This window comes from Apodemus sylvaticus, chromosome 2, assembly GCF_947179515.1.
Source record: "Apodemus sylvaticus chromosome 2, mApoSyl1.1, whole genome shotgun sequence".
Lineage (NCBI taxonomy): Eukaryota > Metazoa > Chordata > Mammalia > Rodentia > Muridae > Apodemus > Apodemus sylvaticus.
This window is the reverse complement of record NC_067473.1, coordinates 77,700,143-78,276,858: the sequence shown is the minus strand read 5'-3', so window position 1 is coordinate 78,276,858 and position 576,716 is coordinate 77,700,143. Positions and strand designations below refer to the sequence as shown.

Below are 576,716 nucleotides of genomic sequence, written 5' to 3'. Positions count from 1 at the left end.
ACTGTTCATAGTGGGTGAATCCTCCCGCATCATTTAACCTAATTTAGAACATTGTATGCAGTTGTCCCAGAGGATTCCTGGGTAATTCTAGATCTATCAAGTTTGTAATCAATATTAACCATCACAGAAGCCTGTTCCAAGGTGAAGTCCAGTGTCCCAACACTTAAGATCCTGTACTTACCCTTCCAGGATGAAATCTAGTACAGTATTTACTTTGGGAAGAAACAACCATTTTTATGGAGACAAAAATGAAGATGAGAGAAATCAAAGAGAACTTTGGACCTATTTCTTTGGTTTTCTCTGACTCTAAGGCTTTGATTGAGGGTAACAAGTTGTTTGCTATGACCAGCCATTTAGTAAGTGGTTAAACTACCTCATTTAAGGCCTAGCTTCATTGCTTCTTAGCTGAGAGACTCTGGGCTATGATTACTCTTCTAATTCCAAGTTTCCTTAGCTGCATGATGAGATATTTTTGTTAGCTATCTATACTGGATGAGGTTAATTTCCTATTCAACATCACAACTATTCCTATTTCCTACCTACAATGCAATGCCACTGAAAAAGTCATCCTATCATAATGTAAGAATGTTGTTAAAATCTTGATCCTTTCTACTTTCTCTGGGGAATTGTCATGAAGAACGTCACTACTGAGATTGTATAAGCTATCATGCCTTTGTGAAGGAAACCAACTCAAAGATAAACTCATACAGCATATCTGAACAAAAGAACACAAATCGGCCGGGTCTTAAACAGTGTCAGATGATAAATAAACAATCTTGTTCCTGTTCACGTTATAAATTCTCATACTACCAGAGACAAAGCATATCAATCATCCTTAACTGAGGGTTTCTAGTTGTAGATGTAAACACTATCTTAGGTAATACACTCCTGTGAGCTCTAAGATAGGGAAGAACTAAGAATTTGAAGTGACCCCCGGCTCTAGGAAGCCCTAGGTACATGGTCATCATTATTACGCAGGGGACTCTTACAGGGCAGTGATGAGGTTGTCCTGCATATGACTCCGGCCAGTGCACGTAGCTGTGGAAAATAAATTCCTAAAAGGAAGAGACCTTATCTGAATGAAAATTCCTTAATTTCTACCATCATCCAGCCCAATGCCAAAGACTCCATGATAAATAATCAGGATAGTATTGTTATCATCACATTGCAAACACAGTAAATCTGTACCGATCAGATGGTACCAGAATATTACCTCTTAAATTTCTCTTGTTTATTAAAAGAATAATTTTAGGCAAACTAAAATCAGACACCTTTAGAGTGGTGACCAAAACCAGTTGCACATGGTTGCCATGAGCAGCCCAGTCATCTAAACTGTTTAATTTATTTGGAGGATGCTAATTTACATTTGTTCTTTTCACTCATCACCATCCCTTTATTACCAAACATTGTGACTGTGAACTATACGTTCCACCTTACATATGGGCCACATAACTTTCTTGGATACCTAATTAACAAGGATTTTTCCCCAAAACTGTAATTATAACAAAATATGGTACATTTAGCTTGATTTTCTATTTAATGCTCGAAGGTGCATAGGAAATGCAGCTCCGTGGCCCAGAGAAGGGGAAAGCTGCCATGTATATACTCATTCTCAAGAGAAGGTCTGGAAAACAGATGTTCTGAGAAGCAAAGGCATGAGGAGGCTCATGCAAAAGTCTCTATGAAATGATATCGATGATTAAAGGCCAGGATGTAGTTCGTGTTCATTAATGGGTGGAAGGGATAGGAGCGGGAACTCGCAGTTATCAAAGAGCATAAAAGACACTGCTCTTGGCTTGGCAACCTTCTGTCCTCTGCATCCTTGGCCATCCTTCTCGCAGGTGACGGGCATCCTCTGAGAAAGGCTAGAGAAGCAAGAACTATCTCTCCTGTGTGTAGAAAACAACATGGAAAACTTTGAAAACCCCAGTGTGAATGACTGTGCAGATACACGGGATTGTTTGTATTGAATTGTTTCATGAAGTTATGCAGAAGAGACAGCATACACTGCAAAACTCCAAAATGCCTTCTTCCCTCACGCATGCATTCAGTTCTTGTCTCCTGTGTGGTCAAAAACTAGACTTTAAACATAGATGTGTATAATCCACCCTGGAATAGATTTCCCTTCTATTATCACATTAATGTGGTTTATGAGAGTTGGAGTGCAGCTCAGTGGTAGAGCACTTGCCTACCATGAACAATGGCCATGGGTTCAACCCCTAATACTATGAAACACAGCATAAAGGTTGGGCTAACACAGAGACTGTCTGTCAGACATAGCAGCACACAGCTATAACCACAGCATTTCAGAGGCCGAGGTAGGAGGATCGAGATTCCAGCTAGGACCATTAAGTTACATGAAATAAAGCCGTCTTAGATATGTTATCCAAATTTCAATGTATATAAAATGTGCATGTTATGAAAGTAGAAAGGGTACTGGGAGGAGGAGACTTAAGGGAAGGAGGGGCAATGGAGGGCAATAGAATATATATGTGACACAAAAACAGGTAGGTCTGCTAGAGAGGAAGAAAGGACACAGAGAGGCATTGGGAATAATAAATTAAGTGTAATGCACACTTATGAAAATGTCACAGTGAAACCTATCCATATTGCGTTGTAGGCTACCTGAAAGCATAACCTAAAAATTGAATTAAAAGAAAAAGAGAGTAAAAACTTATTATCTTACCTAACTGGGGAATCCCAAATTCAGGTAGTGTGTGCATGAGGGGCCCCAACAGAGGCAGCAGGAATCTGGCCTCCCTCCTTTCTTGGCCTTCCTTTTGTAGTCTGCCTTCCTTTTGTAGTGGGCTCTTGAGATCACAAAACAAATATCTGGTTTCCATTCTTACACTCTCACACTGGACAGTCTAGCTTCCATGGCCAAAGAGAGGAATTTATGACCAGACATGAGCAAAAGAGTTCCAGGCTTGTGTGCTACTGAATTCACACCACACCACAGACAGTGCATGCTCTCTCCCCCCACCTCTGCCTATATATCTGTGTCTCTCTATTGTCTGTGTGTCTGTCTGTGTGTCTGTCTCTGTCTCTCTCTCTCTGTCTCTCTCTCTGTCTCTCTCTCTGTCTCTCTCTCTGTCTCTCTCTCTGTCTCTCTGTCTCTCTGTCTCTCTCTCTCTCTCTCTCTCTCTCTCTCTCTCTCTGTGTGTGTGTGTGTGTATGTGTGTTTCTTTCTCTAAGTTTAAAGGTGAAAATTCTACCTCCAATGCTATCTGATAAAAATGGAGTAAAGACTTGCTAAAGGAAAGATGAATGACTGCAAACCAAAAGGGAAACCAGAAAGGCATGCTAAGCAGGAGACAGCAATGCCTCCTTGACTTAGGTTGTTTGTTCCCAATGGGTGACCTCTCACATGGCATGGGGCACTTTGGAGGGTAGGAGATAAATGAATAACAAGTTCTTTGTGACTAGACACAGACGCACAGATGGGTGTGTGCTCACAGTCCAGTCCTGTGCTAAGATTTCCCCCTTTGGGCTCTGAGAGAGAAAAACTAGTGCTCAGACTGCACAGGACAAGGGATGGATTAAAGCCTCCGTCTGTAGAGAAAATGTATTTACTAGTCTTTCGACTGACCTCTAGCACCCAGGTTGTGACTTAGACAGTTTTGATTAGAATCAGCAGCCAATAAGCCAAACTATTTACCTGTAAATAAAATAAGGATTGATATTTTCATAGTCAGCATCATGACAACCACCATCTTCCAGAGATGCCATATTGGAACAAAATTCACAGTGATCTCTTGAGTGTCTAATACATGTTCAGTAGGGAAAAAAAAACATGAAAACAAAAACTGCATTAATATGATCAAATGGATGCAGAGGAGACATATACAGGGATAAAAGAGAAAGAGAAGGGTGACAGTGGTCCCATGCCCTAGTCATAGGCCACATCCCTGTGTCCCTCCATCAACAGAACTCAGGTACCTGGCTAAGCAGATCATCCACAGTGCAGTGACTTAAGAAAACAATTGTCACTTGGCTGCTTTGGGGCCTATTTTCACACTTGGTTCACAGCGAATAAAGATTCTGAGAAGACAAAAAAAAATTATAATTTTTTTCTATTAGCTCTGACTCCAAATATCAACATCAAGTTTTTTGTTCTCTTTTTCCTCTTTTCTCACATCAGTTTGAAGGGGTGGGGGGTGCGTGGGGCAGGAGGCTAGTAAAACCCATTGTATTTCAGTTGTGGCTTATAATGCGTTGCTAATTTGACTTGCAAATGAGGAAAGCTAAGACTGAAAGGGTGCTCCATCTGCCCCAGTGTCTACAGAGGACACAGGACATAAATTAAGAAGCAGAAACTGGGGGGAAAAATAGGCAAAGGTATATTTTTCTTCTTCAGCTTTCTAAGATTATACACTGTCCAAAGAGCCCCCCCCCCCCAGAGAACTCTCAAAACGACAACGTTGCAGAAATATCAAACCGTTCCTTTCTGTACAGCCACGGCTGCAGTGTAGACAGCATTCACCTGGGGTAGTGAAGTGGCAGTAACTCCAGACTCTGGAATCACAGAGCTCGTGATGAACCAAGGCCCATCGCTGCGGTGCCATTGGTGAGGCTGCAGCTGGCAACGTTTGTCTGTGGAATTCAGCTTCCCCTATCACATGCCTTTCCCCAGCACCATTACTATCATTTAAGAAATAAGAACAAGAGCCGAGCCAAAGTCAGGTTGGGTCTGCCATAAATAACTTCACGTTCAAGGCAATTTGTGCAGCAGCCTGGTGAGGCAGCCAAGAGGCTGGCACGCACGCCACCGCGCATGGCCCGGTGGGGAGCGTTTTGCACAAAGAATGTGGCTCTTGGCACAAGTTTGCTTTTTACCTGGACCAGCTTGAATCACTGTCTCCTTGCCAGGAAACCTAGCGGACCATTGGGAGTCCTTTAAGAGAAAAGCCATATATTTCATGTGACTTGTGAATGGAAAGATGGATGCTGTCAGCAAGCGGTTTTGCTGCCAGATTGGGCATAAAGAGGAGCAAAATGGGAATTTAGATTACACAGAAAGACCTTTTTCATGGACCTCATTTAGTAATAGCTAACAACAACGATAGCTTCCAGTATCATGTGCCTATAATGGGCCGGGAAGGGAGCCGGCTTGCATTTACAGCCTACAGATACAGCGGTCCCTCAGCATCCAAGGGGATTAGTTCCAGAACCCCCTAGGATACATAAACCCTAAAGTGAACATGTCCCTCATATAAAATGACATAATATTTGCATATAACACATGACATTCTCCTGTGTGCTTTGAGTTTCCTCTAGATTACTGATAATACCCAGTACAAGGGGAAAAACTCTTAAATACCATACTAAGTTGTTTAAGGAATGACAAAAAAAAATGTCTATCCATACTCAGTCCAGATGCCATTTTTAAAAATATTTATTGTTCATTGTTGATTTTGCAGATTCAAAACTAGCAGAAAAGAATGATTCTAATTTCACTAATTTTCACTACCATTATGCAAGAGGGTGTGCTTGTGTGTGTATGAATGTACACACACACACACACACATAGGGAGAGAGGGGGCACCTTTTTTATAAACAAGGATGCTGACATTCAGAGATAGTGCCTGACTTGTTTGAGCCAGGTACTGTGCTAGAGCAGGTTCTCAACCTTCCTAATGCTGTGACCCTTTAGTACAGTTCCTCATGCTGTGGTGACCCCCAATGGTAAAATTATTTTTGTTTTACTTCATAACCGTAATTTTGCTACTACTATAAATCATAATGTAGATATCTGATATGCAGGATATCTGATACCCTAACCCAAAAGGGACCCATAGGTTGAGAATCACTGAACTAGAGGCTCAATTCTCTCCTGAGCCCATGTCCTCTGCTTAAGTCACATTATCTATAGCTGTGCTTTGTTCCTGCCCCGTGGCATGAGAGGTTGGCAATCCTACCCATGCCAAACCTTGGTCCTGACCAATGCTCAAAAGTTTCGATTTGTGAGACTCCAAACTAGGGCAGCATTTCAGTCTGCACCAGACACTGTTTTCCCACAACCTCCTTGGCCAAGGCCCTCTGGTCAGAGCCCTGTGTCCAGGATGAGCTTGCGAGCAGGTGGGCAGTTCAGAACAGAACATTCTCTCACGGACCCCAGTCCTTCCTCACTCAGGATGGAGGGCCGGCCCTGCTAACAAATGGTTTGAATTACAGGGAATTTGAATGTGTTCCCTTGTCTTGGACAGAGTTGATGCAATTATGAAATAACCCCATTTTTTAAAGTGTGTTGTCCATATGCCATTACAGCTGAGTCTTTTCATGAACAACAGACGCCTGGCCATTTCATGCAGAGTCACACCCCACATGCAAAGCGGACGTACATAATCAGGGACAGGATTCTGAAGTGCAGGGGAAGCTATTGCATGGAAATGTCAGGCTTGAACCGTGGACTGGCCCCGGGGTGTGGATGGGGCATATTGGCTTTATTCAGAAAAGAAACAACAGCTGTTCAGTGATTGGATAAGAATTAGAAAAATCTCACAATTGCCAAGGTGAGCCTAGTGTTATGATGTAGTGCCGACACTGAGGCAAGCTCTCATAGGCGTTCCCACTACCGACTTGCTCTATTTTTTTTTTTCTTTTTTAAGGGAAAACGTTCCTGGTGTAAGAATTTTCTATCCTCAGACTCAATGTAAACACCTCCTTCCATCTTGCTTTCTGACTGGAATTGAATCAAAGGCCTCCGAGCTGTGCAGAAGGAGGCGAGTCACTTTGCAAATCAGTTAGCAAAGTCATCTGCTCTAGTCTAAAGTGAACAGAACAAAAGGCAAATATCCCAATGGAGGAACGTTAATGGATGGACCAAAACTGTACCCTATGACTTGAAAACTTTGTTTTTCTTTCAAAGTAAAACTGTGTGTTTGCACTTTCTGAGTCGATTTGGCTGTTTGGCTATTTTTATGGTGTTATGAGGCGCCAAGGCCATGATGGACAACCTTTGCTAGAACAAACTGAGAGAAATAAGCCACAGACATCCACAGAGGCCCTTAACTTTCCCCTGCCTGTCTCCCTTGGCTCTCACCACTGTGTTCACTGAGCCTTTTGCCTGTGAAGACCCAGCCATCTTCCCCCAACCATAGAATCCAGGAGCAACTGGTTTCTAAAATGGGAAACATGTGAATGTCCTTTGCCACTCCCTGCCATTTTGTCTGTTTTTCAAAGCTTATCCTGGGGACGTAATATGATCATTTCCCCCCTTTTCTGTGGACCGAAGTTCTACTCTCTGAGCCCTCTTGCTCATGGTCCTTGGGCACTGATGCCACCCCCCAGGCTGTGGCTTACAGTAAGCAGTGTACCTGTAAGTGGGACACATTCCCTATACCCCACTTTCCCAGCTGCTGGAAAATGGCCCTCAGCTACTCCCCATCTTCAAGAATTGCTTCTGTTAGAAAAAGGCGCATGGCGCAAAGTCATACACACATCTGTCAGCATCTGGCATCCAAGCCTGCTCCATACAGGCTAAACTTTGGCCTGAAGTGCTCACCACTCCACTTGCATCCAAATTCAGCAAAAGTCTGAGGAAGTCTTTCCTGTTTTCTCATAGGACCAGATAAGGCCTTTATGGGGATTGCACTATGTTTCTGTGCCCCCTCCCAAATTGCCATGAAGTCCTAATTCCTGTTGAGAAGTGGATGTTCTTTAAAAATTACCCATTTCAAGGCATTTTGTTGTGGCAGCCCAAGAAAATCAAGAAAGCATTGCCTCTCTCCACTCATCCAGTGTCCTGACACTTTTGACTGGGCTCGGGGGTTAGGGGGTCCCTGATGGAGGAGTTGGAGAAGGGACCGAAGGAGCTGAGGGGGTTTGCAGCCCCAAGGAAGGAGCAATAGTATCAACAGGCCAGAGCCTCCCCAGAGTTCCCAGACACTGGACCACCAACCAAAGAGTACACATGGAGGGACTCATGGTGCTGGCCACATATGTGGCAGTGGATGGCCTTGTTGGTCTTCATTGGGAGGAGAGGCCCTGGGGCCTGAAGGTGTTCGATGCCCCAGTGTAGGGGAATGCCAGGGCAGGAGGAAGGATGGGAGTGGGAGGGTGGGTGGGGGGCACTGTCATAGAGGCAGGGGGAGGGGGAGGGAGATAAGGGTTTCCAAAGGGGAGACCTGGAAAGGGGAAAACATTTAAAATGTAAATAAAAAAATCCAATCAAAAATAAATAAGTAAAAAGAGAGAGAGAGAGAGAGAGAGAGAGAGAGAGAGAGAGAGAGAGAGAGAGAGAGAAAGCTCAGCACTGTCTCTCCACTCATCCTGTGTCCTGACATTTTCCTCTCCAAATGTCCTCCTTCCCAAGAGCCTTATCTCCTGCGTACAGCTTCCATCTCAGAATCTGCTTCCTGGAACCTGGCCCATGCCACTCACCCTGCCCTCTAGTGCCCCCTTCTGGTTGTTCCAGATCTGCTGGGCTCCAACTGGAGCTTAAACAGATGCCTGGGCTTGGAGCAACAGGTTAGGATGGTCTCCCCACCTCTCGCCAGCCTTCGCTGAAGAGGAGCCCCAGCCACGAGGCCTGCTCAGAATTGAGCCATGTCACCTATGCACAAGGTTCCGGCTGCTGCCTGAGGACCTGGGGGAGCCCTGCTCTCCCCTCTCTTCACCAAGCATCGGCAGGTTTGTGTGTCTGAGGTGCTCCTGTGGACTGACTGTGTGCAGCTGCTGCCTTTGTTCTCCAACAGAGTGCCCCATTCCTTCACCGGGTTGAAACTCTTCAGCGAACAGGACCAATCCCTTTGCCACTCCTCACCCGCCTGGCCCTCCTCCGCCCAAGCTTGTGTCTGAATAACTCTGCCCCCAAACACATTTAGTGAAAAAGAGTCACTGGTTTCTAAATGGCTTTATCCATTCATCCTTCTGTTTTGTGTCCCTTCGTCAATGACAACACATAGTCCACTTCCTGCACACAACTTTCCCATCCTGACTCTTCATTATCAGAGAAAAGGGCAAGTGGACACAGTCTGGTGAGCATGGCTTCCAGAGCAGGACATGGAACAGACAATCAACGGCAAGGGCTGTTTGCTACAGTGATATGTAGCTCTCCCCAGCATAAGACCTGGGGACACTTCAATAAAATAACAAATAGCTGTAGGGAACCATCTATATGCACACCAACCAGGCACTGTGATAATTATGACAGGGGGGTAGGACAAAAGAATGGCCCACAAAGTCCCGTGTTTTATGTGGGAGATGAAGACAAGCTATCCCCATGGAATGTAGTATCTTCCAGGAAGCAGAACTCCTGAGTGACCCCAATGCAGTTCTCTCCTTGAATTGTCAACGTAGCATCCGACTGAACAGAAAGCAAAATGCCTCCATCTTGGGTGTGGATGACTGCTATGGTACAGTAAATTAAAATAATAGGAGGAAACATAATTTTCCTAACAATAACAGGGATAAATGTGAAATATTAGATTTCAAATATTTAAGGAAAAATCAAGAGCATGGGGAAAATATTTATGAGGAAGACCAGTGTCAAAGCAGAACAAAGTCACGGCCACCTCTGAGGACAGTCACGTGTATAAAAATGTCAAGTGAATTCTTTAAAGAATACATGTGGCAAGTTAGAATACGAGTAAAGATCAGAGTTTTAATTAATGGCAGGATCAAAATTAAAAATAGTAGCCTGCTATTTAAAAACAAAAAAGGCTAACAACTAACCTGCAAAACAAGATTACCACGTTAAAATAAGTGCAGCGTTCTAGTCAAAATCGGTAACAAGCTCACTATATCGGCAAGGCCAGATTTATGGCTCCATGTGTCAAAATGGCTATCCCATTTTAAGAGGGACATTAGCATCCATCAATAGGAGATTGGTTAAATAAATTACAGTAATCCACACAATGGAAACCAGGCAGCTATTAAAATGATGATGTGTAGCTACTTTTATTGACATGGAGAGATGTCTATGATGAGTTAGCTAATGAGGAAAGCAAGTAGGGGTCCAGAGTGGTCTGTATAATCCTATTCAGTTAGCACAAAGTCGTGGATCTATATGTTTTAACGTTTCTAAAATGCTTATTTCAGGGCCAGCAATGGCTCAGTCAGTAAGGTGCCTGATGACCTGAATTCCATACCTGAAATCCACATGGTGAAAGAACTGGTTCCTGCAGCTGTCTTCTGACTTCCATGTGTGTAGCAGAGCACTGTGCAATCACATACACACACACACACACACACACACACACAGTAAATTCTAAAAAAACAGAAAGAAAAATGTCAAAATTATTGCTAAGCTGAGACTGTAGGAGAGGGAAGTAGGTTGGATGACTTAGGAGGATTTGGTAGGAGGTGTGCAGAGACAGGAAGATGGACTGTCTACTTGTTGGCTGTCAGTGCTTAGGAGCCTCCCTCCGCCTAGCCAGGCAGGCCGCAAGCTCAGAGTCCCTTTTGCCAGGCAGATGTATAGCTAGTACAAACCAGTCATCAGCCTGCGTGCTCAGAATGCAGATGCTGAGCCTTTGGAGGGTAGAGGTCCACATCAAAGCTTGGGACAGGCCATGCTCTCTTCTGGTGCTCTGAGGGGGAACCTCCTCCTTGTGAAGGTAGCGGTGGGCATCCTGTGACATTTCACAGTATTCTTTATTGCAGCTCATGTTTCCCGTCTGTCTCCATCTTCACGTGGCCTTTGCCTTTGGCCCAAATCTTCCTCCACCATCCCCATATACAGATGCTTGTTCCACAGACTTAGATTACATTTGAACAATCCAGGATACTATCTCCTCAAGATCGTTAATTATATCTGCAATGACTTTTTGTCCAAGTAAAGTTGCATTGCAGGTCTGAAGTGCTCATACCTTTCAGGAAGACATCGTTCCACGCACTGTAAATGGCTAAGGTGGCAATGAGGTCCATATGAAGCATAGTCTTCCTAGAACGTAGTTAGTGAGCAGGAACAACAGGAGAGAGGCAAGAGGCAGAACAACATGTGGCATATCAGGACGTTAGATAATGGCTTGTGTCATCAGTTCTCACTAGACAATGCACTAACAGTAGGGATGTTACCTCTGGCTCCCTGAAAGGAGACATTGTTTTATAAAATAATGTTTGTTCTGTTTGTTAGAGACAGAGTCTTTCTCTCTCTCTCTCTCTGTCTCTCTCTCTCTCTCTCTCTCTCTCTCTCTCTCTTTCTCTCTCTCTCTCTCCCCACCTTTGAGAAATATACAATTTTCTTTTAGTTTAGTATTAAAATATGAAGTCAAACATTTATTTTAATTAATTATTTCTCATATACTATACATATTCCATACTACAGTTTCTTCTCCCAGTCCCTCCTCCCCACTTCCTCTTTCCTCCAAATTCACCCCTCCTCTGTTTCTCATAAAAGCAGACCTCCCAGGGATATCAACCAAACACAGCATAGCAAGTCACAACAAGGCTAGGTACACACTCTTGTAACAAAGCTAGATGTGGCAACCCAGCCAGAGGAAAGGGGTCTCCAAAAAAGCAGGCAGAGTCAAAGATAGCCTGCGTGCCCACTGTTAGGAATCCCACAAGACCAAGCTACACAACCATACCGTATATGCAGAGGACCTAGGTTAGACCCTTGTAGACTCCAATATTGTCAGTTCTCATAGACCAGGTTAGTTGATTCTGTGGATTTTTCTTGTGGTATCCTTGACACCAGTGGCTCTTACAATCCTTCCTCTCCCTCTTCCACAGGACTGACTCTATCTATTTAGCTGTGGGTCTTTACATCTGCTCCCATCAGTTGCTGAATGAAGCCTCTCTGGTGACGATTATGCTAGGCTCTAGTCTACAAGTGGAACAGGATCTATATAGCCCCAGATGGCCTGGCACTGGCAGTGTAACACAGGCTGGCTTTCAACTCATCCTCCTTCTTAGGTTCCTGAGTTCTGAGATTACAAATATGAGCAGTCAGCCTGAAGGATATGTCTTATATATAAGACACACACACACACACACCATACCACACACACCACACAAACACACACACCACATACAACACACACACACAACATACACAGACCAAGCACAGGTATGTGGACCACATAGATGGATATTCAGTCTATTTGTGATATTATGTCTTCATGCAATAGAGAGGTGATTAAGGAGAGAAAACAGTAAGTCTCATGCAAGGAACAATAGTAAAAAAGGTTAAGGAATTAACCTGGACCACCACCACAGTGAGAACCATGTCTAGTCAGCAGAGGGTAGGCAACGTGCTCAGCAAGTGCTGATTCAGTCATTAAGCAAATGGGTGAGATTTCAAGGAGACAGACTGGGCCCTGTGCCAAGTGAGCACCCGGCCAGCCCACGAGGTAGTGAGCAGCCCATCTTCAAGCATGCAGGCACAAGCAACAAGGAGGTGTCACCAGAAGTGTGTCCAGACTTGTGTAGAAATGCTTGTTCTGTTCTATCAATACATGTTGTACAAATGTCACTGCACCATAAACACTCTTGGATATTGGTCCAGCTGCTTGGATGTTAGACAAAGCACTGTAATCATTTGTAGGTATGTGTCTCTCAATGATCAGTGCAAACCACAGCCATTGCCCTAGAATTTCTACTACCACGACTTGGAAATAGCTCAGTCAGTAAAATAATAATCAGGCCAGCTCAATTGTTTAACAAATAAATAAATGAATAAATACGTAATACATATATACATATATGCAGACACACGCTTACAATCTCAGTGCTAGGTAGGCAAAAAACAGCTGGAGTCCCAAAGTTCCATGATTGGCCCGCCTTTAGTCAACAGGTTCCAAGCCAAGTGGGAGGCCTTACCCAAAGGGGTAGTGGGGGCAGCACCTAAGACTAATACCTGAGGGTGACCTCTAGCCTCCATATACACACACAGACACACAGACACACAGAGACACACAGACACAGACACAGACACACAGACACACACACACAGACACACACAGACACACAGAGACACAGACACACACAGAGACACACAGACACACACAGACACACACACAGATACACAGATACACACAGACACACACAGACACACACAGACACACAGACACAGACACACAGACACACACAGACACAGACACACAGACACACACACAGACACAGACACATACACAGACACACACACAGACACGCACACACAGACACACACACAGACACACACACACATGAGAGAGAGAGAGAGAGAGAGAGAGAGAGAGAGAGAGAGAGAGAGAGGAGGGAGGGAGGGAGATTTCTATCAAGAAACCACTGTTCCTGTCAGCCCATCTTTTAGCTGGTGACTGTCATGTCATGGTGTCATGATACATAATGTCTGTTTTGTTTGTTGTTTGTTTGTTTTTGATCTTTTAGCTCCACTCTCTTATTTTAAAAGAGGCCAATAGTATTAACATTTAAATGAATTTTCAAAGACTGTGAGTCTTAGGTAAGTCATACTTTACTTTCAGTCTGTCAAGAACAATATTTCGATTTTGGTCCAGTTACAAAGCTTGATGGGATTTAATAGCATTAGAGATCAATGGTCCCATTGGAAAAACAAATTAAGCATGCAAAACAGGGGCAAAAATTAAGCCTTGTGTTTACATAGGAGATAGTTTAATCTTCTCCTCAATTACATAAAAATTGGGTAAAATGGCAAGATAATTGATCAAAGGGCCTATAAATCTGAGCCACTAAAAGCAGCTGGTGTTCCATCAACAATGTGGGATGCCAAGGAAACCTTCAAAACAGGAAATATCAGACCCCAGTAAGAGGCTGGCTGTGATAAGTGTGCTTTTGCATTTAGCACAATGATTTACAGATGTCCTTAGAAAGCCATGGCGAAGTAGGGAATTGTGGGCTACACTCACTCTTAAGTGGCCCTAACTCTGCAGGTAAGATGGGAGGTCCCATGGCATAGCTCAGCTGCTGCTAAGCCAGGGAAGTGACAGGAAATGTGTTTCATGGTAGCATGTCCTGAAGACACAACAGCTCTGCAAGGCCATCATCTATAGTGCTCTGTGCACACGGAATGAGTTTGACTTGAATAGAGCCACATGGGAAGTGCTGGCCCAACAAATTGTGAGTCCTACTTGTGAAGGTACACCGGGAGTATTGATGCCTTTCCCTCCTGTTGAACACCAATCAGCGCTGAGGGTAGAAATGGCCACACTGTGGGAGGGAGGGGAGAGTAAAGTTTTATCGGTGGCAAAGAGGCTACTTTCATGGCTCGGACTATATATGAAACATCTCACTCTAGGAAGCCTTTTTCAGAAAGAGAAAGGGGAAGGGAGGGAGGGAGAGAGGGAGGGAAGAAGGGAGAGAGGGAGAGAGAGAGAAGAGGGGAGTTAAACAAGAGGACGCATTGGCAATGAGTCAAAATTGCTGCGGTTCCGATTTTTATGAATGTTTAACTTTGAATCTGGCTCTGTTTTCTCAGTGCAGGAGCCTTTGGCAGAGAGCCAGCCCCAAAGGAACAGCCTTAATTCAAAGACTTTGCTCACCAGTGCCACTCCGCACCAGCTGGAAGGCCAGTGTGAGGGTACGCTCTGGAAACTTGTAGGAATACAATCACCAGCAGATCCCCCAGTGTGTGACCCAGCACCAACACAATTATAACCTGATCTACACGCTGTGGGAAAGCTAACAATTCAGGGACAGGTGGCTTCAGCTAATAGACTTGAAAAGTGTCACTGTTCTGTAAGTTGAGAAAGATCGATCCTTCTAGAGAGAAAGTGCCCAATGTGCTGATTAGAATTAATCTATCAGAGGGCTGCTGGGATCACTGCTCTTCCCCTGGGTGGTTGTGGCAGAGCCTTCCCCTTATGAATAAAGAATTCAGGGGAACAATCACTAGGCAAGTAGTAGGCACGGACTTCCGGGTCAGAGAGAGGACGAGGAGAGGCAGGAAAAAGGGTCTGTCCTTTTGGTTGGGAAGGACGATGGAGTCGACATGTAGGTAGCAGAGACACCACCCCACTTCCGCCCCCCTGTTCAAGTGGCAGATCCATTGGGATCCATTACCAGAGGATTTAACTTAGAATAGCTTATACATTAGGATGCACCCAGTGATTGTGTGGCCTTTTGATTCTAAACTAAGATTGTGTGGTGTTTTCCTTCATGAGGCGACTCAACTGAGTTCCAGAGAAAAGGTGTGGTGGTGGGACACCTCAGCCAGCCACGGGAATTTGGAAGTGTGGGGCTGGCACGGCAGCGACCTGCCATAGGAACTTAGCGAGCTGGGGGGAGAGATTTCAGAGGTCCGGGTCAGAGAGTTCACAGAGATGAGAACAAGGCCTTGCAGAGGATAGTGTGGATCACTTTTTTTATATTTCCCGTTACAGGTGGTGACTGTCACAGTTGAGTCACTACTGCTCACCAATGCTTGCTACTCACCATAGCTGAAGAACAAGGTGGACATATCTCTCAGGAGGAGTACACGTCGTGTGTAACTTTTGTCTGGCTTTGTCATAAATATATTTGCATAGAGCCACTCTGGAATACTAACTATACCATAGCTAAACGTTGAAGTCTGAGAGTTCCCAATATCCCAATATTGCAAAAGGTGTTTTGTGAATTTTCAAGTGCCTACGCACGCCCCTTCCTAAACAAATGCCCGACTCCTGAAGCAGTGTGCGTTCTGGACAATCCCCCTAGATGCTTAATGCTGATAGTATTTGAGAATAGCTATCCCAAAGCAAAGTGCCTCCTGAGAGTGAGGTTGCCAATGGACTCTGCCTCAGCTTGGTAGGACCTGTGTCGGTAGTAAGTACTCAACAATTATTACTCTACTGTTACTGCTGATTAGAGCCCTCAAAAGGCATTTTGACAGTCAAGGGATCCTAATGAAAAAGAAGGAAAACAAATGAAAACTTGACTGCACCATAAAGATACAGTGTTTATTCATGGACCGATCTGTGTCATTTTGGAAGCTATTTTCTTGCAAAGGATATCTGAAATTCCTTAAGAGTGAGGTCTGCCCCTTACTAAAATTGACAAATGAAATGTAATCAGACCCCTTTTGTGTTTGGGGATGCCTTGATAGCTTTGTGGCTCTCAGTTCTTTTCTGTGGTCAACCAAAAGCAGGATATACAATGAAAAAAATTATCAATTGGATTTTACTAAAAAGAAAGTGTAAAGTAAGAGAGTCCCTAGGCTGAGGAGCGGTAGTTCTGGAAGGCAGCTCCATTTAGTTGTCTTGCTTCTTTATATTCCTTGGGGCTCGATGAAGGTAGCAGATAGCTGATTGGATTTTAGGAAATCCTAAAAGCAAATAAGGGACAGGCCCACATGTGTGAAGGGTGCCACAGTTATTTAAACAGTATGCCTCCAAACAGAAACACTTATTTTGATATTTTAATCTCTTAACTAATAAGTTTGATGGATTATGAGAACAGATGCTAAATTTAATACAGGGTCTAAACAAAACCAGACTTTCTCTTTAAAGGGAAATGCAATATAAACCCATTTATGTCCAAATTGGTTCTCAGAGAACCCTCTTATCTGCCCTAAGTAGGACTCAAACAATTTTCCTATCTCTGCTTGTGTTTTTTCCCTCTCGAGGAGGTGTCAAACTACTTCCACTGAGTGTACAGATGTTAAAAGTTGCATGATTAACTGTTCCAAGCCTGTTCAGCAGGATGTGAGGTCGCAGTGAACAGACAAATGAACAAAGGAAGGAAAAGCTCGCAGGGGATCTAATTGCAAGGACAACAGAAATGTCAGATTGTGCAAGAGATGGGAAGGGTGGAGATAAATAAGATGCCGGTGACAGATGCCGTCTCATCACAGGCCATGGTAATGCTCGAGTTACATGCTAGCAAACTTTTCATTATTTGTTATCAAACACAACTATGTACCTTGCAGGTAAACACTGGATCTATACAGTTCAGGTCTCTTCCCTTCAAAGCAACCCATCGTGTTTTACTGCAGTGTATAAATCAGGTCATCAAGTTGTTCCTCGGTACGTGATAGAATGCAGATTCTCGGGTTTGAAATATTTCTTGGAGCCTAACTTTATAACTTTTGAAAAAGACTAATGCATAGCATACTTGAAAGAAATGAACATGGCTTGCTTGGTTATGTCCACGCTGCATTTCAGAATCAAAGCCAGATCAAACCAGCTGGACATGATGCCTATGTACTTATCTGCTGCTTCTATTTACCTGGGGCTTTCTTTCATCGAGTGGAGAAATAAAGGGGGCTAAAGTGGCATTGGCATGGAAAAGAATGAAGAGAAGTCAGTTGTGGCTAAAAGCATGCTTACAGTGCACACGGGACAAGGCATGCTGTAAGATGGAGGTGGTTAGAGGAGTTTACAGTCTATACCTAGGAGATTTTATGACCTGAGGAAAAAATGGCTTTGATATCTCCTATCATCAGAAACCTTGTTAATAGCTTGACTAATATTTTTAATAGTTCTCTAGCTACTGTGTAGGGAAAGACTTATAAGGGAACAACAGAAGCAACTATGTTAGTCAGAAAGGTCACTGCAGTTAGGACTAGAGAAAATGACGGTGTATGGACGAGGGGGTTAGAGGTGGGCATTGTAGGGATACGTTCAGATGGCATTATTGACAAGTTTGCTGATTCCTCATGGAAGAATGAACAAAAGGGAAAAGCTAACTAGTTCTAGCTAGTCTACTCCATACATTAGGGAATGGCAGAGCTGATCACTGCAACGGAATGATTGCTAGGGGGAAAAAAGATATAATGAATCATGGAGCAGCCTTTCTGATTGTAGCTGGAAAACTTGAGTTCCCTAGTAAACATCTGTGTGGATATGAGGCTAGATAACCAGATAGAAAGAATCTGAACTACCAAGAGAAGGTCACAGAGCTGGAGACCAGGTTTGCAAGGCTTGGATACATGGGTCCCACTGAAGACCTTAACGTTCTTTAGAACTTCCGTGTAAAAAATATCATTTGAGATTAAGATGAATCAGTAATGTTCTGCAGAAACCTCCAGTGCTTATTCAGCTTTTGGGGGTAGGAGCCAGCAGAGGGGCAGAGAGAAACAGCCCACGTGGTGAGAGGAAAATCAAGAGTAGGTGACTGTATTTAAGGTGGTAGCTACTTTTCTGTTGCTGTTTTAGAGCATCATGACCAAAGCAAATTACAGAAGGAAGAATTTACTCTGGTTTATGGTTCCTGAGAGATCAGAGTCCATTGAAGAGGGAACATATGATAATACATGGCAGACATGGTGGTAGGAGCAGGGAGCTGAGAGATCACATCTTCAATGACAAACAGGAATCAGAGAGCATGACCTGGAAACGACACAAGGTTTTAAATGCCAAAGCAAACCCTCAATGACATAGTTCTTCTAGCAAAGCTGTACCAACTAAACTTCCCCAAACAGTGCCACTAACTAGGGACCAAGTCTTCAGATATCTGAGAAAATGGAAGACATTATTCATCCAAACTACTATAGACACTGTGGAAGACCAGTCTGGGTTTTCACCACTTGATTAAAGCATATTGTCCTTCCGCCCATTTCCACAAATGAATCAACTAGTAAGTAGATTTACCTAGTTTGTATGAGTTCTGTCAAACAGAATGGAATCTAATCTCCACACTTTCAACTAAAGAATTGTTTGACAACCAAAATGGGGTGAGAAGCTACTAATAACTAACTCCACATATGCTGAGCTCTGGTCTGTACCTGTTTCACAGACATGTGACTCAGGATCCCACAATCCAAAGAGGACTCACGCTGAGAGATGTAGTGCTCTGGAATCCCAGTCTCAAAAGCTGTTAATAATTTTTTGAGTGTTTTTGTAACTCAATCCCAACAGAACAATGATGCACACCCTGGGGTTTAAGGTCTCTGCACATGTGCAGTAGCTTCCTCACTAGGATGGGTTCCCTGGCCCCTGCCCATTGATCTCTGCCACCTCTCTCCCCTGGCAAGGAGCTATACATAAACGCAGTAAGAGTGCAGTGTGAACAGACATACAGTGCACTACCTTGCTGGGAGAGGGTCATATTCTTGTAAAGGTCTACAGTTACTATGAATCACTCTGTATGAGATGGGATGCCAATAAATAACAAAGACTTCATGATGGTTGAGGGATGAAGAGAGGAGAAGATGGAAAGGAAGCAATAATGGGTAGTGAGATGAAGGGAAGAAGCCAGAAAGATGGAGAGGGTAAAAGAGGAAAACTAACATGTAGCCATCTCTGTGCATTTAGCACATGCGCCAATGCTAAAGAGGAGCATGGTGAACAAGAAGAAGATGAAGAAGGGCTCCAGCAGTGCCGGTGCTAAGGGATGGGGTGGGACCCTCCACCCTGCCTGGCTGCTCCCCATTGCTTTCCAGGCTCTCCACATCTTTTCAGATCACCAAAGTCACCATCACCATCATACGAAGGGTAGAACAAGGGTCACAGGGTTAAGTAACTTGCTCAGCTGACGCATGGCCATGCTAAGGTCTACTTCTCTGGAGAGTCCATGGTCATCACAGCTTTCTGTCTCAGTATGGTATATCAACTACATGGACTGGTCCTTGGGTCTTGGTTTTCATGAAGAACTTTTAGAATATGAATTTCTGTTATGTAGAACCATCTTTATATTCCTATAATCTGGAAAGAGGCCTGCATTGTAGACAGGCCATCAGGATGCAGACATGACTCTAACTCAGGGGGAAGGAAGCCTGATGGGGAAAAAGACAGAGCTACTATATTCCTACATACACTGTTTTATAATTTTCTTTCCATACTGTTGGCTTCCATTTCTGTAGCCACCAGTTTCACTGCATGTGAACCCCTGACAAGGGTTCTTAGAGTCCCAGCTGTCAAATTTCTTCATTTTTGACAAGGAAACTATTTCTTCATCATCCATGTATACCCTCTCTAGACTGTGCTGACCTTCATTTTGTGTCTAAATTAAAAGAAAGCTGAGGGGATAGCTCAGTGGGTAAAGTGTTTGCCAAGCATGCAAGTGTAAGGACCAGAATTTAGATCCCCAACACCCAGGCAACGCTGCACAGGGGAGGTAGAAACATGGAATCCCTGGAAAAAGCTATCTAGCTAGCTGGATTAACTGAATTGGTGAGCTCTGGGCTCATGACTGATTAGGGAAGATTTCCAAAGTCAGCCTCTGGCCTCCACACATATCCATACACACATGTGTTAACACACATGAAAACATACACATATTCACCATATGCACACATACATTTGCCCCCCACAACTTGACTTTAAAAAAAAAGAAAAATGTAATTTTCAGTAGAATCTATAAAAGAATTTTCTCCGTGAGAATAAAACTTCACCCTGTCTAGCTTCCTTCCCAGCTCTTATATCCAGAGACTTTTGTAAATTAACCCTGTCTCAAACACAGAGCTTAACACCTAAAAGGGTCGTCTAGTGGGATGATGAAGAAACAGACGCTGAAAGTGTATGCTCCGCCGACCTTTTGGATATATCTCCGTCTCTGGATATAAGAGCTGGTCCCTAGATTGAGAAGGGTAGACTATGGAAGAAAGAGGCCCCCCCTTTTAGGTCTGTCATACAATGTGGTCAAAGAGAAAGACAAGGGGTCAAAGGGCAACTGAACTGAAGGACTAACTACCAGGAGCAAACTGGCTTGTTTTATCTGTTAATCCCCATATAGTTAAAAACAAAAAACAGCGCTTGAAGTATATTCTAGGCCCTTACTACAAAGATACTAGTAGAGACGATCGGAATGCTCTCAAATAGCTCTTCACCGATTGAATTAGCATACTAAACATGCAGATGCACTGGCTTCCTTCAGTTACATCGATGAAATGTCACAGATAAGAATGTTAGGAAAGAATTGCAATCTGTTGAGTGGAGGATGTTTGGAGAACAGTCTGGTACTTTTCATTTTTCCTCCCCACGTAATGGTTTCAAGGTGTTATTAGTCTGCAAAAGAGCCAGCGAATGGATTTTTGTGAACCTTGAATGTCCTCCTCCTCGATAGAGCTGCTTCGAATTTAGAATAGTGTCTTGTGTTTCTCCAAAGAGCCCAATATTGAACTCTGAAGAGATCGCTAGCATGGTCCTGAACCAAGGGCTGACTGCCCCTCAGGCTCTTCCAGAACATGGCCCTCAATGTGGTCACTGAATCCAGTTCTTTCAGGTACCTTAGTACAAGGGGACAGAATCAGAGTCAGTGAGGTTGATGACATGAGTGCATGACCATATATTTCTTTAAAACAAATACAGAACACTTTCAGGTTAGCCTACACACTTCTTAAGGGTTACAGCGAGCATATTCTGAGACTTAGAGCTTCATACGCTCTTACAAATAACATCTATTCGGTTTTGAAATACGCTTTTTTCTGGCATGGACACTTTTAGAACATCTGTATCTGGTTTGCTGAGCCATCATTATTGCCGCCTGTTCTTGGACCAGTGCACACTGGTTGCATCAAGTGTACAATGTTCATGTATCAAATTGAAAGTCTTTCTGTGATAACTTAACCTGAGGGAATGGACTTCATCTCAGAGAACTTACACCAAAGCAATACAGATTGTGGTAGGTAGGAATTTTAGAACCATTCCAAATTAAAAATAAATCCTAGGGACAAATACTAAGAATGTCCAGTAGGTTTTTAAACTAGATAATTTTATTTATTTGGAAAATAATTCACTGGAAATATATAGATTTATTGGAATCTTTGAAATACTCTTATGATATTACTGGAAAGTTCTAGAAATGTACTTGAAACTTTTAAAAAATGACCTAAAGAACCTTAAGTAGATTCTGTATCCATTCTTCCTCTGCTAATGGCTGACTGTGCCTTGTCATGAGAGACTAATGTTTGCAATACTGAGTGGCCATCAACTGTGTGTGTCTAGTTAGATGTAGGAATCCTATGTGAAGCTTAAGAAATAGAGACTCAGGCCCTCTCCTGATGCTAGAGCTGAAGTGAGGTCTAGTGTGGTGCCTACAGCCCAAGAATACAGAATACCCTGTGTTCTGTACTGGCACAAACACCTACTGCTACTTACTAATGTGTCATGCACTATGCTAAGTGATTCATACATACTACTTATTCTACTGACACCATGTAAAAGGGAAAGATAAGCTGGGAACCAAAACACTCGGTGCATGAGCTAAGCTGTGAGTTCAATTCCCCAACACCAAAAAGAGTAGACAAGCTTACTGAAAATCACACGTCCACTTTCTGCCCCTGGGCTCCTCCACTCGTGCAGACAACATATCAGCCCTGCTTGCTGCTTTAGAACTGCTTAGGACAGTGTCTCTTCCTTTCCATTCAACTATGCTTTGATGCTTGAAATTCTGTGTTTTGAAATTTGAAGTAGATTCCCTAGGTAGAATAATGCAAAGAATCTGCTGTTTGTTCTTTACTGCATGGGAAACAACAATCAAAAGTCTATCTCTTCCAAAACAACCATGATTTTTCCAATCACGTGACTATGGGTCATCTGAGTGCTGTGACAGCATCTCTCAGTCTTTTCTGTATAAGATGCCAGTTTACACTGGCACAGAAAGAAACCACAACACAGACCCAGGTGGCAGGAAGTGAATCGTCATCACCAGAGAAATGCTGTTGGAAGGAAACAGTATGAACCTTTCCAAACGCCAGGCCCCTTGTGTATTCCTGCTAAGTGTCACTGTGGAGGCTAAGTCCCTCAGTACGCTGCCCAGAGACACGGGTCTTAAATGGGATTTTAGTTGAAGGAGCTGCCGTTTCACGAGTGGTACAGTCATGCTTACTGTTGATGTTGGGTGGCTGGACACCCATTCTTCAACAACTTTGTAAAATGAGGAACAGGCTGGCATAGTTCAAACGTGTGTGTGTGTGTGTGTGTGTGTGTGTGTATACTAGTTCGTGCAAATGTGTGCTTAGTCAGAGGACTAAGATAGAGCAGGATCCTGCTCTATGACATTCTGTATAGTAGCCACAAAGCCTCTGGAAGCTGCTGTCTCTGCTCATACTGTGCCAGGATTACAGGCTGGCATATGGTTAATGCCCAGGCTTTTACTTGGCTGCTGGGATCTGAACTCCAGTATTCTGACTTGCAAAGCACGCAGTTTGTCCTGCTGATCCATGTCTCTTCCAGTCCCTGGCTACCCCATCATAAAAACCAAGCTACTGAGGCTTGGAGGAACCCTTGGTATCCAGTTGCCTTCTACTTCAGGTCTTTCTCCACTGAGTCAGCAAGTAGCTTTTGCAAATATTCTTAAGTGTAGCCATGATATCAGCTGTGGCATCTGCTGCAAAATCTTCACCAGGAAGTGACTGCTGGTTACACAGGAAGAAAGATGAAAGGTCCTGTACTGATTGAGCACATTTCTGAAGCCGTGCGACTTCCCAGGCCTTGCCACTCAGCTGCTACCAAGATGATGGCAAGAATGATTCATGGGACTGGGAAGATGTCTCTGCAGCTTTCATTTACTCAAAAAATAAAACAAAACAAAACAAAAAAACCCAAAAAAAACAAAAAACAAAAAACAAAAAAACAAAGCAAGCCTTTAGATGCCAAGCTCTGATGGTCCTAACACACCCTGTCTTCTTTCCTCTTCCTTCCCATCCTCTCTATTCTCCTCCTCTCCTCTCAGCTTCACATTACTAGTGCACTCTTTTGTCCTGGCCTAGCAGTCTCCAGAGCAACCATTCTGCTTAGCTCTTCCCATGCATGGGCAGGTATCTCCCTGGTTCCAAAGGCTCCAGGCAGATGTCTGAAAATCATCCCCTGACAGATTTATGTTTGTCAACCTCTGCAGTGACCTCCACCCCCATGCCAAATCATATCCTACTTGCAGGTGAGAACACTGGAGGCCAAATTCATCAAGTCCTCTCAAAACACATGCAGAGCTAAGATGCCGACTCTATTCTCGGTGGCATTGCACCTACCCCACCCCCACCTCCATACCCCGCCCCCCCACACACACACTTACAAACCCTGAGCTCCTCAGCCCTGCATGTCTTTCTGGCCTGTTTTCTACCCAAGATCTGGAACGACTTGGGATTCCAGGCTTTTGAAACAAGATTAAAAGGTCTCTTTTACAGCATTTGCTGAAAAACTCCTCAGAGGAAACGTGGTTGGCAGGTAGAAAAACCAGGACCTGTCTCCTTGAAAATCACAGCTGTGTTATCTTTTTCTTCCACTGATTGCTTCCAGATTATCACTGGGGCAGCCCGCCAAGGAGCCAGTCCTCTGTGTCCTGAGCCGGCTCTGGCGAAAGAGCTAGTTTTCCTACAAAAGGAAACACATTTGGAGATGCATAGCTCACCATATGCAGAACTTCGAAAAAAGCTTACAAATGAATGTGGCCTCACTGCCCAAGCAAGTCAGCACAGGAAGGTGAACCCAGAGCTGGTGTGGCGGGAAGTTTACCAAAGCACTCGGAAAGGGTCAACCGCAAAATACCCTTTTCTAAAAGGGAAGTGGGTCAAAAGTGCAGAGGGTGAGGGGTGATCGCACAAGGTGAACCTAGGCAGTGATGGAACCCGCCTTGAAGAAGGGAGCCCCGCATTCAGGTTCTTCTGCGCACGCGCCTCTGGAGCACACGTTCTCAGCGGTGCCTAGCTGGCAGCACCTTCCCCACGGTCCTTGGCACATGCCCAGTGCTCAGGTTTGACCATTGAGGAAATAAGCAGAAGGCAGCCTTTGCCTCTGAGAGCTGCTAGCAGGAGATGTTATGCCTTCTCCAGAAACACCGCTCAGATTTGGCCAGTCAGACATTCTTAGGACTGAAGTTTATAGGTGAAAATCTTGTGCTGTAGTTCTTGTCTGCAGTACTAACGAGAATGAACTGCTCCCACCGGAAGTCATTGTTTGAAGGAGAAGCATCCAGAAGCTGGTGTGAATACATTGCACCCTGTATTCAACCCGGTATTCTTAAGGCTGGGACCGCACCAAGCACCAAGGTCAAAATGTCTCTGAGGGCTTAAAGGGCACACAGTTCAACAGCTCCACGACTGTGCCCTTAGCCATAACAACGCCCCACAGGGCCCTGAAGATCTTGTCAGGAAAAAAAAAAGTTCCTTTCTCTGGACTAAAATTAGAAAATGTTGTGTTAAATGAAGTTAAACAGGTTTCCTGAAAGTTGGGCAGTTCACAGCTTTTAATGTGGCCCTGTCAGTAGCACCTGCTAAATTTGTTCTTGGTAGACTCTATTTACAGAAAGAGCCTCCTAAGGCCGATGGGACATCAGTGGTTCAGAGTGCATAGCTCACTATAGGTTCTTAGTGAAAGGCCCAGTGGGCTCTTGTACCATGCATGTTCAGAAAGTGCCTACCTTTCCTTTTCTTTGGGAGTAAAGATTCTATCCTAAAATGAGGGGTGCTGCTCACGGACCATCACCCCAAAGTCCAAAATGCATTCATTCTTTTCTGTTTATGATGTGTCTGTGTGTGTGTGAGTCTCTATGTGTGTCTGTGTATCTGTGTGTGCATCTGTGTGTGTGTGTATGTGTGTATTTGTGTGTGTGTGTGTGTATGTGTGTGTGTGTGGCATTAGGCACATAAGGCATGTGTGTGGCATTAGGCACATAAGGCATAAGACATAAGGTCAGAAGACAACCTCAAGTGTCAGTCCCTGTATTCTCTCTTTTTTTTTTTGAAACCGGACCTCTTGTTTGACACTGTACACCAGGACAGCTGGCCCATGAACTTCTAGGAGTCTCCTGCCTCCACCTCCCACCTTACCTCTCATCTTGCAGGCACTAGCTACTGTGCCTGAGCTGAGGTCTTTATACTTTTATAAGAAGCTCCTTTCCCATGAGCCACTTTCCCCACTCCGTGCTCCCCACTCTGTGCTCCCCACTCCATGCTCCCCACTCCATGCTTCCTAAAGGGCAGATGTTATTCAGCAGGACCGGTACTGGGCATGGTGTATCTAACACCCTATTATATTTCACAGTGATCTATGCAGCAAGTACAGCCCTCCATTTTAGATCAGACAATGAAAGTGGAGCTCTGAATATTAAGATCACAGAGCAAGAGCATTTTAAGGTTTGCATCCTACAATCGATGACAAAAAAAAAAAATCAAGTATCTTAGCTTAGAAAAAAATGGTAGTGGTGGGTAACAGAGGCAGTACCATCTCCAAGGAGGAGATGTAGAGTTTCCATACCATAATGAGCTTTCAGTCAGTGACGGACTGCATATATGATGAAAGTCCCTAGCATTGCCTAGCAATTCAGCTGTCTTAGTTCTGTTTCCATGGCGACAGAACCATGTATGGAGCATCTTCTAGAACACAGCCCGAGTGAGTTGGCATGGCTCCTCTTGTATCTTTAGCCTTTTAGTGCAGAAGAGAACCCCATTTCCCCTCAAAGTATTTTTCCTAAACCACACCTGGTTTAATGTGGCTGTTGTAACTCTAATTGTTAATTAGGTGGTTTCATCAAATATTTATGGTGAAACATTCATGATCCTCCCTTATGTAGCGACAGTAATTAGCAGGATTGGCCCCTTCAAAGACAGTAACTGCATGCTTTTCCTTGGAAACCACTATGTGTTTCCTTAAAATAAGAGTCTGGCTGAAGCCCCGCTAGAACGCCAACCCCTATAAAGCCTCTGGTTCTCTTCTAAAACATTCTGTGAACTTTTATGGCAGTTACTTTGGCATGGCCAATATTTTTTCAGCAGTGTCCATGTTTTGTGCTTACCTATCCCTACTAAAATTATATATTTTAGCAGTTCCCAATAAAACCCATTGTATGGCATGCTAGAATAAATCTCAAAATCTCCCCAAAGTGTTAGGAACTTTCAGATATATGTCCATTAAATTCCTATTTCTCCAGCAAGTGGTTTGTGTGCCAAAATATGCATTTCATTGCTGGGCTAGTCATGTGTCCACAAGGCTTTGGTAAAACTCATAGAAGATCACTGGTCTATTCATCCCTTAAAATATGGATTCTCTGAGCTAAGAGATTCTGTTGTAGCTTTCTCAGGAATTCCTACAGGAGACAGTTGCCTGTGTAGTTCCTACCCCAAACATTTTGTGTATCTTAAATGAATTTCTTTGACTGATGTTATTATCCCAGAAATAGATCGTATTTTTTCTTAAAATGGCTTAAGATTTTTTTTGCCATATTTTCTGAGTGCCAATTATAGTCATCCTCCTTTTTGCTGTGAGAATGGTGACTCACAAACCAAATCTAATAAAAGTGTTTTCTGTTAAAGCTGTGACAAATGATGTTTAACTCTATTGTCAAGGGGGCAAGACAAAGAGCCTCTCTGGGCCCAAGGGGTATGGAGGCAGAGTTCAAAACAATATGGAAAACAAACAAACAAACAAAACTTTCCCACCAATCTCATCTATGACTGTGTCAAGCTCTTGGAAACTGGGCTAAAAAGACTCAGGAGGCGGAAAGTTCTCTGCCTCTGGATGTACTGCGTCCTGTCCAGGTCAAATGTCCCTCAAGCATGGTTTCCCTACACACAGCAACAATATCTGTGGATATGTTAGAAATGAGAATTCTAAGGAACCATCCAGATCTCTGATCCAGAGAGTCTGTGGATCGGGCTTAGCAGTCTGGACTTCAGCAAGTCTTGGGTGTTTCTGATGTCTACTAGAGCTTGAGAGACAGTGTCTTAAACTGCAACTTGCCAAGAATATTACAAAGAAGATCCAACCAATAAATTAGTTAGATTAGAAGGCTCTTCATCCCTGAAAGTCTGTGAGCCAGATAGGGGTCTTGTTCTCCCCTTTCCTCTTTTTGAAAGTGCTTTATCAACACTCAGTCCTGACCCAGGTAACAGTACAGATTTCATAGCGAGAACTAAAATATGCTCTCACAACTGTTAAAAATCAGGCATTACCTAAGGGAGCTTAAAAATTAAAGCTAGAATGCGCCAAGATTTCTGAAAACAGGACTTGCAGCTGCCTTTTACCAGGCATTTTCATATCAATTCCTGCAAGTAGTTGCCATAATAGTTTTCTGGTGCTTACATGATGACCACCCCATCTTTCTAGAAATAACTTTTTATATAATATATTTTAATCATATTCTTTCCCTTCTCCAACTCCTGCTAGATTCCTACCTCTTTACCCATCCAATTTCATATTCTCTCTCTGCCTCTATCTATGTCTGTCTGTCTATCTATCTATCTATCTATCTATCTATCTATCTATCTATTGCTCTCACAACCCCCTCAAAGGAAACAAAAACAAATAAGCAAACCTAATAATATAAAAAATTACCAAAACAAAGGTGCACAAAAAACTATGGAATCCACTTTGTGTTAGACAACTACTCCCAACTGGGCATGGGGTTTGCCCTGGCATCTCTACCATTGAAGAAACCCAAGTTTCCCTTCCCCAGTATCTATGAATGTCAAAGAACATTTTGGTTAGGGGTGAAACTTCGCACCTCCATCTTTTTCTTAATGCTGGCATTTTGTCTGGTTTATACTTTTGCAGGTCTACGAATGGTGTCCCAAGTGAACATGTATTGGCCATGTTGTTTCTAGATGACACTGTTTTCTTGGGCACATCAACCACCTCTGGTTTTTATAATCTTTCCACTTTTTCTACACATATAAATGAGACTTTAGGGAAGAATTTTGATAAAGATGTAGCATTTGGGACTGAGTGCTCCAGAGTCTCTCATCCTCTGCTCTTTGTCCGATTGTGATTTCTTTGTTAATTATCATTGACTGCAAGGATAGTCTTCTCTGGTGAGGCTTGAACAATGCATTGAGCTTAGCAACATATCATTAAAGGTCATTTTCACCGCTGTGACCCCTTAGCAGAATGATAACAGTAGAACTTCCCCTAAAGCCAATGATCTATCCAATCTCAGATTCTTGCCTGTTTTAGCAGTGTCAGGTATAGTTTTCATCTCATGGATCCAATTTTTAAAGTGTGGTTTGTTACTCTTATAACATGTGTGCCACTGTTTCAGGAAAGTCTCTGCTGCAGGTGACAGGGTTTGTAGCTAAGTGATTGGTAATTACTCTTCTCCAAGAGTGAGTAAGGCAGCTTCTAGCATGACGAATGCTGGTCAGTAAGGGTGAAGCATCTAGCTGGGCACCAGCTCAGTTCCTCCATGTTCAATGACATGAGTAAGTGGGCCTTCAGCCACAGGGCCTTGTTGTGAAGGGTGGCTTATAGCTTTAGCAATAGACTATGTTGTTTGCAGATATGGGGAGAGGGGGACTATGAAACCCCTTTGCAATAACTCAACAAGATGTAACTCATCTCTGGTATTGGAGGTTTTATTTAGTGGCATAAGATGTATAGTTGGGGTATCCCTCATAGCAGACAAGTGGCAAGGATAGTTCTCCCGTACTCCACTCACCTCCCAGGCTGGCTCATCTGCCCTCCCAACAGCCTCAGGTGGCTATAGGCAATAGGGCAAAAGACATCTTTCCTCAACCCAGACCACGTCTTGGCAGAGTGGCAGAGCCAGCTCTCCCTCACACACACCCCTAGATCCTCCTTTTCCCCCTCACTACTCCTGCTACTTAGGCAAGGTACAGGGCCTCCTCTTCTGGATACAACAGCCAGCAAGGGACAGGATCAGATCTGCTTTCATGACCCCAGTCAGCTCTCCTGACTACTGCATGTGGTAGGGGGATACAGAGGAAGCCATGACGTCCACCGCACACCACCTTATGGCAGATGAGTGTCAGAGCTCTTCTATGCACTCAGCCTCTGAGCTGTCTCACCTGCTCCCCACCACCAGGGCCAGCTCTGCTCTGTTGTCCAGGCGAGGTTCAGGGACAACTCTTCTGAATGCTGTAGCTGATGAGGTACATGGCTAGCTCTTCCAAGCTCATGACCCTGTGGGTAGCTTTCCTAACTGCCAGAGGTGGCAAAGGGCACAGGTGGAGGCATCATCTCTGTGCCTATGCCACCTCATGGCAGACAAATGATCACTAGGGCCAAGTCCATTGTGCAGCCTGTGTGACACAGAGAGACCACTCTTCCTGTGAGAGATGGGGCCAGCTCTCCAGAGTACCACATGCAGTGAAGGGTGGGGCCAGTTATGCACAGCCCCTGTGTGGAGCCATAATGCCTCAGAGTCATGGAGGAAGGGTCAAGACAGCTTCAACCCTGGAAACCTCAAACACAGAATGGTAGGATTTAGCTATCTTCCTTCCTCCCAAGTTGGCACCAGAAAGCTGGCTTTCTTCCCATTCACCCTAGTCAGAATTTACTACCCTGACAGTTATCAGACTTCTCTAAAGTGTAAATACCTGGTTTCTTTGGAGACAGTTCTGTCATGTGATATTTTTCTGGAAACTGTCTTATGAGACGATGTTTTGCTGAGGAAGACAATTGAGAGGGTACATTATGTTTGGAAAGAATATAAGTAGAACCCAACAGACAGTGAACGATGCTCTTGCATTGGTTTGCCTTGCAACACTTTGCTGGTCATGGTTGATCTTCACTTGTCATAACTTCATAACGAGAAATGCAACAAAGAACTCCTCATGTTCCAGCTGTTTCTTGGCACTTCCACACACTCATTCCAATTCAGCAGAGCCTTATAATTTCTTCTGTATCAAAGTACTGATACTGATTTGTGTTTGATGTTTTGGACTGGACTGTTGAAATCCTGACAACAAAGATTACAATTGTACCAAAGAATTACTTCTAAACAGGTCCACATCCCCTTTGTACTATTAACCATCTTTCTCCCCTACCTTTGCTTGATGGGCTAGAAGGGCGATTGAAGTTGTTTTTTTTTTTTTTAAATAGTATGTTTCTTTTTTTAAAAAAAGATTTATTTATTTATTTTTATGTATATATGAGTACACTGTAGCTGTCTTCAGACATACCAGAAGAGGGAGTCAGATCACAGTGCATATGGTTGTGAACCACCATGTGATTACTGGGATTTGAACTCAGGGCTTTTTGGAATAGCAGTCAGTGCTCGTAACTGCTAAGCCATCTCTCCAACCTGATTGAAATGTTTAAGGACCCTTATTAAAGTAGCTTTTGAAAAATCTAAGCCTATACTTCACCCAGTGTTTGACTTTATAAGGTTTTTCCCCTGGACCCTTGCCAGTCCCTAAGTATGCTGATGAAATATATCCCAATGCCTCTACTCTAACCAATTGTACACAACCATATAATCTTGCACCAGACACCCTAGTCCCTTCCCCAGGAGCATAAATCCCCCCTTCCCCCTAATAACCAGTTCTCCAAAGCTGTTCCCAAGGGTGTGTTCTTTACCTCCTCACTCTCTTTACCTGTGCACTTACTGCCAACCAAAATCTTACCTGTGCCCACCCGTCCACCTGGCTAAGGTTCACTCCTTCCAGTCCAGCCTGGTGTGTGACAGGCCTGGCTACCCTGAGGAGGTAGAAGCGAACACACATGACACCCCTGGACATCCACGTGGGCCAGCTGTTGCCCCAACCAGGGACATCACCATATTCTCTAGTGGTCATATGAGCCATGGATATCAGACATGGCACTCAGTAGCAGCTCAGGCTGGAACCTCACCATGGCCCATATGGTGGGGCTGGCCCCTGGCAACAGGCCACTCCTCTGGGTCTCCAGTTTCAACTCTCTTCATAATGCTCAGGCTACTCCACTTGTCTTTCTCTCCCATCTGACCACTACATACTCACACTTTGTAGTTGCTCCCACTACAGGCTGGAGATGTGGCTAGAGGTTGGAAGACCCCTGGGTGGCATTCTCCATTGATGCTTCATGGTGTGGCCACAAGAAGGTGCCTATTGCCTCCTTGTGCTTTGCACTGGAGGGCAAGTCTGTGGGTGGCATAGTCTTTCACAGTTCTCTGTCTGCCTTCTTCTCCTGCCCCTGCACTACCTAGATCTGATTTGGTTTGGCTTGGTTTGGTTTGGTTTGGTTTGGTTTGGTTTGGTTTGGTTTTTATGAGTCCTAGGTATATGATAGTCACCAAGCCAGGCATCAAGAAAGGACAAGCAAAGGACTGCCATCTGCTCTGCCCTTGACTAACGTAAGAACAACATCATCAACAAGGTGTCTCTTTGCCCATTGCAGAGGTGAGAGGTTGGCGGACATATGGATATTCAAAAGACCTTTAGTGTCATTTGACCCTCCCAGTATTGCCTCCTTTACCCTGCCCTTCCATGCTCCTCTCCGTTTAATCTTTCTATTCTTCTTTCCCCTTATCTCTTTATAACACTATATTCTATTTCTTCTCCCTTGCAAGATCTCCTCTTCTCCCACTGTTCTTTACTAGCTACCTGTCTTAGTTACTGTTCTATTGCTATAAAGAGACACCATCATCAAGACAGCTCTTAAAAAGAAAAGAACTGAAGAAGTTAGACCCCAGAGAACCAAATAACACTATTAAAAATGGGGTACAGAGCTAAACAAAGAATTTTCACCTGAAGAACTTTGGATGGCTGAGAAGCACCTTAAGAAATGTTCAACATCATTAGTCATTAGGGAAATGCAAATCCAAACAACCCTGAGATTTCACCTCACACCAGTCAGAATGGCTAAGATTAAAAACTCAGGAGACAGTAGGTGTTGGCAAGGATGTGGAGAAAGAAGAACACTCCTCCTCTGCTGGTGGGAATGCAAGTTGGTACAACCACTCTGGAAATCAGTCTGGCGGTTCCTCAGAAAACTGGGCATGACACTTCCAGAGAACCCTGTTATACTGCTCCTGGGCATATACCCAGAGGACTCCCTGTCATGCAATAAGGACACATGCTCCACTATGTTCATAGCAGCCTTATTTACAATAACCAGAAGCTGGAAAGAACCCAGATGTCCCTCAATTGAGGAATGGATACAGAAAACGTGGTATATTTACACAATGGAATACTACTCAGCAATTAAAAACAATGAATTCATAAAATTCTTAGGCAAATGGTTGTAACTGGAAAATATCATCTGAAGTGAGGTAACTCATTCAAAAAAGAACACACATGGAATGCAGTCATTGATAAGTGGATATTAGCCCAGAAGCTTTGAATACTCAAGACACAACTCACATATCAAATCATTCCCAAGAAGGAAGGAGAGGGCCCTGGTCCTGGAAAGGCTTGATGCAGCATTGTGGGGGATTGCCAGGACAGAGAAGTGGGAGGGGGTTGATTGGGGAAAGGGCAGAGGGAAAAGGGCTTATGGGACTTATGAGGAGGGGGGAACCAGGAAAGGGAAAATCATTTGGAATGTAAACAAAGAATATAGAAAATTAAAAAAAAAAACAAAGAACCTAACTTAAAAAAAATGAGAGAGAGAGAGAGAGAGAGAGAGAGAGAGAGAGAGAGAGAGAGAGAGAGAGAGAGAGAGAGAGAGAAAGCATAGAAGGAAAAACATGCAAAATTTGTCTTTTGGGGTCTAGCTCACCTCCCTAGGGATGATTGTTTCTATTTCCATACACTTACCTATAAATTCATTGAATTCCATTGTGTAAATGTACCCCATCTTCGTTATCCCTTCATCGGTTGATGGATGGGTCGTTCCCATTGTCTGGTTGTGAACAGGGCGGCAATGAGCATGGATGAGCAAATGTCTCCTTAGTACGATACAGAGTCCTTTGAATATACGTCCAAAACTGGTATGGCTGGATCCTGAGCCTGACTTCCAGCTTTTTGAGGAATTACCACACTGATTTTCATAATAGGTGTACAGGTTTGTACTCCCACCAGCCATGGATTAATCTTTCCCCACATTCTTGCCAGCATATGCTGTCATTTGTTTTATTGATCTTGGTTCTTTTGACTGGGGTAAGATGAAATCTAAAAATAGTAGTAATTTGCATTTTCTTCTTGACAAAGGATGTTGAACATCTCTTTAAATGTTTTTCAGTCATTTGTATTTCAGAATTCTCTGCTTAGCTCTATATCCCATTTTTAATTGGGTTATTTGCTTTCTTGATGTTCAGGGTTTTTAGTTCTCTCTATATTCTAGATACTAACCGTCTCTCAAATATGTAATTGATAATGATTTTTTTAACATTCTGTGGTTGCCACTTGAATGGTGTTGATCTTTGCTGCACAGCAGCTTTTCAGCTTTATGAGAACTCATTTATAAATTGTTGATCTTAGTGCCTCTGCCATTGCTGTCCTTCCCAGAAAGTCTTTTCCTGTGCGAGAGTTCAATCCTATTTCTTACTTTCTCTTATGTCAAGATAGAGATAAAGATATCAAGAGTCAAGATATCAAGTCTATGATCAGTGACTCCATGCTCTGGATGACTTAGTCTAGGTCTTCAGCTTCTTTCAGCAGAAGCCCAGAGAGGTGACATATGTTGGCCAGGTGTTGGCAGCGCCAGGGCCATCTCCGATGATTCCTAACTTCCTGCTTCTAAAGCAATGTTCATTGAATCAGAATTAAATCAAACTCAGCAGGAAACTTGTGAGAAGAAACCAACTGGATATTCTACTAGAAAAAAGAAAAAAACGTAAAATTTATAAAAGAAGGAAGACTCCAAAGGCCTGTCTCTGAAGATCAGCGGTTACCAGTTCTTGAGAGGGTTGTGCGTGCATTCAAGACCATATACAGAGTTTCAGCTGCCCCATTTCTACTGCTTTTAATGAAACATCTACAGTTTAAGCTCTGCATATGTTTTTGAAAATAACTCCTGCCAGAAGTGGTGGCATATATCTTTTTTCCATTTTTTAAAAACTTGTTTGTTTATTTTTACTTATTCACTTTACATCTTGGTCACTGCCCCCTTGCTGGTCACCCCTCCCCAAATCCTTCCCCCCATCATCCTTCCCCTTCTCCTCTGAGGGAGTGGAGACCCCCTGGGTATCCCCCCCTACCCTGGCACATCAAGTTTCCTATAAGGCTAGCTGCTTCTTCTGCTACTGATGTTAGATAAGGCAGCCCAGTTAGAATATATCCCACATACAGCCAGCAGCTTTTGGGATAGCCTCCGGTTGTTCAGGGCTCACATGAAGACCAAGATGCACATCTGCTACATACATGCAGTGAGGCCCAGGTCCAGCCCATGTATGTTTGATTGGTGGTTCAGACTCTGAGAGCCTCAAGGGTCCAGGTTAGTTGATCCTACTGATCTTCCTGTGGAGTTCCTATCCCCGTAAAGGCTTCAATCCTTCCTCCTATTCTTCCATGTGAGCCCCCAAGCTGCATACGATGTTTGGCTGTAGGCATATGTCTCTGTCTGAGCCAGTTGGTGGATCAGACTTCTCAGAGGATAGCCAGGTGGCATATTTTAATCCTGGGACTTTTGGAGGCAGAGACCAGCTAATTTTAGTGAGTTTAAGGCCAGTCTGGTCTACATTGCAAGTTCTAGGATAGCCAGGACTACAGAAAAAGATGTTGCTGTTGTTATTGTTGTTATTGCTATTGTTATTTTAAAAATAGGAGAGAAAATCAGTCCCACTGGCACCACAAGACAAAGCATGTGACAGAAGCAGCATCTGCCTACCTGAAAGAAGGCCATCCAAGGGACAGCTATGAAGGAAGGCCAAGGGACAGCTGGACAGTAGGTCCTCTGAACTGTCTTAACTTTCCTACAATGATCCTTGCTGGGTCCACAAAAGCAAAACCATGTTTTCATTTAAGATATCTGTTCTTTAAAAAAGATGAAAAAGATGTAACATATCACATCTGAACAGTCTATACCCTTAATTCAGACAGTCAAAAGACAGCCTTAAGACAACTGGAAAAATATTGTCTTGATCTGCACAATAGATCAAAGTGTTCTCTGTGAAGCCTAACAATGAACTTGAAAACCATTTTAATATCTTTTTTTATTTTGGAACACAACAGGAGGCAGAGGTAAGTGATATTTTAATATGTTTCAATAATTCAATCTAAAGAAGAGAGTATGTTTAGATGTGGCAAGAGCTTAAAAATGCAGGTAGATAATTTGTTTATGCTTGAAATTTTATAATTAAAAATGTCTCATACAAATACCTCTAAGTACGTAACTCTGCTATCAGAATTACTCTAGAGCGCAAATTTTATGCCAAACTCTTAAAGCTGCATGGCTGGACAGGATGTTAGGTATTTTCCAGTGTACCACCCTGCCCTGTGTCCCAGATGAAGGCTCTGACTACCTCGAGCTCTTCCAAGTGACTCAGCCAGTGCTCCTTCACCAAACAGCAACCAGAAAAAGCATGGCCATGCTGTTCCCAGTGTTGGACTCTTGTGTTGTACTCGAAGAAAGGTATCACCATGGCAACCTTCCGAAAGTTCCCAGCTCGTTTACTCATCCTGGATAGATGTCTGCATTAGCTGATTCTCCTCACTCTCTACAGCCTCATCTACCTCCCACACCTTCTTGCCCTTCTTTCTCTACACACAAGGCTTCCTATCCCCTAGGCTCCCAGAATTCTTCCAGTTCTTCATTTCACACCATTCTCTGAGGTTCATCTCAAGCTCCTCCCAAAATATCACTTAACTTCAAAGCTCAGCACAACGGCACAACGGGACAGTCTACTCTCCTCTAGTAGAAAGCATTCTCAAAGACAAGCATGCCTTACAAGTATGCAAAAGAAATCTGACCTTTTCCCAGCTGGAGGCATCAGGTTCTGAGAGAAGCCAGCCTGTGAGGGGAGGGCTAGATGAGAATTGTTCTGACATGGGCAAAATCAAGACAGTTAGTTCATAACGGGGATCCAGCAGCACCAAATAGGTCCTCAGACTGGAAAGATGAAGAGAGTTCAGCAGGATGTTAGCCTAGAGCCAGGGATCAGGGTGGACCTCTATCCCAACAAAGGAAACAGAGTATACATCAGGAGCACAATTCCAAACCAAGTTTTGTGTGACTTCCCCCCCCCAAACTGTAAACAAATGTGTACTCTTCTCAGCCTCAATGTCAATATCAAACAAAAGAGATGATTCCACATAACACAATAATGGTGAGCCAAGGGGTTTACTGGGGCTGCTTTGAAGAGGATTGGTGAAAGGATACTTATAGGGATATAGGTGACCTCAAAACAACCAGATCACCGGAAAGTCCACCCAGAGGCAGCATACAGCTTGCAGTCAATGCCACTGAGGTATTGCTTCCTGCAGTTGTGGGCTGCTTTTATCACATTGTGAATCTTCTCTCCTAGGGAGCTTCCTAAGCTGTGTCCATTTCATTAGCTTCCTGAGTCCTATAACCTTCCTCCCTCCTTCTAGGTGAGATTGTTTCAATCTGGAAGAGGTAAGCTTCACAACACCAGGCAAGACAGATGTGCATACAGATGGACCCAGAGGAAAGAGAAAAGCCAGAGGCCAACACTGCATGGGCAAGGATCCCTGGCTTGCTAATTCCCCTCATATTTACAGACTTTGATCTAAATGGTAGGAGAATAGAGTTATGTTAGGGCTGTGCAGAAGAACCAAACAACAGGTAGATGGATAGATAGATAGATAGATAGATAGATAGATAGATAGATAGATAGATAGATAGATAGACAGACATATAGAGAGACTATAAAAAATTGCCTCATTGAATTATGGAGACTGGCAAGTCCAAAACTCCACAGTGGGGGACGGCAGACGCAGGAAAGCTGATCCTCCAGTCTGAATCTTGAGGCAATCCACTGTAGAGTTGTCTCTTGCTTAGGGGCAGCTGAACATTTTGTTCAGTTCAAACTTACCCACCCATTGGGTAAGGCATGCCAACATTTTGCCAGGCAGCTTGTGTTAATCTCTTCTAAAAACATCATCACAAAGAGTCCAATTTAATAGAAATGCCTTGGTCTTGGTCAATGAATGATTGGCTTAAGAGGCCACTCCTCCTTCTCCTCAAGCTAACTGGCTCCTCCCCTCTTGCCAGGCCATCGGGATAACCTGTCTAGTGCAGCCCCTCAAGCTGGATAAGTGAATAAGTCATATAAAGCCACAAAATAACATTTAACCAAAGATTTGAGAAACCCACAACCCAGTCAAGTCAACACATTAAAAATGTCTCCGTTGCTGCTGAAACAGAAAGAGGCTTGTCCTGATGGGATCCTTGCAATGGGCAGGAGAGAACTGGCAGGGCCCTTATGGGGCTGGATGAGAAAGGGTACTCAGATGGCCCAGTGAGAGATGACTTGTAAAGAAAGAGGAGTGGGCTCCTATGCCAATCACCGCAGTTCAGACACCGGAGCCAGGCTGCCTGGTTTTAATCTAGGTCCACCATTTATAAGTATGAGCCACTTCCTCTCCTGGCACTTCACTTTCCTCCTCTCTAAGATGAAGCAAATAGCATTATCTAAACCCAATGCAACATCGTAAGTTCACAGGCCAGAGGCTGGCAAAGCACAATGCAGAGCTGGTGAGGCTGGCACCAAGTCAGCGCTGTGAAACTGCTTGCTGGCTTTAGTTTAAGGACTGTAGAAGCCATATCCTGTGCTCTCAGCCTTCCAGAAAGCTCAACCTGACTTTTTCCTTCAAATACTGAAACATAAGAAGGGACCAGCCACATCACTGGTCTTACTCCAAATTACACCTCAGGCCCATGTTTTTACAAAACAAATCCACTTAAGTTGCCCAACTGAAACTCACCTAAGGTTTCCTCTTACCTTAAGAAAGAGCCCCAAATCCATGTCATGCCCTGTATGGTATCCTAATTTATTCTGAATAGGTCTCAGCATACACTCACCTCACACCTATCTCTAGAAGTCCCACAGACATAGATAGAACTTGCCAACTCCCCCACATTCTTTGAATTGAGTTCAGAGCCTGAAGGGCTGTAGCCTGTGCCTGAAGCAGCTGTGCTGGGGCTGGTTATAAATCAGTGGTACAGTGTTTGTGTAGCATGATGATTCCCATTTCCAATACTAGAAAGGAAGTCTTCCTAACCCATGACCCTGTAGCCCATGTTCCTATCTGGATACGAATCAGTGGAACTGTAACTAAATGTCCCACCACTGTGTCTTCTTCCTCAGTGAGCCTCTGACATCGGGAACCAACCTTGGCTTTGGAATCCCACAAAGTTCCAGCCACACAGAGCTCAAGCAGTGTGTACGGACACAACTTAGCTCTAAAGATGACATGGTCAGCCCCAGCCAGGCCCCACTGCCCGAAATGTTGTGTCGGGATTCTGAAACTGTCATGCGGTGGTTGGATGATCCCATATGCATAATTTTATGAAAAAGTAGAAAGTTGATTCTCACAGTTTCAGAGACTGGAAAACCCACGATGGAAGTACCACCAAGCTCACAATCTAGCACAAGCTCTGGTTTCTCCTTGCCAAATACTAACCTGTTACTACATTCCCCAGAAAGGAAAGATACTGTGTCCTCACATGATGAGAGGCCCAGAAAGGGCAAGCCATACCCTTTAATAACACAATGATTGGTTCACAAGATGGAGCCTGATCACCCGCTAAAGCCCAGCACTGAGTGTCAGTGTCATGTAAGGAGCAGTGCCTGCCTGTACTGCAGGATGTGGGGGAGTGAAAAGGGCACTTGGCATCCATCTCTCTGCATGCTAAAAGTTAACCTTCCATACAACACTATCAGATTTAAGATCTAACCATAAAGTTAAAAGGGAAAAAAAGAAGATGGTTTTTAACCAAACAGCCTGAAGCTATGTGTGCTATATTTAGACTGTAAATAGCAAGTAAACCTAAGATTAGCATCCAGTAAATACATCTCTGTCTTAGGGTTTTATTTCTCTGAAGAAACAACACAACCAATGCAACTCTTATAAAGGAAAACATTTAATTGGAGTTAGCTTACAGTCTTACAGGTTCAGTTCATCATCATCAAGGCGGGAAACATGGCAGCATCCAGGCAGACACGGTGCTGGAGAAGGAGCTGAGAGTTCTACATGTCAATCCAAAGGCAGGCAGGAGAAGACTGTCTTCTGCAGGCAGCCAGGAGGAGGGTTTCTTCTGCCCTGGACAGAGCTTAAGCAAAGCACCTCAAAGCCCACCCCCAGAGTGATGCAATTCCTCCAACAAGGCCCTACCTACTCCAATAAGGCCACACCTCCTAATAGTACCACTTCTTATGGGCTAAGCATATTCAACCTCCACATTCCACTCCCTGACCCCCATAGGCCTGTGCAAACACATGAGTCCATGGAATCCATACCTTGCCACAGCATAATGCAAAATACACTTAGTCCAACTTCAAAAATCTCCATACTGCATTATGAGCACAGCAGAGTTGTTAAGGAGGCATTTTATTGCTATGTTTCTTTAGCAGAACGGTTTCCCTAAGGAAAGCATCTTTTTAATGTAAAAATTTTTTTGATTACTCATGAAGATGAACATTTTCACCTGCTGTCATTTAGATACATACTGTTGTGCTATAAATCCATGATTTGAGTCATTTTCTTTTCTTGTAAATTTGTGTTATTTTGATGCATGTTTAAACCATTAACAATTTCTATGCTCCAATAAAAAAAAAATCATCAGAATTCTTACTTATTTTATTTTTACTTAAGAGTGTGCTCATATATTTAATAATAAAACAAAATAAGATAAAGTAAGATAAAATAAAAACTAACACATTAAAATTGCATAAAATGAACCAAAAGAAGGAAAAGAGCCCAAGAAAAGGCACAGGAACCAGATCCTCTCATTCATGCACTCAGGAATCCCATAAAAACACTAAACTGGAAGCTGTTATACATACATATACATATATACATATGTGCATACGTATATGTATACATATGTATGTGTATACATATATACATATGTACATGTGCATATATACATATGCATATATATACATATACACATATACACATACACACGTGCACACATACACATATACACATATACATATATACACATACACACATACACATATACACACATACACATAAACATATATACACATATACATATATACATACACATATACACATACACACATATACACATAAACACATATACATATATGCATATATACATATATATACATATATACATACACATATACACATAAACATATATACATGTAGACATATACATACACATTTACACATACACATACATATACACATACACATACGCATACACATACATATACACACATACACGCACACATATACACACACACATATACATATACACACAGAGGACCTGGTACAGATCTGTGCAGGCCCGGTGCATTCTGCCTCAGTCTCTGTGAATTCATATGAGCATGGATCAAGTTGAGTTGGAAAGCCTTGTGTCTTGATGTCCGCCACCCTCTCTGGCTTTTACACTCTTTCTGCTCCCTCTTCCATGGGGTTCTCTGAGACCTGAGGGAAGCATTTGCTAGAAACATCCCATTTAGAGCTGAATGTTCCATGTTCTCTCATTCTCCATTCAACATCTGGCTGTACAACATCTGGCTGTGGATCTCTGTGTTCCCCATCTGCCATAGCAGATAGCTTCTCAGATGATGACTGAGCAAGGAACATACTCACATCATTGATGGAAGACTTCTCGATTAAAAGGGAGCACAGAGAATAGTCTGGAGCCTATGTCTGCCCTAGCTTTCCTTAACTATAAATATACTGTCTAAACACTAAACTGAACTGTTGATTATTAACGTAGGGGTGGGCCAAAAAATGGTTGTTGAGTTGCAGGGACAGGAAAGAAAGAAGAAATACACCATTTCCTGCCCAACCCCAGCCCCACATCCAGAGCCACCAACAGTTCCTGACTTGAGCCAGATCCCGTTCTGAATCCAGTAGCCACATCTTCAAGCCATTCCTGGTCCCTTCTCCCATCTTCTGTCTCCTGCTGGCTGACTCAGGCTCCTGCCTTTGTCTGGAGCTGGGTCTCTCACCTCCTGTAATCTGGAATGATCCTCCAGTGAACTGAAGAGACTGTATCTCCCCCACTGCCCCCAGCACTGAATACCCAGAGCTCCAAAAGCACAACTGTGTGACCAGCCAACTGAACCTAGCAGTCTATGTGTGGCTCTGCGAGAAGACCACACCCACTGGCTGGACACCAGATCAGTGCATCCAGATTGATGTGGACGACCCTAGCCACCTCTTTATCAAGACTGTGGGCATGGTAGCTGGAGAAGAAGAAACCTATGCATGAGATATTTGCTGAACCATTTGAACCTGTGATCCAAGAGGGGCATAGCTGATATGACCCTTAAACAACGAAGCTCACCGTTGACCTTGATGCCAGTAAAATCCTTCAGGATTCAGAACCGGACAAAGTATCAGGGGACTCAATCTCCCTCCTCCCAGCACTCAGGCAGAGAGGGAGACCAGGTAGAATGTGTTGTGGTGGATGTACTGCATGGCTGGAAGGGCCATCTGGTTGGGTGATACCATAGGCTCAGTGAGGTGACAGAAGCTGAACACCAACAGTTTATTGGTGACTGTCTTCTGTTTGATCCCATTGCTGACTGTGGTAGGAACGGCTCAAGACTGGCCAGATGTTCAGCAATGAGAAGAGTTTCTTGATCTGGGTGAGTGAGGAGGCTCACGCACAGGGTATCTCTTTGGAGAAAGGTAGTGATGTGAAGGATGTGTTAGAGAGGTGGAGAAGCTGCTCCAAAATGAGGCTGGGAGCTCATGTGGGATGAGCATTTGGGACACATCTCTACCCAACCATCTAACCTGGGGACCGGACGTCAAGCAGGAGTGCTTATCAAAATGTCACTGCCCAGCAAAGATAGCCTCTTCCCAATGATCCTGGAAAACTTAAGATCCCCAAACTGTGGAACTGGAGGAATGGACACTGCTGTCATAGGCAGAGTCTTTACATCTCGTTGGATTGATTTGGCAAGCCAGAGGCGAGACTGGTACAACTGGTCACCGGTGGAGTAAAACTATTTGACTGTGAATGGTGTCCAGAGAAAGAACAGGCTATCTCTTGTCCACGGCAAACATTAACTCCCCATCCCCAGCAGATGAATCAAGACCCCAAGAATTTCTGGATATTTAACAGTGACCCATTCTACTTGCCCTAAATCTGCCCCTTGCTCCCTGTCCTAGCAAGGACTCCACATTATAAAAAGAAAAAATGGTTTTTCTTAGCAATATTGCCTGATGTTTATGAATTTTCTAAACTACATTTATTTCTTTTCACTGACATTGAAAATTAAGTGTGTAGTTTCTTTACAGGTGTTTAAATTTTATTTTGAACACTTGTGCAAAAATATTATAAAATGTAGTTAACATTAACTGGGCCCACATTTCTCAAGTTCTTATCCGCAATAATCCTACGTTAAATACATATGCATTTGTGTGTGTGTTGGATTGTGTCCATAAGCTTTTAGATCACGAAAAATTGGCCACTGGAGGAAAACTGGATATTTACATCAATCCTATTCTTTTACAGACTTGTAGAAATCCCAACACAGTATACAATTCCTATTCATCTTCCACAAGCACACAAATATTTGTGTCAAGCAACCTAATCAGAAGACCATTTATGGGGTGTTTAGTGTATTCTTACATATGGCCAAGTTAGAAACCCTGAAAGTGCCAGCTCTCAACTAAAGGTGCTTGAACATTAAACTAGAACGAGGTCAGATGATGTCTCCCTCTTGAATTATTGTTATACTATTTTAGAGGAATGTTTAATGGCTTCTTTCTTGTAGTGAAAAGAAATTATAATGACATGCTACTACTACATTTTCTATTGTGTCTTAGCTGACTGTGCCAAAATCTGAGGACCTAAATTTCACATGGCCTCAAAAGTCATATTTATGGACTAGTCTAATAGCACTTACTGAAAACAATAAGGACCCATCGGTCTGCTTACTAAACATACATTATGTATGCATTTGGATGAGACAAACTGTGACTCATTCTACGATGAGGACTAGCCATCCAGAACTATGGGAGGGGTGGTCTGGGGAGCAGTCTGTACCCTGCCATCATCTGCTAGAACCACACTCTTTCAAGTTCAATTTTTATAGTAATTTAATCACCATAATTGGTGGGCAAAGAAGAGGTGATTTCTATAATTCTTGTGGGTCCAAAGCCAAACAGATGTGGGTTTCAGTTCTCCTAAAGTGATTTTCCACATTGGCCTTTAAAGGTGGGGCTTTGAAGGCTTTCCTCTGTACTGGAGAGAGGGCCTGCCTCCACCTCTGTCTCATGGAAGGTGAGAAGCTTCAGCCCTGGGGCACTGCAGACTCCAAGAGTCTGTCTGCCCCTCTTGGCCTCCGCCCACCAGGAGCTAATGTCTGCTCACTGAGTCTTAAGGGGAAGCTTGATTATTTTCTGGCTGTTTCCTCATCTGTGAAGCGAAATGACTGGATTCAAAGTCTGCTATCTATTCCAGCTATAAATTCCATGAATTCATGATATTAAAATTGCACTATTAAGGCCATTGTTTTCTATGTAGCTTGATATTTTAAAAATAAACCCAATCAAGAGACCATTAAAGTTTATCAAATGCTTTGATCTAATGTATGAGTCATTCAAACTAAGAAAGGTTTTTTCCTGTGTGTTGCTCATAAAGAGAATTATATCAATGTTGGATTTAGCATTTCTTCTGAATAGAAGGTAAAACTCTAAACACACACACACACACACACACACACAGACTCCAAATCCTCCAGCTGTTAATGAAATTTGTCCTGTGATGAGACCTAACCAGCTCCTTTTAATTTGCTTCTTGAAAACTTGAGAATTAATATTTTAGTGTAATATACTGGAATGCTGAAATGCCACACTTCAATGTGTTTAGTTTAAACAATACACCACATTTATTATCAAATCAATGTTCCAGTGATGCATCAGCAATTTAAGTGTATTCTGAATGGATCAATTAAAAGGTTCTCCAGCTCAATCACTTAGCATTTTCTGAAGCAGCAAATAGCTGAAGCTCTGTCTTCATTCACTTTGCCTATTAAAAAAAAAAAACACTAAACATTTTTGTCTTAAGGTAATAGGTTTTGACAAGTGCTAAATTCAAACACATCCTCTGCCTGTCTCTGTCTCTCTGTGTGTTTCTGTCTGTTTCCTCTGTTTCTTTCTATCTTTCTGTCTCTGTCAGCATCCCCTCTGTGTGTGTGAGTGTGTGTGTGTGTGTGTGTCTGTGTGTGTGTGTGTCTGTGTGTGTGTGTGTGCATAGGTATGTGCATGCATGTGTGTGTGTGTGTGTGTGTGTGTGTGTGTGTGTGTGTGTGTGTGTTAGACCAGAGTCAGATACTAGTATCTTCTTCTATCATGCTCCACCCTAGTTTTTGGAAGAGTCTCTCACTGAATCCAGAAATTACTGATATACTTGGTAGGCTGTGCTGCCCGTGAGCCCCTAAGATCCCCTAGGATCCCCCTGTCTCCTGCCTACCAACCATGCTAGGATTAAATAGAGCTACCACACTAGGATTTTACATGGGTATTATCGATTCAAACTCAGGCCCTCATATTTGTCCAGTAGACACTTTTCAGACTGAGCCATTTCTACATCCCCCAAACAAACAATTTCCTAATGTACCTGCTGAATTCTCCTCTTTTGGACTATATAAAACTAACCTGTGGACAAACACAATTCACATAAAGCTAGAAACTTAGATACTGCTACAGAGCATAGGATCCAGTCCTAAGGCCTCTGGCAGAAGCCTTCCGGTCTCTGCTTCGGGAACGGGAACAGCCTGGGCCATGGCGCCAGGTCTCCAGGCTGTACAAGAGGCCAGCTGTGTACCCGGAGGCCAGCTGGGAGGAAGCCGTGTGCTCTGGTGAGTCTGGCCCTGCAGAGCAGAGGATCCAGTCCTGAGGCCTCTGATGGGAGCCTTCCAGTCTCCGCTTCGGGATGGGGAACAGCCTGGGCCACAGCACCCCATCTCCAGGAAGTGCAAGAGGCCAGCTGTGCACCCAGAGTCTGGCTGGGAGAAAGCAGCTTGCACTGGTGAGTTCAGCATTGACAACAAGACCAACTAACACCAGTGAGAACTAGATGGCAAAAGACAAACGTAGGAACGTTACTAACAGAAATCAAGGCAATATGGCAAACATCTGAACCCAATTCTCCATTAACAGCATGTCCTGGATACCCCAACAGACCAGAAAAACAAGATTTGGATTTAAAATCACTGGTCATGATGCTGTTACAGGAACACATGAAGGACATAAATAAATCTCTTAAAGAATTTCAGGAGAAAGTGGATCAAAAGTTAGAAGCCCTTACAAGGGAAACACAAAAATCATTGAAAGAAATTCAGGAGAATACAGAAGCCAATAAGGAAGAAACACAAAAATCACTTAAAGAAATACAGGAGAACTTTGGTCAACAGGCTGAGGTCATGAAAGAGGAAGCACAAAAATCTCTTAGAGAATTATAGGAAAGCACAAACAAGCAAGTGAAGGAGCTAAGCCATCCAGGATCTAAAATCAGAAGTAGAAACAACTAAGAAATCTCAAAGGGAGACAACTTTGGAGATAGAAAACCTTGGGAAGAAATCAGGGGCCATAGATGCAAATATCAACAACAGAATACAAGAGATAAAAGAAAGAATCTCAGATGCTGAAGATACCATAGAAATCATGGACTCAACAGAAAATGCAAAGAAAATGAAAAATGCAAAAAGCTTGTAACCCAAAACATCCAGGAAATCCAGGACACAATGAGAAGACCAAACCTAAGGATTATAGGCATAGATGAGAGTGAAGATTTACAACTTAAAGGGCCAGCAAATACCTTCAACAAAATTATGGAAGAAAACTTCCCTAACCTAAAGAGAGAGATGCCCATGAATATACAAGAAGCCTACAGAACTCCAAACAGACTGGGCCAGAACAGAAATACCTCCTGTCATATAATAATCAAAACCCCAAATGTACTAAACAAAGAATATTAAAGGCAGTAAGAGAAAAAGGCCAAGTAACATATAAAGGAAGACCTATCAGAATCACACCAGACTTCTCACCAGAGACTATGAAAGCTAGAAGATCCTGGGCAGATCTCATGCAGTCTCTAAGAGCACACAAATGCCAGCCAAAACTACTATACCCAGCAAAACTCTCAATCACCATAGATGGAGAAACTAGGATATTCCATGACAAAACCAAGTTTACCCAATATCTTTCCACAAACCCAGCCCTCCAAAGGATAATAGGAGGAAAACACCAATACAAGGAGGGAAACTTCACCCTGGAAAAAGCAAGATAGTAACCTTCTTTCATCAAACCCAAAAGAAAATAACCAATCAAATTTAAAAAATAACATCAAAAATGACAGGAAGTAATAATCACTATTCCTTAATATCTCTTAACATCAATGGGCTCAATGCCCCAATAAGAAGACAGACTAACAGACTGAATAAGGAAACAGGACCCTACATTTTGCTGCATACAGGAAACACACCTCAGTGTTAAAGACAAACGCTGCCTTAGAGTAAAAGGCTAGAAGACAATTTTACAAGAAAATGGTCTCAGGAAACAAGCTGGAGTAGCCATTCTAATATCAGATAAAATTGGCTTTCAACCCAAAGTCATGAAAAGGGACTCTGAGGGATACTTCTTGCTGGTCAAAGGAAAAATACACCAAGAACTCTCAATCCTGAACGTCTATGCTCCAAATGCAAGGGCACACTCATTCATAAAAGAAACTTTACTAAAGTTCAAAGCACACATTGCACCTAACATAATAATTGTGGGTGACTTCAACACTGCACTTTCCTCAATGGACCCATCAGGAAAACAGAAACTGAACAGGGACACAGTGAAATTAATTGAAGTTTTAGACCAATTAGATTTAACAGATATATATATAGAACATTTTATCCTAAAGCAAAAGAATATGCCTTTTTCTCAGCACCTCATGCTGCCTTCTCCAAAACCGATCATATAATTGGTCACAAGACAGACCTCAACAAATATAAAAAGATCGAAATAATCCCAAGCCTCCTATCAGATCACTATGGAGTAAAAGTGGTCTTCAATAGCAACAAAAACAACAGAAAGCCCACATACACATGGAAACTGAACAATATTCTACTCAATGATACCTTGGTCAAGGAAGAAATAAAGAAAGAAATCAAAGATTTTTTAGAATTTAATGAAAATGAAGACACAACATACCGAAATCTATGGGACACAATGAAAGCAGTGCTAAGAGGAAAACGCATAGCCGTGAGTGCCTCCAAAAAGAAAATGGAGAGAGCATTTATTAGCAGCTTAACCACACACCTGAAAGCGCTGGAACAAAAAGAAGCTATTTCACCCAGGAGGAGTAGAAGGCAGGAAATCACCACACTCAGGGCTGAAATCAACCAAGTAGAAACAAAGAGAACCATACAAAGAATCAACAAAACCAAGAGCTGGTGCTTTGAGAAAATCAACAAGATAGATAAACCCTTAGCCAGACTAACCAAAGGTCACAAAGACAATATCCAGATTAACAAAATTAGAAATGAAAAGGGAGATATAAGAACAGAAACTGAGGAAATTCAAAAAATCATTAGATCCTACTACAAAAGCCTATACTCAACACAACTGGAGAATCTGGAGGAAATGGACAGTTTCCTAGACAGATATCAGACACCAAAATTAAATCAGGATCAAATAGATCATCTAAACAATCCCATAACCCCTAAAAAAAAAAAAAAAAAAAAAAAAGGATCAGATGGCTTCAGTGCAGAATTCTACCAGACCTTCATAGAAGACCTAACACCAATACTCTTCAAAGTATTCCACAAAATAGAAACAGAAGGATTACTACCCAACTCCTTCTACTAAGCCAAAATTACACTGATACCAAAACCACACAAAGATCCAACAAAGAAAGAGAACTTCAGGCCAATTTCCCTTATGAATATCAATGCAAAAATACTTAATAAAATTCTTGCCAACTGAATCCAAGAACACATCAAAAGTGATCATCCACCATGATCAAGTAGGCTTCATCCAAGGGATGCAGGGATGGTTCAATATAAGGAAATCCATCAATGCAATCTACTACATAAACAAACTCAAAGAAAAAAAAACATATGATCATTTCATTACATGCTGAAAAAGCATTTGACAAAATTCGGCATCCTTTCATGCTAAAAGTCTTGGAAAGAACAGGAATTCAAGGCCCATACCTAAACATAGTTAAAGCAATATACAGCAAACTGGTAGCCAACATCAAACTAAATGGAGAGAAACTTGAAGCAATCCCACTAAAATCAGGGACTAGACAAGGCTGTCCTCTCTTCTCCATATCTTTTCAATATAGTACTTGAAATCCTAGCTAGAGCAATTAAACAACATAAGGATGTCAAGGGGATACAAATTGGAAAGGAAGAAGTCAAATTATCACTATTTGCAGATGACATGGTAGCCTACTTAAGTGACCTGAAAACCTCCGCCAGAGAACTCCTACAGCTGATAAACAACTTCAGCAAAGTGTCTGGTTATAAAATCAACTCAAGCAAATCAGTTGCCTTCCTATACTCAAAGGATAAGCAGACTAAGAAAGAAGTTAGGGAAATGACACCCTTCACAATAGCCACAAACAATATAAAGTATCTTGGTGTGACTCTAACCAAACAAATGAAAGATCTATACGACAAGAACTTCAGGTCTCTGAAGAAGGAAATCAAAGAAGACCTCAGAAAATGGAAAAATCTTACATGCTCGTGGATTGGCAGGATTAATATAGTTAAAATGGCCATCTTGCCAAAAGCAATCTACAGAATCAACGCAATACCCATCAAAATCCCAACTCAGTTCTTCACAGAGTTAGAAAAAGCAATTCTCAAATTCATCTGGAATAACAAAAAACCCAGGATAGCTAAAACTATTCTCAACAGTTAAAGAACTTCTGGGGGAATCAGTATCCCAGACCTCAGGCAATACTACAGAGCAATAGTGTTAAAACTGCATGGTATTGGCACAGTGACAGGCAAGTGGACCAATGGAATAGAATTGAAGACCCAGAAATGAATCCACACACCTATGGTCACTTGATCTTCAACAAAGGAGCAGAAAACATCCAGTGGAAAAAAGATAGCCTTTTCTACAAATGGTGCTGGTTCAACTGGAGGTCAGCCTGCAGAAGAATGCAAATTGACCCATTCTTATCTCCTTGTACTAAACTCAACTCCAAGTGGATCAAGGACCTCCACGTAAAACCAGACACACTGAAACTAATAGAAAAGAAACTGGGGAAAACCCTTGAAGAGGACATGGACACAGGGGAAAAGTTCCTGAAAAGAACTCCAATAGCTTATGCTCTAAGATCAAGAATTGACAAATGGGACCTCATAAAATTACAAAGTTTCTGTAAGGCAAAGGACACTGTCAAAAGGATAAAACGGCAACCAACAAATTGGGAGAAAAAAAATCTTCATCAACCCTACATCTGATAGAGGGCTAATATCCAATATATACAAAGAACTCAAGAATTTAGACCCCAGGGAACCAAATAACCCTATTAAAAAGTGGGGTACAGATCTAAACAAAGAATTTTCACCTGACCACCTTTTCGGATGGTTGAGAAGCACCTTAAGAAATGCTCAGAGTTGGTCTCTCATAATCCCAATAAATTTTTATAACTTAAAAAAAAAGAAAGGGAGGATTTATTGTGGCTCACAGTTAAAGAGAACTGCTCTCCTAAAGGGAGATTCCTGAGGCAGGAGGAGACCTGGCTCATGTGGCAGGAGGAAACCTGGCTCATGTTCTCAGGAGAAGCTGCGCCTCACTCACACTGTCTTCAGTTAGGCAGCAGATGGAGGGCGCGCGCGTGGCATGCTTACCTTGCTCTCTTGGCCAGTCAGGACCTTACCCTGGAGTCCTGGACGGCCAGGAAAGCCTTGAACGTATGGTCTTCCTGTCTCAGACTCCGCAGGCATGGCATACAGGAACTTCTAGACCTGGCTTCCCAGTGTCCTTAGGTGGCATGAACACATATCACCCTTTCTTTCTCACTGAACTTTCTGTAGGGTGGAACTGTTCTGTCTGTATTGTATGGGTGCTACCATATCGGCCTTTCCATAGGGATACAGTAACTGAGAGTCTGAATTTTGAATTCACTGAATGTTAACTAACTTAAAACAGCTACACGCAGCCGGTACCTACCACTCTACACCTCCAGGGATGGAGAACAGCGGCAGAGCACATTTACTGATTTTTTTTCTGTCTGCAAGTTCACGACCATACCCAAAACCTACCTCAGGCTTCGATACTTGCAATTCTCAGATCAAAAAAAAAAAAAAAAAAAAAAGATAAGCTTTAAAAGGATGGTGGGGGGAGGGGCTCAAGTTAATTTTGGATAATCACAACAGAAAGACTTCCAGAGTGAAATCCACACTCTTTGAAAAGCCACAGACTTCCTCCGTTTTATAAACAGTCCTGAAGAGAAAGCGATCAGGATGGACAGCAGTGGCGGTGTTTATAGATCCGGGTCTGCAAAGGGCTTCTTTAGAGGTCCGAGCTCTACAGACTTCCAATTGTGCCACCCAGTGGCAACATGCGTGGTTGAATTTTCGACTGCAACAGGATCATTTTAGCCAGCAAAGGCCAAAAAACTGTATCCTACCCTGGCAGAAGGCAAAGTGTGACAGACAGTCTGGGGATGGGAATGGGGGTAAAGTGGGGTTGGGGTAGGGATTGATAACAGGATGGACTAACCTGCTCGCTCATTCACAATCACTTCCTGCTTTTTTCTTACAAGCCATTTAAGTAGAAATCCCAAACAGCAACAATCCATTTGGCGGGCTATTGTGTTTAAAATTCAAGAAGTTTCTCCCTGAATGCCTTCAGCCCACTCTATTTACATTACCAGAAAGTATCTTCCTCTCATCAGATTTTATGTGAAGGTGTTGGATGAGTCTTTGCCTTTGATTAAGACTTTTTAAAAAATAGAAGGTTTAGTGAGCCAGAAACATTTGGTAACATCATTTTCTGAGGATTTAAAAACACTTCAACATAAAATTAAACGCAGATGTATAATTTGAAAGCTCATGAATCACCAGTTTATGTACATTTATAATTACACTAAGCCAATGTATTCCAAAACCCACATTAGTATCTGGCTCTTGTAGCTAATCCTCTGGAAAAGAATTGGAATGTGTTCCACTCAGTATATCCTCAATATCCTCCGTCAGTGACTGACCAATGCTCAGATCCCTCAGATAAAATGGAGACGTATTTGGATACAATCTATGAAAATCCTGCAGTATAATTGAAATCATGTCTAGATTATTTATAATATAGAATATTCTGGAAGTGTGATAGGAACAATTCTTATGCAGCATTATTTGGAGAATAAGGACAAGAACAAGAGTCCGTATGTGTTCAGGACAGAAGCATTCCTTTTTCCCCCATAAAAATTTTCATCTGCAGTTGATTGATCCATGGGTATAGAACCCAGGCTATGATGGGCCAACCATATTGCATTTTACTTAGAATATGCCACCATAGAATCGGTTGTAGAATCGATTTCATTTTTCAGTGTCTGGGTCTTCACTCACCCGTTTGGGGTTAGGGGTAAAGGAATATTCAGTCTAAATTGTAGGCAATTCCTTTTAGATGCAGGTCTAAAAGGGATTTTCCTTACAAGTCGTTTAAGTAGCAATCCCAAACAGAAACAATCCATTTGGCGGGCTATTGTGTTTAAAAATTCAAGAAGTTTCTCCCTGAATGCCTTCAGCCCACTCTATTTACATTACCAGAAAGGATCTTCCTCTCATCAGATTTTATGTGAAGGTGTTGGAAAGGAGCAAGGAAAGGAGCAAGAGTAGCCGAGTATGACTGTGCCATTCCCAATCCGCTGTCGTTTTAACAAGCAGACAGCAGGCCTCTGGCTGCTGTGACTTGAGAGGGCCACAACCTGCACTACATTTGATGGAGAATCTTCTGGATGGTCAAGAGTTCACACAGCGTAACTCCGGGTGACATACAGAAGTGGCAGAAGCTACAACTCTTCCCTGGATCACGTGCAGAGAGCTGAGGAAGTTGCATGACTTCCAAGCAACCTGATTGGCGTGAGGTGGCATTTCTGCAGGCAGTTCCAGCAGAAAGACAAAGCCTAAAAAAGCAGGAAGTTTTAAATGGAGACTTGGGAACAGCAGTTTGTATTTAGACCAGCATTAAATAAGCAACACAAAGCTATTGGTCACTCCCTGAGATTGGCCAAGAAGACCCCCCTGACCCCAGGCTCCCTAGCATCGTGCCCAAAGGATGTTCCCATAACAGACACTGGACTCAGTCCTTTGCTGACATCACTACTGGCTGCCTTAGAGTCATGGCAGAAGATTGAGACTCTGTGGGGATCTCATGGGAGTCTAGGATCTCACAGAAGGCACAACACTAGGAGAAGTAAGGAGGGAAACTGTGATCTATACACCAATTCTGAGTTGGATGAAGGACCTACCTAACTGTGGGTCCCTCAGCTCTGGAAGCCACATTTGTGACCTCAATGAATTCCAGTCCAAAATATTTGAAACAATATCTTACAGGTTCTAAATATGCACATGCTGATTCTCTTATGATTCCCTAAATAATATAGCAGCACAAAGCTTTACATGTAATTTGCATTTTATGGGTATCATACATTGTCTGGATTGAAAGTACACAGCATGTGTGAAGATTATGCAAATGCTAGAGTATTTTATTGGATGACCAAGCCCATCCAGTCAGTCAACAGGTTCTCTAGCGCAGGAGTGAGGATTGAAAAGAAAGAGACAATTAGACAAAACTGCAGCATGACCCCAGTCAATTCTGAGACTGAAGGGCAGGTTTAATAATTTCGAACCCACTTTTATACCAATTTAATTATATGCAGGAATTAAGATCAATAGAAATACAATGAGGAACAAGCAAGACAGTAAACACAAAATTGTCAAGGCAATAAGCAAAGTCCAGCAATAGTTGTTTCCAAGGGCTTGTCAGAATGACCAAACTACCTGAGCCTACTTCCTTGTCCATTTCACTTAGAACGATGATTCTGGGTCCATCCGTATGTAGCCTACACCAAAACAGCTTTCCTGTCTGGCAAATGAAGGCCCCTCCTACGGATATATCACATTTTCTTTATTTGTTCTTCCACTCTGGGCAGTTGGGGAACTTTCTCCTTTTCATCTTGGAAAAATGTGCCTACAAATATCTGCTCAAGTCCATGCTTTTAATTCTTCTCAACAATGGAGTTACAAAGATCATAATTCTGTGTTTAATTTTTTTAAGACTCAATATCCATCTTGTTTTAAGTTAGCTTTTTAATTGCCAAACAATAGTTGCTTTCGTGGTGATGGTGATGCCTTCGTACAGATGCATTCTTCTTCCTTGCTCACGTTCACAGCCCCAGCTCCCTCCCCTGACTCTTCCTCACCATTATGGTGGTCCTTCCCCTCCTCCAAAGTACCCTCCTTTCTGCTTCTGGGATACACACACACACACACACACACACACACACACAAATCCTTGCCAGTGTCTCTTATTAGCTGTTCTCTCAATGATGGTCATTCAAACCAGAGTGAGATAGACTCTCAATATAATTCTAATTTGCATTTCCTTGGTGGCCTAGAATACTGAGCATCTTTCATATATATGTTGCCCATTTGCACTTCTTATTTTGTTCAGTTTATTTGCCCACTTATTACCAGATGATTTGGGTATTTGGTGTTTAATTTTTCTGTGTGTTCTTTATAGATTTGAGATATTATTCCTCAGCCAGAAGTGTAATAGTGTAATTGACAAAGATGTCCTTCTGTTCTATGGGCTGTCATATATATATATATGTATATATATATATATTTCTGTGCTTATACATGTACATGTGCATATGCATACACACACACACACACACACACACACACACACACACACACACATATATATATATATATATATATATATATATATATATATATATATATATATATATACACATGCACAGGAAAAGCACAATTTTAATTTTATGTAACCTTTTTTTTTCAGTTCTTACAAGTATTTCCTGAACTATTGGAACCTTTCACAGAGTATTTGTTTGTTCCTACATTTTGAAATGTTTTTGCCAATGTTTCTCTCAGAGTTTGGATCTTACATTAAGGTCTTTGATGCGCATTTAATAAGAATCACTATTACTCTTTTTATTTTTTATAGACACTCTTAATTAAAAGGAATTGGATTAAACAAATTATTTTTCCAAAATGACACAATGTGCTCTCAACTCAGAAATATGTTAATAGAGAAAGAAAGATCATTCCCAGCATCACTAGGCCTGAGAAGACAGCATCGCTTCCTCTACCACCATCCAAACACTTAGACAAGAGCTGAGAGAAGGGGAGAGGGAATGGTTTCTAGGACAGGGCAATCCAAGAGACTCAACAAAGAACTCTCCCAAGTGACAGGAGAAGGAACAAGCCCAGTACAGCTTTCCATGGTTTTAAAATACAAACTTCCTTGAGTTAGAAAAGTACATCAGCACAGGCTATAAAAGGAAAGAAATCCCAAAACTCAAAACAGTATCTGAACACACTTATTATTAAAAAGATTAAATGAAAGCAACAATCCCGTGGGTGCAGCTCAGTGCTGGAGAGCTGGTCTAATGTGCGCACAGGACTGAGTTTGAGCCCCAACACTGGAGAGGAAAAAAAACAGTAACCATTTCATCTACATCAAATATACATCTACATCACGCACCCATATCTTCGTTTATACTGTAAATGTTGCTTGCGAACTCTCTGAGGGAAAGGTTTTGGACCGAAAGGAAAGCCTGGATTCTGCCTTCATTGAGCTCTTAATTGACCTGTGTTTTCATTTCTCAGAAGTCACTGAGATAGAAGTCTGCATTCATTCTTACGTTGACCATAAAAAAAAAAAAAAGCCCAAAAGCTTGTGGAGCATCATATTATTTGGGTGGGACTGGATGTAGCCTGCTCATACACTGCACATGGGAATTTACGCATGCGCCCTGAGGAGGGCGCCACGTCAGTACTTGTCAAAACTTAAGATGCCTCCGTGATTCCCCATTCCAGCAGTTATTCCTATCAACATGCCACTACATAGGAAAGGTGACACTTATACCAAGGCATCCTTGTGTACTGTACATTATACCCATAAAGTATAAATCAACCTGTCAACAAGAAACTGATTATGTTAATTATGGTGGCGCTGCATGATTAATTAAAGATGGGAACCATTTAAAAACCGGAGGCACTTCTTTCGTCCTGGTATACATGCAAGAATCTTTGAGAGGTATCATTAGTAAGTTTCACATGACAATGTACTTGGTGTGCCACTATTTATATTGGCAGAGAAGGGAGGGGCGTTATGCACCTATTTTTCCTTCTGATGTATTTAAAAATCTCTGAAGTACTCAGGAAACTGGGCTGGTGGTTCTGTGTGGAGGTTGGAGCAGGGTGGGGGGGAGAGATTTTCTTGTATTCTCCTTGATTGTGCAACATATGATGTCTGTATTTACTACTTATAATGTTTTAATTCATTATTTGATAAAGAGGAGTTCTACCAGACAGTTTTCTAAACTAGGAGAGGTGGCACCCACCATTAACTGCTAAAACTGTAGTTTTAAGTTAAGTAAATCCCTCCGGTTGACTTCCACCCCCCCCCCCAACGGTTGTCAAGACAACTTTTGCTTTCTCCATAACATTGAGAGAAATGTTAGGTGTCAGCCTGGCATGGAGACAGAAATAGTGGCTGAATTCCAAATATGGATGTGCTAGGAAGGCCACCAAGTTATTGTTCTCACAGGTTCATGTAACACCTTGTAAATAACCTCTTGCCCAGGGGAGGCTCAATAAACCTCAATGACTCGTCTGTCACAGAGAAGCAGAATTAACTCCCAAGGACTCACCTGAGTCATTTAATCCAAAGAATCAATTTCATCTTACTTGTCATTGGAAAAGCATTTCTAGTAAGTCAAGAAAAACATGGAAGAAATCATTTCGTGTCAAGGACTCCAACACAGAGCTAGAAGTTAAGATGGCAGAAACAACAGATACAGATCTCAATTTGCTTTGCATCAGGGTTGGTTGTGCTATGCACACTTAACTTAAACTTTGGCCACATGTAGAAGTCATGTTTACCATGTTAAGAACATAGTTTCACTTTATAGTACTTAATACACACGTCCCACATCATGTTCTTCTTTGTTAAAATTCTGAGCTATGTCAAAGCCAGCATGTGGTATGAGGGTTGCTAGAACCCTGGAGTAATTGCAAACTCACTTCCCTCCCCTGTACTTTACTTCTTGTGGTCCTGAGACCATGATTTTATCAGATATTAATCTCTGACCCAGCCTCCAAGTAGATTTTATTGAAGCTGCTGTAATTCTACCACCAGAAAACATGACAAATAGCCAACCTGTCATTGAAGATTTATGCTGGGTTTTGAAACCCATTATCTTTTAGGAAATATTGCATGATGTGATTCACTGAGCGGTAGCAGGCTCATATAACCCAAGGTTTTTCTGTATTGATTTCACGGTCTGTATAACAAACCTGAGTGTCTGCTTTCCCGGGCTCGCATGACCAAAGCCACAATCAGCTTCAGGGATCATTAGCAAAAAATAAGTGTAGCCTGCAATCCTAAGGACCCCAGACGAGCTTCTCCATGCTGTGAATGGCGCAGACACAGTCAAGAAGGGAATGTGTTGCTTTGACTGCTCTCCCTGTAGAATGGCTTGGCTTGCCACTTTGCACTGCTGGCAAAGGAATGGAGCCACTTCAGTCCATGCAGTACTGGGACTTAATGTAAACGGAGTCTCACCCAGGGGTAGTACTCCAAGAGCAGGCCCATATCCATTGTGGTGAAGGTACCTGAGCTCTAGAGACCATGAGTGCAGACAGAGAAAGGCCACTCCCATCAGCTCTCTTTTCCAACACCTTTCCTTTTACCTGTGAAAATCCTCTACAAACTCTTATAATGAAATCTCAAGGCTTCTAAGTGGGGTGGGGGCTCAAGGAAAGGAAGATGGTGGATGATGGGTGTTCCTTTGGGGACTATTTGAACAGACTGCTATTAACCCGTGTGCTGCAGCCAAGGTGCAAAGTCCTGCTAGTACTGCGTATGGTCCTCTAGCTGGTTACCCTTTTCCTCCCCCTCCTTCTCCCCCTCCTCCTCCTTTCCTCCCAGTCTTCATTTTCCCCCTCTTCCTCCTCTACTATTCCCCTCTCCTTCTCCTCCTCCCCCCTCTCCTCCTCCCCATCCTCTTCCCCTTCCTCTACTTCTCCCCCTTCTCCTCCTTTGCCTTCTCCCTCTCCCCTTCCCCCTTCATTCTTTCCCCTCCTCCTTTCCCACTTCCTCCCTCCTCCTCTTCCTTTCCTCCCCCTCCTCATTCTTCCCCTTTTCCTCCATTTCTCCCCCCTTGTCCTCCTTCCCCTCCTTCTTCTCCTTTTCCTCCTCCCCCTCTCTCTCCTCCTCCTCCTCTTCCTCTTCTCCTTCTCCCCTCCCCCTCCTCTCATTCTTCTGCACTGGGGATTGAACCTAGGACCTTATGGTGTTCTACCCTTGTGCTGTATCCTTCAGCCTTCATTTTACTTTTTGACTTTTGAGTCAGGCCCTTGAACTTGCAAACCTGATGCCCTGCCTCCTGAGTAGTAGGTACCCTGTAATCCTGGGTCACCAGGCTCATCTCTCATTTAATTTTTCTGAGTTTTTAAAATCCAATCCAGTGTCCATCTTTGCCCTCACTTTACTGTAAGACCTCTCCTCATCATCATCCATGGCTGACCAGATTCCTCTCCTCAGAGTGCCTGCTGTTGCTGAACCCAGCCCACGCTGCTGATTTTCCTTCAACCTTAAGAGCATTTCACTCCACTCTCACCACCACATTTCCTGTCTGTGGCCTCTCCTCTTCTCCACTCGGCTTTCTTCACTGAACAGATAGATAATAGATAACTTAGAGCCTGTGTGTCAAGAAAGAATTCACCTTTAGTGTCTTTTTCTACTGATTTTTCCACCACAACCTGGGATGGAAACTCCCTCAAATGTATTCCATGCCTAAAGAACTGGGAACAGGAGAATGTGTGTACAGAAGTCACCAGCTGCTGGTCCCCCAATGGGTGACAGGACTGATTCTTCAAAGAGTCAACACTGAGTTTCAAAGGATCTGCATATCCTACAACCTCAACTACTTGCTGAATGTGACAATTTTATAACACAAGCTTAGCCTGGGCTGAGGAGAGGGAAAAATAGCTCCATACTAGGAAAAACATAAGCACTCCCCAGCTAAGAACAGGAGCCAAGGTGCTGCTTAGTTCAGAAAGCTCCCTTCTGAGCTGATAGGAGATTTTAGACACAGACAGCATGGGTGGAGAAAACCCTCATTAGGAAACTTTGAATGAGAGGTGGCATTCGTGTCTTCTGGAATGTCAGCTATAACTGATATTGGGGGCTGTACTGATATGAAGAGGCAGTTGCAATACAGAAAGAACTAATGAGATTGGGGAGGGACCATGGGGCTCATGGTCATGGCCCATTCTGCTCACTTTAAACATTATCAGCTGACCTGGGTGACGTCACTTCCTGACCTTATACTTAGAAACACTCTTGCTGAAAACATGTCTGATCTAGCGTTTCTCGAGGTCAGCACTGTTACATCAGTGCCAGACGATCCTCCGCAGTGGAGACTGCCTGTGCACCGTGGACATTGAGCAGTAACCTGGGCTTCCGGTCGTTCGAGGCCAGTACCATTTTTGTCCCGCTGTCACCCTACCCTCAGAACAACAACAAACTCTTGCCGGGCATTACACAAAATCTCGTTGAAGAAAAAGCACCCCACCTCAGACCATCATCCTCAGATGTCCGTAGATCTCAAAAGGTGGCTGGGAAGAAGAGTGTTTTCGGAGCAGTGGGTTTACAGGCAGAACAAAAGGGGTGCAAGGAGGAATGCAAGAAACAGGCTGGGCACAGAAAGGCAGAACAGACTCTCAGTCACACAAAAGGTGTCCACAGATCCCTGGTAGGCTCTGGAGCCATCAGAATTGTCTCCTTCCAAATGGTTTCCATCTGCAAGTTGGCCAGAAGGTCCCTGTGCCAGAGGCGTGCGTTTGAAGATACATTGTCACATTTTTGTTTGCTTTTCTGGCACCCAGGCAAGAGGCCACACCATCCTCCTGCCTGGTCACTGAATGGGGCATGACCTTTTCAAGGCAGCTTCCTGCTGTAGAAATCTATTCCTCAAGAGAAGTTCAGCACGAACAGAACTCTGTCTCCTTCAAGGTCATGGTCATAAAGTCAGAACTTGGCTGTCTGTAGAACAAACTGCTAGGAAAGTCCGATTTCACAATCACGGTTCTTTCATAATCCAGTTCTGTCATGGTCCAAGGGAAACAGAAGGGCTGCTCTGACCCCAATCAAGTCTGACATGGATCTAATTTAAATGTGTTTTTGTTTATAAACTGTTTTTTATCAATTGGGTGACAAGAAAAGGGCCAGGGATGGAAGTTGTCCAGTTAGCTAGTTGATGGTACCACAGCTGATCTTCTCCCCACTGCCACATCTCAGCACGGCAGCAGATGTTCCCAGGTGATCTTCTAGACCAGTGTGTGTTCTCCAGGGTCTTGTCACAGCAGTATTGTCCCTTTCCAAAGCCAGCTCCCTCTGCTAGTTGGCTGAAATCCCTCTTTGCCACTGGCCTGGTATCTGGAGACATGTTACCACTTTGATCTGATTGTTTCTATGGCACCTAAAACTAAATAAATATCCTATCAGAGTCAATTGGGGTATGCAAATGCTTGCTTTTGGCTTTGCTCTGTAATAGTGCAGACTGTGCAATGGAAAGAAAGCATGGAGACACAGTTTCTCTAAGGTCACACAGCCCAGGTATTGGGCCAAGAACTAGAGAACAGACTGAGCTAAGCTGTCTGTTGTCTTAAGCTTGGCCACTCCAGCTGGGAGTATCCTAATTACGGGGTCACAGACTGTAAAGATCTTACTCATCATTTACAACCAAATGAATGGGATTTAGAAGGAGCAACTAAGCAAAACTGTGATATACACACAGCCTTTTAGATAATGTAAATAAATGGTAGCATCTTTGAACCTCAAAGATTGGAGGGTTGCCTCTACAGGCAATCGAACAATGTAGAGCAATGCACACACCACACACCATACACCACACACACACATACCACCACCATCACCACTACCACTACCACCACACCATGCACACATACACACACATATCACCATACACACACACACACACACACACTCACACACACACACAGACCTACCGTCACACACCACACATACACACACATACAGCATACCACACACATACACATACCACACAAACACCACTACACCATCTACATACACACATACCATACACAACATACCACACACACATACATACACAACATACCACACACACACACACCACCACACCACACACATACACAACATACTACACACACACACACACATATACACACACCATCACCACTACCACCACCATCAAACACCACATACCACATACCACACACAATTATTAACAAAAGTATCTTGGGTACTGTTCAAAGGTGTGACCTTACTTGATGCTCACTGTGTTCTATGAATTTGATAGCATTTGATAGCATTACTTCCTCCACAACACAAGTAAATAACTGGTGCCCAGAAACAAATTGGAAACCTCTCTGTGCCTGGTCTACCAGTGAGTGGGCAGCATGCCAAAACCTTAGACTCAGGTCCGCTGGCCCTAGACTCTACATCTTTACCACCAGACTACACAAAGACAATCTCCTTGCAGGAACAGGACCTACTTCATGGTCATGTAGCCAGGGCAATTCACAGAGCCATTGGTTTAGACAGCAGTTTTCAACCTGTGAGTCCTGACCCCTTTGGAGGTTCAAAGACCCTCTCATGGGGATCACCTAAGACTATCACTGATATTTCATAACAGTAGCAAAATTAGTTATGACGTAGTGATGAGGTGGTGTCATGGTTGGTGGTCACCACATGGGGAAATGTATTAAAGGGTCGCAGCATTGGAAGGTTGAGAGCACTAGCTTAGGTTTGCTTGTAGGACATTTTCCACCCCTACTGCCTTGAAACTCATCATAGTCAGAACAAGTTGCTGCAAGTTCATGTTGCTCTGTGTTCAGAATTCATACAGCGACACAGAGAACAGGGGTCACCAAAACTACTTTTTAAGATTTTACTTAACTTTTAGATCCATTCCCCTTACATATTCAGGATTTGTTTTCATTGAAGACTTTTCTCTAATGAATACCCTTTGAGTTGTAACTGGATTTCTATGAATAGCTTAGAATAATTTAAGCCTACAAAGATTTACCTTTCACAAATTTGAATTTGAATGAATCAGTTTAGTAATAGCTCCCCTCCCCTGGATGGAAGCCTCTATTCAACCTTAGGGGAAAAATACACACTAGTCAGAAGGCAGAAACCTGGCCTTTAAAGGGCACTGGTTGGTGCCATCTAGTATCAGGAACGACACCTACACCATGTTTGTTTTTATAAGCTTTTTAAAAAATCTTTGCTTAAAAATTGTTTCAGTGTTATAGTGTCATTCTTTTAAAAAGTGTAAATTCTTGTAAGTTTTATAAGTGTTTTATAAGTTTTATAAGTTCATATATGCTTAATATATAGGTGTTTATGTGTATTGAAGACATATACAAACATAACAATAAAAAGCATTATAAATACACATGCATTCCTTGGTTTGTTCTTTTGGTTTTATATATATATATATGTAAAGGGGGAGGAGAAGGTAAATATATAAAATCTATTAAACTTGACATTGGAAATAAACCAATCATGGACTCACACATGCTGGTACCAAGAGTCTATCTGGACCTCTGAGTAGCCAAGCAGACACATAAAACTAAGAAGAGATATGACACATCTCCATCAAGCTAAAATAAGTCTGCAGAGAAAACAGGGGTTGCAACATCATGGCAAAATGGTAGCTTAGAAAACGGGATTGCTAGGTGGTGGTGGTGGGCACCCCTTTAATCCCAGTACAAAGGAGGCAGAGGCAGGTAGATCTCTGTGAGTTTGAGTACAGCTTAGCCTAAAGAATGAATTCCAGGACAGTCAAGGCTATACAGAGAAGCCCTGTCTCAGAAGAAGAAGGAGGAGGAGGAAGAGAGGGAGGGGGAGGGGGAGGAGAAGGTAAAATTTTGCCTCTGAAAATTTTCAAGTAATAAACCTCATTTGCATATTTGCATTAATTTGGTCCAAACTCTGCCTTCCTACTCAGTATTTTGTCCATGTGTTACTTGTCCCCCATCAAGTACAGTATTGAAATTCTTAGAGGAGAGCTTCAACTGTGTCTCTCTGTTTTCTATTCTTACTCAAAAGCAAGGGTGAAAATTAAACAAGAACATTTCTCTTATAAAAAAATATAATTTGCTCAATAAGACAGGGTGGCCTGGAACGTAACTGCAGATGGGGTTTCCTGTTTGTCAGGGCCAAGCAGTGTCTGGGGACTTTGTTATCTCTGAACACTACCTTATTATGCTGGTCATTTTTCTTCCACCGGAATGAAAGTCTGAAATTCAAACCAAATTCTAGCTAATTTTCACTTATTTACCCAAGAAACATTTGGATTACTTTTATTCTTCTAATTGTACAAAATACAAAAAATTATTAATTTAAAATGTATCTAAATTCCTTTATGAAGAGGCAGGGTTGCTCAGTGGTATAGCACCCCTGGTGCAGGCAAGGTCCTGGGTTCCATCCCTGTGCCATAAAAACTAAATAAAATATATAGAGAAAAATAAATTAATTAACATTTTGTATAGTTCTGTACATTACAGAAAATGTGGTACATTTACACAATGGAATACTACTCAGCTATGAAAAACAATGAATTTATGAAATTCTTAAGCAAGTGGATGGAACTAGAAAATATCATCCTGAGTGAGGTAACGCAATCACAAAAGAACTCACATGGTATGCACTCACTGATAAATGGGTAATATCACAGAAGCCTGGAATAATCAAGATACAATGCACAGACTGTAGCTCAAGAAAAAGGAAGAACAAAGTATGGATACTCTGGTCCTTAAAAGGGGAAACAAAATACCCACAGGAGGAGATACAGAGACAAAATGTGGACCAGAGACTGAGGGAAAGACCATCCAGAGACTGCCCCTCCTAGGGATCCATCCCATATACAGTTACAAAACCCAGACACTATTGCGGATGCCAACAAGCGCTTGCTGACAGGAGGCTGATATAGCTGTCACCTGGGAGGCTCTGCCAGTATATGACAAATACAGAGGGGGACACTTTCAGCCAATCATTGAACTGAGCACAGGGTCCCCATTGGAGGAGCTAGGAAAAGGACCCAAGCTGCTGAAGGGGTTTGCAGCGCCATAGGAGGAACAACAATTTAAGCCACCCAGTACTCCCAGAGCTCCCAGAGACAAAAACATCAACCAGAGAGTACATGTGGAGGGACCCATGGCTCCAGAGGATGCCATATGCAGCAGAGGGTGGCCTTGTTGGGCATCAAAGGGAGGAGAGACCCTTGGTCCTGAGAAGGCTCGATGCCCCAGTATTGGGGAATGCCAGGACAGGGAAGCGGGAGTGGGTGGATTGGTGAGCAGGGGGAGGGGGGATGGATTAGGGGATTTAGGGGGGGCACAGGAACCAGGAAAGGGGACATTTGAAATGAAAATAAGAATATGTCTGATTGAAAAAAAAAAAGAAAACAGGAAGATCAAGAGATCAAGTGGAACATGCAAATTGCTGATCCCCGCAGAGTTCTAGGGAGTTCTGACTTGGCTGTGTTGTTGTTGTTGTTGTTGTTTTCTTGTCTGTTTTGTTTTGTTTTGTTGGGGCTTTTGCACAGGAGCGGGGAGTATTTTGTTTTGTCTTGTTTTTCTTAGTCATACATGACTTTATTCTCATTATGTAGCCTATGAATTTGTACCAATCTTCCTATATGGGCTTCTTGAGTCCTGGAATAATAAGTGTGCATCTAGAGGCTTTAGCAGAGGAGTCACATGTGATCTGAGTCATAAATTCTCAGCTATTCTAAGACTGATAAGAGACAAGATAGTATAGACCATCCGGTTGTCCCAAACTCAATGGAAGAAGGTGGTGTCAAAGGACATGCAGGGATTCAGAAGCACTTAGGATGTATTTGGGGACCAAGTCATAGCTGGTACTGCTCAAGGGCACTCAAAGGCCCTCTTCCCAAACTCTTACCCGATACTTTGTCTACTTCAAATGATAAATAAAGTACTAAAGCAGAGTTCCAGCACTAACTCCCATTCTGATTGAGTAGCAGGCTCTGCACATGTCTTGCTTGTAAGCAGCTGCTTCTTTTCCACGCTGCCTGGTGTGTTCTTTGATGACCAGACCAATGAATAATTCTTCTTCTTTTTGCTTGAGGCTGTACCACCTAGTGCTGCTGTAAACACACCCAGCAGGTGGTTTTAAAAATCACAGAATGCTTCTCTCATACATCTGAAACTAGAGTTCAAAATCAAGCTTGTCAGGATCATGCTCCCTCTACCTCTCCAGGATAGGAAGTCTCTTAACCCCCGGGTTGCATCTGGCAGCAGAGGCTTGCAGATGTCTCCGCCTAATTTCAACCTTGCGTCCATCAGAATGTAGGCTGGGCAAGCCATAAGAAACAAGCCAATAAGCAGCGTTCCTCTACGCGCTCTGTATCAGTTTCGCCTTCAGATTATTGTGTTCTTGCTTTGACTCCCCTCACTGATAGACTGGAACCTGAGTGTTGTGTAAATGCTTTTCTCCCCAAGGTGATTTTGGTTTTGACCTTTTGTCATAGCAGTAGGATCCCTAACTAATACACCCTAACTAATAAGACACAAGCAAACATGGTGATACATTCCTGTAATATTAGTGCTCAGGACATAGAGACAGGAAGATCATGAGTTCAATGTCTTTCTCAGCTACGAAATGAGTCTAAGTTAAATAAGATCCTGTTTCAAACAAAATAAAACAAAACAACCAATTAATCAAAGACTGCAATCTTCTTGAGTGAAGGTTCCATCTTACTCCATATGATCATCTTAACTGAATAAATTTGCAATGTCCCTCTTGCCAAATAAAGCCACCTTTGTGGATATTGGGGATAAGAATATTTGGGAGGGATGCAGTTTAACCAACCACAGCTCAGACCTCCATATGCTATAGCTAGGTCTCTGCATCTGCTGTTTGTCATTTGGTCTATGTAGGTGTTTGGGAAACATGATTTTAACTTTGTGGATTTCATCTATGAATACACCAACTACTTCCCTTATTAACATGACAAAACATCGTGACCAAGGAAGATTACAGGAAGTATTTAATATGTCTTACAAATTGAAAGCCTTAGAATCCATGATGGCAGAGAAAAGCCAGGGGTTAAGAGACTTCCTATCCCAGAGAGGTAGAGGGAGCATGATCCTGACAAGCTTGATTTTGAACTCTAGTTTCAGATGTATGAGAGAAGCATTCTGTGATTTTTAAAACCACCTGCTGGGTGTGTTTACAGCAGCACTAGGTGGTACAGCCTCAAGCAAAAAGAAGAAGACAGCTGAGAACTCACATCTTTATCCACAACCACACCCAAGAGAGAGAGAGAAAGAGAGAGAGAGAGAGAGAGAGAGAGAGAGAGAGAGAGAGAGCGCACTGGTGATCTCAGGAGTCTTTTGAAACATCAAAGCAAACCCCTAGTCACTCACTTCTTCCAACAAGGTCATACCTCCTAATCCTTCTCAAACAGTTCCACCAACTGGGGACCAAGATATAAATATATATACACATACACAAACACATACACATACACAAACACATGCACATGCACATACACAAACACATACACACATATAAACACATACACATACACAAACACATATACATACACATACACATATACATGGACCATTCTCATTTAAACCACTACAATGTATGTATATGTGGGGAAGTGGAGGGTGTTTTGTTTCTCTTCAGTAAATAGTTGTCAAATGCCTACTGATTTTTCCAGGTGATGTTCTAGCTCCTCACATTAAAAAACAATCGATTTCTATTCTCTGCGTTCACAGTCTAGGAGGCAGATATGTAGACAGGTATCCTTCAGTACGTAAGCTGACGGCAAGGATAAAATTGACCTGTGTAGAGGAGATAAACCATGAATTCGTACTCAGCCATGTCAGAGATCTGTGCAAAGGAGATCCTTGGACTGTCAGGAAGAACCCTGAGTTCTTCCCAGGCTGCAGTGTCTAGCACTGGGTATTCAGTGCTTCTGTGGACTGCAGCATCAGGTCAGTAGAGAGTTTCTTAGAAATACAGAGCAACGGAACCAGAATTGTCATTTCCATGACATTGCTGAAGGATCGGTAGGAGTCTGAGTAGTGGTGCCCTACTCTTTAAAAATTGTGTTTTAGGTTTTTGGGAAACCAGTAAAAAGTAGTCAGGGAGACTCTCAGTACACGATTGAACTCTGCAACTCTGTGGTATGTGTGACATCAAGACTCTGGTTAGTATCTCAAATGGGTGCTTCTGCCCAATAGTTTCATAGACCAAAGGAAGAGGGCCCCCATACACACAGTGCAGGATAAGCTCAGTAGGAGCCAAAGAGACGTTCACTCAAGGGATGACCCTGGCATGACCCTGTGATTCAGACAGAAGCTAAGCCTCCAAATCCATGCTCCGAATCAGCTGTTCAAAGGGGATTTTCCTCTCAGTTATAATTGGTCTCCTGCTTGCATACTAAGCAGGTGGTTGGGAGAAAGAGAAGCCTTGGTTTCTTTCTATAAGCAGTTGAGTAAAGGAAACAACTCCTTGGGGAAGAAGACAAAGAGAATTCGGGAATGATAATCTGGGTATGGTAAACTGGAAGGAGTGTGGCGAGAGAGCAGAGGGAAAGTTGATGGAGAAATAAGAAGTAAGAACTGGGGAAAATAAGCCTCTCCAACGTATACCAGCTGCCATGTTACTCAAAAAAAAAAAAAAAAAAAAAAAAAAGCCTGTTTATTTCAAAGTCTGATTCAGTTTGGTGTGGTAAAAAGGAAAGAAACTTAGGTACATGCTTTCTGTGCACTGAGGCTTAATGATCAGGCACCACAGCCTCCAAGGAGAGAATGCCTCTCTTAGGAGACTTTGCAGTACAGAAACAGACAGTCTACCTTGAAGCATCTTCAGAGTATGTTCTACCAGCCTGTATATCCTTGCCTGGGCTAACTCAGCCATATAGTTTATTAAAACAAACTAGAGTCCATCTTATGATATGCTGGGGGGTGGGGTAAACACCATTTGGTACTCATTACAAATATTAAGCTAGACCAGTATTTTTTTTCCTGCCTTAAATGTATTCTGCACATCAGAAAAACTGTTACTGTTTTTAGGATAATTGATTTTGCTTCTACAAGCAAATATGAAGGCATGCTGCTGCTGCTGCTGCTGCTGCTGCTGCTGCTGCTGCTGCTGCTAATGGTTCTGGCTGGAACCGTATACTGTTGAGCACATAGTTTCGAAGATGTTTAATGCTCAGCTCCATGCACCCTTTAGAACTGAGCAAGTCACTCTTCATATAAGCTAACACCAGTAACACTCAGCCTGGACATGGGACAAACAGCAGAGATGGTTAAGAAAAAAACCTGTATTCAAGAACTTACCTAGCTAGGAAAACATATTTAGGGAAACTCCACATCTTTCCCACAACCATCATTCTTATGAACATAAGAATGCAGTGCTCTGTCATGTAGACCTCAAACAGCAGCCACTGACAGTTTATTCACCAGATTGTAAAAGGAGAAAACATCCTTTTAAGCGTCTTTCTGAATTCCAGCCTAGTGATAATCCATTGAAATGTCTAGTCTAATAGAAAACAAACTTCAAAGCAGAACATTTTAGGAATTAAAAGCTCTTAGTTCACTGTGACTATAAATTTATTTTTAAATGGTATTTTAAAAACTGAGTATGGGCTAGTGTTTGTCATGTAACATGGCTTTAAATTTTATTCTTAAATGTGTATGCCTCTATCTCCTGCAAGCACAAAACTAGCTCAAAGCAGTACAGAAACAAGTGTGAAAAGCAAATCTCCAAACCTCTAGAAGAAAACATGGGAATAAATTTCCACAGCCCTGGACTAAGGGATAAATCTTTATGTAAAATTCCAGAAGCACCATGACAAAAGAAAAATAAATAAATTGAACTTTATCACAATTAAAAGTGTTCATACTTCAAAGCATAACATAAAGGCAATCCATAGGATGGAAAAAATTCTTCCGATCACACTTCTGATAAGATAATTTACCTAGCATATATCACAAAATGTATAGCTCAACAAAGCAAATATAGTAACCCAACCAAAACGGGTGGAAAAAGAGAATTAGATATCTCTCTGGAGAGACATGTACATCTGATAGGTAAGATTCTCAACCCATAATCATTACAGAAATGTAAATCCTGTCCACAGTGAAACAGCATGGAATTTGGAAGGCTACAGTTCACATTTGTCACTTGGACAAATGTTGGTGATATGTGAAAAGCTTATCCACTCACGCACTGGGAGAGTGACTCTAAATTGGTACCAGTGTGGGAAGGCAGGGAAGGTGGCTGGGAAGATGGCTGGAAGGGCAGGTGAGTAAGGAAAAACGGCCACCTCTTGTCACTGTGGTCAGACAGGCACTGTTGGACCATATGTGAGGGCATCTACATTTCTGGTCATTTCTGCAGAAACAAGTTGAAGTGCCCAGCCTTCCTCTGCAAGAGGGTGAGCACCTTTCCACACCTACCCTTCCAGGAAAGCCAGACCACCCCAGGCCTCTGGAGGAGCCTCTGCCTGTGGCAAGAAAAAGTGGGTGGTGGTTCCCTCAGTTCTCAAAGGTGGACTGCTACAACTCCCAGTGAGTTTGCCCTCTCAGGGCGTCTGCCACATGAGCTCACCTGAAAGAGGCCAGGGAAAGCCACAATGAAGGAGGAGAAGGGAGCAGGCCAATACCCCAGCCAGGGCAGCAGCCATGCATTAGGGTGGGAATAGGTAGGAGAATGTATAAAAGAAAACTATCTTACATAGTTCTTGTATACCCGCAGACTGCTGTTCTGTGTCCAATAAACATTGTTTACACATACAAAAAAAGTTAAACAGTGTTGGCAGAGTAGCGTATGTGAAAATGTATCTTGAGCATGGACTACTTCTATTTTAACTGCTGAAGTGAAACTACACAATCTCTATACATTTCTTATTTTTCAAAACTAAAATGGAGAAAATGAAATAAATTGGAAAATGTTGATAATTGATATACATTTACATTTCTGTGTGTGCATGAATGCATACGTGTGTGTGTGTGTGTGTGTGTGTGTGTGTTTCTGGGGATCTAATATACTAATCAACTACTCTACCAGTAAGCTACATCTTCAACTCTATAGGAATCTTAAAGTGACTATTTAAACATTTGAGGGTTTTGAAATGCTTCTCCCACATGAAAGCCACTAAAGGGGAGAGCACATTTGATTTTACCTACCCTTTTGCTCTGCATGTGCTGATGATGCATAAATAAACACGTAGTTTCAATAAAACTTGCTTTCTGGGTGCTGAAATTTGAATTTGGCATAATTTTCACAATCTGTTAGTCTCTGGAACTTTGGAAATGTGAGCCCATTCTTAGCCTGCAAGCTGAGGGTTGGGTTGAATCCATCGTCTTTATCTCGCTCCATGCTCACTAGACCTGAATGTGCTTACAGTTTAATGTATATGATGCAAACATTTAAGAATAACTCCCACTACCAGGAACTCCCAGGAAGCACTAGTACTCACTGTGAGAGCCCTGCGGGTGACAGGTTGTGGGTGATCTTGATTCCTTCATTGTATTTTCCCCAGTGTTTTTATCATCACGCTGTCTTTAAGGGCAGAGACAGAAAAAACATGCAGACTGTGGCATGCCTGGCTCTCAGATTGTCTTTGGTCGTCCAAGTGGACTAAATGACTTTTAAACATTTCGTTTCCAGGCTGAGACCCAGCCTCCTCACACAAGCAAAAGCCTGCAGCATAATTGTTCTAACGACCTGCAACCAGGCAACCGCACAATTATCAAACCAGACTTTGGTACAAAAGCCTGCATTGAAGAAAAACCCAAAGCAACCAAAGCAGACCCCTGGAAGGCCACCAGGGGGCAGAGAGTCTGCAACCCACAGAAGAGTTTCAGGCTCAAGCAGAGCAGACCTTTCTGTTAACTGTCCAGTCATATTAATCTCTTTCAGAAACCTAATTAAGATGTTATAAAGATCTCAGTTTGTTCACACAAAATAGCAATTCACAAAATCCAGCACGCCTTTTTCTTGGAAGGTAGATAGCTAGGCACTTTCAAATTGCCCAAGCAAAGCAATTTTTCTACATGGTCCAAGGTAAAAGTTCTAGAAAATGTACACGAATTTTTTTCCTTCCCAAACAGATATTTTTCTATTCAACTAGCAACTGTTTTCAAAAATAGTCATTTTTAAATTTTTTGAAACTTGAAATTCCTCCATAAAACCTAGGAATTGATAGAAGCAGAAGGACCGGTGTGGACAGGGGTCCACCCTCACAGCTCCCTAGCAGAATCATCATACCTAGTTTATAAGGCTTTTTAAAAAGCTGTCTTTATTTATCTTATAAGGTCAACTTTCATCTATGTTTTACATATGTCAACATTTCTTCTTAAGGTTGAACAATAATCCCTTGTAGGTACATACTGTTTTTTGCTTAACCATTAATAGGTCTTTGGGGCATGGGGAGATAGTTCAGTTTGTAAAGTGCTTGGCATGCACAGAGTTCAAACCCCTGCTTCAGCTATCTTAACCAATAAATACCTCAAGGAACCCTAACCTAATACCTCTCTCTCAATATATATTTATATATCCTAGAGATATTAAATGCTCAATTTATATTTGTTGAATTGCTAAAGGATTGGCTAAGTAAAACATGAATTCATAATTGAAAAAAATTAAGAGTACACAAGAAGAGGCCACCCTAAGAGTCCACAGAAACTACACCCAAAAATTGAAAAATCCTTCTCCCAATGGGTCTTAGATGTCAGTTATCATAAATAAAACATGTCTGTATAGAAATGCTTCTTAAATTCAAAGAGTAAAATATTTATAAATAGAAAATGCTAACAAATATCTAGGCAGATTCATAAGGGAATCTAGCTACATTTAAGCAAGCAAAAAATGTAATTGTTGAAATGTAAAGGCTCTGTGGATGAGTTACAGAACTTATAAATAGCTGAAGACAGCGCCGTTGACTTGTTTTGCATCATTCAGCCATTAATTCACAACATACCCAACACCTGAACCTAAGTAGTAAAACTAAAACCTGCTCAAAAAAACAACAGGGAAGATCCGCCCACAGACTTATCAACGGCTTCTTGGATATAAGACCAAAGCACAGGCAATGAGAGTAGATAAACTAAGCTACGCTGGTGTTTAGGAGTTGAGTATCAAAGGGCACAACAAAAGGATCCAGAGGCAAGAGGAATGTGCATGCCGTTCATGTATCTAACAATGGGGAGTGATGAACCACATGGGGCACAACCAAAGGATCCAGAGGCAAGAGGAGCGCGCATGCCGTTCATGTATCTAACAATGGGGAGTGATGAACCACATGGGGCACAACCAAAGGATGCAGAGGCAAGAGGAGCGCGCATGCCGTTCATGTATCTAACAATGGGGAGTGATGAACCACATGGGGCACAACCAAAGGATGCAGAGGCAAGAGGAGCGCATGCCGTTTGTGTATCTAACAATGGGGAGTGATGCCAGAATAAAGAACCACATGGACAGCCACCCCTGATTTAAAATGGATGACGCAAGACTTTAGGCAACATCTTCTAAAGATCTGTAAATGGCCAATGACATATCAAGGGATGGCAGCTCAACCACGTGGGCAGAGAAATGCAAATCAGATCTAGAGTGAGAGTACTGTGTACAGCCTTAGGAATGTCCCATCAAAGCTCCAAAAGTAAGGATGGAAACAGATGTGGAGACACTGGAACCTTTCTATACTTCTGGTAAGAATGCGAAGTGGCACAGTCACTATGATATGGCAGGTTTAAAAAAAAAAATGAAAATAGGATTACCTTAGGATTCTACTTCTAGATATATACCCAAAACAGTCATAAGCAGGGTTCTAATGAAATACCTGTACTCCATGTTTATAAAAGTAATTATCAGTAATCCAAACACAGACGTACCACAGCGCCCATGAATGGCCAAATAAGCAAACGGTGGTATAACCACAGGATGGGATGTTATTCAGCCTTAACACAGAAAAGAAAGCATGATCTGTGCTACAGTGTAGAGAAATTTTGATAGCATTATCCTACGTGAAATAAACTAGTTACAAAACTATAAATAAGGCATAAAGATGCTCATGTGGGGTCCCTAGAGTAGTCAGTGTCCCAGAGACAGTAGCCTGCTGGCTCCTACAAGCTGAGAGGAAGTTTCAGAGTGGTTTCAGGATATGGGATTTGTGTTTTGCTAGATGTAATGAGCTTTGAAGAGACATTGCACAGCTATGAATGGAGAGCAGATACTTCATGCGTATGAATTCTTTCTCAGCAGGATACATGAGGAAGTTAATTATAGCAGATGACTTGGGAGGCAACAAATGGGCAGCTGGGGGTGGGGGTAGGGAGAATGAAGTGGGATTTTCCCTGACCACATTTTACACTTTCCCCTTGACCCCCGTTGTTTAAATTTAGCTATGTCATTAAATCAGACTTTCTATTGACAAAGTAAAATTCTAATATGAACACTAGGCTGAAACATAGTAATTGTGATAAATAGAGTCACAGGCCTACTAAACGCAGAGTAACAGGCACGATCTATGCTGGGTGCCAGAAAGAGGGTCTGTTTGTTGTCTGCAGTACCCACACCTACTGTCAACCCACACATGGAGGCTTAATCCTGGTGCCCAGGAGGCTAAGGCAGTAGGGTTGTTTCAAGTTCAAGGTTAGACTGGGCTACAATATAAAACCCCATTTCAAGAATCACAACAGGGATCAGATGGTGGGAGAGAATGCTAGGAGAGTCATTTTGGAGGCGAGGTAGAAACCCAGTGCAATGGAAACTCATCTTTAAGGGTGGCCCAAGGTAAGACTACTAGCAATGGGAGATCCAGAACCTGGACGGGTCACCTTCTGTAACCAGGCAAGGCTTCCAGTGCAAGGACTAGGACATCAACCCAGCCACAAAACCTATGACCTACAGTCTGTCCTATGTACAAGATGTTCTGGGGTAAAGGTGGTGCAGAAATTAAGGGGATGGCAACCACTGAACAGTCTAACTTAAGACCCTTGCCACTGAGAGGGAGCCCACCTCTGACATTGCCTGGAGAGTCAGGAACAAGAAGCTGGATAGCCCAGACATCTAGACTAGAAGGAAGCATGACCACCACCACTACCAACAACAACAACAACAACAACAAAAATCTCCACAAAAAAACAAAAAACAAAAACAAAAGTCAATGAAATGATTCCCAATGATATTGTGCTAGACTCGTGGAAAGGTGCCTTGCATAATCATCATTAGAGAGGCTTCATCCGGCAACTGATGGAAACAGATGCAGAGACCCACAGCTAAGTGTTAGGCAGAGCTCAAGGGATTCTGCAGAAGAAGAAAAGGAAGAATTATAGAAGTCAGAGGGAACAAGGACACCACAGGGGGGGGGGGGAAACACAGAATCAACTAACCTGGGTCCATAGGGGTTCACAGACACTGATCCAACAATATAGGAGCCTGCATGGGTCTGACCTAGAGAGATCCTCTGCATACATGTTATAGCTGTGTAATTTAGTCTCCTCATGGGACTCCGAATGGTGCAGGAGCATCTCTGATGCTTTTGCCTACTTCTGGAATCCTTTCCCTCCCATTGTGTCCCCTAGTCCAACCTTAATAGGAAGGGAGGGGCCTAGTCTTATTGCAACTTGATATGCCATGTTTGGTTGACATCCCTGGGAGGCCTGACCTTTTCTAAAGGGAAATGAAGGAGGAGTCAATGGCAGGGGTGTGGTGGGTAGGAAGGGGAATGGGAGGAGGAAGGAGGGAAAACAAAGGTCGAGATGTAATATATGAGAGATAAATAAATAAGGAAGGAAGGACAAAAAAGAAAGGAAAGGAAAAGAAAGGGGGAAGGAAGAGAAGGGAAGGGAAGGGGAGGGAAGAGGAGAGGAGAGGAGGGGAGAGGAGGGGAGGGAAGGGAAGGGAAAGGGAGGGGAGGGGAGAAAAGAAAAGAGAAAAGAAGAGAAGAGAAGGGAAGGGAAGAAAAGAAAAGAGAAGACAAGAAAAGAAAAGAAAAGAAGAGAAGAGAAGAGGAGAAGAGAAGAGGAGAGGAGAGGAGAAGAGAAGAGAAGAGAAGAGAAGAGAAGAGAAGAGAAGAGAAGAGAAGAGAAGAGAAGAGAAGAAAAGAAAAGAAAAGAAAAGAAAAGAAAAGAAAAGAAAAGAAGAGAAGAGGGGTTGGAGAGGTAGCTATACAATTGAAAGCCCTTAATTAATGCTCTTTTCAGAAGACCTGAGTTCTATTCCCAGTTCTGTGCAATTCCAGCTTCACAAAATTCAACATTCTCTTCTGGCTTCCTTAAATACACACACACACACACACACACACACACACACACACACACACACACACTAATTAAAAATTAAAAAAACCTCAATCTTTTTTAATAAAGAGAAACAAAGGCAAGCAAGCAAAAATTAAACACTAGATATTTTCTATCATATACAAAACCTTGTTTTAACTTATGAGTGCACGTGTATATCACAAAAGTAAAAAGTGACCATTAGAGAAGAGGGGAGACTAATGATGAATACATGTGACAATAAATAAAACATCAGATTGGCTAGTAGGCAAGTCTGTGGGGGGAATTTTCTTGACTAATGATTAATGGGTAGGGCCCAGTCCACTGTGGGCGGTGTCAGCCCTGAGCAGGGGGTCCTGGTATGTAGGAGAAGGCAGCTGAATGTGACCCCAGGGAGCAAGCCAGTGAGCCGCACTCCTCTGTGTTCTCTGCTACAGTTCCTGCCTCCAGATTCCTGTCTGAGTTCCTGCCCTGACTTTCCTCAATGCCAGACTGTGATCAGGCTGTGTTAGCCAGGTAAACCCTTTCTGCCCCAAATTGTTGGTGGCAATGGTGCTTACTGTTGGGGTTTAAAAGCAAGCTAGGACAGGGAAAAATAAAAACAGGGTGTAGTGGCATCTACGCAGGAAAATGCCCAAGAGAGGCCCGTCACTTCATATGTTAAGATTTTTGTAAAATAATTTATGTTTTAGACCATCCAGAGCAAATTGATTTTTGTCAAGGTTATTGTAAGTTATTTAGTAAGTTCTTTCTTATTTTAGGTTTTATTGGCAAGTGGACTGAAGAAAACTCTACTATTATGAAATACAAAGTTTGAATTGTCAGCTTCAAACTTGAACTAGGCATCTAGAAATTATTTCATTGAGCAATTAACATTCATGATGCGTTAGTTCAGGAAGGTCAGAATTTTGTTCAGTAAGGTTATGAAAAGTCAGAATTTTATTCCTACTGAGAGGTAAATAATAAAATTTTCTTGTTGTGCAGTAACTTTAAAATTATAAATGATTAAATAAATAAATAAATAAAAGCTGCATGCGGCCTTCCCTGGTATCTTCAAGCATGCCAATGATAAGTTGCTTGCCAGCCTAAACCCTGCTTATGCCCACAGTTGCCACCCCTTCTCTTTTTGCCCAGTAATCTATAGATCATTTATATATTCTAAATCACACTTTGTGGCTGGCTTTTTCATGTAACATCATGCTTCAAGGAAATAAAAGAAATACCCAAATGCTTCTTCTAAACATGAGCACCATCCCACTGTGTGAATCCACCACATTCTGTTTGTCTGTTTCTTTATCAGCAGACCTCTGGGTTGTTCCTACTGTTTAGCCACTGGTGACAACGTGGCAGTGAACAAAGGTTTACAAGCATCTTTTCCAGACCTTGCTTTCCACTCTTCGGATATGGCCATGTGATCATTTTGCATTTTGTTGTTTGGAGAGCCACCACCCTGCTGTAATAGCAGCTTCACCCTTTGTCTGTGCCCATTAACAGGGCACGAGGCTCCCATCTCTCTCCGCCCTGTTCAGCAATGGTTACCTTCTCGTGTGCTTTTTAAAACAACAGCTGGTCTAATGCAGATGAAGTGGAATCTCAGTTTTGTCTCAACTTGCATTTTCTCCAGTGGAGAAAGATATTGAGCATGTTCTTGTGCTTATTTAGAAACAAACCATTTTTCATAATAGAAACTCCTATAGAAAACTCTCTATAATGTTGAGGGGGAGGGGGAAATATAATCATCAAAATATGGTGTGTTGAAATACTGTTCAGTGCCTCATCTCAACCAAGGGCGTTCTTTCCTGCTGTCCAATCTGGATGGCTCTGAGCAGCTTGTGTGGGCTGATGAAGTGTGTCAGTCATGCCCTCCAGGTCTGACTTGGTTCCACCAATCCTGGGAGCAGGAACATTCCTCATAGTCACTGAGGAGACACAAACTGACACCTGGGAAGAAATCAAATGCCTAAGGCAAAATCTGCCCCAGGAACAGCCAGAAGCAGCTCCTTGCTGCGGGAGGCAGCTGGGAGTTTTGAGACCATCTTTTAATATTCAAAAATGAACTGAAACACAGATTAGTTCCCGATAGTAAGACTACAAGTGATTTTCCTTGATATTTTCCATTTTTTTCTACAATAAATAGGCATTATTTATAAGGTAGTAAAACGGGACTGAGGAAGTGGCTCAGTCAGAATTTGATCTCTATCACCCATACTTTAAAAAAAAAAAAAGGGTGGGGGAGAAAAAATATGTGTGCACAGCCCCAGCAATTTGTTGCTGTCCAGCCCTGGGGAAGAAGAGATGGGTACATTGCTGGAGACGGACAGCACCCAGTCTACACACTTGATCACTTCCAGAGCAGAGACCCTATCTCAAAATACACAATGGCCAGTGTCTGAAAATGGCACTTGTTATTTCTATACCCATGCTTGTTCATGCCTGCGTACACACGTACACACACACAAACACACATACACAGAGATGATTAAAACAAATAATTTATCCTATTTTATACCAAAATACAAATGGTGGGATTTTCCTGCTACAAATCACGTCTGAAAAATACTTTTCCATAGGTTTTGAATTTGTTATACATAAGGAGTATGTCTGCTATTCAGAGCCTGGGGGGGCATTTTTCTCTTCTTCCCTCTCCCCCTCTCTCCTTCTTTCCTTCCTCCTGCCTTTCTTCTTTCCTTCCTTCCCTTTTCTTTCTTCCATTCAAGTGGGTGGACATTCAAAATTCCCAAAAGACGTTATAGGATTTAGTAGTGAACCCAAGCAGACTAAGGACGCATCTATTTCATCACTGTTTGGAGCTGTGAGTGGCGTTAGAAAGTGAACACAAACAAATCTCCTTGGGGATGTTATAAATGTTCTCCTATTTTATGGTTACACTGTACAACTCTATAATTTGTTTAGAAAGAATTGAGTTATATGCATGCCACGGATAGATTTGTCAGTATGTGAATTAAACTTCCATTAGTTTGTTTGTTTGTTTGTTTGTTTGTTTTAGCAAAACATTTTTCCTTTGTATGATGACTTTGAGAAACGGGCTTCAGTTTCAAGACTAGGTTGACCGGTGACTTCTCAGTGAAAACACAACAGCAACAATAATAAAAATAAGTCCCTTGCTGAAAAAGCAGACATTCCCCAAAAGGCCAGCATGAAGAATAATGTCTGGATGAGGAGAAATAAGCTGCAACCCAAAATTTGCCTGGACCATCTTCCACTGAGTGCACACTCACACAAGCATGCATGCTCAGGCTGGTGGACTTCCCAACTGCAGCTTCAGTATCATGTGGAAGTCAGGCCTGGGTCTGAGGGTCAGCCGCGGAGTTGACCGATACTTGAAAACAGCTCAGCTGGAGGGTGGGCTAAGAATCCCGTGTAGCGAAAGCATGCCTGAAACCTGTTCTAAGACAACTGTCAACTGACTCCCAGCCTCAGCTCAAGGTGCAGAATGGATCCCTGTAGGGCCTGGGCTATAACAGCACACTCCATGGTAGGAGTTATGTAACCTACTTTAGAGTACAGTAAAAACCCTGTGTCCTGCTCCAAACACTTTAAATCAGCCCTTCTGCCTGGAAGTCATCTGCTTGTCAAACTTCTAAGCTAACATCAAGTTCTTGCAATGTGAAAGTTGCCATGGCAACCGAGGAGAAAGTTGTGGTCAACAGACTACAATCCAAAAACTTAAAACAAAAAACAAAACAAAAACAGCCCTTTAACTGACTTCTGAAAGCCAAAGAATATTGGAAGAATACATTCCCTGAAAGGAAAATGTGTGTCACAATGATAAAGCTTGCGGGTCACAGGTCAAAACTCATATACACAGGTAACATAGAGACTGGCAAGATCTTAGTTATATATTTAGAAATATATGTATATAGGTAACAACAACTAAAGAAAAGGAGGCCATGGACCTGAGAGTGAGAGAGCACATAGGAGGGGTTGCAGGGAGGAAAGAAAAGGGGGAAATTATGCAATCCTGTTATAGTTTTAAAAATTGAAAATTATTATAATTGTTCAAAATACCAGATAGCGGGACAGTATAACCTAACTACTGAATCAGGCCACATGGTCTACCCAACCACCTCTCCCTACCATGCACCACTCTGCACGTAAGGCACCAGAACAAGGTGTGTTTGGGGGAACTCCACATTGTTATTTCATATCCCCCAAATCCTTTCCCTTTGAGTTGAAACTCAAAGGCCCTAGATGGACACAAGTTTCCAGAACCCTCTATGCTTGTAAGGTCATTGCTCCCTCAAACACTCTAGAACTAGGAATTGATGTGACATCCATTTGTAAATAAATAAATAAATAAATGAATAAACAAACAAACAAATTTAATTAAGATAAAATAGAAAATAAAACAGTCGAAACACTTACTCTTTACCAGGTGTGGTGGGGCACACCTGCACTCAAGAGACTCAGACAAAATGTTCTTGGATTCCAGGCCATCTTAGGCTGAATAGTAAGGAAGTTCCTACAAACAACAACAATGTCAACAACAACAACAACAACAGAGACAGCATCATGGTTCCGCAAGTTAAAGTTCCTGTCCTGCAACCCTGGCAATGTGAGTTTACTCCTTGATACCTACATTTAAAAACTCCAGCTAGAGCGGTGCACATGTGTCACCCCAGCACTCTGGCTTCAACGAGGGAGGCAGAGCAGAGGCCATCCAGGAGCTCACAGACCAGCTAGCCCATAGACAGAAGCTATGAGAGATTCCTCCATCAACAGGCAGAGTGAGAACAACTTTCTAAAGTTGCCTTCTGACTTTCGTACGTATGCTCAGGCAAGTATGTGATTTACTCTCTTTGCCTATAGCTACCCCTTAATTTTTTCATTTCCCATTTTTAGCTGCATGGTTTAGGAAATTGGAAACAGGCCCAGTTTCAAGAGGAGGCTATGCCAAAACCTGGATAATCCAAAGTTTTATTGAGGAGCCATGCTGGACCATTTATTAAAGGAACCAAGAATCCTTATAATGCTGTTATGTCTGCATATTGAGTTAGAAACTTCAATAGTGCACCCATAGCTGGCACACTTGTAAACCTGATAGTGCCTCCTATAAATTGTCTGACTTTGGGCAAATCACTTACCTCTCCTGCAAGATTCCTTGATGGTTTCTGTGGATATTTGTGATCGACTCATATGTGAGAGTATGGCATTTGTTGTAAAGCCTGAGGTCAGGAAAGGTCTTGCTCTTTATCAACATAGCAGTCCAAACTGGAATGATCAAGTTTCCCAGGACAGAATCCAGAAGCTACAAAATGTCAAACCAAACTGGACTATCTGGTTCACTCCTCGACCCCACCCCTACCCCTACCCCATTTCACAGTCGAAGAAGCTTTCTCTACCTGACTTGGAAAGGGACTGCATCCATCCAGCTAATTCTCCATGGAGAATGATCCAGAGATCAGACCATCATGGATCCTGTGATTCTCTGGGCATCTACAATAAACACACTCAGCTCAATAACAGGCACTTCAGAGCGAGATTACTGTCGTAATCCCCTGGGGCTGAATGACTATCTCCATGAATTTTAAATAAACAAAGATTCTGGAGATGTGGGTATGAAAAGAATGTCTAAGATTTAGATACAAAGGAGAGAGGAAAATTACACACAAGTTTAGAAAGTATCTAAATCAGTGCTCTTGTGGTAAATGAAAACAAAAACAAAAAAACTAACAAAAATAAAACAAAAACAAAATCCCCAAACCATTAACACACATACATCTGATCAATCCCAGAGTTAAATTAAAACTCTTTTTTTTTTTGGTTGTGAGCCTAGCTTTTAATGGCTGAGCCATCTCTTCAGCTATAAAACTCATTTTTATTGGTCAAAACAGCCAAGCCAAAGAGAGAACTGAATTCATACACACATGCTCACACACACACACACACACACACACACACACACCACAGAGACATGCAGGAATGCACATGGAGATGCACCACAGTTATTTAGGAATGCACATGCAAACACACATGCACGCACCGCATATAACACAGAGGAATTCAGGAATGCTTATGCACACACATACACCCACGTTCACACATCCATCACATAATGTTAGTTTATCCTGCGTGGAAGCAGCAGGATATGGATGCAAATGAATTTTCCTGTATTTCTCTTGGCAGTCTGACCATATTTAGTATAACATCCAGTAAAGCAGAAATTTTAATTAAGTTTATGGCCTGACCATCTGTATTTATTTAGAATTTCTTTTTTCTTCAAAGCAAAAATGTGAACCTGGCTTGAGACCTAGAAATAGCTCAGGCTACATTGAAATGCATTGTCAACAAATGGTGACTATGTGGTCTGAAATCCAAAGCCGTGGGGCCCATTGTCAAAATATCACAGAGCACCTGAATATGAATCACATAGTCACTAATTCATTCTGATACACACACTTTGGGGGAAGACTAAAAGGAAATTTCAGACACTTTCAAGGAAAGAAAATGACACCAATAAGCTATCATTATTTAAATCATTTAGATATGTTTTATTTAGTGCTTCGGCTTTTGTCTTAGGCAGTGTTCTATTGCTGTGAAGAGATATCATGACAAAGACAATGTTTATTAAGAGCAATGGGGCCTGGCTTACAGTTTCAGAGGGTTGATCCATTATCATCATGGCAGGGGGCGTGGAGCCATGATGGTGCTGGAGCAGTAGCTGAGAGGAACTTCCTGAGAGAGGGTGCTTAAGAGAGACAGACAGACACAGAAGACAGATAGACTGAGCCTGGCGGGGACTTTTAACACACTTTTGACCCACCTCCACTTCCTCCAAAGATGCCTGTGCATCTTTCCAATCTTTTCAAAGAATTCCACTCCTCCCTGGTGACTAAACATTTAAATACAGGAGCTTCTGGAGGACATTCTTACTCAAACCACCACGAGTTTCAATATCGCTTTCCCAATAGCACCCAAGTTCTTTTTGTTTATAGCCTCATGACATTCATGAACAATCCATATTCAAATGAACAAATGAGAACAGCAAATCCAGCCAGCTAGCCCAGCGGGTAAATGTGCTCGTCACACAACCTGACCATGTGAGTTTGACTCCAGATCCCACAGTGAAAAGAGAGAACAGCCTCCTGGAGATTGTCCTTGACCTCTGCATGCATTGTTTGGTAGTCACGCAACCTCACTTACACACACATATCACACACACACACACACACACACACACTAATAGTAATCAATAACAATACATTTTGATGTAAAAATTGCAAATGTGGCTCACGTAAATTTCTAAAAGGTACTTGTGTGTATCTCAATGCAGTGACAAACTGTTCTCCCACGATCCCTTTAGGAGATGAAGTGGAATCCACCCGTTTAATTCCTTTTGCTCTGTCAAAGGAAAAAGCAGATGCCAGACTGCAGTAGCAAACTGGGTGGGAACCGCTGCAGTGCTGCCCAGCATCCCACCCAAATGCTCAAGGCTGCAATGGGCAGGAGTTCACAGTACAGCTATTACTGTTGTGGGGTTTGTGAACCTCGGCTCCCAGCAGAGTCGGTTTAAAAGAGGAAAATGTTATCTGAGCTCGTATCGCCAGCCCATCAGGGCAGAGCAGACACAGGAAGCCGGCTCTGGGTACCCTTCACAGACCTGGCCCCAGTGTCTTACCTCCATTTGCCAGGTCCCCAGCTAGGGACATTTCTGATTCAAGCTACCAAAAGGCCAATCAACGCAGACTGAATAGCTCTGCGTAGATCCCCCAGTTTGCCTTGAGAGAAGGAAACTGTCCGTTTAGACAGGGGAAAATGTATCCTTTCCCTGTCAAATTGCACCACAGAATCAAATTCACATATAATATGAGCCACAAGCTACGTAGAACAGTAGGGACACTGTCCTATTACATACCTGTTGCTTTCTGAGTCTGTTCAGGCTCCGGCAGAAGGTGAGCACTGCAGATTATTCTTATAAGGCACACTTTCAAGAAGGCTATTGGCTGGCTGCACACCCACAGAGAAGGTATCACTTCTGCCGGGAAATGCTGGGGTAGCTCCAGCTTCTCCATGCTGCATCCGCTCAGAGTGAGAAAGATGATGGGTGGATTTCATCAACAAAGTACAAGCAGAAAAAGATTGTGAGATATATACATATTTGTATACACATATGTATATACATAAACATACACATATATACACACACTCATATATACATATATGTATGTGCTTATATGTATGTATATATTTATATGTACATATAGATGTATATACATGTATGCATATACTTAATGTATTTGTATATGTGTGTATATATGCACATATATGTATATATCCATGTGTATACATATATACACAAATGCATATATATACATATGTATATATATATATGTGTGTGTGTGTGTGCCTATATATATACATACATATACACACATATACAAATGTGTGTGTGTGTGTGTGTGTATGTGTGTGTGTGTGTTTAAATCTGGCTTCACAATAGTTGCCATAAGGTCTACGATTACATCATATTTTCATTATCTTCCAGAATTTGCTCTTGTAGAGGTTAAGTCTGAGATGGCGAATTTATAACCTTTTAATGTGAGTCTTTTGTTTTTCCTTTCTTGTAATCTTTCTTTAATGTTATGATTTTTCCAGCATATGTAGAGCATAGATATGTTTGTAAATCCCTGAAAATGTTTTCCTGAATATAATCCAGCTTAGTTGTTTTTCCTTTACTTATGGCTGGCTCACAGACTTATTAAGGTTAGACCATGAATTCTATTGCCCAGAGATGGGGCTGTTGGTATCAAAGAAGGTTCCAGAACACTGAAAGAAGGCATTTTTCAAAGAAGTTGTTGGCAGCAAGAAGCAGGCCTGGTGGAAACGAGAGGACCAGACAGAGTTCCCGGGGTGCAGGGCAACTAGGGAGGTGGCTGCTCACTCACAGGCCTACACAACCTTTTCACTTACAGGTCTACACAACCTTTTCACTTACAGGCCTACACAACCTTCTCACTCGCAGGCCTACACAACCTTTTCACTCACAGGCCTACACAACCTTTTCACTCACAGGCCTACACAACCTTCTCACTCACAGGCCTACACAACCTTTTCACTCACAGGCCTACACAACCTTCTCACTCACAGGCCTACACAACCTTTTCACTCACAGGCCTACACAACCTTCTCACCCACAGGCCTACACAACCTTTGCCCACACACCTGCACCCTTACACCCTCCCTCTCCTTGTCCCCTCGGCAGGGGGCGTTCCTTACCCACCTGCCCCCCACTCACACCCCATTAATATGCTCCCCTCTCTTCCTTCTACTTCCTTGTTCTCTGCAGCATGCATCATCCTGCCTGACCTAAGGCAGAATGTCTCACCCTCAGCACCACATCAGTGTTCAAGACCTCTCAGATCTGGGCCCAGCTCAGACTGGGCTGCTCAAGGTGTATCTGAAGGCAATTAGCACATCCCTGTAAAGTGCTTGAGGTCCCCGAAAGTGAATCATCCTTAAATTCTACTTGAGGAAATTTCTAGATATTTGTATTTGTTCAAAGCAGACATCGAAGGTGCAAGACCGAGGACCTGCGGACCCGCGCTGAGGATCTGCGGACTGCGGACAAAGCAGGACCCAGCCACGCCTCCTGCTCTGCTGCGGCCTAGGCGCCTCCCTCTACTTTCCAGCTCCAGGAAGTGGGCTTGTGGAGCGGTATCCTGCAGCTTGGCTCAGAGGAAATCATCTGCAAGTTTAATGTCCACTTAACACAGTAATGAATAGTGTTCCCTTCCAGAAACTGCTATTAAAAGCTACACTAGTCATGCTGTTAAGAAACAAAACCCAAATTAATTTTAAAGGTATTTTCCCTGCACAAAAGAATGACATAATGCGACATCATGACCTTTTTTTTCTGCCCTGGAACGCAGATGATGGCACAGGGCACCTTTAAGTCCTAACAAGAGTCCTGAGTTACCAGGGTTTAATTAGGAGCTACAACTGACCTACCTAATCTGCTCCACAAAGCCTGTGACCCTCCGCTTCTGCACAGTCCTGTGGAGGAGGGGCCGGGAAAGGAGAGGAGGAGAAAAAGGAAAGGAGGAGGGGGAGAAGGAGGAAGGGGAGGAGGGAGGAAGGAAGAGGGGAGGAGGAAGGAGGGGAGGAAGGAGGAGGAGAGGAGGAAGAGGAGGAGGCAAAGTGATTATAAAGAAAAGCACCCTAAATAAAAAGAATAAAATATTTCTCCAGGGGATTGATTTTTAAGAGATACTGTCTTCCTATGTCATATGAATGGGAGATATTTTTAACTTATCTTAAGAAATCATAATGTGCAATTTTATATTTACCACATAACTGCAACTATGCCAAAATGTATTGAACAAAACAATTGAACAATTGTTTAATTTTTATTTTATGTGTGTGTATGTGTTTTGTTTGCATGTATTTATGTGTACTACATGTGAGCCGTGCCCAAGAAGGCCAGGGAGAGTGTTGAATCCTCTAAAACTGGAGGTAAAAACAGTTCTGAGCCACCATGTAACTATATATTCACTATATATATATATATATATATACACATATATATATACACACATACAGATATAATATAAATTCCTTTAAATTTTTTAGAAAATAAAAGTAAAGAAAAGGGTAATTTTACTGATACTCCTGCTTACAAATATTATATATTCTGTGATAGAAAAACGTCTTTCCTAAAGTAAGGTGGTGAGTGACATGAGCTGCTACTTGGCTCCCAAAAAGGCAACTGCTAATTACAAACAACTCCCATTTTCATCAAAACTGATGAGTTTTGACTCATCCTTGAATTAGAAGCCAATGAATTTTAGTTGGAAAGAGTTGCATTTTGGGGCTGGAGAGATGATAGCTCAGCAGTTAAGAGCTGCTCTTCCAGAGGACCTGGGGTTCAATTCCCAGCACCCATATGGCAGGCAGCTCACAGCTGTTTGTAACTTCAGTTCCAGGGATCGAACACCTTCACACAGAAATACATTCAGACAAAATACCAATGTGATGAAATAAAAGCAAATAATTTTTAAAAGAGTTACATTTCTTTTATAGTATTTTAAATTTTCATTTTAGTATTTTTGTGTATGTGTCTGCCTATCTGTGTGTGACTATATACACATGCCTTTGAGAGTATACATGTCTACCTGTGTGTGGATATACAAATGCATATGTGCATTTGTGTGTATAAGTGGTTATCAGTATGTGAACATATGCACATGCATCCGGATGTTCAGAGAAGCCAGAAGAGAGTATTCTATCCCCTGCAGCTGGAGTTACAGTCAGTTTGAGCTGCTTGATCTGGAAGCCACCTGGTGTGGGTTCTCTGAAACCTCTTTTACCTCTGAGCAATCTCCCAGCAGCCTTGTATATTTTAGAGTTCACACTGGACATCTAACTTTTCTGGGGCATTAGAGAACTGTGCAGAGAACAAATGGCATAGAACTCAGAATCTGAAGTTAGGAACTCCACAGAGCCAAGAAGCCTTTCTTTTAAATGCATGGTGTGTCCTACAAGGAGACAGGTGTTTAACACTGGGAAATCAAAACTCTGGTTTGAGTCTGCAATGGTTGGTCTTCAATGAAGCACTGCAAGGCGCAGAAGATAAGGGAAGGACCAAACAGCGGTAAAGACCTTTAACTCAGCTGGATGTGACTCCTGATAGAACTCCCAGAGCTATAAGATAAACCTATTCAGAGGAGTGTGGCTTGCTAGCCAGCTCCGTGTTGCTCTCCATTTTGAAGCGGCCAGTGTCTTCCCCAACAAGAGCAGCTCAGGCCCCATTTCCCCAACTGCTGAGATCAGGATATGGCTTGCCTTAAGTTTCTCTAGCTTGTGTAAACAGTGGGTTTTCAGACTGAGAGTTTATTCTTACTCCATACATTTTGACTTTGTGGAAAGACACAGATGAGTTTTTCTGTTTTTAACAGTATATTCATGACACCGTCCCAGAGCTCAAGCCTCAGCCAATTCTATGCTGAGGACTTTGCCTGAGAGACTTCAGCTACTAACAGAGTTTGGCTCAGCTTTGAGCACAGAAGATGACTCTGAATCTGGATGAAGATGTGAGCACCACCACTGATCCAGCACCATCCACGCAGCACACACCGATGACTGACTTACTCCCGAAAGTGGAAAGGGTACCATACTATCTGGGTACTGTGGTGAACTGGTACCGTAAGAGCTCTGTATTAAAATCATACCAGGAAGGCCAAGCCCAAGAACTTTTTAGATCAGGCTACAGAAAGCATACAACTCTTTTACCTGGACCCCATAAAGAGATGAAGTCCTTGTACCAGAATGACAACTCTTCACACTGGTCTGCCCTCTGACCACCCAGTATAAGCATAGAAATGCTAAGAGGCTGGGACTCCCCTACTGTCCCAGCTTTTATCAGTCCCTGCTGTTGATGGACAGCTTACTTACCTGCTATCTGCTGATCCTCTTCCCTGCTGTTTCACCTGGACTCAGTCCTGACCCCTGCAGCTGGACTTAATCCTGCAGCTCAGCTGTGATCTGTGGCCCTGCAGTTTGACTCTTTAGTATTTATAATAGCTTCCTTGACAACTTGATTTGGTTAGTTATCTCACATATGCACACACATGTGTATACACATACACACATGCACACATATACATATGCACATGCATACACATACACATACATACACCACACACACACATATTTTAATTTCAATGAATTTCTACTTTTCAGTACTTCTGAGAACTTTTAGTTCTGTTGTGGTTTTCTAATCCTTTTAAACCATTCTGTAACCTACATACATTCATATACAGATATGTATATATATGCATAAGCATATTTAATGGCTGTTGTGAAATATGTACTCTGAAAGTTAACTTAATAATTAAGATAGGAATATAATAATTTACACTTGCCCCACTTCAGGCTATCATAGAAAGTGGGAATATTTGACAAAATGCTGCCACTGAAGCTGCCATACTTTGTGAGTTTATTCTTACTCCATACATTTTGACTTTGTGGAGAGACACAGATGAATTTTTCTGTTTCATGACACCACCCCAGAGCTCAAGCCTCAGTCAATGCTATGCTGAGGACTTTGCCCTCCAAGGGTTTCTTCTGCCAGATGGCTGGCATCCAAAAAGCCTTGACCTTCAGGAAAACCCAGCTCCTGCCACCAGCAACACAATACCTCAGAATCCAGTCAGACATCAGTGTGCATCCACACTTGGGCCGTTTAGTCTGAAACAATGTCAAGAGAAACCATAGATACTGAATCTTAAGCCTCCCGGCCCACCCTGTGCTACCTCCATCAGCCCAGGGGCACTGGACTCCCTGCTCTCCCCCCATCCTGGGGTAAGTGTTTGCCAACTGCCTGGGAAGCAGTAATTTGTAGACTCGTGGAAACCTGGTCTACACCAAGAACAAAGATTCATTTCCGAGGAGAAAGCCTGCCAAGAGAGCACTCCACAGTGAGCGCTGCTCCTGCTCTGCCACCACGTCAGCATCTTGCTGTCTAACTCTTTCCACTTCTGAAAGCAGAGCTGCATTCCCTTTACTTTATCAATGAATATTGATAGTTTCAGTCTGAAATGGAAGTTAAGACACACTTTCTCCAGCCACGTTTGCCAAGCTTCCCATAACAATCCTGTCTCAAAATTATCTGGAGCCTAGCTTAAGATTTATTTTTATTTTTAAGTGTACAAGTGTTTTGTTTGCAATGGAAGCGTTGGCCATTCCTGACTTGTACCTGTCTTCAGAGGCCAGAAGGGATGCCTGACCCCATGGAAGTGGAATTACAGACAGTGTAAGCCAAATGGGTTCTGGGAACCAAACCCAGGCCCTCTGCAAGAGCAGCAAGTGTATTAGACTGCTGAGCCATTTCTCAGGCCCCCTAGAACCCAGCTTCTTAACTATGTGTTTAGTGTCACACATGATTACAGAACTGAGTGTGGGAGTTGTGAGGGATCTAACAACAGTACAAAATTTCAGACCATACAATGACCAAAAACTAATTAAGATTAAACATGTGATGAATCTAATGTACTTCTGGCAGTGGCCATGAGTGTTACACTACATGACTTCACTGCAATCTTGGTTCTGAGGACATGTGATTGCCCACTATGCATGACATCACTCCATGTGATGCCAACTAAGTCTTCCAAAAGCATCTCAGCTCAGACTAAAAGTATTGAACTGTGAATTTCAGACTTCTTACCATCTAAAGAAAATTTTCTGCTCGTAAATGGCTTAATTATAGAAAATTATATTTTCTCACCATTATTGCTCAGCAAGCATTTAAGTATCAAATTAACTTATGGGTGGCATTGTATTAGAAAGTTTGATTTTAAAAATATCTATAAGTTTTAGACATATAGAGCAGATAAAGAAGGGAAGGCCACCTAGAGTCTGCCCCACCTGGGGATCCATCCCATATACAGACACCAAACCCAGATATTATTGTGGATACCAACAAGTGCTTTCTGACAGGAGCCTGATATAGCTCTCTCTTCAGAGGCTCTGCCAGTGCCTGACAAACACAGAGGTGGATGCTCACAGCCAACTATTGGACTGAGCACAGGGTCCCCAATGGAGGAGCTAGAGAAAGGACCCAAGGAGCTGAAGAGGTTTGCATTCACATAGGAGGAACAACAATATGACCTAACCAGTACCCCAGCACTCCCAGGGACTAAACCACCAACCAAAGAGTACACATGGAGGGACCCATGGCTCCAGCCTCATAAGTAGCAGAGGATGGCCTTGTCAGTCACCAATGGGAGGAGAGGCCATTGGTCCTGTGAAGGCTGGATGCCCCAGGGTAGGGAAATGCCAGGACCAGGAAGCAGGAGTGGGTTGGTTGGTGAGCAGGAGGGGGATAAGGGGTTTTTGGAGGGGAAACCAGGAAAGGGAACAACATTTGAAATGTAAATAAAGAAAATATCTAATAAAAATATCTAACTTGAGTTTCATATAAAAAAAAAACACTGAATAAATCTTGGTCTTTATTCAGTGCTTTTTATTTTTATTCAGGGATACACTGTAAAACATCCTGGCTATGCAGATGAGGTTACCCTTGAACTCACAGAAATCTGTCTCAGTCTCCCTGGTGCTGCTTCTAAAGGTATACACCACCACCTGGACTTTCTCATCTCTTACAGAAAACAGGTGTTGGATGTCCTGATAACTTCTTATAAGTCTGAGCCCATATGTAAGATTTCAGATTTTATTTTTGTCATTAAATCTAGGAGTAGAAAAATGAGATAAAGCAGTATGATAGATTAGAGCAATATGGAAGAACCAATCTAAGTTTTGAAAACATCACAATGTTTATTACTGTTTTTCCTCTTTCCCTTTGTACTGAAAAAATATTACTTTGCTCCAAGAACAACAAATCATTTGTCATCTACACTATATTTTCTTCCAAATAATATAGCTAGTGATATAGGATGGATTTATCTACAAAAGACTTCCCAGGCCTAAAAATATGTGAGATAATATATTTAAGGTTAGTGATTAATAACAGGAACAGATGAAGTTTTAAAGTCTAAAGAAAAACTATCTTTAAGTTAGTACAGGTTTGTTCATGTGGGTTATAAATATGGGGAAATGTGCTATTCTGTTGCATGTGGTGATTTAAAAATGTCTTTGTTTTATTTTTTTAAAATACACTGTTCATGGGTAGAGTTTAATAGGAAGATTATGCATGGATTACAGCTTATATAAGAACTCCTATAAGAACCATCAGTATTTCTATTTTAGAACAACAGAATTATAGAGTTAGAAGGCCTTTCAAAAATCATAAGACCTGGGCCCTGTTGATGTCCGTATAATGTTTAATTTTAAAATATTAAAATTATGCATAAATCTTCCGAACAGTAATTTAATTTCAAAGAATTTATATGGGCATATATAAGGATCTGGGTATAAACACATCACGGCCTTTTCTATAGTAGCATAAATTTGTCAATAGCCTAGGATGCTAAGATTAGTGAGATATTGTGTGCTATAGCCAGTGATTTCTACTCACTACAGTTATGTTTGCTGGCATGGGAAAGCATCACCCTTTCCTGTTAAGTAAACAAAACATCTAAGGAGGGCATTCTCCTAAGATCAAAACTGTGTGGCTTTGTGTATGTGTGGGAACAGACATGGAAAGGGAACTCTCAAAGGATAACTAATGCCTAGATCAGACGTCTGATGGTCTCCCAGCTCCTCCACCTACCTAATCATTTTGGTCATTGCTGAGGAAACCAGTTGCACAGGGATAACCTGACAGTACCTTGGCTCAGCTGAAAGACAGTGCTGGAAGAACGCTTCAGGTGGCTCTGCAGAAGGGAAGCACATGGGTGTCTGTGACCCTTGACCAAGGACTGAAGGGAACAAGAGATGTGTCAATAAATGTTTCACAATCAGCTTTCAGAGACAAGCAACTCTGGCTGTAGCTTTCAGCGGTTTCTGTGGTGTAAATGAGTCCACTGTGGTCAATTCTGAGTACCATAAACTGCTGCTACTGAACACAAAGTTGTCTGGAGAGGCACGCGGACTTGTGTCAAACTCGTCAAGCAGCCCCCAAACAGTTACCAGACTACGGTTCTCTCTTCCACATTTGAGTACTCAGATGTGGTGTCCACATACCCCTGGGACGCTGGGGCCTCATTCTCCTGAGTTGATAAGTTGATAAAGCACCTTCAAATGGCCTTTCTCTCCCTGCCTTCTGTGCCTCCCCCAAAGTCTCAGTCTGGTTTCCACGCCTTAGACAACCTGCACAGGAGCCTTTGGCTCAGGCTTTTCTGGGAAACTGGAGGTTTGGGGAGGGGGAGAGATATAAGGGAGGAGGGTTCCGGGTGATGTGTGCTTTTTGCTTTTATGTCTTTTAGTGTTCCTATCTTCTTACATTATTATTGTTGGTCATTTGTGTAATCCAGTGGGAAATGCATTCTATTTTAAATGGTGAGTGAGCTGGACATGTGCAATGAATGTACTGCAAACCACTTGAGAGGCCAAGTCAGGACTGTCAATGGAACCCAAGAATTAAGAACCCACCATGGCAACAAAATGAGGCTTCATCTCTTACAAAACAAAATGATAGAAAATTATGAGTAACTTCTAGATTTCATAGCAGGCTCCACTGTGAATTGGAAAGCATTAATACCATGTTAAAAAAAATTGAGCTGGTCACAGGGCACACATTCGTTGTTCTCCACAATCAGATGGTTCTATCCTCCAATGCTGGGGATAAAAACGTGAAGGAAAAAGAAAGGATGGGACCAGGGAAAATTCAATTTTCTATTTTTAAATCTTTGGCTCGAACCGGGCGGTGGTGGCGCACGCCTGTAATCCCAGCACTCTGGGAGGCAGAGGCAGGCAGATTTCTAAGTTCGAGGCCAGCCTGGTCTACAGAGTGAGTTCCAGGACAGCTAGGGCTATACAGAGAAACCTTGTCTCGAAAAAACCAAATCCAAAAAACAAAAAACAAACAAACAAAATCTTTGACTCTGTTTTGTCTTATTACCCATTAAAGAATAATGGCAGTCATGGCCCCAGATGAAAGGCTGATGCACATAGTTTAATGAGTAAGAAGGAATGTGGGTCTTCTATTTCTATTTAGAGATCATCATTTTGTATAATTGTGATTTGACACTTGTCAGTTAAAGGGGAAACAACATAGCTATCACTTGAAGGAAATGTTTTATCCAAAGACAATTTTGCCAAGGAGAAAAACTTGCAGTTAGAATAGAATTTAGTTTGAGCAACAAAGTGCAAAAGAAAAGCACAAAAATCCATTGAACTTAGAAACAGACCAGGAAAATGCAAGACGACAAATATGCATGTTTGCAACATTGAAATTCACTCTAACACAAGAGGAAATTCACATGTTGAAAACTGAAAAATCTTACTGAGAAGTACATCTTAGAACAATGGAGAGATTGACACTTGAAAGAATTCCTCATCCCTATCCTCACTCCGTTGCTACCATGGTAAGATCAAAGAGATCCTTTTAAAAGAGGCTTTCTTCCTGTATGTGTATATGCAGATGTGAACATATGGATAGATACAGAGAGCTGCAGCTATAAATGTATAAAGTTGCATGCACACACATTGTTGCTCAATGTAAAATTCTAGCTGATTTCGCTCTTTGGCTTGTTGTAAAACCTTTAAGAGGTAGAGCCTTGTTGGAGAAATGGGACACTTGAGATCTTAGAGTCAAGTTCCAGTTACTGCTTTCTCCTGCTTCCTGGGTGCAAATGCAAAGTGACCAACTAGTTCCTGCTTCTGCTACCACGCCTTCCCTGGCAGGATGGACTGTCACCCCTGGACCTGTAAGCCAACATAAGTCCTCCCTTCTTTTTAAAAAAAATGTGGCCTCTTAAGTAGTTTGCAGCCAATGCTCTCAACAGGTGAGTCATCTCCCTTTTCCTTCACAAACCTTTCCTTCCTTAAGTTGTTGTGTCAGGTTTTGTCATCACATATGCATACACAGACATTTATGAGTTGCTTAAGAAAATAGATTCAGATTCTGAGAAATAGATCATCCTCAGACAATAATCATTGCACAAGCATTGATCATCCTTACTCAAACTAAAATGGCTGTGGAATTAGTAGGCAACTTATTTTTATTCCAGCAGTGCCATATATATATATATATATATATATATATATATATATATATATATATATATATACACATATATACATATATATATATATGTGTGTGTGTGTATATGTGTGTATGTGTATATGTGTATATACGTGTATGCATGTATGCATGTTTGCATATATGCATATATGCATATATGTGTATATATGTATATATGTATGTGTGTATCTGTGTATGTGTATCTGTGTATCTGTGTATATGTGTATATATGTGTATATGTATATATAATCGCTGTTGACTGTACAGTGCATGACTATACACACACTCACAGACACACACACACACACACACACACGTACAGACAGATCTGAAACATACTGTGGAAAGAAGTATATTCATAAACCTAAAAGATCCTACAACACATAATACATCAAAAGTGCCAATAAAATTCTTGCTAACCGAATCCAAGAACACATAAAGACGATCATCCACCATGATCAAGTAGGCTTTATTCCAGGGGTGCAGGGTTGGTTCAATATACGGAAATCCATCAATGCAATCCACTACATAAACAAACTCAAAGAAAAAAAATCACATGGTCATTTCATTGGATGCTGAAAAAGCATTTGACAAAATTCAGCATCCTTTCATGCTTAAAGTCTTGGAGAGAACAGGAATTCAAGGCCCATACCTAAACATAGTAAAAGCAACATACAGCAAACCGGTAGCCAGCATCAAACTAAATGGAGAGAAACTTGAAGCAATCCCACTAAAATCAGGGACTAGAGAGGGCTGCCTCTTTCTCCCTATCTTTTCAATATTGTAATTAAGGTACTAGCTCAGGCAATTCAACAACATAAGGAGGTCAAAGGGATACAAATTGGCAAGGAAGAAGTCAAACTATCATTATTTGCAGATGATATGATAGTCTACCTAAGTGACCCAAAAAACTCCACTAGAGAACTCCTACAGCTGATAAACAACTTCAGCAAAGTAGCAGGTTATAAAATCAACTCAAGCAAATCAGTAGCCTTCCTATACTCAAAGGATAAGCAGGCTGAGAAAGAAATTAGGGAAATGACCCCCTTCATAATAGCCACAAACAGTATAAAGTACCTTGGGGTGACTCTTACCAAACATGTGAAAGATCTGTATGACAAGAACTTCAAGACTCTGAAGAAGGAAATAGAAGAAGACCTCAAACAATGGAAAAACCTTCCATGCTCATGGATTGTCAGGATTAATATACTTAAAATGGCCATTTTGCCAAAAGCAATATACAGATTCAACACAATACCCATCAAAATCCCAACTCAGTTCTTCATAGAGTTAGAAAGAGCAATTCTCAAATTCATCTGGAATAACAAAAAACCCAGGATAGCTAAAACTATTCTCAACAACAAAAGAAATTCTGAGGGAATCAGTATCCCTGACCTCAAGCAATACTACCGAGCAAGTGTTAAAAACTGCATGGTATTGGTACAGTGACAGGCAGGAGGATCAATGGAACAGGATTGAAGATCCAGAAATGAACCCACATACCTATGGCTTGATCCTCGACAAAGGGGCTGAAAACATCCAATGGAAAAAAGATAGCCTTTTCAACAAATGGTGCTGGTTCAACTGGAGGTCAGCATGCAAAAGAATGCGAATTGATCCATCCTTGTCTCCTTGTACTAAGCTCAAATCCAAATGGATCAAGGACCTCCACATAAAGCCAGACACTCTGAAACTAATAGAAAAGAAACTGGGGAAGACCCTTGAGGACATTGGTACAGGGGGAAAGTTCCTGAACAGAACACCAATAGCGTATGCTCTAAGATCAAGAATTGACATATGGGACCTCATAAAATTACAAAGTTTCTGTAAAGCAAAAGACACCATCAAAAGGACAAATTGGCAACCAACAAATTGGGAAAAGATCTTCACCATCCCTACATCAGATAGAGGGCTAATATGCAATATATACAAAGAACTCAAGAAGTTAGACTCCAGAAAACCAAATAACCCTATTAAAAATGGGGTACAGAGTTAAACAAAGAATTCTCACCTGAAGAACTTCGGATGGTGGAGAAACATCTTAGAAAATGCTCAACTTCATTAGTCATCAGGGAAATGCAAATCAAAACAACCCTGAGATTTCACCTTACACCAGTCAGAATGGCTAAGATTAAAAATTCAGGAGACAACAGGTGTTGGCGAGGATGTGGAGAAAGAGGAACACTCCTCCACTGCTAGTGGGGTTGCAAATTGGTACAACCACTCTGGAAATCAGTCTGGGGGTTCCTCAGAAAACTGGGCACGTCACTTCCAAAAGATCCTGCTATACCACTCCTGGGCATATACCCAGAGGATTCCCCAGCATGTAATAAGGATATATGCTCCACTATGTTCATAGCAGCCCTATTTATAATAGCCAGAAGCTGGAAAGAACCCAGGTATCCCTCAACAGAAGAATGGATGCAAAATAATGTGGTATATCTACACAATGGAGTATTATTCAGCCATTAGAAACAATGAATTCATGAAATTCTTAGGCAAATGGATGGAGCTGGAGAACATCATGCTAAGTGAGGTAACCCAGTCTCAAAAGATCAGTCATGGTATGCACTCACTAATAAGTGGATATTAGCCTGGAAAACTGGAATATCCAAAACATAATCCACACATCAAATGACGTACAAGAAGAAGGGAGGAGTGGCCCCTGGTTCTGGAAAGACTCAGTGTAGCAATATAAGGCAAAACCAGAACAGGGAAGTGGGAAGAGGTGGGTGGGAGAACAGGGGGAGGGAAGGGGGCTTATATGACTTTCGGGGAGTGGGGGGCCAGAAGGGGGAAATCATTTGAAATGTAAATAAAAAATATATCAAATAAAAAAATGTAAAAAAAAAATTCTACATACAGTAGGCAAGTACTCTTCTGTTGAGCACTGGTAGACATTTTTCAAAGGCTGTCACCCATATACTTAAATTATTTCCATTATAACTGCAAAAACTCTGATGCAGTATAAATATTGAACTATTCAGAATTAAGATAAACAATTTCTCAAATAATGTAGTGTCCAAATTGTAAGTATTAAGTGGGGAAATAAATATATGTACCAGCACAGGTATGTGTATATTTTATTAAATATAAACATTTTATTATACAGTAAATAGATAAAAGTATACATTAATAATTATTTAATCTGCCTAAATGTTGTTAAATTATAACATTAGATAGCAATTCACAGGGGCCTGGAGAGATGGCTCAGGGGTTAAGAGCTCTTGCTGCTCTTTCAAAGGTCACAAGTTTGTTCTCAGCATCCAGGAAGGGTGGAGGACGGTCACCTGTAACTACAGTTGCAGGTGATCCCACATCCTCTTCTGGCATCTGCAGGTACATTTCACACATACACACACACACACACACACACAGATGGATGCATGCACACACACACACACACACACATACATACACAGACACACAGAGGGATGCGTGCACACACACACATGCATGCGCGCGCAAAAGAATTTAGCTCTAAAGTAGAGAAAGCAGATGTGCTTTGGAGCATGGTGAGTAAGAAAAACTAAATGATTGTTGCCACTATCAAATTATCCATTGCTTTGAGCTCTTAATATCAAATGTTGGGGTCGATGTTAACTTCAAAGTCTTGGTGTTTCCTGAAGAGAACTCAAAAGAAGAGAGGCCAGATTAAGATGTCTACATACTATTTCCTAGTTTTTGTTCCCAGTAAAGAAAAATGTTGGTGTGAAGCTAAATTTAGGTAATGGAAGAAAAGTTTAAAAGAAATTTCACACAGGGGTCAATGTTGGCTTCTCAAGAGAGTCCCATGTGTAGAATTGTAGTTAACTTCTTATGGGCAAACTTTAATGCAGGAAGGATTATTCATGAATTGAGGTTGTAAAGTGCAGGGTATTTCAAGACTTTCCCAGAACAGGGGCACTCCCCTTTTCTGTCCTTATGAAATTTGGGAATGTGACAAGGCCTTGGGTGCTTGACAGGAACAAGTACAGTAATATGGCCGAAGACATGGAGACAACATCATGGTGATGCCCTATCTGGTTGCAGTCTGAGTTAGTAGGTTTGTGGAGGTCTTGCTGTAATATTGATTACATCAGCCTTTAGCTGCTTGGAAGTGTGCCTAATATTTCCAAATAAAAATTGTAGTCCTTGTTAGTACCTTAAAAATATGATCAAACTATAAATCCTTCACAGGATCCAAGGAGCATTTGAGAAAATTTTAAAATAACTAACTGCCTTATGAAACCAACATTAGACAACTTTGCCTGACACTGTACAGTGTTGGCCTTATTTTAGCTTTAGCTAAAGCATCATCTAAGAATTCATTTGTTTCTTCTGCTTATGCTTCCTGGCAAGTCACAATTCTATGTGTTTGGTAAAATAATCATTTCCATAGCAACCAACCAGAATACCTCAAGAAAGAGGTCTGAGGCTTTAGGGAAAGAATAAACCACAGAAGCAGGTGAACAATGAGGATTATCGTATTCTTATTCCCAATAAGAATAGAAATGATATTTAAATGATAATGTATGTTGGAAGCTTTTTCAGACCAACCCCACTACTTAAAGAAACTGTTATGGTTCATTTTGTGGGGAAACCCAAGTTACTCCTTTTCAGTAGACCCTTGGGCCAAAGGTAACACCTGTTGTAAGGAAGTACTCTGTGATAGTGCATCAGAAAGAAATTCCCAAGCATATATTAAGTCATAAATACATAGTAGAATGAGCTACAGAAGTAGCTTTTACTTTTTAGGTTTTTATTTGTTTGTTTGTTTTTGTTTTTGTTTTTGTTTTTGTTTTGGACTTGGTTTTTCAAGATGGTTTCTCTGTATAGCCCTGGCTGTCCTGGAACTCACTCTGTAGACCACGCTGGCCTTGAACTCAGAAATCTGCCTGCCTCTGCCTCCCAGAGTGCTGGGATTACAGGTGTGCGCCACCACCGCCTGGCTAGCTTTTACTTTTTAACATTCTATCTTTTGCTACAAAAAGATTTCAAGGAGATGAGTTTAAAAGAAAGACAGGCATTTGAAGAATCGATAAACACTGAAAAGGGGATTCATCTTTGTCACATTTCCCTATGTAGAGCCTTTCCAGATACACTGGAAATCCAGAAGAACATGGGTAGAATTAGCTTATGCCATCTGTATTTCGAAGCAAGCATTACATAACACCCAATGAATGAGAGCTGAAGCCACCACCTCAGCTGGAGCAATTAGCACGACTACATTTCCCTGAGTTCTCTTGGTGGACTACACCTTTGCAGTGAGTCTCTCAGCAGACCAACATGCAGTCAGCCAACACTAAGTAAAAGAAAAATTCAGGAAACTTGTCTGAATGGTTTTTCCTGGTAGTGTGACCTCCATAGGGTAAAATACACATATCTGAAGATGTTAAGATCTCTGATAAATAGCAAATATGTCCATGCAGTCCATACTCAAACCAAGATGGACCACATTTCCATTGCCAAAAAGTGCTTCCCTCGTGTTTCGCTCCTTCCTGCTTACCCTGACCACTGCAAACTACTGTGCAAATTGGCTTCACCTTAAACTAATTCTACTTTTTGAATCATAAAACTGGAATTATATAATGCATATTATTTTATATCTGTTTTGTGCAATACATTCTTGAGGCCCACCCACATTAGTGATTCCTTCCTTTCTATTGATGAATAACATTCCACTATGATTCCACACATCACAGTAGTTTATTTCTGGAGGTGATTCATATGCCACCAGTTTATGTAAGGTAAGTTGCAAATCTCCTAATTCAGACGAAAAGAAAAAGGCAAAATTCGAGCGTTTTTGTCAAAGTGAAGAGTTTCATTGTGCTTCTGTTTGTACCTGATCCGTTCTGCCACCTCTCTGCAATGTGGAGATGTTCCCTGACTGCTTCAGTAAAGCTGTGGGATTTCAGCTCACAGTGCCATTTATTCAGGGCTCCCATGGGACAAGCTTTGCAAGGCAGATATACTCTGACTTGAGCCGCCATCTTCCACCTCTTTACTTTTTCAGTGCCTTTTTCCTTCTCATAGCCTCCTTGGGGACGGCTGTCCTGATTCCAGTCTCAGGTGGCCTTGACCCCAGCTGGCTGGGGCAGACAGACTGGTCCTAATAAGCTAGTTCTAGGAATTAGGTATGGGCAGTTTAAGGGATGTTCCCTGCCAGAGGAAAAGTACATTTTCAAAGGGGGACTCTGGGGCAAGGAGCACATAAAATTTAATCAATAAGCATTGTCTCCATTATGCTGAAAGTCCAAGTCCTGAAATTTAAAAGTGAAATTAGAGGCTAAGAAAAAAAAAATGGTTTTGCAGAACCAGAGAGTCTTCGTGGCATTCACTGAAGTCTGTGGAACTTACACTGCCAGCAGGCCTCTTGCTGTCAAATAAAGGCAAGCAGGAGGCCTTGAAGCCATCCAGACCAGTACTCAGGCACCTCTTAAACTTTCTCACTAATGCCTCATTGTGGCAAAGCACCATCCTTCACAAGCAGGCATGGAGTGGACTTTGAAACGTTAGCTTATGTTATTTCTTTAGTATGCCAAGTTACCCCCAATGCTCCCCGTCCCCCTGTCGCTGCAGCAGGAATGAGGAGGAGGAAGAGGAGAAGCATCTATCCTCAAAGTAGGGCTTTATGGCCCAAATTGAAAGAAATAGAACAGAAACAATGGAGCTGTCTTAGCTTGTTCATTCTGTAATACCGAGATAACACAAGCTAAGCCATTTATAAACAACAGATGTATTTGTTTCACTACTGGGGGCCTGGGAAGTCACGATAAATGTGTCAGTATTTAGTGTCTGGGGAGGAGCTTCTTGCTGTATCACATAACAAAATGGACAGAGGGCAGGAAAGGAGCCAAGCTAGCTTCCTTCTACACATGCAAAGGCACCAATCCATTCATGAATTCTCGTGATCTCATTCCTCTTCACGAATTCACTGGTCAAACCACCACAGCAAGAGGATTATGGGATTGCATTTCAGTATGACTTTGAGGAGTCAGTGGATCACAGCAGTTTCGAAATAGACTTATGTTAACTAGCTTTCTGCTTCTGTAACAGATGCCTGAGACAGTGTGCTGATTAAGGAATGTTCAACCTGGCCCTCGGTTTTGGGAGTCTTCCCTGATCAATACCTGTGATCAGCTGAACTGCCTCTTTTGGGACACACTGTGACAAGAAGTGGGCAGTAAAATTAAGCTGTTCACTTTGTGACCAGAGAAGCAGAAGGAGAAGGAGACTGGGGTCCCGTAATCCCCTGCAAGGAATGCCTCTAGTGGCAGAAAACATCCCAGTAGACCTCACTCCCTAAGGTTTTCCTCACTGTGCTATAAGTCTGGGTCCAGACCTTTAACATGTGGACATTTGGGAAACACTATAGATATAAATCATAGCAAGATCTTAGAGTTTGAGATAGAGATTGTGAGTTTCAAATCCTAGATTATCAAAAGCAAGTTTCCAAAGGACTACACATATCACACTTGCACTGGTATATACTGATGTGAAATCCAGAGGGTTTCCTAAGAATGTAGAGAAAGGGAGGAGGTGGGCAGCTGCTAGTCACTGCTGAATGCCCCAAGCAATCACATCTGTTCCTGGCCAAGTTTGGCGGAAGGACTCTCAAACATGTTTGGGGATCCAAGACCAAATGAGAACCCACTCACTACTTAACTGGAGTTGGCAAACGAGGCACGCCTAAAGTCATTGCCCACATCAGTACAACCATGACTGAGCTACAACTGTAGAGATTCAGACTGGTGATTGCCCAGTCTGTCTACACAGAGCGAGCCTCAGGCAGCACTGCCTATCACTCAGGGGAGCATCTGAAACTCTGTGGCTACATCTTATGTCATGACAGGAATGAGCTTGATGCTACAGCAGCCTCTATATCATTGACATACTGCCAGACAAGTATGCCAGAGGTGCTGGATCAAAGGGCCACAGAGATAAATTAAGATAGCTAAATCACTCCAGTGGGGTGCCAAGGAGTGGATGAAGAACTGAGTGAGTGTGTTATTGACAAGGACCAGTGCCTCAGACAATGGGACTGGCAAAGCCTTCCCCTGAGTAAGGTTCAGAGCCATGACAAAGATTTCCTCTGTCCAGGTACAAATGTTTATGAACAAAAGTAGCAACTGTGGCTTCTTCCTTCTGGATGCCTGCAATCTGAGATTGCTCAACTACAGAGACAACCTACTGAGACTTGCAAATCCCCCGTCCTCCTGCTGTATACAATAGATACACTAAGGTTCTAGATTGCAAACCCCCCTTTCTCCTGCTGCATACACTAAATAAATACTCTGAGGTTCTAGACTGTCCCATCAATCTGTGCTGAATATAGCATTTAAATCCATTTAAAACACACAGAGAGAAATAAGAGGCAGGTAAGATGATGTACTCAGCAAAAAGTCCATCAAGGCAGAGGGGCCAGGCTACCTGAAACATGGACTACTTGATTAGTGTTTAAAAGTGCTCCATGCATTTCCTTGCCAATGTTATGGCTACACGGATCAAAGATTCAGATGATGCCTGGGATCAATCCAGCCATTTGTGCTTAAAGGAAACCACCTGGCTAGTGCCATGGTTCCCCAGTAAGCTTGATGAGCAGCTATGAGTTTTATACTGCCTTCATTGGGGGCAGAATGAGTGTGACCAACAGGTGGATATCACAAATATAACATTTTGTGTGCCTTATGTGTCTTTAGTGTGCCTAAAGAAAGAAGCCTTTGCTGTCCCATGAGAGTTCGACGTCGCTCAGTTCTTCCATATCTCCATATCTGTGTGTACATAATATGCTCTCCTTGCTTTCTGTGTGCTTAACATGCCTACAGGGCTGGAGAGACTGCTCAATAGGAAGAATGTTTGTTGTGCAAGCATGAAGGCCTGAGTTCAACTCCCCAGCACCCACATAAATACCTGGGTGTGTCCAAGCACACCTCTTACCCCAGTGCTGGGGGAGGGAGAGAAAAGACAGAGACAGGAGGATTGCTGAGACTTGCCACCAGCCTAGCTCCAGCTTCAGTGAGAGATCCTGTCTCAAGAAAACAAGGCAGAAAGGTGGCAGCATAGACATCTAATACCTTCCTCTGGCCTCTGCAAGCATGAATACACAGATGCATGTGCTTTCTCACGCATGTGCACACACATGCACACACATGCGTGCACATGCACACAGAGGGGTGGAGAACATGTGTAGAAGTTATAAGTTTCCTTATCTCTAATTAAAATATCTTCTAGGAATATTACCATACCATCTGTGTCTTCTACAACAGAATTTACTCTTCTTGGCTATTAAAGTAAATACAAATTCACTCAGCAGTACACTCCCCTGCCCAAGACATATATGCTATAAGGTCACAAATAATTCTAACAGGGTGGTCAGCAAATCAGAATCCTGATGAAAGAGCAGTGAGAGAGAGTCAAATAAGAACTCAAATAGCTCAGCAGATGACAGAAAAGAACCAAAATCCAGAGACCCTGGGGAGCCTGTAAATCCTGATGATAAATGCTGATAAATCTCTGATGGGTTTCCATGAATGGCTTTTGTTAAGCTTGCCTTGAACTGATTGTATTTACACAGCAGTGGGAAGATCAGTGTCAAGGCCATAGCACAGACCACAGATCATGTCTTGACCCCAGAGATGCATCCCAGGTTCTGGCATCCCAGGACATCTTGTAGGGGTGCTGATAACACCAGATATACACTGGGGTGTGGAAGAAGGGCCATCCTTCTATTCCTAAGCTTTATTATTAACATTTATCATTTGCTAACATGTGATCAGCTCCTTGACTATGTTTCCACTCACTTCACCTTTTGTTTGTTTGCTGTTGAGTTTGATTCAACTATTTTTTAATTTATTATTTGGTAATTTCATACATGCATGCTATGTATTAGATTATATTTACCCCTACTTTCAGCTACAATGTCTCTTACCCTCTACATCCTCTTCCAACCTCATGTTGCTTTATAGTTTTTAAACCTACTAAGTCCAACTAGGGTAGCCCCGAGCACATGAGTGTAGGACCCTCCATGGAACATAGGCAACCTACTATGGAGCACACCCCTGAGGAAAACTGACTGTCCTTCTCCACAAAGCTACTGTGCATTTATTTGGGTTTATTTTGTTCAGACAGAAATGCTACTACCCAATCACATGCTTTCACTTAATCTTTTACACGTTCATTTTTCTTTAAGATGATTAGCTAGTGGAAAAGCACTCACTGGATAGGGTGAAGTTAGCCCTGGTGGGTGAAAAAACAAACCCTGGCATCATTTTCTAGATAAGACTACAACTCAGGAAGAAACATATGAGCACTGGCTTTTTCTCCCAGTGTAAAGATAGTCATTGGTTCTAAAAACCATGCTTTAGAATGCAATGTGTGCACTAAAAGTCTCACTGTAGTTGTTACGTAGAAAATTAATTGTAAGGGGATAAGGTCACCAAGAAGAGACTGTACTGCACTAATCTCCATGGAAACAGTAGCTGCTTGGCCCAAGACAGAGGTGATGGAGCAGGTGGGAAGTATTTGTTTTCTGACTTTCTCTGGTGGGAAAGCTGCAAGATAGATGGTGTAACTGGAGTATGAGGGGAGGAGAAGAACAAATGGAGATTGTGTGTGCTCTGAGCTTGCCTCCGGAAAGAAAGGTATTCCCCTTCATTGAACTGGGGTAGTCTGCAAAGGAGTAAAGGGTTGCCAGGATATGTAAGTCAATGGTAGAGCACTGGCCTAGCATGCATGAGGTCCTATTCCACCAATGAGGCCCAGCCTCCAATTCCACAAAATAAAAATAATTCTTTTGCAGGCATGTTATGGAACATGCCACATTTCAAGTGACTGGAAATGTAAGTGGCAGGCACTGTACACTGCTGGGTGTTGCCAGCACGTAGTAAGTGCTAAAGCTTAGGACATTTGGGAAGCAGTATGCTAGGGGAGTCAGAAGGAAGCACTTCACACTGGTTGCTGAGGCAAAGGAATGTTTACAGGTGGAATCGACATAGAACACTAAACAGGAACAATCACAACATCCTAGAAACCAAGATCTTCGGCCAAAATCAGAGTTAATGAACAAATAAAATGTTCACCTGAGTTTGACAGGTCATGTAATATGTGCACCGAGAATGGATCTTTAAGTCTAACCTGAAGCATGTGTCTCCTTTCCTCTTCCCCTCCCTCCTTTCCTTCCTTCTTTACTTCCTTCCTTTCTTTAGGATCTCATTTTGTAGTCCAAGCTGGTTTCAAACTCACAATCTTCCATCCTTTACCTCCAGAGTACTTGGACTCTAGGTTTTATGGCTCTGAAGTTATTCAGTGATTCACCAATGATTCTGACCATGAATAAGTTTTTAAAAGGCTTTTCTTCAAGTACTGGTGCCAGCATTGGACCTGAGATTCAGGATTCTCAGCAGCCCTTAGATATGTTAGTCGGGAGTATATAAAGGCAAAGGCTACTATAGTACATTATGGTTATAAGTAAGCCCATATCCTGCCTACCTGCATGCAACCTGGGTGTGTAAGCAGTGGCTCAGTTTAGCAACCAGATGTCTTACAATGCTGGTTATCTTAAGCAAGCAAGCTAGTTTACAGAAGCAGAAACAGGCAGTTAACATTGTAATCATTATCTTGCATAAAAAACAGTTTTCGTTAAAACTGTGCAAGACTAGGCATTTACCAGAAGATCCCCAGAAATTCCAGGAAGCCATTTTTTTTTGAGTTAGCTGGCTGACAGAGTCCTGTTCTCATGGGCACAGCTTCCACAAGGCAAGCAGCATACAGCATAGAGTCATTTTTGTTTTACAGATCTTTTAAGTGGGGTAATTTAAACTTTAAACATGTTAGTCATCACACAGGCATGTGTTACCATAACCTCTTAACCTAGGAGAGTAGCAACAAAGGTCACTGGAGCCTGAAGGTATGTATTTCAGGGAATCATGGAACTGAAAGCCTTACTGGAATGTTGTCCAGACAACGTGGGATAACTGCTTACTTCCCTGAAGAATAAGAATACAAAGAAGCCAGGTATGGCTGCACTTGCCTGAAATTTTAGCACTTGGAAGATTGAAGTCAGGAGATCACAATGACAGCTTGGGCTACATGGCTATACTTCTCTCAGAAAAATAAAAACAAAAGAAATTTAGCATATTGGCAGAAAGAGTTGATAACATTGTTTCAGATTGCCCAGGTGAAAGGAATGTGTCTATTCACTCCTAGGAGGAACATATTATCTGCCTCACCACAAGGCATTTGAGGTTTATTGAAATATACATTTATTTTTTAAGATTAAGGTCTCTCTATTTAGCCCTGACTATCCTGGAACTCACTATATAGACCATTCTGGCTTCAAACTCACAGAGATCTTCCCACCTCTGTCTCTTAAGTGCTGGAATAAAAGGCATCCATCACTACTCCCAGCAAAATATATGTTTATTTTTGCATCTTTTCTTCTTTGTTTTTCCTTTATACATGGATGCATTTTGTTTTTATTACAACTGCTCTATCATCGCCCCTTCCAAACACTCCAAGGTCTCTGCCTCACATCATTCTCCCAAATTCTAATCTGTCTAATGTGTGAAGGGGATATATATTGGAAATCCCTGGAATCTAACATATAGAGAGAGTCTAGGAACATCCACTGTACATGGGCAATCTACCAATGGCCCAACCTTTGAAGAAAACCATTTCCCTTTCTCCTGGAAGCTGTTCATTGCCTGTAGCTGGTCTTTCCCACACTCTTCTTGCCCCAGGTTTCACTTTCTATCGCTAGATAGGAAAGAAAGGAGGACAGGGGGGAGAGAGTCAGAGATCCTTGAATCTAATTTCTTTCTTCTTATTTTTTCTTTGAACTACTAGCAAAACACAACCAATTCCCTGAATGAATAACAACCACCAACCCCACCTAACTGAGCTCTAGCATTCATATATCCTCTGAAAAGTTCCCAGAATTCCAAACACCACATAACCACAGAAACTATCTGCAGTTGGCAAAACCATGCCTCTGGTAGAGCACAAGGAAAATCACAGTCAGCTGCTGCAGTCAGTCTGAAGCAGCCCCAATTCCCCCAACTGGAATTATAAAAACACCTTCTTATAATATTTCTGTGTTTTTAAAGAAACCAAAATTGCAGAATTTTCACTACATTTCCCCCCTTACGTTTTAATCCATTAAGTATGCTGGGTGAAGTGGGAAATTACAAACAAAGACATTTTCAATGAAATAAGCACTTTTTGGTTTAGTGGCCAAGGATTTCAGGAGATCTCCTGTTCAATTCTTATCTTTATCAGTTTTGATAGTACCCACAGCTTTTCATTTCCAGTAGAAATATAAACAAATCCCAAGAGCAAAACTTTAGTTGACTTCCATTCTAATGTTAATACATCCTTGTAGTATGTAGGCTGAATTAATTACACAGTTTTTTTTTTCACTATAACCTAGTGTCTCTCTCTTGCTCAGTGGTAAGGTTTTTTTTTTGATATACATGTTACTCCCTTGACTAAAGCACTCAATTTTTGTTGTTTCTGATGGTGTCAGAAATGGCCTTGAGCATCTCTTTTCAACCTATACTCATTGGTTCAATAGCTGCCCTTGCCACATCATCTGTACACCCCTGAAAGCCTAGGCCTTCTTTCTGGTTCATACTTAGAAAACCCATTTCCCTTAGAGATACCTGGCTCACAATTTTGTTGCAAATGACCATATTTCCTACAGTTAAAGCACCAGACATTTTGAGATCTGAGACCTTTAGCTGCTTGATCACAGTCTTTTTGCAAATGACTGTATTTCCCAAAATTGAAGCACTGGGCATTCTGATATAAGAGACCTCTAGCTATAGCTTAACTGATTATGTTAGCATGGTTCATATTAGAGCCAATATCCGTCATATCCCTTATTTACCACGTGTCCATAGGCACTGTTACATGCTTTTAATGGTCAAATAACATTTTTACATTTGGTATTCACATTTTTATATGCCAAAGTTTCTCTCAACACCTGCATCAGAGTCTTATATGACTTTTGTTTACAGCTGAGACTAGTCTTTGTTAAAAAGAACAAAAACAAAACAAAAAAACAGTGAAGGCTTCTCCAGAGCCTTATATAATCTTTATAAATGAAGTGGACTTTTCCCTAGGTTCTTAAAGCCACTAAGAGAAATTGTTCTATAGTAAGTCATCAAATTTAATCTGTTCCTGTATATCAAAGAACCACCCTTCCCCTAGAAACTGGTCTTTAACTATATCCATTCTTCTCATTCTATTTCACTGTTTAATATTTGTGACTTCATCTCTCCACCATGTTAACCATTGCAACTGCAGACCAGCTTCTAGTACAGCTATCATCAATCCCTTCCAGTCTTGGGGAATAATTATATTTTGAGTATCCCAGTTATTTAGAATTTGTTACATATAAGGTGAGTGCACCCTATATGAAATCATGGCATCTTTAAAGCATCTTAGATCTATCATTTCTATCAGATGACATACTATCTTGTCATAGCCTTGTTCCACAATATTAGTGGGCATATGTTGTAAGCCTACTGGAAAAGCCAATGGTGATACTGTAACTTTGGCCATCCCCCCTCTCAAAAAGGGCTGTTTCATCACATTGTCCTCTCACCTCTCAGCTTTTCTCTGACCTGACTGTACTTCAGCACAGTTTTTTCCCTTTCTGCTCCTGTGGTAAACTCCCCACTCTCTTGCTCAATCTCTGGGACTGAGTCTTTTTGGTGTCTCTTTTCTGGTGTTCCTTGCTTCCCAAGGGCTTTCACTTCACCTGAAACCTTTTTTGACCAACTCTGCAACCCTTTCAGAAAAGAGAGTAGAGTAATCACTTTTGTTTTCACATTTCAGCCATTTTTGTTTGTTTGTTTCTTAGGCTCCTTTACTTCCACCTGCAAATTTTCCAACTGCTCAGCCACTATTTTAACCTTTTTTTGAAATAGACTGTATGAAGAAGAAAAAGGAAAAACAAAACCCAGAAAACCATTTGACAGTAAAGCACAGGGGATATAGCCGTGATAGCAGTCACAATAAATTTTTCCTTGCATCTCGAAAAGAAAATCCATTCCTTTGTCTCCTGTCATTTTCTCTAAAGCATTTAAAATCAAATTCCGCCCCCCCCCCCCCGCCTTTATGCTCTAGGTTTCACTATCATTAAATAGGAGAGAAAGAAGGACAGAGGGGGAAAGAAAAGGCAATTGTTGAGTTAATTTTTTTCTTCTTGTTTCTTCTTGAGCATAACTAACCAACCCCTGAACAACCAACAGCTACCATTCCCCCCCCTATTGTGGGGTTTTATCCTTAACTTTTGAGCCCCACATTGGGTGTCACTTGTAGCTGGTCTTTGCTACTTTGTGGGTCTTCTTTTTCTTGTCCTTTACCCCACACAACCCAGTTTCATCCCCTATCACTAGATAGAAAAGAAGAATAGGGGGGGAATAAAGATCTATGGATCTAATTTTGTTTGTTTCTTGTTTGTTTGTAGCTCATCTTTGCCACTTCATAGGTTCTTATTTTTCCACCTTTTTATTAGATATATTCTTTATTTACATTTCAAATGTAAAAATAAAACCCTTTCCTTATTTTCCCTCCAAAAACACCCTATCCCATATCTACTCCCACCTCACCAACTCACCCACTCCTGCTTCACTGTCCTGGTATTCCCATATACTGGGGCATTGAGCCTTCCCAGGACCAAGGGTCTCTCCTCCCTTTGATATCCAACAAGGCCATCCTCTGCTACATATGCAGCTGGAGCCATGGATCCCTCCATGTGTACTCTTTGGTTGGTGGTTTAGCTCCTGGGAGCTCTAGGGGGTACTGGCTGGTTCATATTGTTGTTCATTCATCCTATGGGGCTGCAACCTCCTTCAGCTCCTTGGGTCCTTTCTCTAGCTCCTTCATTGGGGACCTTGTGCTTAGTCCAATGGTTGGCTGAGAGCATCCACCTCTGTATTTGTCAGGTACTGGCAGAGCTTCTCAGGAGACAGCTACATCAGACTCCTGTCAGCAAATGCTTGTTGGCATCCACAAGTGTCTGGGTTTGTTGACTATATATGGGCTGGAACCACAGGTGGCACAGTCTCTGGATAGTCTTTCCTTCAGTATCTGCTCCATACTTTGTATCTCCTCCCATGGGTATTTTGTTCCCCCTTCTAAGAAGGACCAAAGTATCCACCCTTTGGTCTTCCTTCTTCTTGAGCTTCGTTTGGTCTGTGAATTGTATTTTGGGTATTCCAAACTTCTGGGATAATATTCACTTATCTGTGAGTGCATACCGTGTGTGTTCTTTTGTGATTGGGTTACCTCACTCAGAATGATATTTTCTAGTTCCATCCATTTGCCTAAGAATTTGATGAATTCATTGTTTTTAATAGCTGAGTAGTATCCCATTGTGTAAATGTACCACATTTTCCATACCCATTCCTCTATTGAGGGACATCTGGGTTCTTTCTAGCTTCTGCCTATTATAAATAAGGCTGATATGAACATAGTGGAGTATGTGTCCTTATTACATGTTGGGGCATCTTCTGGGTATATACCCAAGAGTGGTATAGCTGTGTCTTCTGGTAATATTATGCCCAATTTTCTGAGGAACTGCCAAACTGATTTCCAGAGTAGTTTTACCAGCTTTCAATCCCACCAGAAATAGAGGACTGTTCCACATCCTAGCCAGCATCTTCTGCCACCTGAGTTTTGATCTTAGCTATTCTGACTAGCTTGAGGTGGAATCTCAAGGTTGTTTTGATTTACATTTCCCTGATGACTAAAGATGTTATACATCTCTTTAGATATTTCTCAGCCATTTAGTATTTCTCAGTTGAGAATTCTTTCTTTAGCTCTGTACCCCATTTTTATTAGGATTATTTGGTTCTATGGAGTCTACCTTTTGAGTTCTTTGTATATATTGGATATTAGTCCTCTATCAGATGTAGGATTGGTAAAGATCTTTTCCCAATCTGTTTGTTACCATTTTGTCCTTTTGACAGTGTCCTTTGCCTAACAGAAGCTTTACAATTTTATGAGGTTCCATTTGTTAATTCTTGATCTTAGAGCCTAAGCTATTGATGTTATGTTCAGGAACTTTTCCCCAGTGCCCATGTGCTCAAGGGTCTTCCCCGTTTCTTTTCTATTAGTTTCAGTGTGTCTGGTTTTATGGGGAGGTCCTTGATCCACTTAGACTTGAGTTTGTACAAGGGGGTAAGAATGGATCCATTTGCATTCTTCTACATGCTAACTGCCAGTTTTCCATGGGATGGTTTTAACTCCTTTGTCAAAGATCAAGTGACCATGGTGTGTGGGTTTATTTATTTCTGAGTCTTCAGTTATATTCCATTTATTTATTTGCCTGTCACTGTACCAATACCATGCAGGGTTTTTTGTTTTGTTTTCTTTTGTTTTGTTTTCTTTTGTTTTTTATCACGATTGCTCTGCAGTACAGCTTGAGGTCAGGGATGGTGATTCTGCCAGAAGTTCTTTTATTGTTGAGAATAGTTTTGTTTATCCTGAGTTTTTTTTATTCCAGATGAATTTGCAAATTGCCCTTTCTAGTTCTAGGAAGAATTGAGTTGGAATTTTGATGGGGATTGCATTGAATCTGTAAATTGCTTTTGACAAGATCGCTTTTTTTTTTTTTTTTTTTTTTTTTACTATTTTAATCCTGCCAATCCATGAGCATGGAAGATCTTTCCATCTTCTGAGATCTTCTTTGATTTCTTTCTTCAGAGACTTGAAGTTCCTGTCAGATTTTTCACTTTTTTAGTTAGAGTCACACCAAGGTATTTGATATTATTTGTGACTATTGTGAAGGGAGCTAATTCTCTAATTTCTTTCTCAGCATGTTTATCCTTTGAGTAGAGGAAGGCCCCTGATTTGTTTGAGTTAATTTTATATCCAGCCACTTTACTGAAGTTGTTTATTAGGTTTATGAGTTCTCTGGTGGAATTTTGGGGGTCACTTAAATATACTATCATCATCTGCAAATAATGATATTTTGACTTCTTCCTTTACAATTTGTATCTCTTTGACCTCTTTTTGTTTTCTAATTGTTCTGGTTAGGACTTCAAGTACTATATTGAATAGGTAGCTAGAGAGTGGACAGCCTTATCTAGACCCTGATTTCAGTGGGATTGCTTCAACTTTCTTTCCATTTAGTTTGATGTTGGATACTGGTTGGCTGTATATTGCTTTTACTATGTTTAGGTATGGGCCTTGAATTTCGATCATTCCAAGACTTTTATCATGAAGGGGTGTTGGATTTTGTCAAATGCTTTCTCAGCATCTAATGAGATGATTATGTGGTTTTTTCTTTGATTTTGTTTATGTAGTAGATCATGTTGGTGGATTTCCTCATATTGAGGCATCACTGGGATGAAGGTTTTGATGTGTTCTTGGATTTGGTTTACAAGAATTTTATTGAGTATTTTTGCACAAATATTCATGGGGGAAATTGGTCTGAAGTTCTTCTTTGTAGGGTCTTTGTGTGATTTAGGTATCAAACTAATTATGGCTTCATAGAATGAACTGGGTAGGGTTCGCTCTGTTTCTTTCTTTTTTTATTGATATATTTTTTATTTACATTTCAAATGATTTCCCCTTTTCTGGGTCCCCACTCCCCGCAAGTCCCATAAGCCCTCTTCCATCCCCCTGCTCTTCCATCCACCCCTTCCCATTTCCCTGTTCTGGAATTCCCCTATACTCTTGCACCAGAACCAAGGGCAACTCCTCCATTCTTCTTGGACATCATTTAATTTGTGGATTATGTCCTGGGTATTCAAAGTTTCTAGGCTAATATCCACTTATCAGTGAGCTCTGTTTCTATTTTATGGAATAGTTTGGAGAATATTGGAATTAGGCCTTCTTTGAAGGTCTGATAGAACTCTGCACTAAACCCATCTTGTCCTGGAATTTCCTTGGTTGGGAGATTATTGATGACTATTTCTATTTCATTAGGAGATATGTGGTCTGATTTAACTTTGGTACTGGTATCTGTCTAGGGAATTGTCCATTTCATGCAGATCTCCTAGTTTTGTAGAATAAAGGCTTTTGTAGTAGGATCTAATGATTGTTTGAATTCCTTGGTTTCTGTTGTTATGTCTCCCTTTTTATTTCTAATTTTGTTAATTTGGATACTGTCTCTATGCCCCCTGGTTAGTCTGGCTAAGTGTTTAATCTATCTTGTTGATTTTCTCAAAGAACCAGCTCCTGGTTTGGTTGATTGTATATATAGTTCTTTTTGTTTCTACTTAGTTGATTTCAGGCCTGAGTTTGATTTTTTTCCTGCTGTCTACTCTTCTTGTACCTAGAACTTGGACAATGTATCTGAAAGGCACAGAAATTGACGCCACTTTTCACAGGAAAGATAAATGTGCTTTCAATTCTTTTATTTTAAATAATTTATTTATTTAATTTGCTTTATGTGCATTGGCACGTGTGTAGGTGTCAGGTTCCCTGTAACTGGAGTTACAGACAGTTGTGAGCTGCCATTTAGGTGCTGGAAACTGAACTCAAGTTCTCCTCCTCTGGAAAAGCAGCCAGCACTTTTAACTGCTAAGCCATTACTCCAGTCCTATGCTTCCAATTCTTAATCTTCTACTGTTTTTGAGATTTTGAAAAGGCATGTTCCTACTCAATTGAACTGTCTCTAGGGAGCTCAGGTCAGAAAGAGTTTTTGATGTCCTTGGTTATTTCCTGGAACCCATAGGAACCAAGAGGCATCCTGGTTTAGAAGACTCTTGAGTCTTAACTGTAAATTCCTGGAGAACTGGGCCTGTCTCACTTGCTGCAATAGCAATAGCAGCACTACAAACAGAAAAAGTAAAAGCATCCGTCTCCCTGGTCTCAGAGCTTCAGTATCAAGATTCCTGAGTGAATACGGACTGAACATAGAGAGAGTGACTAGGAAGAAACAGGCCCGAATTGTGTGTAGATCAGCAAAGCCATCCCCAGCCACAACTCCAAGAGATCCCCACAGCCATCAAAGACCCTTGAACTCTGCAACTGAAAAGAAGGAGAGTTGTGTTCCAGTGATATTAGCAAGCAGGTAGCCATGGGAGGAAAGGCATGTTACAACCCAGGACAGAAGCTGCAGCCTCCAGGAAACCTCATCCCTGGAAGATTCAAGATCTCTTCTCTAGCTCCGTGTGTGTGTGTGTGTGTGTGTGTGTGTGTGTGCTCATGTGCTTCTGATTACTCACTCTGTAGACTTGAATGGCCTGGAAATCTGACTGATGGCTTAGTGACCTGATGAGAGAAACACATGAAAATGTTGCCAAACTCATCACATCACAAAGTCTTTACTCACAGAGCATCCTGCAGGGTCAACCTTCCATGACATGAGTGCTGGTAAGTGCTGGAGTCAGTTCCTAATCTCAACATGAAGCCTAGAAACAAACTACCAGCAAAACTGACACAGGTCCTCACACATCCCGAATAGTTTCATTCGTAAGTTGGCATCCATTTCTCAAAGTACAATGGAGGTTAATTCAGAAAAATCAGTCTTCACCGTGCTGGCTTCAGCAGTGCTGAGGTCTTCAGTTCAGTCCCCACAACCCACATAACCGTTGAGACGTGGTGGCACGATTGTAATCCCAGTACTGGGGCATCAGAGCTAGGAGGTTCCCTGTGGCTTTCTGGCTAGCCAACCACATCTAACCAGTGAGTCCCACATGGCAGTGCAAGGCACTGTCTCAGGAAACAAGGCAGGACTGGGGAGATGGCTTAGCATGTAAAGCACTTGTGATGAATGCTGATGACCTGATGTTGACCCTTAGAATGAACTCCTGTGCACTTCCCCCAAAAGGCCAGAAGCAGTGGTGCACATCTGTAGCTCCAGCCCACCAATAAGAGACAGCAGAAACAAGAGCAGTGGCTAGCATAGAAACAGAAACAGGAGAGACTGCCTCAAAACAAGGTCAAAGGGAAGAGCTAAGTTCCAAATGCTATCTGCATACATGTGCTGTAGCATTGGTGTTTTCCCGTTCCCCCCCACACACACACACACACAGACACAGACACACACACACACATACACACACACATACACAGTAAGTAGATAAACTTAGTGAATTACATACTGAGGAATGATACCATATCTACGAGCACATAGGTATCTACGCATCTAAACACATCAACACTCACAAAATGCACAGAGTTCAAAGACAACCATTATGTTTATTCTCTGGATTGTTTTATTCTATATTTGATATTACAAGCGTAAGCAGTGTGATCTAGAGTCCAAGTTCCCCCTTTAGCTGATCAGGACTTCTGTGGCTTAAGTCCACCTGCTGTCATGAGATGCAAGTGCCATGCATTTTCTCCTGAAATAGAAAGGCATTCTAGGAACATAAACCAACCCTCCTTAATCCCTCATCCCTGGCCTGTGGATCAAATCATTCCCTCAGGGTTCCAATTGCTGTCTTTCTCAGTGGAGAGGCTTTGGAAAACCCCGACTGGAAAGGTTTCAAATTGCTCAGACTTTATTAATTTTACAAAATATGCTTTGAAGTATTGCAATAAATAACTTAAAGGAAGTGGCACGTTTGAAATTAGTGAGCAGAGGCTCGTGTCTCTAGTCGTCTGCACTTGCAACGTTGTTGCACACACACACACACACACACACACACACACACACACACACGGCCCTTCAGGCTGCCATGCCCAACTGGTCGCTGCACACTGCTGCTTGGGATCCAAAGCTCAGGTTGACTCAGAAATGATGCAGGGGGGAAGGAAAGACAGTAGCATGTGCCAGATGCTTGAGTGACTGAAATAAGAGAGAATTACTGGAGCCTGGACAACAGAGCAGGAGCCTTTCTTAAAAGAAGTAGGGAGGGGGAGGGGAGAAGAGAAGCAGAGAAAGAATCCTGGGCATAATAACCACATGAACTTGGGGAAGTCCTCTCTCTCTCTTGGGCTGAGGAGAGCAGGCAGTGGAGGCCCATGAAATACTCACCTCAGTACAACACTGATCATAGCTCTGTAGACAACTATTGGCCAGATTCTCACACAGGGCTGTCACTGATGGGGTCAAGTGCCCCCTGTTCCCCATCCTACACATGGCAAAACTGGTACCCACAGGAAATAAGGCCTGAGGGTCTCTGGTGGAAGGTTATGTCCTGGAACCACAATTTGATTGGAGACTTTTGAATTAAAACCTGCCTTGTTTTTTAACCTCTGCTGAACCATAAGAGGAAGGCAGCCAAACATAAAGGACCCAAAGGATAGCTTGTACTTTTCCCTGAAAGTAATGTGGTTGCTACTTTTCTGTGTTACTAACAGTCATACAGGTTCATTACACCTAAGCAAATAGATTAGCCTTTGTGATTCTCTTAAGAAAGTCTGCAGTGTGTCTAGCCATCAAAGAGTAAATACGATCCCAGCAGGCATCAGATGTTTGGCCTGCTATTAGATTCACTCTTGCAAATGTCTGTCTTTAGGCCAAGTTTGTCTTACAAAGGTTATGAATAAACACATTTTTTAACTTTGGGTCTGTCTTTCATAATCCCACATCTATGCTCCCAAGCCTTATGCTGGAATCGAAAGCAATATGAGAAAATAACTCTAACCCTAATATTGTGCGCTAAGACACTAACAGAGTCAACATACATTGATTGAACACCTACTATAAATTAGACATTAATGTGAGGGACTGGGTCTTCCATAAATGAAGACCTAACTTTACCTTTATTAAGCTTACAGCTATAGGTAGCAAAGCATCCAGGTAAACTTAGCACAATGACACTGGGGATAAGATGGGAAAGAGAGAGAGAGAACAGTGGGGTATAAGAATATGTCACCTGGTTTTAGGAGGTATTGGGTTTTGGGGGAAAGTGTCTGTCATGCAGACTAAAAGACCAGTGGAAACACACTGGCATTAGGACTGGAGTCGGGGAGTCTAATGGGAGTTCTGCCCTAGGCTTACCCATGTAGCTTTAAAACTGCAGCCTCTAACTTGCACCCAGACCCACCTCTGCATCTGAGGGTGTGCTCCACCGAGGCAACGAGGCTCGTGTTCTTTTGGTGGTCCTCAGCTGTGGCCAGGCTTGAGAATTACTGACCACTACCTGTGCTGAGACAATTGCAGAGTCGAAACTATGTGAAGTGTCTCTGAATTCAGAATAACGTTTCATGGGAAATTCCGAGTAAAGGACTTTAAAATGGTTTTCTTAATGCCTATAATGTGAAATCTGATTTACCTTAGAATTCAAAAGTATTTATTATGAGAAATAAATTTCTTTACCAAAAAAAAAAAATACCTTAAATGTTTCTGCATAGTCTAAATGTTGCTAGATTTTCCTAATAGTTGGGAGAAAGTCATTTCTGTGGTTCTCATAGACAGTCACTCAAACTAGGTATAGTCATGTGACTCCCACTGACCTAGAAATAGTTTCAGGAGTGATGGAGTGCCCGACCCATGAGGAACATCTGAAGCTTTGATTTAATACCATTCTCACTCTGACTTGTGATCCCTGGCAGCTTGTGCTGACTGGTGTCCCTAAGAGGGGGGACAATGAAGCCAAAGCAACTATGACTGCTAAGCACAAACAAAGAGAATTTAATCTGCAGGGCCACTCACAACATTTGTTGTTTTAAATAATAACAGACGCGTGTCTCATTTATTTAGGCACAGTCTAACCTCATGAACATGAATGACCTTCTCAATTCAGCAAATCTCTTTTTCTGTATTTTATTAATCTAATCTATAGGCTTTCTAGTCACAGAATTATCTACAATCAGGAACCCCATTAATATTTCCCCCCTTTCCCATTGTATTGTCATTCCTTCCTGCCTTCCTTCCCTGTTTAATAATTCACTTAGAAACCCATTAGGGATATATAAGCAGAATAGTGGGAAGGTCACTGACTGAAAGGTGGCCCGATGGATTAGTGGATTTGCTGTATGCAGTGGGATTTAAGCAAACAAATAAATATATGAAGGCTTATGGAGCCAGGTTTTCTGCTGTCTGATAAGAAAAATTTAAATATGAAAAGGTGGACCAATTGTGTTTCAACTGAACCGAGGTATGGTTAGGGACTCACGCGGAATATTGACACTTTATCATGATTCTACGCACTGAGTCTCTGGAAGCCGAAATAGACTAGTAGCAATCAGCTTGCCAACCACAGGGATTTGTAGCAAAACATATTCTACCAGCAGAAGAGAAGAGGCCTCAGAAAGCACTGACCAGTGTCCAGGCTGTAGCTGAGACATGAAGAAGGACTGAAAACAGGATGGAGCATGTTGAAATGACAGGAAAACCAAGTTAAAACACTGGGGACACTAGGGCCCTGTGGACATCAAAGTAAATGCCCTAGGGATTGATTGTAATTAAAATGTGGAGACCATGCAGATTTAGGAAAGAGGGAGATGATGAGAAAGTTCTCCATGCCAGTGGATGCCAGCTATTGAATATAAAAGAAACAATAGAAACGGGAAACCACCATTTGGCAACAATCATAATAATAATTAGTTCATGAAAGACACATCAATGAATGCTGAAATTTGCAGGCAAAATTTAGAAGACAAGTGGAATGGTTGGATAGCCCCAAAGTATCCTTGCATAAAAGACCTATTCATTACAAAGGGAAAGAATTACTTTGTAATGGAGCAACCTGGCAGAAACCACCTGGATCAAGTGTAGCATTCACTGGAACATCATCAAATGCAAATCATGAGGCAGCTGATAGACTGCCAGGAACATTTACATTGTCTTAGATATTCTTGCCAAAGATGTATGCATGGCCTGACCTATAAGGAAACAGCTGAGTAACATTCTACAAGGTAACTTTCCCATTATCTTAGAAGATGTCGTAGTCCTAAAAGTCAGGGGGAAATGATGGAATTTTCTGGACTGAAGATGCGTGACAGGCAGCATGTGGATCTGAGTTAAATCATTTTGCTAGGAAAGATGTTATTAGGGTAATTAGTAAAAGCTGAATGTAGTCACTGATTGCATGGGTTAGTTTTTGTCAACTTGACACAGCTAGGGTCATCTGGGAAGAGGGACCCCTCAACTGAGAAAATACCTCCATGAGATTGGCCTGCAGGCAAGTTGTGGGGACATTTTCTTCAACAGTGATTGATGTGGGAGGGCCCAGTCCACTGTGGGTGATGCCATCCGTGGGTAGGTAGCCTTGGAGTACATAAGAAATCAGGCTGAGCTCTGTACCCCATTTTTTAATACGATTATTTGGTTCCCTGGGGTCTAACTTCTTGAGTTCTTTGTGTATACTGGATATTAGCCCTCTGTCGGATGTAGGGCTAATATCCAGATCTTTTCCCAGTTGGTTGCCGTTTTGTACTTTTGATGGGGTACAAAGCTAAACAAAGAATTTTCACCTGAAGAAATTCAGATGGCCGAGAAGCACCTTAAGAAATGTTCAATATCATTAGTCAATAGGGAAATGCAAATCAAAACAACCCTGAGATTTCATCTCACACCAGTCATGATGGTTAAGGTTAAAAACTCAGGAGACAGCAAGTATTGGTGAGGATGCGGAGAAAGAGGAACACTCCTCCACTGCTGGTGGGATTGCAAGATGGTACAACCACTCTGGAAATCAGTCTGGAGGTTCCTCAGAAAACTGGGCGTGACACTTCCTGAGGACCCTGCTATTCCAATCCTGAGCATATACCCCAGAGGATTCCCTGGCATGCAATAAGGACACATGCTCCACTATGTTCATAGCAGCCTTATTTATAATAGCCAGAAGCTGAAAAGAACCCAGATGTCCCTCAATGGAGGAATCACAAAAGAATACACACTGATACAATCAATCACTGATACGTGGATACAATCAATCACTGATACGTGGAATGCAATCACCGATACGTGGATATTAATTAGCCCAGAAACTCTGAATACTCAAGACACAATTCACATATCAAATGATTCCCAAGAAGGAAGGAGAGGGCCTGACCCTAGAAAGGCTTGATCCAGCATTGTAGGGGAGGACCAGGACAGAGAAAAGGGAGGCGGGGGGATTAGAGAAAGGGTGGAGAGAAGAGGGCTTATGGTACATATGGGGAGAGAGGAACCAGGAAAGGGGAAAACATTTAGAATGTAAACAAAGAATATAGAAAATAAAATAAAAAAAGAAGAAATCAGGCTGAGCAAGGCAGGAGGAGCAAGCCAGTGCATAGTGTTCTACAGTCTCTGCTTTGTTTCCTACCTCCTGGTTCCTGCCTTGAGTTCATCCTGCCCAAGACAACTGCGATATGGATATGTAAGCCAAATAAAGCCTTTTCTCCCGAAGCCATAGAAGCAAACAAGAACAGTGATTGATATATGGGAAGTTTTTGGACTATTCTTGCACAGTTCTTCCTGTCATTTTGAATTTATTTGTTAAACGTGAAAATCTCACTCGTACAAAATAAAATGCTTTTTGTAGATTCATTTGGGGTTTATGGTATAAACTGAAAAGCTGTAGTAAGATTTGAAAGGATCCTCCATTTACATGGGATCCACTGGGGTAATGTTGGTGTGGTTATTAATTTTGAGACATGGTCTCACCATGGAGATCAGGCTGGTCTCAAACTGGTGACTCTTCTGCCTCATCCTTTTCAGTACTGAGATTACAGACACTCATCTTTATGCATAACTAGTTTCTTGATACCTAATACAGTACCTGAATCTAAGGATCCCAATTTTATATATATATATTTTTATTTTCTATATTTTTGTTTACATTCCAAAAGATTTCCCCTTTCCCAGTTCCCCCCTCTCCATATGTCCCATAAACCTTCTTTTCTCCACCCATTTTCCAATCACCTCCCTCCTTTTTCTCTGTCCTGGTACTCCCCTCCAATGCTAGATCAAGCCTTTCCAGGATCAGGACCCTTACTTCTTCATGGGAGTCATTTCTTATGCTAATTGTGCCTTGGGTATTCAGAGCTTCTGGACAAATTAATATCCACTTATCAGAGATTGCATTCCATGTGTATTCTTTTGTGATTGGGTTACCTCACTTAGGATGATATTTTCCAGATCCAACCATTTGCCTAAAAATTTCATGAATTCATTGTTTTTAATTGCTGAGTAGTATTCCATTGTGTAAATATACCACATTTTCTGTATCCCATTCCTCCATTGAGGGACATCTGGGTTCGTTGCAACTTCTGGCTATTATAAATAAGGCTGCTATGAACACAATGGAGCATGAGTCTTTACTGCATACCAGGGAATCCTTTGGGTATATGCCCAGGAAAGGTATAGCAGGGTTCTCCGGAAGTGTCATGTCCAGTTTTCTGAAGAACCGCCAGACTGATTTCCAAAGTGGTCGTACCATCTTACAACCCTGTTGTGGAGGAGTGTTCCTCTTTCTAGACATCCTCACCAACACCTGCTGTCTCCTGAGTTTTTAACCTTAGCCATTCTGACTGGGTCTTGTTTATATACCTAGTCTGTTAGCCTATGTCTTTTTATTGGGGAATTGAGTCCATTGATGTTAAGAGATATTAAGGATTAGTGATTATTACTTCCTATCATTTTGATGTTATTTTTTAAATTTGATTGGTTATCTTCTTTTGTGTTTGATGAAAGAAGGTTACTATCTTGTTTTTTCCAGGGTGAGGTTTCCCTCCTTGTATTGGTGTTTTCCACCTATTATGCTTTGTAGGGCTGGGTTTGTGGAAAGATACTGGGTAAACTTGGTTTTGTCATGGAATATCTTAGTTTCTCCATCTATGGTGATTGAGAGTCTTGCTGGGTATAGTAGTTTTGGCTGGCATTGGTGTTCTCTTAGAGTCTGAATGAGATCTGCCCAGGATCTTCTTGCTTTCATGGTCTCTGGTGAAAAGTCTGGTGTGATTCTGATAGGTCTTCCTTTATATGTTACTTGGCCTTTTTCTCTTACTGCCTTTAATAATTTTTCTTTGTTTAGTACATTTGGGGTTTTGATTATTATGTGATGGGAGGTATTTCTGTTCTGGTCCAGTCTGTTTGGAGTTCTGTAGGCTTCTTGTATATTCATGGGCAGTTTTCTTCCATAATTTTATTGAAGATATTTGCTGGCCCTTTAAGTTGTAAATCTTCACTTTCATTTATGCCTATAATCCTTTGGTCTTCTCATTGTGTCCTGGATTTCCTGGATGTTTTGGGTTAAAAGTTTTTTGCATTTTGCATTTTCTTTAACTGTTGAGTCCATGGTTTCTATGGTATCCTCAGCATCTGAGATTCTTTCTTCTATCTCTTGTATTCTGTTGTTGATATTTGCATTTATGGCCCCTGATTCCTTCCCAAAGTCTTCTATCTCCAAAGTTGTTTCCCTTTGAGATTTCTTAGTTGTTTCTACTTCTGATTTTAGATCCTGGATGGTTTTGCTTAGCTCCTTCACTTGCTTGTTTGTGTTTTCCTGTAATTCTTTTTTTTTTTTCCCCTGTAATTCTTTAAGAGATTTTTGTGTTTCCTCTTTCATGACCTCAGCCTGTTGACCAAAGTTCTCCTGTATTTCTTTAAGTGATTTTTGTGTTTCCTCTTTATTGGCTTCTGTATTCTCCTGAATTTCTTTCAATGATTTTTGTGTTTCTCTTGTAATGGCTTCTAACTTTTGATCCATTTTCCCCTAAATTTCTTTAAGAGATTTATTTATGTTCTTCATGCGATCCTGTAACAGCATCATGACCAGTGCTTTTAACTCCAAATTTTGTTTTTCTGGTATGTTGATATATCCAGCACATGCTGTTAATGGAGAATTGGGTTCAGATGTTTGCCATATTGTCTTGATTTCTGTTAGTAACGTTCCTACGTTTGCCTTTTGCCATCTAGTTCTCACTGGTGTTAGTTGGTCTTGTTGTCAATGCTGGACTCACTAGTGCAAGCTGCCTCTTCCCAGCTGGCCTCCTGCACGGCCTGGAGACAGGGTGCCGTGGCCCAGGCTGTTCCCGATCCTGAAGCGGAGATTGGAAGGCTCCCATCAGAGGCTTCAGGATGGATCCTCCACTCTGCACTCTGCAAGGCCGGACTCACCAGAGCACACTGCTTCTTCCCAGCAGGTCTCCGGGTGCCCAGCTGGCCTCTTGCACGACCTGGAGACAGGGTGCTGTGGCCCAGGGTGATCCCGATACCGAAGTGGAGACTGGAAGGCTCCCGCCAGGGCCAGACTCCTCAGCTCTGCAGGGCTGGACTTACCAGAGTATGCTGCTTCTTCCCAGCCAACCTCCTGGTCAGTATCCCAATTTTTAAAAGTTGCTTATATTTGTCTTTCATATTTAAGATTTCACAATTGTTCAGTGTTCTTAGAACAGAGAAGGGCTGTAACACAAAAAGCTTCACGAGGGAAACTTACAGGTACCTATGAAGAATTACTGCCACCAACATTAAAGGCACCAAAGAGACAGATTACAGGGCACAATTATGTCAACTTACACACATGAGGAAAGGGGTCTGCCAAACTTTCTGGACTAGGGTGACAAGGGAGGAGCATCCCAGGCTAGAAATGCTTCATAGACATGCCAGAGGTTGCCTCCTAGGCGATTCTAGAACTTAGCAAGCTGATGATCAATACTAACGATCATAAAAACCTTATTTTACATTCATCTCATGGATGAGAAAACTGAGGCCCAGGGAAATGAAGAAAGGTAACATGCCCAAGATCACAGAGACAGAAAATGGCAACACTGGGATTCAGAGTCAGGTGGGCTGGCTTCAGAGAACACATGCCTATTAAATACAGGTCGCTGCCTTTTGATACATCATCCACTCACATGTTTTATTCCCTGGATGTTACAACCCCTAATTTCTTGGTTCTAATCCACTATAAACGCCTCCCCCCTTACTTCTGCTCTTCATTCATTCAAATAATGATCTGGTATCCTTAGTATGTACCAAGCCTTCCTCAGAAGCCTGCATCCTAGAGCGGATACAAACTCGCATGTAAATGGACACCTGCATGGATGGTAATTCCCTAGTGTTTGCAGCTCACAGGCCTTTAGGATCTCTTGATAATGCTTCACGGTGGGCATAAGTCAAAAACATATTTTTATTTGCTTAGTTCAAAATAACTTAAAACTACCATTTATAAATATCTGAAAGTTGATTATAATTTTCCTCAAAGTGAAAAGAACTCCATGTTTTTTGTTTTGTTTTGCTTGTTTCATTTTTTTTAAATCTTACAGGTTTTTGCTTGTTTTGATTTTCTGAGTTTTTTGTTTTTGTTTATACAGGAAGGATATGACATTGAGTGGGAAGGGAGGTGGAAGGATCTGGGAGAAGGTGAGGGAGGAGTAAAACAGGATCAAAATATAGTGCATAAAGTAACGAAGGAAGAGCCATGAACTTGGAGGAGACTGGAGAGGGGTATCTGGGAGGCTTCCGAGAATGGAGAGGGAAGGGAGAATATTGTAATTAAAGCATAATCTCAAAAACAAACAAAATTTAAAATGAATGTATATAAATATGTATAAGTAATGCTTGGACAACTAAAAATATATACATTGTACTCAGTTTCTAGATTAAAAGAAAGAAAGATAAGAGCCTGGACTGGTATTTACCCACTGGGGCCCTTGAACCGTTGAGTTTTGGAGGTCAGATACTTTGCTGCTTGGTTCCAAACCTTAGCCCTTCCCATCTAATCCAGATCCTTTTGTCTCTTGTTAGAAAACGTCTTAATTAAATAAGCCAAGATAACCACAGTCTTAAAACTTTCAGTGAGTGTCTTTTCCTTAGGTCTTCTATTGTTCTTCCAAGGGTGTTTCCTGTGTTCAAGTTCATACTTCTCTTGTTAAATTTATTCTTAAACATTTTGTTCTATTGTAACTAGAACTGTTTTCTTTTCTTTCTTTCTTTTTTTTTTTTTTTTTTTTTAGTCTTCAAATGTTCAAGGACTGGGGAGCCAAGTGAATTTTATAGAACCCTTGCCTGGAATGGGAAAGATCCTCAGTTTTAAAGTCTCAGTGCTCTAAAATAAGGGGGAGGTTTTGACTATTCATTGTTAGTATATAGAGAGCTGAGTTTTGCATATCCTTCATGGATCCTGCACTTTATTTATTAATTCTAATAGCTATGATTACATGCATATTCCTTAAATTTTTCTATATTTAAGACCATGTCATCTCTAAGTGACTATTGGCTTTTAAATATTGAATTTGACATTTTTGGTGGTTTGAATGTGCTTTGCCTAGGGAGTGGCACCATTAGAAGATGTGGTCTTGTTGGAGTAGGTGTGGCTTTGTTGGGTAAAGTAGGTCACTTTGGGCATGAGCTATGAAACCCTTCTTTTAGCTTCCTGGAAGCCAGTCTTCTCCTGACTGATTGCAGATCAAGTGTAGAACTCTTAGTTTCCTGTCCATCACTAAGTCTGCCTGGATGCTGCCTTGCTTCCTGCTGTGATGATACTGGACTGAACCTCTGAATCTGTAAGCCAACCCCAATTAAATGTTGTCTTCTATAAGAGTTGCCTTGATCATTGAGTCTCTTCACAGCAATCGAAAACCCTAAGGCAACATGTAAAAATCCTGCTTGCCATAGAAAGAGTTGGAGCAGGGAGGAAGACTGTCCATCAGAGAATTTACTCAAATGGGTGATTAAGCCTTGGCTCATGCATAGATTTTGCCCTGAGGCATTTAACAGTTTCTGAAGTTTTTTTTTTTTTCATTTTTTCTTTTCTTTTTTTTTTTTATTTATTGAAAAGGGAAGTAAAGGGAAATAAAAACACTTTATGATAAAATTAAATATTTACCTGGAAAGTATTTCAGATAAACACGTTAAAATTGACAATTTTCATGGAAAATTAAAGAGTAAAGTGGTAGACATGTAAAACATTGCTAAATTAATTGAAATATGGGATAGAAACATTTTATGATAGAATTGAAGATTTATGTGGAAAGTATTTCTGATAAAATTGTAGAAAAATGTAGAAAAACATGTTAGAATTGAAGATTATCATGGAAATTTTTATATAGATATAATAAAGGTAGGTATAAAAGTATTCCTAAGTTGATTGAAAGTGGAATTATAAACATTTTCTGATTAACTTTAAGATTTACATGGAAAATTTTTCTGATAAAATTGAAGAAATATATAGAAAAAAACTTGTTAAAATTAAAGATTATCATGGAAATTATATAGATAAAATGATAGGCATAAAGATAATTAGGTTGATTGAAGGTAGAATTATAAACATTTTCAGATAACATTGAAGATTTACATGGAAAATATTTCTGGTAAAATTCAAGAAATAAAGAGACAAACACGTTAAAATTGACTATTTCATGGAAAATTTTACATATAAAATGGTAGACGTAAAAACTCTTTCTAAATTAATTGAGGATGGAATTAGAAACATTTGTGATGAAATCAAAGATTTACATTGAAAACGGTTCTGATAAAATAGAGGATGTATATAGAAAGACATAGTAAAATTGAAGATATCATGAAAAATAATGCAGATAAAATAGTAGACATAAAAAAACATTACTAAATTAAAGGAGGAGTTATAAACTTTTTCTGATAAAATTGAAGATTTACATGAAAAATATTTTGTTAGTCTATGTCTTTTTATTGGAGAGTTGAGTCCATTGTTGTTAAGAGATATTAGGGAATAGTGATTGTTGCTTCCTGTTATTTTTGATGTTATTTTTATGTTTGTGTGGGTATCTTCTTTTGGGTTTGTTGTAAGAAGATTACTTTCTTGGTTTTTCTAGGGTGTAGTTTCCTTCCTTGTGTTGGCATTTTCCATTTGTGGACAGATACTGTGTAAATTTGGTTTTATCATGGAATATCTTTGTTTCTCCATCTATGATGATTGAGAGTTTTGCTGGATATAGTAGCCTGGGCTGGCATTTGTGTTCTCTTATGGTCTGTATGAGGTCTGCCCAGGATCTTCTAGTTTTCATGTCTCTGGTGAGAAGTCTGGTGTGATTCTGATAGGTCTGCCTTTATAAGTTACTTGCCATTTTTCCCTTATGGCTTTTAATATTCTTTCTTTGTTTAGTGAATTTGGTGTTTTGATTATTATGTGCCAGGAGAACTTTCTGTTTTGGTCCAGTTTGTTTGTAGTTCTGAAGGCTTCTTGTATGTTCATGGGCATCTCTTTCTCTAGGTTAGGGTTAGGCATTTAACAGTTTCTGAATTTCTTTCTTAAGCTATCACAATCTGAAGGGCAAGAGCAGAGCAAAGCTAGCATCTGTTCCCAGAAGCCAGAGATGCTGCAAAATATCCTACAGTGTATAAGACTCACCCTGCAAGTAGCTATCTTGTCATAAAGATTAATAACACTGCTTAAGATCCCTATAAATAAGTGCCCTGGTCCCTCCCTGGTCCCAGACCCTTTTCTGTAAGATTATGAAGTGTGGGGTAAACTTTAAAGAATAACTTCTCTGCCTGTGGGGTTATCTGCCGGATGCAGCATCCTCAGAGCAGAGCCAGAAACTTTCAGAACACCCTTATCAAGAATGTCTTACCCTGAACCCCACAGATGCCGTCAGCATGGCACAGGACATGTGACCTTCATGAAGCTGTCCTGATTATTATCAGAAGGCTGGAAAACACACCAGGAACAGACTAGTAGTAAAGATGCAGTAATTCCTCTGACCCTGAAGGCACACTTATCCCTGCTTCTATTTGCAGTTTGGCTACCTGATTGCTTCTTAGATGCTAACGGCAGCTGGCTGACGGTTGGGGCCACAGAGGTCCTTGTACTCACAGAGAAGCATTAAGAGAACCAAGAATGTTTATCACCAAGGAGTGTCTCTTCAATGGAGGAGATAAAATCAAATAACTGCATTCCATCCAGAAAGCAGAGAGTGGGTTTTGTAAACAAACTGGTGATTTTTTTTTTTTTTTTGTGATCTATGGAGGGAGAACTCACCCACACTTTACTATAGAGGCAGGCCTAGCCCAAATCCCCCAGAATGATTATCTCAGACTCTTCCCTCCTTAAACCATTGCTCATCATTTTTTAAAATTTATTTATTTATTTACACTCTATAATTTATCCCCACCCTCAGTCCACCTTCTGACTGTTCCACATCCCATACCTCCTCCCCAGCCCCTGTCTCCACGTGGATGTCCCCAACCCATGACCACCTGACCTCTAAAATCCCTGGGGCTTCCAGCCTCTTGAGGGTTCGGTGTATCATCTCTGAATGAACACAGACCTAGCAGTCCTCTAGTGTATGTGTGTTGTGGACCTCATATTGGCTGGTGTATACTGCCTGTTTGGTGGTCCAGTGTTTGAGAGATCTCAGGGTCCAGGCTAATTGGGACTGCTGATTCTCCTACAGAGTCTCCCTTCTCCTCAGCTTCTTTCAGCCTTCACTAATTCAACCACAGGGATCAGCTGCTTCTGTCCATTGGTTGGGTGCAAATATCTACATCTGACTCTTTCAGATGCTTGTTGGGTCTTCTGGAGTGTGGTCATACTAGATTGATTTTTATGAGCGCTCCATAGCCGCAGTAATAGTGTCAGGCCTTAGGACCTCCCCTTGAGCTGGATCCCACTTTGGGCCTGTTTCTGGACCTTCTTTTCCTCAGACTCCTCTCCATTTCTATCTCTGTAATTTGTTTAGACAGGAACACTTATGGGCCAGAGTTATGGCTGTAGGATGGCCCCCCTCTCCCTCATTTGATGCCCCGTCTTCCTGCTGAAGGTAGGCTCTATAAGTTCCTTCTCCCTACTGTCAGGCATTTCATCTAAGGTCTCTCCCTTTGAGTCCTGAGAGTCTCTTCCCAGGTTTCTGGTGCATTCTGGAGAGTTCCCCCCAACTTCCTATCTCCCAAAGATTGGCTGTTTCCATTCTTTCTGCTGGCCCTCGGGGTTTCAATCCTTTTCCCTTACCCAATAGCAGATCAGGTTCCCCTCTCCCCCCACTGCTGTCCTCAGTACTATAGGTCAATGACCACATTAGAGTCTAGGCCTTTCAGCTGTAGAACCCACACCCACAGTCACTTGTACTTTGTAAAGGAGTTTCTATGTAGTCACACCTTAAGCTTTATTGTGTGCCTGAAATTGGACTGATTGGACTGATTGTTGCCTGGAAATCATTTCCCAAACTTTACTATGTTTTAAATATGCTGACAATGAGCTGCCTGTATTAGACTCCTAAGTCTGAACGGGGTTAATGAAGTCAATCTGCACCTGGTTTTCATTCTTATCTCTGCAAGGTTTGCTGCCCTGTCTGACACCTGCAGGGACCCCCACAGCTACATCTGCAAACACATCCTGTTACAAAAGAAGTAAAGATGATAAATACTCTTAAGTTTGCAGAGATGAGACTTGACCTACTGGTCTGAGCTCATTAAGAAAATATATATCACAAGACACCTTGGTAGGGGCTCATGGAGGTGAGGGATTTGACTTGGAATAGAAGTGTCATTAGCTGTGGGGTACATCTGCCTCAAAGAAGCCCTGGTCCAGAGCACACTGAGACATCTGCTGTCTGAACATGTAGCTAATTTGCAATAAGGAAAATACAAGTAGAGTGTAGCTTTTCTTCTTTTCCTTAATTTTCCCCTTTTGTTAAAAACATTTAAAAGGTCTGTGGTTTTTACTTTAAAATGGAAGTTGACAGTTGTGAAGCAATAAACAACAGCCCTGGTCATTTGAAAGCAGACGTTAAGTGTTTATTCAATTCAAATGGTTTTTAGAACATGTGTTTGCAGATGTAGCCAGCTGCCCTTAGCATCTAAGATACAAGTTTGGTAGATACAAGTGCATCGGATTACCCAAAGTGCACATGGAAGCAGGGATGAGGATGCGCTCACGGTTGGCAGCATTGTTGCACCTTTACCAGTTGCATGTTTCCAGCCTTCTGTTACTGATCAGGTGAGGCCAGCCTGGTTGGTCTTACACCATTTCAAAGAGGGAGAAGAGTCAGAGTCTCAAAGGAACATGGATACTGGAGATTTCAAAGGCAGATGGGACTGGACTGACTGGAAGTATGCCCATGCAGAAACTGGGATTTCCAGGCTGTGTGTGCAGAAGGAGAGGTCCTCTAAGATGCTGAGAAGAGAATGCCAGGCTCACTGCCCTGGGTGTAACTTGTCTTGCTTAGTAACAAGCACATGGAATGTAAGCAAATTCACTAGTGATCACACCATACAGGGGAGGTGCAGAATTTGCAGAGTCATACCCTAGGAAATGCAGGCCCCCTGCTTGCAAATTCCTCCTTGCTACTGTTTTATGAGGAGTCCAGGCAGGACAGCCAGTCATACATCAAATCTGCCTTGCTAGTTGGCAAGTGGATTCCTGCAAACCACTGAAATCCTCCATGGTCAATTCAGAACCAGTTGGAGCATTAGATTAGATTCTATGTGAATGGATGAAGTTGTTACTGTTTAGGAAATAAAGTGAACATACCACATGCCTGATCCAATCCACACACCCACAGATGCATGTTTAGTTCTCACATCCTGTGAAAGTCTTGATTGACAGGGAAAACAGTCAAGGCCCAGAGGAGTTAAGTAGCATGCCCAAGGTCACACAGCTAGAAAAATGTAGCTTGAACCTCCTGCAGTGTGTCTCCAGATCTGTACTGTAATCTTTGGCTTCTAGTGTCTCAAGAACATTAAAGATGTTTTCTCATTTTGCTGTTTACACTAAAAATGTCACTGAATATTTTAGTAATTCAGTCCTGTTAGAAAAATGGACAATGAGCAAACTCTTTTTAACAATGGAAAAATAACTTCTATATTTTTGTTGCCAGAGGTGGCCAGCTGCCCTGTGAACTCCTTTCCTGCTCTGGAACCTCTTGTCCTTGTCATTTTCTCGCTTGCAATTCATTGATATTCTCAGGTTAAGTAGGGTGAACATTCAGGATTAGTTATGTCTGTTGCTATGACAAATACCTATCAAGAACAACTTAAGGGAGGTAGGGTTTATTGTGGCTCACAGTTAGAGGGAATACAATTCGACATGGTGGGGGAGGCATAGTGGTGGGAGAGCTGGGGAGGCTGATCACACCCTGACTACAGTTAAGAAACAGAAAGGCAAGGCTGCCTCTCTCTGTGTGTCTCTCTGTCTCTCTGTGTATCTCTCTCTCTCTCTTTCCCCTCTCTCCCTCCTCCCCCTCTCTCCCCCTCCCTCCTTCCCTCCTCTCTCTTTCCCTCTCTCCCCCTTCTCCTCCCTCTACTCTCTCTCTCTCTCTCTCTCTCTCTCTCTCTCTCTCTCTCTCTCTCTCTCTCCCCCCAGCCCTTGGCTTGGTGCCTCCCAGAATAGGTCTTCCTTTCTCAGAAAAACCTCTAGAAACACAGACATCCCCAGAAATATCTTTTAGGAGTCTCCAAGTCTCATCAAGTTGGCCTTAAAGTTCAACCATTACAACTTCTGTTTCCTCCCATTGATTTGAACTACCTGAGAAAAGAAAAAATTAAAATAAAAGATTTTTATCACCTACAGTTTCTAATGCTGCAGTGGACTAGATAAGCATTTAATAAATGTTCGTTAAAGCAAAAGGCCAGTGAAACCAATTTTAGACTTCTGACCTCTAGAACTATAAGATAATAAATGTATTTTTAAGTATAAACATAAAAAATGATTGTGCTAATTTCTAACAGAAGCAATAGGAAATCAATATGGTTATTTCATATATATACATATATGTATATATATGTGTATATATGATGGAATACTATGCAAGCATTTAAAGTAATAAAAACCATGTCTACAAGTAGAAAATTCTACACCTGGCATCCAGAGACTCTTGGATGTCAAAATACAGGTGCAGCATATTAAAGTTATTTTAGGCTATGTATATATGGTATTCATAAAAAATAAACAGATGTTGTACTGCAACTTGGGTCCCATACTCAATATACCATAAAGGGAATCTGTTTCAGATAAGGGCTCCTCACCCTGCTTGTAATGACCATTGGTTAGAGTCATCGTGTTAAGGGAGTGGTTAGTGTTACAAGAGAGTCTTTACCCAGCACACCTCTCTACACTATATTACATTTCTAGAATTTTCTTTGGGTAGAAAGTCATTCTCCATAACTGAATTCCAAAATTTTGGGAGACAATATAAAGAAAGCACACACTCAAATGGCACCGTGCTTGCCGGTGTGTTGCTCAAGCATCCAAGAGAGCGAGTAGATCAATCAGATTGCCTAATGAAGCAATTAACTGTGAGGCTTGGGACCTGATAAGGTGTGTCCCACCCCCAGAAGGGCCAGACTGGAAGGTCAGAAGGAAGCTGTGAGAAAATGCCTCAAGATCATTGTCAAGACATGGTAACATAGCTACATCTTTAATAGAGTGGTCAGAGGGTGGGCATACAGAGAGGACAGCCAAAGCACTGGGCTTGTGCAAGCTAGAAATACAGACCAAAACCCGCAGGAAATGCAGTCAACAACAGCTGGCTTTTAAGCCCACACTGAGGAAGAAGGGAGGCTCTGGCAGCCTTTCCACAAACTGGGGTCATTACCACTCAGGTAACCAACTTCCCTCCTGGCCTAAGGTGCTGCTCTCAGCAGGCACTGCTTCTATTCTCTGCCTAGAGAACTGGGTCCCTAGGGAGAATTTGGCAACTGTGGCCTCACAAGAATGTGAGTCTCATAGTTGGGGAGTGTTTAGAGCTGTTCATGCTAAAGGGTGGAGACACAGTTTATGAAGTCAGTCTGGGTGATGCAGAGGTCTGCTGCAACAGAGTACCTGAGAAAACTGGCTTGAATGAAGAAGTTCATTTGGAGATTAAGTGCTATCAGATTCATGCTCTTCCCCTCTGTGCTCTGGACCTGTGTCCCCTGCTGAGCAAGTTCAGACAAAATAACCAGAGTAGTAAGAGATGAGGGTGGACAGAGGCAAAGGTGGAACTGTAGACCCCTAACTCTAACCCCAATCCTAATTTCTAACATTAAACCCACCCCCAAACTCCTAACCCTAACACCTAATAATAATAATACGAACTCTGACTCCTAACTCTAACTAACCCCAACCCTAATGCCTAACTCTAACCCCAAGCCTAACCCCTACCCTTAAGCCCAACAGTAACCCCAACTCCAACCCAAACCCCAACCTTAACCCCTGTCTTAGGGTTTCTAATTTTGCACAAACACCATGACCAAGAAACAAGTTGGGCAGGAAAGGATATATTCAGCTTACACTTCCACACTGCTGTTCATCACCAAAAGAAGTCAGGACTGGAACTCAAGCAGGTCAGGAAGCAGGAGCTGATGCAGAGGCCATGGAGGGATGTTCCTTACTGGCTTGGTTTCCCTGGCTTGCTAAGCTTGCTGTCTTATAGAACCCAAGACTACCATCCCAGGGATGGCACCAACCACAATGGGCCCTCCCCTCTTGATCACTAATTAAGAAATGCCTTGCAGATGGATCTGAGGCATTTCCTCAACTGTAGCTCCTTTCTCTGTGATAACTCCAGCTTGTGTCAAGTTGACACACAAAACCAGCCAGTACAATCCCTACCCCTAACCCCAACCTTAACACCAACCCTAACCTTTAACCCACAAGTCTAACCCCAGCCCTAATCCATAACCCAAACCCAAACCTAATCCCAACCCTAACTTCTAACCCTAGCCCAAACCCTAACCCCTAAGCATAACCCTAATCCTAGCCCCAATCCTAACCCCTAACCACAAAATCTAACTCCAACCCTTATTCCTAACCCAAAGCCCAACCCTAGCCCCAACCCTAACTCCTAACCCTAGTCCCAGCTCTAACCCCTAACTATAACCCTAACCCTAGCCCCACCCCTAACCCCTAACCCCTAACTCTAACCCTGACCCTAACTATAACCCTAACCCTAACCCTAACCCCAACCCTAAACCATAACTCTAACCCCTTGCCCTAATCCCAACCCAGGCTCTAACTCCTAACATAACTCATAACCCTAACCCCTAACCATAACCCCATGGAGAGTAGACAACAGCCAGGGACCATTGTACCTATCTGTGTGCTTAGGTAGGCTCTACACTGTAGCTACCATTTTCCAAAGTCTCTGGAGCAGACAGCTTTCCTGAGAAGCTTTTTTCTACCAGCTGATTGACAGACTCATTGGATGAGCTCATAAGGACAGACACAATGATAAGCTTGTATTCTTTACAAGAAAGCCTCTGCTAGAACATCTCCCAGGGCCAGAGGTATAACTCAAATTCTATTCTTTTGACAAAAAAAAAAAAATCACACACAACAGAGTAGGTTAAAGTGAAGTAAAGAAAACATTTAAAAAATATCTATAAACTAGCTATACTTTAGTGGGGAAAAATAGCTTTTCCTTAATGGGCATCAACAAAGCCCTCCTGCCCCCACCTTTCTTTCATATTATACTTAAAATCTTTAGAAGGCAATTGTGACCATTTCTTGTCTTTACATGGCACTTCAAATTCTTAGGAAGGGCAACTACTATGTTTACCCCTTCGCTAAAATTACTGTGTTACCAGGACATAGGGGTTAAGGACTGATTATGACACCTCAAGCCACCGTCAATGGATTTACCTGGCAGCCAGGAAGTAAGGGATTGGAAAGAAGAAACAGGGTTTCCGATATCCCCTTCTAGGGCACACGCCAGTGACCTAACTTCCTTCCGCCAGGCCCCGCCTTCTAACCCATCACCTCTTATTGCACCATTTGCAAGTGAGCACGTTTTCAATACGCATCCATTGAGGGTGTTTTAAGATCCAAACCATCATAAGTAATGACTCCTGACTCATGAAATTCAAGACATCTCAAAGCAAGAAGAGTATCCCGAGGTCCTCAAAATCATGTTAAATGACATAATCCCTCAAACTTCACATTACTTATCTGTAAAATGGAACTAAATCATGGGCCCTGCCTCTGTGGTGAAGGTGATATCTCCCAGAGCTTTCCCTTGTACTTGGCAAATAGACTATCATAGTTAGCTTTAGACTTTGACTTGACATCCAGAGTCACTTGGGAAGAGGAAACCACAACTGATAAATTGTCTCCATCAGACTGGGTTGTGGCCATGGCTGTGAGGTATTTTCTTAATTGTTTATTGATCCAAGAGATACCAAACTCCTGTGGTGCTGCCATCTCTGAGCAGGTGGTCTAGGGCTGTACAGGAAAGGTGCTAAGCAAAGTTAGTAATAAGTTAGTAAGTGGCCTTCCTCCACGGTTAACGTTACAGTTCTGCCTCTGGGTTCCTACACTGGATTCCCTTGATAGTGAACAAAGTTGTTTTGGTCACTGTTCTTATCACAGCAACATGGATTTTTTTTTCTCCCGAGTTGTTTTGGTTAGTGTTTTATCACGGCAACTGGGAAGCCAACTAGGACACTGACTTACTTGCTTGTCTAAGTGCCAAGGCACTAAGTAGTTTCCTAATGTCCATAAGTTGTTTTCTAGTAGGCTTGAAAACAATTTCTAGTTATTGTCCCCATGTTAAAGATGGTGAAGCCAAAGTCCAGAACACTCAAATGGTCTGTCATAACATTCCAGGAATTTGGTGACAGAGGCAAGGGTTTTGAGGGTTCAAAACCCCAGGCAGGTCCCAATCTCCCACTCTTGGCCTGCTTTCAGCATATCAAGATGTAAGCTCTTAGCTCCTGCTCCAGCACCATGCCTGCCTGCCTGCCACCACACTCCCTACCATGGTGGTCATAGACTCACCCTCTGAAACTATAAGTCCTCCAACTAAATGTTTCCTTTCATAAACTGCCTTGACCGTGACTCTTCATCTCAGCAATAGAGCAGTAACTAAGACAATGACCTAGTATAATGGACTCAGAAAGATTCCGACAAGTGTCACCCAGCACCTGTGTTATTGGTAGCTTCTGCATGGCTGGTGGGAATAAAGAAGTGATGGCACCTGAGAATGTTTGGAAAGATGGCAAGTCTAGAACCCCTGAAGGGCTCTGTTTCTGCCTCCTGCCATTTTTTCCAGAGTAGAAGAATCTAGGTGAGCCTAGGGTGGCTCCCAGGCCCAGGGTTCAAGCAAAGGAGTCATGAGACAGCATAGAATCTCTGTGAAGAATCACCAGATTATTCAGGGGTGGGGGAGGTGGCACGGCCAGAGCTTCACATTGGCAGTGGCAGAGCTGGAAGTGTTGTCCCTGGCTATCTCACAGGGATAAGTCAGAGGAGCCATGACAGAATTCTTCAGCATCGGTCTGCCTTGATGCTCACAGAAGCCTTTGACTCACTGAAACAACTCACAGAATTCAGTGTCATGTGAATAGCTGGTTCTAGGTGGACCTAAGAAACCATGAGAGGTGAGAGGATGTTTAAGAGTGTATACTGCTCTTGCAGAGGACTATTTCACTCCCCAGCACCTGCATTGGAGAACTTATAACTTCCTGCAATTCTAGCTCCAGAGGAACCTTCTCCCTCTTCTGGCCTTCACGAGCACCCACACACACGTGGACACCCTCCTTCCCCCAGTATGCAATACACACCACTAGAATAAAATAGAAAGACATAGAGCAAAATGTTCCTAAGCTATGTCACTACTATGATGATGAGAGTAGGGGCAATGAGTCGATAATTAGTTGTTAGTGCGGCACAGAAAGCATTCTTTTGAAAAGGGCTCATTTATCTAGGGAGCAGCTTATCTGTCCTTTCCGAGTGAGCTGCTCTACACACTCCTTGTCTGTTTTCCTACTGCCTTAATCTTGAGTTTGCTTCAGTGGTATGCCTTTGGGAAGCTGGGTTTTACTGAATCATTCGGGTAGCAGTTGACCTGAACCATTTTATTGTTGTTTTGCTTTCCAAAACGACATTTTATGAGCAAACACTTTTTGTTCATCAAATGTGTATGGAAAGGGAGCGGGGGGATAGTGATAGGATGGAGCTGTAGCTACCACAGGGAGCATTTTTCTTGCTCTTTTACAGGAGCAGTGATGTTTACACCATGGGGACAAGAAAGGACAGTAAGGAAGTATCCATGAGCCGATGACAGGTTGTTTTACACCTGCTGAAAACTGCTATTGAAATGTCAGGGTTATTAATTCAGTAGGTAGACCTGCATGACTCTAGAGTAAAAGGCAGGAGGAATTCTCTTCCTTGATCCACCACACTGCCAAGGTTTTCTCCTTCCTGATGTGAGCAGGCTAAGAGCTTCGATCTGGTGACCTCTCCTGAGTCTCACCTTATAGATTTCCTAATAATAGGGTAGAAAGGGTCACCCTGCCACCCAGGCCTGGACTCCACAATAGCTAGCGTGACATGGTCCAACCATTAAAGCCGAGTAACTTGAATAAGCTATACACAACTCTTTGCATAGGCTTCCATTCAAAGACAGTTACACAATGTTGACCAAATCCAGTGGAGTATTACACTGAGTGAACAATTGCATTCAACTATGAGAACTTGACAACAAAGGGGCCGTAATTTAAATAAACAGAAGCTCGTTTTTCTCTCTTAGAATGAGAATTCCAGATGAAAGCTGTCTGAGGCTGATGTGGCAGCTCTAAGCATTATCCTAGACTGTGAGCTTTGCCCTAATGTTCATAAGTTCCAACTATCACACAGTGCCCTTAGAAGCATAAAGAAAGATGTACCAAGAGGAAATGGTGCTCAGCAGTTAATGGTTTGAAAGATGCTTTCCAGAAATCTACATTCAACATTTTTTACCTATGAGTCAATGATCAGAACTGAAACTCATTGTGACTATTTCTACGTGGAAGGCTGAGAAAACTTAGGTTTAATTTGGACTCATTCTTTCCCTGACAAAATCTATTTCTAAAGAGCTGGATTTAGAATAGATATTAGTTAGGCAGGTGCCACACATCTGTGAGTAGACAGAAATGTCGAAGGTGACGTGCCAGGAACAATACTGTAGAAGTCATAGAAGGTGCCTGGGAGCTTGGCCACCGGCTCCCAGGAGCTGCAGATGACAAAGACTGCTGATAACACTGTGATTCGAGCACATGTGATTCACTTATCCAGTAGTGACTGAACGGCACTGACAATGGGAACATGGAAACCAACCCTGAAAGCTGCTGGCCCTTACTCGAGGATGGAGCACATGGCAGATGATGTGGGAAGTGGGGAAATACAAGTTGAAGTGCATGAATCTGGTTTTCAGGCAGAACTGTTTGGTTTTAGGAAACAAGCATTTAAATGAGACCATCATGTCAATTAAATGCATATCCGCCATCTCTGACATCTCCAAGTAAACCTTTCACACCTAACAAACTGCTCAATAAATAAGCCCTGGGTGTAAGGGCTATTTAATTTGAGTCATTGTAATGACTCAAACGCAGTTTTAAGACACAATGAACAACAACAGCAACAAATTTGCTTGCTTGTAGTTATTGGAAGCACACTGTGAAGGTCTTTGTGCCCAAAGATGTTCAGGGAAACCAGGAATGTTCAGCACACAGGATTCTCCTCTGAAAGGAATAAAAGAGAAAAACCTATTTATCCACCTAGAAAGCTGGCATTTGAAGGTGACTAACAGCCCAGTGATCTCTGTTATCTGTTGGTCCAGGCCATATCAAGCTCCTACAACCAGGACTGGAGGTGGCTAGTAATCTAAATAACCCTTAACTATGGGATCCCCAAGCTCCCACAACCAGGACCAGATACCTAATAGTTTAAATGGCCCTTATATTATCTGTAAGGTCAGTTAGTGGCTTCCCTAAGTTCCCACAACCAAGACCAGAGGTGGCTAATAATCCAAATAACCTCTATACTGACTGAATGACTAAGACAAGGCTAGATCTTCCTTAGGCCTTCAGCTAGTACAGGAAGTCTATCTCTAGAACCTGTCTTCTTGGAAGAAATGACATGTACCTTGAGTTGAATTTCAATGTAACCATGCTTCTCTGTGCATCTCACCAGGAAACTTTTTCATCACTATACTGTGTTTTGTGTTTAAATTTATTGTTAATAAACCACCTGGTGACAGACTCTCCAAAGTCTTGATTTAGGTTGACAATGTCAATCTGAACTGAATTTTCATTCTTACCTCTTCACAGTTTGCTTCCTTGCCTACTATGATCACCTGCACAGTCCCTCCCATGTAATAAAAGAAATTATACTAAATCTTACTGCTGGTTTCATCCCTATATTGAAAAATCTTAACATATGTCTTGTGTTGAAAATTATTCATACCATCTTTCATATTTCCCCATCACACAGAGACACACGCACACAAACACAGATACAGACACACATACACACACAGACACAGATACACAGACACACACAGACACACTTGCACATACACAATTTCCTGTTCTTTCCCATCTCTTACAGTATTAGCTACTTTTCTCCTAGCTATGACAGATTACCTGACAGAAGAAACTTAACAGGGGAAAGATATACTGTGACCCAATGTTTCAGAGGGATTTCAGTCTATCGTGGTAAGACACAGTGACAGAAAACAGTCCGTGATGGTAGGAATATGAGGTGGAAGTTTCCCACATCTTGGTTAATCAGGGAGTAGAAAGCACAGGCTTTCACCAGAAGTAGGGTATACACATTGATGCCCCATCACCCGCTTCTACCAGGAAGGCCTCGTGACCTTCAAAACCCTGAGGACCAAGTAAGTCCTCCAAACATGTCTGTGGGAAATATTTTAGATTCAAGCCCTAACATCCCCTTACCATTACACGGGAGGTCTGGAGGCCAAGTTAGGGATGGCAGGCAGTCAGAGTCTTAGATTTGCTCCCATGTTTTAAAAGACCTTAAGATAATTTAAGTAATTTTTTTCCTAAATCATCACCTTAAGTTGTCATGGCTTTTTTTTTAATGTATGTTTTTTCCTCTTTTTTTTAATTAGATATATTCTTTATTTACATTTCAAATGATTTCCCCTTTCCTGGTCCCACTCCTCCCCTGAAAATCCCATAATTCATCTCCCCCTCCCCCTGTTCCCCAATCGACCCTCTCCCGGTTCCCTGTCCTGGTATTCCCCTACACTGTGGCATCGAGCCTTTCCAGGACCAAGGGCCTCTCCTCCCTTTGATGTCCAACAAGGCTATCTTCTGCTGCCTATGCATCTGGAGCCATGGGTAACATCACATGTACTCTTTGGTTGATGGTTTTGTCCCTGGGAGCTCTGGGAGTTCTGGGTGGCTCATATCATTGTTCCTCCTATGGTGCTGCAAACCCCTTCAGCTCCTTGGGTCCTTTCTCTAGCTCCTCCATTGAGGACCCTGTGCTCAGTTCAATGACTGGCTGATAGTGTCCCCTTCTGTATTTGCCATGCTCCAACATATAATAAGGACACATGCTCCACTATGTTCATAACAGCGTTATTTATAATAGCCAGAAGCTGGAAAGAACCCAGATGTCCCTCAACAGAGGAATGGATACAGAAAATTCAGTATATTTACACAATGAAACACTACTCAGCCATTAAAAATAATGACTTTATGAAATTCGTAGGCCATGACTTTTTCTAACACGTTTGTTCGTGCATCTGTGCCTGGTGTATGGTGGTGCTGGGCATATTTCCTTTATTTGGTATCTTTTCCTAGCAACAATCTTTTCACTTACTGTTCGTAAGCTGCTTTGCTCTGGTAAGACCAGAGTCCTTTGTTTATGAGGCTGTGGGAAAAATAAGGGCCTGATGATAGGAACCTATTGAGTCATTCATCTTGGGGAAGAGCTCAACAGACATATAGCCATGTTCTACATAGATAAACATCCATTCACAGCTTTCCCTATTATAGAGCCTTCCCCTGACAAAGATGTATAATGTGTATGTGCCTCCTCCAACAGGCTGTGAGCTCAGCAGAAAGAGAAGACCCAAACAAGTTCCTGCCAGAGAAATCCCGTCCCATTCCACACATGCTCTGGAAGCCTGGATGCTCTGTACTGCTATTGAGAATTTTGTCAGACCCCCATACCACTGGCCTTTCTCACACAGAAAGGCACTGACACACGTGAAGGCCAAAGTTGTGGTGCATTCCAGTTGGTAATCAGAACTCCAAGTCAGGCAGCACAGAGCTTTCTCAACTCTGCATTATGCCAAGCCAACTCTGACTCCAGGCAGAAGCCCTCTGATTCTTCAAGTGTCTGCCAGGATTGACTGGACTGTGTGTTTCCTTGTGCAAGGCAGAAAAGAAGCCCCTGTCTTGATAACTCCTAAACAAAAGCTCTCCACTGAACCTCACCTCTGGCTGTGTGCCACCCCTGAAACAATCATTTTGGCAGCAAGACTCCATCTGGCTGTGGTGCTGAAGCCCTAAGCCCTAGTCAAACAAGACAAAAACAAGCAAACAAATAGGACTCCTCCACACTTCCCACAGAAAGGGGAGGACTTGCTGATGGTCCACCCCTCACAAGGATCCAAAATGATTATCCCAGCAAGGATGCCTGCCGGCCAGCAACCTCATGACCTCGTGGTGTCTCAGAAACAGCCACAGAGGCTAGTTTAAAGGCAAACTTCTCTCCTAAATCATACGGTCCTGCCTCCCTGCTATCACCATTGGTGACAACCCTGCTGTCCTCCAAGAAAACCAGTACAGTGTGATTAGAAGGGATAAGCATGGTGCAGTCCCTTATGGCATTAGATCCCATGACAGAATCTCAGCGTCTCATCTTTGGCCTTCGTTCTCTTTCCAGCATTCTCAAGGCAATGTACCATTTCATGCCTGGGAGCTGGGTAGGAGTTGTACTGTCCAGTTTGCAGATAAAGAAGTCTCGGAGACATTGAGTGACTTGCCCAAGGTTAATGGCTTGTAAGCAATGGAACTTGTGTTAGGACCCAGATCTTTTTAATGCTGACCCTTTGTGGGGGAAGCTCTGCTTTGACTGGCCTTTTGGAACCATGTGTAGAATAAGAAAGCTAAGCTGCAAACTCGATTGAAGGGATGAGAAGCCCAGTGGTGTGTGAAAAAAAAAATGTTCTGCTGCAGGATTACCTAAGAGGGAAGGTCCTCCCAACCTCACTTCTGATCAATTTTTCTGTTATTTTTCCCTTGGTATCTTTATCTGGTATAACTTTCTCAAACCCAACACCAAGCACTTCCCATACCTTGGCGCCACTCAAGAAGAAATCAGGCATCTTAGGGAGGAGAGATTAAGGATAAGAGAGAGGGGGAGTTGTGGCATAAGAGTGGAGTTGGGGAGAAAAGGAGCATGTTGGGAAAGGGGGGAAAGAACCTACCTGTGAGCTGGCTCTGACACCAAAGACTGCTGTAACTTAAAATGTTAGAGTACACCATAATTTTAAAGAGAAAGTACATATTTTCAGTGTTGTGTGACAAACTACAGACCAAAGAATAGGGATATTCAAAGACTACAAAGCACAAACCCAATAAGTGAAAGGTTTGTCACTTCTTTTAAAGTGTAGGGGGAAACCACCTGGGCAGGAGAAAAATATCATCTTCCATGGTACTCGTTTTAGATCAGTGGTTCTTGCCCTTCCTAATGCTGAGACCCTTTAGAACAGTACCTCATGTTGTGGTCCCCCAACTATAAAATTGTTGTCCTTGCAACTTCATAGCTGTAATTCTGCTGATGTTGTGAATCATACTGTAAATATCTGTGTTTTCTGATGGTCTTAGGTGACCCCTGAGAAAAGGGGTTGCCTCCTCAAAGGGCTTGAGACCAAAAGTTGAAAGCCTCTATTTTAGATAAAATTAGTCTGCTTATAGATTCTGCTTAATGAAATCGTTCCTGTGGTTCTGATCTGTAACAAGGAGTACAGCCAGCTACTGAAGCACACGGGGCTCATCGTTCTAAGCTATTCCTTTGGATATGGCTGTCACTGAAGCAGCTCTGGTATCACCTTGGCAATCTGGTTGAGAGCAAAGGGTCCTTTTAAATTACTTGCGCGAGGAATTAGATTGCATCTAATCTCTTGGTGATGAAAAGTTGAGAAATAATGACTCTGGATCCTCGCGGCTGTTGAGGTGATAAGAGCGATCTGAGTCATGGAAGGACTGAGAAGCACTGCAGTCTAGGGGGTTAATGAGCCGAATGTGGCCTGCAGGTTAGACTTTGAATTTCAAATGGTCCCACAATGTTCATGCCCTGAATGCTTGGTCCTAGGGTAGTGGTGCTATCTTTAGACGGTTCTGGAAACTTGGAAAGGTGGAGTTTAGCGTGGGGGAAGTCATTGCTTGATGTAGGGGTCAATCATTGGGGTGCATTATGTGTGTCCACTCCATGTCTCACTCTGCTTCCTGGTTCTCTCCATCATGGGAACAGACTCTTCCACATGTTCTCATGGTCAGAGTTGTTCTGCCAGGACTTCCCTGCCATCTTGAACCAAACCTTCTGAAACCATGGACCAAAATAGGTATTTCCTTAAGCTTTTGTGTCAAGTAGTTTTTTTGTTATAGTGACAAGGAAAGTAACAAATACACCATATGTTAATGAGGCCCCTCCGCAATCCTCACCATTCATACCACACACGTGTATCCCTCCTGTCTCATCATGTCTCCTGTCTGCTCCTTGTCACTTATCTCAAACTTCTGAGTTTGAGATCGCTAAACTAAGCAAAGACAATAGAAGAAAAAGGACTCATATACCTCGGCAAACACATATTGGGATAGAATTATGAAAAAAAATTTAATTGTAAGATCAAGGGGTGGAGAGTTCTTCCTGGAGAAATTCCTGGAATCTGTTTTGTTTTCTGGAACATAAAAGTAGTTCCCACAAAAGTAGGCCATGGAAGTAAGGGACCCAGCTGCAGGGCCCTTCAAGATGGAATTCAGTAGGATTGTTTGTTCTGTGACTCTGGGACTCAAAACTGAGGCAGAATATATTAATACGACAGACAATTGACTGAAAACCAAATTATTACAATTATACAATTATAGGACAGGGGAGCAAGACAAAAGCAAAAGGGTCCCATTTCTCAGTGATGACACCTGTTTCCCATCATACCCCAAACTATATTAGGAAGAGGCATAGAGTAAAGTTTGGATCAAGCACTGGAAGAGCAAAGGAAAGGAATGCTCTTAAAGTTGTGCTTTTTTATAAAGCTTAGTTTTAACTGCTTGTATCAGTTTTCTTTTACTGTAGCAAAATGCCTGAGATAGTCAACTTAGAAAGAAAAAAACGTTTATTTCTAACTCATAGATTTAGACTTGTCAGCAGTGTTAGCCTTGCCTGGTGCTTCTGGGCCTGTGGTGAAGCCACACATTCATAGTGTGAGCACACGGTAGAGGAATCTGTTTAACTCAGAGAAGCCAGGAAGCAATGAGAGGAGAAATGTAGCCATTGTCCCAGTATCTGCACAACTCCTATTATCTTAATTCCATTAGTTTCCACACCTAAAGATTCTAGCATCACCTGCCAATACTATCAGCTGGGGACTTAACGTGTGGTCTTTGGGGAAACATCTGAAATTCAAACTCTAATAGCAAGACTAGCAAGCATGCTTGGCAACAGGAGACCAAGTCTCGGTTCCTGATGGAGTCAGCCTCAACGGCCTCTACGGCATTGGTACCCAGTCCTGGTCTTTGCAGCACCTTCTATATGCATTAGCAAGGTAGTGTATGTGTTTGGCACTCTACTATAGGGAGAAATGAATAAAATGTCTGTAAAACACGCAAACATGGTCCTTTCTACACAAATAGCCCAACTTCTCTCTAGATTTGAGGGAAGAAAAAGAATATCCTTTACAACCCACAGATTCAAATATGGATAGTAAGTAAATTTTGGACTTAGAGCAACCAGAGTGGAAATCCTAGTGCCAGAATTTAATAGCTTTAGGGTTTCAGCAAGTTACCTTCTTGTTTTTCTTCTCATCTTTACTTTAGGCATATTTCATTTGTCAACCTTCCAGAATTCAAAAAGCTGTTGTATGTTCAGACTCTTAATACCATGGGCTGGGAACCAGTGCCTAGCACAATAGCAGACACTTGGTGAATGGTGGTGACAGTTATTTAAAATACCACCACAATGAGCTTGGCTATTTGTGAAAGAGAACGGTATCCTAGTCAGTGTATAACAGGGCCGCCAGTGTCAGAGCTCATGTCATGGCTGAACGCCTCCCTGCCTATCATTGTCCAGCTGAATAGCTTTGTCTGGATCAGCAGAGACTGGGAAACAAGTGGCATCAAAACAAAGGAGAGGAATATTTCCTGCAACCATTATGAGCACAGCACTGTGATTGGTACTAGATCTTACAAAGGTCTTGCCTTTTTTGGTTTGTGATCACGGTAAGGAATTTCTGTTGTAATCCATCCAATGTTAATGATGTCTAAGGCCCACCTTTCACTGATGGTGCTTAAGAGAAGAACATTAACAAATTGTTGGAAGGATTGAGCGCTGAAAACTGAAATCTCTGCATACTGCCTTATCACAGTCCCAAGCTGTACCAACACCATGTGTAGGCACGATGGTGGATCCCTCCGGTCTCAAGGAGACATGGTGTTCTGCTTTGCTTTCTGTTGCTTTAACAGATACCATAACCAAAACTTGGGGACCAAAACTCATCTTAAGTTTTACAGTTCATCGGGAGGAACAGGGGACAGGAACCATGGAGAAACACTGCTTAGTAGCCAGCTCAGTCACCTTTCTTCTATAGCTCAGACCCACCTGCCAAGGGATGGCACCACCCACAGTGGGTGGTGCCCTCCTATGTCAATGACTAATTAAAACATGGCCACGAGCCAGCTGAGGGTCCTTCCTCTCAGGTACCTCCAGGTTTGTATCAATTTGACAGCTGAAGCTAACTTTGACACATAGTCAAGGATGGTGGCCTCCAGGGTTCAAGGCTTTCCTCCAGGTCAGCAGGCCAATCGATGAAGTTAAAAGGCCTCGAAGTTCTGGGTTAAACCAAACTCAATTTAAAAAAAAAAATGTCTGGTTTATTTTTAGCATATACATCATATTTGAAAACCACATCTGTATGTCATTTATAAATAAAATGTAAATATTTATAAGAGGCTGGTTCAAATTTTCACAGTTCAGGGAAGGAGTGTGGCAAATCGGCTCTACACTGGGTAAAGATACCTACTGCCTGAGAACCTGAAATCAATTTTCAGGCCTTTCAAAGAAGGAGAGAAGCAACCTGAAAACTGTCCTCTGGTTTCCATATGTGCACTCTGGCTCATGCCTAGCCACACACATATCTCACACATACAAAACAGATAGTCATACATTTTTGTAAATCTTAAAATCATAGACACACTAACACTTCATGTTTATTGTAGCACCATTCACAATAGCCAAGGTATAGAGCCAGCTGAGATGTCTGTCCATCTACAGATGAATAAATAGTGAAAATGTGATACATATATACACACAGGGGTTTTGCTTGACCATAAAGAAGAATGAAAACATGGCATTGGGAGGGAGACGGGGCGGGGGGGGGGGGGGGTGTGTGGAGGGAACTGGAGAGAATTGTGCTAAGTGAAATAAGCCAGACCCAGAAAGACAAATAATGAATGTTCCCTCTCAAATGCAGATAATGCAGAATCTAAATATACACATGCAAATTATAAAACATATATATGCATGCATATACAGAGAGAAAGAGAAATGAAGGAGGAGGAGGAAGACTGGGGAAGAAAGAATGGCTCCAAGGGGAAATGGGGTTGGGGGTGCAAGGTGGGAAGAAAGACATACATACATTCCATGTTTTTTCCCATACGTGAATAACTATGAAATGCCTCAGTGATACATTAACTAAAAAGTAATTGTTTCAAAAAAGAAAATACTGCTCTTAAAAAAAAAAAAAAACAGATTTAGAACTTTTGGTCTAGAAAAGTAAGATCACCAAACCAGCAGTAAGAATGCAAGAGGCCTCGGTGGGGACACAGATGATTAGCACCCACCTCAGCAAGGAAAGAAAGGGGACATCCTGGAGGCCTCTTGGAGGAGGTGACAGGCTGGCTTAGTTTGGTGGACATGGAAGCTGGGGGTGTGGAAACATTCTAACCAGGCTGTACAACCAAGGCAAGCTGGCCTGTCTGGACAAGTGAGTGAAGTTTGAAAACTGTTGTCATTTGGTTCATCGTAAGTAGTCAGCAACCCTGGGGAAAGCTCAGGCAGTGAGGCTGGGAGGCTCCTGCAGAGGTGGGTTATCAAAGTCATGGAGGAAGACGCCAATCCAGAGAATGGCAGTATGGCTAAGAGAGTCAAGCCTGGGAGATGGGATGGAGGAGCTGTGTGTCCAACTTGGTCCTAATTCAGTCTCCTGCTAACACTTGTCCAAGGCCTGGAAGGAACAGAGGGCAACACCAGGCTGGTGGGCCCTCAGAAACTCAGGACAAAACCAGTTCTAGAAGCCACTGAGGGGATAGTAACCATCAACCGTGCATTGCTGGGCGCTCATGAATAACATGGACACAAGTTTGTGCAAAAGGGCTATGCAGCCTTGGAAAAGCATCCGCGCCTTACTGTATACTCCACAGCTACTGAAAACAACAGAACTCATCCTGGAAGGGGGGGTGGGGTAAGCAGATGCCACAGCAGCCAGGAGGACAGTACATGGGTTCAGTCACATCACCCACAGAGACTCATAAGACTAATTTAAGAGGGTTCTGTAAAACCCCTGGCACTATATATGTCCTTCTCAAATTGCAGTCCTCACATCTTGCCACAGAGACTCCCAGGATACACAAATCCTGGGTCTGCCCTTCATGCAGTTCCCTAGTGATGTGCTGGACTAAGACATGTCATTGGAACGAAATAGCAACTGCTTGACAGCTCTCGTGAACCTGATTTTAAAAATCTGGCTGCCCCGGCCTGAGAAGCAGTGATTGCTCCCTCCAAACTGGTGGTGGAGTGCACCCAGGCTGTTAAATCAGAGCTGTGGTAACTGGCTGGGGATTTATTAATTCCATTCTGGAGAAGTCTGGGCAGAAGCTGGCAGTGAATGTCATTACCATGTGTATATATAGTAAGTAGAGCAGAAGCAGCCAGGTGACGCTCAGGAAGAATGCTCGCTTGTGTGACCCAGGAGAGAATCTTTCTTCATGTAAAGCCAACCAACCCTCACTATGCAAACAGGCATGGGGAACAGAGACCAATTCGCTTGGTTTTTACTGTTCGCAGTTGTAGGGATCAAACTCATGGGCCTAGCTATCTTAGGTAAGGTCAGGTTAGCTTCTGAGATGGAAAAAGAGCAATTTGACGAACTGTTGCGTGTGAGTGGGCAACCAGAGTGCAGAAAGATAATGGTCCTCTTTGGAAGAAGGCAGGGCCTGCGGAAATCAAGCATCTCTGACAGGAGGGCTGCCATTGGTGGAAGTGCAGCCTTAATTCTTAAGAGCTGGAAAGAGGGAAGCATTGGACCTTAGGAGAGGCAGCTGCAGACTCACATGAGCTGCTGAAGATCTCACAACTCGTTCATCCTTCAAAGTACTGGGGGTAAAAGGAATGCCCCCAAGTCACGGAGGAGGCAGTAGCAAGCAAGCCTGAAAAGCACTTCATGAAGGCCTGAGAGAGGACTCACATTAGGTTTAAAATTAGAAGCCCACCATTTATATAGTCATCCCCTTTACAGCACTAATACAGGCCCACATTGGGCACAAGAAATGCACGCTTTGATTGCCTGGGTATCTTGAACTCCTTGTGTGGAAATCAGACAACTGCATAACAGATCTTCTGTGTTCCATGAAACCACTGTGTCCCTACCTCCCTGGCAGTGCCCATCCTGAGGATCCTGACATACTAAGCTTTAGGAGACTATCTGTAACATCACTTAGCTGCAAGCCATTGGTAGCACCACCTCCTATCCTATGGCATTAATTACTCTATACCCCTGTGTAGCCAACTGATCCAGAGAAGTACAGTGCTCCAGGGAGAGGCCAGACATTTCCAAGGATCTTGGAGGCAGGGAATGCCTGTAGTTCACGGCCACTGTCTTATCTGACTCTCTGGTTCTCTTGCCACCCTGCCCTTTGGAGATAGTTTTACTCCCCCAAGCAAGACAGATAAATGTTTTCTCAAAACAGAAGTGTAACCGGTCTCTTGGAAGCAACAGGATAAAGTGTTTGGTTTACATGTTTTTAATAGCCTAGACATAGACTTTATCTAAAAGGACAAACTTGCAACAAACATTTTAAAATGTAATATAGCACAAGTAAATATTTCACTGCAAAGCATTTACTTTTCATTTGTTTGCTGTGGTTACCCTGTGGTTTGTCCTGTCTATTACTACTTTGGTGTATATACAAAACCAGTAGACTTGAAGATATAAAAGACCATGATTTTAAAACGCCAAAAAGAGAAAGAAATGTGCTAATTAAAGAGCATGGTGTCACCTAAGCAAGCTTCAATTCTATGCTAAGTTGTAGCAATATACTGATTTTTTTCCCACAAAATGTAATAATGGTTTGACATACAAAATAACTTGAACTCTTTGAAAATTATAATTCGTTTTATAGTTACTTTGGTTCTTCACATTAAAAGTAATCAATATGCTCAATTTGGCTGACCAGGCTCTTTCTTTGGCAGGCACACTTTGTAATAGCAGAGCCAAGAGGTTTGTACTAAGGGCACCCAGCCCCTCCTTCCTTCTTTCCCTTACATTCGTCTGGCCTTTCCATAGAGGGGTACCCTTGCTTGGACCACCTCTGGGCCTCCTACCCTCTTTCTGAGGAGAATGACTCCACATAGAGAGTCATTCCTCCTGAGAACAGAGTTGTCACTTGAAGGCTCAGGGCACTTCCCCAGCTGCTGCAGAGTTGGGGTGTCTAACCTCTCTAAGGAAGCTGTTCTGGCATAATTCTTGGCTGGAGTTTCCCCATTGCATCTCCATGTCACTGGGTACAATGTCTATCTGCCAGATATTCTGCCTGCTCTGGGCTAAAGGCCTTCCTCCCTGGCTGGGCAGCTGGGCACACTGCACACTTGCCAAAATTCTAATTCAAGATGTAGAATTCTAACTCCTGCTCTTTAGACCCTTGTCTGGCCCCAGTTTCCAGCCTAGTGGGTCCCTGGATCATTATCAAGCCCTTGGGTGCCCTTCCCCCATCCTCACTTGGCACCAAACTGAACTTTAATGACCTGCTGCCCCAGCCCTGCTCAATTCACTCTCCCCTTGGCAAATTTGTCACCTTGGAGGCTCGAAGAAGCGACAGACCAGACAAAAATGTCAATGGCTGAGAGAACTCAGCCTCAGTCTTTGTGACTGGGAGATTGTGAAATTTTTCTCTGGTGACAGAAATACTACATATGTCTGTATTTAAATTTACACAAAGTGCCTTAATAATCCTATTATTAGAAGTAACACAAGTGGTATATATAGTTTAAAAAGACAGGATTGCTATTTTTCTAGATATATGCACCAGAAGGTAAATGGAATTGGTCTAAAGAAAAATGCTAAATTCAGAACGCATGAATAAATATTTTAAAAATTACATCCTCGAATCATGCACGTCTTCCTGGTGCTCCTTGAACAACTGGAAGAAAATATACATCTTGTAGGTAAAATGTAACTGCATCTGGGATTGGGCACCAGAAGAGAATTCATTCTTAAGAGGCTAACTGGTCAATGTTATGGCTTAAATGCTCACAAGACGATATAACCTAATTGATTGGTGAAATCTTTTTTAAGTGAAAATGGAGTGTGCTTTGACTTTCATTTCCAACCACTATGCTTGCCCATTCTCCTTTGGGACAGCCCTGCCAGACCTGAGTCACAGCAAGGGGTGCAGGAGGTGCAGAAATTTGGGGTAAAGAAATAAAGATTTTTTTTTTCTCAGAAGAATGGGGAGAACAAACTTGATACATATGTAAAACACAGTCAAATGCACTTGACAACCAAGCACTCTATTTTGAAATTTAAATAAAGCTAAGATTTTTCTTCTGGCCTAGGGGGAAAGCTTCATTAAAATCAATTAGTTACTACTAACCTCCAGAGAATACTGACTTAAAAAAAAAATTTTTTTTTAAATGAGAAAGTTTAAAGAACAAGGTGCACACAATTACCTTTCCTGGGTCCCTAGTGAATGACACTGTCACACCTAGACAGGTGGCCAAGTGCAAACTAATGTCCCCAAGAGGGCTGGGTAACTCCCTGAGTGCTCATCTGGGGGAAACCCGGTGTAATTAATAGATGTGTATCTATTAAGAATGTAGTGCACATAACCAAGGGAGGCTCCAAGCGGACTGCAGGCACCTCGCACGGCGAAGGGCAGGCCCAGGGACGTAAAGTTGGAGGCGGGAGCTGCCAGGTGAGGCCTGGGTCGTGGAGGTTGGGGCCCGCACAGCTGCAGGCGCGCGCCTGCTCCCTCCTCCCAGGCGCGGAGTCCTCCCCGCCCCCTCCCCGAGCTCCCGCCGCCTCCCGCTGCCTCCCGGAGGCTCGGCGCTGCGCTCCACCTCGCGCCCCCTCTCCTCCGTCCCGGGCTCGCGCTGCCCTCCCCGCGCCTGCCCCCTCCCCGGCCCCTCCCTCCGCCTCCGCGCGCGGCGCTCGCAGAGCCGACTCCGGGGGGCTCTCGATGTAGCACCATGACAGGCATCGCCGCCGCCTCCTTCTTCTCCAACACCTGCCGCTTCGGGGGCTGCGGACTCCACTTCCCCACGCTGGCCGACCTCATCGAGCACATCGAGGACAACCACATCGGTGAGGCCCGGGTGGGCGGGGGTCGGGCGGCGGGCGAGCCCCGGGGTGGCGCGGGCCGGGCGCCCGATAAGGTGCGGGCGTGGAGGGCCGCGGGGCGCGGGGATGGCCGGCCGCAGGGTGAGGGCGGGCACGGGCCGCGGGGGGCGGGTGCCGCACGCCGCTTCCGCCCGGCCCGAGCTGTCAGGCTGGCGGGAGCCGGGGAGGCGCCGCCGCGGCAGCCATTCCGCTTCCTCCCCCGCCTGCGTCCTGTCAGCGCCGGTTGCTAGGTGTGGCGCGGCGGGAGGGGGCCGCGGCTGCGGGCGCGGGGCGCTGCGTGCTCTGAGCGGCGCGGGCGTGGGGCCCGGCCTGGCGCAGCGGCTGCGGTTCGAGCGGCTGCGGGCCGCGCCCATCCCTGTCCGGAGCGCCCCGAGGCCCCGGCAGCAGAGGGGAGCCCGCGGGCGGCGGGCGGGCGTGTCGCGGCGCCGGCGTTGCGGCTAGGCCGGAGGTGCGCCCGTCCCCGCGGGGCCTGCGCGGCGCGGGCGCGGGGACGCGGGGGAGGGGCGCCCCGCGGGGCCGGTTGTGTCTCCGGGGACCCAGGGACCTTCTAAGTCCTGCGCCTCACAGAAGTCCTTGCACCACGTTTGCACTCTCATCCCTACCCCTGCGGAGGGAGCTGGGTCTGCTGATTCAGGTTCTGGAGACCCAGCCACCTGCAGAAGGTGTGGCCGCTCCCCAAAGTGGCCTGGTGGGTGAAGAGGGCAGCCGGTTGCCTGGCTGAAGCTACCTGTGAATTGCTTCGAGAAGACCAAATGAACGCCATGGATTCGGCCATGTGGATGCAGCTCACGTTTCTGCAAAGTTGAGAGAGCAAATCACGACTGCTGTGCATTTATGCACGAATAAAATGAACCAGAGCCTTATGCCCCTTTGCTTTGTAGAATGCTTTCTCCTTGCACACAGTGGGCGCTTAATAAGCTTTAATTGCCAGTTTAGAGAGGGATTTGATGGGCCATCCAGAATAGGAGCTAATCATGAAAATTGTCTGCAAAATGCCTTTGAAAAGAGAAATCTGATGAGTAATTGTCAAGCTTTGAAAGATTTCAAAGTTTCAAAGTGTCTCCTTAATAGTTTTTCCCATCTCTTCCGATAAAAGTGAGGTAAAGGACCTACGTCAAGTTTCAGTGGTCTTAAAAGCGGTTTAATAGAGCAGCAAAGCTGCTGACTCCTATCATGACCAAGTAGTGACAACTAAACGTGCTCCAGGTATAAAGTAAGCTTCTCGTCATCGCTTGAACTGTAGTGATGCAGTTTCAAGACGAGTTTTCCTAGTTCATCATTGGGCTCCCCTTACTCAGACTAAAGGGGGATGATAACAGAAAACTGTTATCACAAGCTCCACCCATTTTGTCAGTTATATCAGGATAAACAATAATTTATGTAAGTTGAATGGGTAATAATTTTATCTGGTTATTTTCTTACTTGGGCTACTAGATGATTAAAAGATAACTTAGTTTTAGCATGAATTAAACACAATTATTTCTTTTGAGTTAACTTGGAATCAGATGATTTAGACTAGCATTGGTAAATCATAAGCCTCCTTTTTTGAATTGGCAAAAGTTTTCCCAGTACTGTGCAGCTATCTTTCAAGAGGGTCAAGGGTTTATGAATTTTCTAAAAACTAAACTTTTAAGTGATGATATCTTACTCCCAAAGGTCTAATGATTTTCTTTTAATGGTGAGAGTATTGAAAAAAATAAGTTTAAGTTGTTTTGGCAAGGCTAACAATTTTATACTTGGGAAATAGTTGTTCCAGCAAAGTTTTTGAAGAATAGATGTTAAAATGAACAAACACTTGAATTCAAAGCCTGAAGAGGCTCACTGGAACTGCTGTGTACCTCAGATGAGAAGAGGCCTTCAAAGGGCAGCCAGCCATGCAGAAAGAGACAGGATTCGAGTTCATAAAGAGTAACATCTGGGTTACCTGGTACTGTATAAATATCCTTAGGATGAAGAGGCAAGAGTGAAAATGCAGAAGTACTCATGAAAGCTCTACATTTTATTATTTATTGTGATTGGCTCTACACATGATATATGATAAGCTCTATACATGAGATAATGAGGTTCTTTTTAGTAAGTGGTTACTTCACTGATTTAATGTCTTAATCAGCTAGTAGCCCCATTAAAGATTCATGAAGAGACCCAAGATTTTCATGCTATTTTACTTTTATTCAAGGGTCTTATTTGGTGTCATATATAACCATAAGAGAGTTGGAGATACGACTCTTTTTGAATTGTTACCATTTAATCACTAGTCAGTAGCACTGACAGACTTTTCAAAACCCATAGTTTTCATTATTAGTATTGTTTATCATTCAAATTAACCACAGTAAGTTGTGAGTGGCAGTCTTTCATATATATATATATATATATATACATACATATATATGTATGTATATATATATGTATATGTAGCAGCATTTACATGTGCATGGTGATTCCGATAATTGAGCTGATAGCTTCACCTTCAAAACACCAGTTTTAGCATGCAGTTCCAGCCACAGCTCTTGTTTTTACCTCTTTCCATTTCTAGTAAGGAACAAGGAACTGTGGCTTCAAAGACAACATAAATCTGCTTTCACCTGTCTTTGTCTTAGGCAGTGTTTCTCCTCCTTAAGTCTGCTCCTTAAAGACATATGTTCTTCTGGTTGGCTCTTTGCTTTTCTCCTTTCATCTCTGTTTGGTACTGGAACTAGGTCCCATCTCAGTGAACAACCCAAGTATTCTAAGCCCAAGCCTTCCCCTACCCACTGGCTTACATGGCCTTGAAACCCCGAAGCTGGGTAACTGTCGTGCTACTCCCTCCACTCCCCACTGTCCACACAAAAATGCTTGGAAACACAGAGAACACTAAATTTAGCAGGAAGGTCATGCCCCAGACTCATGAATGAACGCTTGTATCACTGCTGTGAAATCTTTTGGCTTTGGGACTCAGAAAGCAATTGTGGAACCATTAGCTGGTTTCATCTTTGGGTACATATGTGAAATCACACCTACATTTTGAATTTATTTATGTGATGAGCCTAGCACTTGCTTTTTGTCAGTTCTAAATATTTGTTGTTTTTTGGTGAAGGAAAACAAAAGCACCAGAGTTTGGGGTATCTTAAATGCTAGTGAAGGAAGATGAATAACAATTTAAGTAAATGATAGAGTGTTGAACGATAGTTAATGATACAGAAGAAAAGTAAGGATAAGGTTCAGTGGATTTGGAGTAATGAATGTTACAATTTTAAATAAATGGTCAGACGGGTCACAATCTTCAGAGAGGTGACATCATGACATCAGTGGGAGCAGGGAGGGCCAGGCAGGGAGATGGGATCATGCCTTTGGAAGACTCAGGAACCTGACCCAGTTTTGTTCTTATAATGGTGATGAACTAACATGTCTGATGAACCAAGAGAACTAACTTCCCCTAGATGGCAAGAGGCTCACCTTAGCTGTCACTTATTATGCGGGTTTCCATTTTGGGGGCTGCAGTCTCAGTCACAGAAAGTGGCTTTCCCTAGCCAGGACAGACATCTCTAGACCTAGAACATCACTGGACTTGATATTTTTACCTGTTTCCCTCTAATCTACAGGTGCTTCATTTCAGAGAGTAGATATATAAGCTATCTAATTAATAAAGCCAGAGCCTCTAAAAAGAAACAGGAGGGTAATTCCTATCAATAATGTAGACTCACTTCCCGAGATGACTTAATCAGTGTTATGGTTTGAATGGGAAAGGTTTCCCATAGGTCCATGGGCTTGAATATTTGTACTACCCAAATGCGTAGTTAGTTATAGAAGGGCGTGTAATTTTTAAGAAGTAGAAGCTGCCTCTAGGAAGTAGCTGCTTTTGGGGAAAGGAAGGTCCTTGAGTCCTGCCCCACTTCCTGTCTGTGGTGATACAGTGTGACTGGCTACCTCACACTTCTTGCCGCCATGCCAGACTCTACATCATCCCCTCTACATCATCATACATCAAAAAAAAATGTTCTTGTGAGTTCTTTTTGTCAGGTGTTTTATGACAACAACAATAAGAGAAGTAACTTTGATAAAAAAAAGACAATAATACTGAGAAGCAGGTGATTTCTCTAATAAATTAGATTATAGAGCCCTTGGAACTGGTTTGTGCGAGTCATGTGGATGACTGGACCTTCAGGCTAGAGAAACCCCACTATACTATAAGCAGAGCTTAGTGGGCCATTCTGCTGGGAAGATCAAAATGCTGAGAGAAATATGGAGAGTAGCAGTCTAACTCAGGAACAGGGCTAGAGGACATTGGCATTATAGTCTCTTAAAGAATCTATCTTTATTCTGTTCATATCCCAGTACTTACTGAGGCCAAATTCAAAAGTGATGGATTAATTTGTTTGGTAGAGGAAATTTCTGGGCAGGGCAGCATTTAGGCTGTGCAATGGTTACTGCTCACTGCCCTTCATCTAGGGTTACAATTAAAAACAGTAACAATATGGAGCAGGAGGATCTAAAGGAAATTCTAGTTTCCTGAGGCAAGGAGCAGGTTTACAGTCACAGACAAGGCAGGTGCTGAATAAACTCTTGTAGTTATTAAGGAGATTCTGCTGTCATAACCAGAATGGTACCAAGGACACACTTTCTCCTAGTAAAGACTCCATCTAATGCAAATCAGTTTATTAGAAGGGAGGGAGCCTGAGCTGAGGGTGCTACCGAAGAGCATCCCTGCCTGAAAACAACTGTCCAGGAAAATGGTTGTGCATCTTCAGCAAACAAGAGACACAGAGCCACTGTAGCTTGGCCCAGAGGGACCAAGGCTACATCTCAAGATAACAGCCGAACTTGGCAGTGTCCGCTGAATTGCTGATTTTAAAGGCTTAAAGATGTCAGGGGTTTGGAGAGGAGGGCTGTCATATAGGCTTTTGCCAAGATTCTAGAAGGCTGCTAACTCCAGCAGTTTGAGTGGAAGAATTGGCTTCCCTATACTGAGGCCTGAGAGGCCATTGCATGAAGCTGGGAAAATAAAGTCTAAGTTGCAATGACAACCCCAGTGTGCTATAAATTTCAGGACCATAGTGTATCACTGAGGAAAGATTCAGGTCGCAAAGCTGGCCAGGGCTCCCAAGGCTCTTGGCGTCCAAGTGATTCTGTCATGAGTGTCAAAGCCAGATATGGAGCTGCAAGACTTGGTGGCTTTCCTGTTAGCTTTTGGTCTTGCTTTCTAATCTTTTCTTACTGTGCCCTACTTCTTCTCTTTTGGAATGGAAGCACTTATGCCATTGTGTGTTGGAAGTATGTAACTCGGTTTTTGATATCGTGAGCTTAGAGTTCAGATAATTGCCTCTAGTCTCAGAAGAGACTTTGGGATTTGGTACAGTGTTAGGGCTTTTCTTTAAGTTTATTTGTGTGTGTGTGTGTGTGTGTGTGTGTGTGTGTGTGTGTGTGTAAATACCACATGTTTTCATGTTCCCAGGACACAAGAGAAGAGAGTGTCACGAGTGATAGTGACACCTGATGTGAGTGCTGGGTCTTCTGGAAAGGCAGAACTTGTTCATAACTGCTGAGCTGTCTTTCCAGCCCCTCCCCTCTTTTCAGATAGTGCTCATGTTTGTTCATCATTTACAATGCATTGCTGTTTGTGTATTTGCTGGGAGTTGACCAGGGCTCCATGGGTCCTAGCACTGTACTACTGGGCTCCATCCCCAACTCACTGTTGGAATATGTGCAGTTTTCATTTTGAGATGACAGTGACTCTGTGGGGAATGGGACAGACTGAAATGCTATGGTTTGAATATGAAATTTTTCCTATAGCTCCTGCTAGTCCTCACAAGGCCATAGAACCTTTAATATGTAGAGCCTTGCTGAAGAAAGTGGGTCACCTAGAGTGAGCTTTTACAGTCCAGTGCTCTTTCCAATCTGCTTGTTTGCTGATGTGACCAGCCACCTTATACTCCTGCCACCATGCCTCCTTAACCATGACAAATAAGGGCTCCTCAAATGGTCAGCCCTTAAAATCCTTTCCCCCCAGAAGTTGCTTCTTGTCAGGTATTTAGTCCCAGCACCAAAATTTAATTAATGCAGTAAGTACTTGCAGTATTCAAGAAGCCTTATAGTGGAGTAGAAGGTTACACAGTGTGTGTAGGCCTTTAGCCAGCCCTACTTCATAGTTAAGTGAAATGAAGCACAAGGGTGTAAGTTCACTGTGGTTTCGTGGCTGGTAAATATAAGTTATGATTGTAATTCTGGATAGATATGCAAAGCTGACTCTGAAAACTTTGGTTTTACTCTTCCTGTGTCCCTTCCATGCACAGCTGGTGTGTTTCCCTAGCATGTAACTGAGCTAGAAGCAGCATAGTGAATCCAGCATGCTTGAAATTGATCACACACCTCCACAGCTTGTCACCTTCTGACTGGACAGGCCACTTATGTAAGCTGTGTTTTTTCTATAAATAAAGATAATAGCATCTTCTTGTGAATTGTTAATGAGGACTGAAGAGATTATATAGGCAAAAGACACAGCTACATTAATAAATTATCTATATCATTAAATTTATTCCATTTGTATATTCGTTCAATAAATATCTTTGCAACCCTCATAGGGAAGCCTGCATAGAGGTTAACAATAGAGTTGTGTCCATCACACAACTCAGTGCTGTTTGATTACTTCAGTGATAATGTGAGTCTTCGGACATCCTGAAGAGATGTCCTCTACTCTGTGTTGCAGCCTTTGGCCACAGTCACTTCAGTGTGGCCAGAGTACTTCAGATCCTGGCAAAGGCATTAGCCACCGTGGACCATGAAAGTGGTGCCAAGGCCAGCGGCTAAGAACATGGCTTTTCCCTTGGCCTGAACATGTCTGAAAAGACCAGCACTGGAAAGAGGCACTGTGCCTGGGACCTGTGGGCACCTTCCCCTAAGGAGCTTTCCTGTAGCAGAAGGGATGGGGAATGAGGATATTAATAAATGAAAGGCTTGTTGCTGCCTTCCGACTTTCTCTGCACCCTGTGGCTTGGCAGCAAGATCTCTGTTACTCCTCACCCTCCAAAGAAGGCTTTGGGTACAGAGCTGAGAGATTTGAAGTACGTACCTTCCCACAGGCACACAAGCATAGCTGCTATAGGAGCTCCGAGTCTAACTGCATCACAAAACAGTCTTCAGTATTTTCTTCACCTGTTTGTTTCTTATGTAGAGTCAAATCAGCCTGTATGAAACATCCTTACTGAACATGTTATTTAGTAAATGTCACCCACCACTATCTGCTTGCTTCCTGTTAGTGTACACGGTTCTGACATGTAACTGGAGTATCTGCTTATAACTAATTGGTGATTAAAGTCTCCATAGTTTGTAGAAGATGGTTTTCTTTAGAGTTCCTGTATTCTATAGACATCACCCGTGTAGACAGTTCTAGAAATACAAGCTGACAACTGTTTTCAGAGAACTCACTTCTTACCATTGATGACAGGGAAGAAGCCTCCAGGCTGAAGCAGGTTGGTGACACTCAGAGGCTTTCTAGGGATTGTCTGAAAGTCAGAGGCCCTCTGTTTAGACCACTCTCAGAGGCAGGAAGCACTGCTCTCAAACTTTTGACAAAAGATCCTCCTTTCTAGTCTTTGTTCTACCTTTGCTCTACCATTGATCCTTGCCTCTCTACCTTCAGATTTTGATGGCACGGCAATGACTATGCTAGCTATTGAAGAAGTGATTTCTGAGTTACATATATTCATTTTATTTCATGATCATCTAATAGACACTGACTTGGGTAAAGTGCTGACCCTCAAATATGTATTTTGGAATCTGAAAATCAGAACTACAAATGTCAGAAATTTATGTATGCTTTTCAAAATTCCTTTCATTCCACACTCTAAATCAGAGTTGGAGAAAAATTATTTTCTTGGGTCCAATGAGATGATTTGGTAAGTTAAAAACCCCTGCTATACAAACCTGAGGATCTGAGTTGAATACCCAGAACACACATGATAGAAGGAGAAAACTGAAAGTTGTCCTCTCAGCTCCACATGTGCACTGTGGCATGCATATGCCTGCATTCAAACACCATATACACGCATACACACCCACACACTTCACAGACAAACACATACATACGTGAATGCACCACACACACACATATACTACAGACACACAAACATATATGATATACATGCACACATACACCACAGACAGACATTCAGAAAGACACACAGACACACACACCCTGCAAACACATGCACATACAAAATAAAATTTTCTCCTAAAAGAAAGTGCTAGAATATTGAGATACTGCAGTCATTTTCACTAATTTTAAAAAGACCAGCTGCAAGCAGGGACCAGATAATGGATGCTTACATTAAGGATAAAATCTTTTGGCAGGAGACAAATGTACTATCTTGGGTCACTAAATGTACAGCCTGCCTAGCATCAAAAATAATGACGGACTTCTGATGGGGTACTTTTCTTTGTCTGGTTCACCTACTGACTCCCGAAGGCGGTAGTTCTCAACCTGTGGGTTGTGACCCAGTTGAAGGTCTAATGACCCTTTCACAGGGGTCTCCTAAGACCATTGGGAAACACAGATATTTATATTACATAACAGAAGCAAAGTTGCACTTATGGCATATCAAGGAAAATAATTTTATGGGTAGGGTCACCACAGCAAGAAGACCTGTATTAAAGTCACAGCATAAGGAAGGTTGAGACCCACTGCCCTAAGGAAAGAACTCTTTATTCTTTGCCAGTCTGCAACAGTGACTTTTCTAAGGTAGATCATATATGTAGGGATCAGTGGGGAATACTCTATGTACAATACATATATATATACATATATATATATCAGTAGTATATGTACAGTTATATAAATGGCATATATATTGTAGTTCATCTATGGGAGATAAATTCAAAGACATTGAGAGGTTATATATTCATATATCCAGAAAAGTAGTACCTAGATATATACTGTTATTTACATGTGAATATATATGGGTAATATATAAGAACATTTGCATGTATATATGCATACTATTTTTCTGTGTATTGCTATTGGTCAGAATATATTTTCTGTTCATGTTTTTTACCTACAACTTTTTTCATTTTAACTAGGCACTTAGGATTAGAGATACCATGATTGTTGGCTTTTACAATTTGAAGTGAAGTATCAGAGCAAAACGAGTACACATTTCTTTGTCCTTTCATAGTTTCTTAGCAAACTGAACATATCAGTTTTTTTACTTATTCAGCTGAGAACATTGAACTTCCACCTAAAGCTAGCACTGTATGGCCTTTTCTTGGAACATCTGTAATTGGCTAACATCTCTACTCTTTGACTTTGGGGCTGCTAGTAAATAAATTAACTGATACTTGGACAGTTTAGCTGAACAGTTAGTCCTTGGGCAAAAGGCTAGTTCAGGGCCCAGGTAAGACAGCCTCAAAAGATTTTTTTATATTATTTAGAATATCATTCTAATTAGAAATTATGAACACTTTCTTTTTATAATTTTCTTTTGATACCTTAAAACTGCTGTTGACTGAAGATTACATGGGAAGCGAAACTTCAGATAAAGAAAGACTGGTTATTATATCTGGTTCATAATACATGAAGTATATCATACCATCTATATGTATGTGTATCTATGAATCCATATAACTATTTGTACATCTGTTTATATGTGTATAGACACATGTGTTCTCATTCCCTAGCTTTCTCTTTTCTTTTCTCTCCCTAACATCAATGGCTGATGCCCATGATTATTTTTTTAATATTTCTTACCTTTAATGAAGTAAAATATATTTGAAGAGACCATATATATGTACAGATAAGATAAATTTTATAGGGGTCACTCACAGGAACATAATTATTGTTATACTGATTCAAAGGAACGCCTCTCCTTTGAATGCTGCATTTGCTGTGCGTGCATGCGTGCATGTGTGTGTGTGTGTGTGTGTGTGTGTGTGTGCACATGCACACTAATATGGAATATGTCCCCAGGCCCATCCAACACCTTTTGAAGCTCTGAGAGGCCCAACAGTGTGTGTAACCATGCACTCACAGGATTAGAATTTATACACTTTGAAAAAAGATTTTGACAAAACTCGAATATTTTTCTGCGTACAACTTGTAATGTTTCTCCATAGGGTTCAGTGGTGTGGAGTCGAAAGTGGTTTTGAGGCATAACTGAGAAGGTGAACTAGAGATGCCTTTAGTTTGGCTTGGTGAGAGGTGTCGATACAGTTCATGGTGTAATCTCATCCAGTTGTTTCCCTGGCCACCCTCTAAAGAGAATTGCTTTCTAGGAGCTCTGCCCACGGCCCAGCTCACCTATGGTCCTTTCACAAAGGCTTGGGTCAGAGGTAGCATTGAAGCACCAATGTGAACAGTGATATCTGTCATGGGGAATGGTTTGAAGTATGGAGCCAGAAGTCCGTCAGTACTTAACCTTAGTTCAGTCAGGACAGAAGTTCCTCTCTATTAGGAATATATGCAGATATGCAAAGAAGCAGTTATAGATGTACTTTTAAAGATTCTCAGTGTTTAAGTGTCCTGGTTTATTTGGCATGAATGTACATAACAAAAAATGGTAACAGCAAAGTGCCACTTAGTCAAAGAATATGTGACATTAGTCCATGCATACAAACTGAAGATGTCTTAAGATTTTATGGCTTGTTTGTGAAAGAGAGACATTTGCAAATTTGACAACAATTGTAAGACTTGATATGACATTTCCAACAAAGATATATGAGGCTAAAAGTAATTCCTTTGAAATATTAATAATTGCTAATTGAATTTGATCACCTATGCTTGAGGGAAGGCTGGTTTATCTTTCCACCTACAGAAAGTGATTTTAATGCAAATTATTGTCATGAAAATTCATGAGCATGCACAACTCTAAGCAGAGATTAGCAATATGTCTGCTGTTAATATACACACAGGTTTTTTGGGGGGGTATTTTGACTTTGTAATGTTTGGAATGACCAGTTTATAAAATTTTGTGTTTTCTTCTCATTTCTTAATCAGAATAATCAATTTCTTAAGGGTTTTGCATATGTAATATTATATTTTCCCACAAAGGAGGCCTAAAGTAGTAAGTTGCACAAAACTTGGGTTAATTCCCTAGGTTTTCAATTAGGGACTCACCTTGTCCTGGAAAGTGTGCCATCTAATTACCCTCCCAACCCTCCCCAAGGCAGACTTTCTGCCCATCATGTAAGAACTGCCTTCCAATTGGAGCTTAATATGTTATAAACTAGTTAAATGTCATATCTAGTGAGATATGAACTAAGATGCTGTTGCTTGGTAAGATTATAGTAAAAATACTTTCCTTCATTACAGAAAATCTCTTCTTCTTACAAAGATAGTTATTACAGTCAGTCATCTTGTGTATCTTGTTGTGTGCCTGTCTGTCATGTGAATGTTCCCCTTACTGTATGCTCTCTTTCTCCCTCCAAAATCCAGCTCCTGCCTAGAGGACAGGGTCTTGTCATCTTCCCGTTCTCTTCTTCCAGAAATATTTTCAGAAACAGAATGAGAAAACCCAGCAGCACTCTGGCTATGAAAAGAATGATTTACAAAGTGCCTTTGGATTGTGGGTAACATCTCTAAAACCAGCCTTGGACGTATGCATATGGTATGGGTTTGAATGTATGTGGAATATACACAAGTACCACACTGGGACAGGACAGTTTATATTTAGGGAATATGAAAAATAACTACAAAAATGGGGGAATGTAGTGAAAGGGAAATTAATTTTATTTTTACATTTTAAAATAAAATGTGTGTCTTTTCCAGTTTGGGATAATATGGAGTCGGCTGGAATTATTTCTAGCCTCGCCTATAATGTCCGGTCCATGCTGAGGACCTCACAAGCTAAGCCCAAGTGTATCTCTTTCCTCCCTCGTTTTCTTGCTAGGCTATTTGGCATAAAGAAGGCTGGGGAGTGAGTAAAGGAAACTAGAGCTAAAGTAGAAAACTGGATTTTGAATCCTGATCCTACCATCTCTGAGATCAAATTCTCAGACTTGAGCAGCTCTGACATCCTTTACAGATATTATTTATAAAGTACCTTCTGGAGGTTTCTAGTATATAGTGTGCAGCAATATTCCCACTTGATACAGGAGGGACCCAGGAGCAGACCATGTAACTAGCCCAGTATCTGCCAGCGGAGTATTGAGGGAATCAAGGACTGGTGTCACCATGGATTCACTACCTGTTCTTTACAGCCTACATCATGGGATTCTGTAAAATACTTGCTCTTCTTCCCACATAGGATCATGCTGCGGCATCTAAGATGATGCAAGTATTCTTCCTGCTTCAGCCTCCTGAGCAGCCAGGACCATAGGCATGAGCCAGAGCACTTGGCTATGTTTGCATTTTATGAGACCCAAGTGCTCATACTGCACTAAGTAGGTATCTTATTGTTTGCAGTTTTGTAGGAGGCTCTTCCATACCAAGATGCATTTCACAAAGATGCATTTCCACTGGGAGTGCTTTACATAGCTACAGAAATAGTTTGACTTTGCTATCTAGTAAAAAGGGTGGTCAAGTCTTCTGAGAGAAACTCTTCGGGAGGCCTGTGAACCCTCATGTGGGAGTCTTGTTTTTATTCCTTTGTCAAGTAATAGAAGCTCTTAGTACCCCCTTTTCTGCTTCTGCACAATGGGGCAAGAACCCATGCAAGCCTCAGGGTATCCTATGGCAGCATGTAGATTGGTGTGTTAGCTGGTAGGTGTTTTGTTTGTCATTTCCTGTGCAGGAACTGGGCTGCAACTGTGGATAGTTATGGATGCTATTCTTGGATTCCATTTGCCTTTGTAAAGCTGTGTAGTTCCCTGAGATCCCAACATCTGTCTAATAATGATGGAAATAGGACTTACTTCTTACCATGAAGATTAAATAAAAATAGACACATTGAAGGGCCTGCCAACTAGGAACAGTCTATAAATGTTAATACATATGTTTATCCAGACTTTCAGCCTTCCTCCCAGTTCCACAAACCCCTCACTCTTCCATCTCCGTGCTTCTACAGTACAGTGGAAGAAATAAAGTCATCAAAATAACCCTATGTGCTTATGTTTCAGGTTAGTCATTTTTATTTAGAGATCTCGTAGACTTTTATTCCTCTGGAGGTTGTGGATTGTGTCTGTACTGGTCATACCGAGTAGTCCTAGGAACCCAAGGGATGTTAAAATGTCCCTACGGAAACTGGAGTGCCTTCAAAGGATGTCAACCTTAACTTGGTGTTGTTTATGTAGTTTTAATATTTTGGGCTTTTAGGTCAGGTGATTAGCCATAAGATCATGCATTTGCAGGTTCTAGAGAGCTTACTTAAACTACACATAAACAGAGAACAGCTTTTTCTCCTTCAGCCACTAAGCACTGGAAAAACTGAAGAAACCCTGTGTATTATTTGTTGTGAAAGTGTTTGTGAGGCTTTTGTAAAGAATGCAAGAGCAGACGCTTAGTTAACAAAGTGCCATGCCTTCTCTTTAAGTGCTATGCAGTTTTTTAATGACAGCCTTGTGCATGTTACATTTTCAGGTGCTGGGAGCTCTTCAGGAAGTCCCCAGGACAGGAGCTATTAGAAACTCAGTAATAGCCAAGGTGGACACTAGTGCACACACTGCTTTAATGTCTTGCTTGACAACCATTTCCTACAGAAATGACTTTCATTCCTATGAGATATATGCCAGTAGTTTCCTTCATTTTAGAGTGTCCTGGGCTCCCACAGTCAGGCAGCTAGTTATGGCATCTACATTTTGAAAGATCCAAAAAATAAAAAGGTGATTTAATAAGTATTAAATTATTTTGTTTTCCATTTTCCATGTTGCTTCATCTAAAGTCACAAATCTTTATTAGTAAATATTTGCTGAGTGCCAACTGTGCAGGCATTGTCCAGGATTTGAGGCTAGAGTAGTGAAATGCACAGTAAAGTCCTCGGCTCATGGAGAATGTGCTTAAACAGTGTAGGGAAGTAAGGTTGCACAGTTGGAAGGTGGGGAGAATGAAGGTGAGGAGGCAGGGGCTGGGAGGCCTGTCTGAAGTGTGGGGTCTAGGATGCTGTTTTGGGAGGAGGCTATCCCTAAGGGGCCTCCGTGGAGTAGTTGGTACCAGTACCTACAGGGTAGTGGGGTAAAGATGCCATTTGGTTATGGAGGTGGAGACGGTCAGGACAGGGTGGGATGGCATGTTAAGGAAAGAAGGTAGTCTGGGCCTGCTCATGTGGACCTGTGAGTCAGATGATGTCACCACATGGACTGAAAGTAAGACTACCCCCAACTGAGAATGTGGGACTTGATATGGCTCCCTTACAGTTAGACTGTGGGCCTCTGTGTAGCACTAGGCAGCTCATAGACTGTTACCAAATTGAAAGCCATGGAGGGATCAGAGAAAAATACAATTGGCACTCCAAGCTCCTTAAATGTAGCTTTCTTACTCTTTTTTTTTAAAGGATCCTATTTTTTTAAAAAAAAAATCTATAAATAAAAATGTTGACTAATTCATTTGACTGAGTTCATTTGGCATTTTAAAGGGTGAAAAAGAGTATATATATGTATATATACACATACATACATAAACATATATATATACATACGCATACACACACACACATATTTCATATGAATGATGTTTGCTTCTAAACTCTGAGGACCTATAGATTACTTCAACATTTTTCTTCATAAGTTTTGTGAAATCTTGAATAGATTTTACTGGCTCATTACAAGTGTGAGGGGTGAGGAACAGAAAGTAAAATAAGCTTGACTGACATACTAGCTGATTACCACAGGGCTGCGGTAGACCCTGAGCCTGAAGATACTGGCTCCTCATAGCTTGGCTTTTTTTCCCAATTGAAAGGGGGTATTTAATATAACTTTGTCACAAAAGAGTGGCTATCTTTTCTCTCTCCAAATTTGCATCTCCAGAGATGTACCATAGATATTTTTCTGCCAAGATAAACCATCACTTCACCAAGAATGTACGATTCTGCTGTGGTTTTACTTGTCTGCATCTTTGTTCACATATCTGAGAAGTAGCTGTTTGGGTGACAGGATGCACACACATAAGTGAACTTCAAGATAAAAATGAAAAATTATAATATTAGGAACATGTATCCATACTGGCAATCTTGTCTTTCAGTTAATATGGAGTATCCTGTGACACATTGCAGTTATGCAAATTACAAAGTATCCCAAGGCTTCTGTCCCTGTGGCAAACTTGTGAACTAAATCAACTTACAAAAGGAAAGCCCGTATTTTGACTTAGAGTTTCTTTTTTTTTATTCAATATATTCTTTATTTACATTTCAAATGATTTCCCTTTTCCAGGATCCCCCCTCCCTGAAAAGTCCCATAAGCCTTCTTCCCTCCCCTTGTTCCCCAATCAACCCCTTCCCGCTTTCCTATCCTGGTATTCCCCTACACTGCTGCACTGAGACTTTCCAGGACCAGGGGTCTCTCCTTCCTTCTTCTTGGGCATCATTTGATATGTTTCATATGATTATTTCTGGGGTATTCCGAGATTCTTGGTTAATATCCACTTATCAGTGTGTGTATACCATCTGTGTTATTTTGTGTTTGGGTTACCTCACTCAGGATGACATTCTCCAATTCCTAGGCATATACCCAGAGGATTCCCCAGCATGTAATAAGGACACATGTTCCATTATGTTCATATCAGCCCTATTTATAATAGCCAGAAGCTGGAAAGAATCCAGATGTCTCTCAAAGAAAGAATGGATACAGAAAATGTGGTATATTTACACTATGGAATACTACTCAGCAATTAAAACAATGAATTCATGAAAGTCTTAGGCAAGTGGATGGAATTGGAGAATGACTTAGAGTTTCTGAGGCCTGTCCTTATTGCACTGGACCTGTGGTAGTGTGGACAGACCATCATGCTGGGGGTACAGGTTGGTCTGGGCATCTTTTACCTCATGGCAGCCAGAAGCAAAAAGTCAGAGAGCCTGGTGTCCCAGTGTCTCCTTCAAGGGTATGGCGCAGTAACCCCCCACTTACTTCTCCTAGGTCTCTCTCAAAGACTCCAACCCTTCTGAACACCATGTAAGCAAACGGCCAGTTCCTTGATGCGAGGCCTTGGGGAAGAATGCCATGCCCAGAGGTAGCAGAGCTTCCAACCTCAGCACTGACATATATGGTCTGCAGGGACAGACCTTTGGCTGATCAAGGAAGCTGCTCAGCTTTAGGCTGATCATCGAGAGCAGTAGTTCTCAACCTTCCTAATGCTGTGACCCTTTAATACAGTTCTCTGTGTTGTGGTCACCCACAACCATAAAATTATTTCATTGCTGCCTCATAACTGTGCTTTTGCTATTGTTATGAATTGTAATATACATATACATACACACACATTTGGAGATTGAGGGCTGACGAAAGGGTCATGACCCACAGGTTAAGTGTGCTCAGGGATGTGCATTCTGGCGCCTGGTTAGAGTGCCAGCTGCTACCAACAGTTTGCTCTGCTCATGGTGGACACCAGAACTCAAGATCCAAGGCAGACGATGGAGGATTAAGGACTGTCTTCTTGTCACACCTGTAATATTCTGTTGGCCAAATAAAGTCATATGATCAATGGCAGAGTTGGGAGGTCAAAGAAGTATATTTCTGCATGAAGGAAGAAGAGTATGAGTTGGTTGAAAAATATCTATGCTACATCTCTGAAGCTGCAAATTTGGAGAGAGAAGAGGTAGCCACTCTTCTGTGACAAAGTCACATTAAATACCACCTAGTAAATAGCAATATTACTAGTTGGTTAATATCCTTTATCAGAAATAGAAGAAACAAAATGCATGTTGATATTAGTGTAGAGACATGTTTTCTCCTGAAGCGGAGGTAGCTGCCTCGTCAGTTTCCCAGGGACCTTCAGAATCCTCTGAAAATCCCCAGGAGACATGAATAAACATGTTAGACATGGGAGTTGCAACTTATAGAGGAGAAGCATTTGCATGGTTTTCAGTTGGTCATAAAAAATAAGGGAGCCTAACTCTCTAGTCAGGGATGGCCCCTTTCCATCCTAGGCTCTTAAGGACCCAAAGATTTTCAGTTGGGTTGTCTGTGTGTTTTATTCCTAATTCTCGAGTGGCTTGGAGAGCTGAGGTGTGAATCCTCCATTGTACCTACCCACCACTGAGAGCTGAGTGAAGGCCACACACTGCCTGCCTGCAAGGGTTGCTGCTCTGCCTTCCCCAGGTTTAGCCAGTACCAGAGAGCGAGGTTGCGCTGCAAGCTGGGAGCCTCTTTTTTCCATTTCCTCTGTACTTTGCACCTTCATGTGCTGAGGGAACAAGCATTGTTGTCAAGTGTCCGGGGTGTTAACATGATCTTGGATAGCTAGATAGTGCATCATTCTCACATGTGCAGAAGGAGGAATATAACTACCAGATAGAGTAGTTGTGAGGGTCACATGCCAGTGTCTGTGTTGAATTCAGTGAGTGTTATGAGTAGACAGCACATAAGCATTTACATTTTTGTTATTACAGTAATTGTTGTTTCTTCTGACTAGAAGATGAGCCTTCTGAAACACGGCCCATGGTTCCACGTTTCACCACTGTGTTCCCTCTCTGCAATGGTACTAAGCTTATAACATAAATATTTAAACAGATATCAACTGCACTGTCTTCAGGTTTACATTATCTACCAAGATGGCTCCAAACCCAAGACTCAGATGAGATGACTTCTGAAAACAGTGATCTAGTCCCTTTTTCCACTTTCACATTTTGCTTGAGATAAACACTTTGAAGCCACACTAATTTAAAGGCTTTGAGTTATTTTTCTGTTTTCCATCTGATTAGATCACTTTATACATCTCTGACTTTGCTGTTGTATGGGAAGAAATGAAAGATGTGGGGAAAAGTTGAGCATGGTGGCTCACACCTACAATCTAAGCACTTGGGGGCACAGGCAAGAGAGTCAAGAATTCAGGGCCCGCTGTAGGAGCATAGCAAGTTCAAGACCAGTCTGAGATGGAGATGATCCTGTCGTGAAGGGAAAAAAGAAGGAAGGCGGGCATGGAGGGTTGGAAAGAAGAGGACAGAAGTATGGAAGTGATCTTTAAGTACCACAGGGATATTTAAGGAATATTCCCCCTCTATTTTCTTTGAGCTGCTATTGTTAGTCTGTCTTTTGGGGCCCTTGCTATGAGCTTACTTACCATTTAGCATGTTGAGAGGCATTGTAAAGTTTCAGTTAAGTCATAGTTTGCAGAAAGTGACCCGTTTGGCATAAAAGGTTTACCTTTTCAGCTAACTATAGCAAATAGCCCTAACCTTGTATGTTCAGGAAGTTTATGTTCCTTTCATATAGGGGTCTAGGGCAAACTGCTGGGTTCCTTGTGGTAATTCAGACCTTTGGGTTTTATTCATCTTTTTTTCTTTGCTTCCCCAGACTGACTTCTCCCCTCTAAGATAAAGACTGGATGTCTTGTGGTCTTTTCCTGAACATGAACCTTCGTGGTCACCTGAGGGGTGAAGCAAGAGTGGGAAGGAATACATTTACAATGTGTATGGCCCAGGTGTGCCTAGTCCACTAGTGATGGTTTAATCATAGGACTCCATGAACTGTAAGGGCTCTGGGTTTTGTGCTTCTATTGCTTGTAGGAAGAGAGGTGGACATTCTGGTAAGCTGCTAACAAGTTTTTTCTTTGTACTAACAGACAAGTTTGCTTCAGAGAGCTTTGCATTTGTTGAACAGCTAGCAATACTCTAGTAGTCTAAAGGAGTATGGAGTGCATGAGTACTGCAGTAATAATTAATAGCTGGGATGCGTTATGGAATTCCATACATGCCAATGACTGTTACATAGCACAGCACAGCAAGCACAGTGCAGCTCAGTGAAGCACAGTACAGCATAGCACACAGCACAGAGCAGGACAACACAGCACAACACAGCACACAGCACAGCGCAGCACAGCACACAGCACAGTGCAGCTCAGTGCAGCACAGCACAGCACAGCGCAGCACACAGCACAGTGCAGTACAGTGTAGTACATAGCATACCACAGTGCAGTGCAGTACTTTAATTGGTACTCACAAAAAGTCTTTATGAGATATCCTGTTATTACCTGCATTTTATAGGTCAAGACACTGAAGCTAAAGAACCAGGCCTACTTGACTCCAGAATCTCCTCTGTGTTACCTTAGGGCAGATGAGAAGGGAGGAAACAATAGACATAAACCTCTTCTTATTTGTGTTTAATAACTTCTTTGAGGACTACATATTTGAAGGCTATATCTATATTACTCTAAACCTCCCTTTGCCCTCAGTTCCTGTGTCTCCGAATTCATGATCTTTCCTTCAGTTATAATTATATGTATACACACACACACACACACACACACACACACACACACACCATAGTGAGTCCATTTAGCTTTGCTTGTATTTACATGTGACCAGGACTGACCACTTAGGAATTGGACAACCTCTGTGAGAGCTTGTCCCCAGAGGAGACTGATTCTCCCTCTCTCAGCAGACATTAACCCCTTGTAGCTCTAAAAATGGAACCATATGGAATTTCTCCTGTCCACATTGGCATGCGAACGGGTATTGTCATTATGCTGATCATGTTCAGGCAACCATATCGTTGAGAGTTCATGCATTCAGCTTCCTTGTCATATATAGAAGACATTGTTTCACAGCAGACCTCCTGGTTTTCTGGCTCTTAAAATCTTTCTAGCCTTTCTTCTTTCAATTTCATGAGTTCTAGGTGTAGGTGTAGCCTTGGCGATGTATGCATTTGGGTTGGTTAACTCATGGTCACTTATTCTTTGTATTTTGACCAGTTGTGGATCTCTGTTCCAGTCTCCATCTGTTGCTAAAAGAAACGTCTTTGATTAGGAGTGGGAGCCACACTTTTGTGGATATACATAAGGAGCACTTACAGATACAAGCTATACTTATATCCATACTTACTTATGGATATAAGGCTAAATATTTAGAGTGCATTTAGACATTACATTGGTCTTGGAAAATGGCAACTTTAGACTCTCTCAGTTCTGTGACCTCTCCAGTCACAGGTAGTTGGATAGCTTTACAGTGCAAGGCATAAATTCCCTTCTATTGAATGGGTATTAAGTCAAGTTGGTTAGCTGTTGGTTACCCCTAAGCTAGAAGTGCCACTATCACACCATTGCAGATATCCTGCTGGCCCAGTCTTTGTTATGATTCCCAGGAGCAGTTGGGTAGGACTACCAGTTGCTCTTCTTCTTGGCCCCTTCCACACCTTCCAGTACTTTGAGAGCCAGTCCTCAAGGAGGAGGAGTTCTGGTGAGCTTCAGCTGTATAGCTTCTGGTTCCTGTGTCTGAACTGTGGGCTCTTAGGCTGTAGGGTCTTACCTTCAAGTTCAGGGAAGCAACCAAGATTGATGGCAGTAGCCCATATTGTTTGGGAAACTTGGATTCCTTTCCAACAAGTGGAAGGGAGATTTCCCATGACTGGCATTGGGGGTCTTGTTAGATATCCTATGGCTCTTGGGGAAGTATTATCACCTCAAGCAGCACAACTTCATTTAAGTTATTTGTATATGTATATGCATACATGTGTTTTATATATGTATTTTAAATAAACATAAAATGTTTGTGACTTTTGGAGTAATTTTTAGTATCCTTTCTCTCTTCCCCTACCCCTGCCCTTAGTGTCTCCATCTCTCCTCCTTCCCCAGATAAATTCCCTGCTTTTTCAATCCCCCAACCCCTCAACTTCCCCTTAGCCCACATCCTTTTTTTCTTTCTAGTTCCTGCATTTACTCCAGGTGACACACATCTAAAGACTTGTGGCTAGGATTCACAAACAGGAAAGAATACTCCATATGTGTCTTACTGGTCCTGCTCACCTGTCTCAATATAATATCCTCTAGTTCCATCCACTGACCTGAAAATTCCATGATTTCATTTTCTTCCTAAATGTTCTCCAGCTGATGAATGAAAAATGAAAACAAACACACACACATGTACACACACATACATATACACACAGAGCACACACACACACACACACACAGAGAGAGAGAGAGAGAGAGAGAGAGAGAGAGAGAGAGAGAGAGAGAGATTCAGTTGTGAAGAAAAGTGAAAGTATAATCTTGTTTCTGGGATTGGCTTGGAAGCAGACAACACAGCAAGTGCTGTCAGGAAGACAGGAAAGTTCTCTGGGAGACTCAGAAAAAGGATGTGAAGGGAATGTCACTCTAGGACCTCCTGATTTGTACTGGGAGCTGATCCGTTTAGGTGCAATGCTTTCTCATAGTTTCTGGATGTCATTGTCACTCGTGACTTCTCATTCTGGTGACTGCAGGGTAGTCCATTAACAGACATGGTCTGTGTTTCTATGTAAGAGAAAGTGCTTGCCAACAGTGCATGAGAGGGCCAGCATGTTACTCTAAAGTTCTCCATCCTGGAGCCCTCATTTCTTTAGAGATAAAATATGTATTTAAGGCTACATAGTGTCTTGATGTTCTTTTCTTGAGGCTCTATAGAGTTTTAGCAATTTCCTTCCTCGTGGGGCTTTAGGATCAGTTTTTCTTAGACTAGAGGATTTTTTTCAAGTACAAAACAGTATGTAAAAACCAAATGGCTCATTGTAATAGTACTGATCATTTGTTAAATGTCTATAGCACACACAGCATTGCTCTGTGTTTGGAGTCAGTTCACCCATGGGGTGCATGGACTGTTTCCCATTTGCATGTAAAGAGTTAGAATCAATAGAAGACAACTAGACCTCAAACCTAAACTTTGAGATCCAGAGCTGTTCCCTGCTGTAGGCTCTACTTTCTCCTAGATGCACATGCTGTGCTCCTGTGTGTCCACATGCTGTATGTTCCTATAGATGCACATGCTGTGCTCCTGTGTGTCCACGTGCTGTATGTTCCTATAGATGCACATGTTGTGCTCCTGTAGATCCACATGCTGTGCTCCTATAGATCCACATGCTGTGCTCCTATAGATCCACATGCTGTGTTCCTATAGATACACATGCTGTGTTCCTATAGATACACATGCTGTGCTCCTGTAGATCCACATGCTGTGCTCCTGTAGATCCACATGCTGTGTTCCTATAGATCCACATGCTGTGCTCCTATAGATCCACATGCTGTGCTCCTATAGATCCACATGCTGTGTTCCTATAGATACACATGCTGTGCTCCTGTAGATCCACATGCTGTGCTCCTATAGATCCACATGCTGTGCTCCTATAGATCCACATGCTGTGTTCCTATAGATCTACATGCTGTGCTCCTGTAGATCCACATGCTGTGCTCCTGTAGATCCACATGCTGTGTTCCTATAGATCCACATGCTGTGCTCCTATAGATCCACATGCTGTGTTCCTATAGATCTACATGCTGTGCTCCTGTAGATCCACATGCTGTGCTCCTGTAGATCCACATGCTGTGCTCCTATAGATCCACATGCTGTGCTCCTATAGGTCCACATGCTGTGCTCCTATAGATCCACATGCTGTGTTCCTATAGATCCACATGCTGTGCTCCTATAGATCCACATGCTGTGCTCCTATAGGTCCACATGCTGTGCTCCTATAGATCCACATGCTGTGTTCCTATAGATCCACAGGCTGTGCTCCTGTAGATCCACATGCTGTGCTCCTGTAGATCCACATGCTGTGCTCCTGTAGATCCACATGCTGTGCTCCTGTAGATCTACATGCTGTGCTCCTGTAGCTCTACATGCTGTGTTCCTATAGTTGATGTACAGAGATGTTAAATGACCTTCTCACCAACCTAAATGAATGACTCCCAAGTAACTTCTATCCTTCCTCTTGAGAGTTGGAAGCAGAATGTGAATTCATTCCTGTCTAGCTGGTGATATTTAGAAAGCCTGCAGTCTTGTCATTGTCACCTGATGCTAGTATGAGGTTTAGGGCACATCAGCTTTGCTAAACACATAGAAGAGGTCTTCCTAAAACACAGCTGGCCCTCAGGATAGGGGCTAAAAGCAAAGAACCCCTCCTGATGAAATGCTTTTGGTATGCATTAAAATGACCTCCTGGGATGGCTTTCAAATTGTGCTTTATAACTAGCTGATGCTGTAGAGGAGTCTCAGAACTTTGCAGTGGAGGAACCTTTGAGAACATCTAACCCAGCAGCCTCTTTTCATACTCAGTCTCACCCACTAATTCCCAGGCCTTCCTGGAAAGTCTGGGATTATGGCCACAGACAAAGATCCCCTGAGGCCAGGGAACATAACATGTTAAGCAGTAATATGAAAGGAAGTTTGCCTGGATAGAAAGGGACCTGGGGCTTTGTGTTAGGTTGTACAAGGACTATTTATGCACACCATCACTTCTCAACCATTTTTTTTGCTACACCCCACCTACTTTTTAAAAAATGTTTTTCCTATTCCTATTTCTCCCCAAGAAATATTAATACCATGGATGTGCTATAGATCTGTTTATGTACAATATATGTAACTACACAGTAGTTATCATTGCTACCTTCTTTCCCTGCAAGCTACTTTTTACTACATGGGAGACACCAGCAATCATCATTATGTCTCCTTGTGCTTCTCGCTATTTTGAGCAAAATTGAATTCACAAAGTAGCTGTTTTTAAAGTATCAAAATATAACATCAGAGCCTTTAAATTCAATGCACTTTATTTCCCAATTGTATTTTGTTTATAAGGAATATCAAGGTTTTGGTTTTAAAGATTGTTTAAGCCTTAGGTAGTGCCTTAAAAATTGCAGGTTTTCTTTGCAACATTCTGGGCTTTATGGATGCTTAGGAGAATGAAATCCACTAGGCTCTCTCTCCCTCTCTTCCTGTGTTCTTTCTCTCTGTCTCTCTCTGTCTCTCTGTCTCTCTGTCTGTCTGTCTGTCTGTCTGTCTCTCTCTCTCTCTATCTCTCTGTGTGTGTGTGTATGTGTGTGTGTGTGTGTGTGTGTATACCATGGTGCACATCTCTAGGTGTATTAGGGTTGTCTAGAATCACAGAACTTATGAGTAGTCTCTATATAGCAAGGGAATTTGTTGATGACTTACAGTCTGTAGTATAACTTCCCAACAATGGTCAGCAGCAGCTGTGAATGGAAGTCCAAGGATCTAGCAGTTGCTCAGTCCCACAAGGCAAGCAGGGTAAGAAGATAATCTTCCTTCTTCCAATGTCCTTCTGTAGGTCTCTAGCAGAAGGTGTGGCCCAGATTAAAGGTGTGTACCACCACACCTGGATCTAGGCCTTGCTTACTAGGTCAGAGGATAGCTTCAACTATTGGTCCTTGCCTCTACCTTTATACAGAGGCTCTTGTTGTTTGCTGCTGCATATGCCATGCAAACTGGTTAGTAAGCTTCCAGGGATCCTGTTTTTGCCTCCCATCTCATCATTGAAGTGCTGGGATTATACACACACACACTGGGATTATACACACACACACACACACACACACACACAGAGAGAGAGAGAGAGAGAGAGAGAGAGAGAGAGAGAGAGAGAGAGAGAGAGAGAGAGAGAGAGAACGAGAACTACTGTGTTTAGATTTTACATGGCTTCTGGGGATACAAACAGAGGTCCTCCCTCCTTCTTGCACAGCAAGCATTTGACTCACCAAGTCATTTCCCTAGCCCTTTACTCATTCTCACTGCCATTTGTAAGGTTACTGGGACTCTGAAGCCACAATCATCCAGTGCTACCTAATCTCTTTGCCTCTCAATTTCTCCACTGCCCCAGCTTGTTCTCCATAGTGGCAGCAGGGTCTTTGGAAAGGTTGGTCATGCCAGATGCTCTACTTAGGATTGTATACACTCCAAAGCAAGCTGGCCCAGATGCTGTCCTCCTACAGTGAGTGGCCCAGCACCTCGCCTCTCTGACCCTTGAACTGCAGCCCCATTTATCTCCATCTCTGTGCTGTCAACCAAGTCCATGACTTTGTCTTGCACTTCTGTGCAGATTTTTCTTCTTTGGATTTTTCAGAAGTAATTCTTGATTGTCAAAGAGGTTTTAGATTTAGAGAAGAGCTGTGAAGATAGTCCAGATTTTCCCCAGCAACCTGCCAGTCTTCCCTGATAACTCCTGTGTATTTCCTTATGAATTGTATGCCTTTCACCCTCTGATCTGCAGAGAGCCTTTCTTCTATGACCTCTGCTGAACTGGAAGACTGTACAGCCTGCAGCACATTGCCAGCCTAAGTTTCTTGCTGAGATTTGCTTCTACTGAGTATTTCTCTATTCTGTATTTTTTCATTTACTTACTTCTTTCACATATGTTTCTCCAACTATAATGTGAGTTCCTTAATTTTGGCCTCACAGCCATGTGAACTGCCATTAGTTTCTCTGTACCTGGGATAGTGGGTGGAAGCAGAGTGTGGCTGGAATTTAGGGGCGCTCTGACACAGGGACAGTGTTGAAAGCTGTAGGTTGAACACTAGACTTTTCCAATTCCCATTCTAGAAGTCAGTGTCATCAAACACCATATGTGTCCAGAATTAGACTTGACTGCAGTCAGAGATAACTGTATCTACAGAGGAAAATCTAGCCAAGGAGACCCTCGGGCTTAAAATTGGCTCTATCAGAGCATCTAGAATGCCGTCACGGAGACTCTGTGAAGTGTTGTTCCTTGTGTTGGTTACATTCTTCCTCTGTTGGGAAGTATTACCTTTACTCATGTGTCACACAGGATGCACTTTGGAGCCGGTGGGGATGGGAATTGTCCTGGCTACTCAGGGTTCAGGTAAAGGCTCTGGATCTAGCCTGGTGCTCTTTTTTGGTGGCCAGGATATGTCTGTAGATTGAGATATCTGCTGTTCTCTCTCTTTGCTTCACAATCCCCAAATCTCTAGTTAGCATTCTTGAGTCCATGGCTTCCACAGCAAGGGCAATAAGATATAAAGGAGCTCAGGTCTTTCCGTATCAAAGTATAACTTTGTGTGTTTGGTACATGGATAGGATTACATGTTATGCTTCATAGATGTGGACTCCAGAGTATAATCCCTTACAAAAGAGAGGAACTTCTCCCTGCTAGCAGTGGAAGCAAGTGGCTGTGCGTGGAGCCTCTACTCCACAGCTCTAAGGGCCAGTTCTTCTATTTGTTGCTTCATTGTTATCAAGAATAAGAATTGGCAGATGATGGACCCTGGACTAAATTTGGCTTGTTTTCTGTTTTAGTAGGGTCTGCATACTAAAAATGGTTATTGTATTATTTTTAAATAGTTGGAAAAAGTCTTAGAGCTAGGAAAGTTGAGCCCTTGTTTCATGTCCATAGTAAAGGTCAGCTGCAGCACAGGTGCACGCTTGCGTTCTCACTGTCTGTAGTTGCTTCTGCACTGCAGTGGGAGACTTAAGTAGTCAAGACAGTATAGCCTACAAAGTCAACATGTTTGTTGTGTAGCATTTTACAGAAGTTTACCCATTTCTGTTGAGGCAGGGAGATCATCTTCCCTCCCACGATCAAGTAGACCTTCATCCCAGGGATTCAGGGATGGTTCAATATAAGGAAATCCATAAATGTAATGCACTATATAAACAAACTCAAAGGAAAAAACACATGATCATTTCATTAGATGCTGAAAAAGCATTTGACAAAATTCAGCATCCCTTCATGTTAAAAGTCTTGGAAAGATCAGGAATTCAAGGCCCATACCTAAACATAGTAAAAGCAATATACAGCAAACCAGTAGCCAATGTCAAATTAAATGGAGAGAAACCTGAAGCAATCCCACTAAAATCAGGGACTAGGTAAGGCTTTCCTCTCTATATATATCTATTCAATATAATACTTGAAGTTCTAGCTAGAGCAATTAGACAACAAAGGAGGTCAAAGGGATACAAATTGGAAAGGAAGAAGTCAAACTATCACTATTTGCAGATGATATGATAGTATACTTAAGTGACCCCAAAAACTCCACCAGAGAACTCCTACAGCTGATAAACAACTTCAGCAATGTAGCTGGATATAAAATTAACTCAAATCAGGAGCCTTCCTATCATCAAAGGATAAGTAGGCTGAGAAAGAAATTAGGGAAACAACACCCTTCACAATAGCCACAAACAATATAAAGTATCTTGGTGTGTTTCTAACCACACAAGTGAAAGATCTTCTTCAAGTTCAAGTATGACAATAACTTCAAGTCTCTGAAGAAAGAAATTGAAGAAAACCTCAGAAGATGGAAAGAGCTCCCATGCTTATGGATTGGCAGGATTAATATAGTAAAAATGGCCATCTTGCCAAAAGCAATATATAGATTCAATTCAATCCCCATCAAAATTCCAACTCAATGGATTAAGGACCTTCATATAAAACCAGAAACACTGAATCTAATAGAAGAGAAGGTGGGGAAAAGTCTTGAACACATGGCCACAGGGGAAAAGTTCCTGAACAGAACACCAAAGGCTCTAAGATCAAGAATGTACAAATGGGACCTCATAAAAGTGCAAAGCTTCTGTAAGGCAAAGGGCACTGTCAATAGGACAAACGGCAACCAACAGATTTGGAAAAGATTTTTACCAATCCTACATCCCAGAGAGGGCTAATATTCAATATATACAAAGAACTCAAGAAGTTAAACTCCAAAGAACCAAATAACCCTATTAAAAATGTGGAACAGAGTTAAACAGAGAATTTTCAACTGAGGAAACTCGAAGGGTTCAGAAACACCTAAAAAAATGTTCAACATCCTTAATCATCGGGGAAATGCAATTCAAAATAACCCTGAGGTTCTACCTCATACCTGTCAGAATGGCTAAGATCAAAAACTCAGGTAACAGCAGATGCTGACGAGGATATGGAGAAACAGAAACACTCCACCATTGCTGGTGGGGTTGCAAGCTGGTACAACCACTCTGGAAATAAGTCTGGTGGTTCCTCAGAAAGTTAGGCATAGTATTACCTGAGGACCCAGCTATACCATTCCTGGGCATATACCCAGAAGATGTTCCAACATGTAATAAGGACACATGTCCCACTATGTTCATAGCAGCCATGTTTATAATAGCCAGAAGCTTGCAGCAACCCAGATGTCCCTCAACAGTGGAATGGATACAGAAAATATGGTATATTTACACAATGGAGCACTACTCAGCCATTAAAAACAATGACTTTATGAAATTCGCAAACAAATGGCTGGAACTTGAGAATATTATCCTGAGTGAGGTGACTCAATCACAAAGGAACAAACACTGTATGTACTCACTGGTAAGTGGACATTAGCCCAAAAGTTCAGAATACCCAAGATTCAATTCACAGACCATATGAAGCCTAAGAAGAAGGAAGACCAAAATGTGGATGCTTCAGTGCTTTTTAGAAGGATGAACAAAATACTCACAGGAGAAAATATGGAGACAAATGTAGAGCAGAAACTGAAGGAAAAGCCATCTAGAAACTGCCCCATCTGGGGATCCATCCCATATGCAGCCACCAATCCTGAATGTTATTGGGGATGCCGGGAAGGGCTTGCTGACAGGAGCCTGATATGGCTGTCTCCTGAGAAGCTCTGCCAGAGCCTGACAAATATAGAGGAGGAAGCTCACAGCCAACCATTGGACTGAGTTCGGGGGTCCCTGATGGAAGAGAGGGAGAAGGGACTGAAGGAGCTCTGGGGGTTTGCAGCGCCATGGAGGGAGCAACAGTGTCAACAGGCCAGACCCCCAGAGCTCCCAGGGTCTGGACCACCAAGCAAAGAATACACGTGGAGTGACCATGGCGCTGGCGGCATATATGGCAGAGGATGGCCTTGTTGACATCAGTGGAAGGGGAGGCCCAGTGTAGGGGAATGCCAGGGCGGGAGGATGGGAGTGGGTGGGTGGGTCGGGGAGCACCCTCATAGAGGCTGGGGAGGGGAGATGGGATAGGGCTTCCAAAGGGGAGACCTGGAAAGGGGAAAACATTTGAAATGTAAATAAAGAAAATATCCAAGAAAAAAATAAAATAAAATTATGCGTTCTGTTAATAAAAGGGGGGGCAGTTTCTCTCCCTATTTGTTCTTTAACCTGTGAAAAGGAGCATTTGTTGGTGAGCAGACATAGCTGCAGGTGATGGAGAGAGGTAGTCCTCAGCTGGACAACCACGTGCCCAGCCTACTACAGGTTTTACTAAGGAAAGGAAGACAGTGATGATGACATTCATAGAGCAGCCCATTTTAGGAATGTGAGTGTTCACGTGACTGTTCATATTGTAGTCTCTTCCACTTTAAAATCCATTTAAAATGTAATCAGTCTCCAATTAAAAGAAATTGGAAGCCATCTTGGATTCTATATCTTGTAAAGTATGATATCATAAACACAGAATATCCTGCATTGAGGAAGGTGTCTTATTTGTCTGTTTATTGATTCATGAATTCGTTCATTTAGCAAATGTTGAATGTGAATGGTGTGCCCCTTGTTTGGTGGTGTGCTGGGTTCTCCAACGTGAAGTCAGCATTCTTGGTAAGGTTCTCCCACAAAGAGCAGTGATACCCTGGCCACCAACAGCAGCAGCTTCTGGAGCTGGATTTGAGTTGTAGGTGCTTAGCTCCAGGTCCTCTTGCCCCAGGTTTCCAAACTGTGAAGCTACTAGGCTGAGGCCTAGCAGCTGACAGCAGACCTGGTGCACACTGCGTAACCAGTGCAGGAGATGCGGTATTGATTCATAACTGTGAGGAGTGAGTGTGCCTTCTCAGCACTGAGAAACAGCTTGTGCTTTCAGGGAAATCAACAAACATTTGCTCCACTCACCCTAGCCCCTCTCAATAGTCTCTTGTATTCAGAAAAATGTACACAAGTCAAAATAGGCAAGCCATATTTGGGCTCCAGACTTATTTTAGTGGACAGTGCCAGAATCTGCCAAAGCCACGAAGGGACTGTCCATGAAACTGGCCAGGCAGCCACCACCACCACACAGAGCATTCTCAGTTCTTGGCTAATTCCTCTGTGAAAAGGGATCTCGGCAGCCCTGACCTAGTGACTTAGGCTCCTGAGGAAAGCAAACACTTGCTGCTCGTCCAAAACAAGCAGAGACAGGAGACCCTTTCACAACTGAGTCGCTTGATTGAGTGCTGATCCGCCAAGTCCTCAGATGCGTTAGTGTTCCAGTATATTGTTGCCTGGCTCTTGCCAGGCGTTACCCACCAGGTAGCCGCAGTTGAGGTGGAATGAACACTCTATCCATAGAAAGCATATCTTTAGATGCTGTGTGCTGTACTTTGGCCATGACCTGTATTTGCCTACAGCACCCCACAGCTACCACGTGAATGAGGTTGGCAACCTTAATGTGAGTTTATAGGTCACAAGTCAGAGGCGTTTGTGAGGCAGAGTTGTATAGGTCTTCTATCCAGGAAGAGACAGTATTTGAATTTAAGCCAGATTGTCATTTTGTATTTTCTACATTTGTACACATGCATGTGAGCATAAACATGCACACACACATACCGGGCTGTTGCAGCTTAAGTCTGGTAGATGTTTCATAATGTGTAATTTAGAATGTAGCTAGAAACTACCTGCTTTCAGGCCTGCCTCTATGCACAGTTCTTCTGATCTCTGCCAGCAAAAGAAAGCATGACTTCTTATGGGCCAGAGCTCTAGTGGCTGCATCATTTCCTTTCTGAATCTCCTAGCCTCAAATACTAAAATATACTTTTCAGGGAAAGATTGAGGACCTTGCCAGCACCCTGTGGCAGCATGAGTCAGTAACAAGCGAACTTGGACCTCCTTCAGGAAAGGGACTCGGGGTCCAGAAGCCCAAGGAATGAATGATCTGAGCCCGAGTGAACCCTTCAGTTTGACTGATGTGCCAAGTAACTGGACATTTTAGTATTGAATCAGGTTTTAATCTTCTCTCAAAATCAGTTCTCCTTGTATTCCGCACAAACTAAATACAAATTAAATACAGTAAAATGAGAAGGAGTAAAATAGTTGGGACAAGAAGTGAAACCTGTTTCATGGTGTATTCCAGAGATGGGCAGGATTCTCCTACGGCCTCCCTTTGCTTCCCCCCCACCCCCCGCATCATGTTATTAGTGATTGATGGCATTGCAGAGAGCACTTGGTGGAAAATACACTTGCAACCAAATTTGGTAGACCACAGCCAATTTTATTTATAGTTGTGGTGAACAAGGGCAGATAGAAAAAAAGCATACATATATAGTTATAGTATAATTATATATACATATACATACACACACACACACACACACACGCATATATATATATTTGTTTGTAAGATTTTCTTTTTGCAAATAGTATTTCTCTTGCTCTCCCTAGTATGGTTTGAATATCCTTGTTTGAGGGAGAAAACATCATTATTATACGGTACCATAAGAATCACATTTTTTGATTATGTAAATTTTACTAAGAAATGAATATATCTATAGTCACTGATATTATAAAAATTGAAGATGAGAAATTATCTTTAACAAATAGTAGGTTGAAATGGCAAATCAAAATTAATGGCTTAACAATTGGCAAAATAACCTAAAATTATTAAGTGGAATTTAATTTAATCAGATTCAAGCAAATTATTAGAGGAGGAAGTTGGGTGGGAAATCTGGACTTAGTTTTCAGAGACATTCAAGAATAATGTTTGAATTAATAAACTGTGGAATGAATGTTTGAGACACAAATTTACTCTAAGTCGTTTGAATACTGGGAATAAAGTTAAGTCTGCCAAGAGGATCTTAAGGGCTATAATGATGAGATCTTAAATGCTAGAACATCGGTAGTGAGCAGCTCACTCTCTATACTGGACACCTCTAGGACCCTGACAATGGTCCTCTGCCATGTTTGAAAGTTGCACTGACTAAGAAACCATCTAATCTCTTCTGGCCCATGCTATTGTTGGAGTGCTCTGGTTGTGGAACCCATTTGTAGAACTGTAGCAACACTTATCTGTCTTACAGATTACTCCTTATACAGCTAGTTATTTTCATAATGGGTGCATAACAGCTCTAAAATCCTTGGAGACCTACATTAGGGTCTTTTTACACTATTATAGTGTTTTCTAGGGTTCTTCACTTTTCATAGTGCCGTTTCAGTGACAACTTCTTCTGGATTCTAATGGTAACTGTTCTGCGGTCAGAGTGAAAGATGCAGTGGAAGGCAGGGTTTGAAAAAGAAATCTAGGTTTTTGGTTCTTCATAGACTCAATATTAGACCTGAATTATTCTAGACTCTGTAAGAAGTGTTTTCGTTTGCTTCTATGTTACTGTGATAAGAACCACTGCCCAAAAGCCAACTTGGAGGAAAGGTTTTGTTTGTTTTTTGTTTTTGTTTTTATACAATCTGTCTTCCAGTGAAGCTAAAGTAGGAACTCAGGTTAGAAACCTGGAACAGAAACTGAAGCAGAGACCATGAGGGACGCAGGCCCTGGCCTCCCTCTCCCTCTGCTCAGATCTCTTTTTCCTACAGTTCAGGCTCACCTGCCCACAGTGCTGGCTCCACCTACATCAACCTCCAATCCAGAAAATGCCTACAGTCATAGCTGTAGGCCAGTGTAATGGAGGATTCCCTCTCTTTGTGTATCATGTTGACAACCAGGATGACTCATCAAGAGAAGAGTAATTAATGCCTGAGCACAGGGTGGTGGAGAGACCTTTGTGAGACCACATGATTGCTAGCTCTTACAGATAGTGAGAACATCTCTGTCAAAGGCTATAGAAAATGAAGACCCTGGAAGCCTAGTGCACTGGGGGTGGGGGAGGTGCAGTGCTTAGCTTGGCATGAAAACATGGATGCAGATAGAAATAGAGGAGAGAAGTCTTTTGGGTTGGTGTGGCTACAGAGGGCAATGACAGGGTCGGAATGGAGACTATAATAGGCCAGGCTTCTTTTACAGTTCACTGCTCTTGTCATCCCTCCAACCCCCTTCCCGACCCTTTTTTGGTTTTGTATCATAATTGAGGGGAAAAGTTATTAACAGTGGATATCTTACAAATAGAGAAGTTACAACTTTTAAAATTATGATAGTAATATTATTTTACAAAGAAACTCACAAACATTTCATGTGTGTGAATGCTTGCATGTCTGTGTATGTGTGTGTATCAGTGCATGTATGCATATGTATGCATATATGTATGTGTATGTGAATGTGAATATACGTGTGTGCATGTGCTCATGTGTGTATGTGAGTGTGTTGTGTGTTAGAGGGTATGTAAAGTATGTATGTGCATAATGTATGTATAAAATATATATGTGTGTAAAGTCTGTTGCATATGTGTCTATTATGTGTGTGTAACATATGTATGCATGTGTAAAGAGATTCTTTGCACTGCTTGCAAAAGAACCGATGCTTCTACTTAATTTCATATTTACTAAGTGCCCACTTGTGGATGATGATGTCGGGGCTGCATGCTGAGTGTATTAAGGGGCCTTAGGAGGGTGCTGGTAGCTCCTGGATGCTTTAGGACTGAGTAGAGAGGTGCATGTGAGGCCAGGGAACATGGAAAGAGGTACAGAACCAATCCTCAGGGTTGCCTTAGAGAAGGACCTAGGAGAATGAGTGGCAGAACAGGGCCACACTCACTGGGTACTGTGTGTGCAGAGACAGGTGGGCAAGGCAGTCTGCGTTTGGTCCCAGAGCATGGTCCTGCCTAGGAGTCAGGCCTTCAGAGGGGAGGTAGAGAGCCCTGCAGGTAGTGCAGAGTGGAAAGGAGCACTAGTGCTTGTGTACAGGCTGGGGACCTCTTGTTACATGGAATTGTAGAGTCTGGCATGGCCCCAAGGCAGATTGTTGGATTGGAGGTAGACAGTTCTCTGCTCAAGTCTTTTCTCCATTTTTGCTTCAAATTAAAGGGGGAACTGTAATGAACTGGAGATTGGCCTATAGAAGTTATATATACTTAGGTAGCTCAACCTGCCTTATATATGATTCACACATTTCGAGGAGTGGGGGGCCAGGAAAGGGGAAATCATTTGAAATGTAAATAAAAAATATCAAATAAAAAAAAAAGAAAATATCCAATAAAAAATTTAAAAAAAATTTAAAAAAACCTAAGAAACTGATCCTTGTGAAAGTATAACATGGCTAATATCCACTTATCAGTGAGTGCATAGCATGATTGATCTTTTGAGACTGGGTTACCTCACTTAGTATGATGTTCTCCAGTTCCATCCATTTGTCTAAGAATTTCGTAGAAACTTTGAATACCCAGGACATAATCCACAAGTTAAATGATGTCCAAAAAGAATGGAGGAGTGGCCCCTGGTTCTGGAAAGACTCAGTGCAAGAGTATAGGGGAATTCCAGAACAGGGAAGTGGGAAGGGGTGGATGGAAGAATAGGGGGATGGAAGAGGGCTTATGGGACTTGGGGGAGTGGGGACCCAGAAAAGGGGAAATCATTTGAAATGTAAATAAAAAATATATCAATAAAAAAATAAAATAAAATACAATAAAAAAGAAAAGAAAAGAAAGGAAAAAAAAGAAAGTGTAACGTGGTAGATGTAATTTCAAAACCTTCTTCTCCACGAGTCTGGAGTGTGTTGTTTCTGAGCACACCAGTGCTTGTGTTCTCTGACCTGTGCATTCTCATGTGTGCTTTTGCTGACATTTTCCCACTGGTTTCCCCCTCACTAGCCTTTATTTCCATGCCCATAACCCCTTCTGTCCTCTGCCCCTCTGCCCTCATGCCCCTCCAGTCACTGACGTCTGTCCTTATTCTGCCACAGCTACGTGTATGATTATTACACTTCCTACCACGTTCTTTTTAATCTTTCTTCTTAAGGGAGGAACTGTGAGTGAATTAAGATTCACTTCCTCCTCCCTAGGTGGGCAGAAGAAGCGAAGGTGCAGACCTGGAGAGGGCATGTCTAGTGAATGTGAGACAGGGGAGGCGTGGGCCCTGCAGCAGAGGTTAGTTGTTTATCCTGGGAACTAGAGTTTGCTTTGCTGAGTGGGGAATCAAGCCATTTATTTTAATTCCTACTTCAAAAACTTTTTTGGTATTCAGAAGAAATCTCTGTGAAATTGTTGGAGAAATTGGATAGGGGACTCCTCTACACAGTGGTTTAGAAGCCCCTAAAACCACCACATCTAATAAACAACCCTGTTCCCCTCCGCTCAGATTCATCTCTATATTTTTGTGGGTTTTTTTTTAAAGAACATCTATCTAATCCATCAACATATCTGGATGAGTTTTGTTTCTATGTTAAATCACATTGAAATTTCTACCTCATCATGTTAGAACTCAAGAACAGAAAGGCACAGAGCTATTAATTTGTTTTGCATAGTCTACAAAGAAAATGATTTAGATATGCCAAGGCAGAAAGATAGTAACCAGTAAGTACACATCAGTGTGTACATAGTCTCTAATTATGAAGAATATCATTGTAAATTTTTATTAAATTGAAATTGTCACAATTTCAAAATGAAGGTGGGGGTGTTATTTGTCTTAAAAAGTTTTAGTTTTGACCCTTAAACTTTGAAAACCAGAAAGATTTCATGTTCTGGTTTTGAATGTATTGTAAAAAATGAAGATAAATCATAAAAATATGAAAATCTATTATAGAAAATTAAGACATACAAAACATAAGCACAGTCCTAATCCCAAGAACCATGGCTGTGTGAGTCCACTGCCTTTCAGACTGTCTCTATAGTGTTCCTAGGGCTGCTGTGTGATGTGAGATCTGTCTTATTCTTGCCCAGCCTGTTGTCTTTTAGTATAAATTCTTCATAGTGGAATTCCATGGCTCCCTTTTATCAAGTCCACATACTATTTTGAATATTTTAAAATAATTTGCATGTATTTCATACATAGCCTGAAGATACCTATGTGACTGGTAGAATTGGATACCTGGATAAGATACCTGGATAAGATACATGGGTGCCTGGTGACATGTGGAACCAAAATCATGTTGGCTGTGTATCTACCACACAGACCTCTGTAGAGTGAACCCAGCGCTTCCTGTCTGTCCTCACCATGGAATGCTGTAAGTTGCTTGGCATTTTAGCAGAGGTGGAAAAGGCCCTCCTATGTCCCGGAGGGATTCGCCTGAAGCAACACTGTGCATTCCCTGGACTGCAGAGAAGTGAGAGCAAAGGTTAGACACATTGGAGTGAAAGGTTTTAGAGCTGTATGTGCTATCTGTCCCTCTTCTGAGATGAGTATGTGTATTACGTCACTGTTTCTCTTACGGTGGTGATTATGAAGACTCAGTCAGCAGGTGTTTTGCTTCCAAACTTCCTTACAGCACTGCTTATGTCAGTCTGTGCCCTCCCACTCTGCCTTTATATCCTTTTTTTGTTTGTTTTGTTTTTGTGAAATCTAAAAATTTAAGAGGGCCCTTTGGGTCAGCATCCATGCCGAAATATTGGCAGTTCCCACATGACTACAGCTTGTCACCTTGTTCCATTCAGTTCTGCGGTCCTCCCCCCTGATGCTCTCGTAGGACTTGAACACCATTTCCTTGAGCTTTCTGTACCTGTCTCTTACTAGCACCAAGGCTGTTTCTCTTTCTGAGAGACACTTACTTCTTTCTCTGTCAGCCTCTCTAAAATAACTTAGAAGGTTCCTGAAGAACCTAGGTGCTCCCAGCAGCCGTACCCAGAAAGGTAAAGCCTCCCAGCGCAAACTGTCTTTGCTTTCAGGCCATGTGGTGCTGTTTGCTTAGGCTGGATCATCTCCAGAGGGCGCTTAACAGTCAACACTGTTACATGTTTACAATCAATGTGGGAAAGACAACAGAGTAAGAAAATGGACAAGGAGAAGAAAAGGAGTCGCCTGCTGAGAGGCAGTGAGCTATCCTGTGTCATTATCTAGCACCTTGCTGCTGCATCCTGCATTTCAGCAGATTGACCCAACCCCCATGGGTGATTCAGATGGAGTTTGTACTTGTATGTCAGCTTATTGGCTCTCATGACCTGAAGCCTCCAGCTGCTGCTTTCTTGTTGGCTTACTGACTACATGCTTCTCTCTGTTTGTCACACTAAGTAAGAGACATGTCAGGGATTTGTCATGGTCTCTGAAGAGAAGGGCCCATATCTAAGAAAACCATGAGTGAATGGGTAAGGACCTGGGCATTTGACCCAAATCTTTCTGCTTATCTGTTTTGCTTGTGTGTCTATGTTTTAGTCTTCAGAAAAAGAGAAATAATTCTTGATGAACCATGAGCCCATTTGCTCTGCGGGCATATTCGTTAACACTGGCATCATATTTTGTTGTCACATTTTCTAGCCTAAAAGACTTTAAGAATTCATCTTTCACAGAGCAAGAAACAGAATATAGTTGTTCAGTTGGTAAGATGGGAGAAGTTACTGATAAGCTGTGTTGTTCCAGAAAGGGTGCCTGACACCTGTGATTCTTCACCTAAAAGCACAGAAGCCATGCTTGATGCTGGGAAAGAGGTTACCATTTCTGTCCAATATACCATTGGATTCAGAATAAAAAAGCTTTGGGTGCCATCTCTTCATAAAAGTCAGAGCAATATGGTGTAGTGGGCAGATGGTATGAGGCCAACCTTGTCTGCCAGTAGAGTCTTCCTGCCCAGACTTACTGCAAAACCCAAGAAAAATTCCTCCTGTGAATGGGACTGCAACTGTGCTCAAGCCGTGAGGATTATCATGACCATGGAGGAACCCCGTTCCTCACTGCTGTCTGCTTTCTTCATGAGCAGTAGACCGGTTTCCCAGCCTACAGGAAAGCCTCAGGACAAAGACCTTGCCTTAGTGTTTTTAACTTATGTTACATTAAAATAAAATCTCTAATCTTAAATAGGAATGGAGTAAGTGTGTTTTGAGTGTATTGCTGAGTAAATGAATGAAACCTTTTCTGGGCCTCACTCAGATGTTGCCAAGAAGCCGTTCTCCTTGGTAAGAACTTATACACAACTGTATAAGACGCAAGTATGTGTTCTGGGTACATTAAAAATAAGAAGCTTAAACAATGTATGTAACACCAAGGTTTGAGATTGATATGTTTAATAGCAAAGAATTAGAAATATCCTAAGTAAATAATGAAATTGGTCAGAAAAAAAATAACTCACTGTATTCTGAAGCCTTTAATGATAATAGGTTTGTAGCAGCCAAAAATAAAAAACATATGTGCTAGACCTTTACTATGAAAGCAGTCCTAAATTATATGATGCTCACAGCATCATGGGAATCCCCCTTGCAAAGGAAAAAAGGAAAATTCACCGAAATGTAAGCAGTGCTTGTGGTGAGCTGTGGGTGATTTCTCCATGATGCAGTTGCCTTGGAGAAGGTTAAACTACTTTTGTAATGTGAAACAAGTGTACAGGAGAGAAAATTAAACCGAAATAAGTGTCTCCGATGTGAGCACTTGAAAAATGAGACTGAATAGTGGGCACTTGGATTCTTCTGTTTTGGACTTTTCTGTATGATGGAAATATTTCATAATTAGAACATTTCCCAAAGAGGAACAGTTGTAGGTTAGAGGCAAGGACATATCCACAGTATGAAAAGTCCAGCACCCTCTTGTGGTCTCAGAGGGCATCAGACATGCACACAGTGCACAGACATACATGCAGGCAAAACACCCATAGCTATAAAAGAAAACTAATGACAATAGTTTAGGGCTATTTAAAATAGCAAACCACCAGGCTGCTAAACTGATAACCCATGATGATATCTGATATAGGTCAGATACTTGGTCAGAATGCTGGCAATGGTTAGACACCAAGGAAAGTTCAGTATATGGTCAATATAGTGTGTTGATCAAGACACAGAGTTAACACCCTATAGTACTTAATAATACTCTAGGCACTTCATAGGAGATTTATTTAAAAGTAACTCATAACACCTGGAATTCCCAAATCTCCAGGTGCCACAGGTAGTTGTTGTATCACCTCACAGTGTGCAGGTGACACACTGTGACCAACAAACTTGCTGATGAGTGGGGAAATGGCCTTTATGAATTCAGCGCATACTTGGCCTCTGTGTCAAGTGTTTCAGGAAGTTTCCCTCTTCTCTGCTGCCCACTTCTCATTGCATTATCTCAGCAGTTCCAGCTCCATTTAAATTGTTGGCTACAAGCAGAGGCTGTCTTTGTATCTTACCAGAACCATGACTGATGTTTTTACAGAAGATAAATCAAAGACAGTCAAGACATAGTATTAGGGTGTGAGCATGGAGACTATGCAGCTGTGTGCAGAAGGAAGCCAATGGAGTGGGAAGAGGAACACCTGAAGCTCCAGAAGAAGCAAGATGCTAGGGGCAGGAAGAAGCCAGTTAGTTATCCTTGTGCTGGGCTGGCAGAGGGGGCTTGGCTACCAGAGGCACAAGGGATTTTTGGGGAGTTAATGCAAAGATTTTGGGTTGCTTTTTTGTTTGTTTGTTTGTTTGTTTGTTTTACAATAGTCACTTGATCTCGTTTGCTAGGTTCATTAAACTAAATTATAAAGTGAATAATTTTATTCTTACCTGTGTTCTTTCTTAGTAAAAGAATAGGAAAATCAGGGAGCTGCCAGAGGGTTCTCCTGCTTCTTTAATGATGGTTACTGTCATATAATTTCTGTCCTATTGTTTGTTGGATGGCTATTAAAAAGACATAGTGCTAAATGGAAAGGATTTGTGGAGCATTATAAAGGTCAAGCCTAAACAGTGTGTGATTAAGCTGGGGAAGGAGCCATGAGGAGTGCTTTCTCCTCAGTTTTGGGCTTTCATTGTCTTCCTTTGTAGCATGCGCTCAGGTGAGCTCCCATCTCTGTGTGGGGCTTGACCTCCTAATGCCATGGCTGTAACAGCCCTCCAGGCCTTTCCAGGCTGGGCATTCCACTTGCCCCACTTTGCCCACTTGCAGGAATACAGAGCAGCTTGGAAGGGGTCAGAAAGTAGTCACTTCAGAATCTCACTACAACCTCCGTCCCCTTAACAGTATTGAACATGTGTTTACATTTAAGTGGAAAATAATTTCCCAAACAAAGACAGAGAGTGATCTCATTTCCCAAATGAAGTAAAATGTAAATTTGAAAAGACCAACCGGAATGAATCCCTGTGTCCCCGCATTTATGTCTTCTTCTCCCTTCTTGGAATAGGAATAAGAGTGCTGGGAAATCACCCGCCATTTCCCAACAAATTCAATTTTCATTTAAAAAGCCTGAGGTAGAAAAATTAGAAATCTTTATTCATCTGTCCTCATGCTCTTTTTTAAAAGAATTAGTCTGATTTATAATACAAATGGGCATATTTATTATAGAAGATTATACTGTAATTAAACTGTGGTTATATGTATATTTGTTTTTATGCTAGCCTGTTGCATATTCAATTTAATTTTTATTAAGTTGGTCTTTCTTGTCTCTCTTCTTTTTTCCTCAACTGCTCTGTAAAGAGCCTGAAGGGACCCTGGCCATGAGGTGACCTGGCCTCTTGATGACAGAGTGGTGTTACTGTTGATTGGCAGGCAGAGTCTGGATCTCGGGAATCAGGTTACAGTCTCCATTGTTTTCTGAAAATGTCTGCTTCTTGGTCAGGGACATTGACAACTGAATATGGGGAGAGCACACTAAGAACTTGGCATTCTAGACAAAGCAGTTTGTTTCCGTTGGATGCAGTATACTGAGAATACTTGCAAAGCTTTCTTGGTTCTTTGCTAAGGGGTAAGCAATAAACTTGAAGCTGATTCACTGGGTCACCATCTTACCTTAGTTGAAGGATGGTACTGCCAGCATTCAAGGGGATGTGGTTCAGAAAGAATCATTGATTAGTGATTCTAAAGCAGCTTGTAAATATTCTCACTGCTGCAGAACCTATGAGTCCTCCACTACTGGTTCTTCAGTTCTAAGCATGTTGACTTGCAACACTGTACTGTGCGTTCATGCGTGCGTGCATGTGTGTGTGTGTGTGTGTGTGTGTGTGTGTATGTATGTATGTGTGTGTATGTGTGTGTGTGTGTGTGTGTGTGCGTGCGTGTTAGGAGTGGTGATTCCAAGCTGTCTTGAGAGAATAAGGGGAGGCTTATACAGAAACAAGCAGCCTTGACCTGACACCTGAATGACACCTGAATGAGTCAGCAGGATGTCTAGGTGTCAGGAAGGGCTTTCTAAGTGGGAACTACATGACATACAAGGACCAGTGGGAGTGTGGAGAAAGCCTGGGAACTTCTGCAAGTGGACATGCTGACAAGTGACACTGGTCAGTCTAGGGTGGGAAATGAAGATTAGATTGGTGAGAAATGAGGCTAGACCAAGGAGTGAGACAAATTCTTTAATCCATTCCATTCCTTCAGGCTAGTTCAGCATCTGGGTAGAGGTGGGGTTGGGATTGCAAGCTCTCATGACTCCCTCCTGTGAAGTGCTCTTTCTATTCCAATGCAGATCCTATAATTCTTATCCCTGGAACAGAGAGTAAGCCCTAGGCCAGGGTTGACCAGTAGGAGGAATTGCTTTTAAGCTATTCCAGGCTTTGTTGAGTGAAATGCCTGTGGGTACATATGGAGAATACATATGGAAATATGGAATACATATGGAAAGTAGCAGAAATTCAACCTGCTTTCCGCTGGTTATAGATACTTCGTTCTATAGAGGTTCATTTTCTCTCCCACATAGGATAACAGGGTTCTGTGTGCCTGATGAGACAGACCCTGGCTTTAAAGACAGCTTTAGCCTTCTTTCTTTGCTTATCTTCTCTCTGGAGTATCCTCTTTTCTAAGAACTAAAAGTGTAATCACAGAGGAGAAGGTCTTGAGTGTTTGGGAAATGTTTGTGCAATCTCCTGGTTGACTCCAGGTCTCTAGAGGAGGCATCTCAGTGAGTCTGGTGCATAAATGCCTACTGACCTGGCTCTGCAGATGGTGGGTTCAGGTCTTTTAGATATTACTATGATAACTATAGCTATGATTGTGCATTAAAGTGTTAGAATTATGTATACATAGATGCAAGTGTAAGGAGAGTACATATGGAAAATAGTATTTTCTGTACATCACTAATCTACCACATCAGAACCTTTGGGAATTAAGCTCAGGAATTTCAATAAGTGTCTACTAGTAATGTTTTAATAAATTGTTCAAAAATGTGTTGACAAAACTAAACTTGTTGATCACTAGAAATTTAACACTCATATTTAAATTTTTTGTTTCATTTTAAGGTCTCTCTCTGTGTGTGTGTGTGTGTGTGTGTGTGTGTGTGTGTGTGTGTGTGTGTGTGAGCCCAGAACAGGTGGGGTCTGCAGAGTCCATGACCAGCTGGGAGTCGAGGGTGGGGAGAAGGGACTTCTCCAAGGATTTTAGTGTTTCAACTGTTTTAGACCATACTCAGTGAAATAGTTCTCAGATGATCTTTAGTGAAACAACTTGTTTCACAGTAAAGCACTTACACTTTATTTGGAGTAGACAGGGCTGTATATGATCATTGGAGAGTGCAATGGAATTTTCAGGGTGAATATAAGTTATTGGCTAGAGTTTAAAGTACCGAGAATGCCTCGTTTGTAAGGAGAGGCATTCCAGGAATCCCAGGTACTTGCTAGGTAGGGTCTTATTCAGAAGGAGGAAGTTGAACTTGTAGGTTTGCCAAGGACTACTTGACCTTCCTCAGTTAGAGGCTGTGGGGATTGGGCTCCCCAGATGAGGTCAGAGAAGGGGAAGCCCTGCTGGGAAAGGGGTTCGTCCATTTTGCACTGAGCTCAGAGGAGCTATCCTGACTTGGTAGACTGCAACCTTAGGATGTAGCAGGATTTACCAGTGTGTGTGTGTGTGTGTGTGTGTGTGTGTGTGTGTGTGTGTGTGTATGTGTGTATGTGTGTATGTGTGTATGTGTATATGTGTATGTGTGCATTAAAGTACAGGTGCTCATGGAGTCCAGAAGAGAGTGCCAATCCCTGGAGCTAAAATCAAAGGCAGTTTGTGAGCCTCCCAGCGTGGGTGTTAGGATCCAAACTTGGATCCTTTGCAGGGTCATTGTGTACTTGTAACCTCTGAGCATCTCTTCAGTCCAGTAGAATCTTTCTTGAGAATCTTTTTGTATCAGTACAAGGACTGCCTCATTCTTGCTATAGTTTCTACTTTGTATGCCTCACCAAAGACCTGCAATATTAAAGCTTGTTCCCCAACCTGTGGTGCTCTTAAAAGATGGGGGCACATTCAGGGCATTGGCCTACTGGAGAGAATATTAGGACCTGAAGCTCCTCTTGTCTCTGCTTCCTATCACTCTGAAGTGAACAGGCATTTCTGGGCCTGTGTTCTACCATGATATTCTGTGTCACCGCAGGCTCAAAGCAACAGGGCCCAGACCCATGGGCTGAAACTATGATTCAAATAAAATTTTCTTCCCTTTAAACTAATTTCTCAGATATTTCATCACAGTGGTAAAAAAGATAAAATTCCTCTTTTCAGGAATTCTATAAGTTAGCTGTTATTCTTTTAAATATAGTTTTTCCCTAACTGTATAAACTCAGTAATAGGTTATGAATTAATTGTGATCATTATTAATTTGTAATATTTTTGATGAAGTATGAACTTAGTGATAGGATACAGTCAGAGAGGGTAAATAATAAAATATATTTATTTCTTTTTAAAAATTTAAATTGAATTTTATTTGACTGAGTATTTGCCTTCATGTATGATTGGGTACAACATCTGCACCTGATATCTGTGGAGGCCACCAGGGGGCATCAGATCCCTAGGACTGAAGGTACAGATGTTTGTGAGCTGCTCTGCAGGTGCTGGGAATCGAGCTGCCAGTGCTCTTAAGCACCAAACTGCTACCCAGTCCCAGTTAAAAGTATTACTACAAGTTGCCATTTAAAAACAACTTGAAAGGCATAGCACAAAATAATAACATGTATTGATACCCATCTTCAGAAACTCCTGTATTCCTGAGGGTAAAGTCATGGCAGCTGCTGAATGTGCTTTTGTGTGAATCAAAGCAAGAACCAAACCCATGTTTGGTGGTTTTGTTTTGGTTTTGTCTCTGTCGTTGCTTAGTTTCTGTTAATGACAGAAACCTTTTGTTCTTAAGGTATGCTTTATTGAAAAATGTCTAGTTTTAATGCTGGTAGGTTTCATAATGATTCTTCTTTTAAGGGCTAGAAGCTAAATTACAGCCATAATTATTGTTTGTTTGTCTCTCACTTGGAAATGAAGTAGAAATAGAAGGTTGTGACCATTCACCATTGATTTCTTTTTTTTAACCACCAATTTCAAAATAAATTCTACATATGTTTATGCTCTTCTTTGAAAAATAAAATGTAAAATATTGCCTCCAGAGGAACATAAAAAAAATGTCTAGTTTTGTCTTGGAGAATAGATAAGGTGATAGCATCAACGTTGAATTTAGTCTTTCTGGAAATAGCCTGGTATTGTTCTAAATGCAGTCTTTTTGCTGGGGATAACTGGCCTTTTTGATTCTTGTTGACTTCTTACCAGTACCATACAGGAGTTTTCCAGCATTCCAACTCTGCACCTATACAACTTTGGGCAAATTCTAAGAGTCCCTTCTATCGCTCAGAAAGCCAAGCCTCTGAGAAACCCTTTCTGTAAACCCTCTCCTCTGGCATCAGCCTTCCCATGTACTGGCTGCCTGTCCATGTTGTTTATTAATTTAAACTTTGTAGGAGTCACATGTCTGAGTTGGGTCAAGATCAACAATCTATTTAACATTTGGCTTGGGACTTCAGTGTAACAGCATACAGCTTGTGGCTACAACGTTTAAGTCTGTGAGTTTTTGTTCTACCCCAAATGAAGAGTTGGACTAGCACACCATAGCATAAGCGTGGGCTTCCTAACTGTGGGTCATGAATGAGCATCCCAGTGCTACTAGGCCTTCATGGTGGTCAGTTCATTCTGTGTTAAACTAGTGGACATTTCTTACAGCCACAAAGAACTTTCAACAATTCAAAGTATATTTGCACACCAGTCCTATAGCTTCCTTTGTAAACATCATTTTAGTGATTTCAAAACTGCTCAATGCTTTCCATTGTATTCTTTGTATCACTGCAGTGTGATACAAAGACGATATGGATATTTTCCACAGTTCCCATGTAGACATTGCTAAATTGCTTCTACTTTAATTATGTTGCATACTGTCAAACATGTGTGCCATGCTTGAGAAGTCCTATGAAGCTGAAACAAAATCTGTGGGTGCCCCTAGGACATTTAGAGGCACATGCTTGTCTCTACCCCAGGTCTCTCAGTCAGAATCACTAAGAAGTGGTGAAAACTGGAGAGTACATCGTCTGCCTAGCTGTGAGGATGCTGGGATGAGTACCTTTGTACTCAGGCACTCCTACTGTATTATGATGCCTTACTTCTCTCTGTTCTGGGCCATCAGCATTGTGCTATCATTCAGCCTTCATAGAAACTGGAGCTGCTCAAGGACTCACCTTAGGCAATCTTTTCTGCAACTTTTCCAGAAAGAATCAAGCCACCTCCCCTTCCACTCACCCTTTACCCCAGGACCACTTTACTGTAATCCCACAGAGGGCATTGGCTTTCTTTGACTCCAGACTCCAGGGTAAGTGTCATCATCTTTACCCTTTACTCTTGACTTGGCCTTTGTGGATCCTAGTAAACAGGGTAAAATGAAGAAATTATCCTGTGTAGGTCAACTGAGAAGCAGATGCTGATTGCAGTTCCCTAGAACTGCAATTAAAATGATCCATAAATGAATTGGCTTAAATGTCAGACTTTTGTTCTCTGATAGTTTTAGAGATTAAATAGAAACATCAGCTTCTGAGAGATACAGAGAAGTCATGCTGCCCTGAAGGAGACAGAAAGATGTGTTGTTGCAGGTTTTCTCCCAGCCATTGAAGCTCTTGGTCTTAGGCAGTACAACTTAATCCTCACATGGTTCTCTCCTGAAGCCATGGTTGTGTCCAGATATCTCCCTTTCATAAGGACACCAGGCATATTTGACTATTGGTCCATAGTGGCCCTGAGGTTGAATAAAATACATTTGGAGATATCCAGACTTGGAATCAACCATACAGATCTTGTGGGGGAACACTTGAGCCCTTCCATAACCAGCCAAGACTTCGGTACTAAGGACAAGGTACAGGCTATGCCAAGAGCTTCCTAGGTCTTATTCTTGACAATTTTGGCCATGCTGTGGACATAGACTCAGAAGCTGACCAAGAGCATAGGAAATCAATGTTCAGTGGCAAACATTTAACTAGCATCAGGCATAACTGTGGGCAGTGGGGATCTTGTCTCAAGTCCAATCTAAGAAGATTAGGACCTGAGAGACAGTCAGAGCTGGAAACAGGGTAATATCAGAGTCCTTTCACTTCCATCCCCCCTAACCTAATTAGACAGCCAGTTTACGCTGTTTCCTGATACTGCACAAAGTCACTCAGCTCACAGTGTAAGCTATCCTGAGCCCAGGACCCTGAAACTCCTCAGCCAGCATGCCACTCTTGCTGGCCAGAGTTTCTTCTGTGCTCTGTTTAGATATAACATAGAGGCCCTTGGAAGGAGACAGGAGGAAGATATTCTTTGGAGACCAGACTTGGATCAGAAGCCTGCCAGGATTTACAAATCAGATCTCCTTTTCTCTCTTTGAGGAGAGTACTAGTCTCTGAAAAGCTTGTCAGGCCTGTCAAAAGATGCTGTGGCAGGTGAAGAGCAAAGCATTCTGTCAATGTGAATAAGGAAGGCACCGCAGCTCAGTAATTACCGTTCTAACAGTCACAGCAATACTGATGCGTCTCCACATTTGATCGAACGTAATACTGACTGCCTCCTCCCTAGTGGCAATACATAAATTAATTAATAGTAGGTTAGATATGAAACTGTGTCTTTGTGTGGGCCATTATTAACTTGTTCTCTGCACCCTTTTTACTTGGTTGGTAAAATTCAGTCTTAGGAATGAGGTTCCTGTTGCCTTTGTGCTGTTTGCGAGTACTGATGTTTTGAGTATGTACCTCTTATATTACATTGTGTTTCTGTACTGTAATAAGTACTTAAGCTCACAAAGATATTAAACCTGTTTACTCTGGAGCAGCTAGTAGATAAGGTTTTGGAATATAGGTTGTCCCACTTTTTCTCCTGAGAGTTAGTTAGCAAGAGAAGGTAGTAATTAAGACTTGGCTCTGGTAAGATTATAGAACTGAATCCTGCCCTCCTGGCTGCCCTTCATGTACCCTTGGGCATGGTATATACACTGCCAATGCCTTAGTCTTCTTGTTGGACCACTAGTACTGTTGTGAAGATTCTTTTGATCATCACATTGTCATTATTATGTAAAATATCTGAGACAGCATGTAGGAAAAAGTTTGTTTTGTCTTACAGTGTAAGGGATTTCAGTTCATGGTAGATGTGTTCAGTTTTGGATCCAGGACCATGCAGCCCATTTGGTGAGAGAGTTAATAGTAAATGTCTGTTGACCTAATGGCAGCTGGGAGACAAGAGAAACGGGGACTGGAGAACTTCAATAAGTGCTTTCATCCTCTTTGTGACATCTCAATTCATTTCCTTCTTCCAAGTCCACCTACTAAGTCCCAGTACTACCGTTACACTTTAGGCTTAATACCAAACCTTTACAATATGGGCCCAACTTCAACAATACGCGAGTTAGCATGCAGCATGTTCTTAGAAAATGAAAAGTACCTTTAAATACCATGTAGAGTATGATTAGCAGGATGATCATATCCCCTTGTCCTGACAGTATTCTTTTGCTTGTCACCCAGTCCCTTCCACAGACCATCCCAAGTTCCTATCTGTACAGCACACAACACTCATGGAGTGACTACTAAGAAGCAGCATAGATGAAAAGTGGGGTGCACCAATGGGAAAGCAGCCACCTGAGTCCTGAAAATATATTTATCAAGTCTTGTCATTTATGGGGAAAAGAAATATCAAGAAAGTGCTTGAGAGGCCATGACAAGTCCTGTAAGGAGACTAGAAGTGGCAGCCATGGCTCTCTGTCACTTCTAGTCTCCTTACAGGACTTGTCATGTAAGAGAGACTGCCAGTTCCGAGAGACCTCAGCCCTCGTGTTAGGAATGCCCTCTGCTGTGAGCATAGGGAGAAGTCAGGAGAAGAAGCATCTGAAGGTGTAAACATTCCACCTCACTCTTCCTTGCCAGACTGTTGCAAGTATGCCCTAGCCATGGGTTTTCCCTCCTCTTTCCAGGAGCATACTGCATCTAATGGCCCTACAAGGTGCAGTGGTGGTTCCCCAAGAGCTTTGGGGTGAGATGTTGTGAATCTCAGGCACAGGCTCACTACCTTAATTGCTGTACGCCTTTGTGCATATCACTACACTTCCCATGCTTCAGCTGCTGCCTATAAGGCAGCATCAGGATGCTCCACTCAAAGGTTTCTGGTTAATAAGTGCTTTCATACATAATCTATAGAGTAAACACTCACCCAGCAAAGGTTCCTCGCCCACAACTCACCTGCTTACCACCTGCCCTCTTGTGGCTTCCTAAGAAACCCTTCTTGTAGGTGCTTTGTCCTCTTCAGCTTAGGCTGGGACCAGATATGTCCCTGTGTCTCAACAATCAGTACTTAGATGGGAAAATACATGCCAATAAGTACTCCAGTGAGTACACTGTAGAGCACTTATTACAGTCTCACTAATCCCTCTCCCTAACCATAATATAAACTGTATGAGGATGAAGACTTTACAATATTCTCTGAAATTGAGGAGTGGTGGACTGGCCATGTGGCTCAATGATAGAGTTCTTACCTTATATGCATAAGGTTCTGGGTTCCATCCCCAGCACTGAAAATCATGCTAAGTGAAATTCTTTCCAGTTAGAAGTGGTAACTATACAGAAGGTACTCACTAAACACAGGAGATTTGAACTGTCCAGCCATCCCATTCATTTAACTTGCTGTAGCCAACCTAGCCTAACCTCAGCTGAGATGCAGTCTCCACTAGATTCTAAATACCCACTGTGTCTAGAACATGTACCTTAGATCCAGGTGGTTTGTTTCTCTCTTGTCCTTCTCCAGAAAGGTTAACTTCCCATTTAGAGGTCATAACAGCAGGAAAAAACTCCAAACAGTAGATTATTTGGAGCCAGAGTTAGAAAAAGTGTTTGAACACAATATCTACTGTTTATCTTTAGCTATAAATACTCCAGACACAAAATATAACTTCTATGTTCCATTTTTTATCCATAAAGTAGGAACAATACCTTTTATAAGGAGTTGTGAGGGTTATGTGATCATAAACACAAAACAGCACAACCCTAGACACTTCATGAGCCCTCAGAATTGGGGACCTCATATGATTATGTTCAGTATTATTTTTTTGACTTCTAAAACAGCATTTTGAATTTCAAGGCTGTCCATAAATGTTGAAAATATGAGATACAGCCCTCCCCCAAGGTGAAGCAGAGAACTGAGAAAATATTTGTACAGTTGCCAATCTCAGCAGCTTGTAGAAATTCACCTGGAATTACATAAGAGAAGAACTGGTAGAGTGACACAGGTGTCAGTGCAGGAAGAGTGGGGCGAGGCTGCTGGCAGCCTCCTTCAGCAGCACTAGCTGCAAGCGTCCTCTTAGGGGGGTGCCACTAACTTAGCCAAGACACCCTGGCTTGTTATCAGTGATGCTGGAAACATCACTTTCCCTTACTCTGAAATTAGTTTTTAAAAGACATTTTATAGTTCTTATTTCCTATTGACCAGACTTCTAAAAGTAATTGCTTATTTTGAGGATGTCTTTTGCCCTTGAAAACATCTCCTCCCTGTTCTTGAAAAAACATACCTCAAAATGCACCCCTCCATGTCTGTGGCAGGGTGCACTTACAAGATGAAATTTTTTGGCAGAAAGTCTGAGTCAAGTTATTTTGCTATAAACCTGGGCCAGTTCTTATTAAAATAGTCAAAGAACATGTGTTGTGGGCATGTGGCAGGGAGCTCTTTGCTCTTATTAGCAATTAGTTGGTGTAGGAGTGATTGCAAAGTATATAAAAACTGTAACATAACTCCCTTGGTGCTAAACAGTGGGTTTTGTGCTGTGGGGTAAATGCTTGTCTCCCATCTGCTTTCTAGCACATGCTCAGAGTATCAACACACTTCTGTTAGGTTTTTAGCCTGTTGAAGAGAAAGTGCTCTTCGGTTTAAGATAGCACAAGCTCTAGGGCTGCAACTTTCCACATTCCAATTTCAGTCTTGGATTTTCACTCAGATCTATGTCATTATGTGTAGGCAGCTCAACATATATATGTTTATGTTTAAAAATTTAAAATGAAATAAAATACTCAGTGGTAACTTATGATGTTTCTTTGTAAAGATAATACTGCTTCCTCCTAGGGAACCCAGCGGGTAAGTAGCTTTTCTGACTACTTTCACAGCATATTTTATAGAAAACAACCAACCTAAAGGAAGAGGCATGTGTACTTGGCTCACAGTTTCACTCACAGTACACTGATCCTTTACTCTTCCTAATGAGATCATGATGGCCGTGAGGACATTTGGGGAGAAATGTTCCCTTCATGGAGGACAGAAGGCAAAGCAGCAAGAAAGAAGAGTGAAAAGTGCCCCAAAGGTTACACTTAGCGACTTACTTTTCTGACTGTGCCCCATCTTCCACAGTTCTACCCCCACTCTGATAATCTTTTGAAATTTTTAATCCATTAGTGGATTAAACCTCTGATTATATCAGAATCCTCATGACCTGATCCTCTCTGGGAAAGCCTCACAGATACACCAGTCATATGCCTTACAAATCTTCTAAGTATTTCTCAGTTCATTTGGGCTGAGAAAATTAACTACCACACACAGTTAATACTTAGGAAAACTGCTGCTTACTTGCATGCCAGACAACTCATAGATTGAAATCATTTCAGATCATAGTGGAATTAGTACCTATCTGTTCATTTGTTCATTTAAGGCTCAATACTAAACACTTTGGAGGTAAAAGGGATAGACATGAAACTTACCCCACAAAGAACCAAAAGAGAAAATTTAAATATAAATTTAAGTATAATACAAAATAGAAGACAGCTGGGCATGGTAGTGCATGCCTGTAATCCCAACACTCAGGAGGCAGAGGCAGGGAGATCTCTGGAGTTTGAGGCTGGCCTACTCTTCCCAGTGAGTTTCAGGACAGCCAGGGTTACAAACAGAAAATCTGACTCACCACCACCAACAACAACAACAACAGTTGATATAAAACGGATTGGAAAATGTGCTGTAGGAGTCACAAATCACACACACACACACACACGCACTTTCAGACTTCAGGACAGGTGGTCCTGTCCTGGGAGGTGCAGTCTCTGTTATCACTGTGGAGCATATTTTCAGCTTAACTAAATGAGCACATTTGGGCAGAAGTAAATCACTTAGTGTGGGTTCTTCTGTGGTGCTCTTTGAGAATGAAAGTATTGGTAAGTTGAGAGCAACAACAAGAGAATCCACTTGGAAATTAGAGCCATAGATACCAGGTTGGAGATTTTTTTTTATTGTCTATGCCTTTATGCTGTTTATATTGGAGACATCTCCAAAGTACAAAGGAAGTGATGTCCCTCATAATTTTCCAGGTGGAACAACCAATGACTAGAATAACTCATCATGTCTGGGGACAGTTCAGATAGAGGATAGACTCAAACCACTCCAAGACTGTACTCTGCTTTTATAACATCTGGGTTTTAATAAGAGGCACAGATGAGTGACAAATAGCATTTCCAGTAGGCCTTTAAGTAATGAAGAAGGAGGGAGGAAGGGAGGGGGGGAAGAGGGAGAGAGGGAGGGAAGGAGGGAGAGAAGGAAGGAGGGAGGGAGAGAAGGAGGGAGGGAAGGAGGGAGGAAAAGAAGGAGGGAGGGAGAGAAGGAGGGAGGGAAGGAGGGAGGAAAAGAAGGAGGGAGGGAGGGAAGGAGGGAAGGAGGGAGGAAAGGAAGGAAGGAGGGAGGGAGAGAAGGAAAAAAGGAGGGAAGGAAGGAAGGAAATTGTGTGCTTTTAAGTAGCAAGTGGGCAGCATTGGTTTGGCTCAGTGAAGGCCCATCTGAAGAGGTGATATTTGTTCTAAGACCAGAGTGATAGGAATAACATTATGGAAGAAGGCTGTTTTTGGCAAGGGAAGACATGAACGAAGAGGCCTAAGGTAGGAACAAGTTGGCCTGATCAAGGACTTAAGGATACTGTCAGATTTTTGGGGAGCCATGGTCCTAGTTGACCACAATAGGGAGTTATTACCATAAGTTCCTGGCTTTACCCCCTCTCTTCAAAAAGCCATCTATGTCAACAGTAAGGTCAACTGAAGTGCTAGTATTGGGTTGAATTTTTGGGTCCCGAACTCATGTGAGTAAAGAAACTGTTTTCTTTAGAGTCTACCTGCTAGATTTGAAGAAGCAAACACAGCGTATGTCTGTGTGTCCCTGTTTCTTTATCTTTTCTGTCACTTGTCTTTATGTAAGGCACAAGGTGAACTCGCAGCCAGGTGGTAGTCTTATTCCTTTGGGCTACCCCCATTCCTTTTTCTACTACACATTTTTAAAACTTGGATTTCTTCAAGGCAGCCAGTTAAAAGTGGTAGTTAGAAAGCCAGTCTGGTTCCTAGTGTAAATTACTGATAGGATCTGGCTGACACAGAAGAGAATTTGCATATTTGAGGGGTGATTATAGAACAAGTGAATCTTCTGTAGGGTGACCAAACAGAGATAACAAAGCCTTGGCAGTGTTAAGGGGAGGGTCTCTGGGAAAGGGGAGGGCCACTTGTTTGTTTGGGAGTATGCTCTTGTAGTGGAAGTAGTGGTCACTCCCTTTCCTCCACTCATAGATTCCCCTAAAAGTTCTGCTTGCAACAGAGTGTGGAGTTCTGTAGTGCAGAGGAGAAAGCAGGAAGGGATCAGATATGGCCAGCACTGTGGAGGGGTGGGTATGGAAGTCAGTAGTGGTTCTCCAAATGAATTGATTGTAACTGAATACTATAAATTGAAAGCTTACTATACTGGGGTATTTTATTTTGGAAAATGTCATCTGCAGTTGGAAGATTTAAAAAATTGATCACAGTGCTCTCTCTTCCATGTCTATATTTAATTTCCACTCTGTTTATACATGTGAGTGCCAGTAATTTCAAATAATGGTCATGATGAAGGGTCATCACTACGCAGATCATTCTGTGCTCCTAATGAAAATTAGAGCTGGAAATTGCTTCCTTATGTGTAGCTAGAACTGCCTTTGCACTAATTTCACTTTATAACTTCCACTTAATCCTCTCCTTACCACCCTTATGAATCCTTCCCTGTCCTTGAAGTTGACTCCTTTGAAATCTTTATGGGTAGTTCTGGTTTCCCTTAAGCTGTGGGTATCCTGATACTTTGTTTCCAACAGTCTTTAAGCTTCTAAGCAAAACAGTCTCTGCTAACTTTTCTCCCTCTGCACTTTTTAATGAGTTCTTGTTCTGGAACACTTGATTTCATGTTGTGGTCAATATAAATGAGCTGAGCCTTGCCTCCTTCTCCCTAATGAAGCCATTGCTGTCTTTCCAGCCAAGACCACCACGTTCTGCTTACCCTAATTAGTATTCTCTAATGCTAATCAGGTGGCCACTAACACACTTGTTTTTATATTCAATTTCATCAGCTATATAAGGAAAATTATATATATTCTCCATGGGATTCCAAGGAAGAAATGTTTTATCCATGAAGCCACTGACCACAAGGCAGTTCAATCAAAGGTGTTTTATCAATGTTTTATGTGTCACTGTCTGTCCCAAATGTCCCAGGTTTGAGAGATTAGTGCTGTGAATAGGAAGATCTGTGCATTGACATTTTTTCCATGTCAAAAGTCACATCTAGTTTAGGGACCAAATGTCTGCCTGTCTTGCTTGTTGTCTATAGGGAAAAAGGAAAGAGATGATGATACATATAATTTTTAACAAATGTCTTAAAGATTTTAATGATTTTTAAAATTTTTTTATTCGATACATTATTTATTTACATTTCAAGTGATTTTCCCTTCCCTGGATTCCCCCCTCCCCGAAAGTCCCATAAGCCCTCTTCCCTCCCCCTGTTCCCCAATCCACCCCTTCCCACTTCCCTGTTCTGGTATTCCCCTACACTGCTGCACCAAGCCTTTCCAGGACCAGGGGCCACTCCTTCCTTCTTCTTGGGCATCATTTGATATGTGAATTGTGTCTTGGGTGTTCCAAGCTTCTAAGCTAATATCCGTTTATTAGTGAGTGCATACCATGAGTGTTCTTTTGAGGCTGGGTTACCTCACTTAGACTGATGTTCTCTAGTTCCATCCATTTGTCTAAGAATTTCATGAATTCATTGTTTCTAATGGCTGACTAGTACTCCATTGTGTATATATACCACATTTTCTGCATCCATTCCTCCGTGAGGGACATCTGGGTTCTTTCCAGCTTCTGGCTATTATAAATAGGGCTGCTATGAACATAGTAGAGCATGTATCCTTATTACATGCTGGGGAATCCCCTGGGTATATGCCCAGGAGTGGTATAGTGGGGTCCTCTGGAAGTATCATTCCCAGTTTTCTGAGGAACCGCCAGACTGACTTCCAGAGCGGTAGTACCAGCTTGCAACCCCACCAGCAGTGGAGGAGTGTTCCTCTTTCTCCACATTTTCATCCTTGCCAGCACCTGTTTTCTCCTGAGTTTTTGACCTTAGCCATTCTGACTGGTGTGAGGTGAAATCTCAGGGTTGTTTTGATTTGCATTTCCCTGATGAGTTAAACATTTCTTTAGGTCCTTCTCAGCCTTTTTGATATTCCTCAGGTAAAAATTCTTTGTTTAGTTGTGTACCCCATTTTTTAAGGGGGATATTTGGCTCTCTGGAGTCTACCTTCTTGAGTTCTTTGTATATTTTGGATATAAGCCCTCTGTCAGATATAGTGTTGGTAAAGATCTTTTCCCAATTTGTTGGTTGCCGTTTTGTCCTTTTGACAGTGTCCTTTGCCTTACAGAAACTTTGTAGTTTTATGAGGTCCCTATAGTTTTACTTACATAAAGAGAGAAGGTGTAATTTGGGGGAAGAGATTGGGACTCATTTATTTCTCTAATTTTGGGTACTGTAGTCTCAGAGAGTTCATTGTGTCTATTCAGGTGGACTCATTCAGAAGGGTCCTAGCCAAAGGAGAGGGTGAGCATTTTGAGCCCTGTCTTTGTAAGTATATACATTATGGCGTGCAGCCGTGTCATGATGTACTGAAGGGTCTCAGCCTTACTATAACTGATGAATAGTTTTTATACACTGAACAATTGGACCTAGAGACTACCATGATAGGCTCTGACATTTTTGTATGGGTTTGAATGAAAAACTTAACCACAGTTTGATTTAAGGACTAGGAATCTTTCTTTCTGAAGAGATCACCAGGTAAGGGTCATGCTGCGCCCTCTATGGGACCATGTCCTGTCACTCTCAAAGGACAAATTTCCTAGAGTACCTAGCTTCACTGTTCCTAACAGTGAGAGATCTTGGGTGTATATCTCTGTTCTTTGGCTAACATCCATGTATTTGTTATTCTCTGTCATCTCGTGTTTATGAGCACAAGGGTACTGTAGAAGACGAAAGACAGAGGAAGGGTGAGTCCCATTTTTATAGATCACTCTACCAATCTGACTTCTGATGGCACCTGAATCCTGGTCTCATTTAGATCCATCATTTAGGGGATGCATAGGCTTCATTCATGTCCTGCTTCACATGGCCCCAACCAAACCCTTAATGAGCACAGTTTGTTCCTCAGCATCCTGTGTTCCAGCAACAGCTAAGTGTTGAAGCCATTGCATGCTTTGGAATATGGATGTAGGTGGTCATTAACTAAATTCACATACTTTGTGCCTTATTTATAAATGTCCAAGAATTCAGCGCTCAGGTTATGGTAAATGCATTCTGTAAAGCTCACTTATTTCTTGACTACTTTCTAGATGAAAGAATTTGTTTATAGACACTATGGGCATGTTAAACGGGTAGGGGTGAATCTGGTTCATTTCAGTGGTCTTTTGGTTCCTTTTGGATTTAATGAGAAAACCTCAGTCTAGTAAGTTTCCCAAATGCCAAAGTTTACATCAATTTATTCTCTGGGTCTGCCTCTAGTAATGTGTATGCATTCACTCAACCAGTAAAAGTCCCTAGAATTGATCAGCACCAAAATGCTTTATTAAAAAACAGATTTTTAGCAGACTCCTACAAATGGCACAAATATTTGTACTTATATGCTTAGCTATATAAATAGAATTTTAATTTCTTAATTTTAAAGTTTTTATCATTCTGCCATTTTATATCTAAAAGACTTAAGGGGTGATAGTTGATAATGTTGTTAGCAATTAAAAAATACATAATAACTATATAAATATTCTAAATTCTGTTCCCATTGTGTGTGTGTGTGTGTGTGTGTGTGTGTGTGTGTGTGTGTGTGTGTGTATGTGGGCGTTAGGGCCAGCATGTTCTCTAGAAAATAGAATGTACCAAGTGTTGGGTACTTTATATTATAGCTCTTCCAATTCCTTCTTGATTTTTTACAGTGATCATTCTTAACTTTTGTATTACGAAAAGGTTAAATATTATTTTAAGAAGGCTGCTTTAGCATGCATGTAGAGAATGGGGAACTTGTTCTTTTTGCTACCTTATTGATTTTTTTTCCTAAAAAAAAAAAAAAAATCTTCTCATTGCCTCTAGCAAAGCCCCTGACTGGCTGTAGGAGGGACAGTGTTGATAACTTAAATACAGATTTTTAATCTCTTAAACATAGTTTAAAAAGCACATTCTAGTTTCTCCTCCCACCTCAACTCAATCAAAGTGCTTCATAGTAAACCCCTCCAAAGTCTGCATTTTTATTAGGTATTGCAAGTGATTGTCTTGTGAAATTCAGTTTGCGAGTCACCCTTTGATCTAAGATTTCCTGTCCTTAGTAAGGGCTGAAGCATCTTCTAGTTTCCTGTTTGTAGGAAGTTTTGTAAAAACTGTGCATTCGTATCACATCCCGTTATATGTCTGTCAGAAATAATGACAGACAGGTGAGTTTCTGGCTCTCTCAGAGGTTGGCTAGAAGTCACATACTCAGTGACTCCTCAGGGTCTACATACAGAGGCCCTGCTGTGTGAATCCATGTTCTGCCTAGCCCAGGAAGCACTGCTCTTCCAGATGGACTCAGCAGTCCTGGCAGAAGGCTCGTGCAAAGCAGCCTTGGACCAGAGCAGAGGACTTAGTGATTCTTCTCAGAGGCCTGCTCCAACCTGAGTTTTCAAAGAAAAACTCTACTTAGACTGATCTGTTATCCCCAGAAGTGAGTGACTCAGCACCTTATGTTCTGAGCAGCTGGTTCTGTTGAAAAGGCCATGTCCGGGAATCCAGACAATCTGAATGTAAGCCATAATGTGGATATGGAAGGTATGCTTCAGTCTTTGGTTTCCTGTTGATTAAACTTTGCAGCAAACTGGTGCTAGGTTTAAGATCAGAGACACACTACCTTACTGAGTTAGCCTACAATGGCAGGCAGTTTTCAGATTTAGCAGAAGCACCTGGAAGGCTTGTTAAAAAACAAAATTTTGACTTTACTGCCAAAATCTGAATTTCTTAAGTCTGGGGCCAGACCTGTGAACATGCTGTACTTTCTAACAGTTCCCTGGGACTGCTGGTGCCTCTGGTCCAGGGACCATGTACTGAGAACTCTTGCACCTTTCTGTCACTGTTCTTTAGAACAGTAGTTTTCAACCTGTGTATTTTAACCCCTTTGTGGATCAAATGACCCTTTCACGCGGGTCACAAATCAGATGTCCTACATATCACATAATTACATTATAATTCATAGCAGTAACAAAAATTACAGTTGTAAAATAGTGACAAAAAATTTTATGGACAGGTGTCACCACAGCATGAGGAACTATATTAAAGGTTACAGCGTTAGGAAGACTGAGAACAGCTGCAATAGATCCTCAGGGTAAGTTAAGGATCAGTAGTATTTCTCTATAAGGATTAACATAAGAGTTTCATAGGGCAAACCTGGAAAGATAATGTGCCATCTACTAGAATCTCAAAAATCTCCTCTTGCAAATTTCACCATCATTGTTTCCAACCTTGTTCCTCCTAGGTCCATAAGTTCCTTGCAAATGTGTACCCCCAACAAGCCATCAGTGCCACCACATCCTGAGATGGATTACACATGAGGGTGCACATTTTGGTAAAGGGCATTTTCAATTAAGTCCCTAAAGGCTTCAGGAACCTAAGGCCTGACTTCAGACAAGTGGTATGCTTCAGAGAAGGATCTGTCCATCTGTCCATCTGCCCATGGCCAAGCTCTCCCACCATCAGTGTGAGGATCTCTGATCTGCGATGCAGCAATCACAGGAAAGAGAACTTTAGTCGGGAAATACATTCTACCTCCTTTTGGGAGCAATCAGTTCAAGACTGGATTCCATTTGGTCAGGAAGATTTTCAAATCAAAGAACATTGGACTTTGAGCTGAAAATGAAAGAACCTTTGGAGTTAGCTACAACTACTCACTCCCATAAAAATGAGGATCCCTGTCTTTATTTTCTCTTGTGCTGCAAGCTTTTGCTTAGTCTTATAATCTTGCAGCACACCAGAGGGAGGAGCTTAGCAACGGTCTGGCTGACTAACCTCACAGTCCGCGATTGTTCCTTTATCATCACCTTCCCTTCCTGTTCCTCACACTCAGTCCTCTGTTCTGTGCTGTTTCTTATCCTAGGTGAGGATTTGCTTTCCCTACCTGTGCCTGCCTTGTGTTTAAGGTCTGTGTGACGTACCTTCACTTCATGTGGCCTGTGAGCCCCACCTCCACCCCTGTCTTACTTATTCTCTTCTCAGGTCTCACTGCTTCCAAAGATTATTGCTTTGTAGTATGAATGCGTTTGCTTGTAGTGGGGTAACAGTAAGGACATTTTCTGACTACTGTGTCTGTCACCTAGGTCACTGTCTAGAAAATAGTAAGTGTGCAGCAAACATTTGTTCCATGAGTAAGTGAAAGTGAGGCAAAAATGCCACCATTTATAGGAGTCCCGAGGAGACTGGGAGCTTTATGAATGGAGTACATTTACAAACAAACCCAGATCTGGCTGCTTGACACCCAGAAGATCCAGTGACTCAAAGTTCCGTTGTTCTGGCAAGTAAAAATATTTCTTTGGAGCCAGGCGGTGGTGGCGCACGCCTTTAATCCTAGCACTTGGGAGGCAGAGGCAGGCGGATTTCTGAGTTTGAGGCCAGCCTGGTCTACAGAGTGAGTTCCAGGGCAGCCAGGGCTACACAGAGAAACCCTGTCTCAGGTTTTTATTTGGGAAACCAACAAGCCAAAGAAGATGAGAGTAAAGACCATCCTCTTGTGCCCTGCAGTGATAAAGGACTTAAAGGGGGGGGGGGGAAGCAGGTGCTGACACCCCTGGGCTCTACACAGTGAGCCTGAAATGGGACGTTGACATTAACGTTTGTCTTAGGTGCAATCTTAGTTCAGTCTCCTGAACTGACAGCGTATGCATCTCCCGTGGGGGCCCTGTGAGGATCAGCAGTGCCCAGTGGTGTCATGTGGTTGGCTGTCCAGAATGCTTCCTCTGGATTGGAGGCAGACCTGGTGCGGGACAGGGAGGATAGGTGAAGGATGGCAGTAAACAAGATGGCCACCAAACCGCTCCTCCAGTGCCAGTTGGGCTGCTCTCCCCAGAAGGTGGGGAGGGCTCTTTCTGTATGAGCACTGTCAACATTTACTTTCACTTTATACATTGGATTTGCATCTGAAAAGGCCACGTATAATCAACATTTAAAGGATAGCACTCAAATTTGCATCTGATTGAGCAGACATGTTAAGTAATTTTAGCCTGGCTGTTGCTAAGAAACCAATTAATAATGCTCCATGTTTCATTGAAAATTGGATTCTGTCTGCTTTTCATTTAACTTCACAATTCAGCTACTTGTGCTATACTTTTCTCCCTTGTAAATTGTGACAGACAAATTATCGTTTTACTACATTTATTTCTGTGATTACAATTGTTAGTCATATCTGTCAATACAACTTCAAAGCATTTCTTTTTTTAATGCCGTAGGATGGAAAACTGAATTTTAACTGTTGATCATTCTTTTTCTTTATAGCTTGTGGGTACTATGTTATATTTTTGTGAAAGCCTTCCAAATTGTAGGTAACAAAAAAAAATTTAAAGCAATCTTCCTTGCTCCATAATTGCCCTTTCTCTGTATAGAGGCTAATAATTAGAATATTAAGCACAATTCAGAAAGTGACAGACAGCTGATTACACATTCAGCTGCTTCTTATGTTGTTCTTTCTTCCCATGGTTTGTAGACTATACTAGGTTCTGTCTTTTATGCAGTGCATTTTGATTTTCGTGACTTTATTTTACATGATAGCCTCTGTTCTTTTGAATAATAAATGTTCTTTTAGCTACTATTGTTCCTTTTTGAACCGGTCAACTGGGTAGTTACTTAGTAGTAGCAGCACTTCACAGTTTGATGTTTTGTAGTATTGATCTGGCTAAAATGCTCATTAAGAGGCAAACTTGGTACTATTCACATGGGCTTTACAGTGTTCGCAGCTTGATCCGGATGATGCACACAGGCACAGCTGATTCTTCAGAGAGTTAGGGGTCGCACACAGCGAAGCTCCAGAAGGCAGAGTAGAATCTGCTTTTGTATTTTATGGTTCACATCTTTGGAGTTTGGATTCTGAAGATAAAATACAAAGGTTTAAAAGTATCTATGAAGTTAAATTTCAGCCTAGCCCCCTCTGTATCACCCATGCCTTCTAGGGCTGTAAGCACTGGGGAGAGGGTGTGTCCCTCAAGAGCACAGGGACAGTGTTTAATGAGCTATGGCTGCGCTGGCATCCAAGAATCCCTCTGAGGCTGCTCTTCCAGCTGTGGTACGGTGCCCCTTCTGTCCTCCACCTCTGGTCTCTGCATGCACAGTCCAGTAGTCTCCCCAGATTTAAACTCTTGAAATGCAGATTGAATTTGGACTTACCTAAGGGTCTTGCTGTAATCTTAACTACTTCTGAAAGTCTCTGCCTGTCAGGGTTGCATTCTGGGGCACAGGAATTAGAACATCAACAATTTTAAGAAGAAACTATCAACCAATAGCAGGCGTATCACATGTTGCCAACTCTTCTTCACTCTGTTCATTCGTTTCTTAGTGGCCAGTGATGGCAATGGCCAGAAAGGAAGCAGGAAGTCTGATTGACTTCTCTGTTCAGGTCATATCTGACCATAAAAAATACTCTTTTTCTTCTTCCTATTTTTTATTATTTTGTCCTTTTGTGACATTTACTGGAGCCACTTTTTTCTGACCTTACTTGATTGTACCTGTCTCCATACCTCTGCAGGGGCTACTGACTCAGCAGGATTCAATAAACAATGAACGCTGTCAGTGTGTGGTGGTGCTGGTCAGCTGATGCTTGGATGAGCTTGCTGTGAGGAGCTGGGACTTGGTCTCATCTATTCAGACCTGAGACAGGTAATGGAAGACAGGCCTCATAGACATCTTTGGCTCAGCCATTTCCAGCCTATGTCTTCTTCCATGCATATATGGGAGGGCCCCTTAAATCTGGCTCTCTGTCTGGATGTCACCGTGATCACAGAAACCAGTCCCATTTGCAGAAGAAGAGTCATGAAAGCACTCTAGCCCTGTGTCTGGGTCACCAGTTCCTGTCAGACTGACCCAGGTCACTGTGGTGAGTTCTGGAATTAGGGTCATATAATCTCATGAGTTGTTACAGAGGATGTTCCAGATGTGGTGGGCTGTGTGGGCAGATTAGGTGGAAGATGTCCTGTCCTAGAAGAAGGGGAGGAAAGGCATGAGTCTGGCAGAAGGACTCACGTAGCTGGACACACTTTCATTTCTTTTACAAAGGAAGATGCTGGTTGCAGGTTTAAAATTGGAGCTTAGAATGGTTTCATTTCCCCCTGATTTTAATAATTCATTGAATTAAGCAGAAATAAGCATCCCCACTTGGTGGCTTGCTGCTAGATTTAAAAGTCTTTTATTTCAATGTTTTTCGTGAACACAAAAAATATTCTTTGGTCTTGAAACCTTTTCTTCTTAGGTGAATATTGGCACTAATCCATCTTATAGGTCTCAAGGCATCTTAGAGAAAAATTGTGACAACTTCTTCAGTCATTGGACTCAACCATCGTAGACAGTTACAACACAGGAGGGTGATTACAGGTTGAAGATATACATTTAATTGTGAAATATGGAACGGCTGCCTGAAACAGTGCAGTGTTTAACCTGATGCATGTGGGTTCATGTATTCTGCTCAGTTAACAGGATCTGTGTTCTGCCAGATCCAAGAGGGAAATGCACAAACACTTAGATACTGGCATATCTGTACATAGCATACCTCTGTTACAGTTAACAGTTTCAAGATTATAGAAAAGATACAATGGCCTTTTACATCTAGGAGACTGAGGAAGCTTAGGTGAGACTGGCTGTAATTTCAGTGTGCATGAGTGGGAGAGTGAAAGTCTGATGATACCCCCTCCTTGCATGGGGGCCATAGGAAAGAGTAGCACTGATATAGACACAGAGCTTGTGTGGAAACCGTCACATTCATTCATCATGGTACACTTCACAGCTTTGTATACGACTTCTAGAACCTACCAGTCAGTTCCAAGTTCTATTTGTAGTAGGTAATTATATTGTGTACTGTAGGTACTATTGATTGTATTTCTAATCACTACATGGATGTATCAGCTTCCACGTCAGGGAGCCCAGTGGCCAGAGGAGGCTAAGAGAAGCCCTGAGCTTCATATAGATAGGAAGTAAGAGGAGCAGGGAACTTTGTTACTTAGACATTTATGGACTTGGGGGTTTAAATTTACTAGCATCATTGAGCTCTCAAGAGACTGTGGGGAGTGGAAATAACTGAGAATGTCAGAATCTTGTTTAAAAAGCCATCATGTGTCCTGTTGTGCAACATGCATTCTAGTCTAAGATTGGAACTCTGCAGGAAAGATTGGCAAGGATGATAACATGCATAGCGCTCTGTCTCTTACTTATCTGTGAAATCTCAAAAAAATCCTGCACTCTTCCAAATGAGAGGAAGTGTTTCCCAACTCAGCTTCCTGTTTTCTCTCTCCTTTCTTTGTCATGATTCTAATACCATAGCAGTCATGACATAAATGAATTATGTCATTGATAAGAATTTTTCCAGACTTTATGTTGGATTTCTTCCCTTTTAAATAAATTGTGAAAATAATAAAATAATATAGTGTCCCCAAATTATAAGCTTTCAAGTGGCAATCTGTGTCTGTGTCTCTCCAAGCCAAGCTTGTGCTTGAAAGGTTTAATGCTAAGGACCTTTGTCCACTAAGCTGTGGGGAAACCCTTCCTCCTCAGGCAGAGCTTGAGGCCAAGATCAGCCCTTGAAGATTGTGGATCCTCATAAGGACAGTTATGAGCAGGGAACACTATTTTCCCATCTCAGACATTCAAATGGGAGGGAGGGGAAGAAGAAAGGCAAAAAGGAAGGCTCAGTGCTGTGGTGTTGACAGGATGAGTATAGGGTCACTTGGTGTGACCATCCCTAAAAGAGCTGAAGAGCACAGTGTCACAGTGTGGCCATCCCAGAAAGAGCTGAGGAACATGTCTTTACTTCTGTCATGTCTACACTCTTAGCACTAGACCCACCCACTCACAAACATGGACACAAGCTTAATTGCATTCATGAGATCTTATTTTCAGTCATGACATGTGTGGGAACTGATGTCACTGTCCTCAGTCAGCAAGGACATGTTTTATGTATGGTATTGGGCCTAGTGAGTATTTACCTGGATATATCAAAGGTGGAGTCTGTGTCTGACATTGCTCAAATAAGCTCCAACTTGCTATATTCCTTTAATATAATGACTAATGGTTACTCAAAAAAAAATTCTAACAAAGAAAAGCAGATGAGAAAAAAATCAGAAAAAGAATAGAAAATGTCCAATCTCTCTCACTTGTAAAAAGTGAACATTTTCATGTGTAACTAACTGGCTTGGTATTTAGGATCAAACCCAGGGCCTCACACATTATACCTTCAGCCTAACACTGATATTTTTAACAAATATTTTAAAGTATGACTATGTATTTGTACCTGCTTAAAATGCAAAAGAACTGTGGAAACATAGACAATGTCTGTTATAGTCCTAAACTGTAAGTAAGGGATTCTTATTTGGGACTTAAAATTCAAAAGCCATAAAAGGAATAAAAGTAAATTTGATTCAATTTAAAAGTTTTTACACCAGGCGGTGGTGGCGCATGCCTGTAATCCCAACACTCTGGGAGGCAGAGGCAGATGGATTTCTGAGTTCGAGGCCAGCCTGGTCTACAGAGTGAGTTCCAGGACAGCCAGGGTTATACAGAGAAACCCTGTCTCGAAAAAAAAAAAAACAAATCAAAAAAAAAAAAAAACCCCAAAAAAATAAATAAAATAAAAGTTTTTACATGGTTAAAAAATACAGTAAACACATTCAAAACATATGAAAATCTGTCCATAGACAACATACCTCCAGATGGGTGTGAGTACCCTTTCCTGGGCAGTAGGAGAAGAAGCCAGTGACAGGAGCCAGTTGTCCACACAGAACTGCATTGTCATCTTCTGAATCTAAAAATTGTGTACCCATGAAGTTAGAGAAATGTGAACTGAAGCTATGAAGGACTAGCGCTTTTTATTTTATCTCAAAAATTCTAAAGAATGACGTTTGTATCATTGGCCTGATGGGGAACATCTGCTCTGTATTTCTGTGGGAGCACAGCTGCCACAGCTCTGGTGAGGCAGAGTCGCCTGTGCCTCTCAGAATATGTGCAGTTACCCTTTGATCCAGTCTGGCACTGACAGGCTTTCCTGTGGATCTATCTGAAAGCACATGAAGTGGTACAAAAAGGAGGTTTCCCACCAGACCGTTGTCTGTCCTAAAAAACATAAAGTGATCCAATGATCCATTAGTGAAGAGATACATAAGCACATCATGATCCATCTACATGGTGGGACACTGTGTGGTAGTTGAAAAAGAACACGAAGATGCTTTATGCACCGATTTGGAAAGCGCTCCAAGCAGAAAATGAAAACAAGGTATGAAACACAGGATGTAGGCTGCTGCCTGTGATGTAGAAAGGAGGCTAAGTCTGACCATGTTCATGTCTCCTTGTATCTGCATGGAGAAACACTGGGGAATGTTGTCCATGCAGGCTGCCACTTGGGTGGAAAGCTCAGAGAGCAGCTGCTTCTAGTGGGTGGCTGGATGCAGGATGGGAACAGCATTGTGCTCTATTGTAGTCTTTTCATTTTTGAACTGTGTAAATTATTTCCTAGTCAAAACAGTTTTCAAAGTCACATCATGTTTTTAAGAAATTAATTTCAGATTTATGTACAATGTACTGTGATCATATCCACCCACTAATCACCTTCTTTTATCCTTTCCCTCCCCTACTGACCCAGCTAGCCTCTCTCATACTGTTAAGGACTTTTATGTCATTTTCCTTTGTGACCCACAAAGTGTAATTAGGGTTGCTTGTGTGATCATGGGTAGGGGGTTATTTACTGCAGCATGGGCTACTTAGCAGTAGCTACACCACTCAAGAAAATTAACTTCTTTTTTCCAGCAACCATTAATTCCAGTAGCTCATCAGGAATGGATGGGCCTCACAAGCCCAATCTTGTTCGTGTTGATAGCCCAATCTTGTGCAGGTCTTGAACAGGTAATAGCGCCTTCTGTGGGTTCATGGGTGTAATGGCCATGCTCATGTCCGAAAATCAGCATTGCATAGCACTCCAAAGGCTCTATGTCCCCACCACTGCCACATTGTCCTGTAGGCCCTAGAAGTATTAGTGTAGATCTTCTGTGTAGGGCTGAACACAGAACTGCACTTATTCCTAGCATTACGAACAATAATGAATCTCTTCATGAGCAGCTGTTCTGACCAAAGCTGTGAGCAGCACTGATCTGTGGGTATGAACAAAATGGCCACTTAGAAAGGCAAGAACAATAGACTCTGCCTAACTCCAAGGGCCTGTGGCCTCCCAGGCTTTTGGCCAGGTTTACAGAACCAAATATTATTTTCTCTTCCATGGAGCAGACCTCAAGTCTGAGCAGAACGTAGTTCTGCGCCCAACAGCCGTGTAGCTATTGTACCAGGAGTCATACGGTGCAGTGCAGGTTGGTTTTGTAGCACAGAGGGTTCATAGCTGAGTGAAATCAAGGATGGCTTCTCTCCACACGGCCTGATTAGGCACTGTGAACGTTAGCCAGTACAGGGACGCTCCAAGGCAACCCGTCTAGCACTCCCTTTGCTCTTCAGCCGCCGTCTAGTTCAAGGGCAATCAAGAGCAGCTTCAGCAGCAGCCTGGATCATCCGGATCCTCTGTGACCCCCATGGGCAGGAGCACAGAGGGAGGTAACCTGAACATGGCACTTGGATCTTTTGGAACTTTGTTTAAAAACCTATGGCTTTGGGCTGTAGAAAGGGCTTACCATTAAGGTCATGGCCGTTCTTACAAAGGAGTTCAGTTTCCAGTAGCTCTAGAACATCTAACTCTCTGGGCACATGGTCACATATACTCATATGCACATGCCCACACAGAGACACATAATTAAATAATAAAGTAAATCTTACAAGCAAAAATACGTTTTCTGGGAAGCATTACCCACCTATGCAAGACACATGTTCCCAAACTACAATTACAATTTTAGTAAGTATGGCTTTCTCACACAGTCTTAACTTGGCGAACGCTCGTCTCACGCCTTTCTCTCCTCATCCCATCCCATCTCCATTTAAGCCTTTCACTACCAGGCAAGCCCCTTCCAACAGTTTCATGCCATATATAAAGTTACATGTTTTTAAACTATACTTTAGTGGCATTCTAACCTGAAATTTATCTGTTTGAACCATGGGCTACAGTGCCGGACTGGGCCATGTGCGTTCTTTTCCAAGCTGTGCTGTGGAAACCGGTAACCACTAACCACAAGGGGTATTGGCTACTGAAATGGAGTTTATCTGAAGTGAGATGTGCTTTGAGGGTGCCTGTAAATAGAGGCTATAAAGTACCTCAGTCATAATTTTAACGATATTGGTTACATGTTAAACAATAATAGTTTGGATTGGGGACTTAAAAATATATTATTGAATTATTTCTTTCCTACCTTGCATGTGGCTACTAGAACATTTAAAATTACATATGATACTTGTACCTTATCTTGTCTGCATGGTATGGATATAGTCTCCTGTCAGTTCTTAGCATGTCTTCCAGAACTACTTCAGAAACAAAAATACAACCCAATCATAATCATGTCACCTCCTGGTTTTAAATGTTCCCTTAACTTTCTTGTTTCTTAGCAGTCCAAAACAACTCCTGTACACATTCCCACCTGCCCTCACACACAAAGGCTGTTCTTTACTCCCTGGATTCCAAACTCCACAAATGAGTTATGCTTTTTATTTGCAATGTCTCTTTACCTCTGCTTCATTGCCTAGAAAACTGCTCTCTGTGCAGTGGGCCCAGTTCCTGAGGCTCCATTGTTGAAGCATTCCTACTTGCTTTTCTCCCTCCTCTCCTCATCTTCCTCTTTTTCTCCTTGTGTCACTGCGTGCTGACTTCAGAGCCTCAGGTACGCTGGGAAAGCACTCCATCACTGTGCTGCACCATAGCCCCGCCCCTGTCCCATGGTCTAGCATCAACTTGGCCTGTGTTTATACTTAGCTATTTAATCGCAGTTACCTTATGAGGTCCCAGAGCAGACCCAGTTTCTTCAAAGGCAGAACATGTCCTGTTCTCTGTTTTGTGCTTCCAGATCCTGATCTCTAGCAGAATCTCTAAAATGTCATTAGGAAAATTGAAATTGGTCATGTTTGCCCTATTGGCCTGGAGTACTTCTGTGTGGTCTGTTTACTGGAGAAAGCAAGCTTGAGCTCACAGATCTTCCTTGGTTAAGGACAAATTTCTTTGGAGCATTCTGACTTTACAAGAGAGCTTCCCCGCCCCACCCCCCCAACAGCAACAACAATAACAAAAAAACCCAGAAAGCAAACTGCAAGAGATTCCAGGAGTCGGCCTTGAAGCTGCAGTGGGCTCTAGTTTCCAGGTTGGGTTTAGGCTGGAAAATGAGAGCGGTATTGTGTTCAATCCAGACAGCAGGTTTCTCTAGCCTGGCTGGGCGCCCATGCTTGCAGAAGGTAAATATGGCAGGCAGTGGCTAGGAGGTGGAGGGCAGCCAGATCTAGGAGGGCTACAAGCTGGAGTCATGAAGTTTCCTGTGGGCTCTTTACTGGCCTCTCGCTTCAGTGACCCTCTCTATGGAGAGTTGTTCCCATCATCCTTCACTTCTGCCCCTGGGATTTAAACATTTGTTCAAAAGAGAAAAGAGGAATAGGAAACAACACCCAAGACACATGGAACAAAGAGTTTTAGAAAGAAAACTCAGAATTTCAAAAAAAAAAAAAAAAACCCAAAAACCCTCTAACCCTTAGTTGGGTAAACTGAAAGGGTTGTCTTTGCACCCAGATTTCCAGAGGCCTGTAGTGTTGAGATCTGCATATCTCTGACACGAGGCTCTAGTTATTTTCAGCATCAATGCTGCCTGTATGCCTCTTAGGCTGAAAAGATATTATCAGCTGATAACTCTTTCTCTAGCATTCCTGCAAGTGTTAGTAGTGTTGTAGAAAGTGCTAGAAAAACTGGCTGCCACTGACCTAGTGTCTCGAGTTTAGTCCAGTTACCTCACATCGGAAAGCTTTATGATTCAGTACAATGAGTTGTAAACATACTCTGCCTTATATGCATAACAAAAGGATGTCTGGATGCAGGAACGCTGCCTAGTTCACCGTGGATTGGAAAATGGGATTTGTAGGAAGATAGATTTTTTTTTCCACAGCGGTCTTGTACGGAAGTATCATGAAAGCACCCTTAAGGCCCAAAAAGAATGTGTTGGGTTGTTCTGGTTGCTCTCTAGTAGCCTTTGGTAACAGTTCCTCTGAGACTCATGCCCATCACAGGGAAGAAAACTGTGGCAACTCAAGAAAAGAAGAGGCAGTTCTACTGTTAGTCCACAGGGACTCACCTCTTTGGTCCTGCTTAGAAAATGGGGATGGTCTCTTTGCCATCTTTGTGAAGGCTATTATTATTTTCATATAGGAGCAGAAGCATCTGGTAGCCCTGTCATTGTTTGCAGGACAATAATTCCTGGGAGTGGACTCCCAGTACTTAGAAACCACCCCCTTGGGTGAGGGAGAGGAGACTTCTCCCCCCCTTTAGGATCATATGTAAATCAGAGCCAGAGTCTCCTAGGCTCAGTTTTCTGAGTGTTCTCACGTCCGCCCAGGATCAAGCTGCCTCTATCTCACATGAGCTTTACGCTGGATACAGACTTTGATGAGCATAGTATGTCAGCACTCTGTCCCTCTGGCTCTTCTCCCTCTTACTCAGGTCTCATCTGGCCACCATCCTAAGGTGGAGAGTAATGAACTCACACTTCTCACACAAGCCTGCTCTCCAGATCATTCAAACTTGCAGCAATTCATATTTGGACTAATCACTATTAGAAAGCACTGTCACCACTGCTATAATTGATCTTGTCTTACGTTCACTGGCATTTCTTTCTCCTTTTATCACATGACTTTAAAAGACATAGGATTGCTTTGAACTATAGACTTTGGAAGACAGCTTTCCTATGTCCACTTCTTTCTCAGAACAGCTTTGCAGACTTCCAGTGCCCACATTCATGGTGCTTTGGCTGCCTTCTAATAGTATATACTCAAAAGAGAAGAAACTTGAATAGTTCATCAGCAAAGAGCATGTTTCAAAATTGGCATCTGGTTTGAATAATGAGGGGTTTTATCCAAACTCCAATTTAGCAGTGAAACTAACAGAACTGCCCTCCATTGTGTCTGTGGCTTCCCCTCCTTAGCTGGTCCGTCCTTCCACTTGCCAGATGGGATGCCGACAAAGTTTCTAGTCATACTTGTTTTAAGTCTCAGACAGACAGCACTGCTACCAGCAGGAGGCAGATGTTGCTGTGGTTGCCCAGTGAAGCCTGTAAAAAAGAATATTTTACAGACAGAGGCGAGAAAATGTCTCCTGGGAAGAACGGAACTCTCTCTTACATTCAGAAGCTGAAAATCTCACTTGGCAATTCTGATTACTCTGCTCTTTCCTTATAGCCGGGACATGGTATAACCAAGTAAATATAGATATGTAAGAATCCATCTTATAGCAAAAAAATTCTACTTTGCTTTGCTCCAACCATTTATGTTATTACGGTAGAAAAAGCATTCCAGGAACTCTAGTCACAGGTTCTCTAGCCTGTTAGTCTAGAACAGGGCATGGCAAAAAGAAGTCATTCCCTTTCATGGCAGGTGGATTCCAAACAATAGGCCCAGACTAAGGAGATTTACAACTCAAGAACCTTTCAATACTAATGGCTGTTGGGCCAGGTAGTAAGAATTTACATTTGAGTTGGTACTAGTTCATAGCTACCATCCCCCACAAATTAATCCAGTTCTACCTTTAACTCTTGATTTTGCTTGTTATGCAGACAGACTATCTCAGGCCCACCTGAATAGCAAGGGAAGTTTATAAGGAACTACCTTTTGCGTTACAGGCCCCACCCAGGGAGTCCTTGAGCAAAGCTACCTTCTTAGCTTATCCAGGTGTGATTCAGGATACAGTTTATACTTAGTACTCACGAAGACTCAATTTAGACTGAGAGAGACACTCGGAGGAGGAATGAGTAAGTTAGTTCACCAGGCTGAGGGCTAGAGGCTGGAGCTGATCCAGCTGATTGCCCCGGGGCCTACGGCGGCCCCAGACTGAGTCTAGGGACTACAGAGAACTGACCTCAGAGAACTGACCTCTGGAGGCCTGGTGGGGAGGGTGGCTACTGCAGCCCTGGGCATGGCATAAAGAAGAATGCAACAGGCAGACTAGGCTAACGTACTCTTGAAAGACAGGGCGAGCCAGGCATCTTCCAAAGCTCTACAGTGCCGCCATTTTTGCCAGGAGGCTAGGCACGGGAACCATCCTTCTTCAGCTCCCAGGCTGGCATGACAGCGAGACCAAGATGAAGAAGCAGTTTAGCCGCATGCGACCTGGACTTTGGGTAAACACTCTGTATTGCCCAAGAAAGCCTAGCTAGCCTTCTACAGATGTAAGTGATGCTTAATTTGAGATGTTAACTTGACTGGACTTTGGGAGATACCTGAAAAATACATTCAGATTTCAAAGCACCTCTGTGGTCATGTCAGTTTGTCATTCCTGCCGGACCTGTATCTTCCTGGACCAAAGAATCCTGGTTATCTCACGGCAGACTTCAGCCTGCAACAAGATGTAGAGTTCCAGTGATCATAAAATCAAATTTGGAATGCCCCCAGTGTCCTCCCTTTCTCTACAGGACAAGTCCTTGAAATAGGAGCAGAAAAAAAGAAGAGCTACAGAGTGGGAGCAACTAAAGTAGGTGTTATGTTGCAGCCTGGCGCTTGATGCTCAGGCTCAAGGTGGCTCCAGAGCAGCCTGAGCCATCTGCCGATAACATGCCTGTGAGAACATGCTCAGTATGGTGCATGCACACCTAGATTCTCCAAGGGAAACTGTTAAGTGAAGGCTAAGGATGCCCTGTAATGTCTAGAGTGCTTTCAGATCACCCTTTGGTTTGCCTTCAGAGAAGTACTTTTAGATAGGCTAAAACTTGGAAAAAGAAATAGTGATTGCTTTCTTTTATATATGGAAACTAGATTTAAAATTACAGAGCCAGTGTAAACCATATGATAGGAAAGAAGAAGGTGGGACTTAATAAAGGAAAAGAAGACGCTAAAGACAGGAAGCGGGTTATGAGGCATAGTTGGAGAGAAAATATAAACAAGGTATAAGGATGTGTATTATGAAGATGCCATGATGAAACCCATTACTCTGTATGTCAGCCATAAAATTGATAAACGTGAATAAATAAAATAACATCATTTGATTAAAAAAAGGACACATATGGTAGCTTTTGTTTTTTCATCTTAATTTTACTAGTGAGAAACCTCCTCAGAGAAGCACTGTGTCATCTCTTAAAGACTTGCTTGTCATATGCTAAGAAAGGTGAGGTTTCATAGAGGTCTGGTTTTGTAATTTATCATAAACTGAAAAGGAAGTCCTAGACTGCATATTCTACCTTAGCAACAACAGTAGAAACTTCATGAATAAAGGGAATAATCAACAACAAAGAAGTAAATACCAAGAAATAAAGTCCTAAAGAAAAATGTCAGCTGTCAGTAAAAGTGAACTGTGGGCTGGGAGTGTAGCCCAGAGCAGAGTGCTTGCCTGACCTGCGTAAGTTGAGTTCTATCTCCAATGTGCACACACTACATATAAACATGGAAGCAAATAGCAGGTAGGTTCTTTCTAATTTCTGTTTTATGACTGCCCAGGGTATAGACCATTTACATGACAAGTTTATTGAATCTCATTGGTTTAGCTACTTCACTACATAGAAAATTATCCCTGTGTGTAGAGGTATTTGGTGTTGATGAGTCAGCAGGAGAGAGCCCAGGGCCTTGCTCTCCTTTGCCTCTTCTAGTTCCCACTCTTACAGAACCCTTGGGTAAATAAACAGAGCATGGGGTAGTTGGTTCATGTTGTGACCAAATTTCAAACATAGCTCTTACCCACCCTTCTCTTTTTATTAACCACACTTTGTGTTTTCTACTGCTCTCATGAGGAAAGTGAGGAGAAAACAGAAAACTTCTAGGTAGAGTTGAAAGACTGGAGGGAGAGCATGATTTCAGAAACTAAGGTAGTTGTTTATCTTATGACTGGACTTTTGACCAGCAGCTTCTGCTCCTGTGTCCCACAGCCTTAGAAACCACTGTTCCAAACCCATCTTCTGTTCCATCTGTCTCCCTCCTTAGATGCTGTGTGAAGCTGTGCATGCTGTTTTTCATCTGTTTGTTTTATTTTACATAGTACCTTCCAGGTCCACCCATGCTGTGTAAATAGCAGGATTTTCTTCTTTTAAAAATTATCTTTAGCCTAATGTACAGATATTAAAATTACACACTTATGAAGCTCCCTGTGATGTTCTGAGTATATAGGTTCTGGATGATGCTCAAGTCAAAGTGTCCATATCTATCACTTTAAATATTTATTACTCCTTTGTGGTGAAACCATAGGCATTTCTAGCTTTTTGAAGATAATAGTTAATTCTTGCTATCTCTAACCACCCTCTTTACAGAAGCCACCATGATGTTCCTCCCTACCTCACTGCTGCTTAGTTGGTCGCCAGCCCTTGGCTGCCTCTCCCATCTCCTCCATGAGCTCTCTGTGCCTTGGGTGACCACTGTCCTACTCCCCACCTGTCTGAGCTTAGTCTTAGATCTGAACATCAGCCAGATTACACAATAGCTGCCCCTCTCTGCCTGGCCTATTCCACTTAATCTATGGATCTCCCATTTTGTCAGTGTCTCTAGAAACCTCAAGATGTCACCCCTTGCAATGCTAGGCAGCACCCCATTATGTAGGCTTTCTCCTTAGAAATGTCTATTTAGATCTACTGCTCATAGTTTATAAATTATGTATACGAATGTTTTATTTGTGTGTGCCAAGTCTGATATCCTCAGAGGCCAAAAGAGGTTGCCAGATCCTCTGGAATGGGAGTTACAGCCAATTTAAGATGCCACATGTGAGTTGGGTGTTGAATCCCGGCCATCTTGTAAAAGCAACTAGCGCTCCTAAACTCTGAGTTGTTTCTTCAGCACTGTACTTCCCATGTCAGTCTGATTCTGTGGGTGTTTAGGACCATCAGGTTGTCCGGCTCTTACATTCTAAAGACGATACTACTTCTTCCTTTATAATTTGAGAGGCCTTCATTTTCTCTTCTGCCTGAATTTTGAGGTCAAGACTCCAAAGTAATATATTGAAGTAACATGGTGAAAATGGGCACCCTTGTCTTCTTTCAGGCCTTAGAAAGCTTTCAGCATCCTCCACTGTAGCTTTTGAATGCACATTTCCTTATGTGGAGGCATTTTTCTTATTTTATGGGTATCAACATGGAGTGTATAGACCATCATTTCTTCTTGCATTCACCATTGTCAGGAATGTTGCATTGAGCATGGAATACCTCCTCAACACACTGACTTGGTTTCCTTTTTTTTTAATTTCTTTTATTGATATATTTTTTACTTACATTTCAAATGATTTCCCCTTTTATGGGTCCCCACTCCCCGCAAGTCCCATAAGCCCTATTCCCTCCCCCTGTTCCTCCATCTACCCCTTCCCGCTTCCCTGTTCTGGAATTCCCCTATATTCTTGCACTGAGTCTTTCCAGAACCAGGGGCTACTCCTCCATTCTTTTTGGACATCATTTAATATGTGGATTATGTCTTGGGTATTCAAAGTTTCTAGGCTAATATCCACTTATCAGTGAGTGCATACCATGATTGATCTTTTGAGACTGGGTTACCTCACTTAGTATGATGTTCTCCAGCTACATCCATTTGTCTAAGAATTTCATGAATTCATTGTTTCTAATGGCTGAATAGTACTCCATTGTGTAAATATACCATATTTTTTGTATCCATTTCCCCGTTGAAGGACACCTGGGTTCTTTCCAGCTTCTGGCTACTACAAATAGGGCTGCTATGAACATAGTGGAGCATGTGTCCTTATTGCATGCTGAAGAATCCTTTGGGTATATGCCCAGGAGTGGTATAACAGGGTCCTCAGGAAGTGTCATGCCCAGTTTTCTGAGGAACCGCCAGACTGATTTCCAAAGTGGTTGCACCATCTTACAATCCCACCAGCAGTGGAGGAGTGTTCCTCTTTCTCCACATCCTCGCCAGCACCTGCTGTCTCCTGAGTTTTTGACCTTAGCCATTCTGACTGGTGTGAGACTTGGTTTTCTTTAGATATGCATCGACAAGTTATCTACATCCAAATGGGATCACATGTTAGATAGTTCTGTGTTTAATTTTTTTAGGAGCCTCCATATGGATTTTCATAATGACTGTAGTAATTGAGATTTCCACAAACTGTGCAAGAGAGAAGCCATTTTTTCATGCAATGCCTAGAGGGTGATCAGATCAACAAGAGGCCAAATAAGGAAATCTTAGAGGAACTAAGAAACTGGAGAAATGTGACAACTATGTAAGCTGGTTTGATTACAGGGGAGGATGAGCTTAGAAACCAAGAGTTGTGGGTTCCCAAGATGTGATAAAGAAGCTCCTGCTTAGTGTGCTGGAGACTAAATTTGTCATTGCTAGAAAGGTAAACATGGCACGACATCAGAGAGTCAATCCAGCCAATAAATTAACCAGGCCCGAGCATGAGTGTGTCACCAGGGAAAGTGATGCTGAGCAAGGCTCTGGCACAGTGTGGGAACTGACCATGTCTGTTGATGAACTAAAGGGATACAGTAAAGATCGTATGCAACCAGCTCAAGAGTCAAGGCTGCTCCTGAGTTAGTATCACTGCAGCAAAAGTCTGTCTTTTGAAGAGGAATTACTGCATCCTACCCACTGAGCCTTCACTGGTCCTTCACACCTGGGAGGTCATATTTCAACCCATGCAGAGCTTGCATAGCTCTGGGACAAGAAACATACCTGATGAACTGCTGTAGACCTTATGTTCTTGTGACTTAATAAGCCCCCTCCCATCACACTGTTTAGTCCTCTTGGAATCTGGAAGGTGAAGTAGAGTCATCATTCATTCCCAGCATCCTGAGTTAGGTGCGAGTGTCCAGGATGGAAATGCTGGCTTCTTGTTCTTTCCTTGGAGCCACACTGACTGACATTTTATTTTGGTAAGATCATGTCCTATGAGGTCATCATCTTTCTGCACCTGAGGCTACCAACATTTTACTTAACATGCTGGTCTACTGTGGTATCTCTGCCTTAGGCAGCTGCTTGGGTGACTTTTAGCTTGAGAAGCCAGCTGAGACACTGGGCCCCTCATTCCTGACTTTCAGGATGTACTTTACTCATGCCTTCAGAATGAGAAGCCCAGAGGTTATAGGTCACAGGAACATGCTTGCCTCCCAGCTCTTGACTACAGGTCATGTGTCCCATGACCAGTGCTATTCTTGGTTATGCTCTTCACAGGTGACTTGGCAGGCTTCTCCATGGCTTAACATTTGCAGAATATGCACATGCTTTTAAAAATACGCAAAGTACTTCAGGAGGCTGGCTGTGAAGCTATATGGAATGAAAAGTGCCTTCAACATTAGTGTAAGGTCTGTGGCTTGGTTGGTATTTAGTGGGAAATTAGAAAGCACACCTATAAGACAAGATTTATGTGATAGATTCAGTCCATGTTTGCAGCTTGAGCTGTTTGGAACTGCTCAAAGTTAGATGCTTGTGTTAGAAATTTGTGTCACCTCTGTTCCCAGTTCTAGGAATGAAACAATTGAGATAGAATTCAAGTAACTTAACAAAATTCAAGAACTTAGAAGGACTGAGGAAGTCCTTGCCCCTCTCATGGAGTGGGTCTCAAGTTAAATCAGACACTGGTTAGCCACCCGCACAAGTTCTGTACCACTACTGCACCATCACATCAGGACAGATTGTTGGTCAAAGACTTTGTGGCTGGGTTGATGTCCATGTTTCTCTTTATGTAGCCTGCAGAGTATCTTTCCCCATCAAAGAGACTACAGTTTAGGGGTAAAGGCTCTATGTGGGCACCATCTCACAGTGTGGGTTTCTGTCCTCACTGTCAGTTTGAGGAAAGCAACTCTGTCTTAACATCAGCCCCCCGCCTCCCGTGTTGTTTGGGGGATCTTCAGAGGATCCCTGTGACAAACTACTCAACTGAATTCAGCCCAGTCCCACCACAGAGTATCCCTAGGAGTCTTCACCAGGGTCCCCCTAATAGAGTCCACTGTACCAGGTGTCCACACCACCCCCAGTGCCCACAATCCCAGCCATCTCTCTCTGCGTGAACTTTCTTCCCTTCACCTGGTCCTTCCCCATCTAGTTCTCACCCACCTCCAGTTCACCCACAAAACCTGTTCTTTTTCTTCTTCCTATGGAGATCCAATGATCGACCCCTCACCAGCCCATTCTTTTACCTAACTTCCCCGGGTCTACAAATTATAGCTTGGTTATAATTTACTTAATAGTCAACGTCTACTTATAAGTGAATACATACCATTATTTGTCTTTCTAGGTCTGGGTTACCTCACACAGAGTGACTTTTTTTCTACTTCCCCCCTTTGCCTGCAAAGTTTATGATACCATTTTTTAACATCTGAATAATACTCCATTATATAAATCTATTAATAATATTCATAGTGCTCAGAAGTTATCATACACATGAAGTAGTATAGTCAAACTTCTAGACTCCTGTACTAAATAGTTTAGAGTTCTTCTTTGCCAACAATGTCATATATCACATCTTAGCATACAGCATATACATGTTTATGTGCTTACTCAGCTATATACAGTGCAGTTTGCCAAGGACGTAGTGATCAAACATGACATAGGAGTCTAGATGTAGGCCTGGAGTGAGCATGGCAAATGTGCCCTGTGCTGGGCTCTGTCCCAAGCATCGTGTTCACATGCTGTCATTTCATTCTACCACACTCCTGTGAGGTGGGCACTGCCATTACCTTTGTGGTTAAGACCTCAAGATTGGGGTGCAGCCTTCTGTTAAGGTACACTTCAGGTTGGCTTGGATGTTTCTGGCCCACTTGCTCATGCTGTGAGACCTATAATATGTCCCTTGTCCATCTCTTCTCCCTTACTGTACATCTGCATTTGATCCCCAGCTACATGTCACAGCTGCCTAGGCAAACAGAGCGATGGCACATGCTAGGTGTAGGGCTTGTAGGTACCCTGATCCCACCCAGGCAGGGCAGTAACTCTGTGAGATATCATTTATTTATTGGCAGTTCATCAAACAGTTAACAGAAAATTGTGCTTTGTTCCTCTAGATTGACTTTGCTAACAAAACAAAGTTCTATATTTCAAAGAGTCCCTGGTCATACAGAGTCCTTTTAGCTATGGAAAAATAAATAAGAGGAATATTTACCCAAATGTTCATTATGGTTTTTTTTTTTTTTTTGGTGGGGGCTGGTAGTTCTTTACATATCCGTGAATAATACAGCAGACACATAATTGAGTGTCTGGTCCTTTTGTAATTCCTTTCAGACTTTATTTTGTATCTTTTAAAATAATATTTTATTAACTAGTTTGAATGCTATACAGTGTATTTTGAACATATCTACCCGTTCCCTCAAGTCCTCCTGTAACCACCCTCTCCACCCTTCACCCTTTCCCAACTTTGTCTTTTCCTCTTCCCTCCTTCCCTCCCTCCCTCCCTCCCTCTCTCCCTCCTTCCCTCCCTCCCTCTTCCCTCCCTTCCTCCTTCCCTCCTCCCTCCCTCTTCCCTCCCTCCCTCCTCCCTCCCTCCTCCCTCCCTCCCTGCCTTCTCCCTCCCTCTCTTGCCTTCCATTATTCATCTATGTTGGTGCTGCCCAGCTGGTCCTGGGAATGGGGCTTGCTCTGGTGTGTGGCAGCTTCCCAGGAATCAAATCATTTAAGAACACTGACTCTCTCTATTCTAGCAGCTATTAAATGCCAAGAGCTCCACAGCTTGTGCCCATGTTAGATATTCGTACAAAGAGTAAACATACTATATAGCATATAATACATCAATAAATAACATGTGCTTTAGCACATAGCATAGCCTCTGATGGAAGTATGCTCAACATGTGGCTCATAGAAATCATTAAAAGTTTGAAAGCTGCAGGTACAGAAATGTCAGGTTTACTATGTTTAAAATCACCATTGTGGCTACAGACTTCATGCAGTGCTGTGAGCTCCTACAGGGAGCCCCTGGGTTCCCAAGTGCTACTGTGGTTGTCTGTAGAGTTGAAGAAACTAGTTGACTGTCTCACATCAGTAAATACCATGCCTCAATACAGTACTAAAGCACAAGTTGCCGTGCAAATCACTCAGGTATTGTTCTATCTTCAGGTGAGTGGACCACACGATCCACACAGAAATGCTACCAGCTGTTCCATTAGAGTAACGTCCATATCTAAAAAGTGGATTTGTGTTGTTAACATTTTGGGTTGTACCATCTAGTTTTTTAACTTAAGACAAAATCAAGTTCTCGAAGCTTCCCCTAAAACACCTACACCTACACACACACACACACACACACACACACACACACACACATACACACACACTTACTTGTTGGATTCTGGCCCCATGCCATGAAGTCTGTCCAGCTGATGTCCTGATGCCTTTCTTGAGGAAGGCCTCCTGTTGTTTGGAGGAGAGGTTCACAGTGCCAGTGGAGGTACTGTGAGCCTCTGTCTTCTGCTTTTACACTCTAACATGGTCAGCATAAGATGGTGCTCTAGAGTAAGTCCAGCCAGACTGCTTCCTTTCCCAGGAACCTTAGCCACGGCTGTCTTCTGCTGTTGTCTGACACTTCCCTTCTGTGCTTCTAAAGTCCCTATGTCTTTCCATAAAGGAACTCTTGCCCTTCCATAGGAATTCTATCTTCCTGGGAAACATATATCTCCCTCAACAATCAGAACTTTCAGGAACATGACATCATTTCATTTGCTTACTGTGTCAGAATTTAGGCAAGCTCAGAAATGCTTTCTCCAACCAGAAGTCAGAGGGAGACACTGTCTTAGATTCCAGCTCCACCACTGCAGAAAGAAAAGAAAGACCCAGAGTTCATGTAAGGAGTGCACGCCATAAAACTGCTCTTATGAATTGTCTTGGGAAGCCTGGTTTAAAGTTGTTTTGAAGTTGACTTTTGAGCAAAAGTGTTGCTCTCGTTTATCGGTGGCTGCGTTTCTTCATTCAGCTTGTCTTCAGGGTGACTGGCGCCTCTTCCCCTGTTAATAAGGTGGGAGTGTGGAACATACTGTCCATTTCTCTTCCAACATTGGACTTCAGACCAATTAACAGAATAAAACCAGGATCTTTAAAAAACTTGACTTTAAGTACTTGGATATATGTCATCAGAGCCATTAAAAAGAACACAATGTTCAATGCGCCTGTCTTCTTAGCAAGCACAAAAGCTTCCCGAGGCTGTTTCGAAGATCCAGAGCAAATACATCTGTGAGCTAAAACAAACAAACAAACAAACAAATCGTATCACTTTGTAGGAGTGAGGACACCTTTCTTGTTTGATTCTATTGTCCCTGTGTAGCTTTTAAAACTACACTTAAAAACTGTCCACCTTGCAAACTTCCTTCCCCCCACCTGTTCTGGTAAGGCTTCAAAGATTAGATTTAACCTTTCTCAATTGAACTCCTTAGCTATAAACAGTGTGTTTTAATCTTGCTTTATGTCTTGAACAGATGAGAATAATTTCATAGGATTGTTTTTGGTCAAGTTGAATACAGGTTCATTTTTTAAAGGGGATCCCAAACTCTTTAGACTGAAATTTGGTTTGGAATGCTGGCTGACTCTGTGATAAAAGACAAGACAGTAGACATTTGTACTAAATACATTATAGTCTTTAAAAAGTAAGAGGAAGGCTTCCATTTCACAGTGCAAATACCTCCCACAGAATCCTGAGTCATTTTATCCAGTATATCAGCAGTAGCAGAGAACAAAGAGACCATGTTGCTAGTAGGCCTTAGTCCTTGTCCTGATGTCACCCTGTTGCTTAGGAAGAAAAGGTAGAGTGACTCGTGGCTGCCATCTGACTCCAGAGAGAGAGAGAGAGAGAGAAAGAGAGAGAGAGAGAGAGAGAGAGAGAGAGAGAGAGAGAGAGAGAGAGAGAGAGAGAGAGGAGGGAAGGAGGGAGGGAAGGAGGGTGGGAGAGAGGAAGGGAGAGAGATAGAGGGAGGGAGGGAGGAGGGAAGGGAGGGAGGGAGGGAGGGAAGGAGGGAAGGAGGGTAGGAGAGAGGAAGGAAGAGAGATAGAGGGAGGGAAGGAGGAGGGAAGGGAGGGAGGGAGGGAGGGAGAGAGAGAGAGAGAAAGAAAGAAAGAGAGAGAGCTTGATTGCTTTAATAAGTCCAGAGAGCAGGAAGGCAGGAGTCATCTGAGTCTCCTGTGGGGCTTTTTGCTGCACAGCAAGACAGGAGAGTAGCTTCCTTGGTTTTGTTGTTTGTTCTTGTCTTATCTGAGGCTTAGATGAAGTGCTGTGTGTAAGGTGTTTAGCCTGCATCTGGCAAACCGGTGTGTAAGAAATGTTAGCCGTGGCTGTTGCTACAATTACTGCCACCTATCTGTCACTTTCACGGGCTTCATCACAGACACACACTCATCACTAGCTCGTGCTTGAACTCAAGGATCCTGAGCCTAGGTCTGCTTTGGTGAAGGGTGTTCTGGGAGAAAGAACAAACACAGATCAGAGTTGTTGTAGAGCACATTGGATGCTCTATGAGGAGGGCTGTATGTTTGTGAGTGTCATCTGACAGGTGCATGGCCGAATGCTGAAGACAGAAAGATGAGCAGGGCACAGCTGATCCCTCACTCAGAAACACTCAGTTTAGAAAGCACAGCAAAACACCACCCTGGGTGGTCCATCCAGGCCACACTCTCCCTGTCTGCATACAGGGATGTCTTAGCAGGAGGACTAGCAGATACAGTTCCTACTAAAAGCCTACTTCCTCATTGGCTAATGGCTTCCATTGTGAATCCAGGACAGAGGGTAGGAAGGACTTGAGTCTCTCTTGAAATGCTCATTTGAGTACTAATCCCATTCTTTTTTTTTTACATGTTTAAATTTATTTTTTTTATTATTCGATATAACTTTTTATTTACATTTCAAATGATTTCCCCTTTTCTAGCCCCCCACTCCCTGAAAGTCCCGTAAGCCCCCTTCTCTCCCCCTGTCCTCCCATCCACCCCTTCCCACTTCCCTGTTCTGGTTTTGCCGAATACTGCTTCACTGAGTCTTTCCAGAACAAGGGGCCACTCCTCCTTTCATCTTGTACCTCATTTGATGTGTGGATTATGTTTTGGGTATTCCAGTTTTCTAGGTTAATAACCACTTATTAGTGAGTGCATATACCATGATTCACCTTTTGAGTCTGGGTTACCTCACTTAATATGATGTTCTCTAGCTCCATCCATTTGCCTAAGAATTTCATGAATTCATTGTTTCTAATGGCTGAATAGTACTCCATTGTGTAGATATACCACATTTTTTGCATCCACTCTTCTGTTGAGGGATACCTGGGTTCTTCCTAGCATCTGGCAATTATAAATAGGGCTGCTATGAATATAGTAGAGCATGTATCCTTATTACATGGTGGGGAATCCTCTGGGTATATGCCCAGGAGTGGTATAGCAGGATCTTCTGGAAGTGAGGTGCCCAGTTTTCGGAGGAACCGCCAGACTGATTTCCAGAGTGGTTGTACCAATTTGCAACCCCACCAGCAGTGGAGGAGTGTTCCTCTTTCTCCACACCCTCTCCAACACCTGCTGTCTCCTGAATTTTTAATCTTAGCCATTCTGACTGGTGTAAGGTGAAATCTCAGGGTTGTTTTGATTTGCATTTCCCTGACCAATCTCCCTTATGAACATCGATGCAAAAATACTCAATAAAATTCTTGCCAACCGAATCCAAGAACACATCAAAACGATCATCCACCATGATCAAGTAGGCTTTATCCCGGGAATGCAGGGTTGGTTCAATATACGGAAATCCATCAATGCAATCCACTACATAAACAAACTCAAAGAAAAAAAACACATGGTCATTTCATTGGATGCTGAAAAAGCATTTGACAAAATTCAGCATCCTTTCATGCTTAAAGTCCTAGAGAGAACAGGAATTCAAGGCCCATACCTAAACATAGTAAAAGCAATATACAGCAAACTGGTAGCCAGCATCAAACTAAATGGAGAGAAACTTGAAGCAATCCCACTGAAATCAGGGACTAGACAAGGCTGCCCCCTCTCTCCTTATCTTTTCAATATTGTACTTGAGGTACTAGCTCGGGCAATTCGACAACATAAGGAGGTCAAAGGGATACAAATTGGAAAGGAAGAAGTCAAACTATCATTATTTGCAGACGACATGATAGTCTACTAATCCCATTCTTAAAGCCCTGCCCACATAGCCTGCCTGCCCCTTAGACATAGCCAGAGCTCGTCAAGCGTGAGGAGTGCATCTCCAGCATGAACAGTGGATGGCAGCCGGAGGCTTTGGTTTTCTTGTGGTTAAAGACAGATGAAGAGGAGAGTTTCATGCTAAATATTGTAAAACGTTGGTTTTGGTGTGACTGGACAGTCACCGGAATCTCACTGAAGTTCAGACCTAGGGAGAAAGCCAGAGTACAGTCGGAAAAGAGGGAACTATTCCAGCACCGGTGCAGGATGGTCCTTGGCCTCCAGTGTACTGGAGACCCCAAGGACTTTCTCCCAGCTCAAGTGTGTAAGGCTAGGAGGGGTGCAGCGGGGAGCAGAAACTTACTCCTGAGAGGAGGTGAAGGGACAGGATTAGGTCTACATTTTAGAGAGATCACCCTGACCACACTGTGTGACTTGATTGGAGGGAAGGAAACTGGAGGCAGGGGGCAACTGAAAAGAGCTTTGAGAGGTCCAGGTGAGAGATGAGGGCCTGGGCCAGGATTAGAGGAACCACAGGCCGTCACATGCATGTATATTGTGCTCACTGTCAGGTGCTAGCCTGAGGACTGTCTGCATTGATTCATTTACTACCCACAATTGTCTTGGGGTGAGTAACATTGTTATTTCTCCTGGACAGATAGCAAGAACAATGTCTGATAGTTGTAAATTATAGGGCCATGATTTGAGCCCAGGTAAATTCTCTCTGACCATCATGTGTACTTGATCCAATTTAAGATGTGTTCATGAGCAGAATGGACAGGGCCTTTTGATCTTAAAGGTTTACAATGACCCAAAGGGATATCTGGTTCAATTGACAAGGTAGACAGTAGTCACCAGGACCAAAACAGGAAGCTTCTGTAGAGCTAGAGACACTGAGAGACACATCCCACCATTCCTGATTAATGTGGTTCTGTTGTGTCTAGAGATGAAGCTAGAGCAAGGCTGGAGAACAGGAATATTCCAGCACAGAGGCAGGAATATGTTTGGAAGGATATATATTTATTATAAATGATAATGCTAAACACAGATGAAGTTGCTCAAAAAGAGAAGAGGGCCCTGAAAATCCCGAAAATCAGGAAATAGAATCCAGAGGAAACCAGGGCAGAGAGCACAGCGGCTGCCTGGTGAGGTGCACACAGAAGCCAGTGCGAGTGGGGCTGCGGGGGCCCGGCAGGCTGACACGTTATTTGGTGGCTAGAGCCATTTCCTAGGCTTCGTGGGTGTGAAGAGTGGAGAACAGTGGACATGGGTGGGACTGGGAAGGGGCAGGGGCACCTGTGAGATGCTTGGAAAGCTTGCAAGATGGTTCCAATTCCTATGGGCAGGGTGGCTGCCAGCGAGGCAGTCCTGCTTGACTGAGTGTGTGGCACCATGAACAGCCATTTCTGAAAGCAGAACAGATCAATGTGGGCATTCTTGAGAGTGGGCCAGGGTATGCCCCAAACCCAACATTATTGTTATGTTACTGAGTGGTTTTCCTAGTGCGTTTTTGTGCTGGTTTTCCCATTTCTCCTCACTCTGGACACACAGTAGTAGTGTATTTCATAGCCCCTGGCTGGGGTTGGAGTACACATTACTGTGTACTGTGTGTTTGTGGACTCCTTGGCTAGATGGGAAGGTTAACACTGATAGACAGCTTGGTCCACATAGCTGGTTCTGGCCAGTGAATTCCAAGTAGGTAGTAGCATGCGCCCCTCTGTTTCTCTGGAGTGGTAATTGACAGTGCTGCTGGCCTGCCTGGCACTTACTTGCCTGCCTCTCTAAAGGATGACAAAACCCTTCACCAGACCTCAGTGGGATGTGCTGTAAGCAAAAATAAATCAGTGTTGGCCATGGCCTCTGGACCTTGGAGGCCAGTGGTATCCTCAGAACATGGCTGGCCGACCCCAACCTCACAACATCTGCCCTCTGCTTGGTGAGCATAGCTTTCACTTGTCATGTGACATGGTACAGGGTTCAAATCATAGGCTTAGAAACCAAGTGACTGATTCCTGACCTTATCACTTAGTAACTGTGTGACCTTCAGCAAAATGGTCCACGTTTTTACTCATAGACAAAACTAGTGATTCAATAATGGGAGTCTATAATGGAATGGTTTTTAGTGTTTGCTGAGTAAAGTTAATGAAGGTACCAAAGCTGTCTGGGAGTGCAAGGCCTCTGCCATAGCCTCCAGCATTGGTCAGGACTGGGACTGCTGCCACCTCCATCGGAAACACTTGTACCTCTCAGCCCGACAGCCTGGAGCCCAAGCCATGCGAGCCTGCGCAGAAGCAGTGTTCCACTCCTGCATGCATATGACCTGCCAGGCCCAGGCGAGGCCTGCAGCTGTCTACCTGGTTCCTAGCTCCCCATTCCCTGCCCCATCCCCACCGAGCTCCCCAAATCCTGTCTCCTCTCAAAGGCCTTAGCCTGGTTCCTCTTTGCCCTGTCCTCCATAAACATCCAGTTTTAGAATGCTGCCATTTCTTTTACCTCAGGACAGAGTATATTAAATTAATACACCTCTGCTGTTGTTCCATTGTGTCAGCGTGTGTTACTTCATCTATTTTAGGAAAAAAGCTCCAGGCAGGGTTTCAGTGTAACTCATTTATATAGGGCTTAGTAAAATGCTCTGTGGAATTAAAGACACCTAATAAATGCTCTGACTGTTGACTGATGCAGTAATCATTTTAATGGAGGCTGATGTTGTATGTGTTTAAACAAATGGCAACTTTTCCAGCAACATTCTGGCAAATTAGCAGCTTCTAAATTAAAAGAGTTTTGCTTAGAAATGAAATTGTGTGAACTGAGGCAGCGTGTAGTATTTATTGCTGAGCTGATCTAGGCAGAGGCCAGAATGCAGTGGTAGAAGCCAAGGTTGAATTTTTGCCACATTTGTTTGTTTTCTGAAAAGGTGGTTGGTATGGCAGGAGTTGGATGGGTAAGGCGGCAGTTTAAAGGTGTTGTTGTGAACTTAATGCATATTTTACGGAGTTGGTTTAAAAGCCTGGGTACCAAGTTAGCAGATGTGGCTTGGCATTACTGCTTCCCACACATTTTCCCTTTTCATTAGGAATGTGTGCCTGATGTGGTACAGATGTAATTGGAACTGCTTGGTAATATTTTCCACAACCCGTTTTTAGTAATTAGTGTAGAATTTAATGTTTCAAAATGCTGGCTTCTTTTTTGGCAGCTTCATAAACTAAGAACTTGAAATATGCCACTATCACCAGCAGAGGGCAGTGTAAGCCAGCCCTTTATTCCCAGATTCCTGAGGCTGTGTTGCATGAACAGGGAGCTAGAATTCTTGTGTAGGTATGATTTGAGATTTACTTTTAAGGAATTAAAGAAAAAAGAAAAAAGTTTAAAACATTCTCTTAATGGCCACTTTGACCAAGGAAATGAATTTTTCAGAACAGATTTGAGCTGTCGTTTTATTTTTTTTATTGGTTTGTTTATTCTTGATCTCTCTGTCCATAACTAAATGTGGAAGGTATAGGCTGTGTAAGTAATTCAGTTCGTGCACTCATAAGACATGTTGTTTTACTTCCTCAGTGGACGACAGTCTTTCCTTTCCATTCTAGAGGACAAAGCAAACTGCATTTCAGGGTGTGGTGGTCTGGTGTGTGTCTGTCAGCTGAAGCGGTGGGAGCTCCTGCTGTGGTCGTCGGTGTGTCAGCCACAGTGTCTCATTTTACACAGGACTTTTTGTCCACACTCTGCCACTTTGTCCAACTCCATGAGCCACACTCACTGCCCCCCCACATTCCAAAAGCACAGTAGGACTTGTCTTCTCCTCCTCTCCTGTTAGTCTTGTCTGCCATTGAGGGTGCCGTGTCTCACTCCCCCTGGGCTGTGCTCTGACTGCTTATGCCTCTCCCCTGCTTCCTCTGTGGAGGCTTGGAGAAGAAGCCTGCGAGGAGGTAGTGAAGGTTACAGAGGCCAGCTCTTTTTCCTACTGCTTGCGAGCAAGTCACCCAGAAGCTGGCAAGGGTGGCTTCCATCCTAGGGGCACGTTGTAGGTCTATGCGGATGGAAAGGGACACATAGATGCTGCCCAAGGGGCGTGTGCACGTTTTGCAGTTTCTTTGGATTACAAAAAAAGTGTCTGCTGCCATGGAGCAAGAAGTTAGAACTTACCTCCATTCCCAGGGCCGGCAGGGCTGGTTCCTCAGATGCTGTCTACCCACATCTGGGACACTTACCTTTTCTTCTATCTGTTGTAAGACCTGGACACATTTGTCACAAGTGGCAATTTTATTTATGTGTTTTCACTTTCTTGCCATACAGAATGTAAGTCCTCTAGGGCCAGGACCCCCTGTAGACTCAACATTTATGATGTGCTTGTAGCATGTTGTAAGGCTTGAGAATAATGTGGAAGATGGAAAGGGAAGGTTTCTTTTACTGAGCACTGAATTTACTCTGCTCCCTCTGCTTTGGTAATCCACCCTCTTTCCTTGTGGTCCTTTCTAAAAGGAGTGTTTCATTGGCTTGTTAACAGTCCCTGCCACAGGGAGGCGCTACAGCATTTGGAACACAGACAGGCAACTGCTGTCTGGAAGGAAGGCAGCCGCCCCGCCCATAGCATTGGCTCCATTTCCCCAGGGGCGGTGTCTGGCTAACTAACTTAATGTCAGCAGAGCAGCACACTGAGCTCTACCTGGTAGACCTTGGTTAGCTTTTGCACATGAAATGGTCATAGACCAAGAGGACGGGCTAGTCACGGGCAGGAAGATATCTGGGGTATGACTGATCAAGAATCTGGCTGTCAGATGACTACGGCTGCAGTTGTTCACTCACTCGTGATTTTGTTTGCTGCAGTACCAGAATTTAATGACGGGACCCAGGAGTAAAGAATTATGATGGCGTTTTGGAGCAGTGGGTAAAGCTGCCTTTGAAACCATGTGGTGTTTTTTTTTTTTTAATTTTCTTTGTGCACATTGTGGCTTGGACAAGACGGTAGTAAGAGTTCTTCAAGGAACATGTCCTAATGAGATTAAAGTCATAGGAAGTTATGCAAGTGATGGACCATGGTTTGTCTGTGAGTGAGGGCTCTGTGCAGTTTGAGCACGCCGCCCCTCCTTTCTTCTGCCTCCCTAGCAGCCGGCACCACAGCAGAGCTCAGTGTGTTGTGTGTTTTAGCCACATCAAGGCTCAGGTAGCTGTCTTCTGAAAACAAATTTCTTATTTTGTTTTGTTTCTATTTTGACACTGGTTGATATGATACTTTGCTGTTGCTTTAAAATTGAACATTAGATTTTAGATCTGTGTTTATAAGTTTTAAAAAGTACTTTGAGAGGGCTGGAGTGATGGATCAGCAGTTAAGAGCACTGACAACTCTTCCAGAGGACTAAGATTCATTTCCTGGTACCATAATGGCCGCTTGTAATCACAACTCCAGCTCCACGGCATTCGTCAGGCTTCCGGCCTCTATGGATATCAGGGATGCATATGATGCACGTAGGTAGGTAAAACACCAGCATACATTTAGATTCTTTAATATATTTTGAAAATAATTAAAATTTATAGTATAAATATTGGTCTTTATACGTCCACTGCTCTTCACAAACAGTACAACACAGTCTTAATATACAGAAGGCTGTCTGTACCCCTCATTATACCCCGTTCACCCTCTAGGTGGCAGTGTGAACGAACCTAGGAGGCACCCATAGCATGGCTCCTTGTCCCCTGGAGGGGCGGAGACTAAAGGCAGGATGGACTAAAGTTGGCGGCCTAGTGTTCAGAGCATCAGGCAGTTTATACTCTGAGGGTTAAGAAGAGTCACATGAAGTTCCCGGGCATGCAATAAGGACACATGCTCCTCTGTGTTCATAGCAGCCTTATTTATAATAGCCAGAAGATGTAAAGAACCCAGATGCCCCTCCATGGAGGAATGGATACAGAAAATGTGGTATATTTACACAATGTGATACTACTCAGCAATTAAAAACAATGAATTCATGAAATTCGTAGGCAAATGGTTGGAACTGGAAAATATCATCCTAAGTGAGGTAACACATTCACAAAAGAACACACATGGAATGCAGTCACTGATAAGTGGATATTAGCCCAGAAGCTCTGAATACTCAAGACACAATTCATATATCAAATGATTCCCAAGAAGAAGGAAGGAGAGGGCCCTGGTCCTGGAAAGCAATGCAGGGGATTGCTAGGACAGAGAAGTGGGAGGGGGTTGATTGGAGAATGGGCTGAGGGAAGAGGGCTTATGGGACTTATGGGGAGGGGGGAACCGGGAAAGGGGAAATCATTTGGAATGTAAACAAAGAATATAGAAAATTAAAAAAAAAAAAAAAGGGGGTCACGTGAGTGAAGTACAACCACAGGGACAGGCCACACAGGCAAAAACAAACTTTTCCATGGAGGCACATAACTATAACAGCCACTGACAGAAACTCACTCCTGTCTGCTACACCTGGGAGGGGCAGGGAAACATTCTAAGAGCAGTTGTGTGTTTTGAAGAAACTGAGGTCACAGGATTCCTGTTTTCTTGGCATTTTCTCACAAGCACTCAGAATTCTCACACAACTCCATCCTTGGACTGTGTTCTGACATGCCCCTAATTTTAAAAAATCCTGGGTCTTCACCTTTTTTCCTAGAGCTGAATGGTGTCATCTGCTCATGGAACCAAGCTGTAACACTCATGGGGCCATGCCATGGCAGCAAGAACGTTTCCCAGCAGCACGCAGGCTTTATCAGATATTATTGCAAGACTGGCTTTCTAACTGTTTAACCTTATAAGTCTATCAATGAGACAAACTCTCTGTAAAAGTTAATTATCGTTAGTACTATTTTCTAATTCTATTAAAAATACATTACTATTTTTACAAACTTTTGAAAGTTATGCTCTTTAAAAGTGTCTTGTTACATCAAAGTTCAATTTTTTATCATATCTTACCATAGAAATCTAATGTTCATGACTGTAATTTTTTCCCTCTGTTAGTCATTTGTTTTTCATAGCTGGTCAAAGCTAAAGCTCTTTCCATACAGTTGCTGAAGGATTCTAAAAGTGTCTGTTGTTTGTTTCAAAGGCTAACATAACAATGGACATCTTCAAAGTTGAGGTCACTTCCATCAGATCCACTTAAATTTTTTGTTACATTTATTTACTTATTGTGCATGAGTATGTGTGCACATGCCATGGCCAGATGAAAACTTACTAGTGTAACTTATAGTTTAACAGAGAGGTGTTCTAGTCAATTGGACCATATACACTATGACTATTGTAACTGATCTGAATTTTAAATTAGATCGCTCTCTCTTTCTCTGGTGAGCACACAAGTACACACAGTGTCAAAGCTTGGAATTTTTTTTTAATATTTTTATTTTCTATATTCTTTGTTTACATTCCAAATGATTTCCCCTTTCCCAGATCCCCCCTCCCCATATGTCCCATAAACCTTCTTCTCTCCATCCATTCTCCAATCACCTCCCTCCTTTTTTTCTCTGTCCTTATATTCCCCTCCAATGCTAGATCAATCCTTTCCAGGATCAGGACTCTCTCCATACTTCTTCATGGGAGTCATTTGTTATGCAATTTGTGCCTTGGGTATTCAGGGCTTCTGGGCTAATTAATATCCACTTATCAGAGATTGCATTCCATGTGTATTCTTTTGTGATTGGGTTACCTCACTTAGGATGATATTTTCCAGATCAAACCATTTGCCTAAAAATTTTGTGAATTCATTGTTTCTAATTGCTGAGTAGTATTCCATTGTGTAAATATACCACATTTTCTGTATCCATTCCTCCTTTGAGGGGCATCTGGGTTCTTTCCAGCTTCTGGCTATTATAAATAAGGCTGCTATGAATATAATGGAGCATGTGTCTTTATTGCATGCTGGGGAATCCTTTGGGTATATGCCCAGGAGAGGTATAGCAGGGTCCTCCGGAAGTGTCATGTCCAGTTTTCTGAGGAACCGCCAGACTGATTTCCAAAGTGGTTGTACCATCTTACAGCCCCACCAGCAGTGGAGGAGTGTTCCTCTTTTTCCACATCCTTGCCAACACCTGCTGTCTCCTGAGTTTTTGACCTTAGCCATTCTGACTGGTGTAAGGTGAAATCTCAGGGTTGTTTTGATTTGCATTTCCCTAATGACTAATGATATTGAGCACTTTTTTTTTTTGCAGTTTTTTTTTTTCCAAATTTTTTTATTCGATATAATTTATTTACATTTCAAATGATTTCCCCTTTTCTAGCCCCCCCACTCCCCGAAAGTCCCGTAAGCCCCCTTCTCTTCCCCTGTCCTCCCATCCACCCCTTCCCACTTCCCCGTTCTGGTTTTGCTGAATACTGTTTCACTGAGTCTTTCCAGAACCAGGGGCCACTCCTCCTTTCTTCTTGTACCTCATTTGATGTGTGGATTATGTTTTGGGTATTCCAGTTTTCTAGGTTAATATCCACTTATTAGTGAGTGCATACCACGATTCACCTTTTGAGTCTGGGTTACCTCACTTAGTATGATATTCTCTAGCTCCATCCATTTGCCTAAGAATTTCATGAATTCATTGTTTCTAATGGCTGAATAGTACTCCATTGTGTAGATATACCACATTTTTTGCATCCACTCTTCTGTTGAGGGATACCTGGGTTCTTTCCAGCATCTGGCAATTATAAATAGGGCTGCTATGAACATAGTAGAACATGTATCCTTATTACATGGTGGGGAGTCTTCTGGGTATATGCCCAGGAGTGGTATAACAGGATCTTCTGGAAGTGAGGTGCCCAGTTTTCGGAGGAACCGCCAGACTGATTTCCAGAGTGGTTGTACCAATTTGCAACCCCACCAGCAGTGGAGGAGTGTTCCTCTTTCTCCACACCCTCTCCAACACCTGCTGTCTCCTGAATTTTTAATCTTAGCCATTCTGACTGTGTAAGATGAAATCTTAGGGTTGTTTTGATTTGCATTTCCCTAATGACTAATGAAGTTGAGCATTTTTTAAGATGCTTCTCCGCCATCCGAAGTTCTTCAGGTGAGAATTCTTTGTTTAACTCTGTACCCCATTTTTTAATAGGGTTGTTTGGTTTTCTGGAGTCTAACTTCTTGAGTTCTTTATATATATTGGATATTAGCCCTCTATCTGATGTAGGATTGGTGAAGATCTTTTCCCAATTTGTTGGTTGCCGATTTGTCCTCTTGATGGTGTCCTTTGCCTTACAGAAACTTTGTAATTTTATGAGGTCCCATTTGTCAATTCTTGCTCTTAGAGCATACGCTATTGATGTTCTGTTTAGAAACTTTCTCCCTGTACCGATGTCTTAAGGTGCCTCTCGGCCATCCGAATTTCTTCAGGTGAAAATTCTTTGTTTAGATCTGTACCCCATTTTTAATAGGGTTATTTGGTTCCCTGGAGTCTAACTTCTTGAGTTCTTTGTATATATTGGATATTATCCCTCTATCAGATGTAGGGTTGGTGAATATCCTTTCCCAATTTGATGGTTGCCATTTTGTCCTTTTAACAGTGTCCTTTGCCTTATAGAAACTTTGAAATTTTATGAGGTCCTATTTGTCAATTCTTGATCTTAGAGCATAAGCTATTGGTGATCTGTTCAGGAACTTTTCCCCTGTGCCCATGTCCTCAAGGGTCTTCCCCAGTTTCTTTTCTATTAGTTTCAGTGTGTCTGGTTTTACATGGAGGTCCTTGATACACTTGGAGTGAAGTTTAGTACATGGAGATAAGAATGGATCAACAGCTGATAAACAACTTCAGCAAAGTGGCTGGTTATAAAATCAACTCAAGCATATCAGTTGCCTTCCTATACTCAAAGGATAAGCAGGCTGAGAAAGAAGTTACTTCACAATAGCCACAAACAATATAAAGTATCTTGGTGTGACTCTAACCAAACAAGTGAAAGATCTATACGACAAGAACTTCAGGTTTCTGAAGAAGGAAATCAAAGAAGACCTCAGAAAATGGAAAAATCTGCCATGCTCGTGGATCGGCAGGCTTAATATAGTTAGAATGGCCATCTTGGCAAAAGTGATCTACAGATTCAATGCAATTCCCATCAAAATCCCAACTCAGTTCTTCACAGAGTTAGAAAAAGCAATTCTCAAATTCATCTGGAATAACAAGAAACCCAGGATAGCTAAAACTGTTCTCAACAACAAAAGAAATTCTGGGGGAATCAGTATCCCTGACTTCAAGCAATACTACAGAGCAATAGTGTTAAAAACTATTAACACTATTGGCACAGTGACAGACAAGTGGACCAGTGGAATAGAATTGAAGATCCAGAAATGAATCCACACACCTATGGTCACTTGATCTTCGACAAAGGAGCCAAAAACATCCAGTGGAAAAAAGATAGCCTTTTTAATAAATGGTGCTGGTTCAATTGGAGGTCAGCATGCAGAAAGCTTGGAAATTTTAAATAAATTTTTATGTTTAAATTTAAAAAAAATATGGTTAGTGTGTGCAGTGCAGTTCAGACTGTGGGACTAAACCCCAGCCTAGAGATGCTGATAAAGGTTCATAAGAGAAAAAATTACATGAAATCAAGACCCTTAAGAATGAATTTATCCTGGGAGAGACTATGACGCTCACTTGAACAATCCCCTTACCTATTACAAAGAAAGAAATAGACACAAAAGACAACAGAGCGGTGAATGGATGCTTCAGTGAGTGGAGAGGATGGGGCGGGGAGGTGAGATCCCTCTGCCAGCTCAGGGCCCTTTCCTTAGGGCATGGTAGGACAAGGTTTGGGTAGGCCAAGGAGTCCTTAAGCAGGGCCTAGACTTGTTCCCATGCTCCCAGCCTGAGTCACTGTGGCAGGAAACAGTCGTGAACACTGAGACTGAGCCAAGCTTGCTTGTACATGGAAGGAGAGGAAAGGCAGTTGGCAGTGCGGTTTTCCTCCAGTTACCTGCCACAGCCTGCATGGCAGGACGGAGCATCCAATAGTGTTTATTACTGGATGCCTGAAGTTTCTCATAGGAGTTAGGGGCCAGGAGGGAAGCAAGCAGCTCACGGCAACATGCCTTAGAATCCAAAGGAGATTTAGAAGCCAGTGTGCAAGAGCTTAGTGGAAGTTTAAAGGAATGAGGGAAGGTAGAGAGTGGTGGGATTGTGGTGACTTTACTGGGAGCAGCTCCTTCCAGCTGCATTGCTGCTTTTGCCCAGCAATCGTTAGCACCGTTAGTTTCAGTGCTAGAGGACAGTCCCAGACCGTGGCCACCACCACTGCCATGCCAGTGGTGCCATGTTCACCACTCCCGAACACTGTCGGGAGATGGAGAGCATTCATTCAGTGTGTACACAGAGCTACTTCTGCAAGCTCTGTTTAGAAACCAGCAAGGAGAGTCTTAGTGGGCAGGCTAGAGACTTATGTTGTAATACCTGAAAGAAATGCAGGTGCACTGCCAAACCTTTCTTCTTCACCACCACCACCACCACCACCACCACCACATTTTCACAAAGGACACTGGTAGCAGCAGGTAACTAACATTTTAAATGTCAGGAGAATCGTTAGTGATGAAGGAAGACAATGGAAAGAAAACACAAAGATGAGAAGCCAAGAATTTCCTACTCCACATTTCATACCGACAACAGCCCCCTCCCTGCACATTCCTGGGCAGTAAGGCTGACTGATACACAAGTATAGACAAGTCCACAGTTCAGCATTCTCTACTTGGCCACCTGCATAGGGGACTTCATTTCTTGGGCCTTTTCCTCCATAAGAATGGAGAGATTGATTGATTGATTGATTGATTGATTGATTGATTGACATTTATGTGAGTACTCTGTCAATCTCTTCAACACCCCAGAAGAGGGTGGTTGTGAGCTGAACTCAGGACCTCTGGAAGAGCAGTCAGTGCTCTTAGCCACTGAGCCATCTCTCCAGCCCAAGAGTTTTATTATTAATATGCATTTCTAAAGTTATCTTGCACCATTGTGATTATTAAATTCTACCCTTACTTAAATAGATTCCCTTCAAAAATCAAAAGCAAATGAAATGGAAATATCCAAATATCTGAGAAAGAAGTTAAGGGCCACTTTGAGGGTATTTTCATCAAGATGTGATTGTGTATATTTTGCTTTTGAAGGGAGATGGGGTGCAACTTTATACTTGTAAAGCATCAAGGTTGGTCTGGGTCACCTCCACCTTACCTCCTGCCCCCATGATTTAGCAGATGTAGGGACGGTGGGGCTTGGGTTGGCAGCAGTTGCACAGTTCCCTGTGTCAGTTCACTGATGTGTTTAGCATGTCTATAGATCAAGTTAAAAAAACAAGACATGAACCCAGTTAAGTTTCTTCTTTGCTTTATACTTCACACTGGTCAGTTCGTTTTAATTTCATTTTAAAAAAATAGTTCAATATTACGAAGGTTAGTTTTGAGATATGAAATGTCAAGACTTAACTGGGTTCATGTCTTGTTTTTTTAACTTGGTCTATAGACATGCTAAACACATCAGTGAACTGACACAGGGAACTGTGCAACTGCTGCCAACCCAAGCCCCACCGTCCCTACATCTGCTAAATCATGGGGGCAGGAGGTAAGGTGGAGGTGACCCAGACCAACCTTGATGCTTTACAAGTATAAAGTTGCACCCCATCTCCCATCAAAAGCAAAATATACACAATCACATCTTGATGAAAATACCCTCAAAGTGGCCCTTAACTTCTTTCTCAGATATTTGGATATTTCCATTTCGTTTGCTTTTGATTTTTGAAGGGAATCTATTTAAGTAAGGGTAGAATTTAATAATCACAATGGTGCAAGATAACTTAATAGATTTGAATAGAAGAATCTGGGCTTGCTGGATGGGGGTAAAAGTGCACAGGGCACATCCCTCTCTCACTCTCCGTGGGGACGCTGTTAACTATTTAGACTCTGCTTTTCAGGATTTTCTTCATCAGCAGAGCTAACTTTCTCCTGCTTCAGATGTGCTAAGTCTTCACACTTACTAATCCCTTCATGTAGCATTTGTAGTTTGTAAAAGGAAATTGATTTTCCTGTAATGGGAAAAAAATCATCATTCCTATTATGACATAAAACCTTAATTTGAAGTCTCCTCTACTGGCCTAAACTAATCACAACAAAAATACGTTAACAAAGTGGGCAAAGTCCCTTCCTCCATGGAGCAGTTTTACTACTGGGGGTGGGGAGGCTGCCCAGAAAGTCCTAATGGAGGAAGAAGGTCAGGCATGCGCATGCAGGAGTGTGTGCATGAGGGGGGGGGGGGCGTTGAGAAAGAAAGAGACAGACAGACAGACAGACAGACAGACAGAGAAACACAGAGACACAGAGAGCAACTGTGCTGAAGTGTGTGGTATGACTTGAACACCTCTGATATCAGCTTCTAAGGAGCAAAGTATGAAATGGGTTTATCAGTTTTGGTCAAAGCATACCACAGCTGAAAACATGGCATAGCTTCCTTTTAATTTGGGTAGATTGGAACACACCTCCCTAAATCAAACGGAAATAGTAAAATATAAAAACTTTATGAGTACCCAGATCCACCGCACCTGGCTGCCCTAATTGCCTTCAAGCAAGTCATTACTGGGAAGCAAGATGTTTAGCCACCAATAGCCCTTCTTAATGCATAATAGGGTTTACCTGTAAAACAGAATTACTGGGATGGCATGGTGTTGTAAAGACAGAATGCTGACATTTGAGATGGTTTTATATGGGAATGTCGAATTCTTTTGGTAATTAATCACAATTTGGTATGACCTCAATGCAGATTAGTTGAATGGTTTTATAAAATTTCTTTCTATAATATAGCACTATCAAATATCATATTTGAAAATTTCAGGCATTATCTATAGAAGAGAAAAAAATCTCTGCTAATCTACTAAATGTAACCACAGCAGGTGTAAATAAATGAAATGCTTCAACAGAGCTACTTCCCTAACTTCTATAAATGTTCTAAAAAACATTACATTTGAAAAGTATTAAAATGCCTGCAGATTCCTTTTTGTATCAGTGATTCAAGAAAAAGGATGCATTTTCTTTTTAGATCTCAAACTCAGACCCTGTCAGTATTACTGTGTGATTAATAGGTACAGACTTTTACCCACCCCATAAATATAATGGACCTTGATTACTGGGTTCAGTTTGCAGAGCATAGTTAATGTGATGTCAACACTTCCAATGCAAGCCTTCTTTTTTTGAAGGGGTTTATAACTTGACCATAAAAAATCACTTGGGATGACACTTTGAATATGAACCTTAATCTGGGGGAACATAGATGTTTTAAGGAATAGGTTTAAGTAATCCATTACCTGTTTTAGGTTTATGAGGATCTAATCTGTATATAAAAATTCAAGTTTTATATGCTTTAAATATAAAAATTGTATATAATTTGGTTTCCTAGTACTCATTTTGTTAGTTTTCTTAAGGACATAGTCTGTAGATAGACATTTTATAGTTCATTTTAGGCTGAAAGGGACATCTTTAGACACAATTATACATATCAGGAGACATTTAATAAATGATTCAGTATTAAATTCTTTGGTATTTTGTGGTAAGTAACCATATAAAATCATGTTTAGGTCCTAATCAGGAGTTCCTAGACAAGCAGGGCACAATGGCACATACCCATGGTTCATCTACCCTGGAGCCTGAGGCTAGATGATCAGTTGAGCACAGGAGTTTAAGGCTAGCCTGGGCAACCATATCTTAAACTAAAATCAAGACAAGACTGGGAGACTTTGACTCCCAGTCCCCTGCTCTCATGCCTCAAGTGCTGGTGAGAGCTGCCCGCACCACGCCCAGCTCTGGACACCACGCCCAGCTCTGGACAAAGGCCTTCACCAGGGCTGCCCCCACCATCTCCCGAGACTCAGCACTGAGACTGTATGGGAGGTGGGAGCCCCACTCTCAGAAACTTGAGACTTCTTTCTTTTCTAGCTGTATCATGAAGCACCTGGGGAATGCTTGATAGTTTTAACTGGCAATACTTCTTGAAGTTTGTAAGCTCAGAGCCTGAGGAAGCCAGGATTCCTGTTGGAATCTGAAGCCAGTAGTTGAGAAGCTGTGTTCAGAACTCAGACTTTTAAAGTGGATGCCTAAATGCTACAATTTGCCAAAGTTACTGGGTACATGAAGAGTTTTTATTTTAAAAGTGCTTATCTTCCTATACTTTGTAATGATTCCAAAGCCTCCAGTTGGCCAGGTTGAAAGGGGTGGTTGTGTGCATTTGTATTCCCTGTGGAGGAGATGGAAATACTCAGCATGCTAAAAAACTCAATGACAGACTGTATCACTCGGCTCTGACTGATCTATTCTGTGTCTGAGATGTGCCCTTGCTACCTAGTCCTGCTGCTCTCAAGCACAGCGTCTTCCCAACTCAGCCTCCCTGCCTAGCAAGACTCTTAAATCCACCACCATCTGAGAGTTGTAGGGTTTCTTCCTCTTTCTCACTCCCTTCCTCCTTTCCAGATTCTATCTTTTCCCTTTTACTCTTTTAGAAAGTAGAATATTCCGGTTAATGAGCAGTAACAAACCATTAACAGAAAAAGCCTCCTTAGAGCTCCAGCTGTGCAAGGAGCACTTCTGGAATCCTCTTAAGGCAACAGAAAGTGTTTCAGTAGGCAGCTCATGACCGACAAGGATTCAGACCTCATGACTGATACGTAGTTAGACCATTCACAGTGCCAGATGTGGTGACCAAACTACATCCATCACCATTCTCTCTTCATTCGAGAAACAGATATTTTTATGTTGTTAGACTTAGAATCAGACAATGTAAAATGAAGGGGCAGTACACATAATCCTTAGGTTGGCAGTCCATGGAAGAGGGTCCTCAGTGCGTTGGTCGGGATCCAGCATGTCTTTGAAGAGCTGTCACTGGAGAACTTCATCATGGGCTCAGCTTGCAGGCTTAATACAGCAGTGTCAATGATTGATGTAATAACACATCAGTTTGTGGCACTGCACTTTTAAACCTACAAATAACTAAGCACACTGGCATGAATAAATGTATTGCACAGCAAACCTATGAAATGGATGTTTATGTGGAAACAGAGCCAGAAGTTTTCATCTATGTTTTAGGATCACTAGCTTGGTGACTCTAGAACTTGCATTGGGACCCAGAGTTATCTTATTCTGAAATGTATAGTGTACCAATCCACTTTGCCTCAGTAACCCAAAGCCAGGTATTCCTTAGTAAAATAGTCATCACTATTCACTGTTTATGGGGTGTCTCTCACCTGGTGGGCCTCATGCACATTTGGAAGCTGAGTTATGTACATGATGGCCTTAAAAGTTATGAGTAGGGAAGTATGTCAGAAACCTCTGACCCTGTGTGAGAATAAAGCTGAGGCACAAGAATCACCAAGGGGAGCCTGGGCCAGGGCTGCCTGATGTCTTCCAGAAATGGACCAGATAGAGGGTGGCTAGGAGGAGGGGCAGTGCCGAATGTACTGTAATCTGTGGTCCTGGCCCAGTACATGAGGAAGGAAGTCTGAAGCACTCAGCAGGTTGAGACTGCTAGCTAAGCCTTATGATGGGGACTGGAGAAGCTTGGTTTTCTTAGGACTGTGGGAGACAGGAGGATTTTGAGCTAGACTGATATGATGAGATTGGCATTTGTGGAGCTGCTCTTACTGCCCTCTGGGGTGTGGCCTGACTATGACTCTGGAGGCACAGGGCCGAATGCTATTGCTGAGGTAGGGTCACAAGTAAATTTCAGTAGTGTTCAGATGGATGCACTTGCTCCTTTGTGATTTATCTGACGGTAATGTTTCCAGGAGGAGCTGAAAGTAGGTAATGGGCCCATAAAAGACTCTTGTTCTGGAGAAGATTAGAGGAGGGAGCCAGACACCTGGGAGCTTTGAAATAGGCTGGGATGATCAGTCCTGCCTATCTGATAGTCCAGCAGAGCTGGAGGAAGAGATTTGAGAGCCACCACGAAGCAGAGGAAAGGAGAGAACACAAAACACCCATGAAGACATCCAAGACAAGGACCTTTATGGCTGGTCAAAGGAAGGAGTGCCCAGAAGTGGAGGAGGATAGAAAACCCAGGGAAGAGGGGCCTGGGTGTTGCACTGCTCTTACTGTTATGTGTAGCACTGGCATCACCCATGAGCCACACCAAGACCTACTTTTTAGCATACACATACAGCATGCATGCATGTGTGCACACATAAATGTGCAGATATGTATTCATGCACATGTGTTGCCTTGAAGGAGGTGATCTTTGGCATGATCTGTTTGAAACAGTTTGTCAAGTCTTACATTTTGTCAGAAGGCACTTGCTTGAAGAATGCTTTAGCAGTCTTTGAAAGCTTTAAGTCTCCATATAATTTCTCATCACCATCAGATATAATTTATTCTAATATAGACTAGGGGCTTTTAAATAATAAATTTCTATCTCATAATAAAGTATTCTTAGTTTGGGAGAGTTTTGAAGTCAACTTGTCTAGACCCTTAATGTATCTTAAGTCATTGGTTTGTGCAGTAAATTCTCACTACTCCATCACTACCAGGTGTGTACTTACAACCCTTTACTCTATCCACCTCATTAAGAACGTGAAGAAGGAAGTTTAGATAATATTTTATGATAATACTATATTTGAGCTTCTAGAGATGGAAAACCTTCAGTCTGTGATATTTGTCTCTAAAACAGGGGAAAGGGTGGGATTCTCACCAGCACTGGCAGATCTGTTTCTCTTATCTGACTTTTCCACTTCTTGAATGTTTTGTCATAGAGAGACTTGTGGGGGCAATATGATTTTCCTCCTTAATTTATTCTTTTTCCTGTTCCCAAATTGCAGGCTCTGGCATAGCATCAAGGGAGACCCAGCACACCTTTTGCATTATATACTTAGAGTCAACTGGCTCTCTGCGTTCTTACAGTTGAAAGCCACTTACCTGAAACTGAGTCAGTCTTCCAGTTTGTCCTTATGAGTAGCAGTGTAATTTGACTACCACAAGAGGGCAGCCCAGGCGACTGCAGAGAGCAGATGCCTGCAGCTGGAATGCTTGGTAGCATTGAAGGCTTCCGAGGCTGCAAGCCTTGTCACCCAAGCATGCATGGTGGGCTCAGTGGTACTCTGTGAGGGGTAAAGCGAACATGGCTCCTTATAGATAGATAGGCTGACGCTGAAAGTTTAGTGGTGGCTTTCACAGCCAGAAAACCCCATGCTTGAATCTAAGGCTCTTCTAGAATTTACCCTGCCAACAAGTGGGACAGCATCATCATGACAGCAGTGGCACATACTTAACAAGCTGTACAAGTGTACAAAACCATATGTCCTATGCCAGCAGTTTTATGCTTTGTTTTTGATATTTTTGTTTGCTTTTTGTTGTTCTTGGTTGTGTGTGTGAGTGTGTGTGTGTGTGTGTGTGTGTGTTTTGACTGTTGGTTTGTTTTTGTGACAAAACTTCTTGAGCGACCCCTGTGTTCTTCTGTTCCAAAGAGATGGGACTGCTGACCTCATACAAACCACTATGCCTCGCCAACCTTTTGGTTGTTCCGAGCTAGATTATATGGTGCAGCTTAAAAACCTAAGACAAAGAACAATGGGAGAGTCAATGTACCAGAGAAAGCAGGACCCAGACCTTTAAAACCCTAACAGCCCTTGCCCAGCACCATGGTCAGCTGGGAGTTCCTGTAGGACACAGGATTCCAGCTCCTTCAGTAATTTCAAAGGACATGGAAGAGAGCAGTAGAGGGACCTGAGCCACCCACCCACCACCAGCGAAGGCTCTCCTAGCTGTCCAGTCTGAGACCTAGGCCACTGGGTGGTCTGCCACACGTGGTGACTCACTGGATGAATCTCAGATTTACTCCAGGGGGTTCTGCCACTTTTTTGTAGTTAGGTGATTCTATCAGGTAATTAATTTTAAGAGTGTATATTTATTAGTTGATGGAAAGAATAAAAGGGTTCAAGTAACATTGCTTAGTTAGGCTGCTACCCAGGATTCATGACTTTAAATCTGAGACCAGAGTGGGTACAATCAGTATGTGAAAAATAGGTAGTATCTAACTGCCTTTTAAAAACAGTAAACTAATTAAAGCATTTATAGTGTGGCTTATTAATGTTTTTCACATCTGCATAGTTTGCTTAGTAAGGAAAATGCTTGAGAAAGATAAAATTCCAGAGCCAAAAGCACCTAATAGTTGAAAAAAATCCTTGTAGTGATTAATTGTCCTCTTTTTCTCTGAGGAGACTAAACATTTCCTAACGCCCTGAGCTGGTGAAGTTCCTGTTGAGCCCATGTTCCCAGTGATAAGCGCCAGCGCCAGGGTTTCCATTCATCGTTTTCTTAGGTTCCAGTGTAAGTACCGTTGTTGTGTTTAGGGAAAGAACACAAATATTTATTTTAAAACTTTCTTTATACAAATTCTTAGTGGAGGGTAGAGCTCTCTAATGCGCTACAGCTGGGCCGCTGGCCTTTAAACTTGGTTGCCATCTGTACATTAAGTCCTCTGTGAGAGCTCAGCACAGAGAGCGCTCACAGATTTACATCACAGGGCGGTGTTGGCTCTGGGGCTGCTGAGACCTACCTAGGAAAAGGTCCCTATTGTATATTTATTAAAGAGTGCCCAGTGCATATTTGCAAGTGCTGTCTTGGAGAAACATTTGTCCAAAGATTCGTTAACTTACATATTTCCTTGAATTTTTAAATGAAAGACAAGAATTTGTAGCAAATCAGAGAAAAAGAAGGAACAGCATACATTTCGAATACCCCAATTCTACTTGAGTTTTCTTTCATTCTCGTGTGGGTGCACTGAAGTGAGAAAGTTGTTATTTTAACCAGGACTCAGAGTGTGCATCTCAGTCTGATTGTCTGCAGCGTTCTTGGAATTCCGTTTGTCTTTCCAGGGAGGCCTGTCTCGGGGGAGGAGGCTGTTGGCCTTTTTCCTCTCCCTTTTCTTGCTGGCTTGTCTATGCTGAGTCTGGCCTTACCCCAAGTATATGGGTGGTATATGCTTTAAGTTGATATATTAATGTTGAATTTTTATTGTCATGGTTTCTGTTCATACTCCTTTCAAACCTTTCATTTATTTGTTTCTGAACCTTGGCTATCTCATAAAAATGTCACCATTGTGGTTGAACATTAAGCACCTTCCCATTTTTCTCTGGGCCGTTGAAATAAATTTGGACCAGGTGCTCTACTCATAATGGAGCCCCTTGAAGTGCCCTGATAATGAGCCGGGAGCGGAAGCTGTCAGCCTTCAGCTGGCTTGAAGAATGCAATTAGAGCAGTTTAATACTGCAGCGGGACCCCATCCAGTCAAGGCCACGGGACTTGAGACCTAGTTTAGAAACATGCACTGTATCAGCGTCTCTGCTGCCCTGAGACTGGGAGAAACAGCAGATCAGCATAAGCTCTGAGGAGAAAATGCTCTAAAGGTGACAGTGTTCTCAGCCATCTCTTCTGTTCTGAGGTTGTTAGGACCTTATTTGTGACTTACAATGCAATGAGAGGAGAGGTCCTTGGTCCTATGAAGGCTCAATAGATGTCCCAGTGTAGGGGAGTTGAGGGAGGGGAGGGGGGAGTGGGTGGGTGGGTGTAGGAACACCCTCATAGAAGCAGGGGGAGGGGAGATGGGCTTGGGGGTTTCCAGGAGGGGAAACCAGGAAAGGAGAGAGATAACATTTGAAATGTAAATAAAGAAAATATCCAATTAAAAAAAAAGACAACTGCCTTTGCTCCCATCTGGGAAAGGCATGCTCTATTTCCAGGGCCACACCCTTTTTCATTCTTTATTTCTCTCTAGAAAATGAGGGCATAACTCAGCAACCATTATTACTGTTATTATAAACAGTGTAATAAACACTTGACTGCAGAATCCTTAAAGGATTCTCCAGTGAGCGAGTTGTCCCAAAATGAGCCATGTAACGCCGTGTCAGTTCAGTCTTGTTTGGGTACCATTAAAAAAAGAAGTAGTTTTATGCAGCTGTCCAGGCAAGAATGACCTCATTAATGAGAAGCGGCATACAACAGTTAAAGCTCGAATACTCATGAAAGTATTATTTTAAAACCTTCCAAAAGCCAAACCCCAGCCTGTTCAAATAGCTTGTTTCATGTATCATTATTTATTTATTAAGCCACGTATCTTTCTTGTTCTATAAAAACTAGAAGCTTACTTCACAGAGAGAGACACTTATGACACAGAGAGAGATTCCTGTATCTTCACCTCCTTAATTTTCTGGATATTGCTGAGTTTGGATTCCTCTTCCTGTGGACCATCGCTTTCCCTTTAGCATTTTAAGATATCGTGTACAAGATTAAAATCCTGCTTTCCACTTGAGCTCTACACCACAACTCAAATTTGGTAATTGTTCCTCTGACCGCAACAGTTACTAATTTTAGCTACAAGTAGCCTCCTCCTGTGACCTGCACCTACACTCTCCTTATGACACAGCGACTTGTCACCGTGCTGACATGAAACCGCTTAAATGTCCTTGGACAGGAAAAAGAGCAGTCCATGGACCGTGCTGAGGCACTTTAAAAGAATGTGCAGGGACTTTCATAACGCAGGTTAGTTGTGTGCTGTATAAATCCACAGAAGCAGAACACGCAGGAGAGGGCCTCACCTCTGCTGCTTCCAACCAGCCAGAACTGATTTCCTTTTTGAGACTCCACACCAATTTAAAAAGTGGAGTGTACTTGGCATCTGGACTCCCATTTTTTATACCATTTCTTTCTAATTGTGTTTTTAAGTTATTCTTTTGTTTCTTAATCATCACTCTGTGGAAGTATACTATTCTTACAGTCATTTGTCTCTCTTTGCTATAAAGACAATGAACAAGTCCAGGGGGCTTCTATGTAGACAGAGTGTACGTCTTTGAAATTACTTTTAGAGAATAACTGTTCCCAGACAGGCGGGACGGTACAGACTGAAGCCACTTAGCGAGGCACGAGGGCTTCTCCTCCCTCTGACAGGAACATGCTTTTGAGTGTGGTTTATGAAAATCGTTGGTGCTGGTGACTTAGTCCTCTATTTAATCCAAAGTGAAAACAGAGCAAACTTCAGAGGGTCTGTTCTGGAGAGTGAGTCTGCTCAGGGTGTGCTTAGCTAGGCTTGGGAATCTTGAGTGATTCCTTCCATAATAGGGTGGCAAGCAGCTAGAAGTCAGGCGGGGAGGAAGCCTGTCTCTGAAAACACTGCAGCAAGGACAGAGCTATCCAGGTCTCAGGCCAGGCTCTAGACCTGCCCTGCCCTGCCCTGCCCTGCCCTGCCCTGCCCTGCCCTGCCCTGCCCTGCCACGCCACGCCACGCACGCCCTGTGTAGCCTCTTGCCATGGAGGGTGCCTGTCTCAGGGAGCCCTCTGATCAGTGAAGTCTAGATGTTAGTAGTGCTATAACTTGTGTGAGAAAGTAGCCACACTTTATCTGCTGCTTGTCACTTGTCTGTCCACTAAGGCCATCAGCTGGCTGGGGCGAAGGAACCTGGCAAGAGAGGCTGTCTTTGTATTTTCCCTGAATTTTGGTGGTTTTGTGTCATTCACAAAATGTAAAAATTTTTAAAAATATGTGTCGAGAATGACATTTGGGTAGTGTGCATATATATATAATTTAATATAAAACATTAGAAAATTGAATATACAAAGACTAGTAACTTGCTTGCCTAGCTCACTCTAGCTTTGTTATGCTTCTGTGAAGTGTTTATATGTTTACTTGTATACATTAGCTTTGTGGGTGGTGAGAGGAGCTGAATTATGAGGGGTGTATACATTTTCTTTTTGTGTATCTATTTTTTCTAACTTCTACAGTTGCAGTTTTTAAAAGTTTTCTCCAAGTGTGTCTAAGGACACTTGTCTCAGTGACAGTCTGCATTTGAGGTCTGACCATGGCCTTTTTGATGTGTTTAAGGTGGACTCTCAGATAGTTAGAATCCATACCAAATGTGGTAGCAATTATTTCCTGTGAACTTGAGCGCTGTGTGGGCTCCAGCCGCTCCTTGAATTGCACTAATTATTCCTTACATCTGCCCTCACATAGCTCAGGGGTCTGGAGGGAGCTTGATTATTGCAGTTGTTTCAAGTCCATTTCCACCCTGGGCTGGCACCATCCCCACGCTGACACCGTGAGGAAAGGGCTGCACATTCGGGCACCGTCACTGCGGACACCATTGAGCAGCAGGGCCTGGATTAGAGACCCTGCAGTATGCCTGCCCAAGCTTGTGCAAGCAGTATATGTTTCCTTCATCTGCTTCGAAGTTCTTCCCTTTGGTAGATCGAGAGCGGAAGACATGCTGAATTCAAGAGCTTTGCCCTGTAGACGCCAGGCATGATGTTTACTGTTACTGTGAAGTAACAGTGTCAGGAATTTCTTTTAGAGGCTACCATCTTCTGTCTTGTCATTGTCCTTTTTATTGTTAGAAGTATCTTGGACCTATTTTTTGGAATATAAGCCCAAGAACATAGTGATGCGGAGCGGAGCTGGGAGTGCTTCTCTCTTGCAGTACCTGGCAAAAAGCAAACTGAAAGCAGCCTTCTCTGCACGCAGCCTGTTTGTCAGCAGTGTGCCCTTCTCTGCCACATCCCTGCTTGTCAGTCAAGCATATTTTTGTCATCACCTTCTGGTCCTTTAATCAACTGTAAGTGCTATCCCTACTGGAAGGTCTGTCGATGGGTCTGTGGGTGGCACACCGTGACTAGAAGGCCACCCTGACATCTTGGCAGATTGAGATCTGGGTTAAAAATACTTTTATGAAGAGTATTAACTTTTGTATATTAATATATTTACTTTATTTTTTAAAACCCTTTCCAATAGTTGAGTGAGAAAGAAAAGCAAGAGTTCAGTTGTAAAAGTTTGTGAGGAGGATTAAAGATTTTTGAGGTGTGGTCAAGACAGGATTTCCAGAAGAATTTGACTGTAGCCATAAAGGGTGTCCACTTAAGGTCTGCATTTGTGCTGGTGTTTAAAACTATGACTGGGGCCTTGACTTTGACTGTGTCTCTGTTCAGTATGATGGGGTGTCACCCTTCACTGTGCACTGTTCAGTGTGATGGGGTGTCACCCTTCACCACGCACTGAACACTCTCGAAGTGGCTCCTCATTGGCCCTCAGATCCCAGCCGCTGCGGCTCAGTACACTGTATTGCCTAGCTCATGGGACAAACACCCGAATCCGTCCTGGGTGCTGCACCAGCCGTGCAGGCATGCTGTGTTTATCTTGCTGTTACCTGGCAGCCAATTCCAGTTAAGATGCCTGCTGGTCATGGCCTCGTTCCCACGAAGCTGTTCAGTGCTTGCATTCCAGTCCATCAGATTTATGGTGTCTGCAGTGCACTAGTGCTGGGGCCACAGAGAGAATCAACCTCTCAGTGTGCCCCGGGGAGCTCATGTTTTAAAGGGGGATTTTGAAGGACCTTTGTGCTTCCAGACATAGTAAGAACTAAGCCTTGCCCTTATGAAATTGTAGGCTCTGTGGCCAAGTGGTGTGCCGAGAATTGGGTCTGTTCCTGAGACCTGCACACTCTGCCCCTGGTCTTCCCTGCTGCTGCTTTGCCAAGACCTCCTCCTGCCTGACTTCCTGCTGCAAGGTCCTTCAGTTCACCCTTGGGACCAGGTGTGGGGAGGGGAAATCTGCTGAAGTGGAGCAAGAGTTGGATGCTTTCAGAACATTCTTAAGTGGTAGCCTGCCCAAAAGCCAGATGCTGGGCATAATCACACTAGGGATGCAATGGCTGGGCTGGAGGAATGCTTCCAAAACATCTGCTCTCTGTGGGCACTCCAAATATATCTTCAAAAAACATTTGTTAAGCAACAACTTATATTTCATAAAATCCTTGCCAATATCTAGAAGCTTTTCTTCTTCTTTTCTGTGTAGACAGGAAACAGTGGCAAGGGGAGCATGTCTACATGTGTGCTCTCATCTCCTCCCACATGTGTGCTCTCATCTCCTCCCACATGTGTGCTCTCAGCTCCTCCCACATGTGTGCACTCAGCTCCTCCCACATGTGTGCACTCAGCTCCTCCTACATGTGTGCTCTCAGCTCCTCCCACATGTGTGCTCTCAGCTCCTCCCACATGTGTGCTCTCAGCTCCTCCCACATGTGTGCTCTCAGCTCCTCCTACATGTGTGCTCTCAGCTCCTCCCACATGTGTGCTCTCAGCTCCTCCTACATGTGTGCTCTCAGTTCCTCCCACATGTGTGCACTCAGCTCCTCCTACATGTGTGCTCTCAGCTCCTCCCACATGTGTGCTCTCAGCTCCTCCTACATGTGTGCTCTCAGCTCCTCCCACATGTGTGCACTCAGCTCCTCCTACATGTGTGCTCTCAGCTCCTCCCACATGTGTGCTCTCAGCTCCTCCCACATGTGTGCTCTCAGCTCCTCCCACATGTGTGCTCTCAGCTCCTCCCACATGTGTGCTCTCAGCTCCTCCTACATGTGTGCTCTCAGCTCCTCCCACATGTGTGCTCTCAGCTCCTCCCACATGTGTGCACTCAGCTCCTCCCACATGTGTGCTCTCAGCTCCTCCCACATGTGTGCTCTCAGCTCCTCCCACATGTGTGCTCTCAGCTCCTCCTACATGTGTGCTCTCAGCTCCTCCTACATGTGTGCTCTCAGTTCCTCCCACATGTGTGCACTCAGCTCCTCCCACATGTGTGCTCTCAGCTCCTCCTACATGTGTGCTCTCAGCTCCTCCCACATGTGTGCTCTCAGTTCCTCCCACATGTGTGCTCTCAGCTCCTCCCACATGTGTGCTCTCAGCTCCTCCCACATGTGTGCTCTCAGATCCTCCCACATGTGTGCTCTCAGCTCCTTTCCAAGTAGTTGGGTTTTTTTTAGACATAAAAGCCAAGTCACTTTCCGGAAGTGTGCAGTGCCTCTAGATGGTACTCTCTCTCCTTAGGATGAAGGGGTGCAGTCTTAAGTAAGGAAAGGTTAGTCTAAACACAGCATGGAGAGATTACCATGACGATATCAAGCTGCAGTTTTAATTGCTTAAAAATAAACGAAGAAAAAGGATCCCAGCTGTTTGTGAGGGAGGCTCCATCAAGGGCAGAACAACAGAAAAGCCCCCTTTCCTGGGCTACAGCCAGGATGCCTCTCCCCTTGTGTGTGTGTGTGTGTTGGGGGGGGGGGGTGTTGGGATTACAAAGTGTTCTTTGCAGGCAAAGAAGGGCAGCCAGAGCGGTCCAGAGTGACTGCTAGGGGAGCCTGGGCCCTGGCGTTAGTCCAGGCTCAAGGCCTCTAGGTCAAAGGGATGGAGCTTAGAGGCAGTGGGACCTTGCTCCCGAGCCTGGTGTGTGTGTTGTAGCTCACTTAAGTGCTGTGAAGGAAACCCCAAGTGTCCCAGAAAACCTGGGGCAAAACTCCGTTTCTAAACCAGGTGAGTTGAAGCTAAGTTCCTTTCTCCACTCTTGGTGTCAGAAGGACACACAAAATGAAAAACAGGCCTGAGAAGGGCATTGAGATTTAAATTAGAAATCAGCTGTCAATGCATGTACCTCTCAATCCCACTGACAGGCTTGAGTTTACAGAGAAGCACTGCACACAGTGGCCATCAGATGGCTGGTCAGCTGTGACATTGATGGAGCCACAATGTCTATAGTCTGTTACAGAGTTCTCAATCAGAGTTGGGGCCCTGATTTCCAGCTCTCTGGAATTTTCTTAGAAATAAATGAATCCACAGCATTTAATCATGTAATGTGAGGCATTTGCCATGTGTATCAAGTGCTATGTCACAAATGCTTCTAAGGATAACTCAGTCAGTGGCCTGGGCCCCAGAGCAGGGCTTCTACAGCTCCAAGGAAAATAGCTTTGTTAAAAAATAGCTGTTAAAAGACTTTGTGTGAGTTAAAAACAGATTGTTTGTCTGTGAGTCTAACTTGTTTTCTACATCAAAATTCCTTGGGCCTGTAACTCCTCTCTGTCGTCTACATGGAAAGTTATCTAAAATGTTGACTTCTGTATTTTCTGTACTTAGCCTATTCATGAGACTTTGTATGTGGCCTTAGTAAAGCTTTATTAAAATAGTCCAGTGTTGTTAATAAAATTCTTGCAGCTGAGCACTGGGATCAGGACAAGGGCCATAGAGTAGCTTTTTCATAAATTAGATTTTAATATTTGGTATAATTAATATGATAAGGGAGTACTTAACCTTCTCCCGGACAGTGCTGATGAGAAGGAAGACAGTCAGTGAGGGCTTGTTCGTCCTAACTGGGTTTTGTTAAGACCCAGTCTTTCCTGCCCATCCTCTGTGGTCGGAAAGTGAGAGCCTGCTCAGGGTGCCAAGTGGACACAGACCTAGCATTTTCTTCTCTACATAGCTGGCGATGGCAGTGGCTTGGCAAAGACTTGTCCAGTCTGGGTGAGGCCTGTGCACAGGGGATACCTGGGAGGGATGAACGTGGTCTTGAATAGAGCCTGGCTGGCCCTGAGGACCTGGTTTCCCAAATGCTAATTCTCCTTGGTTCTGATTGAGCTGAGACCAACTTTGGCTGCAATATGAGGGAATTTTTCAGAAGTTTCTCTAAAAGGCTATTTTTGCTTTAAAGTCATAAAATGGAATCAAAGTCTGACTTTTCCTATTTGAATCTTAAAACAGCAAGGGCAACACACACAGTGAGAGTAGCTGTCCTGTTGTGCTGTGACTGTACCAGCCACCTGGAGACAAGCAGGCACTTTCCCAATAGAGACCACGTGGCCCTTAGGGTTAATCTTGCTTTTGGTTTGGATGGTGACCACTGTGAGGCAGATGCTTCCTCTCTCCCAGCCCCTGCCAGCCCAGGCCAAGACCTGGTCCGTGTTCCTTTATAAAGCATATAGCCATTTTCAAAATGTTTCTGGTGAGATTTGTTTCTGTCGTTGTCAGAGTTCAGTTAATGGGAGGTGGCATACCACATAATCAAAGCTGTTCTGCCTAAAGAACAGCTCATAGTCAGCTTCCAGAAATGTCACTTTCTGTTCACATGGTGAGAGTCAGAACTGAAACAAGGTTTGCTCATGTAAGATTTTTACATAGTTTCCTTCTTTTAAATTTTATGTTGGTTTTCCTGCTCTTGAGTTAACAGAAAATGCTGAGCTTTGAAATATATTTCAATTTTTGTGGGAAATGAACTTACTTAAAATTAAAAGATGGAAATAAGGAAATGTGCAGCCAGGTTTTTCTGGTCATCTAGTGTTAGTTCCATACCCTTTGTAATGCACATAAATTTTGCCTACCTCAGTCATTTGTAGTTTTAAAGAAGGATAATTTTAAGGGGCCTCATTTTTCTGCCTCTTGTCAGTTAGGTATTATCACAGAGTGCTCTGACCTTTTAGAAGAACTTTAGAAAGAGTAGAACACTTCTGGGAGTCCAGAGAGGTGCTGCGCTTGCTTCTCTGGGATGTGCGGTTCATTACATTTACGATTCTGTCATGCTGCCTTCAAATGCCTGAAGTCCCGGAGCCTCCTGCACGCACGGCGGAGAGCCTCGGATAAACTGGGAACTGTTTATTCAGGGAACCTCTAATGTTACTGAAAACACTTTTTTTTTTTTGAAATGTCAAATTATTTGCATAGTGGTGAATCAGATTTCTGGAGAAAATGCAATCCCAGATATTTGCTTTTTCCCAGTACCCACAAATCTGGAGAAATACTTCAGACAGCACATTGGACTCACCATTCCCTTTGTATGCTTCTGTATTGTGACTCCTACCTGCTTGGTGGGTTTGTATTATATTTTAGTTCAGATTCAACTCAAGCCAAAATGGATGCAATTTATGCTATTATTAAAGATGCTTGGCTTCTTTGACAAATATAGGGGCTTTCCATTGCAAATCTACATGATGATATTGGCAGTGGTCCTTGTGAAAATCTTTGTCTTTTGCTACCAAACTCCCCCTTTTCCTTCTGTATTCAAGGGGGAATATTCCAGGCTGTTAAAGGGGTCTTCCCTGTTCATTTTTTATGCCACAATTCCCACTCTGCTTTCTATCTGCTCCTGGACCTTTCTGTGTCACAGAATACATAAATAAGCAATCCATAGTTTTAAATGTGCTTTTACCTGCATGTTATGCCTTCTGAAGTAATCTGAATCCTCAAATTCTTATAAAATGAAATGACTTAGAATAAGATGTGGTAAAATATTCTATTCATTATTTTGAAATTATCGACTAAAAATGAACTCTTCTTATAATGAAAAGAAACAGCAAGGCATGGAAGAGTATTTTTAGTACTTAAATTGGCTTAAACCTTGGAATCTGTTCATGTGATACAAAAAGAGAATGAAGTAAGCTTTGTGATGCACTCCAGTGTCATTGTATGGTTCAGAGCATATGAGGGCCATGCTTGTCTTTTTCTTTCTCCAAAATGTTGGCTTCACTGGCATTGAAATAATTAAGATTTGGCCAGTTGGAATATATATATATATATATACATATATGTATATATATATATAAAGACCCAGGTCTAAGCACAAGATGCACTTGTGTTCCTATGCATTTTATGCATACAAGCTGAAGATAGTTTTATGCTGTGTTTTTAATACTCTTGCCTGTGGTATTTTCTCTTTGTTATGTTACTGCTGATAAAGCTAACATGCTTACGAATGAGGCGCCCTCTCCCCGATGTCAAGAGACAACACTGAAGGGAGGACCGAGCAAAGGGCGTCCTTCCCCAAGGCTGGGCTCTGGCTTGCTTGGAGAGGGTATAGACACAGTCCTTTGGAGGCAGCAGAAACTTAGGGGGCTGCCTGAGTCTCAGCTACTCTACATTTGCTAGACTCCTAGGGAACAACTCTGAAAGATAGGGTAGTCTGTGGCTGGGGCAAGTCAAATGAGCCTGGGACCTAGAGCTTATAAACATCCAGTGTTGCCTTGGAGATTCATGGAGACACGATGACTCTCAGCGAAGCCCTGCATTACTGAAGGAGTATGTCACCTGAGTACTCACAGGCATGTGCTGCCTGTCCTCTCAGGGGAAATGAAGCTGGCGCTGCAATCCACGGAGACTCCATAGCCATGTCCCCGCAGCGCCCTCTGCTGGCAAGGCCTAACATGACACTCACTGTACAGCATGGTTGAGAGTCCAGTCGGCTAAGGAGTGAAATTGGAGTTGAGGGATCATACATTCATAACTGCCATGACTTCAAATCCTGATTTGGTCAAATGTATTCCTCTTGTTGTTAAGAACAGCAAAACGTAGTTATGTGCAAATCAACAGGAGATCATTTCTCTTACAAGATGTTTACACTGGCAATGTAAGCTGAGTGCTTAATTTAAAAATGTTTGTGATAAATAGAATGATTTTGACATTTTATAAATGTGCACATATTAACACCAAGAAATATTTTTCCAAAGGCAGCTCTCTGACTGTACTTGTGGATATGTGGCTTTTTACATCATCTGTAGTTGTTGGGTCTTCTCCTACAAAGGCCACTCAGGACTGAAAAGCCTTCTGCCTCTTATCCAGTTTTCTCAATCTCGCACAGCCTTAGTAGAGCAAAGAGCATTGACTCCAGCCCTTTTCCCGTTTACACACTGTATTTGCTCACCGTCACACTTGAAGGTTACTGACTCCCTCTGCTAGACTATAGTCATTTGTGGCCAGTTTGCTTTGTAGCTTCTCTCTGTCCCTCTTTTTGGTCTAACTCAGGAGAGTCGGTTGATAGGGTGTATCTGCCATTCGTCATTAACATACATTTATGTGTTTTGTGGGCTTAAATGGGAGCTTCATAAAATGAATGCATTAGTAGAAATGTTAATACAAAGTGAAACTGTGCAGACCTAGAGTTTACAACATGGGAATGAATAAGAGCTGTACTGTGGAGCAGGAACCAGCACTGTGAGGGCTCATCATGGTGCTACAGTCGGACAGTAATGGCGGTGATGACACTTTCTACTGCCCGTATGCCGCCTATGTGTCAACCTCACACTGCCCATAAAAGATGCAAGGACTTTCCTGTTTTCACTCTTCAAGTAGAAAGACTGAAGCACAGTGTAGATTCCCAAATCTACAAAGATTATGCAGACTTGCATAAACAGCCCTGTCCTGGTGGATCCAGGCTTCTCTCACTGCACCATTATCTGACAAGACATTGAAATGGCAGATGCTGGAGAGGTAAACTGAGGGCAGGAAGCTGTCTTTCACCCTGAACTTGTTTAGGTTCTATAACCCCCAGAGCCACAGGAGAGAGCCACGTACCCACCCAAGATGGACTGTACAACCAGCACAGACACCTCCTACCAGGGAACTATATACCTCAAGAGCTACATTCCCTGCTTAATGGCAGGAAAGTCCAAAATCTGTCTTGAACATAAAAATGTATGGAGAAAAAAAGATGAAGAAGAAGAGGAGAAGAAAGAGAAATCATAGGAGGAAGAAGAGGAAGAAGAGGAGGAGAAGGCAGAAGCAGCAACATCTTTAGAAGGGTACAAGCTTGGAGTGGCTGATGTATTTACAGCAGGAGCTTGCACTGGCTGAAGGGGTAGTCAAGAAAACACTGGGTTCACTGAGAATCTGTGCATCAAACAGGAGCAGTGGCAAATCCTTTGGGAGGAGCCTCCATTAATCTGAACATTAAGAACCCTCACAGATAATTTCTCAGTTAACTTCTAGTTAAACTCTCAAAGCCTATGAAAACAAGTCACCATGAAAGACTGTCTACAGAGACAGTCTTCTAAGGCCACAGATATGGGGCCATAAGACACAAAGATATTGACTGTTGGATAAGGAACGAAGGCAGGATATATGCCTGTGGAGCAAAAATATTAAACCAGCAATGAACATTTGCAAAAGTTTATTTGTTAAAGTATAACATATAAATAAAAAACAGAAATTAAAAAGTTATAGGAAGCTAATTATACATTAGACAGAACCAGAGGAAGAATCAAATTCAAAGATAAAATTAAACAACTTACAGAATGTAGTGCTGCAGAACAAAAACGTATGTATGGGAGTGTGTGGAAGCTAAGACAAGGAGAATAGTGAGGCTTGCAGAAATGACTAAAGGGTCCACCCTTAAATTGAGAACACACAGCAAATCACAGACGAAATTCTTTTCTGTGTATCACTTGTGTGTGCTGCGCAGATGTGGTGTGAATGTGGAGAGCAGAGGGCAGTGTTAGGTGTCTTTCCTATTTCTGTCAGAGTCATTTTTTGAGATGGAGTATTTCACTAACCTTAAGTTTACCATTTGACTGGCTGGCCAGTGAGGCCCTGGGCTATGCCTATCTGCGCATGCCTCCTTCAGAACTGCTATACCCGGCTTTTACATGGGTTCTGCAGATCAGAACTCAGGGCCTCACGTTATCCACCAAGCCATCTCCGCAGACTCTAGGTTAAAAACTTAAAAACCACCTACCACCTCTATCTATGTGTACACAGTAGGCTCACAGAGCTTGGTGACGGTGAGAAGACTTCGGTGCTTGGAGACAGTGACAGCAAAGAGTTCAGCTAACAGCTGTGATTACAGAAGCAGCGAACCAGGAAGCCATGTTTCCAGCATTCTGAGAGTGTTGCAATCAGACTGTCACTGTGTGCTATTTCTTCTAAAAATGAAGGTAGAATGAGGCCACAGTCAGCCCAGAGGAGAAGAACCAACAGATCCTCACAGGGGATCTAGCTAGGGAGGAGACATGTGTGGAAGTTCCTGAGCTAGTCCTCTGAACCACATCGGGAAAGGGTGGGCTCTAAGCAGTGTATTTGGAAGGAAAGTGATTTAAAAAAAAAAATGCAGCCAAGCCAAGGAACAGGAAATGAAGTGGTAAAGAAGTAGGCAGCTCTAAACTAACATCTACTGTGTTGTGAGCTGGAAAATCCCATCACTGGTAGACAACAGTTGCTGTTTCTTCCAGTTTCTCAGAGGGTCTCACAGTATGATGGCTCAGTGGGTGTGTATGTAGAGGAAGACAGATTTGGGTGTCTTCCTCAATAGCTCTCCATCTTATTTTTGAGACAGGGTCTCTTACTTAACCTGGTGTTTACCCACATGGCCTAGCTGACCATCCAGTGAGCTCCAGAGGTCTGGCTGCCTCTGCTTCCCAGCACTGTGGTGCCTGACTTTTCTCACATGCACCCTAGGAATCTGAGCACAGCAGGCCTCTCTCCAGCTCCAGGCCTCCTCTGTTAATACAGAGGATGGTATGCTTAAATGAAGTACATACAAAGTGCTTACGCTGTGCTTGGCACAGTGGTGCTCAGTAAGTTTTAGTTAGGGACTGCTGGGCTTGGGCTGTAGTGGCATCTAAAGCAGAGTGTAGAGTAGAAAGCCTGCAAACTGTGAGAGGCGAGCCATGGGAAGCTCATGCAGACAGTAATCACTTCCAAATCTTCACTGTGCGACCAGTTTATTGATTTAGCAAATTGTTCGCCATGCCCTGGGGCCCAGCCTGTCATTAGCAAACATCAGCTGCTGTTCCTGCAGGTCACTCTGTGGAAGGCTGTGGGCATCATGGCCGCATGATGACTCAGGCTTTTGCTTCACTTTCACTTTCCAGTGTTAAGAAACTGAGAAAGAGAAAAACAAAAGAGCCAAATTGTCGTCTGTCATTTTTCATATGTTCCAGAAAGAATTTAGTGAATTTATTTTTCAGCATGCTCTAAAACAGATCAAAATCATGTCTGTTTAAAGCATAAAGTTAATAAAGAATTGTAGAGGTGGTGGATAAATATGAGCAAAGTATAATGACATGTAGGTATGGAAAGGTCTCAGTTAAACTGTTTCTTTGTGTGCTAACCAATAATAATAAATAATAATAATAATTATAATAATAATAATAGCCAGGCAGTGGTGGCGCATGCCTTTAATCCCAGCACTTGGGAGGCAGAGACAGGCAGATTTCTGAGTTCAAGGCCAGCCTGGTCTACAGAGTGAGTTCAAGACAGCCAGGGCTACACAGAGAAACCCTGTTTCAAAAAAACAAATATATAATAATAATAATAATAGAGGCAGTTTCTAACTAAGAGATGGGTATATTTGGAATTGTCATAGTACAGCTAGCTCTTGAGTCATGGGACCTAGGGTCAGGAGTGAGGCAAGAGGCAAGAGTGACTCATAGTCATTTTGGACCTATTTGCCCTGCCTTCTTTTCTGAACAGTCCAGGAAGTACGGCCCCTGAAGTGTAGCATTGACTGGAGTCTCTTTTTTATCTGTTAGAGACCCGCACTCCCAGGGGTACCACTGACAGGCCTGCTCCTTGCTGTTGCCACAGTTTGGTCTATTGCAGGCACCAGGGTATCTTTAAAGAGATTCCCCAGGTCACGTCTGCATTCCCCGTTCTCCTGCCTCCAATGCTCTCCACATATTTTGTAGTCCCTACTTATAATGCTCTAGCGGGGACTTCAGAAGATGCTGTGATGAGGAAAACCACCCCCTCTTTTTTTTTTTTTTCTGTTCACAAAGAGGAGATAGCAGAAACAGAGAACAGGTTTGAGGGGATCTGCAAGACCCAACAGATAAAGACTGGGTTATGACAGCATTCTCTAAGAGCCCAAGGATGGGGGCAGCACACGGAGCACCTGGAGCTGGGTCCTCAAACTTGTCACTTAGTATTTCTGGGCTGTACAGCCCTGTCTCCTGGGTGGTTTACATTGAACGGATTACAGGATTACAATTGCATTCTTGGGAATGAAATCACTTGTACCTCTGGGTATTATAGGGCCCACCTATAGTCTCAGGAAGTCTGAGACAAGAAGATTGTGAGTTTGTAACACCCTATCTTGAAAAAGATTTATTGAAAACATATTTGTAAGGAAAACAAGCTTTTACTCAGGGATCCACAGACACTGCCATTGACTCAGCAAATCCTCACTGCTAGGCACCTGCCTAGCCAGGAGATGCAGCCACAGTCAGATAGCCTCACCTTTGTAGAAGTTGCAATCTGTGTAATAAATAATAAACTATAATAATACTAATATTATCATTATAAAATAATATTTAGTAACACAAGTAAACTTGCAATAAATATGTATTTGCTGTTACTACCCATATATTTATTTATTTGGAGGAATCTTGAAAAGAGAAGAGGTTTCAGTGAACCAACATTTAGAAATTCAGGAATTGTTGGGAAGGGAAGAGAAGCACTCCTACAGAGGCTGAGTTGGAGACCTTCTCCCAGTAGTCGTAGCAAAGTCTGCAGGGGCTGCAGTCGGACGAGGTACATGGCTGCCCCTGTGAGTGCCAAGTAGGGAAGGTCAGAGACAGTGACAAACCATGAAAAGCAACTGGAGGGTTTTTTTTTTTAATCAGGGAAGCAAATTAACCAGAGAAGGCTTGAGGGGTGCTAGTGTATCGGTGATGCACAATTGAGTGTGACAGAGGGATTGAACCCTGGAGGAGGCCATTGCCACGGTAAGTGAAAAAGCCTCCGGGGAGACCCTGAAGGCATCTGCTACTTAGAAGGTTTATCATGGAAACTTTAAATTTTCCAATTCTTGACATAAAATATACAAATTCTAAGGGTATTCAACTAATTTTTAAAATTATTTGTTTACACCTTGGATAAATACCATGTAGCACACTGCCAGGACTGAGTTTGGGGATTTGAACAGACAATGCAGAGCCTACAGCTCACACAGCCCTATTCGGGGAGGGTGCACCTTGTTCCTGAGGTGACTCTACAGTGCCAGTCCTTCCCTTCCAGCTCGACTCCTGGGCCCTCGCCCTCCCCTTCTTCTCAGCTGCAGCCAGCCCTACATTAACCAGATGGCAGGAAGAGAGGCAGACTGTGTCTAGAGTCTGCCTGTCTTCCTGCCTTTTCTCTTTAAGTGGGGATACACCAGCATTTACCCTAATGGCCTCAAGCATGAGAGCCACATTTTATATCAAGCCTGGGCTTCCTAAAAGGAAATAGTAGAAATATTTACAAGTGACTTTAGTGTGGCCAGAACATACGCACACAAACCACAAGGAGCAGTGCTGTCAGCCAGTGTTCAAGAGGCTTCTCTGGGTCTGGGTGGCACAGGCCCCGCCGCAGGGGGCTGATGGGCAATGAGTTTGCTTTTTTCTGTGCAGGATGACTGCTGGGTAATCGCACTGCCAGGAACTAGTTAAGTGCCCAGGAACTGATTATAAAAGACATAGCACTGGTCTCATTATTCCGTCATTTTTATCTGCATGGCCTCTAACTACAGGGGATTTACTTTTATGCCAGATTCAGTAGGAAAGAATTTATAGATCATTGGTGTTGACTGAGGAAGACACTGCCGAAAGCATCATTTTACACACTTAAATGTGTGCTGGGATAGATGCTCTGGGAAGCAAATATTTGTCCTCCTCTAGCATGTTTACTTTCTTTTCTATAAAAATCCTCTTATTTAATCAACATTTAAAAGTAACAAGAGACACCTACACTTTTATATAAATGGAATAGCCCAATAAGAGTCACACAAGCTAAGAAAAGGGAAGATGGGAGCCAGGAAGGAAGCAGGAGGCAGAGAGCACCAGCCTTTGACTTTAGTGTCCCCAAAGAGTGCGGGAGGAAAACTTTTCTACACTAAGAAGGTTTGTTTAAGTTACAAATAACAAGCAGGTATTGAAAATCACAGTTCTTTGTAAAAATCAAAATGTCCTGCACAGAGCAAAAGATATGGCCAAGCAATATATCATATTGTGTAAGGCGACCGAAAGTCTCAAATATTAGCAACAAATGAAAAGGCTGAATAGAGACTTTAGCCGGTATTCTAATAAGATCAAGATTGTAAGCAATGCTTACACAAAAGCAGTAAAGCTTTGTGTAGGAAGTCCCATGCTCCTGCTTGGCACATTCTCTGCTTCCTAACATTTGTAAAAGGTTGTGCAAAGCTATTGTATTTACAAAAACTGCACAAAAATGAATGCAATAGTCAGTGCACAGTGTACACCCATTCATGTCTTCAACAAAGAATGCTGTCCCAACATGACAGAACTGACACTAGCTTCAGTGACAGCTTTAAGTGCAGGAGTCACAAGTCAGACCAGAATGGGCAGGCGTTGCCAGGTCAGAGGCTCTTGTTAAAGCTGGAACAGCAGATTAAAGGCTGTCAACCCAAGCAGTTACTCAAATCCTGTAGCCCACCTAACTTGTATTTGAATTATGTGACTTACCTTCTAATTTGTGCTCTTAACCTCTGTATTAGTAAATCCACAAGGAAATTGAAGAAGAGATCAATACAACAGAGGTTCAGTTAAATTAGAGCAGCAAGGCTGTAACTACAAGGAAGTGAGGAAAGTAGAGCATTAAAGCTGGAAACCACGCTTGCTTCCTGTCGGAGCAGCCCTCCTCCACCAGCAAGCCATGTGGACACTCACTGTCACGTCCACTACCTGTGCTGCTGATGCATGTCTGTGCTTTAGTGCGCTGTTAAACTAACCAAAACCCTACACACCCGTGCTCCCTCACAGCAGCAGCTAGCTCACACTATAACACTGTCAGTCTCAAAAGACACCGTGAGTGAGAGGAACAGACAAGTGTCCAGCTGCTGGGGGGCTCAGAAAACTGCGGGTGGGGGCCTCGGGCCTCCGGTGTCTTCTCACTCTGGATGCCCTATGGCTTCTCTTCTCACTCCAGTCCATCTTTTTGCTTAAAATCCAGTGGTTGGTGGAATGAAAATAACACTGTTTTACTTTAGACTATTTTCCAATTGAAATCTGTCTTTGAAATTACAGTGTTTTGAAGATCTTTGGCTTATTTCCTCACTAATAAGAAATATGAAATACTGTTTTATATATTGTTTCCTTTTGCTATCTAGTAGCATAAATATTATAATTTCCTGGATGTACCCCTGAAAGATCATTGCATCCTATGTAATTATTTTAGTCTTATCCAAATCAGTTTCCTAAATTTAGAAACAGGAGTTGAGAGTAGGAATATCCTGACAGACAGATAGATAGATCACTTTCAGGTTTTGGAATATCAGTTTTCCATATTTTTTTGTATATTTAAAAACATGTTAAGGGCTGGGTTGCAGTGCAGTGACAGGGTCACTGCCCAGCAAGTGTGTTGCCCTAAGTTTCATATCCAACAAAGAAGCAAATAAGTCAATAAGAAGTCAACAGATATACAACTAAAACATATAAAGTCATAAATATAAAGCTTTAAGACATTGTGTTTGCATGGCTTTTGTTAGAGATGATATAAAAATGCACTGACAACAAAAGGAAATGAGATAAAGTTTAAACAGCAAAGGACAGATGAAAAGGCAGTGCGTGGGGTGAGGGAGACAGCTCCAGGCCCAGGCAACAGACCTGACAGAGAGTTCTCCAAAGATGAGCAGATGACTAGCACGCACATAAAAGATATTTCTCTTCACCATCAGTAACAAACTACAAATGAAATCACTCAGCTATCACTTCATACTCATGAGGATGTTCAAAAAATAGCAGGCAAGAGTGCAGAGAAGTAGAGACCATTGCATACCACTGGAGAAATGTAAAGTGGCCCAGATACTTTGGAAAACAGTTCTTCAAAAACACAAACACAGCATTGTAGAAAACAGGTTCTTCAACAAAACAAAATTGAAATTGCAATGTTATCTGTGACAGAGTGGTCTCATATCTGAACATCTATCCAAAAGGTCAAGATCGTCTGGAACTGTGTGTACCCATCCTCTTTGTAACATTATGTGCAAAGCCAAGGAAGGGAAGCGACACAGGCACGGCTATGAGGATGAGCAGATAAAGAGGATGGTGTATAAACAGAATAGAAGAGAGCCTTTAAAAAGAAGCAAACCCTCTTATGAACAGCACTGCTAAGCCTCAAGGCATTGTGCAGAGCGGAACAAGACAGCGGCAGAAGACCACACTGAACGAGGCTACTCCAATGAGTGTTTAATGCAGTCATGATCATGGAAACAGAGCGAGTTACCGAGGGTGAGAGGGAGGGAGGGAGGATTACCACTGCAGATTAATAGTACAGAGGTCTATAGTGTTTTTCATAGTAACTGATAGCAAACTAGCACAATGGACAAAGATGATACTGCTGGATTCTGTACTCAGAAAATGGCTAAGGTGTCAAGTCCAGTGCTCTGACAGCATTTGAAAAAGCCAACCACCAGCCTGTCATTATTTCTTTGGGTGAAGAAATTGTTATGTGTCACATTGTGATTCTCAGTGTGACTTTTTTTTGCAGGCTTAATTTAGCATCCTGACTAGGTGTGTTTTGATTTACTACTTGTGGGAAACAAGAACCCAAAGGAGGTTTTAAACTTTTTTAGTGTGCAAAATATACCTACTTTTCCTTGTCTCAATGGCTTCATCTCTTAAGCAGATAGTTTAAAAACCCACAGGCAGGTTCTAGCAAAGAAGACTACAGACTCACATGATACATTTAGTGCTCTTATCAAAAACAAGGTCCACAGAAGTTGGTCCCAGAGCTTTTTATAGACTGGGGAGAGGTCAGTAGATAAAGTGGCTGCTGTGCAGGCCTGGTAACCTGTGTCTGAGTCTTTGATGTGTGTGAAGACTGAATGCCATAGCAGCAGAAATGCTGCTCCGTAGTCTCAGGAGATGGGAGGTAGAAACAGGAGAATCATCAGAAGCTCCAGGCCAGCTAGCCTGCTAAATGCAGCAGAGAGACACTGTCAAACAGTATGGGAGAATAGTACTTTATGGTAGATTTTTATGCCTACCATATCAATTCTTGGTTATCAAATCAAGTCAAATAAAGAACCCAAGAAGCAGAGACAAAAGGCAGTTTCCTTGGAGTTCATCAGTTCAGGGTTTCAAACCTCTGGTTTTAAAAACAAGTAGTTCACTGCTGCTCTCAGTTAAAAGGTTTATAGGAGTCTTTTGGAGGGGGTGGTCCAGTTACTAAGAGGAGAGAGTAATATAGCCAGCTCAGTTACAATGTGTGACTCAGTTATGATCCTATTAACCATATGAAAATGACAGAAGGAAAATACATCAGAGTAAATTAAACATTCTGGCTTTTCATTAATGATCTTGAATATAGGACGTATGCACAAGGTTAGTGGTTTTTTTCTGTCTTTAAACATCACACAAGGAACAGTTTCAATTTATTACAGGTTCAGTGCATTGACTTGTAAACAGAAATTTGAAAAGTTTTTTTTTTTCTTTTTCTTTTCTACTATGGCACTCTAAAGTGTTGAGCTTCTGTCAGTAAATCACACAATAGGGTTTCTAAGGCTGTTCCAAATCAACTTTAGGTATTATTTCCTTGTGATTTTCGCTATATATGGAGTTACTAGTTGACTGTAATTGTTCTTATTTGCAGGCCTTAAATATTGATGGACTGTGTCATTTCCAGCACCCTGGTGACACTGACTGTTGTAGCGAGTCTGTCTAAGAACTTGTGTATATTTGGGGAGGTGAATCTTCACAGAGCAGCACACTGGCTATAAAGAGTACATAGAAGAACTGGAAAGCAGATACAGAAGCCAGCGTGTTAGGGAGAATTGGTCAGAGGTGTTGTCTATAAGACAGCAGCATATCACAGAAAAGCCCTTCTGGTTGGCATATGGACTGAGTCTCCCTTTTGACTGTTGTGAATAATAGCTCATTTATAAGCTTTTATGTGAACATGCTTTTGAAACTCAAGTTAAAGAGGAGGTTGTTTGACATGACAGATTCTTAGAAGCTAGTGAGAGCACTGCAGAGTGAAGCCAATGAGAGTGAGAGCACTGCAGAGAGAAGCCAGTGAGAGCGACAGCACTTCAGAGTGAAGCCAGAGTGAGAACACTGCAGACAGAAGCCAGCTAGAGTGAGAGCACTGCAGAGAGAAGCCAGTGAGAGTGACAGCACTGCAAAGAGAAGCCAGCTAGAGTGAGAGCACTGCAGAGAGAAGCCAGCTAGAGTGAGAGCACTGCAGAGAGAAGACAGCGAGAGTGAGAGCACTGCAGAGAGAAGCCAGTGAGAGTGGCAGTACTGCAGAGAGAAGCCAGTGAGAGTGAGAGCACTGCAGAGAGAAGCCAGCAAGAGTAAGAGCACTGCAGAGAGAAGCCAGCGAGAGTGAGAGCACTGCAGAGAGAAGCCAGCGAGAGTGAGAGCACTGCAGAGAGAAGCCAGCGAGAGTGAGAGCACTGCAGAGAGAAGCCAGCGAGAGTGAGAGCACTACAGAGAGAAGCCAGCGAGAGTGACAGTACTGCAGAGAGAAGCCAATGAGAGTGAGAGCACTGCAGAGAGAAGCCAGCTAGAGTGAGAGCACTGCAGAGAGAAGCCAGTGAGAGTGGCAGTACTGCAGAGAGAAGCCAGTGAGAGTGAGAGCACTGCAGAGAGAAGCCAGCAAGAGTAAGAGCACTGCAGAGAGAAGCCAGCGAGAGTGAGAGCACTGCAGAGAGAAGCCAGCGAGAGTGAGAGCACTGCAGAGAGAAGCCAGCGAGAGTGAGAGCACTACAGAGAGAAGCCAGCGAGAGTGACAGTACTGCAGAGAGAAGCCAATGAGAGTGAGAGCACTGCAGAGAGAAGCCAGCTAGAGTGAGAGCACTGCAGAGAGAAGCCAGCAAGAGTAAGAGCACTGCAGAGAGAAGCCAGCGAGAGTGAGAGCACTGCAGAGAGAAGCCAGCGAGAGTGAGAGCACTGCAGAGAGAAGCCAGCGAGAGTGAGAGCACTGCAGAGAGAAGCCAGTGAGAGTGACAGTACTGCAGAGAGAAGCCAGTGAGAGTGAGAGCACTGCAGAGAGAAGCCAGTGAGAGTGAGAGCACTGCAGAGAGAAGCCAGCAAGAGTGAGAGCACTGCAGAGAGAAGCCAGTGAGAGTGACAGTACTGCAGAGAGAAGCCAGTGAGAGTGAGAGCACTGCAGAGAGAAGCCAGAGTGAGAGCACTGCAGAGAGAAGCCAGCGAGAGTGAGAGCACTGCAGAGAGAAGCCAGTGAGAGTGAGAGCACTGCAGAGAGAAGCCAGTGAGAGTGACAGTACTGCAGAGAGAAGCCAATGAGAGTGAGAGCACTGCAGAGAGAAGCCAGCGAGAGTGAGAGCACTGCAGAGAGAAGCCAGCGAGAGTAAGAGCACTGCAGACAGAAGCCAGCTAGAGTGAGAGCACTGCAGAGAGAAGCCAGCTAGAGTGAGAGCACTGCAGAGAAGCCAGTGAGAGTGAGAGCACTGCAGAGAGAAGCCAGCGAGAGTGACAGTACTGCAGAGAGAAGCCAATGAGAGTGAGAGCACTGCAGAGAGAAGCCAGTGAGAGTGAAAGCACTGCAGAGAGAAGCCAGTGAGAGTGAGAGCACTGCAGAGAGAAGCCAGCGAGAGTGAGAGCACTGCAGAGAGAAGCCAGTGAGAGTGAGCACTGCAGAGAGAAGCCAGTGAGAGTGACAGTACTGCAGAGAGAAGCCAATGAGAGTGAGAGCACTGCAGAGAGAAGCCAGCGAGAGTAAGAGCACTGCAGAGAGAAGCCAGCTAGAGTGAGAGCACTGCAGAGAGAAGCCAGCTAGAGTGAGAGCACTGCAGAGAGAAGCCAGCTAGAGTGAGAGCACTGCAGAGAGAAGCCAGCTAGAGTGAGAGCACTGCAGAGAGAAGCCAGAGTGAGAGCACTGCAGAGAAGCCAGCGAGAGTGAGAGTACTGCAGAGAAGCCAGTGAGAGTGAGAGCACTGCAGAGAGAAGCCAGCTAGAGTGAGAGCACTGCAAAGAGAAGCCAGCTAGAGTGAGAGCACTGCAGAGAGAAGCCAGAGTGAGAGCACTGCAGAGAAGCCAGCGAGAGTGAGAGTACTGCAGAGAGAAGCCAGTGAGAGTGAAAGCACTGCAGAGAGAAGCCAGTGAGAGTGAGAGCACTGCAGAGAGAAGCCAGAGTGAGAGCACTGCAGAGAAGCCAGTGAGAGTGAGAGCACTGCAGAGAGAAGCCAGCTAGAGTGAGAGCACTGCAGAGAGAAGCCAGCTAGAGTGAGAGTACTGCAGAGAGAAGCCAGAGTGAGAGCACTGCAGAGAAGCCAGCGAGAGTGAGAGTACTGCAGAGAGAAGCCAGTGAGAGTGAAAGCACTGCAGAGAGAAGCCAGTGAGAGTGAGAGCACTGCAGAGAGAAGCCAGAGTGAGAGCACTGCAGAGAGAAGCCAGTGAGAGTGGGAGCACTGCAGAGAGAAGCCAGTGAGAGTGAAAGCACTGCAGAGAGAAGCCAGTGAGAGTGAGAGCACTGCAGAGAGAAGCCAGCGAGAGTGAGAGCACTGCAGAGAGAAGCCAGCTAGAGTGAGAGCACTGCAGAGAGAAGCCAGCTAGAGTGAGAGCACTGCAGAGAGAAGCCAGAGTGAGAGCACTGCAGAGAAGCCAGCGAGAGTGAGAGTACTGCAGAGAGAAGCCAGTGAGAGTGAAAGCACTGCAGAGAGAAGCCAGTGAGAGTGAGAGCACTGCAGAGAGAAGCCAGAGTGAGAGCACTGCAGAGAGAAGCCAGCAAGAGTGGGAGCACTGCAGAGAGAAGCCAGTGAGAGTGAAAGCACTGCAGAGAGAAGCCAGTGAGAGTGAGAGCACTGCAGAGAGAAGCCAGCGAGAGTGAGAGCACTGCAGAGAGAAGCCAGTGAGAGTGGGAGCACTGCAGAGAGAAGCCAGTGAGAGTGAAAGCACTGCAGAGAGAAGCCAGTGAGAGTGAGAGCACTGCAGAGAGAAGCCAGTGAGAGTGAGAGCACTGCAGAGAGAAGCCAGCAAGAGAGCACTGCAGAGAGAAGCCAATGAGAGTGAGAGCACTGCAGAGAGAAGCCAGTGAGAGTGAGAGCACTGCAGAGAGAAGCCAGTGAGAGTGACAGCACTGCAAAGAGAAGCCAGCGAGAGTGAGAGCACTGCAGAGAGAAGCCAGAAAGTACAACCAGAGGTGTCCACAGGGTGCAAAGTGTACCCTAAAGTCACCTACAAGATCATCAGTTCCTCTGTCACAGATGCAAATCAAGGTGTAAGGAAAAGATCCACACTCTGAAGTTATAGAAAAAGGAGTGACGACAAAAGCCAACACTAGCTTAAAAGATTGAAACATCTCTTTGGAGCTATCCTCCATGCCAGGAAGCTCTTCCAGCTCATTACAGGGAAAGGGGAGATAGCAAGAGGTTAGTGTTCATTTCCCACATGTGCATCATCTTAGTAAAGAACTTGAAATTTTTAACAAGTTTAACACATTGACTCAAGCTGGATTACATGAGTAGAAAATAACCTTAGAATTAAGGTATCTCTCCACCTCTCTACCTGCTATCTAATTCTTAAGAAGTGCCTCCCTCCTATAGGAGCAAATTTTGTTTCTCTCAATTTGAATTTTTCCAAAGCAAAGAGAAAGCTAGGAAATATCTAGGCCTAGTCCAAGCAAGATTAACTAGTATAACCCAAGTCAAGTAAGAAAGCCTAAAACAGCATATAACTGTCACTTCTTAACAGAGAAGCCAATTGCTAAAGGAACAGTGTGTATGACATGGTAAGTTAATCCATGAAGACAAGGGTAGTGCAGTATTAGGATATCAGTGTAATTCATTACGTTAATAGCACAGAAGACTAAAACCCATCTGTCCATCTCCACATGGAATATGTCAGGACCAATGAATGGTGTGTTGCTGTAGCAAACTATCCAAGGCTGGGTACTTTATAAAGAAAAGAGGTTTGTTTAGTTGCTGGTTTTAGAAACTGAAAGTCCAAGGTTGTCAAGCCTGTTTGAAGTCTGGTGAGGACCCTCATAGTAGATGGCACTGCAGTTGTGAAAACACATGCAGGAGGGATCACAGCCAAGAGGAAGAATATCAGGAATTTTGGAGTTAGGCATTCTCTTTTTATGATGACTTACTTTTCTATGAACTAACTCAAGTCCTATGCGAACTAGTCCAGTCCCTCCTGTGGGCAGCAATTAAATAAGCTAATTGTCTTGCATCACCTTCCATGTCAATTAGTGGGTCCTCCAAAAACTACAAGTAGGGCCGTCATGTACCCAAGAAATCTAAGTTCATATACTATAAAGATGGCTACACTCCTGCATTCACTGCTCCTATTCAAGAACCAAGCTATGGAGTCAGCCTAGGTTCCTATCAGTGGATAAATGGAGGAAGAAGTGTGTGTGTGTGTGTGTGTGTGTGTGTGTGTGTGTGTGTGTGTGTGTGTGCAGTCCCAATAAAATTTCAAGATGGTTGAAGCTTAAAAAGTTCAGGTTCCCCTCTCCCCATGACTCCCTGCTCCATGTCCACTTTCCCTCCCAGGTCTTTCCTTCCCTCCCTCCCTTCTTCCCTCCCACTTGTGAGTGCTTTCTTCTCCCTCCCAAGTGGGACTGAGTCATCCTCTTGGTCACTTCAGCTTGTTGACCCTTTTCAGTTCTGTGGTATTCTGTACTTTTTTGTTGTTGTTGTTAACCATGCATGCCCTTTTGGGTCTGACTTACCTTGCTCAGGATGATATTTTCTAGTTCCATCCATTTGTCTGCAAAACTCAGGATGTCCTTGTTCTTAATAGCTGAGTAGTATTCCATTGTGTAAATGAACCACATTTTCTGTATCCATTCTTCTGTCATGGGACATCTAGGTTGTTTCCAGCTTCTGGCTATCACAAAAAAGGCCACTATGAGCATAGTGGAGCATGTGCCCCTGCGGCATGATGGGGAATCTTTTGGGTATATTCCCAAGAGTACTATAGCTGGGTCTTCAGGTAGATCTATTTCCAACTTTCTGAGGAACCTCCAGATTGATTTCCAGAGTGGTTGTACCAGTTGGCAATCCCACCAGCAATAGAGGAGTGTTCCTCTTTGTCCACATCTTCGCCAACATGTGTTGTCACCCAAGGTTTTAATCTTAGCCATTATGATTGGTATAAGATAGAATCTCAGGGTCATTTTGATTTGCATTTCTCTGATCACTAAGGACTTTGAACATTTCTTTAGGTGCTTCTCAGCCATTCAAGATTCCTAAGTTGTGAAATCTCGGTTTAGTTCTATACCCCATTTTTTGATTGGGTTGTTTGGGTTTTTGGCGATTAGCTTCTTAAGTTCTTTATATATTTTGGATATTAGCCCTCTACCAGATGTAGGGTTAGTGAAGATTTTTCCCAATCTGTAGGTTGCCAATTTGCCTTATTGACTATGACCTCACAGAAGCTTTCCAGTGTCATGAGGTCCCATTTATCAATTCTTGATCTTAGAGCCTGAGCCAATGGAGTTCTGTTTAGGAAATTTCCTCCTGTGCCAATGAGTTCAAGGCTCTTTCCCACTTCCTCTTCTATTAGATTCAGTGTATCTGGTTTTATGTTGAGGTCTTTGATCCACTTTGACTTGAGTTTTGTGCAAGGTGACAAATATGGGTCTATTTTCATTTTTTTTTTTTTTTACATACAGATGGCCTGTTAGACCAGCACCAGTTATTGAAGATGCTTTCTTTTCTCCATTGTATATTTTTGGCTTCTTTGTCAAAAATCAAGTGTCTATAAGTGTGTGGTTTTATTTCTGGATCTTCAATTCTATTCCATTGATCAATGTGTCTATCTCTGCACCAATACCATGCAGTTTTTATCACTATTTCTCTATAATAAAGCTTGAGGTCAGGGATGGTGATTTCCCCCAGACATTCCTTTATTGTTAAGAATTGTTTTCGCTATTCTGAATTTTTTGCCTTTCCAGATGAATTTGAGACATGCTCTTTCCATGTCTTTGAAGAATTGTGTTGGACCTTTGATGAGGATTGCATTGAATCTATAGATTGCCTTTGGTAGGACGGCCATTTTTACTATGTTAACTGCTTATCCATGGCATGGCATGAGCATGGGAGATCTTTCCATTTTCTGAGATCTTCTTTGATTTCTTTCTTGAGAGATTTGAAATTATTGTCATACAGGTTTTTCACTTGTTTGGTTAGAGTTACCCCAAGATATTTTATATTATTTGTGACTATTGTGAAGGGGCTTGTTTTCCTAATTTCTTTCTCAGTCCGTTTATCATTTATATAAAGGACAGCTAGTGATTTATTTGAATTAATTTTATATCCAGCCACTTTGCTGAAGTTGTTTATCAGCTGGAGAAGTTCTCTGGTAGAATTTTTGGGGTTGCTTATGTATATTATCACATCATCTCCAAATAGTGATACCTTTATTTCTTCTTTGCCAGTTTGTATCCCCTTGATCTCTTTTTGTTGTCTTATTGTTCTAGCTAGCACTTCAAGTACTATATTAAATAGATATGGGGAGAGTAGGCATCCTTGTCTCATCCCCGATTTCAGTGGGATTGCTTCAAGTGTGTCTCCATTTAGTTTGATGTTGGCTGTTGGTTTGTTTTTATTATGTTTAGGTGTGAGCCTTGAATTCCTGATCTCTCCAATACTTTTAACATGAAGGGGTGTTGTATTTTGTCAAATGCTTTTTCTGCATCTAAGGAGATGACCATGTGATTTTTTCTTTGAGTTTGTTTATATAATGGATTATGTTAATGGATTTTTGTATATTAAACCAACTTTGCATTCCAGGAATGAAGCCTGTTTGATTGTGGCAAATGATGATGGGGAGGGTAGGAGGTATGGGATGTGGAACAGTTGGAGGGTGAAGGGGGAGGGGAGGGATAAGCTATAAAGTGTAAATAAATAATTAAAAAACAATTAGGAAAAATTATCAAAAAAAAAGCTTGAAAAGTTGTTTCTAAAGTTCACACAGCGGAGTGAATTAGCAGAGTGGCAAAGAAATGCTTTTAAGAAGACATAGTCAGAGAGACCTGTGAACATGTTAGGGAACCTGCCTAAGTGGATCCACATGCATCCAAGGGCCTAGCATGATAATGGCGGAAGCCAGACCAGCAGGGGTCCGCAAGATGTAGACTTGAGCATGTTAGCAGTCCTTGAGGGGAAAGCATACGTATGTATATCCCCAATTTATACCACACACTACATTTCAGGTCTTTAAAATGGTAGAAGAAAATAAAGTAATGCACTTTTATAGTCCTAGAGAAGGCCTTTAAAAACATGACAAGGAGTCCTGAAGTCTTAAAATGTTTAACAAATTCAGTTTCATGAACTCATGCTGGAAGAAACTATAAACAAAATTAAAGTATGACAGCCAAGTGGAGAGAATATGTGAACCACATGTAACAGGTAAAGGGTTAATATCCAAACTGCGCAGTGCTCCCTCAGGTCTGTAGGGAAGGACTCTGCAGTGAAACCCCCAGAGCAGCCTACCACAAAAGAAACACAAACAGCTGCTGCAGGCTCCGAGGCACCTTCCATTCCCATCAAAGGAGCAGGGTGTTCTAGCAAACGTTATCTATCAGACTGTGGGTACCAAAGTGCTTGAGGATGCCGGTGACTTTGGAGGGTAAGGCACGGAGCCAAGGCAGGTTAGATGCAGAAGCTCCTGAGGAGGGGTACCTGATCAAACTAGACCATACTGCACTTGACCTAATTCATACCAATTTTACTGCTGTCCTGTGGGAATTTGCAATACCTGCATTTGTACCAGTGTAAAAAAAAAAAAAAAATGTTAGCCACATATCTTTCCAGAAGGGAAGATGTTAATATGTCAGTCTAAAGCCCAGCCACCCAGGTCTGGAACCAGCCTTGTCCTCGGCATGTATTTAAATGGTGGCCATGACCTTCTCCTCCTGGTGAGTGTGAAAATCAGTGAGATGCTTACAGCATCACACTGGGCACAGTGTGGAGCCATTGCAAGAGGCAAATCCAAAGGCCAGTGCCTCCAGCTCTGGGCTTGCTTATACTTCGAGAAGGTTCTAGAAGAATGTCTGTCCCAGTGCTAACAGCAACTCACCCAAGGGAAGGATTAGAAGCTCAGCTCCCTATGCTGCTGCTTCTGGATGATTTTTAAGTTCTTTACTGAATCTGTACTTTAAAAACAAAAACAAACAAAACAACAAATGCCGCTTTGTGGTTTTAAAGTTAACAAAATTCTTTTTTTTTTTAAGTAAGTAAAAGCATCCTGTGAAGCTGCTCTGCTCTCCTCACACTCACTGCTGAGGGGGCCCCTGCTCTCCTCACACTCACTGCTGAGGGGGCCCCTGCTCTCCTCACACTCACTGCTGAGGGCCCCTGATCTCCTCACACTCACTGCTGAGGGGGCCCCTGCTCTCCTCACACTCACTGCTGAGGGCCCCTGCTCTCCTCACACTCACTACTGAGGGCCCCTGCTCTCCTCACACTCACTGCTGAGGGCCCCTGCTCTCCTCACACTCACTGCTGAGGGCCCCTGCTCTCCTCACACTCACTACTGAGGGCCCCTGCTCTCCTCACACTCAATGCTGAGGGCCCCTGCTCTCCTCACACTCACTGCTGAGGGCCCCTGCTCTCCTCACACTCACTGCTGAGGTAGCCCCTGCTCTCCTCACACTCACTACTGAGGGCCCCTGCTCTCCTCACACTCACTGCTGAGGGGGCCCCTGCTCTCCTCACACTCACTGCTGAGGGCCCCTGCTCTCCTCACACTCATTGCTGAGGTAGCCCCTGCTCTCCTCACACTCACTGCTGAGGGCCCCTGCTCTCCTCACACTCACTGCTGAGGTAGCCCCTGCTCTCCTCACACTCATTCTCCCTTTTAGAACTTGATTCAGAGTTTCGGATCATGAATAGAACAAGGAGAATGATCCACAGTCCAGGAAGAAGGTGAGCAAATAGCTTCATCCCTGCTCATCCTCACCCTCCCTTAGGATGTTTTCCTGTATACAGCACCCCTCCATGGCTCCACACATGCTGACTTGTGAGGGAGATAGGAAGCAGCCAGGCTGCCCAGAGAGCTGAACAGGGAGCCGGAGGCATTTAGCCACATACTACCCATGCCCCCAGCTTCCTCCTGCCTGGCCTTGCCTTCTTTGAAGAGGCAAAACAAATGAGCTTCATTAATGTCCCCTAATTGTCACCCTTCTCCAAACCCTCCTCCTTCCTTCCTGCCCCTCGGGCCAGGCACTGTCTCACCTCATTCAAGGCTGCTGACCTCTGTGTCAGAATTTTATATTTTTAAGGTTAAACTCATTTTCACTTGTTTTCTGGTTGCTGAAAGCATTTAAAGAAAAACAGAATAAATTGCTCAGTTCTGGTTCCCTGCCTCAAATGGGTTCAAGAAGGCGGCCCTTGCACTGGTGCAACTGTGTATCTGTTCATCTATACAAACCCTGCTTCCCAGCAGTTAAATGATCTGTTGAAACCTTGGAGTTATGTGATGCTCCATCTTCTTTCCTACTGTTCTGTCACACTGTTAGCACCACCAGCAATGACCTCATCTTTCAATGCTCTCACTGCCTCCAGCCATGGATTTAGGAAGGTCAGTCTAAACTAAAACTATATATATATCTAAATATATGTACATATATAAAACTAAATACACACACACACACACACACACAGTAGTTTGTTTTTCTCTTCTCAGAAGAGCAGTATGTTAGCTTTCGTTGTAACTTCTGGTGTCTTGCTGAACCTGCAAGAACAAGGACAGACAAAATCCTTTGGTGCTTCACTTCCATAGTGCAGAAGCTGGAGGCGACTGTCACCCCTGTCTCCATCCCACTCCCTGCAGTGTGCCATCCTGTCCCTAGGGCCTGCAGCTCCTTCACCTGTCAAACCTCTGAACAGCAGATGTAAGGCGGCCATCTTCCCTCATCTCCCATGTGCAGGTTAAAGGCTGGCATTGGCTACAAGTCTCTAGAGAGCGCTGAGGAGGAGAAGTGTGGAAGTGGGTATTGAAGGAAAAAGGCAAGCATGTAAAAGGATACATGACGAGGGATTCCTTGCTAATGCCGCACACATGTATTGGTCCACCTTACGTTGCATAGTTGAACTGTATTTTTGGGACTCCATAGAGAGAAACACATCAAAATCTTCTGGTGGTATGCTTAAGTGTCTTGCCACTTCCAAGGACTCCAGCTGATTGGCAGAGTGATGTTAGCTGAGACAGACACTCGTGCTGAGGCAAGACCCGCGGAGGCCACGTGATGTTTGGAGGGAGTGTGAATAGAACTCGATGGCCAGTGACAGAGGCTGAGCTGGGCTTGCTCACAGAGCTCGCTGTGCAATGAGTGTTGGTCTTGAGTCTTCTCTGATCTTTGCTTCCCTGAGAGAGGCACAGCAGAGAACTCCTGGCATCCCTCTGGGTCCCTCTGGCTGACTCCAGCTGAGGCCGAGGCCTGGCTGTCTCTGCTAGGTAGTGCCACTGCTGCTGAATCGTGTTTTCTGTCCTTACTCTCCTGAACTGGATTGCTGCTGTATTGTGAAGTGAGTGGATCAAGCTGCCGCTGCTCACCTATGAACTGAACTGCTGATTTCCAGACAACACAGAAGGGAGTTACTCCCAAGAACCTTTCTAAATAGGTCCACTTCCCCTGTATCCTTTCTTCCCCACTACCTCTGGTGGGTGGTGGGCTACAAGGGAGGTTAAAGCATTTAAGAACCATCATTAAAAATAAGGTTTGAAAAAATTAAAGTTACAATTTGCTTACATCTATTTTCTTAAAAAAACAAAACAAAACAAAAGCTTATTAAGCATGTCTAAATTAAAGCCCAAGGAATCCCAAGTAAGGAAGTGTAATCAATCATTCAGGGCAGGCTGATTTGGAGAGAAGGTCACAAGCCCCTGGCCCAAAGCTAGCTATCATCCCCTCTTGCACCAGTGCAGTCATAGGGAAATGCCCACTGATGTCAGCAGGTACAAAGTTTACACACACAGCCTTGCTAGCTACAAAGTAGCTCTTCAAGTTGTGAGACACTTGTTTTGGCTTTTAAATTCTTCAAACCAGTTTGTATTACATACATTTTAATTTTAAAGTATTTAGCCACATGCTTCTAGAGCATCCATTAATCTGCAGTCCATGAGAGAAGTTGTGTATCTGAGAACCTACTATGATAGCTATGCGATAGAAGACAGTGGTGTGGTTCCCACGAAGATTTTCTTTCTTAAGATATAGCTGGCTGTATCTGTGGCTATACCACCCTGAGTGTGCCTGATCTCTTCTGATAGACTGTTTTGAGGCATAGTATGATTGTATGATTAATAATTAATATATATTAAATATTACTTATCTTTGGTACCTAGAAGGGCTCGTGGAACAAGCTTGCTAGAGAACTTAGTCTAGCTCTAAGAGCTTGCTAGAGAACTCCTCTTGTGAATTCTATTCCAAATGCCTCTCTTGACTCCAGGAGGTTCTGCACTGCTGTTATTTATGACTTTACCAAACCATTCTTTGCTGTTGGCCTCTGAACTCAACTCTGATCCCTTGATGCATTTGCATACCATGCCTGCTGCCTTCCAAAGCAATGATGGTGACACCACACCATCTGTCTGTCAGGCCCAGAGTCCGGCTTCCTCCTCCTTGAGTTTGCCCAGTTCCTGCTTTCCTCAATATGGTGACACCAGATGTCTACTCCAGGCCTTCCTGTGGCCCAATTCTTACCTCTTCATTCCCACAGAGCTCTTCCCACAGTGAGAAAAGTCTCACTTTCTGTGAATACACAACCGTTATTCTCCATTCAAGACTGATCTCTGCACAAGAGCAGAGACTCTCTGGTACTCAGGTGCACTCAGTGGATTCTGGAACTACTGAATGAATGAATAAAATAAATGCAGACAGCCCCGCCCGTGTTCTTTAACTGGAGTTTGAAAAATGCTAATATTCTATAAGACTGAAGACTTTCTAAAAGTTGGGTTTGCTTATATGAAATTAAGATTTTTCTTTAATGTATAAAGAATACCCTTTAAAAATACTTTTGATTTGCATTATCTGGACTCTCAGCATTTTTTAATGTGTTGGAGTCTTTAGTTGGATGACTTTGAAAGGCTAACTTTAATAACATAAGACCTGCCATTTCCGTAGGGCTTGGCATGGATTCCAAAATGCCAGAGAAAATTAAATGCAAAGTACTTCAGCTAATTAGTGTTTCAGAATAAATTAATGTTTTAGGTCTGACAGAATACTGAATTTCAAAGTTAGAAGTGCCACCTTGTCTATATTTTGTACTGTATTCAGTCATTCTGTTATTTATTGCCAGAGTGGGGGGAGAGGAACATATACTTAGTGAATGGTAAGATAAAAAACACAATTGCAGTGATTTTTCAGAGAATTATATTTTAGCAGTCATTTCATTTATATGATAATCTATAAATTTTCATCAGTGAAAAGTAATGCTGCGTATCTCTGTTCCTGAGATGCAGGGCAGATAGCAAGCTAGCCTCTCAGTCTGACCTGTGCTTCAGGAACTCTCCCTCTGCCAACATCTTGGTCAGTCTGCCATGTAATCTTGCCTGATAGGGAATCCCTGCTGTCGGGGACAAAAGGCACAGTTTTATCCTATCTGCGTAACTTCTTTATTTCAGATTATCAACCCTAGAAAAGAATTTGAAAAAACTGTGCAACCATTCTTTTTTATGTCTTCTCATCTTTCTTCTATTACTTCTGTTCTCTCTTACTATTTCTTCCTTATCCCCTTACCAGGCTGAGAGATTTCTGTGTCCTTTGTGAAGGACTATTGCAAGATACTGAGATGTATGTGTGTTCCCAGTTGGGTACCTGATATTAAACCACTGTTAAATCACTGGAATGTTCATGGAAGGTTCTTGTTCCAAGAAGGACTAGAAAAATGTCTGAAGTCTATTTAAACCTTAAGACTCTGTGATCTTGAGGCTGGGAGTATAGCTTCATGCCTACCACCTATGGGGCTCCAGGTTCAAGGTCCAGTACAACATACTAAAATAAAGCATTTGTGAATGATATCATGCATCCTAAGCAATAATAAAATTTTATGTGTCTGTTTACATCTTAGCCCAATTTATTTTTCAACATTGTTTATTAATTTGTAACATAAATATTTCAGTGTGGACATCTAATCAGTGCACTAAGCTAACTAGTTAAAAGAGATAAAAGACACTCATTTTTGTGTGTACCATTTCACGTGGACCTCACGTGGACAGTCAGGCTCCATACAGTCGGGCTGTAGATGCCTTCAGCAAGCCTTTTGTTTCAGATTCATGTCTGTAGCTTCTTGTGTCCTTAACAAAGTTGTGTGTAGGAGTAGCTGCAGGTAGTTGGGAACCCAGGCTGAGTTCTGGCTTTTGGGTAGCCAAGAATTTGCTGATGCTGTAGGCCTTGCACGACTACTTGGGGAATTTAGGTCATGTGATATGCAAGCAATTTTCAGGAACATGAGTTTTAAACACTTTTTAAAAGAAGTAATAATATTCTTTTAAAAAGCATGTGCTAAACAATTTTGGTACTTATATTTAAAGGAAATATTATCTCCATTATTTATTAATACCCAAATGAAAACAAATTTAATGACACTATTTTATCTTCTCCTCTTTTTTTCCTTTATGTAGTCCAATTATGTAAACAAAATTACATGAATCATTTGCTTGACAAGTTCATTTCTACATTAAATTTATAGTATTGGAACCATAAAACTCTGAAAAATGAGTTTATCTGCTAGATAATGCAGATGCAAGCACAGTAAAGGGCTATTTGCAGGCTGTACAGAGCTGGGTACGTATTGGCTGGGCATGTTGATCTGGGTACGTATCAACTGGGCATGTTGATCTGGGTACATACCGACTGGGCATGTTGATCTGGGTACATACCGACTGGGCATGTTGATCTGGGTACATATCGGCTGGGCCTGTTGATCTGGGTACACATCGGCTGGGCATGTTGATCTGGGTACATACCGACTGGGCATGTTGATCTGGGTACATACCGACTGGGCATGCTGATCTGGTCCTCTAAGAACAGTTGCAGAATCGTTAGTGAACCTGGTTTTGGTTAAGTAAATAAAACAGACACAACAGTGTAAGAGTACCTAGCTGAAAGATGCCTATAAGGTTATGCAAATTCACAGCCTGGAGCTGCGTGCCCACAGACTCTGCACGGAAGATATGTGCTTCTCCGTTCTATGGTGTTTGGTTGTGGTTTCCCAGGCTGTTTGCTTGTCTGTCTGTTTGTTTGTTTATGGTACTAGAGATTGAAACTAGAACCTCATTTGTACCAGATACATGCTCCACTCCTGTATAGACTTCCTTTCTACATCCTTTGGGAGGCAGGATCTCACTAAGTTTACCAAGCTGTCTTTGAACTCACTGAGTATGCCAGGGAGGTCTTGAAATTGTGAATCTCTTACATCAGTTGCTGGAGTATTTGGGATTGCAGGCCTGTGACACCAGTCCTGGCTCTGTGGTATTAAAGTGGCATATCTGCATTTTTAACTACTCTATACCATTTGTAAAGGATGTCGGCCAGTTATCATGGTTTTCTGTTGGAAAAGTTTCTTGAGTTTCCTATTCAAATAACAAACTGTTGACAGGGAATGTTTAAAACCCTCTCTGCTTGTACCTAGAGGGAGACACATAAGCTCTGTGGAAATTCCAAGGAGGCACACTGTCAGAGACACTGACTGACTGTGCAGCCCAGAAGTGGGGGACCTGATTCAGCAGAATGGTCTAGAGTTCATTGCTAAACATGAATTAGGCAACCTCACTATCCCACCCAAGATGGGAAAATGGAATTCTATGGACTGGAATTTCATTATGCTGACCCTGAGCCATTTGTAGTGAGCTGAGATAAAAGGAACAGACACACAGCAACATTTGTAAGATCCCTAAACTGAAGGTCTGAGAAAGTAAAGTGCCTCTTACTAGAATCACATAGCGAACCACTGGATGTGGGATCCAACCTCCAGCCTCATGGTTACCCCTCCATTTCTCTCCCTGTACTGTGGTTCATATTTTCTTTTTAAATCTGTTGGCTGTTTTTATTTTAAGTGAATGGGTATTTTGTCTACATATATGCCTGGTGCAGAAAGAAACCAGAAGGCATCAGATCCCTTGGAACTAGAGTTACAGCTGGGTGTGCCTGGCCATAGGATCATTAGGAATGAATGCTGGACAGTCTGGAAGAGTAGTAAGTGTTCTTTACCACTGAGCCATCTCTCCAACCAAATGAATCTTCTGGAGTTTGAACTGAACCAAGACAATATGCACAGAAGAACCACTATAGAGAGAGCCGTGCGTTTGTGCTCTGAAGAGCATCAGGATACTCTCTTGTTCAAAGCATCCTGTGCTGGTGTGTTCTTGCTGAGTACTGCACACTCTGGCTGAAGTCCGCTGCAGGAGGAGTTGGAACGGTTGCTAAGAACCATCTGTTACATGGCTGACTGTAGAGAAGTGGCTTGCTTTTGCTTCCTTCTGAGCTGTGGGGTCTGACACTGCTTTTACCTCACTTTCATGTGTTTGCTGTTGTAGTGTCTGAGCTCTGAACACAGGCTTTAAGTTGCTGCTGTGTTGAAACCTGGACTAGAGTTCAGGGTGATAATTAAAAAGTTAGATTAATTTTCAGAGCTCTGAAGGAAATTACCACGTATAATATTCCCACTCTGTGCTCACTAATGAGGATTTGGTAATGCTTTTAAAGCACAGTCTAATTTTCCTCTCTGTACTTGGTTCCCCAGTCCACACTGCCTGTCCTCCCCACCCCAGAAATAAAGCAAGGGTAGTACACCTTACTCCTGCAGTCAGCTGCTAGAAGCAAACAAATGGGCTTCTTTATTGAGAGACCCATTTGTTTGCATTCTCTGAATAAAATTTGTGAAAAAAGTTATTTTTGATGATGCTATTTAATTTCTTGAAGTTTTAAAATTTCTCATCCTTGGGTGCTTTTTTAAATTGTTTCAGATTAATCCCACTGTATCTCTCTCAACTTGTCATTTACAAGCTGGATATTTCTATTTATCAACACATGTAGCATTTCAGAGAGAGCAGTGGTTCTGCCTCCACAAGCTCACCCTCCTCAAATCGTGGGCATTGAGGCCTGAGGCGATGCTTCTGGACCAGCCCGCTTGTATGACTGTGTGAATGGTCACACAGCAGAAGTTATGACATGTTTACCATTTGTTCCATCACAGATTCGTTCCTGAGCAAACAAGAACTGTTTTTGATACACTGTTACCCCATGAGGAGAAACCTTTTGTGATAATGTAATCTAGTCTGTCCTGACCCCAGCCTGTCCTGACCCCTGCCCATCCATTTCCCAGGCAGCCTTACCTCAGCTCCAACATACACAGCCTCCAGCCTTTTTTGTGTGGTTCACAGGCCTAGTTTGAAAAGCAGGAAGCACGGAGCCAGTTCAGCTGCTTCAGAAATGGCCCTACCCAGATTCTAAGCATATGGGACAAATTGTTGTCAAAGTGAAGATAAGGTTTCACCTATCACAAACATAAGAAGCAATTTAATCTTGCAAGTGAGGTGGTGGCCTGACTCTCGTAAACTGTCACTCCCACTAGCAAGGTGAAATGTGCTATTTACCCACATGCCAGAGCAGGGAAGGTCTCCAGACAGGCACAGCCAAGCAGCTCTTACAAAGAATCACAGAAAATTTAATGCCCAGAAAATTTAAAGATACCAAACTACGGGCCTATTTACTAAGGTCTTTGTTTCTTTTGAACGATATTTCTTTTCTTTCTTTGTTTTATATATAAAGGAAGATAATCTGTATTTATTCGTGGGGAGGGGGAAGGGAGAGGCATGTGCACACGTATGTGTGCAGGTGTGCATAAAAACGCATGTGGAAGCAGAGATCAGCATCTGGTATCTTCCTCTATTTCTCTCAACCCTATTTTCTAAGACAGGGTCTTTCACTAGACCCGAAGTTTTAGAGAGTTTTAGAGAGACTGGCAGGCCAGCAAGCTGCTTGGCTCCACCGGCTCCACATTCCAGTGTTGGCGCTGACTACACATCACAGGGCTTTTCTGTGGGTGCTAGAAATCTCAGCGCAAGTCCTCATGCATATGCACCAAGGACTTCCCACTGATCCATCTCCCCAGTCCCCTATCTGTATCTATTCTTATAGAGAATTCACAGTGCCCCTTTGTACATTACAGAGAGAGATGGGAGAAGGCAAACGTGGAAGCAGAGGGGAAAGTGTTGTAGCCACCATGCTTTGTGCATTCTATTTTTGTATGTCCATGGGAAGCTTCTATAAACAGGCCATATTGCCTTTAGAACTTGCTTTAGATTTGTGGTACAGTTTAGAAGGAGAAGCAGCCCCTGTTTCTCCTGGCTGTATGAGGTAAGACCTTTCACCATAGTCTCAGGAAAGCAGAGCTTCCAAAATGCTGAAGAAATGAGGTCCAGGTCAGCCGTGGAGCATAATCTTGTCACTGGGTATATAAAGGCAGGAGCATAATGACAGCTCAGTCTATGTAGTGAGTTCCAAGGTAGCCAGGCCTACAAAGTTAGTCAGTTTCTGTCTGTTTTTCTGCCTTTCTGTCTTTAAATAAATAAATATCCTCATCTTCATTCTGTCCTACTGTAAATCCCATATGAGAAAGCTTAGGCACCTGCCTTGTTCCCATGGTCTTTATCAAAGTACAGATGCCTCTCTTTTAAATGGAAAATTTATATAGTATGAACACATAGATATTTTAAAACTACTGATATCTTCAGGAAAGTGCCAGTACCTACAGAAAGGTTTTACCCTATTACAAATTATGTCTTAGCCTCTGTTTCCCATCCTCAGAAGCAGTTGGGGGGACAAGCAGCTGGAGAGTTGAGGGTAGTGGGGAGGTGGGGGTGTCTTCCCACAGAACTCCCCCTCTCAGTCACTTCATCGGCTTTTGTTCAGCATCAGGCCTCCCCCATATGCTAGTGTTTGTTTTCTGAGACTATCTACTGCATGACTTCTCAGGTAGAAGCCATCAAGAAGGCCCTACCTGCTGGGTGATGGTGGCACATGCCTTTAATCCCAGCACTTAGAAAGCAGAGGCAGGTAGATCTCTGTGAGTTCAGGGCTAGTGGGCTACAGAGCTAGCTCCAGGACAGCCAGAGCTACACATAGAAACCCTGTCTTGAAGAAGGAAAAAGAAGACCCTGCCTAATTTCTCTTCCCAATATCTACAATACTCCTCTTTCCTAAGATGATTTCTTTTGGGGATCTAATGAATGCAGGTGACCTCAGTAGAGGAGACTGGAAGAAGACGTAGGCGTGGGTGGGACATGCTGATATCTCTGGAGGGCCCAGCATTCTACCCACAGAGGAGTTTTAAGAGATGTTTATATGAAGTTGATATAAACATGTTTCATTTGGAGCAACCAAGCTTTGCCAAGAATAGGTAGTTAGGGTAATTGATGGGGCGCCTGTGGGCTCCAGTTACTTTTAATGACAACTGTGCCCTTCTTGGTATAAATCATAACACAGGAATGAAAATGATGAATATATTCATCAGACTAGCTCATGGGAAGGTTTGCATCTTCTCTGTCCCAAGGGCAGCTAGGTCATGCTTGGCAGTCTTCTTAGTAAATGTTTAGGAACTACTTTTGGTGAAGACCAAAATAGAAATCAAAACTTTTATTATCCTACCCCCAAACCAAAAGACAGAGAGACATTACTTAAAGTGTTAAACCAAGACAAAGATAAATAAAAACTATTTTAAAGTAAGATGGTAATTGACAACCTGGACTTTGCATTATAAATAGTGGAAAGGTTCAGAGTAACTCACACAGGTTTTTTTAGTGGTGCAAGTCTCAGTCTGACAAATAGATAAAGTGAAGTTTACAAGATCTTCCCTCCTCCCTTCCAAAGGGAATGAAGCCAAGGCTTAGAAGTTCCGGCAGCCCTGCCTCTGCAGAGCACTCCATAGCAAGTCGCTTACCTTGATGCTCAGCCAGAAAAGGGTCTCATTGCTTTGCTCAGGATGCATGGCTGCATGTTAGTTTCAGACAATTCTGTAATTGCAACAGCCAGGCCCAACGTTTCCAGGCCTCTTCTTTTGACTCTTGCTCCAGAAACATGTTTGTGAAGGCCATTTAAAACTTTATCTCTTACTCCTGTCCACATTGATTTGTTTGTATTCCATGCCTGCCTTCCACATGCCTATAAAACTCAGCTGCACCACACACAGGCCGAGGCTACTTTCTGTATGTTTAAACTGAATATTCCGTTTCTGTTCTTTAGAAACATGTTCCCCCAGAAGAGCCCCTTTAGGTCTCTGCAGGCTAGCTCAGATCTACAGTCAGCTATGTCACCAATGGAGTCACTGCCTTTGTTGGCAGTGTGTCATTATCTTGAGTGCTTTTCCATTTATCTGATGAGTCAGGTGCCATGTTAGCTCACTACTCTAGGTTTTAAGAATAAAGATGTTTTAAATTAATACTCCTAAGATCCAGTAGAGTGTTTCATTCCATACCACCATGAACTTACCACTGTGTACGTCTGACCCTTCTGCTTTATCCCTGTGATCTGCTTCCTCCTAGAAATGAACTGCTATAATTACCTGGATACTGATGGAACTAATCTTTCCAGCAAATTTGATCCTGATATTGTCAAATGAATGTAACATACTGCAAGAAGTGGAACATGCTTGTAATCCCAGTTCTTAGAATATAGCATGGGATACATGGTAAAAGCTTTTCTCAAATAAATGTTAAAATTTAAAGATCTTGATTAATATCATCCTAAGCGAGGTAACCCAATCACAAAAGAATACACATGGAATGCAATCTCTGATAAGTGGATATTAATTAGCCCAGAAGCCCTGAATACCCAAGGCACAAATTGCATAACAAATGACTCCCATGAAGAAGTATAGAGAGGGTCCTGATCCTGGATAGGATTGATCTAGCATTGGAAGGGAATATAAGGACAGAGAAAAAGGAGGGAGGTGATTGGAGAAGGGATGGAGAAAAGAAGGTTTATGGGACATATGGGGAGGGGGGATCCGGGAAAGGGAAAATCATTTGGAATGTAAACAAAAAATATAGAAAATAAAAATATTAAAAAAAAAAAAAAGATCTTGATTAAATGAAAATAACCAAAGTAGCCAGGTGGTGGCAGCGCATACCTTTAAACCCAGCACTGGGGAGGCAGAGGCAGGCAGATACAAAGAAACCCTGCCTCTGAAACTAAAATAACCAAAGTCTCGATACTTCTTGTATAAAGCTTACTAAAAAGTATCTTATAAAAAATATTTTTAAAAAAATGAGTTGAAACTTTTTATAAATTTCACTTGCTTAAAATATTTAAAACATCTTCATTTTACATAGTGCAGGGTTTCCTGGGAATTCCACAGCCTTCCCCGCTGTTGTCTGTCCTTCTCTACTTGAGTCTTTCATCTTTGATGGCCATTTTTACCCACCATGCATCTGCTTAGGATAACAAATGCTATCGGTTTTTTTAGGACTTGCTTTTCACCTGTTGGCATGTCCTTTCAAGAAACAAAGTATGATGTGTCTGTTGCTCACTCTTAGCTGCCCTGTCTCACCCTCTTTCTTTATCATTCTTCTTAAGGTAGACATGTTTCTCCCTAACCTTATGGAGTATGACACTGCTGTAGCCAGCAGAAATGATGCAGTAGAAAGAGAGTCCTCAGTATTTTGAGAAGTAACTGACTTGGAGAACATGGGAAGAAAGGCTCCTGAGCTTTCATAATGCTTAAGTTAGGCATATTATGTTAAATCTTTTATAAAACTTTTCACCTAGTATAGGGAAATAAACTTAAGAAACTCAGCTTCTGTTGTGAAATGGAAAGTAATTATTTTTTATTTAAACTCTGCATTTTAATTAATGGAGTTTACAATTTTATTGTTTGTTATCAGTCAATTTCCAAACATAACATATTATGTCAAATTTCTCTGAATTTTAGATTCACTTCTGTGGACTCATCACCTGAGAACAATGGCTGACATATTAATAGGTGCCTACCTAGTATCTATTTGTTCAGTGATGAGTGAATGAATGAATGAATGAATGCTTAGTATTATTCACCAATGCTAATAGTGTTTCTAAACAATATTCTGAGATGCCAAATCCAACTAGTAGTACAGTTAAGTGCACTAATGCTTGTTTTTTTAAGTCTTCCTTAAAGGTTTTTGATTCACGCCACAGGCAGAGTACTTGTTCTATATAGAAGTTGAACTGAGTAGAATAAAAAGGTTGTAAACAAGAATTTCATAGCATATTGTCGTATTTAGTCAATTAAATGGGTACAAAAAGCTAGATTTAATACTTAATTCTGTATACCTTTAAGAATATAGTCATAAGGCAGACATGGTGGCATATACCCTTAGGTCTAACACTCTGCAGGCAAAGGCATGAATATCTTTACAATTTTGAGACTAGCATGATCTACATAGTGAGTTCCAGACTAACCAGAGACCCTGAGACCCTGTCAACAGATAGGTAGATATTGACAGACAGACAGATGGACGATGGACAGAGGGAGAGAGCCATACTGTGGTTTGTGCCAGTTTGTAAAGTAGCAGCTGGTGGTTAAACTAAATCCACAGACAGAAATCACTCAAATTCCTCCATCCTGATATTTATTTTATGTATGAATACAATTACAGCTGTCCTCAGACACACCAGAAGAGGGCATCAGATCCCATTACAGATGGCTTTGAGCCACCATGTGGTTGCTGGGAATTGAACTCAGGACCTCTAGAAGAGCAGTCAGTGTTCTTAGCCACTAAACCATCTCCTAGCCCTCTTGATATTTTTCAAGGGCCTCCTACTTATAAGAATAAGAATGACTTCCATAGGCCCATATCTTTGAAGGCTAAGTCTTTAGTCAGTGGAACTGTTTGGGAAGGTTAGGAGGTACAGTCTTGTTGGAGGTGTGACCCTGGGAAAATCGAGGTTTGAAAAGCCCACTCCAGTCTTAGACTCATTCTCTCTGCAACCATCTTGTGGATCAGATGTGAGCTCCTAGCTACAGCTCCAGAGCCAGGCCTGCCTGCTACCATGCCCCCAACCATGATGCTCATGGACTAACCCTTTGAACTGTGAGTAAGCCCCCAATCAGATGCTTTATTTTATAAATTACCTTGGTTGTGGTGTCTACTTGCAGCAATAGAACAATAATTAAGACTGGTCTGTTGATAGTTCTTTGAATACATACTTCTTTAGTAGTAGCTACAAGCAACAGAATTGCCAGAGTTCTTGAAGTTAAAGGGTGTTATAACTACTAGGGTATCTTTTTGGTTCTCCTGAATAGTGCTGTATGAAAAGAATAGTTTTTTTTATGCCATGCTGGACTTGGCCTCATTTTAGTAAAGGGACTTCAGAAACATTGCAGTTCTGGAAAACACATTTTCAAGTAAAATAACTGGAAATGCATAGACTATATTAAATTCTATTGTAATGTCTCTAGGATAACTTGGATTTAGAAATAAGTCTCCGTGCAGTTGGCTGATTCCTTCAGAAGCTGCGTGGTACTTGTCCAATGAAAGGCAGTTAGCCCTGCCTCCCCAGTTCCACTGCATAAGCAAGGAAAAAAAAAAAAAAAGGCTCCGGCCTGCAGCTCAGCCTCCTGTCAATTGTATTTCCCTGGATGAGCCCTTTGCATCCATGTGCTCTGATTTTCTTGATTCCCCTTGCTGGGTGGTCGCAGTGCTGAATTTAAGTGAGTCCAAAGCCTGATAAGGAACAATCCCTAAAGACATCTTTACTTCCTCTTTCATTCGCAGGGTTCTGGTGGTAGAGCAGATGGCTTCTCCAATGAGCTGCTTCCCCTGTACTGCCAAGCACATTCCCTCTCTCCTGCTTCACAGAGGCCCTGGCCTGGGGTCTAGCAAACATTTTCCAGCTTTGTCATTTCAGAGGCAGTAAAATTTTTATAACACTGGTGCATTGTATCAACTCATCAATGTTCTTTATTTTTGCTAATGAAAAGCTTAAAAATAAACTCATGTTAAGCATCATGTCACCAAAGGAAGGCTATTTTAATAACTGAAAAAGAATATGGCTTGTAATCAGACTCCCACAGTGTAATCTCCTACTGGATGTCAGAAGGCTGGGTTGGTACTGAGAAGTTCTCCCCAAATGAAGAAAGACAGTTCCCTCCTTTGTGATGAGAACAACACTACCCTATTCCCAAGGTACCCCCTTCTCTCAGCAGCCCCCAAGGTGAGCACAGGCTGAGAGCAAGCGTCCATCTTTCCTGTTTCTCCAGGGAGAGGAGGGGCCTCAATCATCCTAACAAGCTGCCTCAGCTGTTACCATTTAGGGGCCTAGTCTGTGGCGAGCCCAGAGCGAGGAGTCCTAAATGCCCATAAATTCAAGAGTCTGTTTTTAAACATAGGTAATGGAAAAAGACACACTGGAGAATAGGAGGGAAGGTGTGAAGGCCACTCAGTGTAGCAAATCAAATGAGCTTCTGACTTGACGCAGTGGAAACCTGAGGTAAGGAGAGCGGTGAATTATGTGGCTTACACAGGGCTACCACGAACCTTGATGTTAGCCAATCAGTGAGTGGCTTGCTTCCATCCCCAGCCCGGATGGCTCCAGCAATACTTAATTTGGGTTCTATTCAGTTAAAAGCCTTTAGTAAGAGACAACTGGGTCTGGAGTTCTGGGTTAGGGGCCAATGTTGTCTTTAAACTCTGGCCAGTCTCCATAAGAAATACTGTTCTTACAAATCCCCAAATGGTAAAGTGCAGATGCTTCCTGACAGCTAGGATAAAGTTTGCAAACTTGAAAGGAACAAAAGCAGCCTGTGCAAGTTATTTCAATAGTGACATAGTAATGTCCTCGTTGGCTGGCTACTGGCTCCTTACACTGAGGAATTCACAAGGAATGTATTCAGCAGACAGTTCAGGTGCTGCACAGGGTAGGGCACTTTGGGGATTTTGGTAGAAGGGACCCAATAGGAGTTCACACAGCAGGGCATTATCAGGCCAGCAGAGCCAGGGACTGTCAATTTGAAGCCCAAACATTTTGCTGAGAATTGTAGCAGCTGCAGTGGGCTCTCTCCTCTCATTCTGTGTTCATCTATTTGGAGACTGATCTCTAGGCCCTAGGTCTCGAGGTGGGTATTAAAGGCCTGCTGCCTGTTCTAGCTCCTCATGCTAGACTTAGAGCAGGTCTCATGTGGCTTAGTTCTGCACTTTAGAGAAAAATCTTTTTATTATTTTCCTAACCTTGTGTCATCTTTTTCCTCAGATTCATGTTAAACTACTCTCTGCTGTTAGAACCAAGAGAAGGATAAGCCTGAGGTCAGACCTAACAAGGTCTCTAGGATGCAGTAATCTATGTCCCAGTCAGCAGAGCTACTCATTTATCTTAATGTAATTATCACTGGCACCCCTTCCAGTCTTAGAGGTACTCTAAGAGTTTGGATGATCAAGTACATGGCTATTCTACTGACTGACATGATGGCTATATGACTGACATGATCCCCACACTTACACAGATCTTGTTGATGGAGTTTAGTGTGCAGTGTCAGTAACAACAATGCATACTTCATTAACAAACCTCCCCCACATCTCTTCTATACCAGAGGTCAACACAGAAGTTGTTCCAGATATTGGAGTTTCTGAAACCTGGCCAAAGACCTGTCTATTTTACAGCAATCTAATGTCTGGTGCCACAAAGAGAAGCAAGTACATTACCATGCCAGAAATGCAGGGTGAGGTTGAAGGTATAATGTTAGAGTCTGAATGTTCTTGATTAGTGATGTAGAGTAAGGTTTTATTCTTTATGATAATGTGGCCAGTGCAATAGGATATATGAAGAGGATAACTCTTCACAGTGTTGAATTGTGAGTCACTAGGAACATACTTGAAGCTCAGCACTGGGCTTCACTGAATGTTTACTGCCCTTGTACCATCCGAAAGTAAACCTCTGTAAATAGAAGACCATGTGCAGAATTCTAAGCCTATGATTGGCCTCTTTATTTATTTTCAAGAGTTATTTTTATTCTGTGTATGGTTGTCTATACACCTATAGAAGTCAGAAAAAGATGTTGGAACCCTTGGAACTGGAGTTATATACAGTTGTTAGCCACCGTGTGAATACTAGGAACTAAACCTGGTTCCTATGGTATGGCAGTCACTGCTCTTAAACACAGAGTTGTCTCTCTAGCCATAACCCCCTTTAAATTTATGCATGCATGTGTGTGTGTGTGTGTGTGTGTGTGTGTGTGTGCGTGCGTGCAGAAGTGTACAAGAGCATTGGATGCCCTTGAGCTGTTGAACCAAAGTCCAAGTCTTCTGCCAGCTCCCTTAGCCATTGAGCACGTCTCTAGCCTCCCAGTCCCCACATTGGCATCTTTATCAGTTTTTAGCAAGGATATGGTCTTCCAGTTTGAGAAAGTTTGTTTTCAAATAACATGTACTTCTTTGTGAATTACACATTGAAAAATAGTACAGATCTGCACTTAAAGCCAGGCTTGGGTTTGAAATTTGGCCATGTAGGGTAAGACAGGCCAGGTGACTTTTTCCAGATTTCTTGTCTGACTATTGAGGACTCCCACATCTTTTCCTTGTAATGATTCTTGTAAAGATTTTGGCACAATGTTGCTGAACAAAACCCATTAGGCAGACTAAGATGTTTCTATTACTCAGAGCTCTAAGGGGAAAATAATGTTAAGTGGATTAAGAATGAGAAATAATCTTTTACAACAGTGCCACTAATAAATGGCATTTCTTTCGCAAAGAGATGATGAAGTAGGTAGCCCCCAAGAGGCAGGAAAGGAGGTCAAACAAAAACATCCCCGGGCATCTGGAGTATCAAGTACAGATGGTTCTTGAGAGATAAAGTCAAGGCAGTGATTATAGGAAGGTGCTATGGGATGACACCACTGCCACCATGGCTTTCTGGCCAAGAGAAGTGTTGAGGCTGCTGCTATGGTCACTGATTTCCTGTGATTCAGCTAGATGCTTTAGGAAGCAGGTGTTCAGGAAACAAGGAGATTTGACCATTACTCCTACCTTTCTCTAACTTCTCTGGACCTTTTAGAGCCTCTTTACATTATAGCAACAGTGTTTCTCCAATAATGCAAACTCCATCTTTTCCTTCTGTTGAGAAGTCTGGGCTAATTACTGTTTCTCACCAGCTTATATCCTCTCCTACCTCAGTTTCCTCAGCCATAAAATGAGGCATGTTGGCAGGCGAGGGTCTAAGTGTGTGCACACGTGTGTCCCTATGTATGTCTGTGGTCGTCCGTTCTTTCACCGAGCCTTCTTCCCTCCCTCTGACTGAGCTGTTCTGAGTGTGTTTTTGTCAATTTTTCACTGTTTCTCTGCTGCTCTAGAATTCCTGACATGCTGTTTCCTCTTCTTGGACCCCCTTTTATGGGCTTGCCACACCTACTTTAAGCAGAAAAACTTAAATACCATCTCTATGAAAAGACTTTTCTACTTCTGCAGCTCTTGGTTGACATAGTACTCATTCTTTAATGTGGCATCTGACACTAGTGTCTGTCAGCCATCATGTACTTAATTTGTCTGTAATGCTGATGACATAGGGTGGTAACTGCCCACTTCTGGCCAGCCTTGGCCTACTGTTCACAGAACATGAAAACTACCTGGTTCGCTTTGCCTTTCCTCTCCAGCACCTGGTCCATGATGCCCGCTTCAGAAGGCTTAGCTAGTACTTCCTGAGTGACTCCATGATGAACACAGCACCACTTCAGAAGGCTTATCTAGAACTTCCTGAATGAATTTGTGATGAACACAGCTTTATTTTCTTTTTCTAAACCAAATGCCTGAAGCTAGAACTTTATAAAAAGTTTTAGTTTTTGTTGAAAACTGAAAGTTCAAGATTGAGCAAGCCTGCTTTTAGCCTCTGTCAGTAGTCCCCTTGGCTATGCCATAGCAGGGAGAGAAAGCAGAAGAGACAGTACAGAAAACACCAAGCTCGTGGGGGGAGCCCGCTCTCCTACATTGTTAACCTTTCCCCTGTGACCTAACACCTGCAAGCCCCAGCCGCCTCCTGAAGTTCTGACACCTCACATCACCATGATGAAGACGAAGCCTCCAACTCATGAACCTTTGAGGATACCTACTTCCAACCCATAGCAGAGGCTAATCAGGAAATGCTTTCCCCAGGAATAAATGATCCCAGTTTTCATTATCATATATGGATAAACTCTTACTAAGTTTTATATTACACATTATTAAGATACCAGGAATATGGAATTTCAGAATTCACTTCTAATTATTAGGATATTTTAAAAGATTTTCACCTAAAGCCCAGAGTGTGAGTGTGTGTGTGTGTGTGTGTGTGTGTGTGTGTGTGACCTAAAACATAATTGGAAATTTTCTCTGAATTTCCTGTGCTTATTTATGATATTTTGAAAAGAACTTTTGCAGGAATTCAGTTTGGTCCATAATTGCAAAGGTCTAGCAGTGGCCGTGACCGTGATGTGCCTGCCATTCTGTACACTGGGGAAAAGGAAATGAGCTGGTAGTAATCAGCAGAACTTGGCCGTGACCTACATAACTGTAGTGTGTGAAATCTCTGTCTGCAGTTCTCAGAGATCCACTCAGGAGATCCTCTCAAGTCTCTTTGGGGCTATGGGGAGGCTTGCCTAAGGTAAGCCCCTTGGGGACATCTTTGTGTGAACTGCCTCTGTCCCTGATCTTACCCTGTATCTACCTCTCCTTTACTTGTCATATACCATCCACTAAATCGGGCTTCTGCAGAACATGGGTTTCACCTCATAGCCTTTAAATCCTCCTAAGTGTCAGACATAGCTTTGTACTAACCAAGTATTAGGAAGTGTTTTATGAATATTAAACTATGGGAAGAAATCTTTAGGTTATAATTATTTACAGTATGAAGCCTCATGCCGTTGTTTTTAAATACTCAGAGAAGACTAGAAAGAAGTAGAGCAAAATGCACAGGCTGAACTTTTGGACTGTTCATTATAGGTTCCTTGTTTCTCATAGTTTTCTAGATTTCCTACTCTTTTAGTAGATCTTTTTTTTTTATACGCAGCAAAATAAGTGTAACAATTTAAAGCAGAAAACAACAATGAACCAGTCTGTTGGTGTCAGCAGAGGTGAGGTTTTGAGACCACAGGCTGTGGGAGCTCAGGAAGCAATGCACGAGCCGGAGGCTCCATGTGCTCTCCAGGCATTCCCTGTGTCCTTGATTTCTAAATCCACTACACACATGCTACTAATGTCCTCAGAGGCAGTGGCCTTTCCTGTCTGGCTCTGCACTGCCCCCACTCTCTAACTAATAGCTACCGTCACTATCATGTATGTGTTCCTGGTGTGTTCTGACTCTTCAGCAAATTCATTCATTCCTCACAACTGCAGTAGAAGATGGCTTATCAGCCCTGGTCTCAAAGGAGGAAGGGTTTGAAGATTCTAAGTTGGTCAGGAGGTTATGGCATATAAATCAAATTCTGTTTTGTCTGACTCCAAAGGTGGGTAGGTAGCATTGCCTTCACAGGCCTCAAACTATTCTACTAAAGACCAACTGCCCTCCAGTTGGAAGCCTTTCCAGGCCCCCTCTTCAGTCAGCCACTCTCCAGTTCTTTGCTTTGTGACGATGGGGCCATTCATTCCTGTTGGCATGAGCCCTCTGGAGTCACCAGGATCCCATGAGTGCTCTGAGTGCAGTCAGCACTCTACATCACATGGGACCCTGCAGGACGATGATTGCTGGCCCGCTTCCATCACTGTGGAGCCCCAGGGTATAGTTGTATAAAGAAATTTAATTTTGAAATTCCAAAGACGCATGTTACGTTTTTCTTTATTTCCTCCTTACTGCTCTTAGAATTCATGAGGGGGCAGGGTTGGCTGGTGTTTGGGGGCCCCAGGTGCAGTTTTAAAACAACCAACAAGCTTTTGTAACTCCTGGCCACGTCTCAGGTGCCAGGTAAGTAAGTGTTCAGCGGAGAGTTGCAACTGATTGAAAACTGTCTCTAAGAGTCCCTGTGAGGCAGCTGGACATTCTGAGAGTGTCACCAGCAAACTGTGACCAGGTTCTCTTGCTTCTTATTTCCTGGTAGGAAACAGTGAACTTGTGGTTAGGAAACGTTTGTGTTTCCATGCTGTAAAGTTAAAAAACGATGAAAATAGTTATATATGCATGTTAGTGTCTGCCTTGGGGTTGCCCACATGTCATGAAGCCTGTGACCACAAGATGTCACTATGGCACCAGTCCTGGAAGTCAGAATTAAAATTCCGCCTCTGGTTTCTAACTTACTGGCTCTCCTGCCAGGGTCTTCTTGCTACAGCATCAACTATGTGCCTTGTAGCTCCACAGCAAGCTTTCCCTACTGTCTCCAAATAAAATACTTTCCTAATTGTTACTCACACCACACAGAACCTTGAGTCCTCCTATGTTAATATTGTATCAACATATTGTATGTTAATATGTATTCACGTTTTCACAAAATGATATGAGTTATAGCATAGTTTAATCGCTTACTGGAAAAAGGTTTTGATGGGATGGGAGAAAATGATATCTGTTAAGAATTACTAGCCTTGCCCTGTCCACAGTGTGCCTTCCTCCTCTTCCTTTTTTTCTAGCTTAATCCATAGGAAAAGAAACCTGAAGCATACCAGCCAAGCAAAGGCAGGCATGGTACTTGAGGGAAAGACTATGTACTTGCAGAGGCTTCATGGGCAACATCCAAAAGGTCATTTTACTCTCTAAGTGGTAGGTAGATTAGAATAACTTTTTTATTCTGGAGGGATGAACCCATATTCATCCTTCTTCCCACAGTCAATAAAGTAGCAGCCAAGCCTGGATTTGGACTTGAGTCTGTTTTTCAAAAAAACTGCTGAGGAAAAAAAGCCATGTCACTGTTGTTCAGATACCCATATCATAAAACAAAACATGGGAGCCTTACGGATCCATCCCAGAGCCAGGCTCATGCTCAGGCAGATTGCTACAAGTCCAGGCCCAACCTGGTTTGCAACAAGTTCTAGATCAGCCTTCACTATAGAGTAAGACCATGCTTCAACAAACAAACAAACAAAAAACAATATCCAATCAAGCATTTTCTCAAACATTTGTTGAACAAGAGTTCTGGCTATAGCACAGGGACCACGTTATGAATAACACATCAACCCATTCATTCTCTTCCCATGGAGACTAAAGTCCATGGTACATTAGTATGGGGTGGGGGTGGTAGGACATTGACATACAGGTTAATGAGGGCAGTGGGAAGGTTGGCTGGAGGGACTGTGCATACAGGGGAAGGCTCTGTGCAAGCTCTAGCTGCAGTTCTCCTAGCACTGTTCCTTAGATCAACCTGATATCTATTGAATGTGTGTTGCTAAAGTCACTCCTCCCCTGACAAGAACTTGAGGACGGGGTATAATCCAAGCCCACAAAGGTGGCCACCCTCATGCCTGTGGAGCACAGCAATGATAAGAGTGTGGTATTCCTTTCTTTAGATGGTTTGACCAAGCGGACAGATAAAAACAAAACAGGAGGTAGACCTTGGTTTGTCTGATCCTTTTGAGTTTTCCACTGTCTGGTTTAGAGGTAGAGAGAACATTGAAGCTTCTGGAAAGATTTAGGAGGGACCCTAGCAAAGGCTTCTGAAATATAACTTTTAAGTAGTATGTCTGTGTGAGGAACTTGGTGGGCATCTGCAAAGGAGCCACAAGCGTGACTGGACATGTGAAAACAAGACATGGAAGGAGAGGTTAGGGAAACAGGTTATGTAAGCTGGAGCCCTGCCAAGAGAACTCAGGCAAGCCTCCCTCTGGACACACTCAGGCAATGCCCAAGCCTCAGCCCTGGCTACACCCAGTGCCCAGGACACAGCTCTGCCATAGAGTGATGGAGGAGGGAACTGGACAGCTCATCAAGTACCACTCCCACGGAGAGTAATCCATCTCTCTTATCCTGTAGAGGTCTGGGGTTCTAAAGTGTCAGTCAGCTCCAATAATTACATAATTTCTGTCATCCAACAGAGCCAGTACATCACCTACTGTGTTCATAAGTCTGTGCTGAGAGAACTCCAGAATAGCTCTGCCCTTGGAGGTAGCATGGGCACATTAAATGAATTAGCACATGACAGCAGATGCCATTAGAAGACCCTCTGTCTCCATAGCCCCTTCTTGTGTTCTCTTTTCTTCCTAGAAGGTCCCACCTGACATACTGTGTACAAGAGAATATATTTACAGTTGTCCCCACGATCCTCTTCCCTACACATAAGTCCTACTCCACACCCCTCAGAAGGGATGTTCTCCTTTCAGTTCACTGTTATATTTCCAGTTCTTGGAAGAGTTTGTGGCACATAGTAAATTTTCAATAAACTATGTTTGAATGAGACAGTGAACAATGCAGAAAAAAGCAGATTCCCCCTTGGGGCTTCATTAGGACTTTAATGGGCATGGTGGGGAAGGGGTAAGTTTGAGTCCATTGCAGGCAAAAGGAGAACAATAGAAAGTGAGGTACTGGCATGCTCAAGAGCAAGGGCAGACAGCAGGCATGTGAGATGGCTATTTTCTAGAACAGCTTTGGTGTTTGTGTCTTGACCTTGGAAATAATGTCCAGTGCTCCTCTGCTGTTCTCTCTCCTTTGGTCTGAGCAAAGGCCAGCAGAAGGTGCTGGGAGAAGGCTGGCCTCCTATACTCCGTGCTGCTGGCATTGAAACTGTGGAGCAAACATAGCCAGCCTCAGGAGTGGGCTGGCAGGTGTGAATGCCCTACTGCTTCGGGGATTTGAATTCAGTTTATGGGTTGTCCAGGCTGATCCCTCCTCCCCAAAATCTCCAGGTTCTTTTAACTCCTGGAGAGGCTAGAAAATCTAAGTAAGCAGTGTGCAAATGACTTGATGAGAGCTCCTACTGGCCTCTAAGATGCTAGGGAAGATGAAAGGTAGGGTAGTTGCCTGGCTGGCTTGCAAGTCCTGTAGCTGAACCTGGTCTTGAACTCCTGATCCTCCTGCCTCCACCTCCCAAAAGCTGTAATTACAGCTGAGTCATCACTACTCCCAAATGAAAGTTTGCGGGTTTCCCCACTGAGTCAAGGCCATCCAGTCTTCAGAGGACTAACATAGGTAGATGGCTAAATGGCTTGGCTGTTAAGCTGGGGAGCCTTTCACCTTGCAGTTCATGTGAACTGTGGTTGTCAGATGCCACTGGTGTGTGAAGGGGAAATATTCCCAAAGAGGACTTGTTGGGATGCAAGCCTCAAGGAGCAAATAGCCTCACAGGAGAATGTGGAGACCTCAGTGCATGTAGGGAGATGTGGGGTCTGGGTCGTTGGAGGTGCGTGGACCAAGTCCATCTTCTTTCTGGGTTGTCTGTCAGGAGCATGGCAGCTGCTACCGACAGGATCCATAGCAACAGATTGCTGAGGTATATCTTGGGCCTTTTAGGAGCAGAGCAATTTTTTTTTCCACACAAATCCTTTAATTCTTTGGGAAAACTATTTTTAAGTGTGTGTGAGTATACATCTGTGTGTGTGTATACATCTGTGTGTGTGTGTGTGTGCATCTATGTATGCGTGTGCACACATTTGAGAGAGAGTTTTTATAGCTTCAAAGCCTGAAATATTTTCAATTACAAACTCTTCTAAAAATATCTTAAGCATACAGAATATAGTGCAGCTATGTCTGCCTCTTTTATTGTCTGATTATCATCTGTTCCCTCATTTTTAAACAACCTTTTTGTTTTAGTTTTAAGTTTACAGAAAAAAATACAGAATTATTTAGTGTTTTCTGGTCTGAGCAAGGACCTAGTATTTTCGAACTACTGACATCTTGGTTATCTTAGTGCAGCGATACATTCTTAATGGGAGCAGAGCTCATGCTTTATTTGGATTTGCTTAGTTTTGACCTGATGTCCTTTTTTGATGACCTCTAACAGTTAGCCAGTTTCCCCATAGTCTTTGTGACTGTGTCTGTTCAATTCCTTAATTTTCAAAATGAAAGAAAAAAAAAACCTATTCCCTTTCCCACATGTTTCCTGGAATTGCCCAAAAGAATCTATGCCAAAGTTCTCTGAGGACTCTGAAGCTATGTCAGTAACTCTTAGAGTTCTAAAAATGGGACTTACAAAGCTGTAGATTACAGAAACCCCCCTCCTCCGTCCTCCCTCCCCTCCCCCCTCTCCTCCCCAAACTCCTCTCCCCTCTCCCTTGCTCCCCTTCCTTCTTCCCTCCCTCCCATTCTCTCTCTCTCTCTCTCTCTCTCTCTCTCTCTAGTTGTGCTTATAAGAGGTCAGGGATAGGAGCAGCTAAGGATCCAGAAGTCCTGTGTGTGCATGTGGCTCAGTGTATGTGGCTCTGTGTATGCTGGTAGGTGTGTGGTTGTCCTGTGGACGACCTCACATCTTCATGCTATTGCCTTCCTAGGAACAGAGAGCCTTTCAGAGGCAACAATTTCCTGTTTACTTCTACTCCAGAAACTCCTCAAAGATTAACATCAGACAACCCAGAAGTACTGAGTTTTCTGACACTTATATTTCTCACTGCTAGCTGGAGGTCATGGCACAGATAGATCCCCAGGGGTGGGGAGAGAAACACTGCCCCGGTCACCCTCATGATTCCCTGTGAATCACTGGGCAGTGGCTTCTGCACTTGAAATTACTGGAGCCAGACAACAGTGTCCTCTTAAGAAAAGCTGATGCTTTTGGCCTTTTCTTTATTCCTTTCCCATGTCTGTTAGCTGATGGTGGTTGAAGAATATGTGGATTTAAAGCATAAGTATTGCATCTATTTGGGTGGCTGTTAGCTTGGATTTGAAACCACTGTTTTCACAGCTGTACGATCTGCTGCTTGAGTTGCTTTAACAAGGAGCCGTGCGTTGGTTTCCAGCCCAGGTCTACCACTAGTTGCTTTCAGAAAAGTTGATCTTGGGCCCATTGCTAGGAAAGTTTGCTGTGATTTTTATTAAAATATTAGAGGCAGTTTGTTGTTCTTGCTGCCCACACCCTGTGTCTCTAAACTAAAGAACACATGGTCAGTCATTCAGATATGAGTGCTGAAATTAAGGATTGCTCCCTGGCTTGGAGTCTCCTGGGACAAGTTTCCTCAGTCCTTGTCTCACTGTGACCACAGCTGAATAGAATTAAGGACCAGTGCCATCAGTCCCTCCTTAATGTTCCTGATAGTATTGCTGTCCTTGGCTACTGCATCAGAGAAGCCTGTAGCCTTCAGTTATCCATGACACTGTTACCTAATCCAAGATTACCAGACTGCTGTGGTCATTTAAGTGCAGTGCTTGGAGGGGCTGCCCCTAGTACCAACAGCAGGATCAGAGTCACTGGAATCTTGTTTAAAAGGTTGATGCCTACTGCTCCTACTGTAGGAGGATGTAGGTTTCATCAGAAACCCTAGGCACCCCTACCCCTGCAGCTGAACCAGGCCAGGCAGGCAGCTGGAAAAGCTCTTTAATATTCTAGTACATGACCCATTCTGAATGGCCTTCTGTTTCTGTAAAAGGGTCAGTGCTGGGTGCTGGTCCAGAAGAGAGCATCCCTAGGGCTTACCCCGTCCAACACTGCAGAGCTTTCAGACCTGGACGAACTGTATGCAGGTGCTTCACATAGTGCATCCTTCGCCCCAGTTGAGTTAGAGTAGCTGGGACTGGGCTCAAGTGTGAGCGTGCTATCAAGCTCTTGGTTTGGGAGATGGGGCGCACTGGGAAGCAAAGGGACAGTCACTCTATGGAGGTAAAGGAAATGCCTGCAAAGCTTTTCTCCAGGTTGCATTTAAGGACAAACTAAAAACTCCATTTAAATGCAGATTCCTGTGTGGTTTCAACCCTAGCGGTGGGGAGAACACCAGATGAGATTGCTTCCATATCCACCATTCAGCCCCACCCCTGAGCCTTGCCTCTCAGAGGCACACCCACAGTACCTGGAATTCTCTGAAGTACTCATGGGGGCTTGCTTGGTCCTTCCGACCACAGAGCCACCTGGAGAGCACACTTTGGGTCTGTACTGCCCAATCTTGCAAATGTATTACCAATAATACATTTCCTCGCAGGTGGGTCAGACCTTTCTATGGGCTGACTCTGAGAGGTTTTCCTGGTGTGTATGTGTGTGTGTGTGTGTGTGTGTGTGTGTGTGTGTGTGTGTAGAAGAAAAGAACTGTTTGTATAACAAATAATTCCTTATTCATGAGTCTCTCCATCTTGTACTCCTAAGGTCAGATGGAGATTTAATGTGAAATATGAACTGTCTTTGCCAATTGTTGTACCCTGTTGTCATGGCATATGCCAGAAATAGAAGTGACTATTTTCAATGACAGATCAAAATTTAGTGCTATGCTGATGGTCCAGAATGAAGGTTTTCTTTTCTCCCCATACACCCCCTGCCTCTTTTTACACTCAAATGAAATATATATCCATGCATTTCTGGTTATGATTTAGCAGACCAAGTAGTTCAGTTATAATTATATTATTTTTACTCCTGGAGATCATTACTTTGAGTGAAAAGTTTCAGCATCTAGACCATTAAGATGTGGATGCTGAAACAGTATTTAAAATGATTTTTTTTTCTGGACTGTTAAACAGCTTTATGGACAAGCAGAAACTAGAATATGGTTGCTTGTGTATAAAATTAAATGAAAACATGGATTTTTTTTAAGTCGACTCCCAGTGATGATATGCTGCCTTCTTGACCTGTCTCCTGTCCTTAAATCCCTATAATGTAGCAGAGAGATATAATGTGTCAGTCAAACGATGTACAATCCCATAATCTGCGGGCATGCATGAGGGGCAAGCCAGAGGACATGGTTTATGTTGATTTTGTTTGTTATTTTTAGATGCAATTTGCTTTAAGATTGATATACCATTTATTAGTAAGTATGGGTTTAATCTAATCTCTGGAGCATCTTTGTCTTTAATGTCCTGTATTTCCCAGGCTCTGATTGCCTGGGAAGGCACGATGATCATGTAAACATTCGCCAACCTGAACTGGGTTCTTCCGGCCACTATCTTTTATCTGCCTTTAATGTACGAGAACAGAAAGCTGTGTCTGTGACCTCAGACCTCCCCAAGGGAGTGAGCCTTCCAAAGAGACCAACTTTGGGATTAGTGTTGTCTCCTTGTGAGCACAAGATACTTTTGTTTCCTATTACCAAATAGGACTAGGGTGATAGTTTAATCCGTGTGGTATATGCCTTATGTACAGGAGAACCTGAATTTGACCCCCAGAACCCACATAAAGCTAGGCCTGATAGTGAATCTTATAATCCCAGAGCTGGAAAGGTAGAGACAGGCTAGACTAGTTAACTGATGAGTGCTAGGCCATCGAGGAACTGTGTCTCAAAGAGAACTTTTGGTAGCTGAGTAATAATACTGCACACAAACATGTTCATTCTTACATAAAATGTTTTAAAATAAATAATCCTGATTCACAATGTGACTTGAAGATATTTGAACATAGACTTCTTTAGAAGGCATAGGACTAAATCTGAAACATGAACTTTCAAGAGGCTATAATTGAATAGATTTAACCCACGTTTATGAGACAGGAGAACCCTCTAGGTGATTATCTTTTTTCCTCCTCCTCTCTGAAGGTTTTTTTCCCCTAAACTCCGTAGGTCTCTTGTCTGTTGACTTGATTAATGAATATTTTGCCCACTAAAATTGGCCATTAATTATGTCCTTGGGTTGCAGCAATAATTACATCTTTCAAGTAAAATCTAATTAGCATAATAAGCATAAAACACCCTGCCAGGTGATATGGGATGTGGGCAACTAGTTAGGGAAGACCTACCTAGCTGGTTCACTGTGCAGCAATCAGCATTTGTCTCCAGCTGGCTCCCAGCAGCACCGGTTAGACTAAATCATCCCAGAGTGTGGGGGTGTGGGGGTGGGGTCACTGTGAAGTAGTATCTTTGTGAATAGTCTTGTCGGGAAATACTACTTAATGGCACATAACTGTGTTGTGTTCAGTAATTAAGTCCTATCACCATTCATTCATTTATTGGCTTCTCTGTAATCATAATTACTTGATACATCTGTGCTAAGAACTGGGGCTAAAAGGGGGCTGTTTTTGGAGAGGCTGAATCTGTTGGGAACAGTAACACTACAATATAATTCATCCTTTCACTAGATGGTGCACTAAAGCAGTGTCTACTTTGTAGTGCCATAGAATGCACTGGAGAGATGTGACTTTTGGAGTAGACCTGAGAAGATGAATCTAAGGCTGATCAAAGAGAAGTAGGTGAGGTCTTTCAGGTAGTGAAGCAGTGTGTATCACAAAGGTGTATCATCCAGCAGCAGCAAGAGAGTTAAATTCAGGTATGTGGGCGGTGAAAGGAGCCTGAGGTCCCCAGGACCAAGCAAGAGCAGGATACTGAAGGAGCAGAAGTGACAGTATGGCCAAAGCCTGGAGACAATGGCATCTTGGAGGAGATGTCACTGTCATAGAGAGAGGTCACTGTCATAAAGGAGGATCACGGTCATAGAGGAGGATCACGGTCATAGAGAGAGGTCACTGTCATAGAGTAGGATCACAGTTGTAGAGGAGGATCACTGTCATAGAGGAGGATCAGGGTCATAGAGGAGGATCACTGTCATAGAGGAGGATCACTGTCATAGAGGAGGATCACGGTCATAGAGAGAGGTCACTGTCATAGAGTAGGATCACAGTCGTAGAGGAGGATCACTGTCATAGAGGAGGATCAGGGTCATAGAGGAGGATCACTGTCATAGAGGAGGATCACGGTCATAGAGAGGCATCACTGTCATAGCCATGGCTCCCAGTAGACAATTGCAGCCACTGTCCCAAACCACACCTGGTGGGAGCGGTAGAGCAGAAACCCACCCACCACCCACTCCTGTTACACTGTCACTCCATCCTGGGGCCTCTAATGGAGAACCAGTCACAGAAGAGCCGGGACAGAGCATGGGCTTCAGAAGAAGGCAGAGGAGAGCAAGCAGGCTGGTGGGAACAGGAAGGAGAGTGCAAGCAAGATGCATAGAGAAGGCAGGGACATTAAGAGCCACCGGGTGTAGGCCTTGAAGGGACCACAATTGAGAGATATGCTTGGAGAGTTTGACTGGTGCTGCCAAATTGTAAATATTTTGTATCCTAAGATTATATTATCATCTAAGTAATAAAGGAGGGCTTAATGCTTGACGTTGATAGATAATTTCACAAGATTTATATTCTTAAACGTCTCCAGTTAGGACTTATTAGTAAGTCATGAGATCAATTTAATGAACTATCCTAATATTTGAAGGAATGAAATTTATTAATCAAAATATATTACATGTTACTAAAGTTAAATAGTGTTTCCTATAACTTATATTTGAGTCTGGGAGATTAGTGTGCTAGTTAGAATTTAGAATGTATATCTGAGTGTGGATTGTAGTGAAATGTTGAAAAATTCATTGAATGAAATAAGTGAGCTGAGGGTGGAGACAGACTGGCAGAGCTTGAAGATCTTCTGCAACTAATGTTTTTAAAGCCTATTTTATTTCTACTCTCCTTTGAAAAGCTAAGCTCCACCCCCCACCCCACCCCCAAGATGATTCAATGTCTTGTGATACTGTGGCCATGTCTAAACTAGTAAACCTCATCTTAAGCCAAGAAAATTCATTGACACGTCTGCCTTCCTCTTTTTGAATTCTGATGATGATAAAGCTGACCAGACCTGGAAGTCCCCGAGCCCCACTGCGGAGCCATGAGCTTGCTTTCATAATGCCCATTTTACTCAAACATACAGAACCTTCACATTTTGTTTGGATTCTGATATTCATTTGTTATCTCTTCCAAAGCATTCCAACAAATTCCACGAAGCACCTTTTTACTAGAAAAAGCAATCTAGTAGGGAACTGTCAATGTTGACGGTCCTTGTCAGGAAGGAGAGAGAATACAACACATCTTTGTTCCTTTCTGTCAGTTTTGCTATGAACTTAAAATTGCTATTGGGGTGGGAGGAGGGAGCAACTTTTTTAAAGGAAAGAAATGGTTTACCCCGCATGTCTGTCCCATTCTGCTGGTCATCCGATACCACGCTGATACTTCTGTTCATTTCTGACACCATGGGGATAGAACCAAAGGCAACCAACCCCAAGAACAATTCATCTTTGTATATAGGTATTGAGAGTCAGCAACATAACACCTTAGAAGATGGGGAGTGCCGTGCCTGTTATGAAGCCACCAGGCCTCTGACTGCTATCCACAACTGAATCAAATTCAAAGAAATAATGTGCAAGGCAGAATGCCTACGAAATACTCAAGAGTGCTTCTGAAATGTGTAAAGTGATGTTGAGCAAAGCAGGAAGAAAACATTTTTTAATATGTAAAAACAAAGAAAAACAAATCTTACATATTAGTGGTTATATGCTGGTTAGTTAATTGAGCAATAAGAATTCATTTTCATTTGTGCAAGAGATAAGATCCACTTTATAATCTAGAAAGGAGAGAGCACTTGGCAGTTTAGTTTAGAGCATTAACACTGAGGAGTGACAAGGACTCAGGGCTGTGCTGAGCACCATACACAAGCCTGTAATCCCAAGAGGTAGACGCCAGGGGATCAGGAGTTTAATGTCATCTGTGACTACCTAGCAAGTTTGAGGGCAGCCAGAACTGTATGTGAGCCTATTACAAGAAAGCAAAAACAACTGGAAAGGGGTTCAGTGCTGAGACAAGTTATTTCTACTTGAGGGAAGCAGCGAGAGCAGCAAAGTAACAGCCCTTGGAAGTCAGATGAGCACACTGGAGACCAACCTCAGGGCCTCTCCGGATCCGTGAATTTCCTTTGGGAGAGGACAAGCAGTTCAGGATCTTCCCACCTCCTCTACTCTTCCAGAGGAGCGCTTCTGCTGTGAGGACTGCCCAGGAAAAGCAACTGATCTCTCTTCATCCAGACATGGTAGGCCCTGCAATGCTAAGAAGACTTTCATCTGTTGGTTCTGCCACTTAGGAATGATTGATTGTTCACAACTGTAAGCCCACAGTGTGAGCACCAACAGCCTGAAATAATAGTATCCGTCAAGATTTATTAGGCATTTACCATGTACTAGCCCCTGTACTCTGGGCAGTACACAGCTTATCTCCCTTAAATTCCCTTAACAACCTTGTAACTGCATAAGCTATGAGTCACCGACTTTTATATCAGACAAAACAAAGCTCAGCCTGAGAAACTTGCTCCAGTCATGAAGTTAGCATGCATCAAAACAAATCAGTAACTTCCATAATATGTTGTCTATCCAAGGGAAAAACTTTATTTATTCATTTTTTTAAAAGTATCCGAAAGGCTGGCTAGAGTTGCCTAATCCTTCTGCAGAAGCCAAGATTGTCAGGAGCCTTCCGCCAAGTGGTAAGTGAGGGGGCCAGGGACTTCCTGATGTCCAAATGGACACCATCAGTGATTCTACTCAATGTGTGTCCCTATTCATTAGCCTGCAGAATAGATGCAGCCTCTACAGACTCTAGAGCCATCAGTCCCAAATTGTGTGTTACCTCTGAGCCCCATCTGGAAACATAGCATGTGTGATTCCCTAGAAGGCCAGCCAGAGCTGTTCAGTTAAAGCTGTAACCAATATAAACTTGTAGGCAGAACCATTGTGTAACCATGAATCTAGATGTTCTGCTCTCTATCCTGTGGTTGGTTGGTTGACTTTTGTTGCAGTTCTTTGACTTCCCTGGGACACTGGAAGAATAGAGGCACCAGTTGTGGTTTGTTGGTGGTAGTGGTGGTGGTGGTTGTGATGGCAGTGGTAGTAGTGTTGGTGGTGGGTGGTGGTGGTGGTGGTGGTGGTGGTGATGGTGGTGGTGGTAGTGGTAGTGGTGTTTGCCAAATCCTAGATAAAACAGGCTCCCATAATACAAAGCTAACCTGCTTCATAATGACCTGACTTGTTACTGAAGAGAAGAATACCAGTACAGGGAACACACTGCCTGAAAACAGTCTTATAGAAAATCCTTGGTCCCAAAGTTCAAGTGATGGAGCCATGTTAGTTTTAGGAAATATCATCATCAGTGGTCTCCACACCAAAGAAAAGGTGCCTAGTCATCAGAATACATGAAAACTGATTATGACTCAAAGTTTGTGAGTTAATTTAAAAATACATGGAGACACTAAGTTGATCACATGATTACTAAGCTTGACCTTCCTAGAAAGTAGAGGAGGTGAAAATGTAAGCAGTGCTTCAGGTAATTTCACTAGGGGATGGGAAAATGACCCAGTCAGTGAAGCTCTTGCTGAGTAAATAGGAGTCCTGAGTTTGATTCCCCAGCACTAACCTCAAAGTCAAGTATCAGCAAAGGCCTGTTATCCCAGGATAGATCGCCAAAGACCAGGAAGAGCCCTGGATTCACTACCCAGCCAGTCTGGTTAGACTGCTGAGGTCCAGGTTCACTGAGGGATGCCATCTCAAATGTATAGTGAGGTAGAGAAAGACCAAGAAAAACTCCCTACATCTACATCAACTTCTGGCCTCTACATGCATTCACACATGTGTGCATACACACAAACACATATGAACAAAGGATTTCACCACATGGATTTATCTACTAAAACTTTTGCAGCAACCTCAGCAATTTGTTTCCAATTTCACAATTGCCTTTGTGGCTTGGGAAAAGACTCAAATTCTTCTCTTTGACAACTTTCCCAAGCAGTTCTTTTGAAAATTTGTGTGTTTGTGTGCATGCTTCTGTCTATGTGAATGTGTCTGTCTGTCTGTCTTTGTGTATGTGTCCGTACATTTCCCTCTCTTTCTCTCTCTATATATGTGTGTGTGTTAGTATGTGCGTATCTGTCTGTCTCTCTGTGTGTGCTTCTGTCTGTGTGTGTGTCTGTCTCTCTGTGTCTGTTCATATCTCTATATATGTGTGTCTCTGTCTAGTGTGTCTCTGTGTCTGTCTGTCCTTGTGTATGTGTCCATGTGTGTCCATCTCTCTGTGTCTGTCTGTCCATCCCCCCACTCTGTGTGTGTGTGTATATGTGTGTGTATGTGTGTATGCATGTCTATCTGTCTTTCTGTGATGTGATATGTGTTGGGAAGGCATAGATATAGAAATCTAAGGACTACTTTCCAGAGTTCTGTTCGCTTTTTTGGTTCCAAGAATCAACTCAGGTTGTCAGACTTATACAGCAAACCCTTCACCACTGAGCTACTTCCTACTTCCTGATTTCCCAGCCTCTGCAGTCTTCAGCCTGGTTTCACACTAGAATCTTTGGGGGTGGGGGAAGACCTTCAGAATCTGTTCAGTCAACCAGGAGAGACTAATCTACAGTTCTGGTGGAGAGCCACCAGTCTCCAGGCCAGTGACTAATGGATGAGAAGATCCTCAGGCTCTTTGCACTGCAGTTTCTGCACAGTGTCGGAGCACCATTCTATCTTGTATTTCATTCCAGTTCTTACAGGTATGTCAATTCAAAGAATTCAGACCATAAACAACTCCTACATATTAGCAGAAAAGCAAGTGGTATCTTTCTTTGTGTGTGTGTGTGTGTGTGTGTGTGTGAAGAATCATATATTTTATTTTTTTCTTTTTCTTTTTTTTTTAGAGAATATTTTTTATTCGATATATTTTTTATTTACATTTCAAATGATTTCCCCTTTTCTGGCCCCCCACTCCCCGAAAGTCCCATAAACCCTCTTCCCTCCCCCTTTTCTCCCATCCACCCCTTCCCACTTCCCTGTTCTGGTTTTGCGCTATACTGCTATACTGAGTCTTTCCAGAACAAGGGGCCACTCCTCCATTCTTGTACCTCATTTGATGTGTGGATTATGTTTATTAAGATTGTTGCAATCTCTAAAATCAATATGAAGCACTTCCCCTAGCAAGTGTGTCCATCCTGTGACCATAGACCACATGTGCCTGGAATAACTACAGATGCCACACAACATAAAATTGTAAACTGACTTAAAAGATAAATCTTATGCTCTTCTTTTAAAAAAATGTTGTAACTTAGCCAGGCAGTGGTGGTACACGCCTGTAATCCCAGCACTCTGGAAGGCAGAGGCAGGCGGATTTCTGAGTTCAAGGCCAGCCTGGTCTACAGAGTGAGTTCCAGGACAGCCAGGGCTACACAGAAAAACCCTGTCTCGAAAAAAACAAATCCAAAAAACAAAAAAAACAAAACAAAACAAAAAATGTTGTAACTTGATTACATGGTTCTCTAGTATGAAATTTATGGATGACAACATCTGTTGCAGGGTGTATTGTCTGCTAGAGAGCTCGGACTTTGTGTCTTTTTTGTCTGGGGAGAGTACTTCAATACTCAAAGTATGTGACAGGTATATGTTTGACCTTCCATAAACACCAGTTATTCTTACTTATTTTCAGCTTGGTTATTTAGTGCTTTTCTACTTGGGATTACTTCATTCTCAACTTCTTTCTCCTTTGGAATCCTAGCTTTTCCTAAACTTACATTTCCTGAAGGGGAAAGGGAAAGAAAGTTTATTTTAATGCAGCTAGGAACAATGTCACAGTATGTGTAAGTTTCAGGTAAATGTGATTCATAGTGTCAGAGTTGCCCTTTAAAGAAAAAAAAAATCTCTTTTGTCAGGTGAGAGTACCTTGGGCTACAAGAAAAGAAGATGAACAAATGGGAACAGATCTGCATTAATAAATATTCAGATTGCACCCACTCGGAAGTCAGTGATCGTAGGTGGTGTTGGGACATGTGGTCTTGGGTGATGGAAGTTGTGCATACTCTCATTTTTCACTTTAATTGCCTCCCTGAAAAGATCCTGACAGCTTCAAAGGTTACTGCTCATCGCATTGTTGATAACTCAGAGGCAATATGCATGTGTAATTTGCTTCATTATTGCCCACTAATAACCAATACTGGAGAAAGGCTTGAGCAACCAAAGCAGCCATAATTTGACATGAAGTTTCTTTCTTCTTCCTCCTATTCCTTAATCATCCCTCTGCAGAGTCAGCCTCACATGATATGGCAATGTGGGTGTTACTCTACGATTGTTGTTGTTATTGTTCCATAAGCTTAATATAACACAATATAATCTTTTTTTAAATCCAGAAAAGCAAAGACACAAAATAGTTCATATTACTCAGTAGAACCTTGAGCTAGCATTCTGATTGTTAGGGTATTGGTTTTATTGTTTGTATGAAGATTTGACTTTATTTACTGAGAAGCCATTGAGTAACAGGATCTGATATGGAAGAAATTTCATTCTGTCAGTTGCAGAAGTACTGGAGAAGGCCAATCCAGAAGAGAGGTGGGGCTTCACTGCTCAGCCACACCCATTTCTGCTCAGCTTTGCCTAGGATGACTTCCATGTGCAAGATTATCTCATATTGAAGTAGATGCAGGAATAATAGTCATCCTTCCAATCAGAGGAAAATTACTGCAAAGGAAGGCACACATTTTAAAAGAGACTTCTTTTAAATCCTATATTTTACTGACCAGGATGTAGACCCAAGGAAGGAATGCTGGGAAATGCAAGCCTTATAGCAGCCAGCCATGTTCCAGAGCAGCATGATGTAAGAAGGAAGTGTTCACTGAGAACACCACAGAGCCTGTGACGGCTCACTTTTGAATGATGAGTTCTAAAAGGTTTCTGTGCATCATGATGCTGCTGACTCTCAAATGTGGACAATTCACAGTAGTACCAGTCTGGATTTCAAAATGAGCAGCAGAGTGCCACCTTACACTTGAGATCCAGTCCTTATTTTCACTCTAGGCTGAAAGCACTGTTCTTAGCAATATTTTAGAGATGAAAAAAGAATCGTAAGGCTTGTGAAGCTAATGCTGGAGGGAGTCAGCCGGATTTGAAGAGTGTAGCACATTATCTTAACACCAAGAAGTAAAACAGGCTGGGGAGATGGCTCAGCCATTAAAGGCTAGGCTTGTAGCCAGAGATATAAAAAGGGAAAACGAAGAACAAAGATTATAGCAAGAGGGTAATTCCCTTAGTAGGCCCTGGAGAGTCCATACCAGATCCCCACCACCACCACCACCACTGACTCACCCTCTCCCAGCCTTTTTTTTTTTTTTAAATCTTTTTATCCTCCTTGTGAATTGTATCAGTCACTTGGTTTTAAATGCAGTGTGTCCCCAGGCCTGTCCTTATCCCTGCTGAGCTGATGAGTTTCAGGATGGCATCTTTAATCAGGGTGCTTGAATTTTTACTGTTCTGAGGGAATTCCTTGACTCTGCTGCCTGCTGGACTGTGTGGTGTTAGGATGAGATTCTTTAGCACTGCGGTTCCTGTCTGCATCAGGAGCCCTTTATCCCCTCTTCTCTGAAGCTCCACCCCCTTGGTTCTGCACAGCATCTTTCACACATGAGCAGCAGACCTCACTTGGAACATCAAATATTTTTCACAGTTTGAGATTCTTTATTGTTGATAATGAGATACTCACTCCGTAAGAAAAGCCTCCATTTCTTTCTAACATTCTAAAGGAGAATGTTTCCATTTCTCCTTTAACAGTCTTGTCTTCTCTCTCAGTTCCCCATCTTTTCTGCCACTCTTCACTCTAACACAGTGGCCATCTTAGCTCATTCCCCCGGTGCCTCTGCTTTACCTTGGAGATTAAGGCTGACTATTCAGAGGGCCTTTCAGCCATTCCAGAACAAGCTGGCTCCGCACTCCATGCCTCTTACATACAAGCCACTCTGACCTTCACGACTGCTAACTTTCCTGCTCAGCTATTCTCTATTAGAATATTAGAAACTTTCCTTTCAAAAGTCGCCCTAACCCTCACAGAGAATCATGCCACATTTCTGGAGCAATTTATGTATTTGCTGGTTTGCCTTGAATCATTGAGGACTTTTTGGTGTGTGTGTGTGTGTGTGTGTGTGTGTGTGTGTGTGTGTGTGTGTGTTCCCCACCTCCTTTGACGTTGACCCAGGGCTCACCGGTTAGACTAGCTGACCAGTGAGCCCTGGGATTCTTCCTGTCTCTGCCTCCTCAGCCTAGGATTTCAAGTGGCACCATTACACTCAGAATTTTTATGTGGTTGCTCAGCTTTGAACTTGACTTTGTGCTTGCAAGGCAAGCGCTTTACCAATGTTACCACTTCACTCTTTTTAATCCTAGGATTAGTGTTAACTGATTATTACAATAATCCTTCTTGCCCAGGTAAGTGTCATGTACTCTAATCAGGGAGAACCTGACAAGAATTCAGGATTTCTTTTAGGAAATGAATTCTTTGACTCCACTAAGAAAGCCAGGGCTCCTAAGATCTCGGTGCCACCCACCTTTGTGTCACTGTCCTGCAGCCCATTGAGCAGCCTGCTAAGCTCTTGATTTACAACATGGGAAAACCCAAACATTACCAACATGCAGTAGCTCCATTCTTCAGATACCATGGGTTTCCAGCAGGGGTTCTCAGCCGGGCACTGACACTGGAGGTCAGGTGGTTTTGTTGTAGTTGATGATCTGATTATGTGCAATGTAGGCTATCTAACAGGATCCACTAACACCCTCCTTCCAGTGTCTGTAGACATTGCATTCACAGAGGATTGCCCATAGTTCAGAACTACCCTCCACAAGTATCTCTATTTAAAAATCTATAATTAATGAGCATTGCCTGGTCAACAGTGCTGCCCTTCTGTAATGCCCACAGATTTTCAGCTCAGTGCCTGCTGCCTGCCGTAAAGCTACAATAGTTTCCCACCATCGCCTATGAAAGACCCACTGTGGGTGCCATCAGGAAAGCCTTCCCACATGAGCCCTCCCTCTCCTTTTACAGTGCTCCAAGCATGCGTCCTCGCCTGTGCAGGGGCGCAGTGGCTTGCTGGGTCTGTGCCTCTGGCCCGTCTGATCTTACCGCTCTCTGAGCTGACACTTATCTTTGTGTCTGATGCCTTACTTCTCAGCCTGGATGCTCATCCAGCCATTGAGCTCCACTGTGGTGGACATGGATTACCAATGGAGCCTTTGGCTTAGATGTGACTTCTAAGACCAAGCTCCCTAACTAGTACTTAGTGGGTGACCAGAGGAATATGAATGATTGATAAAGAATTAGCAAAACAGCAGAACCTCTGCCATGCAAGTCACAGGACAAGCTGCAACTGCAGTGTTTGTGCGTAAGTCAGCTGCCTGAGCATTGTGTAGAGAGTTCCTGGATCAGACATGTTTAGCCATTGACTTGTGGCAGGAAAACTCAGGCTCCATATGTGAACATAGATGCTTTTTAATAGATGTTGTTATTGTGTTGTACAGAATCCCTGACTTTTAGATAACAAGTTCATAAAATTTACAGCAACACTTAGGTGCGTCTGGATTTCACAGTGAATTGGGGAAGGCAAGAGTCTCAGTATAATTTGCACTGAGTTTCCTGAAATGGAAATTATGGCCTGGGAAAAGTTTCAAATGACATGTCTATAAACTAAGGAAAAGTTGATCCATTCAGAAAGGCTGGTTATATATACTCATAGGAGGTTTTTTTTTTTTTTAAGTCCAATGCCAACAAGAAATATTTATTTCAGCATCTGAAGTAGACAAGCAATGAATTTTAAAAGTCCATCTTTGTAAATTGTTCAACAAATTTAGTCTTTAAAATGAAGTAAAAGTTGCAAGAAAAATGTACTGGACTTGGAAGGTGACTATAAAGTTTGTGTGGAGTCCAGTGTTAACAACTGGGTGGGAGCGGCGAACTGCCCCCACCTGTGGGTGACCAGAATACTGGCTCAGTAAGACTCAGGACATGGGAGCTTGTGGCGCTAGCCCTGCTGGCACCAACTTCATTTAAGGAAGTTTGTCACAGAAATATGTAGGGGTGTGTGTACTTCCGTACTGGCCTATCCCTTTCTTCCTGGCCCTTTCCCTTCCCTCTCTTCCTACTACCCCGTGTGTTTTGGTGGTTCAGCGCTTTGCCTACACTGCTTAGTCATCATTTCTTGGCTAGTGGCTTATCTTTCACAACCACAATGAAAAACTGGTAGACGCCTGTGGGTGGAGGCACAGATGGAACTTGTTGGCTATAGATAGAACTATAGGAACATCATTTAATTAGGGAGTCACCAGATGTCAACATCTGGGTTCCCTTTTCTCTACACCTGCCTAATGGAGTAGAAGAAGAGTCCTGACTGGCTGCCACGTTCTACAATATGGTTTCTAACCTTACCCACTCCTTCTCTGTCCCTCCACCCATAGGTACTTCATGACCTGCTTAAAAAGTTCTCCTGTTCTAAACTCTGAGCTTTCTCCATGTTCTAGCAGGCATCTTTTAGTGCAGGGTCTCTCAGAGCTTCTGCAAGGTTCAGCTCCTGGCTCTCATGTCCATACTATAGTGTCTGGAGATAAAGATAACTTTATCCAAGCCTTTTTATGGCCTCATATTCTTTTGTTGTGTCCCAGTATTTACCTCCTATCTGTCTCCTGTTTACTTACTCCCCTTGGTGATTTTTTTTTCCTACCCTCTACCACATTTCATGGGGGCCCTGAATGGTCAAGGAACCAAATGTGCTTGGTGGATGTGCCATGTTTAACCAAAGTCTTCAATGTTCCCATCATGGAATTAATCGCTGTCTGCCCCTATGTGTATTTGCTGGGCACTGGAGGGCAAAGTGTGGCAGCGATTGGATGAGCTGAGACAAGCCCCTCACAGCTGCACAATGAGGAAGGGTAAAGGTATTATTGTGGTCCATGAAGTCCTAAGAGCAAAGGGAAGAGTTTGACAAGCCATACGCAGATGGGAGAGAGTGATGGAAAAATCTATCTTTGCAAGTTTACCAGCTGAGGGAAGGATGGACGCTAAGAACACACATTAATTAGTATCCGAATCACTGAATGATTACAAAGAAAAACAAGGCTTCCTCTTCAAAATCACTTATCCAGCTGGCCAGGCATTTGACTCTCTGAAGTCTTCTACTGCTACAACCTTCAGCCTCCTACCTACATCGTTTTAGCTACCCCTTTCCCCACCAACACACACAGTTTTAATGCACTTAAACAGTAAGTGGTGTTTGGAAACTAGAATGTCAAGGAGGTCTCTCCAGATCAAAAGCATATTTCTTTTCACAGTGGCCTTACAATCTACAGATAGCTCATTGCCCAACTTTTCCTTAGTTTTGGTTGAGGGGCAACAGTGCTGGTTTCTGACTTTATTAAATTATAAGTAATTCTGGGTATATAAAGTCCTGGCAAGGTACATACTAAGTCACATCCAAAGTCCAGGAGTTCATTACTGAATGTTGATTGACCCACCAAATAACACCAATGGAGATTTTTTGTGGGCTTGGCAGTGGCACTAGGAATGAATATTTATTTAAAAAATAGTATACAAACTCAAACAAAAAAGCAGTGTGGTAGTATGCAGCTGTAATCCCAGTGCTCAATTCTGGAGGTTAAAGCAAGAGAATCAGGAGTTCAGGGGGCCTCCACCGCGGCATAGTGAGTTTGACTCCTGCCTGGACTAAGTGAGACTCCCCTCAAACAAACAAATTACAGGTCCCAGATTGCTTGCCATTGGTTCCCTTCCCTTTAGATAGGGGTTCAGCAAGTGGACTTTTGTCATACACATCAACATCTTATTCTTACTGAAAGGAATTTGAATGTTCCTGCCTAGGCTCAACCACCACCTTACTTTGTTTTTAAATTTTTATTTGATCTTCTTTTATTGGCTCCTATTGCTCGAGAGGCGCTTGGAGCTAATATTGTGACAGTGAGGACTGTCTTCAGTCTGTGAAGCCTTGAGTTGCTGGGATCACAGCTAGAAAAAGCTTTCCCATTGTTCCTGGGTCTGGTGCTGCTGTCCTGAGACAGACAGACAGACAGACAGACAGACAGACAGACAGACAGAGGACTGCCTCACTGAGACTTTGTCTTCCTGACCTTTCTGATCATGTGGCAGTGGAAGGGTGCTGCTGTGTGTCCCTGTACCTGGCTGCATTACACAAATCGCTGGCTGAGCCCAAGTGATCGAGAAAGCACCCGTGCACCGTCTACAGAGCACACCAACGTGGGTTCTGCCTCTGAGAGCTGCAGCCAGCATTTCACTTCCTCAGTTTATTGGTACGACGAATGAGCAAGCCAGAGAATTGTTTTAGGTGACATTATATGCACATTTTATTTCTTTTTAGATTATCCATTGCTATGGTCAGAACCATTTTGGAATGGCATGGTGTGAGTGTAAGGAAGCTTTTCTCCTTAAAGCCCAGCACTGTCTAGTGGTTGGAGAGGCTCTCCACCACTGGGTGATAATGTTCCCTTTGCCTTCCGACTCTCGGGACGAGAGCCTGACAGAGCTGGGGACGCAGCCTACTCCATAAAGCCAGTCTATCTCTGGAGTCTTTCTCTATGTAGAGTGCGTACCATCAGAGAGTTACGTGGCTGTCAGAGAGGAAGAAATAATGAAAACAGCTATTATACTTTTACTGAATGTAAAGCGCACAGCAGCATAATTAAAACTCATAAAACAGCAAGTCATAATCACCACACAGCAACCAGCCAGCAAGTGACAGCCCCCATGTTTATTTGGGACCAGCAGTTGATGCTGTCTGTCCAGTCCCTTGTTTCAGTCTCTCCTGACTTGTGCCAAGTACATCATTTCATTTCCAAGGTGGCACATCTTTGGTGGATGCTCTAATTAGGGTTGCTTTGAAAGGGTCATTTAATCTAAAAAGAAGATTACAGCCTGGGGGTATTTATTCAGAATGTTTTGGTGTCTTACTGGTGACTAGAGTCTACAATCAAAGGGGGGAAGTGGGGTGGGGTGCTTCCAGAGGTTGTTTTGTTTCAGAAAGGTGATATTTGGAAGCTCCCTGAAGTCTGCCTCCAACTTACAATTTGAGGCACTATAAGTATAAGTCAAGCATAGGTTATAGAATATGTTGAAGGAAAATAAAATAGAATTTTAGAATCTTGCTTAACAAACTGAATGTTGCACATGCTTGATGCTCTGTCAAACAAGATTGCCATTCAGTTTGTGTGGTGTCAACAGCAACACCATCCAGTTAAGCATCAGAGAGCTATAGCATGTTGTAGAAGACACTTGACTCCCTTCCTTCAGAGAGGTACTAGAACTCTTCTGCAGTAATCTAATTTCCATTGCTATGGTAAAACCGTTGAGCCGCTCAGCTTATTAGCAGGAAAGTTGTATTGTGGCTCACAGTTTCCTGATCAGCCTGGGGCTCATAGGCTGCATTGCTTTCAGGTGTGTTATAGCAGAGCCCCATAGCTGGGCACAAGTAACTGATTGGGATGTGCTGGCTTTGTCTTGGCCAGGAAGCTGGAGAAGGAGGACAGGGTCTCCTTATCGCTTCAAGGGTACCAGTGACCTAACTTCCTTCTTGCTAGACCCCATCTCCACAAAGTCTCAGCACCTAAGTGTACCACAGGCTAAGTACCAAACCTTCAACACACAAGCTTTTAGGAAAACTTCAAGATCCAAATTATTACAAGCTTTAAGTAGAAATTTTAATATAAATGCATTCACCTGTGTGTGTGTGTGTGTGTCTGTGTGTGTGTGTAGGTGCACACACACACACACACACACACACAAAGAGAAAATTAAATTCAGGATAGCTTGAGAAAGAAACATTTAAAACATTTTAGAAAGTACACCACATTTAATGAGTGATTTGGAATGATTTAGAAGATGGTTTGTAGGAAGACTCTTTGATCAGAAGCCAAGAACAAGAACAAAGAAAAATGAAAGATGGCCTAAAATGTTTACTGGCTTCTGAACCCTTCACCCCTTTGATCAACAAGTTGTAGGCACCTATAGTGCTCACTTCTTCAACCTAACTGTGTAACATCACATCTCCAAAGAGCAGTGGCCCATCCACACTGAAGCCCAAATTCAAATTGTTTGGTGGAGACATGAGTCCTTCCGCTGGGATTTCTGCTATGGCCTTGTTTCTCTAAACTCTCCTCTTCCCAGCTTCATGATTTCTGGTCATCTGTTACTTTGGCGCATCTGTCACCATTTGCACCCATGGCCTGTGTAACTTGCCAATGGTTGTTTATGTAGACAAAACCTTCTTCCCTCCGATCCATGGTTCTGTAGACTCCCCTCCAGAAAGCACATTCTGCACAGAAAAGCAAAGATATGTTGAGATTACAGCAGACTTGGATACGTGTTAAGGGTTCTGTTTGAAAAATCATGTCCCTTTGGAAAGTGCCTTCCTTGTGTCCAGACTCTGGCTCTGCTGCCCAGTTGTATAGTCTGATAGTCACTGAGTTTATTGCTCAACCAGAGACCAAGCTGCAGCCTCAGCTGCAGACCCAACTGGCTATAAAAGGGGAGGAAATGCAAATTACTGATCTATTCTCATTTGCTCTGCCAAAACCTTGACACCAGGCTTGATGGGGCCTTTCAGAGATTCTTTGTCTATTATTTTCTAATTCAGCTTTCAAGGGCTTACAGTGGCAGATTCCCAAGGAAGGATGGTTTCTCATCATCCGTCCTAAAATAGAGTTCCCTGCAATTCTTGGCATAGGACAATTGATAGAGTGAAAGTGAGATTCTTAACTTGGATGTAATGAAGAAAGCTGGCTCTGCTGCCCAGTTGTATAGTCTGATAGTCAAAAACAGTGCCAACCTGATTAATTTTACCACTCATGTCCTGGGCCACCATGTCTCTCCCTTCCTCCATCACCTGTTAATGCACTCTGGAGTTCATATATCTCAAATCCACCATTGTGGTAAACACTGTGTAAAGATGCTTGAAACTGTGTCAATCATCACATCTGAGTGCAGCAAAGAGACTCATAATCATCTGATGGTATGGGCACAGTCTTAATGAAAAGAAATTAGTGGGAAGTGCTTTAACCTTCTTCATATAACCAATGCCCAGTGACTGGCCTGCCCCATGTATTATTGCATAATCATTTCTTTTGCATATATCCAGGACGTGATTTCTCCACATGGGAAGCTTGAGAATACGCTTCTGATTGTGAGGAGTACATTCATTACTGGCCCGTACTAGAGAAGCACCATTGTGGGATGTTGCTACGTGTGGGATTCTGCCGCTTTGAGGGGAAACCCCTCGTGAATGTGCTTTTTGTCAGCTCTGAAGCACTGAGAGAGTTTCTGATTAAGAGTCTAGAAAAGCTATAATCAATTCATTATACATTCAGAAAGGAGAGGGGCCCTCCAGAATATGAAGCTGGACTCAGAAGTGTTCGGTGGACAAGAACAATACTCCATAGATTTTCAAATTGATGGAGCTTTTCAATGTAAACTAATTTGTTCCAGTATTGAAGTGAATGTAATTAACAGAGGCTTTCCTTCTTAGGCCGATTACCCAGCGAGAACCATGCCAGCATTGTAACTGAGCAGTGAAAACCAGTATTTATGAGGGGTTGTGCAAGAGCTTGTGTGACAGATGGGCATTTCATCACTGCTGATGTTTGGAATTTCTTAAAAAGCAACGTGATATCTTGTTTTTATGAATGAATGAACAAATCACTGTGCTTTGTGGGCTGAGTTTTCCTATTCTAAATTAATCTTTTTCTCTCTTTTCCCTCTATTACTTTGTTAGGGAGCCTAATATATTCTGATGTTTAAAAAAAAAATAAACCTAAAAAAAATTGTAATTGTGTTTTATTTCAGATACAGATCCACGTGTTTTAGAAAAGCAGGAGCTGCAGCAGCCGACCTACGTGGCCCTAAGTTACATTAATAGGTAAGCCGGCCTGAGAGACAGCTGCGGTCTGCGGCTGCTTTGCCCTTCAGATGTATCTTTTTACCACAGTAAATGCTTTCAGTTTGAAAACATGCATCTCTGTGGAGATTTCGTGTTTCTTTGTTGAGGGCTATAGATTGTAGCCCACTGTGCATAAGTCTGAAAACATGGCTGATTTATAAGCTCATCTTGGAAGTATTTTGTATGCAGAGTTAGAACATGCTATTTTGACTTCATAGGGCAGTGTTAGAGATTAGTGGATTTATGTTTGAGCGAACCTTTTAAATCTTGGGGTGAAAAGGTACTTTTTATGAATTCAAAACATAGTTGGAGTATCAGAATATATTAGAATCTAACGAGCTGAAATCATTTAGTTTCAGAAACTCACCGTGTAGCAGCTCATCTTTTAGTAGAAACACTGTCAGCAGCTGCCTGCACATGTATGGAGGAACATGAATTTTCACTTACATTGGTTCTGAGCCTAACTTTAGAGAACTGTTTTGGATTTGAATATCAAATCTAAAAGAAGACTTAGTGTTTCAGCCAACTCAAATGATTAAGGAGACAGTAATTTGGGGGTGAGAACTCCAAGTCACCTTTGGGTTAAGAAAACATACTGTCCAAGCAACATGGAGAGAGTGAGAGCAAAATTAGTTTTTAATGAGAATGTGAACTTGCTGCCCATAAGTCAGTGGGTAGATTTCCATCAGCTTCCCCTTTCCCATAAGGCAAAGACCTTTTCCGGTCTCAGTGCCAGAGTGGGGACCAGGACCTGGAGAGGAAGTCTGCCAGTGAATTATCTGCACTCTTCGGGTTGGTGGCATTTAGGAAATAGTCAATACCTGCACTCAGCTTCATGTTCTTGTAAATGAAGCATGATCTCAAAGAGATTTACGAAGGAAAGCATCTGAGTGCATGCGATTCTTGATTTCATGCTCGTCAGGCTTTCTGAGGAGTAGCATGAACTGTCTCTAGTCTTTCACCACCTATATTCTGACATATTGCTAGTATACATCCAGATTATAGTCGATTACACAAAGATGTCTGAGGTTTCCAAAGATCCTGTACTATTTCAATACTTACCAAGAGAACTGGAAAACCTTTAGGTGTGTATTCATAGAACTATACTAGATTTGTCTACTCATGCTGACAGATCAATCTATTCTAAAGGAACAGACATCTATAGCAGACTACTAAGCTTACTAGTGACCTCTCTAGGAGGAACGTATGCGTAAGCTTGACAGGTTATCAACTCTGAACAAAAGAGCCTTCTGTGAGGATTGCGGTGTTGGAACTTAGCACTCCTCACACTCTAGATATTTGTTGGGAGTCGATGAAAACAGTGGCCTGGGACCAGAGGCTCAAACGATTGAGAGCTACAAACCTGTCCATAATGCAAAAGGGACACACACACACACACTGAGAGAGGGAGAGAGAAAGAGAGGGAGGCAGAGGCAGACAGAGACAGAGACAGAGTGACAGAGACATATTTTAGACAAAGCCACTGCTGAAGGGGGAAGAAATGCTGACTTGACAGCAGCATGCCGGCTGATAGAAAAGCATACTTCTCTTTTTTCTTCTTTGTTTTTGTTATTTTATTTCTGGGTTTTCTTTTGGTTGATCAGTTGGTTGGTTGGCTTTGTTTTGTTTCTGATATAGGATCTTTCTATGCAGCCTCTGAAACTTGAAATCCAAGCTTGCCTTGAATTTGAATCAGCCTTCCTTCCTCTGTCCTTGAGAGTTAGAATTACATGCCTGGACCAAGAAAGGTTATTATTCCTTAATGTTTTTATTGATAACGGCGAAGGTTAGGGAGATGTCTCAGTTAGTAATTGCTAGCCTTGTAAGCACAAGGACCTGAGTTCAATCCCTGGGACCCATTTAAAGAAGGAGGCATGGTCTGTACACTCAGTCCCAGCCTTTGGAGATCAGTGGACAGAGGTGAATTCCTGGCCCTCATTCGGTGAGTTACAGATCAGTCAGAGACTGCCTCCAAAACAAAGTAGATGTCTCCTGGAGATCAATACCTAAAGTTGAACTCTGACCTAAATATACGCACACATACAAACACACACACACACACACACAGAGAGAGAGAGAGAGAGAGAGAGAGAGAGAGAGAGAGAGAGAGAGAGAGAGAGAGAGATGGAGACAGAGATAGAGATAGAGAGATATGAATAAACACAGATGATAGTACATTGGGATACTTGAATTCAAACCTGTTCAGGAGGCTCCAGAATATAACATTTAGCCAGATTTATTGGGATATCAGTGAAGACAAGAGAAGAATCTTGAAGAATAATGTGGCAAATACAGACTAGGTCACATGGTCAGAGCCTAAGATAATGCAGAGCAGTTACTATACCCAATACAAGTGCCTGTCAGCAGTCTGCTCTGCTCAGAGGGAGCAATGGCGACCGAATCCTTTTGTAAGGTGCTTGCACATCATAACGCCGGAGTTGGGGTGGCTGTAAGAAGTAAACCCCAACGTAACAGCTATCAGCCACAGTGCGATGGACACCTTAGCCTTGCAGCCCTCAGGAAAACAGGAGGGTGAGCTGCTGGGCAAAACAGGGGACCCTCCACCACCAAAACCTTGCCGAAGCGTGTGCGTTGCTCCTAGATAGTTCTGCAGGATATTGTTCAAGAAGTTCAGGTAATTGCCTTAAGGAGACATAGTAACTTTTTGGCTTTTTTGAGACAGGGTCTGTGTGGCCCTGACTGTTCTGGAACTCACTCTGTAGATCAGGCTGGCCTTGAACTCAGAGTTCTGCCTGCCTCTGCCTCTTGAGTGCTAAAATTAAAGGTGTTTGCCATCATGCTGGGCTACAAAGTAACTTTGTAATCATTTGTAGCTCTCCAAAGTATCAGAGATAGCATTAAGGATGAAATGGCATATATGGCCCAGGTTGTTAATTATTCTGTGTTCTTTACAGAATATTTTTATTAAGATAGCATAAATCAAAATTTCTAAATCTATTTAATTTTTAACTATGTATAGCATTTGATATGTGAACATTTATCATGTACGACTGAATATTAATGGTGTCTGGTGCTTCATTCTCGTTTGCTGTGGGATGGAAGCTTAGTGTCTAACTACATTCCAGCCCTGGTTCTCTTCCTAGGACTCCTTTGCACTGCGGGGGCAGTGAGATGTAGGCTTGACCTCTAAGAATTATTTTAATTTGATTTAATGTTCACTCTGAAAGTTGAATCACAGTTCTTCCTAGAGCAGTAATTTCAAGAATGATTCAGGAACACAAACACACACCATCACCATCACCACCACAACCACCACCACCACTATTTTATTCACAGTAGGAAATTATGGGCTTTAGTGCTCGGGAGCATGAGTTAAGTGAAATAGATGTCTAAGCTGGGTATGATGTTACACACCTATGGCCCCCAGCAATTGGGAAGCTGAGGCAGGAGGATCACAAATTCAAGACCAGATGGCTGCAAATGATTCCATATGTCAATTCAAGATTTATGCACATCATATCCTCTTCCTCTATGTTTGATATCCATTTTAAGTCTCTAAATGTGATGATATAATTCTGATGTAGTTCTTTGGAACTTTTGCTTGAGGCATCTAATAGGAATTAGTGTTCTGAAAACATCATTTTAAGTTGCTAAGATAATAATCACCTCCATCTCCCTCCTCAGCTTCCCCAAATGGGTGAGTTGGTTTGTTTGTTTTGTTTTGTTTTTAAGGTTTATTTTATGAGTTGAGTACACTGTAGCTGTCTTCAGACACACCAGAAGAGGGCATCATATTTTATTACAGATGGTTGTGAGCCACCATGTGGTTGCTGGGAATTGAACTCAGGACCTCTGGAAGAGCAATCAGTGCTCTTAACTGCTGAGCTAGAATGGCTTTCTGTTCTTTTTCTAATTCAAAATGCAGAAATACCTTTTTTCTCACGATCAACTCAAGAAAAGGAAGACAAAAATTACTCACTAAATCACTTGCTAATTTTTATGTTTGTAAATTACAGAGTTTTCCTCAGGAGGTTTCTTCTCTTTCTCTCATGTAGGCATGATGTAGAGTTAAGGTGCTTATCTTAGGCTTCTGTGCGCTGTTCATGGCCTGTGTCAGAGATTGCATACCCTGCCTGCTTTTCCTTATCTCTAGTAGTTCCTTCATTGCTGTGTTCACACAAAACCAAGACCAGCACCCACGGCATAGCGATGCTATGGAAGCAAAAGGCCGCATCATTTCTCTATTGGTCAGGTCTTAATGAAAGCAATGACAGCAGAGAGGGTAGCTTTGGAGGGGCCAGGACAATGTGCACATCAAATATGCCTCATGAATGCAGGGACATTTCCTTTCCAAGACTCCAGGACAACACCGAGCCTGTTGCTGACCCTTAGTAATGCTTACTGAAGGGATGCACACATGTGCTTGTGAGTAATAAGTAAGTGCATAAATTCTGAGAACTGTAATGTTTCTTCTGTAAAAACTGCCCGTGTTCATAGAAAGACCTTCAGGAGAAACTGAAACTGTATGTGTCCACTCCACACTCATCCAGCTTACAACATAAACATAAACATGAGCGCCCCTCAGAGCTGGAGCTGGTGCTATGGGCGCTGAGACGCCTGTGTGCACACATCAGGCCGGCCGCGAGGGTGACAGAGGGTGAGGGGGCTGCTGCAGACCTCCCAACAGTCTGCAGGAGGGTATGTGCTGGTTGTATACAGTTGTTACCAGAATAAACTGCCATGACCACAACAGCTTACAGAAAAAAAGGGTTTATTTGGGCTTCCAGTTCAGGTGGTGGGCAGAGGCAACAGGTGGCAGCTAGAACAGCTGGAGCAGGAAGCTCATATCTTCACTGAAAACTCAAAGCAGAGACAGAGACAGACAGACATCAGAATGGCAAGTGGCTTTGAAATCTCATAGCTTGCCCCCAGTGACACCTCCTTCAGCAAGGCCACACCTTCTAATTCTACCTAAAATGTATCACTAACCAAGTAACCAAATATCTGAATCTATGCAGGACATCTCATTTAAACCACCACAGGGTCCTCCACCAGGCCAGGCTGAACACACTGCACATGATCAGGGTAAGCATCTCCTACAGAGGTGGGAATGGAAGAAAGACCACGTTATATCCTAGCTTGATCAGTATAGGAACATGTTAATGCTCCGTACTCATGGTTCTGGTCTCAGAAAGGGCTCAGCTTAGAAATAAATATTTTATTCTCTGAGCAATTGTGCTTGAAGCCAAGACCCCAGAAGAGCCTCAGAGGAGGCAGAGTAAGTCAGAGGGCCTTTAGATACAGTTGGCATTTCTACAAACTTGAGCTCATCAAATATAAAATCTCTATGAGTTCAACATGACTGGCCAAAAATTGAACTAGCTGCTAAAACAAAACCCAGTCTTCATAGTAATGTTCAGTATCGCAGCATCCAGTGTGCAGGCAGAGATCACTAGATGTGAAAATTCCCTGCAGATAAGAGAAGCAGACTCAGTAGAGACCCTGCCTGAGGTCTGAAGGCCGCGTGGATGAGAGGTGGACTTGAAAGCAGCATCGCCACCTGTTCAAGGATTCGGAGTCAAAATACACTAAGAGCTTGTTTTGAATGAAAATAAAATGGGACTGGATTCTTTGTTTTGATTTCTCCTTCTCCTAGAATGTAAACTGTTCATGAACGCTTTCTTCCCTTTTGCCACTTTTCTTCTCACTCCAAAACCTCACCTAATCCTCCCACCTTTCTCTCTTGCTTTTTCAGTTGGACTGACTTTTTTGCCAAGTTATAATTAGTCATAGCCTTGTAGAACACGCTGTAATTAGCAAAGCTCGCACTAGCCTTCTCTTATTTATACAAACAAGACTGAAGCATTTGATTTTTAAATCTAAGTGCACAGATTTCTTTTTTCGTAAAAGCCCCTGTTTATGGTCTTCTAGGAGCAGTAATATTTATTGCAGTACAAACTATGCTTTCCTAGTCCTCCTTTGTCTACCAGATGGCGGTCTCTGTGCCCCAGCGCAGACTGAGTGTGCACCTAATGCACGTCATAAACATGTGACATGCTGTTAGGTCGCGAATGCCAGACACCGAGCTACCATTTTCTTAGCCCATGCTTTATGGGCATCCATTGAGACAAAGCTGAGGTGGCTCCTTGCCAGATTTCCCCCATAATGCCTCTCTCCCAACCCGGCCTGCTCACCGTGCTCCGCAGGGACCATATAGTCTTGTGGGATACCACACCGGGAAGCTGAAAAGAGAGCCCTCTTGTGTTTTGGCTTGCTGCAACAAAATTTGGTTATATTGCTTGCAGAAAACACACTGTAGGGAAGGAAGGTCTGCAGGACTGGGCAGACGGTCCACACGGCAGGGTAGGTCTCTGGCCTGCAGAGATGGCAGCTCATTCCTGGGCCAGCAGTGCTCCCAGCAGCTTGCTCATACACGCTGGCCTTGCTTCACAGTAATGAAAACCCTAAGACATCCAGCCAGCATTTCTTTGCATATATTTCTGCCTACATAGAAAGCTAAGTCAAACTGTCTTCTCTCTAATCTGTCACACTCAGAATTTAATCAAAATTCCTTACCATAGCCAAAGGGCTACAATATCAGGACTGCCTCCCACCACTCCAGCTGCACCTCTCAGCACCAGCCACTCTTTCTGTCCCTAGAGCACACTGAGCCCTTGCCCTCTCAGCCCCTCTATTGAGACAGTCTGACCAGCGCTTACACAGGCGGCCATTTCCTTCCTTTCTGCATCTAGTTGAATCTCCCCTACATTGCATCCCCAATTTTCCTATCCTGAGCCCTCATTTTTCCTCATCATTTTTCATAGTACTTCTTGCAGTCTGCAATCTGTTGGTTTATTTGATGGTGTGTTGAGTTCCTGCTTCCCTTCTAACTTGTGAGCCTCACAGGGTCAGGAGCTTTCTGCATCCCAGTCATCACCACATCCCCAGCTCTTAGAATGCTGTTGCCAAGTGAATATGCAATATGTTTTAGAAAAATGCAGAAATAGTGATATGTGTGTGTATCTGTGTGTGTGTGTGTGTGTGTGTGTATGTGTGTGTGTGTGTGAATTGTTTCCCATCCAACATTTGTTTAACTCATCTTTGTTTCCTTCTGTCTTACACCTGAGTGTCTGGAAAATACTTGGCATGTAGTATAAAACTAAATCACTGAGTGGCAAATTACAGCATAAGGGATGACCTTGGTGATCCCCTCCCCCAACTGTACACATTTACAAAATGACTCAAGGTGCTATACCTCTCTTATTTCATTTGGAAATTCAGAACGCTGGCAGTAATCTACTTGATTTATCGTTTCCCCCTTATGTGCAGCACCTCGAAGTTAATTAAGAAGACCATGAATCTTCCCTCTGTAGCGTGAGTGCATTCCCGTTTGCAGAGCTCCCTCATATTGCTGAGACTGTTGATTTGGGACTCAATTTGAAACATTACTTAATTTTCTCACATTGAGGTTCATTATGCTAAGCCTGAAGCCTGGTTCTGCCTTTGAAGGCCTTTCACAGGCAAGCTTTAGATCAGTTCCATGTCCCAGCTTCTAAATAACTGGCTCTCATTTCCTCCGTCATGGCCAAAACCTTGGTCATTGGCCCAGGAGCAGTACAGCTAAGTAAGTTCCCTGTCCCTGGGAGGCCTTCCTGTACTCAGCCACAGTGCAGGCTCTTCCCTGGAGTCTCTCTCCATTGGACTGTACACAGCTGCTTTCCAGCTGTAGAAGTTAAAATGGATCCACATAGATATGTCCTCCCAACCACAAGCAAGGCCTCCAGAAAATCAGAAGAGTGAGCCACCAAGCAGCACTAACCAACTCCTCATGAGCTGGACTGAAGTGATGTTTAATAGATGAGATGCATTCTCAGCCATGGCTGAGCACTGACTGACCACTGCTGGGTGTGGCCCTCAGCAGTGTACCTGGCTGTCATGACTCCTCACAGTGTATCACAGCATGTACCTCCATCTTCATTTGAGCAAGCAGGACCTGTTTGCGTTTTCTGTGCCTTGGACCCTGTTAACAAACAAAAATGCTTGGACTGCCTCCCAAAGTAATGTTTTAAAAACATTCGTGAACTAAAATATATAGGATTACAAAGAAAGCCAATGCATAAAATACAGTTGTCAAAATAGTAAAAATGACAAATTTGTGATATGACACATGTGTTTTTTAACTAAGTCTCAAATGAGAAAGCTTGAGCACTGAGTTAATAGCTTCCAGAATTCCACGTGAATGAGACAGAAACATTCCAAGAGTTTGGCTACATTTATTCTGTGATAGAAATATATACATGGCATCTAAAAGTACCTGATATTTGACTAGTGTAGATACTTTGAAAATGCTGTGATTAGTTTAATAAACTTATTATTGAAGGGTACTGAATGCGACATGCCATTTAGAGGTTCAAATGCCTGAGTCCTGGCGATGTCACAGTTTCCAGAAATTCAGGTCCTCAGGGATGGGACCTAACACACTTGTATATAGGGGAGTGGGATTAGAAGCCAGAGGCCAAACTCAGATGCTACTTCAAAGAAGCCATGCACCTACTGAGATACACTGTCTCACTGGGTCCTGGGTCTCATATATCATGCTAGGCTGGCTTCCTGGCCAGTGATGATGAGACTTGGAGCTATCTCTCCTCCCCAGGTCTCAGATATGTGCACCATGCTACCACACCTAGTTTTTTGGCATGGGTGTTGGGAATTGATCTCTCGTCTACATGTATGCATAGCAAGCATGCTACAGTAGCTGTCTCAGCTGCCCTCCAGTGCAGACATATGATTCTAAGGTCTTTGCACTCTTAAGGAGTCATGACTCCTCTTCATACTAATGCTAGTCTTTCATAAGATATTACATGCATTTCCATATTATCATCTTTGCTAAAACATGTATCTTCTGTCTTACAAGCAGTCCATAGATAACCTATAAAGATCTGGTTTCTTGTGAAATTATCTCTTTTTCTTAGAGGAGCCACAAATCTACTTTAAAAGTTTGCTCTAGACAAATATACCACCCCCATCCCTCTTTTAACAAGACTCAGAAATTCGTTGTTTTGCCCAAATCCACACAGCTAGCACACAGGCGTGGGCTGTGAGCTCCTGGGTCTTTGTATACTCCTGTCTTAGCAGTGCTCTGGATCGCTCAAAGATGTTGGATGATTTTTCTCAGTACTGTGTTGGGTGGAAATAATATTGAGACTCAGGTCTCTTATGTGCCAGTTCCTGATTTCCTGACACAATTGCTTCTGAAAACCTGTAGCTTGGTACTTACTCATGCCTAGTTCTTTAATCAGACATGCAGACCATGAGGATTTCCCAAACTTCAGTAGTTTAAATATACAGTTGATATACAGTCATATCATTATCTCTAGTTGCTGATACAAACCAAATGAATGAGGATTTTTTTTTTATCCCAACCTAAGCAGGTGGTAATTCAGTCCCTGGTCACTGCACTCAGGGCAGCCCTTGTGGAGTCAGGGGTGGTGGCTTTTCTCTTGCCTGATTCCAGTTAGTGCAAATTCCAGTTAGCTTGCTCTGCACTGTCACTGCCACTGTTGTGTGGTGTTTGGTGGCAGAAGGGTTGACAGAGGCTGTCTTCAGCTTCCTGCTTTTCTGGACACTGAACTCTCCCTGTAGCATTAGGTGATGATATAAGTGTAATTTACAGACAGTGCGGCCTGTATACCATCAGTTCTTGTCAACCCTTTGCCCGTAATGATATGTACTCCGAACACAAAACCCAGAAATTGACTCTGGCTCTTTGAGTTGATTAGCTCTCCTTGAAGTATCCACATATATATTTTCTTGGATGTGCCTCAAAGAGTCAGTCTTTCAGGTTAACAGGAGTTCGTCAGTGGTCGGTGGTGGGTCTTCTCAGGAAGCACAGTATCAACTGGACAAATCTTGGGCTTTTCCTCTGTGTGAGATGATGACCAGGCTTGTCTTTCACCCAAACAAAGCAGTGTGTCCCCGCTCTATTGTGGAGAAAGAGCGCTGTGGGTTGTGTGAGCCATGTCCGGACATAGAAGAGTCATGGGAAGAGCTGATCCCTGCTGGTGGAGAGTGACCCATCTTGCTTTTGTCTTCCTTATTGAAATGAAGTCGTGTGGAGCAGACTGCTTCAGTGGTCATTATGCCTCTTTACTGTGCCCATACAAATACCAGTGCTTTCTTTTATTGCCAGTTTTATCACAGAGTTTGGCACTAACCAGATTTAATGATGTTCAGTTCTCCTGGGCTACGTAAGTATGATTTAAGGCCAGTTTCTGTGTTGTATTGATCTTTGTTAGGCAGCAGAAATCGTTTTGAAGCCTTAAAGCCAGAAAGTTTTTAATAATTGAGGTACATTCTACCCTTAGATTATTTCCCTTTCTTAAAAAAAAGATTTTTCTGATCTTTAGCATAATATTTAAGGTCAGAGACATCAAGGTGTTGTTTCCTATAATGTCAAAATCAAGTCTTTCTGTTTAATTTTTTTTAAGAATTCATACATGAGTACATTGCACTTACTGTATTTCCTCCTCTTCAACTCCTCTCGTCTCCCCAAGAACCCCACCTGGGATTCCTTACCTCTGGCTGCCTTTGTATTGGTGTGGGGACTGTGTTGTACAAAACCGATTATTCTGGGCACCATGGTCACTTACTCATTTTGACCAGCTATGGTTCTCTAAGTAGTCTTCATATGCTACAAAAAGAAACTGCTTTGGTGAAGAGTGAATGCTATACTTGTATGTGGTATGAAGCACCATATATTATATATATGCACCATATAATACTGCTCAGTATTTAGGAGCAGTTAGAGAAAAGCTATAGTGATTAAGGAGAATGGCAGTGGTAGACTCTCCTCCAACGTCTATTATCTCTCCAGCCATTGGCTGACTAGGTCAAAGTCAAATGCTAATTTAGCTTGAAAAATTATTGTAAGTTCTGAAAGTTTAGATTTCCTGGACACAAGAACCCTATAGTCACTCAAAGCCACTGAGTATAGATAGGTCACATTCTGTCTTAGGGACCTGTCTGGTTCTAGCTTTGTTTGTCTCAGTGTCACAGTGTTTTGCTCACTGCTGATCTCATGCATCTCACATCTACTATTAAGTTTACTACGTAGTCGGAATTAAGGGAGCAGTTCAATTTGTAGAATGATTCCAGCAAAGCAAACCTAGATTATCAGGAGCTACGGCATCTGATTCTCTATAGGCCTGATGTTTTTCATCAACATATTATTAAAAGCTGTGGTACTTTAATTTTCACACCTATGTTAACATATTAACTGTGTAGATGAGTGGGGTTCACTGTGATGCTCCCACGCATGCATACCTCTTAAGTCTGTCAGATGTGCTCATCCTCCTCCTCCCCTCATCACTCCCCCCACCACACGCCAGCTCTCTTCTGAGTCCCTACTATGCTCTCTTCTACTTTCCGGTCTTTTTAGATAGTTTCTTTATATTAATGAATACAGCATTAGTCTACCTGTGTCTACCAAATTTCACATAAATGATATGCTCTATTTTCATCCGTGCTCCTAGAAATAGGATTTCATTCTTTTTATAGATGAAGAATATTTTCTTGGCAACAGATTTTAGTGAGTCATCCATGTTATTCTTTTACTTAAATATTCTATTCATTTCATTATCTTTATTTTTACATTCTATTGATTGATTGACTGATTGATTGACAAAGGAACACATTTGATATGGGTATAGGGGTTAGAGGACGATCTTTGGAATTCTGGGATTCTAATCTCGTAATTTGTAGGTCCTGGAAATTAAACACTGGTTGTCAGGCTTGCCAGCAAGCACCCTGTCCCACTGAGCCATCTTGCTAGCCATCATGTGCTATGATGATTTGTCTTGTTGGTATTGGTTTGGTTTTTGTGTGCTTGTTTCTTTGTTCTCTTCCTAAGAAGCTGTGGCTGAAATCCTATGATCTGTGGTAAGAAAGATGAAAATAAGGACTCCCAGAAATGTTAAATATCCAAAATGCTCTGCTGACGACATCGTTCCATTTCAAGAAGTAGTTCTTTCTCTTTTTATTCAGCTTACATGCAATTAGTTATAAATATCTGCATTGAATCCACACTCTCAAAACCTCCAGGTCCTAGCATGATGGATATGAAAGGAAAAAAAAAAGAAGAAGAAGCTGTGGTTGGCCTGGAACTGGCTATGTAGACCAGGTTGGCTGCAAACTCACAGAGATCCACTTGTATCTGCCTCTAGGATTAAAAACGTGTGACATGCCTGTCATGATTAGTTTTAATTATCAACTTGACACAATCTAGACTCTCTTATAGTACATGGTTTTAACAACTGTGATGGTTTGAGTGAGAAAGGCCTTCATAGGCTCATATATTTGAATACTTGGTCCCCATTTGATAGAACTGTTTGGGAAGGATTAGAAGGTGTGACTTTGTTGGAGGAATTGTGTCACTGGAGCACTCAAAAATACACACCAGGTCTCGCCTCATTCTATCTCTACCTACAACTTGTGGACCAGGTGTTAGCTCTCAGCTATTGCTTCAGCTCCATGCCTCCCTGCCATGCTTCCCACCATAATAATTATGAACTTTGAAACTGTAAGCAAACTCCCAATTAAATGCTTCCTTATATAAGTTGCTTTGGTCATGATATTTAATCACAGTAACTAAGACAACAAACATGACCAGTTTGAATTCACAAAAAAATGGTGAGTACTGTGAAGACACATTCTGTTTAGCAGGTCACATCCCTGAAATACCTAAAAGAAAAAGGATAAGCACTCTAGTTTCTGTCTTAGGCACTTTTCTATTGCTATGAAGAGATACCACAACCAAGACAATGTATAAGGTTATTATTGCAAGGTCAAATTTGACATTGACACTTTGACAATGAATTAGGGTTCATTTAGAGATTTAGAGTGTCAGGTGGTGAGCATGGCTACAGGTAGGCATGGTGCTGGAGCAATAACTTAGAGTTCACATCTAATCCACAAGAAGGAGGCATCGAGGAAGGGAGACAGAGTGTGAGGAAAGGGGGTGAAGTGAAAAGAGGAATAGAGAGACAGAGTCAGAGAGAGAGAGAGCAAGAGAGAGAGAGAATGGGGCGTAGTGTAGATATTTGAAACCTCAAAACCTACGTCTGGTGATACACCTCCTCCAATTAGGAAGACATACTTCCTAATCCTTCCTCAAAACAGTTCCACCAAGTGAGGACCAAGCCTTCAAATAATGAACCTATGAGAGCCATTCTCATTCAAAGTAACAGTTTCCAACATTATTCACAAAAAAATTACACTTTGACCTTGCAGGTCTTTGCATATACATACAAACTCATAATTCATATATATGTATATGTGTTTAGGGATTGCACTCCCTATTACATTTTTTATAATTCTCTCTTTCTAATGAGTTTTTCCTTTCTTGTGTATAATTTTTCACAATTGGGATCATACATAACACCAGAATTTTGTTATCTGCTTTTCTCAACTGTGCTGTGATCATCTTTGCTTTTGAAATACATTTTAAACAACCATTGGGCAACATTGCTCCTTAGCATATACTTAACCATATCCTGTTATCTCATTGTAATGTGTTTCCATTTCACCTTTTATGAATGATGTTTTAACTCCCTATGAAGTGTTTCTAACACTGGGATTCAAGACTATAAACACTTCAACACTATTTGATAGATGATTAAAATTAGTTCCATGAAGAATATGCTTTTTTTTCTTACCAGTGGTGAATAAAATAGTGTCTCTCTATTTCCTCACTGGCATTGATTGCACATAAAGAAGGTATAATTTCTAACATGGCTTATGAAATTCCTTCCAAAGGGGCTGACTGTAAGATTCAAATGGAAGCCAAGGCTAATAATCCAATAACCTTGGAGTAACTGACAGATCAGTCATGTACAGTTACCAAGTCTCTTGTATGAAACTGACTGATTAGGTGGGTATGTATGTGGTTCTTGATTAATAAGGGTCTTATGTTCAAAGAAGATACAAAGACCCAAGAGGGCCAGGTAGAGAGAAAGGCATGTTGGTTGACTGTCCTCTTTTGTCTTCTTATTAGCTTTCACTCCAGAACTTAACTATATCCTGTTATCTTTCTTTAAGGTGAAGGGCTATAGTAAGGAAAATAGTTGGGCCTTTTCCAGTCTCTTGGTCTGTATTGATGCTATGGTGGTTTGTATCGGAATGGCTCCCACAGACTCTTGTGTTTAATATCGATGCTATGGTGGTTTGTATCGGAATGGCTCCCACAGACTCATGTGTTTAATATCGATGCTATGGTGGTTTGTATTGGAATGGCTCCCACAGACTCTTGTGTTTAATATCGATGCTATGGTGGTTTGTATCAGAATGGCTCCCACAGACTCTTGTGTTTGAATGCTTGAGCCATAAGGAATAGCATTGTTAGGAAGTGTAGCCTTTTTGGAGTAGGTATGTCCTTGTTGGAAAAAAATGTGTCACTGTGGTGGCTGCTTTGAGGGCTCCTATGCTCAAGCTACACCCAGTGTGACACACAGTCTCCATCTGCTGCCCATGTATCGAGATGTAAAACTCTCCTCATCTTCTGCAGCACTATGTCTACCTGTAAGCTGCTCTGTTAACCACCATGACAATAACTGACTATACCTCTGAAACTGTAAAGCCTGCCCCAGTTAAATATTTTCTTTTGTAAGAGTTGCCATGGTCATGGTGTTTCTTCACAGCAATAAAAATCCTTATTAAGACAGATGTAGATCCCAACCAGCCAAATTCTCAGATCTCAGCTATCTGTCCAGTGGGCCAGGATGCCTCTTATCTTAGTATTCTGTTGCTGTGAAAAGACACCATGATCAAGGCAACTCTGAAAAATGAGTTTGATTAATGACTTTCGTATTGTTTCAGAGGTTTAATCCATTATCAGTATTGCTGGGAACATGACAGCATGGAGGCAGGCACCAGAGCACTAATTCAGATCTACAGTCTGTTCCTTAGGCAGAGAGGGAAAGATAGAGAGAACCTAGCCCTGGAATAGACTTTGAAACCTCAAAGCCCTCCCCTGGTGACACACTTCCTTCAACAAGTCCACACCTCCTAATCCTCTAATCCTTGCAAATAGTGCCATTTTTTTGGTCACTAAGCATTCAGATATATGTACCTATGGGGGCCAATTCTTATTCAAATGACCACATTCCATTCTCTGGTCCCCATAGGATTGTAACCGTATTGGAATACAACAATGCATTCAGTCCAATTTCAGAAGTCACCATAGGCTATCACAGTCTCAATCCTTTTAAAAATCCAAAGTTCAAAGCCTCTTCTGAGATTTATTGCAACCTCTTAACTATAGCCCCCTGCAAAATAAAAATAAAAAAGCAGATCACATACTTCTAATAGGTGGAACAGAATATACATTACTATTCCAAAAGGCAAGAGGATATGAGAGAAAATACTAGACCAAAATCAGCAGTGCAAACTCCAAATTCTGCATCTCCATGTCAGATATGAAAGTGCTCTTTGAATCTCCAGCTCCTTTCAGCTTTGCTGACTGCAGCGAACTTCTCTCTCTTAGGCTGTTTCCATTCTCTGTTAGCAGCTTTCCAAGGCAAGTATCCCATAACTCTGGTATCCAACATCTTAGGGTCACCAGTAAAATCTAGGCATTGTCCTCTTGGTTAATACAATGACCTTTCTGGGTCTCCATGCAGGGACACCCCAGCCACATGCCTGGCCTCCATGGTTTTCCTTAGCCATGAAGGGAGACATTCCACAACCCCTTTTTGTGTCCTTGACTCTAAAGCTGAAGCTGCCAAGTTCTGCTGCTTGATGGGGCCGGAACTTCCTTAATTACATTTGCAACAGCATGCAGATTAAGCTTTTTATTAATTCTTTTTTACAAGTGGGAAGCTTAGGTGGGTGGGTCTTGTGCCCCTCCCCCCAATGTCACTATTCCCTTATTTCATTTTATCATCAAGCCCTTCTTTAAACTTTTTATCTTATTGAGCACTGGACTTAGCCTTGTTACACCTCCTTGTACTCTTTTTCTTCTCAAACCGTACACTTTGTATTTTTCCATTCTCAGCTTGCTCTTTTTTATTATAGATCTGCATAAGAGTGACCACTAATAATAATATCTTGAAATCTCCGCTGCCAACACCATCAATCCTAAACTCTTCAATTTAGCCTTTAACAATTTCTTAATACAAGGACAAAAAACAGCCACACTCATTGCCAAAATATTACAAAAATGATCTCTAGACCATTTATTAACATTCTTCTCTTTGAAACCTTTTGAGCTAGGTCCCCACATTTCAATCACCACCGTTTTCCAACTTCTTTCTTAGTCAGTGTTCTTTTGGTGTGAAGAGACACCATGATCAAAGCAACTCTTATGAAAGAAAACATTTAAATGGGAGCTTGAGTAACAGTTTCAAAGAATTAGTCCATTATCATCACAGCAGGGAGTACGGTGGCATGCATGACACTGGAGCAGGATATAGCTGGTAGTGATCTGTAAGCTGAGAGAGAGAGAGAGAGAGAGAGAGAGAGAGAGAGAGAATGTGTCTCTGTGTGTCTGTGTGTATGTGTGTAAGAGAGAGAGGGGAGAGAGAGAGAGAGAGAGAGAGAGAGAGAGAGAGAGAGAGAGAATGTGTCTCTCTCTCTGTGTGTGTGTGTGTGTGTGAGAGAGAGAGAGAGAGAGAGAGAGAGAGAGAGAGAGAGAGAGACAGACTGACTTAGTCCAACATGGCCACACCTACTTCAGTGAGATCTCCTAATCTTTCTAATCCTTTCAAATAGTGCCACTCCCTGGTAACGAAGCCTTCAGATCTATGTGGCCATTGGGGCCTTTCATAGTCAAACCACCACACCTCCTCCTCTGTTTATCTTTTCCTGTCTGAACTTGACCAGCTAGGAAATCAAGCCACTGCCTCATCCCGATGTCTTATTTTATTCAAGTTACCAGATCAGAACCCCCAATTGTTAAAGAAAATAAAAAAGCACTGAAAAGAACTTTCCAGGCCAGACACTCAGAATCATCTCTTGAGAGGTTCTTAAGATTTTGGTTTGCATAAAGAATTCAATTAAAATGAAAGCAGAACTGGAGAAGTTCAGCCACCAGTTAGGGTCATGGGAGACTGATTCTTTGCTTCTCATTCACCTACTTGACCTCATGGCCCCATCTGTCTCTCCTCCCACCCCCTCCCATGAGCTCCTGTTTCCTGACTTGCTCTTTCCTCATACGCACAGCACTGTTAGCCTTCATCTGTTCCTGACTGCCCAGTTCCCTCATCCCCGCTTCTGTCTGCTCAAGGACTGGTTTCATCTCTGTACTTGTAAGGAAATGACTATAAATATGTAAAGCTGGTGTCAGAAAGAGTGGGCAGAGAGAAAAAAGACAGCACTGTCTGTAAACCAACGTTAAACCAATATCCATGCAAGCTGCTGCTCCGTGACCCTGGGACTGTGGAAGTAAGAGAGCCCTGCCCCTCAAACTCAGGTGATGAATGGATTGTCAGGATGCTGCGTACTTTTTAAGCAAATCTTCTAGAACTAGGAAGTGAAGCCAGCTTGCTGCTTATGAAGCATTTGCTTTCACAATATGACAATGTTTTATAGAACTCAGACATTTCCAGTAGCTGTCAGATCGAACATCTATGACAAAATCCAGAAACATGTATCCAATGGCATGTCACTTGGCAGTTAATATTTTTTGTCTCCTCTTGTCTTTGGATGTGCAGTGGCTGCATTGCTCATGTGTTTTTGTTCATGTAGCCATATCTCTGTACCTTACTGACTGGCTTGTTCTAGAGATGGAACAAGACAAACTTCAGAAGTTAAATTCAAACAATATGTCCAGGAGTGAGTCTCTTTTAGGGATAAGGGAGGAATGCTTCTGGTCAGGAACCATTTATGTAGTTTTTGGCTTTTTTTTTTTTCCTCTTTCGTTTTTCATTAGCCCTTAGACTCAAATCTAAAGCACCTGAGATTTATAAAATACAAGGATCCTTTTTTTTTTTTTTTTTTGGTCAGAAGTAAATGCCAAGAAGGGTTAATCAACCTTTCATTGATATACTCAGTTATGGTCTCTAAAGATGTGTCCTATAAAAATACAACCTTTTAAAACACAGAGATGCTTACCAGCTTCCTTCATATAGTTACGTTTGGGGAAGGTCAAGAAGATCAGTCGGTGTCCACAACTCTCATTCTTCTTGAGGAGTAGTTTGGAAATATCAGTGGGCACAAGGGTCAAATTTCCGTGTGCATGGGTTATCTGTAAGAGCTTACATGTCTGGGCTTCATGCAACAGTGTGAATCTAGAATAATCATGTTTGACTTTTCTGTTGGTACTTATCACTGGTTCCACTTTGGCTTTGGCCTTCCATATAGAATTTTTTTTTATTAGATACTTGGATTTTTGTTTGCTCATCTGTTTTAGAAAAAAAAAATACCAAGAAAGTAAGTTATGCTGAGTATAAAGAGAAAAATTCAACATTTTGGTGTCGTTAGGAGTTGGATCTTTGCTTAGATTTCATGGGGCAGAACAAGGTGTCCATATTTTAACATTTGTGTCTGAGTGGTTCTGCAGTGAGAATGTCCGTGTGTGTGTGTGTGTGTGTGTGTGTGTGTGTGTGTGGGAAGCCCTGTAGCTGTCACAGCTGTCTTCAAGTCTGTAAAAGCTACAGCTCTCTTCTGGTGTTTCTCATACCAATAGTGTTAGGAAAAGAAATGCATGTGAATATTCTCACAAACATGAAACTGAGATAAGTTCCCAAGCCATCCTCATTTTAATGATTTTTTTTAAGAAAAAAATACATTAGCTTGGCCACTTTAGCCTATATTTTAGGGAGTAACACAGATGATGAGTTACCTGGCCAGTGTGTGTTTAAGAATCAGACCACTAGGTTGTTTCCTCAGCTCCCCAAAACACTGAAGATATTGTTCTGCCATTCAGAGCTGTCTCTTCCTTTGGTGGGAAACAGTGAAGCAGACCTGCAGCCGTAGAGGCGAGCTGTGACTGTGCTCCAGGCTTCATGGGCCTAGAGTTTTCTTTAGATCACATTCTGGATCTGTAAGCAACCGTATGCAGTTAGAAGTGGGGTGTACATTGAACTGTAGCAACACAAATGCTTTTCATATAGCCACATCTTCAAAAACTCTGTTTTCAGTGGCCACTGCTGACAACTTCAGTATTGTAACCCACACTGAAGCAATGTCTCTCGTTGGGCCAATATGTTTCACATATAGATTCATATTCTTAGAGCTTTCTCAGAAATGCTTTGGAGAAAGTTTAGATGTTTTCATACTATTTCCAGAAGTCTCCAACTTTTGTGCCGTGATAACCATTTTGGATAATAATGTTCATTATACATTTTCTAGCAAAAACTTAGATTCTATAGACACCCAAACTTGGGATAGGAGAAGTGGTGAAGCCCCAGAGACATCCCCAGCAGCCACACTGTGACAGCACTTCAGTAGCCATTTTAATATTGGCATCACCAACCCCCAGTTAAGGAATTATGTTAAAATAACAAAGCACCGCTTAGGGACCAGTGACCTTCAGATAGCATTAGTGTTCAGTTTTCTGTCATCTGAAATCAAAGCAGTATGAGTGCTCCTAGAACAAACAGCTGCCTGTGCTCAGTTGTCTTCCTCTAGATGACCACAGGGACAGGCAAATAGAATTTGCATGGAAGTGAACCTGGCAGGTATTACTATATTTGTAGGATTTTGTTTTGGTTTTGTCCTTTTGAGGGGTGTGCCGTAACAAGGGGAAACAGCCCAGAACAACTCTTCAGCTTACCTAACACTTGATTGTGATACATGGATGGCACCTTCAGAATGTGGATCCCAAACTGTTCGTGATGTTAGTGCTGGGCCAGAAGAGCATTCTGCCCACAGGGATGACAGAGAGCCTTTGATGAAGGGATGCAGGGTGTTCTTAGAAGTTGTCACAGTGGGACATACAGTGGCACATCCAGACATGCAGCACTTCACTAGCCAGGAAGCCTACTGATCAGCTTAATAAGGCACAGAATGTCCAGAGGACAGGCCTTACCAGCATCCAAGCCAGCACCGCACTCTTAACTACCTGACACTGAGCTTCTCCCAGCTCTGGCAAAAATGCTGCTGCTGCTGCTGCTGCTGCTGCTGCTGCTGCTGCTGCTGCTGCTCCTCCTCCTCCTTCTTCTCCTCCTCCTCTCCTTGCCATTGCTGGTTCTCAGTCAGCTTTATTTGAGGAAAGTATTTTCCTGAAAAAAATTATTTAATGTCCTCACCAGATATATTTGGGCATATGTGTGATGTCAAATAGAAACTGTCTTCTCCGGGATATTCTGCTACATGGGTGATTAGCAAGGAGGGGGCTTACCTATCGTGTTTACCCACACAGATTAGCCTTGGGTAGTGATATACATATATAATATATATGATAATATGTATTATATGATATGTGTATATACATACACATACATGTATAGATGTATATTTGTGTATATATGTGTGTGCATATATGTATATGTATATATACATGCACACTCAAATCATGTATTGTATATTATCACACTGCATATCAGGGTCTCTGGGAGATAAGATAGTTTAGTTTTGATATGCAAAGATTCTAGAGATAAATTCTTGCATTAAGATCTCATCTTACCCCCTTATAGCTGTGTGGCCTTGAACAAATTACTTAACCTTTCTGTTCTTTCAGTTTTGGGTCTATAAAATGGGTGAGTCAAAATAGCTACTCTCTAAAGTGTTACAAGTAGTAAATAAAGGACTTGATCCAACTGCCCTTAGGAAAGTGCCTAGGCTGTAGTTAAGAGTTCTAAAATTAATAATTCCTACCTTACAGCATCTAACCTGCCCTTTTATAGATGTTCATTGAACTGTTTGATGTATATTTTGAGCATTCTCCTTTTAGCCCACTCTCAACTAGGGTATCCTTTATGGTCAGGAAAAGATATTAAAATATACAGAATTTTAAGACTTGTAGAACATTTCTTAAATGTATGCTACTACAGAGAGATAGTCCCATGTAGAAGGCAGAAGTAATGAATGTATAACTAAATGGTGTCCCCTTTCCTTGCACCTGTTCTCCATGGGATAAATAATAATTTACAGTCCTCACACCTGATATATTAGACCTGCTCAAGGTTTCCATGGGATGACCTATTTCCTCACTTCTTATTTCACTGACAAAGGTCTTCCCTTGTACAGATAAGGAGAGCTTGCCTGGTGGGCACATTCAATGTGTGTTTTATTGCTGTATCTAGAGGTCTGAAATATTTTACATGCTATTCTTAGAGTTTTCAATTAGCAAATTTTAATTAACTAATTGAGACTTCTTATTGAGAAGCTTTTATGATTTGTCATAGTGTTTTAGCAGTGTGTGCACCCCCATTCAATTAAGAATTCATTAAATCCTTAGCAAGTGCCTGTGCTTCGTTAATCTCACTGTATAATTTCAGTTATGTAGGTACAGGGCAGAGACAATGGCAAGGCAGTGACTTAAAACACAAGGCTCTTAGAGAACAGAATCTCACAACAGTGGAGCTGGGTTGGGAGGACACAGCACTCCCAGTCACCCAGAGCACCTCGTTTAGATTTAGTTTTGAGTCAAAACTATATACTGTGTGTACGTGCATGTGTGCATATATAAGCACACACATATATGTACATACACAGTGTGCCATAATATGTGTATATGAGTGTGGACATCAAAAAACAACTTGTGGAAATCAGTTCTTTCAGGGTATCAGGCTTGGTAAGTGCCTTTACCTTTTGTGAGGCATCTTGACAGCCCACCATTGTTATTCAGTTGTTTATTGCTGAATTTTTTAATATATCTGTTTCTAGTATCCTGGGCATTTGCAGTCCAGTCAGCTACTTTTAAATCCTCTTGTAGATGGAATTAGGGATGTAGCTTTATGGTCATCCTTGAGACATTGGTTCTATGCTTGGTACCACAAAACAAAAATCAAATAAGAACAGCAACAGCAACAACAGCAACAAACCCACAGGAAGATCCAGTCCCAGTGAAATGAACCATCTCAAGATGTTGCTCCCTCTGCAAGATCTCCTGGAACCTGAGTCAGCCGTCCTGAAAAATCAAAAGCACAAAATAGCTCTACTCCTTACATAAAAACATGTTCACATCTCATTCTTTAAAAACCAAGTGAAGTCTGCCTGGGACACAAAGGTCCTGGGACACAAAGGTTCCCCCAACACACACACACACACACACACACACACACACACTAGGTTTTTAATATCTGGGTCACAGCTCCAAGGAACGTGCCATCAGTGGGGCTCTTGGGCTCCATGGCAGAATCACAACAGTTACTGTGGAGGGACCTCCCTGTTTTATACGGCCACTTGTTTTTTCACACAAGCAGAGAGGGCTAAGGGGTAGATCCAAGTCCCTGGTGCCCTTACTATACACTATTCACTGTAGTATCCCTCAGTGCGGAATCAAAGTCTGACTCTTGAGAAATGCCTTTAAAGTCATCAGCACCTTCCCCAAGGCTTCCTGGACCCCTTGTCACTGTCCCTTCATGCCAGGATGCCACCCCCACCATCAGAGCAGTGCTGGTGAACAAGGTCACCCACCTGAGAACCAAAGGGAATCAATCGCTCCCCAGTAGAGGGACATTGCTTAAGTCTGGGAGCTACACTAAGTAAGAGGCAACATTCAAGATGCAAATGTAAAAGGTTCAGCATGCAAATGTACCTCCTGGAGCCTTCCTCTGCTCAGAATAACCACTTAGCTAGCCCTGCTGGGCCAGGGGCACACTCTTTCCCTTTGCTTCAGCCCCAGAAGCCTGAACTTCTAAGTCAAGTTCATGCTTTATTGTGGCCTTGTATAGTCTTAGCACCCCAGACATAAACAAATCCTTCACTGACCTTACAACCAATGATCAAGTAAAAATGTAGTCAAATTGTATCTTGGGTTTCGGGACTGGACTGACTCTTGGAGGCTCTAAGAAGCAAAAGCAACTGTGTCATGAATCTCAGATTTGGTCTTGACCCAGCCCCGCCCCACCCCTACCCCCATCCCCAAAGCCTGAAACTCAAAACAAAAAAACAAAAAAAACAAAAAACAAAAACAAAAACAAACAAAACAAAACAAAAAACGCTAGTAATTTATTTTTTAGAAGTAAGGACATGTTCAAGGCTTTAGAGAGGTGATGTTCGTCAGGGAAACACTTACTGGAAAGCTAATTAATTGAGTACAGAAAGTGTGTCATAGAAACCAATCTTTGCAGCCAGATCGGAAAGCTCTTGTAAACAGCAGCCAAGAGCATTAACTTAGCAGTTAGAAATTAAATACTATAAATTACTCTTTGTTTTCTAAAAACACTGAATTCAGGAAATGTGTCTTGGCCTCATTTTCATGTGAATTACAAAGGATGTGTCTCACAGATGGCTGGTTTATTTGTTTGTTTTTTCTTTTTTTTCTGTTTTTCCCAGATCTGACAGAAACTAATATTGAATAAAAAGACTAATATGTATTTTATGTATGACATAGACCAGGTCATACAAACTTATTGCCCAGACTCTTGACTGTGGGTTAGTTAAAATCAATTAGATTAACAGAGAGTCAAGTACAGTACTTGGCAAGTGACCTATTCACATACTGGGGGAGGCTGTCTCCCCACTCCACCCACCCTATCATAGATGTCACCACCATACATTTGATTGCCTGAAGCAGACACCAGTGCTGGCCACTGTAACAGTGGATATACTGAGGCTCTCTAGTTGCTGACTGACCTGTGGATGAGCTGAGTACAGAGGGCTTAGGTTTAGGAGCTGAGCACACACTGGTATTCTCAGTGGACAAGGAACGCCCCCCCCCCCAACAGCCCCTCCTGAGGTAGTGTTTCTGGCTTAGAGGCCATTCACTGCCTACAATAGCTTCTTGCAGAGTCACTGTTCCTCTATGGTCTGATCAGTACCACACTTCCAGCACAGTCTTCTCTGTCTCCACTGTGTACCTACCCAGTTAGACCTCCCTGGCCATTCAGGCTGGGCAGGGTAGCTGGAGATGTAATCTGGTCTAGAGAAGTGCTGTGGTCCCTGGTACCCTAAGTATCCACACTGGAGAACTAGGCTGGAGCGAGACCCTGGCATAATTACTACCCCAGGTCAGAGCTGTGCTGATGTCTCCAGCCTTCTCCAGTGTGCTGTGTGAAGTCCCTGCTACTTCAACAGACTGACTGGGAAGGCAACAGAGGAGTTAAGAGTGGACAGCTGAATCCAGCCATGGACACAGCATGCAGCACCTCCGTGGACTTAGCCCATGACTTACAGTTTGTGTTTTGTACTTCTTCTTCTTTTTTTTTTTAAGATTTATTTATTTATTATATGTAAGTACTCACTATAGCTGTCTCAGACACTCCAGAAGAGGGTGTCAGATCTCATTGTGGATGATTGTGAGCCACCATATGGTTGCTGGGATTAGAACTCTAGACCTTCAGAAGAGCAGTCAGTGCTCTTAACCGCTGAGCCATCTCTCCATCTTTGGCCCTGATCTGTTAAGAACTTTTAAAACATTAATTCAATATACTTAGTTTCTAGCTGCTTGGCTGAATTTTTCTTATCCTATATATAACTCTCCGACCAGACCCCACAAAGAATTTGGGTGTCACCTGCCCCCTAATTGGAGCCATATTTATAAGATGACTAGTGTCCAGGCTTTCTGAGAGCACAGATCCCGCAGTCCTTAGAAACCTGCTCTTGTGTCCCCATCTCAAGGCTGAGCTTGCAGTCAGCATCCTCTCCAGCTAAGTGCATGTTAGGTGTCATATTAACTAAAACTTTGGATCCTATGTTAAGTGTATACATAAACATTTAAATTTTCAGTGTCCGCCTTCTAAATGAATGCCAGAATTTGGTTTGGACACTTTATATTTCTTTGGCTGTCATTAACAGGAAGCCTAATACACCCAAAGATGTCCAGGCTTAAAACTTACTCACCTAGAGTAAGATTGGTGTGGCCTGGCTAGCCATATTTTCAGGCATGAGACCAGATCACCTTAAATGACTTGTCTTCATTCTGTTGTTTAATAGTCTGGAAAGTTTGAGTTTGATAACATTCAATATTTGGTCCATGTTTTTAAAATAAAGTAAGTCAAGTTCTGCTCACCCTGCAGCTAGCTCTCCTACCCTACTTGCTGCCTCCATAGAGCTGGAGGAAGCAGCACTTCTTTCGCTGCCCAAAGATGATTGTGTTTAATAGTATGAGCGCTTTGCCGATCAGGATGCGGTTCCATTTGGTAACATTTAAGGGATCAAATAGGTAAGACTTTTTATATTGAATATTGTTAGCAGGTGCCTTCAAATCCCTGTCATGCTTGTACTCTCATAAGAATAAAAATATCTTAATGTGTTTTTTCCTGAGCATGGTTCAAACATGTTTTAAATGCATTTCTGTGCCTGTGCTTATAAAGAGATGAAAACAGACTATAGTTGATAACATCTGATTTTAATAGAAAAGGAGCAAGCTCGTCATTTAGTCCCAGCCTGTAGCTAGCTATGGTTTGCCCCAGTCCTTTTCCCTCAGTGATTCATGGCCCAGAGAGAGACAGCTCCCATCCCAGCTAAAGCCCAGCCACCCTGGGAAGGCCTGAAGGGATTGGCTTTTCTTTCAGCTGATCTGTGTTTCCACTGTTGGTTTATGTGAGGGCCCCATGAAAGAACACAACAGGGAGTAGATGGATTAGGGTGTAATTGTGTGCTTATGGGTTGAACTGAACTGTCTGTCCTGTCTTGGGATGCATAGCACAGGCAAAGGACAGAAAACATGTTACTTAATGTGGGATCAATACCCTCATCTTTTCTAGCTAGCAAACTTAAGTTGACCCCTCACAACCTGCCTTTGACAGGACTCCCTCAACCTCCCCCATCCTCAGAGTTAGCTACCCCTTGTATGCAGGGGACTGCCTCTGCCGGTGTGGCACCATCAGCTTCCTCTCATTCTGTGGACTTTCCTCCCTCCAGGCTCATGGAGGCTGTGCATGACTCTGCTCCTTACACACACTTCTTCCCTGACTTGCCAACAGGTTTTTTTTTTTTTTTTAATCGTACAACTATTTATTGGGCATCTATCTTAAAAAAGGAACTTTGAAGAATAGGATTTTGTAGTCTGTTCTGAGGAAGAAAGGGGATAGGTGTGGAGGAAGTCAGAGCCACATTTCTGCTCAACAGTTCCATCTGAGAAGGACCTAAGACTCTGGGAGCATCCTGGGTACCATCCCCAGCTACCTGCTCATCCTTACACCACACACTGTTCTCTGTGTGCTGGTTCTAAAGCTAAAAAGTACCTACAGTGCCCTTTTCTTCCTCCTATGATATGTACTTTTCAATTATTTATTTATTCATTAATTTTTGGTAGTTCGACTTTGGTTTTGGAGACAAGGTCTTATTCTGTAGTCAGGTGGGCTTCAGAGTCTTAATCTTCCTGCCTCAGCCTCTCACAAACTAGGGTTACAGGCCACCACATCCACAGTGTTCTCCACCTTTTGAAAGAAAAGAGCAGTAACACCAAGACCTAGCTAGATTCTCCAACAATTCATTTGTAAAGTGATATGGAATCTTTAGTATTTGCTTAGCAAAATTTTTTTTAAAAGAGTGGACACACCTACATTCTAGCAGTCACCAAGGAAAGATAACCAGAATCAGAACTGTAACACTAAGGCATAGAGTGCATGCTTCTGCTTCTTAGTCACTTACGACTTAGTAAGAAATTATGTTACTGAGAGAACAGAAACATGTGAATCTTATGAAGTTAACAAGGCCATCCTTTGGCTTAGCGGGGCTAACATCCAGAAATGCCCGTGTTGGAGCCAGCGTTCAGTGGGGCTCCAGTGTGAGCTGGTATCACAATCCTACAGGAAACCATCATGTCCTGATGGCAAGGAGTATGTTCAAATAGGTTGGTGGGCTTAATAACTATGTGCCAGGCAGTGAACTAAGCCTGGAGGTGTACAATTTAATTGTATGAAAGCAATTAAGTATTTAGTTTAAATAGCTTTACTATCTTGAAAGAATGAGGAGCCAAGTTGTAAAAAACATAGCAGCACTGATTCAGACACCACTCGAAACAGAAATGCACCTGCCTCGGTGTATTTTCATAAATGATCTTTTATGTGAAGTTGTGTCTTCTGTCCTTGGAATTCAGAGTGTTGGAGCAGAGGTGCATTTCTAGCAGTGGCCCAAGTCCCTGTGATTCTTTTGTTCTGTTTTAGCCCTTTAGAAACCACTAACTTAGAGATGTTATGACCAACTGCTTCATGTAGTCTTAGGTGATACAGAGCACACTAAGTATTGGATTCAATAAAATATCAAGCTTATGGCACACAATGGCAATTCAGTGTAGTCCATGGACAATATAGAACTCAAGTTTTGTTGACCATGTTTGGCTCAGGTTAGAATGGTCTTCTTAATACTATCCTTTTTCAGTAGGGTGAAGTGTCAAATTGCTGGGGCAGTGTCATACCAAGCCAGTTCTCACCAAAGTCTTACACAAGGCCTCATAGGTGTGACAGCACTTTTTCACAGATAGTCTTCTGTTGTTGTATTCTAATCATATAGGTTGAGCTATTGGACAATTCTTGAGAAGGGGTAGCATTCTAAGGAGATGGTGTAAACATGTATCAACACAACAGACCAGCATATTTAGCCCCTCTATTTGTCCACTTCTAGCTGTCAAAGTGGCAGTTGTGGGTACTGGATGGCCTCAGTAGTTCTGCAATGAAAGGGGAGAGCCTGACACCAGAGACCCCTGCTGCCAAGCCACATTTCAAGACTTTTTAGCACAGCTAATTTATGGGCTTAATTATCAAAGGCACAATGGAAGCCCCACCTTTGAACCAGTAAGAAGTGGTGGCTTTACTGCCCACCCCACCCGTGTCTTAACAGAGTGGGGCAAGTGTGTGCTGAAGCGTGGTGAAGAGCAAGGAAAACTCTTTCTAGTCTAGACTGTGGCTGAAGGTCAAGCACAGAGGAAAGGGTTCTGCAGTTGAGAAATCACAGCAAGTGCCTAGGTGTGGAGGTTAAGAAACAAGGAGAGGATTGGGACCTGAGTCCGAGAGGTGAACCGACATGAATTCTGTGAGGCTGGCCGAGACCCAAGAAGACAGGCTTTCAAAGAATCTCACTGGCCGTGAGCTACACATCTAAAAGTGCACAACAGCACTCTTTACGGGCTGGGAAGCATGTAGAGGAATCACACAACACATGGAGTGTCAGCGTGCTGTCCTTACATGTGCTAAACCCAGCAGAGTGGAGCCTTTGGAACACTGTTGAAGGCAGGTAGACATGACTTCGGGTAGGTTCAGGAGGCAGGTAAGCCCAGGGAGCAGTGGCTGCTGCCTGGAACTGCCTTGTATCAGCAGTCTGCCCCAAATCTACCCTTTTCCTCTCCCCAAATTCCTGGCCTCCAAACACGGAGAGGCATAATTTTTCAGATTTTGTCTGCATGCCTATTGGACTGGGGAATTCCAAGACATAGCATCTAGATAGTTATAAATGTCATGAAGAGTAAGGGAACAGTTTTTGCATGGTGTATATATGGCTGGTAATGGAGCCTCTCGTGCAGTTTTGTGGAACACATGTTTCTGAATATGTCTAAAGACAAGAAAATGAACTGCCCTTTCCTAACTGTTGCCTTAGGGTGAAACTCCAGCACAGCTGTGCTATAGTTCTGGTAAGAATGCTCTAGAACGCAGCTACTACCTTCATGTGTGATGGTTTAAACTCTGGTGTCCCCTGTCCTTTAAACCAGCAGAGGTGAGATGGCAATTGGTCCTGTGGCTTGTCAGTTCTGATTGCCACTGTGGGCCTGGTCTATACTCTTCAGTCTAAATGGCCTTAGGCGTTGCAAGGTGATCCAGCCTCGGCGGCTGTGCTGCTAGAGGCTATAATTGTCACCAGTTATGGAAAACATGGGGTGTGTAATGCTCAGTAGCCACTGTCACCATATTTAGAGACTATTACTAGGGCTTGGGTTGGCTTGCTTGTTTGGGGGTGAGTTGCCTAGTGAGACAGACCTTGAACTTGTGGCCTTCCTTGCCTCTTCTTCTCAATGCTGAGTTTATTGTACATACCCAGCTTGATTTGGTTTCTTTTTCTGTAAGCACTGTGTGTGAGAGAAGGTAACCTGGGGAGGAGGGAGATCATGTTTTGCTTAGAAATCTTAAGGTCTGTAATATTTACTGCTAGAATCATTCGATTAGATGAGACTCAGGTGTGAGGAATGAAGCAGCTGCCCCTATATAAATTTTACTAAATACCATCATGTAGTTTTTATTTGACCATCTTTGTGGCATAAGCCAGAGGACCATAGCATAAAGCAGTCAGGAAAATGCTCAGAACTCAGCACAGATGTAAACGCCCTCAGGGCCTATAAATCTCCAGGAGCCAAGCCCTTCAGAGTTTCCCTTTGCCTAGGGCTGACTTTTAGCCTCCCAGGTCCCTTCAGTGGCCAACTAGCCCTACACAACACAAGATCTCTAGCCAAGCAACATACCTGCTTGGTGAAGTCCACAGACTGTCAGCAGCTACATGCACCTGCTTTGTCCCTAGCATCCTCTCCAATTCCCTGACAAAGACCTGGTACCATGAAAGCAGAACTAAGTCAGTGAGGCAGCCCTGGAGGCTGCAGGCAGAGCCCTGGTGGAGCTGCCCAGCTGTTACTGATCAGGGTGCATCTCCTGCACCCAGGGAGCGGAGCAGCCAGCTGAGAGTCAGTGGGCAGAGCCCAATAAAATTTCATCAAGCACCCAAGGCTTTGATCTACAATGAGGAGTGGATGGCAATGGCAATTTATTACCATATGTCACTAGCAATGTAAGTAACCAAATGAAGGGGAGATTTGTTACATTTGGAAGTTCATAGGGTTTTTTTGTTTTGTTTTGTTTGGTCTGGTTTGTTTACAGATCATCATGAATAAAAGAAAAAAATTAAAGAGTGTCGAATAAATTATGCCAAATGTGAATAAATACATGCTGTAGAAAAGTAGATTTATTTGAAAGGAATAGCAAAAGCCCTTATGAGCCTCAACTGCCCAAAACAGAAAGCAGAATGACTGCGAGGGCAGATTCTTAGCAAACAAACTGTTCCTATTATATGGCTCTTTATGAATGGCTGCTAATATGCAGTGGTTATGACTGCATGGAAGATGAAGAACACCCAGAGATGAAATGAAATTGGACTGTCAGCACAGAGAGAAATAACTCAAGATGGTATTTTAATCTTGGAAGCGTTTGAAAGCATTTAAAACTATTTTGCAAGCATGTGACATTGTGAACATCTCCGGGCAGAATAATTAAATAGTCTAATTCTACCAGAAAGCTACAAATGCATAGATGTTCTGAAGATACTCAAATGCACATCGCCTGTGGTGTTTGGTGCAGTAACAGTCGTACCTAACAGACAAATGTTTTTTTTTTTTTTACTTTTACTCCTAAGGAGGAAAATAAATTGCTTTTCAATTCAACAGTGATCTAAGACTTCAGTCTAAACAACACAAAGAACACAGAGCCATTTTTAGCTTAATTCAGTGTATATAGCATAGTGTCCCAAAATATTTTGAATTACATTACTTTTCCTCTTTAGGACAATGGCATTGATGATAATCTATCTGCTCTTTAGTTAATGGGTAACAGCAGGGCTTAGTAAACATCTAGGCATTATCTCAAGGACTGACACAAAAACAAAAACCTTTGCCTTTGGGCTCACAAGTGTCTTCATCTAAGTCTCTGTGTGTAAATCTGTCTTTGCAGTTGAGACTAAATAGCAAAGACAAAGCATTCAAGCCACGCGCTTCTCCCTCAGCCTGCAGCATCCTGCACCTGAGGCTCTGGCAGGAAGAGTGAAAGGAAGGAACAAAGAAAGGGCTCCTGTGCCCTCGAAGCACTCGGGGCGAGGAGAATGGTTTTCACTTCATTCCTTCCATTTATGGCCCTTCCATAGAGTCTCCCAGGGAGCTCAGAAAACCACACATGCTTCTCTGCAGTGTGACTCTGGTGTGTGAAGGATGACACACATCCCAGGGGTGCCTTTCCAGCATCTCAGGTCACTTCTGGAAGTCTCTCAGAACCGTGAGGATACCCTGTAATTTCAACAATGCCAATGCATGATCCTGGGGAAATCATGGAGACTGTTGGATCCTGCTGGTACTAACATGGAATCACTCCAGGACTCCTAGTGACCCCAGAATTGCATGGTAGGCAAAGCCATTTTAAGGTACCTCTTAAAAAATGTATGTTCCTAAGAATAACTATTCATGAATAGTTATTCACATGAATAGTTATTTTCCTTTCCAGAATAAATTAATTTATTAAAATTGTAAATTTTATCCTGATAAAATTTTATCCCAAATAAATTTTATTTGCAAATAGATATCCCGAATATCCAGATAAACTGAGCTTCCCTGCTGTTACATTTTAGAAGATTGGTATTTTGAAGATTGTGTACAATTCCTGATTCACTTCTGTACTCTCAGAAACTACTCAAAAAAAAATTTCTACCAGTATAGACTGTTTCTCAAAATACAAGTGTCCACTGTCAGAAGTCAGAAGTCTGCACTCTACTGAGGACTGACCATTGCTGACATGGGAGCCCAGAGTGACAGATGCCGTTAACTAGAGCCTTCCATGGCTATGGGCTGCTGACCTGAAGGGAATTAAATCCATAAAAACTAGCATAACCAAACCTGGGTAGTTTGGTGGAGAAGAGTGGAAGAGGAAAATGGAAAACATGGTAGGCTGAGGTTCCTGAGTCCAAGAGAAGCTATGCAGGGCACCGCTGTCTGCCTGGAAAGCAGGGCTTCCCACTCTGCCCGGGGCTTCGGAGAGAGAAAGCCACAATGCAGAAAAGTTACAGCGGCCGTGGCTTCCGCTCCTGTTTCATGCACCAGCACTATCATGTCATCTGCTTTTACTTGGTTTTCTAGTATCCTGACCCAGCATTGTGTGTTTAAGCTCTGGCCCGAAACAGTACTTTTAAGACCTCTCAAATGCTGTACCCCCAAAATAACAACTGAGTTCTTGATCTCTTGATCTAATAAGGCCCTCGATTAGTGTTTCTTTTGGTTCATGATCATTTTAAGATGCTAATGTGTGATAAGGAGATGCCAAAGACTACTTTTCATAATCTAAAATGTATTAAAGGTCATATTGCAGCTGATAATAGGCTTGCAAAGAGGGTGTGGTTTGGAGAAGTGGAAATTAGGCGAGGGATTTCCTGCACAGCCAAATGATCCGAATTCTTCTTCCACCCCTTGGAAGACCAGCGAGGCCTCAAAATAGAAACAAAGCCCCTGGGACTGGCTTCACTCACCCTGCTGGAGTATTAACTACTGACATGTGTTTTTAGGAAAATCGTTGCTAATGGAAACAGCTTCAGGCAAGTGGCCACGCCCAGGGTTCTCATGTGACCCTCGCAGTTCTGGGAGAACGTGACTTTACCAAAAGTCATCCATATGTTTCGGTCAAGTTCAAGGAATTATTTTTGCTGGCCTGAGACCAGAACTGTGAAATAAATAGCAGGCATAATTAATTTTTAAGATGCGGTCAACATTATAAAGTGGGAATGAAAAAGCAGATAATAGCTACTCAAATCTGGCAGCCATGTACAAAACAAATTATAGTCCATACATAAGTCATAGTTTGTGCTTCAGATTATTTGATTTTTTTCAACGGAAGTGTGTCACCGAGCCAGCAAATGAAGGGCTTGATATGCAGGGGAGCAAAAAGGAGTGCATCTCACTGGAGGCCCAGACGCTGAGGCCGTGTTCTGCTGAACTGAAGTCGGTCTAAGAACACTTTGGAATGGAGGGGAGGCAAGTGTGATGCCGGGAGCACACTGGGCCGTGGCTCACATTCCTTACTGCTAAAGTGCTGGGAAGAGTCAGTTCCTTTGCAGCATTCCGTGGGCGTTAAACAGTATCAGGCCACTGTGCTCTGCCCAGCAGGCAGTAACTTTTTGCTAAACTTGTCTGTAGGGGATGTGTTTCCACAGTTCTGAAAAACCATATATGGAACTGGGGGCATATGGCACTTAGCACTTTCCACATTAACACTGCATTGTGCCATAGGAACTGAAGGGAGTGTGACAATCAGAAGACACGTGGTAGTATGCACATCTATTCCCAGCTAAAATCTGGGTTTACCTTGACAGAACAATGGGTAAGATGGTTCAGGCTGCTGCAGGGGAGGCCCCTGGGCTCTGTATGGAGAAAAAGCTCTGGAGTTTACCCCAAAAGACAATTCGCAGCATTTATCCAAGCATTCAGGCACATTTCCTTTATAGGAAAGCAATAGACACTCAGGACAGGATGACTGGCTGGACAATCACTGAGAAAGCATGAGCCCATACCACTTTGGATTTATACACTTGGGACACTAACATGGTGTTGGGTTGAGGAGAGAGATTGGCTCCCTAGTGGAGATCATTTGTGGAGGAAGTCATGAAGTGGGCTCGAGGTGTCAGGGAAGAGGGAGTGCTTTATTTCAGCCGGAAACAATTGCATTCCCTTCTTATATCTCCCTGATCTGTCACCAAGAGACACATCTGGGCCTCATTAGCCATCAGTAAGCAGCCTCCAGCCATGGCCGAGGCATTCAGGCGGGTTTGCTTTCCCTGAGTGGATTCTCACAATCTAAGGCCTTTCTGCCAGTCATCTAGGGTGTGGCCACACAGGAAATGCCATTTGAACCATCACAGAGCAGAACAGTGCTCTGACCTCTGAATAGGCTAGGCGGTCCAAATATAGGTATTAAGAACATCTGTATTCCAATAGGGCTCACTTGAAACCATGTCCTTCTAATGGAAGGATGGTCATCATGTGTCTGAGATCACCCAAAGTGTGCTGAGAGCCCTAGTCTTCTGTGGATGTGGTTCCATTGGCCTAGGAAGAGCCGGGAGTGAGGCAAGAAGGTGACAGTGTTAAACAGGTAGAGTGTGTCAACATGAAAGAACTTGCTTCTCTGTGTGTGATATCCAGTGGAAATCTGTGCCCCTGAAATTATTGAATCCAAAAGCACTTCTTCCTCTCTATTCCTCAGGCTCCTGTATCCTTGAAAGAGTGCTGAGGTAGCTCATACCCGCAATACCAGCAGTGAGACAGAAGCAGACGGCCAGCCTGGGCTACATAGTGAGGCTATTTCTCAAGCGTACATTTCAGGCTTCTGGTCGGGCTACTCTATAGCTATTCACAGCGGAGATGAAGGGTGTGGATTTTGTCTTGTTCCTGATCATTGATTAATATGTTCCATAGCGGTGTGGCGTTTCATCCTGCAACTACCATTGCCATCCCTTGTGGTAGAGAATACAATACCTTTGATTATTCCTATTTTAGAAAGTCAGTGCTTTGACTCTGGTCTTCAGCTGAGGCCTGAATTTACCAGCTGTGGCTACTGGAAAAGTCATTTAACCTCTCTCTTTCCTCATATTCTGGCATGTCATAGGAGTCAACACAAAAGGCCCTGGCAGGACGTCTGGCCATAGTCAGTGCTCCATTGAGACAGTGTTGCTTCTGCTGCTGCCAAGCTTGGTCCTCGATGTCCCTCTCAGTCATCCCTTAGAGTAGGGAGGCCCCTTGCTTTGAACAGTCCAAGGCTTCTGCACCTACAGATGGGTAGCGCCATGCAGTCTGTGTGGAGAGGCCTTCCCAGAGCTTTTCAGTTCTGTTCAAGAAGGAAAGAGATTCAAGTACCAGGCTCCCCACTCGCAGATACAGAGCTCTGTGAGCAGGACTTGTACACGGTTATTGCCGGTTCTCTTAGTCATCATAGAGGAAAGGCCAGACACAGACACTCAGCACCTCTGTGTGACAGCACCGTGTCAGGAGTTTGCACGTTGTGACCCTGAGCCTGCAGGCCAGGAAGCAGACGGTGCTGGCTCAGTTTTCACAAGAGATGACTGAGTCAAAGTAAGACAGCAAGTTAGGTAATCAAGCTAAAACTTGAACTCAGATCTGAGGCCAGGTTTCCTGCAAAGCTGAGTTATGTGCAGTGCCTCTCCTCCCCCAGCCCCCGCTGCAGCAGCACCTCCTGTGGGCCGTGCTTAAGCTAGCATAAATTTCAGATGCAGCTAATTCTTCCTGCTGGACAGGCCATAAGTAAGATGCATCATAATTAGCTGTGTCTGATTGCCCTCCTGTTGTCCGAGCTGTAGCCCCTAATTGTACGGTAGTGGGGGTTTCTCTATGGTGAGTTTTATCATTTTGACAGTTTGCTAATAAAAGGTCAGCACAGGTACAGAGCACTCTGATTTACATATGGCAAGTAAAGGGGCATTATGGGAAGTCAGCGGCTAAGGTAGCCTGCACATTTGTTGCTATTGACACACATGCTGGGACTCCATAATTGACAAGAAATACTATTATTAAGCAGGTCTGTTGAGATAATTAGCACTCAGGGTTGCATTTTTAATCGGACTTGAGTCAGATAATTTATCACAGCAGTAGCAAGCTGTCAGGGTCATACAATAAATACTCATTAAGGCTGAATAAAGATTAACTGCAGGCTGAAAGAAAATTAGGCCAAGTAGTAACATTTGATTTCAATATTTACAGTGCTAATTTAGACTGATATTGGCAAAAAGATCAGATTCTCAAATGGAGCTCATTTGTGAAGGAGAGAGAGAAGGGATGCTGTTGAGATGCCTGGGTAGGGCCTTCCTAAAGCTTAAAACTGTTCCCAGCTGATTGCAAAAATATTCATTTTGAAAGGCTCATTTGGTGCTGCTGTTCTACGGACTGTAGTGTCTCTGCATTAATAAGATGAAAACTCCAAACAGAAAACTCATGCATCTTGAAGGCATGCCTAATTTGTTAACATTAGTTAGATACTGCACTTTTAATTTAATGCAACTCACTTGTCTTTGGTTCATACATGGGCAGTTTATAGCACTTCAAGTTAATTAAAAACACCTACCATTAAAACATGCACCATCCTTAAAGCAAAAAGGAAGTCATTTCAGGCCACTATATTACCAGGCAAGACATTTATGTACTTGCTTATAATTTACCGTATAGTGAAGATTGGGAACCAAATGAGAACATTAGTATTTATGAATACAGTAAATTCTGTTGACAAAACCAGCGTAAAAGGTCAGAGACAGAATCCACAGTAAATGTGCAGTTTGTTTATCAGACTGAGAGGCTTAGATTTGAATAGTAAATTAGTTTCAAGGGCTGCTGCATTGGTATAAAACCCTCCTGAAAACCTAAGACCCTTGTGCCCACCCAGGCACCCGAATAACCACCCAGCTCCAGCAGGCAGTGACTCTCGGGGGCTGCTTTTGGCTTCACACTGCTTTTGCCTAGAAGAATTTAAAACAGCTTACCATCCTCATCAGAGAGATCTGATAAAGCCTAATTGTGCTGTGGTCACTGTAGCTTCTCCTAAAATACTACGTGTGTGTGTGTGCGTGTGCGTGTGCGTGTATGTTGCTGAGCCAGAGTACAGGTGGAGGAGCACAGCTGAACATTCAGTGATGAGCAGCAAGAGTCTGACTGTAGGGAAGACACTGACAACACCCTCCCTCCAGCCCAGGATCCTGTGAGGCATCTGAGAGGAGAGCCTTTGCAACCTTGCATAGCCGTGAGCAAATGCTGTGGCCTGTCTCTCAAGTCCTTCCACAGGGCCCAGAAATGATCATGAGGAGGTCTTTGTGTTTGGGCTTGCTTTGAATGGCCTGGCAGAGCCGCTGCCGCATCCATAGGGATTAGGTATGTGGGGGCCACATGGCAGGAGCACAGCGGCAGTTGTCCTGCTCTGTGTGATGCCCTCCGACCCTCTTCACTGGCCACAGCAGCTGGGCCCCTCTGACTCGCAGTTGAAAGTGTCCCAGGCAAAGGGAGAGCGCTGGCAATGGTGATGCCTTCTCTACAGGCTGTGCAGACCTGGGCTGACAACTAGGGAGCAAAGCCTTTGACTCCTCAGGAAGGTAGCAGCCTGCCAGTGAGTAGGTAACCCGGAAGCCAGGCTTCCAGTGGTTGGTATGGTACTGCTCCTGGTGGCATTGCCCTGGGGCCTTGGGTTGTCCCACCTCTGAGAGACTCCGGTTACTCCTGATCTAAACTAGACCACGAGGGCTGCAGTTGCTTGGAAATGGATGTGGGAAAGAAGAGCTAAGGTTGTGGGTAACTAACCGGCTACCAAGGCAGCCCTTTCCAGGGACCTCATGGGTCCTCACCGAGTCACACTCTGGGAACTGGTCCTGAAGGATGAATTAAGACCTGTGGTCTCCCCTGAAAAGCAAGGGACCTTCTTCCCCCCACTCCCTGCCCTCAACCCCCAGGGCCATTCTCACAAGCAGTCTCTTCCCCACCTTCCTGCTCCCACCACACTGGCATGGCTCCCTGTCAGTTTACCCTTGCTAACCAGGTAGATGCAAGGTGTTCTTCCAGGAAACCTTGCAACAGGGAGTGCCTGTTACCCAGATGGCTCAGCAGACCCCAAGGCCCAGTTTAATTGTAGTCTTTTGTTGGTGTGTCTTAGAGCATCACCCTGGCCAGGCCAGCTGTCCCTGGGCCCTGACATGGACATGTGGGGAAGATAGCCCCGCTGGATGCTGGTGAGAGTTAGGGGAGCAAAAATTTGGACCACTCTGAAAAAAGGTAGAGATTGGTATTCTGGGTTATATTACAAACTTAGTAAAGGCAACAACAAACTACAGTTTGTTGAATCCTTGCTGTTGCTGGGCCACAGTTTGGAGCACTTGGCATTGTGTCAATTCACTTAACAGCTTTAAGAAAGCTTAAGACAGCTGTCTTAAACCCACTTTCCAGATGGGGTAATGGAAGCACAGAGACTCCCTAGCTATAGCACCAGAGAGAAGTGAGGCTAAGATTGGTATGCTCTGGACCTTCTTGGAAATTACAACAGGGAGCTAGTGAAAGGGAGACGGGTTGGATTGGTTGGTTGGTTGGTTGGTTGGTTGGTTGGATTTTTCCTTTTCTTTTCTTTCAGAATTTAACATAAACCCAGCTGTCTTGTTGATTTGGGATCTGGTATCTTTTAAGAAGTCAGGTGTTGGAAGGCTAAGGACAAAGGCCCACCCTGCCAAAGTGCACAACGTGCATGCACGGTGGGAAGGTTCCCAAAGAGAAAGGACAGGGCGAGTAGCACTCAGCAGAGGGCAGATGCCCCTCCTTCCTGCATGGAGACTTGGAAGAGTGCCCTTAGGCTAAAGAGGCAGGGCAGTCAGGAACCCAAGGAATTGGATCTGGGAAATTTGTGATAGGGAAAAAACCTGGAAGTAACAAGTGTTGCAGTTGAGACTGCTGCTGTATGCTGAGTGTAAGCCGAGCCCACTGCTCTGGACTGAGCCGGAAAGGTGCTGTCTTAGTCAGGGTTTCTATTCCTGCACAACATCATGACCAAGAAGCAAGTTGGGGAGGAAAGGGTTTATTGAGCTTACACTTCTGCATTGCTGTTCATCACAAAAGGAAGTCAGGACTGGAACTCAAGCAGGTTAGGATGCAGGAGCTGATGCAGAGGCCATGGAGGGATGTTCCTTACTGGCTTGCTTCCCCTGGCTTGCTCAGCCTGCTCTCTTATAGAACCCAAGAACACCAGCCCAAAAGTGGTACCACCCACAAGGGGCCCTCCCCACTTGATCACTAATTGAGAAAATGTCCCACAACTGGATCTCATGGAGGCACTTCCCCAACTGAAGCTCCTTTCTCTGGGATAACTCCAGCCTGTGTCAAGTTGACACGCAAAACTAGCTAGGTGCCTGGTATTTTTAGCTGTTTAAGAAGAAAATAAAAGTGTATTTTAGTTGATGAAGAAATATCCAAAATTTTCCATTCCAGAAATGTCCCAGTGACTGACAGTGGATGAAATGAGATTATAAGGGTTTTTGTCTTGTTTTGCTTTTCATCATTTTATGGTACTACAGAAGAGGCTCAGTGCATGCTGAGTAAACACCAGGTGCTACTCAACAACAGCCCTGGATATAAATAAAAGTCTACAGCCTTTTCTTGGCATAGCAAGATCTATTCTTTTCAAATTCCAAGGAAAGAAAGAGAAAAGTTTTAATGCATGGTCTTACCTAGCCAATATTTGAGAGTTGCCAGTGAGAGATAGAGCTTTTTCATACCGTATTGAGTCTCTTGTTAAAACAAGAGAGAACACTGATTGCTTGATCTGCCCTCTTATTTATGAGCAATAAATGTCCTTTACAGATTTTTGTGTATTTTCAAGTCAAATTTTTTCCAGATTAGTTTCTATTCTCTTGAAGAAGGATCCTATCTTGAATAGAAAACTGAAATACAAGGATGTCACCGGTACAGCCTAGAGCAAAAATCCTACAATGCTAACATGCTTTATCAAGTGACCATGCTGCACCTCTTCAATCAGTTTGACAGCCTGATGGGCAGGACGGGTATTGGTCCTGAGGACTTTAGCTAAGGAAAGCAGGCAGAGTCTGAGCTAAAGAGCATTCACAAGCTGGTGAGAGTGTAGAGCAGGTGTCAAGCGATGTCTTAGTGCTGTGGAGCCCATGTGTGCTTCCCCAGGGAGAGAATGGTCTGCACATGAGAGCTTCCTTCCCAGGACAACCTCTGTGGCCTCTGAGAGGTAAAGCTGAGGAGGCAAACTTCTGCAGCCATAGCTGATCCGAGCCATGGGAGCACATGGAGACAGCACCATAGGCAAAGGATCTGGTGAAGATTTAGGCAGAAGTAAAATGCACATCTGGAAACCAGATAAAGAAAAGTCGATGGCAGAGCTGGACACCCCAGACACCCATGTAACCTGCTGGGTGAGGAGGCACTGGAACTTGGGGTTAGCAAGAATCTCTGTGATGTCAATAATGCCTGTGATTAAAGCAGGAAATAGACTGAAAATGTGTGGAGCTCATTCTACAGGGGATAATAGGCAGGGGTTTTAATAACAGCAAATAAATCAGAACATGTAAATAGAAAGGCTGGTCTTAGGAGATGTTTTATGCCACCCACAGGCAGGATCAGTAGGCAGTCCAGAGAAAAAAAGCAATCCAATCCTGAGTCTCCATCAGCATTGGCTGTCAGCTTGCAGCACAAATTAACAAATGGACCCAGGATAGCTGAACTTGTCCATAGCCATCACAAACACTTTACCCCTGAGAATGTGTGTTAGATACAAACCAAACAGTGTGTGTGTGTGTGTGTGTGTGTGTGTGAAGCACCACTTAGACCACTTAGGTGGAGTCCAGGGATGAAAGCTTCAGGACTGTGGTGACAGCCAGGCGGCATTCTCTCATGCTTTGCTGCATGTCTATGTTTATACCTTGTTTATGCCTGGTATCCACAGAACCTCTGAAGGCCCTCATACCCTCTGGAACTGGGTCACAGGTAGATGCTCATTACCACAGTCTAATTTTTTTGTCTCCATTTCTCAATGTTAGTTTCTAACTTCCCCAGCCCCAGGCAAGTGCTAATCCATGGTCTGTCTGTACAGATTTGCCTACACTGAACGTTTCCCATAACTAGAATCAACAGTGGGTGACTACATATGGACATTTTCACAGCACAGCAAGATGCTTTTGAGGCTCATCCATATTCTAATGGAGGATTTTGTTTTTCCTGCTGGATTATGCCCCAGTGTGTGGATGTGCTGTATTGCCTTAGCTACTTACCAGTTGAGGTGCATCTCCACTTGGAGGGTCTTCCCACTCTTTTCCCCAAGAGCTGCACCATTTTACATTCCCAAGATCAAGTTTTGAGGATTCCAGTTCCTCCACATCCTTGCCAACATTTATTGTTGTCTGGCTGATCATAGCCATTCTTGTGGGTCCAAAGCAGAATCTCCTGTGGCTTAAACCTGCATTTCCTTACTAACCAATGATGCTAAGTGTCCATCAGATGCTCACTAACATTGGTGCGTGGTCTTTGAGGAGATCTCTGCCCAAATGCTGTTTTCCACTGTTTAATTGGTTATCTATCCTGCTGCAGTTGAGTTGTAAAATTCTTTATATGCTTTGCACACAGACCTTACCAGATACCTGCTCTGCATGTGTCCCTTGCCTTCCTGCTGCTTTCCTGCACTGGTGGTGCCATTTGTACTTTATTTTTGGTATGGCTTTGTTAATGGTTGAGTATGGCACCTCCTCCTCTTTCTCCTTTTCCTCCTCTTCTTTCTCCTCCTCCTCTGGTATCTCTTCTACTTTTTGCCTCACCCAAAGCCCTGTGTCCTTCCTGTGATTTCACACTCTCAGGTCTTAGATTGCAGGCTGATAGCCTATATACTTAATTTATTCAAATGAATTTTGAACTTTACAAAATGATTCTATATTGATTTTTTTCCCCGATGGGATATGTGAGCAAAATATAATGGCTCCAGAATCTACATCAAGTGTTTCAACTGGCAAACTGCATTTATCTTAGCAGTCCAAATGGACTGTATCTAGAGTCTGTCTCTATATGGTGTGTGCACAACACAAAAGCGCCTTACTGTTGTCTCACCTGCTGTTTTCAACAACGTTGAAATGCCCCTTAGGTGGCGTTATAGCATTTGCACGCTCCCTCTTTGTTTCTTTCTTTCTGCTGTCTTTCTTCCTACCTTCCTTCATTCTTTTTTCCTTAAGTTAGAAGGTTTATATCCTATTTTGGTAAGTCAATATAATTTACTAGAAGAAATCATTACAGCAACGTAGAAAATTCAAATATCTCATTTCAGCAACATAAACACTTAGCCAAGTCCTTAGCCTCCGGCAACTCTTCCTGGGATGTGGTGGACTTGCACAGTTGTGCTGCTGGGTGACTGGCATGTGTGCCTCACCATTGTGAACCTGCCAGCTTCTGAGTCGGCTGCAGGACTGACAAGGCCCACACGGGACCAATGATGGTTTCCAGCTCAGCCCTTTCAGCTTGTATGAGGCTAATTAAAAAGAAAGTAGAACTTTCAAGTGGTCAACTTTCTAAAGAGAAATGCATTCTTCATGTTGGCTTTTGCAAAATGCCTCTTCTTGGAGGGAAGCTGAATGATTTTTACATCAAATTTCCTGCATTGTTTGCTTTGTGCCAGCTCACAGTGTGGGGTGTTAGGAAGTGTGTGCCCCACCCCCTTTTAACCACTTAAAAAATTCCCAGGAAGGTTTTTTTCCACTCCAACTGCCTTCCCATTATGTTCTACAGTCAGCCAAGCCTGCCAGACTCAGCAGGTAGCCCACATGGTATGTGTGTCTGTGTGAGAAAGCTCCCCTGATGTGGACAAGATGTTGGTTGTAATATGAAGCCAACATCTTGTCCACAAGTGTACAGAAACATCCACAACACGAGGCCATAGGAACACACTGCATCCACAGCACCAAAACCATTAGGAGTACTTAGACTTAGAGCCTGCAGAAATGATTCTGTTGTTGTAGCAAATGAAATGGCCAGACTATTGATACTTTTTCCTAAAAACCATCATCACATTCATGTGAATGCCTGTGGAGTGGTGTGTGTGTGTGTGTGTGTTGTGAAAGCAACCTGTATATATTGCTTTCATAGTTATGCTAGGAGCAAGGATATGCCTCAGTGATTGTTTGCCAGGATGTGCAATGGCCTGAGTTCAACCTAGTACAGGAAGAAAAACCGTGTTATATAATATACCTGTTATACATGTTATAGTATACCTTTAATGCACACCTAGAGTATGCATTAACTACCATCCTTCTTTCAGGCCCCATCCACTGATTTTAGAGAATTATTTTTAAAAAAAGATACAAAGGAAGAAATGAGGAAGAGATGGTGGGAGGAGGGAGGGAGGAGGGAGGGAAGAAGGAAAAGCACTTAGTCCTCCTTAGTTTAATTTTACTTAGAACATTCTAGAACACATATAAAGACAGATCATAAAAATGAGAAATTGTGTATATGTAGTACAAATAAAATTAAATTTTCAAAACTGGAGTGTTTGAAGGGAACATTTACTAGCTTTGCTGTGCAGATAGATGTCTACTTTGAGTTGAATTTGGTTCTGTATTGCTGCCTCCTCCATGTAAATGCTAGGAAGCCGAGATTCCAGCCACATCTCACTGAGGGGTCCAGAGCCAGTCAGTCCTCAGTCAGTTCAGTCGTGTTGTGGGACTGAATCGTTTCCATAGCTCTTGGAACAGACAGACAGGAAGAGACGGAGGACTTGTCGTTTGATGCGCTGCTGAGCTGACAGCTTTCATACTGAGTTTCTTCAGAGCATCAGTGTAACCTTCAGACAGCTGCCACCACACAGATCAACTCAGCTGTGACATGAGAGAAAGATGCAGGAGATGGCAGAGTGGAGGTTGTGTTGTGAAGGCGGCTGTTGGTCCCTTTTCTGCTTCTGTGTTCCTTTTTACCAACTTAAAAGGGGAGTGTGGCTTTTTCTTGGCTCATTGACCATGCCTCGGACTTTGCTTTCTGCCTGGGAATTTACTTACTGGCCCTGTGCCCACAGCACTGGGAAGAACCCTTCATTAGGCAGTGGGAATGATACCCAGAATGCACTGCTAACTCACAAGTCGCCTTGTGCAGTTTGAATGGCAGAACCATAGAATGCTAAGCCAATAAAAATGCCACTCTACTTCTTTTCATTTCTAATTCATGTGCTGAGTTCCAACGTTCATCTGTAAATTGTGGGTTGGAAACAGTACGTTTTCCATACATACTGTGTTACACATCAGGATGATCCCCAGAAGCCCACCTCTCTGTAGCGTAGGTGGGAAGCTGTTGTGTGGGACAGATACTCAGAAGAGTAAAGTCAAGTGAAAGAGTGTTAGGAAAATGAAGTCCATTATGTTTGGTGGTTTGATTGTCTAAAAACATCCTAATTAGAGAGACTAGGGAGACGGGGGGGGGGGGGGGGGATGTAATTCAGATGTAGAGAAGCATGTGCAAAGAGAAGCCTACTCAACCCCTAGCACTTCAGGAGGGAGGGAGAGAGAATACAATGAAGTATTTATGGAAGTTCTGAAGCTTAAACTCTAGAAATCTTAAGGACGAGGACAGTTGGTGTGGTTGCTCGGTGGTTAGTGGCACTTCCCACTAAGCCTTGGGGCCTAAGTTTGATCCCTGAACCTACATAGTAGAAATAGGCACCTGATTCTTGCAAAGTTGTCCTCTTGACTATCACATATACACAAAATAATTAAATGTAAACTCTATTTTTAAAAGGAGGTTAAAGAGGAGGAGGGGTAGAAGGTTCTTGGCATGGCCTAGAAGGGAAGCAAGAAGAAAAGTGTGTTGGTGAGCAAGGAGCAGCCGCGGAGGCTCCTGGAGCACCACCAGCCTCAGCAGCTCCTGGAGCACCACCAGCCTCAGCAGCTCCTGGAGCACCACCAGCCTCAGCAGCTCCTGGAGCACCACCAGCCTCAGCTGCTGCCTGCCCGGACATTCCTAGTAAGAATTCAAAGGTCCTCACAGCACGCATTTTCTTTTCATTCTAATTTTGGTGCCAGAATGGGTCTGAAAGCATTTGAAGCAGCTATTTGTGAAAAATCACAGTATTTTGAACTTAGGGAAAAAACTGCATCGAATATTCTGCACATCTGCTTCTTAAGCTGGGCCTCATTTGCTCTAGGATGGATCACAGTCGCTGTAGGAGGAATTCTGGCTCAACGGATTTAGAAGTGAGACTGGCCCAGGCTTGAATCCCATATCGTTGAGGAGCCAGGCTGACTCCTTGTGAGTCCAGATTCCTTTAGTGGAAAGTAGAAACACCAAGTCCATGGTGCGTCTCCCTGGGAAACATCTGTACTATGCCTCCTGCTGTCTGCAGCACCCTTCCTCAGTGAATGACAGCGCTCCTCAGCAGGTCTTCCTTCTGGATGAGAGCCACACGTGCCCTTTCATGTTTGTACAGAAGAGCAAACACATCAACATACAATTCTCTAATGTGTGTAAGTATGTAAACTTCAAAGCTCCAAGAGCATTTTCACAGGCTCATCACCACACAGTGAAGCGACTCTGAATCCAGCTAGGATTTGCAGCGTGCACAGGGCTGCTTTGAACACAGCTTCTCCAGCTCATTTTCACATCTTGAAAGACTTCATTTTTGTTGTTGCTCTGGACTTAGTTCTAGCTGTAGTTGTAGGATGAATTTGCAATAAAAGGGGACATATTAAAATGGCTTAGAATAAATCATGTATAAAACCTTCCTTCCAAGTCATTTTTAAGTTTCTATTTTGTGTTGAGAATCCAATTTAATCTCATTTCCAGCTGATTGAGAATGTAAGCTGTGCTCCACCCATACCTGGAGTTTAGCTTCTGTGCCTCTGCCCATTCATTGGTGGTCTTATTAAAACACTGTGCTGTGCTGTGCTGTGCTGTGCTGTGCTGTGCTGTGCTGTGCTGTGCTGTGTTGTGCTGTGGGAACATTTGTATAAGCATATTGTACTCGACTCCCTTGGCCTAGAGCTAAGATTATGCTATGCTGAGCACTGTTTAGTTCTATGGCCCAATGGCCCCATGCACTGTTCTACTCACAGCTGTGCTCAAGAACAACTGAAGGAGATCCTTTAGGAACTAAGTGCCTTCGTGCCCTCTCTGCAGGCGATGTGCCTGCCTCTCAGCTCTTACTCACCTTTTCTCACTGCCCATGCATCGGACTATGAGCTCCTTGTTCCTCTTCCCTGTCCTCCCCTGACAATAACAGTAAGTGCTGCTGCTGCTGCTGCTGCTGCTGCTGCTGCTGCTGCTGATGATGATGATGATGATGATGATGATATGCATGCATACATACATACATACATACATACATACATACATACATACCAGGGTTGGAAAGATGGTTCAGCCATGAAGAGCACTTGTTGCTCTTCCAGAAGACCTGGGTTTGGTTCCCATGACCAACATGGTGGCTCACAACTACCTGTAACTATAGTTCCGGGAGACCTTATGCCTTCTTCTGTCCTCCCTGGGCACCAAGTGTACCTGTGGGGCATATGCATACATACAGGAAGAATACTCATGCACATAAAATAAATGAATCCAAAAAGGCTAAATATATAAGAAGCCTGCACTGTAAGTGTTTCAGTGAGAGTCTGCTCGGGATTCAGCTGTGACTGGTCACAGGAAACTCTTCTGAGTACTTCCTGGAAGTCACACAGTGTGCACCACCACCTGCAGGCATGCACATGCTGCATGACAGGATCCCCAATCTTCACACACAGTTTGTTCTGATTGTGGATACTACAGTTTTCTCTTTTGCAATACAAATCTTGAAGAATGGTTTAATAATCTGGCAGTTTGGTTCCTTGAGGACTGGCACACTGAGACTTGGGAGCCCAGTCTGGCTGGGGACCTTCTTTGTGAAGAATGTTATTGGCAGCTGCTGTACAGCTTATTTACTAATTGTCTGTAGTCATGTTCACACTGTCTCAGCAGAGGGGAGTCATTATACAAGAGACACTGGCCCACAAAGCCTAAAATACTTGTGACCTTTTGTGGAAGGCTAGCCAAGTCCAGTTTGCTGTCCAGTCTCACTGCGTCAGGATCATCGTGAAACACTGTCACACACTGCAGAGTTCTCCTCTGCTACCACCAGCTTCCCAAGAAACTTTCTGGCAAAGAAAGCTGGACTCCTCATAGCTGATATGCAGTCTGTAAAGAAGTAACTAATACCTTCTTTGTTCCTCTGAGAGCAAGGCACCCTCAGGAAAACCTCCAGTTACAATCATACACTGTGTGAGACTCTCAAATGTTGGTGCAGGAGAGAAAGCCAATGCCCTGGTTATAACTGTGATTATATTTAGTATTCTTCATTTAACACTTAGCTTTTCCTTAAAGAAAAAAAATCTAATATCTGTCTGTAGGGGGGGGGGGTTGTTGACATATTTGTGTTCTGGTGGTACAGCAGGAATACCTCTGTTGTAAAGTAATAAACACAAAAGTAGATTATATGAACATTTTCTTAGTGCCAAAGCAAATATCTATAAACTATTTTGAAATCATCTGAGCCATTTTCTTATTAAAATATTTTGCCTGATGGTGGAGAGTACAAGCCTTTGATTCCAGCACTTGGGAGGCAGAGGCAGATGGATCTCGGTTGAGTTCCAGGCTAGCCTGGACAAATCAAGGTCAGGGACAGCCAGGGCTGCATGGAAGGACTCTGTCTCAAACAACCATAAAGATAAATGAATGAATGAATGAATGAATGAATAAATAAATATTTCCTCTTTTTAATATATCTAAAAGGTCACAAAATTATCAGATAGTGAGCAAACATGTATCACCACTTTTGATTTGCTGTCACTGTACTACTTACATTAACATCACTGTGACCACTTGTGATATGTTTTCTTTGGAAGAAGAGGAAGATAATGTTAGAATATTCCAGAGACACTGCCCAGGGGGAAGATGGTTGGACTTTCAATAATATTTTCTCATCTCGTTCTCCATAACTTTCATAGTTACTTTTCTATTGCTGTGAGGAGGCACCATGACCTAAGAAACTTACAGAAGAAAGTTTCTCAGGGCCTACAGTTCACAGGGTGAGTTCCTGGCCATGCGGTGGGAGGCACAGCAGCACTGCAACAGCAGCTAAGAGCTCACATTCCTGATCCATAGGAAGCAGAGAGGGTCACACTGAGGATTCTATGAGTCTCTTGAAACCTCAGAGCTGCCATAGTGACACACCTCCTCCAAGACTACACCTCCTAGTCCTCTCCAAACAGTTCGATCAACTAGGACCAGACATTTAAACATGTGAGCCTATGGGGGCCTTTCTCACTCAATGACTATAATATATACAACAAAATAATTATAAAGTTATAATTATTTTGTCCTGATCAAAAGGTAATATGTCATTATAGAAAATACAAAAACCATGGGCAGAACAGAGAGCATCAAGGAAGTAAAAAGATCTTCTGTAGTCCCCTCCCAGACAAACCACTGTTGGTATTAGGTGTGCATCTCTAGCCCCCTGCCATGGATATAGTGTTTGCATCTTCAAAGATCGCCCACTGCCTTTTGGTTGGTTCGACTCCACACTTTGATACAGCTTTATGCTTACTGTAGCCTATGCAGATGTAATATGTCTCAGTAAATGCAATGTGCCTGTGAGAAACAAAGACACACAGGAAACGTCACCTGCCCACACCTACACAGCTCACATGTAAACTCACTGTGGGGTGTCATCTTTCCCATGCATTCTTGTTTCCAGTTAATAAGCTAAAGTGTTTGACACAGTGGCCTGGATGAGGTCTGTGGTTAATCTGTGACTCAGCAATGCAACCTGCAGTGCGTGCTTTCTTGAAGATTCTAGAATGCCCCTCCCTTCCTGCTGGGCCTCTGGATCTCCTCCACAGGACTACAGGACACAGAGGTTGGCCTGCTGGGCACCAGAGTACCCAGCATGACTGTCTGTCCATCTCCCGACCTCAGCTGCACACTGCATACAATGTGCTGGCCGTGCTGCAGGCTCTTGGGCAGGGTCGAGCTGTCTACTGGGGCCATCCTACACAAAAGTACAGGGTAACTGTTTAGGCCATTAAATAGTTCATGAACTCAGCGGCAGAAGGTGTGTGTCACCCTTGCCAGGTCTCCCCTGTCACCAGCCACCTCGTGCTGCAAGGTGGCTGAGGAGGGAGGGGACCCATGTCCTTCAGAGCCTGTTGAGGTAGGAAAGGACAACGGCGGGCTTTGCACAGCTCTGTGCTCTTTTGGAGTTAGTGAGGAGACCCGAGAGGAGCAGTGTTCTGGAGGGAGAGTCAGGAAGGCCCTTGCCTGCAACCAGCTTGCCACGGGGAAACGGAATAAAAATTTGTTAATGCAATGTGATTCAAAATTACTACGGGAGTTAAGAATAATAAAGCCGTGCCTAAGTAAAGTGCCATTAAATGTGTTTATATCAACATTAGGCTTAAGCCGCACTGCCAGTGGAGAGTTTTAGCTCTCAGTACTCAACGGTTTCAAATGTACCAGAAAATGCTGGCCACAGACTGTTGCCTAACTGAAACCAGATAGGCCAGACTTCCCAACGCTATGAGGAGGAAATAAACCCCATTCATTCAAAATAATGCGAACATTTTAAGTACAGCAATCACACTGGGCACAATTCAGTCTGAGTTTATGCTACTTTTAAGTAAATGCGTAACTAAATAAACACAATAAAACAAATGAGCTTTTCAAATAATACACCAGAAGGTTGATGCAAATTGCTGTGTGACCTCAGGCTGCAGGCAGACTGACCCAGAAGAGTCTGTTATTATTTTATTTTAGCAAGTGTATATCACAGGACATGTTTTCATTGGGGATTCCTTGAAAACTGACTCGAGGGAAAGAGAATCTTACTTCCAGAATTGGACCTGTCCAGTGTCTGACTCACACTAGGATACTCCTAGGATACTGCGCATCACTTGGGATGACTGACTAGAGCCGAGAGCTGCCCACCCACACACTGGGCCAGTTCCTCCAGGATGAAGCAGTCATTGTGGGGTCGGGGTAGATTCAGATATTCTCATGAGGGTCCAGCACACGTAACATCCTAGATGGAAGCTAGCACCTTAGTTCTTCAGATGCAGAATACTAAGGCATAAGCATGTTAAACTTGTCCGTGGTCACACAGAGAGTAGATAAACGGCCAGGTAGATCCCCTTAAACACGTAGTTACAGGGCCTTCCCAGAAGTGAGTGGCTCTTTGTATGTGTTAGTAGTCAACATAGAATTTCTGTGGAGGCATTGGAACAGACAACTCCACAGAGGGTTTGCTTGGTTTTTGGTTTTTGGTTTTTGTTTGTCTGTTTGTTTGTTTGTTTGTTTGTTTGTTTACATTATCTAAAGTGTGTGGCAGCCTCTGACACTAGGAATTGTGGGAAACTGGAAAGGGTGATGCATCATCCTCGTGCACCAGAAACAACTACACTGTGAAGGTGGAGCGTGCTGGGGACATAAGGCCCCTAGCTGTTCTCTTGTCCCTGTCTCTCTGGCTTCTAAAAGACTATCTGAACCAACTAAACAGAAAACTGCCACCTTTTTGCTTCTTGTAGCAACAGGAATATTCCAAAATGAGGCGGAGTCTCCCTATCCCTCTGAGAACCCACAGTACTATGGACTTCATTGTGGAATTCCTTGAAAACTGATTTGAGGGAAGGAAAAATCTAGCTTCCAGAAGTGGATCTGACCAGTATCTGACTCAGTATCCTAGGACACTGAGCAGCAAGCTGGATGTTCCTGTAGAAAGTGGAAGGATGCATTCTTCTGCCTCGAAACTCTCCCTCTACTGCTCCCTGCCACTAAGCCTGAATCTCAAATCCACTCAGGTCCAGTCTTATAAGCGCTCTAGGAAGGATGCCAAGCTAAAAGGATGCTTGAGCTCCTGGTCCTGAGAGCATCCTCTTAGCCATGAAGCACCCTAGCCTTCAGTATCCTTGTCTGTAAAATGAACCTCCTAATGCTTCTCCTATATGAATGCTACTAACCAAATTGTGTGCATCGTGGGGTCCTCATCTGCATTGACAAACTCTGTGGAATGTGTGATATTTGCAAATTAGTGAATGAGATATCAGATGACAGAATACCAAGTCTGTGGTCTTGATATGGTGAAGTCTCTTAGTTGTTTCTAACTAGTGGGGCCCTAATACAGTCCTAACAGAAAGTCAGCTACCTTCTTAACATGCTCGCCCGGAAAGATTAGTCTCTTATTAGACTGAGGGGAGTGAGCAAGCCAGATCCTGAGTGGCTGTTTTGCCATCTTTCTTACAATGTTCAGATGAAGGTACACCAAGGATTAGAAGCCATGAGGCTGAGCTTGCAGATCTGCTCATGCACAGTGTGAGGGAGCTCTCATGGGGCTCTGGTCCCAGCCTTACGCTGTGATAATGCTGTGAGTGGTCGTCCTCCAGACCCCCAGTGCTTCAGGTAAGCGGGTACAAAGGAGCCCCTAATACATGCCATACTGCATCCAGACCAGATTTTCTTGGCCAAGTGGTGACATCAATCCCTTTTTGAGACTTATCACTTAATGCTCAGCATTCAGTGTGTGCTGGTTAGATTTATATCAGTTTAACCCAAGCTAAAGTCATCTGCAAGGTGCAACTTCAAATAAGAAAATGCCTCCACCTCTCTCTGGCGGCAGCCGTCAGGTGAGGCAAGATGGGTGCATATAACAAATACATCCAGGCTCTATGGAAGAAGAAGCAGTCCGATGTGATGGCCTTTCTTCTGAGGGTCCACTGCTGGCAAAGCGCGAAGACTGGGTACAAGGCTAAGCAAGGTTATGCCATCTGCAGGATTCATGTCTGCTGTGGTTGTTGCAGTCACACAGTTCCTAAGGGTGCAGCTCACAGCAAGCCCATCCACCATGCTGTTAACCAGCTGAAATGTGCCTGAAGCTTTTAGCCTGTTGCTGAGAGAGCTGGGCGCCATCGTGGGGCTTTGAGAGTCCTGAGTTCCTACTGGGTTGATGAAGATTCCACATGTAAATGTTTGGAGCTTGTCCTCATTGGTTTGTTCCATAAAGCTAGCAGAAGAAATCCCAACACCCAGGAGATCACCAAACCAATCCACAAGCACAGGGAGATGTGTGGGCTGACATCTGCTGGATGCAGAGCAGTGGCCTCAGAAAGGGCTACAAGTTCTACCGCCCACCACACTATTGTGTGCAGCCTGGAGAAGGTGCAATACTCTTCAGCTCCATCGTTACCGCTAATACATGTATTATTTGTAAAACTCATACCCAATAGACAGTTTAGGACCAAAAAAAAAAAAAAAAAAAAAAAAAAAAAAAAAAAAAAACTCTAAAAGATGGGCTATATACAAGCCTGTATTGCATTTTCTTAATTTGTGATGAGTAGGGGAGGGCCCAGCCCATTGTGGGTAGGGCCGTCCCTGGGCTGGTGATGCTGAGTTCTGTAGGAAAGCAGGCTGAGCAAGCCAAGAGGAGTAAGCCAGTAAGCAGCACCCCTCCCCTCCATGGCCTCTGCATCGGCTCCTGCCTCCAGGATCCTGCCATTCTTGAGTTCCTGCCCTGGCTTTCTTCAGTGATGAGCAGTAATGTGGAAGTGTAAGCCAAAGAAATCCTTTCCTCCTTTACTTGCTTTTGGTCATGGTGTTTCATCACAGCAATAGTAACCTGACTAGGACACAGTGCCACATACCAGTGCAAATCACGCAAGCTGGCCATAACTAGGTTCCCAAGTATTGTAGAAAATTCTTCCTCAGCATGCAGAGCTGCCACCCAGGTGTCCGTCCAGAATAAAGATACTGTGCCTCCAGTGGCTGGGATAGTTGGGGTCTCCTCTGATGGGAATTTAGTTTACTATCCACAAATAATGCACAATAGGCATACATGCCAAAATACCTATGTACAACAAAACCCACTAACCTGTTAAAGTGTGAGCTGTCTATGGGTATATGTCAATAATCCTCTCATTGTCTAAAGCATCTGTTCAGACAGAGGAGGTGGCTCACTGTATACGAGCACTTGGTGCAGGAGCGTAATGACCTGAGTTCAGATTCACAGGACCCAAGAAGCTGAGTGTAGCCAAATATATTTTGCCTCTTGCAGCAACCCAGTCATTCCAAAGTGAAGCTCTCAGCAGTGGTGAGAGAAGAGAGAGGCAGAAGCCAGGAGGATCTCCTGGCTGTGCTGGCCACCAGCCTGTCACTGAGCTCAGTGAGAGAGTCTCAAGGGACTGAGGAGGCAGTGATAGGACACCTGTGTCCCCCCCTGGCTTCAGTATGCACACTGCTCACATACATCAAGGCTTTTAGCATTTTCAGCTGTATACTTGAGATGCGCTCTGGTGGGAGTTTCTGTTCTGATGGGTGTTGAAGTCCACATTTAGCTTCTGTTTACATGGTCTAGGTATCTTCAGCCCTGCGGTTTTCGGTCCAAGAGGTTCTGGGAGTTGAATTGTACATCTTACTCTCCAAATTTAATCACAGAAAAGCTCAGCCTAAGTTCTTTTTAAGAAAATGTCAAAGATTTTTTGGAGAATAAATTGGCAACATGCTAGAGTAAGTGTACCCGGCCACCATGGAGGGCAGCAGTAAAGAAGTCAGCGCTGTGTTCAGCATGCGCTCTGGTATTTGTCATTTAGTAGCCTGCCTGCTTTACAGTTAGCCATCATCCTGAGGGATGAGGCTGTTTCTGTTCTAGACAATTCTGAGGTTATGCTGAGAGGAATTCCGCTGTTGTGGGACGTGGGCACCCACACAGCAGTTTATATAGCTTGTCCCGACATGTACCCACTATATTATTGAATTCGTGGAAAAGAGAAGCTTTGAATGGCGCCCATTTTTAAGGTACCTTTGGATGACAGCAAATTGAAAGAACACTAACTGCCTTCTTGCCTGCTTCAGTTCCAGCATGGCGTGGCTGTGTAAACACTCATTTGAAAGCACCCCCTTTCTGCCCTCCTGAAGGAAGGTAGTCTGGGCAAATGAACGTGTGTGCCTGGGAGCAAATCCTTTTCTCCTAAACTTCTGTGAGAGTCTAAAACCGTCTCTGTGCTCTTGGTATAAAGAGACAATGTCTGTGGCATTTCTGAACTACTTGCCTGACAGACAAGGTCTGAAGTTGGCTGCGGGCGAGTGGGCAGAGTGTGGCCCAGGGCCTGTCCTACCACAGCAGCCTTTCTGAAGAGGTGAGAATGGCGGTGGACCCACCACTGTCCGCCTCGCCACTGCCCGTCCCACCCAGCGAAAAGGAGGCAAAAATAGCTTCCTGTGCCCGTTCGTGACTTATATGTGAATTTTGCACAGCACTTCTCCTCAGAATGATCCAGTTCTTTCTGCTTCTTCCATTGACCGGGGCTTGCCCATCCTGCCTGACATGTTGCCTTTTATGCCTTCCTTGGTCTCCGAATGCTCACAATGGCTGCAGGGTTTTTCACTGGATAAACGCAGCCACTAAATCATGTCGCTGTGGTATTAATTTCCTTCCCTGTGCAGAGGATATGCAAATATGCTAGGCTTAATCCTCATCACCTGTCCCTGGCCCAGGCTGCCAGCAAGCAATGAGGGGGCAGCAGGCAGAAGTGGAAGAAGGACCATAAATGTGGCGGCGCCAAGCCTGGGCTGTGCTGCCATTCCTCCCTCGGCTCCGCAGCCCACATCTGCTGGGAAGCTGCCATTCCTTCCTGGCAGCCTCAGCCTCCCAGTGGGAGGGAAGCTGAGCTAGGGACTGGTCTGGCAGCCAGATCCCAGGCTGGGTGAGTGGTGTGCCGGCCGCTGCTGCTGACTGACTCACTGGATGGTGGGGTGGCTGTGCTGAGCTGCACCCCAACAGCAGCTGCCCTCTTCTGACGGGGCTGCTGACAGGTCCTGCTGAGAGCCCTTGTTCCTGAACTTAACAAATCTGGAAGCTCAACATTTTCATTTTGAGTTTTCATTTGGAAGTGTCATTTTATTGAAACCAAAATATCTGGTCCGTTCCCCTGAGGACATACTGATCTCATCTATAGCACTGAATGTCCTCTGGGTGAAGATGTTGTCAGTCCCCAGGCTCCCAGTAAAACTGCAACCTTGCCCTCAGACCCCTGCCTCCTTGGTATCCCTGTAGTCTCTCAAGAGAGCCTGTTAAATGACCACGACACCATGAAAGGATAGCTTAACACAGACATGTCTTCAGTCTCATTGTGGACTGCCTGGGTAAGAGACCCTGTGATATGTCTACCCACCTCTGTGACTTGGCAAAAGTATGGGTCTCTTTATGATTCAAGAGGCTTATGAATGACCCTACACTGTGTAACTTCACTAAGAGGGAATATTTGGGATATCACTCCACATTGCAGGCAGAATGCTTTCAGCTCACTGATGGAGTGCTTTCTTAGTATGCCTGGGGCCCAAAGTTCAGCCCAAAATGAATGCTCTTAACTGGTAAGAAAAATAACTCCGTACCTGTTAATACTTGTGCCGACTTAAAAAAATATTTTGAAAGACATGTCTTCTGAGTACTTCTCAGACTAACTGTGGTGGCACATACCTGTAATGCCAGCAATCTGGAAGGCCTTTAATTCAAGACCACCTGGGCTATAGCTGTAGCAAGAGCTGGTATCAGAAATAAACACAGAGGTTTATTTTTGCTGATTGTTTGCTGATAATCAAGCAGACCCAGAGACCCAGTGTGGCCCAGGGAGTGGCCCTTCAGCAGAGCTGGGGATTCCACTGTTTGCTTGTCTCCAGACACTTCCTCATTTTTTTCTCTTTAAAACTGGGCTCTTTTGATTTATGTGCATGTATATAGGTGAGTGTTGTGGCATATGCGTGTTGGTGCCTCGGAATCCAGAAGAAGGCTTAAGAGCCCCTGGAGGTGGAGTTAGAGGCAGTTGTGAGCTGCCTGACATGGGTGCTAAACTCAGGTCCTCATGGAGAGCAGTGAATTCTCTTAACCCCAGAGACGTCTCTCCAGCACCACCACCCCCCTATTTTTATCTTTAAAAGTAGCTTTCTTTGAGCAACATTTTATATCAATCCCATCTAAAACGTTTTAAATCAATATAAAATACCCTATAAAAATTCGTGCTATGTTCCCTAAAACACTTTAGAAATTCCCTGCATTTTCCTAAATTTCTACTTCATTAGAATGAGAACTTGGCTGAGGAAGTCTCAGGTGTGCCCACACAGTTGACCTCTGTTTTCTTCTCTTTCTAACTGACCTTCCTAAGCCCAGGCACGGTATGAGTGATAATCTTGTGTTCTTCCAGACCTTCAGAACTGTTAGGACATTGGTAATGAAAACAAGTCAGTCCCTAAAGCTCTGCCATGTGCTTTGAAGACAGAAACTTACATCCAGAACAAGTCAACAAAGGGGTTTTTCCTAAGGCTTTGGGGAGGCAGGGGGAGATAATCAGTGCCAGCTTGCCCTTGGGAAGTGTCCTTCCAGTGAGGTCTGACTCTGGGTTTTGATAATCAAGATATCCCTCTCCCCAGCTGCTGCTGAATGAAAAGCCAGGCTGACAAGAGGCTGTCAGGCTTGTGGCCTGCAGGGGGCGCTAGAATACCATATTTTCTGAGCCAATCCTTATAAAATCAGAAACTGGAAAACTGCAAGAGGGGGAAGGGGGAAGCCTGAGGCTTCTTAATGCTTCCAACAGTCAGACTTCTTGCAGTCTGGTAAACAGGCTAGGAATTGTGGGCAAGGCCTTTCCCTGCGTTTTGCACCAAGTGTGAGATCAGATGACTCTGTCCGGACTCATTACTTTCATAGCCTAGAGCTAGCTCACACAGCAGCAGGAGTCCACCAAAAAGGCATTTAATTAATGAAATTGAAGCTGGTACTTCTAAATGCTGATCAGTAGTAGTCAGGGTTTTTTTTTTTTTTTTTTTTTTAAGTATTTCAAGTAATTTATAAAGCACATAAATAGAAAGCTTTAAATGCTGATATTCCATTAAAAGTAAATAAAAATATTTTTATGCATTAAGACTTAATTAAGTGTCATGATTTCATGTCACAGATTTAAAACAGGGCAGGTGAGACCTGCCAACATTACTACAGCTGCGTTTTACATGAGGAAAGTAATTAAAATGGTCGTTTATGTCTTTTTCCACTTACAGGTATTTAGACTGCTCTGTATTACACCATATATTTTCCCAGCAATCGTATTATGGCAATATATCTTAGCAGGCGATACCTTTGTTGCTGGTGGAAAGGTGAGGGGGAATATTTGTTGGATGAGAAAGCTGTCCTGTGCCACGAGGCTGACAAGGACTTCCTCTTGTGAGAGGCCCTTGTGTCTGTTCATATTCACGTCTTTTTTCCATCTGAACAAAACTCAATTAATTTTCACAAGAACAGTTTTTCCTTCTATTGTCAGGAAGAAAAACAGCACAAGGCACATGCCTGGTCACGTGATCCCTGGTTATTTAGACTTCACCCTGTATGACTGAGTCCTGTTTGAAGCTGGTCTGTGTCTCTTGTTTAACTAGGGATGTGATATCCTTAAATTGAAGGAAGACCCACCCTCATGAAGTTGAGTGGCACTTAGCAATGGGAATTATGTCCTGAGTTCACACATCAAAGCTAAACTGATTCTCTGGATAGAACAAAAACAGATCTATCACTGTGTACTTATTTACTGCTGTTATTTATGTTGACAATCATAGTGAAATTATTACTTGATGAGGTTTTAACGACGTACATAATTTTGTGCCCCAAGAGGCATCGGTTACCAAGTGAGGCTGAAGTCTCAAAATCCAGCTGAGAGGTCCCAGCACTCTAGAACATACTGAGTGTACTGTGCAGCAAGGGCTTGGTGAGTGCAGAGCATTTGCCCTTCCTCCGGCAGGATGGACCCTCTTTCCAGCCACTCATTCACACTCGTGAGTTGTTCCATTGCTTGGATTGTGTGAGCAGCAGTTGAGGATTCCAAGGTGCACACAGTTACATAGGGTGGGGTAGGACAGCCTCCATAGTCACCTAGCAATCGCCTGTTAGGAACAAGGAGTGAATTTTCCTCTGCTTCTTCCTTAAGAGCATTGTAACAGTTAAGTCTACCTCTAGTTGGGTCTGCTTGAATTCCTCAACTAGTGATTATTTATAAGCAACATAAATCCAGTTGGACAGCCAGTGGATCACCCTGAGTGGTCCTTGGTTATCTAACCCTCCAACCCCCCTTTTCCAGCTGTGACCTCATCATGCCTGCACCCTGAGCTGGCAGTCCAGCTCTGTGGGCGACACCAGAACTGCTATCAAGCTATTGTTCCACGGTGCACCCTCCTTGCTGTGCTGGTTAGACAGTGACGGTGGAATGCACCACTCAGGGGCACCACATGACGGACAGGCTTGCCTTTTCACTTACTTTTGGAGAAATTAAATCACCCTTCATTTTTAAACTCATCACCAATTGGAGAATGAGTGAACTTACATTTTTTTTATCCCTCACTGAAGTTAGCTCCCAAAATGTCCAACTTTCATTCCCATTCATAACTCCCAAATCCAAAATATGCCCCCCATGTTCAAACAGTGTAATTCTGCTAAACATAATTTTAAAGCCTGCACCAATGAGATCGTCTCCTCCCCCTGGGCTAGCATTTACAATTGCTCGCCCATGTTTCAGGGCCGCCTCCTTCGTGGAGCAGCTGTCCTGGAGTCAGCTCTGCCCGCCTGAGAAAGAGGAGTCTGAGGCCGAGGGCTGGCCAGATGACTTTACAGGGGCCATGTGTAGACTGCTCGCACTAATGAAACCCGACCCAGGCTCCAGCATTCCTTCTCAGCCATCTCTGCCATTCCTCGCCGTTCGCAGCACTTCAGCACAAACCACCAGATTCCATTTTAAATCCCACTGGCTGTTTTCTGCTCCTGAAGTTATCACCACTCTGCTTCGAGGTTCTACCCCTTAGTTATTTGTGAAAGCTACAGTGAACAGGTTATCCATAGTCAATTCATACAGAAAAATGGGAATTTGCATTGTTGGCAAAAATCGCCACAGCTCCTCTCAGTGGAGCAGCCACGTGGCTGCTGGCAGGGCCCGCAGATCCCCACTGTTCTGTGCAGAGTGCGTGCTCAGTATTCCTCGGCTGGCCCAGAACACAGAGCTAGCACAGGGACCTCTCCAGTCCTCAGCCAGCACTCTTTGTCAGCTGCTGACTTCTCTCCTTTGCTGATGATATTGTGGAGATGCTGACCACATGACCTCTGCCCTTCAGACATCTCTTGATCACCTCGGCGAAGTATTGTTAACATGTATAGGAAAATAGGAATGACCTAGTGCAGAATTCTGAGACTGTCTTAGTGTCTTAGTGTGAGTTGGTGCTCACATGCAGAGGGAAGTGTTGCTAGAGTGCTAATGAAAATATTACTTGATCCAGGAAGAAAAGAATCACTGGGAATTTTTATTTTTTAACTAAAAGCAAAGGAAAAAACCTACCTTAGTTCAGATGCATTTGCCAGTGTTACAGTAGCAATGCTACAATGGCTCAGTCTCCATGAGAAGCATTGGTGACTGCTCTTCATACGCCCCAGAGCTCACTGGAAGATGTCCCACTCACTGCAGCCACTCAAGTACTTTGCCTGTGCCTGGAGGTGGTAGCACATGTCTTTAATCCCAGCACTTGGGAGACAGAGGCAAGCAGATCTCTGTGAGTTCAAGGCTAGGCTGGTCCACAGAGCTAGTTCTAGGACAGCTAGGGTTACACAGAGAAGCCCAGTCTTAAAAAAATCAAACCAAACAAATAAACAACAACAAAAAACCTAACAACAACAAAACCTTGCCAGTTAGATGAATGTTCTAGAACCCGTGTCAGGAAGAAGCATCATTAGCATATGCATGCCATTGGCCAAATCAAGCCATATTCCAAATCTAATCTCAAGATGAATGAAAATGTACTGATCTATCATATTGGGAGATGACATCAGTGTCTGTCACCACTGCCCGTCAAGTCTTTAGGAAGGATAAAATGCTTGGTATACCATTACTGAAAACGCTTATACTCTGGCGTTTTCAGGGTATACCAAGCAAAAGGTCCTACTGTTTAGAGATCCTAAAACAGTCTTCTCAGATTCCACTACACTTAGAAGACACCTTTGGGCTTCCCACCAGTGAGTGCCCAGTGTCTTAGTGACATGTCTGCCAGGAGCTGGTTTGTTAACTGCGTTGCTGGTTCCTGTCCTGCACTCTTCTGTCCCTCGGATTCTCTGAAGGCCATGTGTTCAGGCTACAGATCCTGAATAATCCAATCTCGTGGGTATCCACATCACCCTCTACCCACCATTCTTCAGGTAATAAATCTGTATTGATGAAGTTACTTGCAGCTAATGTAGCCTAGCTTTGAAACAGAATTGCCTCCTTCTCGTTGCTTTGCTTGCCACAGGACTCAGGAGATGTCCTGTGGAGAAGTCTCAAATCAGTGCTAGCCTGTTTTACTTGAAGACCCCCTTTGGCTATCCAAGTTGTTTGTTTTTTGTTTGGGTTTGGTTTGGTTTGGTTTTTTTTAGCTCATTGCTTTTCCACTCCTATACAATTTACTGTCAAAGTGTTTAGGTGAAAGTATTCTTTGCCAGAAAGGACTCCAGATGCAGAAAGAGCATTTAAAGCACTCGCATTTCTTGCCTGGGCCCCAGTGTGTGAAGTCTAGAGCTTCCCCCTCTTTCCTGGGGCATCAGAGGCTGGAATAAGAGCGCTTCTTATGACTGTAAACCCCTCCACCCCAGCTCCATCCGCAGGTGTGCCCTAGAACAGATGGAGGATGTGAAGAAATGCTGCCCATCAGACAGCTGACAGGACAGTGCACTAAGTGAGCCTTTGTGGAGGAACAGGTGAGCCTGGAGAGCTAGCTAAAACCATTCAAACTGCACCAAAACCATTAGCATATTTTAAAAGAAGCCATATAAAACACCAAAGGGCCCTTGTGCTGACCTAAAACGCCTAATACCCCTACACACATACACACACATTCATACTCACATGCACACGCGCGCGCCTTGCACACACACACACACTTTTCTCTGGCTGAGCTGCTTCTTTCCATCCTAGTCATTACAGTGAGGATATTTTTGCTTCCTAAGATTATATTGGCTGTAGTCCCCTCACCCAGCGCAGCTGCCTGGGGTGCATCTCCCTCTATCATCCCTTGCACCCTAAGTTCCCTTGGTTTATTTTAAAACTCCATCCTTTCAGACATGATCATCTCTGCTCAGATGGTTGGCTTTGGTTTTAATGTTTTGATTTCTGTCAGATTCTCAAGATTGGACCAAGGCCCCTTGAACTATTCTCACAGAGCCCAACAACCTCACACCTAGAAGATAAAGCGTTGTTAAAGTGTTGTGTAGCTAGACCAAGGGGAAAAGAATATGTTCAAGTATTTAGGAGTATCAGGCAAATGATATAATTGGTGAGCCTGGCTATGTTCTAGAATAATGTATGAGAGCCAATAGCCCTTCTCTGAGACACAGAAAGGTATTTCTCTTAAGCTCCTTGCCATAGCTATATTGGAGTCTGTGCCTGCTAATACAAGAGCTGCTGTTTCTTCAGAGAATCTAGAAGTTTGAACCATTGTGAGTTCAAACCTTTGGATGCCATGTCTTTGTTCTTGGAACTGGCATTCTGGGCCATGAGCTGGTGGTATCATATCTTCGTTCTTGAATCTGGCACTGTGGGTGATCTTTGTCCCAGCTCTGAAAGCACCTATTAAATATGTTTCATTGAATTGCACCTTTGTTCTGTAGAAATGCCACATGTCACTCATGTTAGGCCTTGAGCAGTCTTCCTATGAAGGTCAAGCAGGAAATATTGTTGTCACAAATGACATTGTCACTTTGGAGCTATTAGCAAACTTAGGGCATTATACAATGCCCCTCTAGTAAAATTAATCTCTTATCTGAAACATGCAAATAAGAAAAGGTTGGGCCACCACTTGTCCCAATGACGATAATGACATATTATTTGAAGCTCCAGAAGTTAGTGATTTCTGGAAATTAATTTGTGATTAATTGAATAATCAGTGTATGCTCTGGTCCTTCCTGTTGTGTGAAGGGCATATTGTAGTCTGAGATAGCCCCTAAGTGAGAAGAACTGGGGAGGAAAGCCAGCAGAACAGCACATGGGCATGTGACTAGGGGGTCACAGTGTGAAGCCCAGGCAGTTCCATTATTTGTAGACAGGGTGATTGCAAATTTGCCTTCTTGCTAAAAATCTATATGTAACCCCAAATCCTTACTTGAAGCATTCTGTTGTCATTTGTCAATATGTGTGGCCGGCAGCTTGAGGTCAGAGAGGGCAAGGCTTTCTCTGTCCTCTTGTTTTGTCTTGCCTGCCAGCAACAAGAGGCTCCTCCAGGGCCCATTTGCTACCACTCTTTTGGTTCTGGTTTTGGTTTGTTTAGTTTTGCTTTAAAGTTTCATACTTTTTGTTAAAATAATCCCCAAGCCTAGTCCCAGGTTTTATCTTGTCTCTGGAAGTACAAGATATCCCTTAGAGAAAACTCAAGCATTAGATCAGCTTTCTGCAGATGTGAGTCACTCTGTAGCTGTTTGCACCTCCGGAGAACCAACAATGTATCCTTAAACAGAGACATACATAAAACAAGTTTTGGTGGAGTGACCAGAGCCCATAGGAAGCTGGTTCATGCTTCCCTGGCCAGTATTTCAACCTCTTCCAACTCAGCACCACACTGCCCTAAGTTACAAGAATCAGCTGTGACTCTGTTTACAGGGACAAAGTGAGAAACACCCCGCTCTGTTCCCTTCCACCATTAGTAATAGTTGCTGTTGCATTTTTGCACTGAACATTGCATCCCAGACCTCAGGAGCAAGCCTTCAAGCCTTCCTTTGGGTGTAGTGGCCTTTCTAGGTTTTACTGTTATGAGCTCATTCCCTAGAGAATTCCAGCTCACTATAGCACTAAGTTGAGGTGTGTGGCTCTGGTCAGTAACCCTATGTGCATGCACATGCAACTATTTTAAATTATTTTAGCAACCTATGAGGTGCAGGGATATGCAGGTTAGGGTCAGATAGCTCTCAGTGAGAGCTGGCCTCTCCTTTGGATTCTATTCGTTATTTTAGAGTCACATCTTCTCTTATAAGAACACAGGTATTTACTAGGTAATATTTCACTGTTATCTTGAATAGATGATAAATTAGATCCATCCTGTCACAAATTTAATAGCTGCCTTATTAACCAAAATTGAGTATTAATAATAAAGTCAACATATTTACTGCCCCTTTTCAGTGGAATGATTTTCATTATTCATTACTCAATTACTTTTGCAGTAAAAAGAAATGAGTTATGATTTGTTGTGGATGAACATGTTATTAAATTAATGGCTTGTTTCAAATGTTTTAACCTAAATGTTGTAGTTGAAAAGCATCAGTAAAACTTTGCACTTCGCCTTCTCCAGACAGTAAACCTGTTCCAGTCACAACACTAAAGCCGCTCTATTTTTAATTGCTTTACAATGATGTGTTGTTATGTACCTGGAATATGAAAACCTTAAGACATAGTAGTGATCAAGTTATGCAACAACCTCGGTGAATTAGACAATAACCCACAAAAGATCTATTGTTAGCCCTGGGCAGGGACAGGTTCTCTGTGTAATGACCCATGCTAAAGTCAGGCTGAGCTAAGCTGAAAGAAGATACTTGTTAACCAAGGAAGGATGAGTTTCCAGAATTATAATTATCATAATAAATAGAATGGGTGGATTATCGTGGACGCCTTTGGAAAGGAGGTTATAAAGAGTCCCTGCCTGCCTTCATCGAGGCAAGGAGCTTAATGTCCTCCCCTGTTTATTTTATAATTACTCAATAAAATCCAAATGAAATTTGTTGTTACCAGTAATTAATGACAGTTTAATAAAAAAAAAAAGAAGGGAGTCTAGCAGATGGCAATTATTTTTTAATATGGCCTTCATGAAGGAGTTGGCCTCGTAGTACACCCATAGCCATGCTTTGTAGCTAAAATGGCTAGTGGTCACCATCTTCTGCATCACAGAGGTTCTATGCTTGCACCACTTAACATCCTTCCCATAAGCGCTGTTCTGGTTATGAATCAAAACAAACAAATGAGTTGTATTAGCATGCTGGCCAGGGGTTCCGCAGGGCAGAGGCTTGTGTGTTTTCCGGGTCCTTAGTGTAGAAGAAGGCAGGGCCTGAGCTGGAGTCAAGAGCGAACAGATTGGCATGGTGGGAAAGAACCCTGTGTGTAGCGGGATGTTAATTCAAAGTAATGCTAGCCACAGCCCTCCTGTATTGGCGAACTGATATTTTCATACAGTGTTAGAAAATCATGAGGACTACAATGTCCAGGACTCACTGTGTCTGTCCCCCTGGGCCAGCCGTCGTCATCCTATGTTTTGAGCCTCATCTTACTTATAGCACACGTCTGGTGATGTGCTCAAGGACCTTTTGTGCCTTCCTCAGGCTCCCATGACAAGCTTCCGGCAGGACTGGGAGCAGAGTCTCTCCTGCATTAGCTCCACAGCCCTCAGGCCCCGGCAGCAAAGCCTCTGTGAACACCTGTTCCATTGCCCTGTGCGTGGCAGCATCCCAAGAGCTGCTAAGTGCATGCAGCAGCTTCTTGCATTTATTCAGAACCTTACAACTTAAGAGTCTTTGTGAGAACTTTTTCATTTTTGGAGTGCGAAGAATAGTGAGACAGTGTCTCAGACGGCCCAGGGTGACACTTGAGCTCAAACTCCCTATGTAGCCAAGGCTAACCTTGAACTGTTTTTCCTGCCTACATTTTGCATGAGCTAAGACTACAGGTATGTGTTGCCACACAGAGTGCATGAAGAGCCTGCAGTTCTGGCCCCGGTGGCTTCAGCCTGTCCCCACCTGTATGTTCTGTCCTCAGCCTTCTTTGTCTTCTTCTCCCATTCCGGAGCAGCCACTCTGCCTTCGTGTATCCTAGAGAGCCGCCTCATCTGCCCTTCCTAACTGATGGAAATACATGAATGCAGAGCCCTTCTCCCTCCCACTTCACAGCTAAAACAAAAGCCAGAGAGGCTAACCTGACACAGGCAGGGCTGGGTGGCTGCAGGGTCCCCCTCCCTGCCACCTCTCTGAGAAGGAATATGAGACAGTGTCCTTCAGTCAGAGGGAGAAGATCACAGGTCAGATAGGAAATGCACTTGCTTGAATTTAAGAGTAATGAAGCATCTGGAAGCCTCCACCAGTGGTTTAGTGATCTCTTTCTGAAGATTTGGACCAGGAGGTGGAGGGGAAGATTGGGTTTGAGCTGTGCTCTGACAAAGAGGACAAGCTGACTGCCCTGCATCCTTGGTGCCTCTCAGGTGGCCAAGGCTAGCAAGCTCTTTCACATGTGGACTCTTCTCATTCAGAGCCAAGATCAGCTAGACCTGGGAAAGAGCCCACTGGCTTACTGACCTACTCATCCGGAAAGAAAGGCCTTGGCTGCTATCATAGTTTTCCTTTTCTTAATGAATTGTATGGTTAGAAAAGTTTTTTTTTTTTTTTTTTAAGTAGTAATCTGTTCTGTAATGACCTCCCTCCAGCCCATTAGGCCTGATGAGGAGGCAGACTCCCACTGCCTCAGGAGGTGAATTACCTCCTTCAAAGACACCGGGTTCCTCTTAGTGAATTACCCACTAAATGGCTCTCCAGTATCCTCAAAGATATAATGTCTCTTCACAAATTCCTCATGTTCTCCCAGGGAGCGGTGCAGACTTGAAGAAAGTCTGGTTAATTGCATGAACAAGGCCAGGACCAGCTGTGTAATTTAGCAGCAGTGGCTGGAAATGCTGCCCGTGCCAATCACAAGCCAGGCCAGGGTAGTGGGAGCTCCACGGCTCCCTCCCTGGACTTTCCCAATTTTAATAGGCAAGCCTGGCATTTTGTCTGACTGCTTCCAGCATTCCATGAAGAAGCATGAATTCCTCTGCTAAAGCTTTCATTATGTCCTTAAGGCCATGAATAGCCACCAAACTCCTGTTGTCGATTACAGAGGTAAAGAAAGCGGATGTCTTAATCAGTTTTTCAAGTTTGATTGCTTGGGTTATTTTTATTGTTGTTGTTTTTGTTTTTTTTAACCTTCACCTTGATCTTTGTGTCCCTTTGTCACAATTCCTGTCCTAGTTTCAGTTCCCCATCGCTGTGATAAAATACCCAGCAAAGCAACTTTGAAGACAAAGGGTTCATTTCAGCTCACAGTTCTAAGTTTCTCCATCACTGCCGGGAGGTCAAGGCAGGAGCTGCACGTAACTAGTCATGTCTGCGGCCAAGGGCAGAGAGAGAATGAAAGAATACTTGAGTTCAGCTCGGTAGGGTCAGGGTTGCCATTCTTACCATTTCAGGGTCCCCAGCCCAGAGAATGGGGCCACCTACCATGGGTAGATGTTCCCCATTGTGCTGTAGACATCCCCAAGGGCATGCCCCATCTACACAGCCTCTCACTGAGACCATCCTAGGTGACTCTAGACCACATCACATTGACAGTTGAAGCTAACCGTTCTCTACATAAGAACTGCTCAGTTTTGGTGTAGAGTGAGGAGGTCCTCTCCAGGCCCCACCCCTGCTGAGCAGCTGCTGGCAGTGGCCACTGCTGAAGGAGGGAGAATCCTTCTATGAGGACATCTCCACTAGTAGGTTTCCTATGTTCCAGCATGACTTTATACCAATGCACAGCACCAGTCAGACTTACTATACACACACACACACACACACACACACACACACACACACACGAAGTTTGGAGGAGGACTTGCTGTAGGGGATGTGGCAGGAGCTGGAGGAAGGGGGAGCATGTAATCATCTTTCATTGTATACTTACATGAAATTCTCAAGAATGTAGAAAACGTTAATAAATAACCAAGAAACATATTTTATAAGAAACTATGTACCAGACAATGTAAAGTGCATCTTTGGAGCCTTGAAAATAAACAACACATCACAGTCGCTCTCTGCCTCATCTACAGCTACTGACAAGTAGGTGGGGGTTTCCTTTGAACTCAGAGCTAGTTCGTGTGTGTGTGTGTGTGTGTGTGTGTGTGTGTGTGTGCATGCTTGCATGCTCACATGTGTATACTGGAGGTATGCATGAGCACACTCACTTGTACATGCATATGTGGAGGCCAGGGTCAGTGTCAGGTGTCTTCCTCTGCTTCTCTAAGCATTATTCTTGGGGCAGGGTCTCTCACTGAACCTGAGGGTAGCATTTCAGCTGGGCCAGCAAGCAACTGGATCTGTCTTCCCACTACCGAATGGCCCTACACCTAGTTTCCCATGGGTGCTGAGGAACTGAATTCATGTCATCAGTGCTCGAACAGTAGGTATTTTACCCAATGAGCATCTCCTCAGCCCTGGAGTTCCTGTTTCTTACACAGTTTGTAGGCAATTTGAAATTAAGGTTCCGCTTCTTCTTGTTGCACCAAGCCTCGAGCACTGAGCCCACAATGCCGGTTTTCCATGCCCCGTGTACTTCTCCAGGCTGGGAGACAGACGTGCCTGCCGAGCCTTGCTTCTGCCTGTCCTTGCTTGCTGCTCTCGGGCTGTAAGCCAGTGTCCACATGTGCCTGGGCAGCCTCATGTCCTCTTACGTCATCCTCCCATATGATGAGACCGTAGAATGCTACCACAGGCCGTGGTCACCATTCCCAGCCATGAAGGAAAACACATTTTTGTGCAAAACAGCTAAACAAACAAATGAATAATAAATCATGTGATTTCATTACAAAAGAAATCTGTTGGAGTTAGGGGCATGACTTTGTGGGTAAGAGTACTTGCTCTGAGAGCACAAGGACCTGAGTTCAAATCCCAGCACCCGTGGAAAAAAACCAAGTGTGGCTGTGCATGCCGGTGACCTCAACAGAAGAGGAAAGGCAGAGGATTAACAGCAGGTGAAGCAGGTCCAGTTACAGGTCTGTCCGAGGCAGGAGCCGAGGAGAGAGCCCCGGCAGTCACCGTGGTCTCCATGTGAGCACAGACATGTGCTATTGAATACACGAGCACTGTGAACTTGCACCACACGCATGCACAGCACATACAGAAAAAATGTATTTTTTATTTTTATATTTATGCCCCAAATAGTCATAAAAACATGGGAAATCAAAAGGTGTGTTAAGCCTTTAAAAAAATGTAAAAACTATCTCAGAAATAATTTGGAGGGCTCTCATTCCTCTGAAGAAACAGGGGTATTACCCAAGACTTGCCCTTAGCCCTCCCCCACCTTTCCATGCTAGCCCTCCATGTTCCCTCCTCTGGGGTGTGACTGCTCACCTGTTGTTCACACCCTTGGAGCCTCACCACTGCTTGAATCTCAGCACTTCCAAACAAAATTCTTCTTAGCAGCACAAGCAGCACAGTGGAAGGAGTGCTTTGTGCCCGCAAGAGGTCTCTGTTTCAGCAGACTCCCAGCAGCCACTGTGGCTGTGGAAATGTAAACTGACTGTTGGGAGAGAGCTTGCCAAGCAAGCACAACAGGCTTGATCCCCAGCAGCAGCACGCGAGCCAGGCATGGGGCATATTCTTGTAACCTCAGACGGGAAGTGGGAGCAGGAAGATGAGGGATTCTACCCATCCTCATCTACATAACATACAGATGGTAAGATTGATATCTACCTGACGACTTGAAACACTATCTTGGGGGGAAAAGCACCTATTCTAGCATAGAATGTTGTCAAAATCTAGATCTGGGGCAGAGACATGGCTTAGTATTGAAAGTACTTGCCGAGCTAGCACAGGACTCAAGTTCAGTTCCCAGAAGCCAGGCCAGTGATTCAGAGCCCCCGTGACTCAGCATCTCCTTGGACATTCATGCGTTCAAGTTAAATTCCAGATCCTCTCTTCTTTCTGTATTATGAGCATTTATGACTCAGTCTGACCATGTTAAGGATGAGTCAACTTGCACATTATAGGGATTGTATAAGAAAGAGGTAGATTTTAAACTGCTGCCTTTGGGGTTGTTGTACTAGGAATGTACGAGCTATTCCCTGCATCAGGATCAATATGAGAAGGCTCTTCAAGCCTAACACAGGTTTATTGCGCTCCTCGGAATTATTTTAGTTAGGGTATTTTGTCTTGTTTCCCAAGCCATGACAAGAGTGGGGAAATCTCCCTGAGGCTAGCCTGGTTGGGAGTACTGAGAGATGGCCTCCTTGAAAAATATCCACAGCTTCAGTAGACATTCAGAGATCGATTGGAGCAAACAGCTTGTTTTCCTTGGGAAAAGTGGATGGAAGGCCTCCAGGTCACCAGACATGGCCTGCATGTTGTGTGCCAAGTATCCAGGAGCCTGTGCCACTCCAGAGAAGTCCTGGGGCTGGCTCATTCCTGCACTGAACCAGCAATGGGTCTTTAAAAGAGGTGGCATGCTTTTAAATTCTGGCTGCTATCCATTAAAGCTTTAATTAGCACTAATTAGGAATCTGGGGTAATCAGCTTGGCCTGAAATGGAAGCCTGTGTATGCTGGGAAGAAAGGCTGTGCTAAATAAACCAGCAGGGTGAACAGCATTATGGGCCTCCAGCTTTTCTGGGGAGCAGCGATGGTAAGGATTAGTGCTTGCCCTGGACATGCAAATGAGGGCTGCTGGCTGCAAACAGAAGAGCTGGAGGCCCCACCACACCGCACTTCATTAACAGTTAAGTACAGTGATAGTTTTTAAAGTTTAAATACCCTGCTCTTTTTCTTCCAAATAACCTATAAATTCCCTCATTTATGGAGCCTGTGTATGGGGTAAGGCATGTGGGTTAAGGTAGCTAGATCTTGTGAAATACAAACTCATTTCAAAGGATTACTAAATAGTGGCTTTGGGACATTCTGTTTTGCTCCTCAACTTATAGAACAGCAAAAGTACCACCACTGGGTGCCGAGTAGCTTCCCATCTGCACGGCAGCAGAGCCTCCATCCCGGAAAGCCAGCCAGATCAGACCCTCCGGATTGATGAGTCCGCCACCTAACAGGGGTGTCTACACCTCGCAGAGCTCACACTTGGCAAGCACTGCAGTCTTTAATCACTGCATGTCCCTGCAGTTGTGCTACAGAGCATCTCACTAGATTTTAGAGGCTGTATCAAAACTTTGTTTTCCCTTGGTTTATTTTCCCATTTTGTTAGTAATCCCTTTGTAGTTTTAAAGCACTATGTGAACACAAGATAAAATCTGTGACTGGCCAATAATCGCTATAAGAAAATGGGAGAAAGTCGGTGAAAAGGACAGCGGATGTCCAGACACAGCTCACTAGTGTTTTGTGCATTTTAAAAACTTATCTTTAGTAAAATGCTTAAACTGTCACAATTACCAATGTCCTTATACTCTACACACCCAGCACACATGGGCGATCTTGTTTGCCGAGGATTTCTGCACTCACAAACTCCCCATCAGCAAGAGGAAGAGACAAGAGCAGTCACAGATCTTGGAACTTTTTTTCTTAAGATTATTCATGTGTGTGCTTTTCTGAATAAATTGAATAAAATAATAGTCATAAGGGGGCAATCTCCTGGAAAACAGAGAAGTAGGGCAAAGAGCATATTTGTAAAAGCCTGAAAGATCTAATTGGCTTTTATTAGCAATTCAGGGGTGGCACGGCAACCCATTCTGCAGACACCAGTTGTTCTGATGGTATGAGGGGGTTGACTGTGGGCAGAAAAGGGCTTCAAAGAGCAAGGGGGACTTAAAAGCAGATTGGTGCAAAGTTACTTCCCTTCCAGGATTAAGCAGAGGGACTCCTCATAAAGAGGTTCAAGGAAAACCATTTTTAATTGGTTGGTAAGTCTCCTATTTTATGAAAAACTGACCGGTTAAAGGTTCAGTTGGATTAGTGTCACCAAGCAGGAGTGACTGCACTCTTGAGTTTTTCTGGTCTGCAAGAGCCTAATGCAGGAGTTCAGCCCAAACCAATGGCCTCCCATGAATATGATTTAATACTCTTTAGAGCAATTAAACTGAACTCTTTCAATAAAAATGGGAAATTCCCTTGGAAAAATATCAGCCCCCGAGGCCTGTGAAACTTGAAATCTGTAACTCTCAGATGCCCATGTGCACACACTATATGAAAGGGATGGCCCATTGTATGGAGTCTACTTTGCCCCCAAAATAGTTTCACTGCCTAAGTGGATAAATCACTTTAAGAAAGCATCCCATTGCATCTGGAGAGATGGTGCAGAGATTAAGAGAGCTGTACTTCCAGAGGACCTGAGTTCAATTTCTACCACCCACATCTGGCAACTCCCAGCATCCTATAACTATAGCTCTCAAGGATCCAACATCCACTTCTGGGCTTTGTGAATATCACATATACAGCATACATGCATACAGACACATGTGTACACATAAATAACATCTTAAGAAAAAGCATTGTATTAATTCCACAATACTTCTAAACAGTTTACTGACTATAGCTCTGTGAAAGTCAAGACACAGCCACAAAAATAAATCCCATTGAGCAGTTGGCCATGGGATGTCAGGGTTGCGTTGGTCCTCTTTTTCCTGTTGGAGCAGTGGTTCTCATCTTGTGGTGATCCCCAACAATAACATTTTTGCTACTTTAATAACTGTATGAACTGTAATTTTGCTACTGTTATTAGTCACAATATAAACATCTGATATGCAAAATATCTAATATATGACCCCTGTGAAAGAGTTGTTTGATATCCCAGTGGGGTCACCACCGACAGCTTGAGACCTGCTGCGTTAGATAGAAACCATGTTTGGCAAGTTCTAAGATGAGAGAGAATGCTGGAAGGGAGTTGCAGAAGAGAAGTAGATCGAGAAGCTCTTGGCCAGGCAGCCACGAGCAGAAAGGACTTGAGTATCTGTGATTTCTAAGGAAGGTTTGGGGTATTCATATGATAGAAACACACAGCTCACAATACACCCAGAGTTGAGCTACAGCTCCCTCCAGCAGAGATCTGACTGTGGTAGCAGCGTTCAGTGAAGTACAGTGAGACTCATGGCAGGCTGGCTTGGTGGCTACTCCTCTTAACCCGTTTGCTTGCTTCCATGCCTGTGCTCCTGCCAGACTCAGCCCCTATCTCAGGAATACACTCACCAGCAGATGCTATCCAGCCTGCTTTCTGTCCTTGCTTACCTGTGTGACAGCTATGGTTTGGGCACATTCCATCTTTTTCCCTCAACTATTGAGTCAGCCCTCTTTAGTCTTAGGTAAAGTATATGTCAATTATCCTAGGCTGAGATCAGTAGAACTGTCAGTGGGAAAGAGACACCATTTCAGCTCCGTGTCATCACCATTGGCTTTGGTGGCTACCAAAGTGGAGAACTGAGGAAAGTTGGAAAAGAAAACAGCATAGACAACAAGCGATAGCACACAGGAGATCTTAGACTGAGGACCCTCTGCTGTCTCTTCTGTCTCCCCTTCTCCTTTCTCCATACTGTATTTCACTCGCCTGGGAGACACCACTGAGCACCCTCCTCGGGGGCTGGTAGCTGAAGGCTGAGTGAGCCATCCTACCTCGTCAGCAGATAGGAGGTGCTCACACTACATGAACACTCCTGTAATGGAAAGTAAAGGAAATGGAGTCTTCTAACTGCAAATATAGCTACATCCCACAGCCCCTCTCTGGACTGTGTCGGAGCTGGCCCACCAGGTGGCTGTTACACTTAAAAGTATTTTCTTTTCATTTGGGCTGAAGGTCAGGGAAAAGCAATATCCAAGGAAATGCCATGCCCAGAGACTCCCAGATGGGAATTCCTAAGTGGGCCAAGCACTTCCCCTGCATTCACCTCCTAAGGTCATGGCAACAGCTTCCATGAGATCTTAGGATCATGTCCGGTTTGAAATATGGGCCAAAAGTCCAGAAAGAGTAACCGGTTTTCCAAAGCTCAGAAGACAAATGGCTCAGCTCAGGACCATGCCTGCAGATTCCCAGTTTCTCCGTGAGTAGGCCGTGCTGTGTGTGTACCACACAGACACTGCAGCCAAAACTCCAAGAGGTCCTGGAGCCAATTTATTTTCTCCCATTTCTAAATTTCTTCTAACCAGGTGTTACTGGTCCATGCCCTTAATTCTGGCACTTGGGAGGCATAGGCAAGAGGATCTATGATTCAGAGGCCAGCCTGGTCTACAGAGAGAGCTCCAAGGCAGCCGGGGCTACACCCAGGAATCCTGTCTTGAAGAAACCAAAAAAATAAAAATAAAATAAACTTCCAATTTATGGAGAGAATTATACTTCATCTCATTAGTAGTATTATGCTAATTTAATTTGCTTTCAGAGAAGGCGGAACAGGAAAACTGAAGAGCCATTTGTAGTTTTATACCACAAAATCTCATAAACAGCAGCTCCTTGTTTTGTCCCTTTGTTTTTACATGGATGTGAAGTTGGCAATGAAGCCCGCGTGTTACTGTTCAGAGAAAGCTGGAGGGAGGCAGCATGGCCAGGGTTTTCCAGGCCTGCCTTCCAAGCCCAGGGCTGTGCGGGGCCCTTAGAACTTTCTATTCTCAACATCAACACTGAGAGAGACCGTGGCTTAATTCATCTGGATAAAGAGCAATTGCTTCACTGATAGCGTATGTTGACCTGTGACTTGCCAGAGTAGTTGCTGGACCCCTGTGAGCCAGGGCTTTGACTGTGCTGAAGCTGACCTTATACTCTGCAGGGCTGAAGAAAAGCCCCACAATTGTTAAGAAAATACAAAGACATGGTGACTGAGGGAGGAGTCCTGCTTGTGACACCATTGCATAATGTTGGCGCACCGCATGGATTTCATTTAGGTGATTAAATCCAGGATGAGATACAGGGAGCAAGGAGGGGGGAGAGAGGAGGGGATCATTGATCCTAAGTACTATCCACAGAGCAGCCTCTGGTCTCCTCTGGGGCCACCTAGAAGGTCGAGGAGCCTGTGTGTTGCCTGGGCAGCACATGGCCAGGGATCAGGGTCCTCCTGCACACTCTGGCTCTGGGTCTGCGTGTGTTTGTCATCTGTCCTTCAGGCCAGCGCATAACAGTCAGCCCCACCCAAATGTCAGCATTCACTTTGCTCAACCTGAAGCAACTGAAAAGCTTTAAAGATTTATTTTCTATGTATGAATTATGTGTACGTGTGTGTGGGTAGACCACATGTGAGTTCAGGTCTTTATCAAAGTGCCCTGGCCGCTGTGAGCTGCCCAGTGTGTGGGGTGCAGGGGCTGAATCCAGGTACTCTGCTCAGCCATCCATCCAGGCAAAAACTAAATTTTTAACAGTGATAGAAAGCTAAATTGGATATATTTAATATACTTTTTATCTATAAAATAATTATCAATAATATATTGTTAAAAATTATGTTACAATATATATATATGATAAATTGAATAATCAAAAGAAATTTTATATTATACCTTCTCTACATCAGAAAACTTTAAGTGCATTTTCCTATATTGTTGTTATAGCGTCTGAATAAAGAAGAACAAGAAGGATTTATGTAAAAAAAAGATTATTTCTGAGGTTGGAAAGCTAGCTCAGTGGTATGAGGCTGGCGTGGAATATATGAGCCCTGGCTTTGTTTCTCAGTACCAGAGAGAGAGAGAGAGAGAGAGAGAGAGACGGAGAGGGGGAGGAGAGCAGCTTTCTTTTGCTGCTACCCTCAGTTTACTTTTCTTTTTTATTAACATTTTAGGGGCTGCTTGCTTCTAAGACTTTTACTATTTTTAAAATTACCTGTATATGTATATGCACAGTGAATGCAGTGCCCAAGGAGTCCAGAAGAGGACATCGGTCCTAGTCATTTGTGAGCAGCCTGAAATCAGCGTATGCACTCCTGACTACTGAGCCCCCTCTCCAGCCCTGAGGCAGCATCTAAAGGCTCCTAGTTCCGTTGATACTGCAGATGTTTTATAAAGCTTGCCAGTCCCGCGGGGAGCTTCAGATCAACTAAAGGAGGACTCTGGGATGCAAATAAATAGGATTATTCAGAGCATTTCTAAACTGTTCCAAAATTGGCTTTACTTAGGTATTCAAGCTTTCTCTCTATTGAAATGAATTGCTAGGCTCCCAGATCACAAGAAAAGACCACTGTGCTCATGAGGCGATATGACAAAGGAGATGTCAGCCATGAAAGACTTGTGAGCTTAGGTTTCCAGTGCTGGCGCTGTTCACATCAAATCATAATCCCACTGGCTGATCTCTTCATGTCTGACTGGCCAGTCCTGCTAACCACTGTGCTAACACCACAGACCCACCCGTGGCTCTACCAGCAAATGTGACTCAGGACGCCATCATCACACGGAGACCTGCAGCGCTGGATGTCTCACACAGAGACCACGTGTGTTCACGTGCTGAAATGCACCTGCTGTTCCCACCAGCTTCCCAGAACCTTGGGACGTGTGTCGCTCTGCAGGTTCACTGGCTCCGCAGCGTCCTTGGCGGCCTGAAGTCTTAGTCTGGGAATGAACTCCTGAGCCCAAGAGTACTTAGAGCAGCAGCACGGAGCTTCTGTTGGAAGCTCTCCCCAAAGTCCCAAAGGCATCCTAGGTTGCAGACTTGCTTCTTGTGGCAGTGCCCATGGGCCACCAAAGAGGCAGAACAACGTTTAGAACTTCAAGCGAAACCCAGCAGCCTTGATGCTTCCTGAGGGCTTGGAGATGAGGACATCAGGGCCCTGAGCACCCTGCAACCCCTTCAGTGGAAGAGGAAGGATTGTAATCTGAAATGTCATTTCCCTCTGCTAGCTGCAGGGAACATCCCATGCCCCTCCTGCTGGTGGGGCACCCCCAACAGTGCGATTCATCTCCGAAACCAAGGCCGGCCGAAATCAAGAGGATGGTGTATTTATAGACAGCCCAGTGCATTGTTTCTAACGAGAGGATCGAGCCCTTTAGATTTCAGCCACTGTCACTGCCTCCACTGTGCTACCTGGGAGTGTAGCTTACAGGACCAGCAGAGCCCGGCAGCTACTTGGGGACTCAGCTCTGGCCAAATCGTTGGTGGAGATGTCAGCGATGAAAGACTTGTGAGCCTAGCTCTCCAGTGCTGCTGTTGGTCACATCTGTTGTGAACCAGGAACCGGACCCTCGTCAAGCACAAAGCATCAGTGCTGTTAAGGGCTTCGTGTGCATTGACTCGTTCATTATAGCTCTTGGGTTGGCACTGTCATTGTCAGCACTTAAGGATGGGAAAACTGAGGCACAGAGGTGTAGTAGGTAATAATTACAGAAGGGTACTGCCCCACCAGGCCTCTGCACCACTCCTTCCAAGTATCTGGTAAAACATGACTCTTAAATAGTTAACCAAATATCTTTATTTATATAAAACTCCCAATTATATAATGCCAATTTACAATGATAAAGTCTTATCCCAATATTTCCCTTTTTAAACTAAATATACCCCCTGTTCACTACCAACACTGCAGTGAGGTGGAAGCAGGTCACTGAGGGAGAAAAGGATCAATAAGTCACATCCCGGAGTAAAGTTATCCTTAAATCCAGAATTTAAGTCTATCTTGTGACTTATTCAAAATCATTCTTTATCATAATTTTGTTGATGGTGTAGGGATGGAATCCCGGGTAACTGGCGAAGTGCTGAGGCCTACCCTCTGCCACCATAGTGCTTCTCCTCAGAGTACAAGTGCTGACAGAAGTGCAGCCACCATCACTGCAGGAACCCAAGCTCAGTAGCTATCTCATCCCAATATTTCTAAACTCTCCAAAACACCAGAAAGATGTCTGAAGCCATCTAGATATCCACGCCTCCCTCTCTGCTCCGCATGTCCATCTACCGAGCTTCCTCTCTCTCTCTCTCCTCCCCTCCTTCTCTTAGCTCCTCCTCCTCTCTCCCCTCCAATCACTCGCCTCTCAGTGCCTCAGTGTGAATGGATAGGAAATATCTTGCAACACAGGGAGTTAAGTAGATTGTCTAGGGTCACACAGCTAAGCAGCATCAGAGAATTGAACATAGACAGTCTTCTTCTAAAGTCTGCCCCTAACTGCTGCACTAATATTCAACCCCCAGGCCATACCCTGTTATTACTTAAAGACTGGGTATCAGCTGATCTTGGTGGCCCACAGCTGTAATCCCAGCACTCAGGAGGCTGAGACAAGACAACGGAAAGTTCATGCCCAGCTTAGGCGACATAGTAAGACCACACCAAAAAGAACGGGAAAGAAAGGAATCCATGTCATAGCCATGATATATTTAATAAATAAAATAACAATGGTAATATTTTATTGAAATGTGCTTCTAATATTTACATTGAAATTTGTTATCCAGGGCTAGAGAGATGGCTCAGAGGGAAAGAGCACTTGCTGCTGTCGCACGAGTCCTCCTTTGATTCTCTGCACCCGCAGGATGATTCACAACCGTCTGTAACTACAGTTCCTGAGAAACAATGCCTTCTGACCCCTGAGGGCGCCAAGCATGCATGGCACATGGCACACATACAGCCATGCAGGAGAAACACATGAGATAAAAGGAATAATTCTAATTTAACAGAACACTTAAATGTGCTAGCCACGACAAGGGAAGTGTCATAATTCATAATTTTCCAGATTTCATGAAGGTATTGTAGCACAAATACTAAACCTCATATGTTATATGGTATTGCTGGCAAGGCTGTAGTCTAGCATGTTACTGCTTACACAGTGAAACCCTGAGGGTGGAGGGTCTTAGGTGCACGCCGCAGGCTGTGCGTGTGTTCTCTGTGTGTGCAGCAGGGTGGGATGCTTTCTGATCAAAGCCTGAAGCCAGAAGTGAAGTGTGAGGAGAGTGAGCTGTGCTGGAGCTGGGGGTGTGGCGACCTGCGCCAGACTGAGGAGGCCCCAGCCAGAGACCCGGGCTGTGGTCTGTGGGACTTAAAGGACACATCTTTTATCAGGGCAGCCTCCTGACTGTGGGCCGCTCACATTCCCCACCCTGTCATAAAACCCAGTTCTTTTCAGATTTTTCCAAGAAACACTAAGTTTCAAGTGGTCGCTTCCATCTTAGGGGCCTCCAGTGTCACTGAAAGCCAAGTGACACCCTCCCAGACCCCCCAGGGGCACAGGATGAGAGTTTTAGCAAGTGAGTGAGATGGCAGTGCACGTGTGCCCAGGTTTCAGGAGAGGCTATCAATTTCCCGAGTTTGTGCTTGCAGCTGGTCTCCCTGGAGCAGCAGCTGACATTCCCCATGCTACACTCATAGGCCCTGCTTAACCCGCCAACCCGAGTGGGCACTGTGGTCTACAGACTTAAAAGGTTTATAATGGAGTCTTGAAAATTTACTTAAGAAATGTGTACTTCCCCTCACAATAACAAATATTACTACAGATGACTGTTAAATTATGGTCACTTAGACATTTCTGATTTGTAGGAAAATTAAAATTAATCTTACAACAGCTTCAGTTTCAAAATCAAAACATGACTCTGCTGACCGCAGCCTTCCAGGCTGTTAGTCAACAGTAGACGAAGTCCCTAGTGACTACTTTTTCTTTTAAAAACATTTAATTTCCCTACATGTAAAAAATAAATATATTAGAAAGAAAAACCCTAAAAGATCTACTGTACTTGGGTCTGGGTAATATTTCTCTTGGGAAAACAAGTTATAAAAGAAACTTCAAAGTGTCTGGTAATTTGGGCACATGGATCATAATTTCATTATTCTTTAAACCGTGTGAGTAAATTCATTTACTCATTTGCCTGTATCCCATAATTTAAAAATCATTTTAAAATGTAACAAATTCATCGTAAATGTGATGAGATTCCTTTTTATAATGTTACAAAGAAAAGGAAGCCTTTCTGCTCTCTCCCCATCTCTTCCTAGTTCCTTCAGTGAGTAGGCAGGGAGCCCGATTTGAATGCTTTTTTCCACATTAAAAACAGGTCTATTGACTAATATTTAGTAACTAATTATTGACGAGGAAAACTGTCCTGAATGGTAACATTTGCCCTTTCTGTGGTGTAAATATTCCCAATTTCTCCATTCCCAGCTCCCCCTGTAATGCTCCTGAACACAGATACTGTAGTATCTTTCCACTTAGTGCACACAGCATTAATGTCAGGAACCTTGAGGTCACAGGTCATAGTAAAATGCTGTAGGATAATTAATAACCAGTGAACCTTTAGTTTTAATACATTTTATTTAACACATTTACATAATTTAATATTTAATAATAGCTGTATTTAACAGCCAGTTTATAAAGTTTCTGAAATTAAGTGGCTTGCCTCACAGGCCAGCATCCTCAGCTCCAGTGCCCTGCTGCAGCTGGCTCCACAGCAGGCCTGAGGGAAGTGGAGAGAGGACATGGCCAACCTTCTCCAGAACAGGCCTACTCAGGATAGAAGGGCAGGGCCTCTAGGAGCCGGTCAGCCCCCTGCAGCAGCTAGCTGAGACCTGGAGGACATGCCACCTGGCCACCCTACCAGTGCCATCCCACTCACCACCTGTAAGCTCCAGAGGAGTCTCCTCAAGTATCCCCAGACCAAAACCCTCTGAGAACCGTGGGGCACAGCTTTAAAGCACAAGCCGCAGGCATGCAGTGTTCTGTAGGAGACACTCATTCAGTCTCAAGACTTGACTGGCTTTGTGTTAGCTCAGCGGCTCATTAATCCCAGTGACCGTCCTGCGCATGAGTAATGGAGGAGTGAGTGTACAGGACAGTGATGTGACTGAGCAGTCTTTCTTCCAGTTCTGAGTTCCTCCTGTCTCCTGTGATTACTGGGGACCTGGTGTCAGCCCCCGAGGGAGGCATCTCGGACCCAGGAGCTCCTCGGCTTCCCTCAGCTACAGAATGGGAGTGTTTCCAGCCAAGTAGTGGTGAGGGGCCGTCTGTGGGCTGCCAGGGTATACCTGCAGAAGCTGGCCCCTGGTCAGGGCCGCATCGCTAACTAAGCCTTGTTCTTGACTACAACCACTGTGCTTCACCCCCTTCCCTCCTAAGTGGCACCCCCGGCGGATGCTCATCTTGGCGAACATGCTCACCTTTTGACTAACCATGTTGATGGAATATGACTTAAAGCCTTAGAATTTAATGTCTCAAGTCTTCATATAGAGAAAGACTTAGGAAACCAACAAAAGAGGATTGTCAGTTTTGAGACCAGCCCAAGCTCTTTAACGAGACACCCTTTCCCCAAAACACAAGTAATTGTGTGACCATCAAAGTCAATAAAGGGAAGAAGACTGAGGCCCACTGTGCTGGCAAAGGCCATTTTAACCAGGGCTGGCATGGGTGTGGCACTCCTGTGTGCACGTTTATGTGTAGTTACTGGAAGTGCATTGGGCAGCTGTGTGTTTGTGTATCAGGTCTCCATAGCTTAAGGCTAGGGAGACTGAAGGAGAGCGGGTTGGTGGCAATGCTCCGTGCATGTTTCACGTTTGGTGCTGTTTCATGAGTGCCACGTTCTCAACACCTAAGATGTTCTCAACATCTAAGAAAGTACTTAGAAAAAGCAAGCCGAGCCCAACGGTGACGGCACATGCCTTTAATCCCAGCACTTGAGAGACAGAGGCAGACAGATCTCTGTGAGAGCAAGGCCACCCTGGTCTATAGAGTGAGTTCCAGGACAACCAAAGCTATATAAAGAAACCCTCTCTCAAAACCTACTCCGCACTGCCCCCTGCCCCCGCAAGCCAAAGATAAACTGCCATCCACAGCCCAGCCTGCCCACATGGGCAAAGGTGGTTGGGAAAGGTGCGGTGGCTGCAGTTGTGTCAGAGCCCAGCTTAGAAGGGCATTTACTTTTAAAGTTACCCTGACTTACTCACGCCTTTGTCTTCTATTTTTATTTTCAAGGTATTGATACATTTTAAACCAAAGAGAAAGTGTGGAGAACTCTTTTGTATGTTGGCCCAGTTTCTACCTAACACCAAATATACCCTCTCCAGGTCCATTCCCAGCAGCCACTCCATGGGGGAGATTTCTGCTCACTCAAGGTATTTTAGAAACAACTCAAAGAATGTGTCCTGAGCAAGGCAGACCAAGTACTAAGGCAGCACCCGTGGTTCTCTATAGAATAGCAGCGTCTGCGTCACTTGCTATATCCACATGGGTCGCCACCTTCAGTCCTCATACAGACCTCTGCAGTAGCCTCTGGTCCACTGTCAAGTGTGAATCTGCTGCAGGTCAGATAACAGGAATAGGAGCCGCACTGCCATCGGAGGCCCGGCCCACAGCCAGAGCTCTCGTAGCAGCCTAGGCTTGGTACCTGCTGTCTCACTTGGAGGCCCATTTACAAAGTCCTGTTCAGAATACCAGACTTCCTATGAGTATATACAGATGGTGACTCAGGACAAGGCTTACAGTTATTGCTTAAGAATGTTGACATGTCAGCTTAGCAGGTTGCCAATTAAACAAAGATCAAATTCTCCCATGGAAAGAGAATGATGTCTCTTTACTTGCAGTCATTTCATGTTGAGCATCCCTAACTCCAAATGTTCCAAAATCTCTGAACTTCAGGCTCTCCTATTGGTGATGCTCAGCTGATAGTGTCTATGCAAATATTTTAAAATTCAAAACCCTTTTAAATCTTCTGGTCTCAAACATATCAGCTAAGAGCTATCAAGCTTCAGTCTTGTTCTGTACATAACAAGGCAAAGGTTTGGAAGCTTATATTACTTTGCCTCTAGTCACATAGTAAGTAACCCAGTACTGTTTAACCCTGGCCCTTGTGACTCCAAATACCACATTCTCAGCTAAAGTACAAGTTATACACTTTCTTCTGCCCCATGAAATACTTATGTTTATCTTACCACGTGAATTGCCCATCACTGAGTACAACTGGTCTTCCTGGAAGAAAATGTGTGGTTATATTATGGCTTTGTCCACTCCCTGGCACACAGCACACTCCAGTTTGAGACACTTAGCACTGGGCTAGTTAGTGGTTCTACTTGAAATAATAAAAGGAAACCACAGTTCATTGCCTTTTCCCCCTGAGCATCTATACTTTGAATAGAGGTTTTGAGGAAGCCAGGAAAACTGTTGAAGAACCGAAGAACCAGTTTGTCACTTGAGAATAAGCCAGTTCAGGCTCCTGGGGGCAAACAGTCCTCACTGCACCACAGTTCCGTTCTCAGTCACTGCTATGTAAATGATCCCTGTCTTAGAATGCGGAACCTAAGGACTTGGTCAAAGTTCCTGTCCAGCTCAATAGAGAAAAGTCCATCTGTATATCTGTATCTTGTTGCCTGAATCATTTAAGGAGTGCGCCATCTTTGTTCCAAATATAAAAGTAGAAATTTAAAGACACTGGAACAGTATTGCAATTGTTTTATTGTGTGTGTAATTGACTCTAAGAACCATCTGTTAACTTCCAAAATTTCATAGAATAGTGAAGAAAAACAGTCAGGAATTTTGTCAGCAGCATGTAAGTAGATGCGGTAAGATGCCACGAAGAAGTACCGTGTGGTTAGTTTACAGGGACTATTGAACTGGTCAGACTGCAGCCGATGGGGATGACTTGAGAAGCACAGTAGTGCCACCTCTCAGCCTAGGTAGACATAAGTGTCTGTCACCACCTGGATGCTTTCATATTCTGTAGTCACCATGTTCATCTTGACAACATTCAGAAATGCATCTGACAAAGTCTACCTGCCAATAATATGGCAAGTGTTTGGTTTTTAGATAAAGACCACTATTTCCAGATTGTTGCATGGACTGTGAAATGTTAGATTACACAGGAATAAGAGCACGGACACTGGGACAATACCTCTCATGTCCAGATGAACCACGCAGGACATAAGGCCTCCTATCTGAGTAGGAAAATCACAAGTTAAGCAGGCCTGTGGGCAGGGTAGGTTGCCCTTCCACCTCATCCTATTCTCAGGCCTCCTCTTGACTCTGCTTGGTCTGGTGAAGCATTCGGCTGCCCAAGCAGTGTCACCTCAGTTACCAGTAACTCTCACTACGAGTCAAAGCAAAAAACGTTTAAAGGGGACAAAGAGGCACCACCATAGCTCTTGGGCCCAGTCAGAGGTTTGAGCACTATGTACTACCACCCCTTACAAGAAGGAAGCTCCCAACTTGGGAATGGCTAAGAATTTATGGATGGGCGGGTTTCCTCCCAGTGGGAGGAGAGAGAACCTCCCAAGAGAAAAGCTCTTGAAACAGAAGGCCTCGGGGTAGGTACAGATCTGTATTGAGGTGTCCTGGCAAAGATATGGGCCCAGTTTGGAGGAAACTCAAAAGCAACAAGCTAGAAGGTCATTCCATTACATAGGAAAGGGCAAGCTTTATGAGACTTGATAACCTACTACCAGGTTTTTTTCCCCAGGACATCTGTCAGACTCCTCTATCGTGTGTCTTCTTCCATGGCCTTGGCTGGTCACCTGCCACTCTCATTTCAGATTCATGACAGATGCTGCACGCCGAGAACAGGAATCCCTGAAGAAGAAGATTCAGCCGAAGCTTTCACTGACCCTGTCCAGCTCCGTGTCTCGAGGAAATGTGTCCACTCCGCCACGCCATAGCAGCGGAAGCCTTACTCCCCCTGTGACCCCGCCCATCACTCCCTCCTCCTCATTCCGCAGCAGCACTCCAACAGGTAAGCCCCTTAGCTGGGGACACACACCATTCATTTATTTGTTACCTGTAAGCTGTTATAGAGTACGTGCCTGACCGTAGTGATGGTTTTATAGGATTTTTAAGACCTTACCAATATCGTGTGTGAACTTGCTTAACCTGCTCATTTCTCTGCCTGGGACAAGGGTAAGGCTCCATGCCGGTTCATCCGTACACAGTGGGGCACTGGGACGTTCCTTATACTTGTCCCCCAATTTTTGCTATTCTTGAAATTTTTCTTAATTAAATGAAGAACAAAATCATATGGCTCCTTCACGTCCGAGAGTGAGCTACAGACGTGAGCAAGCCCAGTTCCCACCGTATACCCGGTAGACGTCGGCATCTTCCCAAGTGTGGTGAGGATTAAACACTGAAGTAGGGTCAGAGCTGAAGATAAAACATCAACTCAGTTCCTGCCTAAACAGACTGTAGGATGGGGGCCCGCGCGCCTGACAGTTGAGTTACTCAGTCCATCTTCGCTGAGCTCATCTCCCTCAGCGTCCTTCTGTCTCACCAGGTCGGGAGCTTCCCGCGGGCACTCACTTCACTTCAAGGCAGGAGTATAAAGCAGGGAGTGGGGACTGGGAAGGGACTCTGCTTGATCTGAGAGGCAGACCCCCTCCCCTCCCATTGTAGGAACATGGACTATCACTAATAAAAGAAGTACATGTTAGTACAGTGCTGTTGTCTTGAATTGTGTCATCTAGAACTCAGTGACATGAGCCAGGTCATGAGTTCAGGTCAACTGGCACCAGAAGAAGAGGCTCATGGTAAGAGCAGTGCAGTCAGTAAGGCATAGTTGGAGAAGAAGGAGTGTCACTGGAAAAGAGGGCAGGAAGTGTGTTCCACTGTACAGCAGCCTCATGTCGGGGAGCCTGTGTGTCCCACAGAGGCAGCACTGCCAGACAGAGGAGGAAGCTGAGGCGGTGGCAGGGCCCAGGACACCATAGATCATGGTCGAGATTCTGATCAATCCTAAGAGAAAAGTCACTTGGGAAGGCACCAGCTTCCCTTTGGCACCACCTCCCTGACTGAGGCCTGAGGGTCCCATAGTTCTCCATCTCATTTCCTATCAAGAGAAGTAGCCAGAGTTTTACTTCTCATTCATTAACTCACAAAATATTGGGGTAAGGGACTCTCTGGAGTCTGGGAAGATGCTAAGTTCAACAGAATTAAAGGGGGGTCCTTAGTGTCCATGATTACACCCCCAGGAAGACCCTGGAGAGTTCCCAGCCTCAGTTCAGCCATGATTGAGCACTTTGAAGACAGGAAAGGGATAGCAAGCCAGGGACCAGAATGTCCTCTGAGCTCTTTGTTCATAAATGCCATTACCCTAAGCAGGTCACAGAATACTGGAGCTTACCAGATGGTAAAGGCTGAGTTAAAGGTTGGCATTGTTTCAACGTTTGGGTCATGGGGGTGTGGCCCCAGGATGCTCTTGCAGTCTTTTTTGTGAGCACTGGCTTTGGGAGCCTTCGTGTGTTATCTACCATGTAAATCTGAAGAGTGGCAGAGCTGGGTATGGAGAGTGCTGGGTGCTTTTCCCCGTGGTGCCCTATAGTAGCTGTTCAGATGGGATGTGAACCGCGGGGGCCAGCAGTCTCCAGCAGAATGTGTTTCATACTTGAGGTACTATAGACTGTGACTCATGGCCAACACCAGGTAAACAGGACTGCCCCAATTAGTAATAGGCTCCCTGAACCCTGCGAAAACCAGGACAGTCTGAAGTGAGAGTTTATTATTTTTCATGTAAGAATGTTTGCAAGAAATGGAATCATTTCTTTTTCTTTGGTCATAAAGAAATTTTTATGACACCTCATCCATTTTAGAAATTTCCCACCAAAAGAATTAATTTATGTTGTGGGAAAGATGTATCATTTTCAGTCTGTCAGGATCACCGTTATTTGCTGCTTTAAGAACATTCCACATAAACATCAAAAATCAGCAGGGGAAATGGTTTCTTAAGCCCCTGCCCTGCACAGTTTTGGCTGTGGGTGTTTTCCCCTGTTCTGAATGTTATTTTACCTGTAGCTAGGGGATCAGCCTTCTGCTTGACTCATGTGGTTCTAGCCGTTTCCATTGCCAGGTTATAAATAATACCCTGCTGCTCTGCCTCCCGAGTTCCCCTTCCAGCTCCACATCCAAGGTGCAGTCCTGGGTTAGAAGTGGTGGCCACTCTGTGGAACATTTCGTTTATAAACATGTTAAAGCGATGCTCTCCGAACAGCCTGGAGCTGAGGGTTTCAAATGTTTCTTAGGTGGTTTGGGTATTGACATTTCCTTTGCAGCCTTTCAGAGAATCTGCCACCAAGGTGACAGACAGGTGGGCATGGTGTCTCAGCAGGAGTGAACACTTCGTTACAAGGCCCACGTTGAAATCATAGAGCTAGAGAAATACAAAAATGATGTTCAGTTCTCTGAGAACAAGGTGTCAGAATAATCCCACTTTCGTCCTTTAGAAATGACAGTATCGGAATAGATTCTGATTCACGTTCACGCTGACTGTCCTGCTCACTGAGATCTTTCTGTGTGGTTCTGTGTTCAGCCTCCTCCAGGCCCACAGAGTCGGCACTGCTGTCCCCTCATGTGGTGAAGGAGAGCCGTGAGTGGCACTCTGCACTCCCAGCCACGGCTGTCTTTTCAAACAATGTGCTCTTTCTGGTTTGCCACAGTGCCATGGTAACCAGTGCTACACTGAGATCTTTAAAACCTTTGTTGTTGCTGCTGCTGCTGTTGTTTTGAGTCAGGGTCTGATTTAGGGTAGGCTGAACTAAACTTAATATGTAGCCAAGGCTGCCCGTGAATCCTTGATCCTCCCGCCTCTTCCCCCAGAGTGTAGATTATGAATGTACACCACCATGCCCAGAGTATTCCTTTGATATTGTTCCTGTAATGATTGGTGTTTAGGAGTCTGGAAACTCTGCATTAGGACTTATTGTCTATGGCCCTCCTGAAATGTCTTTGCATTACATCATGTGTGTGTGCTGTGTGCACATGTGTGAGTATGTGCTTGTGTGTATCAGAGAACAACAACTCTCAGGAGTCATTCTCTGTGGGTCCTGGGGATTGAACTTGGGTCATCAGGTTTGGCAGCAAGTGCCTTAGTGCCTTTGCCTGCTGACCCATCTTGACAACTGTTGGCCAACTTTTGATCTTTGTTTTGATTGAGGTTTGAGCATTTGCAAACTAAAACTCCCTGTTTTGAAAGTATATAGCACTCTGCTGAGGCTTAAAACCTCAGTGCAGAAAGTTCTGGAAGAGTTGTTAAATGGCATCTTGACACAGGGCACTATCATCAGTCATGGGAAACCTTGCCTGGATAGCACAGGGAGCAGGGTCACAGGTCTCCAGTGCACTGCTTCAGTGGCAGGGCTATGAACCGAAGTAGACTTGGGGGGTTGTGCCAGCCGCACCTTCACACAGCGGACATCTCACAGCCATGCAGTGCAGAAGCAATGACAGAAAAGGCTGTCCTCTGAAACTCTTCTTTCATTCTCTTTCACTGACCTTTTTAAAAAGACTGCCTTACCTCAGAGGTCACACAATTACTGCACACTATCTTTTGGGGAATTAGGAGGTATTTTAGACAGGTCTTACTTATGATAGCCAAAGCCACCCTCAAACTCACTGTGTAGTTTAAGTCAACCTTAATCTCCTGATCCTCTCGCCTCAGCCTACCAAATGCTGAGATCACAGATGAGCACCTCCACGCCCAGCTGGACTTCAGCTAGCGAGACAGACAGACAGGCAGCCAGGCAATTCAACTTGATTCTGCCGCACTCAAAACAAAAGGCACATAAAGGCCCTGGAAATGCAGTTCCCCCTCCGCCGGCCAGGCCAGTCCTCTTTCTACAGCACTCACTGCTTACACCGCTGGCTATCTGTACTGTTTTAGTTTATTTCCTGTTCCTTTTAGTAGGCTCTTTAGTATTTCTTTGTGGTGTTTTTACAGTAAGTTGTTCAAATGACAAAGATTTTTAGAATGCATAAGTTCCTAAATCACAGCAAGTAATTTTTAAAAATACAATATTGAACTAGTGAAATGGCTCAGTGGGTAAGGGTGCTTGTCACCCAACCTGAAGACCCATCCCAAATCCCACAGGGTAGCAGGAGAGAACCGATTCTAGAAATTTGTCCTCTGACCTGCACACATACTGGATGACACGTGTGATATGCCCACCCACATACACACAGGAGAAGAAATAAATGTACAGCAATTTTAAAAAACAAAATATTAATTTTTCCCGAGGGTGAAAATGACACTATGATACAGACTTACAAAATGAGCTGATAGGATTTTGCTCAAGATATTTGGAAGTTTCTGATGAGTAGAGGTACAATGGACTCTTTTTTTCCATGCCTTTATTTTCAGAAATCAAAATAAAATTTCCATAAGAACAGAAAAGCATCAAAAACAAGAACTAAAATAAAAACCAAGCAGAAAAGGTCAAGGCCCAGGGCAGTGCAGCACAGCACAGCCTAACCCAGCCCAGCAGCAAGTGTGGACTACAGCATAGAGAAGATGCTTACCCTTCTTGACAGTGTGACATGAGAAGGAGATATTTACTGCCAACAGAAGTTTGCTATTACAAACAGAGGAGGCTCTAGTTTGGGCTAACAGGCCCTGCATTGAAGAGTAGACTGTCTGGATGGAGCCTAAGAAACCTTCCCTACAGTCTTCCTGTGGAGAAGTTGGATTGGTTAGTCAAAAGCATCACCGTTGCTGGAGGAGGCAGAGGCTCTGCAGCCTGTTTGTGTTTGGAACCACTGTAGACCCTTTCCTGCCTTAAGATGTGTTTGTCAGCTTGCTCACATCCTGCTGTGTCTTAATCTTTCTCTCCCCTGCTTATGAGACTAGCAGAAGCCGTATTACCTGAGAACCTAGTCTCTCATATTTTACTCTGATCCCTGCTGTCTTGTTCTCTTCCCCTGCACCCCTATGCTGGAGATAAACCCTAGGGCCTCAAACATGAGAAGCGCACATCCTCCTACTGAGCCACACCCCTACCTGTGGCTGACTTTTAACATCTTTTTTTCTTCTTAAAATGTTAGAAGAGTAAAGTAGACAAAGAAATAGGGTTTCATCCATGTTATATAACCACTGCCAGATACCACCTAGAAGCCTTCCTACGCAATGTTGTTCTTAACTGGAAGTAACAACCAATGTGATCTGTAACAATAACAGTACATTATATACCATCAAGTAATTTGTTCTTTGTTAACACTTGATAAGACACATAATTAATACCACATTAAAGACAAAGAGGCTTGAATAACTTTCTTGAATTAGTTGTTTCCTAAGCAAGTTAGCCTCCATTTCCCACAGTGCTGGGATCTTTTCAGTGGACATATTTATTAGTATCAGTCTTGTTATAAGATATGAGTATTGGGTGATCAGAGAACCATAAGGCTTCCCTGTATGTTAAAACATGCATTCCTCAGTTGAAAACACATTGGAAACAGTGACTGCAGTGTATGTGCACAAGGGTAACTGGCCAGCCACGGTCTATAAGACATGACAGAGGTTACACATAGGCTGTCAGTGCCGTTCCTATGAGGATGTACGTATGATAGTGAGTATTCAAGTATTATAGACCGTATACTTGCCTGCACAAAATGCCTTACAGAATTCTAAGCCAAACACAAACTCTAGAGGAAAGAGGATAGAGTGGCATCAGGGAGAAACCAATGTGGGGACTTTAGAGCCCCAGATCATTCTAGAATCTCAGCTTAGGGAACTGGGAAGCATACTTGGATATGTTGATAAAGATGGTGTGTCAGTCTAGAGTTTTCTGGGTGTCGGGGTAATGAGAGCCCTTCCTGACAGAGAAGTCTGGGAGGTAAGTGGCCTTAAGCTTTTCCAAACCTCAGTTTCCTCCTGGTACAGTGGCAGCAATCATTGCCTCCCTTACTGTGAGGCTCTGTCCATGCAGTGAGAACAGGGAGCAACTGTGGCAGGCCTCACTCTACCCTTAGACCCCCTGCATTGGTAAATAAGCCATGTGTTCAGGGACCACTGGCTGTCAGAGGTGAATATGGCTGCTGTGCTATGGTCAGCCTGCTTTGAGCTTCTTGAAGTAGCTATGTACATTCTCAACACAAAGAAGACATTTTTTGCCCTTAACTGAAAGAACAGACAGTATTTCACTAGTGCTGGCCAGGACTGCTTGTGTGTGTTTATTTTTGGTCTGTATTAACCTCAGAGAGGGCTGGTGCCAGGAGCATGCAGTACAGGTGGGATCCACTAATGACCTGTTCTGGCATAGCATAGTTTCGGGGGAAGGCAGGCTTACCCTTTCCGGGGGAAGGCAGGCTTACCCTTTCCTTGTCAAAATGGATGCAGGGAGCATCTAAAGGGTCCGTAAGACTGAACAGTTTGGCCTTTATCAAAACTTTTTGTTTTAATTTTATTTATTTGTTACATCATTTTATTTGTATGAGTATTCTGCTTGCATGTATGTCTGTGCATCCCATGTCTGCCTGCAAAGGTCCGAAAAGAGGATCAGACTCCCTAGAACTCACATTACAGACAGTTATTGTTTCTGGGCGTTGAACACAGTTTCTTTGCAAGAGCAGCAAATGCCTTTAATAACTGCAGCTAGTTAAAACTATTCTCAACAGTAAAAGAACTTCTGGGGGAATCAGTATCACAGACCTTAAGCAGTACTACAGAGCAATAGTGTTAAATTTGCATGGTATTGGTACAGTTACAGGCAGGTAGATCAATGGAATAGACTTGAAGACCCAGAAATGAACCCACACACCTATGGTCACTTGATCTTTGACAAAGGAGCTACAACCATCCAATAGAAAAAAAGATAGCCTTTTCAACAAATGATGCTAGCTCAACTAGAAGGTAGCATGCAGAAGAATGCAAATCGATCCATTCTTATCTCTTTGTACTAAGCTCAAGTCCAAGTGGATCAAGGACCTCCACATAAAACCTGACACACTGAAACTAATAGAAAAGAAATTGGGGAAAACCCTTGAGGACATGGGCACAGGAGGAAAGTTCCTGAACAGAACACCAATAGCTTATGCTCTAAGATCAAGAATAGACAAACGGGACCTCATAAAACTACAAAGTTTCTGTAAGGCAAAGGACGCTGTCAAAAGGACAAAACGGCAACCAACAAATTGGGAAAAGATTTTTACCATCCCTATATCCGATATTATATCCTAATATCCAATATATACAAAGAACTCAAGAAGTTAGACTCCAGAGAGCCAAATAACCCTATTAAAAATGGGGTACAGAGCTAAACAAAGAGTTTTCACCATTTCATATCAAATGGCTGAGAAACACCTAAAGAAATGTTCAACATCCTTAGTCATCAGGGAAATGCAAATCAAAACAACCCTGAGATTTCACCTCACACCAGTCAGAATGGCTAAGATCAAGAACTCAGGAGACAGCAGGTGCTGGTGAGGATGTGGAGAAACAGGAACACTCCTCCACTGCTGATGGGATTGCAAGCTAGTACAACCACTCTGGAAATCAGTCTGGTTCCTCAGAAAACTGGGCATGATACTACTGGACGACCCTGTTATACCACTCCTGGCCTAGGATTCCCCAGTATGTAATAAGGACACATGTTTCACTATGTTCATAGCAGCCCTAGTTATACTATCCAGAAGCTGGAAAGAACCTAGGTGTCCCTCAATGTAGGAATGGTTACAGAAAATGTGGTGTATTTACACAATGGAATACTACTCAGCTATTAAAAACAATGAATTCATTCTTAGGCAAATGGGTGGAACTGGAAAATACCATCCTAAGTGAGGTAACCTAATCACAAAAGAACACACATGACATGCACTCACTGATAAGTGGATATTAGCCCAGAAGTTTGGAATACCAAAGACATAATTCACATATCAAATGATGCCCAAGAAGAAGGAAGAACAAAGTATGGATATTCTGGTCCTTCTTAGAAGGGGAAAAAAATACCTACAGAAGGAGATACAGAGACAAAGTGTAGAGAAGAATCTGAGGGAAAGACCATCCAGAGACTACCCCACCTAGGGATCCATCCCATATACAGTTACAAAACCCAGACACTATTATCAATGTCCACAAGTTCTTGCTGACTGGAGCCAGATATAGTGGTCACCTGGGAGGCTCTGCTAGTGCATGACAAATACAGAGGGGGACACTCTCAGCCAGCCACTAAATTGAGCACAGGGTCCCCAATGGGGGAGCTAGAGAAAGGACCCAAGGAGCTGAAGGTGTTTGCAGTGCCATAGGAGGAACAATGATATGAGCCACCCAGCACTCCCAGAGCTCCCAGGGGCAAAGACATCAACCAGATAGTATACATGGAGGGACCCATGGCTCCAGATGCATAGGCAGCAGAGGATGGCCTTGTTGGACATCAAAGGGAGGAGAGGCCCCTGGTCCTGGAAAGGCTTGATGCAGCAGTGTAGGGAATACCAAGACAGGGAAGGGGGGGTTGACTATGGAACGGGGGAGGGAGGGAAAAGGGCTTATGGGACTTTCAGTGGGGGGGGATCAGGAAAGGGGAAATCATTTGAAATATAAATAATATATCTAATAAAAATAAATAAATAAATAATAGCTGCAGCCAACTCCCCAGCCCTTAAAAAGTGCTTAAAGAATAGTATTGCAAAATTGAGAAAACAAACAACAGACCCAGAAAAAAATATTAGTTCACCCTAACAAGAATTCTTACAACTCAGTAATAAAAAACTCAACTCAGTGTTGGAAACAGATGACACTATTGTGACCTTTCCTCACCCAGGATGGTAGGAAAAGGTTTGTGGGTTTACAAATATCTAGATCCTCTTCTGTTATTTTAGGGATCATAGCAATGCTCTCTGTAGCTGAGCTTCAACGAGAACAGGAGGCTGGCTGTCCCTCCCAGATCTGCCCTCACAGTCCTCATGCTGTCCCTCCCAGATCTGCCCTCACAGTCCTCATGCTGAGCCCTTGATTGAAGGTGACACAGGCCAAGGCTTGTTTACCGCCAGCATCAGGAAGGAGGGCTTTTTCTCCCCCACCTTTGGGTATTTTACATTTTAGTTTCCCACTAAGAAGGATGACACTGAGTACTTACTTCGTAAATTTTATACTAAGGTCACAGTGGCATGTAAAGGACATCATACTATTCAGGGCCATAGCCTTGAATTCATGTCATTCAGAGCATTCATTGACCACAGCATCTCAGAGAGGCCCAGCCTCCTGACTGGGAAGAGCAGGGAATGTCCCTAACTCTGTTCCAAGAGAAGAGGGCACAGGGATCATTGTCCCTCTAGTCACCCAAGGAGGACAAGACTATGGCAATGAAACAAGCCTGGCAGTTCCTCTGGGTATTTATCCAGTGGGATGAGAACATGTGGCCACACGAGCAGGGTACTAGGATGTACAGAGTAGCTGTCTTCTTAGTAGCCCCAAAAGACTAAGTAGTTCATCCTTGGGCAAAGGTACAAACGCATCTTGATATGGCCAGACAGTGACTGTCTTGCAGCAGAAAGGAACAGAACTACTGGTGTATCAAGACAGGCTTGGGTCTCAGAGACATGCTACACAGAGGGAGAGAAGACAGAAAGAGCACTAGGGGCTCCAGGCCCTTCGAACGCCTCTGCTGTAGAGGTCAGGTCAGTTCAGCCAGGGCTAGGGGCCATACACAGTCTTCTGGGATGTTGGATATAGTCTACATTTTTCCTGGGCTATTGATTGTACAAATGTATGCATCTGCCAGGGTGCATCGCACCATTAGTGTTCCTCTGCTTCCCTTTAAAGCTGTAAGTACCCTTTTCCTGCTGCAGACAGCCCACTTGAGAACACAGGAAGTCAATATGAGCAGCAGAGAGGCCGCCAAGCTCTCTGGCATCTCCTTCCCACTGAAGGACGGTAAGCCGGATCCATAGTGTTCCTAACTTAGGAACAAGACTAAAGAAGTAGTGTGGGCAAAGAAAGCAGTCTCCTCTCAAGTGAGAGACTGCTGCCCAGTAAGAGCTGCAGAACTGCCTTCCAGAACTTTCTTTCCGAAAATCCATGAGTGGCTCAAAGTGTTTAATCACCTAGATTTTGCAATATTTAAAATATTTTGTGTCCTGTGACAAAAAGAATACTTCATTATATTGAGAAATTTACAAGAAAGAAAAACTACCTATCTCAGCCTGTGTCCAGAGAATCCTCAAAGTCAACCCAATACTTGACATTATGACTCTGGTCCCACAGGCTAATCTCAGAGTAATGGAAAATGTTGATAATTTAACTTATGAGAAAACTTGTTTCAAGATCAACCATTTTAACACCACTTTTCCATGTTTGTTAATATTCATGCAGTGTTCCCATTCTTAACACTTTATGTTTAGTTATAAAGCTAAACTTCATCTCCACTATTAGCTGTTATTGTTTAATCAAAACCAATAAAAAGAAAATGTCCACTGTTAGGAATTCCCACTAGGAAGTTCTGGCGGACTTTACAGACCTGCCTTCTGGTGCTGGAAATAGTTAAGACTTTTGCCCTCCATCCTGGTTGCTTTTCTTTGTCCCATCAGAGGCCACATCCCAGACAGGCCAGACAGATGACAAGACAGGGCTGCCTTACAGCTCCCACGTTGGGCTCCGCAGCCCATACCCCTGCCTCCAAAGAGAATGCCACCTTTCTACGCCAAGGTCCACAGCTCACATGAGCAGCAGCCCTCCGTGTGCACTCGGAGTCAGTTTCTTCTGGCAGCAAGTACAGCCTGCACTATGGGGGCGGGCTAGGGTAGCCCTTTGGATGCTATGGGAATGGGAGGAGACACGCTGACTTGGTGCCCCACACACTCCAGCAAGGAGGTGACTAGTCCACTCTGATGGATGTGCAGACCTGCCAAATGGGTAGGTCTCCGAAGAACCCTGTTCTTCTCCCCCTCACCCACTCCACTGTTTAAAACGTGGCACATTAAAAACAGAGAAGCCCTTTCATCTTTGTGGGCATCGCAGCAGCAAACTCACTTTAATGTCTTTTCCATGTGGCTCTAGTTTTAACAATAAAATGATCCCCAGGCACACCCAGCCGGACAGACGGCATTAAAGAGAGGATCTGCAAGTGGGGGTGGGGGCAACTTAGCTAATTTGCCTTTGCTGAAAAGACAACAGGGTACAGAGCCTCCCTGCTCCTGCCCGGAAATTTGCTCACGATTCTTGGAAATGCACTAAAAAGGAAGTGGTAATTGCCAGGAGGGAAGCTTAGGCCGCTGGAAGCTGCTGAGTGCCAGGACTGACTGGTGTCTGCTTGTACAGTCTTAGCACCTTGCAAACAAACCTCCACTGTCCCTCTTAGAAAAAGTGAGGACTGGCATTAATTTCTGTCCATGCCTTGGGGAGATCTTATCTGATCAAAGTGCATACTCTACTCTGCTGAGCCAGTTCTGGCTCCATTTGCTATAAAGAGTCACAGAAAGTCAACCACGTAAAGTCATAAGAAACTGAAGTTGCTGGGAAGTTAGACATGCAAGTGCTGTGATGTACTGTGGTTTCTGTCTTTGCAGTGCAGTTACTATGTGTTATTTTAAAGGAAATAAAGGGAAAAGGCAGGCAGGCACACTCTGAATGTCTAGGGGCTCCAGAACAGAGCTCCCAAAAAAACTGAACAATGTTGAATGAACCAGTGACCCTTTCCCTGCCGCTGTCCACTACAACAGCACCTCACAGCTTCAGTGGGGTAGATTTATATAGTTTTAGCATAGAAACATATTTCAACATCCCCCAGATTTTCAAAGAAGAAGCAGATTTCCCTCCTGTTGCATACTGAAGAACAGCTTCTCACAGAGCAGGCCACACACCAGCCAGCATAAGCTGCCTAGTTAAAGTTTCCCTCAGAGCTGGCTCCGGTGGTTCTGTGCCTGTCCTCTGGACACTCAGGAGGCTCAGGCAGGGGGATCACTTGATAAGGAGTTGAAGGCCACCCAGATTACAAAGTGAGGCACCTAGCTTCAGGAGGAGGAGGAGGAGGACGACGAGGAGGAGGAGGACGAGGAGGAGGAGGAGGAGGAGGAGGAGGATGTTTAACCTGTAAACAGCTGAACAGGACTCTAAGGCCCTTGGCAGGCATTCCTGGTACATCTCTGGTCTCTTCCCTGAGGTAGAACTGTTATTTTCTGGCATGTCACCATTCCCTCCCTGGCTGTTACAGGACTGAGAACAGGAAGGCAATTTGGGATGACATTTTAAGACAGGATTGTGACCCCGCGTGCTGAGTAGGCGTCCCGTTCCCTAAGAAGTTACTAATAGTCCACGAAACTTGACCTTTGTCATGCTGGAAATCTCCATACAGTCCATCTTAGTGAAATTAGTTCTGGCCAAGCACTAAAAAGCAGTGAACAGCATTTTGCTGCCACGCAAAGGTTAAATGAAAGCCACTCAGTTGTAGAAAAGCTGTGGATATAATTTAGAGCATGTTATATTGTGTAGGAAAGAAAATTGTTTTCTTGATTCCTAACAAAGTGTGACAAATAGTTACTATGCAAAAGCACAAGTTCAGAGGAAGAGGCAGGTTATATTTGAGCTGCCGAGACGAGCTTGGCACAGAAGTTGAAAGCTGGCGCTTCTCCCCACACTGGATAGCACAGTCCCACAGAGACAGTCTTCTCCAGGGGTACAAGCTCTTCTAAAAATGAAAATCATAAAATTAAGAATATGAAGTAACTACAAATAGAAAATTTTTTCTTCCCCTTTTATTGAAAATATGCCTTTTTCCTCACATAATATCCTGATTAGAGTTTCCCTGCTCCTGCTCCTCCCAGCTCCTCCCAGCTCCCCTCCTGTCTTTATCCACTACTTCTCTGTCTCTCATTAGAATGTAAATAGGCTTCTAAGGGGTAATAATATAATATAATATAATATAATATAATGAAATAAAAATAATAAGATAAAACTAATCATTGGAAGTGGAGAAAACAGAAGGAAAAACACACGAACCAGAGACCCACACACTGGCATGCTCAGGAATTCCATAAAAACACTAAACTGAAGCCGTGATATACAGAGAGGACCTGGCACAGATCTGTGCAGACCCTGAGCATGCGGCGTCGGTCTCTGTGAGTTCACATGAGCTTTGTTCATGGTCATTTAGAGGGCCACGTTTTCCCAGTGTCCTCCTCCCCACTCTCGCTCTTACAGTCTTTGTGCCTCCTCTTGGGGTAGGGGTTCTCTGAGCCCTGAGGGAAGGGATTTGATAGAGACATCCCATTTAGGGCTAAGTTGAGGTCTTTCATTCCCTGTATTTGTTCCCATCTGCTGCACAAGGAAGCTTCTCTGGTGATGGCTGAGCAAGACAGTGTTCTGTGAGCACAGCAGAAAGTTATTTGGGGTCATTCGATTGCTGTTGCTTGGGATGGGGTTTTTTTTTTTTTTTTGATTGTTTATTTTGGTCTTGTGTTTGTTTTGATATTTTTGGTTGGCTGTTTTTGTTTTGGTGTGGGAGTTGTTTGTTTAGAGCAGTAGTACTGGCTTACTCTAGCTCCCTGGGCTATCTAGTCTCTGCTTCTTGGTCACCCAAGCAGTTTAGGGGTATGGGTTCCATCTCCTGGAATGGCCTCAAAAGCCCACTCCCAATGACATCCTTCCTCCAACTAAGCCACACCTACTCCAGCAAGGCCACACCTCCTAATCCTTCTCAAATAGTGTCACTTCCTGGTGACTAAGCGTTAAAATGTATGAGCCTGTGAGGGCCATCATATTCAAACCACCACACCCATGTTTTCTGTTGCATACTAGAGCATTTGATAAAAATGATAGGCTTGGAATGAGAATGTTTCCTTCTTTGTCTGTAGAAGATGGCAAATTGTGTCTCCTCCAGAATGGCATCCGGTTCTTATCCGGAAAGTGTCCTGCATTGGATTGTCGATCAGTTCTCCTCATTTACAAATCATGGTGCCAGGTGGAGTCCTTACATTGATCCTATTCTCCATGTTGGCAGTGTCTGTCACCTGGTGCTCTGTAACCCCGAGTTATGCAGACGACTGGAGCATAACAGCTGCAAGTCTGAGCAGGCCAGAGATAGGGTTCAGCAGATAACCAGATAACTTTCTACAGGAGCTCAGCAACCTGAGTGCAGTCCCAGAAGCTCTGTAAAGGTGAAGGAAAGAACCAACTTCACTAAGTTAGTATTCTCTGTCCTTCCATCTCTCTGTCTGTCTGTCTCTCTGTCTCTGTCTGTCTCTCTCTCTCTCTCTCTCTCTCTCTCTCTCTCTCTCTCGCTGTCTCTGACACACATACACACACGCGCGCGCGCGCGCACACACACACACACACACACACAAATAATATCAATAAATTTGAAAGCCAGGTGTATTGGCACACTCAGGAGGAAAGGTAGGCAGATCTTTGTGAGTTCGAGACCAGCCTGAAACCAGTCAGGTTTAATCCATATGGGCCAGTCTGCAGCATCCTGAAGCCCTAGTGTGTGTCCTTGGTATTGGCAAAATGGCTCACTACAGAAAGCATGAGCGCCTGAAATTCTCAGAAAGAGGAGGGGCTTGAGAAGGTGGGAAGAACGGTATGACAGCAAACCAGGGTCCCCTGAGCTTTGCTGGCACTGGCTCTGCTTACGTGAATGGAGGTCACAGTGAGAATGTTGTGGCTACAAAGGGAAGCGCTTGTCTTCTTGAGCACACTGTATATCAGAGACCTGCAGACTTGAGGAGCTCTTGAGTGCTCTCCTATCAGGAGCTCTGAATAGTCTCAATGTGTTTAGTAACAAAGTAGCAATATTGCTGTCCATCCTAATGGTCTTCTCTCCTGTTCAGAAGGTAATATCTTCAGAATGATAGAAAGAATAGGCAACTGACAAAAATGGGCTTAGAAGGGGCTGGAAATATGGCTCAACCAGTCCACGCTGTGGAGGTGTGAGAACCTGAATTCAACCCTGAGTGCACAGAAAAGGCCTGAGATTATGTGACCTGTGTGTAGCGCTGGGTGGGCAGAGGCAAGAGGCTGCTGGGGCTCACTGCCTAGACTTGCTGAGCAGGTGAGCTCCAGTGTTAGGGAGAGATTATGTCTCAAAAAAATAAAGTAGACTAGGAAGGAGGAAGAGACCCAGCACAGACTCTGGCTTCCACAAGCATGCGCATGCATATAGGTGTGCACACCCATGAACACACATGTACAGTTAGTGCTAAAAGCAGGACGGGCTCAGATCACTGCAGGTCTCATCAGAAGGAACATGGATTCTGTCCACTTTAATAGAAGGGATCACTTCTACCTAACGCCACGGCAGTGTTGGGAGATAAGCAAGCACTAGCATGGCTTTACAAAGTAAGTCGTCACTCTGTGACACATCTGCATGTGTAAGTAAGTTGCTGTTCCAAACTCCTTCCTACAAAAGAGCAAAGGAAAGAACACAGAGAGATAGAAGCTAGGATCAGGTGACCCGGGCTCATAGATGGAAAAGCCTCAGCACCCAAAAAACTCAATGTGTTTATTATATGGAGTTGAACAGAAAGGCCTAGTTATTGCACACAGCTGAACACGCGGGAAAATTTAGCCAAACTTGGTATGGGTGAAGTCTCCAGGCTATAAACATCCTGGTGAGAAAGCAATGGCAGATTCTTTCTGCGCACATGCATTCAGTCCTGGAGGAAGACTTTGGCATCCTCCTTGAGCCTAAGGCTCTGGGCTCCTTGACATGGCTGTGCCTGCATCTGTGGCACACAGCCACTCAGGATCCTCTGCTCCCTACAGCACAGGATTGGTGTGTCACAACAGCCTCAGGTTTTTAAAAGCCAAACTCTGTACAGACTCAGCTCAACTGCTGTTTTCAAACTGAAGTCACATTTCACTGGTAAGTCAACCAATGAGAAACTAATCCTAATATGTGACCAGCATTTTTAAGTGAAGGAATTAAAACACAGAGCATAGAGAAATTCACACTTATTAAGAGTACATACTGGCTTGAGAAACTGGGAAGTGGGGATTTTCTGAATCATAATATAAAATGTATTTTTCTCTAGATCAAAAACTTTGAAATTCTGGGCTTGAGAGATGGGTCAGAGATTGAGTACTGGCTGCTCTTCCAGAGGACCTGGGTTCAATCCCAGCCCCACATAGCAGTTCTCAACTGTCTCTAACTCCAGCTCTAGGGAATTCAACACCCTCACACAGACATACATGCAAGCAAAACACCAATGCATATTAAAAAATCATTTTTAAAATTTGAAATTTGAAGAGTAATCCAGGCAGGCTGACCCTGTACAAGCCCAATGTTGAGCCCAGGAACAGGAAGTCAACCCCTGTGTCCCCGAACTTATCCCCAAATCACTGCAGAATACCATTTGTTGTCATGGTTATAGCATGGTAAATATGGAGTTCTTCATTCCTAAGACCCCCATCGAGTTTTAGGCTGCACAGTTCCCTCGAGGCTGCACGTCCTAGGACATCTCAGGTTCAGTGTCACAGAATGAATGCTAACTTAGAGTACACCTGCAGACAGGAAAAAAGATTTGTTTTGTTTTGTCTTTCCAAACACCTTTTTTTGGTAGATTCCCCTCATCTGTCCCATGTGCTTCACCTGGCAGGAGGTAGCTGCTTAGCATACAAGCTCCTTAAGTGGCCATGGTGCACAGGAGGGAGGGGAGCCAGTCCTCACTGAGCTGCCAGTCAGAAAGACAGCAACTGCCCCAGTAGGCCCAGTGCAGGAGGACGCTGTCTCTGGGAGGCTGCATAGGAACAATGGCAGGCTGTTGGTGGTGGAGACCATGCGGCCCAGTGCGGGAATCCAGGGATTCTGGAGGAAGGCATTCTCTAGTCAGCACTTGTATCTAGGAGCCCAGGCCTCATCTTCTCACCACTGTGGCCATTGTCAGTTGACCAGGATTGGGAAATAGCTGCAAGCTACTCTGGGTTTCACATTGTCCCTTGCTGGCACTGAGGAGCAGTTTATCTCCTAACCAGGATAGAGGGTAGACATGGTGTCTAAATGCTTCTAGAGATCAGAGGTAGCTTGGAAGCTGGCAAGCAGGAGTGATGGGGGGGGGGGGGGCGCCTGTGTCTCAGAGGCAGGCTCTGGCATGGAGTGTGAGCAGCCCTCTGTCTCCCTTTTCTTCTTCCCTGCCTTGCTTTGACAGAGCAGAAACTGCAGCTGGCAGTAAAGCTGGGAGTGCTGGCTCTGAGGCTGGCAAGGCCCCTGCCTAAGTCTAGCGCCCTCTGGTAGCAGCCTGTCCTTCTGCGTGGTAATTAGCTAGATGGGAGTTTTCACAGGCACTTCCCCTGGGTACCATTTCACCAGAGTAACCCTGTTGTCTGGACCATACAGACCCATAAAGTCACTGCTAGCTGGGATTTCCACAGATGAAGCACTGCCTCTAGTCTTCCGGGATCTAGAGAATAGAGCCCACATTGTAGAAGGCCCAGCATACAGGCCTCTCTCCCAAGAGCCCTGGAAATTCCTCCTGGACTCCAGCATCCAAGGGCTGACGTCTCATTCAGGACTGCTCTGCTTAAATCTAAACAACCTTGCTGCTTCCTTGCATTTGAACCACTGTCCTGGATTATGTTTTGAGAAAGATCAACCCCACCTTTTACTTTTGTGCATGCCAGAGCTGATTAATTATTAGTTACCGTGAAAGGGGAAGTTTGACTCTTGGCATTTTAAAAATCCAGGCTGGCAAAACTTACCTGGAGAGATAATTAAGAATTCAGAAGTTGCTAGGCATTGGTAGTGCATGCCTTTAATCCCAGCACTTGGGAAGTAGAGGCAGGCAGATTTCTGAGTTCAAGGCCAGCCTAGTCTATTGAGTGAGTTCCAGGACAGCCTACACAGAGAAACCTTGTCTCGAAAAACTGGAAGAAAAAAAAAAAAGACTGTTGGCGAGCTGGCCACTGGAGCAGGAGGACTAAATATGGGCATTCCCCTGCAAAGCCCTCAGGACGTGCTAGTACCGTGATGAGCATGCTGTACTCCGATTTTATATGTAACAGAGACGCAACAACAGGAGGTGTCATGAGAACGGCCCCATGCCACACTGCCAACATGTTTAGTGGCTGATCTTAACCATGTCTGCCTTTTCCCCAAAACATAGTCTTGGGTACTCCCTTTCGCTGCCTCAAAGAACTGACAAGGGCCTGCATCTGAGCACAAGGAACGTGATCCATTGAGTGATCTCCACATGCCCAGTTCATCTTGGGAAGTTACTAATTTTCTAGATGAAACTAACAGAAGTGTTTCTATTAATACACTGAACGGACACATGAATGGCTGCTATGACCCAATTATGTAGAGGAACAGACAGACACATAAGCCAGGCAGCCTAGAAGCATTGTGAGGAGAGAGGGGAGAGAAAGCTTCCAGGTAGAGACCGGCTGTGTGTGAATAAAGGAGACACCCAGCCCGGGACTGAGATGGGAAGTCACGGCAGACTCCTTAAGAAGTAATCAAGCTGGTCAAAGAGCAAGCTCATCTTGAGCCAGAAGTAATGGTGCCTGCCTGTAATCACAGCATCGGGAGACTGACTCAGGCCAGCCGGACTACATAGAAGAACATCTTTAAAGGACAATTAAAAGGCAGCAACTGCTGCTTCTCTTCCCCACCCTCCTCCTCTTCCTCTTCCTCTTCCTCCTCCTCTTCTTCCTTCTTTTCTAAGTAGTAAAACAACAAAGCCCCCAGTGTCATCTCTCTGCAGGAATATCTTGGTTTGCTTTTCATTCCTAAAGCATCGGGTAGCTAGCAGATGAGCAGCAGGTAAAAACACTTGCATGCAGGCCAGACCGGAGTTCAGTCCCAGGATCCCGCAGTGGACGGACAGAACTGACTCTCATACGTTGTCCTCTGATCTCCACACATATGCCCTCATACACATCATAGCAGTAATAATAAACAAAACAGAAAGTTTTTTAAAGTTCTGACTATGGATGAAACATTGAGGGAGCAATGTCTGATGGCGCTGTCTCCATAGTACAGAGGGCAGGCGAGCCGTGAGATCCAGGAACTGGGACAGCAGGGCGGGGGGCTAGCTGACGTGGGCCTAGAGCCTGCAGGAGCTGCTGAGACTGGAAAAGGGCAAACTCTGCACTCCTTAGATAGAGCAGCTGAAGAGATAGACTGCTGGGCCATTTCCCAGACATGTGGAAAGAACTGGGCAGTCTAGACTCTAGGATTTTGCTTTAAAAATATGCATGGTCTTAAGTCATTGACCTGCAATGGAATGTGATGTTTTAATCATTCCCAAACTTCCCAATGACCTGGGAACATGTGACGGTTATGGCTCTGTAGACACCCCACCCCTCAGACCTGAGGAGCCAAAGCCAGGTGTAGAGGCTCCAGCCTCCTGCGATGCCTGGTGACCCCAATACTGCCAGCCCAGCACAGGCCTGAGTGCTGGCCAGCTACTGCTTTGTTTTGGGTTTTCCAGACTAGTGTTGATGGCCTGAATGCTATTGAATCAGATGCAGTTAATGCCACCCACATACAGCCCCTCTGTCTCTGTTCAAGAAGGCATGAGGCATGATCCCAGATAATGAGTTGAAAATAAAGTGAATGGGGTTGCTGCCTTGGCCAACACAGGCCGTGCTGCTGTGATGTTCTTCCCTAGATGGTAGGCACATCCTCCTAAGTGGAACATCTTGAGAGAATGCTTTCCTGAGTGGCAGGAGTGTTCCCATAAATTAATGTTTTTCATAAGGCCCAAGGCTCAGACATCTGTCTGAATGATCCAGTCCTCATAAATCGGGGGATTGGTTCTGGAGCTCCCGGGAGCCTGGGCTTTCTGGAGAGATTTATAGCACTTCCCACTCATGTTGAGGCCAGGAAAAACATGACAGCTCCCTCAGCACTTTTGGGGTTTGTTCCTGTGGGGGTGGTGAGGGCAGGAGAGGTGTACTGAGCCAACACCACTTTGAAAGAAAACCAGCCAGATTTGTTTTCCGAAACCTCAGAGAAAGCCCCATGCTCTGCTGAGGGCGTAAAGGCCATACTGTCCTCTGCCCATCTCTCCCTGGGGAGCCTCTCAGGCTTGGCTTCTTCACCCCAGTGGATTCTGTGGTATGGGAGCTGGGCCAGAGCTGGCTAGAGCTCACAGCCTATTCATGCCTGCCCTGGCCTCTGGGGCGACAGACCCAGACATCCAGCACCAGAAGAGCCCTCTGCTGAACCTGAGATGAGTTCATTGTCTCCCTATTGTGGGCTCGCCTCCCAAAACTGATATCAATGACTGACAAGTGATTTTCATTTGAACCTGACTGGGAAGAACGGCTAATTAGGATAGTTCCACTTGCAACCCAGGCTGGCGAATCTGTTTGACCAAATTGCAGGTTAACAGTATACTGATGGGAGAACGATGGCGAGTTTGATGTCTTCTAATAACTTTACCAGAGTGCCTGCTTACCACGGAAGATTTTTTTAAAAAGTTATGCCAACTTGTCTGGAAGCGCAAAGCAAGCAGCCAAGAGGAATACCTACTGAGAATGGTAACGCAGAGATGGAGCAGAAAATGGCTGCCCTCCACCAGAATGGAGCACGGCTACAGAGAAGCCAGCCTAGGATCCGAGTGTGCTGGCGATGATGACAAGTGATGCGGCAGTCACAGCTCCTTAGGAATGCGGCCTTGGTGGGAGGGAGAAAGGGGGCATGGGGTGTGAGGGAAAGGACAGAAGCTAGAGAGCAGAAAAGCCTGGGCAGACGCGTGGCTTCTACCATACCGCCAGCCGACTGCAGATACCAGCGATGGGGTGCACAGCAGAGGGCCGCTGCATTCCAGCCACGCACAGAGCCATGGACCTTGCGTGCCATACTAAGAAAGTTCTGTTTAGAAGAGTTGATGGAGAGAGAGAAGTCCATCCTAAAGAAGAGAAGAAAGTCAGTCAAAGAATGGTTCTGCTTCTGGACTGTGCCGTCTCAGGGAATGAATGTCAGATTGCAGCAAGAAGGGAGATGGACAGGTCTGGGGCGTGGGGCCTGGGGCCTTATCAGTTAAGAAGGTGAAGACACCACTCCTGTCCTCCCCTTATCCCACCCCACCCCCAAACCGTAGGAAACAGATTTGACTCTCTTGATGAAGTTCCTGGTATTGGAAGGGAAGTGACTTGATGTGGAAGGATTTTCAGTGTTGTTATGCGGAACACACAAATCCCTCCCAGTGAGAGAAAGGAGCCCAGTCCTCCATATAAGTCAACCTTGTAGACACTGGAATGTTTATGTTTGGCCTAAAATGGCTCTGGCTTTTTACACAGCTGTAAAGCGTATTTAACTCCCAAATATAAAGCACTTCTTGACTACTGTTTCATAGCTTCATAAACCGAGGCTCCACACGAGGTGCTTAGCCGCTGTCATCCCTATCTTTTTACGCAAGTCTGTTTCCTGATATTGTTATTCCAGTGGAAAAAAACAAACCCAGTATAAACTACCTTTTTTACAAGCAGCCATAAGAAGGCCCAAAGACAATAAGGAGCCTCTGCATTTATATTTTTAACCTAAGATTACAGAGCTAACTAGCAAGGAAGCAGAGTCGCTTTAATTATGAATGTTTCTCATTGTGGTCGGGAGTGGAAGGCAATAACAGATGTTCATTTTCCCAGCTCAACTGTTTTTAATTCCTTCTCAAACATGGAGGGAGAAATCTTTAAACATTTGCCAAAGTTCAATTAACATGCCTGGCTGATGGTGGAAAAGGCCCGACATTGTTTTCCCTAGGCCGCCTACCTGCCCTGGCTGCCCGTGCCACAGAGCACAGGGCGAGGGTCCAGCTGGCATGGGGTTTATGGCCACAGAGTTAATTTGCAGGGAAAGCCTCTGGCGGGGAGGGGTCTGCTCACCATTTTATATATTTACCTATTTACCTTTTTCTGTTATAAATAAAATTACACCATAAAACATTGTGGCGTAATGGCAGGAAGCCCAGTGCACGTTGTCGTTACTCTACAAGTCTTACTGGCTGCTTTCTGTGTGTGCAGGGTCGTAGAAATCTCGTGTAAGAATATGTTTACGGCTGAAGCTGTGTGACTTGGTTTACCATGTTTTCCCTGTGTCATGGGGAACAGATGGCTGTGCATATTAAAAGGCCCTTGTCTCTGGAGGACAGGATTTCAGGAGGGAAGAGTTAATGTGAGAATATCTAGTAACTTCCAGAGACTGTGGACCTACTGTGGCTGTAAAGTCTCCCCAGCAAGGTGGGCAGTGCTGTTGTAACAGTTCGCCTCAGCACCCCTGGCATACTTCGCTGTCTATCTAGTGAGTCCAGTTCACGGAGAAGAAGGAAAAGGTAAATGATAGATTATGGCAGACCGATGACACAGGCATGCACACAAGGCGGTCCAGTCAGTCCACTAAGGCAGAAGAAATGCTATCCGCCCTAACCATGAGCTTCTAAGCCTAGAATCCACCCCCCAAAATATTGGGACTGTGATATAATCAGCATTTGGTGTTTAGCTTTCTAAACTGTCATTTTTATAAAAAATGTAATCCTAGAAAACCCTTCTCCTGTTTGTTGAAGCTGACCGGATGCCTGGAGGCTGGCTAAGATGGCTGACCACTTACTTAACAGAAGGAAGCAGGAGCCGCTCGGCCTGTCCTGCGTCTCCACCACGATCTCCGGAGGAACTGTCACTATCCTCACTAAGATTCGGGAAATCTAAAGCTTCTCTATAATCGTTGACACTCAGCTTTTCTGTTGGAAATTCTGTCCCTAAATTACAACCCAAGGGGCACACAAAGTGTGGTTGGTTTACCTCAAGGCAAACAGAGCATTCTCCTTATGGTACAAAACAAAAACACGGAAAGGAACAGCCACTAGACCTGACTGGACTGTGGAGAATGCAAAGGAGCTGGGAGGACATCACCTTCAGAGTCCTAGAAAAGAGCTGTATCAAAGGATTTTATGTGTTATTAGGAGGGTCGTGCCAGAAAAATGAGACACTGAAATTTAAACCAAATTTGCATGGCAGAGTGGTCTTGATAGCACGTTCCCGACTCCGAGGGGATGGAGGTTGCCGGAGGGCAGTGAATCATGCCTGTGCTGCTAGATTTCTATTTGTGTTGTTCCTGCACAAAGACGCCTTCCTAGCCTAGGATGGTGGTGGGTGGGTACCTTCCTGGCCTGCCCTCTCCTGTGCAATTCCCAGAAAAAGGCAAAGCAGCCCTCCGGTCTTCCCTGGGATTGCCACACAGGGAAGTGGCCCCATAGAAGTGTGGGTCAAGCTGTTATCTGTCTTATAAACAAGGAGAGGAAGCAGGGTGGGGGAGCAAGGCACAGCTGCCATGTTTCCACCTCTAATTTGGTGCCAGTGGGACCAGCTGTCCCAGGTCACCGAAGAATCTGGCCTGGCCTTGTCCCTTTGAATAAAAAATCCCATGCAAGCTAGCTGCAGAACTTTGAGCAAGACAGAATTTAAGCACTGGTGACTTTGGAGTTCTTCTTGTAAATATGTCATTCATCCCATTTCCACGGAAGCCTCTGGGTGGTTGATGGGGCTTCCCTTATTTTTATTGTCACTTGCTTGGGAACTGATAGGTACAGTTTATCAGGCCACAGCTCTTCCTGCTTACTGCCTTTAGTAGAGGTCTAATAATAAACACTTAGACTTGTTAGACCCTGGGAAATGTGCTGCTTATCTTCATGTGGCATTGATGTCGCGTTCTCTGTCTGCTAGGCTAGTTTTTAACAAACTGAGAAGCCATGGCCTGAGAATGCAGAATTTGCCATCCAACTTTGCATGTCTCCACAGTGACCCTGAAAGGAAGAAGTGAGGGCAGAAGGGAGAAAAGGCCCGGCCTCCCTGTGCTGAAGAAGAAAGGGTGCTACTGATTCCCAGGGGCTATACTGGCCCTTGCCGTCTGCCACACCTAACTGCTGTGACCACTGCCAGTCAACATTGTGCACTTCCTTTTCCAGGGGCTTCACTTGAGCTTGTCAGTCGCGATCGGGTTCCTGGTAGCCCGAGTCCCAGCCATGCCCATGTCCTTGGAGATGATCAACTGTGTCACTCACTGGGGCTCCCATTGTCCCTAGATTTAAAAACAGTAAACATGAAAACTAGCACCTGCCATCTCACTTGACTTAGTTTGAGGAGCTAGATGGGCCTCCCAGTGGAAAGGCTGAGGGTGCCGAGGGTCTGAGCACTGAGTCCATCGCTCAGCAGATCCTTGGGCATGGCAACCACAGCAAGGGGAGAAAGTGGCGAAGAGAGTCGGTGAGCTGCCCAAGGCCAGAGAGCTGAATCTGTAATGAAGCTAGCCTTAGAAGTCTGGGTTTTAGACCCCAAAGAAACAAACACCAAGCAAAAGCATCTTCAGTCCATGCGCAGTCTTCCTGAGACCCCGACCTTCTGGCCTGTCTGACATCAGAGTTGCTTTGTGGATAAAGGCTGTGCACGGGCGGGGCAGCAGTATCATGGTGCCTGTTGTAAGCTACACTTGCCTATAGAGCACACTCTCAGGAGTGGGAAATTCTTGCCCTTCCATCTCTCCCAGTCACTGTTTCACAGCTGATCACCCTTGTGACATTTGACAGAAACGCAGCCTGCTGGTCAGGAAGCCTGCCCCATACATGCTGCCTATAGAACAACATCCCTGGTGCTGTTAGGAAGCCACACAGGCTCCTTAAACATCAGAAGCACTCTCATAAAACCCATTCTTCATGCAGCACAGGCTGTAGTTTCCACATGGGACAAAGTGTGAAACTAAGCTTTTATGGGAGCATTCTGAGATCGGCGTGAACTTTCAGTGACTCGCACAACATTATTCCCTAGGGAAGCAACTTATTTTCGGTTGTGGTACATTTTCGTGTCCTGGGCTCTGTCTGGGGAGAGACAATTACCCCTTTGCAGTAGGAACAGTGCTTGCTTGCTGACAGACTGCAATTATCTCTCCTTCTGGCTGCTTGAGTTCTTTCTATCACCCTCCCTTCCCAGACCCACTGTGAGCTCCCTCAGTGTAGCCTAATATTGGACTAGCTTAGAGGTGAATCCACCCATATCATTTCATAATTAGGAAGGACAACCCCATACCTATAACCAGCCTTGGCCAGTGGGTTAGGACTGCAGAGAAAAGACAACTCCAGCAGTGCAGTGCTCAGACTTGCAGTCAGTTACAGTGTGCTCTCAGGCTGAAGATGGTAGCCCAGACCTGTAATCCAGCTTGAAAGGTGGGGGCAGGAAGGTCAGTTCAGGGTCAGTCTCCACTGCACAGGGAGTTCGGGGCTTGGGCTACATTTTATTTAAAAAAAGAAGAAGAAGAAGTAATCCCTCTTCTTAACTCTAGTCCATATCTGTCCTTCCATGCTTCACAGTGAGATAGTGAACTGTGTCCCAAGGCCTGCACCCTCAGCAGAGAGATGGCAGTTATCTTTCTTACCAGCAGATCTCCACAGTGAGTGAATTAATGAAAACATAACCTTAAATGTAATATGTCTATAATTATATATTTATAATAATTTAATATAATCTAACAGAATCCTAAATTGGCACATATTTGTCAAAAGCATCCCAAATTAGCATCCTGATCTCCTCTATTAGAAAAGTAAACCATATTTTATGCAGCTCTATATATTTGGGGGAGATAATTCTAACAAATCTGTCCCTACACACACACACACACACACACACACACACACGTACATATGCTTGCACACACATGATTTGAGGTACTAGATGATCATTTATGTTAGATAAATACTTTACTAATGAATTATATCCCCACCCTCTTAAGATCTTTTCTTCTCAGTTTTGTGAGTTGTTTGCCATTTCTTTCAAGCCCAGTGCTTTTTAAATGTTGCTGAAAACAGTAATGCTCACAGCACAGACAGAATATGGAGGTGCGTGGCAGCCGTGAACTGAACACTTTCTATATAACACGTCCCCAGGCTTTGCGGCAGTCCGGTGAGCTGAGCCTCAGCATTATCTCCAGTGTCCAGTGAGGGAAGGGAGGCCGAAAAGGGAGTGTGTCGGGCTGAGGCTGCCAGAGAGTGGCGAGAGCCCAAATTTCACCCAGGCTATCTCTGAGACCCTGTGCCCAAATTCCATACTGTGGGTTGGTTTTTGTAGTATTGCAGTAGTGCTAACCTGGTTTCGTGTGTGTGTGTGTGTGTGTGTGTGTGTGTGTGTGTGTGTGTGTGTGTGTCTGTCTGTGTCTGTCTGTGTGTCTGTCTGTATATCTGTATGTCTATGTTTGTGCACATATGCTCTCCATGCCTTGTGTATGCCCTGGCATATTTCAATCTCTAATGTCATCCTTTATTCTCTCATATAAAACTCTAGTGTCTCTTTAACTAAGCATTGTTACCAAATGCCTAAGTGGTATCATGGCGTACCATCCTCCGGTGCTGGCAGGCCCCACATGGATTTCCTTTTGTCCCCAAGAGGGAGCTGAAGATCACCTCAGACCAGGAATGAGCCGAAGGGAGGGCACGAGATCAGTCCTGGAAATCATTGTATACACTTCTCTCTCCTTCTCCCTCTTCTTCTCCCCCTCCCTCTCCCTCTTCTTCTCCCCCTCCCTCTCCCTCTTCTTCTCACCCCCCTCCTTCTCTCTCCCTCTCCCTCCCCCTCTCCCTCCCTCCCTTCCCTCTCCCCCCTCCCTCCCCTCCCATCCCCCTCTGTCTCTAACTTTGAACATGGGAGGTGATGGAGGAATCTGCTGTGTGTCTGTGTTCACCCACACCCTCCTCCCAGTAAGGCCCCAGCTCCTTTGCTGCACCGTGCAGCTGCATTTCTCTTGTCTGGCCCAACGTATTTACCCTTGAATCACCTCGCCCTCCATGGCATAACATGGCAAACTAGCCCTGTCTTTCAGGCTGTAAGACAGGAAACTGTATTGGAGAGAGAACCCATATATTCAACAGCTTGGAGATAGAACAAGACCCTAATTCCCTGAGGCATTCTCATACTTTCCTACCAGGGACAGGATTTAGGGCTTCTATGCAGGCGAGGCTATCACTTTCTCACTTTTTGGTTTATTTTGTTTTTAATCGTATGTTGGCTGGGGGAGGGTATGTGGGCATGTGTGCAGATGCTGACAGACACCAAAGGCATCAAATCCCCCTGCAATTGAAGTTATAGGCAGTTGTGAGCTACCTAACATGGGTTCTGGGAATCAAATGCAGGTCCTCTGGAGGAGCAAGAAATGCTCTGAGCTGCTGAGCCATCTTTCCAGCAGTTCTTGTTTTTAAGACATGGTCCAGCTAAGCTGACCAGGCAGGCCTTGAACCTGTGATCTTCCTGCCTCAGTCTCCTGAGTAGCTAGAATTATAGCTCTATGCCATCATGCCTGGCTGTGTGAACATTCTTTATGAAGAGAACAGCAATTCTGTGTGGCTTGTTGCCTAAAACCATTCCCAGAGAACAAAGACAGACTCTGGAGACCATGTGGAGGGTGAAAGTCCCCGAGTCAGCTTCCGTGTGTGTCTGTCAGTGCCGCTCACCCCGGCCTTCCTGGAGCGGGAAGGCGTGCTGGCAGCGCTCGCTCTCCTAGCGTGCTGGCTCTGCTCTGCTCCTTTCTTCTGCTTGCCTTGACACATACAGTGGCTGGTGACAGTCTCTGAATAATTAAGAAAGAAGTTCCTTGAGCTGAGGTACTGGTGGTCAGAGTGCCTTCAAGGATTTGAACTTTCACGTAAGAAACTGTACGCTGCACAAGCGCATGCCTGGAGCAGTCTCCACATACACATGTGTCTATGCCTACCTGTCATTCCTGCCATTTCATAAATGTCAGTTATGCCTGCCACTTGCAAATACTGCTGGAGTAGCCATGGCTCAGGGCCATTCATACAGCTCTCTCACATGTCCTTAACAGCAGCTAGAAAACCAAGGAGAAGTCACCAAGACGCCCCATTGTGAATTATCATATGTACGGCTTCTGGTGGCCCATTAATAGGCCATGTGGTGTCATCTCTCATGACCTAGCATTACTTAAAGGGATTTGAAATTTTAGACATGGGACGAGATGCCACATGTGGGAGGGATAAAGGAAATAGCATTTTCTTATCTTCCCTGGACCTTCCTTTTTCCTGACTGAGGGTGAAAAACTAAGATGCAGCACTGCTATACTAGAGAGGCTGGGCTGGGCCTGGTGATGGAGACTCCTGCTGGGGGCAGTAATGGCAACCAGACGCCCAGCCCAGAGCCCAGCCCATGTGACTCCTAGGTGATGGGAAAGTGGAGAGGCCTGCTGTGAAGTCTTCAGAGGAAGGAAAGGGTACAAGGCACAGTAATCAAGGCTTCCTGAGAAAAGGACTGGGGGTTTCCCCCATTTGGTTGGTTGCTTGGTCAGTTGGTTGGTTAATGGGTGGGTGGGTTGGTTGGTGGGTTGTTTTTTGGTCGGTTGGTGGGTGGGTTGGTGGGTTGTTTTTTGGTCAGTTGGTGGGTGGGTTGGCAGGTCGGCTGGGTGGTTTTATTTTGTTTTTCAGGCATGCTATTGTTGCTGCTTTCCATCTTTTTCCAAGAGCATGGTCACTTGTACACAGAGTATCACATTGTTGCATCAAGAGACTAATTCAAAGTCTGTCACCCATTTTCTGATGTGGATGTGAATAGCCTTGATCTTCTCCTCACATTAAACCTGGGGCCTTGTACCATGGCAACAACAACAACTATCCTTCCTACTCTGCTACTGGAGGATGAAGACGAAGTTCTAAGCTTCCTCCATCAGCCCTTAGTCCTTAGGACCCTGTCTGGGTAGCTGGGTGGCACTGTAGCTGTGCTCCCTTTACATACCATGCAGCTGTGGAGTAGATCATGTGACTTTTGGGAAACTCTACTGCTCAACCATCTTACAAAGTTGTGATTTTGTTTCCTTTGCCACAAACAAGCACCAAGCTTGTGCCAGGGAACTGACCTGTGTGTTCAGTTGCCACTGAGCTCGTGAGTCTCGGACCCTGTCTGTCCGCCCTTGCCTTCCTCACTTGGGCCTTGGACTTTGCTACTTTTCACCAAGGAACAGCACTGCATGTGGAAAAGCCATGGCCCGGTGTCAAAAGGCCTGACTTTTGCACATTACCTCTGCCTCTTATCTACTTATTTACACAACATACCTATTGTTGCCTACTGTGTGCAAGCTGTTGTAAGCACCTCCAGGAATTCAGCCAAGTAGACCTTTTATTGTAGGTAAAATAAAAACAGAAAAGATGAAAATTCCTGTTAGGAGTCAGATACACTGTAAGGGACACTAGGATGCATAGGTTGTACCTGCAGGACAGTGGCTTCTGTGCACAGGCCATCAAAGTGGATTTCATGGCAGAGGTGATTCTGAGCTAAAATGAACTGAAAGCGAGGTGAGCATCTCCCCATGAGAAAAGATGGGAGAAGAGCACTCCCCGAGGGAGGCCAGTGGCATTTTACAAACACATGGTAGGTGCCATCACTGTGACACAGTGGACAGTGACTTAGTGGACAAGAAGAAGCTGAAGTGTCCATAGGCAGGGTGATAAGACATTAGTTTAGAATAACAAAGCACTGACTAACGGGAGCACTCAACTACGGAGAATGTTTGAAATGACCTCACACCGTCCAGTGGGCAGCTCAGCCACAGATACTCCTCGTGCTATGGAGAACGTTTGACATCCCTGGTGCCTATCTAGATCTTGGTCCCGCACACTGAAGCAGAAGTGATCCAAGGTAGTTAGAAAGGTAGTTAGTCCTGGGGCTCCAAAGAGTTATGCATGGCGGTTTGCTTATACACGTGCTCCTGAAACGATGGGGAAGCTCGCGCACAGGCTGGAGTGACCTGGAGCTGAGGCGGGGTAGCAGGGAGCAGTGGAGCTCTAAATCAAGCTGATTGTCCCAATGGCCCAGAGAACCTAGGAGCTGGAGCAGTGTAAAGTTATCATATGTGCGCTGGCTTGGAGACAGGATTTCTAACATTCGGTGACTGGAGAGAGCCATGAATACACCAGAACCATTGGCATCTGTGTGGCTGGAAATGGGCAGTGTGTGAACTGTATCTCAGTAAAGCTCTTGACTTTTAATGGCACCTCTGAATGCAGGAGTCTAAGTAAAAATAACTCTACAACAGGCAGCGCTTCTCACAGCCCTTAACATCTGCAGGAGGTGGATCTCAGGGATGTGGAGCCCCAGGCACCAAACAGGCCCAGGCTCTGGGCCTGGTTCTCAGGACATAGATTTAAGTGCAGAGCTATCCCACGTGGCAAGAGTCAAGCTCCCCACCCAGCAGTGCTCGCAGGTGGCTTCCTATCAATGGGATGAGCAGACCCAAGACAAAAGGCCACCTGGATTCAGGACAAGTCATCCTGGCAACTGCACTAATACCTCACCCTAGTGTAAGAACAGTGTCAGCTATCAAATCTCAGAGAGCAAAGACAGCGGCAGCACAGAGCACGCAAGACAAATGGACTCTTCAGCTCTTGAGGGTACATGAAAGACCACAACCGAATGAGACAGCGTGACCAACACAACTCTTATGAGAGAAATCATTTAATTGGGGCTCACTTAAGTTTTATAGTGTTAGTCCATGATCATTAGTGGGAAGTAGACAGGCAAGATGCTAGAGCAGTCAACACCCTGATCTGCTGGCAGCAGGCACAGACAGACAGACAGGCAGGCAGACAGACAGACAGACCAACAGACACTGACCTACTCTGAGCCTGGTGTCACACACCTCCTCCCAAAAGGCTACACTACTCAAAGAAGGCCATGCCTCCTAATCCTTCCCCAGCAGCGTCACTAACGGATGACTGAGCATTTGAATGTATGAGCCTCTGGAGACCATTCTCAGTCAAAGGATCACATTCTATTCCCTAGCCCTGTAGGCTTGTGACTATATCATACTGCAGAATGCATTCAGTCCAACTTGAAAAGGGCCATAGTCTTTCACAAAATACAATACCATTCCAAAAGGGAATAAATGGGGCATAGTGAGAAAATACTGGACCAAAGCAAAACCGGCAGAGCAAACTTCAAACCCTTCTGTGTTTATTTCTGATGCCAAAGGAGGTAAATGGCCTTTCCCTCCCAGCTTTGCTAAGTCCAGCACAGTGCTCTCTCGGGCTGGCTCTGCCCACTCTGCCACTGTCTTTGTAGATCCCGTGACTCTGGCATCCCCAACATATTAGTGCCTCCAGTGCAGACCTGGCTTCATCTTCTCAGCACCACGAATCCATGCATGGACTCCCGGCCACACACCTGGCCTTGGTGGCTTTCTTTAATCATGGAGGGAGACTCTAAAATCCCTGTATCCTGCCCCACTTACAGTGTTCAGTGACTTGTGTAGTCTGGAGTCCCAAAGTCCTTCATAGTCCTCTATAAACAACAGCAGGGTTGTTGCAGGCGCACCTCAGCCCCATACAACTTTCTGTCTTGTTACTATTCTTATAAAGAGACACATGACCAAGGCAACTCTCATAAAAGAACGCCTTTAATTGGTAGGTTCCCTATAGTTTTGGAGGGCTAGTCGGTGACAGCTATGTTGGGAAGCAAATAGGCATGGCGGTGCATCAGTTGCTGAGAGTTTTACATCCTGATCTGCAGGCAGCAAGCAGGGAGAGAAACTGGGCCTGGTGTGGGCTTTTGAAACCTAAACCTACTTCCAGTGACATCCCTCCTCCAGCGAGGCCACACCTATTCCAGCAAGGCCATGCCTACTTCTACAAGGCCACAACCAATCCTTCCCAAACAGTTCCACTCACTGGTCTGCTGACATATGGCCCTATGGGGGTTATTATTATTGAAACCACCACAGAGTTCTTAGAAATTAAAATATCTGGCAGTGGAAATTTACCTCTGTAGAAACAAATTTTAGAATAAATCTCTGGGGGCAGGGATTAGAATCAGATTTTAAAAGCTAAAGTGGGGGCTGGACCAGTGAGTGAGATGACTCAGCAAGCAGAGTGCTGGCTTCAGGCCTGGTGACTCAGGTCTAGGCCCCAGGATCCACAGAAGCAGAAAGCTGAATATGGCGGTGCACAGACATAACTCCAGCGCTCCAGCGAGATCTGAGGCAGAGACAGGAGGATCCCTGGAAGCTCACAGTGGGTAGAGTGTCAGAAACCAGAGAGACCAGCCCAACAATGTGAACAGAGCAAACTGACTCCCACTAGTTGCCCTCTGATCTTCACACATGTGCATGTACACGCCACCATTCCATATACCCAGTAATAAACTCAGAATGAACACTACCCAGCCGTGGGTTCATATCCAGTGCTACAGCCAGCAACAGAGAACTGATTAAAAAACAGAGAATAGTAAGAAGAGATTTTTGTTCTCCAACAGGCAGGCCAGCGTTCAAGACCACATACCCATGTAAGAAGGTGGGCGTGGCTGTTCATGCCTGGAACCTCAACACTGGGAACAGTGGGCAGTAGATCCTGGCAGCTCCATGGCCAGCCAGCCTAGCCAGGGCACCATGGTTCTGGTTCAGTGAGAAACCCTGGCTTAAAAGAGTTTCGCAGAGAGCAGTCGAGGCACACACCCAGCATCCTCCACACACACACATGGGCATGAACAGCACACACAGTTGAAGGTAGAAAATCTGAATAGAGTTTGCAGAAAGATAGAAAACACAGAACCTTGAGAAAGGGGTTTGCCTGGTGGGAGACACAAAGGGATGCCCAGTCAGGGTGAAGCCAAAGCCCGGGGCAGAAGCCACCTAGGCCCGGCCTGCAAGGGGATGGTTAATCAGGACTAGAACCAGAGCGAAGGTAACTTATGATGAACATCAGCAAAGCCAGGAGAGAGAAGGGGAGGCGGGGTCCGGGTGTGAGTTTAAACAGAGGCAGTGTCCAGTTCTGCTGGAGACTGACAGCAGTGAGTGTGAGAGCAGTGTTGGGATAGTGTGAGACACGGACCCTGGAGTCAGACCACAGGCGCCTCCCCTGGTCTGCCACAGAGGAGCAGTGTGACCTCCATAAGTCTCTCTGCTTCACAGCCTGAAGTCAGAGAAGAGAGGTTAGCCAGATGTGGTTGTCCTTACCTGAGATCTCAGTACTCATGAGGCTGAGGCAGGAGGATCACATGTTCAAGGCAAAGCTAAGTTACATAGTAAGAACCTGTCTCAGAAATAAATTAAATAAAAATGATTGTTTATGACGTAAACAAACCTTGATAGACATACTCTCAAGAGTCCAAACCAGGAAGTAGAGCGAGACTGCCTTCATTTCCTTCCAGCCGCCCTGACCAACTGAGCCACCATGCTTGCTGGCCTGCCCGCCTCCCTGCCTGCGTCTCTCCTAGATTCTCCCTCTCCAACCTCTAAAGTCATCTCATATAACTTATTTTAGATGTAGTTGTCTGGCACAGTCTCAGACGAGCCCTAGGACTTACCCCTTCCCCTCTGCCTCCTACACCAAGAAGACCCCAGGAGTCCTGTGTGTACCTCAGCGTCAGCCAGCCTCCTCCACATCTGCCTTGCAGGGTCTTACAACCCCAGGACAGCCACAGCTAATCCAGCACCTAGCTTGTCACACATAGGCTTGTTTTATAGGTGCTGTGATCATTTTTTGACTTGTCTATCTTAAAACATTTTCTTTGTTGTTTTAAAATAAATGTTTATTTTTCAAATGTTTATTACGTTGCATGTATAGGTGTTTTGCCTGCACCTCTTGCATGCAGCAGCTGTGGAGGCTGGAAGGGGCACCAGAGGCCCTGGAACTTACCATGTAGATACAGGAAACTGAAGCTAGATTCTCTGGAAGAGCAGCCTGTACTCTTAACCGTTGGGCCATCTCTCCAGCCCTGTAAAATAGTTAAAGCTTAACTACTAAAAGAGAAAAGCTGATAGAATTTTGTTAAAATTTGTAGAATTTGACTGTAATCAGGACTTACAGATGAATATTTCAGAAATTCATTCTGGCTTAGTTATTTGATAGTTTTTTAATATTTAAAATGTTTTTTAAGTAGGTCTACAGGTAGAAACACTTAGTAAGTAAGTACAAGTAGTTCTTAAATTTTCTTTTCAAAAGGAGGTTTTTCTAGGTATGGTGCATGCGCCTCTAATCCTAGTATGGAGAGTTCAAAGCCAGCCTGCTCTGCATACTGAGCCCTAGGCTAGCCAGGGCTACACAGTGACACTCTGTCACAGAAACTGAACAGCCAGGGCTGGGAGCTGGCTCCCTCCTGCCCTTGCAGAGGACCCAGGTTCAAGTCCTACGGTAGGTGGCTCATAACTGCCTGTAACCCCAGCGCCAGGGGCTCTAACACCCCTCAGAAGGCAACACACCCCCAGGCTCCCACGCACACACAGACACACAAATATACAAAAATAAAAATAAGTCTTTAAATGTTTCCACCAAATGAGTAAACACAAAAAGCAGAGCTTGCTGGAATGTGGTAGAGCAAGTCTACAATAGCAGCTCTCGGGGCATGGAGGCGTGAGTTCAAAGCCAGCCTGGGCACCCTAGCAAGAGCGCTTGTTTCTGGTTTGTGTGTGTTTGTTTGTTTGTTTGTTTGTTTGTTTGTTTGAAGCTGGGTTGGGGAGATGGTTCAGTAGTTAAGTATATACACTACCCATGCAGACGGCCTGAGTTCTCTTCCCAGTGCCCACACTGGAAAGCTCACAATTGCCTGTAACTCCAGGGGGATCTGCCACTCATTCTCCTCTTAGCCTCTGCAGGCACCCACTCATATACACACACCAACACACAGACATTCACAGATACATATGATTTTAAAAAATAAAAATAAATCCTTAAAAACAAGAGGACTTGTGCAGTTGGCACCAGAGTTCGGAGCCCAGCACACAATGAGCCAGACATCTCCATCGTTACCCAGGCTCCAAGAGAGAGGACAACAGGATAGTCGCTGGGGAGAGCAGTGATATCCCATAATGAGCTAGGCCTAGGACTAAAGGAGGTAAAGAATTTCCCAGCAGCAGCACATGGTGTCCCTCACTGTCATCATCTGTCCCCAATTGGTGTGGACTGTTGTCTCAGCTCCAGTGACATGCTTATGACTGATAAGCTAATTGATGGTAAGCAGAAAGGTATCCGGCTGATATGTCTGCCAGAACCTGACACCTGAAGGGTCTGCATGTGCTGTTACCCCAGTTACCACTGCTGCTTGAATATTAATGACCCGAGCAATAAAAACATGGCATGGGGGGGTTCTGGAGAGAGAGGCTGGCTTGTTTACCCAGATGCCACAAGTGTGTTTAGAACTACAAAGGAGGAGCAGGGCGCTCTGTAGCAATGATGACTGCGCAGGGAAGTGAGAGAAGAGAGCGGGGGAGAAAGGACAAGGGTAAAGATGACCCTTGTGGCCCATGGGAACAAGTGGCAGAAACAGCAGGGCGTGTGGACAGTGACCTGGGGTCTGCCCAGATGGCAGCTGTGAACAACAGGTGGGTGTGGCTAGGGGAACACCTTGATATCTTTCTCATGTGAGTCACAAAACCAGTTTCCTTTAAAACTTTTGCCAACTATCTGTAGGAGTTTCTAGTCTGTCCCTTGGAGTGTGACAATGTCTAGGCTGTCCCACAGAGTGTGACAGAGTTCCTACGCTGTTCCTCAGAGTGTGACATTTTTCCTACTAGCTCCACTTAATTTCCAAACTGGAAATGCTGCAGGAGCAACCGAGATAGAACCTTCCCAATTCCAGTCGCCTGCCCTGTGCCTCTGGGGCGGAGAATGTGAGACCAGGGAATAGAAAGGTGGAAAATTCATCCCCAGAAAGATGAGCTGCTGGGTTTCCATGCGGCAGAGCAGGTTAAATTGCATTTCTTGTGAAAGTATTAATGACCATGTTCACACTGCTGGTCGTGTCTTAGAAACGTCGCTTGCCCGGGCGGGCTCACAGACCTTGTCAAGGGCAGCATGTGGACTCAGCCTGCGCTGGTGGCAGGAGACAGGGACACTGCACCAGGACACTGCCCCAGCACTGCCAAGCGAGCCAGTGCTGCGGGGCCTGGCTTCTACCGACTCCTTCCTGCCTTTGCTTTGTTTATCACGGCGGTATGGATGATGGGCATCTGCCTGTGAGCACGGAACACAGTTTGAGCATGTCACCCATCCCCTCCCCTTCCCCCCTTTCTTAGTTCCTCAACTGGCTTTGTTGTTGTTGTTGTTATTCTTTATTTGTTTTTATTTGTTTGTTTTGAGACAGGTTCTTACTATGTGGCCCTGGCTGTCCTGGAATTCACTATGTAGACCAGGCTGGCCTTGAACTCATAGAGATCTGCCAGCCTCTGTCTCCTGAGTGCTAGGAATAAAGGTGTGCAACCACGATGTCCAACTTCTGAACTGGCTTTTCTAAAAGTGTTGTGTGAGATATGTATATGCAATATGTATCTGTGATATCATGAGTGACTTTCTTACATTGCCACCCATTTACTTGAGTACTTACTGCATGCCAGCCCTCCTGTGCAGGGTGTGCTCTTGAGTATAGTTCTAACCTTTAAATTTAAATTTGCAAAGAAGAGATTTGTATTACTTTCATAAAAAATAAAAAGTATATAGTCTGTCCCTCAGTAAACAAAAACCAACGTGTGAGCCAGCTCTGACAGCTCTTTGTTCTAGGAGAGAACTAAACACAGGCCCCTCTTGTCTAACCGTGGAGGTGATGGGTCCCATGCAGTCCCCTCAGGGCCCTGTGACGCAGCAGTGCCCTCGGTGCTGCCCCATTCAGGTTAGCTCACCTAGTTATGGCCTGGCTGCCTGTTTGCTTTGCCTGGGGCCCATGTGGTTTCCAGCAACGCCACTCCCGCCCCCTCAGGGTCTGGTCTCTTTTGATCCAGTTTAGTTTTAGTTTTATCTTCTACTGGGCTTCATTAAGGGAGTTTCCCACCTCCTCCCGCAAGTTGTAAATGCTGAGTGGTTCTGGATGTTCAGGTGAACAAATTAGCCCAATTAGATGGGTAAATTAGTTGTTCCTACTTTCTGAAGTCCTGCTGAGGAGCCTTTCCAAATCATTTACTGCTTTCTAACTGGCATTTTAAAGAACTCCAGCATGTGGCCTTTGTTTAAGAGTGAAACATCTTATGCAATACCCTACTTAAAAATGGCCTTAGAGGTTTGCTGGGGACAGACTGGGAAAACCCGGCCATGATGTGGCGTCTGTGCTCGCATTCCCAAGCGTGTGCTGCTGCTCTCTCCCTGGTGGTGGTGGGATAGACAGGCTTTTAACTCCAAAGCCTCACTTTAAACAAATGTTTTCTCTGCACCCTACCCTCTACCACTCCACACCCTCCACAAGAGTCCTTAGCAGGCACAGAAAAGCTGCTAAGTGGTAAAGAGTAAATGGTAAAGACCCAGCAAATGTGGAGGAAGTAGGGCCCTGTGGAGAAGCCAGTAAGCTGTCAGGTTATCTATCTGGACGCAGCTCAAGGGAACAAGCGCCCTTCCATGGCTAATAGACAGAGAGAGAGCACAGACACTCCTTAACCTGCGCAGGGCTAGCACAAGTACAGCGCCTTCCCTACCTCGTCATCACCACAGGACTGGTGAGGGAAGGAAGACATGGAGTTTCCTAGAAATGTAGTAGTCAGTCAGGGAACACGCAGTCCTCTCCTTCCCGGGCCTTCTCAACTTCCAGTCTCAGATGATGGCGGCCTTGGCTGCTGGTGCAACTGCTCTTCAAACAGTCTTATTAATGCCTATTAAAATGAAACCCAATAAAAGTGCCAATATTTGGTGTTGAAATAATTGATGTTGCAGAGCGAGCCCATGAAGCACCTAGGCAGGCCCCTGGTGCAATTCAGCCTCACACCTGGGGGATGAATTTCACAACTGTAATTGCTACCATATAATTCTTATTAATGTTGTGCCATAATTCCTATTTATTCCACGGGGCTTGTAAATGCATTAGGACTTGTCAACATATGATTTTACACTGTTTATGATCTGTAGAATTATGTCCTTCAGGTTGTATTGTGCAAAAGTGCAAAATAAACGACTTTGGGCCTCCCTCATTAAGGAGAGTAAGACAGACCCTGTTGCCGCGGTTCTCTGCCCCGGCCATCCTGAGCGAGGAAAGCCGGTTCTTAATTCGGTTCTGGGCAAAGCCCCTTTCATCTTTAGGAATATAAAGGATTCATCTTCCATTCTGAGTAGCCATTCAACAAGCCAGGCCTGCTGGGAAGTAGGAGGCAGATGAGGTAGTGGGTGGGAAAGGAATGTTTTCTCTCCAGCAAGCCAGACCTGTACCTCAGAGCTCTGGACATTTCTTCCCTCCTTGTTCCCTGGCTTGGGGTAGCCTGCCTCTGATGACATAGTAGCCTCTATAAGCTAAAGATCCAACCTGTGTCCCCTCTTATGGGCAGATACCTAAAAATCCATTTGAAGCACAGTTTTCTCCCAGAGCTGTTTGTTTTCTAGACTAGGAGAACAGAAAACCAGGGGACAGAGTTCCTCCCATCACCGTGTCCAGTCTAGCTTGTGTGTGTATTGAGAGGGGTCTGTCACTGTTGCCTATTTTGTGCTTGGGCCCCCGGAGCCTTCCTGGTCCCCTTGCAGCCATGGGCAGGGCTGACTATAATCTTACCACAGAATGAAGTTCTTGCTCCACCAGTTTCTAGCTGTGGATTGTCGGCAAGCTTTTAACCTGGTCTTTTCTTCCCTAGAAGTGACAGCAGTCCATCTGAGTCTAGAACACCCTCTCCTTGTGCACCTATGACTACCACTATTACTAGACCTTCTGTCCTTTGGCTGGCCTGTCGGGAGGTGGCAGCTTCTGACGGTCTTTGCATGTCTCTTCTGCTCCACAGGCAGCGAGTATGACGAGGAAGAAGTGGACTATGAGGAGTCGGACAGTGACGAGTCCTGGACCACGGAGAGCGCCATCAGCTCCGAAGCCATCCTCAGCTCCATGTGCATGAACGGAGGGGAGGAGAAGCCTTTTGCCTGCCCAGTTCCTGGGTGTAAAAAGAGATACAAGGTAAAGGAAAGGGCTCTTCACTCAATTTGCTTGGCAAAGAAGCACCATAAAATAGCTGCTCTTCACAGTTCTAAAGAGAGCCTGCCTGTGTGCCAGGGATAGACACCCCAACGCCCATGTCCACTAGAGCAAGGGCCTCAGTCCATGCACCCAGTGCCCTCCGATGAGCATTGGCTGGGTTGTGGATGATTGGCAGGCTTTCTCCTTCTTTGACTTGTGTGGGAGATTAAAGTCAAAGAGCTTTTTGGTAGGAGGCCTCTGGTTTTGATGCCGGTCAGACTGTCCAGTGTAGGAGCTGGAGCATCAGTGGTAGAGATGGGGAGCAGCATGCAGAGGGGACTCTGTTCCATCCAACACCATCGGAACAGAGCAAGGACTGTGTCAGCCTTCTTGTTTGCAAAACACTTTTTTCAGTGCATAGATTTCCAGGTGGCTGGGCCTGTAAAAGCCTCAGCCAGTTTACAGAGCCTTCTGGAAAACAGGGTTGGGTGTTTACCTTCCAGCTGGGCAGTTCTTGCCCTCTCTCGCCTCCCCATAAAAGAAGGGAGAAGAAAATGCTTTGATTTCCCCTCACTCCAGCGCCTCCTTTGTCCACCTGCTGTGTTGTAACAGTCCTAACACTAGGTGACTTGGGGAGCTGGTGGTACTAACTTTTCTACTGAGAAAACCACTAAGGACAAAACAGTAAAAGAAGCACCAAGTGTGTGCAGGAAGTCCCCACAGGTGTTAGCAGCTCTTTAAAATCAACTATGTAGAAATGAAAATCTCCCAAGCATGCTTGGCAGACATGACAACACACCAGCTTGCCGTCTGTGCAGACTATTTTTTAAAGTCTTGAAAGAGCACATCTCTCTCACACTGTTCCTTAAATATATGTCTCTGAACAACTGTTAGTATTTTAATCTCACTATTTGAGAAGCAGAAACCCAACAGCTTCACAAAGGTGAAGGAACCCCTCTGCTGCTCCAGGACTGGTAGACCAGATGGCTTTCATTAAACAAACATGCAAACTCTGGGACAGAGATGTGAGTCTTATCAACTCTAGAAGGGCTGCCCAGTCCAGGTCAGCGCACATCACAGAACACACATGTACAGCCTCCATATCCGAGTTTAGAGGCACAGAGAAGAGGAGCTTCTGACAGTAATAGCACAGTATGCCCCAGGAGCGCTGGAGGGCAGCTCTCACTGCAGGAAGGTTTTCCTCCTGTTTCAGCTTCGCAGTAACAGCTGGACAGGGAATGTCATGGTTGTTCTGCCTGTGCTGGACCTGTGCTTTCCACATCAGCTGCTCTTCAAACCATGGCTGCCTCTCCAGGGCCTGAGCAGTGTGAACAGAGCCTTGCACAATAGCGGTGCTAAGGAGGGATCTAAAGAATCGCATTGAGGGGACCTAGAAAGGGAAAGAGGAAACACAAACTCCACCTTTCACTCAGGGCCGGAAGGGTGGGCCATTCTTCCCCTTCCCTAATTCTTTCAAGGGTCTCCAGCAATTTCTTCCTCTGTCTATGCGTGGCTTCACGTGGGGTTTGAATATTCTCTACTTTTAAGGCCAAGAGCAGACTTAGTGACCCTGTGCTTCAGGAGCTGACTGGCTTCGGGCACATTGAGTAGCAACTGACACAGGTAGATCGGTGGCTCTAGTGGTTGAGGGAAGTATTTCCCTTGCTGATTCAGAATGCCAAGTGACACAGGACAGAAGATGCCCCAGCCCCTCCGCCCAGTGCGCTGCTGAGCCTCCCTCTGGTTGGAGAGCAGCAGGCTGTCTGGAGAGAATTCACTTCCCTTCACTGCTGCTTAGAGACACTGGAACTGGCAAGGGGCAGAGTCAGGCAGAATCCATAGGGGCAGATACTGTCTAGTCCCAAGACCAGTCAGATTTTAATTTTACTCTTCCTTCAGCAAGGCGTCTCTGACAAGTTAGACTCTCATTGGAACTGACTCAGGAATAGCTCGATCGCGCCATCCATGTCCCTAGGCTTCTCATTAAGAGTGGGAAGTGAAAAAGGACCCAACAGGAGGGTTGGGTGCCACCTTCAGAACTGTGTAGAGGAAGACAAGTTCCTGCCATGCCAATAACTATAAGATTGTCTAGAAGGAGAGACATGAAGTTTATTAATACGGATGTTTCATATATTTGACACTCATAAAGTATCACTGTGCATGAAAGGAGACTTGTTTGATACTCACACATTCAAGTACAGAGCCTTCTCTGGTGTGAGCAGTGAGCCTGTCCCCCCCTAGTCCCCGGCACCTTCTTCATACGCATACGCACACCGTGTGCATGAGGCTTGGTGGAGCGGTGGGCTTCTGCCTGGTGGGCTCAGCATGTTGGTGCTGTGGCGGCAGGAGACATGCACCTCCGCGGTGCACAAATCTCCAAATGCTTTCCCTGTAACCCTGCTCTCCTCTCCTCAGCTGCTGTTCTCTCCCTTTTCTTCCTCACCAAACTGCCCAAGAAACGCTCACTGCATCGTCAACCGCCAGGGACCTGGAGGAACTGAGTTCCACCTTCCCTATCCAGGGCAGTGTATACTGCGCATATCTGACCGGAAGTACGGACAACAAAGGTCACTCCACGGAGGCAGACGGCCCGATTCGGGCCTCCAGTGGACTGGAAGATTTGGAACAGCCTCTGGTTTTTCTTTGGACCAGCCTAGTTTGACAAGGGCAGTAGTTCTGAATGGCAGAATCCAAATTCCTCCACTCCTAAGCCCTCTTCTGTTGTCTTCCTTCCTAACGAGCCCACCTGCACGACCAGAGTCCCAGACCCTCCCGGCTGGAGGATGTGCCAGCGCCTTCCAGCTATGGGTTTGAATTGAGCAATAAACAGTACCTAGCACTTTAGGAGGGCACAGACCACACAAGTGCCACTCCTGACTCCTGTCCAGTTCTGTAAGGCAGGTCATTCTGTCCTTTCCTTACCCAATGTGAGTTGTTCTCCACAGGTACCCAGTGTTCCATTCTACATTTTCCAGTGAACTTCCTTATTCTTTCAAAATTTAATATTGTCACCCTTTCAGAACCCAGAGGCTTTGAGCATTTTGTTAGTATTTCCAAGAGGCAAAAACTCATGACATCATCACAACTTGAGCAACACTTCGCCTTACCTTGCCATTTTATTGCCCACACATGGGACGAACAGAGGGAAATCTCTTCATCAAGAGTCTAGAGCTAGGGCTAGAGATGGCAGCCCCAGTTCAGAGAACTTCCTGCTCTTCCGGACCCACGTCAGGCAGCTCACAAGTACCCGGAACTTCATGTGGCGTTCACGAACATACACAATAAAAATATGAAAGTAGAAACAAAAAGCAGTGTGAGGCCAGAGATTGGCAGACAAAGGGACATTGCTGGGACCTGATGACTACCATCCTAGCCCTTGGCTGACTTCGCCCTAAGGCGAGACGGAGACTAGAACAGAGTGGCCCACAGTGCTCTGGCTTCTGCATACTCACACACTGTCGTCAGTCCACACTGCGGTAAGCCTTCCCCACTGCTACCTGGAGCTGGCTAACTCAGAGCAGCACAGGGGCTATCCTGGCCGCTTTGGACACCCTGAGAATGTTTCCAAATGTGCAGTTGACTTCATTCTTCCTAGAATAAAGCTATATAAGGTAGTTGTGTTTTTCTGAAACAGCCAGGAAAAGGCCACAGAACTTGTTGGATTCATGTCCCGCTTCTGGTGAACTGTCTGGGTTCCTGTGGGTCAGGCTTTACCGCCCGGCTTCAGATCTCCCTGGCCTAACTAGGTTGCAGTTGCTCTGCCTTTTTGCTTCTTAGTTAATGTGTTTTCTCTTTTTTCTACTTTGATAAGGTCTGAGTGGTAGTGAGCATAGGGTTAGCTTGTCGTTCGCTCGTTCGTTTGTTTGAACCCAGTGTGCTGGTTAGTTTTATGACTGAATTTGACACAAGCTAGTCATCTGAGAGGAGGGAACCTCAATTGAGAACATGCTTCTATAAGATTGGGCCAAAGGCAAGCCTGTAGGACAGTTTTTAAATTAGCAACTGATGGAGGGGAATTGTGGGTGGTGCCATCCCCTGGTTGGTCCAAGGTTCTGTAAGAAAGCCGGCTGAGAAAGCCGTGGAAGGCATCCAGTGAGCCGCACCCTCCACACCCCCTGCTTGAGTTCCTGCCCTCACTGCTTTTGTTGAGAACTGTTACATGGAACTGGTAGTGAAGTTAGTGAAAACTCTTTCCTCACCAAGTGGCTTTTCATGACATTTCATCACAATAGTCACGCTCCAAGACACCCATCTTCCAACAAGACCCACTGGTACAGGACATGAAATGTTTAGTAACCCTCCCACTCTGAAAGAGTGGTATTCACTGAAGATTCACTCAGCTGATAAAGAGGGTATTAGCAAGCAGACAAGACACAGTCTGAGCATTTATAAGCCAGAGAACAACTTTCACCACATTAGATTCAAGAATCACAATTTCTAGGTTTTGGGGGAGTGCTAGGGAGTATGTCTTGAATTTCGTGCATGCCAGGCAAGTACTGTCACTGAATACAACCTGTGAGTTCTTTTCTTCTAAATTGTCATTCTCTCCCTTCCTCCCTCCCTTCCCAAACATACCACACCACATCTTGTCTTAGCGTTACTGTTGCTGTGATGTAACACCATGAACAAAGGCAACTTGGGGAGGAAAGAGTTTATTCCTATTTACAGTTTCATATAATAGTTTATCATAAAAAGCAGCGTGGGCAGGAACTCAAGCAGGGCAGGAACCTGGAGGCTGGAGCTGATGAAGAGGCCACGGAGGATGCTGCTTACTGTTTTCCATGGCTTGTTCAGCCTACTTTCTTAAGAGGCTAGACCCACCAGTCCAGCCCTGTGAGAATTAAGAGAATGCCCTACAAGCATGCCTACAGCCCCATCTTCAGAGCATTTTCTCTGCTGGTTCCCTTTCAGGTAACTCCAGCTGGTGTCAAGTTAACATAAACAATCTTAAACTATTTTTTCACAGTTCTCAAGTTGACTAAAATTGTCACCTGGATGTCGCTGCTCTAAGACAATGGCTGGGGCTAAGGCCATTGGAAGGTGCATCTGGGCTGCCACAGCTGGTACCTTCACCACAGGCCTGCACTCCAGTCAGAACAGCTTTGCCAGTGAGGGGTGGGCTGCCTAGGCTTGCCTTGCTGCCATCACAGTAGGCCTGGGTGAACCTGCTTCTCCAAGCTCTGACTTCCAATATACTTCTTAGCAAAATATATGGGGGTTCAGCCCGAGGCAGAAGGCCGCGAATGCAGCACCAGACCAGGCATGGGTGTGGGCAGGGCCCATTTGTTTTGATTTACTCAGGCCAGACCTGAGAACGAGGACAGCCACTTGCCTTCTGCTTCACAGACATGCAGGGTTCTACCACAGAACATGGACTGAAAATCCAAAGCGGTGTAACAGCAGACAGCTCTCAGCCATGTCTTAACAGCAGTCTTCTCAGCCTCTTCTAATAGTGAGGGGCCATTTAACAAGTCTGCAGTGGGCCATGGGCCAGGCAGGCATCATGATGCCCTTCAAATGTCATCAGGAAACTCACTGCTTTCTGAAGCCCAAGGCATCTGCACAGGGCCTAGGAGGATTTAAGGAAGAGCTTTCTCACCTGTTAGAAGCCTGTGCTCAGCACCAGTGTTCACTGTGCTGCCTGTCCTGTCCTCTGAAGTGGCAGCTACTGATAGGCAGTGAGACTCTGCTCTGGTCTTTCTTAACCTCTGGAGCCTGTCCCTCAGGCTTAACCAGTTGAGCAGTATTAACTATTGAGTTTGCTAAACTGGCAAATCTTACAGTATGTAAACTAGTGAGGTAGTAAAGCCAATATCTGGAAAACATTCTGATATTTTTAATTATTATTTTATTACTATTATTTGTTGAAGACTTTGTTATAACATTTACCCTTGAGTATTAAAATATCCTGCACCTAGATGGAGACTCCAGAACTACCCTCCCAACATATCTGGTGTATGTGATGAATAGCCAGAGTGTGTCACCAAAGCTGGGTGACACACGGCAGCTGGGTGTTCTCTTCTACGAATTCCACTGAGATCAATTAGCAGCTGCACACAGGGAAAGAAAGCCATCTCACTACAGTCACGAAACTGGTTTTTATCTAACTATAAAGCTAACCCCATAAGTGGTCGGAGACAGAGTCTAGGTGAGGCAAAGTTAAGACAAAGCAGTTTTGCGAAAGTGGAGGTGTTGGCAGCTGTTGGCATGGTACAATCTGACAAAGAAGTCTTTTAAAAAATGCACAGAGTGTATAACATATGCTGAAACTTGTTAGCAACCTGGTTAAGATGGACATACAGTTAGGAAAGATTTCAATAAAAATGTGTATGCAACCTAAACCCATGAAACAATACTACTTTCATTATCATAGTAATGCCCACGATAGCATGATTGCATGATTGCAAAGGTAAAAATGCACTGCAAATAACATCGTAAGTTATGACTATTCTTATGTGTGTCCAAGTGAGTCTATGTATAGATGCAGGTTTCTGCTGGAGCCAGAAGAAGGTATGAGACTCCCTGGGGAATTGCACGGAGCTCTATGTGGGTTCCGGGGCATTCTGCTAATCTAAGTACGCAGATTTTTATCATCTGTTACTAAGAAATCTACTCAGCATGTTGTTTTTCATAGGGCCGACTTTACGTACAGGTTTAAAAGCACGCTGTTTGAATGCGGCACATCATCAAAAGCAGTGCCCGTGGGCTCCTTACTCAGCCACGCTGCAGCAGGGCTAGCTAAATGGCCGTTTCCAGGGACCTTACCACAGGTCTTGCCTTATATTCAATCTGCCTTACCCTACTTTTTGTATTCTTTAGAAAGATATTTCATAGGCCATTCTGAACTATTCACAGGATTTCCAATTAATTCTCTGATAAGTGAGGTTTCAAGAAACCAAGGGAACTGTACCACTGATTTTCTTACAAAAACCTAGTATATACAGCCCAGGTCTACACAGCCCAGGACGAGCATGCCTACATGGATGCATCCGGAGCTGCTTTGCTGGAATCTGACCCAAGGTGAGGTTGCACGAGTGTGACAGGACATTTGGTGACCCTAATAGGTAATTTTTTATCTTCTCCACAGAATGTGAATGGCATAAAGTACCATGCTAAGAATGGTCACCGAACACAGATTCGCGTCCGCAAACCATTCAAATGCCGGTGTGGGAAGAGTTACAAGACAGCTCAGGGCCTGCGGCACCACACAATCAATTTCCATCCCCCAGTGTCTGCCGAGATGATCAGGAAGATGCAGCAGTAACGTGCTGGTCAGAACTGTGCCAAGAAATCCTCACCAGCAGTTGCTGATTTTGAAAACAGCCACCTTTTTTCAGGGGAAGCACTCAGCAACCCTTTAATGAAAAATAATTAAATGCATGCTTTAAACTTTTCTGTAATTTTGGAATGATGTATCTTTGTAGAGTTAATGATTTTGTACATTTGCACATGTAATCATCACGCCCATTTTCATTACTTTGATATAAGGTGCTAAACAAAAAAAAGCTCTAGGTTCTTCAGCACATTTTCCCCAAAACAAAATAAAATTAAGGGCATGTTGCATATTGTTTAACCATACTGCAGTGATGTCAACTGGGAGAGGAGGGGCTGGCACTGAGATGTTTTAAGATTGTAATGTGATTGAAGCTTTTCAACACATCAACTCACATAAAACCAAAATAATACCTTCATTATCAAACTGGTTACCATGCCTTACATAATGGAGTTAGTATTTGCGAGTAGAAAGACTTTAGGTAATGGAAATATAAATAAGAATGTTTAACATAATATGCTAAAAAATATTTTCATATTTAAATAACATGCATAAAAGGTGTGCTTTTTTTTTGTTATTAACGTGCCCTTTAAAAAGCTGAAACTCTTGCCATCGAACTTACCAATCATTTTAGTGTTATAAACGGCATCTCTGCGCAAAGGACTCAGTTCACTCATTAATACTAACATACTCATTGAGTGCCTGCCGCGTGCAAGAGACTGAAGTTATACCTAATGTTACTTGTGGACCAAGATACCAGTGTCGAAATACTTTTCCCTGAAATGTTAGGAAACACTTTGAAATACTTAAGTGCAAATTGTGTGTGTGTGAAACTTAGTTATAGCTTCATCAATAGATGAGGTTTTAAAGCACTTTGTAGTTCTCTATTGCCAACAACTTTGTTTAGACGTTGCCAATTTTTGCAACTATTGCCCTAAGAGATCTGTGGGTTGCAGTCGGAACTAAAATTCAGAACGTCTGTTTGAGAGGAAGATTGCTAAGATCCCTACTGCCCCTTTCATGTTCAGTCGCGACTTCTTTTAAAGGCACTTTCCCATCACACTGTAGATGTCTGCATTCTCATTAGAAATGTCTGTTTAGCTTTAGAAAACATTTTGCCAGAATATGAAAACAAGCCTTACTGACATTAAGTGCTTCTTGCAGCAGGTGGTCAAGGAAGAGTGACTCATATACCCACTAAGAGGGGCCTACATCTGGGTCGGCCTGGAGCTTCTGTCACCGACAGCACCATCATGTGTTGAGTGTTCTTTTCTCCCAAGTGCTATTTTTTAAACAAGAGTTTACCGGTTGCCTAATACGCAATAAATGTTGCTTTGTCACAACTAACTGCACACAGTACAAACTGGTGAAAGGCAGACTCAGATTCCCTCTAAAATAACCTTTTCCCCATGTTCCCATCTGATGCAGTCTTATGCATAGCTAGATAGTAGTCCCTCCTCAGTATTCACACTGTGAAGATAATTCTGTTTAACAGATGGGTAAGCTTCTACATTAATCCCTCATGATGAGGGATTTAAAAATATTTATAAAGATGCTGCCCACTAAAAATGTCCTCAGCTCTGAAAAGTGGTCTCGGTCCTGACTCATGATGTAAAAAGGATGATCCAGAATTGAGAATTGAAGTTGGTGCAAAAGAAGGCCCTACTTGCTCCATATCTACCTACAGTTGACCAAAAAGTTATAGGCCAGCAATTAATAGTTAGCTTTGCTCTTTCTAGTGTGAGAAACTGCAGGCTGGATCAGTAGTTCAGCAGCTACACAGTCATAAAAACAGTCATTGTGCATGTTAAAATCTTTCAGTGATAAAACCCAGTTTCTACTTCTTCATTGTGACAGTATTACTAAGCAGGTGAGGAAGGGGATATTTTGTTACACCGTGTATAGTGAATGTATTGTACCGTGTCTGTGAAAACCGTGCTTTAAATTATATTTTCATATGTTTTGTTGGGGACAGAGCACATTAAGTTTGAAAGCAACAAAACTATCAGACCTGTAGGCAATTTATTCAAACTTTCTGTCAAGAAAAGCTGCTTAATAAATGTACATGAAATCACACTTAAAATAAACTGCCTCTGACCCAAATAAATATGGCTCTTTATTTTAGTTAGCTCCACTGGATTTTGCAAAATCTAGATGATATGTAAAAGTTTTTGTTCCCTTATGTTTTGCTTACTTTTCTGTAAAGAATACTTTATTATAAGCTTGGGGCTAAAACTCTACATAGAACTCTTCAGTTGAGCAGCCTTGTTTCACTGACAGTAATATTCAAAGACTGCTTTGAGATTAGCATGGGTCATACTTAACTGCAGGAGCAATGTCTACAGTTATGGGTCATCCTCAGTCATGTCTCCACCTTGGGACAGGGCCTTATATCAACTCCTGAGCCAGTGCTTCCCTGTAAGAAGGGTTTCTTCACTCCTCTTACCTCGTTCTTCCTGCAGCTCCACATATAATTAGGATTTTAAATTTATCATCTCAATGAGTGAGGGGTTTTAATAAAGAATTATTTCACAGAACTGTTATGATCAATGCTTTTTTATTACATAATAGTAGTCATGCTCAATCACCAAGGTGAACAGAAACTTGTAAATCTCATTGTGCTAAGTAACTATTACATTTATGTTTTCAATTCGGTAACAATAAAATAATTCTTGTGTTCTTCATACACATTTGCTAACTGGGGAATAAACAGAGATATAAACACAGAAGCATTTTTCTTAAAGCAGACAGGATTAACAGAGATGAAAACTGTATTTATTGTAGTCAAAGCTGTACCCTGGCCCTAGTGACAGCACACGCTAAAGAAGTTCTCCATCAGGAAAGTGTACAGGGACTGAAAGTGACACCTGGCAATCTCCTTAGCCTCTATTTGAGTTTTGGTTTGTTTTTTAACTGCTAACTTTTACTGCCTCTTACTGAAAGCTAGTCGAAGTTGAGAACATTCTGATCAAAGTGGGTCTGCACATGCCTTTCAAAGCCCTGCTGGTCGTAGTCCGGCGGGAACTGTTCGCTGCACATTGGGCACACCTTCCAGTGACTTTCAACGTGTTCTTCAAATTTGGTCTGATCATAGTTAGGAGGGAACATTAATTCACAGAGGGGACACTTCTTGTGAACATCAAAGCTTTTAAAGAAAGAAGAAAAATGAAGAATTAGGTATTTTCTAATTAACTTGTAACAGCACCTGTAAGTATACAAATTATATTAATTAATTAGCTGATATTTACACTAAACAATTTATCCTCAAAGTTTTTACAGGTTTAGTTAACATTTTTCTGTTTCTAGATTCTTGGTAATATGTTCAGGATCTGTCTTTTTAGAAAACCATTAAATTTAGTTTTAAAATTAGACTGACAAACACCAAAACCTACCAAACTCTGGCATTCTGTGAAATGAGGCTTACTGTAAAAAACTTTCCCGCTTTTTATAACCAAAATGTTTTTATTTCTTTTTTTTTTTTTTAATTCCAAGGATGACTATAACTCATCATTTCCCACCAGTGTCTGCTGGGTTTAATAACCAGGGTCTGGGGGCTCACGTGAGTAGGAGTTCACAGTACTCTCACAGAGGATCAGGTTAGCATCCTCTCACGACTGCCTGACCTCTAGCTCCAGGAAATCAGATGCCCTTTGCTGGCCTCTGTGAGCACTTGAACTCCTATAAACATACCCAAAACACAACACACAGAATTTAAAAGTATCAATTTCAAAGTTTCTGTGACTCGGTCTTCAAAAGATGGTATGTCTGACCCACAGAAGGCAAGGCAAAGCGAATGGCTGGAGCCTGAAGGGGATTTGTGCTGTTCTGTATGCTGGGCTCTGGGCACTATTTTTTAACATGTTCCCAGAAACTAACGTTTAGAAGTTTTATCTTATATAATTCTATGAAATTCTACAAAGGAAAACTTGCCTGGAATCAAAGCAAAAACCTGCTCCATGGCCGCGTAGGTGCTGACTGGCTGCATCAGGAGGGACGGGCTCGTTTTCATCATCCTGGAACACACACACACACACACACACACACACACAAAACAATTTTTTGAGAAAAGAAAAACCAAATATATAAATTGTTTAATTCAGGAAGCTCATAATGACACTTAAATTACTCAACTTAGTTTTTAGCTCTATTATTTAAACTTTCCCATTAACATATATACACTTGAGTTTACATAAGAGTATTTCACTGAGACAAACAATGTGACTTTTCTGAAATCTGTACTCCTCCCCAATTCCAGGGCGTACACCCCAAGTCCCATAGCAGATGCCTGGAAGTGAGGTGCAGAGCAACACTGCTGCTTTCCCTCCCGTCATGGCTGACTCACAGTAAGGCATGCTAAGAAAAGCTAACAGAAGCAGAGCCAGCCACACGCCGGAACAAGTGCCAAACTGAACTCTATTATCACAAAATATCTTATGTCAACTTTTGGTTGTGGTTTGTTTTTTTGAAGCAGGGTTTCTCTGTGCAGCTCTAGCTGTGCGAAAATCACTCTGCAGACTAGAGTGGCCTCAAACTTGGAGATCCACATGCCTCTTCCTCCTGGTGCTGGAATTAAAGGTGTACTACATCACTTGGCTTATATTTCAGCTTTTAAAGAAAGTACTTTATGGATGTTTTTCTGGCATATCTAATTGCCAGCACCACTTCTTAGTGCTTTGAGCCCATCATTAAGTAAAGCAGTTACTTAAGCACAAACACTTCAGTCTGAAAATAGAGACTTCTACTAAGTTATTAATGGACACAGAGCATACACAGGCAAATACACCGGACAGAGAAGTGACTTACCTATCATGAGATTTGTAACACACTACTCTCTACTAAATGCAGCTAGATTTAGGAACTCCTTCCAGACCACAGCTGACAACTCACAAGACCACAGGAAGAGGACGACAAGCACTAGCAGGGTGCTCAGGGGACACTGAAGCGGCCAAACCAACCAAGCAGGACGTCCCAAGCCTTTCTACATACAGGACTTTGCTCAGTTTTTTAATAGTTCCAAAAAGGGGCACCACTTGAAGTCTGCCTTTCCGTTCCAATTATTTTCCTTTAATCACTGTTAACTTGAGATAATCTTTTTGGTTAAGATGTTTATAAACATACCTTATACACTATACAGAAAACATGAATACAGGAAAAGTAATAAAATATGAGTTTGTGTGACACATTCTTGGATTATACACACTGGCCAGACTAACTGGAAAACACATTTAGCAAAATAATCCATAAACTAAAATCCATATCAAAACTTAATGCACATGCTGTCAGACTTCAAAAAAATAATCTATAGAACAGAGTTTTAATCACAAAGAAAGCACTCATTTAGATTCCCATGCCTGACTCCCAGAGTCATTTTTAGATCTATTTGTACCAATCACAGCCAAATCCAGAAGTTTATCAATACCAAAACAAAACACCTCCTTCAAGTCTTCTCAGCAGCTATTACCTGCATTTATTGCTTTGTTGTTGGGTAGTCAGTCTTGCTTGTTCCACTGTTGCAATTCATGCGTTAACCATGCATGCCACGGAGAGAGGCACCAAAACAGCATGTTGCTGTGAGAACGAAGAAAAGGGGAGCACCTCTGCAGGGGGCACACCACTTGCCTATTACCTAATTTTCCCTGCTTGGAAATTAAAATGAGTTCAAGGTCTCAGAGTCTGTGTCTGTCTGACTCTCTCCTCTGTCATCCACCTGTGTGTGTGTGTGCGTGTGTGTGTGTGCGTGTGCGCGCGCGCGCGCGCGCGCTCATTTTCCATGAGAGATGATTGGGTGACAAAGAAAATAGTACAAATAGAAATTGTACAAAACAAAATTTATGTACAATTAAGAATTCGAGATTAGAATGCCAAAGCATGCCCTGTTTATTGTTCCCCTTCATTTTCTTTAATATTTTAAATTAAAAATTTTTACAAAAATAAAGAAAATAGTTTGAAATTTCATCATCAGTACTACTTAGTAAGCAGATCTGTATTTCAGATATTGTGGCTAGAAGTCACACTCTGTTCTATAGAGTTTATACCTGGGAGCCGAGGAATCTGACACCAAATCACAATGGTTGTGTCTTGGATAATAAAGTTTATATATAAAAAAATACATATATATTATTTGTACATATGCCTTCCAGATTCTTTTTCATTACACTTTTATGGCAGATGGATATGAAGTAGACTGACATAGAAAGCGATTAGAGAATGCCCCTTTGGTTTTGCTTTAGGTCAGGGGATATGGAGCTGGATACATGATCACTTGAACTTACAGCAACCGTCCCACTCTGCCTCTGAGTGATGAGATTACGAGATTACAGGAGTATACCAGCACACCACTGAGCGGCGTTTGCAAAGTATTTAATTCCTAGTATATAAAATATTTAGTGTTGTTCTTAAAGATGTTTTTCTATTAAACTGAGATGTAAGAAAAAATATTTTTAAGTGTAATCTCTTTTAAAAAGAACGAAAAACATATGATAATCAGTAGAGTCTTAAAAAAATATACACTACAGTCTATCCCTACTTCATTCCCAAGTCCATGTGAATGAAAACGGCGGCCTGGACTGGGAATGACACTATTAAGGCAGACCCTACATAGAACTAGGGAATGGAGGATTCAAAGCAAAATAACTCAGAAATTTCAATGTATTTTAGTATTTGATCACACAGCTTTATAAGTTAAAAGAACGAAATGCAATTGGTTAATTTTTAAAATAATAAACTTAAGTCAAATTAGAAATTGAAGACAGGCAATGGTATATTTTAAAGATTGCTGGGGCTGTTAAGATGCTGTGGTAGTCTGACTGAGAATAGTATCTATGGGCTCATAAATCTGAATGCTTGGTTTCAGTTGGTGGAACTACTTTGGGGGATTAGGAGGTGTGTCACTGGTGGTGGACATTAAGGCTCCTTCTGGCTCATGGTTTTTATATATGAGCTCTTAGCTACTGTTCCAGGGCCATGCCTGCTCCCTGCCATCCTGCCTTCCATGGTGGGATGGACTCACACTGTGAAACTCTAAGTAAGCCCCCAATTAAAGACTTTCTTCTATAAGCTGCCTTGATCATAGCATCTTTTTACAGCAGTAGAACAGTAACTAAACAGAAGGGTCAGCAGTTAATAGCACTTGCTATTTTTGCAGAAGATCCAAGTTCAGTTTCTAGCACCCACATCTGTTGGACCACAATTATTTGCAACTCTAACTCCTGGGTATCTGACACCCTCTTCTGGCCCTCAGGGTATCTGCATATATGCTCATGCATGCACACGCGCGCGCGCACACACACACACATACACAAAGGGTAAAAAAACTTTGTAAAAGGTAATCCTACCATGTTTATACTATAAAAGGCCCTTTAAAAAATACAATATAAAATAATCCAAATACAAAACAACAACAATGAAACAAATCTTTTATGATTACAGGGATATCTAGAGTAATCATTCAAGAAGACCAATCAGATGTGTGATTTTTTTAGGACAAGAGATGTGCTTGGTGAGTATAGTATAGAGTCTCTGCTTTATAGAGTGTATACAGTCAGAGTCTCCAGTTGCCATGTGTGAGACTGCATCTACCTTTGCAGGGAATTAGCTCAACTATGTAGTCACATCGAGGAATCTGTAATGAGCATCAAATGAGAAGGGCTCAGCACTGCGTAGATCTTTGCTAGTTGGTAATTACTACTTTAATTCAAAAGTATGCATCCTTTGAAAAACTGAAGCATTCAATAATGCCACTATCAATACATAAAACAAAGAAGGTATGAGTAACTAGACAGCTTATTTAAAACCAGGAGATATTCCTGCCTCTCAAAACCTGCATTAGGTGCTATTCACAAACATTCCTCTTTTATATATATATATATATATATATATATATATATATATATATATATAAAATGTTCAAGCTTTACCACACACTCATTTCTAGTTAAAGAATACACTCAACTGTGAAATTTAAAGCTATTTAAAGGGATTTGAAAATCAAAAAGCATAATTTTACAAGATCTCTTTTAGTTTTCAAATCTTTTCCTCTTTATTCAAAATTCAACCCAAAATGGACTAAAGACCAAATAAGAGAACTAAAACTAAAACCCTTGCAGTGACATCAAAACTCCTAGGCAGGCAAAGGTTGCTTGTATACATACAAGAAATGGATAAGCAACAAAATTACCAGATAAATCTGACTTCACCAAACCTTAAAATCACTTTAGAAAGTAAAGAAAACCCACAGAATTGGGGAGTATATTTGCAAATGATAAATCTAATAATCCAATCTAGAAACAACCAAAAACTTGAATATATTTGTCCAAAGACAATTTATAAAAGCATAAGGAAAGATGTCTGGCATCATCAGGTAAATCAACAGCATGGGCCAGCTGCTTCACACCCGCTCTAACTGACTATCATTTCAAAGCAGGCATTTATAACAATGAAGTTTCAGTATGTGGAGAAGTGGAACCCTGATAACACCAATGGGAATGCAGCATCACGCAACCACTATGAAAACCAAGAAAGCCTTCAAAAGGTTAAAGTCTGTGGCCACATGACGAAGCAGTTTCATCCCTTGGGATTCTGCTTGAGCAATTACAAGTATAAGAACTCTAGCAGTTCACTTTGCCCAGGAAAGTGAAAAGAAGCATTATCCCAACAAAGACTTCTACCCACTATCCAGAAAAGCACTGTTCACAGTAGCCTAATGGGGAAAATGATGCAATCCAATAAAGAAGACATAAAATATGCAAAATAAAGAGTGTGGTGAGATGGCTCAGTGGTTAAGAGCACTCACTGGTTCTTGCAAAGAACACAGATTCAGTTCCCAGCACCCCCATAGTGGCTCACAACTACCTGTAACTCCAGTTCCAGGGGATCAGTGCTTACTTCTGGCCTCTGCTAGCACCAGGCACATGCAAGGGGCACAGACATACATGTAGGCAAACACTCATATGCAAAAAATAAAAATATATCTAAGTATGTATATGGAATATTCAGATGATGGAATATTATCCAGCAATGAAGGAAGCAAGCACATTTTCCATGCTAAACGTAAAAGCACGCTAAAATAGTGATAACTTTTTGAAACCTGCTGGGGATCCAAAGGCCTTGTGGGATATAGCCTGGTTTATGTAACTGAGTGGCGAGAATAGGCAGGTGCAGGTCACAAAGGAAGCAGAGGAAGGATTTCCTGGGGTAAAGGAACAGAAGGGAGGGGTAAGGTAAAGGACAAAAGAGTTTCCAATAAATGTTTCCAAACCGACTCCATGATAACTGCGCTACTCTGTGACTGCTGTGTACCAGCTACAGACTTTCTATGGGGAACTGTAGTTAATAAAGCTCCTGCCCAGTACTACCATCCTAAGGTAACCTAAATTCTAAACAGCATAGTACTGTTAAGAACAAAAGTAAAACCAGAAAGGGAGGGAAATCTATTTCTGCCTAGTCAAGAGAAACAAAGATCTAGAAAGGAATCTTGATAGTACTTTTCTGGCTACTCAGTAAAAATAAATTGAATGCTTTGTATATCATTTTTGTATTCACACTAGAACAAGTACTTTTAATGTGATGGCCAATTTAAAATGAAGCCACAAGCAGTACACTGTGACAAACAGAGAGCAGTCCTGATGCTTTCAAAGTGTGAGTCATAAGACTCTCTGAGAACCACACTTCTTATAAGAAATGCTAAGATTGTAACAGAAAAATGTATATCAATAAAACTATCTTCAGTTGAGGGGTTCATTATTAAAGACTCATTTAGAAAGCTGCAATAAAACACCGTAATAGAATAAGAATGAAGAAGAAAAATGCATGTAAGTGGGAAGGAGATGAGTCTTAAACAACAGGATTAGAAGTCTGGATCGCTGCCCCTGTAACAGTGACTACCACATATCCACTGATTCTCAGAAGGCTGGAGGCAGGAAAGTCTCCCCTTCTGGGAATTCCGGAGGCAGCACCACAGCTTATATACAAACCACACTTATTAAGTAGCAAAGACTTAGATCACAGTTCTAAAACCTGGGGTACCACTGAAATTCATATGGTTTCTATTGGATTTTAATCCTGTGTTTGTCAGATAGCAGTGAAGAACCAGGTCAACACTTGTTCAGTTTCAGCTCTTGATAGTGCTAAAACTATTTTCCAGGACACCCTAACTTTGAGATGCTGAGTTTTTGGCACTGCTGAAATGCCATACTGCTATATAAAAACTAATGTGAAGTATGCAATTAGCTTGTCCAATGTAATTCCAAAGCTCAAAAAGCCCTACAGTGGCCAATAATCACACACATCTCAATGGTAACTATGGTTATTTAAAAATAAACACAAATTTTTAATTCAGACATGCTATTTTTAAAGGTTACTAAATATATTAGTATATTAGATTTAGGCCTAACTACTTAATCAGTACCTCAGCTTCTTCCACTTGCAACTAGCAAAGCTGACAATCCACCAAACAAGTGACTTATGTATCTAGGGCTCAGCAGGCAAAGAGCTAGAGAAACGTTTATTCCCTGTAATACTGTTACAATTATTAGGTAAATGAGACTTACGAAGGTATCTGAAAGCCACCAGTTTCTAGTACAAGAGAGGAAGTGGCAGCTGGAGGCAGCAGCATAGGCTAAAGAGCAGGACAGCTCAACTTTGACTCCAAAGCATCCAGTACTAGGGCACTGTGACCATGAACCACTCACACAGCAAATCTACTTTCCTATTCTTACTAAAACTACATAATAACACCCCTCATTTGCAAATGGTTTTGCTGTTAAAGAACAAGAAATTTTGAAATCTTAGATGTAAATAAAAAGTACAGAAAAATTTTCAGTTTATAAAATACAAATACTCCAGGCATGCATAGTAAGAACCCTTCTATCTCATTAGCCAATCTAAGCATCTCAGCAAATGAGCCCAAGACTCTAACACTGTTTCTCATGGGTTTGCAGGAGGGCAAAGCACACAGACCAGAAAGAACATTCTGCTAATTAAGCCGAAGCACATGGTTATGGAAAAGAAAGGCTTGTCACATGTAACATCTATGCCAAGAATGATCAGATTAAATATGCAGAATGTAAAATTGTAAAAAAAAAGCAGTAAGATAATACTAGAGACCTTAAACAGGCTACAAAAGTTCTGACAGTTTTCCTAATTATTCCCAATAATGGACACAGGAGGCCAAAAGGCAGGAGGAAGAAATACATTTTTCTCCATTATGAGTGTTGAACACTAGGTCTAAAATCATGCCTGTCTGAACACTGATCAGTTTCTGCAAAGGTTAATAGCAATTAAATGCAGCAAACTATATTAAATGAGAAACAGGTCATGATACCACTGTACTTGCAAAGAGCACGATAAACCATTTCCTTGAAATTTATCTCAGTGCACAGAAAATCTAAGAGCTGTTATGAAAAAGGGAGTCCCCACCCCCCCCAAAAGAGCTGTTCTAAGAAATTGTATTCATTAAATGAGGAAAAATCTCTTAAAAATAATCTTTTAGCCAGACATGGTGGTTTACGCCTTCAATCCCAGCCTTGGGAGGCAGAGGCAGGTGGATTTCTAGGAGTAGGAGAACGCCCTGGTCTATAATTGAGTTCCAGGACAGCCAGAGGTATGTGGAAAGATTCTGTCTCAAAAACAAAATAATAATCTTAAAAATATAAGCTACTTTAATTATCATCATTTTTATGTTGCTACTAGAAAAAGAAACATCATGTAAACATTAAGGATGTCTAAAAAGGAATTTCTCAAAAAAGAAGAAAACTATATGATAAAGATAATAAAATTTACCTTAAAATTTACAGGATAAAGCCGGGCGGGGTGGCATACGCCTGTAATCCCAGCACTTGGGAGGCAGAGGCAGGCGGATTTCTGAGTTCGAGGCCAGCCTGGTCTATGGAGTGAGTTCCAGGACAGCCAGGAACCAAAAAGCCAAAAACAAATAAACAAACAAACAAACAAAAAATAAAAAAAAAAGGGAAAGGAAAAAAATTACAGGATATAAATATAAAACTAGAAATGGCAGTACTCTGCTTTACATAATATCTTTGCATCTTCATACTTTGTTTCTACTAGTCCAGCAGACCACAAAGGATTGTAAGTAGCTACTTAGAAAGCCATCATTAGGGTTATACTGATAACTGATACAGCCAAATCATCCTCTGAACTTAATCTTTAGTATCTAAACCCTAAAGTGTTCGGTCTGAAAAAAATACTACCCCTCTACAGCCCCCCTGCTTCCCACCACCCCCCCCCCCCACACACACACACACACAGGGTTTCTCTGTTTAGCCCTGGCTGTCCTGTAGACCAGGATGGCTTTGTACTCAGAGATCTCCCTGTCTCTGCTTCCTGAGTGCTGGGATTAAAGACAGGCGCCACCACTGCCCAGCACTGGTTGGGCTTTCAAACACTTTTTTGTTTGTTTTGTTTTGTTTTATTTGTTTATTATTATTTTCAAGACAGGGTTTCTCTATGTAGCCCTGGCTGTCCTGGAACTCACTCTGTAGACCAGGTTGGCCTCGAACTCAGAAACTCACCTACCTCTGCTTCCAAATATATATATATATATATATATATATATATAAAATATATTTAAATATACTTAAATATATTTAATATATATATATATATATATATATATTTTAATATAAAACAAAACAAAAAAAAAAGGAAGACAAAAACATGCAAAGGCAAATTCAGTCTTTCTAGACATACAGCCTTAACACTCCACCTAACCCAAAAAGCACAAAAGCAGACAGGCTCAAATAATTAAAACTCAATTTACTCTGCTGTCCTCAGGGTCTTCCAAACCATCCGGCCGGCTAAGGTTTCGAGCAGGCTGGCTACAGACAACATTGTCTTCCCAAGATGGGACGCGCACAGGTGGTCTTTGGATTTCATCTGGATAAAAAGCACCATCTGCTCCATCTGTAGTAAGAATTACAAAAGAAACTTTTAGGGGGAAAATTAGATGAAACTAGTACAAGAAATGAACAACTCTATATGTAGTTATGACGATACAGAGAAGCAAACAGGAACTTGGTGTGTGGCTCAGTGGAAGGTGCTTTCCTGAAGCACCCAAAGGCCTGGGAGCCTTGGCACTATAGGGGAAGAAGAGCCACAGAGGCCACGTGGACATGGTAGCACACACCGGCTGGTTACAAACTAAGACTGCTTCTTATGTTTTTATTTTTAGCCCACAACTCTAAAAACTGAGTATGTGATAAGCAAGTAAGACTCTTCATGATATATCACCTGTAGATGTCAGTAATAAAACTAAACATTAAAATGAAAATTACAAGAATTTATCAGAGTGCATTATACCCTCAGCTCTCATAATTCCCTAGAAAGAAAAGAAGAATGTTTTAGAGTCAGCTAACCCCATGCCCAAAAAAATACCTGACTAACCTCTTGTTTCCTGTGCTGTGTAAGGGTTGCCATACTGAAGGACTGGCTGTGCACTTGACAGCAAAGGAAGGAGCCCATTTTGCTCAGAGCATGTGTTGAGACACCTTGAGACTTGTTGGGGGCTCTGGCCTTCCATTTTCCTTCCTTTTTGATCTTCTAAACTCTCTGTAAGATCCTAAAATTAACAAAACAAAGACAAGTAAGCAAAGCAGTCAAATGTTCTATGAGGATAATGTAAACACTTAGCCCAAATACAGAACACTTCTCTAGCATGTCACAATGACAAACATCTTTTTATAAAAAAAAAAAAATCATGCTAATAGAATAAAAGAAGGAAAAAATATTCAATGTATGAAGAAAATCCAAGATTTAATCAAAGATTTTAAAAATCCAGCAAGCTATAATAAAAAATAATTTCCCTAACTTGAAAAATATCTCATAAAGTATATAAAGTAGAAAAAAAATCAAATGATTCTATTGCAGATAAAATGTAAGTAAAGGATTTGCACTCCCTAATTCTCTTCACCACAACTAATGTTAACTTGTGACTAAGACAAGATTAAGGCAGATAGACTGAAAAGGAAATCTGTCTCTATTCAGAGTATCCAACTGTACATACATTAAGAAGATACAACAGAGGAGTTAGGAAAATGAGTGAATTTAGCAGGTTGCAAGATTCAAAGTCAACATAGTCAGTTATATCCATATATATATATACAACAAAAAGAGAATGAAAATATAGCTCTAGTTAGTGAAATCAATGAGAGAAAGTGCCTAGAAAGTTAGCACAAAGATGCACAGTGCTTATGCACTAAGAATAGAACGATACTGAGTGTGATAAAAGAAGCACAGATGGAGGGACACATACCGAGTATGCAGACAGAAAATAGTTTCCACAGTAGTAATTTCCCTCAAAGTAACTGCAGATACAATGAAATACTAATTTTAAAAAGTCCAGCAGGCTTCTCCATGAATTGAGAAATGATTCTAAGATGGAAATAGAATGTCTTAAACTGCCAATATTTAAAAACAATATCCAAGCATTTGAGAAGTAGAGGAAGGAGGATTCCAAGGTTGAGGCAAGCCTGACAGAAAAAGTTAATTCAAGGCATGCCTGGGTTCTAATGAAAACTCCTGTCGCAGAGCTGAAGACAGAGTTTAATAGTAGAACCCTGTCTACTCTAGTCTTCTAAATACAGAAGTATTTGGCTCTGATTGATGATTCAGCACCATCCAAAAAACTCTCAAGAGGATGAGGAGGAGGAGGGATGGAAAAGAAAAGAAGATGGAAAAAGAGGGAGAGAGACCCCTAAACAAGTAAGATTTCAGGCCTCAAGCATCATGTGATTCAGTCTACCTCTTCTCTTAAGCCACCATTTTCTTCTATAAGAGATTTTAACATTTAAATGTTTATATATGGTATAGTCACTTAGTACCTGGGAGGTAGAGGATATATAGCTAGAGACCACCATCTCAAGTTGAAATGCTATGAAGATTAAGTTTCTTAGGAATCCACTAATTTCCCTCTAGTGGCTTAAAACTATGGCAGTCCAAAGAAGCAGTCCTTAATCTACAAAACCATACAGATAATCTAAATGTAAGTCTTAGCAAAACTGCTAATTGTTTTTTAAGAAAAAAAGACTTATAGGCTGGAGAGAGAGCCCAGCAGTTAAGAGCACTGGCTGTTCTTCCATAGGACCTGGATACAATTCCTACCACCTACATCATAGTCTCTAACTGTCTAAAACGCTAGTTCCTGGGGGATTCAACACCCTCTTCTGGCCTCTATGAGCAGACACACACAATACCCAGATACATATGCAGACAACACATTAAAAACAAATAAAAAGGCTTTCTAAAAGAAGTTGTCAGGAAGCTGAGATAGGAGGATCACCAGAGTTTGAAGATAGCCTGGACTATATATTGAGTTCAAAGCCAGGCTGGGTTTACTTCATGAAACCTGTCTCCTCAAGCAGGAGGAGGTAAAGAGAGGCTTGAGGGTTAACAATAGTTGTTTTTGCCAAGGATCCAGGTTCAGTTCCTGGCACTCACAGAAAAGCTAACAACCACCTGTACTACCCAGTTCTATGGGAAGGGACACTTCCTCCTATACTGCCTCCATCCCATCTTCCCCTAGTCTATAGGTGCTTCCTTTTTACTTCCTCCCCCTTAAACAAACCAACGAGAAGGTGTATAGGACTGGACATAGGCACACACATACATGCTGGCAAGAACTCATTCATACAACAAATGAGTCTTTAAAAACAAACACCAACAGCAGTGGAACCAGCACTTATTCACTCGACTACTGCTACTGACCACCTGCTACCTTCTAGGCAAGTGTGTGTACACCTAGGGGTCAATGATGACTAACAAAACCTAGTACTAATCTCAGAAGCTTTGAGAGTTTTAGAGTTCTTAGAAATACACTTGAACTATATATTAAACAGGTTGGTTGACATTACAATGCAAATACTTAAAAACTTTTAAAGTGATAGAAACAATGCCATACTATAGGAAACCAAAAGTAAGTTCAAAGTTTTATAACAACAACAACAACAACAACAACAACAAGAAAAGAAGAGGAGGAGAAGAAGAGGAGAAGAAGAAGAAGAAGAGGAGGAGGAGGAGGAGAAGTCGTAGTAGTAGTAGTAGTAGTAGTAGTAGTAGTAGTAGTAGTAGTAGTAAATGAAAGCAGGTAGCAAGTGTTCAACACAACATTCCTGATAAAGGTTGGCATTTTTAAAACTGACAATGAAGCTACTGATCTCAGTGTATTTCTTCCATCAAATCTTTTCAAAGGCAAATACTATAAATTTTATTTGCTCCATTAGTTTATCCATTTAACAAATGCTTGACTTCAAATAGCAGGTATTGTAAAAGGGACTTCAAATACAATGAGTAAAACAGGTATAATCTGTACTCTTCATGGACCATGCAGTCAAGTAGAAGAAACAGATACCTAACAAAGAAGCATAAAATATATACAAATATATTTGCCTATAAAAATTATGGAAATATTATGAAGTAAAAGTACAGGTCCTATGGGTAAGTTTAATAGTAGTACCTAACTGACCTGCAGTAGAAGCGAGCTTAGGCAACTGAGTTGCTAGCCTATAATGGATAGCAATGCTACCTCACAGTAACATCACAACTGACTGCTGGACACCAGTGGATTAGCAGACTACTGTCAAACCACAAATACAAACATCAATACAAGATGACAAGAGAGCTTTCCTGACAGAATGACAAAAGACAACTAGGGAAGCGAAGCTCTTGAGTTCCATTCTGTAGCAGAGTAACACCATCCAACCTGAAGATCTCCACTCCTTAAGATCTTCCAACTGCTGCACATTTTATTCCACCACCAAATCCTGCCACCTGCCTTTAAATACATTTGTACACACTAGCAAGCATCAAATCAACACAGAAGACACAAGTTGTCAAAATTTTAGTTTGGTTTAAGGCCTGAACTTTATATTAGCAAGAAACAGTATCAATTCTTTGCATTTAATTAACAGATTCACTTTTTTTCAGTTTGAACAAATACCCAATTAAAAATTCACTTCTTCCCTAAATTTGAATATTTTAAACTTAGATCATTGTCAAATGCAAAATATATGATGGAGACCACACTAGCAATTTTCAACATATTTCTCAAAAATTGGCAGATGTAAAATCTGGAAATGAGAATTCATTTCCTGTTTACTACCAGGGAGATAACAGTTGAAGACATGAAGCTTTCAAAGAGAAGTCAGATAAAAGAAAGCAAAAACTGGTTATAGGTTATCCACAATGAGTGAATTGCTTAGTACCTTCTCCCTTGAGAGAGTTTCCAAATATGCAGCCAGACCATCAATTTCTTTGTCCTTCTCTGCCAACTGAAGCTGAATTTAAAAAGAGAAAGAGAGATTATCGTTAATATTTTTACTATCTATTTTCTCCTCACACATGAGATCCACTTAAACCTATACTACTATCAAGATAATCACCAAGTTCAGTTATTTTCCTCAGTTCTCAATCTTTGTATTAGTTGCCATTACAGACCAATTTCTTCTCTTTTTCTACTTCTGGATTTATGTAGCCAGGCTTACTAGAACTAGTCTCACACTCTCAATTCTCCTGTTTCAGCCTCCAGGCACCAATGGTGTGGGTCACCATACCTAGCTTCCCTTATCCTTTTAAAATGTATTAATACATCAACTACATACAATATCCATAGTGAGTATTTACCATATGCTCCTCCTTCTGTCCTCTCCTATTTCCCTTCGTCCTAGTGATCCTTATCCTCTTCCCTTCATCTTCTTTCACAGTTACTGATGACCTAATTCATCAGAGTTGCTTACAGGGTCTTGGGTGGGGTTATAGGTTCCTTACTAGTTGCTACACCACTGAATAAATTCTCTTTCTCCCTCCTAGCAACAACAATTTGGTACCGGAGTATTCAGAGAGGGATGGAGGCCTTATGTGCCCCTCCCTCCTAGCTACCATTATCTGTCTTTAGGTCCTGGACCCTTTTCCTCCCATGACAGGGGACTGACAGGCCCAATACTGTGCCAGTCGTATGCCAGTAATCTCAAGTGCTATGGAGTTGAGTCCGACAGTGATGGCACGTCTACAGGACCTCATTGTAACTCACTCCATGTCTTCCTCTAGCTTTTACATTCTTTCCGCCCAATCTTCCAAAATATTCTTCCAGCTTGGAGGCAGCTTCCCTTATCTTTAAAATTTCTCCTTTGGCTTATGTAAAAGTGCACCAATACTGGTATCCTAATGCCAGGTTTGGTTTTTTTTTTTTTTTTTTTTTTCCGTTTCTTCTTTTGCTTCCCAGCCACAAATAAAGACATCTTATAACCATTCTTCACTGCCCTTTGTCTATCTTGTTTCTGAAAACTTTCTTCCATTCTCAACCAATAATAAGCCACAAGTATTAATTCATGTACCACTTTCATTCCCAGGTTCCAAGTCTGCCGGTTGTCATTTTGAATCAGGGTCTCTCCCTGGGTTCCAGGCCAACCAGGAACTTAAGATTTAGTTCAAGTAGGACCTGAATGATCTATAATTTTATACCAAAACTTCCAAGTGTCAAGATTACACTTGCTACAAAACCTGTTATTTTAAGTAATGGGAGATAATGTTTTCATTGTTGTCTTTCCTGCACTGTAAAGACAAAATGTTCCTCACTTACATTCTTAGTTAACAGATACCATCAGAATCAGTAGTGTAACAGAAGCTTAAGAACTACAAGCACTCCCTTCACTCCCCAACATTTTCAATCTGAATCAGTCATTCATTCAACAACTACCCACTGATCAACTATAAGAGCACAAGCACTAATGGGTACAACTAAAACTACTCTTTGTTGAGTATGGTAGAACACACCTTTAGTCCTAGAACTTGAGGGGCAGAAGGCAGATCTCTGTGGGTCAGACCACTATGGTCTACACAAAAGCTCTATATCAGCTAGGGCTACATGGGGTGGGGGTGGGGGGCATATCTTAAACAAAATAGCAAACAATAACAAACTCAATTACTGCAATAGTTCTTCCTAATGATGTGTTTCAGATCAATCTTTCTAAGTTCATGTCCCTAGTCTACAATAAAAGTCCCTAGAGGTCAATTTCCAGCTCCCATGTGGCAGCTCACAACTCCAGATTCTTGGGATCTGATGTACTCATCTGGCTGCCACAGACACCAGAAACACAAGGACTGCACAGATAACACATGCAAGCAAAACAGCCATACATATAATAATAGAAAACGTATCCAAGAGCAAATGGACCAGCTTTACCCCTCACTACCTTCGTAAAGCCTCTCTAGGGCTTACAAAGGATTTTGAAAAGGACCTACTTTCACTGAGTTCCTTTTCTCCTAGAAAATTCTCAATATTATGTAAGACCCAAATACTATTTTAGACCTCTAAAACCTGACTTCATGGCACTACTGAAGTCTAATCTACTCCACTACAGATACAATTCTTCCCCGAAACAGCTATGGTCTGTCTGTCTGTCTCTCTCTCTCTCTCTCTCTCTCTCTCTCTCTCTCTCTCTCTCTCTCTCTCTCTTCTCTGTGTGTGTGTGTCCATCTGTCCCTCTCCTCTCCCCTCCCCTCCCCTTCCCTCCCTCCTTCTCTCTCTCCCTCACACACACACACAAATTTGCTAGATAAAATTAAATTTCTTAAAACTCACCAGTCTTCAATCACAGAAATAAGTAAATTATAATCATAATAAATCACATGCATTTTATTCTAAAAGGATAATATTTTTGACTTACTAGTCAGGTAGCTTGCTCATTTTTTCCCTAACATTCTTACAGATACAATTTATTATTGGAGCTGTAATATTACACTGATAAAAGTAAGTTTCTTTAATTAATATTATACCACTTCACAGTATTATGATAAATTTTAAAGCTAGCAAGTTGGTGATAATAAATATACCAATTACACACTCACACATTTAAAAAAAGGTAAAGTCCCAAAATAATTTAACATACACATTTGCGATACAATAAGAAAATGAAACGATTGTTTCTAAAGATATGTTTTTTTGGAATGGATTACTTCCTCTGGGTTGTTGGCCAGTTCAAAACAAAAGAATCTATGGCCACCGGTATTGGCTATGTATCCAAACTGGAAGGAAAAGACCTTACAACTTAAGACACCACATTATTTTGGTTACAGGACTTAAAGAAACCAAGCTAGAACTGAGATGTGAACTTCTTCCAGGGTGACTGGCTTTCACAGCAACAGATAAGGAGGCTGGGGGAGGGGGAGTGCTTCCTAGTTGGAGTATTCATTGGAGGGAACTCCCATCTATCTAGTGGTGTACATCTAGTCAAAAGCCCACGGCTAGGGAGAACAGGATGACTGCTAAATAGTTATGACGTATGTACATCTGTCAAGCTGCCCGCTATTGTGTTCAAGCCTACAGATTAGTGCTATAGTCAGCTAATCAGAGAAAGCTTCTCTGTGCAGTTAGAGAACTGGTCAAAAGTGCTGACATTAGATGACTACTGAGTGCTTATCCCTAAATGAACATCTATGTCACTTCATCCAAGGCTTAGGGAACACTACTGAAGAAGAAAGGCCACAAAGAATCTAAGAGTCTATGGAATGCTGTCTACTGGGAGTGACATGGCCTTTAGACCCTTGAATTCTTAGCAAACCTGATTACCTGCATACGACTGCCTAAGATTGAGCCATCCACATTCCATCATGGAGGGTGTAATCTAACGAGGCCTCACACTTCTCTGAGGATTGATACGTAATTAACAGCTGCTGGAAGAAGGACAGATGGTTTCCTCAGTGGTACAGTCACTACTACACTGTCTAGGCTCCTGTAAGTAACCTCTCATCCAAGCTCCTCAAAGCAGCACTAATGAAAAGCACGCACCTTGGGGAAGGAGGTGGCAGACACAGGACGGGGCATGAAAGAAGTGACCTATTTAAACAGGGTATCTGTGGGAGTTTGCAGTATACATCAGGTAGAATATTATAAAAATATATCATCATACAGATACATGAAAATATATTGAAGCCTATTATTTTATATAATTAATATGTATTAAAAACTTTTTCAAAAGGTAAATTTCAAAGTCCACCTGAATCCAAAAGACTAAAGCCACATTAACCAATGCATGTGGGGGGCCATTTTTTCAGGCAAGGGAATAAACTGTATGTAATTAAATATCCAGCATATCTATATGGGAACTGTGCTTGGCTAATGGCTTAAAGGTACCTCACTTTGACCAGGCCCAGGCTCACTAAGCACCATGAGCCAAGCCTATGTACAAACTTACTTTGTAACTATAAGTTTTGTAAGTAAATACTTACTTTGTAACTATCCTTTACTTCAGCTAGCTCAAGTTTTACATTTTCTGCAATTTCCATTTGTTGTTTCAACTTCAGCTCCATTTTTGCAAGTTCATCAGCATATTTATTGCATTTGGTTTTCTCATCCTAAGTAAAATTAAAATTAATACAATTACTAAAAACTTCACATCTCCACAGAGTAGGTATCTATACACATACATGTGATGATTACTACAACAGTATAAAGCTAAATGTTTACCAACACAAGATTAGGTACATCATTTTATAGTTTATACACAATGGAATAACTTATCTACTTAAAAGAAATAAGTGGACAGTCAGTTGATCAGGAGAGGTATCATATTAACAGTACATTGCAAAAGAGAGTATATAATATAATCCCATTTATCTTATAATTTGCTTTCAACAGTTAAATATGAGTGTCAGTGTTATACAGAAAAACATAACCCAAATAGCCATAGTTGCTGTATTTGTATAATGACAAATATTATTTTACAAAAGTACTACTGCTGCAAAAGAAGGAAATATAAATCATACACTTTATGACAGCCCTTTTTCTTAAAAACACAACCAAAAGGTAAATAGGCCAATTTCACTTTGAATATTTGTTCTTTCAAGGTAAAGTTCAAAAATGTATTTTGAGCAATTCCAGCCTTCTAAACTCCACACCATCCATACCTTCTACACTTCATAACATACAAAAAAACAGCTCCAAACGTTTCACAAACCTCAATGTAAAAGTTAACTATAAACCTTCTGGATGGACCAGGAGCGGAGCTCACTGGCAGATCCCTGGCCTAAGGCCTGGGGGTTGGATCTCCAAGCACAAGAGCAAACCGAGTAACACCTGGGACAACGCAGAGAATACGTTTAATACCTTGCAGAATGTGCTTTTCTTAAAAAAAAAAAAAGTATAAAATATAAATGAAATTGACACTCTACCAATTAAAATTTGATTTTCTAAAAACATTAAGCAAAAAAAAAAAAAATCAATTATCACACATATAACAAAGAAAGTAACTCCATCTACACACAAAGCAGGTAGGCCACTCTGATACCAGGAAGGCCACTGCTCTTGCAATGCATTTTTGGCCAACTTGCCAAAATCACCACCACATGTATGCAACAAAGCCACTCCTGCTTGCACATGCACTTTGTCTTTAAATATATAATTGGGCAAAAAAATCTGGTTTCCATTCTTTTAGAAAGAAAAAAATGCATAGCAAGATGAACAATCTTTTAAACAAAAGACAAAAAGACAAAAGAATCACCCCAAGCATCATCACCATATTCTCCCGACTTTCCAGACTGCTTCCATGCCAAGCTCCCTCCCTCAGCCTCCCTCCAGTCTTCTGGAACACTGAGCTGTCCAATCACGAAAGAGCTGCCCATGCTAGACAAGACTACCTGAACACCCAGCTGCCTAACAAACCCAGGCAAGGCTCACCAATCCCCTTAGCTTCGGCCAGAACCTGTCAGCAGCTCAATCCCCAGTACTACAACAGCAGCACCAGGGAGGAAAAGGGAAAGAGGACATTGCTCCTATTTATTTCATCTTTTTCACAAAGCCGGGTCAAAACATGGTAATTTGCAAAAAGAAGCAGTTAAGGTTTGCTAGAAACTGACTCTACTACTTTCAGAGAAATATAAAAACCCTTTATCTAAAGAAAAAAAAAAACATCAAAAAGACAGGCTTATAGATGAATTTGTGTCAACAATTTTCAGTTGATCCTAATGTCCTGCATCTTGTAGGCTTGTCAAAGGAGCTGCCCACCTGGGTGGACCCATATGAGGAGTACTATTGGTACAGGGAGAAAGCAACACATTCATTCTTGCCAGCTTTGAAAACAATGAGCACTCCAAGACAGTTTCCAGGACCCTTGACAAGGTGACTTCTGCTACCACACATGCAGTGCAGACATATATCTGCAGGCAAAATGCCCATACACATGAAAATAAAAATTAAACAAAACCCAATCACTCTGTTACACTACACACCCCAGCAGCAGTTGTATACACTCTATAGTCACATGTGCTGCTTTGTCCTATAATGTCCACTGCACTACAATGTTTACAATCAAACACAAGCACTACATTACACTAAAATATCAAGACCATCTTCTCACTTCTATAGAAAGAACTCAAAAAGCCCAATTTGAAATTTGATCAAAATACTTTAAACATTACTTCAAAAGCAAGTTGCAAAAAAGGGAAAGCATCTTTTAGTAACATCGAGCAAATGAATGAATTTCATTGTTGTTCTAAAAGTTACCTTCATTGCTCATATGCAACACACACACACACACACACATACACACACACTTAAAAACCATATCCAAATACAACTTTGTTCTCTATTCTAGATAGTAATGAGAAGCATCCGCTCCTATACTTTAACTAATTCTAAGTGAATATCACCATTAAAATTACCAAAATTGAAAGAATCTGAAGAATGCTGCTTAAAATAATTAAAATCATACTGAGAGAGAACTCATTTGCTTAGCATTCCATTCTTGGCCAGATGGGTCAAGAATGTACTGGCTGCACACGCATGAGGAGCTGAGCTGAGATCTCTGGCACCCAGTGTTTGTAACCCTGGTGGTGAGGAGCAGGGCACCCAGGCAGCCAGTCCAGCCAAAACTGCTGTCTGCAGGTTCAGTGACAGACCCTGTCTGAAAAAGCACTGTAAAGACATAACTAAGGAAGACATCTTCAAGCAAGTCAACCTGTGGCCTCCCCTTGCATCCACACAGAAGTAGATGAGTGAAAACCACACAATTTCCTGTTTTTTATACATTTTCAAAAAGGGCTTCCCTTCCAAAGTTCAAATGTTTTCCATGTATTATCCTAAGAGAAATAAAAACTCATATTCAAACAAGGACATTGTATCATGTGCATGGAAAATACTGATCTCAGAAGCATAATACCTGTATGGTAATGACAAGTACAAAGAACACCCACTGGTTCATCGTTCCCAATGCAGTCTCGGTACAGAAGAATGGGGAAAGAACCCCTTACATGTTGACAAAAGAACTAAGAGGGGCTGGCATCTGACATTTGACAAATTGCTCACTGAAAAAGGAGCTAACTTACCTGCAAGAGTTGTTTACACTTATTATACTTTTCTATTTTCTCAGCAATTTCTTTAGTTATTTCACAGACATGATCCTTTGTTGAGATATCAAAGTCTGTCTCTGTTGTAACAAAGTCAGAAAATAATTAATATTAATTAAGAAAATGATATTTAAATAATTTTTAAAATAATATTTGCTGTCTGGAGGCTGAAGAGATGGCTCAGCTGTAAGAGCAGCTGCTCTATCAGAGGACTTGGGGTCCACTGCCAGCATCTACCTGGCGCTGACAACTGTCCATAATTCTAACCCCACAGGATCTGACCCCCTCTTCCAGCCTCCAAGGTACTAGGTATGCATGCATGTGATGCACAGACATACATGCAGGCAAACACCATACTCATTAAAATAATTAGTATTATTGTTATTTCTTTGGGTTTTTTTTTTTCTTTTTCCCTAGAGACCATTTCTTTATATAATCCTGGAACTCACTCTGTAGACCAGACGAGGCTGGCCTTAAAAATCAAAGAAAACTCTGTCTCTGACATGCTAAATTAAAGTTGTGTGCCCACCACTGACTAGCCAAAAATAAATTTGTTCAAAAAAATTGTAAGTAGTCTGTCTGAGGCCAGCTTGGTGTACATCTTAGGTTCCACGGCAGCGACAGCCAGGGCTACAAAGTCAGAGACACTGCCTCAGAAAGCAAAACTCCTTTTTTCTTTATTTTATCTTGTAGAAAAACTTTTGAGTGTTTTGTGGAACAAATTCTGGAATGTTGCCAGGTCTAGGAGTACACTGGGCTAGAATCCCAATATTCAGAAGACTAGAACAGGAAGCATCAAGTTGAAGGGACAGAGAGGGCTCAAGGGGCAACCTAGGCAACTTGCTAAGTGACTATCCTTAAACAAATGAACAATTAAAAAGAAGGGGGTAATTTGGGGAGCCAAATTAGCATGCAACGTTCAACCCAAGGAAAAAAATGAATTCTGTATGAAATCTGTTTGTTGTTCTCTCCCACACTGCCTCTGTGTGTCTTTGTGTCTATCCTGTTTGTTGTTTTTGCGACAACATCCTATATAGCCTGGTATTGCTTTCATCCATACCTACTGCTATGGTTATAGGCATGTACAACCATATCTGACTACTACAGGAGAATTTTTAAATGTTATTTTTGACCAGAACAAATCTCATATTCAAATGTGAGAGTCCAAAAAAAAAAAATCACTAAAGAATTTCCAAAGTAGCACAACAACTGCCGCCCTTATGTAAACAAGGTAGACAGTAGAATGCCATACTCCTGAGAACAGTCTATTCCTCCAGCCCTTTGTGACCCTTCACTGAGTCTCCACAAAACCAACACTGTAGTATCACAGCAGGTACTACAAGTTGAATATCATTATCCTAAACACAAACTCAAATCCCACTAAAAGTGCAATGTTAATGCTGAAGCTTTGTGAATGCCGGTGTGACACTAGAAAAGATGAAGATGTGAGGTGTTTCACATTTTTAATTCTCAGTGGGATCAATGAACTGTTTGTGTAAACATTCAATTTGTAGAAAAACTCTTAAAGCCTGAAAGCACTTCTTTCCTTAGGCATTTCAAAGACAGTCAACCTGAACAAAGGGTAAGTAAATGGAATGCTGCATACTACCCTATAGGATTGTTCTTATATATTTAATACTAGAGGAAATGGCATTTTTAAAAACTAAATTGTCAGTTACACCACATGCTAAAAATGTAAATATGTGTTGGCTTGCAATTATTTTCCTTATTGTTAGGTACTTACTTTACATAAAAGGGAAAAAGATCATAAATTAAAATGCCAATTAATTCAAATTATTACATTACTCATTTGGTATACATTAATGTCTTAAGTAGACAAACATTTAGCCAACTAACATTAATATCTACAGGTATACTTATGAAAGATGTACCCCATTGATACAAAGCAGGAGGGAAGAGAAGGGATTTAGAACAGGATATTTTCCTCCTACAATATTTATACACACATATATTATGTTAGAAAAAAAATAAAGTAAAATAACTACTCAAAGTGCAAGATAAGCTTCCAGTTTGAATGTTGTTACTGTGCTGCAAAACAGATTTTTCAACTTCATCACTTTCCATATTTGTCCTCTGTCACTGTGCTCTAAGAACCTAACATAATTTTGAGTGTAAGGAATTCTTGCATTTCACTGTTCCATGTGGTTAAAAATTAATACTTCTAATACCAACTTAATTTTTAATACATGACTATTCTCCTGAAGATAAGTATTAGTTAACATTCACTCACACTTTGCATGGTCACCACATATGTAACTCTATCTAACATTAATACCCTCATTTTCCCCCGTTGCTTCTCAATTCTCTCTCCCAAGAATTTATGGAAGCAGCCTGAAATTCTCACACATGGAAGCAGGCAGTATCAAATCATTGTCCAGTTTTCAAGGGAGGTCACAGCACACAGAAGGTTTTTACCTGCACAGGACGCTGCTGACTTTACATCCACAGCAGAAGCAGGAGCCGCCGGGTCCGTATTTAGTGAGGCATCATTCACTTTCTGCTGACTCCCCATTCTCTTTGTGAAGACACCATTAGTACTGGCCTATCCCAAACGTTAACAATAAGTTATTGGGAAAAAAATCACTAAGTCAGTTATACTGGTTTCCTTTCCTAAACATGTAAATAAGACAAAAAATATACAAAACTACTTACTCTGAAAGCCTAAAAGGAATAAAGCTACATCATTTTCCTAAGTGGTGAAAAGGTGGAAAGGAAAGAAAAATAACTGCTTTTTTTCTTGTGAAATCACCAAAAACTCATCATTTATAAACATCTTACAATCTCACAAGTCAACAGTGTATTCAGCAGGTCTGGAGAGATGTTTCAGCACTAAGAGCATGTGTTGCTTTTGCAGAAGACCTAGGTTTGATTCCTAGCACCCACAGGGTTGTTTACAGCCATTTGTAACTCCAATTCTAGAGAATTCAATGTTCTCTTCTGACCTACACAAGCACCAAACATATATGTGGTGCAACCCATAATGTAGGTAAAATACACATAAAATAAAGTTTAAAAAAATCTAATTAAGATTTGTTTAAATGTGCTCAAAAAAAAAAAAACCCAAACACAAATCTCCATGTAAACCATGTTTCTTCACAAACCCTTCCTCCTGTTCTATCATGCATGCATTCCTTGCTCCTATCTGTTCCTGAGAACCTAAAACAGTCCATAACTCTACCTGTAGGGCCACTCGATCGCACGTTGTCAATGTTTTCTTTATACTTCAATTCTAAGATTCCCTCATATAACAAGTCATATTTCAGTACCATTTGGGGCTTTATGTAACACATCAAAATGAAATGTCTGTGTTGTTATGAACCTATCTACCTACTCCTACATGAAACATAAAGGAGTAGGCCAATACATTTTACCTCTTCCTAATGTGACGTGAGCAGATGGAAGAGAACTGAGAAAACAGTGAGGCATTCACCTTTGCCATAAGTGACATTTACTACTACATATCGAGTTTAACCAACAAAGATACTTATCAAGGGCTTAAGAGAGCAATGGCCTAAAGACAAGCGTACCTGCCCCACTTGTTCTTGACGCTAACCTAGCTTCCCTTCATTAGTTCTCAATAAATACAAACGCAAGTTTAAATAAAAAGAGGAATGTCATTACAGTATTAGGCCAATGAGTTGAAGTCAAGATAATAAACTTGGGCCAGCAGGATGGCTCAGCATATAAAAGCGCTTATAATCAAACCTGATAGAAATCCTGAGTTCCAGCCTCCATCCCTGAGACCCAGAGGGTATAACCAGAAAATAATCAACTCCTACAAGCTGTCCTCTGACTTTCACATAGCACCCCCAACATGCATATATATCTACATAAATCAATGTAGCAGAAAATAAGATTTGTGTTTAGAAAAAAATAAAGTGATAATTTGTATTCAAAAGGTTAATATTTAGAATATCATACATCTATTTTACAAACAAAAGGCTGATAAAGGAAAAATTCAGTTGACAGGAATTCAGTGACACTTACTGACTGGTCTGAAAGTTTGTTTATTTGCTTTTGGAGCCTCTGGCATTCCTTAAACTTTTCTTTGTAATGATCTGCAGCCATCTGGAGCCGGAGTTTCAGATCTTCAACTTCTCTTCTCAGTTCATGTTCCAGTGTATCAGTCTTTTCCTTAGGAAAAAATATTTTGACTATTGAAAAATTTCTGATATTTCTTAATTTAATAATAAATCCTAACTCCATTTCCATTATTTTTTCCTGACCTTTAATTAATTTAGATTTGTTTTGGAGTTTGGGCTTTATATTAATTTTTATATATTGGAATTTGAACTATATATAAGTCTTAAGTATAAGTCTTAAGAATTACTTAAAAGCTGAGGAAAACCCCTCCACCTAAGGAACAATTATGTAACTCGTATGTAATACCCTTATATAATCATACTGCCATTCTATGTAGCTAGTAAACACAAGTTCCACATGAAGCAATCTCCATCACATCTAAGACACATCAAATTGTGTACTAGAGCAGTCTTTACTGCCAGTAAGAACTGTGTGTATAGATGTTTCCTATTCACTCCAAGAGATGACAATGATTTAACAGAGTGACTAGAAGTTAGCCTTTCTTACCTGACATATTTGAACAGTTTATTCCTTTCTTTTATGGGGCTTACAGTGTTTGGGAGACCAACAGAGATGCAGAGTTAACTTGCTTTACCTGATCTTTCTTTACAGCATGTAACTGGAGTTCTGCCAGTGCGTCGGCTAGCTGCTTCTTCACTCTCTCATTTTCCAAGCGTGCAGTATGCAGATCTGCCATTGTTTTATCTCGCACGTTCACAGCATCACTGAGCTCTTTAGCCAGAAAGATAAGTTCTTGCCGTGTTGCCTGCACTTGTTCCTCCGCTTTGCGAAGTTGCTCCTTTAAAAATAATGTATCTTCCTGAAGAAAGGCAGATAATATACAATTTCAATTAAAATTTAAAGTTAACAGTTTCAGAATTTTAAATTAAATGATGCTTTTCCACTCATGCCTTAGGCTTTGCTTCAAATTTCTCAGGTAACAGTCAAACAGTTTCAGAATTTTAAATTAAATGATGCTTTTCCACTCATGCCTTAGGCTTTGCTTCAAATTTCTCAGGTAACAGTCAAACAGTGTTCACTTCTATCACTTTATAGGACAGGAAGTAAGTCAGCACACCCGGGGATTAAAGTTCTGACGGAACTAAAACACATATGAAAGCTGCTGAGATCACCGTGAGCTCCCCACCCCATTCTCTTTACCCCTTTATCTCCAGCCAGTACTCTTATTACTCACAAGAACCAAAATAATGCCAAAGAATTCTTTGCAACACCAAAAACATCAGTTAAAAGATGTTTCCTTTTTTCAAACCTAAAAAGTAACTAATAAAATATTTAGCTACCATCATACCATTATGAAAACCTGGAAGAGACGATATTTTAAAAGTATAAGGAATCTAACAATCTTATTTTTAGTCTGCAAAAAATAATGTAAAATAAAACAAAACTCAATTAAACCTTGGTTTTGAAACTGTTAGAACCACAAGAAAATATGTAAATGACCATATAAAGCTTGTGTATACAAAATCTGCATAAGCCTAACCATACTATTTATCTTTGTTCTTTTGGTTAATGAAGCAGGATTTCATTAACCCTACAGTTCAGGTTAGCCTGGGATTGCCATGCAACAAAGGATGACCTTAACCTTCTGGTCCTCCTGCCTCTCCCTCTTAAGTCCAGGGTTCACAGTGTGTGCCACCACGCCTTATTAATGCAGTACTAGCGACTGAATAAGTAAGGGTTCTCTGCATGCCGCACAAGTACTCTCCTGCCAGAGCCATATCTCAAATCCTAATAGTTTCAATCACTCAGCAACTTCTATGTCAAGAAAGGAAAGAATTAACTAAAGGAACATTTCTTTTAATACATTCAAGGAAAATTTGATACTACTCTGAGGTATTCTTCCAACCAATGACACAGGAGTATATATACTCCAAATGTTCAAACTTAAAATAAAGATTGATTTTATTTATTTTTACTTATTTTTTGTTTGTTTTGAGATTGTGTATTGTTTCCACATAGCCCCAGCTGTCCTGGAACTCACTGTATAGACCTAAACTCACAAGAGATCTGTCTGCCTCTGCCTTCTAAGTGTCGAGATTAAAAGGATATGCTACCACCATGCCTGGCAAAATTAATTTTAAAAAAATAGAGAAAAAGTTATTATGCATAATTACACAAACCCTAACTGGGGTTTCTCAGCCTCTCAGTCTACTTTGAAGACTCACCAACACCTTATTCTTGGTTCTTGATCTATTAATTTTACCTTCAAAAAGCATTCAAAAAATTATAAATGACATAAGCAAAGATTTGTCTTTCCGAATTCAATAATTTTTTAAACACACTGAAAATTATGAAGATTTTAAAGTGTCTAAAATGAAATTGTCTTGAATTAAACTATGCTATACCATGCTTCCATATAATAATAAGCTATGAAGCCACTATAAACAGTAGCATATATTACATCACTGAGAGTAAAACCTAATATAGTATTTTTTGAAAAGTCAATTTGAAAATAACTATCAAAAGAAAAGTGCTCTTTAGCCTACCAACTCCATTTGAAGGATTTATCGAGGCATGTACCTACTGTCACTTTAGCTACATAAGAATATCAACTGGAGTATGCTCAGAAGAGCTGACAACAGTAAACTACTAAGGAGAAGTACTGATTACATATATGCTGAATGACAAGAAAGAATACTATGTAGCTATAATCATGAATGAAAAATATAATATAAATGAATAATATAAGAATATTCATAGTAGTCTCTTGTAGCTAGGCATGGAGCTGAACATCTTTAATTCCAGCATTCAGAAAGCAGAAGCAAGACAATCTCTGAGTTTGAGGCCTACCTGACCTACACTTCAAGTTTCTGGCCAGCTAGGGTTACATAATGAGAACCTGTCTCAAAAGAAAAAAAGTTCTGGAAAACTAACACTCACTCTCTCTCTCTCTCTCTCTCTCTCTCTCTCTCTCTCTCTCACTCTTTCTCTCTCTCTCTCACTCTTTCTCTCTCTCAGTTAAAATGTAAATATACATGTATAATTAATGTAATTTTAAATTACAATCCTACAATCTTATAGCAAAAAAAGGATGCTAACTTTCAGTTTGTACCCTCATAACTACTTAAAATCCTTTATAACCATAAATTAACACTGCATTACAACCTATTAAAACATTTTGTCAACTAGCAATCATTTTCCTCAGTAATTAAAAATTATGTTTTTCACTGGTCTTGCTTAAATACTAAAAAGATGCTTAAAGATATTTTTAGCATCTTAGTAAATCAAATAAATATAATCAAATACACTTCACATTTGCAATCTTTTAGATTAAAAAGCAACTGCAGACTTAATCAGGAACTGTAAATGTCATGGAGTTCTAACATTTTTAGAGTTGCATTAATGATGTACCCAGAAGAATTCCCAGCAACATGCTGAAACAACCTAACATTCATCCATAAAAGCTAAGCAATAAAATAAATGTAAGCATAAAAGATCATGTAACTACTAGAAAAGATGAGAATGCACAGTGTTAGAGCAGATACAACATGCTACATAAAACAACAGCCCAGGAAGGTGATGGGTACCTATAATCCCAGTACTTAAGAGCTGGAGACAGGAGGAGCTCAGTAACTGTTGTGATTTTAAAACTTTTTCAAAAGAAATGGTTGAGAAACTAAAGATGTCACCAGGGTAAGAGTGTTCGCCTTTCTTCCTGAGGCCATTCTAACCCCCAAGCTCCCAGAACTGCTTCTTCTGGCCTCTACATGTGCTCACATGCATCATACAGACACATAAATAAAACTATTGTTTAAAAAAAAAAAAACTATTTTAAGTGTGAATTAAAAAGGATTTCTTTTTAAAAAGAGAAATAGCTGGGAAGAATTTAAAACAAGAGTAAAAATCATACTAAAGTTTCACAGTCGTCAAACACATTTTTCTGAAGTCCTTACTTTATTTGAGGTTGTAAGCAGGAGAGCTCTGTGCAAATTTTCCTTGTCAGCCAAGCAGGACTGCAGCTTGCTAATCTCTTCTTTGAAATGAGTAATCATGCTTTCTTTGTTTCCATCTAAATTCTTTAAAGTCTGTATCTCTGACACAAGCTTCGTATTTTCTATTTCTGTATTCTTCAAATGTACCTGTAATATAAATGTTTGAAATCATCAAGAATATTCTTGCTAGCATCATAACCCAAGTTAGTCAAAGTTTAAAATACCGCTATTTGGGACTCTAGTGACATGGCTCAGTGGTTAAGAGTGCTAACCGCTCTTTCAGAGAACCCTAGTCCAATCCTCAACACCCACAAGGCAGCTCACGCCTGTCTGTAACTCCAGTTCCAGGGCAATGCAGGCTAAGCATCAATGCACATTAAAAATTCCAAAGAAGGAGCTGGGTGTCAGGTGACCCAAGCTCTGCAAAATAGCTATGCAGACATACAGTAGCAGAACACAGCTTTTGGAAGGTTTTTGTTTCTCACAGCAATTCATTCTGATGTCTAACTATACTACCTGATCTTTGAAACTGTTCCATCAAGTTTTAATTTTTCCAACAAAAATTAAATAAAAAGGGAGGAGATGCCAGGAGCCAAACTGACCTTACTCTATGTTTAGAGTTCATTTTAAAGATAGGCTTGGGTTTTGACTTCTCCTCAGCTACAGACCTTGGAGAAATAGGGTGGTCAGTGGTCACTGTGCCCTCCCAGAAGAAGAAAACATCTTATAGCTGCCAGAGATTCACCTTGGCCAAATACCCGGGCTACGTGGAAAATCCCACTTGCCTTACTTCTTCAGTATAAATTCCCTGGGAAAATACAGTTTTTGGGGCCTTGAACAAAGTTGGTCTTGGCCTCGTTCTTTGCGTCTCCTGCCTCTATTTCTCTGCCCTTCTCTCCTAGGGTCCCCTGTCGAAAACCCCTGCAGGCCGGGGCAAGTTTAACCATTTATTTTCCATTTTAAAATGTTTATACATTTGGATGCTTTGCGGGGGGGGGGGGGGTTGCATCATGCTAGAGGCATATTCAGAAATTAGTGTAAAAAAGTTCTGAAAACTAGAAAGGGTACATTTAAAACATCTCAAACAATTATACTATTTTTTTTAACCTTTCTTTTAATGATGTATTTATATGTGGGTATGTGGACATGTGCATCCAATTGTTAAGTGCCTACCAATGCCAGAGGTTTCAGAGTTATGGGTGGTTATAAGCCACCTGATACATTGCTAGGAACCACACTCCAGTCCTCAGTAAGATGGCCATTAAACCAGTTGATCAACTCTAGTCCAATTCTACTTTTTGCATATAAGAAACACTATGTTATTTATTTTCCATGTGACTGAAGCTGCCCTCTGTCATAGGCCAACTATGACAAACCTCCCAGCCCTTACACACAACATGTATTCACATCACATGCATGTACATACATGCACATGTGCATACACACACATTTTTTATGTAATGCAGAGAAATGGAATTGTTTTGTTTTGTTTTTTTACTTTACTCTTCAAATTCACAGAAGTCTAAAGGACTAATTCCTGTTCCTAGGGACAAAACGTATCTCTGGCCCTCTAGGGCATTCAGCAGCCCAAACCTTCAGTATCACTTCTAAAACACTACCTAATATTTATAACTATCAGTTCATAAAAGTGACTTGAGGCTGACAACTAGAATGTTCATATCAAACTTTTAAAAAAGTCGTTGTATACGTATGTATATTCATACAGGGGTGTCACAAAACACACATGCTATGGTGCCAGTATAAAGGTCAGAGGACATCCTCAAATGTCAGCTATTTTCCAACTTCTCTTGCTAGTGTCTCCTGTCTGCTACTGTATACATCAAGCTAGCTGCCCCAAAGGCTTCCGGGATTCTCATCTCCACCTCCCACCTTGCTCTAGTAAATGGGTAACAGACATGCAACTGTGCCCAACTTTATGTGCACTCTTAGGATCTGAACTTGGGTTCGCACGATTAAGTGTCAGTGCCTTACTCACCCTTCCCAGCCACTCATTTAGAACTTTCTATAGGAAATGTTTCTTAGATACTTAAGAAAATTAGTCTCAACGTTCATCCATGGTTAAGCTAGTTTAGAGCATATTGCAGGAATGCTTTTAAAAAAATAGAAAATTTTCAACAACACTCATGAGCAAGAGATATTTTATAAAATTATAATCTGACAATATTTCACAAGTCAATCTGAAATATGATCAAGGGGCTGGAAAAGACATTAAGGTAACCTGTGGCTAAGCCTCACAGCTGTGTTCAATCTCCAACCCCCTTATGGCAGATAGAATTAACTCCTCAAAGTTGTCCTCTAACCTCCACACACACCAGCTTCTGCATGCCACAATCATGTATGTGCATGTATAATCACATTAAATAATGTAAAAAAAATTAAGTATCACTGAAAACATAGATATTCTTAAGAGGTGAAATACTCTATATAAATGATAAACAACTATCTTGTTATCATTAAACCTTCATTTATTATACAGTACCTACTATGTATCTGAAACACCAGCAAATTTCCCAAATACTTCATTTTAGGGACAGTATCCATTTTAGTTGTAATTTCCTCTTGTTTCCTTCCCATCTTGGATTGCTCACTCTAAATTCAACTGCCATAATTATGACACTCAAGAGGCCTTCCAGAGACAGCTGAAGGACCTCCTTACAAAAGCTATGAGGATCTCCCTATTAAAGCATGATCAACCATGAAAGTATATTCTCCAGCCCCCTGGAAGCCTTTAGCTGACTACAGACCCTATCATCCACCTGACTATAAGGAGACAAGTGACCAGGCGCTCAGCTGAAATGCTCTCAAATACCCAACCCCAAAAGCCCATTGGGGTTAAGAAGGGGACAGATAATAGAAAAGGAACTTTACCTTATAAAGTTCCTTCTCATCCTTTTCTGTCTTCAGCTGACATTCAAGTTGTTCTCTTTCATGCTGAGCCTTCCTGAGTTTATCCTTCAAACTGTGTTAAGATAAAAAAATGTTAATAAAAACCGCAAGTAGCTTTGTTAATAACTGAAGTCATTTCTTTAAAGTACCAGGGATACCTGTCTAGCTCAGTTTCTTTTTCAATTGCTTTATGTGTCACTGATACAATGTCCTCTTCAAGCTGTTGAGCTTTAGATGTAGCATCATTGTATCTCTTCATAAACTCTTCATTTTCCACTCTCAAACTTTGTGATACTTCAAGAAGGCCCTTAGAGACAACAATAAAGTATCTTTCAGTAAAGCAAAATTGTGTGTACTTCAGAGGCTCTCTTTTAAAAAGGGAAGACAAATGTGGTAGCACATGCCCTTAATCCCAGTACTTGGGAAGCACAGGCAGGCAGATCTCCGTAAATTCAAGACCAAACTTCTCTAAACGGTGAGTTGCAGCACAACCGGGACTATGAAGAGAGACCCTGTCTCAAATAAATAACAATATTGGTTTGGTTTTTCAAGACAGGGTTTCTCTATGTAGGCCTAGTTGTTCTGGAACTCACTCTGTAGACCAGGCTGACCTCAAACTCAGAGATCCATCTGCCTCTGCCTCTTGAGTGCTGAGATTGAAGGCATGTGCCCAGCCTTAAAAAGGGGTTTCATTATATCTTTTGGGTGCCAAGACCATATGCATTACCACTACATTTGTCTTTAAATTCTTATTTCAATCTCACATTTATTATCCCAAATTGTATAAACCAAGACTGTAAAATAAACCTGAAATTCTAACAGTTAAACTTTCCTATACTCAACCTTTTTATTTTGTTTTGTATTTTTGTGAGTATATCATATGTCCATGTGAAAATATGCACACGTGTATGCATAGGGTGTGCAAGCCTGTGTGTGGGAAGGCCAGAGAATGGCATCAAACCTTCCCCTATCATTCCACAACTTTCTTTTCTTTTGAAGCATAGTCCTTCCCTTGAGCTTGAGGAGTTTTCTTCTTGATCAAGCTGGAAGTCAGAAAGCTGGCTTGAAACTGGAGTTACAGGCTTTTGCAGTGATGCCCAGCCTTTTATATAGGTTCTGGGATCTAAACTTTAGTCTTCATGATTACAAATGCATTTAACCACCAAGTCATTTCTCTAGCTACCAAGATTTTTGTTTGTTTTGTTCTAAAACAATGTCATGTGGTGAGGGCTGACTCTGGATTTGTGATATTCTTACTCAGCTTCCTATGTGTGAAGATCATAAGCATGCACCACCATGTCTAGCCTAAACTATTAGCACATCAATTACTAACATGTTTCCCTACCCTGCTTTTCATGTACTTTTATTTTACTAACTTCACCACCAGAGGGCAGAAACAATGAAACAAAAAAAATTCAATTAATTTGCTTTGGTTTTTAGGCATCTTGCTTTTATTGTTATGTCAGTGACAATTCAGGTCTCATAGGACACTATGGAGGTTAACAGCCTTAACTGTCATACGAGCATTTCAGCATATGCCTGTATCTAAACCACTGCTCCTCATGAACTCTGTGATCCAAAGACTAAAATAATCAAAGCTGTTACGACATATATAAAGTAAAAAGAGAGCCTTCTTTAACAGATACTTTAAAGCTTAAAATATCTTCATCACATAAATTATGACAAGTATCTACCTTATGAAAGTTTGATCAAGGTCTCCTCTAAGTTTCTCTCCTAGTTAACTAATAAAACTTTGGTTTAAGTATAATGGGGTATACAAAGGTGCTGCTATGGAAAACTATATGCCAAAAGAAGTGATAAGACAAAGTATTTCATTTTCTAAAAGCTGAGTATGATAGGACAGATCTCCAAGGCCAACACTGAGCTAAGAAGACAAGCAAGCCTGATGTCAGCCTGGTTCACAGAAGCAAGCCCCTGTCTCAAAGGAAAAGGTGGAAGAGAAAATGATGGAGGGTGGGAAGAAATTAAGAACTACTGCACTAAAGACCAAATTACTAATTATTAAGTTATAGGGCCTTATTGGCCAGAATAATAATAGAACAAATACAACTTAGGGAAAATTTCAAACCATCCATAGACATGGAAGCTATAATACTGAAATTGTGAGGCATACAATCATAATCTTTATTTTTCTATAACTAAAAGTTGTTTTGTGGAAATTATCACATAAATTAATGACTATAGTAAGTAGTCGCATTTTTTCCATAGTGTCAAACCCAAATCTAGTTTCCTACATATAGTTATTTTTCTTTGCTCAAGAAAAAAAATGGCTATTTTAACTAGTTAAGGATTTTTTTGTTTTGTTTGAAGGGTAATTTATAGCCTTTCTCACATTAAGAACTTCAAAACTGTGTCTCACAATGTACTCAGGTTACTGACCTCTGCCTTGTTTCAGGCACTGTTAGAGTGTTAGGGACAAAAGCTATTGCTGCGCAGTCTGTGCTGTTGTAAACTTGGTCATGACTTCAGTCTTCCTATCTCACTGAGTGCTGAGGTCACAGGCATATAACACCCTGAGTGCTGAGGTCACAGGCGCGTACCACCATGCCTACCTATAGGTAATCTCGTCATTCTACCTTCCATTATTTTGTGCTTATTTATTCCTATGTGAATTTCTCACACTCCACAGCCTTCCTCCTCAAATCTACATATTATACAGAACTAGATACAAAATACTGAGAAATGGCTGTCAAAAGGCTGGCATGGTTGTTCATGCCTGTAATCTTAGTACTAGGAAGGGAGGATGGCTTCCAAAAGTTCAAGGCCCCCGGCGACATAGTAAAAACAACAACAACCAACAACAAATTCAGAGAACTATCATCAATAAGCCTGGTACCAAAAATCTTTAAGTATTTTGCCTATTTTAAAATGTAAAACAGACCGTGGCAGAAGATTAACTGACATTCTTGAGGCTGGAGAGATGGTTCAGTAGTAAGAGTACTTGTTGCTCTTACCAAAGATTCAGGATCTAGTGCTAGCACCCAGAGGACCTGCCCCAATTTTGATTCCAAAGGCACCAGGCATGCAAATGCTGCACATGCAGACAAAATACCCATAACACATAAAAAAATAAAATGAATAATCTAAAAAAATTATATATATACATACATATATATACACATACACACACACACTACTTTCTCCTCAAGCCCTGGTGTTCAATCTGAAATCCTTCCATTTTAGAAGGGGAAACAAACCTTCTGCTCTGCCTGCAATTGCTCACATCGCCCTTTCTCGTGGCTCAGTTCTTTTTCCATTCTTCCAACTTGTTCTCTCAGCTGTGCTGTCTCTTTTTCAAGGACAGCTATCGACTTTAACAATTCTTCTTTTTCTTTCAGGGTCTTCTCAATTTTCAGCTGTATTAAAAAAAAATTCACACTGATTTTTAATCATAAAATAACACAATTTTAGTTTCTTACCTTAAAAAAGTAAATTCACAATTTTTTACATTTTGCCTACTGCATAGCATTCAGCCTATAATCCTTCTGTTAAAAAGGAGAGGAGCTGTACTCACAGATAAGCACTAGGGAAACCAGGAATGTTAAACATCCTTTAAGGAATGGGTGTTTTTCGCCCAGAAGGCAAGGATTGGATTTGGAAGTCCAGTAACCTGTGCTATCCTGTAGGTCTAGGTCACACCTCAATCCCCTGAAAGTATTATGTTTATCCCAAACTTTTTCTCCCAAGACCATTATTTTGGGTAATGTTTCTAAGTCAACAGAATCCATCCTTTGGGAAATGTCACATGTACTTTATAGTTTGGTGACCTGGATGCTAGCTGTATGACTGAGACCATACCAGGTCCTTCCCTATGCCCTTTAACTGTAGAACCCATCTTTACAGAAGTCACAAGTATTTTGCACAAGGCTTTAGATGGGAGTTACACTTTAAGCTTTAGTGTGCACTTGGGATTGAGATAATTGTTAATCAGGAAACCTTTTGCCAAATTATAGTAAACTTAAATATGCTTAAAATAAATTGTCCCCTGTCAGACTCTAGAAGTTTGAACTAACACTGGCAACTGAGCTGTGTTGAATTGGATTTCCTTCTTGCCTCATGTGAACTATTACTCTGCTGACGTTGGTGTTTACTGAGACCCCCAAAACATTGTTTTAAGTAAAAATACAAATTGAAAGACTATGCCAGTGGTGGTTCATGCCTTTAATCCCAGCACTTGGGAGGCAGAGGCAGGCAGATTTCTGAGTTCAAGGCCAGCCTGGTCTACTGAGTGAGTTCCAGGACAGCCAGGACTATACAGAGAAACCCTGACTTGAAAAAACAAACAAACAAAAAAGACTATGACTATAATAATATACTAACTCTAGCTGATTCTTATGGGAAGTCTGATAATTACTGGGTTCTGGAAAATGGAACTCCAGGCAGGGGATGGCAGGAGAGGTTGGGGGTCTTTGGGGAGGGGGAAAATCGGGAAAGGTTTCACCATTGGCAATGTAAATGAAGATGATATTCAATTAAAAAAAAAGAAAGAAAATTAATATAAGGAATCCTAAAAAAAATAAAAATAAAAATAAAATAAAATAAAAAACCTAAATCAAAGGACCAAACATGGTCATAAGTAAAATGGCTAGAATTTATAATAAGTCTTTGCTTCTAACCAGAGAAAAATAGAAACTCAGGAAGAATTTACAAAGAAGGTATTTAGCTGATGAATCTTTTTCGTCCAATGTGCCCGTATTAAGCTTTCCAGGATTGTAGAATCATAGATATAAAAGACTAAAATCTACTTATGAAAGCTGAACTGCCAACCTTTTTTGGAATAATCTTTTTATTCAAATGCATAGAATAAATGTTCTCAAAATAGAAAAGCTGATGGGGAAGAATTGGAGGAAAACAGCGACAGATGGATATGACCAAAACAAAAATATATGTGGGAAACTTTCAAGGATAAATAAAAAGGCAAGAGTTTAACTACTCAATTGTCATACCTACTGAAAATTAAATTATATCCAATAAGCCAATGGAAAATTTAGACCAAGCAAGAACATCAATCCTAAGGGTTAATGGCATTATTAACAGAACATTAATCTGGCTCAATACCTCCTAGCAAATTAGAAATGATCAGTCTTCACCTAGTACAACAGAAACATTTTCAGAATCAAACTTTTTCAGTGATTAGTTTATAACTTAATAAAAGATTTACTAAGCCTCTGTAGGAAAAATTTAAAGAATTTAAATTTGATTAACATTTTTATAAATCTAAGTCTAGAGATAAAACTCAAAAAACAGATTTGCCTAGCATGTGTCAAGGTCCTGAATGTAACCCCAGCACATTTTTTTTGGTTTGTTTGGTCTTCTGCTTTTGGTTTTGGGGTTTTTTTTTTAGTATACAAATTGTCTACAACCACACCAAGGTGAACGTGCCAGATCTAAGCTAAGGAGGGTCAGGTCTGGTTAATACTTGGTTGGGAAACAATAAAACAATAAATCTCTTTTCTGCTTCAAATTTCTATTTTGAAATCATTTAAGAACAAATACAGTCCTCACTCAATTCACTAATCAACAATATGCTGCCATGTTCATTTCCCATTTTATTTTTTTGGAGAGCAGAACAACATAGGGTCTTATTATCATAGCCCAGGCTAGCCTGAAATTCTGCCTCCTGCTTTTGCTTCCCAAATGCTGGGATTAAATATGTGTGCCACCACATCTGACTTGTATTATAAATTCATTATTTTATGTAATTTTGTTTTATTTTCCTAAGCCATTCAAAATAAACTTAAGGACAGTCCACCCCTATGCACCTTAGAGCATCTCTAATAAGTGCACTCTTCTCTCAAACCACTCATGTGAGTAGAGCTAAAAAAGTGACAATAACTGTACCATCCAATAGATATCCTTTCATCAAACATCCCTTACTATCCCTAAAACGTCTTTTTATTTTATTTTTTTCTATTATCCAATTCAGGCTCACAAGTTCAAAGACTTTATCTCATCAATCACTTAACGTACAGTGTTCATATAATCATTAAAGACATCAATGAATGTAGAATTCTGAGAACTTTTCAGAAAACAAAACCATTTTTATCTCAGAAATATTTCCCAAGAGACAGCAATTAAAAACTTTATAGCACAGCTTTTGCGGAGAAAAGAAAAGGTACAAATAACCTGGGCTGTGTCCCAATTAGAGAAAAGCCTCCAGAGACATGGGGAGCAACTGTCCATATCATGTGCAGGGCTTAAGATAATGGTATTCTGACAAGTATTCAAAACACCTGCACATCAGTGCTAACTACATTCCTAGGAACAGGGTTTATTTCAATATCTCTGACTAACATTCAAATACTAGGCTAAAAACCCTGATCAGAGGCAGTTGTCACCACAAAATGTTTCAGTCACTCTATAAAAGTTGCATTTCTTATTTAAGATAAGAGAGGAATTTCTGGGAAAAGGAAGGAAAGATAAAAAGAATTCACAGTTCCTTCTAACTCCTGGATAATTGTCTTTGAACAGCCTGACATCGGAAGACATTGTAACTAACCTCTTATCTATCCTTTTCTAGTCTCAGTTCTTAAAGGTAAACAAAGAAAAATCAAAAGCATAAATATCTGCTTTTATAGATTCATCTGTCTATAAAGAAAAACCAAACACCTACAATATATGAAATATAGATGTAACTAACAAAAATACAGTAACCAATCTAAAAATGCTATTTTTATAATGAAAAGACTAATAAATATAATTAGTCACATTGTTTCAAAGAACAGTCTAGCTTTCAAATATAAAGTAGAAAATATGATCTTGAATCAAGAAGACTTTTTTCTCATTTCATAATTACTAAAAACTAAAGCATATGGCATCATCATCAGACCAATGCACCCCCAATATTCAACTTGAACCACAGTTGGATGCACTGCTTCACTGCAGTCTCCCAGGCAGCTCCTCCCTAAATCTGGATAATTCAGCAATCAAATGGACTAGGGGACCTGAAGAAAAAAGCTCCAGGTAGAACAGGAGGCAAGCCCAAGTCTAAGCGGTCCCATAGGCTGTCGGACTGCACTAGGAACTGTACACAGGACACTCTTAGGCCCTGAATCAGGTATCTATTTTCTCAGCACTCATATGAGTACAACAGAACCACAAAATAATTGTGATAAAAAGATTAACCCCACCAGCTAGTCTAGTCCAACTGGCAAACTCCAGGTTCAATGGGAAAGCCTGTTTCAAAAGTAAGACTGAGAATGGCTAAGGAAGACAGTTAGCATTGACTTCTGGTCTCCACATATGGATCCACTTACAATTTTAGTTTTGAAACATGTGATTCTGGCAGCCCCTCTTGGCATAACTTGAACATTTTCACAATGCCAGTCAAGGCCAAATCTAGGCCTCACTGTAGGTACTCACTTCCAGAAGGCCGGCTTTTGTGGTCACCACCAACATATCAGAATTCCCTTCATCTTCCATAGTGAGCAGCTCTTCAACTGGAGAAGCAGCTCGAAACTGGAAGGGAGTACTGGCTCCACGGATTTCACCCTTATGGGTGACGTAACAGAACTGATAAAATTCTCCATCATCATTTGGAAGGTAATATCCTAAGAGGTGAGTAACAAAAATTATTAAACTTGCTATTTTAAAATGCTAATTTCTTAATACTTTCCATCCTCCATGCTATTATTCTGAACATATCTAGAATGAGTCTTTCCTATTACTCACAAATTTATCAGTCCAAGTTATACCTTCTTCTCAAACAAACCCCAAAGTTGTATCTCTTAGGTATAAACATATACACACATTCCCCCTTTATCTTTAATAATTTTTTTATTTATATGTATGTGTTTTGTCTGTGTGTATGCCTGTGCACCACCTGCATTCGTGGTACCTGCAGAGGACAGAAAGAGGCGTCAGATCCAGGGGTCTGGAATTAAACAGATAATTATGAGCTACCACAAGGGTACTGGAGATGGAACCTAGGTCCCCCTGCAAGAACAGACAATATTCTTAACCACTGAGTCATCTCTCCAGCCTCTCCCCCTGTATCTTAACTATGGCAAAATCAACTCAAAGAGAGGCAAGTTTGTACTTCACAAGGAGTAAGAAGATTGATGGAGGAGAAATAAGGGAAGACCCAATAAAAATCTAAGGACAGGAAGTGGATTGGGAAATACATGATTTAAGAATTATTTCTTCCAATTGGACATTCGTTGTATGTAAAAAGAAATATTAACTACAGAACTATGTTATATATGTGAACTGTATAAAGGCAAAAAAAAAGAGGATAAGACCATTGGTGCAGCACAAGAAAAATTAGTAAGTTTTGCAATTACAGAGCTCTATTTAACATATGAATGAAGCCATATAAGCTCCTAGACATATATATATATATATGTCATTAGCTACTATATGAAAACTAATTATGTTCAATGTTTAGTTTCTTCTTTTCCAATTTGTTACTGTCCCTTTTTAATTTTACTGGACTGTCCTAACTAAAATCAATCTTCACTTCTTTAAATATCCACACAGAATACTTTTTACTTAAAAACCCTTTGATTCTATACTCTGCATTACTACTTACAATGCACATGCCCTTTGGGGATGTGGAGGCTAGGGGGATACTGAAGATTGAACCCAGGGCCTCACTTGAGCTAAACTTTACCACTGAACCATATCCCGCACCTTTCAAAAAAGAGTTGATGTTGATACATGGTCTTAAATTTATAATCCAGTCATTCCCAGTTAACTCTTTGCCTTAAGGTTGTTTCTACAAGCTACTGCTGCAATGTCATGCCTCCTTGTTTGCTACTACAATATCTACCAATAACTGTAATCCCCCAATAAATTCTTTCTTCTATAAGTTGTCTTGCTCGCTATGTCTTATTACAGCAATAGAAAAGCAAGACAGTATTCTTTTATTCTTTTGAGACACACATAGTATAAGTTCATTATCTATAGCTACCCTAAAGTGCAATCATAGCACAATAAAACATTTTACTCTTATCAAGAGATAAACACTGGCCAAAGGACCCATGATGAAAATCTCTAAGTAACTGTTTCCCAATGTGTTCTACTAGTAAACACAATAATGGAGTAGCTAAAGCCATGGATATACATTTCCACAAATAATTAATCCCAAAGGAGCCAGAGAGAGGAAGACAATATCCCTGAAATAAGTGCACACTACAGTTTATTTCCCTTATAAGGGACAAATGGAAACTGGCATAAATGAAAGAGTCTTCTGAACGTACAAATGAATGAGTACTGTGGCAAGCCCAGCTTCATCCGTGGTTGATATTCCTTCCCTACATGTGCAGTTGATCCTCAGCTTGTGAGTAGGGATATATACTTCTGTCCTTGTCTCCCTTCCCTTGTTCATGCTTACATTTAAACCTGCATTACAACCTTTATTAAGAAACTCCAAGGGGCTGGTGAGATGGCTCAGTGGTTAAGAGCACCGACTGCTCTTCTGAAGGTCCTGAGTTCAAATCCCAGCAACCACATGGTGGCTCACAACCATCTATAATGAGGTCTGATGCCCTCTACTGGAGTATCTGAAAATAGCTACAGTGTACTTACATATAATAAATAAATCTTAAAAAAAAAAAAAACAAAAAACAAAAAACAAAAAAAAACCCTCCAAATTTGCTTCATTTAAAAAAGCAGTGTTCTGAGTAGCTATAAAAAAACCCCTGTGCCCCACACACGGTATTTACAGTTATCTGACTTTCATTCAACAAGGCACACCTAGATATGCCTGAAACAGCTATAAGAGAGGTTGCTAGCTTGATCAAGTCCTTCAGTTTTCAGTCCTTACCTTGAAATGCTAGTACACAATTGACTGTTGATCCTTCCACATAATGTTCAGGCATAGGAGACCATAAAAATGTGTAATAATCACGAGCAGTACTCCATCCAACCTAAAGGAGAAAAATTTAAGAAAGAATATAACTTAATATTAGCTAGATACATCATTTTTATTATACCCTAAAGTTAAAATATGTACAGAGCCATATTGGGGCAGTCATGCACTTGGTCAGAGTTTGACTTTGGTCAAGGTTAACTTCTCCCAGATAGCCAGGATCCTGCTCCACCTAGGGCCGAGTGCTCGAAGTAAAGGTTAAGTTCATTGTTCCTCCAGGTCTAGGAATTCCTGAGTTAAGCAGGTGACCCACCCAGCTGCAGGAGCAGTCAAGACGAGGACCTCCAAGAGAAGCTAGACAACTTCCACCTGGAGTCTGGGGGGAAGGGTTTGCCCAAACTGTTAAAAGGTCTGGCGCCATTAAAGTTTCTGGCTTTGATCAGTGAATATTGTCTTAGCCATACTTCTTTTCGCCCCTCTCCCCTATTTATTCCTCAGCTTCTGTTCTAGAAACCCACTTCGTAATAGCTGCAGGCAGCTATGGAACCCTACAAAAATATGCTTTAAAATTTAGAAATCTTGAGTTGTTATCAGGCATGTCTAATTATGATTTATTAAACTGTGACCAAAGGCTATATAGCAATTTAGGTAAACTGAATAAAGTCTATATTTTTTCAAAGTGCTACCTAATTTCTCCAAGACAACTGAAACACATACATGATCAAATACAAAATGTTCTGTTTTCTTTAAAATAATTATGTTACTATACCCTGTGGATTTTTGTGTACACGGATGCAAGATTATACATGGAGAGACCAAAGGTCAATGTTGAGTGTCTTCCTCCATTGCTCTCCATCTTGTTTTATGAGACAGAGTCTCTCACTAGTCTTGGAGTTCGCCAATTTGGCTGGATTGGGTGGCCAGCAAACACTAGAGATCCTTCTTTCTCTGCCTGCTCAATGTCAGGATTACAAACATATAGACCCAGCTTTATAACATGGGTGGTGGAGATTCAAATTCAAATCCTTATACCAATTTACTGATTAAGCCATTTTCCTAGTCCCTCTATTATGTACTTTTTAACAACTTATTGTTTTATACCTCATACTTAGGGTCTTATTTGGGGGGGGCCGGGAAAGTAGGGGGGTTTTGCTTTGTTTTAGTAGGTACTCTCTTGTAACTTAAATTATTAATCTCTCATCTTTGGCAAGTTCTGCCTGAAAGCAATTTGTGTTATCTTGGGTGGGGAGAGTATTTACATTCTAAGAGATGGCTTATACCTCACCTATGAACATATTTTCATCATGGATGTATGCAAGCATACTGAATGTGACTCATGAGTCATATGAATGAACTCATATGAGAAACGTCCTTACATAACCCAGTACCATGCACAATATACAATAATAAAAATTAAAAATGTAGGGGACTGGAGAGACGGCTCAGCAGTTAAGAGCACTGGCTGCTTGCTCTTCCAGAGGTCCTGAGTTCAATTACCAGCAGCCACATGGTGGCTCGCAACCATCTGTAATGAGATTCGATGCACTCTTCTGGTATGTCTAAAGACAGCCACATTGTACTCATATAAATGAAATAAATAAATCTTTAAAAAATTAATTATGCAGTATTTTCAACTTAAATACAGACATTACAGATCTCAAACTGTTTGCTAAACAGATTAGACTGTGTTAAATATTGATTAGAGGTAAAAATTAAAGCAAGCACACTGTTAGCAACATTACATAAAACTATACATTCTTCACACTCTTAGATTGTATGTTTGGTGATTTTTCTAGGTGTGTGTGTGTGTGTGTGTGTGTGTGTATACATGTGCTGGTACAGACATACCACAAAAAGTCAGTACCCTTCACTCTGGGGACTGCACTCTGGCTGCCTGCCCTGGTATTACTGTCTATCTTTAGCAGCTCCATGTCCTAAAATTTTGATTAGCCACTGTTAACAAACAAAACAATATTGAAGCTGTGCGCCATTAGTGAGAGCTAAAAGAATTTGAGCTTAAGTTCAAAGCTCTTAGCCACTGGTAGTCCTATTCCTTTCCTAGCAGAACAGAAGATACCCTTCACACTTTCTGAAACTCCACCTCTTTCCTTCCAACACTAGCACTAAGAGTATTCAGTTCCCTAGTTGCATACTTGATAAAAAGACAGAGGAAATGAAAGCCAGAAAGAAAAGAAAAGGCTTTCCTTTGGCTACACTGAGAAAATAACAAAATGTCTGATAGAGTCTTCTGCCAAGTAAGTGAAAGTGAAAGTAGAGAACACCGGAGAAGAAAAGAGTCTCACAGCCCACTCTCCCAAGCAGCCGTTGATTTCTCAGTGCACAAACCAGAAAATCATTTGGAGAACTCCAAAAACCCATTACTAAAACAAGTACTTAAGGTGAGCTAAAAGAGGCATTGTTTTCTAACAACCACATGGTTCTGTTCCCCTCAGCAGGCTGCATGCTTCACCCTTGCGGGCAATCAGGGAAGAACTGGACACGGATCTAACATACAGACTCTTTGATGGACTGCACAGGTTTCTGCCTCACCTGACTTGACACCAACAAAACCAGGACGATTTGAGTGCCTAGGCATTGGGGATAAAAGGACTGTTCAACATCTGGTTCCAACTGAGAACATGCAGTACCACAGACAGACACAAGAGGGAGAAAGAGTACAAACTCCTGAAATAAGCAATATTTTCAGTTTGGGAAATTACATAAAAGGGCTACAACATAACACATTCCAATGAAAGATTCAAGGGGGATCCAGAGAACCTTCGGGTAGGGTGTATGGTGAAAGTCCTTCCTGTACAAACAAGTATGAAATGGCTCAAAGAGAACACTACTTTGTGGAAATCAACAAAATAGAAAAATTCTTCTGAAGAATGGAAGAACCAAAGGAAGAAAATAAATCTTAAGAAACATCATTAAGCTAAAAGAAAATAACCTCAAGAAACAGAGTTCAATAAATCATCTGACCAACAATCCAAAATAATTATTTTAATTAAGTTCAATGTACTCCAATAATCAACTATACAAAAATAATGAAGCAAACAAAAAATAGCCACACTATTCTGGAGATGAAGAATACAATAACTGAATTGAAAATTCACAAGACGAAATTTCCACAACTGACTAAAGCAGAATAAAGATTCTGCAAATTTGGCCAGACATTGACTACACAGCAAGTCTGAAGCCTCCTTACCTTCAGAGCTTTGGGAGTGGGGTGGGGTGGGGTGGGGTGGGGTGGGGTGGAATGAGTGTGTGCAAGCTCAATGGATAAAAGGGCTTTCCATCAAGCCTGAAAACCCAAGTTCAATCACTGGGACCCACATGGTAGGATAGAACTGACTTCTGAAAATTGTCCTCTGACCTAGACACACACACATACACACAGAGAAGGGCACTAGCACACATGTACACAGAAAATTGATTTAATTAAATGTAATTTTAAATCTTAATGTTAATAACTGAGTCAGGGAATACAAAAGGCTATGAAAAAGGGGACTGAACATAAAGGAACCTATCAATAAAAACAACATAAACAGAATAGTGGTGCACATCTTAATCCATTACTCATAAGACTGAGAAAGGACTGTGAAGTCAAAGCCAGCCTGGGTAGTAGTAAAAGACAATAAACAAGCAAACAAATATATCCATTGAAGACTAAAGACAACTACAGAGAAACAGGGAGCCTTAGAGCATATGTGCACAAGTAGCAGCTGAAAACTTACTAGGTATGAAAAAGAAAATGAACAAAGTAAAGAAATTAAAAATGTCTAGAGCCCCAGATTTTGAGAGAATGATAAACCTAGGCTATAGAGAGTTTAAAGTCAGCCTAGACTATATAAGAAAACCCTGTCTCTATAAACAAAACAACCTCAAAGCACCTTAACTAGGCTAAACCCAAGGAGACACCAAACTGCCAAAGGTCTTTAAGCAGCAAGGGAGAAGTCATCATACAAGGGAATACCTGCAGATTTCTCAGCCAAAACATTAAAAGCCAGAGGGAACCTTTATCATACTCTAATGGGTGGATTAAATCACTTCTTCCAACAAAATATTTTAAGAAATAACAAAAGCTGGAAACAAAACATTCAGTTTTAGCTTTCCACAGCAGTTAACTAGCTTATCTCACAGAACAGGTTTATTTGTGGAAATGGCATGTAAGACTCCTCAAATGGCAGAGGACTTCACCATGGATGGGGTCTTCATAGAAGCCTAAGTTTGGGAGCCTAAGCTAGGATTGGAACCAAAATGGTAAACAGGGCTCTGAGCCTTGGCATTTTGTGGGCAGAGCCTATAATTCTTGCATGCTCAAGCATGCACACCAAATTCAGAGTCATAAGAGCTGGTTAAAAGAACTTGTGATTGACAGACACCCTTTGGCTTATCCTCTTTGAGTTTCACAAAAGCCTTCACAAATTCAAGACAAGCCTGGGCTACACAGTGATGTCTAGGGTCAGAGCTCTAATTCAGTCCACCCCATAGTTAAGACTCTGCCTCAAAGGAAAAAAAAAAAAGAAAGAAAATGAAAAAGATTAAGGTTTTAGCTACAACATAAATGTCCTATAGGAGTAACCTGGTTCAATTAACTAAATGAACTGATTCAATGAATATGTACATAAATACTATGACACATTTGGCCATTACCCAGAACCTCCACTCTTTCAACCCCTTTGCTGATTCAAGTAAGGGTAATGGCCTGCTTCCTATGGGCACTCAAGATTATATCCATATACAAATTCAACAGAGAAATGGCAGGAAGACCCTGATCCAAGGCCTCATTGATGATTACGTTAAATAGTGAAGGCATTTAAGAAGTTTTGCCGGCAATGGTACTTTAATTGAGCATCCAGAATGTGGAGAAATAATTCAGCTGAAGGATGACCTTCTCAAGAACACATGTCAGTTCCTGACAGAGACTGGACTAGGAACAATCAGCTGAAGGTTCCCAAGTTTTAAGTGCTTGTGGCTCTCTGAAGCTTAAGTGAGGATTTCCTTGCGATGAGTAGATTCTCCCTTCTGTCCCTTGTCACAAGTTTAAAACCTCACAGCTTGTATATGCAATCATTTAGGGTCCACTTTTAGCTTAGCCTAGTTTAAGCTAAGACTCCCTCATGCAATAATAAACAGAAAAGAGCCAAAAACCTAGACTTTTGAAATTTTATCTACTCTCTACTATATTCTAAAGAGCCAGAAAATTGCAAAAAAAAAAAAAAACCTCCAGCATAGGGAATACTAAAGTAGTAACCACTGAAATATAATTTTCAAGTAAATACTATGAAAAATGATTGGTGACTATATGAACAACAAAGAATTTACCATTCTCTCAAGTAAAATAGAATATTTACCTAAAAATAATACTATAACAATATGAGCAATATTTAAAGTAGTGCACAAAAGAGGCAATGCAGGCTACAAAGCTGTACAAAATCAATCACAAGTGACAAGAGAGTATTCAATTTGAGAATCTTTAAAAAATGATTATTTTTCCCCCTTTAAGTGTGAAATGGGAGAGAATTTGGAATATTTAAAAAAAAAAAAAGAGAGAGAGAGAGAGATTCTGAGCTGAGGATACGCTCACTTGTGTACAGCACTTGCCCATGAAGCTCTGGGTTCAATCCCCAGTACCGACAACACAAGTGCATGCACACGCTCAGAATGTTCTAAAAAGTTTTCACAAATACCTTAACCAAGTTGGATATTTTGATCACAGAGAAAAAAACCTATGGAATTAAGTTTCCAGTGTTTAAATGACAGCAGTGTTTATTATTTCATGGTGATATTTACAAAACTGAATCTTAATGTAGTTTCTTAGAAAAGGTTTAGTATAAGCTAAATTCAAATCTGTTTAAAGAAAATATTCAGGTTGGTGAGACAGCTCCTCAGGTAGAGGTGCCTGCTGCCAAGTGTGATAACTGCAGCTCAATCGCAGAAACCCTTGTGATAAAAGAATACCACCAACTCTTCAAGTTGTTCTCTGTCACAACACACACACACACACCACAAAATAAACAAATGCAATTTCTAAAAAGATAAAATGAAAAGAATCTACATGGAAGAAATATTCAAGTTTTCTTACCTTGAATATACCAACCCAATCTTTGGAGTGTGGATGGATATACGGAGTTAGGGTGTAATGACACTCCAAGTGTGCATTAGGAAGGTAACTTTTAGCCACATTTTGAAAGATGACATGGGCAAAGTTGGAAGTTTGCAATGGGACTTCTTGGAAGGATGTCATTGTAAATCTGAAAAGAATAATTCATATAAGTTAAGCACTGTCAACTAAGAATAAACTTATACTTTCAAAAGCTAAATAACTTTTAGGACAGGGATACAACTCAGTGAGTCATGCCCTTGTTCCTCACATGAGGCCCTAGGTTCAATGCCCAGCACCATACACACAAACACAATTCTAATTCTAAATATTTATATGCCTTAAACATGGGAAATATTCTTTTAAAATGTGACAAAATACAAAATAGAGAAACTACAGCTAGTATGACTCAGGAAGCTACACTTGGGTTTTAAAATTCAAAAAATGGTAAGCTCTGTCTCAAAACAAAAAAACTGAATGCAATGTAGCTTCTCCAGGAAAACTAAACCCTCTATTCTAACAAAAAGCAAGCCAGCAGTATTTTAATGGAGGCTCTGCCAATAAACTTGATGCTTCTCTTTAGCAATAGACACTATTGTGGCGGCACACACCTTTAATCCCAGCACTAGGGAGGCAGAGGCAGGCGGGTTTCTGAGTTCGAGGCCAACCTGGTCTACAGAGTGAATTACAGGACAGCCAGGGCTCTACAGAGAAACCCTGTCTCAGGGAAAAAAAAAAAAAAGAAAGAAGAAAAGAAAAGAAAAGAAAAGAAAAGAAAAGAGAAGAGAAGAGAAGAGAAGAGAAAAGAAAAGAAAGAAAAAATAAATAAGGACAGTTAAATATCTGTATGCTATCAATTACTGTTGAATTAACTCTTTCTGTATGTATGGAAGCCCTGAACACCATGTTCAAGTTCCTCCCTAACTCCCATCTTTCTCCTCTCCCCAAATCTGAATTACCATAGTAAACCTGGTGCTAACATTTTGTTTACATTCTCAGACTATATTACAATACCCTGAACCATCACTTCCCAATCCTGGTTTCAAATCAGAATCATTAAGAGCCTTTAAAAGAAAACAATTATGATGATTCTGTGCACATGCACACATAAACACACTCTCCTAACCTAGTCTCTAAAAATTCCCTTAATCCAGTATACAGCTGAATAGAAAGCCAGTTATTTACATCTGAACCCAGGCTCTGCCAGCCTTCCTGGAATTTAAACATGTAAATTTTCTCAGCTGGTCACTTAAAATAGTTTATCATACTTTGTTCCCATACCTGTCTGTATTAATGTTATCCTTTCTTTCTGGGTTTAATGCTATTACCTTAAACAAACAAACAAACAAACAAAAAAACAAAACAAAAACTACCTTAACTTCAAGTATTCATTTACTTTATCTATATACTTATTCAAAATAGACATTAACTGAATACATACACACATATGACACATAAACTGAGCTAATTTTATATATATATATATATACACACACACACATATATGCATGTGTCAATAATTAACGAATAAAGAAGAATAAAGATTTGAAAGAGTACAAGGAGGATGGTATAGAGTAGGGTTTGAAGAAAAGAAACAGAAGGGAGAAATGGTGTAATAGCCTCATAATCTCAAAACATAAAAGTAATAAATAAATAATGGGTATTAAAAACAAGAAGTACCAGGTATAAAAGTACCTGTCAAGCTGGCAACCCAAGCAATCCCTAAGAAAACCACCTCCTAAAGTTGGCCTCTGACCTCCACGAGTGCCCAGTGGCACCTGCATCCCACATCCACATAAACAATAAAATTGTTGAAGTTTTTAAAGTATAGCATTGATGAGATATAGAATGTTGAAAAATCTACCATAGATCCAGTAAATGTTCACCTATTTAGTATACAAACCCTAGATGAAGGACAGAGATGGACCACAGACAGTGCAAGACTCAAATGGTTGTGTTCTGGCTGCTTAATGCCAGTTGTTTAGCTAAGCCTGGGTCCTGTAAGTAGCCCTGGCTAAGTCTCAGCAATCCAACCTCAGGCCCTCTTGTGCTGCAAACAGAAGCCTGTGCCACCAGCCCAGCTACAAATGGTTTTCTAATATGCTTCACTTTTGATAAAAAAGGAAAAACAATGATGGAATTTATTCAAAGAAGCAACTACAGAGTACATCATAGACTCAATAAAATAATTATACAGCACACACAAAAGTAACTGCCTATAGATAGCACTTGCTTCTAAGTCATTACAGAGAATCCCTGCAAAAACAAAGAAAACTAGGACAAAAAAAATTGCTAACTAATCTATTTTACTTCACAACTTCATTGAGTTTCTACTTAGAAAGCACAGCGGTAGATGCTACTCATTTGAGCAATTATTAAAGTTTATTAACTAGGCATGATGCTGCAGGCCTATCTATACCAGTACTCTGGAAGCTAAAGCAACATTGCCTCAAGACCAGCCATGACCTCACAGTGAGACTAAGAAAATCTAAGGACTAAGAAATAAAAAGCCATAATCCAATTAGATAAGTGATACAAAACTGTAATCTTACATAAAAGCAGACTGAAGCAGGAAGGTAGGTCAAGGCCAGCCTGGGCTACACAGAGACCCTACCTCAAAAGGAAACGAGGGAGAAACCAGCTGACCAGGAGAAGATATGCTTGCTGCTATGGTGTGTCTTCCCCAATAATGGTGGGACCACTGACTGGATGAGTTCTCCTTGGAAACTTATCATCCAGGGAGATGAAAACTGCAGTGGGACAGATGCCACTTGAAAGGACAGAAAAGTTCTGTAAAAGAAATCTATACAGAAGCTAGAGGGGAGGCACACACTTTCAAACACCATCCAACTCAAGATTTAACAACAAAAAACAAAAAAGATATACTATATATATAGTATATCTAGATATACTATAGTGTATACATACGCACGCACGCACAGTGGTCAAGCCAGGCATGGTGACTTAGAAACAAAAGAATCCAGAGTTGAAGGTCAATGCTCAAGCTACACAGAAATTTGAAGGCCAAGCCTAGGCTATGAGACCTCTGCCAAAAAACAAAACAAAAACAAAAACAAAGCAAAAGAGACTTGAGAGATGTCTTGCTGGGTAAAATACCTGCTTTTGCAACCATTAAGACCTGAGTTCGTATCCCCAGGCACTTACCTATAAGCCCCAAAGCTTTGGAAACAAAAACAAGCAGATCCAAGCCAGGCAGTGGTGGCGCACACCTTTAATCCCAGCAGTTGGGAGGCAGAGGCAGGCAATCTCTGAGTTCAAGGACAGCCAGGGCTACAAAGAAAAACCTTGTCTAGGAAGAAAAAGACAAAAACTAAAACAAACAAACAAAAAGACCACAAGGAGATCCTAGGGACTCACTGGCCAATTAGTCTAAATCAGCAAACTCCAGGCTCAATCAGAGACTATTTTCAAAATAAGTGAATATGGTGGAGAGCCACAGAGAGAAATCAACCTCTGGCTTACACACACACACAGGCACACACACACACACACACAATTCTGGTTTGTTCCTTTTGTTTTTGTTTTTTTACTTTTATGAAAATATAGCTTCCATTTTAAAAAGTTAACAAGAAAAAACACAACTTGAATCATCAGTTTTAAATTAGAAAAAAAATCTGACTCCCACATAATAACTGTTTCACTCTTCCCACAGATAATGCACTGAAATGATGGGAAAGCTACTAAAAATTGGCCTTCTCTGAGAATCCCAAAGTGCATAGCCTAGAAGAGAAGCCATGTGCAAAGTCACTGCATCACCATGTATAATGCCTGGGACTGGCATCCAGAGCAAAGAACAGGCCCTGCTTAGTTAGAAAGAGAAAATATGATCAGGCAACTTCACCGTGCCAGAGATTCTGCTTCCTTGTCTCTAAGAAATTTCTACAGAAACTAGTGCCGTTAAGTTGGGAAGAGAAAGGTAAATTAAAAATTCCCAGTTACTAATTGAAGGGCCTAACATATGTCTAGGAACCAATGTATGAAATGCTACAGTGAGCCCTTCCTATTACAAAGTCAAAGTTCTAATACCAGCAGAATTCTTCTTTATGTATGTCAGGCTGTAAACTACACTCTGACAGCATTTCTCAACCTGTAAGCCTCAGCTCCTTTCCGGGTCAAATGAACCTTTCACAGGGGTTGCCTAAGATCATCCAAAATCATAGACATTAGAATCAAAACAGTAGCAAAATTACAGTTATGAAGTAGCAACAACAATAATTTCATGATTGAGGGTCACTACAACATGAGGAACTGTAATAAAGGGTCTCAGATTAGGAAGATTGAGAACCACTGATTTGACATCTTTGCACTAAAACCCAATTTTATTATTTCTATAATTTGCTAATATCCAAATCAAGATAAGGAGATAGTAGGCATTAGCTAAGCAAATGTCCAAAACTAAGAAGGAAAAAGCATTTCTTTCCATACCATCTTTACTTACCACTCTTGGGCTTTTACTAGCCCCAAATGGAGCAGTGGCCTTTTGTGGTAGTATTCTTCTAGTGGCTCCATATGAAACTAAATGACTTTTTAATTTTTAAGTATTTCACCTATCCTACCAATTAAGCTTCAAAAAAGCTGGGTGATGCATTACATTATGTTTTTTAAATCTGCATCGATTAGCTACAAAACATAGGTTTAAAAGGTTTAATTTCTAGCATTTGCTTTAGAAACTCCAGGAGAAGAAAAAAACAATGTGTTGGGAGGAAGGGGAGATAATGAAAAAAACAGCAAAAATCTTAATTTCTTTGTTCCTGTTTCCTTTGTGTGCGATCAGAAATTTCAAAACAAAGTCAATAAAAGCAAATTAAAAAAAAAAAAAAAGCTAGTAACAAAAACCCCGTGACTAACTTAACTTCAATAGAACACACTGCATGAACACTTTGTGCCCTTGCAAAGTACCATAATTAAGATAGTGGTTGACAGCCAATGTTTTTAAAAATCTTCAGTTACAAAAATAGGGGCCTATTTCCAGCACTTGGGAAATAGAGGCAGGCAGATCCCTGTGAGTTTTGAGGTGGCCTGATCTACACAGTAAGTTCCAGATCAGCCAAGACTACATACAAGGCAAGAGCCTCCCTCCCTACCCCACCCCCCAAAGTGTGTGTGTGTGTGTGTGTGTGTGTGTAAAATTTTCCAAACTTAATTCCTAAAAGAAGAATAAAGATAGCCTGATATTCAATAAGTTCCCTTATTCACTCTTCAGTCTTCTGCATAGTTTGTAGAATACCATAGTCTCGGAAAGATATTATCAGCCAACTTTCTAGGAGGCAGAAACAAAGACTTGTTAGTCTGCACTCCTGAAGACATGGCTATCTCCACTAGCCTTAGCAGCTGGGCATCCCTATATTCTACCCAGCTGTTGTTTTCTCTTTTGAGAAAGACTCTAGTTGACACTGGTCTCAAGCTCATGACATGCCTCCCTGCCTCAGCTCCCAAGTGCTAGAATTCCAGGTGATAAAACATCAGGTCTGATTTAACTTACTTTTTGTATTTTTTTTTAAAAAGTAAGTTTATGTGTAAAATATTATGTTCTTGGCCCACAAGTATTAGAAGATAGGAAATTTGTAATTTCTCTCAAGGCTTATTTAGAACAATGTAAACTTTAGAGCTACAAGTGTATAAAGCCCAAAGCTTACATACTAACAACCATTCCAAAAGAAAATACACCAATGAACTTCACAGGTGAAGCAGGGCTTGGTTGTAAACACTTTAATACCAGCACTCAGAAGGCAGGCAGATGCCTGTCTGGTTTACATGCATAGCTCCAGGACAGCCAGGGCTACAACACAGTGAGGCCCAGCCAATAAATAAATAAAAATAAATTTTTCAGGTAAGGTAATTCTTCCAAGGAAGTATAAATATATAGTTAGAGCTACATATAAAAACTTAGCATCCTAGGGGATGAAGAGATGATTCAGTAATTAAGAGCACTTACTGCTCTTACAGAGGACCTGAGTTAGGTTCACAGCACCTACATAGTAGTTCACAGCCATCTATCACTCTAGTTCCAGGGAATCTGACACCCTCTTCTGACTTAAGTGGCCACCAGGCATACATGTGGTACACATACACAAATGCAGGCAAAAAATTCATAGACATAAAGTAAGTCTAAATATATTTTTTTAAAACCAGCATCCTTTAAAAGTTACAACTTATAATGCCAAGATGTTATTTTTGTCCTAGGAAAGGTATTCAATGGTTAAATTTCACATATATGACTGTGATCCTAAGAGCAAATGGTATGCAACTAATGTAATAACTTGAAAACAAGTATTACAATTGTATTTGAAATTTAACAAATAACAAGGACGAAGGGGAGGTGGTTAACCAGTCATTCCTAGCAATCAAATATATTCTTGCAGAAATCTAAGTTCAGGGCGTTTGCCTATAAGACTAACATTCGAAAGGGACATACAGAGATCCAATTTACTCCTGAGAAAAACAGAACAGAGGCGAATCCTTGGCCTCAGCCTCTTCTCCACACCTAGAGAGTAATTTAGAGATCAAGAGCCCACTTAATCAGCCCACTTTTAACGAATGCTAGTCAAATAATCATTTTCGAACGTTCTTGGATTGAACACTAAAATTTTAATTAGTATTTGTTCGTGTCCTGATAATGAATTTTTACCACTGGCAGAAAGCAGCGACAAATGATACTTCACACAAAATGTCTAACATACCAACATAACGATAAAGCCGCAAATCTATCATAGTCAAACGCCACAACATTTTCCAACAAAACTTTCAGGAACAAATTGTACTTCATATTTCTCAACAGAGAAATACAAGCGTCCACCCCAGCTAAGTTCTAACAGTACAGTTTTCGGGCGATGAGCGCCAGCCTGAACACGTCTTGCACCTTCCGACCAGTCCAAACACAGGTGAAAGTCAGCAGTGGGTGGGGCGAGGGAGGCGGAGTCGAGAAATCAAGTCCAGACGACCGAAGAGCGAAGTAATCCTCCCCAGGATTTCTTAAAGCCTTCTCCGGGCACCAGGGGGAGGGCTGCTTTCCAAACAGCAAGACTTAACTAATCTCTCAGCCCAGGTGAAGCCGGAGATCCGGCCGAAAGGCCAAAACTGGTAAACAGCAAAACCGGGCGACACAGGGAGTCCCCGCCTCTTCCTCCAGAGGAAACTCAAACCAAAACAATCCAACTTGACCCTGACTGGGTCCTCCCCGGCTCGCCGCGGCCTAGCGCGCCCGCCACCGGCCCCCTGCTTGTTAGACACCGGGGCCAGCCGCGGCCTAGCACGCCCGCTCGCTCCACGCTTCCCACTCCACAGCCAACCCAAGCCCAAAACACGTCACAATCGCGGCCCCGGAGAAGCTTGTCCTTGGGAAGGAGAGCTTCGTCACCACGGAAACGGGTCCCAACACTCGCCAGGCCCGGGTTCCAGGGCCGAGACGGAGCGGGAGCGCAGGTTACCTCAGAAGCACGCGGCCCGCCCGCAAGCCTTACCTGTCAGGGCTTCCGCCCGGCACGCTATACCGAGCTCCGGAGCTCAGCGGCCACCACCACCCCTTCTCAGCGTAGACCGGCTACACCTCCTCTAAGCGGAGAGCCGGAGGCGCGTCACTTCCGCCCCAGGAAAGCTCGCTTCCGCTTCTGCTCCTGCGCATGCTCCGCGACGACACGCCCCACTTGCTAGCAATGAAGAGTCATTTAGTCCTTTCCCTGACAGCTTGTCCTCTGCAGCTTTCGATCAGTGATGTAGTTACCTCAAAACATAGTCCGTTTAAAACAAATTAACTGATTGACGAGCGAGATGGGAAGGATCGTTCAGAGACGAGGCTGGGTCTTAAACATCAGTCTAAGCTAATACATCTGTTTCAATATATAGAGAAGCCCCAAGAACTGTCATAGCTATCACGAATTGAACCATCATATTCCCGTGTTGCTATGAAACTAATGACATTTACCGTATCACCAGCGAAGAAAACGTAACATTACATTAAGCATTAAAACAATAATATACAAAACTCTGATTTCAAGTTCTTTCATTTTCTACACAATTCAAGTTCATATTGGCCTCCATAAGACAGGTTCCTAATATTTGCTGATTCATTTGTTATATAATGAAATTTTTGAAGTTGGTTGTCTTTTGTTTTTGTTTTTGTTTTTTAATAGGGATCTCTTCATTCTAGTACTATAAAAGGAAAAATTAGTTGAGAAACAAGCAGTTGAAGTAAAAGTTGGGTTCAGCATTGTGGGTTTTAAAGAAATATTTATGAATAAGACAGTAGTGTGTTCATGAGGTAAGGTAATTAATATTCCAACACAGGAATATGATGGACTTGGATAAAATACACTTGCTTCCATGAAGTTCCGATTCAAATTGGACATTTAACAGAGAAAGGTAAGCTATATAAATCAAAAGTAATTTTAGAAGTTTATATCCATATCATGATTAACCAAGTCTTCCTTTTGAGGTATTTCTTCCTATGTTGCTCTAGGGGAAAAAAACCACAAGGGAAAACAGATCCCAAAACCACAATGTTAATAATAATGTTATGAAACTGAAGTCTTTTGAGGTTTCAGACACTTCATTTTAGTGCAGCTATGAGAAGATGCCCTGGAAAACCTGGAGAAAGAGAGAGAGAGAGAGAGAGAGAGAGAGAGAGAGAGAGAGACTTCAAGGACATTTAACCACAAAGGGGCATTCTGTGGGTCAGGAGACACAGCTACCAAAATGCAGGGGCAGAGTTTTGTTTGTATTACTTCATACAGAACTCCTTATTGAGATTACTAAAGATGCCATGATTGGTCTCATGGCTGGCTGTGAGTTAAGACATTCTACTGCCCCAGGATGAAGATATTCTGTTAATTTTTTATTAATTAATTAATTAATTTACATCCCAATATCCGGCCCTCTCTCCTCCCAGTCCCCTCTGCAGCTCCTCCCCTCATTCACCCTCCCCTTCTTCTCTGAGAAGGGAGAGCCCTCCTGGATATCGCACCACCCCTTACACACACACACACACACACACACACACCAGTCACTGCAGAACTAGGCACATACTCTCTCACAGAGGCCAGACAAGGCTGCCCAGTTAGGGGAACTGGATCCACAGACAGGCAGCAAATCGGGATTCAGCCCCTGCTCCAGTTGTTGGGCAGCAGCATGACTACAAAGCAGGCTGCATATTTGCTACATACATGCAGGGGACCTAGGGTCCAGTCCATGCTCACTCTTTGGTTGGTAGTTCAGTCTCTGGGAGCTCCACCGGTCCAGGTTAGCTGACTCTGGGGGTCTTCCTACGGAGTTCCTATGCTCTCATTCTGTTATCTTTTAAACTTGGACTTTATTAGGAAAACTGGAATCTGGGATTTACAATGGAGCTGTAGAAATAGAAGTGGGGCTTGAGCTCTCTTAGGACCCCTCTCCCAGTTCCACTGCCCAGAACTGCCGTCCACCTTACTCAATATTCTTATGCTCTTGTACTTTATCCTAGAATTTCAAAAGAGATTTGTTGTATTAGTTCTAACCTTCTCATTATACAATTGAAAAACATTATATAATCAATTTCTGCCCAAATTCCTTCCCAGGAGGGAGAGGTAAACAGTATCTACCCCTCCTTACAAGGTCCCAAGTTGAAGTGGACAAACAGGGGTCCATTCTGCCAAAGTTCACTCTGAGAAGCCAATGAGCATATTGAACTTACAGAGCATGGGTGAGGGATGACCTATGAGGTTGTGGGTGTTCCTCCCCCAGAAGACTGCACCTGGAAATCTCTGCTCACTGGGATGATAGCTTTCTCCTAGTGGCATAGATGGAGCCTACATCTCCTCCCAGCTCCCCCCAAGTCTTCCTCAACCTGTATATTCTAGCCCAGTGTGTCTCAGCCCATGGGACCCCTAAAGGGGGTCACATATCAGATACCTTGAATATCAGATATTTACATTACAATTTACAATAGTGGCAAAATTACAGTTATAAAGTAGCAACCAAATTTTATGGCAGTCTACTACAATATGCGCAAGTGTATCGAAGGGTCACAGTGTTAGGAAGGTTGAGATCCACTGCTTCTAACCCCTTGTGCAATTAAGGCAGCGCTGCATGCACCAGGTGGTAGAGAGTACTGGGATTCTCAAGTGAGTTGAGGTGGTAAACAAACCAAACTGAGATAATCCTTTTGCAAGAGGCATAGCTAAACTCCCCAAGATGACAGTTGCTTGGCTTAGAAAAACATCAACATAAGTAATTAATAGCAATTGAGCCTGCAACCTAGTATCAGTGGTCAGATATTAGCAGGCTTAAAGTGTGAAAATGGATTCCTCCACTATAATTAGCAGTTTGTAAAAACCAGGAATCAAAATTGCAGGCCTTTGATTACCATTTAAAAGAATGGGATCTAGGGCTGGCTGGGAGTATAACTCAGTTGGTATAACGATTGTCTAGAATGTCCTGCATAAACAGGGCATGGTGGTGCATGCCTGTAATCCCAACATTCAGGAGGAGAGAGGCAGAGGATCAGAATTTTAAAGTTATCCTCTGCTACATAGTGAGCTCAAGCCTAGCCTGGCCTACATGTGCTGTGAGTAATATCTCACATTGGGCAGAGAGATGATATTCTGAACTGTGGAATGATCATAAGACTGCTGTGTAGTCTGAGCTTTCAGCTAAAGAACAAAGACTTCATCCACCCCCCTTCCGATGGGCTGTCAGTCATCGGAACAGGATACCTCACAGGAAAGCTCAGCAGGTAAAAGAGCGTGCCACTCTTATAGAAGATGGGAGTTCTGTTCCCAACACCCACATCCTGCAGCTCAGAGAGAACAGCAATCCTCAAGAAATGTGAGCCCAAAAGGGAGTGAGTTTTATGAGCATGCTTTTATAAAAGGCACCTTTTCGCTCACATCGACAGTTATACACAGCAGTTAAAATACATAGATTCTAGTCAGAATAAATTCCAAATTGTAAGTTAATTCAGTTAATGAAGTCAGAAAAACAATGCTCTACCTCAAACCATAGTTGAAACATGGATTCTCTGCAGGGATTTTTTTTTTATTTGTAATAGTTTCTTGAGGTTTTGGATCACATTTTTTTTTCAATGAAGATCTTTATTTGTATATTCACCTTCCTTCATTATTTGTAATGATGGTTCATTGGGTTTCTAGATTGTATTTCTCTTCCCCCCAAAATAAATACATAACCTCTTGATACTTAAATAGACTTTTAAGACAACTTGTAAAAGTGAAACACAGAATATCTTCCAGGTGGACCTCAGAATGGTTTGGACTTTAGACAGCTATATTTTTATGTTACAGACATCCCATCCATCAGGTCTGGAACAGCGACCCAAAAACACATTAATTTTTATTTTTTTAGGAAAAAACATGACTATTGTGCTAATAATACATAAAACACAAAACACAGCAGTATCTCTTTAGTTCAAAGCAGATTTTTCAGATCAGGTGAGGTCAAGTTTAATAAGAAATGAGTCAGGTCAGGACACATATTGTCACAAAATTTAAGAGAATATTTTATTTTTGATGCTTTTTGAAATTCCAAATAGTGGCTAAGGGGTTACTGAGCAGCCCACAATATTTCTTGGGTAGTTTAACTTTGAAGAATTTATTTTTAAAATTAATTCATTCCGATATTAATTTTATTTTGTCTCAGTATTTTGAAACAGAGGCTCCCTGTTTAACTTGCCTGGCCTGGACCTTGCTATTTAGACCAGGATGGCCTCAAGATCTACTTCCTGATCTTGTAGTGCTGGGATTAAAATCATCATACCCGGCTTGAAGAGTTTCCAAGCAGTTGTTCTGACCTATTGTGTACCATCTATGCTGTGAGTTGTTTGTTTGTGTGTGTGTGTGTGTGTGTGTGTGTGTGTGTGTGTGTAGGCGCGCCATGTAGTACATGAAGGTCAGATGATAAGTTTGTGGAGCTGATTCTCTCCTTCTGTCTTTCTGTGTGTTCCAGGAATTAAACTCTGTCTTCATAATTTCACAATAAGTGATTTTACCCACTGAGCCATCTTGTCATCTTCTGTCCTTTCACTCCCCCCTCCCCTCCCAAAATAAGAACTTGGTCAGGAATAGTGCTGGTCTGTTATCCACAGTACTGGGAAGATGGAAATCCATATGGTAGAAAGTCCATATTTCACAGCTGTATAGGCATATGAAACATTAATGGGGTTTGAAAAACTATAGAAAAGACATGCATGGGGAAAAACATCATATGAGGATTATAAACAGTGGTTAATAGATTAAATATTAAGAAATAAAAAAATATAATGAACCCCTGGATATAATGGTTCAGGGGCAGAGCCTTTGGCTAATATATGAAAGACCCTAAGATTGATTACCAGCACCATAAAACCAAAGAACAGACAAAAAAAACCCCACAAAATACAAAATAAATTTGAATTAAATTCAAATTGGCAAATTCAATTGAAAAACCCAAATAAAGGAATTGTCTTTAACTTTTAGAATAATAGGTTTCTTTAGAGTACATAAGATTTCATTTACTGTAGTTTTTGTTTTCTTTTTTAAAACGTATGCATAGCTTGGCATGGTAGCGCTCACCTTTAATCCCAGCACTTGGGAGGCAGAGGCCGGTCTGATCCACATAGTAAGTTCCAGAGCAGCCAGGGCTTCGTAGAGAGACCCTGTAACAAAAATAAAATAAAAGCAAATAAAATAATAAAATAAAGGCAAATAAAAAATTACATGTGTACACTGCAAATAGAGGTGTATTTCTGTAATCTCAGCTGCTCAGGAGGCTGATGCAGGATGATTATAAGTTCAAGGCACTTACGGATACTATCCCCAAATAAATAACTATACATTAAATAAATAAATAGATAATAAATAAATAAATACAGTGTCCAGCATAGCAACACGTGCCTGTAATCCCAGCATAGGGTGTTGAGGCAGAAACATGGTGAATTCAGCAAAAACTTTAGTTTAGCACCTACTCATATTTTAAAAAAATTATTCATTTATTTTCATTTATAGGTATGAGTGATTTCTGTGCCTGGTATTCGGGAAGGCCGAAAAGAAGGCGTTGGATACCCACAAACTAGAGTTTCAGACAGTCGTGAGCCACCGTGTGGGTGCTGGTAATCCAACCCATCCCTAATTCATGTCCTTAAAAAAATAAAAAAAAATAAAAAACAAATAAATAAAAAAAACTGAGAGAAGGGAAGAAATTAGTGATAGGCTACTGTCGTTCTAATGAAGTACCTCTCAGTTCTAACCCACCCCCCCACCCCCCCGCCGCCCCTTTTTTGCACTTAGGTACTTTAGAAACAATTCTCTTTTGACAGCTGGCAGTGTTAAACTGTCTAGGACAGGTGGAAAGTGCAGGAGAGCCTGCAGGGGAAAGGATTCTGCTTCCTGGTTCCTGTGTACTCAATAAACAGACTCCGGCAGTGTACGTGGCTTTTCCAATGTCCAAATCTCACACCCACTCAGCTTTCCCGACGTCCTGTGCTTGCTAGTCAAGGACTTCAGCCTATGGACCCTGCAGCTCCTTCCAACTGACCCCACCGACTAATGCTATGCTTTCTGTTCTAAAGAGTTTTGGTGTGGAAAGACCTCCACTACCCTCATTGCCCCCCACCCCCACTCCCACCCCCGTAAGATATTCTTCCTGGAACAACTTGCACAGACCCTAGTTTTGGAGTTCTAGGAAATTCTCAATGACAGATTTCTGAAAAGCCCTTGAGTTCTGCGAAATTTCTAGGGCTTATATAACCATCTTCTGTGCTCATCTATTCAGGAGTCCCCTGCATACCATCATTAAAGAGGAGATCTCCAGCCTGGGAGATAATCTTCCTTGGGCATCTCTGCCTGCAGGCAGTATTTGCTCCTTGTTACGTCCTTTGAGTTCCCTTTGTTCATATTGGCTGGAGCCTAACACAGTTACATTTTCAATTAACCTTTCCCTGGTTCAAGTCACTGCGTGTTTTCTCTCTGCTGATTGGACTCCAACTGTTCTAACACTTTCTTTAGCTTCCACTAGCTAGCTTAATGAGTTAATTTAGTTATTACCAGCCAGAATTGTAGCCCTGTAATCCTTTGCTGTGCTGCAATTTTGTTCTGTTATTTGATGTTAATTATGATGCATAGGTATAAGAAGTTCATTGATAATATAGCTTAAATTGTAGAATTCAATGAATGATGATTTATTACCATTCAACACTAGATTTAGTAGATGAGAAGATGCTGTATTTATAAACATGTCATAAGGACAAAGGAAATATGAAATAATTACTCAGTGCTATATACTGACCATGTTTAGAACATGACACCTTTTTTTAGTAAATTGTAAAAAATTATTTAAAGTTGTTTAGCCTGATATGTCAGGTTCTAAGACAAGCTTTGAGTTGATGAAATATCCTTTCTGAAAATTAATTAATTTACTTATTTTTGTGGTGCTAAAGAGCAAACCCAGGGACTCACACATGCTAGACACGTGTTCCACCACTGAATAGCAATCCCAGCTCTTATTTTTAGATTATTGTTTTATCTGGGAACACAGGGACATGTCTTCTTTCTAAGTTACTCAGGCAGAGCTAGAATTCAAGATCTTGCATTTCTGCTTCTTGAGTAGTTAGAAAAAAAAAAGTGAGACCTGTCACTGGGCAGCGGTGATGCACACCTTTAATCCCAGCACTTGGGAGGCAGAGAAAGGAGGGTTTCTGAGTTCGAGGCCAGCCTAGTCCACAGAGTGAGTTCCAGGACAAGGCTATACAGAAAAAAAACCTGTCTTGAAAAAACTAAACTAACAAAAAGTCAGACCTGGCTAATGAACTCATGTTTCCAAGACAGGCTCCTCCGAGGTAGTCTGGGATGGTTTTAAACGGCTATATAGTTCAAGCTGGCCTTGATCTCATGTTTTCCCTGCCTTTCCATCTGAGGCGCTGGGACTACAAGCCTGCACCACCAAGCCCAGATTACTCTGAGACAGGATCTTTGCAAATTTCTCAGGCTGCTCTTGAATTCACTCTGTAGCCCAGGAAATCCTTAGAACTGCAATCCTCCTGCCTCAACCTCCTGAGAAGCTGGGATTTCAGAAGCAAGCCACAAGGCCTGGCAGAGTTTGTAGTGCTGAGAACGGAACCTAGGGCCTCAGGATTGCTAGGAAATCATTCTGCTGCTGAGCTACAATCCCCATGCGAAGTTTCATTTCTTGAAACCTCCCTTATCTGTACCATCTCTTTCCTTTCGATTTCCTTCTCTAACAGGTACCAGGCAGTCTTATCCAGGAAAACAAATGAAACCGATTCTCAACAGTCATCTCTGTGACTGTGAAGAGCTAAATTTAACTGATGGATTTCAAAGACAAGCATGAAGCTGCATCATCAATAAGAAAGGTGAACAGGTTCAGGACCACATGTGCTGCCCCTGCAGGAGAGTTTTCTTTCTCTCCATATCTCCTACCAACCTGCATTCAATTCTTCTTTCAGTCTCATTTCATCTTCTTTAAAGACCAATATAAAGATAGGCCTTTGCAGGTTGTAACCATAGCTACTTAGAAACCAGAAGCAGGAGGATTACAAATTCAGGGCCTTCCTGAGCTACAGTTCAAGGCTATCCTGGGCAACTTAGCAAAATCTTTCTCAAAATAAAAGGTAAGAAAGGAGTCTGGGAGCACAGCTCAGTATCAGAGCTGGCATGAGGCCTAAGTGTAATATCCCATCCCAGAAAAAAAGAAGTTGAAAGCCGTGTGGCACGATGCTCGATATATTAACCTGCCCCACCCTCTGGCCTGCTATTTTCTCTATCTGTAGCTTGCAATGTTCCCAACCGTTCCAACCTTTGCTCTTATAAAACAGTGTGCTTGCTGGCTTAGGAATGGGACATAGAAGGAAACCTCTCTGGCTGCAGTTTCCAAAATCTCAAAGCCCCAAATGGAGAGAATAATTAAGCTAAATAGAAGATGGCCTGAAAAGGAAGCCAGAGACAAGAGGTTTCGAAGTAGAGAGGGAATGTGTGTTGTCCTCCATGCCTCCGATTCTGATGATCTATCTCTCTGAGGAGGCAGTGTGGGAAATAATTATGTCTAGGTGGATACTCACACACAGCCTGGCTAACCATCCTGAGTGCCCCCTGCTCTGTCAGAATAAAGAATGATGCTCCAAATTTTTGAAAACCCTGGAATTGGGCCCTTTACACCCGAAATTGAATTCTTGAAGTATGTTAAAATGTATATCTACTTGTTTTTATTTATTCTCTATTTTTCTGAGACACAATCGCACTACCACATTCTCCTTAAATTTCTGATTCTTCTAGCTTCCCTCCGGAGTATGAAGATCACAGGCTTGCACTGCCACAAATGTGCTGGGATAAAATATGCATTTATTTAGAGGCTTGATTGGTGGCCTATACATTTATTATTCTGGTACATGCTCATTGAAGTTTTCATTTTTCATGTTTTTCATTTGTTTTCATTCTCCATCTACGCAGTGAATTTTTCATCTACCAGCATATTTGGTAGAATTTTCATCTACCAAAGGTTGTGTGATAGGTCATCACTGATCCTCCTGCTGTGTGTTTGTTATACACTCCCCTCAGGGTTGGAAATTCCAACAACACCCATGTAGATCAGGCTGGTCTCAAACTCACAGATACCCTCCTACCTCTGCCTAGTAGTGCTTGGATAAAAGGTGTGTGCCACCATGCCTGCCTACATTTTCCTACTGTCCTCTGTCACACAGCTGTGCTATAGTTTCTCACCTCTCCTAGGGCCCTTGCCCTGTTAGTACACTTCTTGTTCAAAGTCCCTTTAGCTTTGAATTATTGTCTATGATTATTATATCTAACTGTTAAATGTGATAGTATTTTTGTTATAGTACCCCTAATCTAAAAGTTCAAAATCTGTATAATCTGAAATCTGAAAGTTTTGAAAATACCGAAAGCATAATACCAAAAAAAAAATGGAAAACTTCACATCTGATCTGATGTAATGAGTCACAGCTAAAAATCAAGTGCAAAAAAAAAAAAAACCCACTAAACAAAATTATCTATAAGATGTTTGTGAAGTAATGAATCTCAGATCTGGGTCTCATCTACAAGTTATCTCGTTATATACATGCAAATAGTCCAAAGTCAAAGTAATTCCAAAATCCGACAGTCTTCTGGTCCCAACTGTTTTGGATACGGAATATTTAATCTGTGAAAACTACCAGATCTGTACATCTGCCCTCCCAACTATACTACAATATAAACATCACCCTGTAGATGCCACACAGGCATCTTATACTCAAGTTTATTTTTATACAGGGATTGGCTATGTAGTCCAAATTGGCCTTGGCCTCTCAATCCTCCTGTCTTAGCTATATTGGGTTTATAGGCATGAGTCACCTATGCCTGGCTTAAAATACGTCACATTTTTTTGTTGTTGTCATTCCATCTTGTTTTGGATTTTTGGGTTTTTTGTTTGTTTTACAGGGAAGTCCTTTGCTTGCATTTGTTTTGATTTACTGATTCAGAATCTCGCTGTATAGCCCAAGTTGGCCACAAACGTGTTATCTTCCTGCCTCAGCCTCCATCAAATGTGGGAATTATAAGCATGTATCATCACATGCAGCTTCAAAATATATCTTTAGTTTTGTTTTGTTACTGGGTATTGAACCTAGCGCTTCATTACGCAAGTACAGATACTTTGTACTCTATTCCTGGGCTATGAATCCAGCCCCATACACCTCCCTTCATCTATGTTCACTTTCTACACTGACTGGGGTCTTAGCTGAAAACAGGGCACTCTCAAGAAGCCACTGATAAAAGTTTAGTTAACTAAACAATTCAAGAAATCTCCTAGCTGGGCGGTGGTGGCACACACCTTTAATCCCACACTTAATGCACTTGGGAGGCAGAGGCGGGCAGATTTCTGAGTTCAAGGCCAGCCAGGTCTACAGAGTGAGTTCCAGCTGGGGCTACACAGAAAAAAAAAAAGGAAAGACATCTCCTAAGCTTCTCTAACAACACTGAACAGGCAACAGGAAATCTAAAGGTAACAAGGCAATGAACTTATAACACACATGTCATAGATGCTGCTGTGGCCATAATGATGACTAACTAATCTGTGCTCTCTTTCCATGATATCATGCTGATGTTACTGACTGGCTAAATTTAACCTGCAACCAGAAGCAATGGTATTAAGTCCTTCCTAGTCCAGTTCCTGAGGCAGAAAGCAGAGAATCAGCAATGGAGAAGGGTTGGGGGAGTGGGGATGGAGGGTAAGAGACGGTAAAGAATGACCAGTCTGTCATCTCAGTGATATGGCACCACTAAAGACTCAGTTTCCCTAGCTAAGAACCTGGAAGTTGTTCTTATTGTACTGTATCGGTAAATCAACAACTTTGCGATTGTTGCTCTCTCATGTTCTTCCCACGTGCCGCTTCTTGCCAGCTGTGTAGCCCAGGAAGGTGTTCTTCACACATGCCCTTTCTTGCTGGCTGTGTAGCCCAGGCAGGCATTAAAGTTTCAATCCTCCTGCTTCAGCCATCCAAGGTACTAGAAGTAATTCCAGCCTGCACCTCAGGCCTAGCAATCCTACTCATCTTCATAAATAGACACATTCCTTATCTAGTCTCTCAGCTCTGCTTTCGAGCTGCCCTTCACCACCTCTTCCTTTTTCCATGCTGCCCCAGAAGTTCTTTCTGAAAGCCTAAGCGCTAGTCTCTGTGATCTGAGGGCCGCTCCTTTGCTCAAAAGTTTTAATTTTAAAATTAACTATGAATTTCATATGTCAAATTGTCAATAAAAGCCAAGATATACTGAAGTGTATTAAATAAAATGTGAAATGCTTCCAAAAAGTGCTCATAACTAACAATTGCAATATGACTTTCTAGCTAGGTTTTATTTAAAAAAATATCTTGAAATAATTACAGACTTCCAGAAGGCAGGGAAAAATGGTACAGAGAGTTCCCAGTGTTGTGAGTTATGTTCCCCTCCCCCCAAGAGATGTGCTTCAGTTCTAATCCCAAGTACCTATTAATGTGATCTCATCTGGAAATAGAGTCCTTTCCGATCTATCAGGTCGAGATGAACTAGATATACTAGATTAGGCTGAACGCCAAACCAATGACTTATGTTCTCATAAAAAGAAGAAACTTTGACCAAAGACACTTGAACAATGAACCATGTGACCACAGAGAGACGTTAGAGCATATCTATAAATTCAGGAGCAGCAAGTATTGTTTGGTAACCATTAGCAGCAAGGAAAGGGGAAGGAGAGATGCTTCTTTAGATCAGCTTCCAGAACATCATTCATTCCTCCAAGACAACGTCTTGATCTTGGACTTCTGGGCTGTGGAGTTCCTAGCTCCAGAATCATGAGCAAGATTTCTGTTGTTCTAAGTCATGTTGTCTGTGGTAGTTTAACAACCCTACAAACCCTGTTTCGGGAGCTTCCTCCAATGAGAACATCTTCTCATACTACAGCATACTCATATGCTACAGTAACAAAAAAGAAAGTACTATTAGTATAGCACTGCTAGCCAATGAACAAGCTTGTTCAGATTTCACTCCAGATAATGTTTACACACACACACACACACACACACACACATACGCACACACATCAAGGAGAAAGAGAAAATTTCTTTTCTTTTTTAAAATAAATGCCAGGAAAGCCCTGTATCTCCAAGCTGTACCTTCAGCCCTTTGCTTAAAAAAATCCCTTAGTTCTCAGTTCACATAAAATTTACTATCAATAACATGTACAATGGACAAAAGGCTTTTTTTTTTAATGAGGAATGCCCTCAAATTAAGAAAAATACCAATGGCAAATGGGTTAAAAATAGAGATATCCAATTCCTAGAAGGAAGAGAGTGAGTGAGCGACCACTGAGAGCACGAGCAGCTGCTGAAGGCACTAGCGCTCGGGGAAGCGCGCGGCTTAACTACCACAAAATGTTTTTCCAGCCTACGGACAATGGTCCAGGCTTGTAATCCTCGCTTTCTAGAGGCAGAGGCAGGAGGATCACAAGTTTGATTCTGGTCTTGTCTATATAGTGAGTTCTAGGCCATCTAAAGCTTTATTATTACAAGACCTTGCCCACACAATAAAAAATAAATAAACATTTTTCCAATTGATATAATCTTTCAAATGAATACAAGAGGCAGAAATACTTACACTCAATGAGATAGGGTGTAAATTAACACATTTTTCAAAAGACAATTTAGAAATATATATGATATCTAAGATGCACCATTTGATCCAAAAAAATGCACTTTTAGGACTCTTGAGAATACGTTTGTACATGCAGATAGATTATATTCAAGAGGATATATTGTTTTAACACATAATAGCATTTTAATAATAAAAAATAAAACAAGCTAAAAGTTGTTCCATAAAAGAATAGTTATGGGCCTGGAAAGATGGCTGAGTGGCTAGGAGCACTGCTGCTCTTACAAAGGTCCTGGGTTCCATCCTTAGCACCCACGTGGCGGCTCACCACCGTTTGTAACTCCAGTTCTAGGACATATTCTTGTGGCCTCTCAGCACACCAGGCATGTGGTGCATATATATACATGAAAGAAAAACATTCATATGTATAAGATAAATTTTAAAATGTTTAAAGAGAATGGATGAGCTGTAACATGCCCCCACTTTACAGCCTGAGAAGAATAAGGCTGATAATTTCACTGCGGAGTAACAAAACAAAATCACAGAACAGTGTTCATTAGAGAGACCGAATTTAAAGGAGCTAGGTGTTACCTGGATTGTGGAGTGACAAAACAAAATCACAGAACAGTGTTCATTAGAGAGACCGAATTTAAAGGAGCTAGGTGTTACCTAGATTGTGGAGTGACAAAACAAAATCACAGAACAGTGTTCATTAGAGAGACCGAATTTAAAGGAACTAGGTGTTACCTGGATTGCTATCTAAGTTCTGGGGACAGTTTGGATAGCTTAAATATTTACTTAACCCTCAGAACTTCAGTTCCCCCATAGCAAATGAGAATGTTAACAGTAGTATCTATCTTATGTTGAAGGCTTATGTTCACATTAAATGAGTTGATACGTATAATTATATTTTAAAATGATATCTAGCACATAGCTATTTTTAGTAAATGTTAACTACTATCATCATTATTGCTTTGGTATAAAAATCTATATATTACTTCCATATCTATATCTATCTGTCTATAGATACACACACAAAATATGCACACACTTTTGCTGGACAGAGAGGCACACATTTACAGTATCTTTTTTTTCTTTCTTTCTTTTTTTTTTTAAAGACAGGGTTTCTCTGTATAGTCCTGGCTGTCCTGGAACTCACTCTGTAGACCAGGCTGGCCTCAAACTCAGAAATCTGCCTGTCTCTGCCTCCCAAGTGCTGGGATTAAAGACATACACCACCGCTGCCCAGCCACTTGCAGTATCAACAGAGGCAGAAAAACTTGAGAGTTTGGGGCCAGCCTGAACTACATAATGAGACTCTGTATCAAAAAAAGAAAATCCAACATATGCATATATGTGTGTTCACATGTGCAGGTACATACATGTACAAGTATGCACATGACTGTGGGTGCCAGTGGTCAACCTTGGATATAATTCCTCCGGAACTATACACTATGATTACTGTGACAGGGTGTTTTGCTAGGTCCTAGAGATCACCCCTTAAACTATAATAGCTGGCCATTGTGTCCCAGGGATCTGCGGTCTCTGCCTCTTTGGCACTAGGATTACAAATACAGGCTACCATGTCTGTTTGTAGAGGGGTGCTAGAGATCAGATTCAGGTCCGCAAGCTTGCATGGCAAGCACTTTACCAACAGAACTGTCTCCTAGCATGTGGGCAGTTGATACTGGGCCTCAGTGGGAGATACTGCAGCATCAGTTGAGTCAGCAGAACCAGCTGTGTGGTCACTAAGGACAAAGTGACTAGCAATATGGTTTTCATGTCATCCTCATAGCTTGTGAGTTACCCACTTCCTGTCTTTTTTTTACCCCTTCTCAAGACAGGGCTTCTCTGTGTAGCCCTGACTATCCAGGAACTTGCTCTACAGACTGGGCTGGCCTCGAACTCAAGAGATCCACATACCTCTGCCTCCCTCCAAATGTTGGGATTAAAGGTGTGTGCCACTGCCTGGCAACATTTACTGTCTTTTTAATAAAAATTTTCCCCTAATTATCTGGAGTTGATTGGTTTCTTTACTATATGGTAAGGACTTTGGCTACTAGGAGGATTTTTTTTTTTAAATAAAAACTCTCTAACCTCTTATTATGAACAATTTCAAACATGTAGAAAAGCAGAATAATAATCGTGAGTGAAAAACAGTGAGTATCTGCACACTATACACCCAGACTCAATAGTTAGTCATTTTTGTGTGTTTATACATTTCGCTTATTTAGTTGATTTAGTCTTGGTTTTCAGATGGGCTTTTGATGTGCAGTTCAAGCGGGCTTAGACTCGGTCCTTCTCCCTCAGCATCTCTGGTTCAGGATTACAGAAGCCCACCAAGCACAGCTAGTGATGTTTCCATACATTTGCCTCTTCGTTACAGATGCCTAGATACTTCTTCCTGAACGTTTGAAGGGTAGCCGTCTGAGTAATGACTTGTTTTGTTTTGTTTTGTCCTGACTGGAAGCAAATGTAGTTTTTTGTTTTTGTTTTTATAAAATAGAATTAAGAGATTTAGGCCTTCTTTTATAGTCCAGTTTCTACCCACAGATCAAGAAGAAACAGAAACTAACAGCTGTTAGTTAGACTAACAGGATGTGCTGGGCTTATCAGTGTAAGTAGAACAAGAGAGGTGACTCTAGGACACAGGCTCTGGGCTGTTCCAAAGGCACGTAATCTGCTCCTCTGAAGCAGCCTTCAGCTGCTTAAGGAACAGACAGAGCCGGGGTGGGGGTGGGGGGAGATACAAGCGTCAATCACTTCCTTGGCTCCGAACCATGTCCCTGGGAACGCTGAGCAGAGTGGACGCACGCAGTTATCGTCCACTACTGTCAGAAGTTTGCACAAATATCTCAGCATGGTGATCAAGAACTGCCGCAGCCTGATTACAGTCTAACTGTCCAGCATTACAGTGTAACTGTCCGGCTCTGGTCACTTCCTCTTAGGAAACCCCAGTAACGCAGTTTCTAGAATGAATTTCAAAATGCTTCCCTAACACTACACACACACACCCACCCCCCTCACCCCTCCACCCTCCTCACCCCCCCCACCCCCCACCCCCGTCTGTGCCCAAACTCTCATTCATTCTGTAAATCCTAAAATGCATGCCCAAAGCTCAGGGAAATGTCTGCATGTGGCTTATTTTGCTTATCAAATCTTCAAAGGACTGTCTCAAGCTTTTCTCCAAATTAATTAAGTTCAAGAAGGCATGAACATTATTTTAGTACCTTTCCATGGTGTTCATCAAAACAATGAGCAGTCAATTTTTGTGAGTTTAATTAAGATTAGCAACCTTTAATAGCTTTACGAGTAAATACCAGCAATTAAAAAGAATTGTAATGAAAAAGAAGTTCAAATGATCAAATTTTTTCTGAGGTAGGGATTCATTGTGTAATACAGCAGCTGGCCTTGGCCTCACGATCTTCCTGCCTTTGCCTCCACAGAGGTAGGATTACAGCCAGCACACCTGGCTCACATGGTCAATTCTCTCGGCTTGCTTTTCCCCATATCCGATAACACATCCTTTGGGAAGCCTCCTGAGACCCTAAGTAAGATTTCTCACATTGTAATTGTTTTCTTGTAAAGCATTAAGACCTTCTACATGCTGGGTAAATGCTCTGCCACTAAGCTATGTCCCCAGGCCTCTTTCTCACTATTTTGAGACAGGGTCTTACTAACTTGCCTAAGCAGGCCTTGAACTTGTCCTCCTGTCTTAGCCTACAAAATAGCTGGAATTTCAGGCCTTCACCACCAAACCCCATTCCCTACTACAATCTTTTGACACTATACACCTACTGCTTATTCACACTTTATATATTTCATTAGTTTTCATGATTATTTTACTAATATATCCTTTGCTATCAGTAGTAAACGATGCCATGTGGTAAAAAAAAAAAAAAATCATGTTTGGCTTCATTAGTCACCATGGCCTTACTATGTAATAACATTAATGAATAAGAGACTTAATATAGTGGCAGCATGGTGCCTAAAAATCAAGAGTCTATGCAGAGAAATACTAATAACTATATAAGAAATCGTCCTAGAAGAGAGACCAGAAATTTGGGTTACAAAATGATACATATGCCATGCTCTGTGTGCCATTTTAAATAATAATCAAAAGACTGGAAAACTACTCATGAATTAATCTAACAAAAATTCATTAACAAGTTTTTTGTTTTTATAAATCAATCGTTACATGTTCAAGCAGAAAGTGTTTTTAACATACATTTTCCAGTTGCCGTGGTGATGCAGGCTTATAATCCCAACACTTATTGGAAATGGGGGGTGGGGCAAGAGCGATTGAGGGCTCAAGGTTATCCTCATCTATACTTTGAGTTCCAAGACAACCTGAGCTACAGAAGACCCTGCCTCAAAAAACCAAAAGCTAGGACTGGAGAAAAGGCTCAGTGGTTAAGAGCTCTGCTCTCCCAGAGGTCCTGAGTTCAATTCCCAGCAACCACATGGTGGCTCACAACAATCTGTAATGGGATCTGATGCCCACTTTTGGTGTGTCTGAAGACAGCTACAGTGTACTCACATACATAAAATAAATCTTAAGAAAAAGAAACCAAAAGCCAAACAATTTTCCATACACATGTGTATGTGAATATGCATTCTTAAAATGCACACTCTCACACTAACATTCACACATGAGGGGAGGGTGGGTAGTGGAAGGGAAATGGAGGAAGGGACTAGTGCTGGTAATGGCTTTATTAGAAGCCTTTTTTTTTTTTTCAAGACAGGGTTTCTCTGTGTAGCCCTGGCTGTCCTGGAACTCACTCTGTAGACCAGGCTGGCCTCGAACTCAGAAATCCACCTGCCTCAGCCTCCCAAGTGCTGGGATTAAAGGCGTGTGCCGCCACTGCCCAGCAGAAGCTATTTTTTAATTTGCAAGAAAAATTACCATCATAGCCTGAATCAATTATTGACACTATCTAATTTAGAGAAAGTAAAATGGAGAGATAGCAATTATCTAATTTTCATGATGAAAACATTTAATTGGCAACATAAAGCAAAACCCAGACTGTTAGAGATAACCAAGCTATTGATATTAATCAAATCTTCAAGATGATTTACAAAGTCTTCATTTTCACTGTGAAGAGAGTAAGCATAGATTTTTATGGTGTAAAACTTACTTAAAATGAAAAATTCTTTTTCAAAACTCTTTTAGTATCCTTCAAAGCATTCTGCCACAGACTCCAGCACAAGTACAGTGTTTGGCACACAGCTTAAGATCAGATGCTGGTAATATTCCTCATTAAGCAAAAGGCCTCTCTGTATGTTTTCGATGTTCATTTCTGACACTTAATTAGAACTAATGAACTTAGCCATTTACAGATGGCAAGGGCTGCCATAACTTAGAAACCATACACCAGACTGATGAGATTTGTGACTTTATCCACTCGAGGCCAAGTGAGATCAGGCACTTTAATTCTACATGAGTAGCTGAGCACGTGTGTCTCTATGTCTGTGTAGAAGTCTGAGCCTAAGGCATGATCTTTTGCAGCTTTGTGCTGTACAAGGAGCATACAGAAAATTGTAAAAGAACTCATTAGAATCCCCAGTATGTCTTGGTGGGATCATTATGTGGTCAAACAGTAATGGAATGTTTAAATACAAATAAAGTATGCTTTTCCTGAGTGGTGTCCACTCTCTGTGTGTAATTACTGGATATATATTGGGTAGTTCCAACATTGAGTGAGTGTTTTCATCCCTCACTTAGGGGACCAGCTCACCTCTTGGCACCTGTGATGCAGTAAACAACAGCCTCCAGCTGCCAAAGTGGTCTCCTGCCAGCACAGCAGATGGTTGAGTGTATGGCAGACTTGAAACCTTCACACACAGCTCCATCCCAAACTAACTAGCTCACTTTCTTTACCTGGTTTGGCACATACAAAGGAAGCCACATGATTTGTATTTGACCTTAGAAATAGTATAATAATAAAAAGCACAGGCCACTGGAAAAGAATTAAAACATTGCCAATTTCTTTCATCTATCTATTTTAGACTTCTATTAGTTTGACTCATCTTCAGAACTTACTGCCATTTAAATTTTTTGGTTTTAGTTTTCTATGCTTCTCCCCTCATCTCCATCCTTTCTATCCAATCCCTTGCCCCTTCCCCACACATTAGGGGTGCAAGCTAGGGCTTTGTGCATGCCATGCAAACACTCTGCTATGAACTACTCAGCTCTTGATAGATTTTCTTTTAGATCAAGTCTCCCTCCCTAGCCCAGGCTACTCTTAAATTGAAGTTCCTGCTGCCTCTGTCTGTGTTAGCGTTATAGGCAGGGACCACCAAGCCCAGCATCTAAGCCTTTTTAAAAGTAATTTTAGCATGTAGGTATATCTAGTTAAACTTTGTATTGTTTTATTTCCATTGTTCTGTGCTTTATAAAAATTATATCATATTTAACATAGTTTTCTGTATCTCTTTCTTTTTCAACCAACAGAATGTTACCAAGGTTCATCTGTGACCATTGATTACAGCCTTAGAACACACATCCACTCCACCACCGTATCAGCACATAATGACGGCATAGTTTGTGAACACATTCTTCAGTGTCTGGCCACACTGGAGCTGCCCATAGGTTTATGTAAAAAGTAGCTTTTATTGATGAAATATAATTGTCTTCTTAGAGGCTTACCCTTTCAAGCTCTTTCTGAATTCTGGCTGTCTGTTTTAACTCAGCTGCCCTGGCTCAAACTCCTCTCCATGCTGACTGATTCAAATTGAGATCTCTCGGCTTCTGACTGAAGTGCTCTACTTGGAAAAACTGCTTCTGGGCTCCAAGAACTGGGACGGCACAGACTCAGCTGAACTCAACTGCATTCAGTCGAACTGCACAGACTCAACTGAACTCCACTGCATTGCCTGAACTGAAGTGAACTTCACTCACTGAACTGCCTTTCCCTCCTGACTCTGTGCTGTTCTAACAAGTCCTCCCTTTCCTGTTCTGTTCTCTTAAGGAGCCTCTCTTTCCCCTGCTGTTCTTGTGAGTTGGGCAGATCCTATCTCTGACTCATCCTATCAAACCTTTCTCAGATTTGTCACTTTGCCCCCCAATTAGACTTCGCTTTCAAACATGACTGCTTCCTTCTACAAATTGAACTTACCTATCGTTGTATGGGAATAAAGGTGTGTGCTAAGGGAGTGTTTGCAGTCGAGCCAGAGAGCTTAAGCATATGTCATTCCAGCCAAATCTCACAGACCTAGAAAGTCTTTGGTTGTGATCTCTTGCCAAAGCAGTCATGTTGCTTGATTAAAATTCCTCTACAGGTTTGGGGTTTATTGTTTTGGTTTTGCCTCTATGGATGGTGCCACTGTAAAAATGCCTGGAGAACAGGGCCAGATTTCTCAAGGGTAAAGCCTAGGAATAAAACAATAGAATTTTAGAATCCTCAGCAAGTCAGTGTCACAAGGCAATGCCAAGCTTTTCTAAAATGATTATCAGGTTGCTCTTTATTGTCTTCCCTTCAGCCAGCAGCCCACGCCATACTGTTTCAGCTGGTACAAGATCTACCTCTACAGGGATGGCTCTGTGCCAGGACTGGCAGGAAAACTTGCCAGTTTCTTAATGCAAAATGTGAATTTGCATTCCTTTGCAAAAGGATTCCTGGGCAGATCATCTGGACTGCCCTCTACAGAAAAAAAAAAAAGTGGGGGAAGGGTGTCCGAAGAAATTGAAAAGAACCCGACACACACAGCCAAATGCCAACGGGTTTTCACTGGAGCCACTCTTGCTCTCACTCTCGCTGATACAAAGGCCAAGAGGAATGAGAAACTAGAAGTTAGGTAAGCTTAGTGAGAGCACGCTATCAGGACTGCCAACGACACACACACACACACACACACACACACACACAAGCCAAGGCATCAAAGAAGACAGATAGCACTGGCTGCTGCCAAGGTCCTAATAGAGGTCGTACCTACGCAGAGACCATTAAGCCTGAAGGTCTCTACTCCTGGAGTCAGTGGAAAACACTGTATTGGTAGGTCAGAGTTTTAAATAAAGATCCATCTGTAGCTCTTACCAACAACAGTGATTGCCAAATTTACAGTAACACCAGCAGCATGTAAGAGTTCCTGTTGATCTGTCTTCCCACCAGCACTTGAAATTGTCAGACCTTATCCTAATGCAGGAGGTGAGAAAGGTGAGGTCATTTGGAATTACTCCTTGGTTGTCTCATCATATCCAATTATGATGACATTCTAATCCACCTCAGAGCTGTGGACCTGAAGGAATTGGAGGAGGTAGAAAGGAGTGGACAGTTTCTCATTGAGTCATTGAGACTTGTACCATCTGTACAGCAATTCCCTGCAAAAAGCCTTTCTTAAGACTCTCAATATCATATAACATGGACGTTCATTCCTTTTAACAATATGGTTAGTTTCTTCCATGTGCCAGCCACTTTCCTAGACCCAGGAGTATCACAGTAAGTGAAATAAGAAAAATCTTTGATCATTGATCAAATTGATCAAATCATCATTGAGCAATGATCAAATAATTGATGAGAGGGGAAACAGGCAATAACCAATGACTATGTGAGGGAAGCATAGAGGCACATATGTATAATTCTAGCACACAGGAAGTTCAAGCCAAGAGGATCAGAAGATCAAGGCCAGCTTGAGCTACATGGTGGTTGCCAAGCCAGCTTATACTACATAGAAAGAACCTCTCAGAACAAAATGCTGAAGAAAAAAAACAAAAACAACAACAAAAAAACCTTATGTGCACTATAATGAAGATGAAAACCAGTTTGAAGGCTAGAGAAAACAGGTTCAAATTCATTTTCAAAAATAAAAACCCAAACTAAAACACCAGCCAACAGGCAAAAGCCAATATTTTTTGAGTCAAGGACTTACTATATAGCCCAAGTCAGCCTTGAACTCATGATCCTCTCATGATTTCTGACTCTTAGAATTATAGGCATGAGCCAGCATGCCTGGCATCTCTTGTATATTTAAATTACCTTTAGATTATTTATAATACTTACTACAATTTAATAGTCAACTTGTATTACTATTACTTATGAAATAATAACAATAAATTGATCTATTTATCGTTTAAAATATTTATTTTATGTATGTGGGGCCCAACAATGTGTGCATATGTGCAGGAATCTGTGAAAGTCATACAAAGCATGAGATCCCCTGGATCTGGAGTTGTAGATGGTTGTGAGCTACCACATGGGTGCTGGGAACCAAACTTCGTCCCCTATAAGAGCAGCAAACGTTCTTAACCACTGAGCAGTCTCTCCTGGGTGCTTGTCTTTTAAGCCTAGAACTCACAAAGGAGTACAGGTGTGTACCACCATCCCTGGCCTATATGTCTTGAGTACTGTTTGTTACTTTTCCTACTAGCACCATATTTGTGAAAACAGAACCTGAGGACACTGAAGAATATATATATACTACTCCAAGAAAATTGAACACTAGTGAATACTGAATAATTTAATTTTAAAAGTATTTTATTATTTTATGTTTATGGTGTTTTGCTTGCTTGCATGTCTGTGATCTGGTGTCTACACAATCCAGAAGAGGGCACTGGAAACCCTGGAGATACAGATGGTTTGTGAGCTGCCATGTTGCCATGTGGGTGTTGGGAATTGAACCAGGTCTTCTTGAAGAGTAAGCATTGCCCTTAATTGATGAGCCATCTCTGCAGACCTCCACCCTCCCCTTTCTTTCTTTTCTTTTTCTTTCTTTCTTTCTTTCTTTCTTTCTTTCTTTCTTTCTTTCTTTCTTTCTTTCTTTCTTTCTTTCTTTCTCTTTCCCTCTTCCTTTTTTCTTTCTTTCCTTCCTTTCTTTCTTGTTTTCCTCTTGGTATTTTGAGACAGTATTTCATTTTGTAGTCCTAGCTGTACTGGGTCTTCCCCCTCTCCTCCTTTTTAGGATTTATCTTATTCATGTTGATGTCACTTGCATGTGTGTGTGCCTGGAGAAGCCAGAAGAGGACCCCTGGCAGCTTTGAGTCTCCCTACATGGGAGCTGAGAAGCAAGCCCTTGCCCTCTGGAAGAGTAGGAAGCACTCTTAATCTCTAAACCATTTCTCCAGTCCTAATTTAAAGATATTGCAATCACTTTTAAAGTCTGATAATGTAGTGGCAGATCCTAGGAACATGTTCTGATATTTAGAAATGTGCACCGAATGTCTTTGAAAGAAATTGCATGGTATCGTGTATGAAATTGTCAAAGAATAACATTTTAAAAAGTTAGAAATGATATAATGTCTTGGTTTGTTTTAAGGTAATCTAGAGGTGGATAGAAAGATGGTAAATGGGTTTACACGTATAGCCCCAGAGAAAAAGATATACAGGGCTCGAGGTGTGATCCATTTTAATGCAGTCTGTAAATCAATTGCCAACACCTTGCATAAAGTAGCTATTTGCAATTCCAGTTGTGTCAGAAGGACTGAAAAACTAATTTTCAGATTACCACACAGAGGTTACTATAATGAAAGTGTCCTAGAAAAGCTTCCATTTTGGAGTCAGCTCTTCTCAAAGTCATTGTCTATGATGCATGATTGTACTCAGGGTAATCTAAGTCTTTGAAACATAAACCATCATTCCACAGGGAATCACTGGCTGCTCATTTCCAGGACCCAACACAGCCATCCCATACTTTGAAAAACATAATTATGAACTGTTCCTGTGATATTTATTGTGAATTTACTCTGGTCTCTTACAGCCAAAGATTGAGTCTTTGGGAATCAGCTGGGCAAACTCCCAGAAGACTGAGTATACCTCTGCTCATATAATTAAGGAAACCAGAAGCCTAAGTTAATTGGGGAAAGCAAAGTCTCAAATGGCTCGTACCCTCAAGGTCCCCCTCTTAGCCCTACTTGCTCTGTTCATCGCAACATCAACTTCCTCAGAGACCAAGACTTCCTGATCTATTCCTGAAGTTTCCCTCTGCTCTTTGGAGTTGTTCATGAAAACAACTGTTCCAGGTCCTAAGCTAGAGATTCTACAAGGTCTGCCTCAAAAGCAGGAATTAAACAGTACCAGTAACAAGTACCAGTTGTCTTCTATAAAGAAACACATTTCAAAAATCTTAAATTTCTTTGAGGATTCCAAATTTGATATATTTTACTTCAAAGGAATTAACATGTGTCTCCAAGATTCTGTGTCACACTAGAAGTGAACCAGGAAAGGGGAAAGCATTCGGAATGTAAACAAAGAATATAGAAAATAAAAAAAATAAAAATTAAAAAAAGAAGTGTTACATACAGCATACATGTAGGTTATATGTGTAATACCAGAGACTCAGACTGCCCTGTGACTCATGATCCTGCCTCAGCATCCTGAGTAGTAGTATCACAGGCATGTGCTATCTTTTCTGGATTCCAAAGACCCTTCTTACCTGAACTACACTCTTGGAATGTCACCAATTAATGTAATGATATCTGAATGGAAAGCAAAATTTTAATAAGTGAAGCTGTTCTGGGCCCTACAGTTTGCACAGACAGTGGCTAATAAGCATTGGGAAATGTTTGTTTTAACATTTGCCTGAAGGGAGGTTTTCTCATTTGCTCTGAGAGAAACCAAAGAGACCCATGATTATGTTCCCACATCTTGTACAGGCTGACCAGTGTGGACTCTGGCTCTTTTTTTGCATATAAAATTTTTTTTATATAGAAAAGAGCCTTAGATTCTGGGAAACTCCACTCCCATGGAATAATGATGCCTTTGTTTTCAATAGTATCTGTGAGAAAGGAAGCATGACATGATAGTAGTATGGCCAAAGGTTCAACGGTGGTGCTAACAGGAAAAACACAGACACCAACCAAAGGGACAGAAATTCCAGTGGGCCATGGGCAAGGCTGGGCGCTTCCACGGGGCTTTCTAGCTCCTTCTAAGAATAAAGTGTCACACTTTCTGCTAAAATGAAATCATGTGTAGAAAACCCTTTTTCTTTGTTCAATGATAGATACCTCTTAAAATTCTGAGCATGGGAATAGTAATCAACAAAAATGAAAGAGGCCAAGGAGCAAATGCGTGGGATAATGGCTAAGTAAGAATAACACATAGTATTGAAGTATAACACAGGTTTGTTCATAGAAATGAAATGTCAATATTTATCATAAAATAGTCCACATATTCAAAGAAACATAAAGGAGGGACTGAGGATATGGCTCCAGGATACAGTACTTGCCTAGCTTGTAATAGACACTAAGTTAAGTTGCTAATAATGTTACAAGGAAAATAAAAATAAACCGCCTTGGTTCGGTTTGAGACAAGGACTATAGCCCAGTCTAGATTGCCTGCCTTCACGAAGCATTCTTGAATTCAATTTCCAACACCACACGGGAGTCACGGTGGCACGAACTCTATAACGCCATCACTCAGGAGTGGAGACAAGGGGATCAGAAGTTCAAGTTCCTGCGGTTCTAGACCACACTGTGTGATTCTGAATTGGGAGTTTATCATCCCTTATATTCCCTGGAGATTGTGTTCATACTAACCATGTAGAAATTATAAATATTCTCCTTCAATTCTAAAACCCAAGAGCATGTTTTAAATTATGCTAAAAATATCTCTTACTGCTCTAATAAGTTAATATTAAAATATTTTAGCACAACATGCCACTTTCTACGCTATGTTATTTTAAATGGGTCGACTAATTGGTAGTAAAAATAAATAATAATTGTAAGCAATCTGAGGACTCAATGGATTAAATTTATAGCTTTTAATTCTACTTTTTTTTTTTTTTAAGGAAAGGGGTAAAAAGCAACTGTTCAAAAATAGAAGGAACTTGGATGACCTGAACTTGCCCAAAGAATGCTTGTAGTATGTATAATCACCTGACAGTAGCTGGAATAAAACACTTCGAAGGGGTTAATGACCAAGGAGTATAGGCTGCTCCCTTCGAGGTGGGCAGAGTTCCCAATGAACTCGGCCTTGTTCCTGACCTGCTCTGGTTATAATTTAGGTGTGGTTCAGAGTTGCGTGTAAAAGCCTATTAACCGCCTTGTAAACCTCTCTGCAATTATAGTCATCTAAGGCCTTGTCTCTTAGATACCAATGACTCTTGCCAAAGTGGCAGAATGAACAATGGATGCACTTAGAAAGAACACTGTATTAGGCTACCTCAGGAAAATGTGAATGGATCAAATGAAGCACAATTTCTTTTGGAATGGGTTAGATCAATGGGGCTTTGATGGGAATCAACAGTGAAGGGGGTCATAGTGTAATGGCCTGGTATTTCATACATAAGACAAAGATTTTTATATCCTTAATACAACTGGACAACAGTTTTTTCTGAAGTCTAAACAACACTGAATTATTGTTATTTAATAATTGCTGTATAATAATTAATAATTAATTTAAAACCTGGCATTAATTTGTTCAAAACTCTACTAAAATCTCACATGACTCTAAACTCATTTAGGCCACAGAGTGACACTCTGTGTGCCACTGCAGAAACATAACTAAAACATTTTCATTTGAAAGATGGGCACAAGAGGATCTGTTCAAGGTAACTATCAGCTACATATCAAGTTCAAGGCCAGCCTCTGTTACATGAGACCTAACTCACCGAGTGAAACAAAAACAGGGCTGGGGCCAGAGAGACTCTCAGTAAGGTGCTCGGCATGTTAGCGTGGAGACCTGTGTTCTTGATCCCCAGTACCCACATGGTGCAGCTGGGTGTTGGTGACTCGTACCTTCACTCCTAGCACTCTGGAGGCAGGAAAAACTAGATCTCTATGTGAGTTCGAGGACAGCCTGGTCTACAGAAAGAGATCTAGGACAACCAGGGCTACACAGAGAAACCCTGTCTTAAGGGGGGAAAACCGAGTGCAGTGATATATAGCTGTAATTGTATTGCTGGGGAAATGGAGACAGGAAGATTTCTGGGGGTTGTATAGCCAAATTGGATACTTTCAGGTTCAGTGAGAGATCCTCTCTTTAAAAAATAAGGAAATAAGGTAAAAACCAATTGAGGAAGACTCCCAACACTGACCTCTGACCTCCACACATGGGCACATCTTTACATACACACATACACACACACACACACAAACACACACACACACACATACACTCATATATACACAAAAGTTTTGTTCCTAATTCCCTTAGGGAGTGTGATATTTTACAAATAGAATTACTATTCTCACAAGAAAAATTTTGAGTTCTAGAACATGCTAGATCCTATGGGTTTCAAATCAGAGACTCTGGAACAACAATGGCTACCACTGCTTTAATGGCTGTGGTGGGCTGGACAGCACTTCCATATACCTCTGCTGCTGCTGCTTCAGATATCTTATTGAATGTGAGTAAAAACTGAACTCAGGACCTCTGGAAAAAGAGCCAGTGCTCTTAATCACTGAGCCATCTCTTCAGCCTGAGTTTTCTCTTCTTGTCACACCCTTATCTCCCTGCTTTTTCCTGTTCCAACTGAGACTAAACCCAATGAAGAGGCTATTAGTGAACTGCTTGCATAGGAGGGATCTGTAAAGAAAAGAGGCTCATTACCCCTGAAGTTGCTGATGTGTCTCCTGTGCCTGTTTGAGCAGGAGGGCGGGAGGTGGGAGCGGCAGAAGGCAAGCCCAGAAAGTCAGGTACCATCCTGATCTTTCACCCAAATCCCGACTCTAAGCCAAACACTAACACCAACCACAGTCCTAACCTAACAAAAACAAAGTGGAAGAGTCCAGGCTCCACGAGACAGCACCGTTTTATTTAGACTTAGTGGTTAAATCACAAACAAAAGACAGTTATGTGACTTTGTTTTCTTTCTTTTTCTTTTATGTGTAATTGGTCAGATTACTTTTGGGCAGGCAAGAACATAAGCAGTCTTTTTTTATTCCTAACTATGCAACAAGGAAGATAGACAGGCTTAGCCCATCTTAAGAGGATCCCCCAAAATAGATTTCCTGGTGGGCAGGGTGATACAGACCAAGGAGCAGCAGGAAGAAGGAAAAAGAGAGGAGATTGGTTGATTTTTTATTTTATTTTATTTATGTGAGTACACTGTAGCTGTCTTCATACACACCAGAAGAGGGCATCGGATCCCATTACAGATGGCTGTGAGCCACCATGTGGTTGCTGAGAACTGAACTCAGGACCTCTAGAAGAGAGAAGAGCAGTCAGGGCTCTTAACTGCTGAGCCATCTTTCCAGCCCAATTTTTTTTTTTAAATGTTAGAAAATAGACATGATGGTGCATACTTGGCACAAGGTCCAGGCCAGCCTAGGCTACACAGAGTACCAGGCCAGTGATGAATACATAGTAAAGCCATGTCCCCAAACCAAAATAATTAAGTTAAACAGAATAAAACTAAATTAGGCTAGTTTCTTTGTATCCTTTGTATCCAAACAGCAGGGAAGTCCTGAATAGTCATCTCCAGAGAACCCACATGTGCTCCATCAACCTGTTTCCTAGAAGACACCTATGGACAAGAGAGGACAGTGTGTTTGTGTCTCTTCATTGTCTGCCCCCATGCAGCAACATATCTGTGAAATACAGAGCCCAGGACTGTGTGTGTCATGCAGACTGCCCACGGAGGCATCTCTAACTTTGATATCTACTGCTACCTCTGCCCTGCCTACACCCCCACCACATCCCATCCTTTCATTCTTGACAAAGAAATTATTATTCCCTCTGGCTCAAGCAAGCACAAAAGAACATTGTTTTCCTCTGCACAGCAAGGCAAGTGGAAATTTCTGTAAGAACTGGATTGGAAATGAAGAGGCATGCACAAAGAAAACATGGATTTCTTAAACACAGTAGAGCCCACTGAGTGCAGGTCTCCAACCCTACAATAGCTAAATGCAAGACCCAGCTTTCTTGGGATCATGTCCATGACTTTCTCAGATAATCCACTGACTTTCTCTCCAGACCTTACTTTGTCTACATGTCTTCTTAGAGCATGGAAGGACATCCTGGCTGTACAGCCAATGATATAGACCTAAATAAAGAACAGCACACTTTTTTAGCTTTGGAGTCCAGGAGACCTTAATGACCTTATGACAGCCATCTGACGTACATAAGCTTTTCTCTCTTCATCTCTGAAGCATTTATTCATAGTTATAGAATACTCGCATGTGTCTGCATAGGGTGAGCACTCAGACCATTTGCTATCTCTAATGCACTAAATGTGTGTAACCACCTCAAATTCATATATTGAAATATTAACCCTGAGTTATGATATAAGTAGATGGGGGCTTTGGGGAGGTTATGAGAATAGAGCCCTCATGAACGGGACTAACAACTTTATAAAAAATGTAAAAGATACCCTAGAGAGCTCTTTCTCATCCTCTTTCTTTAACTTCCTAAGAAGTTAGCAGTCTGTATCATGAAAGGGCCCTCACCTGACCCAACCATGCTAGCACTCAGATCTTGATCTTCCAGCCTTTATCATTCCTTTCTTCCTTCCTTCCTTCCTTCCTTCCTTCCTTCCTTCCTTCCTTCCTTCCTTCCTTCCTTCCTTCCTTCCTTTCTGTCCGTCCATCTCTCTCTAGCATTCAATCTATCACGCCTGGTTATAGCTGTCAGAACTAAGCTCACGTGATCATCATTACTGTTGTTGACTTTCATAGAGAAACAAACTACCCGGGAATACCTGTATTTTCTTCATACTTATGTATACATTTTCCCATGCTCTTTTGTATTCTTTCTACATCCAGAGGCTGCTAAAAGTGCTTTCTGCAGTCTTAATTATCTACTATTTTGTCCTGTTGGTTTTACTAAGCCATTTATTAGGTTTCTAGTAATAAATCATGTATCAAACTCATCAATCTGCTTGTAGAAGAAGATTGGCTTTTTAACTTGAAGTTCTAGCCTGGTGTCTGGACCGTGAGACCTCAACATCACGGCATACTATTAAATCCGAGGATTACCTGAACATTTCTGTCTATTTTGTCTCTGAAGGGCAACATTATTCCAATCTCCAGGTGGTGGACCTGTTCGAGATCAGCCATGTACCACACATGCCCAGATTCATATGTTCATGTCTAATACAAACAAACTACTCTCTTCATCCTGAGAACCAGACAAATCCAGGGTCAATCCTTGCCTGATACTCAACAACTAACATCACTTAATGTTTCTAAGCTTCAGTTCATTCTCTGTGGGATGGGGATTGGACTATCTTTCTTCCTGTTGGACTCTGTGAAGGTTAAAGGAGAAAAAGAACATCAAGGAAGCACTTAACTTCACAGTTCACACAGGCACCATAAATAGCGCATAGTTTCACAATAGCTGTACACAACCAAATTTGCACATATCCAAATGACTCTTTTCTCACTTCATTTCACTCTGTAGCCCAGGCTAAACGTCTTCAATTGAGCCACCACATCTGGTTATTGCTCTATTATTAGCTACCAAATAATTATGTATACTTAATGGGATACAGTGTGGTGTTTTGAAGTTGGGGGAACAAGCTTTTGTTTCTTTGATACACTGGGGACTAAACCCAAGTTATTGTAGTAGGAGACAAGCACTCTGCCATGGAGCTGCTTCCCAACTTTTAGTGTGATGCTTTGTTAAGCATATACACTCACACACACAATTAAATGGACAATTTATCTCAGAAGTAAAAAGGCCTTTCTTTCAACAGTCACTTGGTCGTGTAGAATCTAGCCAATAAATCAGTGTTTCTCAACCTTGACAAACATAAGAGTTATTCATTTACCTCTGATTCTTGATAAGTGTTCTGATCACATAAGCTAGAACAAACAACACATTTATAGGCCTGGGTATTGTTGATTTCCTAACTATAGCCCATCTTTATTGCCAACCCCAATCACATAATTGTACAGTGTTCTCCTGCGTTCATTGTTCCTGGAAGCTTGTTGTTAAAGGAAAGGGTTTTGATCCACTACTAACCTGCTTGCCTTTCGCACATTTACCAGCTGGGGCTATGTATTCCATCTGCCCTTCCTTTGTTTCTGTCCAAAGTCCCTCCTGTACCAAGGACCAGCCCTGGCTTGGTCCGGGTTCTGAGAGAAGGGATGTCTAGGAGGTGAGAAAACAAAAGACTCAAAGTCAAATCATGGGTTCAAGTTGGCGGCCTATGTTCTGCTCAAGATGGCTCCCTAGACAGGTCTCTGTAGATAGCGCTTGGCTCTGTAGTCAGCGGAGACAGCCTTTCAGATTGTGCTCTCTTTGTGTGTTCACCTCTGCTCCAGAAAGCTTTTTCTTGCTATTCTATGCAACTCTCTAGTTGAAACAGCTCTCTCTGCTAGTGAAAATTCTAGAAGCTCTCTGGCTAGCTCATGGGTTTTCTGGCCAAAGTCAGCTCATGGATTTTTTCTGAAAAAAATCAGAAATCCTGTTAGAAAAAATTTTTTGAAGAGCTGTGTTCTCTCTCCAGAGATCTCCAGCAGCTCAGCTCTTACCAGAAAAAAAATCTAAAAAAGAACTGCTCTCACTTTTTGCTAGCTCATCTCATGCAGACCAAAAGCCCAGATTTTTACCTACATATCAATTCAGTTATTTATTCCAGGTTTTCTCTTGACCACCCCACCAATCAGGATTCCATGATCTTAGCCACTGGACTCTTAGGAAAAGTATAGCAAGTACATTTTCTTTCTTTTCTCTAACATTGCGAAAGACTTCAGAGATCTGCCTGCCTTTATAAATTTTGCTGGTGGGATGCTTCCTGAGATTACCATTCTGTCACACCTGGACGGAAATTAGCTCTGTCCCAGGAATCTGTATGCTTCTGTAAATATAAACAAACAAACAAAACTTAGCTGGGTGGAATCTTGCATTGTGACCACCTCTCTCTAAATCTCTTTATCTCCTTTCTGAGTATCTTTCTGACAGGCTGGCTCATAGAGCAGCTGCCTGTTCCTTCAGATCTGTGAAGCTCCTTATATAATTCATATTGAATTCTTATACTTTTGCATAATTGAGAAATTATATATTTTCTTTAAAAAATACACTTATTTGTTTGTTTGTTTGTTTGTTTATTTAATGTATGTAACCACACTGCCATTCTCCTCTGGTGAAGAGGAGAACATTGGATCCCATTACAGATGGTAAGGCACCATGTGGTTGCTAGGAATTAAACTCAGGACCTCTGAAAGAGCAGCCCGTGTTCTTAACCACTGAGCCATCTCCTCAGCTCCCACCCCACCCCCACCCCCAACCCCACCCCCACCCCTGAGAAACTATATATTTCCAAACTCATGGTTTTAGAGGGCTTTTCCACAGCCTTAAGGGCTGCCCTGAAGGTCCTAAGGTTTACCATTTTGCTGAGACATTAGCTACACCTTTGCCTTCCGAGGTCTCTGATTAACATTTAGTCATTAACATTAACATTAACATTAACATTAACATTAACATTAACATTAACATTAGCATTAGCATTAACAGGGAGGACATTCCTGGAGGAATGTGAAATTATACAAACAAGCTACCCACAGCAGCTGACATTGTGACCCGCGTCAGAGGCCTACCCTGCTGGCCCTATCCTAGGGGCAAGAACCATGTCCTTCTGTCCCTATCAAGGCCATGGTGGACTCAGCACTCATGCCAAGTATAGCTATTTCTGTTCTACACTCCCAGCTGAAGTATTTAAGCAAATGAATTCTGAAAAGGGTTCATTCTAGGCAGAGAATGACTACACGCCTTTTGTGTTCATCTGGGAGGAACAGTGGGTGGTTCATGGATAGGAGATGGTTATACTACCTTAAAATAAAATAGTGAGGGAGGCAGGTACAGCTAAATTGGAAATTTGGCCTTGTGTGGTGCTGGACACTTCTATTAACCCTTCTGAGCCCCGCTGAAGAATGGCATGATAACTGATTGATTAAACAAGATCATCAGGGAGAAGCGCCCTGAATTTGCCTTTATATCTGCTCCCTCTCCCTCTCCCTCTCCTTCTCTCTCTCCCTCTCCCTCTCTCTCTCTCTCCCTCCCTCACTCTCCCCTTTCCCCTGTCTCTCCCTCTCCCTCTCTCCATCTCTCTCTCTGTCTCTCTGTCTCTCTCCCCCTCTCTCTCTTGCCCTCTGTCTCTGTCTCTCTCTCTCTCCTCCTCCTCTCTGTCTCTCTCTCTGCCTCTCTTTTCCCTTCCCCTCTGTCTCTCCCTCCCCCTTTATCCCTCTTCCTTGGTGCTTCTCCTTCCCTCCCCCTCTTCCCCTCCTTCCTCTCCCTTTCCTTCCATTCATCTTTTCCCCTTCCTCTCCCTCCCTTTCCCTCTCTCTCCCTCCCTCACCTTCCGTCTCCCTCCCCCTCTTATCCCTCCCCTCCTCTCTCCCTTTTCTCCCCTCCCTCCATCTTTCTGCTCCTCCTTCTCCCTCCATCTCTTCTCCCTTCCTCTCTTTCCCTCTTCCTTCCCCTTCCATTCCTTCTCCAGCTCTGTCAACTTCTCTCTACTCTCTTTTCCTAGTTTATTTTTTTTTTTTTTGAGAAAGGATCTTTTGTTGCCTTGACTTCCTAATCTTCCTGTCTCCACCAACAGAATGGCGAGGCTAGAGATGCTTGCAACTTCTCTTTTTATTTAATTTTCATCTTCTAGCTTCTGACCAGGAATAGGTTCTGGTCAGTCAGATGTGCAAAATTGTGTTTATTTCTGGGCTTTTTTAAATGTAAAAGTTTTACCTTGGGACAGGGAACACAAGATGAGGACAACTTGTTAAGAGTCACTTCTCTCTTTGTACCATGTGGGTCACTTCTCTCTTCATACCCCATGGATTCTAGGGACTGAACTCAGGTTGGCAGCGAGCACCTCTACCTGCTGAGCCTTGCTGAGCCTATTTCTGAACCTTTAAAGAGAAGATTCACGAGGGCTATAAAAGGCAGAAAACGTAACCCAGTCAGAGTGGGCATTGCTTTCATGCAGTGTGAGATCAAGTTGAGGACTTTAAGTGTGTTATGCAAGTAGTCTAGCTATGTCCACAGCCCTCAGAGCAGCTTACTAACTCTTAAATTAAAACAACAATAGCAATCCTCAGAAAACTAACCTGTGTGTGCGTGCTTAGAATTTATTTCTTTGCATACACAATGAATTATTGGGATAAATTCTTCTATTTTTTACTATTCCCGGTAGCTATTTTCATTTGAAAATTGACCTTTAGCTAGGAATCACATGCATTTTGGAGAGATAATAATACTTATCTCATTTTAAGATGTTTTCAGGTTCTATTGTAGAGAAGAGATGTATATTAAAGTAGCCAGTTATGATGGCACGTCTGTAATCCTAACATCTGGGGACTGAGGCAGGAGAACAGCAGCTTAGGCAACGTAATAAGTTTGAGGCCAGCCTAGCTACACAGTAAGACCTTGTCACAATAAAATAAAATAAAATAAAATAAAATAAAATAAAATAAAATAAAATAAAATAAAATAAAATAAAATAAAATAGAATAGAATAGAATAAAATAGAATAAAATAAAATAAAATAAAATAAAACAAAACAAAATAAAATAAAAATGTGGTGTAGTACCAAAGACACATAAATTACAGAAAATGCAGATTTAGGATTTTGTTTGTTATTTCACTCATTTATGTGCATGTGGGTGCACACACACACACACACACACACACACACACACACACACGCACGCACATTCTCATGTGCATGTGCACCCCCTTATCCCCCTCGACTCTCATCCTCTCGGCTCTGTGTTTTACGTCTGGAAAGAACTTCAGAGACCATCTAGTTCTTGTCTACTGTGAGGATTTTTCCAGTGGTATTCTTGGCCTTCTGTTTTATAAGCAAACACATCTCTAGCAAATCGACTTGTTCAGCATAATCAACTACTCTTTGTTCCTTCTAAGTCTGGCTCAAGATCCTCATCTCAAGATCTCAAGCTTCCCCTGTTTTGACAACCATCGCTCTCTCTCTCTCTCTCTCTCTCTCTCTCTCTCTCTCTCTCTCTCTCTCTCACACACACACACACACACACACACACACACAGGTCTGCATCCCCGACTTCTGAAGACTCCCAGGTTTGCTCTTGATCTCCCAGCGCACAACTGATGTGAAGCCTGGATGCACCAGCAGGATTCCGTGCACCTGCTTAGCAGCAGGGACCAGGGAGACGTCTGTGAGGGATCACAGCCCAGGCCTGGGCCTGACTTCTAGTCTCAGTAATTATTTTCATGGAACACTTATATTTTGGGCCATAGCCTTTCATGCCCTTCTATATTTGCCCAAACAGATCCTAGAAATGGAACAATGAAATTTGGAAAATACATTATTAACTCAAAACAGATAAACTCCAGGAAACCATAATACACCACAGACTCTGTCAAGACTACATGGACCTAACCTCATCTTTTTCAGATTCTTATCTTTCAAGTAAGATCACAGATAAACAGACTTAAGCATAACTTTGCAGACTTGTATGTTTTCAACATAGGATCCCTGAATCATCCAACATACATCTCATTTCCATATTCTCACCCACTTCTGCACAAGTCATATTTATTTACTGCTGCCTAAACCACCAGATGAGTGTCTGTATTTCCTACTAAAGTATCTTTCTGTAGCTCCTCTGTTTTGAGACTGGATCAAAGCTGTGCTGTGCTGTTTCTTGAAGCCACCTTGCTGCTACTGCAGCATCTACAGTGGATCAAGCTGGCAAGGGTCACCAAGGAGCAAGACAGAACCAGCTAGAAGGCATAGTGTATGGAGCGTCACCTAGTAAGCCTTCCTCTGTGTTCTGGCCCCTTAGGTTCCCATGACTCTCCTCTTGCTATGGTTTCAACACTTTGTTTATGGTTGTTCCCTCCTTCCAGATTTTCTTAAGAGCAAGAATAGATACAGAATAAATATTAATTAAACCAAGATTATTATTTATAACAAAACAGCAGCTGGATCCTTAAGGAGTACATGCTAGTTATTCTTTCTCTGTCATCATATTTGTATGCAGAAGTCTCACAGAGAGAAAATCTCCAGTCTACTCCTTTGTGGTAGAAAGCATCTATATCCCTCTGTACTAGGTAGCCAGACTTAAGAACTGGCAAGATTATAGGGACCCACCAACAGGCATGGCAGTTCTATCTTGTAAAGAGGAAAACCAACCCCATTAAGTATTTTCATTTTTAAAAGTATTTTATGTGCTTATGTCTATGTGTACGTGTGTTTTGTCTGCATGTATGTACCCACAGAGGGCAGAAGAGGGCAGCAGATTCCTTAGAAGTGGAATTACAGACACTTGTGAGACACTATGTGGGTGCTGGGACCCCAACATGGGTGCTCTGCTAAGAACAGTGAGTGCTGTTAGCCTCTGAGCCATCGCCCCATGCTCACATCTTCATTTTCAATTATTTTAATTATAAAAGAACCCTACTGTTAGCTTTTTATAAAGATAAATAGATGATGGAGAGATAAATCGACTTGTTGGCAGACCGAAGCAATTTTCACCATTCTGGTCCCATCTCGACTTTTCAAAAGCTCTTCACAGTTTTCACACAACCTTGCACCATTCAAGTTTGTTCCCATGCATTTGCATATATAGGCAAATGATGGTACTGTTTTGTATATGTTTCACATAAATTTAATTATCAGTTAGTGACCTTAGACCTTCATCATTATGAAGTATTGCATAAGTGATAACAATGCAAAGATGGCATAAAATTTACTTTGCTTTGTTACCCCTGTGTTTCACTGCTAATGCTAAGAATTCAGCATATTCAGAATGCACATCTATTTTATGTGGGATATTTGAAATCATTAGAAATGTATTCTATAAATTAATGTGTTATGTTGAATTTATATCCCTTAAAGATTGCAACTGATTCTCAGTATATTTCATAACAACATTTTGAAAGATTAAAGAGATAATTTATAAAGTTATTTCACCTTTTCTGAATGCAGACTTAATATCAAACAACTGGACATGTGGATGTCCACTGTTTCATATCACACCTGAGACGCTGGGTTTGACTCCAGCACCACAAAAATCACTGATAACAAAATTAAAGAAAAAATAAAGGCGCCTCAGGGCCGGAGAGATGGCTCAGTGGTCAAGAGCACTGACTGTTGTTACTGAGGACCCAGGTTTACTTCCTAGCACCCATACGGCAGCTTACAACTGCCTATAACCCCAGTCCCAGGTAATCTGGCACCTTCAAACAGAAATACATGCAAGAAAAATACCAGTGCACATAAATAAGCTAATTAATTTTAAGAAGTAAAGCAACCAAGTTGATCAAAAATGTTACATCACAAAAGCCATATATCATCATCTTAGAGCAATGGTTCTCAGCCTATGGGTCGTGACCACTTTAGCATACCTCTATCTCCAGAAATATTTACATTACAAGTCATAACTGTAGCAAAATTATAGTTATGCAATAGCAATGACAATTTTATAGTTGGGGGTCACTACAACATGTGGCACTATACTAAAAGGCTACAGCAACAGGAAGGTTGAGAACTTAGAGTCCAAACCTGGCACACAGTAGCACCTCTGTAGAATCAGTTTTACTTTCTATGGCTTCGGTTACGCCCTTGATAGGTGCTCTGATTGAAGGCATTACTTGGTTCCACAGCCCCTTCAACTGTTACTCCTGTTTCTTATCCGGGACATGGACTTGGTACTTGTGCTTGCACAAAAGGAGCCTGGCCTTCGAGCATCACTAGTGCCAAGGACAGACTGAATGAAAAGAGATCATAGGACTACTGAGATTTCTTTACAAATAAAAAGCAAAACACCAACTTTTTAGTTTGAAAATAATGTTGGGTTTATGGGAAAGTTACACAAAGAATACAAAGAGCTCACAGACCTTCTATGGTGGGTCTGCCATCTTCACTGTCAGTTTAACCAGAGACGATGTCTGTGAGGAGTCTCTAAGAAGGGAAGCCAGCGACCCTGTGGACAGCACCATCAGATGGGCTCCTAGCCCAGGCAGGATGAAGAGAAGTCAAGGGAGAAAGCCAGCCAAGTCCCTGCATTCCCTTTTCTCTACTTCTGGCCTGCCTTGATCAACTGGATCCATCTGCTCTGTTCTCCCACACCCTCCATGCAGGGAGGGAGTGAACTTTGAAATGGAAAGCAAATCCCTTTTTTGTTGTCTTTCAATAAGTTCAATAAGTTACTTTGTCACAGTGATACACAATTAACATCCTTTGAAAAACAAGCCAGTTGTGAAAGACCACAAGTTACATTAGTCAGTGTTCTGACACTGGGGCAAGATATATGAAATAATCAGATTAAAAAAAAAAAGATTGTCTTGGCTCATGGTTTCAGTCTATGGTTTATTGCTTTGAGCTGTGACAGGGCAGTCCATTGTGGTGAGGATACCCTGGTAGAGGCAGCTTACTCATCCCAAGGTGGCCAAGAAACAAAAAAGACAGGAGGGAGTGGGGCAGCAAACCCTTGCTGCTTCCAGGGCACGTCCCCCAGTGACTTAATTTTCTTTTCCTAAACCCCACCTCTTAAAGTCTTCACTTTTTAGCAGCTCCACTGGCTAGGGACTTACAGCCTTCAGGAACACATGGGCCTTTTGCAAGTGTTCAAGACCCAAACTACAACCCATTCTGTGATTCTGCGTATATGAATTTATGCGTGTGAATATGATTGAACATATCATCTATGTATACTAAAATGTCATAATGAAGCCCATTATGCATAATTAATGTACACTAATAAAATATTTTAAAAATATCTCTACAGATTATTACAGATAAAGTAGCTTGTTTTATTATCTTTTGAATGAAAACTCAGAAGTTTTGCTGGCTTTTCTGCAATTTCTTCGCTTTTATCCTCATTGTTACAAAATGGCCTCTTGGTATCCAAGCATCACATGTTCACAAAACAGGTGGACTGGGGATGTGAAATTAGGAGAATTTTTTTTCTCTTCTTTCTCAGAAAACTTCCTGTTAGTAACGGTCAGAAATGCAGCCAGAGATAAAAAGGAGAGAATGGAAATCTTTGGCACTTTTTGTCTCTGCGGCGCTATAGCCCCCCAGCAAAGAAGTAGGATGACTCGGTGGGCAGAGGAGGCAGGAAAGGCAGCAATGGTGTCTGCCACATAGGGCTGCAGAATAACTGCAAGTGCCCCGCGCCTGCCTTAAGAGCAATGGGCTAAAATGCAAGGGTTGGGAACGCGCCCAGGCATGGAGGAAGAGGAGAGTGAAAACCTTGAATCTATAAGGGCCAAGAGGGCAAAGGTTGCACACTATCCTTCATCTACAAAGGTGTTTATGTTAGCAGGACAACCCTGCCGGCTTCGGCTCAATGCTGAACCTTAACTGAGACTCCCCTCAGAACCCATCCAGTTTTTCTCACGCTTTCTGAAGCCCCACACGCATAAAGGTGGTTTCTCTGATGGAACTGACTTTCCGGTCATGGCGTGATTAGACATTTACTTCACGGACACTGAGGTAGGGTCACAGTTAGGTATTTAGGAACTCATGGTTAGAAATACCAAAGCCAATAGGCAGAGCCTTCTTCTTTGCTCTGCTTGCTAAGGGTAGTAAGATCTGTCATTTGCATTTATTAATGAGGCCACCACCCCATCCCCCTTACAATCCAAACATGGAGTCCATGCCAGACTTTGGGTGTGCTCAGTAGAATTTTTTCTTCCTAGCAGCCACCCAAGAGTTATTCTTAGTATTTTCCTTAGAACAAAAGTTAACACACAGCAATCTGAGAAACAGGGTTGGCTGGTCATTGTATATTGTGAAGTGTAGACAAACATCTTTTGTTTTGTTGTTGTCTTATATAAAAACATGATAATAGTACATCTTAATCAAATGTAAAGGCATTTGAATATTTCTAATTAGAAGGAGCAGTGCATAGTGGGCCACATTTAGTCAAACCCAGGGTTCCCATTTCAAGTTTAAGCCATAAATATGGGCATTATTGCCTTTACAATACACCATTGATAGAACACCAACTTTAAGGCCAATTAAAGGTTGGCAATTTTCCTACCATTGGCAAAGTAACACTTGTTAACAGTTCCCCTTGCGACACGCCTCAGCATAATCACCGATCTCTGGAAACCTTATTTAGCACTTACGGATATTTTGAAATCTCTAATGAATTTCTTTTTATAGACATTTTTACGTTTGACTCTAATTTTTTAAAGGTGTTCAGGTAGTTTAATTTTATACACTCAGATGGTGCATGTACCCAGATATTTATATGTGAAATACAAAATGTTTGAGTATGTAGAACTGTACTCTATAAATAAGAGTTTGCCCATAATGCCCACATTTTAACGGCTCCATTTCTGAAATCTAATTGTGCCCAAATTCATTCAGAAAAATTCCAAGTTAGAATCTAAATACGCAGATACTATTCTGTTTAGTAAATTACAAGTTCTTATAACTCAAAAACTTATAAGGAAAAAAACCCTGGCTGGAGTAAGTAAATTCTTTCACAGTTATTTACTTCAAATAAAAATGTTTTGGAAGCTAGTAAAGTCTTTTTTCATTTCATATGGAAACAATCTGATAAACTTGGCAAGGATTCAAGAGATATTTAAAACATGAATATAGAGTGTTCAAGCCACTTCAGTCTTGAGTCACTAGAGAACTAGTTTCCACAATTAACAAATGACTTGCTTACATGCTATTCAAAATGCTAATGTAGAAATAAATGATATCTCAAGTTCACACTCGAGCCTTATAATCCTCTATGCTTTTGTAGAGATAGTTACTCCAGGATAAGACAATGCATCAATATTAGAAATGCCAAAGCAGCAAATTGATAATATAAAAGCTGCCCAGGCAAGCAGTACTAGAGATGGATAACATCAATACAAGATAGTACAGTGTCTACAAATATCAGCAGTAGATAGTATTTATTTATTTTTATTTATGTGTGTATGTGTGCATCTGTGTGAGAATTTGTGGCCATTGAAACCGGAAGTAGGTTCCCCAGGAGCTGGAGGACAGGAAGCCGTGAACTGTCAGATGTGCAAACTAGGAACTGGACTCACGTCCTCTGCAAGAGCAAAAATCTGGGCCATCTCTCTCATTCCAGATTGATTCTTATAGATGTAAATAGGCTTCAAAAAAAAAAAAACCAAACCCCAAACCTGTAGATGCCTCTCTCGAATCACTTTCATATTGTGTAATTTAGTTATGTAAACTAACAATACTGTAGAGGATAAGAAGACAAGAAAACCCATAACATTTAGCATGCTTTCTGTTAAGTTTCAAACCCAGGACAGGTGCCTATTTAACATATCAAAGCAGACCTGGCCACCAGGTTTTCCCAACATCCCCAAGTCCTTACCTGTTACAGAGTTTGGCTGGAATACCCCACTTCTACCCGCAACTCTCCAGCCCAGGCGCTGGGCTGTCCTGCCCCCAGAGGCTCTTCCCTATATAATCCAGACATCTTGGTTACCTATCCTTTGTACCTTTGGCCTCCTGGCTGCTGTATGTGGTTCCCCTCTCTCCCCTCTCCCTTCCCCACCCCCACCCCCCCATCTCCCACATGACTCAGGATCAGGGCCACTCTCGACTCTCACAGACATGTCTTCCTCTGGCTGTGCTCTCCTGCATATCTATAATAGACTTTCTCCTCCACCACACCTAGGAGCAGTCATGTCCTTTTCTTTCCTTTTTGTTTCTTTCTATCACTTTCATCCTTAGGCATTTTTCCCCACACAGTATTTATTTCAGCACTAAATATAAGTGTGGACATTGAATTGCCTCCATTTTATTTTCATTGTTTAGTTTTGAGACGGAGTCTTTCTTTCGTGCCGAGGCTAGCCTCAAATTCCCAGCTAGAGACAAGGGATCCTCTTGCCTTACCCCCTGCTTTCAGAAAGGATTCTACTATCATTAGCATTGCAAGTTTAATTGAGAAGAAATTTTTCTGTTTTATTTAATAAACAGGAAAATTCTTCTGGAGAAGCATGCTAGTTTTGCCTTTTTGTTTGTGTTTTGTTTTGTTTTTGTTTGGTTTTTTGAGACAGCATGGCCTGGAACTCAGGTTGTCTAACTGAGAGATCCACCTGCTTCTGCCACTCAAGTGCTGGGATGTAAAGGTTAACATATTAGGGTTTTGTTATTGTTGTTTCTGTTCTTGTTTTTTTGTGGTAAGTTTTTAAAAGGTTTAAAGCAAAGCAAAAACCGGCATGGTGACATGTGGAGGCTAGGGTGGGAAAATTGTGAGTTTAAGGCCAGCCTGAGCTATATGAGACTCAGTTTCCAAAAACAACAACAACAACAAAAAAGAATACAAGACACAGTTGAGCAGTTTGAATGGTTTATACATTAAGTTGACGATTGCAAAGCAAATGTATAAGGAATAAAAATCACAACTTTCTTTAAAGATTATGCTTTTTAACATTGCTGTGGCAGCTTACTGATGGCCGTGCTTTATTTATTCACCTTTGTGTGTTTGTGACATCCTTGTCCCCGTCACGGCAGTGAAGGGTTCAGCACCAAAACGCCTTTTTCCATGTGCCCTTAGAGTTAGGTGCAGCAGAGACGAAGGAGTGAAAAACTGTGCTGGGCTTCTGTGTGGGTTCCTTGTAGAAAACTGGCCCAAGGACTATCGTGCCCCTCCTCTTGTCCTTTCCACTGATAGTTAAGCTCAACAATGAACTTGTACTGTGCAGCGACCTTGAGACCAGAAATCCCACACAGAGAATGAAGAAGCCACAGAAAAAGAAATCCAAGTCCTTGAAAATGTGGTAGAACAAGCCTGCTCTGTGGACAGGCAAATCCTGCTGTCACAATGCTCAAAAGGACATGTGTTTTAATGCTCTGTTGCTGCTGTCTTGAAAGTTTTAAGTTGTATTCTCAAAGAGTAATCTAATCGAACCCTGGAGATTTCCGTAGAAGAAGAGGGACCGCATGCCAACAGCTGTCCGCTGCTCCTCTCACTCCTTTATCACACAGTGACACAAACTCTGAGTTCTGGTGGGCCTGCCTGGAGCAGAAGAAGTTCAGAAGGACTCAGGATGTGCTGCATGGAGGGTAGTGGATTGCCTGTGGAGCCTGGATTTTCTATGCAGGGAAATGGCAATGCAAATTCTAGAAACAGGAATGTTCCAGAATTTCAACAGTGTCTTTTCTTCCTCATGTTACTTCCCTGTAATGCCCCCCCCCATCACTCTGAAAATGGTACCATAGAAATAGGAATCATAGACAACACAGTTCCTTTCATTTCAGACCTTCAGTACTGCCAGTAAGCCAAAGGGAGAGAGTGGGGGTAGAGCTGTGTATCAAGAAACAGGGAAGAACAAGTAGTTTCATTCTGTGTCCCCTGTCATTGCAATAATAGAGCACAAATGTTTGTACATGTGTGAATTCAGTGAGTTTCTGTACCCACGAACCAGTTGGACAAATGCTCCACCTCCGAACTCTAACCTTGGCTATACTTTAGTAGTTTTACTTTCACTTTATCATTTTGTCAATTAAAAAAATATATGTTGTGTGTGTGAGGGGGTGTCTTTGTTGGGTTGCTGTTGCCCCAATAACCAAAAGCAATTTGGGGAGGAAATAACGGATGCAATCACAGTTCCATTTGGCAGTTCATTATCAAAAACAGTGATGGCAGGAGCCCCTGCAGGGGCTCGAACCCGGAGCTGATGCAGAGGCCATAGAGAGTTGCTGGTTACTGCCTGGCTTCCTATGGCTTGCTCAGCCCGCTTTCTTATAGAACCCAGGACCACCCGCCCAAGAGTGGCCCCACCCACAATAGACTGGGCTCTCTTCTAGGATTCACTAAGAAAGAAAATACCCTACAGGCTTGCCACAGCCAAATATCATGGAGACATTGTCTCAGTTGAGGCTCCTTCCTCTCTGATGATTCTAACTTGTGTCAAATTAGCACAAAACTAGCTAGTCCATCAGAAGACAACTGGGGTGTCAGGCTTCTCCTTTCACTATGCGAGTCCCTTGCACGGTTCTCAACTCATCAGGCTTGCCAGCAGGTCCTTCGCCCTCTGAGCCATTTGGCTAGTTCCTGAGAGTTTTTGATGGAAATCCACTTTTCAAACAAAGGGTTCCATGTTTTCAGAATGCCCTATCTTACAGCCAGCCTTGCCATCAATGAGTTATTACATTCTTCATGGAAATCTCACTTTCACGTTTTTTTTGCTTTAGCCAAGTCTAAACCTAATGTGTATGGGTTTCAGTATTGCCACTAAATTACTGCTGGGAATGGATATTTCATTATGTCAGAAACCTTTGTTTGGGTTAGGGATATCATTATTTGAAAGACATACAAATACATAGATAAAGCATAGAAGAAAATATTGGAAATACATCTAAGTGTCCATACTGCTATCCTGAAGACTGGGGTTACTGGAGTTACTTACTAGTTGCTTATTTATTATTTTGGGTGCTAGGGTCAACATCTGTCTTCCTTACATGCTTTTCACAAGCTCTATCAGTGAACTACATCCCAGCTCCTGTGTTCGCCTTCTCTGTCTCTCTTAGCATGTATTTTTCAGTCTTCCTAAAGTGAATATTTACTACTTTTACAGTTAAATAAAATTTAGAAGATTTAAGAATGAATCTGAGCCAGGATCCACCTGACTTTTTAGAAAGTCTCCTTTATTAACATTTACTTATTTATTTATCTATTTGTTTATTTTTGTGTGCTGGGGATTAAACTTAGGGCTTCATGAATTCAAGATCCAGGCTTCTAACTGTGAGTTATACCCTCATCCCTAATAATTACTCTTGAATTTAGAAACTCTCTAAAACCCAGCCTCATGTATTGTTTTTTTATAGTATCCCTAACTGGGGGCCTTCCAAGTTATACAAATGACTCAAGCTGACTGTGACAGCTCAAGGAGTACAAAGCCATAGAAGGAATATGATGGGGATGGGAGGGGTGGCTTGGTGGCCAGACTGTTCTTGAAGACAGTTTGGATGTGGTGCCAGCACACACAGAATGGCTCACAACCATCTGTACCTCCAGTATCAGAGAGTCCCATGCTGTCTTGGACATCCACTCTCACCGCACACACACATACACACACACACACACACACACACACACACACACACACATGGCACTAGTGCATACACTCAGGCACAGACAGAAATACATTAAACACGTTAATTTTAAAAATACCTGTTTTTATTCCTCCATTTTGTCCCCGCCATCTGATGTGTACCTCTTAAAAGAAGAGCACATATTTTTTTCACAAATTAAACAATATAATCACACCTGTATACTTTGCTCATCTCACACATAACTCTAGATGGGGTGGGGAATTGCTTTCTGCAAAAGGGCATTCTGTCATGTATTCTACTGACAACTACCTATGACTTGTAAGGAAACAAATCATTTCTCTAGGCGTGCATTGGCCACCCTCAGCTTCAGCCAAGCTGGCAAGCCTCCTCCTATGCCCACATATGCTCCAGGTCGTTCTGGCCGCTCTGAGCCGTCCTTCAGAAAACCCTATAAACCTCTTTATCTGGAATAACACCCAACCTTGATGTATCCTCTTAGTAGTTTCCCATACTTTACCCCTAGCCCCATTTCCTTTCTTAAAAAGATTTATTTTTATTTTTACAGCCTGTGTACTCGTATGTGTCTGAGTGAGAGTATGTATTCATGAATGTGGGTACCCTGGGGGATGGAAGAGGCCTTTGGATTCTCTGGGGTTACAAGTAGTTGTGAACCAGTTAGTACAGGTGTTGGGAACCAAACTCAGATTCTCTGCAAGAGCAGTACACTAACCACTGAGCTACCTCTCCAACCCTTCCCCTCTCACCACAGTAAGTGGGCACTCCTGACTAAAGTACCCACTTACTGTGCTGCCTTTGGAATGGGGCTCATCCCTTCACCTCAGGGAAAACGCTTATTGCCACAGTTCTCAAGACTTCCTCACTGTGCATTAATGGGTGTCAATAGGATCCACCACTTTAGAACATTTTACCAATTTAGAACATATATTTACTTAACATTCTATCTATTATGCTATGGAGGGCAGGAGGTGGTTTGTGCTTGGGGTGGGGTGATGCTTCTAAATGAACTCTTTCTATTTTGATCTAAACAGAAGAAGGAAATTATTTTCAATATGTATTTACAGGCAATATGCATGTCTTATTCATGTTCCTTCACCCCTCCCTCCCTCCCTCTCCCTTTCCCTCTCTCCCTCTCCCTCTGTCCTTCTCCCTCTCCCTCTGCTCCTCTCCCTTTCCCTCTCCCTCTCTCCTTCTCTCCCTCTCCTTCTCCCCCTCCCCCTCCTCCCCCCTCCCTCTCTTTCTCTCTCTCTCTTTCTCCCCCTCTCCTGTTTCTTTGAGACAGAGACTTACATAGGCTAGGCTGACCTTAAACTTGATGAGTGTCAGAGGCTTACCTTGAATTTGTGATCCTCCTGCCTTTGCCTCCTAAGTGCCAGGGTTATAGATGTGCTACCACACCTTTATAGCATAGAAATGCAGGGTATAGAGGAAGCAACCATTACAGTGGGATAAAAGACAACAGGAAAGGCTTTCAAGTGCTACAGCTAGGATGTCTTCTTCAAACCTCAGGGTTTATACCAGTCCCTACAGTTAGGGGAAACAAAATTAAACACAGAAATCTTAATTTAAATTAACTCTTGGGAAGTCTATATATGTAGTGTGTATGTGTTTATATGCATATATACATACTTTTGTATGTATATATGGATATGTCATGGTCACCTAGAACTAAAGGAGAGGATGCAGGTAGGAGCTGACCTCAGGCTTTGCTTGGTTACAGGCAAATGTGCAACAGTAAGCTTGTCCCGGCACTTCAGTTCCACATAGCTGCCTTTGCTCTTCGTGGTCACCTCTCCTCCTCCCTCTCTGTAGCTCTCAGGGCTCTCCTGTCCCTGGCTGAATTTTGCTCTCAGCTGGCAGCTAATTAATGAGTAAGAGGGCACTGTTAGTGGAGAAAATTGCACTGGGAAGTATTTACAACATCCTTATGTGTTTCAACATTTTTCTGTTATTAGAAACAGGGAGGAAAATTCTGGTAGTGGGAAAGCCAGTTGGCGCTGGGTCAGTAAATCCGTCTGGCAATTTAATAGAATCAACCCTTAGTAATTAATTTTGCATTGTATTATGTTAAGTGACTTAAGCCGTCTAAGAAATGGAACAAGGAACATAAAAAGTTCAGAGTAGTTTTGCAATTTTTCATCTTTATAGAGTACAAAGAGTCATAGGATCTACCAAACTGGAAAAAAAAATCACTGTAATGCTCTGTGATCTTTAGTGGAACTGAAAAACACCAAAACATCAGACAATGTCACTTCTGTAGGGGTTCAGAAATAGGCTTCACAGGCTTAAATGTTAGAAAAATAGAGTTCAAGCCACAACCATCTACAGCATAAACAAAAGCGTAAAGTGTGGTGAGGTTGAAGGCTTTGCCATGTTTCTCCAAAGTCTGTGTTTAACAGGGCTAAACCCACATTAGAGTAAATGTCTCCAATAGAGTAAATGTCTTCAGTAGAGCCCTCAAGAGTAAAACGTTACACATTGGAAAACTGTTAGCTTAAGTTAAGTGCGATAGTTAAGTGTGCATTTTTACTGAGATGTTATGTTCCTTCACAATTCATTTCGAGGTCAGTGTATCTGTCAGTCACACACTCATATTTCTTAATGAAGAGTTTAAACTGCTTACAGTGGTTTTTCAGGTTCCTCAGGGTTGAGTCTTTATATTTTTCATATATTTAATCCCAAAAGAATTTTTGATAAAAGCATAGGATCTCGTGAATGTTTTACAAGGACATCAAAAAGTGTTTTATCTTTTTTTCAAAATGGCTTTGAACTTAATGCTGTATGTGTGCCCAGAAGATGCTGTACCATTGAGCTAGAACAGCAGCTGATTTGATCTTTTCCCTAGTTTTTCTTTTTCTTTCTTTCTTTCTTTCTTTCTTTCTTTCTTTCTTTCTTTCTTTCTTTCTTTCTTTCTTTCTTTCTTTCTTTCTTTCTCTTCTTCTTCTTCTTCTTCTTCTTCTTCTTCTTCTTCTTCTTCTTCTTCTTCTTCTTCTTCTCTTTCTCTCTCTCTCTCTCTCTCTCTCTCTCTCTCTCTCTCTCTCTCTCTCTAACTTAACTTTGAGACACTGTCACATTACATTACCCAAGCTGGCCTTGAAGTTACTCTGTAGTCCATAGAGGCTTTGAACCTGATCTATCTGGAAAGAAGCTAGAACTACAGGTCTATGCTCCAACCTGGTTAAAATATTATCAACTTTAAATCAGAAAGAATGTATTTCTTGTTATATTATTATTTGAATGTGGACCTTTTGTTTTTGAGATGGAGTCCTGTTGCCCCAGTCTCCGAAGTACTGGAATTCCAGATGTGGTCTTCCACACCTGGCTATACTTTTACAGTACCTCAAATCCCTGGAGCGGTAGATTTCGCTCACTCAGTATATGGAATGAGTCCATCATATAAATGCATTTCTAGAGAAGTCAGGCTTTACTGTCAAAGTTAACAGCTGCTGTACTAGACTTTACTGTCTCTCCTTTTAGATGTGAAACAAATTGAATAATACTCTGTGAGCTTTAATTCCATGGGAGAGGCAGAGAAGACATAAAGGAAAGGAATGGAGTCTTGCCAAATATTTGTTGCTTGCAAAACATGAGTATTTAGCTCTTGCTAAGGACTTGTTTGTTTGCTTGTTTGTCTGTTTTCTTTTTGGACGGGGAGGGGAATGGGAAGAAGGCAAAGCATTTCAAATTATCCCTTTATGAGTTATCTTGAGAGTTATGTATCCTAAGGCAATGTACCAAGATAAGATCTGGGTTGGAAGAGAGGTGGATATGTTTGTCTGCTGCATGATGGAAGAAAGAGGATAGGAAAGGGAAGAACTCCAGACACTGGGGAGAGACAAGTTGAGACTTTCGAAATGTTTTCATTAAAACTACTCATTGTCTCTGGGCGTGGTAGCACATGCCTTGATTCCAGCACTTGGGAGGCAGAAGCATGCAGATCTTTGTGAGGTTCCAGGCCAGCCATGGCTTCAGAGACAGACAAACAAATAAACAAAAACAAAATATACATTGCCATGTGGCTTTTTAAAATCCTTGTGTACTCCAGGGAATGAATGCTAAGTCTCAAGTCAGTCTTCTAAGTCATTTTAAGAAGAGACACACATGTGCTATAAAGACATAAGACACAAAAACAAGATTGCCCTCCAGCACTGAACAAGTGGACAGCAGCAGAAAGACCAGAAGATAGGGGCAAATCAAACAGCCTTGTTAATGCTTTCTACTGGGGACTAGCTCATATTGCAAAGTCTAATTCTTTCCCATACTTTGACCCTTATCTATTGAGGTGGAAACCATTTCTAATATACTAAAAATGGCACCACAGGTACAAAAACAGAAGGCTAAAATAGAAAAAGGAACAGTTGTGAGATCGTTCTGCATTTCTGAAGTTCTGCTTCAGTATAAGCTGCTAACTTTATGTTCCTGACGAAACAAATACGTTACACTGGTACCAAGTTAAGTGAACATTTTTTTTCTCTTTTAAAAAGAGATTTATTTATTTATTATTCATATGAGTACACTGCAGTCTTTAGATACACACAAGAGTACATCAGATCTCATTACAGATGGCTGTGAACCACCATGTGGTTGCTGGGAATTGAACTCAGGACCTCTGGAAGAATAGTCAGTGCTCTTAACTGCTGAGCCATCTCTCCAGCCCCTGAACATTTCAAGTAACACATCATGTCAGAGGGATTTAAAGCACATGAAAATTGTGTCCTGCTTTGGGCACAACTGTCTGAGAACCTAAACTTCATAATAGGTAGTCTATCAAAGGCTGAGTAGCTCCAATCCAACATGTTTAGATTTGGGATTGTTTTAGATTTTCATTTTTTTGGTGTCTTAGAAAACTTGAATGTACGTGATGATATTTTTATAGATGAGACCTAGATGTGACCATAAACTCATTTGTGTTTCATATCTACCTTCTACACATAGCCTGAAGGTACCACATGAATAATTTTGAGCATCAGCTATGATAAAACTATGTTTTGTGGTGTGGAGTTTCCCATTGTGGCATCGTGTCAGAACTTGAGAAGTTTTAGGGTTTAGAGCATTGTGAATTTGGGGATTTTCAGATGGGGGATTCTTGGCCAGGATTTCAAAGGACACTTTTCAGCATTCTGTGACTTTATGTTAAACATATTTTCATTTTGCAGTGTTTTCTCACAAAGCATATGGATTCTTGTTTCCTCCACAATTCCACGTCTTCCAAGAGAGACGGACACCCTGCTGGGGTCAGGCATTGGCTGCTCTCTCTTTTCTCAGCGATGCTTGTCTTCTCATGTGTCCCACGAATGTGACTCCACTTTCTGTTCCCTGAAGTTCTAAGACGCTGTTCATTCTCCACTAATCACAAAACTAGGTGGGTGGGTCAGGGACAAGGGCAGATCTAATCGTTCATAGTATTAAAATGTTCTCAATTAATTTCATTTAATTATCCCCAGGAAGGACCCTAATTGTCTCTGTTTGTATCGTATATCCATTTCTGGATCAGACTATGGTCATAGAGATGAAGTACTATGAACGATTAGATCTGACAAAACAAAAATATTCTTTTAGTCAGATTTCTTATGGTGCATGGTAAACAATGGAGATTTGGACCATCTAATGTGGAGCGGAGCCTTGCAGGCCACTCAGACAAAATGAACGGTGAAAGACAGAAGGACATGGGACCAGTGCCGTGGCTCAGCAAGTAGAGGCTCTCAGCCACTGAGCCCAGACAAGTTGAGTTTGAGCCCAGGTCCCACATAGTGGAAGGCAAGAACAGTCCTCCTGTGACCTGCACATACAAATAAATAAATAGATAAATAAACTAAACAAGGTAGAAAGATACAAGTAATATAAAGGCCTGAGTTTCTGTAGACTTGGACCAATATTCAGAGCCACTAAGAGATAGAGAGGTTCCTTGTGGTTTACAAAACCTAAAACTCAGATATCAAAATTATCTCAGCATTTAGGAAGCTGCAGCAGACAGATCATGAGTTTAAGGTTAGCTTGTACTGTAGAGTGACATCCTCACAAAAAGAAGGAGACCTGGGCTGGGGAGGTAGCTCAGTAGTAGAGTGTTCATCTGGTATGTATACGCCCTGATTTCAGTTCCCAGCACTGGGCAGTTCAAGAGTGGGGGAGCGGGGAGGGGACGGTAGAAAAAGAAGATGCCAGCACAGATGTTACAGGAGGAACTTGTTTATATAAATTTCAAGCATGCAGAATACTTGTGAGCCTTTTGAACTTGGCATTTCCTGAATAGAAAAGAGCTGCATGTGAGTGGGTTAAGGAGCTAGGCTTGTGGGAGAGATGTATTTGGGTTCACTGGAAAGCTTTGCAAGCTTGAGGTCAGTAAGTGGGGTGCTCAGTGGTGGGGGTGGAAGGGAACTGAGGCAGCTGCGACACCCATGTTTCAATAGTGCCACCATGTGGCTGTGATACCAGAACAGTTTGGACCCTGACCAGTGTGCCACTTCAGTTTACAGAGCTGAGTTTCTGGGTTTTCTCTTCTGGAGGGAATTACAAGGAAAGATGATCAATCATACAGTCTTTAAGGTACGTGCATGTCTTAGACTGGGAGACGGGGGATGACTAGAGAGGATTGGAAAGGAAATTACTGGGGAGAAAGGCATAGTTTTGGCATCACAAAAGTTCTCTTTGAATGTCAATATCATTTTGTCTCCCGGATTGGAGAAGTAGGACTTATGAGCCATAGTATACTAAACTTGGCTTGTACCAAGTTTCTAAAGCTGGTTATAAAATTTTAGGAATTTTGCAAGCTGGTTGTTAAAACCCCAAAGAAAAATAAAATACACATGTCAGATTTAATGACAATAGATTTATGGGGGAAAGTACGCAGACTGGGATGCAGCTCCAGTTTTCAAATCAAAATTCATTGCAGCCAGATGTTGGCCACAGTAACAAAAGTTTGGCAAACACACACACACACACACACACACACACCACCACCACCACCACCACCACCACCACCAACAGCAAAAAACCCCAACTACATTCTTTTTTAAAATTTTTTCATATTTTGGTTTTTTGAAACAGGGTTTCTCTGTACAGCCCTGGCTCTCCTGGAATTCACTTGTAGACCAGGCTGGCCTTGAACTCAGAAATCTGCCTGCCTCTGCCTCCCAAGTGCTGGGATTAAAGGCATGTGCCACCACTGCCTTGCCACCAAGTGCATTCTAAAAGAATGTATGTGTGTGTGTGTGTGTGTGTGTGTGTGTACACACATATATACATGTTTACATTATAAAATTTCTAATAACATATAGAAAAAGAAATAGATATATAAGCATATGTGCATATGCTTTTCACGAAGAGGTCACTTCAACATTTACTATTCCATCACTATGTCTAGGTTCTGTTTACTATGAATTGCTAATAATGCAATATAGCAAGCAAATAAAATGAAATAACAACAAAATATGAGTAATACATCATTTCACCTGACTCACTTCCAAACTAGCAGGGCTCTACCCTGAGTTATACTGCATTCTAGTCATTTGAATGATAATGCCTCATAAGCTCAGATATTTGAACGTGTGGTGCTAAGTTAGAGGTGCTGTTTGGGAAGGTTTATGAAGTGTGGCCTTGCTAGAGGAGACATGTCACTGGAGGTGGCCTTTGAGATTAAGCACCTCAACCCGTTTCCAGTTCCTTCTCTCTGCTTCATGCTGGCAGTTCAAGATTTGAGGGCTCTGCTTCCTGCTCTTTTTGCCGTGTTTGCTTGCCACTCACTGCTATGCCTGTTCCCCGAAGCCAAATTAAACTTCTTACTAAGTTGCCTTGGCCATGTGATCTTATCAGGGCAACAGAAAAGTGACTAAGATGTATCAGTGCTGCAAACAGTTCAGTTTGCACTCAGTTGTGGTAGCTTACACCTGTAAGCCTAGCACTTGGGAAGCTGGGACAAGAGGATTGTGTAGCCTGGGCAACATTAGTAAGACCTTGCCTAAAAACTCCCACACGTTAATAACAATTTAAAAGGTTCATGCTGTTCCTAGTGCTTGGCAGAAATTTCCATCTTATTGTTTCCTTAAGTGCCTGGGAGACAAACCAAGCGAAGCTCTGAGATCTCTGGTGACACTTACAGACCATCCCAAAGAGCTGAGTGCCTGATGTTTTTGCAAGATGACATTTTATTACCATCATATATGAAAAAAGTATTCAGTTAGATCTGTACAGATGGCTCAGCACTGAAGAGTTCGTGCTGCCCTAGCAAAGGGCCTGAGCTTGGTTTCCAGCACTCAAACTGGGCAGCTCATAACTGCCTATAACTCCAACTCCATGGCATCTGATATCTTTTGGTCTCCATGGGTACCTACATACGTCCACATATCCGTATACGTATAATTAGAAATAAAAGAAAAATTTAAAAAAATAGAAGGAATTAAAAGAGGGAGGGAAGGAAAAGAAGGCAGGCCTGTATCTTTAACTCTGATTGAGTGGAATTATTTAAAAATTCAATGAAAATTACACTAACAGGCAATTTTCCTGCTCAAAAGATGCCTTGTATGTGGTGGATGAAACATATCAAGGCCCCAGAGCTAGGTGAAGAGCAATAGGCAATTAATGGGGGACTGAGAGAGGAAGATTCAGTCTTCTTCAGGCTTAGCCAGTCCCAAGTGGTCAGCCCTAAACACATGCGCATGAGCAACAGAAAGGAACTTCAGAGATCATTTGTCTATCTGTGTAACAATGATGATTACAGAAGATGAGGTCATGAACATAAGAGAGGGTGGAGGGGAAACAGGAAGGAGAGTGGGAAAGGGAAAATGATGTGAATGCAGTACTCACAGGATTTTCAAAAGTCAACAGGGTCAAAACTATTCCTTTAAAATGAATCTATCTCTAATCATTGAGATAGGACTTCTTTAAGTAGTCTAGTCTAGGTTTGGATTCTTGATCCTACCGCCTCTGACTTCTAAGGGCTGGGATTCCAGGCATGGGCCATTTGTCAATCTGTGAGCATGAGTTAAGTGGTGATAAAAATGCCCTTGAGGGATGTCCTAAGGGATGGGTTATGTGCATAGATTTCCTGACCTGTATGAGGACAGGAACTGATTCTCAGATCTGCTGTGCTCTGTCATAGTTTTCATGTGTATGGCTGAGTAGCCAGTATGGTTAGAGATAAACGATAGAATGTAGCCCTATCATTCCTGAAATAGATCAAGAAAAAAGGAAAATTGATAACTAAATCATATAACATGGTTTTTTTAGGAAACTTAGGGACACACAGTGGCTATAGTAGCCCTGGAAGATTTCCTTACTCCCAGTCCTGCTGGTGATGGTCTGACATGACAGCCCAGAGCCTCTCAAGGGCTGGAAGGCCTAGGAAGGTTGTTATGATGGCATTGGGTAAGGTTTGCTATTTTAGAGTTTGCAGGGTCATGGAAGATTCTGAATAAACTGGGTGTGATGTAGCATTCTGGCTTCTCTGCTTCAAAGCCTATTGAGACCTAAGATTAATCGTTAGGAGTGGTTAGTGACTGATGCCTCTGTCTTTAACTTCTAAGGATTCTATCTGCTTGGGATTTCATGTTGAGTTAGCTCTTTTCTTTTTAAAGATTTATTTCTTTATTATATGTAAGTACACTGTAGCTGTCTTCAGACACCCCCAGAAGAGGCCATCAGATCTAATTTCGGATGGTTGTGAGCCACCGTGTGGCTGTGGGGATTTGAACTCAGGACCTTAAGAAAAGCAGTCAGTGCTCTTAACCACTAAGCCACCTCTCCATCCCTGAGTTAACTTTGTTTGAGATGAGGCCTTTAGGAATTGAACACAGATTTCATGGTGAGAAGTTGCTTTTCCTGTCTAGTTACTTTTACTTCATCTAACTAGTGAAACTACTTAGCACTTAACAGAGCATCTGTCTAGGTATCAATGATCCTAGGGGACATTAGTGTATCATCAATCAATGACAGATATAGGGTTCTTTACAGGCTTTCCAATTTCCTCACAGTTGTGGTAGAAGTTGGGTTCTGAGTGTCCTCTGGTTTTTTTATAGAGCTATCACTATTTCATAGGGGATGCAGTGGCTACAATGTCACTACTGAGCCCTTGAAATGAGGCTGAGCCAGACAGTGATGAGTTCAAAATACAAAGGAGATCCGAGCTCTTGAAGATTTAGTATGACAAGGCAAATTAAAATATGCCCTTAATAATTTTTAACATCTAGTATAAGAAGAAATGAAACAAAAATCCTTAAATATTGGATTACATTTTAAAATATATTTATTTTTAGTATTTTAATTTAGTCTTTGGCAATTTCACATATGTATATAATGTATTTGATCTTAATTCCTCATTACCTTCTATTATTCTCCTCTCAATCTCTTTGGACCCATTCTTATTCAAAACAAGCTTCCTCCAAATTTCATATTCTTTATTATTTCTTTTTTTCCTATAAGCCACTAAGCTTAATTACAGTTGATTACAGGAGCATGGCTGTAGTGTTTGTTATTTACTGCACATGCAACTTACCAGGAGCTGTTGGGGGTTGGTCTTGTGCCCTGTGTCTTCAGATGCTTATTTCTGTGACCTGAGATCTAGTTAGGACACAGGCATTATCATGAATATTGAAGAATCTCCTGTATCAATGTAGAATAAATGATGTTCCCCAATTATCTCTGATTGGTTAATAAAAGACTGAACAGGCGATGATTGGGCAGACGAGACAGAAAGGCTGAACTTCTGACCCTTACCAGAGGTTCCAGGGAGAAGATCCAGGTAGAGTTTGCCTCAAGTCAGACAAGGGTCCTGGAGGAGAAGAGCCATGAGGTTGCCAAGGGAGTTCTCAATGGTGACAGATAGCTAACGTAGAGCAAGCCAAGAAGAGACTAAATGTAAGTAGTTTGGAGCTTGTGGCTGGGGAAGTAATTAAATAGCATGAAGGGTTAAGGATATCTGCACAGTTATTGTGCTTAAAGCTCATCGAATTAATCTGTAGGTCCCTATCTCAATTATTTGGGAGCTAGTCGAGTTAGGGAAAAACTGCCACCTTTAAATTTCATCCTATAAATGGCTACACCACTAAAGAAAAATTACTCCCTCTTCCATCCTAGCTATTGACTTCCAGTAAGTCTCCAGCTCAGGGTAGGTCTTACGAGGCCTTCCCGCATCCATGTTGGAATGGTTCCATTTTGTGCAGGTCTTACGCAGGTAAACATACTGTGTTCTTGAGTACAACAGCTAGCCACACTGTATCCAGAAGACATTTCCCAGCACTCCTCCTGCCCTCTGCCTCTTGTACTTTTTCTGTACCTTCTTTCTGCATTGGCTTGGAGATGATAGAATCATACCCATTTCAGTCCAGGATGGACAGAACTAGAGATACAGAAGAGGCAAGCTCCAGGGATCTGAGCCTGGGGATGGAGTGGACATATAGATGTCCTGTTTAGGTAGGGCACACAACAGTCACTACACTCTGACCATTTGTACATTTCTATGTTGATTCCCATTTGCTGCAAAAAGAAGCTTCTCTGACCAAGGTTATGAGCATCACTGATTCATAAATATAACAATAAATATTTAGGGTTAGTAAGAGGTGCCTGCCACTAAGCCTGACAACTTGATTTTGATCTACCGGATCAAATGATTGAAGGCAATTACTGATTATCTTAGGTTTTTACTGCTGTGAACAGACATCATGACCAAGGCAACTCTTATAAGGACAGCATTTAATTGGGGCTGGCTTACAGGTTCAGAGGTTTGGTCCATTATCATCAAGGCAGGAACATGGCAGGTATGGTGCCGGAGGAGCTGAGAGTTCTACATCCTCATCTGAAGGTCACTAGAGAAGATTGGCTTCCTAGCAGCTAGGCAGTTAGGATGAGGATCTTAAAGCCTACACCCATAGTGACACACCTATTCCAACAAGGCCACATCCACTCCAATAGGGCAATGTCTTCCAATAGTGCCATTCCCAGGGCTGAGCATAGACAAACTACCACATGGACTCCCACTGTCTGTCTGTAATGACAATTCTGGAATTTTGGTTTCTTTAAAACACACACACACACACACACACACACACACACATGCACACACGCACACGCGCGCGCGGGCACACACACAGAAATATTTTAAGAATGTGTTTTTGTTTTAATCCCAGGTGTGGAGATATCAGGCTGCTTCAGAGTCTCCACAGCAGCTGATTACGATTTGTCTCTTGCTCTAGCAGAAACATGGTTTTGCCAGATGCAGATAATTTCTGAGATTGTGTGACATTTGGAATTCTGGGACTTTTTCAGAGGGTATATAAATGCTAGAGCCCCCTATAAGTGTGAGTAGTTGTTGGTCGTTCAGTGAAGTTGGTTGCAGTTTGCTAGTAGCTGTGGTCAAAGAAGAAACAAAAGAAAAAAAAATAGATTCAAGGATTTTCCTAATTCCTCTCCCCTCTCTATCCTTGTTTCTCTCCTATTTAGTGTTTGGGGGTGAAGGGGGATAAAGGGTGAAAAAAAGAACCCACAAAGTAACAAAGAGCAGTTATAGTTACCTTTTGATCTCATGTGCCCATACACACATGAGATCATAAATAAATGTAAAAAACTTAGAAAATCATAAATATTTAGGAGACAATTTGACAGCTGTCTGTGCTGGTTAGTTTTTGTCAACTTGATACAAACTACAGTCACCTGAAAACAGTGACCCTCAATTGAGAAATTTCCTTATCAGAGTGGCCTGTAGGCAAGTCTGTGGGAGCATTTCTTGATTAATGACTGATGTTGAAGTGCCCAAACCACTGTGGGTGGTGCCGTTCCTGAGCAGGAAGCGTAGGTTTTATAAGAAAGTGCGCTGAACAACCCTCCTGGGAGCAAGCCATAAGCACAACTTCCATGGTTTCTGCTTCAGTTCTGTCCTCAGGCTCCTGCCTTGAGCTCTTACTCAGACTTCTCTTTTTTTGCTTTGCTTTTGTTCTTAAAGCATTTATTGTTGAAGAGTGCGATGGGTGAAAAGTACAGGCTGCCCATGGCCACATGGAGAGAGGGGGAAGGGAAAAGAGCCCAAGAGGGCAAGAGGGAAGCAAGCAGGAAGACGGAGTCAGAGCAAGAGCAACTTCTCTTAATGAAGGATTGTAACCTGTAAGAGGGATAAACCCCTTCCTTCCCAAGTTGATTTTGTTCATAGTGTTTATTACAAACACAGAGAAGCTAACTGGAGCACTGTTCATTTAGCAAAACAACAGTAATAAATTCCCATGTATCTATGATCACCCCTTCCATAAGCATGTAGACACACAAACCACACACATACCATCTGGGTGTATGGATTTAATGGGGGCTTAGTGTTGCAGTAATCAGTAATAGAAGAAAGTCAGTGCCCTAATGAGAAACCTCCTGGACTGATCTAAATAAAATATATTAAAATTATTAACAGAAATTTCATTTGTTTTTCTATATCCTTTTAAAATATAATTTCTGAAAAAGTTTAAATGGTTTGTGCCTCTCATGTTCTTTCCATAAGACAGTATGAATTAGAACAGTGAACATGTGGCTAGAGGCTGTAAAATCCAGAAAAGCAATTGAGATTCCCTCAAGGTGTTCAAAATTTAAGTTCTCTGGACTGGCTCAGAAATGAGGGGACTGTATCCATTTAAGTCCAGGATATTCGGAGGCAGAGGTACATGAGAAGCAAGACCCAGGGACCAAATAAGCTCACCAATTTTGAGCCATAAACACATATTGTTAACTATTTATGAAGAGATAATATTGGTAACCAGTACTCAACTGAAATGGTGATGGAAATTTTTATATTGTTTGGTGACAGGTTTCCTTAAAACTTTAGTGTCCTATCAGACCTAAGTCTTTGTGATAGTTTGGATGAGAATGGCCACTGTAGGCCTATGTATTTGACTGCTTGGTCTTCAGTTAGTGAAACTGTTTGAGAAACGATTAGGAGGTGTGGCTTTGTTGGAGATGGTGCTTCACTGGGGCTCAGCTTTGAGCTTTCAAAAGTCCATGCCTGGCCTAGTGTCTCTCTTTCTCTTCCAGCTATCTGCAGATCAAGATGTAAATCTCTTTGTTACTGCTCCAACTCCATACCTGCCCGCTTCCTGTCATGGTGACAATGAACTAACTAATCCTCTAAAACTATTAGCAAGCCCTTAATTAAATGCTCTCTTTTATGAGTTGCCTTGGTCATAATGTTCCTCGTAGCAGCATAACAGTGACTAAAATAATTAGCAATGAGTTCATTAACATCTGAGTACGGAAGAAGTGTATGGTTATTAATGCATAGTTCAAGCCCCAATATTCCTGACATGGGCTCTCATTCATCCAAGAAGCATGGAACACCAAAGAGGGCATTATCCCCCAGAACAGTTGGCTGTGTGCTATGACAATGCTCTCTGCAGGAGTCATCACCCGCCAAAATGTGCTCTGAAAGGGCCATTGGGCACCTGCTAGATGTGGTGGAGATGTCAGACATTGGATGGAAACCAAGAAGCTAGGAAAGCTGGAAATGAGGCCCAGGAAGGAGATGGTTATGGTGCAGATTTTCTATAAAACACTCTCCACAATAGCCAGGTTCCACATGTGGCCACCCTGGCAGGCTGTGGGGACATTTGAAGAGAGATACTCTGTACCTTTAAGGTCTTGATTCAGCTATGGCCTTGGAAAGGTGCCTTCTAACACACAATATCATTTAGGATCTACTATGGTTTGGATCTTGAATAGCTCCTAAAAGTCCAAATTAAAAGGTTGGTCTCTAGGGAGGGAGTGTAGCCTTTGAGAGGGGAGGCCTAGTGTGTTGGCCTTGGGTAGTTGGGTATGCTCTCAAAAGGGATATAGGAATCCATTCCTTCTCCCTTCTTCCCTCTTTTCATTCCTCTTCTGCCTTCCTTTCCTCCTTCAACTTCTGTTGGCTAGTACCCATCAGTCTTATCCATTACCCTCACCAGAGGCCAAGGCAATGGGGTGTGCCAGATCTTGGAACTTGAAAACCATGAGCTACATAAGCCTTTTCTCTATATAAAACTGGATGCCTTGCGTATTCCATTGTAAGACCATGAAGCTGACAAAGACGGAATCAATCACCTTTGACCAAAACACTTCAATGGATGTGTAAGTTACTATTCACACTGTGAGACAAAGTACCTGACAAATGCAGCTTAAGGAAGGGAGGGTTACTTTTGTCTGGGTTTGAGGTTTTGCTTATTATGGTGGTGAGCTCATGACAGCAAAATCTTGAGGCAACTGGTCACATCGTATTTACTCTCAGGAGGCTGAGAAAGATGAATATTTGTGTCCAGCTCGCTTTCTCTGTTTTAGTCATTCCCATACCCTACCCTGGGGACTGGTGCCACCCATCCTTAGGGTGAGTCTCCTGACCTCAATTAACCTCATCTAGATAATCCTTCAAGACACTCCCAGAGATTTGCTTCCATGGTGATTCTAAAACCCATCAATTTGACACTCAGCATGGCAGTGGGTTTCACTTTAGATTTTTCCTTCTTTTTTTTTTTTTTAAAGATTATTTATTTATATATCTGAGTGCTTTATTTGCATGCACACCTGGATGACAGAAGAGAGGATCATTGTGAGCCACCACCATGTGGTTGCTGGGAACTGAACTCCGGATCTCTGGAAGAGCAGGCAGCGCTCTTAATCACTGAGCCATCCTCCACCCCCCCACTGTAGGATTTTTTTTCCACCTTCTTTTCCATTCACTAAGTTATGGCTTAGAGCTCCAGCCTCAGATTCTTGGCTCTCCCTCAAAGAATTGCCTTGCATCTGTTCTACCAGATCTCAGCTCTCCTTTATTGGTATTTCCTCAGGGAAAAAAAAAACAATAAAAAGAAGAAAGAAAAATTAACATATCATAGCATGCTTCACTGCTCTCTTTATAGCTGCTATCTTTTCTTTGTGTGTGTGTAATGTATACATGTGTATGTGAGGAGCATACCCATGTGTGTGCATGTGGAGAGTAAAGGAGAACACTGAATATCTTGCTATTTTGAGACAGGGTCTCTCAATGAATTGGAAGCTGCTTAGTTCCGCTGGCCAGGCTGGCCAGTGATTCCTGAGATTGGCACATCTTCCGCCGGCAACACTAGGGTTAAAGTCATGCAGAGCTATGTCTGGCTTTTTCTTCTTTCCTTCCTCCCTCCCTCCTTCCCTCCCTCCCTCCCTCCCTCCCTGCCCTGTTGTGTCTGCAAACACTGTTTTCTTACAGGTATCCACCACCTCAGGCTCCTACATTTGTTCTGCCCTCCTTTTCTAAGAAAGTTCCCGAGATTGGGGAAAGGGCGTGGCACCTAGGCATAAACACTCTGTCATCTCTTATTCTGTACATGGTGACCAGTTGTAGACCTCTGAGTTAATGCCATTTACTAGAGGAAGAAGCTTCTCTGGTGCGGTGTGAGAGATGTGCTAATTTATGGTTGTTGCAGCAAATATCAGGAGTCACTGTAATACTATATTCATTCTCTGCTTGAGCATATGACTTTATCTAGCCACATCTCTCGGGCCCCCTGATAAGGGTGCCAGGAATGGGTTCCATTGTTTTGTGGTTGTTGCTTTTGTAGCATTTAATATATTTAACATGTTACTGTGTATGTATGAGGCTGAGAGAACGGTTTTCAGGATTTGATTTCCTCCTCCCACCATGCATTTCAGAGCTCAACTGCTAAACATCAGACTTGTGTGGTAAGCATTCTTCACCCACTGAGACATCTGGCTGGCTCCCCCTTTTGTTTGCCTTTTTGAGACAGGATCTCTCTATGTAGTCTGGGTTAGCATCGAAACTCTTAATACTTGCCCTAGCTTTAAGCGTGCTGAGATTTAGGTGTGTGCCGTGATACAAAGGTGGTGCCTGATCATGAGTTCTAGCACCAGTTACTAGCTCTGTGATCTCGGACAAATTAATAACTCCTTATGTTCTAATGTCTCATCTTAAAATATAAATAACTCTAAACACTTCATGCATATATTAAAAGATAATCTGAGTTAACCCATATAAAGAACTTCTTGGGCTGGAGAGATGGCTCAGTGGTTAAGAGCACTGACTGCTCTTCCAAATGTCCTGAGTCAATTCCCAGCAACTACAGGGTGGCTCACAACCATCTGTAATGAGATCTGATGCCTGTTTCTGGTGTGTCTGAAGACAACTACAGTGTACTTACATTAA

At 42.5% G+C, this 576,716-nt stretch overlaps 2 protein-coding genes, 1 non-coding gene and 2 pseudogenes across 6 annotated transcripts; 4 read left to right on the top strand and 1 right to left on the bottom strand.

The window, feature by feature from the left end:
• The first annotated feature begins 9,223 nt into the window (after positions 1-9,223).
• On the top strand, positions 9,224-42,532 carry LOC127677925 (creatine kinase U-type, mitochondrial-like; annotated as a pseudogene).
• Positions 42,533-150,760: 108,228 nt separating this feature from the next.
• Positions 150,761-456,484, top strand: Jazf1 (JAZF zinc finger 1). Of its 3 annotated transcripts, none has more exons than XM_052173756.1 (5): positions 150,761-151,051; positions 327,571-327,643; positions 410,123-410,319; positions 448,922-449,091; positions 456,179-456,484. In XM_052173756.1, exons 1-5 carry the CDS (start codon positions 150,937-150,939, stop codon positions 456,353-456,355), a joined length of 732 nt encoding a protein of 243 aa, XP_052029716.1. In that variant the 5' UTR covers positions 150,761-150,936; the 3' UTR covers positions 456,356-456,484. The 3 variants fall into 3 exon arrangements, with proteins under 3 accessions (XP_052029716.1, XP_052029718.1, XP_052029719.1); XM_052173758.1 differs by lacking the exon at positions 150,761-151,051 and adding an exon at positions 212,113-212,223; XM_052173759.1 differs by lacking the exons at positions 150,761-151,051; positions 327,571-327,643 and adding an exon at positions 395,354-395,479.
• On the top strand, positions 214,066-214,201 carry LOC127679612 (small Cajal body-specific RNA 20). The gene has a single exon (XR_007976874.1). It is a non-coding gene; the product is annotated as a small Cajal body-specific RNA 20 (non-coding RNA).
• Positions 456,485-458,904: 2,420 nt separating the features above from the next.
• On the bottom strand, positions 458,905-515,213 carry Tax1bp1 (Tax1 binding protein 1). 2 transcript variants are annotated; one of them, XM_052173754.1, is made up of 18 exons: positions 515,096-515,213; positions 507,597-507,765; positions 501,464-501,566; positions 499,060-499,247; positions 494,895-495,053; positions 491,835-491,983; positions 491,659-491,749; positions 488,731-488,916; positions 485,412-485,636; positions 484,721-484,867; positions 483,149-483,275; positions 480,692-480,792; positions 477,599-477,724; positions 473,578-473,649; positions 469,763-469,937; positions 469,140-469,282; positions 460,295-460,377; positions 458,905-459,509 (listed from the first exon to the last, which is right to left on the bottom strand). In XM_052173754.1, the coding sequence occupies exons 2-18, from the start codon at positions 507,756-507,758 to the stop codon at positions 459,308-459,310; spliced, it is 2,439 nt and encodes an 812-aa protein (XP_052029714.1). In that variant the 5' UTR covers positions 507,759-507,765; positions 515,096-515,213; the 3' UTR covers positions 458,905-459,307. The 2 variants fall into 2 exon arrangements, with proteins under 2 accessions (XP_052029714.1, XP_052029715.1); XM_052173755.1 differs by lacking the exon at positions 515,096-515,213 and adding an exon at positions 514,316-514,614.
• LOC127678635 (eukaryotic translation initiation factor 1-like) lies at positions 505,957-506,476 on the top strand (annotated as a pseudogene).
• Positions 515,214-576,716: the final 61,503 nt, after the last annotated feature.

Coding starts and splice junctions, on each gene's coding strand:
- Jazf1 (XM_052173756.1), top strand. CDS start 150,937: ATGACAGGCATCGCCGCCGCCTCCTTCTTCTCCAACACCTGCCGCTTC. Junction 151,052..327,570: donor CATCGAGGACAACCACATCG/GTGAGGCCCGGG, acceptor GTTTTATTTCAG/ATACAGATCCACGTGTTTTA. Junction 449,092..456,178: donor GGTGTAAAAAGAGATACAAG/GTAAAGGAAAGG, acceptor TCTTCTCCACAG/AATGTGAATGGCATAAAGTA.
- Tax1bp1 (XM_052173754.1), bottom strand. CDS start 507,758: ATGACATCCTTCCAAGAAGTCCCATTGCAAACTTCCAACTTTGCCCAT. Junction 495,054..499,059: donor CAAAAGCCGGCCTTCTGGAA/GTGAGTACCTAC, acceptor TTTTTAATACAG/CTGAAAATTGAGAAGACCCT. Junction 480,793..483,148: donor GTCAGCAGCGTCCTGTGCAG/GTAAAAACCTTC, acceptor TTGTTACAACAG/AGACAGACTTTGATATCTCA.